Source organism: Phacochoerus africanus, chromosome 1 (assembly GCF_016906955.1).
Source record: "Phacochoerus africanus isolate WHEZ1 chromosome 1, ROS_Pafr_v1, whole genome shotgun sequence".
Taxonomy (NCBI): Eukaryota; Metazoa; Chordata; class Mammalia; order Artiodactyla; family Suidae; genus Phacochoerus; species Phacochoerus africanus.
In genome coordinates this window covers 22,896,677-23,384,263 of record NC_062544.1, presented here as the reverse complement: position 1 = coordinate 23,384,263, position 487,587 = coordinate 22,896,677, and the positions used below count along the sequence as shown (strand labels likewise).

The following is a 487,587-nucleotide window of genomic DNA, read 5'->3' as shown; positions in this document are numbered from 1 at the left end:
ATTTGAAAACAACCATCTATCACCTAAGCTTAAACTCTGGCTTCAGAAACCCCTCCATGCTCTACAGATACAGGAACAAAAGAGTTGCTTTATGGTTCTAAGTCCATTTCCTTTATGCAATTCTGACTGTATTATAACTACTATTATAGGGGAAAATGTGACATTATGTCTAAGAGTTTATTTAATATCAGTACACAGAGATTTATAGAGAGTCCCCCAAGGTGAAAACTGTTCAAATATAGTGTTTCAAATGATATTAGAAAAAAGTGACTACTTTTGTTCTACCAAATACATCTTTACTTGTAAAATTCTCTAATCCACATTTATTTGTAGGTAAATTCACCACAAGCACTTTTTTCTCCCTTTGCTTCACTGCAGACCTCTCCTTATTAGTTAAGTTTTTAAGCTGTATATAGCTTAAAAAAGAGAAGGTGTAAATTCTATAAATATGCATAAATACATCTTTATAGATGGTTCCATGAGACCATTGAGAATTCCACCCATGCAACAATTGCTAAAATACTTTGTTTAAAATGTGCCATAAGTTCTTGGATTACAACTGATTTTATTTATTAGGCAATCAGACTGCCTCCATTTAAATAGTATCTGACACACACTGAAGTTGAAAAAGTACACCAGTAAATGGATTCAATGTATGCCTTTATGAAAACTTCTAAAAGTAATTTCCTATCAAATAAGCACCTTTGGAGTGTTGGATGTGCCAAGTGTTAGAATTTTGTTAAAATTCAAAAGGAGTCAAGTGCAGATTTTTCCTTGAGAGTACACCTTGATTAGCTACATGAACAGAGGCATAAGTAAGACACATCCCCTTGTCCTCACTGTAGAATAAATTATTTCAGAATTAAATATAAATTAAAATGCAACATAGTGACATCTTTTTTAATACACCCGACTTGCCCAGGAAATGATGGGTTTTCAACATGGTTTGGAGATTAAACGATATTAAGCTGTGCTTTTGTATTCACAACAAGCTGTCTGCCTGCAACCTTCTTTTTCTTTTTTTAAATGCAAGAAAATACTTAGAGCTGCTCTAGTATAGATTTATAATATTTCATAGGAACATTCTTAACTGATTTATTTATCAATATTTTAATGGTAATTTTTTTTAGCAAACACACAATATATTCATAAAAAACCCCATAGCATTTGATGTTTTCTTTATAAATCAACTGTACCTAATGCAATTTATCTTTTAAAAATTGTTTTGGACTCAACAGAGTTCTGAGTTGCTAAGAAATCCACAAATAAGCACCTTATCTCTTTAATGACTTGCCTGGGCTTCCCTATATTTACTGCTTAATGATCGGAAGCATTTAATTTTCAAAGTTTCATTAAAACCCATCTACAAAGCTGATGGATAAGCAATAGTGATTTGTGATAGAAGGTGTAGGAAGCCATTAACCTACATAGGCACCAAGGAGAAAAGTAAACATAGAGAATACTTTTTGGAAGACAAGTCTCTTCCTATTTGTCATTATTAAACTCCAGAGCATCTGTTCCAAGTTTGATCTTCAATACGGATATGAGGCATTGCCGCCTGGAAATGAAAGTCTAAGATAAGGTAGGATTCTTAAGAGATCTTCATGAAAAAAAATAACCCAGGTTGCCATTTACTGGGAAGGGGAAATCAATACAAAGACCTAGAAACTTGTGGAGAGAGGACATTTTCTAGGTATAGGTCATAGTTTATCAAGTTGCCTCTTTGGCAATGTAATTTACTTGCTAATAAGACCCACTGACTATGCCGGAACAGCGTGTTATCATCAAAATGCGATTTTAAAATTCTCTCCTCATTTCTTGTGTGTTCGAGGTTTGCCGGTTGATTTTCCCCCCGAGCTGAGCGTGGGGAGACAAGGTCGATTTAAAAGAAAATGAATGGTTTTATACGCCTCTTTATTAAAAAACAAAAACATCCCGAGCCCCCACGTTGCACGGTACCCAGAACATTGAAACATATTTAAGAAGCGGTCCTACCGTTCTCATCATCTGACTTATTTTCGTTGTCAGAATCAGTCAAGGTAAGGGCTGAATTCTCACGGCTGGACAGGCCGGAACTGCGCCTGGATTTGAGCCCTCTCCCCCATAATCGGATGGCATGTTCTGGAGACATCCCTCCCTCTGTATCGGAGTCGGCGTCAGACCCTGTGCTCAGCGAATAGCCCTGGTGAAGGATCCCCATGTCGGAACAATAGCCACTTCGGTGCGGGGAGGGCTCACAGATTCCCAGTTCCGCAAGGGTGAAGTTAGTTCCTAGGGTGACAGCAACAAAGAGACAGGTTAAAAATTGTGAAATGCCTTCACATTTCAAATCTATTCTTACAAGAAGCACAGTTTCCTCTTCCAAAACTATGTCAGATTTGCTGTGGTATACAGAATTGGGTCTTAGGCAAAAGTATTTAGGATATTCGGGTCTATTTGAGAATGACAGCAACAAAAAAGTCAACATCTAAGATTCATTCTAGGACGGAGTGCTCAGATTTTATTTCAAAAAGGTTTAAGCATTGGCTGGTGTCTGGGGAGCACCAGGCAGCTGCAAAAACATTGGACTTATAAGAAGAGCTAATATATACCAAGCACTTCATTGTGCTCTAGGCATCTTTATATTCTGCAACTTTTATCTTACATTTAAAAATGTCACAACTTTATGACAATGATAATATTACTTTAATCATTTTGTAAATAAGGAAACTGAGGAACAGAGAATTTAAGCCACTTACCCAAGGTCACACATCTAGATTGTGGCAAAACCTGGATCTGATTCTTGAACAGTCTGTCTTCAAGTCAAAGGAGCTTAATCTTCCAATAAATGGGAGTGAGCGGGAGACCTGGGGACCAGTTCTAGCTTCCCACTGGTAAAGTCTCCTTGTGGCAAGTCTCTTAACTCCTGGAGCCCCAGTTTTCTGTAAAATCTGGGTATTAATCTCTTAAATTTCTCTCAGAATCACTATATATTTTATATGTGATTATATATATTCAAGAGTTGTTTTCTTAAGTGCGTATAGGTAAGATATTATTTAAATCAGCATCCTAGGAGAGTTCCCATTGCGGCTCAGCATGTTAAGGACCAATGCAGCCTTTGAGTATGAGGATTCAGTCCCTGGCCTTGCTTAGTGAATTAAGGATCATTGTTGCTGTGGTTGTCATGTAGGCCTCAGCTGCAGCTCTGATTTGACCCCTAGCCTGGAAACTTCCATATATCACAGATGTGGCCCTAAAAAGAAAAAAAAAAAAAATCAGCATCCTAGGGATGAAGAGTCCATCTTTTCATTTTAAAATGATATCAAACCATTTCTTTTTGCTAACACCATGTAAAACTAAAAGTGGGTTTAAACTGTGAAAGTGCATGTGTGTGTATGTGGGGAGTGCAGGGGTGGCTGTGGTTTAATGGGAAGCAGAGAGAATAGGTATTTATTGAACATGTCTACTGTGCCATGTGTTGGGCATAAGGCCAGTTACTCTAATAGGCTTTATCTCATTTAAATATCATAAAAGCACAGCAGTTGAGGTGTTAACCACTTTACAGTGGGTCTGGAAGCTGTTTCCAAGGTCACACCTGGGCAAGTGGCAGGTCCAGGATTCACCTCTCTATCTGCAGAGCCCAAGCCTGCACTCTCTCTGCAATGTCAGGTGGTCTCAACTGAAAGCCAATCTGGCAACATTTCTACACAGCAGAATGTTTTATTTGTGTGTTATAATATTCGGCACCTTAAAAGTCATTTTAAGGTTTCAACGCAGATGAGATGGAATCATGTAGTCCACTCTCTTTCTGGACAGGTAAATCTGACTTTTTTGGTTTTACGCAATTTATGGACAATGAAAAATGTCAAGAAGAAATGCGCTTTCATGCTGTGAGTAGAGAAAATCTAAATAACACCAAAGCCATGGTTTACCCACTCTCTGTATTGATTACATTAGAGCTATACATGTCTCCAAAATCATGATAGATATAATTAACACTGTGATAGTTCATGTACCTGATACCATTTCTCAGCTTTTGTTTTTATTTATTTATTTTTATTGAAGTATCTTTGATTTACAATGTTGTGTTAAGTTTCAGGTATACAGCAAAGTGATTCAATTATACATACACATCTCTTTTTTAGATTCTTCTCCATTATACAAAATATTGAATATAGTTCCTTGTGCTATACAGTAGGTCCTTGTTGTTACATGGTTTATATATAATTATATGTGCATGTTAATCCTAAACTTCCAATTATTTCTCCTCCCCTTTCCCCTTTGCTAACAAGTTTTTTTTTTCTATGTCTGTAGGTCTATTTATGTTTTGTAAATAAATTCATTTGTATCATTTTTTTTTTAGATTCCACATGTAAGCCATATCATATATTTGTCTTTGTATGGCCTACTTTACTTAATGTGATCATCTCGAGGTCCCCAAAAGTTTATATTAACCTAGTATGATGTTAATTTGTGACAGACACAAGTATTTTTATTCTGAGGATTTACTTTCCTGTCTTTACTGCACAATGAACTTCCACAGCCTTATTTCACTGTGTAAATGGAATTAAACTCAATATTGTTCATAATTATCTCTATAGAGTGAAACAGAACCAGCAAAATTTTCTGGGGGCATGGGGATTTCCTACTACCTGTGTGGGGAAGAAGAATGTCCTTACTGCCATCAGCACACGCTAAGGGCTTATTCCCTGGGCATAGTTGTATGATGCTGTCTGAAATTCTCTACCTAAGGTATGCTGTTCCAGCTGCATCCTGGGAAATAGGGTAGTGGGTTCTAATTGTATGCCAAAATCTATATTTCAGCTTCAGAAGATCATAAAATTAAAATTATTGATTTACAATGTTGTGTTCATATATATCTGATAATACAACTCTTTTCTATTGTTGCTTCTCTCATTCTTAAGTAATTAGAAAATATTATTTCATATTAGCATTCTCCCATCTTGCCTTTAGTGCTCATGTTTATTCTGAGAAATACTGCTTCTTTTCTCTCTAATAAGTGAAAACAACACAAACTAAAACATTTTTTTTTCACATGTGGGGATTTTTAGCTATATGATTCCATTTGAAATGGAGTGTTTTATGTATTAAGGCAACTTTCTGGATGGTTTTCTCACATCTCATTATCTGGATATAGCTTCAAAGACCTCCCCAGAAAAAGAGAAACAGTTATGTGAGCAAAGGAACCTTAAGCTTTCTGAAGAACCCGTGTGCTCTTCAATCTGGGTCCTAGAAATAACAGGCAGGAAGCCATATAACAAATGTAGTGTCTCTTCTCTGGTTATAAAATGTACATGATGATAAGAAATTAAAATATTTTTCTGTTAGAACAAACTTGAGATCTTCATGAATCAGCTTAAATTTGTATACATTCTAAAAGTAGCCACAATATTAGAAACGAAAAAAAGTACACTTTGAGAGTATCACCTTCAAGTTTACAAAACTGAAGCCACAAACAGGCATCACTGTAAAGGAACTGAAGGTACTCTACCTAACTCACCAGAAAAAGTTAAATAAGTTCACACTGGCTTATTCAAAAGAAGGTTTTCCTATAAAAACAGTTTTTTTTCTTCAAAAATATTACATCCTAAATGCCTTAGCTTTCTCTTCCAATAGGATCATGCTTCCTCCATGCTACCCTTTCCTCACAGTTCCTAGGTTAGTACTGTTTTAGTCTCAACTAACTCGTAGAATAGAAACCTCATTCTATTCTTTTGTACCTGGGACAGTTTCTGGTCCAAGCCTTTTCCTAACATACGAAGCCGGAGAGCCATATACATGGTAGAAAGGAAAAACTAGTCTATCACTTATTAAATCATTCAGCAATATTTATTGTTCCTAGAGCTGTGCTAGACACTGGAGATGTAACAGTAAGTAGTATAAAAATACAGTCCATGACACTTACAGTCTAACTGAGAAAGGGACATTAATCGAAGAATCACATAAAAAAGTACCATCTATACAGTGATAAATATTATACTGAAGAAGGACAGGGAGCCATGAAAGGTCATCCACTGGTCCAACCTTCCCTCCTTTCACAGAGTTCCCACCAGATCTTGATCCAGTGTGAGACGCAGGGCGCTGGGACTTTACTCCAGGGAGAAGTTACTACATCTCCTTCAGTTGCTTCTTACCATACCCAGTCTTCCAAATATTCCCCTATGTGAATTTATTTCAGACAAACATTTTTCATGTAGTTCACCTTACAGCATGAAGCCCTCATGTTACACATTCTGCTTAGCATGTAAATAGTATGGGGGATTTTTAATACTATGTCAACTTATTATTTTACACTTACTTTGCTCATTGATGGAAGACTGATTTTTCTCTAATTCATCTTGTATAATTATGTCTTTATTAAGCTCCAGGGCAGCTTTGAATAGAAGAGAGAGACTAGTCATTGTGTGATTCTCCAAGCTAAGGTTTCTAGAGGACAAAAGTCAACATTTCATCCCTTCTTTACTATCTTGCAGAAAGACAAAAAGTGGCACAATAGTTCAATATGCATGGAACACATATTTGCCCTCTAGTTGTTTCCAACCTCCCTGGCATCAGTAATTAAAGTGAGGATGAATCGCCAACTCTTTCCATCTCAGGTTTTATGGTTGTTGCCAACACGCTGCTTAGTGTTGTCTCACATTCCAGTGTTAAGGCCAGGGTCAATATTTTTACAGATGAATGATTACACAAAATCTATGTTATTTACATCATGAAACTTTATTATAATGTGAAGTGTTGGGAAAGAATATCAATGTCAAAAAATTTCTAGGTGACCAGGATAACAGAACAAAAGTCTTTAAAAATAACTCCAATTGTTTGAAAGTCTTCTTGATTTAAGCTATCTTTTTTTTTTTATTGTAACCTCAGTGTGTGACTAGAATCCTTTCCAAAACTTTTTCAGAGAGAAATTTTGCAATAGATACCAAGAGTCATCCCTTGACCAACACATTTTATTTGGGGACACAATTCTAAGGAAGTATATGTCAGTGCATTGTGATCTTGGCTTTATTTTCTAAGTTTTTACCGACTTCTCACACTCTGAAATAACCTTTAACTAGGAAAAGCACATATGTCTCTAAGTCAGAATTATCATGTCATGGTAATACCAGCGAATACAAATAGCTCTGAAAATGTCAGCATTTGAACAGATTTTCTTCTCTGAGGGCAGGATGATAAAAGTTAACAGTAGTAATGGGGGAATTCAAAATAGAAAACTTTTATAATCTAAATGTTTACTATGTGAGTCCCCTGCGTTTAAGAGAATAAATTTTACATAGGGAAGCAAAAGCTGCTATAACATGAAAATAGTCAGTAGTGATCACTTATAAAATAAATCCCCACCTAGCACCACCACTTATTAGTAGTATCTCTTCTCATATCAACCACCATATCATTGTCCATGCCATCAATTAACTACTGATCACAGGATATCATTTGGTGCCAATCTGAGATGAAATTGTAAAACTTATAAAGATGTATATTTCCATGAAGTCAATAAAAGTGATGCTGAAAAACAGTAGGATCTAATAAGGCCACAAAGTAACCAAGATCTAACAGAATTAAGCTGTTAACAAAAGCAGATAGAAATGAATGTTGGCAGGATAATACATTCTTAAAAAGGTGATGGACTTCCTATTCTAGACCAAAATGAAATTCCCCACTTCTCTCTACATCTTCCACTAAGGACAGCCAAAGTCCCTGGGTAGTACATACGAAAAATACATAAAATGAATTTAAAAGGGATTGGGAAGGAGATAGATCCACTAGGGTCCTGGGACCTGAAGAAAAATATAGTGGTGGGTTCACTGGGTTTTCTTTTTGCCTCATATACCCCAAATGTGGTACTGGAGAAATCTGCAAACTGGAAACACCAATAGAAGCAGACAAAATAAACCCAAAGTAAAGCCTACTGCCATGTGGAGTCCTTCCCCACCTCCATAAACACACCAGGGTGGAATGAAAGAAGACTGAGTGGGGAGTGGGAACTTTCCTTGTCACCCAGTAGTACTGAGGTTTCTCTGATTCACCTGCAAGAGTGTCATTGGAGACCATCAGGGGATTCTTGACTTCCATTTCCACAAGATAGTAATGAAATGCTCTTCCCCCTCCCTCTTGGTGTCAGAAGAGAATAATGATAAATCTAGTTTCGCCATTACTAGAGGATTGAAGGGGAACTGTAAGGTTGTCTTCACTCAACCAAGTTGGTATCTGCAGGGTCCTAGTGGTGATTTGACCCAACTCTAGCCAGTAGGAAGGAGGCATCCTTCTTCACTTGACCCCCTATCTCCCCTTGTCCAAGTCGGCCAGGTGAGGGGCCTGGACTTTCACCTCTACCTGGTAGTCAGGCCTTCAGGCCCCACTTTTCTCCCAGCTTGGTGTCAGAAGAAGCCAGCTGAAATGTAAGATTTAAATAAGATTTAGATTTTTAAAACATAATACTTCAAATAGCCAGGGTATATTAAAAAATCACTCATCATACTAAGAACCAGGAAAATCTCAACTTGAATGAGGAAAGATAATTATTTAAATAAAAGGTTAAAGAGAGGCCCTTCAGAAAATTAATGAATCCAGCAAATATTTTTTTTTTTTTTTTTTTTGCAAAATGAACCTCTTATGATCATGCTGCAATATGCAACTCTGAATGAAAGATGGACTATTGTTTGGTCATATAGTTGTTCCATAAAAGGTATAGTATGCCCCAATGAATTGTTCTTCTTTATCATTTTGAATAATTATATAATACATTTGGAATAATAAATTATAGTAAACATAAAACAAAATATACTCTTGATAATTTTATTTTCTCAAGATAAATTACAATAAATTATTTTTACTATTTAATATGAACTATTGGTTCTTTCTAAACATTGATTCCTTTTTTAGGTGGCCTTTTTTCTAGGATAATTTATCCTAAGACAAAGAGAATCTCTTGTAAATAAACATGGGTCACTTTTCTTGAGCAAATGTTAGACTCTACATTTTAAAGTCAGGAGTGAATACTGATTCCAAATTTTTCTAGCAGATATTTAAGAAAAGAACATAAATTATAATGCTATAGTTCTCTTTATGAAAGAAAGTAATCTAATTCCATAAGCTTTTGTAAAATAGAAAGCTATCAGGAAAAATACAAAAATTGTAAGCGACAAAATATAACTTTCACCTTTGTTTGAATAATCACAATATATCACCAAATTGTTACCCTACATTTAACGTCGACAACTTACTCTGAATTTTGAGCAATCAAAGCTATGCATAAGTTGCACAAAATAATGAGCCCCAAAAATTACAAACATTATCTAAAATATTATTTTAATGTGATTTTAAAATCTACATATTTGTATAGGCAATGGTAACAATGTTGAAAGCCACTGAAGGAACTATTTATTAATTCTAATGTTTTATGCTTGTGTATACTAAAATTCTTCACATAAACTCTCTCTTAATGCCCTTCTAAAGTTCATCTGATTTTACGCATTCAGATATTTTCCCAAATGTTGACAAAACTGTTCACGAAATATCCTGTGGCTTAAAACTACAGAGTAGGTGTACACGCATTAGTATTCATAAAAATTTAAGCAAATGTTTGTATTTCAAAAATATACTTTAAGGATCACAATTTCCTTTTTGTGTATAGCACCTAAAATGTTAATATTTTGCTATTTCCAAACTTGCAGATTAATTATTTTAGTCTGTATCTGCATGCCTGATGTGTTATGACTTGTCCAATTTGTAACTAGAATCATTCCAATGTAAAGAAACACATTCCAAATAAGAGAAACACCAAAAGGCTCATGAAGACAGGAGAGTTTCCAATATTTCAAGTTTCTCTGTAAGCTTCATACCCTCAAAACCAATGGTGGATGTGGCCTTCTCCTCTGATATGGCATTTCCACATCCCAACCTGAACAAAGCCCAGTCTGGGAAACCCAAAAGTGGTTTCAACAAAAGCTTCCACTGAACAACTGCCAGTTCATAAATAGAAACGAAATGTTCAGTAACCCAGCTAGCTGGAGACTCTTTTCTGCTGATGAAAATTCCAAGATTAAAAATCAATTCCAGCATTAAAAACTTATATCAATCAGCATTACAAAGATATACAATCATCGGACCATGTGAGACTCTGCTTATCCAAACTATTTTTTATTAATCAGAAAAACAATCAATCAATCAAAGAACAAGAGTGGGTTCGCTGCAGTGGTCTAGCTGTTCTGTGTTTGAGAATGTAAGATTAGCTACATTTACTAAGGACTTCATAATGTGACAAGCACTGCCATAAGTGCATTTATACACAGTTTTCCCATTAATTGGGGCAGTAGCCCTAAACAGTCACTACATATACAGCATAGGGTTAAAGTGGGAGTTCCAGAATCTGTTCTAAAAATATTCATTGACCATATATTCTTAGAAGTAATTACTTCTGATGAGTCTCCATATACTCACTATAAAATAGACTTAAAAATGCTTCATAAGATTCTTGGAAGCACTGAATTAGGGCAAGTACACGTGCTTAGCACATTGCCTGTCAGAGAGTAATCACACAACAAATGTCAATATTATGAGGATTATCCATTTACAAATAAAGAAACCTTGTTTTTTAAAAGCATTATTAACACTTTATTTTTTCTTGAGCTGATTTTGAAAGATTTGGACCAACATATTTTTCCAGGAACATGCCCATGTCCTCTTGTCTTCAATAGATTAGCACAGTTATCCAAATCTTTGTGTCTCTTAAATTTATGCAGTATTTATAGAATTCTGTATTTTTTTCTTTTCTGACATTATTTATTGGTGCTTTATTTCTTTAAATTGAATTGGTTTCAGCAATGATTGAGTAATTGTTTTTGTCTTTCTAAAAGCTAATTTTCGCTTTTACAATTCTATCTACTCTATACATTTTCTGTTTATTAAATTTACACTTAGATATACAAATTACCCCTTTCTCTTTGTGTTCATTCATTGATCTTTTCTGTATCTTTAAAATTTGACTCTTTGTATCATCAATGTCTAGCCATTCTTCCATTTTAAGAATTTCAGCCTATATATTTCTCTCTTAGGATGACTCTTACTGCATCTCATAAGTTTTGATTCACAGCAGTTTCACTGTTGTTTAGATCTAAATATTTTCATGTTTTTATTGAACTATTTATTAAATGTCTGAATGTATTGGGATATTTTGTGTATATCTCTGGTTCTGACTTCTAATTTAGTTATACTTGGCTAGAGAGCATTATTTTGATAGTACTAAATTTTTGAATAATTTTTGAAATTTACTCTATACCCTGCTAAATTTTTATAAGTATTTCACGTGTTTTTGAAAAGAAAACATATCAGCTCATTATTGAGTGTAAGATTCACTATATGTCAGTTAAACCAAATTACTAATCATGTGTTCAATGCTTCTACATGGTACTAATTTGTCTTTTTTTTTTTTTTTGGTCTTTTTGCCTTTTCTAGGGTTGCTCCCTCGGCATATGGAGATTCCCAGGCTAGGGGTCTAATTGGAGCTGTGGCCACCGGCCTATGCCAGACCCACAGCAACGTGGGATCCGAGCCTCGTCTGCAACCTACACCACAGCTCACGGCAATGCCGGATCCTTAACCCACTGAGCAAGGCCAGTGCAACCTCATGGTTCCTAGTCAGATTTGTTAACCACTGCGCCACGACGGGAATTCCTAATTTGCCTTTTGATTATCTTATGAAGAATTGGATGTTGTCTGACCAACATCACTTAGTATGAGAATCTCTAGGTCCATCCATGTTGCTGCAAATGGCATTATTTTATATATATATATATATTTTTTTGGCTGCCCCACTGCAAATAGAGTTCCCAGGCAAGGATCAGCTGCAGCCCATTCTGTGTGGCAATGCTAAACGCTTTAATCATGCCAGGCTGGGGATCTGACATGGCACTACAGAGACACTACCAATCCTGTTGGACCACAGTAGGATCTCTTATCTCATTCATTTTTAATGGCTGAGTGATGGTCTTTTATATATATGAACCACATCCAGTGAAAGGCAAACATCAATGATAGCATTTGTACATAGAATCTACATAAAGGATACAAACAACTTATCTGTAGAAGAGACAAATACAGACTTTGAAAACAAAAGAAACAGGTCAGGGGTAGGGATGGGTTAGGGCTCTGGGACTGGCATATGCACACTGTGGTACATGGAATGACTGGTTCAATGGGGGCATGCTATATAGCACAGGGAGCTCTACTCGATATTTCATGAAAATCTAGTGGGGAAAAAAAATCTGAAAGAGATTGGATGTGTGTACATGTCTCCCTGAATCACTTTGCTGTACGGCAGATATCACAACATTCTAAATCAGCTATACCTCAATAAAACCTTTGTTTTTTGGGGGGAGCTGCACCTGAGGCATATAGAGTTTCCCAGGCTAGGAGTCAAATCTGAGCTGTAGCTGCTGGCCTACACCACAGCCACAGCAATGCAGGATCCAACCCGAGTCTGCAACTTACACCACAGTTCATGGCAATACCAGATCTGTAACCCACCGAGCAAGGCCAGGGATCGAACCTGCATCCTCATGGATACTAGTTGGGTTTGTTAACCACTGAGCCACTAGGCAAACTCCTCAATTAAACTTTAAAAGATGGAAAAAAAAAAAAGAATTGAAAGCTATATGAAATTTCCTTTTTCTCCCCCAAGTTTTATCTCTATTTGCTTTATGTCTAGTTGTATGTACATATAGGTTTATAATAATTATAGATTTCTAATGGGATGAAAATTTTATTATCAACATGTAGTGACTATCTCTAATAAATTTTTGAGATAATATTTCTTAATATATTGATATTATATAAGGAATTTGTCCATTTAATCTAAACAGTCATAGTCATGAAAATATCCTTAAATACATAAATTATTTATAACAATATTCCTTCTTTCATTCCTGATTTGAGGTAGTCATGTATTCTCTTTTTTTCTTGATTATTTTAGCTAAGGGTTTATGGACTTTATCAGTTTTTCAAGGGACCAGCTTTTGGCTTTAATGTTTTCATTTATTGTTTATTTTCTATTTCTTTAAATTTTGTTCTTATCTTTGACTGTCTCTACTTACTCTAGGTTTCATTTACTTATCCTTTTCTAGGTTCTTGAGGTAGAAATGCAGATCACTGATTTAAAAATAAATTTAGGGAGTTCCCATTGTGACTCACTGGATTATGAACCTGAGTAGTATCCATGAGGCTGCGGGTTCGATCCCTGGCCTTGCTCAGTGGGTTAAGGATCCAGAGTTGCCATGAGCCATGGTGTAGGTCGCAGATACAGCTTGGATCCCACAGTGCTGTGGCTATGGCATAGGCTGGCAGCTGCATCTCCAATTCAACCCCGAGTCTGGGAGCTTCCATATGTTGCAGGTGTGGTCCTAAGAAGCAAAAAAATAAAAATAAATAAAAACATGTAAAAAATAAAAACATATTCTTAAATAAACATATAAACCTATCATCTTTCCCTCTTTCCCTGCATCCCACAAATTTGGATATGTTGAACATTCATTATTGTTCAATTCCAAATATTTTCTGAATTCTTTTATACTTTGATGTATGGGTTACTTAGAAGTGGGTAATTTTATTTCTATGTATTTGGGACTTATTTTTTTTTATTGTTAACAATATCTCAAGTACTCCGTAGAGAACAGAGCAAATTCTTCAGGGTTCCCTCTTGAAATTAACTGAGACTTACATTTAGCCTAGAATATAATGTATGTTGCTGAATGTCCCATTGGAAAACAGTGTTTCCTGAAGTTGCATGTAGTTTTCTAGAAATGCCTATTAGGTCAAAATGATTAACAATGCTATTCTCTAGCCTAACTGATAGTTTTAGTCTAGTTGCTCTATCAGTTACTGAGGAAAGGGTTAAATCTGTAAATTATGTGCTTTTCTTTCTCCCTTTAGTCACCCCCTCCAACCCTTCTTCTCCTCTTCCTCCTCCTTGTTCATCGGCTTCTTTTTGAAACTATGTGATTAGATATACAATTTTATATCACCAGGGTGAATGGACCCTTTTATCAATTTCAAATATCCATCTTCTTCTCTTGCAATATTCGTGGTCTTTAGGTCTATTTTGCCTGATAAAAAATTATTAATTTTTCTTAAATGAACAATAAACATTCAATGTACAATATGTCTAATTTCATTCCTTTACTTTCAGCTGTTCGGTGTCTTTGTATTTAAAATATGTCTCTTGTAGACAGCATGTATTTGGGACTTGCTAGTTAAATAATCTGGCAATCTGTTCCTTTTAATTGATGTGATGGCCCATTTATATTAATGTAATTATTGGTATGGCTGGTATCACCATTTTGCTGTTTTTCATCTTTGTCCTTTTTTGTTGTTCTTCTCTGTTTCCTTTTCTACCTTCACTTGGCTTAATAACTTTTAAAATTTTTAAAATTTAATTTTCATATTAGCTTGTTAGCTATCTCTTCCCCTATTTTTTAGTGATCATTCTAAGGATTACAACATGTGTGTTACATCAGTCTACCAAGAGTTCTTTACTTTGAATGAAAGCAATTTTTTATTGTTTAAAAATGTATGTAAAATGCATTGTGGTTGGATTTTTAAAAATGTCTCTTAACATATAAACTATGGGATTAGGTTTTAAATGTTTGGATTGAAACAGAAGGGGATCTGAATGAGACAAGGTTGGCTACGTATGAGAATTGCTGAAGTTGGGCCACCAGACACAGAAGGTCCATGGCAGTATTCTCCCTACTTTTGTGGTGTGTTTAAAAATTTCTCTAATGGAAAAAAAATACAATAAAAACATAACATTTTGAAATTCTGCCTAGGTTAAATATTTATGAAAAGAAAAAAAAGAAAAGCCATTTTGAACCTAGGCCTAAGAAACTGATGGCTGAGGGAAAAAAAAAAAGAAAGAAAGAAAAAAGGAACAGTTTTCTCTGATTCTTTGGAAGAAAGGGGCACTGGAAGACTAGGGACCAAGGTGGGAGGATACTTTTCCTTGCATTGCCTTTTGTACCTTTCAGTTTTATATCGAGTATATGACTTAGCTGTGAGAACTAGATGAAATCATCTAAAAGTACATTTTAAACCCTGAAGTCACTGTGAACTTTACGTCAAAACATTTGGAAATCTGGACTCAATGGGTGACTATCTAGAAAAATGTATTGACAAAATTAAAAAGAAATGGAAAATTTAAATAACTCTATAGTCTTTATGAAATGGAATCGACAATTAAAAAAAATTGTACCCATTAAACAAACAAACAAACAAACAAAACACTAGGCCTAGACAGTTTTCAGTAAAAGATTTTATCAGTTTCTTGGAAAATAAAGCTCTTATACCACATAAACTTAATCTTGATTGAAAAATTCAACAGGATTGGCACAGTATGAAAACACGTACGTTAAAATCTTAAATATGGAAACTGTTTTGAAAAGAGCAGGACTGTCCAAATGTGCCTCTGGTTGCCACTCCTCAAACTTGAACCATGAGCTAGCTGAGGGGTGCCCCCTTCTCCCAGCTGAGGGGATGGAATCCAAGCTTGGATTTCCATGGGTCTAGTGGCTGGCGGGGCTACACTATCCCACAGCCCCAAGTGGTCCCCTGTATGCATCCACCCTGTCATGCCATGGACAGGCTAGCCTTCTGGGAGGAGAAATCCACTCTGGACCCTCTGTTGCACTGGAACCCACTCCTATGCAGCAGATGCCCTGGCAAGCTTTCCTGAAAGGAGGAGAGACTGGGGACCATAAGCAACCCATCCTGCAGATCCAGGCTTTGTGATTTCCTCTTCCTCAATCACCAGGAAGGTAACATTGTAGAATTTACCTTGACCCCTTGTGTACCACGGTGGCAGCCTGGAGGAGACCACTGGCGGAGCAGAAACAATACCATGTATTTATGGGCACTCACATATTTAGCAATGGCAATGGGGCCACACTAACTTCTGAATAATGACTACCTTTGCAGGGTTGAGCAGTTATCAGGGAGAGGTCCAAAAGGAACTCTGACTACACCTGTCCTACTTCATTTAAAATAATTGTTGGGGAGTTCCTGCTGTATTGCACAGAAGAAATGAATCTGACTAGGATCCATGAGGACACAGGTTCAATCCCTGGCCTCACTCAGAGGGTTAAGGAACCAGCATTGCTGTGAGCTGTGTAGGTCACAGATGTGGCTCAGATCCTGAGTTACTATGGCTGTAGTGTAGACTGGCAGCTACAGCTCTGATTCAACCCCTAGCCTGGGAACTTCCATATACCTTGGGCATGGTCCTAAAAAGCAAAAAATAAATAAATAAATAAATAAATAAATAAATAAAAACAACCCCCCCCAAAAAAAACAACAAAAACAAAAATTGACCAAACAAAACAATTCTTGGAATAAAAATATCTGTATTGGTTAAATCTGTTTTTGTCGTTTTTGTTGCTCTTTTTTCTTCCCTCCTTCTCTTTTTCTCTCCTCTTGTAGTTTGATGACTTTCTTTAGTGTTGTATTTGAGTTGATTTTTCTTATTTGTTTGTGTATCAATTGCAGATTTTTGGTTTGCAGTTGCCCTAAAGTTTTGATATAGGAGTATATATATATATATATGTAGCCTATATATATATATATATATATATATATATATATATATATATATAGTCTATATATATATATACAAGATTGTTTTAAGTTGCTGGCCTCTTAATTGCAAGTGCATCTCCAGTGTCCTGCATTTGTACCCTCCTCTTCTCATGATTTCTGATTTTGGTAGCATAATTGTGCATGGATGATTTCCTAACTTTACTGTATATATGCCTTTACTGATTAGCCTTGTCATTTATGGCATTTTTATTTCTGGTTGTGGCCTTTTCTTTTCTGCCTAGAGAAGTTCCTTTAGTAGTAGTTGTAAAGCTGGTTTAGTGCTGCTGAATTCTCTTAGCTTTTGCTTATCTGTAAAGCTTTTGATTTCTTCTTCAAATGTGAATGAGAGCCTTGCTGGGTAAAGTAATCTTGGTTGGAGGTTTTTACCTTTCATCACATTAAGTATATCATGCCACTCCCTCCTGACCTGCAGTTTCTGCTGAAAAATCTGCCGATAACCTTATCGGGATTCCCTTGTATGTTGTTTCTTTTCCCTAGCTGCTTTCAAGATTTCCTCTTTGTCTTTAATTTTGGTCAGTTTGATTAATATGTGTCTCAGGGTTTTCCTCCTTGGGTTTATTTTATATGGTACTCATTGTGGTTCCTTTCCCATGTTAGGGAAGTTTTTGGCTATTATCTCTTTGAGTATTTTTTCTGTCCCCTTCTCTCTCTCTTCTCCTGGCATCCCTATAATATGGATGTTGGTGCGTTTAATGTTGTCCCAGAGTTCTCTGAGACTCTCTCCATTTGTTTTCAATCTTTTATTTCTTTTCTCTTCTGCATCTGTAATTTCCACTAATCTGTCCTCCACCTCGCTTATTCATTCTTCTGCCTCCTGTATTCTGCTGTTAGCTGCTTCTAGTGAATATTTTATTTCAGTTATTGTATTTTGCATCTCTGCTTAAGTTTTAAATCTTGTATTTCTTTGTTCAGTGTTTTCTGTAAATTATCAATCTTTGCCTCCAGTTTATTTCCAATGTCTTGCATCATCTTCAGCATCAACAGTCTAAAGTCTTTTTCCTGGAGGCTGAGAATCTCTAGATCACTTAGCTGTTTCTTCTGGGTTTTTTTCTTTCCCCCTCATCTGAGTTATAGTTCTCTGTCTTTTCATTTTTATAGGTTTTTGGTGTGGTGTCCTTTTTGCAGACAATAGAGTTGTAGCCTCTCTTACTTCTGGTGTCTGCCCCCCCTTGTGGCTGAGGCTGGTACGGGGGCTTGCTGTAGGCTTCCTGATGAGAGGGACTGATGCTTGTCCACTGCTTCTGATTTTTTTTTTTCAGTTGACTAATTTTCTTTTAAATTGTGCCTTGTCTCATAGTTATTGTATCTACTAAACTTTTTTTTTTTCTTTTCCAACTGTACAGCAAGGGGGTCAGGTTATCCTTACATGTATACATTACAATTATATTTTTCCCCCACCCTTTCTTCTGTTGCAACATGAGTATCTAGACAAAGTTCTCAATGCTATTCAGCAGGATCTCCTTGTAAATCTATTCTAAATTGTGTCTGATAAGCCCAAGCTCCCGATCCCTCCCACTCCCTCCCCCTCCCATCAGGCAGCCACAAGTCTCTTCTCCAAGTCCATGATTTTCTTTTCTAAGGAGATGTTCATTTGTGCTGGATATTAGATTCCAGTTATAAGTGATATCATATGGTATTTGTCTTTGTCTTTCTGGCTCATTTCACTCAGTATGAATAAACTAAAAATGGCTGAAAGACTTAAATATACGACAGGACACCATCAAACTCCTAGAAGAAAACATAGGCAAAACACTCTCTGACATCAACATCATGAATATTTTCTCAGGTCAGTCTCCCAAAGCAATAGAAATTAGAGCAAAAATAAACCCATGGGACCTCATCAAACTGAAAAGCTTTTGCACAGCAAAGGAAACCCAGAAGAAAACAAAAAGACAACTTACAGAATGGGAGAAAACAGTTTCAAATGATGCAACTGACAAGGGCTTAATCTCTAGAATATATAAACAAATAATACAACCCAACAGCAAAAAAGCCAATCAATCAGTGGAAAAATGGGCAAAAGACCTGAATAGACTGTTCTCCAAAGAAGATATACAGATGGCCAACAAACACATGAAAAAATGCTCAACATCGCTGGTTATAAGAGAAATGCAAATCAAAACTACCATGAGATACCACCTCACACCAGTCAGAATGGCCATCATTAATAAATCCACAAATAACAAGTGCTGGAGGGGGTGTGGAGAAAAGGGAACCCTCCTGCACTGTTGGTGGGAATGTAAACTGGTACAGCCACTATGGAGAACAGTTTGGAGATACCTTAGAAATCTCTACATAGAACTTCCACATGACCCCGCAATCCCACTCTTGGGCATCTATCCGGACAAAACTCTACTTAAAAGAGGCACGTGCACCCGCATGTTCACTGCAGCACTATTCACAATAGCCAGGACATGGAAACAACCCAAATGTCCATCGACAGATGATTGGATTCGGAAGAGGTGGTATATATACACAATGGAATTCTACTCAGCCATAAAAAAGAATGACATAATGCCATTTGCAGCAACATGGATGGAACTAGAGAATCTCATACTAAACTTTTTATTTCAACAATTATATATTTCCTTTATAAAATTTATATAGCTTTTTAAGTGTTTCTGTTCAGTTTTTCTATTATAGTTTTACTTGCTCATTTGCATATTATATATAGTTGAAAAGTATGTAGCTGATAAATTCTAACATTTTAGGACTTTAAAGATAAAAATTGGTTATTCATTGATTTGCTCACTCTTAACTATAAATGTTTGTCTTCTTACATATTTAATTAGATTTAATTTTAGCTGGCGTTGGTTTACAGAATTTTTAAAATCACAAGGACCTAAACTGAGGATTCTCGCCTACTGAAAAATATATATTTGCTTCCTGCCAGGCCATGTGGTACTATTTATCACATGTCTCTTTTCAATGGCCATTCAAGAATCAGAAGAAATTAGCAAGAGATGACACAGAAAGAAAAGACATTAAACATATAATGGAGATATTAAGAGAGAATGATAGTCTTAGTTTAATTAGTAAAGCCAAGATCATGGGGGTAAATATTTAAGAGGCAAAGGCCATGAGGCAATGGTACTATTTAATACATGTCTCTTTTCCTAATGCAGGAATCTCAGTTTCATGTTCTCCACCTTGTTCTGAGTTCAAGGTCCAATCTCCCAGCTGCAGCTCTGACAACAGCCCTTGCTCTCATTCAAGACCTCCTATGAGCTTGCAATTCAGTCTTCAGTCTGCAGATTTCTCACTACAGAAACTTTTTAGTTCCTATTTTTTTTTTCTGTTTTAGCTGTTTGGAGATGTCTCAATTATTCTCAGGACTTTATTGTTGTTGTTTTGATCAAGCTAGTTAATATTTCCATGCTCCTATTTTCTCTTATAGCAGTGTTTGCCTCATGAGATCATTGGGTTGATGAACAAATATATATAAATGTAGAACTTTGTAGAACAGAGTAAAAAGTCAATAAATATTAGCTATTATTATGCATATCACTGTTATGTTACCCAGTCAGTGTAAAACTACAAAATGATGGGCAGAATTCCATTTTCATTTTTTTTCTACTACTAGGCGAATGAATTAATTTTTTTCTAGTTAAGCTGTGCCTATTTAGATATATTTAATATTTATTCCATTATGTAATGTAATATCCTGCTTTCTCAAATAATACAAAGAAAATTGGGTGTATCAGTAGAGAAGTTATTGAGGTTAACTGAAATTTTGACAAAGGCATATGACATTTGCATTCTCAGCACTCATAGAAGGTCCCTGGCTCCATCATGTACTTGATGTTTTCAAAACATTTTGACTTTCCCATCACTGAAGAATTATTCTAGATCTCAAGAGTTAATTAACTCATCTACAGTCTGACGTCTAGTGAGATGGATAGATTACAGTCTATCACCAGGTGAATATATATATATGTATAGCAGATATTATGCTTCAGTAACTCATCAAAGTTTACATCATCACCACAAATATTTGGGGGAGAAATGTTAATGATATACTCTTGTTTGTAAATCAAGTCCCTGAAATCAACTGCTTCATCACTACTGTTAAGATTTAGATACTTGTTTAAAACCATGTTGAGCATTCAGCCATTAAGCTTGTAGAAAATAGCCAGACCATAGTTTCCTAGAGCCCGTTAGCATCCGTTAAACAGGGAGAGGATAATTGAACCTGAGTCAAGAGTTTTCCTTTTCTTCCTTTGCCACCTTGCTTCCTGCGTTCCAAACACATGTCGTAGGTTACAAATCCATGTAAAGCCTTAATTACATTTAGCATCTGCCAGCTGTTGACTTCCAGAGAGTTGTTGAGTCACATAAATTCAAAGTCAAAAAGAAATTCAGGAATAGAAGGCAGAAGCTTGCCCAATGGGATAAAAAATATCTCACGTCATCACAGCTGAAATACTCCACTATCAGCACCATCGTGTTCTTGGTGTGAGCAAGGCTGTAACTAATCAGTTTCAACGACAGCAGAGACTATCTCACCACTTAAAACACATATTCCCAAAGTGGTTAGGGCCACCAAACAAAGGGCCTTATAAGCATTACTTTCAACATGTGATGGATGGGTTCACAGAGAATGGAGATAACAGCTTCATGGGGATTTCAGTATCTAGAGGCATAAACTGGTGACTTTTTAAAAACAAGATCTTCATGCTATCCACTCAAAACTGTCACCCAAGTTTCATGTGTTAAGTGATTTAATTCAGACATAGCTTACTTTCGGAAGAAATAAGTCTCCTGAGAAGCTGGCAAGAGCTATAGACCTTTAACCCTGACCACCATTCGCCACACAGTGTAATTTTATGAGGAGAGAACTGTCAGAAATAATAGTGTTGGTCTTAATAGAGATAGATCTGAAAATACAAATGTCAGGTTACAAAGGACAATTAGAAAAACATAATGGGTGCTGTCTATTATTTATAGCTACTTATACACTAACAAGGTAAGTCTGAACTGGAAAAATATATACCAAATTCTTAATAGCAATTACTTATGGAGATACAGAGAGAATAAAACAATTGGGTTTGGGAGGAGCATGGAGAAAAAGTTTGGAAAAAATTGATGAAATAGTAAAACATTTTAATTAGAATTTATGAGTATGGTCAGGAGCTCCTCCAGTGATGCAGCAGGTTAAGGATCTGGCATTGTCTCTGCAGTGGCTCAGGTCACTGCTGAGGCAAAGGTTTGATCCCTAGCCTGTATCAGTGCTTTAAGGATCCAGCATTGCCACAGCTGGGGCATAGGTCGAAGCTGTGACTGGGATTTGATTGTTGGCCTGGGAACTTCCATATTCGAGAGTTGTGGCCAAAGGAAAAAAATGAATAAATTATATGAGTAGTGTGTACTTTACTCTTTGCACTTGTCTGTGGTTTGATTTTTTTCCTAAAATTAAAATAATTTAAAAATAGAAGCTTTGGACCAATCAAGTTCCATTCCTCACTTTAAAATATTTTCAATATCATAATTCTTCTATTATCCAGGCATTTGAAATGTTCCAGTTTATATTCTGAGTTCAACTACAAAGAAATGCTTCCAGTTTCATTCCTCTTTATGTTCCAGTCTATCAGAAATAAATTTATGAAGCAAAAATAATTGCAGCCAATGGATAAATAAACTGTGGTACATTCTGACAGTAGAATATTATTCAGCACTAAAAAGAAATGATCTCTCAAGCCACATAAAGACCTAGAGGAAACGTAAATATACATTACCAAGTGAAAGAAGCCAATCTTAAAAGGCCATCTACTGTATGATTCCAACCATGTGACATTCTGAAAAATGCAAAACTACAGAGACTGTAAAAAAATCAGTGGTTGTCAGAGGTTGAGCAAGGGGAGATGAATAGCCTGAACACAGAGGATTTTTAGGGCAGTGAAAATACTCTGTAGGCCATTTTATGATAGAGACATATCATCATACATCTGTCCAAACCCACAGAATGTACAGCATCAAGAGTGAACTTTAATGTATACCATGGACTGTGGGTGAACATAATGAGTCAAGGCAGGTTCAACAATTGCAAAACCTGTACCACTCTGATGGGGATGCTGATAAGCAAAGGTTATGCATGTGTAGGGGAAGGAGTACATGGGAACCCTCTGTATCTTCCACTCAAACTTTGCTGTGAATCTAAAACTGCTCTAAAATTATTCTTAATTTTAAAAAAGGTAACTGCAACCAAGTAATTACATGGTGGATATACTGCCAAGAAACCCATGCACTTTTCTCCTCAGGAGGGTGGCTCTATATCCCTATGGTTAAGAATACTCACAAGCAAGTAACCTGGAGTTTAAATCCTTCCTGCACCACTTATGGTATGATCACATCCAAATTAACTGATTCCCCTACTTCTGAGCTTTAGCCTCCTCACCTATGAAATAGATTTAATAATATGCTCATGACAATACCTGTAGAGATAAAGTTATCTATCATGAAACACTTAGCAGTAGAGCTAGAACACAGGGGTACTGAGTTAAGTGTTTTAGATAATACTATAAAGTTGTAGAAACAGCAGCAGAAACAGATTTTGGAATCTACATTCATTCATAATGTATATTGTTATCTTATTAGCTCACACCACAGTGAAGCCTATCCTATGAAGATGGAAAGCTGATCACATGGGAGCAAACTCATGAATCCATGAGAGGAGACATACATCTAAAAGAATGGGACTCTAGACAAATAGAACAAAGGCAAAGAGTCCCATTCATTCATGCATTCATTCATTTGATCAATATTTATTAAGTGCTTACTAAGTGCTTAGCCTTATTCTAAGGGTTTGGGATACATCACGCCTGCAAACAAGACATAAAGATCTTTTTAAGGCTGCACTCACAGCATATGGAGGTTCTCAGGCTAGGGGTCAAATCAGAGCTACAGCTGCTGTCCTACACTACAGCCAAGCAACGCCAGACCCGAGCCATGTCTGCTACCTACACCATAGATCACAGCAACGCCAGATCCTTAACCCACTGAGTGAGGCCAGGGATCGAACCTGCAACCTTATGGCTCCTAGTCAGAATCATTTCCACTGAGCCACTATGGGAACTCCAAGATCTCTGTTCTTATAGAGCTTATATTTTAACTGTGGTAGACAGGCAACAAAAAGTTAACATAATGACTAGGTTAACTCCCAGTATCTTCAAAGGTGACAAGTGCTATGAAAAGAAAAAAGAGAAAGTATAGTAGGGAAAGCTATTTGTGAGGACTTTGAATAATCTGACCTTGGGAAGGTCTCGGTGAGATGGGGGCACTTAAGCAAAGGTTGGAAGGTGTTGAGGGAGTCAGCTTTTCCATACCCAGGGCAAGAAGCAACCATCTGTGCAAAGGTCCCAGGCTGGAGCATACTTGTCCTGTTCTAGAACAGCAAAAGACTGGGAGGCTAGAATGAAGTGCAAACTCCAGAGAAGGGGTAGAGAGTTCATGAGAACTGAAGCTGAACCCGAGAGGACTTTGGGGGTGATCTGAAGGACATTAGTTTTTACTCAGAGTGGAAATACTAGGCTATCGTCATGTTGCTTTGGGGGAGAGGAGTGACATCATCTAATTGACATCGTTAGAGACTAAGCAACTGTGTTAGGAAACAAGACTGGGGAGAGGGAGCAAGAATAGGATCTAGGAGACCATTCATAATGCACCTGGAGGAGCTAATCACAGCTCATTCTGGAGGGAAGCAGTGGGATGCTTGGCAGAGTGGACTTTCCTGGTGGATGGCATGTAGGGTGTAGCAGAAAGAAAGAAATTGGAAGTGATGTCAGTGCTTTCAAACTGAAAAATAGGAGGTAGTTTCCATCAACTTAGATGGGAAAGACTGCAAGAAAAGCAAGTAGGGTGTGTGTGCGTGTGTGTGTGTGTGTGTGTGTGTGTGTGTGCATGCACATAGCAGATCAGGGGTTTGATCTTGTATATTTGAGTTTGAAATATGTCTTAGATATCCAAATGGAGATGCCCAGTAGGTCAGTGGGTATATAAGGGACAGGTCATCAGGTAAGATAGAAGTGATACAGATTTGGGTGTCACTGGCATATGGATGATATTCTCTGTCATGGAACTTAAACAGATCACCAGGACTGAATAACTGAAGGTAAGAAAGGAAATAATAACAAAGGCGGGGTACCAAGTTAATTTTCATATTCAGAGGTTGGAATGAATGGGAAGAAACTATAAGGGATTTTGAAAAAAAACAACTAGTGCAGCAGTAGGAAAACCACACACAAGTGCTAGAGGAGATTCTAAGTGACGAAAGTGGATTAAAGAGGAGGGAATGATTAACTGTTTCAAATGCTTCCAACAGGAAATTAAGATGAGATCAGGGAATTGGCCATCCCCATTGAGTGTCAGGGTAATCATGGGTGATCCTGGAATAATCTGATTGGATTGTGTTCATAAGAACATAAGGGAGAGGAATTGGTAGCTCTAAGATAGATTCCTCTTCTGAGATGTCCTGGAATAACAGGTAAAGGAATGGGACAGTAGCTGGTGGAAGAAAGTCGGTAAAAAAAAAGTTGGAGAAAGTCACAGCATGTTTGTGTCCTCGTAGGAATGAAAAAAAGCAGTTCCTTTAAGAAAGAGAGGTGGGAATTCCCTTCGTGGTGCAGAGGAAACAAATCCAAATAGGAACCATGAGGTTGAGGGTTCGATACCTGGCCTCACTCAGTGGGTTGAGGATCTGGAGTTGCCATGAGCTGTGGTGTAGGTCGAAGATGAGACTCAGATTTGGTGTTGCTGTGGCTGTGGCGTAGGCCGGCAGCTGTAGCTCGGATTTGACTCCTAGCCTGGGAACCTCCATGTGCCATGGGTGCAGCCATCAAAAAGAACAAAAAAAAAAAAAGAAGAAGAAAGAGAGGTGAAAGAATACCCAGCGGAACATTCTTGAGTAGACCAGCGGGACTCTGATCTAGCACACAAATCAGGGCTTCTCCTGGGATAAGAACAGCAATTATTCGTTCAGGGTAATAGGCGGTACAGCAGAGCTAGTGGTTGCAGATGCTGGGAATGGGCAGATGGGAGATGTGGCTTTGGGATCTCATCTCTGCTTGAGGATAGAGAGAAGGTGTTAGAGGTTTAGGAAAGAGTAGAGGGGATGAAGCTGGCATCTACAATGGTGAGACAATGCAGAGACCAGAGAGTGCAGGGCAATTGCAGAGCACTTGAGATTGAATAAACATCAAAACTTGTGGAACCCAATTTGTTACAGTGTGCATATAACCCTGAACCATCATTCACTAAGACTGCCTTGATTCATATGGGAAAAAAACAAATTATGGTGATTATATTCAGATTTTAAAAAGTGAGACACTGTCCTTAAAAGAAATGGCTAGGGGAGAAAATAGAGCAATGAGGATGATGTGTTACATATGCACCAAATCATTGCTTAAGTGTAAATTGTGACTATGATTCTGAATCCACAGAAATCAATTAACATCATGTCACAAATTTCTACTTTTCCTCAGATGGGGGTTTCATTTTTAAGACACGACGCCTTTTTCTCAAAGCACTGAAATGAACATTTTTAGATCCATGAATGAATGCAACAAAAAGACATGTGCTGGTTTCTACGTGGCCAGGGCCAAAGTACCCAGTAGGGACTCTGGAGAGACTTACTAGGGGCTGTAATACTTTTCAGGGCCCGCAAAAAAAAAAATGGTTTAATTTCTTTTAAACTTGGGATGTTCAGTTTGGAGAAAATATCTTTATGTCTAATAGTAACATATTTTTCTTTATACCAATGCAGTTGTAAAATACACCAGTACATAATTTCTAGGGAGGAAGGGGGCCACCAAAAGCAGCAGTGCTGAAGGCCCACAGCAGTTACGGTGTAGCCCCACTTCCCCCACGACATCCTTATGTGTATGGAAAGCCAAAATCAAAACACTAACCTCTGCAAAGAATTTTAGAAAGAAACGTGGGTTGTGTTCTTATAGTGGTTTCATCCTGGAGTTGATAAAAACTATCTTCCCCACATCGACATCAAAGGCTCTGTCCCCTTGGCTCTCTTAGAGGCATAGGCTGAGAGCTTGGTCTCTGTTGTCAGGTGTTCTGGCAAAGGCATACCTTCTGTTAGTATCGGTCTGCCTCTCCTCATTAGCAGAATGACTGTTCACTCATTAGAGATAACTTCCTTGGCCCTTCCTCGTTTTTCCAAAATATCTTCTAGGATCCAGTGACTCTTCCTCTTCTATGTGGCAATCAGAGAGCACACTGATTGAAGGATTTCAAAGCAAACTGCCTTAGGAACCAACATCACCCATGGGAAGTAGTAGCAAGAATTACCTCTCCTGAGAAACAGAGAAACAGGGATGTTCCTGGGCTTTTCAGAAGCCACAAAACATGCCTCTGACGGAGCTGGGAAGGGAGATGGCGAGATGCCTCTCTTGCTTCTCCCTGCCTTTTTTTTATCCTTTTAAAATCAGGGGGTCGCTCTGGGTAGATTGCTTCTTTCTTAGAAAGGCAACTTTTCCAGCAAAACGGCCACTTCTCAGGAATGACGGGCAATGAAATCCAATGTGACACATAATTGTCCTCTCTCGAGACATTTCTCTTTGCTGAGGTCTTTCCAGGTGCTTTATGAAAAACATTTGCCCTATCTGGCATTTTGTGAGCCTTTGTCTGAGAAACAACCTTTCCCTTGCAAAGACAGCTTTGCTTTCAAAGGAGACATTGGCTTTATTTGCTCCCTCATAGCCTTGTGAAGAGACCACCAGGGAAATTGCTGCTTCACTGGCTTAAGTCCGATAGGCCAATGCCACAAGGGGCTGGGAGCCTCATTAATTCCTCTGCTCTCATTTCAAGTTGTTTAGAGATCAGAAGCAGATTATTATTTCAAATACTTATTTCTTGCTTCAATTTCCCCTCTCTCAGAATGGGCTCCAGATCACCTTCTCTTGTGTGCAAGTCTGTTCAATCTCCATTTGGATAAGAAAATCAAAATAGTCCTTTCAGAAAGGCTATCCATCAGCATTATCAGGAACACACCCCACAAAGGTTTTGATTCACTTTCCTGCATATCTGGCAGGTTTTATGCCTCTTTGTACTTGTCTCCCCAAGAATTGCTGCCATTCTATGGCTCGCACAGACCCAAGGGCATTCACTGTTCATGTTTCAAACTGATTAGTTCAATTCAGTTCTACAAATAGACAAAAAGGTGTGCTAAGACTGAACTAGAGCTGCAGAGATGAAAAAGCAGTGTCCTTGCTTTCAGGAATTTCACAGACTAATGAGTAAGTAAACACACATATATGCAATTACAATATCATATCATATTCCTGATAAATGTATTTTCCACTCTACCTACATTAGTGGTGATGGGAAGGCAGAAGCGACAGGGAGTAACTGTATTTAATATGCTACTAGAAGATGCGATTCTGGGTGGCAAATACATAATCGTTGGTAAAACCCTTAATCCCCTGAGTTCTCAGGTTCTTTTGAAAATAAAATGATGGAAGCATAAGGGTTGGCATCCTTCAATCACTCATTTGACTAACATTTATGGCTTAATATTGATTGTGTTGTATATGTCAAGACTGGGTTACAAACACTTTACGTGCAAAGTCTCCTATAATCCTCAGAACAAAACCAGGAGGAAGGCATTACGCTCAACAGAGAGAAATAACATTTCTAAGGCCACATAAAGAGTAGGTGAAATAGCTTCTATTCATGCATTTCTTTTTTTGGCTCCAAAGCCTGGGTGCTCTCTCACATGCCATGCTTTCCAGCTGAGTCTAGAGACTTTTGCCTTTAAACTTCTATGGTTATATAATATTGCTAGGCATCCAAGCAAATTTTCCCAGTTAGTTTACTGGAAGGTGAGGTGGTGGGTGAGTGCAAAGGCTTTTTGAAGAATCTGCAGAAATAGGGCAAAACTTTAGGCAAGTAATCCTTTTATAAGAGAGTAGCTTACAAGTTCTTAGACTTAATGTTCTTCCAACTGTTTGAATCAATGAAGTAATTTGTAGATATCAAAGCTAATTTGACATTTCTTTAAATACTCTTTTTGGTATTAACAGAGAAATGAGTAGAGACATATAGGATCCAAAGTAAAGAAGAGGGGATTTGAACCCCCTTGGTCACAGGAAGTAACTGATACTTGACATTGATGCTATCGTTGATTTGTTGACTCATCAGCCTCCCCCAACATGAGATCCTCCTCAGAAACTCTGGCTAACCCATTCCCTTGTAAAGCCAGGATTAACTGTAGCAGCTGCTCAATAAACATTTGTTGAATTAAAAAAAGATATGCAGATAGATTAAAAAAAGACAATGTACCAACTTCATTCATCAAGAATGAATATTTTATTTTACACTATGTATCCCCCTTAATTATCTTCCCTGACTTTTCCTTCTGGCTGTTTTAGAAATCTTAAAATACACATGGGGTATTAATACCCATTAGAAAAAAAGAAGTAAAACAGCTTTCTGTGTCACGGCTTCAACACCATGGCAGTGCCATCTCTCCAGCCATTCTGAGAATAACATCTTCAAAAAAAGGTGTAAAAAATAAACCAAAACTATACACCTTATGCTATTCACTGTATCAAGCGGTCACTCAGACAGACCCAAAGCCTTAGATCATGTGAGAAGTATATGTAAATACGTATGGAATTTTATTTTTCTGCATTCTACCAGGTTTTATTTCAAGCAGGAAATGATCTGCCCCTCCCTCCTTTTTTGCACATCACAGAGCCAAGTTCCCCGTGTTACACCCCTTTCAAAATGTTCAGCACCATTTATCCCTTTTTTATAGTTCATATAAAGACATGGCTCCAAGACCTCAAATAACAAAAAGTTTATTTATGTATTTATTTTTGCATGGCATGCGCTGATGAGCTAGTCTGCTCAGCAAGCATTTCACAGATTAGACGCCTGAGTATGGTTTCAGGCAAGGCTCCCTCATGTTTCTGCGTATTGGCTGATAAACACTTCAAAGTAAACCGCTCATAAATATGAAATGAAAAGCCGAGGAGTCGTTATGCACAGCTTTGAGATACAAATCTCTTTATTCCCTTCTGAAGTGGGGTTTGATTGACATAATGAGTCATAGATCCTGTCCAGGGACACACTGCCTTTTCCCCTTTTTCTCTGGAGACAGGGAGACTTTAAAGAAATTCACTTCAGAACTTGGTGATAGACAGCTCACTTGAAAAAATAATAAAGTTGAATCCTATATTAAATAACTTATTATTTTGTGTTAATGCCAACTTTGACAACCATGACATGTGTCAAAGTTTCACTCTATATCCTCAGAAAGACATTATTAGCTACAACTCTGAAAACAGATTGCCAAAAATTTTAAAAAGTGCCATTATCTCTTTTGTCATATATATTGTTGCTCTACAGGCCCTTCGTCTGGTAACAGAAAATCACTACCTAAATTAATTCAGAGCAGAAGACTAAAATCCCATAAGCCAAAAGGCTACAGGGAGTAACACAGGCGATTGGGAATAATTATTGTGGAAAATTCATTTTCTAAATAAATGTCTTTCAAGTAGGAAAGGATCATGTAGCAGAACTTTCTATAAAAGATAGGTTGAAGAACAATTCAAAGTGGAGATTCAATTTATTCTTGCTCATAAGTTTTTAATAATTATCTGCTTGCCTGACAAAGATAAAAATTTCAGCGAGGTCACACAATTTCCCATTAGATCATATTTTGTAAATGTAAAATGACTTATAGAAGGGAGGCTGTTTAACTTAAAGGAGCTAAGTCAGCCTGTGGACAGGACAAGAAGGAGCAGTGGGGGCCTAGGGGAAACGGGAGATGGTGCAGGTCGCTTTGGACAAGGCGGATGTTATTCGGAACCAGCAGATTTCTGCTATTCAAGAAGCTAGAATTTTTTTTTTTTTTTGTCTTTGTCTTTTGGTCATTTTGCTTTTTCTAGGGCCGCTCCCTCGGCATATGGAGGTTCCCAGGCTAGGGGTTGAATCGGAGCTGTAGCCACCGGCCTATGCCAGAGCCACAGCAATGCGGGATCCGAGCCACGTCTGCAACCTACACCACAGCTCACGGCAACACCAGATCCTTAACCCACTGAACAAAGCCAGGGATCGAACCCACAACCTCGTGGTTTCTAGTCGGAGTCAACCACTGTGCCACGATGGGAACTCTGAAGAAGCTAGAATTAATGTTTCCAGGTCTCCTGATTTTTCCCAGAAAGCCTGAAATCTAGATTTTATGTGATATTTACCTATTGATAAATGATGGCCAAAAGTGTAATTTAAAAAAAAAAAAGTGCAATGCAAATAGAATAGGTGTTTGGGCTGCCAAGCTTTCGTCTTTGCTCTAGACTTTTGGTCATGATCGTTTAAATAAGTTTTTTGTCTGTTTTTGCTTTTTAAAGAAAGAAAAGATAGAGAATGAAAACTTTAACATCGGAGACCTTGAGAGGGACAGCATCCTAAGAGAATTCCCAGTGGTTCTAGCCTGTCTTTTCTAGGTTCCCTGGGGATTCAACTGCAAGCATAAAGTCAGAGAGCGGGACCACTTAGAGCTGGCTCTTCTCAAAGCCCCTTCAAACAGAGCAGTTTTGTTTTGTTGTTGTTGTTTAAAAAATTGTTATGGACCAGAAAACTTCTGAAAACAGCTAGTTAAGACTATGCCCTCATTTGAGAGTGAGGACCCCCAGTTATTCACCACCTTCTCCTCAAATATTTAATTGGCCCAAGATTTTAGACGCCGTAAAGTTTCAGGATTAGATCACTGCTAATCTTGTGCCTTAGAAACTCAGCTAGAGGGTCAGAGAAAATGAACTGTCCACCAAAATGAGTGCTTCCTTTTCAGTGGGACAGGACTGCCTTTGGATGTGGCTTTCCAGCCAGGAATTATCATTCTGTGTCTATTGCATCTAGGTCAGGTCACGTGTCTAAGTCTTGTCAAACTAGTGAAGCAGAAGTAATGGTCCCATTTAAAAACCAAAGACCTTAAAAGGCCAATGATCCTTCTCCATGTTCTCTTTGCCTTATGATACAAGAACATAAGCAAAGGTGGATTTGAGATAGCAGTGTCACCAGACAAAAGAAATCTTGTTCCCTGAATTCCACCTGGAGGAAATGGACCCAGATATCAGCATTTATGATTTTTAACTTCACAGGAATGAGATACTTATTATGACTGTGGTTGATTCTTTACGTACATTTAGATTTCTTTGTTCCAATATCTAGATTAATCTAAAATAATGTGGTAAACATTGTATTATTCGAAGAGGGTGTTACAGGAAATGTACACATTAAATGATCCAAAAAAAAATGAAACATTGGCTTCCAAATTGAGAACATGCTAATGTCAATAATTGCCATTTAGTCAGATCTATTTTGTATTAAATAGCAGAGGACCAGGGAAATTTCACTGAAGGACATGAAACTGATACACAGAAAACAGGGACTCAAACTCAGATTTTGGCAGCTCCAAAGAACTTCTCATCAATTTACACTAATTTCTGTTGCAGTGTTATGAGTTGGTACCTGAGCTTCTATTAAAATCCTTACCAGTCCAATTTGATAAAATTTAGCACCATTCTGATATGTTAGATGTTAGATCTCAGATTATTTGCACTACAAAAAAAAATCTGAATAAACCAAGTATCTCCTAATAAACTTCTTGTCATAAAGAATTAGTTGGCAAATGAGAAACATTACAAAGTTGTACTTCAATATAAGTGATTTTGTCTTTCAACAACAACCAAATGTTAACATCAGATGCTCTCACACATATGAGAAAACAGAAGATAACACAATTTTTAATGTAAAAGAAAATAACTATGACATAAGTTAGCATTAGAAAACCAGCAGCCATCAAACCCTAACACAACCCAAAATGAAAAAAAGAGACAGGCTATATATATATATATCTATGTGTGTGTGTCTAATATAAAGTATATACACATATAGAGAGAATAATTGAGAAATGAGAAAAGCGAAGCAGTACATACACAAGAATAACAAGAATATTCAATTAAAATCCACAACTAGAGGGGGCACAGTACAAAAGGGCTATGGAATCAGACCAAACCAAGTTCAAATTCTTCTGCTTCTTAGCTCTGGGACCTTGGGTAAATTTCCTGGCTTCTCTCAATCTCAATTTCCTTATTTATAAAATAAGGATGATAATATCTACTGTATTCAAAAATACAGACTAACGTCCACATCCGAGGGAATGAAACCTAGATGAGCATACATCAGGTGAGGAGCATACCTTGTGATCATGTGAGGTTAAAATTAAACCCATTTGTTGTCTGGCACTGGAGCTGGAAGCAAAGGAGGAAGAGAAATATTCTGGGGATAATGGAAATATTCTAAAATTATAAACATTCTAAAAATGTTTGAAGATTGTCAGGGGCATACAACTGTTAATTTACTAAAATTAAATGTAATTGTACATTTGAAACAAGAGATTTTTATGAGTTTAAATTATATCTCAACAAAGCTGCTAAACAATTAAACCGTTTACATGTAAGTATTTCTCCGTACGTAGGTGAAAATTGCACCTGGAAAACCCAGAGAACGACACTAGAGTCAACACTTAATTTATAGAATGTGGAAAAAACTAGCTATACGACTCGTATCATGAATTGGAAGGAGGTGGGATCTCTAGGCAAAGAAAGCAGCATTACTGTAACTGCGTGACTTTTATTTTGATTCCATCACAAATTGGGGTGGCTAAAATATTCCTAGAATAATAGTTACTCATTAACTCTGCTTTGAAAATCATGCAGGCACAAGTCCCCAGGGATTAGAACACTCGATGTTAACCACGAGGGTAAAAAGAATAGCCTTTCTAAGAATAAATCTATACCAGAGGACTTTTCCATCTCGAGGTGTTTTAATCCTCTAGACTGAAAATAGTTTGATTAAACAGGCTGCGCTGGGATCATGCACGCTGTCTCAGTCCAGGAAGGAACAGCTGTCAGTCACATCTCTGTCCTTCTCCCACAGTCCCTGGAGGACTGGGTAAGCAAGCTGTCTCCAGGATAAGCGCCCCTCTGAGAATTGCCGGCTCGGCGTGGCCCGCAGCTGAAAAGCAGCCACTCCGCTCACTTGGTCCATTAGCCCTTTGACTTCCTTCCTTCACGCACAAATATAAATATAATGCGTGAGTGAATGATGACACTGTCCCCAAAGAAATTTCAATTAAACACTTGGAATCCTTAGGAACGGTACCTAGGGAGATTCCCAAACAGAGCTGCAATTCGTTATGTACTATTAAGTCTGGCTTCGGACTGTAAATCTCCTTTTTTTTTTTTTTTTTTTCTTTTCATGTTAGCAAGGGCCTTTCAAAGAACCGTCTCCCATATGATTTGAACAACTCTTTTTCCAAACTTTAAGCAGGACCAGTAGAATGAAATTATTCCTGAATAACAAGCTGCCTGTCCTGCTTAAAGACAGATGGGAGAATTCCCTTATCTGCTTCCAGACTTTGGGATGTGATAACCTTTCCTCTCTCCCTAAGAGAAGAGAGGGCATTAGGAAATGTTTGATGGGCACAGGGGGTGGGAGGGGTAGATGCTTTCCTGTCCTGCCAAGTGTTTTTATCCACCATATTCATGCAGCATCACATGCATGAAAGTCGATTCTTAGAATTTAAGCTCCATGAAGGGAATACTTATTCTAATTGACTTCTGTGTTTTTAGCATTTACAACAGTGCTGGGCGTATAGAGAGGTTCCCTATAAACAAGTGAAAATGGATGGAAGAAAAGAAAGAAGGAATGAATAACGGAAAAAAGGATGGGGCAGAGTGGGTTTGGCTAGGAATCATTAGCAATTGGGCTGGGTCTGTTTCACGACTGGCAAAATTTCATAAAACATTTCCTTGGGCCACATTGACTATTGGATTCTTTTGGAAGAATTTATTTAGCTACCAGATATTTGGTAAAATTCATGTTATGCTTTCCTTTCACTGATTAGTTGTTTTTCACTATGTGCTATTCAGCTGAATTAAATGATCAAAGCTAATCAGATTATATTCAGAGATACGAAGAAAAAGTTCCTTCTCAAAAAAAAAAAAAATCACTAGGGTCAGTGGGTTGGCAAATAGCATCCCCTCCCTGTGGGTTACCAAATAACATCCCCTCCTACATTGAGATTCTATGAATCACCCTCTTTAGATTTGTCCAAATATAGTTTTAAAAGATATCAGGAATATTAGCATCTTTCCAGAACTGGGGCTTATGCCAATTACTTAAAACAATATTAATAAACATTTTTAAAGGCCACAGAAAAATCTTATTTCTACCAAAGGCAATGTCTGTATTAATATCTCTCTTTAAGCTCTCTTTCCCCAACCAAAGAAGCAGCTTCAAATCTCCAGGAAAAAAAATAAAAATTGGAAAGAAATGTAAATAAATCTTCTCCCTTTAGTAGCAGATTTCTTTCTTTTATCTGCATATGTTCATGGTCCCTAAACCTGATAAAACTGATGCATAAATGATAACAATGGAAGGTAAGGTTTGGGGTATTTTGGACTACACTTCTGCCCCCTAGCCATGAAAGCTACGTGTTCCCTTCACTCAGCCATATGCCCATGGACCCACATGGCCACTGAAACTAAGTGCCTGTGAAGAATGCCAGCTTTCTCACCTAACTGTGATGTCACCTCTTGGTACATAGCAAGCTGACTCTTTTGCTCACCGGCTGGAACTCTCAGTAATGTTTGATTTTAAATAATGGCTCCCAAACCAAGAGGAACAGCTCTTAGGATTCCAGTCTAAGTCCTCTGTAAGATGCTGAGCAGTAATGCTGGGGGGGAGATGCTTAAGAAAACTGAAATTCTCTCTGCCCTCAAATGAGGTTATGTTTCTGTCCTTCTTTCTTTCAGGACCTGGGACACCACAAGAATAAAGGAGGCTTGAGATGGGCTGATTTTGAAGGGTGAAAAATGGTATCATTTACCCATTTTTTATCTCTGTATAAAAGCGTTAACACTCCCTTTCTGGTAGTCCAGGAATGGAGAAACGCTGCTCCAAGAAATTAAAGAGCAGAAAGGACATCTTAATCCCCTCCAAGTCTCCTGTGAGCCTTGCTTTCCATGAGGTCTTTCTGCATCACAAATTCCAAGAATCAGAAAGATGGAAACAGGGAGGAATGAGAAACTGAGTTGTGAGAGCTGAAGTTCCTGGCTGACTGCTAGAAAGGGTAAAGGCAACACCATCATAGTAATGACATTTCTCAGGAAGCCTTTATTTCCATTTTTAGTATCCTTCAAAGGGATACATTCTTGGTTGAATCATCCAAATCAGCCTAGTTAGCTGTGTATTTTTTTTTTCATAAGTTAATTTCTCCTTGTACATTTGGTTCCAAGTAAAGATGAATTTCTTTTCAAAGATTTTGGTTCTATCCAGTAAATCTTAGGTAAAAATAGCAAATGCAATTGTGATGTCCATGCCCCCAGCCACCAAAATGCTTCACTGAATCAGTTTCCTCTCTCTGCAATTACATATGTAAATTCTTGAAGTAATTTTTTTGTTCCTATTTTGATAGGAGTTACATTCTAGGACACTTGACTTCTCCTTCTAGTGTGGAAGCTACATAAATGAATGTGCTTAGATAGGTCATTTTGCTCAATATTAAGATGATTGAGGGGAGAATAGTTTTTAAGATTCCTTCTAGGTCTAAAATTAATATATTTTATGATGAAATTAATTGTTGTAATACAATACATATACATATTTTTTGGCCTCAGTGAAACTGCCATCCCATGCCATTGACTCCCATAGAAATATATAATTTCTCAGAGAGAACTTCCAAAAGGCAGATTATTATAAGATAGGGTTTAAGAAAAATGAAATCAAAATATAATGGTCTCAGTAGTTTCTATTGTGGCTCAGCAGATTAAGAACCTGATATAGTGTTCATAAGGATGCAGTTTCGATCCCTAGCCTCACTCAGTGGGTTAAGGACCAGGTGTTGCCATAAGCTGTGGTATAGGTTACATGCAGCCTGGATCTGGCATTGCTGTGGCTGTGGCATGAACCAGCAGCTGCAGCTCCAAGGAGACCCCTAGCCTGAGAACTTCATATGCTGCAGGTGTAGCCATAAAAAGAAAAAAAAAAGGGAAAAAAGGAAGAACAAATATATATAATGGTCTCAGAACAATTAATTGAACCAGTCATGATTTGATGTTAAGGAGCAAACTTCTTTCATTAACTCACTTTTAAAACACTCAGCTGCATTTTGCTATCAATTCTAATTTAATCTTCGATATTTTCCTCACACCTGAGTAGCAAAAGAAAGCTGTATTCTACTGAACTAAAACAAAAGCACATCCCTTTTTAGATGGCCAAATCATTCTAATTCTATAGGTCTTAGTAGATAAAGCAAAACATCTGGAAGTAAACCCTGAAGTTCACATAGAACATAAACAGGAATAAAAGAAAATATGGATTCTTCATAATCTGTAGGAGAAACATCAGGTCCTCAATGGTCCACCAACACTATAGCTAAATCAAAACAGAGAATGGAAAATATCAAATCACAACTAAACCTTGTTTTGTTTTGTTTTTTTCTTTTTACGGCCACGCCTGTAGCATATGGAAGTTCCCAGGCTAAGGGTCGAATTGGAGCTGAAGATGAGGTGTCTATATCACACCCACGGCAACACTGAATTTGAGCTGCATCTACGACCTATACCACATCTTGCAGCAATGCCAGATTCTTAACCCATTGAGCGAAGCCAGGTATAGAACCCACATCTTCACAGAGACAACATCAGGCCCTTAACTCACTGAGCCACAATGGGAAATCCTAAACCTTGGTTTCTAATATTATTCTCAAAAAGAAAAGGTGGGGTGGGATTCAGGGCTCCCTGGAGAAGTGGCTGATTCTAGGGCTGGCAGCAGAAAATATATGAGAAAACATATAAAAGCCTAGAGTACCTCATAGTGCCAGAAAGTAAGAAAGTGTTCTAAACAAAAGAAAACAAAATAAAGACCTACAGGATTGGTAAACAACAAAGGGACCCAAGAATCAACCCAAAGGACACCCAGTGGCCAAACTGGAACATTTTAAGCAACAAAGTAAACAAGGTGATACCGGCTTATAACCCAAAATATATATATAAAAAAAATCATGAGTCCAAGCTGATATGAATTAATAATTGAATAAATAAATAAATATATCAATGTGGAGAATGACAACTCTCTCATGAAGAAGAATTCCAAATCAAACTGCAGTGAAGTTCACAGATGCAGCTTGGATCCCACGTGGCTGTGGCTGTAGGGCATAGGCCTGCAGCTGCAGCTCCAATTCGACCCCTGGCCTGGGAACTTCCACATGCCATAGGTGTGGGCCCTAAAAAGATGAATAAATAAATAAATAAATAGGAAAACGAAAACAAACTATGGTTAAATTAGCCAAATAATGTCACAACTGTGACTTTGCCCTCAGGCATAGAAACCATCTTTGCTTGTGAATAAGATCCCTAAGACCTCATCAACAATAATGCACTCATGATCCCTCCTCCATGAAATTTAAGACAGAAGGTTTCTTCAATCATCTCAAATGTGAAGCACTTCATAAAGAGCATGCGCTGCCTCCGTCCGAATCATTTAACGCCATAGTGGTAACCAGCTGACTGAAACGGTCACAGAAAAAAATCAAGCAACAAACAGGAAAAATAAGGAAGAAAAGAATCCATCAAATTTAGTTTTCTGGTGAAATAGGTAGACAATTCCGTTGAAATACAGTGAATAAATAGAGTGATAAATTTGGACTGATGTTGTCATCAGATATCCTGGCTTTGGGAAGAGGGAAAGATAAAAAAGAATGATCTAAAAACAAAAAACAAACAAAAAAAAACCCTTCATTAATAGCCAGGAAAGAAAGATATTTTATCCTTAGGACAAACCATTGACTAACAGAGATTGCACTAAAATACAATCAAATCTCATTTTCTAATTTTAAAATGTAAAGATGGAAAGAAAAGAATAAACCACATAATTAAACTAGAACACCTCAGCAGAGAGCTTGCCCTGACCTGTTCAAGGAGAGATGGTGGCATACCTATCACTTAGTTAAAGTTAGACCCGAACAGGAAGAGCAGAGACCTGGGAAGCACACTGACAGTATCTTCAGGGATGGCCTCGCATCCAGAAGAATCTGGAGTGTGTCAGCAGAACTGCCTCCATTCAGCCAACAGAGAAGGAGGGGAGGGAGATGAGGAGTGACAGATGAGCCAGCTCCCATGCTACTCCCTTCTGACTTGTCTTTTTTTTTTAAAATCCTGCTGAAATAAGTTTGTTTTTTTTTTAAGCCCACACAAGGATATTTTAGGGTCTAAACCTTGACAATATTTACTAACAATTTTTATAACACACCATTTAATAACTTGTCAATATAATGAATACACTTTATGCAACCGTCACAGCAATCCATCTTTTATAGCCAACAGCTCATTTGAATAGTGTCAATCCATTAATCGAAGTTTATAAAATATATATATGTTGGGCCATGGGCTGAACTGGGTCCCCCTTCTGCAAATTCATATGTTGAACCTTGGCCCTCTAAGAGACTGTATAGGAGATAGGGCCTTTGAGGAGATGATGGAGGTTAAATAAAATCTTAAGGATACTGTCCTGATCTGATAGAATGCGTACCCTTATACGATAATGAGACAGCAATGTTCTCGCTCTGCCACATGTAGACAGAGAGAGAAGGTGGTTGTTGGCAAGCTGGTAAAAAAGCACTTAGCCAGAACCAATCCGACTATGCTGACCTTGATCCCTGACTTCCAGCCTCCAGATTGTGAGAAAACAGATGCCTGTTGTTTAAGCCACCCAATCTGTGGTATTTTGTTAGGGTGGCCGGAGATAAGGCCCTCAAATAACTGAGGTTCTCTTCCTTCAAGTCGTATGGTGGGATTGTACTTCCTTAACCTCCTAGAGAAGGAGAGAATGCCACATGGTATATTTTTCCCAATGAAACGTCCATCAGGGAGACATGTGCCACTTGCAGTGAGTCTTTACTAAGAAGAGAAGGTGTGCTCTTCCATATGTTTTGTTTCTCCTTTCTCTGCAACCTGCAGTGCTCCAGATGGTGAAGTTTTTATCAGCAGAATGTCTGACTGAGGGCAATGGGGAACCAGGTCCCTAGTCAACCCACAATGGACATGTAGGATGAGTGAGAAATAAACATGTGTTGTTTTAAGTCACTGCAAATTTCCATTGTTAAGGTTGATATAACAACCTGAGTCCTGGAGGGGAAAAAAACAAAACAAAATAGTAAAGCAAGCAAGCAAACAAACAAAAAACCCCTTAGTCCTAAAGGGGGAACAAAGGCAGAAGGAAACAACCACAAGAACAAACTTGGTGATGCTCTGCATCACCCACTGAATAATCACAGTGGGTACACATTACCGATATGATAATAAGTAAAAATGCGTTAACCTTTGTAAGCATGTAGACATTTTAATTACAAGATGGCCCAACTGATTTGCTATCTACAGAGAAAGCACAAAAATTTCATTTTATGCTTTAAGATTTTATTAAAAATATCTATCCAGATCCCAGATAATTTTGAAACAGGATTTTGATTTCATCTAACCTTGTTTAACATTATTTGCAAAGCTTTTATTAGTTATAAGGGTGCACAATAGAAAATTAATCTTATTTATGCGAACACATCCCAGCATATATTGAAATTGGCACTTGAAATTGGTCATATTTTGATGTGAACCTTTGAGAGTCTCAAATAGGTTCCCAAGGCTAACCTTTGGTCTCTTCCTCTGTTGCCACTTCCTGACTTCACTGAAACCACTTTGAACAATCCACCTGTTCCTCCATGGGCCTTATACTTCTGCCACATTGAGTCTTTACACAATGGGCTCCTTGTACCTTGGGGGTCTCCTTCCTCCCATGTACCACCTGGATGATGACTAGTCTTTCCAGAAGACTCATCTCAAATGTCAATTACTGCAAAAACTCTTGGCCAAAATCCCCAGCAATAACTATTTCCTTCCTTAGATCCCCAAATCATGTTATAGATATCTTCACTATAGCAGTTATTCCCCTTAAAGATAATTTACCTGTTAATGCCTCTGTACATTGTTTTGTGAATAAACAAAAATGAGCTGAAAATATCCATGACTTACTGCACTAGGCAGCTTCAATATATTTGTTGAATGAATGGTTTAAAGTGGCAAATTGCAAACTATTTCTACCTAAAAATGTTGGATATTTAATAAAAGTGAGCATATGTGTAATAATGTTTACTTATTTTTTTCTTTTTTTAGAACTGCACCTTCGGCATATGGAAGTTCCCAGGTTAGGGGTCTAATCAGAGCTGCAGTTGCCACTCTACGCCACAGCCAAAGCAAGGCCATATCTGAGCCACATCTGTGACCTACCTCACAGCTTGTGGCAACACCATATCCTAACCCACTGAGCAGGGCCAGGGATCGAACCTGCATCCTCACAGACATTACGTTGGGTTCTTAACCTGCTGGATCACAACAGGAACGCCTAATGTTTAACTTTTTCTTAAAGGAAAGAAAATTGTAAACTAACTTGCCTTCATTTTTCCTGTTTCCACTCTACATATTGCATATACTACTAACACAGAGAAAGTTTGGCTATACTAGCATTTAAACTTGCTGGACCATGCTTTGTATCAGCTGATTAGAAAGAATATAAGGAGCCTTAGAAGTCTCCGCAGTTCCATCCACATTTCCCTTTGCAAAGTTCTAACATGTGATTTATATTCCGTAGGTAATAAAAGAGCTTTCTTCAACTTTCTTCACAGTCAGCCTACTGAACCTCTTCAGTCTCCATCCCTACCACTCCTGTGGGCAAGAACAAAAGCGGAAAAAAGCCAGAGACCAGAGATACCTTTTCATGCTCTGAATCAAAGGCTGTGGCTGCCTGAGCCTGGCACACACTCCGTGCACCTCTCCCAAGCAGGGATGGTCCAGATCAGCCGGCTACAGCATGAAGGTGGCAAAAACAGAGAAACTACAAATGACTGCACCCACCCTCATCGTGGACCCCTACCTTGATAAAGAAAGGAGAAACCAGAAGAGCTAACAACGTCAGATGAGGCCGTGGATGGATGGTTGTGGGTGCAAGTACATGTTTACAAATGTCTTAGTTTGAGAGAGGAGAGAAAGATTGAAAACACTTCAGGGGGCAGCAATGCATAGAGGTTGGCATCAGGAAAATGCACCACTTCATAGTTGTGGACTTCAGGAAATTACTCAATCTGGTAAGCTTTTGTTTCTTCATTTACAAAGGTGGTGGGAGAGTAATAGATCCCCCAAAGGGCTGTTGAAGTGATTCCAGGATGAAATGTTGACTGTAGCACATGGCATGTATCTCATAATGCACACCCACTGAGAGCTTATGTGTTATTAGGTCCCTTAGACTATAGATAGGATCTGAGCCTTCATTATTCACAACCACTAACATTATACCAGCAACTGATTATAGATTGAGCAGTTTGATTCACTGTAATAACATATGGGCAACAGCCAGGATGGAATTTGGAAGAGTAGAGTTTGAGGCATGGCTGAACCTCTAAGTAGTTGTCTTATCTTTCACGTCACTCTTTCGGCTGCAGTTCCTTCATCTTTAAAATAAAGCAGTTACAACTATTGGTCTCATCTGCAGTACAGATGTTTGAATCTCTGGGATAAACTAGATGTTATTGTGTCATATGCAAAAGGACGTGGTCATAGTGACTGAAGTGCAGATGAAAGTGTGTCTGCATAAAACAGGTATTGTAAGGAAGTCACAGAGCTAGCCAGCGGAGTTAAAACAGTTAAGCCCTGTTCAGGATAAGCTAACAGGCTCCTGTTTGGCAATACCAGTGAATTACTGGCAATGAAATTTGAGTTGAATGTCTATCCAATAATGGATTTTGTCATCTTCCTTTCCTGTTTGATTTTAAACCTCAAAACCCACCACAAATTCTAATTTCAAAAGACAAATATGGCTTTGGTGACACCTGAAAAGATGCTTGCAAATCAGAGCCTTTATGCTGTGTCCTTTGGGGATATCAGGAGAACATACTACTTCAAACAACCTGCACACCTGAGGATGTGTTTTAAGGGTGCCTTTTACTGCCAAAATGCAATATGCCTTTAGCATATCAACACAAAATTAAAGGTCTGAAAAATTAGAAGCACAATAGAAGAGAGAAGGAAGAAAAAGAAGGCAGGAAGAGAAGGGAAAGGGAAGGCAGGAGGAAAAGTAAGGAACAAGAACTCCATGGAAATCCCTAGGAGAGCAAATTCATTGTTTGCTTGGTCGAGTCTAAAAAGTGCCACTAAACTAATTTTCAGAGACAGAGGTGGCACTCATGTAGATGTTACTTGATAATTTTATACCATTAAGTGTATCTGGAAACAAATTATTTTTTCATTCTTAAAAAAAATGAACTCTTTTAATGTTGACGTTGAAGGAATATTTTAAAGCTCATCATGTACCTTGAAGGAATTTTAAGAGCGTTCCACTGTCCTTCAATCAAATCCAAATGGTGACCACAGATTTGCTTAAGGACAGTTTTTGTTTTAAGTTTGGTGAAGATCATAGGTCCAGAGTAGGATTCCTAGGCTAGAACTTAACTCCACTGTTTTATAACTGTGTAAACTTCAGCAAGCTATTCACCCTCTCTTCATCTAGTTTTTCCACGGCCAAATGGTGAGAATGAAAATGTTCTAAATCATATGTGTTTGTTGGGGTAATATATAAAACAATCCTTATAAACACTTAAAATAGTATCTGGAACATAGTAAGTTTACTCAATAAAAGCTGTAATTATTAGTAGAGTTCTTATTTAATTTTTTTTTTGTCTTTTGTCTTTTTAGGGCTACACCCCACAGCATATGTAGGTTCCCAGGGTAGGAGTCAAATCAGAGCCGTAGCTGCCAGCCCACATCACAGCCACAGCAATGCTGAATCGGAGCCTCATTTGCAACCTACACCACAGCTCACGGCCCTGCCGGATTCTTCACCCACTGAGCAAGGCCAGGAATTGAACTCACATCCTCATGGATACTAGTCAGGTTTGTTAACCACGGATCCAGGATGGGAACTCCCAAGTATTTTTAAACATCATATATTTTGTTACAAATGTACATACATCAATTCATAATCAGATATAGACAAGGTAACCCACACCATTCATTTAATAAGATAATTATAATTCCACTGAAATTTTCTCTAACATCGTTGCCATATAGAGTGAACACATGGTAACCACTGGATTTGCAAGCTAGAAGGTATTACTTAGGGGATTGAAATAGATTTCCTAAGTCTCTTTGATTTTCTTTTCCTCTTTCTTTCTTTCGTCTTTTTAGGGACTCACCTGAGGCATATGAAAGTTCCCAGGCTAGGGGTCAAATCAGAGCTGCAGGCACCGGCCTATGCCACAGCAATGCAGGATAGGAGCTACATCTGCAAACTACCACAGCTTACAGAAATGCCAGATCCTTAACCCACTGAGCAAGGCCAGGGATTGAACCTGCATCCTCATAGATCCTAGTTGGGTTTGTTACCCCTGAGCCACAATGGGAACTCCTAAGTCTCCTTGATTTTCTAAGAGCCTAACATAATGCCATCCTTGCTGTTTAGAGACCTCCTTTTAAAGACATACCTTCCCCACCATGCAGTATCTACATCCTTCACTTGGAGCAAAGGAACAAGAACACCAAACATCCACACCAACAGCAAACTAGTAAGCAACAGCAATTCTAGTCTCTTTAGTCTCTAGTCTACCATTTCTAACCCAGTTCTGATGCCACCATTTGTCCATGCCCAAAGAACATCCCCTATATTAGCAGGCTTAAGGACACAGGAAATAAGCGCTAATTCCAAATTTTCTTTGCAATTATTTTTGAGTTAAAAGTCTCAAAAAAGTTGAGACTCTCTGATCACATTGTCCAGAATATTTTTCTTAATAATAATGATAAAAATTATAGTAATAATAACAAAAACAGCTACCACATATTATATACGAGGTATTGCTTTAAGAAGTTTATGTAAAAGTTATCTCATTGAACAACCTTAAGAGGTGATATGATCATTGTTCCCACTTTACACACGAGAAAGTTGAGGCTAAGAAGAGAAGTAAGTGGTTCTCAGGAACCTACTGTCAGAAATTGTTGAAGGCAGAGCCCTGAAAAAAGTAGAATATTCCACCTACTATTGCCTTTGATTGTCTCCATAGGCCATTAGGAATTCAGCTTAGTTTTCCTGTTCCTCAAGAAAGGCTTATTCCACTTATTTTCCTCTCTTAATTTTACTCACTGTCTGTATCACCAACAGAATATTTCTTTCATCTTTGTTAATGAATTCTGGATTCATTTTTGGAATCTCTACAACATGCACTAGTGTTTCTGGGATATAAATCCACATTTATTTCTTTTAAACTAATTCCTTATCCAGTTTGGCACTTGTAATTGCATGTAATTCAGGGGATCAGTTTGCCTCTTCAATCTGGCGTTCAGCCATAACCCCATATATGCAGTACCTTCTCTTCCTGGCTTCCTTGATAAGCGTGTCTCTATAGAATATTAGTATTTTATTGGAATATGTAGGACATGAAATATACGAGATAACTAAGTCAACAGCCCTGAGAGACAATTCGATAAATACTCAGATGTTCAGTGACTCCATTTGCATTGTGGAGCTAATAAGTTTTTCGTGACTAGTGGTTATGACCTCAACCCACCCCAAGCTAATAAAATACTGCCCAGGTTATTCCTGAAGTGATAGGTCACATTCAGAATGTCAGGGAATGAATGCATGCCACTCATGAGGCTGAAAGTGGGGCAAAGCCAAGCTTCCAGGGCCAGATGAAATGAACGTTCATCTCCTGACCCCTCCCCAGCAAGACTGAAGCCTCGAGTTCAGTCGTTACAAAGCTGTTTTCCAGGGAACAAAGCCTGTTTCTGTTGAGGTGGCTGCAGCTACCAGCAAAGAAAACACCATGATTCAACCGCAGTTCAGTTCAGACGCACAGAAGGCAAAAGAAGCAATTTTGACAAAGAATAGCAAGAGCTATCCATACAAATGTAGAACAAAAACAGAAAAAAAAAGCATAAAAGCTATTGATAATTAATTTCAAATGCCATAAGGAAACCATAGCTAAAGTGAGGGGAAAAATAAAGCCCAACAAAGACGAACGGAACTGCCGAGGCCATGAAAGCAAAGGCCCCAACACTTGGGGCTGCAATTGCAACGCCCAAGTTTTTTCCTGTAATTATGGCTATACTTATCCCATCTTAGATTCATAGAAAAACTTGAGTGGATAGGGGACTATTTCATGCTGAGAATAGAGAAGTAAGTTTGAAAAAATTGCCCATTTGTGATTATTTAAATAAAACATCATAATTGGAATATGCTGGTCGATAAAGGCAATTTTTTTCCTTCTTTCTCTTTTGTACAAGAACAATACACTAAATGCTATCTTGATTTTTTTTTACTGCATTTCTGTAAATACAGTATTTAATGCCAGGTGCCCCCTCAATTTTACATTGTGATGGGCTACAGAAAAGGAGTAAATGCACTCCAACTTGTTTTCCACACCACTTGGGCCTGACAAATCATTAGCAACATTCTCTGCTCCTCCAGTATTGTCTTCTAAGATCATTCCATGCAGCCTGACTCAGTGGTGCTCAAGTTAAACAGGGTTCACATCTACCACATTTATTCTAATGGTGGTTCCTTTTACCACATTCTTTCTAACAGTGGTTCCCTTCTACGGTTCTGCTTGCCATCACAGCGTTTTCACAGACTCTTGGAAAACATATCTTTCAAGTGGAAGAAGCGCTCCTCATCTTTTACTTCCAACAAAAAATATTCCCTTTTGCTCCCAACAAAGAAAAAGATGGTTTTTGATTATCTTAAGATGACAGAACTTGTTGCATTGAAAATCTCCCTCAGATATGGCTAAGGAGCTTACATGCTCCCTAAATGCTCTAAGCTTAGATGCACTTATGTAGGCACACACACTCATGCCTTGGGATTAAAGGGCTTGGTCTTATTTCTCCAGGCATCATCTATTAAACTTTTTGCTCGTTGATGGGACTTTTTTCAGCTTTTCCATATGCATTTGTGAAATAATTTCTTATTTTTAACTGGCATTTAAATGACATTGGACAAGTTATTATTTCATAATATCCTTCAATAGACAATAAATATAAAGTATGATTTAAATGTCTATTGTGAGCAAACTTTGGGTCTGCACATTGCAGATATCCCTGCCTTTAGAACTCAAGGGAAGACACAAGATATAAACCTATGAAGGCTCAATTAAAATGTTGCTGTGGATCTCAGAGGCCAGAGGGATTAAGAAGAAACAGAAATGGTGTTAGGTGGTAGAAAACTGGACAGCTGCTGACTGCTGGGTTCTCTGATTTACACAGGAGCCTGAAAGAATTCAAAACCATCACATTCAGCTACTATTTTAGGTCCAGGGCCTTCTAGAGAAGAAAAATTGGTGAGTGGAAGCACTGGATATCCATTCACACCCAGGCTCTGCTTGAACCTTTCGTATGATGGAAAGGTCACTTCCTATCAAAACAACTCATCCTTCCTGCACTTTGAAATCTCTGTTCTATATTAATTTTGAACCTTGAAGATATTCTACCTTTACCCCAGGGATTATGCAATTTATGCCCATGGTTAAGAGCACAGGATGTGGCGTCACCCTGGACCCAAATCCAGATTTCCAAGACCACTCTCTGTTTTCTTCTTCAATGATGTTCTTGATACCATTAATGTGACATTTAGAGGAATAACCATGATCAAGGTCAGAGGACGGGCAAATGACAAAAACATACAGGTATCCTAAAATTCCAGTGACCCTGTCATTTTGAAATGTTTCAGGGAAGTTCCAAAAGCTTTAGCCAGGAAAATAACGTGGTTTCTTTTATAATAAATGGTGTCAAAAGATTCAAGGAAGCTTTTAATATTCCAAACACCAATTGACTGAAATGCTTTGTGAGAAACTGGGGATATGAAAACTAAACAAGTTGTCTTAATGACAAAGAAGCTCAGTAACACCCACAGGGATCACTACTATAAGTAAGAAGCCATGATTTCCATTCCCATATTCAAAGCTGAAGTTTGGACTTTTGACATCTGTCTTCCAGCTGGATCAATTTAGGAATTTCCTGACATATTTTTAATAATTCCAAAGTCATACTTTCTCCTTCAGACCATTCTCCAAATTATGATTAGTATAAAACACGGGAAATACTGTACCATCTACCTCTTTAAAAACCTAATAAACATATCTATAGGATTGTGTCAACTTTCTTGGCAAGCAATTTGAGATTCCTTCAACCAGACCCAATCTACCTACCCGTACCCATCTTTATCTCACACTGAGAGATCTGTTTCAAGGAGTTAATGAACCCAATCCCTGACATACTCCAATTGCCAATAAACTTTAGCTATTATAATAGCATTTATCCCAGAAGGTACGACCTTCTTCAGCAAATATTGTCATTTATTAAATCATTCAACCAATGTGTTTTGAGTTTATATTTTTAGAGGGGGGTCAAGCAAAAGAATAAAAATTAATAAAATATAAACATTGTTAGGTACTGGTATATACTAAGAAAAAAAAATAAAACAGAGAGAAAGAATAAAGTGTATCGATGTCCATGAGTTTCTTTTCTGTGGAAAGGTTCATTTGGTTGCCAAGGGGGAGGGAGAGGGAGGGGAATGGACTGGGAGTCTGGGGTTAATAGAAGAAAACTATTACATGTGGAGTGGATAAGCAATGAGATCCTGCTGTATAGCACAGGGAACTATATTTAGCCACTTATGATGGGACATTATGTGAGAAAATATATATATGCGACTGGGTCACTTTGTCATACAGTATAAATTGACAGAACACTGTAAACCAACCACAATGGAAAAATAAAGATCATCAAAAAAAATTTTTTTAAAGTGTATCGATGAGGAGAGTGTGAACTTGTAGACACAGGGCTGAGGAAGATCTCAGTGTGCATGGGACATTTAAGCAAAGAGCCAAAGAAAATGAAAGACTGGTTGCATGAATATCTAGCGAATGCCATCTAGAAGAAGCAGCAAGGACAAATAACATGAGATGGACCTTGATCACTGGGTTTGAGTTCTGGGAGAAGGCCAGCGCGACTAGCACAGATTAAGTGAGAAGAACACTAGAAGGAAAATGATGCAGAGATTTCACATGGAGAGGAGCGTTTAGGGGATTGTAAGTCATACTGAGAATTTTATGTTTTTCTGTGAATGTTATGGGCAACCACAGGAGCAGAGGAGTAAGACAGATTTTTGTTTTAAACAGGGTCACACTTTATGCTGACAAGGATAACTCCCAAGCTTTTAGCTTGAAAAACTGGAAGAAGGAAAATACATCACCCCACTTCAGTCAGTGACTATATCTGTAAAACCTTTGGATCCATCCACGTTTATCCAGCTGCACTCTCCCTTCAGCCTAACTACCATCATTTTTTATCTAATTTAAAACAATATCATCATAAATGGTTTTCCATTACCAGCTCTCGTCCCCACTTAGTCAATTTGTTTGGCAGAAATTAGGAGAATCATTTAAACTTGGAAGCCTTACACTGGCTTACCTATTGACTTAGAATAACTTAACTCCTTAGGGCCTGTAAAGTCTTACCCTATGTCGCCAATCTCTCCTTTTCTAAAAATCATCTCTCTAGCTTTCTAATACGTTCTGGAATTCTTCCCCATGTCTGGATCTTCACACACTTGTCACTCTATCTAGAGGCTGCCTCTCCCTGCAATCTTCTGAATTGATGATGCCTTCACTTTCTTTGATCACAGCTTAAATAGTTTCTCAGAGAGGCATTTTTTGACTATACTGCGTATAATATATCACTCCCTGTTATTCTTTTATCTACCTTTCACTCATTCATTCATTCATAAATTCACCAGATACTTAAGTGCCTAAATGTCAGTACTGTCTTAAGTGCCATTCTTTTCTTATCATTGCATTTGTTCTAATTTGTGACTATATTTTCTATATATTCCTGCCCTCCCAAGCAGACTGCAGACTCCATAAAGCCAAGAGTCATATGGGTTCTGTTCACCACTGTTTAATTTCTGATATGTGATAGATAATCAAAAAGTATTTGTACAATAAATAAATAATGTTATTCTGAATCTGCTCTGTTTTTCTTTAGGCATCTATCTTAAAATTTATTTTATTAAAAGTGTTTATGTTGTAGGTAATTTTAAATAGTTCTTTTCTTAATAGCATGTAGCTAATTTGAAACAAGAATGTTTTTTTGTTTGTTTTGTTTTGTTTTTTTCATTACTGTATCTGTTAATAGGCCTAGCTTAGTTTTGTAACTATAAATACTTTTTGAATTGAACTATTGGCTGGGTAGAACATTGGGTTTTCTCCAATATCTCAAATAAATGTTTCTTAGAAGACCTCACTTTATTCCATTTTAAAAGGGTAGAATTCCCTTGTTGCTCAGTGGGGTAATGATCCAGTACTGTCACTGCTGTAGCAAGGATTCAATCCCTGGCCCAGGAACTTCCATATGCCATGTGCATGCCCCCCTCCCCAACCACCAAAAAGAGGTAGTAAAACATGACAGGTTCTTAGTCAGTTCAGAATCTTAGCAACAAAGTAACTGCACTTTTCATGCTTTGAATCTAATGGCTTCCCATGAAAATATCCAAAATTACCAAGATATTTACCAAAGAATTTATTAATTATCAAAGAATTTTCAGATTCCTTTCCATTATAAGTTACTGCAAGATAAGGAGTATAGTTTGCTGTGCTATGTGGTAGATCCTTGTCGTATATAGTAGTGTGTACCAGTTGATTTCCTACTCCTAGTTTATCCCTCCTTCCTCTTCCCCTTTGGTAACCATAAATTTGGTTTCTATGTCTGTGAGTCTATTTCTGTTTTGCAAATAAGTTCGTTTGTATCATTTTTTTAGATTTCACATGTAAGTGATATCATATGATATTTGTCTTTGACTGACTTCACTGAGTATGATAATCTCTAAGTCCATCCATATTGCTGCAAATGGTATTATGTTTTATGGCTGAGAAATATTCCATTGCATATATGTACCACATTTTATTTATCCATTTATCTGTCAATGGACATTTAGGTTGTTTCCATGTCTTAGCTATTGTAAATAGTGCTGCAGCAAACACTAGGGTGCATTTAGCTTTACAAATTATGGTTTCCTCCAGATATATATGCAGGAGTGGGATTGCTGGATCATATGGTAGTTCTGTATGTAGTTTTCTGAGGAAGCTCCATACTGTTTTCCACAGTGGTTGTACCAGCTTACATTCCCACCAACAGTGTAGGAGGGTTGCCTTTTTTCATACTCTCTCCAGCATTTATTATTAGACTTTTTAATGAAGGCCATTCTGGCCAGTGTGAGGTACCTCGTTGTAGTTGTGATTTGTATTTCTCTAATAAATCATGCTGGCCTTTCTTTAATCCCAACTAGGTTGAGCATAGTCCCTCCTCCAGCCTGTGCACTGACTGTTCCTCTACCAAGAATGCTCTTCACCCTGATCTGCACAGCACAGGCTTTTTCTCCTCCTCCAGGTTCTGATTCAAATGCCACCTTTTCAGAGAGGTCTCTGTGCAAAGTTCTATATAAAGAGTCCTTTTATTCACTCTTTCCCAAGGTACTCTATAAGTGCTCTATTTATCTCTTTCTCCTTAACACCTACGACTTACTGAAATTAACTTATTTATTTACAGATTTATGGTTGATCTCATCACTGTAGAACATATGTCCAAGGCAACACAAATTTTGACGTGTTCACTGCTACTATCCTAGAACAATGCCTGGCACATAGTTGAGCATGCATAATAAATATTTCCAGAATGAATGAACTAATGCATACATAATAAAAGCATTCCACTGGTATTTATTATAAACAGTTATATAACATATAGCTCTTAAACTGCATGTAAGCTAAATTCCATAAGATATAATGAAGAGCAGAATAGAACTATTCTAAATTCTAACTTGCAAGTCATGTCAGTCTTGTTGTATAGGATGTAATACAAAGAAGGTTTTCTGATGTAAAGGTTGATGGACTCCAAGGCAAGCTATTATTCCAAGATTTCCAGAAATGGGCCTTTCCTCTCTATGGGTCTTCACGAACTGGCACACTCCCTGGCGCATATGAAATCTACAAAAGACGTTTGTGGAACTTATGTGAAATTAGCACAGAAACCTACACTAGAATATTTGCTGCTATAAACTCCGGCATCACTCAAACTATATTTAAACCATATTTACTTATTTATAAGTATCATTTAAATAGATGAATATAAATTCTTGTCGGCTAATTTCCAGTGATTTACTGAAATGCTCTATTTAAAAATGTCAAGTGGCCATTAGCAGTAAACCTCCCCAAATTTATCTGCCATAATATTCCTACTTAAATATTGTCATTGCGTTATTTCATTTTATTGGTTTATTTTTAAAAATCTTTCTGAAATCATTGAAAGTTTTTAATAGCAATTTTTTCTCAATTTAAGATGATTAAAAAATGTTCAGCAGAAATGGAAGGGGAACTGTCTACAAATGTATTAAACATCAGTAGACCCAATTGCCAGTAGGGGCTGCTAGAGTGGGCTTGAACTTGAACAAGACCAGAAGGCAAAGATATTGAAATTTGCCACTTTAGGCCAGGTTTAGGCCACAAAGACTTGAGGGGATTTTATGGCACATTAATAAATTCATCTTGTTTCATTTATCCCATAATTTATTTCAGTCATCTTCCCTAAGATCAATTTACTTTGTTATGGAATAACTGCACAACTACTATCTTAAGTCATTATGAGTAAAACTAAGAACACTTACAGTCATACTTATTTCTACTTCATATTCACTTCTATAGTCTTTTATTTGCTTCTACCCAAATACATCACGGCCAATGACTATTTATCTTCTTAGGAAGAGGGATTTAACTGCCTGGATCTATTTAGATTTTTCTATATGTGGCAAATAGAGAAGGATGGAATGTTATACACTTTCATATCTGCAGTTCAGAAGTTTATGATCAGATTGGAACTTTCCTTGGGGAAGCTCATGTCCAAAAGGATTAGTTAAAAATATATAGACTCAAATGCTTTGAAAAAATGAGTTGTCTTCCTTTTAAGTGAGACTTAAGTGGCAAAGAATCATAGCTATTTCTGAGGAGTACACATTTTGAAATGGACAGCAATCACATTTCTCTGGCTGCAATGCCATTTGCAAATTTTAAATATTAACAAAAGTGTGTCCCTCTCTGAGAACATATACAACTGTATTTCTTAAGGATGAGATGGGCAACTGAACAGCTGAAGAAAGTTGTGATGCTCTCGTATAATGACTATCATCAATTGAACCCCTTCAATGAGCTAGTCATTGTATTCACTATTTCACATAACCTGACTCCAATCTCCACACCAACACTTCAAGGGAAATATCTGTACTTCAACATGAAGAACCCAGGGCTCACAGTAAGGTGACTAACTCACTCAAGGTCACAGCCTAATGAAGGTCACAGCTAAGATGAATCCAAACTCAGATCTTTCAGACATTTGGTACATTACATCAAAGGCTCTCTAACTTGATTTTCCCTGACAACAGGTGGACTTGTGCAAACCTAGACCTCTGGGCCTATGTCTGGAGTTTTGGGGTAGGGCCTGATGAGTGGGGTGTTCCTCTTAAGGTCCCAAGTGATGATATTGCTGGTCCTAGATCACACTTTGAGTGTACTGTCCTACACCATGCTCTTGGTTAGAATGTAAATCCTGACAGTAAGACCAACCAAAGACTGGTCTTACTCTAGAAGTTTTACATACACTTTCATGAAATTTAAAATATATCTATGTAACATTTATCAAAACCTTTACAGATGTTAATTCTGGAATTTCAGGCAATTTTAACTTTTCTTATACTCTTCTGAATAACTGACTTCTAAAAAATGAGCATATAATTTTTATTATTGATAAATATAGAAACTGTGTTTAAGGAAAATAAAGCAAAACATATCAGAAGTGCAATATTTATAGGGTTCTCAGCATCTCAACACCTCTTCTAGAGAGGAGAATATACATATACACACAAACATACATACTATACTCATATGTATGCAACACACACACACACACACACTCATACAAATACATCCTTATGTACAAAGATACAAACTTCATTTTTCAGCCTAACCTAGAAAGATCTGAATTCAAATTCTGAACCACTACTTGTTCCATTTTGCCATTCCCAGTAAATTCACTGCTTCAAATCTATTTCTTATTCTGTACATTTAAAAGATTGGGCTAGAATCATACATTTCAATGTCAAAGGACTTTTAAAAGACTTCTAGTTTCCAAAGTTCAGTCCATCTCTATACACTGTACTATGTAAATTCTCCTTTCAGGATTTGAAGGAGAAAAGACCAAATATCAGGCACCTTGGGATGTGAGGGTCATTTAGATGAGACCAGAACAAACAGAAGGGTGTTCAACAAGATGGTTAGAGATGCAGGGCCAGTTGGTCAAAATGCCCCTGCTACAGTTTTGCATTTTTAAATGATATCATGTTACATAATGATAGCACATGACCTTTTGTATCCTGCAAATTATGCCAGCTAAAGGAAATACCCCGGTATTTATGAGATGCTTAGTACATCTGTCACCATGGCCTTGTGGCCCAAATCAAAATGATCGGAGCTATTAGGATGATTTCCCTATTTGTGTGAGTTTTAAAGATTATAGTTTTGGAGTCAGTGGCAGATGACCTACTAATGGTATTTAATGGTTCTCTCAACAAATTATGAAGTACCTTGAATGACCCACTGGTTAAGTACAAAAAAGGACAATTGGAGTTTTAACCATTTCCTCCTTTACTCTCCCATGTTTTTCACTTGGACAATAGTATTACGCTTTCTACCTTCAAAGAAGGATGGGGGAAGAGGAGAAAAGGAAATTAGGGTTTCAGATTTCTTGAGCACTGGGCAAAACATTTGATATGCACCATGGTATTTGATCTTCATCACGCTATAGAAGGGAATATCTTCATTTTGCAAATGGAAGAAAAGCACAGAGAAGCTGCAACACTGAAGTCACCAGCCAGGGAGTGACACATAGAGATTTGAATTCGATCTCTCTGAATTTAGAGGGCAAGTATGTCCACCGTGTTTCCCAGGGAGAAAAATGCTGAGATTCTCTCTCCATGACAGAGGGGGCTAAAAGGGACAAGATTCCAAGTTCATGGAGACTGAGATATGACCCACCATGGGTCACTTACTGGTGTTTTTTGACCTTGATGTTGTTATTCCTTTGTTTGTTTGCTTGTTTTTTTTTTTTTTTTTGTCTTTTGTCTTTTGTCTTTTGTTGTTGTTGTTGCTATTTCTTGGGCCGCTCCCGCGGCATATGGAGGTTCCCAGGCTAGGGGTTGAATCGGAGCTGTAGCCACCAGCCTACGCCAGAGCCACAGCAACGCGCGATCCGAGCCGCGTCTGCAACCTACACCACAGCTCACGGCAACACCGGATCGTTAACCCACTGAGCAAAGGCAGGGACCGAACCCGCAACCTCATGGTTCCTAGTCGGATTCGTTAACCACTGCGCCACGACGGGAACTCCCTGTTTGCTTGTTTTTTTATGGCCATGCCTGCAGCATAGAAGTTTCCAGGCCAGGGGTTGGTCCAATCAGAGTTGCAGCTGTGGCCTATACCACAGCCATCACAATGCTGGATCGGAGCTGCATCTGTGACCTACACCCCAGCTTAGGACAACACCAGATGGCTGACCCAATGAACCAGGGTGGGGATCGAAACCACATCCTCAGAGAAATGTGTCCTTAACTGGCTGAGCCACAGCAGGAACTACTGTTGTCAGATTTTATAATCAGACATTTTTTTGGCACTTAAAGAAATTAGCATCATAAATAAGCAAATCAAAGAAAGAAGACCAACAAACAAACAAACAAAGCAAGAGATTGCAGATCCAGGTAGACATTAAGAGAAAACACAGAACAGTTTGAACAGGGGAGCCTAACTGGAGCTGAGGTACAGGGAAAGCAAAACACAAGCAGGCATGGATAACAGAGCATTGGCCATCATCCTAGCCTAGGCGGCCTCTTTGCCCTTTGACCTTAGCAAAGGACCTAATCGTTGGCCTGGAAACAAGGGGCAACTAGTTGGCCAAGGAACCAAAGTCAAGCGAAGTTAGACGAGACAAATTCCTGGCAAAGCAGTTTCTCACCCTGGGAGCAGGTGATAAATCCTGCAAGGCTCTTGTTTGCAGAAGGGGAAAAATATCCTCACTCCACATAAAATTAACCTCAGTGCTTCTAGGTGATCTCTGCCTGTCAGCCCTCAGACATAAAAAGAGGAAAGCAGGCTTGAAAGAAGCTTCAAGAATGATACCCCTTTCCTTTCCCATCTTGGCCTGAATACCCCCTTCGCCACAAATCCTCTATTTTTTTTACTTATTTGCATACACTGGCCAAATGATTTTGCATCTTACACTTGGACTGAAATTTCTTCATTTTGGGAATGTGTATCACAGCTGGAATTGTAATATAGGAGTTCCCATCGTGGCTCAGTGGAAACAAACCTGACTAGTATCCAGGAGGACTCTGATATGATCCCTGGCCTTGTGCAGTGGGTTAAGGATCTGATCTGTTTCCATGAGCTGTGGTGTAAGTGGCAGGTGCGGCTGGGGTCCTGCATTGCTGCGGCTGTGGTGTAGGCCAGTGTCTACAGCTCTGATTTGACCCCTAGCCTGGGAATCTCCATATGCTATGGGTGTGGCCCTAAAAAGACAAAAAAAAAAAAATCGTAACATGATATCCAGCAAAAAGTACCCATTTTTTTTTTAAATAAAAATCTTTTTGACTGAACTAGCAATTTTTTAGTCCCTTCTTGCTTACAAGAGACTTCATTTGAAAATGGAGAATTTATTTCAGGGGCCCTAAAGACTCATTGTTAGGTGCTTTTTATCCTAAGGAAGTGACTTATAATAGCAAAATAGGGAATTAGCAATACAGGTATATTCCAAATGTGGATTTTTCATCATGGGAAGAGGTCCTTCTAAAAGTAAAAGGAATATTTGAAAATGAAGTTCTGAATGACCCTTAAAAAAGTTCTAAGTCCCAACTGATCTGCTTCTGCCTCCACCAAAAATGAAGGCAAGAATATTGAATGTACTTTAAGTCAGGATTCATCAGCATATTTAAGAATTGCTTCCTGAATGAAGTTCATTTCCTTTTTTTGAGCCCTAACTATAGTTTGGTGTGCTGGTTTTTATACTGCCTGGAGCAGTTTTAGTGCATTAATTTTTTTGAACATGTTTCACTCCCATTAGACTATAAGCCCATCCATTCAACAAATATTTTATTGAGCATCAACTATGTGCTAGAAGACAAACACTGTAAGAGAGACTTAGGACTTAACATCTTATTTGACTTTGATTTTTCCTCATATAACATCAAATGGGAGTAATAGTAGTACTTATTTCATAGGGCTTCTGTTAAAATCGAATTACACAAGCAACTCTTAACCTACGGTCTGAAGTGTCACAAGTGCCAACACATATTATCCATCACTATTGCTAGCAGAGTGCCTGGCATACACCAAGGGTTTAATAAGTATTTGCGGAACGAATGGTCAAAGATCGGTTGCATATGGTGCTTTAAGTGGCAGTGACTGTGCATATTATATACAGTTGGTTTTATCATTCGTACTAACTGGCCCCATGGTTCCAGACATTTAATAGGTTTTGGACAGGTTTACATACAGTAAGTTGACACTGAAGTCGTACTATTTTCAAAGACTTAAAAAAGTCCAGTTAATTTTTAGGTTGGAATACATGAGAGCTATATGTGATAGCAGAAATCACACTGCATTGGAGAAAAACCTGAACCTTGACAAGGTCATTTCCTCCAAATAGATGCATGACATTAAAAACGCCACTTCCTAGACTTCCCCGAACATTTCTTTTTCAACTGTAAAATGAGGAGATTAAGTCTTGATGTTTCCTCCTAGCATTGACTGTTTGTGATTTTAAATAATTTTCACAGTAAGATTTTGAAAAGACCTTGAAAAAATGCAGATGGAGAAGTTACACATGTTTTTGGCTTTCCCTCCATGACTTCCTTATGTTGTATGGACAAATGTAATTAACATAATAATGATCACGGCTAACACTGTCTGAAGACTTCTCAGTGCCAGGCAACGTTGTTAAGTTGCCTTTACATGGATTTTCTCAGTTAATACTCACCACAAGCCCAAGTATGATTCATATTTCCAGAAAAACAAAACCAAACTCAAACTTAGAGAAATTTACTAACTTGCCTAACATCATAGAGCTAAATGCAGAATTAGGACATCTGACCTCCATACAGTCCACAAAAATAAAACAAATCAAATTCTTCCTGGCCTCACCAAAATAGGCTTGGTCTAAAACTCCTTTCACTCATGGGTCCTTAGTGAAGTAGAGCTATCATCCAAAACTGGCCCACTGAATATTTATTTGCAGATACATATTTTTAATCTTTAACCACGTATGGCTGTGGTATGTTTATATGTATGAGTGTACATGCATGGGTGTACTCACACCCACAGCTGCAATGAGGGCACTGACATTCCAGCTCCCCACACAAGAACGCCTCAAGGGGCAAGTTGCCCTCGCAAGACATAACTAATCCCCCTACAGGAGAAAGTATTATTTTATACATTCTCCCCATTGTTCCTCCCTCCCTCAACTTAATGGAAGGCAGACCTCAACAGACAGTCAAAAACATAATTTAAATACAGTTTTTTAGAAATTACTTTCTAAATAAGTCTCACATAAACAGATCCCACTTGTTGGATTAGGGTCACGAAGCAGTGGATACATTGGGGATACCCAGAAGTACATGGGACATTGCAACTCATCAGGAACCTAATTCTCTCAGCTGGCCAAGGAGGCTGTGTGTGGAAAAAAAGGTGAGTTTCTCTTGAAATGAGAAGCCTCCAAACATGATTTCTAAATAGAAATGATTCGTTTTGACTCAGCTGCCATTGGAAAAGTAGTTAGGCCCTGTTCTTAAACTGCATTGGCAGAGGCCTTAAAGTTAATTACAGCCTTGTATTTACTCTGACTCTATTATCTGATATTTACAGATGAAAAGAAGATGGTTTAATCACGGAGCTGGTTTTAACGTGCACTTATCTCACTTTATTCATGCTGTGGGGGAATAAAAAACATGCATTTGTAATTTTAAAAAAGGAAAAAGAATGAACAATTTCATCTATTTTTCAATTTTATAACATATATTACATGCATCCAAGTAGCCCCCTGATATATGCAGCGCAGCATTTTTCTTCTCTCACTCATGGAACACATTTAAAAGGCTCCTCCATTCTGAAATAGTTAATTTCAAACTTTCCCAAGGTACTCTCCTCTGAGCCCCATTACCAACACATGATTGTCACTGCAACATGGCTTTACTGACACATTGGTGTTAAAAGGCTGTGACAGAGCCAACATGAGCGAACTGAAGCCATTTATATATACTGTAGAACTACACTGACAATCCAAAGGAACACGCCATCTGCATTCTGTGTTGCTGCAACCTACTGAACTGTGGGCTTGCAATTTCAGAATTCAGAATGTCATGCCCGGCTCCACTTTAGGGAGCTCCCACAGCTGCTACTTTTGCTTCCCTGCCTTCAGAATTCTGATGCTGAAGTTAATATATGAAGACATTCTTGTGTAGTGATGGAGACATGGCAGCAGGGCATGCTAGAGCACCATATATTTTTACGTATTTATTTATTCAAGTTGTGTGGCCTTCCCCCACCTCCCTTTCCCTCTGCAACTTATCAACCTGAGCCCTCAGACACTCACACCCACACAATGATCTCAGCAGGCAAGGAGGAAAAGCAAAAGCAAATGCACTTTAGGAAAAGTACAGGAAACCAACACTGAAATGGCCATTACTGGGCATTTCAATTTTACCTGTGGTTTCAGCTTCTGCTCCAAGTGCACGCCATGAATGTGGCCTGATTACCTTAATTCAGTGATATTGGTAATAATCACAATGACAGGAAGTGCCTGAGAGATTGTCCTTGACAGCAGAGTCACAAAAATGGAGATATGGAAAATTTCCATTGAGCACAACACACAGAACAAATAAGACAGATTTGCTCAGGGATCCATTTCCTGGGAGAAGGGTAGATGGCAAAGGAGTTGAATTTGCTTTGTGATTAACAGCAGGGTTGATGAGTTAATCTTTACTGGTCCCTTCTAGCATTCTTATTCTCGATTCCATGGGAGGATAAAATAAAAGAATATATACATTATATATACATAGCCACCATAGAGAGTTTAGTCCTGATGTGACTTAGTATGAAGGAAAGAAAATTAAAAAAAAAAAAAAAACGAACAAGAAGTAAGTACAAAAAAATAAAGTCAATTGATTTTAAAAGCAAAATACCCAGGACTATTTCTTGAAGAAGAAGAATCATAAGCCCATTGAAAGGATCCTTTCTGGTTTAAAGTTTTGACTGCAGAGAGAAAGCAAAATTTTCTGCATTCGATAACCATAGCCATTTTAAGTTAGGGAAGTTAGCTGGATTAGGGAATGATAGATGAGATGGAGGTCAAGGGTCAAGGATACTGCAGGCTACCCATGTGATGAAAAAGCAGGCTACAGAAGTGACCAACGAAGGATGGATGAAAAGAAGACTGAGATGTAAGAAGACACTGGCAATTGTGGGAGGGGTGCAGAGAAGGGCTTGAGCACCATAGTCTGTGCTCTCTGTTTGCAGCACTCACTCGCAGAAAAGCGTCGTTAGCCAGAAGAAAGCGCAGCTCTTTACTGGACGCTATACCTCTGGTCTACAGTGTATGAACACCAGAACTTGAACAGCATTTAGCAGTTGAAATTAACTTGTTCCAGGCTTCTCTCCTTTGCAATAGCTCAATAATTTCTTGAAAGGATTTTAAAAGAAAAGACAATGTTGGTTGAGATTAAATGATTCTACTCAACAGGATATCCCCTGCAGACTTTACTCAAGTTAATTTAAATAATGCACTCACCAAAGCATATATGTGTATAGGTATTTGTATTTATGTGGATATATGCTTGCAGCTATGTGTATGCCTAGATATATCACATGTATATGAGGATATATGGGTAGATCCCTATCTAACTGAAAACAATATACAATGAGCTTCTGGAATCTATGTCCAATCCCTCCTCAGAAAGCAATGAAGACACACTTAGATGCAGACAGGATCCAATCTTATTTTCTATTTCATTGGCTGCCTTCCGTCCGCATCATGGTGTCTTGTCCTCAAGATTGCAGCTTCTTTACAAATCTATCCTGGAATGGTCACTTATTTGTATCAGGTTGGATATATCTAGAGTTTGGGCAACGTCTCATCTTTGATATACTACAATTCATTAATTTACTCCTTCACTTAATGAACATTTATGAAGCATTCCTTAGGCAGCAGGCATGTTCTATCAAGCCCCAAGACTATAGGAGTGAGCGGAAAACACACAAATACACATACACATACACACATACATCTATGCCCTTGTGGAGCTTACATTCTTGGGGTACACGGATGGTTACATTAATCAGCCAATGCCAGACTATGAGGCATGAAGCAGGATAGAGTGGACCAGGGGGTGAGTGGGAAGTAGAATGTGCAGAATTTTTTTATTTTAAAGAGAGTAGGCAGGAATGTAGCAATTCGGCTGTGTGCTGTATGTTAGTACTCTGCTTCTTCCTCGTCTTTATTTCAGAATAGGAGGGATTTATAGCTCCCAAAGCACTGATCAGGAAGAGTCAATTTTCAAGTTTAGTACCACTTTAAAAAATCATCCTCACTATACCTATTACTGACCTTATAACACTTTTCTAGACACGGACTGTCTTACTCCATGAAACAGAATTATTCCTGGTAACAGGAGCCTATTCATTCCATGGGTACCTTTGGTCGATGTAAGCTTAGTCTCAATTCCATGAATATCTCAAAAATCTGCCAATGGAAAATTATGGCATCGTATGTTGGCCACCTTATATATTACCATTTGTCAGGGAATAAAGCATAGAGAGCTAAATTAATACAGAAAAATGGGTGCTGTTATCTAATTACCTGTGAAGTTCTTCAGGCAGATTGGTTAAACATAAGTTAACAAACATATGGTACCATCTTATCTATTAATTTTGCAAGAATTATAAAATAATGATGCCATCTAATGCTGTTCAGCTTATAGAATTACAAGCAGAGTTAAACTACTGGCAGTAGCATAAAATTATAAAAGTCATTTGATGTTTCAAGAGACACAAAAGAGTTTATTCTCCTTCACCCATTAATCTTATTTCTAGAAACTTACTGTAAATGAATACATAATTATTTATTGAATATATGTATTATATTAAAAAATAGAAGTGACCTAATTACTTAACACCCAGGGAATGGCTAAATACAATTTAGTATGTCAATCTGATACATGGTATTCAGTGATTGAAAAGGAAATCATTGAAGATACATTAAGACGGATGTATAATTGAAAAAAGCATGTGAAAATGTAAAAAATGTATTCTGTTCTATAAACCATTCTATGTATCCAGAAGGATAAGAATCAAAATTAAAATGGAAAAAATGAAAACTGATGATTTGTTAGGAATGGGTGATATAAAAATGTACACAGTATTAATAAATATTAACATTATATGTATAATATGCATATACTAATGTATTTTATATATTAGAATATTATTGCTTTAACATTAATTCTGCAAGTTAAAAAACCACAATTTTAATGTTTGAGGCAAGCAAATTATTGACCAAGTCTCTGAAACTGTTCTAGATGGTGATGGACTTTTTAAATGTGTCATGTCATCTTACAAAGATACCTATCTCATCTTATGTAAAGATTCCAAGGCTGCTAACTATATTAAATCACATATTAAACACATTTTCTCATTTCTCCAAATTCAAGATTCTAATTCTCTCTAATGCCCTATTTTAATTGGAATGTTGCTAAATCCGTTGACAGTCTCACCAACCATTTTAACAGACTTTTAATTTGTCGTCTAGAAAATTATAACTCTTCATTAACTTTGGGAGACACAGCATTGCAGTTGTGATATATCATTCCTCATTTTATTAACAATCTACTTAATGAAATTCAGGCTTCAAGCAGATGATGATGATAATGTAAGCACTTGCCCTGGATTTTTTTTTTTCTTTAACAAAATTAGGAATTTACTGATAAGCATAATAGGAGAACAAACATTCAATTCCTCAGGAGTGCAAGAAGCAAAATCCAAAAGAAAGAGATTTTTGTGTCTCCCTGTATATAATTAATGCCTACATGAATTCTTTCAAAATGCTCCATTCCTCTATAACACCATTTTCCAGTATAGGGCAATCCTGGGATGCTAAGTCAGTCAGTCAACATTTATAAACATAATCCACTTGGAGCAAAGGACTGGGATGACATAACTGGTAGAGGATCTTGGTGAACATGAAAATGACACTCAGGGAAGGAAGTAGGTTGAGTAAAAAGAACTCTCCTCTTGGGTAGAATCTGGAGGCTCTTTACTCCACGGACACTCACCTGTATCTGTACATTTAAATACAGTTGTGTTCTTGCTCATCAGATTTCTCCTACTGTAGTATTAATAATTAATTAATGGGGTGTTCTCACTGAGGCTCATGGAAATGAATCCAACCAGTACCCATGAGGATGCAGGTTTGATCCCTGGCCTCCCTCAGTGGTTAAGGACCCTGAGTGGCCACGAGCTGTGGTATAGGTCACAGCTGTGTCTCAGATCCCACATTGCTGTGGCTGTGATGTAGGCTTGCAGAGGTAGCTCCAACAAGAACCCTAGCCTGGGAACATCTATATGCCACACCTGCAACCATAAAAAAATAAAAGAAAGAATGTTAATTATGGCTAGCCATACACAAAGATCTGGCAAGTCAGCTGAAGCACTGAGGCTGAATATACATAGAAGCAGAGATAGCAGATGTGATCTGAGAGGGATCTTAAGAATTGTCCATGCCTTTCTTGCCTCACTTTATAGAAAACAGAGGCTTAGAGAAGATGACTTGACTGACTTGCCAAGCTAATGAAAGTCAGTTGGTGTCACAGTCCAAGTAAGGCTCAAGGCTTCACGTGGACCTTTCACATGGACCTTCACCTTCCTGACAGGGTCCTGTCCAGCAGCACACATGCTGGCTACTCGGGGGCTGAGTCCTTGAAGAACGCCGTGCCTTATCCTGCATCACCTTGCAGTGCCACAGGAAACTAAAGAAATGCCTATGAAAGATAGCTTCAGAGGGGAAAAGCATCTTCTCACAAGGTGGTTTTTTTATTATTGTTGTTGTTGTTGTTCAGATTTATATAGCAAATGTTGTAACACACTGAGATTAATTTTCACATACGACCTATTTTTCCCATGGGAATCAGACATCATTTCTTTTTTTTTTTTTTTTTTGTTCTTTTCTCATATCATGACACTGCCCTCCCTAGGGATGATTTGTTGTATAGGTGGAAAGCTTTCCACAGACACGTATAAAGTGAGACAGAAAAATCCAGCAATCCTTGCCTTTGTCTCTCGACTCTATCTTTTCTATTGTGACATACGTGTATTTTGGATGACCAGGATGCAAGAGTATCTTTGGAGATAAACTCTAAACAACACTTTATAGAAACTATACGATCTACAGAATTTGATAGTAATTGTTCCAATGATCTTTTTTTTTTTTTTTTTTGTCTTTTTAGGGCCATACCCACGGCATATGGAGGTTCCAAGGCTAGGGGTTGAGTAGCCTGGGAGGTAGCCTACACCACAGGTAGCCTACATCACAGTCACAGTAATGTAGGATCCAAGCCACAGCTGTGACCTACACCACAGCTCACAGCAAAGCCAGATCCTTAATCCATTGAGCGAGACCAGGGATCAAACTTGCCTCCTCATGGATGCTAGTCAGATTCATTTCTGCTGAGCCATGACAGGAACTCCTCTAATGATCATCTGATTAAAACACATCACAACTAAACCCAATCAAACCACCTGACTATGTACAAACTCTTTAAATAATATACATTTATTGTTACTTTTAATGCATGTTCATGAAAAGAGACATATAAATACATATTTTAATGTGTTTAATATATGTAGTATGTCCTGTGTGATTTAATCTACCGTCTATTTAATATGTGTATATTTATATATATTTTATTACCCATATATGGCCAAGTGAAAAAATAAAAATTATACCCTAGAACAATATGCTACAATTCTAAATTTTATAGGATTTATCAATTAAGATGCCACTGCAAAATCCCTGAGGTTTTAAGGGTAGTCATTTGACCTTACAGAACCCCTCCTTAACAGGGCTCTAGAAAAATTCTATGTAGGATCTCTACACTCAAACAAATCAAAATTGATTTAGCAAAAAGTCATTGCAATCAAAGAATACATTGTTAAGATATACATTGGGATATGATTTATAAGTTGAACTTTAATTTTGTTCTAATAAGTATTTTTGATCTCAGATATGTATCCTAAATGTTTAAACCTATGTTAAAGTCCAGCCTACTTGCTTTTTTCCCCCTTCTACTTTAGTGTAATTTAAAATGCAAGTTTTTCAAAGGAAGTTAGTGACATGCACCCGATTTATGTAAAATGACATTCACTGAAGCATTATAATATTAAAAAAATGCATGACAACTAAAAGTCCATTGGAAGAAAAAGATGAAATGAAAGGGACAATGTGAGTATATCTAAATGACAACATCACACAGCTGTTAAGGAAATGTTATTTCAGGAGAATATTTTCAGAAAAGGTATACATTCATGACATAATAAGTAACAAAGAGTGGGGTACTACATAGTACCTATAATAGGTTTGAAAACACATTACACAAATACATAAACAGCTAAAGGCTAGAAAATAAATATTCCAAAATGATAACAGCAATTACTGTTGGGAGGTAAAATAATAGGTTGTTCTATCTTGTTCTTTATGTCTTTATTATTTTCAAATTCTCTACAATGGAGGTAAATTGCTTTTATCCAAAAAAAAAAAAAATCCACTGCTAGTAATTTAAAAGACTCTTAAAGATCAATCACCTAAATTATCTAAAACTCCATGCAGTAGCCTGGGATCTGCCCCTCTTGTCACTGAAGCTTGGTTATGCAGCCTGTCCACAATGTCCAGGATCTCCCAAACGGTGGGCCAAGCAAAGCACTAACAAATACACTATTTTCCAAATACAAACAGCAAAGAGAAGAAAGACTCTGCATACTGAACATTGTATGCTAAATATTTATTGTAACTGTTAATAGCAATTAATTTGATTAAAAGGATACTTAATAAAATAAAAACAAATGATATTTAAACTAAGTTCCTAACTGTCTAAGGTTCATGTAGGTCCCAGCTTAACAATTATTTACATTTAGTATAAACTAATTTACTGTTATTATCATTTTTATTAACGTCATCAATTTCTCTGATTCACTTTCACACGTTCAAGGGGAATGAACCACACTAATTTTCCAGACTATAATTTGTATGTAGCCACCAAGCCTGGTGTATATCTCTTATATGAAATTAATTCTTTCTTATTTTAATTGTTTCAGATTCAGTCCCGATCAAATGAAATTCAAAACGCTATTTTTTTTTTTCTGGAACACAAAACCTCCTACTCAGAGGTCACCAAAACTGCATCAAACGAGAGGCTCATTAATGTGCGTACTAAGTTTTCTTTGAAATAAATACGTATTTTCCAGAGTGAAAAGTCTTATTTTTCTTTTTTCTTTTTTTTAAAACAAGTGCCAGGTGACAGCATCCATAAATGCAAACACTGCATACTCAGAGGGGGACTTTCTACAAATATTTTTAAAGGCTCCTTTTGGCTCTGAATAAAGCAATATACTGGGACTGCCACAGGAGCACGAGTTGGGCTGTAAGAAGCCATAATCCGAACACGCTAAGAAAATGTAAGCAAAAAATTGCAAATAAAACTGCTTATATTCATGTAACTTGTTTGGCGACAGCCGTATAGCATAAGGAAAGCTGCTATAACTCATAACAGCATCTTGTAATAAAACAGCTCTATGCATCCCTCTCAAACTGTTCAGTGCTCAAATCTCATCAGATGGCTGAGTAAGCATTACACTTTGGGACAGTAAATCTGTTTCCAATATGCTGTACATTCACAGATAGGCGCTTTAGTATTCATCCTAAGACACTTCCAGCTAAGTACTTATAAAGAAAGGGTAATCATATATTTAAATATCGGGATGCTATTTTCTCTGTCTATTTTAGTAATCTGGTTCACACTAGAGCAAACTAAACGGATCTCAGGAAACTGTCAGCAAACTCAACCTTGACTGGCAGAACAAAACCTCTACCTACAATGGTCTCCAGGAAGCCCTCCCTTCTGTTCCTGTAATACTTGTGCTTCTGTCGCTGGCTGGGGGTAGTTTCTATGTGGCACTGGCATTACATAGCTCTTTTTACTTCCCCTGTATGAGCCTGTGAGTTTCCTGGGATGGTGAGTTTTCCTGAGAGCCTGGACTATACCTTTTTCATGTCTGTATGCCCAGCTCTCAAACAAAACTGGGGACAAAGACAGCCATAGGTAAGTGTTGGCTGACTGAGTGATCTCCTATGGTTTAAAGTAACTAGCTTGGATTTGAGGTTTCGAATCTTTTCCCCAGCCCTAAGGTCTGAGGATAAAGCATGCAGCGGATGAGGTTTTCAAGCTGTTTACAGACATTCATTTTTCTGAGATATCCATCCTGGTTTGAGCTTTGGGAAAGATTGCTTCTATTCTGGTATCAACCCACTGGGATCAGAGAGAGGAAGAAGAGCAGCCTTTGTTCCTCCCGTTGTCCTTTGTGGCACTACATCCATAGTGAGCTTACCTGCCTTGGCATAGGGACACAAAATAGAATTATTAGAGGCGGCAGAAACATTCTCTTAGAAAAGGGATTTTTTTTTTTTAATTTAACAGCACCTCCATATAGATAAAGGGCTCTTACAAAAGCAAATCATTTAGAACTCTAGGCAACTCTAAAGACAAATTTATTAAGTGGTTCGGTTGGTTTTAGATGAGTCTGAGCTCTGATTGAGCAGGCAAAACCCCTCCCTGCCCCCACCCTCACCTCTGCAATGGTTTCCTTTGGTTTGTCTTTCAAGGGCTGCTTTTGCCTATAGATGTGCAATTCCACGTTTAGAGGAAAGGAAATCGACAAACACAGTGGTCTCCACTTCAGCCTCAGCCTTGATAGATTTCTCTCTTAGAGAATAGTGCAGGCGGAGCCTGATGGCATGTTTACATGGGGGACTTGGTGAGTTTGGGGCCACAAGAAATGTTACCTCTCTGCTAAGTCATGAGTAGAAATCAAAGTTGGGAAGCTGCCCCATTTCTGGGTGGACACTGAATGGCTCTGGTAGGGAGTAAGATCAGCATAAAACACACTGCTCTCTGGGAGTTCCTGTCATGGTTCAGTGGAAACAAATCTGACTAGGATCTATGAGGATGCAGATTTGCTCCCCGGCCTCACTCTGGGTTAAGGATCTGGTGTTGCTGTGAGCTGTGGTGTAGGCTGCAGATGCGGCTGAGATTTGGCATTGTGGCTGTGGCATAGGCCAACAACTACAGCTCCAATTTGACCCCTAGCCTGGGAACCTCGATATGCCGTGAGTGCAGCCCTAAAATGAAAACAAACAAACAAACAAAACCACACACACAAAACAAACAAAACAGTACTCTCTGATACCTAAAAGAGCCAGTGGCTTTGGGGACTGCTGGGCCCAGCGTCCTGGGCTGGGATAGATTTTCCCACAGGGGGTCTGCGTCAACACATGGATGTGTTTGGATGCATGACATTGACCCTCACCCTACTGCCCAGATACCACTTTGCAGTAGATACTGAGAGCAATTGTATAGATGAGTACACTTCACTCCAGAGATGCTGGCCTCAGCATCATGTGGCTCCCTGTGGTCTGGCTGAGTCTTAAAGCCATGTCTTCCTGCTGCAAATTCTGTGCCCTCATACCAACTGCAAGGAGTTCAGAGTCTCTGAATGGCTGAGGAATCCATGCAGAGGCACTGTTGAGGAGGGAAGGCAGGAGGTAGAGAGGCAGACACTGGGGTTTCTTGGCAAGCTGGAACTTTGACATGCACGCATTGACCCTCTCTGTTCGCACAGGAAACAGTGAGTGAGAGACCGGACAGAAGAGTGAGGTAAGGATAAGTGAGGACCCAGCAGGGAGCTGGCAGCTGCAGCCAGGAAGAAAGGCTCATCCCTTAACACGGGTGAGGAGAGGGAAAGGGTTTCCTTGGGTTCAGAGAAAGAAAGGTGCTAAGCCCCAAAAGCTATCAGTGAGGAGAGTGGAGAACCACCATTGTGGGCTTAAAATTTTCATACTTGTATGGCTCCTGGAGAGCAAAGGGGGTATTTTTGAGCCCATGCTTCCTACTTTCCTTTAACCTTGTTGAAATATGGACCATTTCTTAATGTCAAATGTAAAACTCATAAATGTATTGCAAAACTCAACTCCATGCGTTTAGGGGAAGGGACCTTGAACTTGACCAGCAGGTGAGAGAGCTGGATGAATAAGGTGGGAACGAGGGTTCTAGGACTAAATATAGGAGTTTGTGTGACCTTGGCCACCCCAGAAGCAACAGAGACTCTTTCAAATGACTGGTTTGAAACAGATGGTCCCTAAGGGTCTGTCTGCTTCTGACATTCTCTGACCGTGGCACTTTTGAGAGTTTCCATGCCCTCAATGTCCATGGTTTCCAGAGAAATAGCATCTGTCACATCAGTGACACAGCATTTGTATCCCTCCCTTTATTTTTCTCCTGCTAAGGTGTTTTAATCCTGACAGTATAATAGAATAAATCACAGCCATCAGAGATGGGAGTGACACTGGCCACACACATTAGAGATAAACAGTCAAAAATCACTCACCCGTGCCTTCCCCTTGGCCCACAGCCTCTGCTGTCTGACAACACTAAGCTTGAACTATGATTTCCATCTGGCTGCACCGATCTGAGCACCAAAATAACCCTCTGCATTGTCTTAATAGCTGTAATGATACTCTGCTTCTCAGCAGCCTGCCTGTCCAGACTATCTCGACATTTGGATTTGATTTCTTCCCTCCAGCAAGTATTGAGGGAAGTAGGGCTGTTATGTAGTCAATCAACAAACATTTCCTAGCACCTTCAAACAGCAGCCACTGACGACAGATCGCTTATGTTTGGTTCTCATTCCATTCCTTAAAGACAAGGCCCCTGCCTTTAGCAAGGTAACTAACTAAACCCTCTAAACCTTAGTTTGTCCTTAAAAAAAAGCATAGTGATGGTTTTCACATACAAATCTCACAGGCTATAGTGAGGCACATAGTAACTGTTTAGTCAACTTAAGCTACTAACATTATTGTTACAACCCTTTTGTCTCTGTCTTAGACAAGAGGAGAGTATTATGATGACGTAGAATTTGGGAAATGAGTAATGGTGCCGGAAAGCTCCAAAAAAGACAGTTTTTGGAGTAATTGGTCTGGGGGCTAAATAAGTCATACAAATGGTTGATTTTCAAAATAAGTTCTTACCCACTTTATTTCCTCAACACTTAGCTTAGCTGGCATTTCTGCATCTCTCTACAAAAGCTACCCATGAACAAGAGGCTCTGCTAGTTCATATAACCAGGGATGGGTATGTTTTCATATGACAGAAAATTCTTTGGTTTTTTAATTCAAAAAAAGATTCCTGTATCTTAAGAAAAAAAAAAAAAACCTGCAGTATGCTAGAGCTAAATCAGTTCTAAAAAGCCAAGGAATCATTGTCCACTAAGGGTGACTGAGGAGGAGGACACTGGTACCCACTGTGTGTGGAGGGGAGAGGGGCGGAGGCTAGCGGAAGGCTCCTTGTTTGAGATGAAAACAAAAGTCCCGATCCAGACCGTAAGACTTATGGAGAAGGGTCAAGATCTGATTGAAATGTGATTTCATTGTGCTCCACAGAATGCCCATTGCTCATATTTGAAACTTAGCAAATCCAGCACAAGGAGTGAACTGACCACTTTCATGTTTGAATGACCTCAGAGACCCTGAACTTCCCTCAGACACACCTGAAACCCATCTAGGACTCAGGATGCCGTCTCCCTTCAGTCATCCTGGATGTGCTTACCTGCTCTCCCTGCTAAAATTCTAACCACCTTAGGATCTGTTAACCCAGGAAGAAACCAGGGACTTCTTCACAAGGTAAAGGATATTATATTCCTCTTCAGCTGAAAACCTTCCAATGGATCCCCACTACCCATTTAGTTTTAATTATATGTGACCTCTGTACCTCAGTTTTTACATTGCTAAAATGAGGGTAAATATTGAAGGAATACCTGTATGGTTCATGGAGGAAATCCTAGCGCTTTGTAAATACTCAACCAAAAGAATTATCATTAAAAAAAAAAAAAAAAGACAAAACAGAACTCTGTGAGAGAAGGTGCCTTCTGTTTATATCATCCCTGACCCAGTCCTTTTATAAAATATGCTGAATCCCTGCCACAGAATGCTGAATCCTAATTCTGCTGAAGCCTGAAAGTAAGTAACCTACAGTATTAAGCTACTACATAATTTAACATTCTTCGACGAATCATTCTCCTGAGACGTAAACCAAGATTGAGCAAAAGTAAGTTGTTCACACAGATATTAACATATGGCTTTGAGATTAAGCCGTTTAGGTTTTCTTGACAAGGGTTAATAAAAGGACCTTGTAAAGATGTTCTGAGACCCGAGGCTAAAATTACAGGAGGTGTTATCATTACTGGTTTTGTTAACCACCCAGTAAACCAGCAAGATGTGTGCTTAGAGGATCTAGAAAAGAAACGAAATGCACATTGGCTTTCACTCAGGGTTTGGCTAAAAATACACTGTGACATGCAGTGCATAGGCATGTCCTAGAAAGCTCTCAGTGTGCTGGGGGGGCCAAGAGGCATCCCTGACTTGGTTTGGCAACAAGATCACTTGATCATGCCTGAGAAAGTGGGGGGTCTGGCAAAGCCCGTTCTGAGCAAAAAAACCTTCAGATGTTCTTTCCCAGTCTACTGTGGCCAACCGAAACAGCAGGAAAGCTGCCCTGTGGGGAAGCGGAAAGGGGACCTGGGGGCTGGGGACAGAGTGTGGGGACAGGATGTGATCCCTCAGATTCTAATGTGTGATGGGAATCCCCTGTTCAACAAATATTTATTAAATGTCCCTATGCCCGGCCCTCTGGCCAATGCTAAAGGGGAGAGAAAGATGAATGAGGCACTGCTTCATCCTCAAGGAATGTACGGGGTTAGCTGACAGCTTGCTGTTGTGCTCTTTCTGAGACCTGACATAGTGGCTACTGAGACGACAAAGCAGCATCAGGTTTCCCAAGCCTGTAGCTAGAAATCTCACATGGACAACAAATGACAACACCAAAAAACAACCAACCAGGGAACTCTGTCTTTTTATAATTTTTATGTAAAAATATTCTAAAATTAGAAGTTTATTAAAAATTTCTTGAAAAAACAGCCAACCAAAGAAACAGATAAAAACATCACAATGTTTCTCTTATGAAAATCAAAAATCACAAACCTTCTAAATTGGAGTAAGTATGAACCCACATTGGTTTTTTTTTTCTTTTTTTTTTTTTTTTGATCTTTTTGCCTTTTTCTTGGGCCATACCCATGGCATATGGTGGTTCCCAGGGTAGGGGTCTAAGCGGAGCTTCAGCTGCCAGCCTATGCCAGAGCCACAGCAACACGGGATCCGAGCCGAGTCTGCAAGCTACACCACAGCTCATGGCAACGCCGGATCCTTAACCCACTGAGCAAGGCCAGGGACTGAACCCTCAACCTTATGGTTCCTAGTCAAATTCATTAACCACTGAGCCACAACAGGAACTCTCCCAACCCACATTGTTAACACAAGTTTAGCACCTTCCTTTTTTTTGGCCATGGCCACCAAGACATGGGAAGTTCCAAGGTCAGGGATCCCCACACCACAGCTGTAACCAGAGCCACCACAGCAGTGACAACATTGGACCCCTAAGCTGCTAAGCCACCAGGGAATTCACTCCCCAGTGCCTTCTTTTTTAAAATGTATTCTTCCAATTCATATTTTCAATTAAATTATAGTTGATTTACAGTGCTGTATCAATTTCTATGTACTGCATAGTTAGTCATACATTTATATACATTCTTTTTCTCATACTGTCTTCCATCATTTTCTGTCATAAGAGATTGGATATAGTTTTCTGTGCTGTACAGTAGGACCTCATTGCTTAAATGTAATAGTTTGCACCTGCTAACCCCAAACTCCCTGTGCGTCCCACTCTCTCCACTCTTCCCCTTGGCAACCACAAGTCTGTTTTCTATGTCTGTGAGTCTGTTTCTATTTTGTAGGTAGGTTCATTTATGCCAGGTTTTAGATTACACCTGGAAGTGATATAATATGGTATTTGTCTTTCTCTTTCTAACTTACTTCACTTAGTATGAGAATCTCTACTTGAATCCAGTTTGCTGCAAGTGGCATTCTTTGGTTCTTTTGCATGGCTGAATAGTATTCCACTGTGTGTATGTATCACATATGCTTAATCCATTCATCTGTTGATGGATATTTATGTTGTTTCCATTTCTTGGCTATTGTGAATAGTGCTGCAGTGAACATGGGGTGAATGTATATTTTCGAATTATAGTTTTGAACAGATATACGCCCAGGAGTAGGATTGCTGGATAATATGGTAGTTCCATATTTCGTTTTTTGAGGAACCTCCATACTGTTTTCCTTAGTGGTTGTACCAATTTACATTCCTATCAAAAGTATAGGAGGGTTCCCTTTTCTCCATACCCTCTCCAGCATTCGTTATTTGTAGACTTATTTTTTTTTTTTTGTCTTTTTGTTGTTGCTATTTCTTGGGCCGCTCCCGCGGCATATGGAGGTTCCCAGGCTAGGGGTTGAATCGGAGCTGTAGCCACCGGCCTACGCCAGAGCCACAGCAACGCGCGATCCGAGCCGCGTCTGCAACCTACACCACAGCTCACAGCAACGCCGGATCGTTAACCCACTGAGCAAGGGCAGGGACCGAACCCGCAACCTCATGGTTCCTAGTCGGATTCGTTAACCACTGCGCCACGACGGGAACTCTGTGTAGACTTATTAATCATGGCCAGTCTGACTTGTGTGAGGTAATACCTCATTGTAGTTTTGATTTGCATTTCTCTTATAATTAGTGATGTTGAGCATCTTTTCATTTGCCTTCTTTTAAAATCAGCCCTTTCCCAACTAAGTCCTCACTGGTAGCTTCAAGAGCTACATTTTCTCTATAAACAGTTAAATCTTAAAAGGATTTAACTGCCCAAGGTATTAACCCACTTTGCCCTGAAAGCAGAGGCTGAGAAACATTCTTGTGAACAAGTATATTACTGGGGAAGTGATTCAGAGGAGCAGGCATGAAGGACAGGGTGAAAAACAAGACAGGAGGGAGCATCAATATTTGAATGTGTTACCACTTTGGCCACGACTGTGGGTGTTTAGTGATGATGAAGGTGGACCCTCCCAAGGAGCTGTAGACTGTGCTTCTCAGGATGAACGGTAAGCATGTTTATTGTTACTTTCCTACCCATTGGCTTCTGAATGTATCGGTCAGGGGAGCTCACAACTGCCAGTGGTGGAGTTTTTTACACTCCACTGTCTCCAGCCTTAAGGGCATTTGGCACTGCATCATCAGAAAATTCCAGGGCAGGAAATGAGGCACGGTTGCAGAGCCTACACACACTGCCCCACCAGTGGCCATTCCAGCAATATTTCAAATCCAAGGATCTTATGAAAATAAAATTCAGATTTCTAAAATTTTTTGAGAAGTTGGAAGATGTCACAACACTGGACCTGAATTCACAAAGGCATCAAATTGCCAGATCCAAGAAGCACGACCCAGCCACACATCATCCAAATCAAGGCAGTCTCCATGATGACATGTAGGCGAAGACCCAGCCTGCTTTGCTTCCTTATCTTACCTTCCCTAAGAGTGTTGGACTCTTACCCTTACTTGAACTATTCTCAGGCTTAATAACAGTCACATTGAAAAATGGGTAGGAACCCACTATTAACACTATCTTTCCTCACTGATGTCACCATTCACCACATTCAGATCCTGTCTTTCTTCTGAAAGATAATTCATCAATTTCAATTCATCATGGCTGCTTTGATGTTGGATCAAGTGACACAATTCATTGATTGTGTAGTATAGTCCAAGCCAAGCACTCAAATTAAGCCCTCACTTTTAATATATAACAGAATGTCAGATGAGAAGCAGGAGTGCTAGAACCATTAGTCTGCCTGGTTCTTCTAACTCAAAACCAAGAAGAAGACCCTGGCAACCAAGTTCCTATATTTGGTTGGATACACTCAATGCTGAGATACTCAATAGTTGGTCATTATGGGTTTGGTTTGGAAACATGATGCAATGCACTCCTGGCTACGTGGCTTTTATTAATCAAAATTCTCTAAGAAGTAGGAGGCCCTATTAAGACTAGAATTACAGGTTTCTGCATGAAAAGTAAGATCCCAAGTCATAATGTGAAGCACAGGACCCTGTGAGCTTGAAATTCCAGCAGTTATGGAAGAAATGGTTATATTCCGTAGAGTGTATCCTGTTATACTCAATCCTTTGAGAGATTTCATGTGCGTAAAGTCTTAAAAATACTGATGACAGAGTTCCTGTTGTGGTTCAGCACATCAAGAACTCAACAGTGTGTGAGGATGTGGGTTCGATCCCTGGCCTCACTTGGTGGGTTAAGGATCCAGGGTTGCCACAAACTGTGGCGTAGTTCACAGATGTGGCTTGGATCCATTTGTTGCCGTGGTGTAGGCCAGCAGCTGCAGCTCTGATTCAACCCCTAGCCCAGAAACTTCCATATGCTTCAAGTGTAGCCCAAGAAAGAAAGAAAGAAGGAAAGAAGGAAAGGAAGGAAGGAATAAGGTAAGAAGGAAGGAAGGAAGGAAGGAAGGAAGGAAGGACAGACAGACTGATGCCTAGATCCAACTTCACACCTCACCCAGACCCGCCCCACCAACTCACCAAGTTCTAATTCAATCAGTTTGGGCATAGGGGATTTTCAAAACTCCTCAGAAGACTCTAATGAATTAACCACTGGTCCAGAAACAGAAATGGCATGAGGTGGTAGCCCCAATTACTGTCCCCTCACTGCTCAGCTAGGACAGCTCAGCACTTTGCTGTAGCCTCCCTGCCGTTCAGTCTGAGTTTGTGAAGCAGAAAGTGTTAAGTGGGTCATCTCTAGTCTGAGCCTTTGCAACAAATACAAATGGGGGTCAGAGTATGAGCATTAACTGGATCGTCACTGTGAACTAAGGAAAAGTTGAACCTGGGGCTGCCAGGTGGACGAGAACCTTTTCACAGTTGACAGTGTCACCTGAATCTGTAGTCATTTTGAGAGGGATTGCAGGTGGATATGGATATTTATCTTTCAGTTGACTGGACTTTTTTGAAAGGACAGTAAAGTCACATTTTTCTCTTCTATCAATGTCCCAGCTGCAGCAAATAGATCCATAGAAACAAATTTAATCCATTGGAATTACTCTCTAAATAAATTCAGCATTTTGGTTCAAAGTGCTGCAAATAAATTGAGTGCTTTAATTCCCCATATGTGGAGAGGACCTGAACTCTACAAGGACAGACTGAGAAGCACCTGTTACACAGTTAAGGTGGCAGTGGACAAGGGGGAATTTAAAAGGAAGTGCTTCAAACTATTTTTAAAATGAAATGCATCCCACCGGGACAGCAACTGCCCGGTGCCTACTATTCAGAAATCAGGGTGAACAAAGAGAAGCTCCTCATTTTGTGGTTCTGGCCAAAGAAAAAGACCTGGAAAAGATAGGAGGAAAACAGATCCAGCCGAGAATATAACGGAGCCCATCTGACTTTTCTCTGTGATTTTTAAAAATTTATTTATTTTTCATCTCCCAGAATATCTCTCTTGGAGAAAATGCATTAAAGATAATTCACATAGTAACTTCGGTAAAATAGTCCAAATATTATAAAAGGCTGTTGAACATTCTTCAATGAGTCTGTTGCACATATTTTTAATATCTCTGCGCACACTCGGTGTTTGCTCGGATGGCTCCCAACAGAGATTTATTACTAAAGTTCATCTGACTGGAGGTTGTGTGGAAAGGAAAGCAGTCCATGCAGGAGGAATACTGAGGAACCTGGTGGTAGGACGGAGTTGGGCTGCAGCAGAAAGGGAGGGCTTGTGAGAGATGCATGCCAATCAAGGTGCTCAAGAAGTGAACATGATTCATGTTGGGTAGACACCAGCCCCCTCCTCTTCATACGTCCCTAGGGACCCTTCTGGAATTGCCAGAGCTGAAAATTAAATTATAAACCTACAACATGACACTGAAAATGTAATGCCTCCTTTGATAATATCAGCACGATGATTCATCAGCGGGCGGGGCACCATTCCTCCCAGACACAGTGAGACAGACATCACTCCATCTCTCACAGCACCATTCTGCTAAAGCATCTGATCAGAATTGTGTCTTGTCACGGATCACTTTGCACCAAAGGCTTCCTACACATATGATGTAGTAGGTCCCCAAAGAGACAGGGCTGCAGTACGTGGCACCAGTCTAGAAAAGCTACTAGTATCACTGGCTTGCCCATTCACAGCCAAAGCAAATGGTAGTGGAATTCCACATGTGTGCCTCAAAGGGTGTTGCGGAAAACCTTTGCAAGTTGGCATTTCACCACATGAGATTTGAGAGCCTCCTGCTGGACAGTTACATGACTCCCCCCTCCCCTGTCCCCACTTAGAGTCCTTTTCTGAGTCTGAGAGCTCAGTCCTTCTCATTAGAACAGGAAACAAGCCACTAATAAAAATAAATTCTCTTGTCGCTGCCTCCGTGAGTCAGAACAGAAAACTGCTGAGCACTTTGTTTGTCTCCCTATTTGCAGGAGTCACAGAGTCCATGTGCTGGGAATGCTGAGTCCCTCAAAAGAAGGATAATGACAGTAATCACAGGCAGGCGGGGCCGATGGAATTCCAGGGCCTGAGCTTCCTCCACAGAGGTGATCAGGAGGTTAAGCCTCGTGAGATGAAGGGATTTGGAAAAGGCAGGCAGGTGTTCTATGAGGAGACAGGAAGGTTTATGATGGCTAGTCAAGTTACCAATTGGCAGGAAAAAAAAAAAAAAAAAAAAAACAGCCTTCAGGTGTTAATAGCCCTAACCTTAACCCTAACCCTAACCCTAACCCTAACCCTAACCCTAACCCTGGCGAGTAAAATAAGTGACTGAAGAGGAGGATGGGTATTGAGACAAAAGGCAGCAATGAGGCCTGTGGCCAACACGAATGTGAAAGGATTGGCTAGAGGCACACAGTTCAAATGCCTAAATCAACCTATAGGCCAAATAAAACATACTTCTGGGCCACGCTTGGCCTGTGTACACTGACTCTGTGACCTCTATTTTAGGGAATAAAAAGGAAGCCAGCTCTGAGTAGTGGAATGGGACATAAAACTAGTCCCATTTCGTTTATTCATACTTGGAATGAATGCTAAGTCAAGTTTAGATGGAATGAGCAGAGCATCTCAAAGAAATTAAGTTTTTTCCACTCTCTTGGCAGGATCTTCTTTCTGTCCATTGATTACCTATGTCCTCCTGGGAGCCCCTTATTTCCACTCCTTGTACCTTTTCCCAGCTGATCACATCAAGTCCCATGACATTATTAGCTGTCAACTCATAAATCTCTATCCAGCTCAAGTGTCTTGGCAGAACTGCAGGGCTGTACATTCAGCTGCCTCTTAGACATCTACAAATGCACAGCCTAAGGGCACCTCAAACTCAAAAGGCCTGCAGTCACATATCATATCATATAACCCTTAAACCAACCCATCCTCTGTCCCAAGCCCTGGAGGTGAGCACTAATGTCTAGTCAGATGCCGTAACCAGAAACTTCAGGAAGCCCTTTATTCTTCCTTCCTCCCATACCTTGTTTGTCTCATCAGTTGCCAGAAGGTATTGATTCTATATTCTTAACACCCTCTGCTTTGCTAGTGAAGTTACAATTGGCAGAAAAAACAAAAAACAAATACACATACTCACATCTGGTATGAGTTCCCGACTCATTTAGCTAATAATAGAAAAGGAAAAATGTATAGTGGTTACACAGAGAAGCAACAGAGGGAGCAATCCTTTTCCTGTATTTTCTTGTCCTATGACATGTTCTGTGGCTGGGGCTACTCTGCATAGACAGGCCTAACAAGGTTGACAAAAATATCTACATTTTAAAACACCATATTTTTACACTTGGGAATGTGAACCAACAATCTAGGCACTTCTATTTAAGGGGTTATTTACAAGCATTGGCCTTTCCTGGCTCTTTAAGTAATCTTAGCATCAGTGAGACAGTATTCTCTTGGCAGGAGAAGAAAGCAGTCAGTACTCAAGAGACACAAAATATTATGCCTGCTTCCACTTTCATAGGGTCCTAAAAAGTCAATCATCTTTGTTATTCAACAACATTTCTCAAATAGTCTCTGCTACCCCAGTTTAGGCTGCTAGGCTCCCTTGCCCCAATAAAACACAGCCTTCATAAAACACAGCCTGCTACCCCACCTCACTGACCATCTTGTCTCCTTGTAACATTCTTCGTTAAATGAAACAAGCATCATTTCTCTGAAATGCCTCCAGGAGCCAAATCTCTCTCCCACTCCAGCTCATCTGTCCCAGTGCCACAGTCAACTAACCTGAACTTCTTCTAGATCCTTGGAACAACTCAGCGTTTCCACCTCTGGACCTTTGCACATGTTATGTCTTTTGCCTGAGCACTCGTTTGCCTCTGTGACCACCAAAATCCTCCTCATCCTTCAAGTGTATGAAAGAATGTGACAACTTCTGAGATTCTCTGGTATACAATTCTGGGTTAGAGACCTCTTTAGAGCTCTCCAGTATTTTCCCTTTTTGTGATGTTTATCATAATATACCTACTTATACATCTATTATATCTTTTTTCATTAGGATTGCCAAGTTTTGTGAAGCTAGTTACCATATTAGTCTTTTTCATCACTGAGTGCCATAACTTAACACAGTTGCCCCATGGGTACCCCAAATATTTTCAAAATGAGTGAAGAGGCAAAAATAAGTCAGTGTTTTAGAAACCCAAGACTATCTGTGATACAAAAGAAAAAAAAATGCCCAGGGAAAGATTACAGGAAAAAAATCAATTTAAATGGTGAATCAGTTGAATAATGTTAAAATTTCAGAAGCATCCGATGGGATGAGAAACTTGGAAAAAAATAAATTAGAAGAATAATGGTTATGATTGGTGAACATAAATTTTAAAAAAATCAAGAAAAAAAAGGAGTCTTGAAACACTACCTAAAAAGCAGAAGTTGTGATACCATTCCCCAAAACTGGAAGTGAAAGCAGATTTTGAGGAAAAGACAATTAAGTTTGTTACTTGATTTTCTAAGGAAAAATATTCCAAGGGCAGTTGGGAAAGCAGAAATGGAGCTTGGAAAGATCACATTTGTCTCAGTCTTGAGAGTCACTAGTATCGGGGGCATGAATTAACAGGCCGGTCAATTCTGTACCTACATCTGATATTAGAATATTGTTTTTCTATATGGTGTTCATTCCATCAGGCTTGGGGAATACTCACCATAAGCTAACTCCAGGTATATGGCAGCCTAAGCCCAAGACATGGCCAACTGAGGTTGGAGTAATAGACAGAGGCTCAGCATGTGTCTAAATCTTCATTGGGAATGTTCTGCTGGTGATTTAAAAAGAAGACCACTTCCAATGAGGTTACCAAGGTAAGAAAATACGAGAGTTGGGTTATCAACAGACATCTTCAAACTGATCTCTCTCTATAGGAAAGCCAGGGAAGGAGAATGAGAAGTAAGAGATGATAAATATGAGGCCAGAGGTAGTGCCAGATTTTCCAGTGACACAAGGCAAACCATCGATTTTTGCGGAAGATGATTTCAGTTGGGACATTATCTTAATTTTACCTGTAACTGAAAGTCTTGTGAAACAGAAATGGTGAAAAAGGACATTAAACAAACATGACTGTTCTAAAGGAAGTGCCACAGTGGAGAAAGACAGGAGGGCTCAGGTGAAATGGAGAATTACCCTGGAAAAAGAGCAGAAGAAGGATGGCAATGCAAAGAAAGTTAGACTGGCAAATGCACACTGTGGTATATGGAATGACTGGCCAATGGGGACTCGCTGTAGAGCACAAGGAACTCTACCCAGTGTTCTGTGATTGTCGACATGGGAAAAGAATCTGAAAAAGAATGGATGTGTGTATATGCATAGCTGATCACTTCAGAAGAAATGATCTCAACTTTGTAAATCAACTCTACCTCAATAAAACCTAAAAAAAGAAAGGTCTAAAGGTGAATGCAGACTTGACAATAGATAATTACTTAAACAATAATAACTGGGCAAGAGAAGATTGTAATCCTAGAAGGGCAGTCAATATCAACAATGAAAATCCAGATAAGCTCAACTCTCCAAGAGACAAGGACTCCAAATTATTACATGTAGCGTAAGGAGAATGGATTCATTTTCTTCCAATGTTTAAATAGATAAAAATCTTCTGTTAGTTTAAATCCTTTCCCAAGATTTGCATGTCATTTATATGCCATAAAATGCACATCTTTTAAAAAACTATATCCAGTGACACTATCTTAGAGCATTTTTCCAATATTTTCCCTTGTAAAATTGTCTGACTAGCAACTCTTTTACAGTGTGTTGGCATCAGCTGACAGTTGTTAGATGGTATCTTTCATTCCTTTCTAAAAATAGGGAAATAATGTGAGTTGTGTTCATCTTTGGGAGCAAAAGGCATGGTGCATAGGGAGTCAAATGCACACCATCAACAACTGGAAGAGAAATTCTGGCTTTGAAGATGTCAGAATTTTTGCAAGTCATAGAGAACAAATCCAAAGGGCAGAGAGAAAGGAGATGTCTATTGTACACAATATTGTGAGGGTTAGAGAGCAGAATATCACCACTTTTGCTGGCAACAGGATTAAAATGGCAGTGATTATGACTTGCTAGCACTTATTAAAAGAAAGTCAATATCCATAGCATGATAAATGCATAATTGTAAGAAAGGAACCCAAGAGCCAAGTTAGCAGGAATGTTTACAGGAGGAGAAAGTAAGACTGAAACAGACTATGTTCTGGAATGTAATCAAAGTTGCACTGCTCAAACATCCCTACTGAACCATACACACAGTTTACCTCTGGGTCTGCATTGGTAACTGCTCTCCCATATGCCTTTTATGATGAAGCAACACGCACTCAAGTAAACCAGCAAGAAGATAATGTATTATCTTGCATTGAAATGTTGTAGATTCTCTTTTTCTAACTTTCTTTTTAAGCAACAACACAACCAAAGACTATGAAGCAAAACATTATTCTCCATTGAGATATGAAAAGAAGTCTAGCCTAGGGCTAGAAGAATAAATTGAAAGCAATCTTCCCAAGGTTCTTTTCAGCCTTCCAAATATTGACCAACCACAATAAACTCTTGAACTTTCCTAAAAGTTGTCCTTTTTTTGTAGGTAAATTAAAAGGCTCGGGTTTTCAAAACAGAACCTAACTGCTTCTTTGGGTACAATGGAAAATGAATTATTTTAAGACAATGGTGTAAACAAAAATGCTCACAGGGTTCCCAAGCACGTCAACAATTATTGTATACATTAATTCAATTGATACAGGTAACATTTGAGTTTACTGATGGTTCATGAGTTTTAAGCTCATTAGCACAGGTTCAACTTATGCTATAACACATAACACAGAGCAAAAACGCATTGTCCCAATTATTTTAAAGATCACAAGAATACGAATTGGTTTATAAAATACTCAAATCAAACCTAGCCTCAAACTGTCTGTGTATGTTTATGTACTTTTAAAGGGCATCAACAGGTTCGTGAAAGTTATTTCTGTGCTAGATCTGAGGCACAGAACTGAGGCTAGCAACCTTTCAAAAATCCAATCTTCCTCCAATTCTTTCTTCAACCTTGACCTAAAGAGACAGACTGAGGTCCAGAGAAAGAATTCAATATTGGCCCCCTCTCAAGAGACTTGCACTGCTAACAGAAGAGAAAGGCTGTTTGAGGGATGAGCAACCTAGCTGAACCCTCTGGCCCATTGGGCCTTAACTAGCTCAGAAACCAGTCTGTTCTGCTTACCTGAGCAAGAGCATTTAGACAGCGACCCCTCTCTCTTGTCTAGTGTTCCAGGTGACAAGTTTGTGCAAAAAGGTGATGACTCTAGAGGAGGGCCGAGGGTCAGTGCTGACAACCTGGCACATATTCCGACACTGGCACATATTCTGAACTTCTTATAGGGGTGGGTAGTGGAGAAACACTGGAGGAAGGAAGGTTTCTGTGAAGTTTGAGGGTAGTTGTACACTGTGAGGGGATGAGAACAGGAGTCTAGTTCAGCGGTACTGGGGGTGGTGCTCATTGTATATTCCATCAATGTTAGTGACTGCAGTTCCTATACGAGAGAGGTTTAAAGGTGTTGACACCTGACAGGTTTATACATTGAATTTAACAGCCTTTGATTGTGGTTCAAGGGCTTCTTTTCACTGGTTTACTTATTTGAGAAACGCTCAAACACAGAGCTTTAAAACACAACTCTTGAATCCAACTCCCTGGATGTGAAACTTATATCTACTTCTTCCTACGTTTGTGACCTTGGATAACTTCTTTACCATTCCTGTGCCTTGGTTTCCTAGTCCATAAAAAAGGTATTAATAATAGTACCCACCTTACAACCATTCCTGTGAACATTCACTGAATTACTTAGGCATCTGACATGTAGAGAGACTCCATAACTGTTAGCCATTATTCTTTTATTATTATTTTTGTTTAATACATCTGAAAACTGTCTAATAAGCCTGGTGAAGCACAAAATTAGACCAGAGTCCTAAGCACATAAATATGCAAAAGCAGAGTTCAAGTCTAATTTTAGGCCCCCTAACCATGGGAGGATGTCTTATATACCACACTGCTTCTACACCCCAACTTCAAGGTCCAGAAGAACAAGCTGGTACAACCTGCATGGGACCCTGGCTGACCTGCATTATTCAAAGTGACATCTATTTCACAGATTTAGCCAAGACTAGGTCTGACCAGGGATCAGACCACTGGTCACTTTTGTCAGGTGCATTAACTCTCAGCCCACTGGGATGCTATTTAGTACAGGATTAGTCATTTACTAATTACTCATTACTCCAATGGCCACAGACCTAAGGTCAGTAATGTTCTATCGTCACACCAGGAATATCCCATATAATAAGAGGCCAGACAGGTAATTTGCATTGTCTCTTCTTAGAAGAGAGGTTCACTCCAGAAGAAGGCAGAGCGGGATTCTGTGCTGAAAGCAAGTAAAGGAGTTTTAATATGACAAGAGTGTCCTTAAGCTTCTCAGGGGAACATGTGGCCCACCTTTCCTGCTGGGACCTGGCAGGTTCTCACATTTGATACTGGCTTCTGGCCAGCTGGGGAAACTGGACAAGGTCTGACCCTGGCCCCAAATCACTTCTACTGGCTGGCAATTCTTGTCCCCCTCTTTCCCCCTCAGAGCATCTGCAGAGTCATCCAACTGTTTGCCAAACTTGCTTGTATGAGAGAAGCGTGTTTATTTTCTGATCAGTGTCTTGGGTTTTAAGTAAGAATACCACAGGAGATGATCCTGCTCTGATCCTTGCTAATGTACCTCTAGGCTAATAAGTACCAAGATGATCCTCCTCTTTGATTTCATGAATAAGAAAATAAAATGGGAAATGCATGACATTTAAAAAAATATTGTTATTACTGAGTGTAAAATTTGTTTTAACCCTCTCTGGAGTGGCTAAGTTTTCACGCTGAAAGTGCCGCTTGCCAGATTGTATCTCCTGTTCCTCCTCTCTTTAAATATGTGCTTATTTACTTCCTGCAGAGTTCAATTTTAGAACCCATCAAAGTAGATCCACTCAGACTGACTACATTTTCATGCATAAATTCATAGATGTCTTCAGAAGGAATTGCACTTGCATATGCAAATACTTCCAATGCCTTTTCATTTCTACTTTTGGCCTGCACAGTTTTTAATTCATGCAAACACATTACACAAACAAATATGGGCTCAATAACAACACCAGGCATGTGTGAATTGTTAATTGCAAAGCTATGAGTTTGATATGGCCAAGCAACTTCCATTATTATCAATGGAGAGGAACAAGATTAAACAGGAAGAATAAAGGTATATTTGAAAATAAAAGCCCAAGCACTTGGTTTCGTTTTATGTAAATATTAGTAAGGGAAAGGGTGACAGGCAAATCCACAATTCAACAATAACCTAGGATCTATGGCTCAGTGCGCAACGTTTCAGAAGCCAGGACATACCTTTAATGAGACCTAAGGAGAGTCTACATTTCAGCATAGAATCACTAGAAACAAAAGTGTATGATGCAGTCATATCACAACTGAAACCAAAAATACAGCAGAAAATGAAAGGCTTTCAACCATGTTGAACATGACTCACCTTTCAAAATATTTGAGTCTTGTATTAGAGATGCTCTTAGAAATAAAAGGTAGGTGTCCTCATTTTTCATATTGAAAACTTAGGCACTCCCTTATAACTAATTAAGTTGTGATTCCTCATAATTTTTTTGCCAATTCCCACTGCATGCACTCAGGGTCAGACGAGAACTTAAAGTCAAACACTTGTTGAAGTTACTCACAGACCAAAGACATTTGAGGCAGGACAATTTCCAAGCAACCCTCCCCCTCTTTGCTGCTTCATTTACATGAAGTTAAACTCAGAAAATAAGAGGGAAGATTAAATAAAAATTATATTCTGCAAGGGTCTGCAAGTGCAATGGAAATAAAATTTTAACTGTTTTCCATGCTGATTTTGTTGACTACTCTGTTAAATATAAAAGCCGGAGCTAGGCTAAATGAGAAGCATTTGAGAACTTTTTTTTAGAACGACTATGGGATTATAGGATATATATGTAACTGAGCAGAACCCTATGCGGCCTTTCTGGGGCAGGTCCCTCCCCGATATTCTGGGCTTTAGCTCTTCTTTAAAGTATAATATGTATCTTGCGGGGGGCTTATAAGAACACCAGGATCTGATGGCTGTGGACAACTACAAGAACAAAGGATTTCTGCAGCAAGAAGTTTGCAACAGCTAACCACATGCCTCCCTCACTGTGCCTTTAAAACGGCTTTGCAATTTTGGTTCAGAAAATTTAGGATATTGGGGGCTATCTCAGGGGCATAAGCCACCCATTTCCTTGCACGGCCCTGCAATAAACTTTTCTCTGTTTCAAACTCCAATGTTTTGGTTCATTTAGCCCCTCTGTGCATTGGGCTCAGGGACTTGCATTAACATACATGTATGTATTACATACACTCAGTGCTTTCTAAGAAATAAAGAAAAGTAAAGTAACTTAAGGAAGCTAAGAAACCAAGAATGGAATTCCAAGTTGCTCTAGACTAAATGTTTGTGATCCTCCAAAATTTTATATGAAACTTAATCCCTAGTGGTATTTGGAGGTGGGGCTTTGGGAAGGTAAATAAGTTATGGGGGAGGGGCCTTCACGAATGGGTTTAATGGCCTCATAAAGAGGCACCAGAGGCTTCCCTGCCCTCTTCAGTTACATGAGGATACAGGAAAATATGCCCAGAAAGAGCACTCTCACCAGACATCAAATTCGCTAGTGCCTTGACCTTGGACTTCCCAGCTTCCAGAACTACACAAAATAAATTTCTGTTGTTCATAAGACACTGGTTTATAATATTTAGTTATAGCAGGATGTTAGGACAAAGAGGCAAACTAAGGCATCTCACAAGGAATTAAATTAGCTGCAACAACATTTCCTGACAGGCACAGAGAACCAGAACTAAAGAATCAGTGTCATAAACACATGATGCAGTAACCCAGCAGGCAGGGCCTTGACACTTGGCACTGGCAGAGTGACCCTTTCTGATACATTCACTGTATTTTTGTGCATCCACCTGTAATTTCGCAAAGTCCTTATGTGAATCTCCACAAGGTGAGGCTAGTACACAAAGCACAAGACATGAAACCAGGGAGTCACTTTAGTCACTCTTAGCACTGTTGGTGCTTGAGCCTACATGCCCATCCATTTACAGCAACTCATAAAGCAACTTATCACAAGTAAAAACAAAACCCCTCATGGATACTGACTATGAAGGGAATGCCAACTGTTAGTTCTTGGGAAGAAAATACTCTCCTCCCCAAAGAAATCAAATTACAACAAGGAAATTACACTTAGGTAAAAGTAGGTGGGGAAATTATATCAGTGAAGTTGGGTAACAACACATTCACGGGTGCTCCAAAATATAAAAAGACAACACATAACTCGTGATTAAAAATCCCATATTTTGAAGGGGGAATTTAATTATAGGGGAGTGAGGAAGGGAGATTAAAATATGTTTTTATCATTACACCGTTTGTTCAAAGAGAATACAACCAAGAAACCCCACGTGAGAAACAGGAGAAATCGGAAGTCTTGGAGGCCTGTGTGTGGGCTTCAAGGTTAAGAGTTTAAAAACCACAGATAATTCCAGATAATTTTACAGGACAGGGGTCCATGCGGTCTCAGGGCCACCCCTCATGGAGCCAAGGGTCTGCTGTCTGCTACATTTAAGAAAACCACCACGTGATCAAAGAATTTAGTATCCATGACAAAAGAGGCTCTTCTACCTGACCTACAGAAGTTTGATGCCAGCTGACAAGAACCTTGTTCTCTTCAACTGACCTTTAAAGGGGAGCTGATAATGGTGGGCTGTGCCCCACTTGCCACCAACCTCAGTCATCGACGTGCAAGAGTGTGAGACAGCTGGGACCGACGCAGTGCGGTCAGCTCTACATACCTTGTCTTGGAAACTCATCTGACTCCCGGTGCACGAGGTCCGTGACCCGGTTTCCATAATGCATCCTGCTGTCGTGGTCATAGGCCTTCAGAGTCTCGCTGGAGCTGTAGGACTTCTGCGTGGGCACTCGGCAGTCCTCACTGTCCAGGGAAGAGCTGGTGTAGCGGCACTCTTTGCCACACCGCCCCCTGGTCAGAGAGCGGTGTCGCCGGTCTTTGACGTCCATTATCCCAGGTCTGGCAGAAGGCCGAGGCTTTCAGAAAAGTCAGGTCTGAGTTTGGGTTCTTGTCACTTGGCCACCTAAAAACATCACAGAAAACAACAACAACAACAACAAAAAACAGACTGTGATTATAAGAAAAGCTGCTTTCAGTTCTGACTCATGCTCTGACTCAGATAAAAAACAAAAAGGCAAATTTGGTCAGCCCTGCGTATCTCTTCTGCAAATGCTTAATATATACTTAAACCATCAGCTTAAATAGAAGAACCCGATACAGTAAATTAATTCTCTTGCTGTTTAATTGAATAGATTTGGGGAAGAAAGTAATAGCAAAATAACTCATCTTTTGATTTTCTATATGTGCGAAGATGACACGATAAGTCTGTCACTCTAATGCAAGATCTTACTACGAAGCGGTTCAAAGCAAAACTGATTTGATCCAGGTTTAATTACATTCTCTTTTTGCTATAGAAGGGATGGAGGAAAAAAAAGCAATATCAAAATTAAATCAATAAAAATAAAAGAAAGGTGTATGAGGCATAAATATATGCCCTTGATGCTTTGTAATGGTACCAGGTCACATTCAACTAATAAAATTGTCTGATGGGTCTGGACAATTATAATATAAGGCATTCTTAACATGCAAACAGTGTTCCTCATTTTTTTAATGAATCTTCAAAAAACTGTCCTTTTTTTTGGGGGGGGGGGGCTGCACCTGCAGCATATGGAGGTTCTAAAGCTAGCAGGTCAAATTGGAGCTATAGCTGCTGGCCTACACCACAGCACAACAATGCAAGATCTGAGTCGCATCTTCAACCTACACCACAGCTCACGGCAACACAAGATGCCTGACTCACTGAGCTGATCAAGGCCAGGGATTGAATCTGCATCCTCATGGATACTAGTCTGATTTGTTTCCTCTGTGCCACGAAAGGAACTAATTCAGCAAACTCTTAATCAGCTTTTTCTTCTCTGCAAATATGTATTTTGGACACATTTGGTCACTTCTTTTCCCTAGTCACCTACCAACAGGAGATCTTGTGCACAAGAGGTCTAATTGGCACAACCACATAAACATTAGCCTAAGCCTGCCCAGGCTGTCTTTTTCATGGCTGGAAGAGCCACTGTGGAAAAGAAAAACGGGGATGAACACTGAACACAATAAGTAAACTGATGGGAAAAAAAAAACCTCTCCAACATATGATCTGGCAAAGAGCGAGCCCCACAGCCTATCATTTGACATCCCAAACCTGGAAACGTAGACAAACATCACTCAGAAAACAATAGTCTTTGGCCTAGCAAATATGACCAAAATGCTTAGATGCCTCCAAGTTCCAAATGATAGGCTCTTATTGATTTCATGGGCCATGTGAAAAGGCATGGACCAGCCACAGGGCCAGGGCCTGGACAGAATGGACAAATACAAATTTTAAACAAAATGGCAAATACAATACAGAACCAGGATGGTTTTTCTCCAGGCTAGCGCTGCTCACTGCCTTTTCCATGTTTCAGGAAATATTTGGGGAACAGACCTGCAGCTTTGAACCCCTCTAGTCTTTGGTTATTTACCATGCTGCAATGGGATGCCTAGGTACAGCAAAGATTAGCCTGGATACACAGCAAGGTATATGGTATCTGCCTCAAAACAAAAGAAGCTTAGTCATCCCTTCCTTGTCTATTCATACCAAGAGGTCCTTCTGGATCCCAAGAACCCTCCTCATTAGGACTATCTCTGTACTTATCAAACACTGCCTGTAATCGTGGTTGACTTTGTTTGACAATTGGCAATGAAAAGGAGGATCACCCTGCTGAGGATATCAGCCACAGTGACGTTGTTGCTACAGTCACTTCTTTAAAAAACTAAAAAAGAAAAACAAATTCTCAGTTTCCTGGAGCCTACAATTGCTGACTCAGGATGTTGAGAAGCATCTTTTTTTCTGTCTTTTTGCCTTTTCTAGGGCCACTCCCGCAGCATATGGAGGTTCCCAGGCCAGGGGTTGAATCGGAGCTGTAGCTGCTGGCCTACGCCAGAGCAATGTGGGTCTGAGCCTCATCTGCAACCTACACCACAGCTCACGGCAACACCGGATCCTTAACCCACTGAGCAAGGCCAGGGACCGAACCCACAACCTCATGGTTCCTAGCCGGATTCGTTAACCATTGCACCACGACAGGAACACCGAGAAGCATCTTTGAGAGTCACCAATCAAGACCTCAGGACCTTCTTGGAGGACAGAGACAGTCAAGGTTGGCATGAATGTTTCTGCTGCTGCAGAGTCAATTCAAGTGTCTGAACATTACTGCAATTTCTAGATGTCCCAAATCCTCCCCTCCTTAACTCCCCACATGTGATCTCAACATTTTGGAATCCGTAGTATTGGCTGCTAAAGAGCATGGCAATTGGAGTATTATTGGATGCCAACCCTACCATGGCCACCGACTAGCTAGAGCCCTTGTGAAATCTCTCCTGGCCTTCAAAATCAGTTTCTTCACTCGTGAAAATGGAAAACAATAGTCTTTACTGCATAGAGTCTTTATAAAAATTGAAACAGATGCTGTGGTAAAACTCCCATCACACTGCCTTAACACATGGAAGGGGCTCTATGAGAAGTACAGTGTTTTCTCCTCTGAATGATTAAAAACGTTTTTTTTCTTAGCTAAGCAGTTACAAATGTGCATATAAGATGGAGGGTGGCGATGGCGATGACAGTATGAATCCCTGAAACTCAAACTTCCAGTCATAGGTATCAGAGCTTGAACTACACAGTGATTAAGGAAGACCTCTGGCACCTACCGAGGGTGTGGAAGAAGGTGCACACCAACACTGAAAGCCACAAGTGGTTTTTTTTTTTTTGGGGGGGGGGGATCAGCTATTTGAATGGATTTTATAATTTTCCTCTCTTCTCCTTCATTGTGAGCTTTTATTTTTTAATGTTTTCAGTGTCCCTAACACATGAAATCCTATCTCCTCTAATTTGCAACATGCTTTGGGAAGTGGCCTGACTGTCTACATGTGTGTGTGCATGTGATTTTATTTTATACACATTTTTAAAAATCATGCTCTAAGTGGAAGCCTAAAAGCTTATTACCTATTTATAAAGTACATGAAATTTAATGTTTGGACATTTTGACGGCTAATTTGGTTGCCTAGTGATCTTTTCCTGCTAAAATCCCTTTTCTTGGCTATGCCCTTGGTAGTTACTTTTGTCAGCAATGTCACCTCTAGATATATGATAGACATATATATATATATATATATAAAATGAGGTAAGAAAATGACAAATCTTAGCTAGGGAAAGCTAATTTCTTAGGAAACTGAACAGAGTACACAGACTGTTGGCCTGTAGACCTTTTACATTTTAGCCTGCCTGTTATTTAAAAATTAATTTCCAATATAAAAAAGAGAAAATAGGAGAATTTATATTAAAATCTGGGTCATGAGCTTATCATGAAAAATTGGGCAGTCCAGAAACACCCACTTCCAAAAAAATGGAATAAGCATATTTTTACCTATTTATCCTACTAGTACAGCTAAAGACCCTGTACATCATATATTAAAACAACCACAAGGCGCTTCTAAAAGGTGAAAATAAGGGCAGTGCCTCTAGAACCCAAGGAAGAGTACTGAAATTTCTTTTGCCCTATTATCTCCGACTTGGAGCTAAAGACACTGGGCGACACAGAAACAGCAAAAGACAACAAAAGCACTAACAAAAGCCTGCTTCCTCCAGCCACAGGACTAGGAAAGGGGCAGCCTAATAAGAGACAAAACATTGAGAAAGTAACCATTTCCTCTAGCCAAACAACACAGAACATGCAATAGCCCCACTCCCACTTTCACCAGCAAAAACTAAGCATGGATCCTAGATTTCCATGCTTTTGAGGAAGCGGCAAGGTACCGGAACCCCAAACAGTGGTTTCAGAGAAGGTGCAGAAGGGAGCTAGAACTTTCATGCCTTCTAGGAAGTAATGAGGCCATCCTCTGCTGGCCTTCCACCCCTCCTGGGTGGTAACAAGGGTCCACCCCCCTCTGCTCCGGTGATATGGGAGGAGGGCTAGTGGAGGGTCAGGGCTTTCATTATCTCCCAGTGGTAAAACGAGTCCTTCTGCCCCTTGGTGGCTGTTGGTGTCAGAAGATGTCATGGGGGAGGAGTAATGATGCATTCCTATTCTCACTGAGGGAGGCGTCTGTGGAGGTCTAGGGGGGAACCAGAACTTCTGCCCCCTCCCCTCTCCCATCTCCTAACCAGAAACTCTCTTCCCTTGGATGTTGGCAAAGACTTGAGTGGGGAACATGAACTTCTAGGCCAAACTCTCAGTAATGAGGTGGGATGCTTCATCTAACAGAGCAGTGTAAGGGGAAAGCAGCTACAATTGAAGGTTTAAATGAGACACAGAAGCTCATAACGTAACATATCAAATGTCCATATTTCAGAAAAAAGAAGTCTGTCAAACTAATAACTAGAAAGATTTCAAAGTATGAATTAAAAAAATGAATAAATAGATCTAAACACTGAGAGGACAAAAATGTAATAATTATGTGACATAAATTTTAAAAGAGCCATCATAAAATGCTTTAATAGCAATTATGTATAATAATTTAAACAAACAAAAAAATAGGAAAATCTCAGCAAACTAATAGACGATACAAAGAAGACTCCATTGGAAATATTAGGAGTGGAAACAAAACTAATCAAAATAAAAAAATCAGTAAAATTTATAAACTTCTGGCAAGAGTGAAGAAATAAGAAAGAAGACACACTTTATTCTAGAGGCATTGATAGCATAAACAAGATTCTTAGAGAATACTTTAAAGAAATACACAAAAATCAATTTGACAGATAGGATGAGGTCAATCAATTACTCAAAAATCCAAGAATATCGCAACTCACCCAATGTGAAATAGATCATTTGACTAATTTTGTGACTGATAAGGAAATGTAACTTGTAATTTTAAAACTCACCAAAAAAATAAAAAAAAAAATTCCGGCCTGGATGATTTTCACTGGAAAATTTTATCAAATGTTTAAAGAAGAATTAACACCAATTCTATAAAATCTTTCCCAGAAAACAGGAGGGAGCACTTTACAATTAATTTTATGAATCTACTTACCCTAATATCAAAACCAGACAAAGAGAGTATCAAAAATAGAACTAAAACCCAATATTTCCCAGGAATATAGGTGTATAAATTCTCATATTAGCAAATATAATTCAACAATATATAAAAATAATTGTACATCCTGACCACATAGGATTTACTCTGGGCATGCAAGGATGGCTCAATATTTAGAAATTAATCAATATAATCCACCACGTTAACAGGCTAAAGAAAAATCACACAATAATGTAAATGCTCTTAGAAAAAGCATCTGGCAAAAATCTATATCTCCTTATGATAGATACTCCGGAAAAAAATAGAAGTAGAGGGAACTTCCTCAAGTTGACAGAGAGCAGCAACATAAAATCTACAGCTAACATCATACTCAAAGGTGATGGACTAAATTCTTTTTCCTAAGAATGAGAACAAATCAAGGATGTCAGCTTCTATCATGATGCTCACTCTACTTACTATCTAGAAATTCTAGTCCAAGAAAGGAAAATAAAATGCATTCAGAACAGAAAGAAGACATAAAACTGTCCCTCTTTATAAATGACATGGGTGTCTATGCCACAAGTCCTAAGAAAACACTTAGAACTAACATAAGTGAGTTTGTAAAATTATAAGATAGAAGATAAAATATATAAAAATCAATTGCATTTCAATATACCAGCAATGCACATCAGACTGCAAAACACAATGCTATTTATAATTTCCAAACAAAGAAATATTTAGATATAAATCTATCAAAATGTGTACAGAAATGGTAAGCTAAAAACAATGCTGATGAAAGAAATTAAAAATCAAAATAAATGGAGAGACATATTGTATGCATGAATTAGGAAAGTTAACATAGTAAAAGTATTAATTTTCCCAAAATTGATATATAGATTAAAAAATTCTTATCAAATATTTTTAAAGACATAAATGCAATTGTTCTGAAATTTATACAGAAAGATAGAGGACCTGAAATAGCTAGAACAATTTTTTAAAACTAAGAAGAAAGTGGGAAATGTCATTATACCCAATTTTGAGATGTTTCATATTGGTATAGGAATCAGTACTGGGTGATACCGATAGAGGAAAAGATGCTTAATTTTAAAGAATGACATAAAAACCAAAATATATATCCTCAAAAATTATGGCCAATTGATTTTTAAAAATTTTTTTAATGTAAACGGCATTCAAAGGATAGCATTTTCACTAAATGCTGCTAGAATTGTTCAAGAAAAGGAACTAAAAAACAACATTGACTTAGTTTTACTGAAAAATTAACTTAAATGGGTCTATTGACATATTTATCAAATATGTATCAATATTAAATACATAACCCATAAAATGAAAAATTAATAAATGGAGTATCATCAAAATTAAACGTCTGCTCTGTAAAAGACCCCAAAAAGAAGCTGAAAAGATCATCTACAGACTGAGAGTACTTATTTACCAACCATACATCTGATAAAGGACATATATAGAGAGCATATAAATATTTCTCAAAACTTCAAAAAAAAAAAACCCAATCTGATTAGAAAATAGGCAAAAACATGAAATGACATTTCACCAAATAGAATATAACAACGGCAAATAAACACATAAAAATATGTTTGACATCATTAGCCATTAGAGAAATGCAAATTAAACTCACAAGGAGATACAACTACAGACTTGTCAGAATAACTAAAATTAAAAAATAACAACAACAAAAACAGTGACAACGCTAAGTACTGACAAGGATATGGAAAAACTGGATCCCTCACACATTGCTGGTCCAGACACAAAATGACAGTGCCATTTTGGAAAACAATTGAGCAGTTTTTAGAAATACTAAATGTGAACTGCCATACAACCCAGTAATTGCCTTGTTGGGCACTTATATTCCGGAGAAATAAAAACTTGTGTTCACACAAAAACCTGTACACAAATCTTTATAGCTGAATGTTTATTCATATTAGCCCCAAACGGGAAACAACCCAGATGTCCTTCAATGGGTGACCGGTTAAACAAGACTCAGGTACCCCCATGACAGGACATACCACTCTGTAATAAAAAGGAATGAACTACTGATATGAACAAAAATCAGAGTGACTCTCCAGGAAATAATGCTAAGTGAAAACTGCCAATTCCAAAGATTCCATATTGATGCTCTACTTATATAATATTCTTGAAATGACTGAATTATAGAAATGAGAACAGACTAATGTTTGCCAGAAGTAAGGAAGGGATGAAGGTGAGAGGAAATGAGTATGGCATGAGGCATCCATGCTGATGGCAATGTCTTGGCTGCATCAGCGTCAAAATCCTGGTTGTGATGTCACACCCCAGTTGTGCAAGATGTTGCTATAGATCGAAGCTGACTAAAAGTACCACAGGTGTCTCTGTATGATTTCTTGAAATTGGAAACGATTCTATAGCTATATCAAAGAGCTTAATTTTAAAAAAATAATCAAACTATCCAGCAAACCTGGGCTCAAACTCCATCATGAAAAAAAAATGCTTAATTTGAGATGTCACTCACAATTTTAAACTGGGCACCTAAGCTCTAAATTATCATCATTATCATTAGGAGTAGCAGCAGTAGTGGTGGTACCATCTTACCACTCCTCTGGTTTTGTAGACAGTCTGCTTCACTCAACTGAAACCCTCCTTGGCCAATATAGGTCACTATATTTGTGGATTTGGGTACAAAGTAAAAAGAAATATTTTTGTGGCCCCTGAAAAGAATTACAAAGAGCCAGGTACAATATAAGAAGAGTGTTTGCCAGCACATTTTTCTTCTTAAGACAATTCTAAATAGTAAGATATTGGTCTTAATTTGAATATGGCTAAATATCCACCCTTTAACTAGTAAAATGCATTTATTACCTACTATGGACAAGCACTCTCTGCCTAGTTGTCCTTGAAAGTGAAGGTCAACATTTCATGTGGGAAATGCAAGTTTCCAGACTGATTTTAAAAAGTAATTAAAATTGCCTTGAAGCAGTAGGAAAGATGGTTACCAAAATTATAAATCTTTTCCCCAAGCCTCTGCCTTTCGCGGCACTGAAAAAAAATGGCAATCTTTGGATGGCAATGCCTCTGCCAGCTCGTTACTGCTATGCTGAGGTTTTATTCTGTTACATTCTACACTCTCTCCCTTGAAGAGTGTTCACACTGCTTTTTTCATCAGTTGCCTAAGTGGGTTCCATCACTTTAGCAGAACAGACTACAGAGATCTTGCCTGCAAGCCTTTGCCTAATTAACTAATCCTATGAGCTGTAACACCGTTCACTATTAACTTTTCAGATTATCCTACTACTTAAAGGGGTTGACTTGTTAATCACTGACAACCCATTTGAAATTGTGTGTGTGTGTGTGTGTGTGTGTGTGCGCATGTTGTACCGGTGTGTATATGTAAATATGTGTGTGAATGATGCAGATGTGGATAGTAGGTGTATCCAATAGAGAGATACACTTTCCCTGTTACAACTAATCCTGCCGGCAGTTGTTTCAACTTGCCTTACGCTCATCATTGGTCTTTGATCACACCATGGGCATTGTTTCACTGTTATGATACCACTGCAGACCTCTGAGAGGTGTGGTACCAGGAAAGCCAGCCCTTTCCAAATGTCCACATGATCTGAGACTCTGTCAATTCTGAACACAGACCAATGTGACACCTTTCTTCCCCCTTTCAAATTATGTCTGAAGAATTCTGTCTATCAGGGTATGGGAAAAGAGTCACTACACAGGAATAATATACTCTTGTTTTCTAATTTGAGCTGGGTTCCAGATATTTTAGAAATCCAGTAAAAATTTGCATGATATGAGAGAGTTTTTAGTTTAAAAATGTATTTTTAAAAGCTCCATCTGAAAGCTTCTGTAAAGTATCTTTCTTCCTTCTGATAACATGTTAATTGGGTTGTCTCCTTGTTTCTTAAACATTGTAGGTGTCATGTTTCTATGTTTAAAAATGTGTAATGGATAATGCATGGTCCCTTTATCCTTAACTCCCCTGCAAAATGTGCCTATTACCAAAAGCAGAAATGCTAAGTCACCCTAAAACAGTGCATTCACAGACTCCTTTCCTGTGTATTAGAACTCCTCCATGAAAGCAGTTTATTTTAAAACCTTTAAAGCACCAAGTGAAATGCAATACAGAACCCCACACATAAAAGAGAGAGGAGGAGGGAGTCCCAGGCTTATTCTCTTGGTTTTCTCCACCCCCAAATAGGGCTTTAAAGGACATAGCATGAATACCAGAGTGTGTACTGGAAGATTTCCAGACTCTCCTCTTAGGAATATTTAAGAACAAGTCTGAACATAGATACACTCCAAAATATCTAGAGACAGACTATCCCTGTGACCTCTGAGTGGACCAAGGAAAATCTGGTTTAAAATCTACAAAAGTGGAGGATAGTGCCCTCGTAATTGAATACACTAGTAAATAAGAGGTCAAAGGCAATTTGCTTTCTGCTCCCCTGTGCTGTTATATTGATATGTCTGGGGATAAAAAGCCAACTCTGGTTAATGTCCAGAGCCAGAAAGGATAAGCAAATTCACAATTGTATTTTGCTCGCTAGCTTCAGAGCTATGTGTTGCTGCCTTCTAGAATCTGTTGGGGTCCCTGGAGCCATTTGTGCAGGAAATGGTGGGAGCAGTCCCAGGATCCTCTGTCTATACAGTTTATAAATTGTGAAATGCAAAGACATTTCTCTGTGCTAGAAGGCACCATGAACTAAAGCCACAGAGGGGCAAAAATGCACCCTGCGGGTCTCAATATTTGCCATCAAGGTCCAGGCTTGTGTGTTTGTGTATATTCTTATTTGAATAGCAATGAGAAGTCAAAAGTCTATGTCAGATTGGTATTTAGTCTAATTCCATGCCCTTTCCTCCCCTTCTCCCATCCAAACTGTTTAACATTCACGAAAGTCAGCATGGTTACACCTCCTGCTAAAATTTCAATATGAAATGTGGAAGTTTACTGAAGCCTTTGCCTCCTCAGCTCCGCCTTCCCCACACGCAGGCCCCTATGCTCTCCTCCCCTGTTCCTCTCTGCCTCCTGAGATCAGGAGCTGAACAGATGGCTGTTCCTTAGGCACTGGCTAAGTGACCGTAACCGGAAAGACGGGCCCTCCCCTCTCCTCCTCCCCACCATGCAGAGCTCAGAGAGCCAGCAAAGCAGGCCCAGGAGCCTGCAGCCTCAAAACCTAATGAAGGAAAGCCCTTTGCACCTTCTTCCCCTTCCTTTTGCACAGAAGGCTGAAAGCATACAATAATCCCAGGAAGTAGAGGGTGTTGGACCACAGGTTTCTGGACAAACACTAATGTCAAAATCATTGTCAAGTCCAGCTCCCATTTAATGAATACTTACAAAGCACCAGGCCTTGCTTGAATTAGGCTCCTTACATAAGGTATCACTGATTTTGTAATCCTGCGACATGGAAATACTGATCTGAGTTTTGGAGATGTGGAAATGAAGACTCCAGGAGGTTAAGCGACTTGTAGCTCCACGTACAATATGTGTTCATGCAGAGATTGGGGCTGAGAACTGTCTGAACTCAAGGCCTACCTTCGGTTCCAAACTCAGCTACTCCTCTCCTGGGTATTTATCCAAAGAACATGAAAACACTACTCTGAAAATATATCTGCATCTTCTGTGTTCACCCCCAAATTACATACAGTAGCCAAGATATGGAAACAACCTAAGTGTCAGTGAATGAATAAAGAAGATGAATGACTAAAGAAGACGGAATACTACTCAGCTCTCAAAAAGATAAAATCTTGCCCTTTATGACAAGGATGGGTCTTGAAGGTATTATGCCAAATGAAATGCTGGACAAAGAAAGACAAATACATAATGATTTCACTCATGTAGAATATAAAAAAAAACACAATAACAAACAATGCTTGAGGTTAGCAGATGCAGACTATTGCCTTTGGAATGGATTAGCAATGAGATTCTGCTGTGTAGCACTGGGACTATGGTCACTTACGATGGAGCATGATAATGTGAGAAAAAAGAATGTACACATGTATGTGTAACTGGGTCCCCATACTGTATAGTAGAAAATTGACAGAACACTGTAAACCAGCTATAATGGAAAAAAATAAAAATCATTATATATATATAAAAAAAGACAGGCAAACACCAAATGAAAAATAAATAAATAAAATAAAATAAACAAAACCAAATAAAAACAAACATGTTAGCACAGAGAATAAAGTAGTGGTTACCAAAGAGGAACGGGCTGGGGGGGTAGGGGACAAAATGGGTAAAGGGAGTAAATTGTATGGTGATGGATGAAAAATAAATATGAGGTAGTGAGAAAAAAATAGTAGTAACTCAGAAAAATGGGCAGTCTTAGGTTGGTGTGTTAAGTCTCTTTCAGTCATCAGTTGTATAATTGTCTGAGAACTCAGTTTCCCCAGACCAATGCAGTTGCCTTAAGAAAGTCTCTAACTGCATCACAATCCTGATGTTCTCAGGGAGGGAAACATCCCATCAAGTGACCAGTAAATGCAAACACCTCTTTTATATCATAAACAATGGAAACAACAGAGAGGGACATCATGATGAAGAGCTGAGAGGGAAAGGTCTCAGTTTCCGCATCTAGAAAATGAAGGTAAGAGGCCTCCTTTGAAAGGTTATGGGAGAATGTCAAATGGACATATGTGAATTTCCTAATAATAGATGCTCAATTGTGACAGCCTTCACCATCACCACCATCATCCCCATCACGGCCCTAAGTCACCAGCATCACCTGGCCATGAAAAACCACAGTGGCCATTACTTAATGATCCCCAAAGTATAGCACTACTATTCCAAATAGTATCTCTTAGGATGCTACAATTCTGAACTCTTAAAGGGCTAGCATTGTAGCACTTTCTTAGGATGGACACTCAGATGCTAATACCCCCATCTGGTATTCAACCTTTGCTGCATTAAGCAGTTTCACTAACACTGAGAACAAGAAAGTGAGCTGTTCTAACAACATCACGCATTATTTAACAAATCAGATGCCCTTTGCCCTGTATTTAAACAGACTATATTAAGTTCATCATAGAAATAACCCATATGATAAGGAGAAAATGAAATGAAAAGGATTAGTTGTTTATAATTAACTCACTATCTGTCCAGAGAGGTATATATCCTTGTAAGTAGAAATTCTGTTTTCACCAAAATTAAATGTTGGATTTGGAGATTTCAGATTTGAGGACTTGGGGTGGGTTTAAATTATTCTGCATAATAAGAAAAAAATGTAGAAGTATCTTAAGGGAGTAGGTGCAGGGACTAGAATGAGAGGAATTTATACATAATATGAAGAGGATGTGAAAGAGGCATATTGAGAGAGGCGAGAAGAGAACAGGTGGAGAATGGAGCTAGCTAGCCACTGGCAAACTTGAGAGTAGGATGCTAATGCATGATGTCAACTCTTTGTGCTCCATGTGCTCAAATGCACACAAAAAAAATCGGGGTGGGGGGGAGGTTCACAGCACATTCTACATTCATAATTTAGGGTGAATGTAGGGTGAATCTCATAAGGATGGGGGGGTTCACAGCACATTCTACATTCATAATTTAGGGTGAATGTAGGGTGAATCTCATAAGGATGGGGGGGGGTTCACAGCACATTCTACATTCATAATTTAGGGTGAATTTAGGGTGAATCTCATAAGGATGAGATGGACTGGATATTTTCTATTATTTTACGACTATGAAAAAGCAGATAATACTCAATGAAAACAATTTCAGTGGTGACACAGTGTAAGAACTGAGGTGCCAAATGCAGAAAGGATTTATAACAATAAGAGAATTTCCCTCTGTATCTGAATTGCTCATATCTCCAACAACAAACACAGTGGCACGAACCTACCACTACAGAGCACCCAATAAAGCTTTGTTTAATATGCCCATGCATATATAGAGAGGTTCTAAAGCAAAAAAAGAAGAAAAAAAAAGTGTCTAAAAGGGCTTAGGTGATTTTTATCTTTTTCGGTGTTGAACTGACCCAAACCCATTTTTATGTCTATTAATTTGTAGGATTTACTTAATATTTTTCATACAAATTTTGTGACACATTTCCTCCTGCACTGTCAAACAAATACAAGATAAGTGTTCTCTTTCAAAATAGCTTCTGCTTCCTTAAATAGAAAACAAAATGTTTAATTAAAACAGGACTTAAATAATAGAGTTAGCTCCTGATAGGAGGGAAAGTCAGAAGCAATGGGCTACCTTTTAAACATCATTCTGAGGCCGACATTGACCACTTGTCAAGAATCTACAAACAAAGGATCCAGTGTTGCCACTGCTGAGTCACAGGTCACAACGGTGGCTTGGATAAGATCCTTGGACAGGGAACTCCACATGCCTCGGGGTGACCAAAAAAGAAAGTAATAATAATAAGAAGAATGAAAAAACATATCTGTAAAGATCCAGATAGTAAAATATTTTTTTTCCTCACAACAAGGGATCTATTGCAACTACTCTATTCCACTCTGTAGTACAAAAGCAGCCAGAGAAAATACTTAAATGAATGGGCACGTCTGTGTGACAACAAGACTTTATTTGTGAACACAATGCCAACCCTTGCTAGATGGAGATTGGGAGCAATCAAAAATAAGAAGTTTGAAATTCTGGCCAGTTATTAGCTGGAAACTAATCATGCCTCACCAGGCTAACCTCCTCCTCCCAGAGGAGAACTTTCTTACCAGATATTTGTAACAATGTTAAATCAATGTTAAATTAATATAAAGACATTCCTCATGAACAAAGTGGGGCACTAACTAGAACAAGGCAACTATAGGAAAATACTTGTACTTAGAAGGTGGCTGATTTGAAATTGATACTTTTAGGCTACAGACAAAGCTGTGCATCTTTTGAGGAGACTTGTAGTTAACTGCTCTAGTGACAATAAGTTGAAAATTTGACCTTTTTACATAATATGTGTTTACTTCTTGCCTGGCTGCTCCTGCTAATTACTATTTTGCCGGTTCTTTTCTGGCATTCAGGTTTGTCACTGAATATTAAAAGCATCAATGATGATATCAATTATTTTCCTACATCACTCTGTCTCCTGTTGTTATGCCCTCTATGCCTTATTTTGCATAGTGAGATAGAAGATGATAGTTCATATAACAAATGATCAGAAATGTTGATAGTTCAAGTTTCAGGGTCCAGAAGAACACAGACCCCCCCAGAAAGAAACTCATATTCATTCTAACTGAGAAGGATATTTATCAAGAAATAAGAAGCAAGAATTTAGGTAATAACTTGAGTTCATTTATATAAACCTTTATTAAAAGGACTCTTTGTAGCCTGTGCTTAGTAGTGTAGTTTGGTTGTAAACAAATAGGTGATGTGAAGGAGGATTGGAAAATGCAGAGCCCAATACAAAATTTCGTGCCAATTTAAAAAATAACTCAATAACATCAATCTCAAAATTATGTACTTGCATTCCTGCATTTCCTAATGATTCCTCAAGGTATACCATTATACTTTTACAGCCATTAGCACTGCCATTCACCAGAAACATAATGCTGTAATCACTCAGAGGTTCAAGGAAATGAAAGTCTCTCACATTTGCCTACTACCCTCTGTTGTCTAATATAGTATCAAATGTTACAACAGTGTAAACTCTTCCATACATGTGGATAAAAGCCTCTGCGGGAGACAGCTGTGATGAACTGCTTGAAATATAGAGGTAGCTTCTGATTTTTCGAGAGGGGAACATTCCCTCCCAAAGCAATTACCAACATCCCTCATGCTATGAAATGTTTGTGTTCTGGTACAACTGCCTGGAAAGAGAATCTGGCTTTTTTCCTCGCCTTTGATTATAAAAAAAAAAGGAGGGTCACTCTTGGGGGGAAAGAATAAAGGCACAAAGAAGTCATCAAAACCCCCCTTTCAAAAGACATAGACCCTTTAAATCCTGGGAGTGGAAAAGAAAGGCAGGCTTGATAAATTAATATTGGTCTCCAATAGAGGTTGCTGGAAACCCTAAGCAGTCAGGATTGTTGGGAACAACAGCTAAGGATCCAAGGTAGAAATGGCCATGCAAACAAAAGAAGGGTGCACCCCAGCATCCAATGTCAGGAAGATTCTCTCAAATGCCTCCCCAGACTCCCCAGCAGGATAACATGCCATTTTCTGTGAAGACTCAGATACGACTTCATAACACTTTATGGAAACAGCAGGATTTTCAAAAGTTAACAGGTTGATTTGGCCAGCAGGACCAGTTGATGACACAGAGCAGGGATAACAACTCAACATATATTGAGGGGGTGAACAAAGAGAGCAACATGTTTCCTATAAATCATGATTGAAGAAACTGCAGATGGGATTAAACAGTCCCTACTTAGAATAGGTGACTCCCATACCATGGACCAATCACATTTTATAATTTGGCATGGGTTTTATCCCAAATTGTCATTAGCCTATGCAACTGGATATTTTCAATCATTTATTTATATGAATTGGAAAGGTCTCATTTACTCTACCAGATAAGTGACCCTATGTGATAATTCTTTAAACAATACTACAACCATTTGATTTAGGCATCCTATTCTCATTAATCAATGAGCAGTAAAATAAGGAAACTTGGGTTAAGATTATACAAAGGCAGCAGAGTCTGGATGTGAGTCCAGATACCTGGTTTTAAATCCAGATTTCAAAAAAAAAAAAAAAATCCATGTCCTTTTGTTTCTCCTCCCTGTGCTCTATTTTCTTTAGTTTTTTTTTTAAGTAAAAAGATACATTTCTTTGATGTAAAAAATGACCTCAGATTTCAAGAAATCAGATATGACTCTATGTCCAGCTACCTCTAATTACTATTTAAATTTGGAAAATGAAGTTGTATTTCCAGTAAGAAAAAAACTTAAAAAATGAATGATTCTCCAGTTCTTACAGGTAAATTCCTTGACCTCCCTTTCTGTGTTAACTCCCTTCCCCAAGTGTTTTTATGTGATTTGTTAAAAAATTAAATTAGAATTAAATTCCTTCCAGGAATTTTGCACACTTCCTTGAGTTGATTAGTGACAATTTGGAATCTCACAATCATAAATGATCACTGTAATAAGGAGAACTAAAAAGAGAAGCTCCATTGCTTGAAGTAGGGGAAAAAATCATACATTTGATAACTAAGGCTTGACTTCTGTCTCTAAGCTTTTACCTTAATAAGCACATAACTATGCATGTCCAAAGAATTAGGAGCTCTGCTGAATGTGGTGGAAAGAAACCAAGTAGAGACTGTTCCAAGCTTCTCACCCACTCCTTGCAAGCCAGACCCAAGCACAGATCATTAATATAAGTTTGTCGTCATGTCAGTGCCATGAGCAATATCACATACTGACCATACTGTAAAATTTATCCACCCCACTTCTGCAGTTTGATTGAAACAGGGGTGAGCACATGACTGGTCAGAGTAGCTTCTTCATGAATATGGAAATATTTGGAGGGAAAGGAAACATTAATCGAAATTGACCATATTCTAGTAGTTAGATGTATAATGTACAAGCTTGGAAAATGTGTCAAACCCCCCTGCTCATAAACAGATAAGCGCATGCAAAAGCCAGTTTGCAGAGTAAGAGAAGAATGAAACAGCTGTTCAGAGATATAGCAATAATAGTGTATACAATTTCCTAATCCTTAGTTCTAGTGCCTTCTGGGGTTGGGTAGAATTCTGAACTTTGATACAGAGACATCTCTATGCCCTTAGAAAAAATTTTCCATTTCAGCTTCAACCAACATGAGATAGTTTCACATATTTGGAACCCAGAAAGCTCAATATAAGAAGCCATCCCCTGAACTGACATGAAATAAAATTATTTGATAATACCGTAACCCACCCTGGATCCCCAATATCCTAGTACTCTGTAAGCAAAAGCCCTAAAACCCTTTAAAATGGCCATGATGCCCCCCCAGCTTTCCCTTTGTTTATCCACTTGAGCTTCATCTCTCAGGAAAAGTCTCTACTATTTTCCTTTGTACTTGGCTCATATAAGAGTTAGCTGTTTCAGATAATGAAATCTTAGGCTGAGAAAGCTCTTTACCCCAATTTCTGTCTGACCTTGCACATATCTTGGGCATCCAGATGCCTACCTAGGTACAATCTGATGATGCTAACAAGTCTGTCCGCCAGTTTGACTTGCTAAGCAAACATCAGCAACAGTAAATGCCCTAGATGTGTAAACTGCTGAAGAAATAATATCATTCAGATGGCAAGAGATTCATGGCCTGGTGACAGAAGTGTTTCAACTCCCTTCAAGTCAGGACAGATATAAGGAGCATACAGGTAGAAACATCTTGGCACAGTGCTTACTTGGGTCACTTTGGGGAAGATTCTACAGTGGGACGATTCCCTATTCAAGATGCCAGTGAGGGCTTATGTTCCTTTGCAGCTGCCAGAGGGACTAGAGGATGTGACACACACCCCATGGGAAAACAGCCCAGAGTTTAGGAACAAAACACACACTACTCAACTGTCACATTTCCTAAATCACTCATGAATATATTTCCATATGCAGAAACAGCCAAATTATTTCAAGCATGCCCCATCTTGTCAACTGCATCAGGATTTACCAAAAAGAGAGAGAGAGAGAGAATCTGAGGATGTGGATGGAGATGGGGAAAACATGTCCCTCGGGCCAGTAGCATGAATTCGTAAATTTAACATTTCCCTATAGCCAAAAGCCAATCTTTCCATTTTTTAATGCAAAATAAACAACAATATCTAAAATACAAAAAGAATCTCTTCATTTTCAGACCAATCCTTCAGCAGAATCAAACTTTGGGAGAAAGTGAGCCCTTCAGTTTCACATTTACAATAGGCACTGTGGCTATTAGGAATTCTGTGTTTGACCTAGTCCAAACCACCAAAGATGCAGAGCAAATGATGGAAGTAGTTTTTACTCTTTACTGGAAAAGGAGCAGAACTGCCTAGTATTTGTGAAGGTTTTATAAATCAAGGGAGTACATACCAGAATGGTGAAGGCTGGCCCATGAAAGGGAATTATAAAAATACTGAAGAATTGGAAATACAGAATTGAGGGGAAATTTATTATTTTTGCATTAAATTTTAGGGGAATTTTCAGCATGTATATTAAAATCCAAGTGGGATATGGTAAAAGCTAGTGGGTGGGTACAATCCATATAATTCTAGTTTGAAGTGAAAACACTGTTAATTCTCTGTCTCAATCTGCTCACTCTTCCCTGGGGTAATATTCAAGAGTTCAGTCTTTGAGTTCACACACAGGGTTTTGAAATCCAGCTTGAACTCCCTTTGCTATCTGTGACCCTTGAGCAAAATTCTTAGCCTGTCTTCATCTTTCATATCTCCCTCTGTGAAATAAGAATAACAACCTTCGCTTTTCTAGGATAGTACTATAAGAACTTAGAGCAACCAGTCTGTAATACATGAACTCAGAGCCTAACACAGAGTGAGAATTCATACACGCTAACAAGTCTACGATAATTTGTCCATTTACTTGAAACAAAACAAAACAAAAAGGCAGATGAAAGCAAACATGATTTGCCCAAAATTGTATAACTGGGTTGTACAGAAGTGTGTTTACACATAATCATACTCAGGAAACCTATAGCCTTGTGTCTTAGAAGTGTTCCCAGAATATCTTCCCAGGTGTATATGTGAGACCAAAAGACATAGTTCCTTTAACCCCCTTTTCACTAAGGTTTATTAAGTAGATAGTAGGTCTACAGGAATTCTGCTTCTTGCCCCTCTACCCCTCCTAGCTCCCCTGTGCCATCTTGCCTACCCCCAAGCAGACCAGTGCATGCACACACTTTATCACTTAGGCAGAACAATACAAAGAGTTGGCAGATATACATTGTTGCTTTCTTGCTCTGCCCTGCTAAGTTGTAACATTTTGGAATCCGACAAGCCCATGGGTGGTGTCCTTTTTTACCTATACAGATGCCAAATGAAAGGGGGAATAAAAGAAAGACAAAAAAAGAAAAAAAAAGGGAAAGAAAAAAGGTGATTAGTAGTGAGAGTTTCTCATCTTCTAGGCAGTGAACTAAGAGGTTTCTCTAAATCATCTCTTCCAATTTCTCCAGTGATCTCGTACAAGGGTACTCTTATTTTTAACTTTAAATATTTTAATAATTCTGTTTAAAATGAAAACAAACAGTTTGATTTAATATCATCCCATTTAATAGACGAGGAACCTTGGGCTCCCAGTCTCAAGTCAAACAGCTGGTGAGGGCTGGAGATGGCTCTGAATTCAGTCTGATTCCAGAACAGGCACTGTTCAACTTTCCCACTGGAGAACACTAAAGAAATGGGAGCCCAGGGGATTTGGCTATCTATTCCAGAGAGACACAATGTGTGTCTCGAATTAGAACAATTATGGGGTAACATTTAAAAAAAAAAGGAGAGAGAGAATTTATTCAGGACAGAGTATATCCATGCATGTTCAAAGAAAGCACAACAGAAAAAGAAAAAAATCCCTGTGGGGAAAGAGTAATCAAAGAGGTTTTCTGAAGGATATAAATATTGAGGTTTTAATATGTCAATTCATTATTTTTTTGTGACCTGCTTCTGACAAAAAAGAGAGACATGGTCTCCTTAATCTGCCCAGCAAAACTATTTACTCTCTCCTCCCTGCCTTCATTCATGCTGCTCTCTTGGCCTGGATGGAGATGAGGATGATGGCAATGATGTTGATGTGATAACAATCACTATAACAAAAGCTGTTATTTATTGAATGCTTATTTTGTATCAGGACCTGTGCTAAGGATTGTATATCAGCAATCTCATTTTTAATGTTCAAAATAGTAATGAGGAGTAACTGCTAACCCCATTTTACAGATGATAAGTCTGAGACTTAAAGAGGTTAAATAATAAACTCAAGGTTATCTACACAGTAAGTGGAAAAGATGGAACCAAAGACCAAACACTTCATAACCTCTGTGTTAACTGTTAGGCATTTTGCTGCCCTGTCCTCTTCACCTAAACCTATGGTTCTTGAACTTCAGTGAACATCACAACCATCTGGGAAGTGTGTCAAAACACAGATTGCTGTCCCACCCTTAGAGTTTTTGACTCAGTAAGGCTGGGATGGGAAATTCACCCTCAGAGTTTTTTACTCAGCAAGTCCTGAGGCCAGAACTTTATCCTGATAAAGCCTTCTGTGTTTTTGCAGCTGAGAAAAGGGGGGAAAAAAACCTAGGATCAAACTCATAGAGATCTTGGGAGGATTTAAAGACCCAGTTCATAGAAATATCTTGGAACTAGCATCCCAGGCAGAGTAAAGGATCACTGTTAGTTATTATCATTGGTGTTTTTACTGTTTGAGGCCAAGCTCAAATTTTACCAAACAGTCTTGCTAGACTCATTTCCCTAAGTCTTTTTTTTTTTTAAATAGAAGTATAGTTGATTTATAGTGTTGTGCTAGTTTCAGGTTTATAGAAAAGTTATTCAGAAAATATATGTATTTTCAGACTCTTTTCCTATAGAGGTTATTTTAAAATACTGAGTATAGTCCCCCATGCTATACAATAGGTCCTTGTCAATCATCCATTTTATATATAGTAGTTTGTATATGTTAATCCCAGATTCCTAATTTATCCTTCCCCATCCTTTCCCTTTGGAAAAGTAAATTTGTTTTCCATGTTTGCAAGTCTATTTCTGTTTTGTATATAAGTTTATTTGTTTGTACCACCTCACATCAGTGATTACATTTTATTTTATGTTGATTATATAGATGTCTAATTTCATGATAAATTGTCAATACGACAAGGCAGAAAATGAATGTTAATTTAGATTGTTTTCCCATCTTCTGCAGTGCCTAGCACAGGGCTCCATAAGCATTTATTGAATGGTTTATTATTCAATAACAAAATGATTCAGAAGCAGAGAGTGAAACTAGAGGAGATGTAAATTATACTATTAGATTCAATTTAGCAGAAGATTTAGTAAGATCCCTTAGGTGTCCTGATTCAGAGTCTAATGCCAGCCCTCAGTTTGTTGCACAGACTTAGATACAACCATGAAAGAAGAGATAAACAGCCGATGTAATTACAGTGACATAATGGTTAAACTTTTATAGCTGAGGGGAGAAGCAAATAGGATTTTAAAAATCAAATTAAAGCTGTCATTCCACAACATTACATTTCTAGAATTTTCATTTTTTAATATTAATGATTTTTTTCTCCAAAAAGGAACAAACAATGCTAATTCTACTGCTACAATACTGTTAATGAAGAAATAAAGAATAATTTATCATTGCATAATTAACACAGTACCGTTAAGCAAGTTTTAATGATTTTGTATAATGGCCTCTCATAACTAGATGATACTTGTTAGTCATAGTGAAAAAAAAAGAGAAATACATTAAAGGAATCACTCACGAAGATGGATAAACTGACCAGGATTTTATTATTTTATATAAAGTGTTTATAAGATCTCTTGGTGTATTTTGGCAGTTTATTCCTGAATCTGTAGGTGACCAGATGGTTAGTAAAGCATTTTAGCTGATAAAAAAAATAGAAAATGGAAAGGCTGATAAATAAAAGGCTAAGAATGCAAACCATGTAAGGCTACTTTCTTCTTTGCTTCCAAATGGTACCAATTCTTAACTTTACTGGTGTGTTAGATTTTGAAGATAGGAGAATACTATTATCTTTAGCCCTGTATAAACCCTTACACACATTAGATATAATAAGACTATCTACTGAAGTTTTTGGTTAAAAACATTTCAGGATCCAGGACGTAACGAGGAGAGGCAAAAGTCAAAGAAGGTGAATGAAGGTGGTAATAAACATGATCTTATAGTTATCCCTTCTTTTAATGCTGTTACCAAAATAGACAGACGAGTTATTGAAGGCTGTATCTCCAGGAGTTGCTACAAAATCTTCAACATCTACACTCAACCAAAGCAGATGCATGTTCAGGTTTGTGTTAGTGTCAAGTTATGGAGTAAAGGGTAGGGTGGGCAGTTACATTCTGCCCCCTGGAAAGGTTTTGAGCAGGCGACCCACGTGGCCACATTCAGACTGAAACAGATTTATTTGACCCAGATATTATTTAAGCCCTATTTTAGTTAGTGCTTAATGTATGAAAATTCAAAAATCACTCATAAAACATATATTTCCAGCTGCTCTTTAGAAGTCAGATCACCCAATAACACTGTAACATACAATCTACAAAGATTGTTGGGGGCTGTCCCCTTTCAGCAGGGACTTCTGTCTTCAGATCTCTAGTTTTCAGTATTTCCTGTTGTCTGACACTCGATCCTATTCATCATTCACATACCTGCTTGACCCCTGTTGACGTTTACATGTTTGACCCTGGTCTACTGTATCTCTAACACAGTGGTTCTCAAAGCATGGGCTCCAAGACCAGTAGCATCAGCATCATCTGTGGATTTGTTAGAGATACAAATTCTCAACCCTATCCCAGAAATTCTGGGGATAGGACCAACTAATCTGTGCTTAACAAGCCCTGAAGGTGATTCTGATGTTTGAGAATCAATAATCTAACCCATTCTTCTTGCATATCCAAGCCTTAAGATGTTTATTTATTCTTGCCTTGCTTTCATTTTCAGAAACCTGTGATTGGTCAGTAACAGCAGAGATGATAAAAACCTCTTAGGTTCTTGTCAGCTGTAAAAATATTTTCATTGCACAAATTGAAACAGAGAAAGAGAATAACCTTATGAGTTAAGCACAAACCCTTTATCACTCAAGTTTTCTGTATTTCAGTTGAAGTTTGAATAGAGAGTTAGGAATAGAAAGTTTCATCCACATATCTATACAGATTTCTAAATAGCAAGATGGGTGGAACTTTCATGAGAAGGAAGCTAAGAGAGAAAGGATGAACCTGTTTTGTTGAACTTCCACATCACCGATTCTACCTTCTCACAAGCTAAGCACAGATCCCAGGACAGAGGACCAAGGAAAGTTGGTTCTCCTAGGAGGCAATAATCAATAACAACACACTGTCATGGTACCTGACCATATCCCAGCCATTGAACTCACATCAGGAGCGTTCTAGACTTTATGTTACATAAGAAAATTTAGCCTCTTTTTTTTCTTTTTAGGATCTATTCTTTGAGGCGTGTTTGTTTGTTTTTTTACTTGCAGCTTAACACATTCCTAACTGATTTACTGATTTGGGCAGGGCATCCACTATAAGTATATGAAAAAAGATAGTAAATTTTGCAAACAAAGAAAAATATAAAATACATTATCTCCACATCTCGGCTAGTAAAAGCTTATGTTATTTCCTCTTTGTTTTCTTAGAACTACCAGCATCAAGTTTCAAAGGGCGTTCTTTGTTTCTTGCTTTATGAAATAAGGAAAACAAAAGGTCATATGTCTTCTTCACCTCAACTTGGCTTCATGGTTTTATTAACCTTGATCACATAAGCTCTTAATCTTCATGTAAGAATAAAATCTTCAGAATCTATTCTCATAAAAATTGATTCTTGCGAATCTTAACTATTGTTTTTCTTTGTGTTTTTTCTAGTTTCTTTTTATCATTCTTGGCATGCTTTAATTACTCCATTTAAGTGTGCTATGAATATTTTCTATTCCACTTATCACATATTTACAATATCTCACTGGTCTGTTTAACTATAGGACAGACTTCAGGAAATAATTGATAGGAATTGTAAACCCTATTTTTATTCATCTTGTCATACTTTTTCTGAGTTTTCTTTGCTTAATTTTCAGATTCTTCTATGCTGAAAGTCTTTACTATTTTAGTTGTCTGGATCCCTTCTTTGCCTCAATTAATTTGGCAATTCATGCCCAGAAAATATTAGATACCACTTATGACTTGATCCTTTATTTACAAACAGTTTGTTCCTCACCAATTCTACTCCCAGCAAAACAGATTAGGATATACCCAAAGATTTAGTTACATGGATGAAGCTGTAACACCATTTATAGAAACTAAATATTTGCAAATGATTGGTTGTTCAAAAATAGGAGAATGAACAAATCAATTGTACCACCTTGCACAATAAAATATTTTGTAGCTTTCAAATGGAATACAATCATATGTATTAGTATGTAAATATACTAATGGGAAAAGCAGGTTACGAAACATTATATAGGGTATGATCTTATTTTTCTGGTAGGGTAGTAGGGGAGAGCTGTACTATCTCTTTTGCATATTCTATTTTATCTGTATAGCCTAATTTATTGATACAGTGCCTTAAGCTCTTCCATCAAAATCTTGATCTATATGCCTGTCAAATACAAAGATCCCATCTCAGCATGGTGATGCGGGAGAAAAAGGCACAACTTTAACTCTGAGAGTATTGAAGAAAAATGCGGATATCTTTACTGAAATGTTTTCAGAGTATAGGAAGGGATTAATGGAAAATTGCATCTCGCAGTATTCAGAAAACCTCCTTATCTTTTTACACAGTAAAATTCCCTAGAAAGTTGTTTTACCACTTGATCTTCCCAAATCTCACACCACATGGCAGCTGCTCTTTCAATTCTCTTTCCTCTGAAGCCTTCCCGAACTCTGCCTATCTCCATACTAGTTTTCCTGTTTTCTTAACGTCCCCTTTCCTTCCTAGCTACTTTTTCACTGAGCACATTAATCTAAATGTATTGGCCTCTTTCTTTGTACTCGACTTGTACCTCTATGTATTTTGACAGAGAAGCAGCTAAGTAAAAGACCCTCCTCAACAGTGTGGCTGGAAGGGAGGAGGGGGAGGAAAAAGGATAAACTGCATTGGTTCTTCAACATTTATAGTGTACCTTACTAAGGCTCCCGATATTGCATTATACTTTGAGGTCAATACAATACTTTAATTTGCATCCCAATCACTACATCTAAAAATGTCAACTACTTTTACAATAAGTAAAAAACAGTAGATGAATGCCAACAGAAATTCCCTGACAGTTACCAATATTCACATTGCTCTATTAATCAAATTGCTCATACCCTTTGCTATGTAGCTTTGGATAAATTACTCATGACAAAGTATAGTTTAACCACTGTCTTTTATTTCTCATGTGGTAACTACTGCAGGGCTTCCACTTATTCCTCAAAATTACACTGTCACCCACTGTCAAGGACTGCTAACCATAAATGCCTGCTATACTAGTAGCCAGGGACTATGGGAACACTGAGACCTTATAAGCAATATTTAGCTCATTCACTTCATCTCATGTAATGCATGTGGGCTGGCTCCAGAAAACATACCCAAAGGCACTTCATCACTTAGAGGGTGGGCACCACTTAGAGTAGGATCACATCCAAAAACCAAAAACCAAAGCTAAAGCCAAAATAATGCATAATGAATGGGAATAAAGAGCATTTAACGAAAGAGCAATCGCAAGCCTCATCAAGTTTCCCGAGACATGTTAAGAACCATGATCAAAAATTCATTGTTTCCAAATATCTCTTTAATAATCCTGAGTCCCAAACAATTCTGGGGAGAAGCAAAAATGAGGTAGCATGTGTCCCAATGGGATCACGATACATCTAATGAAGAACAAACAACATAAAGTAAAAATAAAACTTAAACCACACAAAAATCTCAACTTTCCAACACATGCACCTCCAAGCTACCCTTTCATTTATATCAACATGTCATATTCTTTCTCTCCTTAAGGAAGTGTCATGCCTTAACTGAAATAGTCTACAGTTTCTTGTTCTCCCAAACTTTTTACTTCTCATAAATGGACAGACATCAAACAAATGTCTGAAAAAAATCAAAGTAACCAAGAACTGAAAATTATGTCTTCATAAACAAGAGACAATTTAAAATAAATGCCAAAGACTTGCATAAAACCCAAAGAAAAACATACCAAGAAGGAAAAGGGACTGGAGTCAGATCATCAGCTTGTCACTCCTAATTAGCACTGATTCCCTCAAACACTTCATTCATTCTTGCAAAGATAAGTGCTTTTAAATGGAAAACATGCTTTAAATAAGAATGTGGCTTTTAGCAATCACCTTTTGGAAATAGGACCTTCATAATGGTATAATTTCTGATACATTAAATAAAAGTCCTCATTACAATCATCTGGAAAAAAATAAAAGATTTTACTCTTTATCCTAAATGTAAAGAAAATTACAAAAGAATATAATTCGGCATTCGAGAGTCTGCAATTTGCAAGTATCTATAAATATTATTAAAATTCTTCTTAATGTTCCCCATTTCTTTTGCAATGTGACAGACTTAGGGACTAAGATTTTGAGTGCAGAGCTCAAGACATCAGAAAAAGAACTGAGTAGCACAGAATATTTAACCACATGGAACATACAAAAAATAAATAAATTCTATGTAGGGACGAATGCTTTCTTATCACATTTAGGATAAAATATAACTCACTTGTTCCCATGGCCTATAAAGAACTAATTGACCTGGAATGTTCTGTTCTATACCTTCAGCCATATTGTCTCCACTGTAGATGCAAAGGTCTTCTTCCTGCTCTTTGAACTAGCCAAGAACATTCCCAAACGGTGCCTTAGCACTTGCTGGTCCCTGTTTCTAGACGGGTTTGCCTCCTTGACTCCTCATCACCATCCAGCCATTAGCTCACATACCTTCTACACAGAAGGACCTTCCACAATGGATAGTCTTATTCAATGCTCACTCCTTATGCCCTGTGTCCAGATATCACTTCATCAGCAGAAGTCATCACTCTTCCAAATAATCCATTTTTTTTCCTATTTATTTTTGAGATTCCACCTCAATTTTTTGGTAATGTCCATGAAAGGAAGAGCCTTATAGTTCCTAAGTCTAAGAAAGCCTCACAGGTTACATGAAAGATGGTGGAGAAATTTAAGACAAGGGCTGGATAATTGGCTGACCCAGATACAATCTACACTACTTTGGAAGTAGGATAGCTGGATGACTTTGCCACAAATGCATAATAGAGAGCTTCTATTTCATCTCCTCACGGAGCACAGCAGGGAAGAGAGGGTTTTCTCTCTGCATTCAGCACTAGACATGGTTCTGACACAAATGGCTTTCTTCCTGGGCTTTTTTTGAAGACTTTGAAGAAGGCAACTCCTAGGTGGGAGAGGTCTGAAGAAGGCAGCTCTTCCTGAAACTGCCCTTTCTCTCTTTTCACCCTTTCTCTCTCTGGCTCTGAACACTTTGACTGTGATCCTTGGAAGCTCAGAAGTCCATGGTCACCATGCCAGCTGATCTCTAGGAGTGTAAACGGTTCTTTTGTTAATCCTCACTGAACATGTCTTTTCTTTTACCCATATGTCAGTCAAGCAATTTGCACTAAATATCTCAGAGGAAGGAAAACCAGGAGATAAGAGAGTTTACCAACTTTACTTGAAATTGATTTGGCAGGCAAGCTTTAAATGTGCCTATCCAAGCTCTTTTCCCTTGGATCAATACCATCTGAGATAGAAAAACTGGACAACACGATCATAGCAGAATCTGTAGAATTTTAGCTTGCAACAACTTTGGATTGTTGTTAATTCTGGGGTATTTGTTTGAACACAGTTAGACATTCATCAAGTATTTGTAGAGCACCAACTCTGAACTAAACATGGCCCTAGATACTGCATGACTGGCAGAATTTGGAGAGAGAGATATAACTGATTACTCATATTAATCACCTTAACGAGTAAGGGGAGAAAATAGTACCATCTAAATTGATGCTAAAACATGATTTAAGAAAACCCAATCTTCATTCTTGGTTTATGAAAATAAATTATTTGAAAAATAGGTATTGATAGCTATTTTAGCACATGCACACAAAATTGAGACTCAGAGCCAAGATTTTGATTTCTAAAAACTATTTTTACATTAAAAAGACTGAATTCCTTTGAGAACTTTGGGAAGTAAATTGCTTTTTCTTTTTGTTTCTGTTTTACTCACTAGAATGTTGAATCTAAGACTCAAAGAGTTTCAGACACTTACTCAAGCATAGAAGGCTGTGAAGTCAAAAACAAGGATGCAAACCTACATATGACTCCAAAAATGTGGTCTTGGCATTCACCACGTTGCCTACCTGGTCACACTATGAACAAGATGATGTAATGTTACACTTCTTTGAACTTGTTACCAGAGAGCTGGGACGCTTGAGAGAAGAGTCCACCATGCTGCTGAACATGTGTAAGATACCTTTGAAAAACTGAAATCTTACAAGCATTGACTTGGCATTAGGTATTGCGTTAAGTCCACACAAAGTGATCTAATAAGAAAGACTCTGAAAAGGAATACACACACACACACACACACACATACACATGCATGTATATATACATGCACATACATATATACACGCATGTGTATATATATGTATATTCCTTTATACGTGTATATAGTATATATGTATATGTGCATAAATGTATACATGCATGTGTACATATATTCCTTTATGTGAGTATACCTGAAATTAGAAAGCCATTATAAATGAACTGTATTTCAACTTTAAAAAAAAAAAAAGTTATTTAAAGGCAGAAATCAGATGGATGAGACCCATGTTCCCTCGAGTCCATCTTGCAGAGATCGTGAGCTGCTGACCCACCTCTGGGTTCTCCTCCTCTGCCTCAGGGCACACCTGTACTGCCTTCCACAGTCTCTCTTGTACTCAGGTATGGCTGAATGACTGAGATCTACCAGTGGAAAGGCACAGAGGAGTGATGTAGAGCATTTCCAGTCACAGCCGACAAAGATCTCCTAGTCGCCTCCCTATGTTCCTTTCCCTATACAGCTGACCCAAAGGGAGATAACCTTGGAAGATACATGTTGAATGGAGCAGAGTCTCCATCACCCCGGGCCCTCTTGTCCCTCAAAGGACGATATGAAAGAGACCACTCACTGCTCTTCACCTGTCTCCAACTGTTACTGAGAAAGAAATGCTTTCTTTCAGGTGTTTTACAAGAGTGGTTGGCTTACCTTAACAGATAGAGCTAGGATTCCATCATGTTTGTTGAACTATATTAAAGGCTAATATTTCCCCAAGCTTTGGGCTCAGCATCTCCTCCTCCTCAATATCCTTCTTCATAACCTTTGGCACTTCTATTCTGTAGCTTTCTTAGTTTCTGCAAAGTTTTCCCTAACCTCAGAGAAGATATTTCTTAGCCCTCTAAAATTTTCGCTTTTGGGTTTCAGAAGCATAGAGCAAATTAACCTTGTGAACTCTTACTTGAGCAGATGCCAAGAGATCTCCATTACACGAGACCCCCCAAAAAGGCCTGACCTTGGCCCTGAATCCATTTCTCTACCTTGTTTAATTTACTTTGCTAAGACATTTTTCTCCATCTCAGGTATGGATGACACCTCACCTCTTATGATGCTAAACAGAGAGTCGTTTTGACACATAGTAGGCATTCAATAAATCTTCAAAAGTTTATGCATACTTTAAGCCTTAAGAGGCTAGAACTAGAATTTCAATGCCATAACTTTGCATACCAAAACATCATTTTACCCTAGGTAAAGCTAACACACAAAATCTCTAAAATGATCGCAAAGAACAAAGTATCATTGCCTCACTGAACTATAGTCCAAAACCAGTGTGATTCTCTTAATCAAACTGAAAAAAATCTCATAGGTGAAACTTACAAGATCAATGAGATGTCTTCTGTCTTTTACTAAAATAAGGTGGGCTCAGATACTTGGGGCCATTTTTCAGCACCTGTGTTGGGCGCAAACTGGATATTATAAACTAGCCCAAATTAGTTCATCCAAAAGCAGTTAGAGAGCCTTAGCTTACATCTGTTCTCCTTCAAGAAAATTAAGGGAAAAAATGCTTTTTGGCCCCTCCTAATTTCAAGTGAATGAAGGACAGAATGAGACAATAAAAATATATCATCTCAAAGTAGAGTGGATATACAGCTTTTGGCATTAACATGCATTTTAATGGTTTTAACCCTACATTACTACAGTTAATGTTTAGGTTTATGAGATTTACCTATGGGAGAGTGTTGTTCCATTGTTTTGTTTTTATAGCTTTCTATGCTATAACTCTACTGGAATTTAGTTATTTGTTTGAAACCAAAGAGCCCTATAGATTGAAAGCAATTGTAAAAAATGCAGCCAGTTCTCATGCTTCTGTTGCTTTATGTGCACAAAAAGCTGGACCTCAGAATCAACTTTTCCATCACGTTCCTTTTCTTCCCAGACGCCACAATCCCTCAGAATGTATTCAGAATAAAAAGACTCTAATCATTAGCGCTATTTCCTATTCAGGGATTTAAAACACCTACAAGCTGCAATTGTGTCTACAGAGAATGGTCCCACACTACTACCATTTCTCATAGTTTATTTTTCTCTCAAAATAGAGAACCAATTTGCCTCCATATATCACCACCTGGACAAATAAAAACAAAACTGCCCAATCACCATAACCTCTCAAGCAAACAACCTGGGAATGGGACTCTTGAAAGAAATATGTTTGGCATTTACATTGATCACCAGACTTCTCCAAAGCTACTCACTAAATCTATTCACTCAGAGGCATTCTTAGATACTAAAATTTTTGTATGGAGATGCACAATATAACAATCAAATAATAGGTCAAAACCATAAGATTTTATCACACAACAATGTTTCAGCAAGACACACATCCCTCTCTATACTGGGACTTGCCACAGTGCAGGAATGAGTGGGATGAAATGGTCTCATATTTCAGGTCAGAGAGCAAAAGTTTGCAATACATGTCAGACTCCCCTTGCATGATACCGCCATCATATAAAATCATTCGCATAGTATACTATATATCAAGCTATGTAGTAGAAATATAATGGGAGCCCCAAACGCTAACCACGTGTGTACAGTTACATTTTCTAGGAGCCACATGAAAAAAAAAAAAAAAACTGGAAGAAATGGGTGAAATTAATTGATTCAAGCCAACATAGCCAAAATACCAGAATTTCAACATATAATCAATATTCTAAATTTTATTAATGCGCTATTTTGCATTCCTTTTTTCATATTAAGTCTTCAAATTCTGTTGTGCATTTTATACTTATAATGCACCTCAACGTGGACGAGCCATATTTTAGTTGCTTAATAGCCACATGTTGCTAGTGGCTACCATATTGGACAACCAAACTCCATACATTTTAGGTCATATTTGGGCACAATAATTCCTTCCTGGAATGTTCCCTATTACCATGTAACCTTTCATTTAGCTAGCCTATTCATACTCAGAGCTCAGCATTATTCAGTCAACACATACTGACTGAGAGCCTACAATGTTCTAGGCAATGCTCTAGAGACAAAGGCAAAAGAATGGACAAGGCCACGTCTCTACCATTTAGAATATAGCAAGTTTAATCATTTACCCCAAGAAACCTCACCAAGTTCCTTAATAGGATCTGCCCCTTTGTCATATGCTTTTATGGCACACACTCCATCCTTCATAGGACATTTCCTACTTCAAATTATTTGCTTAATGTATATCATCTTCAGTAGACTGCAAAGACCCATGAAATTGTAAAGATAACATGTGTCTTAATCATTGCTTCATTCTAAAGCCTACCCAGCACAGCCAGAACATGGCAGAGAGTAGATGTGTGGAACTACTTTTGAATATAAGGAAGGAGGGAGGGAAGTAAGAAGGGTGGAAGAAAGGAGGGAAGGAAGGAAGGAAGGGAGGGTGAAGGGAGAAGATATACACTGGCAGAAGGTGAGACAACTCTCTGAATATCAGTGATGTTCATTAGCTCAATGGCATAGCCAGCTGCCATAATTTATCACTCTCTACCCTATTTATATGCAGTTCCTTCTGAATTCTCTCAAGCTGCACAGAATTGGTTCCTCATACTTTATATTTCATTGACTTTTTTCCTGGATTTGCTTCAATGATGTTTTAATTTTGAATATGATCTAAAGATATGGATAAAGGGGCTGTCTATTTTACCACCACTCTAGTAAATTCTGAAAACTCTCATCTCCAGTTTATATTGTATCATATTCTTCAGAAGAATCTGGCTAGGTTACACCACTGTCTGCTTGCCAAAGACTGACAGGGTAGCTATAAGTTGCCCCTACACACTTGGTTCTAATTACAGAGATAAACAAATATTTCCCTTTTCATGGTATAGTCACTCAATGATTTAAACAGTGGATCTCTAGAATTTCATTTTGGGACCATCATTTTTTTCTTTGTTTTTGTTGTTGTTGTTTTATTCCTGCTGGCAATACTATATATGCATATTAGGCATTTTCAAATTTATGTTTCAGTCAAGAATTCTGAAATGTTTTATGATGTAGATTGAGTTTTTAAATCTTTCCCCTCTAAATCTACATTTTACTCATTCTTTCCTTTATTTCATCAAATTATAGATTAAGTTCGTTGATGCTGAAACTGTTGGCATCCCTCCAACCCTACCCCCACCCCCATACACACACACAGCAATCAATTCAGATTTTACTGACACTGATATTCATAATAAAGCATGGGAGCAACCAGAAGATGGTTTGGCTTCCTCTTTTTTCCAGGGAACTCAGGGGTTTTCAAAGTATAGTCCAGGTACCAGTAGCACAAATACCACCTGGGAACTTACTACAAATGTAAATCTTTAGGCATCTCCCCTGGTCTACCAAATCAGACAATTTGGGGATAGGATCCAGCAATCTGTTTTATGGAGCCCTACAGATAGCATCTGATGCAAAGTTAAAGATCACTGCTCTCAATATGACCTTAATGTCAGGATCATGGGTTTAAAAAATATATTAATAAAATTTAAAAATGAATAAAAATGAAAACCACTGCTCTCAATGAGACTCTTAATCTCAGGGTCATGGGTATAAGATAATAATTATGAGAATAAAATTAAAAAAAAAATGGAGTTACCTTTGTGGCTCAGCGGAAAAGAATCTCACTAATAACCATGAGGACGCAGGTTCAATCCCTGGCCTCACTCAGTGGGTTACGGACCTGGTGGTATAGGTTGCAGACATGGCTTGGATTCAGCTGGCTACGGCTCCGATTCAGCCCCTAGTCTGGGAACCTCCGCAAGCCATGGGTGCAGCCCTAAAAAGACAAAAAGAAATAAAAAACAACAAAAAAACATACAAACTAAAACCAGTGCTCTCAATGAGATTCTTAATCTCAGTGTTGTGGGTAAAATAATAATAATAATAAAACAAAAGATAAAGATAAAAACAACAGCTTTCAGGCAACCTCTTGCTCTGTGACTGAGCAGGATAGTACCTAGGAGACAAAAGTGAATTAGCTGTTGAAAGCCCAACATGGCACCATGATAGAAGAACATATGTAGAGAGCGCATTTAAATCTTATGGTAAAAACTGATTCAAAATAAAACTATAAACAAAAAGGAAATGTATAAAAGGGGGCACAGGCAATACCAACTAACTCTTAAAGTGGAAATTCACCATGTTTCATTGTAAAGGGGAAAAGAAGTCACTGGTGCTATTTTTAAATCTACACCATTTTTGAAATGAAATTCCAAGTTGTCTTTCAGTTTTTGTTTACTGTATTTTTAGATCTTCCTCTGCATGCTATGTTTTCTTTCAGACACACTGCCAACTTTTTGTATCTGTCATCTGGTTTCGAAAATGAAGTTTCTCATCATTTTTTAAGCATTTCACCATTTCAATTGTCACACTCATGCTTGGTACATCTGCAAGTCCCGATGATATGATGGATTTAGAATCTACACTTAAAAGCATAGCAAATAATTACCAATATTTAATTTCATGTTCCTTCAGGAAAAAAAAATCCATTAGAGGTTCTCCAGCTCTTCTTCCATGCCATCCCTGAAATTAAATTTCCTATTCAAAAGGCTAGATTCTAGGACTTCTCAGGCTTCACATTTTCAAATTTGAATTCAGAAAAGCAGAAAGGAATGATATAGACTGAAGTGATTTATCCCAGGGGTTTGTTCTTTTTAACTATAAGATAAACTGAGACTCCCAAGGCGGAGGGGAGGGGGGGGAGGATCATGTGAATCAGGCTGGTATCCTCATCATATTTTCTTTTGTGATTACATACTGCTTTGGGGGTTTTATTCCAAGCACCAGACATTTAGTTTTTCCCTCCAATACCAATGTGTTCTTGATAACAAGGGTTTTGTTCTAATTATTATTTTTTGTTTTTATTCACTAGTTTTATTTTTTATTTTTATTCATTTATTTTTTTAATTGTTATTTCCCCACAAAAATCACTCAGCACCATTGAGCTTTGATAGTGTTTCTGCAAAAGTTTCAAAACGTTAAAGTACTCTTCCATTGCCCAAAACTGCGACATGCCTTCAGAAGCTAAACTCATGTCACTCGTGAAGGATGGACCATCAGGAAGGCTATTTGGGATGGTAGCAAAGAGCATACACCTGGGAGTCAAATTGCAGAGGTAGGTGTGCATTTACCTCAGTCACTTACCTGCTGCAGGACCTTGAACCATTTTTTAACTCTGTGTCTGAGCTTTTTCTTATCTATAAAACTGGCACAGGAACTAAAGTCTTGAATTTTTGTTGGGAAGATCCAAGAAGTCAGTGCGTATAAAGGGTCTAGCATAAGGCTTAATGCTTAATATCCAATACTTACTGATATTATTTGTTGATAATATTTCAATAACAGGTTCCTCTCTGAAATGATGCCTTGATAATAAGTTCTTTCTATAAGGGACGAGGATTTTAATATTTTCTATCCTGGTATTAGCTAAATAACTTAAGATGTTTTCCATAAACTTACCACAATGAATGGTGGACATGTGACTGGACAAATAAGTGGGTGGGTCCAAGGAGATTTTAGGAGGGAGCTTTCTTGGGAATACGAAGCATTACCTTCACAGAAATCACCTTTCATACCAACAAGGGCCCTCCTCACCCCTACTCCTCTTTTCCACACTTCATGCCACCAAAACAAAATTACCCCTTGGTTATATCCACAGGTGAGTAAGCATAAAGGTTCCTGCTGCTTAGTATGTGCAGGCAACCCAGCTCTCTCCTGACCACTTTCTCCACCTAATAAAGAAAAGGTACTTTGTTACACTATATGGAACAGTTATCCGTGCTTGCATTAAAGCACCTAGAGAATTTTAGGACATGATATGCGTCAGATTAAATTAGGCATTACACCTTTTATTTTTCTTTTTAAATATATAGCCATTAAGATTTATATTTAAAACCATAATAGGCGTTCCTGTTGTGGCACAGCAGAAACAAATCTGACTAGTATCCATAAGGATGTGGGTTCAATCCCTGGCCTTGCTCAGTGGGTTGGAGATCCAGTGTTGCTGTAAGCTGTGGTGTAGGCTGCAGACGTGACTTGGATCCCGCATTGCTATGGCTGTGGTGTAGGCCAGCAGCTACAGCTCCAATTTGACCCCTAGCCTGGAAAATTCCATAGGCCATGGGTGCAGCCCTAAAAAGCAAAAAAAAAAAAAAAAGTAATATAAAAATACACTATAATATACTATAAGTATTATACATAAAATATGTTTTAATATATTCCATTATGTACATAGATAAAATTTGTAAAAACATTGCATAATCATTGTAGAAAATATTTTGCATGGATATATGGAAAGTAATATACACAAGCAAAAAGTTGGTAGTCCACTAAATATATTTATTAGTGTCTATAGAAACAGCAAGAATAATAATCCTCTCTTCTCTTGAACCCAAACTAAGAAGCAATCAAAAGCTGCAGAGCATTAAACAGGAAAGCCTTTGTCCCTACTCTTCTCTTGCCATAGAAAGGAAGAAACATCCATGTTTTAGATGGAAAAGGCATCTAGTTCCTGGAACTAGTCCCATCCCTTTCCAACCCCTTGGTCTCTTCTCTGCAGAAGAGAAGGAGTTGTTCATCTGACTGGTGAAAATGTAAAAAGGAATTGGACAAGGGGATCTGGCTTTCCAGCCATGATGGGAGCCCTGGCAGTGCTTGGGTCTACCTGAGACCAAGTGCCTGAATTTCACTGGGGGAGGGGTAAATTTAAGGAGTGACAAAGTGTATTAGGAAGCTGCTATTTTTCTTTTCTTTTTCTTTTTACAACCACTTTCATGTGCTTTCAGCGGCATGTGAACATTCCTGGGCTAGGGGTCTAACTGGAGCTGCAGCGGCAGGCGGACACCGCAGTCACAGTAACACCGGATTCAAGCTGCATCTTCAGCCTACTTTGCAGCTTGCAGCTATGCCGGATCCTTAACGCACTGAGAGAGGCTGGAGATCAAACCTGCATCCTCATGGATACCACACCAGGTCATTAACCTACTGAGTCACAATGGAAACTGCTATTTTAATCATTATTACCTGACTCTCCTTTTTCTGATTTCTACCTTGGCTTGGAATAGAGTGGGGTTACTCTCTAGTCCTTTCTCTGTCCTTTGTCAGACCCAAATAACTATTCTATAATTTGCATGTTGTCCCTTCACATATTGAGAATAGTTTCTCCTGTCATTTAATATTCTTTCTTCTATAGCACCATCTTTAATGGCTATTCAGCATTTCCTTTGTATGATGCTCCATGTCTTATTGAACCAGTCTCCTATTATTAGATAATTGTGTTTTTAAAAATTAAGTTACTGTAAATAATACAAACATACCGTAATCTTTCTAAACTGTTTTGTTCATTTGCTAAGGATGGATTCTGAAATGAAGACTGGCTGGATCAATATTTATGAACATTTGAAAAAAACGTTTTTAAATATCCAGTGCAAAGTTGTCCTCCAGAAAGTCTGCATTATTTAATGCCCCCCCCAGAAGTAAATGAGAGTAACCATCACCTTGTACTTATACCAGTGTTAGTTTGTCATATTTCCCTTCCTGAGATTTTATATGCTTTAGGTAGTGGGAAAGAGCCAGGTGCATCCTTTGTTTGAAAGGCACTGTTTCACTGCAATTTGCCCAAGTGTAAAATGCCAGATTTCCTTAAATCAGGTTACCTAATCTCTTGACATTACAAATATTGGTGTTTGAAAACTCTTTTGAAACTAAGACAAAGGCAAACGTCATTGCTAACATACATGTGAGGGGTGGTGGTGGGGAAAGTCTGGGAACCAGGCAAGGAATTAAAATGACAATTAAGACTGAGAAAGCAGAAGAGAATCAGCAATGGCCCAGATGATGATTGTAACTGGAACCAATCTGATGAGAATTAGGAGGTATTCCTTGGCGTTTTTGATTTTCTGTACCTTTTGGTCACGCTTTGAGGAACGCTTGATAAATCTTACCTCCACTAGACTTCTGCTTCTCATAATACTCCTTAAATACACCACAGGCAGTTACAACAATGACACACAAACACAGCTCAGTTTAGGCCACAGGATGGCACTCTGGGTGCATACAAGAGCTGATGTGCCACACTCCCCCTAGAAAAAAAGGCTCTCTGTCCCTTGGGAGGCTCAGACAGACACCACTCACAGCCCCAGGTCAAAGCCCAGTCTTGCCATGGGAGGGGCTGAGAGTAACTAAAGTTTTCTGCCATCAGAATGGCCGGCTTCTCAGGTATGCTTTTTCCCATAGAACAAACACTGGCCCAGGTCTCCCTCTGACATCTGACCTCCTAGCCTCCTCACTTTCTTGAAGGCTACATTGAGAGAGAGCAAGGAGATTCTTATTGCTTTAAGGTAAGCCGCTATAGTCCTGAGATGAAGACATCAGGAAATGGAAATGGCACCACTTAACTACTTGTGGATCGAATGCTAAAAGTGCATTTTCACATCATTCAGAGTTCCAAGGACTGAAGAGAGCAGTGTTATTATTCTTTAAATATAATTAATATTCCATTGTGTAGGAGCAAGATTAATATGTTAAATGCAGTGGTAGGTAAATCATAGAGAATCATTTTCCTCACATCTGGACAGATGAAATTGTCATTATTATAGTTATTATTGTTGTTTATCATTAAAATGTAATGTAAAATGTAAAATGTGGTGCTGAAAGAAAAGTATCCTTAAACTTTGAAGATTAAGACTTCCAATGCAATCAACAGAACAGCCAAAGAACATATAAAGGATGCCATAATTTGTTGACAGACAAAGTATGCTTAACTAAATCTTTAGTGAATTATAAATAATAGGAAAAAGCGCTAGGTTAAAATCTCAATAGTGATTTCCTTTTCCTTTTTCTTTTTCTTATTTTTGTCTTTTTAGGCCCACACTTGTGACATATGGAAGTTCCCAAGCTAGGGGTCAAATTGGAACTGTAGCTACTGGCCTACACCACAGCCACAGCAACCAGGATCCAAGTCACCTCTGAAACCTACACCACAGTGCCTGGCAGCATGGGGTCTTTAACCCACTGAGTGAGGCCAAGGGTTAAAACTGCATCCTCATGGATGCTAGTCAGATTCATTTCCACTGAGCCACAATGGGAACTCCCCAGTAGTGATTTTCACTAAGATAAAGAATGAGAGAGGAATTCCCAGGCAAAGATATAGGGCAGGAGGAGGAGGCGATAAGGAGACAGTGTGGGGACAAAGCAAAGTCAAGGAATTACCAGAAAATAATTCAACATTTAAAATATCATCGACAAGATGATAGAAACCCTTGAATGCCAAGCTAGGGTTTTTTCTTTGTTTCTTTGCTTCTTTAGGCTATTTCTGAGATTTGCCCCAGACACAGAAAGAAGGCCTTTGAGCAAGGATGCTTTGTGATGGAGACACTGCTTTGAGATCAATCAGGTAGAAATGACTGGATGAGAGCAAAGGGAGAGGTGAGGAGGAGAGACTGAAGATCTGGAGATGTGTTAGGAGGCAACTGCCATTGACTAATGGAATGAGGGGAGAGACGAGAGTGTGTGCAGAGGATGCAGGGAAAAATTTGGAGGTTTGAGAGATACTGGGAGAAATATGGACTGTCCAGGCCAGGTGACTAAGTGCAACAAGCAGGGCAGCCTTCAACATCGCACGTTCAGATCTCCCAGCATCTGAAAACACAACCCATCCTTTCAGCTCACAACAATAATTCTCTGCGCTGACCTCCAAGGACTGATTTTTCTTCTTCCACCATCCCGTCTAGTCTTCACTTCATTCCTTTTCCTGCCAATAAAGCCCTAGGAAGTATCCTCAGTTCCTTTTCTCTCAATTTATTTGGTAATTTTTTTCTTTGTCTTTTTAGAGGGCCACACCCTTGGCTCATGCAGGTTCCCAGGCTATGGGTCGAGTTGGAGCTGTATCTTCCAGCCTACACCACAAAGTCACAGCAATGCCTGATCCAAGCTGCGTCTGTGACTTACACCACAGCTCACAGGAACGCCAGATCCTTTACCCACTGAGCAAGACGAGGGATTGAACCTGTGTCCTCATGGATCCTAGTCGGATTCATTTCCCCTGAGCCATGACGGGACCTTCCATTTGATGAAATTTTGAATGTACCCAACCAGCCATCAGGGTTTGTTCCACCCTTACTGCATTCATGCAGAGCAACAATGACACACATTATCCAACAAGACAGAATAAATAGCAGGTGTAAATTCCTGAGACAAGACCTTATCTTGCCCCCCAAATTTCACTACATTTCTCTGTCATGGCCCATCTCTACTCTCAGCAATCCTGACAAGAATTTTCACCTGTCCCTCCTTTCTTTCATCTGATAATTTTGCCTCATTAAGAATATTTATAAACTGATATGGACACTTTATCACAAATCCTTTGTGTCTGCACCCAAGCTTTTCTGCCCTTTTATTAAAATGGGAAAATGTTTCTTTCTTCGATGAAATGCCAAAACTTGCACATGTGCATGAGAACTGAGCCCTGCTCCTTCTAGCAGACTCTGGAATAATGCGGGATTTTTTCTGTCCTTTTTAAAATTCATACATCCCTGACTCATAAACTCCTGATACTCAGTAGGTACTCCTTAAACCTTTGATAATTAACTGAATGAATGATAGCCTTGATCAAAATCCCGCATTATTCTAGAGTCTGCTAGTGAGATTTCTAGTCTCATCTGAAAACAACAACAACAACAAAGTAAAAGTAAAAATAAAGCAATCCACCGCTGGTAATGTATCACTGCTCTATTCCACTTCATAGAGAAATTTCTTCTAAGAGTTGTGTACCCCCATGTCCCTCTTTGTCATCTCACAATCATTTTTCAAATGACTCCAATTTTGCTCTGGGTTCCATCACTTAAATCTGTTCCAGTTCAAGTCTCAAAAGATATCCATGTTGCCAAATCCAACATTTGTTCTTTAGCTCTCACCCTCATGGCAGGGCTGAGGCATGTCATCCATCCTTTCTTCTTGTAGCACTCTTCACCTGACTTCTGCTACACCACACCCTAGCTGGAATTCTTTCAGTGCCTTGATGATGCCACTGTACATAGTTCTCTCTGTGTGTGCAATCCTCTGCATGTTTGCCTCCTTCTACTCTTCAGGACTCAGCTTAAGCACCACTTCTTCCAAGAAGTCTTTTCTAGCCAATCAACGTAATATGAACTCCAATTTTCCTTCCTGTTACCCTCTTCTTTGCCAGCAGAGCTTCAGTCACAAATGTGTGAGTATGTGCAAATATATTTTAAAAAAGACTATTTTCTACCATTATGAATTGACTTTATATTATTCATCTGCCCAGTAAAGGCCTATATACAATTATATCCCTAATGCCTGGTGTATAGTAAATAGTGGTTGTATGAATGAACTGGGTATTTTGCTCTCTTTATATTGAACCATGTTTAAGATTGAATGAAACAGGGTCAAAAATAACCCCTTGTCTTTAGAGTGGATAAAAAGGAAAACTGCAATAAAATTCATAGTGTAGGGAAATTTGGAAGTGGACTTGCTCCAGGAGAAAATTCATGATCCATTTTGGAACAATGATTTGAGCTGTTACTCAACATTTAAGGAAAAGATATAACACAGGGATGGCGATATGTTTTCAATAGACAGTGTGGCTTTCTCTCCACCCCTAACCCACTCTATTAAATATTTAGTGGCCTGACCTTCCCTCCAGGAGTAAATTACTTATGTTACCCTCATTTCCCCTTATTAAGGATTTGCTTGTGAACCTAGGTCTAAGCCAATTGGTATATAACATTCAGTGACAAAAGGCATTGGCTCAAGGATGAGCATGGGCCCCGAGTCTACGTGAGGAGACATGAGAAGGTTTGTTTAAACATATACGACCTTTTTCTTATCCTAAGAGCAATAAGAAGAGATGTTCTATCTCCTGCTGAACATGAAGTGGGGAGGATATGGTCTCAAATGCCACCATCTATGATCTCATGCATAAACAAAGGAAAGCCATGCTAGGGATAAAACCAGCGTAGCAAAACCCAAAGGTAGAGAGAGCCTCATTTCCTGATTATGTCAGGAATGACTGAGATAACAAACACTGAGGCCTCCTAACTCTGTTCTTTCTTCTTATGACCCAATCACCTATTATGAGTCTCTTTACAGCTAGATCGTCTGTTTTCTTTTTCTGCTTTTAGCTGAAAAGTTTTTAACTGTTACACATAAAGCGAGAGCTTGGGGAAATGAGTGGAAGTCAAGCCACGAAAATAGACAAACTCATTGAAAGCATTAACATCATTTAAAAAAGAAAATAAACAATGGGAGGAATCAAGCAACAATTACAGGTGGCCACATATTACATCGAAAGAAATGGGTTAATAGAATAAGTATATATGAGGACAAATATGGCCCCCCAAGGACTATCTACCACAGTTGCATAGTTCTCCATCCTATTCTTTAGATGAGTGACACTGGTCATATTACTCAATCACATCAGTACAACAGTATCCGAGAGAAGCCCTGGTACCAGAAAACAAGAGTGTGTGAAAAAGTATTTCTAGGGAGAAACTATGAACAACAATATTTTACATGCATTTTTCGAATGGTTTCGCCATTTATTGAGAGATGTCTTTTATTCTAGACAGTGTTCTAGTACTGGGTCCAGGCTGCATGTCTGCCCTTAAATTGCCCACAGGCTCCCAATGAAGAGGTAGACTAGGAGGTAGCGTATGGCAATCTGGTTAAGTCTCACATACAGGTAGGTACAAGTCCTTGCCCCATGGCAACTATGTATCCCTTTAATGGAAGTGAGCCGGGTAAAAGGTCTTGAGGAAATACTGCCTGAAAGGTATGTCTAAGGAAGAGCAGGAGTTGTGAGGCAAAGGGAAACACGTTCTTGGCAGAGAGAGAAAGAGGAAAATGAGAGCTGTTTAATGGAGCTCTAGAGTCTGAAGTATGACTCTTGTGCCTTGACCTAGAATATAGCTCTCTGGTGCTCTTACATCTTACCCCATCAGTCTACAAAAGGCTAATCAGCCCAGTCCAAATCAGAAAATAAATGAAAAGCATCTACTTGCCATGGCATTCTATATTATCGCTTATGGTTAGATGAATGAACATGACAAGAATCACTTCAAAGATTCCTTCAAGACACCAGGTCTCTTGTATTAGTTTTGAAAGGCAGATCAGTTTTTCCTGGGATTTATTTCAACTGCTTATTGGAAGACCTTTGGATTCAGCTACAGAAGGACATTGATTTATTTATGAACCAAAGATGCAAATACTGCTGTCTAATTCCATTTTATACTCCTCCGTACAATGCACATGGGCCTATAGAAAAGCCTTCGCTCAAAGAACATCCGATCATGAGCAAATAACTACCTCTTGTTTTCTGAAACAGAAACAGAAGCCACTGAAGTAAGTCTTACCTCTGATCAAGAACAACTTGATCAGTGGAGTGAGGGTCCCAATAACGTGACTAGTTTTCATTCTTCACAGGCTTCTGATATGCTGATTAGGACAATCTGTCCTGTCCCAGTTCTATTTCATAAGCTCTCTTTCTCATGTGTAGGTAGCCAGAAGGAGGGAAGGTGAGCTCACCAATCATTCCACAAAATGAAATGTGTACTTCACAAAAGCAACTGCTGCTCTGTGCACGCAAACGCAGGTAGAACTTAACCATCATTGGCACAGAAGAAAAACTCTCTTGAAAATCTCAACGGCTAAAGAATTGACAATCTACCTCAACAGCTAATTGTTGTATTCAACCTATTCTAAATTCAGAGAAACTCTCCCTATTTTCACAGAGAATAATTTAATTTAAACTCAGAGAGAAGCAGGAAATATTCTATGTGGCAAGATTCGATGATAACTAGGTCTCTGTGCCAAAAATATCTCTCCTACTGATTTCACCATATCTAATGGGACTTAAATCTATTGATTGTGTGATATACCATTACTTTGTAAATGGCATAAGTAATGGTAAGTAATAAAAAATGTTGGCAATCATCCTATGAACTAATGTCTTATCACTTAAATTTTTTGATCTTATTGAAAGAGCTCTTAAGATTTATTTAAACATAGATTTTAATTGTATAATCCTTTTTCTGGAAAACATAAACAAAATAAATTCCTAACACTTCCTCACATTCAGAATCCAACTCCTCATTTTTTTAAACTAATAGTCATTGGAGTTCCCATCGTGGCTCAGTGGTTAATGAATCCGAATAGGAACCATGAGGTTGTGGGTTTGATCCCTGGCCTTGCTCAGGGGGTTAGGGATCCGGCGTTGCCATGAGCTGTAGTGTAGGTTGCAGACACGGCTTGGATCCTGCATTGCTGTGGCTCTGGCATTGGCTGGTGGCTACAGCTCTGATTAGACCCCTAGCCTGGGAACCTCCATATGCTGCGGGAGCAGCCAAAGAAATGACAAAAAGACAAAAAATAAAATAAAATGAAATAAAATAAAATAAAAAATAAACTAATAGTCATAAACATCTATATTTTTCCACACATGAAAACTCTCTGTGCTAGATAGTTGGTGATGCAGCATTTCTTAAAATAGCGTTCTGCTATAATTTTGGAGATTTTCCTCCAGGCTATTGATATCCATTCAATAAGTTTTGTTGTTGATGTTTTCTTGATCTTAGGAGAAGGTTTAAATGGAAGATGATCAGAAAACAACTGGGACAAATATTTATTATTTAATTATTCACTAAATGAAACAGCCAGTTGCTGCCTGTCAATGCAGACAAGTAAATTTAATATTACTGACAGTACACATGACTTGATTGAAATTTTGACCACATTTGCATATGTGTAGATAATGACAATGCCATTACAGGGGTCTCTGGTCAAGAGTGATTCAAAGTTGTCATCAATTGTTTTAGAAATGACAATGACAAGCTAAGGAGAGAGCTCTCAGAACAAACCAAACCTGTTGACACCTTGATCTTGGACTTCTAGCTTTCAGACTATGATAAAATAAATTTCAGTTGTTCAAGCAGTCAAGTGTGTACTACTTTGTTACAGTAGCCCTAGTGAACTGCTGAAGGTAGGCTCCTAGAAAGAAAGATCGCCAAGGATAAGGAATGAAGGCTGTCAAAAATGGATACATTTAGAAGTGGTGACAGGAGTTCCCTTCGTGGCTCAGCGGTAATGAATTGGACTAGTATGTGTGTTCAATTACTGGCCTTGCTCAGTGGGTTAAGGATCTGGTGAGCTGTGAGCTGTGGTGTAGGTCACAGATATGGCTTGGATCTGGTGTCACTGCGACAGTGGTTTAGGCCAGCAGCTGCAGCTCCAATTTGACACCTAGCCTGGGAACTTCCACACGATGTGGGTACAGCCCTAAAAAGACCAAAAATGAAGAACAAAAATAAGTGGTGGCAGATGGAAAGCAATTAGAAGACGAGAGGTAATAGCATCAAGTGTGTTCAAAAGAACACAAAAGATAGAAGGGAGCTATGTCATATTCACTACAATTCTGTTCAATTTTTCTTTTCTTTCACTCCCTCCTCCTTTTACATAATCTCTTTGTCCATGATGGAGGACACACCATGGTGCTTAGATTTTAGACTTTGTGACCCAAGGCTTCAAATACCTATCTGTCCTGAAATGTATCAGGGACTCACTTGTGCCAAATATACTCAACCTCTTCTCCTAAGTACATGGACTATTTTACAGGAGCCCAGCGATGGTGATGAGCAGAGTCTGATAGAAGTCGAATTTTCAAGTTGGACTCTTCAACTATCCCGGCTTCTAAGAAATGGCTTCTTGTTGATTTTTGCTTCAAAATGGCATGTGGCTCTATTTTGTCTGCACACAGCAGCATCCTGATGAAACAAAGTCCAGTCTGGCTTTTAAACAATGAGGACAAAAAAAGCCTCAATTGTTAAACTTCAAATATTTCCGAACCTCAAGGACATACTCTACACTGTTAACCATAATGAAGTCACTGGGCTCTGGGAGTTAGAGAGAAGAAAAATAAAAATGAAGGATGATTCAAAAGCTAGAAGAAGAGAAAGAAGGAATTTTTGTTCGAAAAAGAATTTTTAAAATTGGATTTGTTTGCCCTTAGCCTGGGTGTGAGGACTCATTACCAGCTAAATTCTCCATGTTTCATCTGGATACACAAAGACAGCACTGGCGTTGGTAACTCAAGGGAACCAGTCTTGTGTGTTATTTCTAACTCTTCACTTATTAAAGTTAGACCAATGCTATTTTCTCTGTACCAAGTTTTATCAGAGACATTTTAAAGTGCTCTTTACTCGCTTGATAGAAAGCATCTGGGCATTCTTGAGTGTTTTCATGGATTTTTACCCATGCTCATAAAAAAACCATAAGGTTCTCTCTCTCTCTCTTTTTTTTTTAAAGCACCATTTCACTTCCTGATATAATTGTTTATTAATTTTCAGATCACTTTATAAACCATGTCCTCCATCAGGATGTCATACACACAGTGAGAATACTGTGGAGCAAAAATAATTTAAAAAAATTATACTTCCTTCTCATACTCATTGATGTAAGCTTTCAATCCTGGCTGAGATATATTTTCTGTTGAGTCACTCTAAAAACAACTCCTTCTAAATGCTTTTTATACTTGGGGAGAAATGAAATCAAGTGCTTTTTCATCATATTAAGTGAATACATTATATGTTAACGAGCATTTTCTTATTTTTATAATGGAAAAAATTGTTAAGCACAATTTCACTCTAATTGGAATAAAGGAGATTTGCTTTTAGGCTGAAATATAATCAACTGTCTGATAAACAGCCGTCAACCCAAGGCAGGGTTGAAATCCTAGTGACCACGTCGACCCTCCTTATAAATGGATATAATTTTATAGATAGGCTAGGGCTTTATGTCTTGCCTAAAATATACATTTCCAGCTGGTTTCCTGCTTGATGGTTTTAGATATCGAACTACAAATTAAAAAAAAAAAGAGGAAGGGACATTATTTTGCTAAAGCCCATGGTTATATATACAAAGACATGGCCTTCTATTTTAAAATAAAATTTGAATAAATCTGCTGGAGCAGACAGCTGCAGTTATACTGACTTTTGGAAAAATATTTATCTAATTCCTACACAAACAGCAAGGTCAGGCTTTTGTGCTCCAACTTATTTATTGGGGTTCCAACCTCAGGACCCACAATTATTCTCCCTCCTTGAACTCACATGGAGCACTTAACGTCCTTTTAGCATATGCTCCCTGGCATCCTTAATGATCTTTTTTTATGTACCTGTCCTGTCTGTCCAAGTAGTGGACCTTCCTTGACTGTAAGGGCTATATCTCAGAGTACTTTATTTATATCACCCGCACAGAGCAAAGTGCTTTGCTAGAGTAGCTTTTCAGCATCTGTTTGGGGATGACGGTGGTGCTGATGCAATAACCGGGAGGCATGATTCAATTGGCCCTGGGACACTAAGGCAACTTGAAAATCCTCTGCTATAACCAATTATAGAGCTTCGTATATTGTAGGAACTTGTTCAATGTTTGGCAAATTTTAAGCAATTTTCTTTCAGTCGAGGTAAGTTGGCATTCAGCTGTTGAATTCACTCACATTACATTTTTGTCTCCACTTTATTCTTCTAGCAGGTTCTTACTCATTAAATCCTTTTGCCAGTCATTCTCTTTCCTGGCTTTATAGCAATACTACCTGACTGCAAGTCTTTATAAAATATTGATGCCAGGACCCCACCCAAGATCTAAAATAACAGACTAGTTGGAAATAGAATCTCAAAATATGTGTGTGGTTTTGTTTTTTTGTTTTTTTTTAATATCCCTACTGATGATTTTGATGTGCCACCAGGTTTGAAAACCACTGAAAATCTTATACAAAGACTATATACTCTTGCAAATATCGAACTTTATTTTTCCCTTTTCTAAACTTTTTACAGACTTTACATATTATTTAAATTCTACATGAAATGATGCTATAAGCAAAGATCAATGGGCTATAATTTATTCGGGTCTATGTATCCACCTTTTTTTTTCATTTCTCATATCTTTTTACAAAAGATTTGAAGCAGCTTTCAAAAAATAAAATAAACATGGAAAGAATTAAAACGGAAGAAATACAAGGGCAGGAAAAAAAATAACAGGAGGATGCCTAGTGTCCTATCAAAGGCTTAAGGCAGTGCATGGATTTATTTAAGTCCATATTTCCTAGCAGCCCAAGCAAAGAGAGAAACATAGGAGCTAAACAGTCTCCATAAAATCAAAGCAGTTCATCTCTCCAGACACATATGGATCCTTCAAAAGAGGAAAACTTTTCTCTGTGATAGAAAACATCTCTCACTGAGTCATTGTTACAAACAGCAATGTATTTCCTCCCACTATTTCTTAAATATCCCATTAGTGGATCTGCTAGCACGATGACAAATGCAATTTTGCAAAAGCAATTCTACAAGGAGCCTAAACTCTGTAATTATTCAGACAGGAAACTTTAAAGAACACATGTCCTTCAGATAGATTTCCATAAATATGATTTCTTATGACTATGTTTTTGGTAATGATACATAAAAGGTTAAGATCATTTTCAAATATGAGAGCCTTGTGTGCCAATAGTCTCTACTGCTTATTAAAGGCAGACTCATTTGCTTGAGTAGGGAGATAGTTCTGGTCTTTTGTATAGAGGGATAGTTCTGTTGTTGTTGCTGTTGTCATTAAAAATAAATATCCAAATTAAGACACATGCTTGAGGCACTAAAAGCTCATCTCTAGAGTTAATTGGGGAAAGAAGGTTCCTCTAGATTGGGCCAGATTTTCCCTCAGAAAACAGTTCTTAGTCAGCTTTAACATTGGAATAAATAGTCTTTACTTTATTCTGTAATGGAAAACTCCCAGAGATGAGCTAGACATCCAATTTTTTCCTTTTGGATGATATGTCAATAAATACTCAATTGTGTTTACTTTCCTTACCAGTTTTCCAAATACAAGTCTAGAGTGGATGGTCACCTCTACCTTCCTGACAATGTCTATTTAATATCTAATATCATGTTGATGTCTTTGTTCTAATGAGTACCTTTAATCTGGGAGATTAAACCCAAAGTACAGAACTGGGATGCAGAGAAGAGACAAGCTGTCAAGCAAAAGTTTTCTGGAGAATCAAATACTGGTCTCCCAACACTCGTTGGTTGGACAGCCTTGAACAAATCCATTCCTCATAGGCAAAACTGGCTTTGCTCTGTTTCACCAGTTTGTTAAGCATTATTGCTAAAATTAAGTGTAAGAATGTCACTAAATATTTTTTGTATTGTGTGTATAAGATGCCTACTGTTTACAGTTACTCATCTTTTCCTGGGATTCCTTACAAAGAACACTAGCCCAGAGACTGAAGAGGAAAATCTTTATCTCCTGTGACTCAGTGGAAACAAGCCACTGACAGGTACACACACACACACACACACACACACTCACAGGGCCCCACTCTTCTCCTGTCCCCTCACTTCTGCACAGTTGTGCCAACGTGGCTCTATTTTTATAGTTCTCACTTTACTAGCTAAGTCCTAGACATAAAATACAAAGTATATCACTTCAGAATCCTAACTCTGAAACATTCTTGCCATTGTTTTCCTTTATTTGATGTATCTGGAAAATCTATTTTGTATGCTTAATTACACACTTACAACTTAACTGCAGTGCTTACAAGCACTGGCCTTCACATGCGTCTGCCTAATTCACTCCCATAACCAGACTAGAAGATCCAGGAAGGCAGGACTCATGCCCCGGGATGGCGGCTGCATCCTCAAACCTTTGTAAAGGGTGTGACACTCAGTAGGCATACAATAAAGTATGTGGGAAAGTTTCTTATCACTTACAAGATCAGTACAATCATCCCCCTTTCTCAGGCAAAAAAAAAAAAAAATGAGGCACCAAGACGTTGTATAATTTGTCCATTAGAAGGAGACTTAGGAGTTCCTATCATGTCCCAGAGGAAAAGAATCCAACTAGTATCCATGAAGATGCAGGTTCAATCCCTGGCTCAGTGAGTCAGGGATCCAGCATTGCTGTGAGTTGTGCTATAAGTTACAGACATGGCTCAGATCTGGTGTTGCTGTGGCTGTGGTGCAGGCTGGCAGCTGCAGCTCTGCTTCAGCCTCTAGCCTGGGAACTTCCATTTGCCCCAGATGTGGCCCTAAAAAGCAAAAAAAAAAAAAAAAAAAAAGAAAAAGAAAAAGAAAAAAAGAAGGCAGCTCGATTGTAGTATAGTTGAGATTTGAACCTAGTTTGTTTGTTTAGCACTATCATGACCCCACTATGCATTACGTGATTTGTATACAATGCAGAAACTCTTCAAGAACATGGGTGGCTTAGAACAGTTCAGGGTTTCACGCGTCACACAATGAGTTCTATCTGTGATCCCATCATCTAATTGTATGTGTGAGCAGTAGACTGAGCTATGTTCTTGGTCTGGCCTGTGAAATACACAGCCTAATTTTTAAATCTTTTTTAACCTTTATGTTGCCTGCTATATTCTTGCACCTAGTAGCTGAAACATCCACAGATTTGGTTCTTAGCATATGTGGGACTGAAAGAATCTAACACTATTGGCTTTAAGAATCTATAAGTGACCCTCAAAAAACACACTTTGGTTTTTAAGAAAAGCATTTATTTTTTCACACCCAAATTCATGAGCCTTTACTCTTCTACATGAGCTTTAATAAAGAGACGTCCTCCAGCCTCTTTTACCAGCACTGATTTTGGTGGAAATAAACATTGGAGTCAATACCAGCATAGTTCAAAGACCTCAGCAAACATCGCTCTGACCCAGGCCCCTGCATTTTAGAGGTACAGCCTGCTTTACAGGTATGGTTCTCCTTGTAAACGCTCAAATCCTATCTTTTTTGTGTGGAAAAATAAGATTTCATGCACAATCAAGTTTATCTACCTCAAATCAATAAAAGCATTAAAACAGATATAAAAGAAATACAGTTAACCAATTTAAATATTATTGAAAGTCTTGTAGAACTACAGATATGCTGAATGTGAAATTTCCTAGTTGAAAGGTGTGTTGAAAGCGGTTCAGGCAACACTAGAATGCTTTCAAATGATGCGCAACCACTTATGAAAACTATTCAGGTGCTTTTCCTAATCTGAAAGGGAGTGCTTTTTCATAGCATTAGTTTTATAATGAGCCTTTTCAGGCAAATTTCAAAGGGTGCATGGTTCACATACTTTAAACTAAATTCACTCATAATTTAGCATCCGACAAAAGCTAATGCTTAATTGTCTCTAAAGAGGCTATAGAAGGAAAACATTTTCCTTATTCACAAACCTAGAGCTAAACAGTGGGGCTTCCTCCCAGTACCACCCCTCCCTAAAATTTTCACAGAAACAATGGCTCTGTCAAGAGCTGGCCATGAGGAGGCTGGGAACAGAGATGCCCGGGTGACCCAGGAGGCTGTGAGACACACTGGTTTCACACACTCTTAGCTGCCACCCCTGGTCTGAACACCCTCAGAGATAAAGACTTCAACCTGGAGGCAAGAAGAGGTCAAGATTTGTAAGCTATGCTAACGTGGGATATCCAGCCATTTGCTATTGGCTGATGCCTTGAGATAAGTCATTTAAACTTGCTGATCTCCACCCACCTTCCTCAAAGGCAAAATGAGGACGCTGTGCTTGACAGATGATCTCAATTATCACAGTGGTTAACAGCACCCACAGACCCGCAGGCCAGAGGCTTGGCTTCATGATCCTTGTCCTGCTACTTCCTATGTTGACCCTGGGCAAGGAAAGAAAACTCTCCATGCCTCAACTGCCTCCTCTGCAAAGTAGGGATAATAATAGTGCAATCCACATAGGACTGTAGTGAATACTATAGGAGTTCACCGTACATTAAAAAATCCAGTTTGTGTAAGGAAGTACTATATATGTCTTAACTGCTATTAGCGTTGTTAGGACATCCTTCCCAAAGCTTATATTCTGAGTCTCTTGGAAAATCAAAAATCTGTTCTATCACTTTTATTAATTTATTTTGCTCTCTTTCTTACATGTCTTTCAATCAGTAGCACGCCTTGGTAAAGCCTTTGGATGCTCTATGTTTCTTTTCATACCAGAATTTTTGTCAAATTTAAGGCGCAAATTCCCTTTGAGGTGTGGTGGGTTGAGAGAGGAAATCCTTTTAAACAACTGCATCAAGGAAAATGGCAGCTCTCATGGAAGATGGAATGTTAAAGTGTTGAGAAAGACCTTTCAGAAAAAGTAAAACTTTTTTTTTTTTTCTTTTTAGGGCCACATCTGCAGCAAATGGAAGTTCCAGGCTAGGGGTTGAATCAGAGCTGCAGCTGCTGGCCTACACCACAGCCACAACAACGCCAGATCTCAGCCATGTCTGCAACCTACACCATAGCTCACAGCAATGCCAGATCCTTAACCCATTGAGCAGGGACAGGAACTGAGCTCATATCCTCATGGATATTAAGCGGTTTCTCAACCTGCTGAGCCACAACAAGAACTTCTAGAAATGAAACTTTTGAACCTATTCAATCCTGAGATAACTGTAGAAATAAGCAAACAAACAAACAAAAAAGTACAAGACAGGGAAAAAATTCTCACTCATGTAAACCTTGTAAAATCTCAAGTAATTTTCATAATTGTGACACTTGGAACAATTTGATAGTATCTTATATTGATTCTCAGGTTTTGAGACAATAATCATTACATTATTACCTGCAGCCTAAGCAGTGAAGCGTAACCTACTAATTAGGATAAAAAACAGAGCCAGGAGCGGCCCCAGCAAGTCACAACAAGTCAATATTTTTAATAAGGATTAATTAAAAAAAACTCTACAAGGTTGTATTAGAGGCAGTTCTGGCATGTCTATTGATTAACAGTTGGCATTACATCTCATAAAGGGCTCATTATGTAAAGCATCAATCTAAGTGTGATGTTTTCCCCTTTCCTAAATACTATTGATTTTTTCTTTTTTTTTTTTTTTTTTTTTAGCATAGTTTGGGTACTGAGAAGATGGAAAACTGGGTGGGTCTTGCAATCACATTGTCCATCATGTGGCAGGACGCCCAGTAGCAATGGCAAAGAGGACGCACATCCTTTTTTTTTTTAATTTCGTAGCCAGCCTGACTTCTCAGGCTGGCAGAGGAAATGTGCTTATCCGCCCTGTCAGCCAAAGGGATCCAGATTTGTAACTGGCAAATCAACTCCCAGGCAGAGGAGTGCAGGCTCAAGCCGGCATTCTCTCCAAGGAGGACTGCGATTCTTCTTATCTGCAGTAATTCTACATGTGCTTGTTCCCCACCCCCCCCATTATTTCCATTATATATGTATTTATACATGGAAATAAACAACAATGCTATTTGGAAACTGGCTCCCCTGCCCTTGAGAAGGCTGCCGCACTGCACTAGGAATCTGCAGGAAGACAGTATGGCCACAGGTGCCTGCAGCTCATGCATATGCAGCTCTGACATTTGAAACTCTTCAGCCGATTTCACAACCCCTTTCTTCATTGACACCGATTCATTCCCCATCAGGAAGGTTTTCAAGTAAGTAAACAGCACTGGTCAGAAGCTGCTGCACATACTTCCGGAAGTAATCTCCATCTGTGCTTCTTAAAAGATTGCAGACTGATCTCCTCAATCATATTTTAAATACAGAGAAATTGCATTTTTTTTAATTAAAAAAAAAAAAGAAAAGAAAAAGAAAAAAAAAAAACTGTGCAGTTGATGCTAGGTGGCAGTGCTGTGTAATTAAAACTCCGAAGGGTTCTGCTAGCATTTGTGACTCAGGCCACCTACTTTTCTAAACACAATCATAAGGTATAATTATGAGTAAAATACATTAGGAACTCATGGTTCTTTCTTAGAAACTCATTAAGAAGTCATGACAAAGCTTTTACCATTTGAAGGTCAGTATTTTTCAAAAAGAACCTAAAACAGGATAAATCTAAGTGTATATGCGACAAATTTTTTTTTTAATGACCAAACTAAGTAATGCCAGTAATTTACCAGAAAATGCATTATTTAGATAAAATAAATTATATTTGTTTCTGTTATGTATGACATCACACATATGTAATTTTGGGAATCTGCCACCAGTAATCTTTTAATGATGGAAACAAATCCAGAGTACCTGCTCTCTAAAGGCCTTACTATAGATTTTTAGGAATCATTCATTTATTCATTTGTCCCAAGTATTGATAAAGAACTAGCCCGTGGACTAAAGTTTGCACTAGGCATGATGAAAGAGAAAAAATGCATAATTTATGGTCCTCATACTCGAGGATTTTATACCATACAATGGGAAAACTAAATAGCAGATAGGCAGAATATAGGTACTGGGCACAGGGCAGCATGTCTGCCTGATAAGGTAAATATGTCTGCTGCTAAGATAAGTTCAGTAAATTCATCGTATTCAATCAATGGGCCCTTTAGTCTTCTTCCTTTGCTGCGTGTGATACCATCCTAATGCCAATCTCCAATCTAACCCCGGGGTCCATTATTGCTAATCAAATCAAAATGTCAAGCCTACTTAACTGGAAGTCTCACACACATTTTTCTTCTGCTCTTAGAGAAATAAAGATAGTTAGAGAATACTGTTTATATAACCAAATAGAACATGATGACAATCACACTGACGTAGACAAGGAACAAAGCAGACCCAGGAAAGAAAGACGAGGGTCGTATGTTTTGTGTCTCTCAAATATAAGAAATGACAGGGGGTTTTGTATTACAATTTTCATCAGCACCCAAAATCTGCTTCTGGATAATTAAGGACTGACTGTATAGTTTTCACACCTATACGTCCCTTCAGGCAAGGGTATACTGCAGCCAGCTAGCACCAGCTCAAAAATGCTGATTGTTAAATTTTCTGGAATTGAATTAGCTGATTGATGTCCAGGTTGGTAACTTGAATTTGGTCATGGTGAAATTATCTTCACCATAAAAACTGGCAAATACTAGGAGTTCTCGACATTGCTCAGTGGTTAATGAATCCGACTAAGAACCATGAGGTTGTGAGTTCGATCCCTGGCCTTGCTCAGTGGGTTAAGGATCCGGTGTTGCCATGAGCTGTGGTGTAGGTTGCAGACTTGGCTCTGATCCCGAGTTGCTGTGGCTCCGGCGTAGGCCGGCAGGTACAGCTCCAATTAGAACCCTAGCCTGAGAACCTCCATATGCCGTGGGAGCGGCCCTAGAAAAGGCAAAAAAAAAAGAAAAAAGAAAAAAGAAACAAAACAAACAAAAAACCTGGCAAATACTACAAACAAGGGCTACCTTGGTAAAGCTTCAGTTGTTAAAAAAGTATGAGCTCATTACTCTTTTCAGGGCCACAGATTTGCCCAACTCTAATATATGCCATCCACAGATGCCATCATGTTAATGGCTCCTCCAGAGACAATTGTGTGAATGTTCCTCCTGAGTTGATCAACATTATGATCCAGCATCCCTTCATTCTGATGTTCGTTTTCTAAAATAGTAGAGCTGGAGTTCCCATTGTGGTGCAGTGGTTAACGAATCCGACTAGGAACCATGAGGTTGCGGGTTCGGTCCCTGCCCTTGCTCAGTGGGTTAACGATCTGGCGTTGCCGTGAGCTGTGGTGTAGGTTGCAGACGCGGCTCGGATCCCGCGTTGCTGTGGCTGTGGCATAGGGCGGTGGCTACAGCTCCGATTCAACCCCTAGCCTGGGAACCTCCATATGCCGCGGGAGCGGCCCAAGAAATAGCAGCAACAACAACAACAACAACAACAATAACAACAACAAAAGACAAAAAATAAAAAAATAAAAAAATAAAATAAAATAGTAGAGCTGTTATTCCACTTCTGTCCAAGCAATCCTTGTAAAAAAATGGCCTACAGTGGCCAAAGTGGAAAGAAATTGGTCACCATCTTTGCAGTGGTTTTCAAATTCTAATCTACCAGGAGGTCATTTTTATGCAAACTGCAATTCTTGAAGTCCCCATATAATTCAAAATTTGCACTATTCAAGGTAAATTTTCCCATAGGAATACAAATCTATAATCATTAGTAGCATATAATCTTCTCAGTATTATTTCTAATATTTGTATAGAGGCCATTAGCCCAAATGAACAACTCAGGGTCCACCGGTGGTTGTTAGATCTTCTCCACAAAATAACCATCACATATAACTTCCTTTCCAATGTTAAGGATTTTAAGAATTTTCCAACATGAAAGATAGCATTATCATTTAACAAATATCAAGTAGCATAATTGTAATATATGAAATACATAGGAACAATAAACATAAGAATGAAATAGCAACCCGGATCAATAGTATTTGGAAGTAAAACCAGTGTGGTTCAACGACACACAAAAAAACAGCATTTGAAATTACAACTAAATTACTATTGCTGATGGTAAATAGTGTAATTCATCTGCTTTATTTTTTAAAAAAATTCAATAATATGTTATTATGCATTTAATTAAAATCATTTTTTGAATCTTTAATGTTATAAACACACTCACTAACCACTGAACATAACTTATGAATAGAATTTATAATCAGTCTTTAATATGTGCAAATGTCAGATATGAGCTTCTTCAAAATTTCTCCTTTTTGCAAAAGGGAAATATACTTTCTTTTTTTTCCCTCTATCCTCTTTAAAATCACAAAGCCCAACTATAATCTTTGTAACTTAAGGAAGTCAGATTATTTCAAATATTGCATTTAATATTTATTATATTATATTATATATTTTTATTGTACTATTTCAAATTCACATATGACCTACTAGTCACCTGAATAACCTGGTGTACTTGCTAAAAATGAAAATTCCTGGTTTCTACTCCCATGTACATATAGGGTAGAGTTCATTTTTGACAGGCAACCAGCTAACAATCAGAAAATTCTGGTGTGAGTGGTAGAGGTGGCCCAAAGAAATACTGATCTAATGCCTCTATTTCTTGAAAATCCAAGCTGAAAACCCTTTGAATAACAGATTTATTTTTATATGGTTCTTCAAGTTTAACCCTATATAAAGCAAATATACTTGAAATGCACTCTGTCATCATCAGGGGAATAGTTCAATAAGCCATGGTACAGCCATGATCCAGAGGCCAGTGACCACTTTGCACTGTATCAGTCTCAAAAAACTCTATAGGAAAGCGTTGTATCTAAAAGATTCATGCCACACCTCATTTTAATCATGAACACAATAACCCACATCTTTTCAAAGTCATTTAGCTGTGAATTTTCAAGAATACATCAAGTAGATTTTCTATGGGCCCATCTGCGCTGCACATCTATTTTCTGTGACTGTTCTGCTGAGCACAATGAAAACCTTGACTGCTAATGAACAGGGACCCAGGGAACGGCAGGAAGCTGCTGCCACTGCTGCTGCTCTTGGTGAGAGAAGGATCTTTTCACCTGAAGCTATTGCCGAAGGTTTGCTCTCTGTGGAAGCTTTTCAAGAAAATCCCTTAGTTGGGCTGCTTCTCTTGCCTCTCATCTACTCCACCTGAAGAATGATTTCCAATATATTCTTCCTGCTTATAAAGCCCCAAAGCTAAAAGCTATCTTCCCTCCTCTGTTCAGATCAACAGAACCTAGGATACCAATAAGACATAAATGTCTGAAACTATTAGAAAGAAAGGCTCTGGTGGGGAAGTACCATGAATTTAGAAGTTGAGAATTTGGGCTTTGAAGACATGACTTCCATAACCCTCAGTTTTATCAACTGTAAAATGGGACTGATAATAACACTTATAATAACACTCAGGGTTGTGATGAAGAAAATGAGATAAACCATGTAAAGCTCTTAGCAAAGTGATGGGAAATGATAAGTACATAATCAATATATATGGCATACAGTATCTATATAATATATAATCACTGATTATCAATATTAATAATAATGGCAGCTATCATTAGTGTTACTGAGAATTAAAAAAACTACTATTATAGTCATCACGGTCAGTCTATGAATAGGGATGCCAAAAATAAATCATTTTCTTGCAAGGTTCACCCGTGGTGCCCTGGGATTATAGCATTCAGAATATGGGAGGGAAACACACACTTTACACAAGTATGCTTCAACCAGCACTGCAAATGATAAATATATTTCTAAGGAAACACATTATATTATCAGCTACTAATATAACACATTATATTATCATCTTTTTATGCCCAAATGCATCATAAAGGGTTATTCTCTGAGTCCACACGGATATCTCAATGAAAAAGGATGATCAAACCACCCAATGTTATCAATTCTTATAAAAATGTTAACAATATTGTGTAGAATCTCATCCTGAGTTATCTCAATGTAGAATTTACAAACAGTCCCACATATTTTATACTACTGATTGAAATGGTATCTTCGTTTAATGTTCATAAAACTTTAGTAGGTTGATTGTAGTTTCAAGTTTGATATAACAGTCACTGTAATTTTTCAGAAAGGCCTGGGAAACCAGTTTCACAAAAGCAGAATTGTGAAAAAGATATTATTTTTGAAGAAGAAATAAATAAGGTGACAAGAGATTATTTCAAAAGAGAGAGCAAAAGTGGAATCTTTAAGGCTCTCAAACCTCAAAAGGCATTTTTGGACCCTCTCCTGAGTCTCTACCTTTTACAGTCTTCATAGGTTTTTGTGTGTCTATTACTTATCATACTCTACTTCATTTTATCATTATTTACTTTTCTGGGTTTATTAGATAGTAATCTCCTGAAGGGAAGTCAAAACCTTTTAATTTACATCTTCCCCCCCCCCCCGCCCCCGTAGCGTCCAGCAAATAATTTTGCTTGCGGTGTCTGTTCAATATGCTGTTACAAAATTGAAGCATGAACTATGTTGCTCAAATTTCACAGCAAAAAGTGTGCACAGGCAGGCATTTAAAAAGGCATTGAAAGGGTAAAGAGATTTGGCAGTTCAAGAATGGAATTTTAATTTAGGAAAAAGGAGACTTCTTTCTTTTAAGGTAGGATGAATGTTGTATACAGCTGCTATATAGACTATGACTGCATTCTTTCCTGCATGCTTTTTGCTCATTAGGAAGAAGCACAGACAGGTGCTTAGAAATGGACTCTGGTCTCAATTGTTCAGTACCAGCCCTGTATCAATCACTCCTGGCTACATGATCTCTGATAAGTTACATTTTTACCTCAGTTTCCTGTTGTACAAAAAGAGAAGTAACGGTAACAACAATACCTACTTTATGGAGTTGTCACATGAGATAAATAACCCATGCAATGGGCTAAATAAGTTTAGTCATCAATTTTATTTATCTATTTTATTTCTAGCACTGGATAATTCACTGTGAGAAGTTTAAGACATTAAGGCGTGGTTTTCTACTCCTAGAGTTTACAATATACCAGGAATGCAAGTCACAAAGGAAAAAGGTAACTGTGTATGACTAAGTGCCATATTATTTCATTGGTCACTGAGAGTCAATACAATTGAATAAGAGAAGCCTATAGTTACTAATAAGTAAATATAGTTACTTGCTAATATCAGGCATTATTTATCCCCCCCCCCCCCAAAAAAAATTTGCCTTTTCTTCTTTCTCGCCTTTAAGCAGTTGGAATTAACCCTGGACCCTGAGAAAAGTGAGATTTCAAATCCTGGCATTTCAACAGAATTGGATGAATTATATGAGGGGAAAAAAAGTTCCACCAAAAGCAAGAAATTCTATGAAAACAAATCATTAACTGCCTTAAATTAGAAAGTTTAATCACACAGTCAATATTAAGTAGAAGAAGAATATTGCTAAAAATAGCTAACATTTATTGAGAGCTTTCCATCTTCCAGGAAAGCCATGTTTTTCACTTGCATTCCCTCCTTTTTTCTTTGTAACAGTGTTATGAAGTAGATGTTATTATTATTCTCGTTTGACACATAAGCTCAAGGAAACTTGAAGGACTTCAGCAAGTTTTGCCCAAGGTGCCAGGTTGTGGGGAAAGGGCAGAGCTTCGTGAGTCTTCTAGCTGACTTTCCTAGCAAGTTAGAAACTTCTGTCTCCATTGTTCCCTCCTACCCAAGGCTGAGAAAAATGGCCACTGAGCTTTCATTCTGACCACTGACCTGAGGAGAGCAAAAAAGCCAAATGAAAGGGCCTCCAAGATATAAGAAAGGGGCAACACGTCCCACTAACTGCTGGCATGATGTGATGTTGCCGGGAACACAGACAAACCTAGACATGGTAAAAGACGAAATTCCTCATTAACTTAGCTTAAGCTACACTGGCCTTTTTAAGAGGACGAGCAGCTAAGTGAAGCTAAACAAAATCCCTGTAATTTTACATCTTCTTAAATGAAAATGCTTAGAGGAGCTCTAACCCATAACAATATACCATATGAGACTGACTTGCAATCTAAATCTTATGGTAAGATATGAATTCTCTATGACTTAAGAAAACATTCATTATGTCCATGTGGTTCTAGTGTTCTTTGGTGCATGCCTGACATATTTATTTTATAGCACTCCTCACCTCTAAGTTAGCAGTACAGATTTATGGGACTATTCAATTGCTTTCTCCCCAGGATGTGGTACCTCTGGGTGTTTTACTCTAAGCTCTAAAGGCTCAACCATTTACTGTTAGCTAAAAATGCTTAAAATAGGCATTAAGCTCTATCAGTTTATCTCAATCATATTGTTGCAATATATTTGTCATGACTTTCAGAGACAACATAAAGTAATTTGTATATCCAATCATTTTTCTCTCTCAGGCTTCCCCTCTCTCTCTCTCTCCACCTCCTCTTTCTTACACCTGTATGTGTGCTCACACATGTGTGTGCTTTCATGCATGTGCACATAGGCACTCATGCACATACCCACACCTTCCCTAAAATGCCTATATCTCTAATAAGTTGATCTCAAATTTAAAAATAACATTATTTACTTATTTAGATAACTAACAAAGATCTACCCTATAGCAGGGGAACTACACTCAATATCTTGTAATAACCTATAAGGGAAAAGAGTCTGAAAAAAAAGTATGTGGAGCCGAAATCATTTCCCTTGAGTTTTTTCAATATTAAAATCTAATTACCAATATACTGACATAAATGGACTTTCTTTTTCTAATACAAAATTATTTTATTAAAACCCTTGACTCTAATGCTTTTCCTTATATCTCATTTCTTCCTTCGAGACGTTTCTTCTTTTATTTTTATTTTTTCGATGTGGCAATGATTCTATCAAGTCACAATCATGTTAGTTATAGTCACTGCTAATCAAGTGTTTTTGATTATGTGTGCTTTAAAGTAACATGATTTTGACAGATAGGCATGGAAGAAATTTATTTACTAGTGAATAAACAGAGTTTGGTATTAAAATATTTTCAAATCTAAGTCCACTGGAAGATCAAAATAAAATAAATCTGTCATTATAATGGGAAGATTGGTAAATATCAACTTATTTTAATACCTCATTTTATAGAAGAGAAAAATGTGGCCTAAATAAATTAAATGACTTAAAATATTAACATTACTCAATGGCCAAAGCTTGGAGTTAAAGTTCCCAGTCACATGTTTGCTCACAGTATGTGAGCTGTCTAAATGATCTGTCATGGGATTTGGGACATGCCCAGTTCTATCTAGTGTAGATTAAAACCTTCACTCCTCAAGTCCTGTATCAGGAACTATAATAGGCTTTGGGGATCTGAAAATTAAAGCTTACAGTCTTTCCCTTTATGGAAATATTTATAGTAAGAAAGGCAAGCAGAAAAATAATAAAATAAGATGCCATAGGTACCATGATAAAAGGGGACAGGAGAAGAAAAAGAGAACACAAAAGCAGAAACATTTTTGAAGGTGTCAGGCAAGACGATAATTTCAGTTTTGAGTAGGATACAGTTTGTGACTGACGTCTAAGTATGGCTGTTGGATATTTGGATAAGTATCTGTAGTAGGCAGAATGTTGCTGGCCATGAATTTCACCCAATGGCAAATGAATATGTTACATGGAAAAAGGAGCTTTGCCAGTGTAGTTAAGGTTAATAATAATTTGACCTTAAAATGGAATGGTTATCTTGGATTATACAGGTATGTCCAGTGTAATCACATGAGGCTTTAAAAGCAGAGCTTTCTCTTGGCTGAGAGCAATAGAGAAAGTCAGACAAGTGGCAGAAGAAGTGGGAAGGTTTCCAGGCATGAGAGGATTCATGCCCTGTCATGAGCTTAAGATGAGATGGGTCGAATATCACGAAAAAGGAAACTTCATTCTTACAGCCACAAGGAGCTAACTTTCACCAGCCACTCACATGATCTTGGAAGTGGATTCTTCCCCCAGAGTTTCAGAAAGGAACGTGACATTTTTTTATATATAATGATTTTTTTTTTCATTATAGCTGGTTTACAGTGTTCTGTCAATTTTCCACTATACAGCATGGTGACCCAGTTATACATACATGTGTAGATTCCTTTTTCTCACATTATCACGCTCCATCATAAGTTACTAGAATGTGACTTTGATTTCAGCCTCATGAGACTCTAAACACAGAGAATCCTGCTTACCTCATTGTGCCCAGACATCTGACCCATTGCAACAGGTATTGTTTTAAGCTGCTGAATTTGTCATCATTTTTAAGCAGCAGTAGAAAACTGATATGGCATCTTAGATAAGAGATTTATGGGGGATGATAAAAGAAAACAAAGTATTTCCCCCCTCAACACCTTGCAGCTCAGCTATTGGGGGGAGGGAATTATTCTGTTGTCTAATTGACCCTATTAATTTTATTTTATCTTATCTAATTCATTCCACCCCCCTCAACACACACACACACACACACACACACAGTTTCAGGCCATGACTTCTGATTTCTTTTAGTTCCAACCAATCACCAATCACTTTTTTTTTTTAGGGCTGCACCTGAGGCACACAGAGTTCCCAGGCTAGGGGTCCAATCAGAGCTGTATTCGCGGGTCTATACCACAGCCACAGCCATGTGGGATCCAAGCCATGTATGCAAGCTACACCACAGCTCACAGCAACACTGGATCCTTAACCCACTGACAAGGCCAGGGATCAAACCCACATCCTCATGGATGGATACGAGTTGGGTTTGTTAACTGCTGAACCATGATGGGAACTCCCACTTTTTTTTTTTCTTTCTAAGTCCTTATAATAATCCCTAAGAACAGCAAAGCCAGAGAATGCCAATATCCACAGCAAAGACTGAGAGGTAGCAAAAACTAAATTATCTACTCACTCCTTCCATTGAAGATATGAGCCTATCCCCAGTACTATTTAAAAATGGCAGATTCTCTTTTCCTGGATTCCATAAGTCCTAACATTTTTAGCTCAATGAAACGTTCTCTCTCCTTCCTTTCCCCATGTCCCTTCCCTTCTTTTTAACCTTCTTTTCCTCTTCCCTCTCATTCTTTTTTCTTTAGCTTTCACTCTCTTTATAAAAGGTTTGTGGTTTTCATCTGACCTACAGAAGCAACATTTTTATTTGATGTATTTTAGAAAATACAACAAAGTATAAAAAAGAAGAAATGCCAAAAATCTAACATTACAAAAAACAAGACAGCCACCAAAAACATTTGCTATAGCCCTATTATCATAGCATGACACATATTCTACCCCACTGAGGGTTCTGTTGAAATCAATGATCTCTAACCTGTTTTTAGGGAGAGCCTCTACTGTCCACATTCTTCAAATGCAGAAAACTTTGCCTCCTTCCTGACCCACCTGATAAGAAAGAAAGTTATGGGAGTTCTCACTGTGGCACAGGACATTAAGGATGCAGCATCATCTCTGCAGTGGCTCAGATCACTGCTGAGAGATGAGTACAATCCCTGGCCCAGTGCAGTGGGTTAAGCATCCAGAGTTGCTGTAGCTGGGGCATAGGTCACAGCAGTGGTGCAGATTCTCGCCCTGGCCTGGGAACTTCCATACTCTGTGAGTGTGGCCACAAATAAATAAAGTTATGAATTTCTGTGCTAATTCAAGGGAGAAAAGTAGTCCTGCAGTCTGGAAGTAGTCATGCTTCATGGAAGTGGTGATAGTTAAGCTCTATAGTCAGGGGGACTGTAGGGACAATGGTTGAAGCATCATGGAGGCTAGGCAGAAGGAAAGGCATTGCAGAGAAAAACTGTGCTGTGAGGAAAAAAAGGCACAGATTTCAACCAGACAAAGGCATCCCATGTAAAGAACACCAAGTAGTCCTACAAACCTGGGCAGAAAGTGTAACTGACGTGATGTCATAGGAATCGAGGCTAGGACATTATGTAAGCCGGGGACCGTGGGAAGTGGAAGACAAGGCAAGGAGCATGGGGAACAGCAGCCCCTGGAGATTCCAAGCAGAGTGGTGACATGTCAAGATGGCACATTGGAAAATTATTCAAGCACCACAGGGAGGTGATCTCGTATGGTGAAAAGAACATGTGTTTTGACGTGGATTGGTGCAGATTCTGCTTCCAGAAACTCCCTTTACAAGATGTACATGGTGCTCAGCAAATTACCTATTATCACTAGACCCTAGGTTTCTCATCCATAAAATATGGATACTGATACCACATAGGATTTGTCTTGGTTCAAGTTCCTTGGAAGCAGAGCCTGAGAGGAGGACTCACGTGTAAGATTTATAAAGGAATCTTTTCCAGTGGAGACCTGTTAGGATATAGTGAGGAGAAAAAGGGAGTAAGTCAAGCAGGGCTAAGGCCAGAAAGATTAGCTGTATCCTCACCCTCCCAGGTGACCCCATAGCACAGGTTTCACCTCAGAGACAGCCTGATCCAAAGCAGGTGTGCTGGCATTTTGTACTCCTGGGAGCTATGCCTGTGTGCCTGGGAAGGTGGTAGAGTCACTAGTAGTAATACTTAAATTAACAGGGAGAATTTTTAAGAGGGAAGCAGGAGAATAAATTCCACAGTGGAATTTAGCCATAATAGGCTAAACCAGCAAATGAAGATGAGGCATTACTTTCTCCCACAGGCTAACCAGACACCAATGCAAGGTGAACATTTTTTTTTCTTTTTTGTTTTGTCTTTTGTCTTTTTAGGGCCACACCTGAGGCACATGGAGGTTCCCAGGCTAGGGGTCTCATCGGAGTTGTTGCAGCCGGCCTACACCTGAGCCACAGCAACACCAGATCCAAGCCACGTCTGCAACCTACACCACGGCTCATGGCAACGCCAGATCCTCAACCCACTGAGCGAGGCCAGGGATCAAACCTGCAATCTCATGGTTCCTAGTTGGATTCGTTTCTGCTGCGCCATGATGGGAACTCCTTTTTTTTCTTTTTCTTTTGGCTTTTTATCTTTTTAGGGCCGCACCCACAGTCTATGGAAGTTGTCAGACTAGTGAAGCTGCAGCCTCTGGCCCACACCGCAGCCACAGCAACGCAGGATCAGAGCTGTGTCTGCAACCTACAACACAGCTCAGGGCAATGCCAGGTCCTTAACCCATTGAGCAAGGCCAGGGATCGAACCCGCATTCTCATGGATACTCGTTGGGTTCATTAACCACTGAGCCATGATGGGAACTCCCACAAGGTGAATTTTAATGTGATGAGAAATAAACTTAACCATTATTAGTTATTTAAATCCACTTGCCTCCCCTGTAGAGAAGAGTACATCCTGGTGAAGGATGCTGAGCAAGATGAGGAGGTGGGGATGCAATTGGATGTGTCCGGAGAGAATCCTAGGGAAGGTAGGTTCTTTGCTGAGCAAGGTCAAGGGGTGAGGATGCAACCCGGGTGTGTCCAGAGAGCAGTAGGCTGATGAAACAAGAGGAAAAGGAGGGCAGAGCTGAGGAGAAACATAAGGAAGGGACTCCATGGAAGATGCAGCAGGAGACGCTGGAGATAGACTCAGAGGGAGAAGGCAGGAGAATCTGAGAGAGTGTCAGTGGGCAGGACAGCTGCATAGACAGCGGAAATTTGGGGAACCCAACAAATCTTTACCAAATTGTTCAGGGATCTTTGCTATGTGATATTTCTTTTCATGGAAGGTCAGTAAAATCTACATCTTTAACTGCTGCCCTCAGGAGTGACTGTTGGGGGCATATGTAAGCATGTGTTAAAGGACGTGGGTTCAGGGTGAGAAGAGGGGCTCCTCTCTGTGCTCCCAACAACTGCCTGCCTGGCAGTCCATTATACTCGGGTTGTGCAAGAAACCCGTGCCCTGGAAGAAAATGCTAAATAGCAGCTCTGACAGCCTGGTCTCCAGGCAGAACAGAACAGAGAGGGACCAGAAACGGTGGGGAGAGAAAGGAAACTGCATCTGAACTCAATTACATCCGTCAGCCAATCAGTTTTCCAAGGCACTGCATATTATTCAGAGTAAAAGTTAAAACAAAAAAGAAAATGGAGACTAATCATAAAAAGCTTAATCATGAAAATAGAACCCACGCATCTCTCCACAAAGCGTCCTTGGAGCCAATCACGCGCTCAAAATGAAGAGATGTACAGTACAGTTGTAAACTGGCTGAAGCATCAGGAAAAAAAATCCCGTTAATCAGAAGGCATTCTTTCCATACAGTAAGCTCGTGCCCATTACAATCCACTGTGCTAATGACCATTCCTCAAAATGACAACATCGTAACTAAAATCACCATTTGTTCAAGTTAATTTCTTAAAAATCTCTGATTTTCCTCCATTACATTTAATATTTATGAATCTTAACTCACTGGAACTTCTCTATTTTCTGGCTATTACCATTCATTTTCAGGATGTAAAATGAAGGTCATTTAAGTTGGACTTTTCCTTTTTCCTTTTCCTTCACCTCGTGTTGCATCTTTGGAAGGCAATACCACTCCAATCAGATGCTTGACATGCAGCAAGGGCTTTCCCTTTACCTGAATATTATGTGACGGGGAACAGAGTTCTGGTCCCATGAACCTGATCTGCTGCCTACAGATATTTCCCACTTTAAGCCATAGCAACTTTCGAACAAATCTGGCTAGAAGGTGAGTCATTTAGTTAGGAAAATCCTGATATCCCCCTGAATTCAACCATAAAAGAGGAAAAGAATGCTCAGAAGAAATGGGAAACTACTGGTGAGGAAGGAATGCAGTTGGCAGGCAGGCTAACGGCACGCTGGTCACCACGTTCCCTGGTCTCCTTCCCCACTCAGGCCTCTTCGCCTGAAACAACTCTTTTGTCTCAGGACTCCTTTGGGATATAGTGTGCCTGGTTCTTGGAACTCAGTGCCTTCCTATATTTTCTGGGATCTGAGAATGTGTAAAGGAAATTGGTTTGGTTTGCAAGTGGGTTCTCCAAACACACAAATGCTATATTCTTTCATTTTACACATCTTTGCGTTCTGAAGAGAAAATATATACCCTTTCTAAATGTCCGTGGAAAGTCTCTAACACTTAGGCGACATAGGCCTCTCAAGGTGTGGCATCACTGGAAATTGACTTTTGGTGAAATACAGTAAACGAAAGGGATCTTTAGATCTCCCTAAGATCCCACATATTGGTAGAAGCATTATTCTTGGATTACAGTTCTGTGTAACACTTCTCTGCACCTACCTCTTATTCAAATTTAGAAAACCCTTTTTTTTTTCAGAGAGAAAATTCGAGAAAAGTTTCTCTGTCATCGTCTTTGGACCTCTTCTGCCCATAAAAGAAAAGAAAGAGAGAAGGGGGAATGAGAGAGAGAGACAGAGACAGAAAACAAGAAAAGAAGTAGAACTTAATGCAATAAAATGGTGACAAAAATCAGGGCTAACTGAAAAGTGAAGCACTCCACTCAGAATGAACTAATATGGAATGGTCTCTCATGCTGGGAAAATGAGTTGATAAGAACCCATACTGGGAATCAACTCCCACCATTGCTGTAAAAAATAAATATGAAAAAAAAAAAACCCTTAATGCCAGTTTTCAGTTTCAAATGAAATGCTTTGCCTCTGGAGAATTCACAACAAAAGGGGGCGGGGAGGCGTGGGAAGGCATTTTTGGTTTATTCTCTTTGAATTAAGGAAAAGATTCAACCCTTTTCTTTGGTTGGCTCTTCATCATATGAGGCTGTGGGTGGTGAGGAAAATGGAGTTTGATATAAACCAGCCTTGCAAAGAAGTACCTCAGAGGACCAGTAGCTGAGACCCCTTCTTACTTGGTGGAGGTACAAAGGAAAGAAATTTATACCTCAACCCAAGTATAATTTATACATTATGAAAAAAATAGGGATGGGACTATTTTTAGGGCTCTCTAAAAAAAAAAAAAAATTCATTGGCATCTAAAGTGCTGCATAGATTTTCCCCCACCCCAAACGCAATCTTTTCTTTCTAGAAGCTTGTTATAAGGTAAAGACTTATTTGAGAGCCTATTGAAAAACACATCAAAAGAAGGTAACACACTCCTCACAGACCTCGAAGAGTTTATTTCACAAAAGGGAGAAAATGTGAAATAAGGGAGAGGACGTAGCTTGGAAGAGTCAGACAGGCCAGTAGAAATCATAACAGATTCCGACAAAAATCACCCAGAGAAGATGGGCACTGGCCGCCCTCCTGGGAATGGAAGAGGGTAGCCATCCAATCGCTGCCATGTAGGTGGAGGCAGCTTTGGTGCAAGAGAGAAGATGGAGAAACATGGAATTAAAAGCCTTGGCAAGTGCTGGGCCTGGAAACTCAATGGGCAGGGAAACTGCAAGAGTGGCCAAGAAGTGGATCACAAATTTGATCCTCTAGGAAAAAGATGAGAATGCCAGCTACAAGAAGGTATAAATTGAACCACCAGATAGCAGGCTGATTAGAGCAGAAACATATTACTCTCCGTGCAACTGAAAGTATTCACATGTCTTTATGTTCACAGTCCTTTATGTTCACAGTTTAAACACAGAGCAACTCAATAAATTCTTATTTATGTGATGCCATCAGCAGCAGCAGTGCCTAGATGGTTTCCTTCTTTTGTTTGGAGGCAGGAGAGGAGACAATGCCCGTGATTTTTTTCCTTTCATATCTGCTAGTGACTGCCCTTGGAGTTGCAGTGTTAAGAAGGGAGTGGAAGGATTTTGACAGTTTTACCATACATCTTTTTATTCACAAAGACTTCTCATCTTGAAGCCGGTTCTTTGTTTTAAATCAGGCATCTATTGATTAACCGTGAGACCCAGCGCAGCTCACCAGGGGCTGAGGTGGGGTATACACTATGGAATTAGGACAGTTAAACACTGAAATCGATCCAGCCTTTCTCCCGCCGCTGCTGCTGTAGCAAGCAGTTTCTCTAAGCTATTAATTTTATTATTAGCACACCTGGAGGCATTGCTTCCCTCAGGGAAAAGCAATTCAACTGTGTGTGCTACAAGGCTGGTGGCGGATGATCAATGACACGGCTGGGATGGGACAGGCAGTGACGTCTGTCCTATCCCCACCTCTTTGAAATGTGGGGGTGATCTTTCTCTCAAAGTAGGGGACACAGAATAAGATGTTGTTTCTGACTTCCTCCCTGGGCTCTTCCAGCAAACTTCAGCTACTAAAAATATGTGGGTTTGTTGCCTTTTAGAGAAAATGTATAGAGAGAAGTCATCTAAATTCTAGCTTTAACTCTGTCACTTGACCTTGTGCCTTACTGCAAACCAAGACTCCAGGCTAGTTCTGGTGTAAAATGCAGACTTGGAAGAAGGGAGGAGTGACACTTTCGACCATCGGAAGTTGTAAACTGACTCTTCAAACAGGCTTTCTTTTCCAGGGCTGGCATCACCCTTGGCCGGCATAATGTTGGCCCTGTAAACTGCATAAAAATGTATGCAATTTTTGAAAACATAAATTATTGTCCCACTTGCAGAAAGCAGAATATTTCCTAAGAATACCTGGTTTCTCATCAGAAAGTGAGACACACATGCACCATGGAATCTCTCCAACTAGTGTGCAATTCATGGAGTTGAAGAGAGGTGGTCCCTTTTAGATAACACAGGTGCCCTGGGTTCCCCACTGCCTCACTCAGCTCACATCCCTGCTCATGTTAACTGCTCATCCCCTGAGCAGTTGACTTTGCAGCCTCTGCTGGAGATTATTTCCACAATAATAACTTAAATCACCTGAGAATATGCCAATGCAAATAAGACCCTTCTCAGACTCCTGGAAGTCTCTGTCTTCCCTCCTTCTTTACTTTTCCAACAATTTATTTTTCCCTCTGTTCCTCTTTCTTTCCTTCTTTCTCTCAATCTGCTAGTCTTTATCTGTCTGTCTGTCTGTCTATCCATCTACCTATCTATATACACACATATACACATAGATAGACAGACAGACAGATAGATGTAAATGTAGATGTAGCTAGAAATGTGGATGTAGATACAGATGTCACATACTCCAGGGAGAAACAAGTGCTTAACAAAAGTCCATTTTATAACAGATAATTCAGAAAGAGGACTTGGAGTATGTCTAAGCCGATGTCACTGAAATGTGTCTGGATGACTGGGTTGAGGCTGCCTGGTTTATGAGTATCTGGATATTCATCTGTTCTTAAAGCATGCATGGTACTGAAGTGCTTGCCGGAGAAGTTCCAGGACACAATTTATTCATGTTTCTGGTCCACACTCTGATGTTATGTACTGCCTAGGGCTGCTTGGAAAGTGCAACTTACAATGGGGAGCCGGTTTTGCTTCCAAATATTCAATACGCTGAATCCTGCCAGCGCTGGGTAAAAGTATTAAGAGGTCACTGACCCTTGTCATCCAATTTCTGCCTCCTCCAAAGACTGACCCTCTCCCATTCTTTTAACAAACATTGCTTGAGCAAATACTCTGTGTGAGGTTCTGTTCTAGAAACAAGGGATGGATTGGCTTCCAGCAAACTATGCTGTAGAAGAAATCCATGCTTTGGGATGAGACAGATGTGGGGTTGAGGCCTGGTTTTTCCACTTAATTTCTGTGTTTTTCTGTCAGGTTACTTAATCTCTTTGATTGTATTCCCCTTAGCTTTTACAAAAATCACTAGCAAAAATGGTCACAACAATAATGTCCATCTCTAGTGGGACAAGAGAAAAAGAAGCAACCACCCCACTCCTTGATGGCACCAGGTGGAATCTCCCAGAATTTACCGCCAGCCTTGGCATTGAGGATCTAGGATCAATAAACAACTTTGCAAGGTACATAGGAAAATGTGCTATAGACCTGAGAGCAGTGTGAGTTCCACAGTCAGTCATATATATTAGTTAGAATTCCACAGTTAAGATTTTTGCATCTATATATATTACATTAAACACTGTGAATAAAAAATAATTGTGTGGAAGGAATGAGGAGTAGATGGGGATATAGATGACACAGGAGAATGTTAGTAATTGTTGAACTTGGGTAATGGGTTTATGAGGGTTCTTTATTCTCTTCAGTTTCTTTTGACTCTATTTAAATGCTTTAAAAATTTAAACAAACGACAAGTGATTTTTAACAGTTTGGTATCCAAACACAGGTGTGTATATTAGATGGTGGAAAGCTCAGAAAATAAGAAAATATAAAGAGTCATTTATGAATTTAAATTTATTTTTCAAAGGATCTGTTTTGTCCTATGTGTACTTTATTTTTAATATTAAAGCACATATTCTTTTATAAAATGGTAATATGTTCCTGACAACAGCTATCATTTATCAGAGAGAGGCCTGCAGCCTACTTTTGTAACTGAAGTTTTTAAGAAGACATCATTCTTTCACATACTGTCTATAGCTACTTTCAGGTCCCCATTGGTGAGTTGAGTAGTTGCAATAGGGACAGTTTTGCACACAAAACCCTTTACAGAAATAATTTGCAGATCTCTAATCTGTCTTTATTCCTGCCTCATAATATATGCTCAATAAAAGCTCCCACTTTTCTGTCTGAAAGACCAGTTCCCTCAGGTCTCTTGCAGATAACTGCAAACTAATTGGACACGTAAATTTATGCAATGAATGGCTGATCATGTCTTAATATGTCACCACTCCCAGATAAGACATTAAAGGCCCCCCTTAAAATGCAAATGTTAGCACAAGGACACAGCTAACCCATCGATTCCGGGAACAGAGATGATGAAGCGCTTCTGTAGTGGGGCGACTTTTTCCCACTGAGTCTGTCTTGACTGTCTTCTTTCGTACATCCCACCAGCTGCTCTGGGTGTTTATTCTATTTTTGTAATTTCATGGATCAGCATAAATATATCATAACCCCACATAGGCTATCCAGTATTCTCAACAGCAGTTAAATCCTTTTAGGAAATAAGGGAAGGGAGTATGGTACAGTCGCTAAAACCACGATACTTAGCAACCAACAGACCTCACTCTTTGCTCTGTTAGTAAATAGCCGTAGATTTTAGAAATAAAGACTGTAGCGTAGTGTCTCCATCCAAACAATGAAGATGAGAATAACACTCATTTCAGGGAGTTTTGTGAGGATTAATAAGAAATTGCAAAGGAAGTGCTTATCACAGCTAACATTTAAGGAGCATGACTATTTTTACACCTTGTGTTGCAAAGGTCAGTACCTCCTGGGGATAATGATCCCTGCTAAATTGGGTTTGTCCAAGGCCCAAGAGTTGGAGTAGATGACCTTCAAGAGCTGTTCCCTGTCCACCCCCCTCCCAATTCCTTCTTGCCTTCATGAAACCTTGACTCAGAACTCAATTTCAGAAAAAGGGGAACAGCTTTCAACAAGTCACAGGTGCCTCACATGGAAATCTCTTCCAAATTTATTATTCGGTAACTCTGCATGCTATCTTAATAGTCTTCCGTTCCAGTAATAAAGATAGGTTAATTTTGCATTAGATGAGCTTTCATGTACATTTAGAAATCAGGAACTAGCTTATGTGTTCATTAGTGGAAATCTTGCCTAAAGTGGGTCATGTCAAAGTAGAGGAAATTCAGAGACTTTGGGAAGAAAGAGGTGTTTTGCTTCATGTGTCATCTTCTATTATATATGATGGGTTGAATGACTGAGTATCAAATAAGTCTGATTTTTTTTTAATGCATCACTAGTACATAATGGTTTGAAGGCTCACCAGGGAAGTGGCTTCTTCCATGATTTTGATGTCCTCTGTCCAACCTCAGCTAGGATGGGAGTGTAGAGGTGTTCTATGGCCTTACCACCAGTAAAGACCTCTGGTATAACTTTTGACTCTACACAAAAGCAATGATATCTCCTTAGCAGTGACTTGTTCTTATCTAAAGATATCATGCAAAGAACTTGGGCTTGAAATGAGTCAGACCTGCAGAGGGCTTCTGGCTTTGCTACTAATCGTCAACAAAATGCCTCACCTTTGTGAGTCTCAGTTTCCTCATCCAAAAAGATTAGAGATAATGGTGACTAGGACAAAGAAAGGCGTCTATAAAGTACATTGCACAATTTCTGTCAAATCAGCTCTAAATAACCATATTCTCTGTGAGGGTCCCTAAAGAGTCCTTTAAATACCCTAAACACTTGGTAAATAGTATTTATTTTCCTCATCTTCTTCATTGTCTTTGGCATCATGGAAATCTGACAGACAAGATCCAAAATTATTGTTACACACCTCGTAGTCTGTGATACCTTACATAGCAATGGTACTAGGCTCAAATGACAGTATGAATTTCAAAAGCACCTGCAAATAATGCTGCTTCCCCTGGGTCTCTGACTTGGCCTAGGGTTAGAGGAATTTGTATGTGAAAATAGAGGAGCCACGCCCATATGTTGAGAAGAATGTTCCAGGGTTTTTCCCCCCACCACCTTCCATCTGATATTAGCTGTGTGGTAGAGCAATTCCCCAGGCTTTGTACAAAGGAGAGAATTCACAGGCTCCACTTAGAGTCAGTCGACACGCTTAAGAAAATAAAGGTATCTTCTGCCTAAGTTCCCTGGTGTACATGGGGAATCAGATTCACACTTGCATTTAACAGCCGCAGGAATTGCACACCTACAGTGATTTCCCAGGGGTGCAATGCTGCAAATGTACCCCAAGGTGTCAGGAACAAATTGTATAATGACGTCTGTCTTTCCTAACTGCAACAGCAATGTATGAGTTTTAATAGCTTTGAAAGAAACAGGAATTGACACTAAGATGACACTTTTTGTGAACAAGATATATTAGATATTTTCCACACTCCTCCCCCCATCAGCAAGATTTTCCCCTTTGAGAGAAAAGTGCTCAGTCTGTACTTCTACAGCGTGGCAGCAACGCTCATTCACATGTAGGTATTTTCCATTGCTGATGTTAAACTTGCATGAAAAGGGGGCTAAATCCCATATATGCCATAAGACCGTTTTGCTGCCTTCCCCCTCACATCCATTGTAGGTATTTATGTCCTACAATATTGTTTTCCTTTCCTCAATCTTCCATAATATCAGACAAGCACAAAGAATGTCATTATCCACAACTTCAAAAATAAACCTCCATATTAACAGAACCTAGAGAGTCGGAAGTCATTATTCCTGGTTACAGCTCAGCAAAGGGTTAATGCACTGAGACTTCCCAGCCATGCTGGAAAGGCTCAAAACCAACAGCCTGGAATTGGTTTTCTTCTTCATTATCCTCTTTCGACAATACGATGAAAGACCATGGCTTACAGATGATTTGTTCTGCTAAATGGATGCTGGGCTACAAGGCTGGAGAATCAGTTCCTACTTCTTGTTCTGCCCCTAGTTGTGGGCATGTGGGGAATTCTTTTATCCCACCTAGACCTCACACATAGAGTAAGCAGAGACAGGTGATTAAACAAAGAAAAAAACATTTTTTTCATGTCTTTTCCCAACACCAATCCACTGATGGTGGCTCTGGGGACCAGGGTGTTGAATGGATTCTGGTGCTGCAAATATGGACCCAGTAGAAAAGCCATCAAGGTTGACAGGTGCTCTCTGCACTAGGGAGGGAGAAGTGAGTAGCAGCTCTACCATACCTAGGCTAGACCCTGGAATGACGGACATAAAAACACCATATCCAGCTTTAACATTGAGGGTTACTAAATCACTGTTCTTGAAAATAAAATATTTCTGGAGTTCCCGTCATGGCTCAGTGGAAACAAATCTGACTAGTAACCATGAAGATGCAGGTTTGATTCCTGGCCTCACTCAGTGGGATAAGGATCCAGCGTTGCCACGAGCTGTGGTGTAGGTCACAGACACAGCTCGTATCTGGTGTGGCTGTGGCTGCGGCATAGGTCAGAGGCTACAGCTCCAATTTAACCCATAACCTGGGAAATTCCATACGCCGTGTGGCCCTAAAAAGATCCCCCCCACAAAAAAGAAAGAAGATAAAATTTTTCCTTTCAATCCTGTGAAGCCCTATGTGGATGTTTCTAATGGACCTAGTGACATGCCATTGTGCCAGTAAAATGCAGCCAGTGTCCCTGCTACATTGCCATTTTTTTTTCTTCTGTGTGAAAGCATCAGAATACAAGTATTAAGAAACAAAAGAATTTTTCACAAGGGTACAGTCTCACCTACTTCTTCTTCAATGCTTTATAAGTATATCTAGGAGTCCCTATTGTGTCTCAGAGGTAACAAAGCTGATTAGTAGCCATAGGATGCGGGTTTGATCCCTGGCACCGCTCAATGGGTTAAGGATCTGGCGTTGCTGTTCGCTGTAGTGTACGTTGCAGACACAGCTCAGATCTGGTGTTGCTGTGGCATAGGCTGGCGGCTACAGCTCTGATTCAACCCCTAGTCTGGGAACTTCCATATGCCACAAATGCAGCCCTAAAAAGCAAAATAAATAATCTAAATAAAGTGCCTATCTGATCCCATTATGAGAGCATTCTCAAGTCCTGGAGATGGACAGATTACCACGTATTACCATGAATCATGGCATTTCTTTCATATAGCCATGCTACATCTTGTCCTTGCCTCCCTCCCTCCTTGCCTATCCTGCAGAGACTTTAGCTACATCCCTTTCCCCGTTACCAAAATGATACTTTTCTCCTATTACGAATATGCATGCTTTGCTTCTAAGGAACGATTACAAGGAAATTAATATGAAAGTGCCCATAAGGCTTACAAAAAAACATATCCTAAAACATGAACTGCTTTAAAAAAAAAAATTAAAAAAAGACACAAGAAATCTCTTTAAATAAAAAGTTTCCTTTCATTGGACTTCTACCTTCTTGTGGTTGGTCTTTGATCTTTTTGTTTCTAGGTACATGACATTAAATTTAGCAAGAAACTATTATGATTTAGTTCCAGGTTTTGAATTTAATTTTTTATCAAGGGATTGCTTGAAGGAGAACTGGAGATAACAAGTGTATTAGTTTTCTGTGGCTGTGTAATAAACCTCCACAAACTTAGCAGCTTAAAACAAAACATTTATTCCTTCACAGTTTCTATGGGTCAAGAGTCTAGACATTTATTGGCTGGGTTCTCTGCTCAGGGTTTCACAAGACTGGAGTCAAAGAGGGTGTCTGGACCTAAAATCTGATTGGAGGCTTGAGGTCCTCTCCTAGTTCACTGATTACTGGCAGAATTTAGTTCCTTGTAGTTGTACAACTGAAGCCCTCAGCTCCTCGATGCCACCTGCAGATTCCTGCCATCTGTCTTTCTCTATGACATCGCATTTTGTCCTTTCAGTGAGACGGATAATCTCTCTGCTCTACAGGTCTTACTCTTTTTTAAAAAAAAAGTTTTATTGACATATAGTTGATTTATGACATTGTGATGACTTCTGCTGTGCAACAAAGTGATTCAGTTATACATATACACACATCCATTCTTTTTCAGATTTTTTTCCCTGTATGGATTACCATGGAATAAATAATTAGGTAGAGTTCCTTGTACTCTACAGCAGGTCCTCATTGACTGCCCGTTTAATGTACAATAATGCACATGTGTCAAACCCAAACCAGGTCCTCTTTTAAAAGTTTCAGTCTGATCTGGTCAGACTCACCTTTAATTAATTTAAAGTTAACATACTAAGGACCTTAATCCCATATGAAAAATCCCTCACCTCTGCCATAGAAGGTAATCTAAAGATGGTGATGAATTCCCATTATATTCACAAGCCCTACCCACACTCAAGAAAAGAATGAGAGGGTTTTATGCAGTAAATATGCATAGAAGGGGATGGGAGTCTGTGGGACTATCTTAGAAATCGAAATAGCCCAAGTTATATATGGAAGCGCATGGATGGTCTTCTCCATAAAGAAATGGAACACTAGACAGAGGACTCTAGGGATGAATAGAAATAGAGTCTTCAAACAATCTCATTCAGAAAAAAATAATATATATATTTTAATATAAATATATATTTCTATAACATAGTCATATATAATATATAAAACATATTCATATATATATGCTCTTAGCAACATTTACTGATGTGCTAACATACCCAGACTCAAAACGTATAAAAATAGGAAACACTTCAGCAGCTACATAATAACAGTTAGCAAAAATAAGCACATCTACACATGATTTTTTAAAAATTGAAGGAAAACAATGATTTCACTAGCAGTTAATAAATTCATGCAAAAAAGTTCAAGGTTCTAATAATACCAAGGAGATAGTGTTGCTCATCTGCTTAATGACCACTTTTCAAACAATGAGGGGATGCAGGTTGGTATGAGCTGAAGTAGGCCCTCAAACACTGGTGTTCAGTGTGCAGAAAAGAGAAAGCCAGTGGGCCTTAAAATATTTATAGGTTTTGGCCTAGAAAATGTATTCGTCTACCAGGCTCCTTCTTCTCCTAATGCCATACTCCTCAGGCACCTCAGGTAAATTATGAAGGGGGAAAATAAATCACCTAGACAAATCCTTAGAGATTTCATTGGGCACATGGCTTACATCACATCACAAGGAACAAGCAAAATAGAGATTCTAGTCTGGCTCAACAATTTAGAGTTTTGAAAAGAAAAAAAAACAAAGCTCTGAGCAATCAATAACTTGAAAGATATCCCTCCTAGAAATCAAATTCCTCTCTTTCTGCACCTTTGCTATCAACCATATCTCCGTGGGTCTTAAGGAGAGTCAATGGGGAGTTTAGTTGATAGGTAGAATCTTAATCTTAATGAGAGCTAGCTTTGAGAAACAACCATGGTCCCATTCAGAAAACTATTTTCTCATCCTTGAAACCTGTAGGTCATACTTTGAAAATCCTAAATGACAGAATTTATACATCAGATTGGGGAAGTCATCATTATTCCACACTTATACCCCTCTTGACAGCGGGCTATAACCATTCAAGGTAACATTCCAAGGCTGTAACCTTGCAACTCCAAGATCTGAGGCATAATTATTTATTATATACCAGTTCAATTAGCCACAAAAAGAAAAGAAAAGAAAAAAGCTATGCCAATTTAAAGTCATCATAATTATGCAAACAGCAGGCATTCAAAGCCAGGCTGCCTCAAAGAATTTAGATAACGTTTAAGGTTGCCATAGTAGAAGTTTTTTGAGTTCATTTCCAATAATTTTCTTTTCATTTTAGACTGTTATATCTCACCAGATTCTAATTTGGAGAATTTATGACAAACAAATAGTCTAAATCATGAATGATAAGTTATCTCACAAGGTACACAATTAGGTTTATTTTTAACGGTGAGAACCAAAAAGAAGAAGAAAGAAGCTGATGCCTCCAAACAGGGGGGTGGGCATGTAAATTCTGGTACTTATATGTTAGAATACTATGAATCCATTAATAACCATACTATCAAAGGGTACTGTGATTTGGGAGTGTGAAAATTATGACAAAATATTTAAAAAATCTACAAACTCTAAAATAATAAACTGAGGTCCTAATTGTAAACTGTGGCTTTCAGAAGCTAAATTTACACATTTTACAACTGGAGGTGCTTTTCTCCCTTACTTTATAGTAACTATAAATTGGAAATTTTAAGTCTGCTTCAGACCAGGAGTGAGTCTATAAGTTATAATAATTTATAAAGTAGTGTTCTGGTAAAAGACCATCAGTTTGTCTGTTTGACTATTTATTTATGGGCTGCTTGACTGTATTATCATTTCCATCTCCAGCTGTAGCAAGTGGCCTTCTTACGACGGTCATTTTCCTTGGAGTGGTAGTGGCTGATTCAAACAGAGACTTTTTATAGGTGTAAATTACATTATACATGAAAAAAAAAAGTGTAGCGAGAACACAAGCAAATGTTGAAATTAAAAGGCAAATACCTGAACCTCAGCACAACAGCAACTCCATGTATCTAACTGATCTAATCCACACATCCTTTGGGTTTACTTCATGAGCAAAAGGTCCAGAAGGAAATAATGCCAAATAATTTCTTCCTATGTAGATATATATCATGAGTTTTTATTACCTTATTTGTCTCTGTCTTCCAACTTTGCAAAAATATATTATTTCTATAATTTTAAAGCCCTCACAGACATAAGAAGCAATATTCAAAGCGGATGTAAATATGGCTTTCACCACCACTTAAAGAGTCCTCCTGGCTCTGCTTATTTTCATCAGAAACAACTGTTTCAAGCCACACAGAAGCGGTCACATGACTTGTCAAAAAATTAAAATCCTTGCCAAACTCCTCCCTTTGTGACATTATAAACAGTTGCCAAAAGTGAACTGTTTGCAAGAGCAGCATAAAAAGGGGGAAAGATGCTCCATTTCCCTTTTATACTAAGTGAAGGGCTTCCTAATGTTTTAGCAGTCATTAAGATTTACTAATGAAGACTTGAGATGGAGTCTAAAAAAAGGAAATATAAAGTTAAGTGGCTCATTTCGTGTTTTGAGAGGTAAAATATTAAGAGGCAAAAGAAGTACTATCTCATCAATCACAAACCACATAAAGCTGGGGAAGCACTCCAGCCCTTCAGCCTCCGCTGAAGAATGCCATTGGCCTAGCGAGACTACCTTCTAAGGGGTGAGAAGCTATTTCAATCTCCATACCCATTTAATCACAGGGCTGTTTGAGCACTGACTGCCAATTATCCTGAATTATGTGTCATATAGTAGGTTTGTGATCTGGGCTATAGTGCATTAGGGACCCAGCGGAGACCACCATGTTGATTTGACAAGGTTCTTAGAGCCGGGATGAATAAATTAACGCAACAGAATGATTCTGATGAACAGAAGATTGGAGCCAAGCTCCCAGAGATGGGAGATTAGTGACTAATCAGCTCTAACACCTGGTTTCCATAACACTCTAATAACAACTCCTCGTGCTGCTGTAACAAAACACAACAGCCTCTGCCAGGGTGGGGGAGAAATGTGAAATAGCCTCAAAAGTTATGGCTTGGGGTGTTTTATTCATAACAGAATGTATTTCACCTGTTCTTGGAAAATTAAGACCAGCAGCAATCCCCCCGCGCCCCCTTTATAATGGGATGGAGGGCGGGGATGACTGTGAATTCCAAACAAGCAGGTTCCCCAGAGAACAGATTGAATGAGAAATCCACTGCTGCTAACTTTTCAAATCAGCTAAAGGGAGGAGGTGGAGAAAGAAGGAAAGGGGAGGAGGGGGAGGAGAGGAAGGAGGAAGAGGAGGAAGTTTAGGGAGGAGGATGGGGAGCCCTAACGGCTACTGTCCATGTGAGTTTAGAGCATCCTAAGGTGGAAAGAGACCTCAAGTCACTATCAAGTCTGGCCTCTTACCATTAGGTTCAGGGTAAACAAATGCCAAAGCCCCCAGCCCACTCCTCTGGTTAATCTGGAGAGGATATCAGACCCTTAGCACCTATCATGTAAAGCCAAGATGCAAGACACAGACAAATCTCATGCAAAAGCACGCTAAGATCTTCAAACCTACCTGGCATTGCTGCCCCTCACCAGATGCATGAGGGGGTGCCCCTTTGTTAATCAGCATTAGAGGAGGTGGCTCTCGGAAGATGGAAGACCTACTATCAGTCTCCTTTTAGCCATTTGCCTCTTGAGAGGCAACTCACCAATTATGGCATGCTTTGTTAAATCAGAAAGCACTGAACTGAGAATAGTTGATTCTCAGAAAACATCTGAGGTGTATGCTGGAGTAGCATTTTGACATCTAGCGGAACTGAGGTATCACAGCATTAGAATGTTTAAGTTCTGAATTTAAATTAAATTTAGAATGTTAAATTAAATGTTTCATGTCTTATGACTGTTTAAAATGTGTTAGTGCATCTCTGCTAATCTCACTGGCAAATCTAACTAAGAAACTAAGGAAAAGGTAAAAAAACAAAAGAAACAGAAGATCTAATTTAATGATAAAAAAGTTTGATGCCATAGTTAGTGATGGGGTTATTCACATTACTTTAAAAAAAAAAAGGTTTTATTCTTGAAGACATAGGGTTAATTCTGCTGGATTTTTTAAAATACAATTTGATGCAGGAGAATGAGCTTGACACTCCACCTTTCAAGAAACAATACCTTTTTTGAAAGGCAGGTTGGCCTGTCTGTTCACCACTGATTTCTATTCACACCCCTGGACTTTCTAGTCACAATCGGTTTAATTCTGCAACTTAATCTCTAGCCAGGGGTGGGATCATCCATTTGGATGTCATGTTTCCTTTGCATTCAGGTTATTTCCCCACCCAGGACACATGCTTCTGCCCCACATTCGGCAGCCTGTGAAGACCCACGCTTTTCACAGTGACTGACAGAGAAGCCAGTTCCACATTGTCCCAGGGGCTGTTTCCTAATTTGGTCTCCCAAAGGGAAACCTGCTCAATTCCTCCAGGCATGCTTTAATACAGACCCATTTTCACAGCTCCATTTGTTCTAACACCTGATTCTTTCTTTGCTTCAGCAAGCCTCACTGAAGACAGACTGGGGGAGAACAGCTGTCTTATCTATATTACAGAAGAAATCATTTCCTTGACTCCTTTTCCAAAGTTTTACCCCAGATTCAAACTCAAGCCTAAGGGTTAAAGGTGGGAGACCCTTCTTTCAAATGCAATATATGAATTCATAGCTAATAGGCTCGTTTTACTATTTTCTTTTCTCTCTGTTGAGATGTTTTAGTGAGTATTGTGATTCCTCTTGAAATAGACTTTCAAAGAGACATTTGGGGTGGGGGAGAGTCAATCGTTAAAAGAGTTGATTGAACTTGCAATCGCAATCATGAAAGCCACACTCCTAGACATTCGCTGAATTCCACTCAGTTAAATGTTTTATCTTCTTACCCCAAATTATAAATGTCCTAAACCATAAAGTAGAAAAAGACCAGATAACAATATCCATGTTCAGCTGAAAAATTACCCCTGCCACCATCAAGGTGTCCTGCAGAGAGTCACAGCAGTCAGCTGGGTTGTGATGGGAACTACAGGGAGCAGTTTTGCAAGGTGAGAACATAGGTGTTACGACAGCAAAACCCTCAGCTCTGGAGTGAGAGTGGCTTTGCCTCCTGCCCCCTCAAAGACACTCTAAAAGCTTCTGAGGGGCGTGAAAGTTTTAGGTTAATCTGAAAATGTGTCATTTTTCTAAGCAACCACAGCCAACCAATGATCTTCAAAGGATGGAACCGCATAATATCCTAGTGTACACATGCCTTTTATGTGCACCAACCTCAAGTTTAGACAACACTGGATAGGAACCTTGTGGGAGAGCTTGAAGCCCAAGACAGTGACTGCTTGTGGGTCATAGAACTTTGGAGAATCTGATGAAACATATCAAAACCTCACCCTAGAAAAGTGCAAGTATGCACATGCACATTCCAATGGATATAGGATTTGTGGGTTGCAGTCAAGGATAAAGTCACTGTAGATGATATAAATCATATAATTTATTTGGGTCATGTATAATACCACACCAGCACACTAAAATCCCCAAATCAATTATATCCTTAACCTCAAGTTGCAAGATCAAAATAGGGGCGTTAAATGTGTTACAGTAAACAATCAAATGAGACCTAATTGTCACTCCTCCTTCCTTAAATTATATAAAACTGAAGGGCAGGGGGCAGGGAGATGGTGAGTAGAGAAACTGAAAAAGATAGTATATTGCTTTACTCAGGCTGCTGCCATAGTAAGAAAATCAAAGAAATGATTTCTAATGATGATCCTTACATCAAAGAGTTTCAACAACCAATGGAGGCAGAAAGTCAAGATGCTGTGAGAAGTACCTTTTCCATGGGCCCTGGAGCCAGATGGCATTTCATAAAAGGAGGAAGATTTAGTTCCTTGTTTATAAAATCAGCATAAACCTAACTTACAGGCAGACTAGGAGGCTTAAATGAGTTTATGGGTCTGAAAGAGATTTGCAGACTGTCAGATACTGTACAAATGTCAGTTATTATTTTTACAAAGGGCTTTTAATAATATTGAGACTGTATAAAAACGTCTGAGGTCTTGGAATCCCTTTTTGCTTGCTCCTACATTGACCTAATGACCCGTGCCCCTGAACTCTGAGAGTGCTGAAGAAGTGGACAAAGAGTTATTTATCCCAACAGAATTAGGGCAACAGCTGAAGTTTGAATTCGGTCTGCAGCCCTGCTCAACTGGTCATGACTACATCAGTTACACTTTACATTTTCCAAATTCTTTAAAGTAGTAATCTCCAAAGTGGGTTGCATCCCTCAGCTTTGGGGATTTGAGAGAATCACTTGGGGCTGGGGGGCAGGGGAGAAAACATGAGAACTACCATTCATTTTGGTTTTTTTATCTTGTTTTTGAGAAAAACAATCATTTTTATTTAACAATTTGCATAATGTGTAAGTACAATTAAACATGCATTTAATTTTCTCTCTCTCTACACACACACACACCTCTAAATACGTTATTGCTTGGTGTGTAGACTCATAAAACATAAAATACAGAGGTCTTTTTATACATACAACATTAAGATGACCCTCTTACCTATGTTGGATCATTATTTCTATTTATAGAGTTAAGGAAACCAAGCCTGGGAAGAATGATTTCTGTATCATGTGATCTAGCAGGATGAGGATTGAATTCCAAGCCTTGGTGCTAAGACCTACACTCCAGACCTCTATACCAAACCAGAGCCTTCTAAATTCATCTTTTGGCAGCTATCACTGAAAGGTAATTTGAGGGCTGTAAAACAGACTGCATGGGGTTAAAATCAGCAAGCACAAATGGGATGAACACATAAAAATTTGAGATGGGTTAATTTTCTTGGGTATGTTCAGAGCTGATCTGTCTTATACAGTAATATACAGTGTTGGGCATGAAGTGATCCCAAACCACTGTGAATTGACCAGGATTACACCCACGATGGCCCTTAGAGTGTGCCAACGGGTTCTGAAATACCATAGAAATGAGGCGCTTTGCTCCACTCTTTCCTGCCCCCCTCCATCAAAACAGGACAAAAACAATACCATGTTACCATCACTATGTTTATGTATTATTTATAAATGGCATTTTCAGTATCTCTTGTACTTTCCTACCTATAAGGTGCTATATAAATGCTAACTATTGTTTGTATTTAACAAGTCTCAGCAAGAGGAAAAAATGTAGATTCCCTGGTTTTTGCAATAAGGGCAGAAAAGGCTGAAAAGAAATTGCCTATTCTGGTTATAACAGCATAAACTTCATTTCCTCACCTTGTGCACCACTTATTGTTTTCTGGTTCAAAACTTGGTTCAGAGCCAAAAATTCATTTTCTGGGATGTCTTCAAAGGATATGTTTTCAGCAACAGGAATTTGTATAATTCTTGAAAACACCAAGTAATCTGTTCTTTTGAGTGAAGTGTGTGTACACAGGTTGAGTGGCCAGAAATGGTTCTAAAAATAACCTATTTTCCTGAATATGGAGATTTCAAAAGCATGTGTGCTTCTGGGCAAAAAAATAAATGTCAGACAGCTTTGTCCCCTTATAAGTTAAAAAGAAAATTGTAAAATTACCTTTAACGTGCAAAATGAAATGGGTATTCAGTGATTAACTTACTATATTCGTTGTAATAAATTTATTATATTAGTACATTTCCATTTCTGAAATCCATATCTGAAATGTGTTTTAAAAATTCAGTAAGTGGCCATTTTTTCCTTTATTTTATGGTTCAGGTGGCTCATATCGCTGATTTTGCAAGTTCGCTTGCTTGAATATGATTCACTTACATATAAAATACGTATGTTACAGAATCATAGACTCTGAAGGCTGGAAAATCTTTTTGAAAAATCTCGTTTATCTCTCATTTTTAAGAGGAGGAGAAAGTACCATCCCTTAAATGGAAAATCAAACAGCCAGATCCATATGTAACAAGAAACCTAAATACAGTATATTTATTGAATGAATATTTGCTGAGTATGGACTCTGGCCTGATGTTGGATATATAGTTGTGTTTAAAGACCCTGCTACAGCCATTTGGATTATCAAAATTAAGGAAGATATGAAATGTCATTCATTGACAAGGAAGATGGTTTAACAACGTTATTAGGTCTTTTCTGTGTAAATAAATGTTTTGCTAATGGAGCAATTTCAATTTGAACATCTGTTTTATTAACAAGTACTATACCTATCAGATTTGCACACCAGGAATTTGCAGGGGGATGATTTCCTTGAAACTGTATATGGAGTAAGTGGTAGAGTCAGGACCAATATAAATATCAGTTATACGAAGCTGAATGCATCATCAAAACAGCATCATTTTCATGCTTGACCTTCCGTACCATTGCTTCTAATCATGAGTGTGAATGTGAGGAATAAAATAGACGACAATGAGGGATGATTTACAGCAAATCATGGTGAAAAATAACATAATGGGCCTTTAAATGCAACCTTGCCTAAATTGTATAAATAATGTTAGTTCTCCTTGCTTGTATTTGTGGTAGAGAGGCAGAGGACAGAAATGAAGACCTAATGGGAAATACATTACAAAAAAAAGGGGGGGAGATACTTTATTGTTTGACTCTCTTCTTGAGTTTAAACAAATGTTAATATTTTAAAAATTAAAATGTTAAAAATTTTTAAAAATGATGAATGTATTAATAATGCACTTATATTAATACAGACCTCATGCATTTTAGATTTCACCCAAAAAGGCTGACCTCAAAATAGCATGATGTTATTATTACTTTTTTGGAATTTGGGGGGCGGTTCTTTGTTAGAGCAACAGAGGGGGAGTGGAATCATATGTCTGAAATGCTATAAACAGAGGAAACTGGGAGATTTGCATGGACCCTTCCTACATTTCTCTGCCTTCCCGTAAAAAATATGTTATTTCTCTGACAATTTATATGGGGATAGAGTAAAAAGACAAATATAAAATTAGAAGTTCTGAATTCTTTGTAATTTGGAAATTTTCGAAAGTTGTAAAGATAACAAAAGACATAAAAAGCTTCGAAAACATTTTATAGAGAATTCTCAAGTCATTTAAAATAAACAAAATTTTCTATTCCCTATTAGTTACAAAATAATGTAGTATAAAATGGAAGAAAACCATCAGAATGAAGCTCCAAATTAAAATATGAGATTCAAAAAGTAGTTTAAAGAAATGACAAAACCTTTCAAGAAAATATGTTTACATAATGCATAATGGATGCATTGATCTTCCCTATTAACCTATTTGAAAAATAATTTTATATTCTCTCAACTGAATTCGGAAAAAAAAACCTTTATATATACGTACAGAAATTTCCCCCACATAGGAATTTTTTAACTTAAATTAATATCATTAGCAATGCGTTTTCCATCCCAGCATCCAAATAGAAGATGCTAAAATAACATTTAACTGAAATGTTTTGCTACTGTTTTAAATGTCTGTAAGAAAGCAAATTGCATCTACATTCTAAATTTGATAAGGACTATTATCAAAAATTATAAAACCTTTCTTAATTTAACTTGCATTGTGATTGAAACCTCAAATAAGAACTGTGACTTACAAATGACTGCTTTTTGGTGAGGAGAAACAAACAGAAACTACCCCATACCTAGTAAATAGATATGAAAAATAAAGAAAAGCATTTTCATTCATTCTAAATCCTTTCTGAAGAAATCTAAGATTTCAGGCAAAATGTAATACATTGATTTTTTAAGTTTCATAACAAAACAAAAATGCAAGAGCTGCAGATTTTTGTATGTGCTGTTTTACAATGAAAATCCCTTTTAACACGTTTGTCCTTCACTCCTCTGAAACTAACATATCTTACAATTTTTATCACATGCAGGATTGGCCGTGAAGAATTTTAGTCTTCCCATTAATATATTTATGTGCAAGTAGGAAATCATTTAAATATTTTCTGTTTTATGCAACACTATTTCTTTGTTTCAGGTTGAGCCCAACACACAGTTAGATCTTTTCTGCTTTACACAATAGTATGTCAGTTATTCTTGGTGACTGAAAGGTGGGACATGCGAAACACACACGAGCACACACACAAATGAGCGGCTCCCAAGAAAAACCAGAGGACCAAGAAAAATTGAAGTTTGTAAATTGTAAACTCTTGTGTAGATTTCAAAGAAAGAATGAAGGAAAGAAAGGAAGGGAAAAGGGGACATTGGAAGGTTAGAAGGAAACTAATTATGATAAGGAATGGAGAGGAGTAAAGGGCTGCTACTGGGTTTGTTTCCATAGCAAACAGGTCTTATTTCAGGGAGAATCAGGCCAACCTGTTCAGCAGTTTTGCTGTCATAAATTCTAAAATACCAGAGCTGCTGTACCCAAATTTCCTGCAAAACCTTTTAGGAATACCACTGCTTACATACAGGCTGTGGCTATTTCTAGCCCATCTCTCTGCTGCTCTACTTGAAGACATTTTTATGCAACTAAGAAACCCTCAGGTTGAGGAATCGAAATACCTGCTTACAGCCAGACTGAACCAGCTTACAGGTAACTGAGCATGTCAGGCTTAGATGATTTATATCTCCAGAGGGAATGAAGAATAGCCACAGAAAGGAGAGGGTAGGGAAGGCTTTGTAAACAAGCCCTTCATTTGAAAGAAGCCGACAAAGGGGGAAAGGTGAGGAGAAAATACGACGAGCATCTCTTTCTCCAGCTCTCCCCAGACCTGCCTTTCAAGAACCTCCTTGCTGTCTGCTCTGTTGGCTCAGCCCTCATTTCTGTTCTCTTCTCTGGGAAGGAACTGCATCTTGATTGTTTTAGAACTGTCCACATGAAGCTGCTATCTGGGCAGGCCAGCCCCAATGCTGGGGTCCCAACTGCACCGAGGCTGACTCTTGGTTTGTCTGGACCCAGGAGCTGCCTGGGACCTGAGATGTTCAGCGCTAAAGCCAGAAATGCCATGAATAAACTGGGGAAAGTTGGGTATCCTCCCTAACCACGAATTTCTTCCCTTGTCCTCAGGTCCCACCAGCCACACAGATATTCATAACTAAGTCAAGACAAGAAACAAAAGGAGTTACAACTAAAGAAAAAAACCGGAAGTTCAGGGCAGCCTCAGCAAGCCTATGCCATCAATAAGCTTTATTTACTAAAAGGGGAAAAAAAAAATGCTTGCAGTGTATAAATCCCATAGTAAGTGTTAATCCCCTCCAGAAAAAAAAAAAAAGTTAAAAATAAAATAAAAAAGAATGCAGCTGATAAATTACTTACTGAAAATGTAATGCTCAAAGCAGTTACTACAATGCAATAATTATTGGACTTGATTAAACATAAAAATAAATCTGTCTTTTACTTCTCTCTTATCCCATTAGTACGTACAATGAAAGGAAAAACCTTTTTAAAAAGTACCTCATGGCCAAGTCTTTTCCTCCTTAATTCAGCATTGTAACAAACAAAGGTAAAATCAAAAATTATGTAAGCGGTGAAGTATAGGCTTTTTTCATTATCCTTAGAAGGGTGACAGTGCCAATTAAAAACGTGTTCCCATGCAGCTCTCAGCAAATGCTTTTTTTTTTTTTTTTTTTAATTCCTCGATTGTGGAATGCCTTTTTAAGAGGAAAAGAATCACAAAGTATAATGGCTTATAAATCATCAATATTTCTGGAAAATCAATCTATTGGTCTACGGAAACACTCCTAACCTCATTGACATAAATAATGTTCTCTGCTTATAGAGTCTGAGACAAAAATAGGAGCTAATTTCGAAAACTGTATGCCTAACAATGTTGTCTCTCTTAAAGTCACAAGAAAAAATTGGATTACTCCATGCAACGTGATCAAATTAAGTTATTTCTGTTTTAAACGGAAGACTGCAGCCATGTTTTATACACATGCCTGTGCGAGTCTCAGTGTGACTTTTTCCCTCTGTTGAGATACTTGACTTTGATTTTATTTTTATCATTTACGCTCTGAAATGCCAACACCACGCCATTCCTACAAAACAGGCTTTTATCCGTTTTTTTTTTTTTTTTTTTTTGAAAGTCCACGTTCAAGTTAGAAAGTCAGTCGTATCTCCAGATCTCGTTTTGTAAAGGTTGTACTCGCCATGGGCTTAACACAACAGTGGGAGACAGTGTGGAAGGGATCGATAAAGCAGTATTACCCTTTGTGATGGTGAGTCTCTGCAGGACTTTCGGGCTTAACTCTGCTGTCTGCGCTCACACTCCATCCTGACCCGCTGGGAGAGTGTGCTAAAGCAGTGCTCTGGACCACAGGCCCTGATGCGAATGAGAAACTCATTTCCTTCACCTTGCTCTGGACCCACTTTCTGAAAGCTGGCGAAAACCTGGCTGCCGAAGGACAAATGTAGAAATACCAGGACGTCTGAGGGCGCAGGCCTCGACCTTCAGACAGGTCTCTGCCTCCCTCAGAAGTTTCACTTTGGCAGGAGCCCTACAAGGTGCAGCTCCTCTTTAAGCTCAGTGTGTCACCTGTGATTTGCAAAAGCCATAGAGAAGTTCTGGCTGTGGCTCAGCAAGTTAAGAACCCAACATAGTGTCCATAAGGATAAATTCCTGACCTCACTCAGTGGGTTAAGGTCTGATGTTGCTGTGTGGCATATGCAGCTGCAGCTCCAATTTTACCCCTATCCTGGGAACTTCCATATGCTGCAGGTGCAGCCCTCAAAAGAAAAGGAAAAAAAAAAAAGAAAAAAACCCAACTATTGTGATTGCAGGAAGGCAATGCCCCCCATGTCCTGAGCTCCTATTCACTGCCCCTTTCACGTGCCAAGCGGAGTCAGGGCATAATATGTTAAAATGCCTCCAAATGAAAGGTGGACAATTTTCCATTTGTCACTGTGAGAGTGAAACTACAAGTCTGTGGTTAGGGATGCTGTGTGGTATAAGGAAATGGTTGCACTGTTCCTGGTCCTGTTACTAGACAGGCGCTAATGCTGTACAGGCCTGGAGACCTCAAGGCTTTCCGAGTTTCACCACCAGAATCATATGAATCTGCTGTAGTTGTTTCGTTTTTGTTTTTCTAATAAGAATGCTGAGACTTTCATTTAATTAAATAGACTTCACTGTGCTATTCGGGTAAAGAAAATGGTGAAACATACAAATTCATTTGTAGGGCCTTATGACACTCCAACTAACTTCAGTCCTTTTCTGCGTCCTTATTATCTTTCAGGCCACATTTCAGCCACTTTCCCTGACACAAATATCGGTCGCCTCCTGCCCCTCATCCTCTTTCACATCAGCTTGCTCCTCTTGGCAGACGAGAATATTTCTCTGAGCCTTGACACCCAACCCAGGCCCTAGGATAACACTAAGTCACTTCTCCTTAATCTACTGTACCTTCAAATATCCGACTCAAGATGTGTCATGATTTGATAAACACTAACAGAGGCCCTACCATGGAATACATGCAAATAAATGAGAGTTCTGCTGAGAATTGTCATTTCTGCCTCGAAGCACATTAACGGGGATTGAAAATTAGCTTAAATAGGACATTTTCTGAATCAAACAAATTGGAATTCTTCTCCATTCTAGAAGGAGAAAATGTAAAGAGACGGATTTGGGTATAATTAGGTATTTCCTTTACTAGTAGTGGCTATCCTGTATTCTAATGTTTTAGGACTTAAATTTACCTCTATCTCAAGTGATACTTCTCTATACAACTACTATCCACCCAGCACAAACACTATCCATTAAATCTTTTAGGCCACCAGGTGAAAAACCTGGAGAAAAGAGCCCTCTCACTTTCTCATGTGGAATACATTTATTTCCCTTGTGTCTACACTTCCCCGGCCTAAACACACCTGGTTGTTACTTTTATAACCAAAAGCATCATGAATGCGATTAACTAAAGAGCAGCTGCCCTGGGTCAACACCTTCAGAACTAAGGTGTTACAAAAGCATTGACATTGCAGTTTCTCTTTACCCCAGGTAAAATCCTTAGGTCGAACTACCTATGGCCCTTGAAAGTGGGAGGGAACAATATTAAAAATATACCCCCCTATCCAGGTCCCTCATCCAGATGAAGCCAGAAGGATCACAGAGAGTGCTTTCTTTTGCATCCTGATAGAATTATCACTCCCTAGTTATTCAACTGACATCGTTTTATTATAGCTCTCAGAAAACAAAAACTACATGTAAGGCATCTTCTACAGAGGATAAAACTGTAAGAGTAAGGTCTGTCCTCCAAGGACATAAAATCTAACAGAGAAGAGAAGTCACAAATACAAGTGGTTATAAGTGAGACTTCTTCACTTATGAGGATACTTGTCTAACTGCTTGGTTGCTTTTGCATTTAGACAAGCATGGTACCTCTGCTGTTTTGGAAGCAGAGGGTTAATTTAAATTTCTAAGCTACATTTGTGCCTCTGAGCCCTTTCATCTAATGCTCCCAAACAATACACATGGAGTAAATAGAGATTATTTCAATAAAGAAAATTATTATAATTCACAGCCCAGTGAGGTGGAATCATAAAATTTTAGAAAATGTACAGTGAGTTTGGGAGATGGGGGTAGCCCTACCTAGCTGGTGGTTCAAGGATAATTCAGGAAAGGTGAAGGCCTATGTTTGGTCACAAAAAGAGTTAGGTAGATAGTATGATGGAGGGGACGTGGGGTGGGAAGGAGCCTCAGGGGAAAAAATAGGCACCTTCAGAAGTAATGAGGTTTGGCTGTCAAGTTCCTACAGAGAATGTTCTAGAAAAGAGATGTGGAAAAACAGGAGAAAGACTTATTGAGGGTACAATACCAAAAATTTACTCACGATTTGATTGAGGTTCTCTGACTGTAAAGAGATTTACCAGATTTTTAGAAAGTCATCTGATAACTTGGGTAAAGGTTTGAATCGGGAATGACCTCAAAGAGGGAAGTAGAGGCACTGGAGAAGTTTGGGCTCAAAGAACCGAGGGCCTTTTATCAGAATAATGATAGGAAGGAAAAAAAAGATGGAGAGGAGAAATATGGAAGAAGTAGAAAATAGAGGATTTAGCAATTAATTGAAAGTGGGGTAGGACAGAGGAAAGAGAGCAAATAAAAAAAAAAAAAAAAAAAGACACATTCCAGGTCCAAAAGTCTAGGGCTGTGACAAAACATTAGAAGAAAATAATCAGTGTTGGCGATGATATTAGCTTTTGGATCAGAGAGCTAGCATTACTCTTATTAAATTTGTTACATCATCTAAAACTTAAAATGCAAAGTGTCTTAACTTTGGCCATCTGAAAATAAAATTAGTGATGATATCAGCTTTTAAATAACTACACCATCTGTGAGGCTTCCTAAGTCTCACGGTTTATTTAGAATCTAAGATAAAGGGGTTCTATTGCTCAAAAAAATAGAAACAAAAATTTTAAAAGGACAAACGCATTCATTATAACCTCTTAAAACAAAGCAACACAGCATCCGTAATATTCACACTGCGCAACATTGAAACTTTGTCACATGCTTGTACTATTTACTAACCATTGTTCCTTGGAATTTCATGAAACAATCTGTATTTAACAAGACTAATAATGTGTCAAAATAGCAGTGTGGGAAGTGAGGGCACCAGGAGAACCCCAAAACAAATCTCCCGATCAGAGGAGGCATTTGCTTCATGTGACAGGGAAAATTAAATCTTATGCCTACATAAGTGCATAAGAATAAGCCCAAGTTGAAGGTGGCATTAATCTCAATCACTGTTTATTTGTGGGTGTTTAGACATATTACATGCAGGGTATGTTTCCATTATTGTTGTTTTGAATGAAACACGCAGCATTTCATTGAAAGAGGAAACCAGGGAAATAATTTTCTCAGCTGCGAAACGGGTAACAAAGAAGAAAAAAAAAAAAAACTATAAAACTCAGTTCACTTTGCAGCTTGCATGTTTAAGCTCCATCTTTATTTCAATGGAGTGGAGAGGGAAATTAAGAACAAAGTGTTCTCTTGCATGTTATTATTAACAGAATTTTCCCACCTTGTTATACATTTGATGTTTTAAAAAATAACGTATGGATCATTCAGAAAGATTAAGATATGTCTGAAAAGAATTTCAGCAAAAAAGTGGTTAACATTTATCAAAGCCTTTCAAAGCAAAATTGAATTCTATTTTATCTGAAAACTTTTCAATGCAATATTACTTTTTCTTACATATACAGCCTGAAACTTACCTAGGGCATTATTTATCATTTGGACAACTTAAGTACACACGCACACACGCACACACACACACACACACACACAAATCACCTTGAGACAAATGAGAAATTTTCTCTTGGGAAACTCAAAAATGTATTAAAATGATAAGTAGGAAGTCTTTACTCTTCTTCATTAACTTAGGCAGACAAGTGTGATGTACACAAACCAAAAAAAAAAAAAAAATCAGGGTACCAACATGCTCCTGGTCATACTAATCATCTTTGCCTCCTCCATTCCACTAAGTTTATTCATTTTAACAAAGACATTATAAGCTGTGATGGAAAAACCAGTACCCAGAGGAGCCTTCCAATTATCCACACAGGTAGCCTAGCCCATCTGGGACCCCCAACAGGTATGGGTCAGGATTTAAGGATTCAAAATAATTATTGCAAAGGAAGCACTTGAATGAGTAATTTCTCTTTGGTATTCTATTCACTCACCAGAGTAAAGTCGAGAGAAAGGAAGCAGAAACTTGGGGGTTGGTTTGAAAAGGTATCCATAACATGGTAAGTAATAAAATTCAGGCTGGTCAGTTGGCTCATGCCTGGGGTACAGAGATTCTAAAAGAGCACTGCCCAAAGTAAAGTCCAGCAATTGTCCTTTCCAGGTACCACTGTCAAAACACTTCTGTGTCACCTGCTATAAATATTCACACTTCAGAATTCTGGGCCTCACATTACAGACAAGAAGCCAGAAGGAAATCTATTTCCAGAGTTAACGTGTATGTTTAGGCACATTTTGTATACAGAGACTGGGGCAAGGAATGTGTCAGCAGAAGCAGCATGTCGTATCTTTAGACCTCGCTCCAGATTTTCGGTCAAATCCAGGAAGGCATCCAAATTACTTTAAAAAATGATTTTTTTTTCTTTTTTGGCCACCCTGCAGTATTCGAAGTTACTGGCCCAGGGGTCACAGATCAGGGATCAGGATCAAGGATTGATCCTGTGTCCTGGTTCAGAGACGCCACTGATTGCTCTGCACCACAGCAGGAACTCCCTAAATTACTTTTTTTTTTTTTTAAATTAATTATATTTTATTGAACCCATTGTATTATCACTTCAACATATAATCAGTTTAAAAATCACTTTTTTAATATGTAGTGATTTTTATTTTTTTTCCGTTATAGCTGGTTTACAGTATTCTGTCAATTTTCTACTGTACAGCAAGGTGACCCAGTAGCACATACATGTACACATTCTTTTTTTCTCACATTATCAGGCTCCATCATGAGTGACCAGACATAGTTCCCAGTGCTACACAGCAGATAAAAATCATTTTTATTAAAGCATAGTGGATTTACAGTGTGGTGCCAATTTCTGCTGTAGAAAAAAGTGACCCAGTGACACACATATATATACATTATTTTTCTCATATTATCTTCCATCAGGAAGAACTCAACACTTTTTAAATTTACTTATTTATTTTATTTTTTTGGTTAAGAAATAAATTATTATTTAATGTGTATGGAATACTGAATCTTTGTTGTTAAGAGTTCATTTTAGTTAATTTTTGAGAGAAAAAATCCTGCAATAAATAAAATGAGACTTTCCAAGGGATTTCTCATGAAAGCATTAAAAATCAAAAAAGGAAAGCTCAAAATATGAATAGTTTAGGCTTGGAAACCACCACTATCCCATCTTGGAGGCAGTCGTAATTTTTGCTTGTTTGTTTTTTGTTTTTTAGGGCCACACCTGTGGTATGTGGAGGTTCCCAGGCTAGGGGTTGAATCAGAGCTACAGCCGCCGGCCTTTGCGACAGCCACAGCAGCACAGGATCCGAGCCACATCTGTGACCCACACCACAGCTCATGGCAATGCCAGATCTTCAACCCACTGAGCCAGGCCGGGGATCAAACCTGCAACCCCATGGTTCCTAGTCAGATTTGTTTCTACTGCATGAAGACGGGAACTCTGGAGGCAGTCTTAATATTAAGAGCAGTCGAGAGACAGGTCTTTAGATCAAAAGTTCAGCCCGCATGTGAGTCCCAGCACAGCCACAGTAAACTAAGTGGACTGAAGCAAAATCATCCTTCCAAGAGCACCAGGATCTAAACCCACAAATGGAGAAAATGACAAGAACCTAGTTGGTATGACGACTGGAGGTTTAAGTGAGACAACCTCTCCATCAAGCTCAGCACACTGCCTATTTTAAATAGATCACAGCAAGTCTTGGATATAAATTATCCTTTTTTCAAATGTCCTTGGAATACAAAAGATCTCTTCTTTCACTATTTATATTCTAGTGTCTTTGGGAAATACCCTGTATTGAACATTGTGGTCTATAACCCCATCATGGCACACTGTTCCCATTTGTTGAGCAATTATTCTTTTTTTTTTTTTTTGTCTTTTTAGGCCCACACCCTTAGTCTATGGAAATTCCCAGGCTAGGGGTCAAATCAGAGCTGGAGCTGCCAGCCTATACCACAGCCACAGAAATACTGGATCCAAGCCGCATCTGCGACCTATACCACAGCTCACAGTAATGCCGGATCCTTAACCCACTGAGTGAGGCCAGGGATTCAACCTGAGACCTCATGGAGACTAGTTGAGTTCCTTACCACTGAGCCATGACAGGAACTCCACTGTTTTCATTTTTGAGTGCCCATTTTACACTCTTCTTCCTCTTTTTTTTTTTTTTTGGTTTTAATGGTTGTACCAGCAGCATATGGAAATTCCCCAGTCAGGGGCCCAATGAGAGCTGCAGCTGCAACCTACACCACAGCCATGGCAACAATGGATCCGAGCTGCATCTGTGACCTACACCACAGCTCTGGCAACACCAGATCCTTAACCCACTGAGGGAGGCAAAGGATGCAAGTCTGCATCTTCACAGAGATAATGTCAGGTCTTTAATCCACTGAGTCACCATGGGAACTCCTCACACTCTTCTTAAATATTTTGAACAAAACTTTTGCTGTTTGGAGAAGATACATTGTCTTGGTGTGACATCAATCAATGTTAATTTGGATGCTCTGGGACGAAGCTATCACAAAGGGGGCCAGGACATTGAATGCTAATTTTGTGATGATTTTCAGGGTATGAGGGCACAATTCCAAGTGCCCAGTAAAAATAAATCTTTGTAAAGATGCTCTGAGAATGTGTCTTTTTTTCCTCCTCCAGATCCATTTCCCACTTTTTTTCTGCCCTTGTCTGGGTTCTAGGAAATGGAACTCTTGAGCTGCCTCACCAGCCCTGTAGAATCCTACCAGGTTCAGTCTGTGGGTGGCAACAGCCAGAGTTCAGAGGGCAAGAGAAGAGGAGTCCAGAGTATTGCTTCCCATTTGATCTTCCCAGCCCCCTCTGCACCCTGTGCCTCTTTGTCTCCATACTCCTGGAGTGATTGTGTCCATCTCTAGCCACGCTTCTGTTGAGCAGCCCCTCCTTCATAGATCCCATATGCAAAGATGCTCTGGTTGAGATGGTTCCCTCTGATGGTCCCTTCAGGCCTGGGGTGGTGATGGCTGCCCCACAGTTTCTCATCCTTGGGTGCCTTGTCACTCCTTATTGGTTCCCTTAACTCTGCTTAGACCTTCATACCTACATCCTTCTTTTCAGCATTAGAGCAGGCTGTCTGTTTTCCACTGGGCCTCCACCTGACACAATTACTTTAAAAAGCATTAGTGACTGGTTATGTTTTGCCTATAACACAGAGAGGCAGGTCATGGAAGGTGCTATGGATAAAATGACAATTAAGACTTGTAGGAACTGATTAAGCCATGCAGCTACCAGGGAGAAAGCTTTTATGGTGAAAGTGAACAATAGCAAGCTCAATAGCGGAGGCCTCTGCAGAATTTTCAAGGCAGGGAAGAAGGCTGGTGTTGCTGGAAGAGAGCTGAAGGGGAAAAGCCCTCAGCATTCAGGTGGCATTAAAAACATAAGGCTAGGATGAGATCACTCACATAGGGATTCTAAAGAAAGATAGGGAGGCCCAGGCAAGAGCTGTGGAGGAGAAGAGGGTAGGCCCCCAACCAGTTAAGGGTACTGAGAAGGAAAACCAGGGCAATGCAAAGAGAACAGGAAAGAGCGACACATAAAAGTTCAGTGCAATAAGTATTATAAGAGGCATATCATTATCTCAGAAGGTCTATACATGCAATTTGGCCTGAATAACTTTTCTTCTTTTAGGAAACTACACACACACACACACACACACACACACACACACACCCATACCTGACTAGCATTTATGTAGTAGGTTGACAGGCTGCATCTGAGATTTAAACCAAATCCGATTTTGAGAGTGACCTGCAAACCAATGAGGCTTTCCTAGGTCAGAAAATGGTAGTAACGACTTGTTTGTACATTTTTCCCTGAGAAGGAATTGAAAAGAATCCTATTTGTCAATCCTCCTACAAGGACTGGTACAGTGTGTTTATCCCATCTTAGAAACAGCATGGGCTCTTCTCTAGGACGAGAAAATCAGATTCTGTATAAATACTTCAGCCAATGTGTGTACGTGTTTGATGTGAGTGAGAGTCTGTGAGCCTTTTAGTAGGTGGGCACGTGGGAACTGCAGGAGGCAGGGGGACTGAGTGCACCTGAGAGGGAGGTCAGCGGTGTCCGGCTGTGGTCTACACACTTGCATGGTGACAGGTGTCCATATCTGCCAAGAGCTGCGCTAAGCACCACATATAGGCAAGACTTCTATTCTATAGAAAAGGCATTCCTATAGAAGCATAACTGCACCAAACAAACACACGAAGCCACAAACAACTTTCCAATTAACTTGAATCCCATTTAAAGCCCACTTGCCATTTATTCCATGACAGCAAGAGGAAGAGTCCAAGAGGAATACAGGTCATAACGGTATTTCCTTTTCAGAAAAAAAAACAACTTTTTATGGTGATAAAGGATACTTCCTCCATGGACACATCAGTATGGGCAAGTGAAATTTTCATCTGAGAAAGCTGCTACACTGAACAGCAACAGTGGCTAATATTTATTAAGAACCTAAAATGGCCTATGAGCTGTGCCGAGTGTGCTCTGTATTAGTCTCATTTATTCTTCTAAATAAATGAGGAGAGCCACTACTATCCTTTTTTATTTTACAGACAGAGAGAAACAGAGGCTCAGGGAGCTAATGGGACTTTCCCAGGATAAGAGGTCATCCATAAATGGCAGAGTTGGGATGTGAACATACAAAGTATGACCCTTGTGTCCACAAAATACAATATCACTAATATGAGCTCATTTGTCGTTTTACATATTTTTTATTTTTTTTATTAGAGTATAGTTGATTTACAGTGTTGTGTCAATTCCTGCTGTACAGCATAGTGACCCAGTCAAATAGATACTTACCATGACGTATATGCTTGACATGTATTTTACTTCCATGTTTCCTTTCCACAACTATTATCATCCCATTTCACAGATTAGAAAATCGAAGCCCAAAGAGGTGAAATAGATTGCCCTGGCCTCATGCTGTCAATAATGATGACTTTTACCCAGCTCTTCTGACTCCAAAGAAAGCACCCTCTCCCATGGCACTGACACTTCCAGCCTAAACAATTTAATTTCACCTTATCATTAAATACAGGCATCACTTCCACATAACCACACACATTAATAGCGTGCTAAGTATGGTCAATTCTGTGCTCACTGCTACCACTGAAGGCAAAGAAGTGAAGTTCTTTCTATCTGGAAACTTAAATCTGAGGAAGAACAAAGCATGGAGTATCATGAAAATGTTCAAGTTTGGTTCTGTTAAACATCACTTTTGTGGTTCAGCAGGTTATGAACCCGACTAGTATCTCTGGGGTTGCAGCATCGATCTCTGGCCTCCTTCAGGGGGTTAAGGATCCAGCACTGCCACAAGCTGCAGCATAGTTTGCAGATGTTACTCAGATTCTGCCTTGCTGTGGCTAGTAGGCCTGCACCTGCAGCTCCGATTTGACCCCTAGCCTGGGAACTTCCATATGCCGCAGGTGCTTCCCTAAAAAAGGACAAAAAACAAAAACAAAAATAAAAACACTTTTAATAAAATGTCTAGAATATGTCAGAAGTAATCCTGTGCTTATGGGAATGGAGAAGAGAATTCCTGGGAAGAAGACATTACCGGGACTGCAAGTTTCAGGAAGGATGCTTCCATCAGTCTTCAAGAAAAGAGGTAGACTTTCAAAGGACAGAAAGAGAATGATATGGACAGAACATGAAGAAAGACATGTGGACAATGGTAGCCAAGACAGCCGGCAAACGCAGAGGGTGCTTCACGCAAACTGAAGTCAAGTCCAAATCCCAGGCAGGGTTTGGATTGTATTCTGTCAATGAAGACATTCAACCTCAGGACATGATACAAAACCCCCTGCATGAGGGTGATACTTTTTCGACTCCAGAAAAGTACGAACCAATTCAAACTTTCACACAGAAAGTAAATGAAGCTGCCCTGCATGGAGGATTGACGAGAGATTGTTCTGAACACCTATACGGCCTCCCCCGGCGGCATGTTTATGCTCATGCTTGAAAACAGGCAGATTGATTTTCCCTGATTAAGGCTGCTTCAGTCTGGTCTGATGAGTAAATACCCAAAGCAGCCACATGCTTAGTTGCCCTCCCTCTGCAATGACTATTTTTTTTTTCTTCACTCTAAATTTGCAGGTTGAAATTGGTAATGCTTAACTTTTCAGAGTAGGCCAACCTATCAGTCACTGGATCTTGTAAAATCCCCCTGCTCCTCCTGAAAGGAACAGTCAGACATTCATCCCGTCATGTGCCGTGTGTTTCCTGAAGAGCCACTTTGTGTTCAGGCCAGGTGGTAGGCATCGGACATGCAAAACCAAAATATCCTCTCAGTCTTCAAAGAGTTCACATTGTGCTTCAAGGAGACGGAGGAGGGAGCGGTCTGGACACAGATAAGGTATTATAACAGTTCTAAATCCAGGGTGATCCCACCTTAGAAAGCCCCAATTCTGGAGTTTCCATTGTGGTGCCAGAGGATTGGTGGTGTCTTGGGAGCCCTGAGATGCAGATTCGATCCCTGGCCCGACACAGTGGGTTAAGGATCTGGGGTTGCCACTAGTGCAGCTTAGTTTGCACCTGTGGCTCGGATCTGATCCCTGGCCATGGAACTATATATATTGCAAGGCAGCCAAAAAAAAAAAAAATTAAAAAAAAAAGATTCTAGGGTTCCTGGTTCATACTAGCATGCCTTCCAGAATAAGGCATTTTTCAGCTGAGGTGTAAAGAATAAGTAGCCATTCTCCAGGTGGCCAAGGAGGAAAAAGGCACCCTGAGCAGAGGCTGAAGAAGGTGTACGTGCTTGAGAATCAGGGTAGCTGTCAGAAACGGTGGCCCAGACCTGAGTGTAGGATAGGGGTGGGGTCAAGCAGGGCTAGATATAGCACAGAGTTTTTTGTTTGTTTGTTTGTTTGTTTTCTTTTGTTGTTTTCTCCTCACCCTCAGCATGTGGAAGTTTTCAGGCTAAGGGTCGAATTGCAGCTGCAGCTACCAGCCACATCCACGCAGGATCCAAGCAGCTTCTGTGACCAACACTGCAGTTTGCATGGAATGCTGGATCATTAAGCCATTGAGTGAAGTCAGGGATTGAGGAGACTATTTCAGGTTCTTAACCCATAAGCCACAATGGGAACTCTTTTGCAGTGTCTGAATTTGACCCGGTGGTTGCATTTATAGGTTAGAAACAAGCACAGAGGGAGACAGAGGGAGTGAATGAATAGGAACTCTATAAAAGTCATGCACATCCCAAAGTTATCATTAAAAAGATAATCTAATTTTATCTTGCGAATTTCTCTACAGTCCTAGATGACTGAACACACCAGAGTTTGCCAGAATTTTCAGGTAGAACTTACTGATAAAAACAAAACAAAACAGGGAATTCCTATCACGGCTCAGTGGCTAACGAATCTGACTAGGAACCATGAGGTTGCGGGGGGTTCAATCCCTGGCCCTGCTCAGTGGGTTAAGAATCTGGCATTGCCTTGCACTGTGGTGTAGGCCAGCAGCCACAGCTCTGATTAGACCCCTAGCCTTGGACTCTCCATATGCTGCAGGTGCAGCCCTAAAAATACAAAAAGACAAAACAAACAAAAAAACAATAAAACAAAACAGGCCCTTTGTATTTTCCCACGTCTGTATCAACAATGTCAACAAAAGACCTGCCATTAAGCCTTCCTGGGTGTTAACTCTGACAACTTGTTGGCCAAGCATGTTGCTGGGACATTCATCCATGTGGCTACTGCTTGACAGTGAAGGAATGATGAGGAAGATTTGTTTGGTCTTACCAGTTATAGGAATTTTAGGCTAAATCCATGATCTGGCTTTGGTCAGTATATAGACCCCAGGACACCATCTTAAACACATGTCTCTACTTGCTGGAGCTCTGAGGACAAGCTACATTTGGAATTACTGAGAAATATTCACTCTCTGACTCTGAGCCCCCGTGCCCAGTGCCTCCCGAAGAACATGCATTTATCAGAGAGGAATGTTAGAATATGTCTGAGAACAAGTAGCCTGGGTCCTTAATGATCAGTAATAAAAAGCTTCACAAAGAATCATGGACACTAGAGAGGAATGCCTCCGCTACTTGCTGCTCTAGTCTGTTATGTAAAACATACTAGGTTTTGGCAGAAAGTTTAGATGGAAGTGTGATTTAAATAACTTTTCCTACAAGTCACCCAAATTAACTAGATACAGATTTAGAACTCAAAACTGTTAAAATGGTAATCAACCCTCCTTCCATATACACATGACTTTACAGTTTAAAGGATAACATTGCAAACTTCACTTTGTCCAAACCTCTTAACAGTGTGATGAGGCCGAGAGGACAAAGTTTTTCCCGTTCAGTCTACTTGAAGAGACATAGATAATTGATAGCACTTTCCAAGAACAGTTATAAAGTGGACACAAGTGAAATAAGTATCAGGGACCAGGAAACCAAATACCTGGGCAATTACTCTCAGCTTCATTCTGAAAACTGAAAAATACAAAACACCTGATGCAGTCCTTGCTGTCTGAAAGTGTGTGTGGGTGAGCACATGCACATACATTTGATGTGTACATAAACATGTGTGTATGTGTGTGTAGAACAATGTCTTGTAAACATAATCCTTACCTGTGGGCATGGAATTAAAAATTAGTAATGATAATAACAACTATAGCAATAGCTTTAATTTACTGTTTGAATGACCACTTGCAAAATACTTCCCCATTCACTACCCAATTTGAACTTTCCTTTCATATCATAAAACAGGCACAGGCAATAGGATATTCACTTTACAGATGATCAAGTGAGGTTCAGAAATTTTATTCAGAATTTTGCAGGAAGCAAATGGCAGAGAGAGTTAGGAATTCTGGTGGCCCTGAATTTGTAGCCCAAAGCCAATATAATCATATCAAGAAAATTTCTAAATTCTCCTAAATTGTTAGAATATCTCTCTCTCTTAAATGGTATTTACTGTTTGTATGCCTGGAGGTATAGCTACGCTCTATTTTTTATTAAAAGGTGATTATTTGCACATCTAACTTGTTATCTTCACTAACACTGCAGTAAGGAAACCACTGCTATGCTCAGCATAAGGCTTTCATGTATTGTGTTCACCAAGCCCGTCTTTGACTTCAGTTTGTCACGTAGGTCTTGTGGAAGTGAGAGTTAATGCTCTTAAAATCTGTGTTTTCCTTCCTTGTGGTCACTCAGCCGGACCATATGCTCTACCTCCCTAGAAGATCATGTCAGGGACCCAGCCAATGGAGCCCAAGGGGAAATGAGGCCTCCGATTCCAAGACGAACCAACTAAAGAAAACCTCCCATTTGCAATCCTCACTCTTTTTTTACTCAGCTACCCACTGAAGCGAGAAGACCCCAAGCACCTAGAAAGGCTTGGAGCCACAATACAGAAGGGGCCTGGGGCCTAGGATACCTATGATGGGCAGAGTCCCTTCCCCTCCCACCCCTCCTTCACGCCCTGCTCCCACAAACCTGCCATGGACTGTGTAATGTAAGTGGAAAAGTCTTTTGATATTAAGCCACTGAGATTTGGAGGCTATTTATTACAGCTGTTGGCCTGCCCTGACTAATACAACTCTCCATTATAGGAAGTTAATATCTACAAAGAACTCATATTCAAAAGGATCCAAAAGAGCATAAACTGTAAAGAGATTTTAATAAGCTGTTTCATATTGCTGATTCTGAGAATACATTTTTAAAGGAAAAAAAACAAAAAACAACCCACAATACTGCCCTTTCAAATAAGAACACAATCATGATTTTTATGATCAATCAAATTTTCCTATCGTAGAAATCTGTAGGTCATGATAGATAAATTCTATGAAGCACAGATTGTAATATAAGACTGATATCAGATATGTGGGGCATACTAATGAGCAAAGCATAAATGGACAAAACTAATTGAAGTCAACCCTGCTGAGTCATTCCAGATATCTATCTACCCAAAATGAATAATTCATTAGTATCAAAATAACAAAGTCCCCCCCACCCAAATGCAGAGGGGTCTAGTTCTGCTCATGACTTTTATCAGCATGACATGTGGCTAATATTCATTTATCAAACAGTAAGAGTATTGTTTCACACTCAAATAATTATCAGTTAATGAAGCTTTTTTTTTAAAAAAAGCATCTCTTACATCTAGATTGAATTATTCTTTCTATGGTACTTACTCTCACATTCCTAAATACTTAAAATGTTCCCCTGCTAAATGAGGTCAGCTTATGTAAGCTCAAAAGCAATAGGATATTTTAGCCTTGGAGCATAATAGCAAGAATATTAGAGTGCATTCATTCATTTCAAAAATGGGGTCTAATATTCCAGATGTGGCTACATGTAACTCTAAAGTTACATTTCTGGTGAGAATACATTTTAGAAACACAGATGATTTCTTACATCTCCTTATAATAAGATCTGAGGTCCCAACACTTCTGTGTGATGAAAGAGAAAACTCAGGGTCTGAGAGCTGAAGCTTCTTACCTAAAGCCACACAGGAATCTATCCCCGGATAGAGAATGACTTTTTCTGAATTCCATTTTGGTGTCTGTTGGTCTCTGTACCTTTTTACTCCCATCTTTCCCCTTTCACTACTGAGATAAAGAGAAGTCCTTATTTTAGGCTGGAATACTTGCCACATTAGGATACACAGTTATCCAATTTGGAAAAGAGGGGTACTTTTTCTAGCTCTCTAAATGCAATCACATTTGCACTCCAAAACAAAGGGCACTGGAAGTGCAAATACAGAGAATGCTCCAAAGTTCTCCATAGTTGGAAGGCTCAAGGAGGACATATGAGCATCCATTTCACAGAGGATTTGGATGCTATACCTTTATCTCAGCTTCTTTTCCTCCAGGTCTCCAGAGAACTTGGCTATGGAGGCTATGTATACTGAAACCTTCAAAATAGCTTTCTTTTGTCTTATTATAGATATAGTAAAATACTCCAGAGACAAGTGACTTGCTGGGAAGCCACCGTGGCTGGAATGAATGAAATAGCCAAATCCTCCCTGTGATGCTATAGTCGGGCACATCATCAGTAGCATAGCCTGTGGTTACCATAATCAGAAATCCCCATGGAAAAGCCGATTTAAATAACTTTCCAAGTCACTGGTGAACGTGTGAAAATCCAGTGCAGTGGCATGTAACAGATGCAACAGAAAAGTCCAGATAACTCACAAATGAATTGACTTTTATTCCTCCAATATTAGGATTCTCAAGTTTTCCCTTTCCAGAATTTGTTTTTGAAGTCAAACACATTTCCAGTAAGATTTCACTGTATCTTAGAAGTATGTGTTATTCATACTTAAGAGATCACTTTCTTTTGACAGACCTACTGAATAAAGAGCTACCACACGTTTTCAAGTCAAAGGAGGGCAAGTTTTTTCTTGAAACTCCCCCCAAGTATGTGTTCCATGATAAGACAAGGGCTTCCTCTCACATCATGCCCGTTCAATTAACACACATGCAGCCAGCATTAGGCAGCAATGCTTCGCTTTAGCTGTTATTTTTCAAAACCACATTTGTCAACAGATTGTGATACAGTCTTGGCAAGATCCAGCTGAAATCTATTTTCTCCTCGCATTGTCCCACCCTTTTCTGAAATGCACTCTGCTTTCTTTATGATGGAATTGGTCAGGAGTGTCAGGCTGCTGGAAATAAACATTTTTCCCTTTCAACTACAGAAAAAAAAAAAAATTGCTTGCTTTGTTTTTTTGGCTTTGGGCTCCCTACCCTAGTCTCAGGGAATGTTCCTCAGAAAGAAGGAAATGGACTTTGGAGAGGTAGGAAAGAATCTATTTAAAATTCCAAATCGTGCTTTGACTCATCCACCCAGCTCTCGCAAGATTGACCATATGTGAAATTTGAATGTAGATTACAGTGTTTCAATTTAACAAGATTAAGGTGTGATTACATTGGTTATTTTGTAATTTCATACTTTGTCCATTAAGGGAAGTCAGCATTTAAATCACTCTCAGTCAATTTTAATAGTTTGCTAAAGTGGGGGGAACTGACACTTAACCATTTTAAGTTACCAGCCGCTTCACTTTCTTTAGTTTATATTTTCTAAACAGTTATGTATCAAAACATATGTCTCCCACATCTTTCCCACAATAATCAAAATCACAAGCTACTTCCCTTTCTTTACTTTTATTTCCTAATCTTATTTTCTTAAGCTAAATCTCACCAATATTCATATTGAGGGAGAAGATAGAAAGCATAAAACTTAAAAATACATATATACATATATATATATACATATACACATATACACTAATATATGTATGCGAATACTAAGACTTTTTCTATCTAATTTGCTGATAGAAATTTCTGTTCACTCACTTCCTACTGCATGAAGAAGCAGAGTGGAGTAAGCAGGATATAAGAAAGCCATTCCAACCCTGGTTTCTGCTGAATGCTGGTGTCTCACAAGATATTAATTTAATTGAAAGAAGTAAACTGTGGCCAAATACTAGTGAGAAATGCTGTGCACCGTATCAGTTTCTTGGAGAGTCATGGTGCATATTTGCATATTCAAGCTTCTCGTATGTCCTGTGAGAAGGAACTATGCTCAATTTTCTTTAAATAATTGTATGATATCCATAATTTATTTGAACATAGATCTTTTTTGTTTTTGGAACACCTATAAGATATACCATGACACTAATGTTCAAGGAACACACTTTAGAGAAACCAATTATGGCTTTTAGGGTGTGTTTTCAAATCTCTTGCTTTGACTTCAGAAGAGTTAGAAAACCTCCCTGAATCTCCTTTCAATTTGACATTCTATCGAATATTTATTGAGCATCTGTGGTGTTCCAGGCCCTGGGCTAACTAGGCACAGTAAGCATAACAGACATGGCCCACTTTCAGGTAATTTAGGGTCAGGTAGAAGACAGACATTAAACAGATACGTATCTGATTAGAGTGTTGATCAGTGCCAGAAAAGAAAAACAGTAATGGAGGAGACGAAAAAGGAAAAAGCTAATATAGATGGAGTGGGCAGGGAAGTTCTCTGAGGAAGTGACAATTCATTTGAGGAATGAAGAAGATGTAAGATCCAGCTAAGCCCTCAGTGTGAGAGTCTCTAATTCCATCCATGTTGCTACAAATGGCATTATTTTGTTCTTTTTTTATGGCTGAGTAGTATTCCAGTGTCTTTGAAATGGATTAGCAATGAGATCCTGCTGTGTAGCACTGGGAACTATGTCTAGTCACTTACGATAGAGCATGATAATGTGAGAAAAAAGAATGTATACATGTATGTGTAACTGGGTCATGTATGTATAGTGGGGGAATTAAAAAAAAAGAAAAAATATATATCAATACTTTAAAAAATAAGTAAATAAAAAACAAAAATATTTTGAACATATAAAACAAAACAAAACAATCCAGCTAAGCAAAATGTGCCAGTAAAATGATACAGAGAGAAGAAAAGCAGGTAAAAAGGCCCCAGGACCAGACTTGCATGTTGCCTTTACTTGAGAGAGAAAATGTGATACTTGAAAATGACCAAGCTACAGCCTCTTCAATCTTGTAGGATGAGCTTGTTGTATCTGAGGAACAGCAAGGAGGACAAGGTGGCTGGAGCACAGGGAGTGGGGGGTGAGCAGTGGGGACAGCCCAGAACAATACAACAGGAGGTCTCTGTCCTCAGCTCTGGTGACCAGCACTCACATGAAAGAGTCTGGGTTTTACTTTAAGGATTCAGGAGTGGTATTACCTGGTTTGAGTTCTCTAAAATAACTGTACATGGAAACTAGACTAGCTAGACATTTATTTCTTGATAAGAAGGGATTTCAGATTCCTCTTCTGCAAAACTAGGACATTATCTCTTCACTGATATTGCTGTGGGAAAGAGTTAAAACCTGCACAAGCATGTGGCACAGAAAAGGTGCCAAAATAACACTTCCTGCTCCCATTTCTCTCCTGAGACATGGTGCCCAACCCATGCAGAGACATCCATGGGTCTCTGTTGACCTCCTCCCTCCTGCTCTTATACATTCCATTCAGCTTTCTGAATTATAACATCTTGAAACTGTGTGTATTTCAAATGGGCCCCACTGTGAGAAGCTGCAGAGAGAAAACCTTCCCAAGTCTACCTTCCCTCTGCAGTGAGGAGGTGGGGGAAAAATAGCATCAACATCTCCTATAAATCAGAATCCTGTCACTGGGCAGTGTCACTACCGTAATGTTTGGGTTCAAACGTGCTTGATTATCCGAGCAGAAGTGCAAGGTGTGCAGCAGAAAGAGCAGAAACTGAGTACTCACGAAGCACTTCCTAGAAAAATTCCTGCACTGGCTGTTTTGATACTTTGCTTTTTATAAAGTCAAAATCACTGCTTTAAAAATAAAGAAATGACAATTTCTTCAAATAGACTGCAAGGGCAGTTTAAGGATGCAGGGGAAATTGTGGATTAAAAGAGACTTAAAAATAGTCCGCAACCAGGACATCTATGAATACATGCCCAAATGATAAAGAAAAACAAGAAAGTGATAACAAAATCTCATTAGTGGTTCGTTTTTGAGAGAGGGCAGTGGTTTATACTGGATGTGACACATGCAGAACTCTTGAGTAGAAGTGATAGGGGGCTGGCCAAATTCTATTTCTGGACCTGAACGGTAGTTACAAGGATGCTGCTTTATAATAACTTACTTAGGTGTTTATTTTATTCAGTACTGAACCTATGTTTTATTTTAAAATAAAACAATTAACAAGTGAAGAAGAAATTAAGACTTAAGTAGATAAAAAATTTTACCTGTCGGCTAAGGCCACGACACAAAAAAAATAAGGTTCACAAAATGACTTTGATTTGTGCTGTGCTACGAAAAAAAATGAGAGAAATGATAGTATGATGTTTTCTGCTGAAATTTTTTTCCTCTCTGATTGTATATCATAAATGACTAAACTGTTATTTCACTACAGAGGCCAATTAATTTATATGTTGCTTAATTGCTCCTACATCTTGATATTGTAAGACAAAAGTATCAATTAAATGAGTAACAAGAAGGCACTCCTATTGATAAAATTTTAAGATAGATTTATAAAAATCTTACCTTCCAAACAAACCAAACAATTAACTTTATAATTCTTTATTTTAATTTCTAAGTATTAATGCCACAATATGGGCATTAGACAGGTTTTAATATAAAAATAATTAATAACTCCAGCCCTTTGTGTTGATATAAATATAAAAATATCTTCCTTACTACATCACCTTTTTTTCCATCCCAGAATAAGGAAACATAGAAATCTAAAAGTCTACTGACTATAAAAGATCTTTCACCTGTGGAAATTTTCCAGATTTTTTTTTTAATCATCTTTTATCATCTTTGGTTATTACAGTACAAATTCTTTTCATGCCCTCATGATATAATAATTTGGTAGCAATTGGGGCATTTTTTATTTTAGTACCTGTTAAAAATGTAAATCGTTACCTAGTAAGCAAGAAAAGAGCTCATTCTAAATGGGGGTTTATGGATAACAAACCACCCACATTCCACTTTGATTTACTCTGTCTTGGAACCATTTCGCATCTTTTTGTCTTCAAGAAGGGATGGGCCTATCGAAACCTAAACACTACAGTATGAGAGCAGGATGAAAGTCTTTCTTTGTATAAAGTAAATGGAATCACTGAGGTGACTATATAAGATATTTTTCCCACTGTAACAGATTGCCAAATTATCACAGCATCAATGGTATGCAAAGCTACAAGACTGCTTTATTAACTCAGAATGCTGGGCTATTATGAATCACACCTGCATGAAAATAAATGGTAATGCTCAGTTCATTTAAAGAAATGTGAATTTTCAAAAGTTGGAAAAGTATTCACATATAAACAATGACCATATATTTCCCTTTCCTCCAGTTTCCCTTCAGTTTTAATCACCCTTAAAATACAAGCAACATGCAATTGAAATACATCAGAGACACCAACAGGTGCTGAGTCTAGCCATTTGGATTCGAAATCCATAGAGTCCAGGCAATTTTTTTGTAATTGTCATTTTATTCTGGGTAAGGGCTTGCTAAGACCAGGTGTATAACCAAGAAAGCTGTTTTTGCTCTCTTTGAGTTTCTCAGCAGGTGGGAGCAACCTGGCTGGAACTGCTTATTTGCATGCCAGTACCCACAATGCTCTTCTAGCCCTGGGCCATTTCCCAGTAGTGTGGGGACCCAATCTCTGGCAGTGCAATAAACGGTTAGCATGCCCTGGTCACTGAAAAGATGCTCTCTGATTTGAGGTTCACCAATAGCTTGACGTTAGGAGGAGCTGTGACACATGAAAACCAAGAAAATATTCACATCTTTCACAGAGCTATTTCATGGGTTAATTTCTAAGATAGAACAACCACTGCAAACATGATAGATAGATAGATAGATAGATAGATAGATAGATAGATAGATAGATAGATAGATAGATAGATAGAAAGAAAGAAAGAAAGAAAGAAATAGGAAGGAAAGAGAAAGAAGAAAGGGATGGAGAAAGAAAAGAAAGGAAAGATTGCTTCATTTCTTTTTTCCTATCTGTGGGGTTGAGGTGACAACACTATGATATTTGGAAATCCCGTATGCAATTCCATATTTGTAAGGGCCTAAAGGAGGTGAATAAAACAGCCTTCCCCATATGTCATTTCTATAACGGCCATTAAAGAACCAAGCCTGAAGCCTGCCTTGAGTGGAGGAACAATATTTGTGCATTCTACCAAAGTAGTGTAAAGCTGGGGCCATCAATAAATCATTTCATTTGAGAAATTTCAGGTACGTCCAAAACACATGCATATTTTCCTCTGCAGGCACCTCCTTCGGAAATTTATAAATAGATTGTCAGCAAAGTAATAAAGGCTCTTGTTATTTTTATTCCTTAGCAACTAGACAAAACCCACTTGTCCCGTCACTTCATTTGCCCACTAACAAGACATCTGAAAGTCATAAAATTAAAGTGCTTTGCTGTAGCTATACCCAGACAACTCAAGAGTGACAACAGAAGCAGTTCGTAAAATACAGGGCTCCGGGAATCATTTGAGGAAAGGTACAAGCCTGAGACAAGACGTTCAGGGCTGCTCAGACATTGTGTCATTTTCTGCACATGCCGCCTGACCACACACGAGCAGCAAAAACCCGTCCCTTTCCCAATGCTTCCTGCTTTTTCCTTGAGGAGTGAATGAACTGACAGGCAACAGGATGACAGAGGCAGAGTTACAGGGAGATTCTTGAGGTGGCTTGATTTGATTCAATTTGATATTTTGGAAATCATTCTCACGTGTCGGAATTTAATTGGGGAACCGCATAGTTCAGAAACTCTCCTGGCATCATAGGACCATTGGTGAAACCCAGTATTGTGCCGCTCGTCCTGGCCCCAGATTTAGAGAAACACTTCCCAAATCCTGTGGTTCTTTATATCAAGCACAAGATGCTTTATAGGTTCCCATCAAAGAAACGTTCAGGGCAAGTTTAAAAACTGCCACCCCTGCTTCTTGAATGATCTCAATGCACATTAGCACATCAAAGGTTCTGAGAACTCTCAGGAGCTTGATTGTTTCATCTGCTTTCACAGGATTATTTGACCATGAAACTGGGGAGCAGGCAGTGGGGGTGGAGGGGGGAATCTTATGAATATATTTTGGACATGGTATCCCATAAAATATAGTTTAAATTTCTGTTCCCTAAAGTATAATAATAATATTAATATATAATAATATGATAATAGTCATATATGAAATAAATTTTATATTTTAAGACAAGGCAAGAAACATTTAAATAAAAAAATTCTTCTCTGCCCTCTAGTCTCCCCTCTTACCCTACTGTGCACAGTGTATCTGCATTATGCATAGACCAAACCTTTCCCATATACAGAAATACTTGCTCAGCCATAAGCAGCAACATTCTCCTAGTGTCAACAAGACAACTCCTTGATGATAATGTTCCCTCTTGATCTCGTAAAGGATCATGTGACCCACCACATGGCACTTATATCTGGATTATGCAAACTGTCAATAATAAATCATTTAGGGGAGTTCTCATTGTGGCGCAGTAGAAACGAATCCTACTAGTACCCATGAAGATGCGGGTTTGATCCCTGGCCTCTCTCAGTGGGTTAAGAATTTGGTGTTGCCGTGAGCTATGGTGCAGGTCACACACATGGCTCCAATCCCACCTTGCTGTGGCTGTGGCATAGGCCAGCAGCTGCAGCTCCAGTTCAGGCCCTAGCCTGGGAACTTCCCTATGCTGTGGGTGCAGCCCTAAAAAGCAAAAAAAAAAAAAAAAAAAAAAAACCAAAAACAAAAACCCAAAACCAACACATTTAGTAGTTCTCACTATAGTGCAACAGGATTGGCAGGTCTCTGCAGGACCAAGGCTGAAGTCTGACTTGTGGCCAGGCACAGCGGTTTAAAGGATCCTGAGTTGCTACAGCTGCAGCATAGGTAGGTTGCAACTGCACCACAGATCTGATCAGTGGCCCAAGAACTCCATATGCAGTGGGGTGGCAAAAAAAAAAAAAATAAAAAAAATAATAATAGGTCTTTAATGCATAGACTTCTGTCTCAAAAATCTTCTATAAACTGTCTTGACATCTAATGGGCAGAACAGTTCCCAGAGCTTTCTGAGATGCTCTCCCTGTTATAATCCTCAAATTTGGCCCAAGTAAAATTTTCCAATTCTTTCCTAGACTGACTGATGAATATAATAATAACAATATTTTAACATGTCACAATGGGGAAGGACCCTGAATGAGTAAATTAGTTTGTTGTTGTTTCATCTCTTATACTGGTCCTCTTGACAGAGCAGAATCTGTGTCCAGTCTAGTGAATACTCAAGGTGAGATCCAAACAATGGACCCCATTTCATAAACAACTGTGTCTTTACCACTGCATCGACAATTTCAGAGAAGATCATGGCCAAAGCTTTACTATCACGGTTATGATATAATTAGATTTCACCAGTAAGAAACCATGAAAGATTACAAGGCAATATGCATGACTTTTATGCTTTTATAAGGCAGACAGGGTTGGGAATATTTAATAAGGCCAGCACTTCCTACGCAACTGACACACTTCTATTTACTTTACACATAGTGGTTCATTTGTATCTAAGGGCTACTATGCAAATACAACTCTAATTTTTTTTTCCTGTTTTCCAAATAAGGCAATTCAGGAAGTGAGAAGTTAAGTAACTTGCACAAGGTCACACAGCTAGTAAATGACAACAATAGAGAACCGATAACACAAAAGTAGTTTCAACTTGATTACAAATCAAGCCGTAGTGAATAAAAATGATTCACTCTGATAAGCCAGTGACAGAATCAGATGATATCTCCCCCCCACACACAAAAGAAGATTCTTAAACCAAAATACAGAATTTTCCTTAGGATTAAAAGGCTTAAAATTCAAATGTATAATCATGTTCAAACTAGTTTATGCTTTGTTTTAATTTTTACGAGAAAAATTTATTTAAAGAAATATTGAAATCCTCGGTGTCACAAGCCCAGATTAGTACTAAATTTGCATAATACCAAGGCAATGGAGAGGTATCATCAATTCTATTATTACCTGTGTGGTTCACGACCTGCCAGTGCACTACAAATGGATAAATATTTTCAGCCCATGGAAAATGCCAGCAAGTTTTTAATAGCATGTCCCAAACTAAATCTGCCATTGCTTCATTCACTTCAATAAGTATAATTTTCAGACACAAAACAAAAGCCATTTTCTTCAACACCTAAACACAAGAACAGAGCCATCTCTCTCATCTTTATCATTTAGCTTCAGATCAAGTGATTATCGACAGGCTACATCTGCTCTGGACAATATAAACAGAAATATTCATCTCCAGAAGAAAATCAGTCCTCGGTCTCATTTTGTGCACAGAGAGACCTTGCCCTTGTATTTCACCAAGCTGAAAGCAGCTTTTATTGATTTCAGGTTGGACTGAATGTGTTACAGTTTCAACAGCAGAGGCAGAAACCCTGTTTGGCAACATTTTTAACTTAAAGGTGAAAACACAGATTTGAAAAGATGACTGTTAGAAAATGCTATGAATTTCTGAAAGTCTAGTAATTATGTTAATTGTAACATGGGTTTTTTGGTTTTGATTTTTTTTTTATATTTTTTACAAATTGAATAAAAGGATTCAACATTTAACTCTCTAATAAATACCAGAAAGAATACTCTTCCATCTTTGTTCTTAAAGTCAAACTGATTCAGATTTTGATATGCTAAATAAATACAATTATATCACAGCTAAAATGAATATAGGCAGGTATATGTGTTCATGTGCTGTGATGGTCAGAAGATTCAAAATAATTAGGACCCCCATGCAGACCAAGTCACTAACGTTGCCCAGAAAGGAGCACAACTACTGGGACACATTCTTTCCTTACGGACTTTTTCAGATGTGTCTAGAAATGCCTAACACACGTCCTTACCATGGATTATATTTGAGTGGCTTTCTTTCAGTTAAACACTGTGTAACAGCTAGAAATCAGGGACCTATATTAAGACTTTACCTATTTTCAACCCATGAAACTGAATGTGGATTTAATTCCCAATTTGAGAAGCGAGTCACTCTCCTACCTACCAGCTTTCACATTACTGTTAGGTAAAGATTTTCATCCACCACATCTCAGCACACATTCACAAGCAGATCTGAACCATGTGTTATTGCCTACCTAAAAGGGCTGTGATAATGATATTCGAAGTTCAGTGATGCTGTCAGCCAAGCCATTCCTTGCTCAGGTTCTAAAAGTGAATAAACTTGAAAATGAAATGCCTGCCCCATTCCATGTAAATTTCCTCGTGAAGAAATAGAAACAGAAAATGCAGGGTACATAAATAAGTAGAAGAAATCAGAACAGCTTGAAAGTAGGTATAGCATCTTGCTTAGTGTCTTGTTTTTTCCAATGTGGTTATTTCTCCGACAAAAAGTAGCAAATGTTGTATACCAGTGCCTCTGCTGGTGGTTCAAAATTGAGCCCCCCACACTACACTGGCTTAACTATTATGCATCTAAATGGAGCATGCAAAACAGTCATAGTGTGTGCAATGCCTGGATGGACATGGCATCTTTCCCTTTTACTTGGAGCTATTGAATGTAAAGAAAGTCAACAGGGATTTATTGGCCTTCCGCAGAGTGGAAAACCCATACTACCAAAGGGTGTGAGGTATGTTTTTAAAAAAGAAAAGAGCTTGCTTTTTAGCTGTAAACATGTCAGGTTCCAAACTAGTGCTACAAAATTGGGAAAATAGTCATTAAGTAGCAGCTTCAGAAGAGGGAAATCTCTGCTTTTCTAGTCATCCTCAGAAGTCTTAAACGCTAACTATTGGTAGGCTATAGTGATACAAGAAGAAAGATATTTGGTCTCAATCCTGGGTTGCTTGCACAGAGCTTCAAAACCCAAAAGGAATTTCTTGGGGGTAGGTGTGAGAGCTGTGGTTTTGGTTATTGGTAGCAAGTTCCTTTCAATCATACCTGGGTTTATGTCTATTAGGTGACTCTCAGACAATCCTTAAGGATGAGGAAGCAGGGTGGCTAGCTACCAGAGGAACCCACCTTGGGATTAGAGGGTTGGACCTTTTGGCTCCACTCCCAGACTTCTGTGGAGGGTAGAGGGGCTACAGTTGGAGTTCAGTCATCCAAGGTCAATGATTTAATCAATTGTGCCTATGTAATGAAATCTCGATAAAAACCCTCCATGTCAGGGTGTGGAGAGCTCCCAGGTGGATGAACACATGGTGGTGCTGGAAGGGTGACACACCTGGAGAGGCAGGGAAGATGTGCCACACACCTGGTCCCATATACCTGACCCATACACCTCTTCCCTTTGCCTGACTTTGAGTTGCAGGCTTTTCCTGAATTCTGTGAATCCTGGTTGATAGCTGGTCAGTCACAAGTACAGAAATACAGACGTCCCAGGATGTACAGTTGTCACCTGAAGTGGGGGACTGTCTTGAGTGACTGGGCCCTTAGGCTTTGGGATCTGTGCAAACTCCAAGTGTGTTAGTGCCAGAATTCTATTCAATGGTAGGACTCCCAGTTGGTGTACACAGAAAACTGGATAATTTCTTAGTGGGGAAACCCCACACATTTGGTGTCAAGGGCCTGTATGGGTAGAAAATAGGTGTTAAGAGTTGAAGCGCAGTATGTGGCCAGCAAACATTTCTCTCTCAGTTTGCCTCACTCTACTCAAGGGAACCTGTTGAAAGCATCCCCAAAGGAAAAATCAAATAATGTTTCCAAATCCTCTTACTTTTCATGTTTAGTTTATCTCTATTTTACAGAGATGCCCAAGATCCCCTTTATTCTTCCCTGAACTCCCAATCTGCCTTCTAAGAATAGCAGATTTAAAAATACTTAGTAATTCCTCCTGGAGGAGAAGTTTATTAAATAAACTTGAAATCCACAGATTTTCTGAGAAAAAGTCAAGAGAAACTCCATGGATATTTGTGGTGTAGTCCTGGTTCAACCACCTCAGTTTACTCTGAAATGAGTCTTGAGGAAGATTTTTCCCAATCTAATATGGTTGTGAGAATTATATTAAATAATTTATTTCAATGGCCAAGCTCACCCTACCATGTTCTTAAAAATGAGATCCTAGTGATACTATATGGGTTTGTTTTCCTAAACATAACTCTGCTTCCAACCAATTTTTTTTTTTTTTTTTGGTCTTTTTGCCATTTCTTGGGCTGCTCCCACGGCATATGGAGGTTCCCAGCTAGGGGTTGAATTGGAACTGTAGCCGCCGGCCTACACCAGAGCCACAGCAATGCTGGTTCCGAGCCGCATCTGCGATCTACAGCACAGCTCATGGCAACGCCAGATCCTTAACCCACTGAGCAAGGCCAGGGATCGAACTCACAACCTCATGGTTCCTAGTCAGATTCGTTAACCACTGAGCCACAACAGGAACTCCTGCTTCCAACCATTTCTATAAAAGATCTTTTCTGTCATCCTGGTTCCAGGATAAATCCTAAGAGAGGTCTGACAGGATTAACCTGGAGTCTAAGCAACCCAGGTTAGAATTTCAAATGAAATCTCCTTTAAGATGTGTAACCCAGGACAAATTATTTAAATTTCATATTCCTCAGTTTCCTCACCTACAAACGATATAAACTGTATTTAACTGGGCTGCTGTGAAACTAAACGAGTTGGTCCTGTAAAGCAGAAAAGTTACTGGCATCGTAAATGCTGTGCAAGTATTCATTATTATTATGTTAAATTTGAAGAAGTCAATTCATAAAAATGTTCAATCCTAGGACCAGAACACTGTTCTGGCCCTTAAGATGTGTTGTGAAAACAAGATGATAAGCTCATTAAGTTTAAATGACCCCAAGCTTGAATATTTAAGCTTGTTACAAAGCAATAATTCTTTTTTTTCCCCCTTTAATGACTTTTTTTCTGAACTCTCAAAGCACACTTCTAACAACTCTAATATAAGCAAAGAGTAGGATTTCAGCACTAATTCAACAATGTGGATGATGGTTGAAATGTACCACAATTTTCTTTCTTTTTTTTCTTTTTTTTTTGTCTTTTTCTAGGGCCACACCCATGGGATATGGAGGTTCCCAGGCCAGGGGTCTAATCAGAGCTGAAGCTGCCAGCCTACACCAGAGCCACAGCAACACCAGACCCAAGCCACTTCTGCGACCTACACCATAGCTCACGGCAATGCCAGATCCTTAACCCACTGAGCAAGGCCAGGGATCGAACCTGCAACCTCATGGTTCCTAGTCAGATTCGTTAATTACTGAGCCAGGACGGGAACTCCTATATCACAATTTTCTGATGACAGCTGCCCAAGGAAATGGGGAAGGACACTTTCAGAAATGAGAAGGCCATGGAGTAGATAGAAGGAAATTAACAGTGTCTTTCATAAAGATAAACACTCATAACACCTACAGCAATTTTTAAAATTCTGTGTTTTCCTCTTTTTTTTTTTTTTTTTTTTTGGCTGTGCCCACAGCATGCAGAAGTTCCCTGGCCAGGGATCAAACCCGTGCCACAAAAGTGACAATTATGGGTCCTTAACCCTTGGAACCACCAGGGAATTCTTCCCTTCTTTTTTCTAAGGTATGACTGTTCTCCAGTGGAGACAACTTCATAGTAACAGTCATTTAGGAGTCCCTTTAAGTGTTTTCCTTTTCCCTTTCGTCCTTCTTCCTTCCCTCTCTCTCCCTTTCTCTTTTCCTTTCCTTTCCTTCCATACAACATTGACAAGAGCCCCCTTAGTGCCATATACTCCATTAAGCACTGGTGCTACGACAGTGAATAAAACACAACCCTGCCTTCAAGACCCTCACTGGTCTAGCAGAATAGACACAGAAGCAGATCACAGTCAAGGCAATGAGCAGGAAGACAGTCACAGATGAAAGCAAAAATGTGGAAGGCGCATCCTAAAGAGGATTAGAAGAAGAGATAAAAAAGGGATTTTTTGAAAGAGGAATGGACTGAATCTCTAAGAATTAGTAGAAATTAGCTGGCAGAAACAGGAGAAAAGGGCTGGGAGAGCAGGGCAGCTATTCACAGAGAAGGGAAGCCCAAGAAAGGCAGGGTATTAAGAAGCCATGGGAGGCATGCATCAGGTCTATGTTGCTGGACTATCTGTCCTCTGCAATTTTTCAAGATTTGAAGCAACTACACACACTGTTCTTTAAAATATCCCACATAACATAATATAGAAACAGAACTGATACCTAGTATTTTTCAATGTGTACATTTTTTCATAAACATGCGAGGTAGTTTTTCTGCCCAAAAAATTCATTAGGTAAATAATAATTGAAGACCAAATTTGTACCAAACTGTCCTGGACACTAGATGTGGGGGTAAACAGGACAGGACTCACGCATCTTATAATCTAGCAATAGAGAGGGAAAATAAACACATACAATTAGACAGCATAAAATGAAAATATTCATTTTTGTTTTCAAAAAATGAATTAGTTCTAATTTAAAGTATAAAAGGAAATTAGTGCAAGAGATGAATAGTTGATCAGGAACTAAGTTCCTTCCTAAGTTTAGTGATAAGTTTCACTGTTAAGAGATTTAGTTCATTTATTCATTCAATTCATACATATTTATTGAACACTTACTCTGGTACAGAATATTGAATTAACTTAGTTGCTTGGAGTATATCCACAAACAAAAAGGACAGAATCCCAAAACCTCTGAATTCCCTTTTTCCCCTTTCATTCCTCTGAACACTAGCAACATAAAATTATTTTGATTCCTTTCTCATCACAAAGATTTCATGAATCTTTCTAAGAATGTACTTGAATATCAGGAGTATAATTGACTAGAAAGCAAGAATTGCAGCCTATTCATGATCCTTTCTCTTAGCTAAAATCTAGAGATGGTTGCATTTCTTTTAAATGCTGTATTTAAACTATCTAAATAAGAGAATATCACCTCAAGGTGTCTAAGTAAACACTGGGAGCCCAATGGCATTTTTAAAGAAATGCATAAACCCACCACAGGGTCCTTAATGGACACAGAAGTCATGAAACCACAATAAGAAATGTAATGCCAACCACAAGTTATCTAATATTTCAAAGATAACAACATCCTGTAATGTTGTACAATAATTTTAAGGCAGATTGAGCGTCGCCTTGCAATTTTCATTCGGGAAAAAAAAGTCTGCACATTTTTGTGATTTTTCTTTTCTGACACATTAATTGCTCTTCCATACACAAGGAGAACAAAAGCAGCAGCATGCCATATTTATTCAATGAAGGGTGAGCCACAGGGGCTGTGGAACATTCTTTCTCCAACACTAGCCAAATTATCTCAGTGCCCAACTTGTAAGAGGCTGCAATAATACTCGATCATTTCAGAGCGCTGGTAGGGTTATGCATCATTTTAACAGCACGATGGCAGATTGTGATCATCTTCATGTTATAGGAATCTAGAGATAAGTGGCAGGCATGGTGAGTCATTTTCATACATCCTCATTCTGCATGGAAACCTTAAAGGGATAGGCAGAAATTGTTCTTCTGGCATGGAATACTTATGAACTCCAAGAGTTAAAGTGGCTTGTGTATGCTTGGAAGGTCATTGGTGAAAGTCATCGTGTCTTTTGGTGTCACTTGAAAGGGAGTGTGTAATTGCTAAAGTAATGTGTAGTAGGTTAGCCAGCAAAAATACTTCTCAGAACAAGGAAACAAATAAAATGGACTAGAAGCTCCATTAGGGCAGGTCTGATGTCACTTGTATTGACTGATATGTATATGCAGCGCCTGGCACAGAACAGGAAACTTATGAGTGTTCAATAAAAATTGTCTCCAGGAATGATGTGTGAGTGAACGGAGGAACAATGCACATTTAAGAAATGTTCCATGTGTGCATTAGTGTCAGCAATGCTCAGGTAAAACAGTCCCTGGCAATCGGAGAAGCTGGATATCTGACCACTAAACTACCTCTTAAAAAATAAGATTTTTCTTTTGCTTGTCATCGTAATGTATTTGTATGCACCAAACAGCCAGTGCTTAACTACTTGAATAGAAAAGACATTCAGCATGTTTATGCCAATTCAACTGCCATCAACAGCCGAATACCCACAAAAAATCATCATCAGAGATAATCAGTTCTTTTGGTCAAGGCACAAAGCGGTTTGGAAAAACTTAATTGAAAACTGGACACAACTGGATGATGATTGATGATGAATGTGATGGTGATGAATTAATTTATTTCTTAATGAGCAGGCTCAGATCCTTCATTTCCTCTAAGAGATTAGCATATTTAAATACAATATGTTATGTTTCCCTATAAGATCTAATCTTTTAAGCACTATCCCTCATTCAAAGAGTGTTTTCATAAAAGAGAAAGAGATAAAAATAATTCTGTGTACAACTAAAGCCATAGAAGTACAGGTTTTAGGAGAAGGTGTGTCTGAAAATGCCCTCTCTGTGAAATACAGAAATGTTATACTTAGGATCTGTCAGCCAACAAGTCAAAAGAATTCAAATTTAAATGATCTACCACTAAAAAAAGGTTCCCCCATTCCTTGTGATGCCACAAATGTACCATCTCATTTGTCCTAAAAATAACACCCTCTATTTTCTATCAAATCATGACTGTTTCTTTTCTTTTCTTTTTTTTTTCTGTTCATCTCTTCCTTGTGTGAGCCTTTTTTTTTTTTCTTTTTAAAACTTTCATTTCTTTTGGGTTTAATTAGTTTTATTTCTTTTCAGTGCTTTTGTGAAGTATCTCAAAAGCAGAGATGAGGAATCTGATTTAAAATCAGTGTGACATCGGAGTCAGTGAAGGATGTCGGCGAAGAAAGGAGTCACTTTACTGGAAGGGCGTTCAAGTCCCTTTTCAGGCTCGAGGCGGTCAAGCTGGACTCAGGTGATATCTACTCCTCTATCATCTGCATTGGAAAAAATAGATTTGAGATGGATTGCTCTCCTCTTTCAATTATAAGTACATTACAGGGAGAGCCCAGGTCTTTCATTTCATTTCCACTCCCAATAGTACTTGGTAAACTCTGTCCATAGTGGCTCAAAAGGAAAGCTACTTCTGAGCTTTGAAACATCAAACCCATATTCCATAGAAGCCACCGAAACTAAGGTTATCAAGAGATCTCCCCAATCCGGACAGAAAAGAATATTGAAATGGAACTTTCCCCATGGATCGCATCAACTCACTTGGGGCAAAAGGAGAGCACCTGGGGCAATGTGCATTAACTCTTAGTTAATGGAATTTTTGACCAACCAGAACTCCTGGTGCCTTCCCATCCAAGATAGCAAAGCTTTTATTGTAATAGTGGCATTCATAACAAGACAAGTTATCCCATAGTGTCAGCTCCGTAAATAATTGGGTCCCAGAAGGACTGGCAGAGAGCTTTGGTCATATATAGCTACCAAGTACACTGACGAATTGTGATCAGGCTGCCTTTGTTTGAAAAGCAGCCCGTCTCAATATAAACTCAGAATGGCAGGGGAATTGTGCAATAGAAAGCAGTCCGATAAATGAAGCTCCCATCTGTCACAGGGAGTTCCACCCCAGAACAGAGGTCACCGGATAATAATAATAATGATGAGAGTAATAATGTGAATAATGACATCACACATAATAATAGGTGAACACGCTGTAAAGAGTACAAGTGCTGCCCATTGTCAACTCAGCCGCACTGAAGGGGAACTTTGACTGTCTTCCCAGAAGATGGGCAAATCAAATTCAAATGGCTATTGTTCTCCACAGGGGCAGAATCAGTTGTAGGATTTTCAGTCCCATTGGCATCCCATGGCACAAGGCAGCTGGGTGACAGGAAGAATCTGTCAAAAACCATAAGTGCACTTGACCCAATAGAAGAAGGTGCATTGAGAAAATGATGTCCTGGTTCATTACCATACTAATAAAATGAGAATGTCTTAAACCCCCTATGTGCATGAATACTTCTCTAACATGAAGGCCACCGGAGAAACAAATAGAAAAGACTAGCCACTTCTGTTGGTCAATAATTTAGCCTGGCTGGACTTGTGAAATATTCCATTCCCTCTACATTTCTTCTTGAAGGTTGGATGGAACACCAATGAGGTAAAGCCTATTGCTTGTTATACATCATCTGTGGAGTTGGCAGTATTATTCCTGTGTTATGGGTAAGGAAATGAGAGGGTTAATGACTTTACCAAGGATATATGGGTAGCAGTTGGAAAGGCAAAATTCACATCTGGATCCAGCCCTATCCAGAGCTCATGCTTATTTCTGACTGGCTATTCATCAGCCTCCCAAAGACGTCCACGTCCAAATGCCCAGGACTGTGAATATACCACCTTCCATGGTAAAAGGGACTTTAGAGAGGATTCAGTTCCAGATTTCAAAATGGGGAGAGTCTCATGGATTATCCAGGTAGACTCAATTTCTCAGAGGTACTTATCAGAGAGAGGCAGAGGGAGACTCCAGAGAAGAGGCAAAGCCAGTGTGGAGGAGGCAGATGTGGAGGTGATGTGGCCAAGAGGCAAGGAATGCAGTGGCACCAATAAGAAGACCCAAGGAGTGTATTCTCCCTAGAGCATCCAGAGGGAAACAGCCCAGCTGAAACTTCGATTTTTCACTCAAAAAGACTCCATTTGGACTTGAACCTACCAAAATAGAAGAGAATAACTATGCATTGTTTAATCCACTAGGCATGTGAAAACTTAATTACAGCAGTGCTAGAAACCTAATATATTGACCCTTGAATAATATGGGTTTGAACTCACGGGTCCACTTACACACATTTTTTTTTTTCAATTAATAACACACTTGGCCCTCCCTATTCACAGATGTGAAATCTACAGATACCAAGGGATGACTCTAAGGGACTTGAGCTTCTACGGATTTCCGTATTTGCCTAGGGATGGGCTGGCAGGGGAAAGGGATCCTGGAATGAACCCCTCACAGATACTGAGGGATGACAGTATATACTCTAAGGGGTGGTTCTCTCTTAACTAATGAGTTGGTACACAGGCTGCTCTTCAATTCAGAGACAAATGTCCCCTCTGACATCTTTATTTAACGACTACTAATAGCATAAAGCTTGGAGGTGGGGGCTAATAAGCAATTTCCTCCCAAAGGTAGAGGAAAGAAATGGGGTCCTAATGGATCCATTTTTTTATTTTGTTAAAGTATATTTGACTTATTATGTTGTGACACTTTCTGCCAGCAGTAAAGTAACTGAGTCAAACACATACGTACATTCCTTTTCTCGTATTATCTTCCATCATGGAGTATCCCAAGAGACTGGTTAAATAGTTTCCTGCGAGGGAACTATATACTGAACTATGTGTACAGTAGGACCTCATTGCTTATCTATTCAAATGTAATAGTCTGAATTACTAACTGCCAAAATTCCCAGTCCATCCCACTCCCTCCTCCTCCCCCTTGGAAACCTCAAGTCTGTTCTCTATGTCTGTGAGTCTATTTTGCAGATAGGTTCATCTGTGCCATATTTGAGATTCTACATATAACTGATACATGATATTTGTCTTTCTCTTTTAGACAAATGTTACTTCATTTAGTATGATAATCTCTAGCTGCTTCCATGTTGCTGCAAATGGCATTATTTTGGAGTTTTTTATGGCTGAGTAGTATTCCATTGTATATATGCACCACATCTTCTTAATCCATTCATCTGTCAATGGAAATTTAGGTTGTTTCCAAACCTTGGCTATTGTGAATAGTGCTTCAAAGAATATAGGAGTGCATGTATCCTTTTTTGTTGTTTGTTTGTTTGTTTTTAGGGCCGCACCCATGGCATATGGAGGTCTCCAGGCTAGGGGTTGAATTGGAGCTATAACTGCTGGCCTATGCCACAGTCACAGCAATGCCAGATCCAAGCCCTATCTGCAACCTACAGCACAGCTCACAGCAACGCTAGATCCTTAACCCGCTGAGCGAGGCCAGGGATCAAAACTGGCCCTCATGGATGCTAGTCCAGATTTGTTTCCACTGAGCCACTACACCATGACAGGAACTCTGTGGGGTGCATGTATCTTTTTGAACTATAGTTTTGTTGGATCTATGCCTAGGAGTGGGATTGCTGGATCATATGGCAGTTCTATATTTAGTTTTCTGAGGAACCTCCATGCTATTCTCCATAGTGGTTGTACCAAATTACATTCCTACCTAGAGGGTAGGAGGGTTCCCTTTTCACTAATGGATCCTATTAATCTCTTGGTCTATGCAAAGCATGTCCCCCAACCTCCCCTCCCCCGAATGCAAACTGTTTAGTAAGTCACAGAGAGCACACAGCACTACCCAATGAACAGAGGAGAGAAACCAAGCAAGAATCTCAGAGAAACTTTCAACACCTTTCAGGTTGAGCTTATTGTAAACTCTAACTCAAGAAGATGAAGTGAGATGGAACAAAACAGCTGGGTCTCCTTTGGAGTTGAGAGTTGGCCTCATCAAAAGTTATGAATCAGCTGGAATGTACATGTTTCCGAATCTCTCGCCACCTGTCGCACAGAGCTTCCCTCCTTAGGTTCCTACTGGAAGGAAGAGGACAGGAACACAGCCCAAGAGTAAAGAGATGTCTTCCCAGAAGCTTGTGCACACATGCAAGCCACTGCCATCACCCATGGAGTCACTGCCACTTACAATGTTTTTTTTTTTTTCCTCAAAATTAAAAATATTTAATGAGATGTTTACGTCACACCCATTTGGGGAAACTAAGCTTTTTATTTTAAGTCTGAATAATACAGCTGCTTGGGTTTTTAAAATCTCCTCATTTCAATGTGAATACAGCACAGCTGCCTTGATGAGCCATCACAGGAGGGTGGCAGCGCCATAGGTCCAAAGTTTGACTATGGAATGAGGTCCCGTCATCCGTGACGCCTTTAACAAAAAAAAAATAACACCAGGTTGCTCGGATAGCATAGGTCTACGAAGGTGCCGGTCAATGGCGGCTCATATGTAAGCCTGGCAGAGCAGAGCATGTGTGAAATGTGAAGTGTGGAATATATCTGTGGATATATTTAGTTCTCTTAAAAGCGCAGTGGTCATCCATCCTCACACGGCTCTGTAGGAATCGGCTTAGTTAGCATCAGCTGCACAAGTTGCTCGTGCATGATGTAGAGCTCCGATCATCTGACATTTTGTTCTAAAAACTATTTTCAAAATGTCAGCAAGTCTCCAGACTTCAACTCAGTGGTTAAGGCCTACTCAAAATCTGCTACTAGCAACCACTTCGTGGTTGGGGTGTGTGCATGTGTGTCTCTGTATGTTTTTTTCCCTTGCAGTGAATATTCATACAGGAAAGAGTTCACTGTTAAGATAGTGAAAAATGGGGGGGGGGAAATGTCATTCTTATAACCCTACAAGAGATGACACACTGATTTCCAGCTCCAGAAAACAACATTCACAAAGGAAAAATCAGATTGAAGGAAATTATAATAAAGGAGATAAAATATAGGCATTCTGACAAATGATGTTAAAGCACAGAAAAGCCGGTCATGATTCCTCAGTACTGCTAATTCTGAATTCTAGGTAAAAGGCAAACATGATTTTTTTAGGAAAACCCATAAATTGTGTTTCTGTTTGCGCATGATCGCCAAGCACATCATTTCATAGCTACTGTCTAAATTAGACACATCCATGGTCCTATCTAAGCCTCGTCACACTCGTCAGTAAAGTCTGTTCTGATGCCTGCAAGCACTATGGGACTGCACAGATTTGGACTGCTCTCATTCACAACTGAGGCAGATAACTCATGTCCAGTGACAGTGAGCTATCTGAGAACGTGGATAATACTTAACGGAATCCGGTTTTGAGGCTTCTATCACGTAACTGCGAAAGCTTACACTTGACACCACAGGTTGTGGAGACAGAAAGCAGGCGTCTGAGTCACTACAGGACTCAGCTTCTCCAAGGCTGCTCCAGGGTTCCTGTGACTTCCTTTATTTCTCCAGAGGACTTCATGAAGGCATAGGCCACTCAGATTTGCTAGCTTAAAGACAGGGATAAAAGTTAAGAGCAAGGCACTTGGAAAATATCAGGATCTTCAACCAAGTGGAGCAACAGTCCTCAGAGTGGTAGGTGATAAAGTCTTAAAGACTTGGGAAGCATGAATGTGGAAAGGGAAGAATAATCATCATCTTAACATAGCAGTGAAAATACGTATAGAGAGAGGGCTACGTCTCTGGGCAGGAGTGCCGGCTTGATGATCAAGGCATCAAGTGCCCTTCTGCCCAAAGACCCTATGAAGTTTAAAATGCATGGAAAAGTATCTTCTATAAACATACACACCTAGACACCCATAGCAACATCCTTACGGGGAGTTCAGTTTTTTTTTTTTTTAATAATAACTATCCTCATAGATTTCAGATAGGCTAGTGTGTAAAGAACTGGAGGCAATGTTAATACTGCTTCATTTTTTCCCCCCTAGTTTGCCACTTCATGAAGATATTTTAACTGCTTGTCATTGATCATGATTACACACAAGTGACTACTCCTCATTAAAGACTTGGCACTAATACACAAATAATTATTGACACAATTAAGCTTTGACACTGTGCCCATCAAATTCCTTTTGTCCTCGCTATGTATCAGTCCCACATTATTCTTTTTTAAAAAGAGAAAATTATCTGTTTTAATCAGAGCTAAACTCTCTCAAGTTTGTTCACAGTATAAATATAAGGAAATGCTGAATTACTAAAAATAGCCACTGCTCTATCCAGTATATTATTAGCATTCATAAAGGGGAAATGAAAAAGCAATGGTTCAGATACTGAAGGACAGACATCTAACACACATACACAAAAAGAATAATTCAGTACGAGAGTCCCCAAATAAGAGAAGTCTGTCATTGCCAATGGTTGCAAATGCAGCATCAGGATAGTTATTTAAACAATCTCTGTGTCTGTATGAGCATATAGCCGAACACATTATCCACAAACTGTTTAATTTCATTTCCCAATTTCTTAAAGCTGACAGAGTTATATGTTTGCTAATATAGTCAGCACATAATTACTCTGGTCAGTATGAATATTTAACAAATGTTGCAAAAGAAGGATAGCCATTTTTCCTTCTGAAATAAAAAATAGTGCAATTTTTTTTAAAGCCCTACGCAATCATTCCCATCAAGAAAGATAATACCATCTACTCCCTTCCAAATATAGTTTAGGCCACATCTGCTACAAGAGAGCTTGAAATATTATCATAGAAATGTTTGGATAATTAGCAATTAATTTCCATTGACTAATAGACAGTAAAAATAGAGCTGCGTATGCACGAAGCAAACCACAGTATGTGGTCTCCCTTCCTTCCTGATCACACTTCCATGGGGGTAAAATCTGGTTGATACAAATTTCCAAGGCAATCTGAATCAACTGAATGGGAAAATCTACAACCTATGTTACACAGAAACTGAAGAAGGCAGAAAACAGAATACAAATCCCAGTATAAATATGCAAGTGGATCCTGCTGACAGATTCTATATCCCAGTCTTGCCCCAGTGCCCTCTACAATGCACCTGATTTTATTGATAGACGTAGAACAGAGCTTGCATGTTCATTTTAAGTGTTTGCCTTTATTCTTTATTAAGCCACTGATAAGAAGTATTTTAAAAGAATTCCCATTGTCCCTATATATCCTCCCATCTGATGTCACTCTGCCCTTCCGTCACCTGATTCCTAAAGAATCAGAAAGCAGAACCTGGGACAGTCATTCTGACTTACAGCAGCCTAACAGCTGTTCTCGTCACCATATACAGAGCACCCCCTGCCCTATGTGAAATTCCATTCAAGAGTATTTTTTTCTTATTACACACTTCCTAAATATTCTCCCAAAATACTACTCAGCACTATACGTCTCAGGCTAAATCTGTGGATTTATTAACATGAAATATTTAGTCCCATCTTCTAAAAACATAAGGTTACCTAACAGAACCAGGGAGGGATATTAGCTAAGGAGTGAAGAAGACTAACACTGTATCGATTAAGAGGAATCAGATATTTGTAACAATGTTTGTGGAATGTCAAATCAGCATTGGAATTAACACTGTATTCCATTTAGAACGTTGCTGCTTATTAGCTGAGAAACTTGAGGCAAGTCATTGGATCTCTATAAAAATAAGTCTCATCAGGAGGTCCCATCCTGGCTCAGTGGAAATGAATCTGACTAGCATCCAAGAGGTTTGATCCCTGGCCTCACTCAGTGGGTTAAGGATCTGGTATTGCTGTGAGCTGTAGTGTAGGTCACAGATGCAGCTCAGATCCCACATTGCTGTGGCTGCGGCATAGGCTGGTGGCTATGGCATAAGCTGGCAGCTGAAGCTCTGATTTGACCCCTAGCTTGGGAACCTCCATATGTCCGTGGGTGTAGCCCTAAAAAGACAAAAGACAAAAAAAAAAGTCTCATCAAATGCAGAAAAGAAAGACTGAAATCTTTTTCGTACCCCTAGTATTAGAATGAAATGTAAAAATATATGTTAAAGCAACTAGAATCCTTTTCTCTAACCATTAATGGCAACATAAAACCAACTGTCATGAAAACAAGTAATAGCACATCTAAGGTCATTATACACTGTTTTAGACTTTCCAGACTTATTTATACTTCCCTTGTCCTGAATCTTTTTTTTTTTTTTCATATTTACACTTCTGTTGTGTGTATTGATTTTGACACTTGCATTAAATCTTTTGTAGACTTTGTAGGGATAGATAAGTTATACATATATAATTACATAGGGCATTGCAATAAAATTTTCTGTATGACAAATAATATACTACCATTAGTTGGTAATTGACTAACTCAGGGAAAATGTTTCACATATAAAAATACATATGTCAAAAGTCTCCTTGAATTAATTTTACTGAGATCCCATTATAGATAAACAAAAAAAATTGCATATGTCCAGACACTTATGAATTTATTTGAAGTTCAGAGTTTCATGCCCTAAACTCTTTTTGACATTTGGTTATATATTCAATATACAAAGCTATGAATCATACAATTTGACAGTATATAGATCATAAAAAAAGAGATTCTCACATACATAGAATATATTCTCTACCCCCTCATTCAAAACAACCATGAAAGAGGAAAATTATCCATTTTAATTCTCATTGTCTTCCTCTCTATGTCAGTTGAGGAAATGTTGACACTTAAATCAGATTGCATAATGCAGAAGTGATAAAAGGAAAAGAAACATGAAAAAGAGATATCACAGAAATTTGACCATACAAAATATATGCAAGATGAAAAAAATGAGACTCTGTAAAGTTCAAGTTTCTCAGAGATCAGAGTTCCTAAGCAGCAGACTGGATTTACAAGACATCGGTCTACTATTCTTTCAAGTATATGCACTTGTAGCTATAACCAACTACAGTGCCTCTTACATAGTCAAAGTCCAGTTATTTCCATGAAATCACTGAATTCCCTGTCCATCATTCCAATCCTGGGTCACTTGTGGGCTGCCTTAAGAAACTTGTTCAGAATCAATTTAAAACACATTCATGAAATGTCTATTTTAAGAGCTGTATCTTCCTTCTAGAAAAGTGAGATATGCCATTTTACCTACTGCTAGATGCCTCTTTGATGCTTTTTTAAGTAAACACTTCTTTGATTCTTTTCTAAATCTTCGAAAGCAAACCTTGGAGACCTGAACAGACAATAATGGGGCTGACTCCTCGACTGCTTTCCTGCGCCGAACTTTCAAGCAACATTGGCTAAATCACTTTATAATCTTACTTTTGAACTAGTTAAACCAGAAATGATAATGTAAATATTTTAAGCTGCTAATATGGATAGATTTTTATTTTCTTGACTCTTGCCTTTAGAAGAAGGATTAGATGAATTTTCTGGTCAGTTTGCCACCCCATCAAGAAAGCAATGGTGTCACATTTTGAAATGTGAAAATGGCTGATTAGTCTTTAATGAAAAATTCTAATTTATACCAGTTTCTTTGAAAACACATGACTAGTTTCTGTTAATAGCCTAAATGATCACAGTTCCACCAATTAAAGTTAACAAGGCAGTAGCCTGTACAGCTCACATCAAGAAATAAATATATATTACTTGCAACTATAAATCTGGATTCAGAAAGGAAAAGTGATGAAATTAAAGAAGCCACAATTCTTCCTTATTTTCCCTACTCTAGATATGTTCCCAGCTGGATTAAGGTCTTTAGTGTAGTCATATAAAAACCTCATAGCTTGAATCAACTCTCATGCTATATCAGTAATGGAATGCCTGGGACACCTAGGGCAAATCTGGAATTTAGAACTTGCAAGTGTTTTATTTTCTTCACTAGTGCTCTCCAAGTGGGGTACATGAAAGCCAGAAAAGAGTTCTTATTTTTTTTTCTTACAACTTTATATTTATGTATTCACCTTTTATTTACGGCAAATGATATTTGTCTTGCAAGGTTGATATTTCCTTTTTAAAAATATTTTAAGGATATACACCCAGGAGTGGAACTGCTCAGTCATATGGTAGTTCTATTTTTAGTTTTTTGAGAAATCTCCATATTTTTAGTTTTTTTTTCCATTGTGGATGCACCAATTTACATGTCCACCAACAGTGTAGGAGGGTCCCTTTTCGGCACATCCTCACCAACATTTGTTATTTGTGTTCTTTTTGATGATAACTGTTCTGACAGGTGTGAGGTGATATCTCATTGGGGTTTTGATTTGCATTTCCCTGATGATTAGTGATGATGAGCATCTTTTCATGTGCCCGTTAGCCATCTGCATCTCCTCTCTGGAAAAATGTCTACTCTGTTCTTCTGCCTATTTTTTAAATAAAGCTGTTTGCTTTTTTTGTTAAGTTGTATGAACCATTTATATATGTGGAGAATTAACCCCATATCATTCATATCATTTGCAAATATATTCTACCATTCAGTAACTTATCTTTTTGTTTTGTTGATGGTTTCCCCTGCTGTGCAAAAGTTTTTAAGATTAACTAGGTATCATTTGTTTATTTTGCTTTTATTCTCTTGCTTTAGGAGATGGGTCCAAAAAACCAGTGCTAAGATTCACGGCAAAGACTCATCTGCCTATATTTTCCTCTACGAGTTTTAGAGTATTCAGTCTCACATTTAGGTCTTCATTCCATTTTGATTTATTTTTGTATATGAGGTTAGTGAATGTTCTAATTTTATTCTTTTACTTGCAGCTGTCCGGTGTTCCCAGCACCACTTATTGAAGATACTGTCTTTTCTCTTTGTATATTCTCAGCTCCTTTGTTGTAGATTAATTGACCATAGCTGTGCAGATTTACTTCCATATGATCCAGGAATTCCACTCCTGAGTACATACACTCAGAAAAAAAAAAAAAAAAACAAGAACACTAATTCAAAGTGAAACCTGCACCTCAATGTTCACTGCAGCATTATTTACAATTGTCAACATATGGAAACAACTAAATGTCCATCAACAGATGAATGGATAAAGAAGATGTGGTATATCTTATATACAATGGAATACTACCCATCCATAAAGAAGAATGAAATTTTGCCAGTAACATGGATGGACTTGGAAGGCATTATGTCAAAGTGAAACAAGTCAGACAGAGAAAGACAAATACTATATGATATCACTTATATGCGGAATCTAAAAAAATTAAACACCTTAGTGAATATAACAAAAAAGACAAAGATTTACAGACTTAGAGATCAAACTAGTGGTTACTGGTAAGGGGGGTGGAGTCGGGGGAGGGTAATATAGGGCCAGGGGATTAAGAGGTACAAACTATTAGGCATAAGATAAGCCACAAGGATATATTGTATAACATGCAGGAATATAGCCAATATTTCATAATGGCTATAAATGAAGTATAACCTTTAAACATTGCGAATCACTATACTATACCCCGTAACTTACATAAATTGTACGGAGACTATAATATAAAAGTAGAAAAAAATGACAATAAAATTTTAAAAAAGCATTTGAAGTATAAAAAGCATTTGAAGTATAAAAGTCAGTCTTAGTAAAACTACTAAGTAATATTGGAAGAAGTGGAGGAATGATGAAGCTTAGTTAATACAAAGAAGATAGAGGAGGTCAATGCTAGGTACTGAATCATATTCCCCCCAAATTCATGTGTTAAAGCCTTAACCTGAAGTGTGGTGGTGTTTGGAAATAGATCTTTAGAAGATGATTAAGTTCAATGAGGTCATGAGGGTGGAATCATCCTGATGAGATTAGTGGCTTTATCAGAAAAAGAAGAGAGAGAAATCATTTTTTTGTCTACTTGTAAGGACACAGTGAGAAGGCAGCCATATGGAAGCCAGGAAGAGAGCCCTCACTGAGAACTAAATCAGCTGATACCTTGATCTGGGGCTTTCCAGCCTCCGAAACTGTGAGAAACAGGTGTCTGTTGCTCTACCTACTAAGTCTATAGTATTTTGTTATAGAAGCCTGAGAAGACTGAAACAGTCAGAGAATTTAGAAAAACATATACAAGATCTAACATCCTGGGATAAAAGCAAATAATAAATAAATAAAAATAAAAATAAATAATATGAGGAAGAGACCTGCTGCCCACGTGAGCTTGGGGCAAGGCAAGAGCTCAATTGGAATTTGACCAAAGGGAAGAAGGACCCTCTGAGGCTGCACTCAGCATGCACCACTCTTGGCCATCTTTGCAGTAGGACCAATTCCCCATTCTAATGATGTCTCAATGAAAAAAGCAACATGGAAAAGAAGAAGAAATAGAGGATGGGCAACATGTGATTTGATTAGCTCCATTGAAAAGGCTGCTATGGAGAGAAATTTGGACAAGTATAAGCAAAAAATAGATGCATACAGGGATCTACAGGGCTACAACCCAGAGAGTTTCTAAGAAGTATGTTCTTCCATGGGTTTATTCATATCAGTACCAATAATCCAACCTAGTGGCACTTCCATTGCTTCTCATTCATTCTATGAGTGTCAACACCTGGGAGGGACTTGAGACTGAAAATCAGTGGGATCACTGTCCTGAGAACCAAGGCTGGGGACTAGACCAACAGCAATAACATGTTGATTAGTTCAGCCAGTAAAGTTTAGATCACAGTGAGGACGAAGGAGATAGAACTACAGGTCAAAAAATAATAGCCCAGCTTGGTTGATATGGCGACATGCAAAATAACCTACAGAGGTACATAAAGAAATGCATTTAGAAAATACTGGCTTATTGTCAAAATTTGTACACACAAAATATAAGTAATAAATACATTTAAAGGTTAATCACCCACTCTCATTAAATATAGAGCATAGAAGTTGTCCATATTTGTGTAATACATTAAAGAGTGGGGTGGAATATGCAGTTGGAAGCTACTTTGTTACCTGTCTCATTAAAAAGGAAAATCTGTATTTACTAATGTATTACTGGAAATAAAATCCACTTCTTTACCTTACTCTTGACACAGCTCTCAATGATTCAGAATAAATAACCAAGTTCATTATATGTTTCTGCAAGAATTGTCAAAATACATGCAATTTGTTTCTTCATCTTTTAAGAATCAAGGATACAGAGATTTAAAAAACATAAAGAACTTTGATAAAAGAGAACACAATTTTCTATTTATTGGTAAACATTTGCTTTCAGTAGATCTATATTCTACATCAAATTTAAGGACTTCCGTTAATAGCTTAAAAATGTATGAAGGTTCAATTCACTTAAAGGTGAAGTGTCGTACTGCAATTATTTGATGAAATAAAATTGTATAGTGCTCCTGTGTTGAAAGTGTTTGCCAAACCAGGATCAGTTGTGACAGTCATAGAATGAGATTAATAAATAACAACAATAATAAAAACTGAGCTCTAAACCCCAGAAAACCAATTTTGAAACAATTACAGGCAACTATTATGGTGTGCCTCTAAACAGTTTTAGCTAAATTCCCTCAGCACAGCTCTGATGACAATAATATGCACTGTGTATGCAGTTCACTGCACATACTTGAAAATGTACTCTGCTGTATTTTGTATTAATGAATAAGGCTACCGGCTTAATATACCATCCTTAACAATAGAATTGCTCACAAGTGTAAGGGTACAACAATGTTTCCTCTGTGGCTTCACATCCAGGAGAGAGGTAATTTTTTGTGTGGGTATTTTAAAGTCATTACTGAGGCCTCTGTGGCTAGAGTTATACCATGATGCTTTAAGTCTAGCTACCGAATGCCTGGAATCAGGAAGGAAAATAGGTACTAAAAGACATGGATCTCCTTAGACATGATGGCAGTGGTTCTCGCCAGTGAAATAAGTGTCAATACAATAAAACAGTGGGGAAAAATAGGTCAGAGAAAGCTGAATAATGGTATGTCTCTAAGTTCTAAATAAAGGAAATATGCAAAAACTGCCAGGCCAGGCTCACAGTCTGATTCCACTTTGCCAGGCTTTTTGTATCCTCTCCACTTACTGGAGGAAGTCAGCATTCATGACCAAGCTCTTGTAAAAAGAAAACAAGAACTAGAATGAAGAAAGTGTATGTTATAAAAATCTACTGCTAAAAATGAATGCGATGAACAACCCCCTATTTAAAAAATCATTCACCTCCACTAATTTTTATCTTCTTTCCTTTCAATGTTGTATTCGATTTTACACACATATGCCAAAAAAATCAAAATTCATTATATAAAATGATGTCACCAAGATAATAGTTATGAAAAGCTATCCAATATCTAATTATTAATGAGCCTTTGACCACACCAACTGACAGTTTCTTTCCAAGTTTCATATTAAAATCTTTCTGCTGTTAAAGCAATTATTTTTTTCCAAATCAATAACTGTTTCTTCTCTTGACTTTCAAGAGTCCCAGTTTTGTTGTTATTGTTTATTTTGAAACATGCTATTTAAAATACTAAATTTGCCACTGTAGCTTGTTAAATAGCAGTATTATAAATGATACCTATCTATGAGTAAATATTCTGTAAGCCACATTTCTGCAAAGGATTATGGCTTCCTACCTCTGTAGTCTGTAGTGAACATTCTTGAGAGGTTTTGGAAATTCTAAAGTAGATGGCACAATGAAAAATTTCTGAAGCAAAAAAGATTGTTGGTTTAAGTTTCATTCTAACTTTTACTGGCTTTATGGCCTTAAAGAAAATTATCTAATTTCAGGGCCTGGATTTCTCTTTTTGGAAAAAAAAAAAATGTGCATAATAGCAGAAAAGGACTGGTGAGCTAGCTAGATTTTTTTTTTTTTTTTGAGTGCCTTTAAACTAGGCACTGACCCTCTAGTTTTCTATAATCCTCTGCATTTGCAATAATTAACACCTGGCTTCCATACATGTTTTCTCTCTGCCGAGATTCCACAGGTATATGATTTTTCACCTTCAGGCAGTGAGGCCTGCTTGATCAGATGGAGGTTCTATTCTATTCTGTTCCATGACATTTCATGACATTCCACTCCACTGCTCCCTAGCCCAGCCCAGCCCTTCCCATCCTAGTCTAGCCTCTAGTCTAGTTCATGGAGTGGTCAGATGATCAACCAGACATACATAAACTTCCAGAGAAATGGAGTGACACTGCTTCTCTGCCAAAAAAAAAACAAAAAAAAAAAACATCCCATTGCTCACCTACCTCAATCAGAGAGCATCTCTGGCAGAGCTGGCCAGGGCTGTGCCGCAGGGCTCCCTGAAGCATAAAAGCAGATGGACAAGGAGGCTGCATCTGTTTCAGTACTGACCTCAAGTTCTTCCCCTTCCCTTGCTGTCTTAGCCACTCTCCGAGCTTAGCCTTTATAGTCTCTCTCCCATTCTCCCTTCCTCCTTCCCTCCTTCCTGCCCATAGGTGGACCCACTGACTGGATGCTGTGCTGTATCTCTGCCGCCTTTGTCACGTGCCTCTCTGATGACTGTCTCTCTCTCATTCTGAATCCCTCTCCTTGCTTTTCAATCGGCTGATACTGCCAAGTTTATGCCGGTGCTTTAATAAAGGTTTCATGTGACATGCTCAGTGTCCTAGGAGAGCTTCCAGACTTTTTCCACTGAAGTTACGCTAGGCAGAGAGGCATGAACATATACCCATGGGGGAGCTGGGGGCTTAGCCCAAAGCAGCCCAAAGCAAACCTGAAAAGAGCTTTAAAGTATTGCGCTTTGTTTTAAAAATTCATACAAATTTTTGTATTCTGTTCTATAAATATCCCTGTATTTGTGCTACTATTACAATAATACTTTCCTCCAACTTGTTCAGTACAACTGATGCTCTGGAAGATGTGTCACATTACTACTGTGATATTTTGTTCATCTTGTTGTACCACAGTCTACCCTCCAGGGGTTCACATACCTAATGCAGGCTGGAGGCTTTCTCCATGCTTTATATCCCCTCCTCCCCACCCCACCCCCACCTCCACTGTTGATCTGTCAACATAACGCACCTAGCCGTGATGGACACCCCCCTCCCCCGGCCCAAGGATTCCTAGGGGAAGGAGGAGGGACTCAGTCTGGTTGGTAAATTTGAAAGGAAAAACTGCTCAGTCATAGGGCAGACTCTCCGCCCTGGCCCACAAGCTCTGCCTTGGGAGCACGCTTGCTATAAGATGCAGGAATCTCCTCTGCTCCGCCAGGTCATAACTGAAAAGGCCTGCCCAAACTCTCTGTACAAGGATAGAGGTCAGAATAGAGGCTTCCTCCAGGAGGGAGCCTTCTGGGATGCTAGAAACATGCTAAATCTGGGTGGTGCTTCCATAGGTTGCATAGGTTTACATGTATATGAATACAAGTCTATTAAGCTGTAGAAGATATCTGACTTTCCTTTTTATGTTATATACCACTACAAAAGCAAAAAAGCCACAAGAAACAACAAAATTCAACATTTTTGAAAAGAAGGGTTTGATATTTCTTGATCCAATGTATTTTTATGGGATTCCAAAGAAACTGTCTGTGCCCCAAAGAGAGTTTTTTTCATTTCCAATCATTAATATCAGTTTTATTAGAATACAGGGAAAATGTCATCCCATCTTCCTCACCCTGTTTTTATTTCTCTACGGGTTCAGAGCTACCGATCAATGCTTCTCTGGAGTGTCTAGTTGCCTGGGATGGGCTCCCCTAAGGAAGCAGGAGACTGGCCTGTAAGCCCTCCTTATGGTTAGGGGCTTAGGGTGGGTGATACTATGATCAGGAGCCCCAAGGTTATCTGAGATGCATCTCCAAATCGGGGCCATGTGCTCAGGAGCCCCAAGGGTATCTGAGATGCATCTCCAAATTGGGGCCATGTGCTCTAACCAAGGTGTTACTTTGCAGGCCCTCAATCAGAAGTGTCAGCACTGGACAGGAAGGTTCATCACCCTATCCTGCCCAAAGCCTGGCACATCTTACGTATTTCAATAAAGGCCATTCCATCACTTTCTCTTCCCTGATTTTCCTTAGGTGTCCCTAAGGAAAATATATCGTTAATATATTGTACAGAAGCTGTATTTTCAAGAAGAAATCAACATGTCTGTCACATGGGAAGAGAATTTCCAGGTCTTCCACCTATCAGAAAATGTGTTAACCTAACCACAAGGAGATATTGCTCAGCCAGAAAGCATCTCGTTGTATGCCATTTTCACAGAAAATATTGAACAGAATTTGATGACAGGCTGCAAAACTACATGTAGACATGGTCAAAGTTCAAGTTATGCTTAATTATGGGCTGTCACTTACCAAGTGGGGAGTTCAAAATGCAACCGTTAACCAACATGCAAGCTCACCTCCTACACCAGAAGGAAAAGGTTTTTGCAATGGTATTTAACATTTGCTACAAAGCCCTCAAAAGTAGCCAGGGGAAAGAAACAATTCAAAGATTGTTTCAAGTGACACATCTATTTGTCTGAGCACTTGGGAGGATGGGACGAGTATTTAGAATGGGTGGGTATGCCAAACAAGGAGGCAGTAAAAACTCTCCAGAGAGAGAATGGACTGCATCCTTGTCTCTACATGGCCAGTGGTGGAGGGGAGCCCATGCATTGCTCAAGGAAAACAGAGCCTGGGTGTGGCCACACCTTTTTAACCCTGGCTGTGCTGGCAAGGCTACAAGCACAGCGTTTCAGATTAGAAGAGGCAACAGGACTTTCCAAGAATGTTTGTCTTGAGTATGTGGATGCAGAAGTCACATGAGGCTTCGTGAACAACCCAACCTGTCTGTGCCTCAATTACATCATCCATAAATTAAGCATCATAATAGTATTTACCTCTTGTTTTTGTTCTGAGGATTGCATGGCTTCATAAATAGAAAGGCACTTAGAATTAGGCCTGACATGCAGTCAATAGTACATGTGTTCCCTGCTATCATTTATGTCCATCCAAACTGAGATGCTATGGAAATCTTTCATTAGCAGCACCTTTGGCAGATTATAAAAGCACACACACATACACATACTGATCTATATTTCTATGTCTCTATAAACCTATTAAAACTCCCATGTCACTCTTTACATGGGGTGAGAGTTTGTACGTTGGGTTCAGATATTTCAGCTGTTAATTGTGTCCAAGCCATTGAATTGAATGTACACCATTATATCCTTTTGTTGTCGTTGTTCTTTTTCTTTTTATGGCTGCATCTGCAGCATATGGAAGTTCTCAAGCTAGCAGTTGAATCAAAGCTTCAGCTGAGGCCTATGCCACAGCCACAGGAACACTAAATCTGAGCCACATCTATGATCTATGCTGCAACTTGTGGCAATGCCAGATCCTTAACCCACTGAGGGAGGCTGGGGATCAAACCTTAATCTTCATAGACAGTATGTCAGGTTCTTAACCCACACTGTCATATTCTTAAAAGATAAATGCTTATAGCAGTATACAACGATACACATGGAACCTTACACGCAAGAAAATTCTAAGGTCCCAGACCCTTCTTATTTCCCATATTTCCACTAATTTTTTTTTTATGTCTTTTTGTCTTTTTGCCTTTTCTAGGGCTACTTCCCTTGGCATATGGAGGTTCCCAGGCTAGGGGTCTAATTGGAGCTGTAGCTGCCCGCCTATGCCAGAGCCACAGCAACACCAGATCCGAGCCTCATCTGTGACCTACACTATAGCTCACGGCAATGCCGATCCTTAACCCAATGAGCAAGGCCAGAATCGAAACTGCAACCTCATGTTTCCTGGTCAGATTCATTAACCACTGCGCCACCTGTGCTAGATTATGTCCTTGGTGATGAATACTGGGCAACATAAAATCAGAATCTTCTTTGGGTGTGGTCAGCTTTTCCTACCAAACTATTCCCATAAATTCTTTGTGGATAAAGGGCAAACATCTCATACCTTTGTGTATATGACACAGCCTGAGCTTGTTAAGTACTGACTATTTATCATTGCTACTCCCCAGAACTCTCTATCACGCATAACTTTCTATATTCCAAGCACTGTGCTAAATATTTTTACATGTATCTTCTCATTTGGGACTCACAATAATCTATTATTCACATTTTACAGATAAGGAAGCTAAGACTTAGAAAAGTGAAGTACAAGATTGGTGGAAAAAACTAGGATCCAAACACTGTTCACTTTTACCCCAGACCCTGAGGCTCAATTCAGAGATTCTTTCTGCCAGGATTTCTCTTCCAAGGGCATCTCCACCTCATTCTCACATCATTGCTTAGTTTGGGGTTTCTCATATTTTGCTTGAATTTTGGTGGTAGCTTTCTAACTATTCTCTGTGTCTCATATGACCTATAGCATTGGGCAAAACTGGGATTCTGGAAGATATTTGGAAAGGATCTCAGGAAGTGAGCAGAGAGTGCAGGACACCAGCAATGAATTGACTCCACTTCTCAGATGAGGCTGTGCTGGCTTGAAACCTGCCGTCTCCACAGCTCCTCTTTCCACACTTCTAAGTCCCAGCCACTTGACTAAGTTCTGGGGGCACTATGATCCACTGTAGCTGCAGTTCTTACAAACTCAGCCACAGAGAAACAAAACTTCTGAGCAACAAGGGTCTCAGGGAAGGAGTGCTTGTTCTAGCAAGTTAGGAAAGATTTTGTAACTTAAAAAACACTAGCCCAGGGTCTTAAAGAACAGACCATGACTCACTCGGAGTCAGTAAATAACAGCATTTCTCAAGGAGAAAACTACTCTTACAAAGGCAAAGAGATAAACAAAGGGTATGGGGTGTATGTTTGGTTGTTCATCCATTTAAGCAGAATTTATTTAGTAGCTACTTTGTGCCAGACAACACAAAGGAGTCTGACTTATAAAGATGGATGTGGCAGGTTCCCTGCCCTGGGAAGAGTTCATGGTCCACACAGGTAGATGAATGTGCAACATGTAAACAGAACAATAACAGTGCAAGGGGATCAGTGCTATAGAAGCAAATGGAAGGGATGGTTGGAGGGTTACTAAGCATGGAATAAAAGCCAATTCTGGCTAAAGGAATTAGCAAAGGCTTGGGTGATGTGCTGTGAGCAGGGCCTTGGTATCAACGTTCCTGCTGCAGAAGGAAAAATGGCATTTTCTAAAAACGGTAGGTGAGGCCAGCACTTCTAATTGTGTGATCTACAGATTAGCAGCATAGACATTACAAGTGAAGCTGTTGGACAGGTAAACTTCTGAACCCATTGCCATTCCTCCTGAATCAGAAGCTCTGAGGGTGGGCCCAGCAATCTGTGTTTAACAAGCCCTCCAGGATATTTGTGATCTAGGCTCAAGTTTAAGACTTTCCTGGGCCAGAACATAAAGTAAGAGGCAAGAGGTGGAAGGGAAGTGGCAAGAAATAACCTTCTCTAGTAACTGGGGCAGTCCATTCCATGGTGGACCTTGTAAGCCATACTGATAAATATCATTTTTAACCTAATAGTTACCTTTTACTTGTTATTAAGAATGGCACTGTGACAAATTCTTGCCTAGGTCATTCCATTCATCCTTCAGAGTGACTCCTCAGAATAACACTGCATTTTTGTTCAGTTAACATACATGGACTTGGAGGCATAGGAAATCAGCAAAAGTAACATTTGTATCAGTATCACATATTGGAGTCTTTGGTATTAACTGGTTTGCTAACATGCCTTCTAAGGAGAGAGACCTGGCAATGGGATTTCCAGTGAGGTTGCTGAGATGCTAGAAGTTCCAAGTAGATCCATGGTCCTCTTAGTGTTTTAGGAAACTCCTCCAGGTCATGGCTGGAGTGATGGCCTGGGCAGCGTTAGATTTTGGTCACAAGTCAATTGCTGAAGAGGTAGCTCTTGGAGGAGTTTGGGATATGCCATTGCTTTGTTGAACCAAAAAAAAAAAAAAAGGCACTAAAATGAATTTTTTAATGTGTTCACACCATCCAACATTTCACAGCATTAATGCAAGTGAATGTGAGCAGCTCTGAGACCAGAGGCTCATTAAAGTAATTATTCATTAGCGGCTGTTTTTTTTTTTTTTTTTTCTTTCTTTCTCTTTTAACTTGTGCTCTAAAGGCAGGCCTTTCCTTTTCAAGACCATTACTTTTCAACCCATTTAATGTTTCCTTGTAGGGTCACAATGTTAATTTTAAGGTTCTGTTCTAATGGCTTTATAAATGACACTTTCATTGTAGTAAAATGAATGCATTAAGTCACTCTTGCAGGTAGAGATGTACTATTGACTCATAGTTAGAAGGGTATGAAAATTTCCAAACTATTAATTTGAAAATGTATTAATAACCTGCATACTTAAAGAAAGTGAATAAAAAGAAATGCTGTTTTTACCAAAGCTATTTGGTGTTGGGAAAGCTGCATATAAATTGCTTTTGAATCCCCTATAGACAATTGCTTTTGCTCATTTTTGAAAACCCCTAATTCTCATTGAAAGCTTACTTCTTACTTACATTTTTGTAGGAAGTACAAACTTAGGAAATATTACTTCTTCTGTTAAACTAACCAAATACTTAATCTCGGCCCCAATCAAAATGATTTCTTTCTTGGCTCCAGATGCCTTTCCCATGGCTACATGTCACCCTGCTTGGGAAGCTTCATGTCCTAAGGCAGTTTTCAATTAGGTGTAAAGACAGGTGAAGAAAATGCATTTGTGAATTCACTTCTATATCTGGTGACTTCATGATTCCACTACAAATGCACTGATTTCAGAGACTATCGAAATAGCTATGCATGAAAATATAAGTCAAAATGATAATAGAACAGTCTGGAGTCATAACCATTCACAGAAGTTGATCTTATGCACTAACCTTAGTCAGCCTGGCACTTCAAGGAAACGTGGCTGCCTAAAATCTTTCTTCACTGCCTAACTGAAATTTAAAGTGGTCATCTTTGGGGTTTTCTATGATACAGGTTTTCAAGGTAAAAAAAAAATGGATGTGGTTTAGCTTAGAAATTAAACCAACAAAAAATTAAAATTTGTAAAACATTGATTGGTTCTATAAGGTGATGCTGTTACAGTTGTATTTGTTTTCATTGTTAATCATTATGCCGTCAGCATTCTTACCATTAGGAATGACTGTTTCGGAGTTCCCGTTGTGGCTCAGTGGTTAACAAATCCAACTAGGAGCCACAAGGTTGTGGGTTCGATCTCTGGCCTTGCTCAGTGGGTTAAGGATCTGGCATTGCTGTGAGCTGTGGTGGAGGTCAGTGGCTACAGCTCTGATTAGACCCCTAACCTGGGAACCTCCCATGCCATGAGTGCGGCCCTGGAAAAGACAAAAAAAAAAAAAAGAAATGAATGTTTCTTTTTATTTGCAAATTTTGAGGTTTTTGTTATTGTTTTTTTTTTCTTTTTTCTTTTTAGGGCTACACTTGGGGCATATGGAAGTTCTGGGGCTAGGGGTCAAATAGGAGCTGCAGCTGTAGGCCTACACCACAGCCATGGCAATGTCAGGTCCCCTTCCGAGCAGCACCCGTGACCTACACTGCAGCTTGCAGCAACGCTGGATCCTTAACGTACTGAATAAGACCAGGGATCAAACCCACATCCTCACAGATATTATTTTGCGTTATTAACCTGCCGAGCCACAACAGGAACTCCACAAATTTGTAGTTTATCATTATTCCATTTTAAATCAATAAGGAGGGATGAGCAATTGGGGAAATAAACACCATATTTTTGGAGGGGTTATTTATTATCGTTTAACACAAAGATGAAATTAACATCGGGGATATTTGAAGGGAGGAAAGAAGTCACAAATGGGCAAGCTGAGGGAAATATATGACAAATAGCCTCGCTATTTGCCATGACATAGAGAAGTGTTTGGAAGCTGGGGAGGGAAGACATAGGATCAGTTCTGTGCCAGCTGGGAGAGACACTTCCCTCTTCTCCAGTGGCTGCCACCCTAAAATATGCCTGATCCTCTATTTATACTACTCCCCTTCCCAAGCCCACGCTCATATCCTCACATCTTTGTCCCGGTTTGCCATATTTTAGGACTGGCTGAAGTTCTTTATCTATAGAAGTTAGAATTCTCGGTTTCTCTGAATGTGCACATGACATTTGGGAGGCTGTCTCAAACCCAATTAACTATGGTGCCTGATGGCTTATCCTCAAGTCAGGAGAATCCTTGGGGCAGGAAGATTACAGGTCGAGATAAAGTACACCTTCATGAAGAAGAGCTTCCCTGTCTGTGCACATACTTTTAATTAGAAACACACTTCATCCCATGAACTCTTTCTGGACTGTTTTTCTTTTTTCTTTTTTTTTGTCTTTTTTTTTTTTTGTCTTTTTGCCACTTCTAGGTGGCTCCTGCGGCATATGGAGGTTCCCAGGCTAGGGGTCCAATTGGAGCTGTAGCCGCTGGCCACAGCAACGTGGGATCCAAGTCGCATCTGCAACGTACACCAGAGCTCACAGCAAAGCCAGATCCTTAAGCCACTGAGCAAGGCCAGGGTTCAAACCCGCAATCTTATGGTTCCTAGTCGGATTGGTTAACCACCAAGCCACGATGGGAACTCCCTGGACTGTTTGAGAGGGAGGAATCTAGAACCAGACCACCTGACTGAATCTTCCTTTGTCACTTCCTAGCGGTGTGATCTGGGGCAAGTGACTTCCTTTTTCCTGAGTCATTTCAGTAAATAATTCCTACTTGAGGAAATCTGAGGATTAATGTAGAAGTCATATGTAAAAGATCTAGGGAAGTGCCTAGTACAAAGTTGGTACCTAACCCATATAAATTATCTTCCAACAGTACAAAGCAAGCTGAGTTCTGAAGATTCCAGTCACCAATGAATGTTTCTATATAGTACATACGTGCACATATATGTATAGATAAGGAATATAATGAGTCAGCTTAAGAAGAATCAGAGAGTGGAGTTCCCATTGTGGCTCAGTGGGTTAAGAACCCGACATAGTGTCCATGGGGATGCAAGTTTGATCCCTGGCCTTGCTCGGTGGGTTAAGAATCCAGCATTGCTGTAGCTGTGGTGTAGGCTGGCAGCTGCAGTTCCGATTCAACCCCTAGCTGGGGAACTTCCATATGCCGCAGGTGCAGCAGTTAAAAAAAAAAAAAATCATAGAGGATATAGCCACTAACTCCAAGACAAGTACAGAAAAAGAACTGTACAAAAGCATCTTATTAAATTGGCTCCATACCGCCCTAGAATCAAAGAGATTTAGGGTCTCTCCTGACACCTGCCCAGCATCAAAGGCACATGTTCAAACTCATTCCTTACTAGATCTTGGCCAAACTTCAATGGTTTAATTCTTCCTAGAAGAAGCCACGCCTGCACCTGCAATTTGGGTTTGCATTATGAATCAGAGTCTGATTGTGCACTTATCTTAGTGGTCTTTAGCTTCCTTAACAGGCTTTAACTCTAAGAGAACATGACTATGAAATGCCTCTTCGTTCAAGCCATTTTTGTCTCTGGCATCTCACTATCACAGGCTCTGCCCCCAAGTCCACTTACCATGGCTCTCCCAACATCCTGTAACAGATGTTCTCACCTTTCAGGAGGGCAATCCCTGTTTAAACACAGGATCTGTTTAAACACAGGATCTGTTTAAACACAGATTTCTGGTCTCAACCCCAGAGTTTCTGATTCAACCCAACAAGAATTCCAATTCTAACCCATTCCCAGGTAATGCTGTTATTGCTTTTCTAGGAACCATTCTGGACACTGTCCCCAAAGCTCATTGGGCACCTAGTTCTCCAACACAGAAACACTACAAATTTTTCAAAGCAGCACCAAAGCATTTTAAGCAAATCTAGATGCCTCTGATAAAATCACATCATTTTAAGCACTATCTAATCATTATGTTTTTGTTTTCATTTTCATATTTAACCATCTTTGATTCTAAACATAAGGAATATAATAATCTCAGGATAAATTGTATTTGTAACTGATGGGGCAACCAGCTGTCATCTATTGCATACTGGCTATTGCGAGGCACTGCCCAGGCCCTTGACACTGGTGACCCTCTCATGTGCAGGCATTCATTTATTACCGTTATTAGAAGCTCCCTGGGATAGGGAAGGGAATCTTTATAACCCTCACATCATCTAGCACAGTGTTCTGCTCATAACAGATGTCCACGGAAGTTTTACCAAAGGAAGGAGTGAATGGCATGTCAGAAATGAAAAATAAAGCAATGATGCACACTTCTAAAAGCCACATAAGAATACCAAATGGGAGGCAATCCCCCCAAGAGAGTCACATGTGTTGGATGCCCATCATGGGCACGGCTTTATATATAGAGTCATACTTATACCAATTTTGGCCTGTAATCTAGGAGAAGGGAGGCCAATACATAAATACTTATAGCCTAAGATGGACATGAAATAAAACAATACAGACAAATTGCTGTGGGAGTCACAGCTTAATATTAGGGAGATGGACCCAGGATGGTACATCACCACATCTCTTTCTGTCCTTATGAAAACGTTTATGGTTTTTGCTTTTATTTCTTGGAATCCTAGAATTTTAAAGATGAGAGGTACTTTTATCTAACCCTCTGGTTTACACATGAGGAATGTGAAATCTGGGGAAATGTAAAGAACCTAAGACCACAAAATGGATCTTAGGAAAACTTAGCATTGCTTCACTTTTGGAAAAGTATTCTCCCTAGACAGACAAATGTGAAGGCGTATGAAGCTCTTTTCTACATTCTGTATGAAGACCTGAACATACATATTTGCAATGATAATTTTTTAATTTTACTAATTCTTGGCTCAAACCAGTTTTATTTAGAATTGCATGATCTAGCATATCTACCTTTCCCAATAGAATTAGAAAATTCATTACATATGAGTTAAAACCTCTGGAAGAGGGCAGAACTTTCTCTAGATATAAATATAATTTTTCTTTTTCTGCATTTTTGGCAGAATCATTTTTTGTGCATAGACCTCAATATACTTTTATAGAGAAAGCAGGATTTAAGATTCATTTGTCTTCTTTTGAGGAAGAAAACAAATACACCAGGAGATTAGCAAATGTGGTATTTTGGGAGCCTTGTTAAATAGATATCCCTTGTAGAGTAGAAAGGGAGGCAGCCTTTTTGAGTGGGTTTTCTTGTACACACCCAGGTGTACTCAGGTGTATGTCCCCAGAAGATACACTGAAAAAGAATCTCAGCATGGATTTATTTTGGACTCTTCCCTAATGAGTTATATCACTGGCTTATGTCAACTTGAAACAGGCTTTAAGAACATGGATCAACAAGAGAGAAGAAAGGACAACCAGAATCCAGTGTTTTCTATGAAGGAGACATAGAAATGATTCTGCAGATGATCATGATATTCTTCCTAAGGTACACTTCTCCCCAAATATTTCTTGGCACATCAATATAAATTTAAGATACATGCTAGGTACAGCTCACACCTTCGTACACACAGGTCATAACCATCAGTTGAGGTCTGTGAAATCCTGTATAACAAGACCCACCTTTTAGGGTGAGATCTGGCTCTGGGAATAGGCATATCTTAATGGTTTGAGGGGCATGTGAAGCCCTTGATGTCCCCCAAATGTATTACTTTCAATTAGCTACACTGTTGACCTCCAAATCTACTTGGCTTCCTAATTCTGCCATTAGTCATTCCTTTGAGTTAGGTATTAACCGTCAAAGGTCACCATTAAAGTGTATACATGCTATGCAGAAGGGGAGTATGGACCATTAACATCCATTTACACATTTGCTTGGATTTATTAGGCTCATAAGCTGTCACTTGAGACCACAGCCTAGAAGGATAAGAATGCATAGAACAGGTAAGTCAGCCTGGAGGGGGTGAGAGTCAGGGAAAGAGAGAGGAAAGGAAAAGGACAATGCAGTTAATGGAATATATGCAAATTTCCAATGGGGACAGCCAGAAATCTGACCACACTAAACCCTGGAAGAAAATATTTAGGAACAAATTGACAAATAGAATTCAACAGGTTTAGCATATTGTGTGAGCACGTGAATCTTGAAAGGGTGACTTTGTTTCATTTGTTAGTTATAATTAGTAAGGTACATACATAAATTGGGACCTCGAGATGCAAAACCTGAAAATTCTGATGATGCTTCACTGCAGCCTGGATTTCAAGCAGAGGTTTATTTATAAATGAAGGTGTGTGGAATGCATCCATTAGGTTGAATGCAAGGCTATGGGAAGAAATCTGAAATCAAGTAATTTAATCTCTCTGCCTCATTTTATCCATGTGGAAAAAAAATCACTATAGCTATTTCTTACCAATTCTCACAGGGTTGGTACAAGATTTAAATGAGCTTCGCAATCTTTTTTGAGATTCTCTAGAAGCTGCTTGCAATATATCAAAGTATTTAAACTGTGTTCCCCATTGTATAAATTCAAAGTACTTGTCAGCACCCCATGAATGTTTTACTAAGGTCACTTGAAGGAAACACACTTATTCCAGGTTGCTATTTTCCACTCTAATCTATATAGAGCAAAGTTTTTGATCCTATCTGCTGTTTGATCTCGGCAGTTATAATCAAGGAGTTTCCTATGAAAAGAAAGAAAGGGCTATGTACTCCTGGAGACTTTCAAAGGCACTGCACTAAGAAACTGGGGACCAAGGGGCTACCACTCGCTTTGCTATAGCTTGGGGCCACCGAGCAAGATCCAAGGGCTCCTTCCCTGAGAGACGGGGAAGCATCTTCTGGACCCTACCTGACTCTTCCATATTTCTGTGTCCTACTGTAAGCTCACTCATGGTGCCCTAGCCTCTTCTTTCTGTTCCTCAAATACTCAAGCTCCTTTTAGGTTACTCTCTGTACTGCCTGGTGCTCCCTCTGTCAGATCTTGGCCTCACTGATGCTTTCTTCTCCTTTAATTCTTAGCTAAAAAGTCCTCTTTTCTGAGGCAACTCACATGACTGGCCCACCCCACTGCTGTGTGTTTTAGTCGTTTCTCACCACCATGCCCAGGCTTTTACTGTTTTTATAAACTTCAGCTGTCATCTGATAGTATCTTCCTTATTTATTTTTTCCCCTGTCTCCCTCTGGAAGATGCTCTCCCAGAAAGCAGGGACCTTGTCTACATTGTTTTTGTTGTTGTTTGTTTGTTTTTCTCTTTTTAGGGCCACACCTGCAGCATACAGAAGTTCCCAGGCTAGGGGTCGAACTGGAGTTACAGCTGCCAGCCTATGCCACAGTCATGGCAACAACGGATCTGAGTCGCATATGTGACCTACACCACACTTTGGGGTGATACCGGATCCACTGAGCAAGGCTAGGGATCAAACCCACATCCTCGTGGATACTAGTCATGAACCCCATGCATTGTTAAAAGCTGGAAAGCTCACACTAAAAACAAGAACACAAGAAAAGGTGCTCTAGACATGTAGTCACCCTGGGTAAATATGATAAAAGAAATGAATAATTACTCAGCACTGAAAGCCGCGTGATGTGGTTTTCTTTGCAACTATGCTCCAGGCTACATCAATGATCATTGTCAAGTCCATCAATGCTATGGGCTTGGATTCTTTATTCTAGAAATGGATATATGAAGCATGTGTGCTTCTGCTCTACCCGGCTGCACCCATGATGGGCATCTTGACTCAGTCTTGTCATTTTTCCACCAAACCATGTGGGACTCACATTCTTTGTCAATACAGCACTCCAAGCGGCCACTATTAAGACTTTGCTGATGGCATATGAGATAAACAATTTTCTGCCACCACTTCGTTAGATGATCTCTAATGATCCTCTCAGGCTCTGCTCAAACATCTCTGCTTTAAGAAAAGGGCCAAAGAAAATCAAAACCTTACCCAAAGTGCCAAGATAAAATTAGGTCCACACCCCGGGACCTAGGAGGATGGCAGCAAATAGAACCAGGAAGGAAATCTAGTTCACAACGTCTCAAGGTGGCATGAATGTTTCAGAAAGACATGCGTGTTTCCTCTTCAAGATTTAGAAAAGCCAGATAAGACACTGCAACAGTATGCGAATCCTCATTTTCATACTTTCCCCTCAATTCACACCCCATTCCAGTGTAACTGGGTCAGGATGGCTGTAGGCCTCCTGCTAATAGCTGTTTTCATATCCAGCTCTACTTCCACAATGTTCTCAAGGTGATGCAGCTCGAGGCTTGTCATCTTTCAGCGGAGCCTCGACAGTCTGGGATTTCAGGTTTTTCTGGTTCAGCCTTCCACCAGCCTTTCCTCTATATGGAAGAAGACTAGCTTATCAATTAAAATCCCTACCTGTCTGATCGAATCACTCCCTGACTGAAAATGTTCCGATGGCTTCTTTTTCTCTTTCAAGGTAGTACCTATATTGTTTTACCCCAACCCACGGAGCCCTTCCTGACCAGACATGCTGTGGCATTGACCTCCCTGCTTACCATGCTCCTCACCAGGCCCCAAGGGCTCCCTTCTCTTCCTCTGTGTCCAGTGTCTCACAACCCCCACCCCAGCCAGCCTGCCTCACCTAGAACACAGCTCACGCCATCTGCCCTGCAGTCTTCGCTACCTCCAAGCCTCAGGCTCAAGCTGTGACTTGAGTCTCTCAGTGGGGACATATTATACTGTGTCTCAATGTATTACCTCACCTATATTATCTTACAATTATATCTCACTTTCCCTCCCCGACCAGACAGAGTTCTCAGAGCACCAAAGTGCTGACTCTTCTCTCTGCCTCCTTCATGGCTGTCACAGTGGTCCCGATGAAACAGGGGTTTAATAAACAGGAACTCAAAAGTAAAATTTTAAAAAGTGACCTATTTCCTGCGGCTTTGGCGGGGGTGGGGTGCTCTTCCTGTCTCTGATGGGTTTTTCATGCTGTTGTTGTTGTTTTAGTAATAAGTCCCCAACACCTAGCAGAGTGCTGACTGTGTATTATACACTCCTATGCATTTTCTTAAAAATTTTTGTTTTCTTTTTAGGGCTGCGCCTATGGTATATGGAAGTTCTCAGGGAAGGGATCGAATTAGAACCTATGCCATAGACACAGCAACACTATATCTGAGCCACATCTGTGACCTACGCCACAGCTTGCAGCAATGCAGGATCCTTAACCTGCTGAGCAAGGCCAAGGATCAAACCCACATCGGCAGGGACGCTATGGAGGATTCTTAACCTGCTGAGCCCCAACAGGAACTCCTTATCATGCATTTTAAATACTTAAATATAATATTTTCATGTAAAAAAACCCACTTCCATAGTTGTGCCCTGGGCAGTTTTCTACATACTTTAGAAACATTAACGGTACCCGTGCACCTGTATTTGAGTTAGGCACTGTTCATTTCCTCATTGTACAGATGAGGAGATTGAGGCAGAGAGAGACCGATGGATTTGTACAGAGTGACGAGGTGAGTAGGAAGCAGTGCAGGGATGTGTGACCAGGTGGCTTTGGGGATGGGAATATGTGTGCATAATAACATGAATAAATCATGGTTGGGTCTTCTGATTCTTGTGTTAGGGAGATCCAGCGATTAGAACGAGGTAACTCCTTGTCAGCATTTTCAGGCCTGACAAAAAAAAAAAAAAAAAAAACCTTTTCTTTTCTTCTAACACTATCTCAAGTCCTTCTCCAGAATAGCTAGTGTAGGATGAGAACTCCTTGAGAATGGCTGAAAGGAGACAAAGCAAAATACACAGTGCTCTGTACTGCTCTTGCTAGGCAACATCTGCTCGCTCCCTCCCCCTTCACTTGTGATCTATTGGCGCAGAAGCACACTGATACTCATGAGAAAAATTACAGTCATCAAGGTTATGTCCCCAAGAAGCAACTCTCTTTCTTTATTAATATGCTTCAGATTGTCGCAACACCACAAAGCCAAAAATAAGTTTTCTTTGATCAATAAATTGTAGGCTGGGAAAGAAAATACTAATTTTCCATTTCTTTGAGACCCAGCACTAATATATAACAGAGCTTTCCAAAGGGTTCTCAGAAACCTGATATAGAATTATCTGAAATTACACTCGACCATCCCTACAAGCTCATTCTGTTCTCTGCCACTTTAGAGAGGTGTCTTCTATACTTGGCAGGCATTTTTTTTTTTTAACAGAAATCTTTGTGTACAGATATATATTTTTTCTATTTAAGTGTGAGTTGGGCAAAGAAAGCACCACACATTTCCAAGTCAGTCCCTAAGACAAAGAGTGCTGAACTCTCTCTTCCCTGTCCATTTTGGGCTTCACAACACGCCTCTTTCGCCTCCAGGAGGAATGTCATTTTTAATCCAGTACAGAAAGGAACATCAAGCCTTGCCCTCCATGCAATAAAACACATATAATGTCAAACAGCCTACAAACTGGAAGAATGCTAGGAAGAAACAGGAAATAGTCATGAAAAAATAACAGCAACTCTACTGGAGACACATTTTATCACATACTGAATCAGAGGTAGTACCCGGTGTAAAGGAGAACTGGATGGATCCTTAGTCCCAGAAGCAGAGTTGTGGTGCTAGTTTCGCCAAGGGTTTTGGTGACTTAGTTCAACTCTCAAGGTTTGCCTGGTTGCCTAATCCTCTAAAACTGTAGTTTTCAACTGGGGACGATTCTTCCCTTCAGGGATATTTAGCAATTTCAGGTACTTTTTTTTTTTTTCCACTGTTGTAATTACAACTGGGAGTCAGGGGAGGGATGCTACTGGCAACTAGCGGGTAGAGGTCAGGGAAGTTGCTAAGCATCCTAAAAAGCACAGGACAGCCCCCCCCCCCCAACAAAGAACCATCTGGCCCCTGTTGAGAAGACCTACTCCTGAATAAACTAAGATTAGATGACCACTCAAGATTCTATAATTCTGGAATTCCTGCTGTGGTGCAACAAGATCGGTGGTGTCTCTGGAGCACTAAGACACAGGTTTGAGCCTGGGCTCAGCATAGTGGGTTAAAGGGTCCAGCATTCCTTGGCTGCAGTGTAGGTAGGATCTGATTCCTGAGCTTAGAACTCCATATTCTGTGGGGCAGCCAAAGGGAAAAAAAATTTACATCAATTTTTTGGTGACTTTTGTGATTCTAAAAGGTATGGTCCAAATACCAGACCCATTTCTTCCTAATTTCCACAGGCATCAGGGATTTGGGCCTTCACTATGTTTTCTTCTATGTTTTTATGTTTGGGGTCCCTAATTTCTATGAGGAAAGATAGCCAAGATAAGCACAAAATGTTTATCAAGTAAAACGGATTCTGTGCATCATTCAACAAATATTTATCAGGGGCCTCCTATGTCCCAATGAATTTGTGGGGCTCCATGACACAGCTATGATCAGTGGATGCATTGCTTAACAACAGTCCTGAGTTCCAATCTGCAGTATCTCTAACATGGATTCATTGGTTAAATTCCTCAGATTTCTTGAACTGTGTATTGAATAGTAATAGATTCACTACCATGCATTCGTACAGTCATCACCAAATAAAGCATTCTGATGGTACACCTTCAATTCTTAGTAATTTCAAAGAGAAGAGTATCTGTTTTCACAGATACATATATTCATGTGAAGTTAGTTATGACACAGTAAGCCAAGATAATTGTAAGGCCAGACTAATGGAAAGAAATCTGTGAATTATATGATATCTAAAGGAAATAGTTTTGTGCTATTTTACATTCCCAAAGCACTTTTTATTATTAAAATGCTTCCACATATAATATCTCAAACTTTTCAATCAGTATTTTTTTGTTTCAATGGCCACACTTGTGGCATATGCTCCAGGGCCAGAGACTGAATCTGAGTCACAGCTGCAAACTTTGCCACAGCTGCAGCAATGCCAGATCCTTAAACCCACTAGGCCCAGGCAGGGGATCAAACCCACACCTCTACAGAGTCCCAAGCCACTGCAGTCAGATTCTTAATGCATCACGCCACAGCAGAACTCCTCAATCAGTTCTGAAATAACTGTGAAATATATATTATTTTACCCATTTCATAGGTAAGGAAATTGAGGTTCAGAGATAAGATACCCTGAACCAAGCTACCTAAACACTAGAGTGAGGAATGTGTTAATGGATAAATACTAATGATTTGTAACTGCTATATCATATCTCTAGCTCAAATGATGGCCTGTGGCAGTCACAGAAATGCACTGCTCGTATCTCCTACTGCAAGCTGTGACATCCGAGCGGCTGTCTCTCCAGTTCACAACCACATTCACAGAGTCCTTGCTTTTTCTGGAATGTTCCCAGCCTGTGACCGCACAGGCCTCCTCCTGTGGGACATAAGACTTCAACAGATGACTTTGGTGCAAGGACTTTGCTTCAAACTGCCCCCAACTTTCATAGAACTATGCTGTGGTCTCAGACTTTCCTACTCAATCTATCTTCTTTGTTTCCCTTCTTTCACAGGTGTCAGGCCTACATTATAGTCTGACAGCTTTCCTTCCTACTCCTGGTTCTTCCCCTTTATCCTTCACAGATATTTCCCATCATGAATCTCTTGCATGGGGAATTCCATCATAGCAACTGTTTCTCAAAGGATCTGCACTAAACACAGTCCTTTTCTGCCTCATGTAGGAACTAGTGTTGTCCAAGAGACCTTATCATGTGCCAGGCAATGTGCTCATTGCTTTATAGGTAGCTCATTTCATTTTGGACACAATTCTATCTGCTATGTATGCATTATTATTCAAATTTTATAATCAAAGAACAGTCCCAAGATCTCTCAGCTATTTCCTGGCAAACTTAGCCTTCAATCTAGGCAGCATGCCTCTGAAGACCCAAGTTCTCTTAACCAATAGGCTAAACTTCCTTAACCAATTTTATTTATTATAGGTAAACATTGCGACTAAATCATGCTTAATGCATTCCCTAATTAACATTCTTTTTTCAATATTGCTTATGCTATTTTTTCTTACACTATAATTTATTTTCTATTTTTAAACTTATTTTTAGATTCCCAAATAATACATGAATGTATTCTTATTCTAACAGCATCTAACAACACAGAGGCAGAAATACTATTTATAACCAACTAACTACAGACTGTAGCTTTTGAGGAGGTGAATTTCAATGAATACTTCCCTATCTGAATTATTCTTTATTCCAAGTGAGTCAAGTGCAGTGATATTTGGACCTACAATTTGAATCCTGGTGTTCAGCTCTGAATAAATGGTAGGGCCTTGAGAGGCCACGGAGGCCCTACATTTTGCAGAGAGACATGGGGGGGGGATGTGGCCCTTATTATTAAGAATAGATCCATATAACCATAGTGAAGAGTCCCTCTTTTAGAGAAGATAAAATGTCAATGCAGGTGCCCTCAGCTTTTTTTTTTTTTTTTTTTAAGCCCAACTGGAAGCTATTCACCTCTCAGAAGTCATTTCATAGAGCCTGAGTCAAGCCCAGCCTCCTGAATTAGACTCCCCAAACCAGGCTAGGTAGCCTCACTCCTTTAGAGCCTCCTTTGTGTGATCTCTTCTTTATTGTGCAAATTCGACTTTGGTAACCTACACATTCTTCTTTAACAAAAGTTCCTCATTTTTTAGTGTGTGATCTTGGGTCTCCGCTTCAAGGTCTTCCTGGGGTTCAGCCAAGATGACTTTGTTATTTGCAAATCCAGGTTTGACTCCTGTACTCTCACTTGAAGCTAATGCCCTTCACTTCTCATTCAAAGTTTCAGAATCTCTTCTTTCAGCAAACAGAGGAGGCATGGATGAAGCAGAGTTCCCTTCTCTAGTGCCACATTTCCACTTGATCTTTTCACTCGCTCTGTCAAATTCAAATGTCACTCCACTATTCATGTGTACAGGGAGTATTCTAATATACACCTCTTTGGCTTCTTTCAAAATTGCTTCAATTTTTCTGAGGTCAAAGGCCTTTTCAACCTTTGGAAATTATCTATGGAATCCCTTAACATGACTTACTGAGTACACAATCCAGATGCTGTTGAGGGTTCACAAGAAGAGAGGGAAGGGAATCTTTTTTTTTTTTTTAAAAGGGGGGGGGGAGCAAATAAATGATTAATTTTAAAAAGCAAAAAAAAAATAAAATAAAAATATTTAAATGTGGAATATTTTCATGAAGAATTCTAACTTCTATGAGTAAGACCTCTGAATATGTGTTCCTTCCTTGTAGAGGCAAACTCTTACAGTTAAATGTAACTGGTATCTTCCCTAGTAAATATTTATGATAATTTTCCCAATGATACAAGTGGAAGGGTCAGTCATTTTTGTCCTCACAACTTAGCAAGTGGGTTTTTAAATATGAGAATATATTAAATTAACTCACTCTGAATTTTCCCAAATGAATAAAAATCTGGTGCGGTCTACTTTGCTTCTTAAAATTTGAGCTAATATTTGACAACAATATTTTTGAAGAGTCTTCCCATATTGATATAGGAAATATTCAAAGTGTTTAATGAATGAAAAGGACAGAGTCTAATACTATACATACTTTCAACTCCACTTTGCCATGATCGATGGATGGATGGGAAGGAAAGAAGGAAAGGGGAGGAAAGAAAGAAAGAAAGAAAGGAAGGAAGGAAGGAAGGAAGGAAGGAGGAAAGAAAGAAAGAAAGAAAGAAAGAAAGAAAGAAAGAAAGAAAGAAAGAAAGAAAGAAAGAAAGAAAGAAAGAAAGAAAGAAAGAAAGAAAGAAAGAAAGAAAGAAAGAAAGAAAAAGGTTGTCAGAAACAGAAAACAAATAACAAAATGGTCTTTTGGTGGTGGTCTGGGGCAGTGGGGGTAGATGGGGAGGTCATGTGTTTAAAGATTAGGGACCATTTGTCTGGAGTTAACAAAGGCAACGATTATCATGTCTCTTCTGGCCACATCCCTGTGAAGAGCAGAATGGCGACAGCAAGCTGCTCATAACTATCTTTTGTGCATACTGATTTTCACAATCTTACTGATACCTCATAAAGCTTGTGAATAAAACTGATAGTTGTCTATGAGTTTTATTCCTACCATCTTGATACTCATTCCTAGTCTTCGGAACCAAGAATAAGGCAGTTAACCATGGTTACCTTGGGATGGGAGAGGGAAACTATTCCCTTTTTAGTTTCAGAAATTTTCTACAAATATGGATTGCTCCTACAATTAAAATGTCATAAGGTAAGATAAAAGATTCCATGAATTTTACATAAGGATCCAAGAATTTGACACTTCCTATGTTTTTACACCTTAAAGGAGTGACTGCTTTAAACTTTCAGGGCAATCCTAGAAAGAAAGACAGGAAGCAATAGACCTTGGCTCTGCCCCCCATGCAGATTTGAGTCCCTCTGTGATGTAGACAACTTATCTTCTCCAAAACAATTGGATTAGATACCAAGAAGTTCCCATCTTTGCTAATTCTCCATCCTCAGTTAGCCTGAGGGTCTTGATGAGTAACTGATGTCCCAGGAAATGGGCTGTCTTCTTCCCTGTTTCCCACTCTCCTCAACTACTATGTGTTCTTGCCTGAAATTCTGCATGTCTTGACAACTCATTTAATACTCCTTCCAACTGCTCTCTGTGGACATCTCTCTTGGGATATGGTTTGGGAGACCACAGAATTTAAAATTTATAATTTATACTGTTTTCCAAAGAGCAGCATCACTCCCTCTCCCTTTTCCGCTCTTATTACCACGTGCTAATTTGACTAGGATGTATTTGGACAGAGGCCACTGTCATGATGTTGTATCTCTTTGGCCCACACCTCCTGATGCCACACCTCTGCTCTAATTGCTCCATTCATACTGTGAATTTCCCAATCTTCCCTTAGGAAACAGAAGAGCAGCATGATGCCAGATTGTATAGATTGGAACTTTTTCAATCCATGAGATTCAACTGGCAATATTAAAGAATTAATTATAATAAAAATGCAAAGAAACAGAATCTTCAGTGAATTCCATCTGGAAACAGTCTTTTCTTAGGCCTCATACAATTTTTTGATCCAATTTAGCCTCCTATTTTCTCTTTTCTTCATATAATGTGAAATTTCAAATACTATAAGATATTGGACCTAAAATTTTGACAAAGGCTATCAAGAGATACCAACTTTTTCTCAAAACAATGTATTGCCCCTCAAAGGTGGCTATTATCTCCAGCTTACATTCCAAAAATGTGTGTGAATACTTTTTCCCCAAGGGCTTGACTTGTATCTTAACTACTCTGAGATGTTATTACATACATACAGAAGAACTGACTCAATAGGAAACACTCAAAGATTTACATATCTTTTATCGAATTCAAAGAGCTATTCATCTAGGTGAGAAGAATCTATTTCATTTACCACAGTGAAGTGAGAAGAAGAAAGACCATGGTATTCATGCCCTGCCAAACAAAATTCTTTGCTGTTTACCTGAATGATTTTTTGGGTACATTGGCTCATCTCTCATGTTCAGAAACAATGATGAAGTTGTTGCCAGGAAAACAGTTTCTGTGTGTCATATATGGATTAGCCTCCTCCTTGCCCTGCAAGTTCACTGTCAATCATGTTAATGTCCAAGCCTCACATACATTTTGCAGTGTGTATTTTTGTGTCAAGTCACAATACAGCAGAATAAAGAAAAGAGTGACAAGAGAATTGATATCCAGTTCATGTCAAGGCATTCAAACATACGGCCCAAGTGAAGAAATTAATAAATCTAATGCAGAAGTAAGGGAACATGTGACGTACACTAGTAATTTAGATAAGGCATAATAAAAGGAAATTTGAAACAATAAAAAACATGATACAGCCTGTATAATTTAATAATTTTATTGTACTAGTGTATAAAATTCTCTTACAATGATCACACCTAATCTACTATGAATAGATACTGTCAGCATAAATGTTCACTCAAAATGCCTATGTTTTATGATTTCAGTGACTGAAGAAAAGAAAGGAATGGAACTAAAGCACCAAAATCTGCCTTTGTTATTGGGAATGCAGACTGGGTATATGTTTTAATACAAACAACAAGAAATGTGGACACCAAATATAGGATAGACGACAATTCTGAGCCTAGAAATGGGACTTGGGCAATGCCTTATTTGCAGGAAGTGGCTATGAACTCCTACTGGTTTTCCTAGTCAATAAGCCCTCCCTACCAACAACACTGAGCTTTGATTGAATTGACACCACAGGATGTCACTTTTGTTTCCTTCTGCTCTTAGCTTAATGAACATACAAGATTCTTATAATATTATTAGGTTGATGATGACGATAATGATGATAATGAGGTCAGTGAACAAAAGTTATACCCTGGCACAGATTGAAACGCAACCACTTCATGTATCAGTAGTTAAAAGTGGCAAGGACAGGGATGGAGTAGGATAGTTACACAGGCAGTTGTAGAAGTCCCAATAAGGGACCACAGATAGAGAGGGAAACCTAGGGAAATTTGGGAGAACCACTGTAAATTAATAATTGCTCAAGAGGCCCATCAGAATGAGGCAGGCTTGCTAGAGTAGTGGAGGGGCAAGATATGCCTCAGGTCATTGGGCGGGGGTTGGGGTGAGGCCTGCATTTAGATTCAGACCAAGGGCAGGAGTTTAAGAAGGACCCTTCTGCTGATTTAAATAAGCACCAACAGTCCTAGTTTGCCCTTATAGGGTCAAATACCCTCTTACCAGATATCCAAGAGGAAGAGGTGGTCTTTTCCCACCCCCACTTCCATTGGATAATAAAACTTTAGCCCATCAAATCCTTGGAGCAGAGTCTCCTTGCCTGCTAGCTTGCATCTTTCACAACTGTCTTATCTTAATAAAGCTATTTCTTGCCCATTACTTAGTCTCTGGCTGAATTCCTGTGCTAAGGCACAAATAAACCTGAACCTCAGTAAGTCCAGACACTGGGTGAGTGATTCTAATTTTAAAAATGTGGGTTTGAGAGTTCCTGTCGTGGCTCAGTGGTTAAGGAATCCGACTAGGAACCATGAGGTTGCAGGTTCGATCCCTGGCCTCGCTCAGTGGGTTAAAGATCTGGTGTTGCCGTGAGCTGTGGTGTAGGTTGCAGATGTGGCTCAGATCCCGCGTTGCTGTGGCTCTGGCGTAGGCCGATGGCTACAGCTCCGATAAGACCCCTAGCCTAGAAACATCCATATGCTCTGGGAGCGGCCCTAGAAAAGGCAAACAGACAAAACAAAACAAACAAACAAACAAAACTGTGGGTTCAAGTCCCAATCTGGATTTAGGCTGGGTTCAGGTCATACGTGCTGTTAGTTTCAGCATCATTGAGATGCTGTCAAGGCTCAATATGTAATATTTTGTTCTCTAGGTTATCAAAGAACAGACACATTATTGATATTATTCATAAATGAGAAAAGTACACGTAAACAATACCTAAACAAACCAAAATATAATGGGGGGATGTTAAAGAAACATCCATGAAACACTATTTAAAATAATATGATAGATTTAAAAAATTCTATGAAAACCTAAGTTCAGCAGTTTTATCATCCAAAATTCCTTGTTTCTACGCATCTCTCCCAAAGAAGACCATTCCAGGAATTTCCCCATTTGAGACAGAGAAAGGACTAAGAAGAATCTCTGCTGGGGCAAGACAACGAAACAATGGCAAGAATGCATTTTCCTGATATATTTCTGTCTTTTTGCCATTTTTTTTTTCACAATTAAAGTGCAAATCCTCAAATAGAGGAAAACACATGCATGACAAATGGTCATGGACAAATATCCATCATGGTGAAATCCTGTGTCTTTTTCTGAAGCTTCCAAAAATGTTGTGATTTTAAAATAAGACAGTAGTCTTACCTCATGAGAACCTGGATTACAGGGAGAATCTGTTTAACAGGGAAGATCACAAATCAAAGAAAAAAAAATAAGGAATCACCAAGGTAATAAAGCTTGATAGGTAGCAGATGTGGAGTCCAGATATTCTTATTTCTAATTTATTCTGAAAAAGTCATTCATATGATGCATTTAACTTACAATCAATTAACCAGAGAATCTGGAAATAGATATGCCAAATGCCTCTTCTGTTATGTTGGGTCATGATATAATTAGGTGAAATGAGTTCTAGCATTAATAAAGAACTAGCAGTTAACTTGGAGGGAGGAGTGACTTCAAGCTTTGTTCTTTGTTTACTACCATGGATCCTGTCAAGATGGGATGGCTTTGATTGGTGAGACACCTACATCGGTTTCTTTGTTCTCTACATCACCAGCAGGTGGAATGATACGGTTTTGTGTTAAAGGGACATGCCTCCAGTTCTTTAACCCTGCCACACCCCAGTAAACAAGCTTAGAAATGACAAAAGGGAAGAAAGACTGTTTTCCTTATCTGATACATCAAATCTAAAATTTAGAATGTCTGAGATTCGTCACCAAATTCAGTGGTGGACAATACGACATATAAAGAGACTAGCCATAGGACAAAGTCTGGATTAAAAAACTACCTTTTTCGGAGGGACTCTCAGCCTCCTTACCCCTGCCTCTCCTCTGCCATCTGGTAGCTAGTTATCTTGCTGATAGTGAAAGAAATTGGGGGAGGCAACCTAGAAAGTTAATTTAATTCTGGAGCTTATAAAAATTATTTACACTACTCTGAAAGGCAAGAAATAAGACTTTTCCTAATGCCACGGCGTGAGGGTCTACCATACGGCCAGTAAAATTCTCTAATAAATCTGCCAGCCAAAAGACTTCTGTCTTTATTTTCATCACTCTAAAGCCCTAAGGACTACACATGTGGTAAGTAAGGTATGGGGAACATAGCAGTTACTAACATTTCTCCGTTAAAGTGTGAGAAATGCTAATGCTATAACTAAATATTGAAAAACCAAAGAATGGACATGCCGGTCACTTTAATCAGTAAAGTGAGAAATAAACCATGGCGTTTGGAGAATTTGGAATCAAGAAACCTACATTTTATAAGTAATAGATTTTTTTTAATTCAATGCTCAGGACTATTCCTCATAATTTTCTTACAAAATGTCCACTTTCTATTATATGCAAAATTGGTCAGTGTATGCTAATATGAAAAAATAAATAAGAGTTTCAAGAATCTTTTAAGCTGAGTCAAAATTAGTGTTTCTTAGTGAACATTCCATTACTCCACATCCATTTAATCAAATGAGAGCTGTTCAGTTATAATTAGTTCTTGGGGGCTCTGTTCTCTTTACTTAAATAAAAAAAAAAAATAAAAGCTCTTAAAAGTGTTCTATTTGCCCAAAAGGTCTAGCTGTATTAAACAGATAGCGCCTTACTATTTCCTAATATACAGTAAAAATACCATAAAGTTTCACAATTAGTTAAAAAGTCAAAAACTCAGCAAGAAGTCCAGTTTTCCTCTCAACTATCCATTAATGAAGGTTTCAACGTTAATTGCCTTTTCATTAAAAATTCTTTAAAACCCTTTCTTAACATTCTGTACAAAATCAAATTAGCCTCTAAGCTTTGGAACAATCTCTATAATTCTGTTGTGGACTCCCCTGTTCATTATTTGGATTGGTGAGATTAAGTAATGAACGTGTGCCTTTCAGATATTCCAGAAGCCTGACTTTAAATTTTTTGGCATCATTATGGAGTTATTTTATTCAAGTCTTCTCTGAAATGAGTCATATTAGCCAGAATCCTATTAGCAAGAGCAATGATTTAAAAAAAAAAAGAAAAAGCCTATTGTCTAACAGAATGAATGTTCATGTCCCCAAAGGCTTGCTTATAGAAACAGTGCTTTTGTTCATATTTGTTCTACAAGTATGAAGGCCTACTGTGTGCAAAGCATTAGTCACCTAGCACTCTTCTGGTCCTAGACAAGGGTTCACACCTTATCTACAACTAACTCTTTGTGAGTCCTTGGTCAAGTTGCTGTTTGAGCTACATATTTCTCCCTCCAGTATGGACATAACAACAGTGTAATGGGTTATAGGTGAAGAAATTCAAGCAGAGAATTCAACACAGTGCAAGGCCCTCTGCTACCTACTGTGAGAAAGGCAAAGATAATGCTTGGATTCAAAATGCCTACAGCCAAGTAGGAGAGAAGAAATGTCTAATGTCTACAATCAAAGTGAAGGGAAAAATAGGTCTTAAATAATACCCAAAAGGAGTATGAGAAGAGTTAAGAGGTAAAAAGAGGTAGGATAGAGGTTAAAAAAGAACAGAAATAAATATCCATAGCCTGCTTTCTGTAGTCAAGTCCTCTGCTGGGTAGTTGTGAATAATTTCACATCAAAAAAAGAGGTCAGCCTTGCCAGGAAAGTCCAAGTGTTGTCACAGACTGGATGCCTTGAAGATGAATCAGATTTGAACATTTTTACATGGGGTGTGGTTTAATGGATACGGACTTTGAGACAAACAAGGATTTGAACTCTTGTTCTACTATGAGCAATGAATGTCGTCTCTCCAAGACTTGGTTTTCTCATTGGGAAATGGGAAAGTTAATCCCTATTCTTCCAGAGTTCTCTAAGTTTTTTGAATTAACTAAGATAATTCATGTACCTCTTAATCTTGAGCCTGGCACATCCTCAGGAACTGTTCCCTAGTAAAAATGAGAGGAACACAGGAAAGTTAGGCCTTTGTATTTGTCAAATTTCATTTTGATACATTATTTTGAATATTAATTGGAATTCTTAATTGATTTTATATAAAGGTATCACCGCTCACAAAAACAAATATTACAATCCTCCACTAAAATTTTATTCCTTCCCTCAGCATCTCTCCTGCCCTCAGGATCCATATTTACAATGCATCTGCCCATTGATCTTGTAGTTACATTTCTCATGTTCAAAACCAGCTATATCTGCTTTACCATCATCAATTTTTTTTTCATTTTCTATATATATCAATGGCCTTATTTTCTCTGCAACTTTGTAGTTTCTCCAAAATTAACCTACACCTTCCCCACTATGTATGATCACTCACTGATTAGATCTGAGAAATATCTTTGAAATTCGTCTTCCACCTCCTTCATCTCTTTCCCATTGCAATCGGCCCAGCTCCAGCTCTTATGAGAGCTCCAGCTCTCACTTGGAGCACAACAGCAATCTACCAACACACACCCCGCCTGCAGGTTTCTTCCCTACTCTGATTCCATCCACAATTGACACAAACTATCTACAATAAGGGTTGAGTCGTATCTGCCATTTGCTTCAAAAATTGTCAGCAGCTCCCCAGTACCTCTGGGAGTAGGTAAAAAGTCCTTCATACTTACTGTACCTCAAGACTCCAAATTATCTTTCTAGCTTCATTTACCAATACATTAAGCCTTCCTCCTTGGCAATATAGCTATTGACAATACAATCAACAAGCCATATGCATTCACCATTACCATGTAGTCCTTGTCTTTTTAATCTTTATAGTACAAAGGTTACCACCTCCCTAGACAGTCCTTCTTGCCTAGCAGCAGAGATGGGTCCCTCCTTTGGGTCCATCCCTATATGATCCTCTGAATTTCAGTTAACTCTTCCAAAAAATGGAAATGAATGACACCTGTCCAGAGAGAGGACAGTTTGGGAACCAAATGGAACAATGTTAATTTAATACTGGTAAGTGCTAAATCAATATAGAACCAGTGCCAGGCATGGAGCCAAGAGCTTTATAGACATTATCTCATTCAATTCTTAAATATTAAGCAGATACCACAAGTGAGGAATTGGGTTCTTATTCAAAAAAAAGAAGAGGAGAAAAAAGACAAAAACTTCCCATTCACCTCCTCTTTCATCTGCATTATAACATTTCAGTCTTCTCCAAGCTGCTTCCACACACATCACTCTTTGGATCCTTTTTCTAAAAATTATACTTTATCCTAACAAAAAGACACTTTATTACTAGACATTAACTCATTCACCATTACAGGCTCTTAGCCAGAGATTTAAGATGATGGTAAACTAGATGGGGTGTTGAGGTCACATATGAGGGGTTAAACTGCATTAATTAATAAGTTAAAATTCCTCAGCAGCCCTGGGGCAAAGGACCAATTCACAGAGCAGGAGGAGAATGAAAAACAGACCAAAAAACTGATTAGTCACATAATTAACTCTTTCAGTGAGGTGGTGATAACATGGTACAATAAAAGGTTACAGATATGCTCAAGGGCCATCAGGGTATTATCACTTGACTGTTTTAAAGAATGCATCCAACATCTGAGTGAGAATTTAGCCTCTTAAGCCAAAAGTTATAGACTTGTTTAAATTGCATCAATATACCATAAACATTTACTGACCCTCCACAACAAAGTCTACTTTTGTCCTAATTAAATATATTTTACCTGTATTCCTTGGAGTATAGTATCTGACAAAACACATTTTTCCATAGTTTTTGATAGACAGCAAATCTAAAATAATTCAAAGGAAAAATGTGCTTTGTGGAAGTAGCTTATTTCATCCTGGAGACTAAATGCATTTGCAGAAAGGATTACATTTTGTTTGGCAATTTATTTTATTGACAAAACATATTTCATCACATATTCCATCACATTCAGTAGACAAATGCATGTTGTCAAATACCCTATTTCCTGCTTTTGATGAAAAACACATATTTTTCAGATTCCCTATTTTTTAAATGGTGGAGTTCTCCAGATAAACTCAATCTGTTCTAATTTGTCCAGAGGTGTCTAGATTTGGATTTAATCAAGGTATATGACTTCTCCTTCCAATATACTATAAATTAACCTCAGAGGGGATATTAATGTCAATCTTCACCCATAAAAAAAATCAAAATTCAGCTTACATTGTAATCATTATGATAGGATCCTATTGTCTGAACATAAAACTCAAATGGTTCCCATACACTCAACAGCTGCTCAAACGCAATTACCCTTTACAAGGTAACACACATGCAAAGTAAATATTTAATCTAGCCTATTTGTATATCTGTTTAATGTTGGTAATTCAATTATTGTCTGTCCTTTCCATATTTGCCCTCATGCCTGATATACGCATTAAATTATAAATAAGTTCTTCCAGGTCAAGAAGCAGATCTGTGTAATTTGTTCTGAGGAGCATGGCACAGTACTTTGCGGAAACAAGTGCCTGATAAATTCATGGTTATGTCACAAAGGTAATGACCTTTTCCAGCCAAAATCCTCTTTTACTGCCAAAACATTTTGCCTTTTTTTCACGTCAATGATCATTTAATGAGCACCCAACATATGGCAAGCGCTGCAAATATTTCAAGATATGCAGAGACCGACAATCATGGACCCTCCCCTAGAAGGATCTACAGTCTAGGAGGCAGAAAAGGCAAGAAGACATATAATTACCATACAGGCTGATCCAGCAGAAACAGAGTCTGTCCTGGTCTACACACAGTACAAAGGCAGGAGGAACTGACATTGTTAGATTGGAGAGAAACAGGAGGTGTTAGATAAATTGGCTTGAATAGGGTTTAAGACCAAACAGCGATTTGCCAGCAGATACAGTAGAGGAAGTTTCCAAGAAGGGAAAACCATGCTACGATACAGAGGAAAGAAATATGTGTGCGTGTGTGTGTGTGTGTGTGTGTGTGTGCGTGCGCACGCGCATATGTTTAAACCCATTATTCTATGAATATTACTGTAGTGTAAAGTGTGAGGGAGACATAGAGGACATGACATTGAAGAAGTTGACAGGATCTTGAGGGGACATTTATGCCAAAGAGCTTAGAAAATCATTTACTAGTCTGGGATTATTTAAACATGTTCAGAACTACATGAAGAGTGGTTGACATGGCATGTGGAGGTGATAAAGCACAACTGCTGAGTTATTTCAAGAAACACATAGAGGGTCTGAACAAAGGGAGCAGTAATGTGACTTTGGAGAATGCAAGGGTTCTAGAGATAATTAGGGTGTAAAATAAACAGGACAGCACATAAAGGTTTAAGTCAAGTGACTCCCAGGCTTCTGCTCTGAGTAACCAAAATTTAAAAACTAGATATTTATAGCTTTTAAAGGCCATGAACTCAATCTGTAGACAGAATGAGATCAAGAACCCTCCTTAATCTTTACTCACAGTTTCACTTACACACGAATCCAACCCCAGTGACATAATAGGGCTTATGTGCAAGGCAGGGCCTCGAAGTCAGAAACAACAAGATATTGTAAATGTACAGAATACTGAGGATATTTGTGTTCCTCAAATTCTCAGAATAAAAAAAAAATACCTACCCAAATCCAAAATCTATTCAAAAAGTCAGTTTTATAAACAGATCTGGCCATGGATGTCCCAGGATGAGCTCTATCATGGGACCGTGAACTAGGAGGTCAAGTTCTACAGGACTCAGTTACATCCTGGACAGGGCTTGCCTCCTGTTCTCCATTCCCAACTCTCAGTCCTATAGTGAGTATCAAACATCATAGTTGCTTGTCAAACACAGAAAGTGAAGAGTCTTCCTGATACAAGGCAATGAAATGACAACTTACTACGCTATTATCATTGTGTAAGTTTCGAAAATGTTGGCAGTACCTGGCTATTGTAATTCGAATGCCAATGCCTTCATTGAGCTTCAGTAGCATTAATTATTTCTGGCAATATTTGATGGAGAAGTTGATTATTACACTTCTGATTTTATTGGCTAGAAACCATTGTGACCATTTCCTGTTCTTTCAGCCCTTATATTCAACCTGCTATGAAGCTGTGCCATTTATTTCTTTGAAATTTCTCTAAATTTACCCTTGATTTTATTACTGGGCCACCTACTCATTACCCTCTTGGGCCAACTACATAACATCTCAGCTGTTCTCCTTTCTTCTGGTTACCCATCTACCTCAGGTTAGTCCATTCTCCATATTGTTGCTACCGTAACCTCCCACTGATCTATTAACCTAGACTTCCTCCTCAAACACCTCAGACGCTTATATCTCTAAAGAAGACCATCCTATTCCTCCTCCTCAGCTTTTTTCTTCACTGGTTTGTTCTCATTAATTCTTTTCTCACTTTTATCTGTGTTCCCATGGTTACTTCTCCGTTTAATATCTGCCTCTCCTCTTCTACTGCTTATCTACATCTTACACACCTGACCAGACTCAGTATAAACTTTATCTCCTCAAAAAACCTCACAAAGTCTAAAACCACACTACCTCAGAGTGATACTGTCTCTGAACTCCCATGCCAGGGCTAAAAAGAACCATATTTAGCCCTTAGATTTATCATCTATGCAAACAGTTAAGCACAGAGATTTCACATTCCCCTTCCTTCACTTATTATGTGAATGCATCAGTTCACCTCCCTCTGCCGTCGTTCCCTCACCTACAAAGTGGGAAGCACAAAGGTGCCAAACTTGGAGTCCTGATGATTATATAAGCACTAGGTCACAAATTCTGGCATACAGAAAGCCATAACAGGAATTTTTACTAGTTGATGATTATTATCAGATGCATCAGTAAGACCTCTTTTCTCTAATCTCTGTTTTGCTCAACATTTTATCATTAGATGTTGGCAAGAGCAAATTGACCTTAGAGGTGTAAGACATCAGATTTTTTAGGTCAAGATTTTGGATAGGGCATAGGGCATTGGGTTGCTTCTAATCCACAATGTCTGGGGTCTCCACTGGAAAGACTGTGGTCTGGGGCCTGAAATCATCTTGACCTATATCTGATTCTTGGATGCTGATGGCCCAATGATTGGAGTTAGAGCATCCCCACAGGGCTCCTTCATGTGGCCTGAGGTGTCACAGCATAGCAGGCAGGTTCCAAGAGGGCATTCCCTGAGAGAGCAAGCATTTCAAAAAATCCAGGTGAAAGCCACCTGACCTTTTCTGACCTATCCTCAGAAGTCCACTGGTTACAAGTGAGCTGCTAAAACCAGCCCCAACCAAGGGTGTGGGAAATTGTTTCTTCCTTTTGATGAGAGATGGTCAAGGCCACACTGCAGAAGAGCACATGGGATGGAAGATACTATTGCTGCCCCTGGCTTTGGGAAATGCAATCTCCCTGCAAGAGGTATTATATCAAACTCATTACTTCTTTAAGACTTGGTACAGTCATATACAAATAATAGTATAACCCTGCCTGGAATACAGTTGGTATTCCATAAGTCATTATTGAACAAGCAAATAAACAATTACATTAGTTTCATAATAGTCTTCTTCCTTGAATTAAACAATTAAACTACAGGCTTCTTCTGTGCGTGTTTTTTTTTTTTCTGTCTTTTCTAGGGCTGCACCCATGGTGTATGGAGGTTCCCAGGCTAGGGGTCTAAATGGACCTATAGCCACTGGCCTGCGCCACAGCCACAGCAACGCAGGATTTGAGCCTTGTCTGTGACCTATACCATAGCTCATGGCAATGCCCCAGATCCTTAACCCACTGAGCGAGGCCAGGGATGGAACCCGCAACCTCATGGTTCCTAGTCGGATTAGTTAACCACTGCGCCATGAAGGCAACTCCACCACAGGCTTCATGAAGGCAGTGATTACATCATATACTCTTTCTATATACCAAACAGAGTCAAAAGAGTTACTAGAACTAAGGTTGATTAATTATTATACTGCTGATTATTGTGAAGAATATAAAATAAATCCTGAATTCATTAACTGTAAAAGGATGCCCAACACTTCAAATAAGGAGAGAGAACCACTGGATTTTGTTTACAAAGTCCATACATTTTAGTTATTTTTATATTACTAGGACTATATATTTGAAAAATGATGCAAGTGATACCTAAACATATATCTCCAGAACATCAGCATTACTTCTTTCAATATAAACTAATTCAATATGAATAACTATAATTACTGCCTTTTTAATCCTTCCCTATTTGTGTTGAATTTGTGTCACCTTGTAGTATTTAGATCGTGTTCTATTTGCTCTGGCTCAGATTCTGAGTCATCAAAATGTTTGAAATAGGTCTGAAAATAGCCTGAATTAATTCTCTGGATCACTGTTTATAATAGATATACAAGGGAAGCATTTTATAATTTTAAAGGAAAACTCACTTTTTTGCCAAAAAAAAAAAAACCTGAGAAGTTGATTCTCAGGCACCACATATGTTTAAGGAATATCACAGGAGCAAAGGGGATGGCAAGAAAGAAAGATGCTTCCTTACATGGGGGAAAAAAAAAAAAGAAAATATTCAACTATTAAAGCAATAGGCGCAAAGCCTTGAACACATTTATCAAAAAAAATTTGGAGGACCTTCTATGTTCCCCAAATTTGGTCTCAAGAAAAATAAAAGTGATCTACCCGCCTGGAGCACAATGGAGAGAGAGAAACATGTCTGGCGGGAGTCACAACCCACTATGGTAAAGAGAGATAGGGGTCCAGTGTGGTCCAACTGATGCTGGCCAGCATCCTGGATCCAGAAGAGAAACAGTATCACCATCTCACATGCCCCAGGTGTCACTGGCATCTGAACAGCAGGAACCAACCACATGCCCTCTCTCTCTGTGCCTTCCCCCTTTCAAGTTTCTGCTAGATGACCAGAGGCAAAACACTGTCATTCTCTCCGACTGTCTGTCTAATAGCTGTAATTAAAGCCCTCTAAGTGCCAAAAACTCAGTGTGGGGGAACTTGGCTGCAAATGTACACAGTGAAAGCGCAAGGCCATCTTTACAGGGGGAAAGATGGCAGGCATGTTTTAAGTGGCTGGATGGACAGCCTTCAGTGTGCAGGTGTGAGAGGGTGGAAGGTTGCTGGTAGGTTTTGGCCACAGTCATTGGCAAAAGTGAAGTCACAGGTGGGTGAAGCAGTGTGGAGAAATCTGCCGTGTGGTTCAGCCAGTGAACAAGGCGGCTTGGCTCGCACTGGGCTGGTCATCCACCCTGGAGGCAGCCTTCTACAGACTGTAGTCTACAGCATCTCTCCTAAAAGCTCTGGAAATGAATAGCCCAAATGCAGAAAACCCATCCAGTCTATTTTTTATTTATTTATTTTTTAAGTTCCTTCGGAGAGAGAGCTACAGAGGCAGTCGTTTCATCGTTTTAATAATATATGAGGCTTCTGGTGGTCTGGTTATCCTACATCTCGGTCACAGATCAGCTTCAATGTATTTACTATTACCTTTATTAATGAAACAATAACAACGCCACTAGTATAATAAAAACTGTAATGGACAGTCAACAGCACATGTGATATTTGCCAAGCACTGTGCAAACTGCTTCACAGGGATTGTCTCACCAAGCCCCAAAACAACCCTAAGTGGTCATGCCATTGTACCTCCCACTTTACACATGAGAAACTGAGAGGTCAGGTAACAGGAACAGGTGAGTGGTAGAGCTGGGGGTACAAAGCCAGCTGGTCAGGCTCCACATCCCACATTCTTGAGAGTTTTACATTAATAAAGTCAAAAGAAACATATTTTTGGCAAAGACATCTCTCCCATAGACATTTTAGGGAAGGTCTAATAGCAGATTCCTGAGCCCAGGGCCCTGGCTGCAAGGAGGCTAATTCCACAGGTTGCTATGGGCCTGGGACTCTGTATAGTAACAAGCCTTCCAGGGGATGCTAATGCAGAGGAGCTACACAGACCTTGTCAAAGAAACAGAACTAATGACTGCTTAGTTGATACAGAACAGAAAACATCGAGTTTAGCAATGTCGTGTGGTTTTCCATCACTGCCTCAGTTTGGTTCATATCTATTCATAGAATAAGCTCTCCCCAGAGCATGGACACTAGGTCTCAGAAACAATCCATTGCAGGCTTAATGTCCTCAAATTGACCACTCCCTCCATAAGGGGCTCCCTTTTTCTCAGTATGTTTTCAAGTTCTCTGTTTTCATCTCAAATAAAGTCATCTCCAGTGGGTTCTAATATGCATCGAACAGCTGGTAATCTCTCCCTAACTAAGAAAACAAGCAGACCAACAAGAGGAGGATGTCTGAGAGAGAGGAGAGCCAGGCTGGAGCAACCGATGGGAGTAGAGCCCCAGATGCCCCTCAGGCTGGACGGCCCACACATGTAAGCCCAAGTCTCCAATTTTAATGCTTTCTTATAAATATAAATTTTAAAGAGACCTAATGCTTCCTGAACATTCAAAAGCTGCTCTCCTTTATTATCAAATGTATAAGTGGAAACCCCCAATTAGAAATAAGAAGCAAAGACGTGAATGATTACATGATTATAACATCCCATTCTCTTAACACAACATTTGTGTGACTTGCATTTAAATGTCAGAGGGCTCATCCGATCAAAGACTCCTATTTCCACATGTTCTTTATCGTGATTCTTGTTAAGGGCTTTAAAAATAGTGCACTGGAGCAGAAACAATAGCCTAAGGTAAGTCTGTATTCATTTCTCAGATGCTGACCGTAGAAAAGTAATATATTTTAGCATAATTGATTTGCTGGGAATAGAATTCTATGACTAAGAGAATTTTTAAAAAGGGGGGAAAAGAAAAAAATTGGCTTGATAGTATTTTTATAATAAAAAACATCACAGCAATATTGTTGTCAGTGCAACCACAACACAAACAAAAATTAGAACTAATTTGCACAAAGAAGACTCTCCATGAGAAAAGAAGTAGTTACCTAGAGAAGCAAGCAAACAGGAGTGGGAGTTCCCACTGTGGCTCAGTGGGTTAAGAAACTGACATAGTGTCGGTAAGGATGTGAGTTCCATCCCTGCCCTCACTCAGTGGGTTAAGTAACTGGCATTGCCACAAGCTGGGGCATAGGTCAAGGATGTGGCTTGGATCCAGCATTGCCTAACCTAACCCATATGAATTATCTCAACAGTGCAAAGCAAACTGCATTCTAAAAATTCCAATCATGTATGTATGTGCTCCCATATCTGTATAGATAATTAAAATAATGAGTCAGCTTAAGAAAAATCAGAGAATGGAGTTTCCATTGTAGCTCAGTGGGTTAAGAACCTGATGCTGTCTCTCTGAGGACGCAGGTTTGACCCCTGGCCTTGCTCAGTGGGTTAAGGATCTGGCACTACTCCAAGCTGTGGTGTGGGTCACAGATGCAGTGCAGACATGATGTTGCCGTGGCTGTGGTGCAGCTCTAATTCAACCCACAGCCTGGGAACTTCTGTATGCTGCAGGTGTGGCTGTAAAAAGAAAAAAAAAAAAAAGATAAAGAAACAGGAGTAGTCCTGGGCAACACTTATAAACCATTCATTATATGTATATTATTAAAACTTTTCTAAGTTTGTTATGTGATAAACATCAAAAATAAAAGTACATACCATGACAAAGAGCTGTGAGAAAGGGTCTTTTTATCCCCCCAAGAAAAGCTAAAGATAGGGCTTGTATTAGATATAAACTGACTGTACTTTGGAGTAAATACATAAATCTTTGGCATCGTTGTCTTGCTGCCAAAAAGCACAATCTAATTCACTGATGCTGGATCTTAAGTACATGGAAATGCAAACAAGGGACTGTGACTGATGCATCAAAAATACACAGAATGGATCATAACTACGGCCATTTCTTGTGTAGCTACCTGCAGGTGAATGTCAAAGATGATACAAAGCTTCCACATCTGAACATCCCTATGCTGGTGATTACATTCCAACAGCAAAATGACGCGGTAAGGACCACACACTTTCTTCATCCGTTAACAGTGTGTTACATTAACCTTTGAATATTTACCTTGATGCCAATTAAATATTTGTGATGGCAGCATCGATATGCAAGAAAATCTTGGCCAAGGCCCCATTTGCCCTTGTTTTCTCTGCAATTCTTTGTAAATAATATTCTGAATTTTTAACACATCAACCCACGCAGAACACACTAGATCAAATAATATTTAAAATAAGCAAATCCCACAGATCCATTACCTCAGGAGGCCACAGGACTAGCACAAGCAAACACCCACCATCGACAAGCCAATGCCTTGAGCGTTTGACTTTCTCGAAAAAAAAAAAAAAAAAAGGCATTAGTTAGCATTTAGATGGATGACAAGGCAGCAGACAGTGAAGTCTGAACCAGGCAGAAAAGCATCCAGCGTGCTCTGGAGTGTGTAAGCCTTCATGACTGGCTGAATAGATCGCGGACAAAAAGGACTCACAGTGCAAGATAAAGAGAAAAACCAAATAGTTTTCAGCAGTTTTACCAAACCAAGTCTGCAAGGTGTTTTGGGCCAGGTCTATACATGTCAAGTAAGATTTTCCCTTTAAAACTGACAAGGCTTCATGGATGTAGAAAGGACCTGCCTCTCCTCTCTGTATTATTAACCTGAACTTTTCTCTAAATCATTAGTATAATTCTCATTGCTGTTGTATATTTCTCTTTACCTCTTCACTAGATAGTATAAATAAAAACTCAGTATGGAATAGCTGAGAAACACTATCAGTGTTCAGAGAACATAGCTCTGTCTGGAATGAATTAATTATGGGCTTCAGGCTTTATGAAAAAGTAGGGTTTGAGCTGAAGCTTGTAAGGCTTATAGAATTTGGATGGCTGGAAGAGAGGAGAGACAAAAATCTCACTGGCAAACAACCTTCAATATAAAGTAGCTGAGAAAGTCTGAAAGAGAATTGTCAGAACAGGAGGCCTGAGGTAAGAAACTGGTTGGGTACAGAAAAGAGGGAACCGAGACTCTTCAAAATTGTTATAATCCAGGAGAGGTAAATAAGAATGCAAGTCAGATAACAACATTGATCCTTTTTATTATTTAGTATTTTTTCTTTTTTTTGGATGCATTTGTGGCATGCAGGAGTTCCTAAGACAGGGATCAAACCCATGCCACAGCAGTGATAATGCTGGATCCTTAACCCACTGAGTCACCAGGGAACTCTGATGTTATCTTTTTAAAGCAAATCAGAAAAGGCCACAAGGGAACATTCTCAGCATTGAAATACCCTGTGTCTTGGCTTAGATTGTGGTGGTTATCTAGGAGTTATGTTCAACCATCAAAACTCAATCTGAACACTTAAGATCTATTCATTTTAGTGTACGAATTTGACTTACTAATTTTATTAACTTGACCTCATTGTATGTACTCTTTTATTATTATAGTTGATTTACCATGTTCTGTCAATTTCTGCTATACAACAAAGTGACCCAGTTATATATATATATATGCATGTATATATATATACACACATATACATTCTTTTTCTCATATTATCTTCCATCATGTTCCATCAGAAGTGACTAGGTATAGTTCCCTGTGTTATACAGCAGGACCTCATTGCTTATTCACTCCAAATGCAATAGTTCTCATCTACTAACCCCAAACTCCCAGTCTATCTCACTCCCCCGCCTCCCTCTCGGCAACCACAAAGCTGCTCTCCACGTCCATGAGTTTGTTTCTTTTTCGTAGATAGGTTCATTGTGCCATATATTAGATTACATATATAACCGATATCATATGGTATTTGTCTTTCTCTTTCTGACTTACTTTGCTGAGTATGAGAGTCTCTAGTTCCATCCGCGTTGCTGCAAATGGCATGATTTTGTTCTTCTTATGGTCGAGTAGTATTCCATTGTGTACCTGCACATCTTCTTAATCCATTCATCTGTCAATGGACATTGAGGTTGTTTCCATGTCTTGGCTATTGTAAATAGTGTTGCAATGAACGTAGATATGCATGTAACTTTTTGAATGAAAGTTTTTTTCTAGATATATGCCCAGGAGTGGGGTTGCCAGGTGTAGTTGTATATGGTAGTTCTATATTTAGTTTTCAACGTACTTCCATACTGTTTCTGTAGTGGTTGTACCAATTTACATTTCCACCAACAGTGTAGGAGAGTTACCTTTTAAAGATAAAATTAAACTATAGGAAGAGAATTAAAAAAGGGCAGATACTCTCTTATTTAAATGGCTCTAGGGGCTCCCTGGTTCCCTTAATAAAACCCCAATCTCTCCATCATGGCTGCTAAAACCTTATAGGAGCTTCCCGGCTGACCTCTCCTCCTTCACTTCAAATCACTTTTCATGATTCACTCTCTCCAGCCAAATCTTTCCCCCTCTTTGCTGTGTTTTATTAATCTGGAAACCCACATCAGTCTCTGTGCTTGCAGTTCTCTGTGCCTCCTGGAATGTCCTTGCCCCAATCCCCTGCCCTTCAGCAAAGCTTCCATGATTTCTTTCTATAGAATGGTCTTCCTAAATTACTACCTCATTATCCTGCTAATTTCCATCATCAACTTTCTCATAATCTAGACTACACCTGCTTTTATGTTTACTTAGCATCTGTCTCTTCCACTAGAAAGGAAGCTCTGTGATTGATGAGAAGTGGCCATTTCCACAAGGTCCAGCTGCGACCTGGCATATAATATAACCTCAATAAATAGCTGTTTGTAAACTGATATATCTATATAGATATATCTAACATACCTTTCCAAATCCTATATCCCAATTACACCAGAAGTCCCTCCGGGGCAACATGCTTTCATCATCTTTACATCTCTATGACCACCTCCATTTCTGGCACATGTTAGAAATTTTAATTTTTTAAATCTAGATCTAATATACCTTTGTGAGTAAATTCCGAGAATATTTGCAGAGAATTTGCATTTGCCTCCTAAGAAATAAATTTGACTTACGTAATTCGAAATCACATAAGCTTCGATTTACAAGGACTGGCCCAGACTGCTGATTAGGTGAGGCTTCCTGACTCAAAAGGATAAGAAAACCAACCTGTAGTGAATTTGACCAGATCTTCCCCAGGTAACCTACTCAAGTAGCATAATCCTTAATGAAGCCATTTCAAAATGATCAAATTTGGAAAACTTGTGTGATTCACTCTCAGTGGACTGTATAAACATTTCTAAAAACTCAGTGTTAGATTTTAAACCATGACAAGTGATGGAGCTTCCTGTTTCATCTCCTTGGTTGGAATTCTAAAGAGCAATGAAAAAATACAAGGTATTGATTCACACAATATTATGGGTGAATCTCCCCACAGTGGGTGAAAGAAACCAGATTCCACATTCCCAGAACAGTATATATGGGCTAATTCCATTAATACAAAATTCTAGAAAACTCAAATTTATATGCAGTGACAGAGAGCAGAACAGTATTTTCCTAGGAGTGGGGGTGGAGGTAAGGATAGATTACAATGGGGCACAAGAAAAATTTTGAGATGATGAAGCTGATTATGATGATGGTTTCATAGGAGTATACATATGTCAAAACTCACCAAATTGTACACTTTAAATGGGTGTAGTTTACTATATATTGATTATACCTCAATAAAGCCGTAATACATAAAATGAAAAGTCTTCATGTGATATGATTCTTAAAACTTTAAATATGCCATCAAAGTGGCAGCATTTTAATTTTTGTAATTACTGAATGTGTGTCATTGGCCTGCCATAGTGCATTACCTCCTCTCTGTCATGTGTTCATTCTTTATTTTTTTCCTTTTCATAGCCACACTTTTGGCATATGGAAATTCCTGGGCTGGGGGTCGAATAGGAGCTGCATACCTACACCACAGCCATGGCAACACCGGATCTGGGCCATATCTGTGACCTATACTGCAGCTTTTGGCAACACCAAATCCTTAATCTACTGAATGAGGCCAGAGATCAAACCTGCATCCTCACAGACACTACAATGGGTCCTTAATCCAATGAGCCACAATGGGAACTCCTACATGTTCATTCTTATTCACCCTCTGAAGCTCAGCTCAGATGCCACCATGCCCTACTCTTGGAAAGATATCAGAGCACAATCCTCATCATCCACTGGGTCAGTGAGCAGTCCTCTGGCTGTGATTTCCAAGAACTTCTGCCCACAGATACCACGGCGGCTCTTTGATGATTCTGAGTCACCAAAGGACTAGGACTATGAAAATCATCACTTCATTCCAGTCTTTCACCAAATACAGTGATAAATTCTCTTGTGTTTGGTCTACAAGGTCTCCAAATCCTCTGACTCCCACTCTAGAAACTGAAGAAGCCATATGGTCCTACCTTCCTACACCTAGCTAGGTAGATGATGAACACAGTCTAAGATTTGGACAATCAACTATTCCCATCCACATCTGTGAATTTTTACAAAAGTCACAGAGGTGAAGGGACAGGGCAAAAGTTGAACCAGGTAGCAGCATTCAGCAGCATCTACACTAGTTACATTGTCTTGGTCAGCCCAACCCTTCAGTCTATCCTTTGGCTCTTGTTGCCAAGTGTTCTGTTCCTGTTCCTTTATCAGTCTTGCTTTCCTGGTTTCCTGATGATTCTAGAAGCAAAATGATCTTCCTCCAATAAGTTCCTTCTCTGCTTAGCTTGCTTACAAATTAGAGTCCTAGCTCTTACAAAGACAATTTGGAGTAAAACATAGGACAAAAAAAAAAAAAAGGAACAAGCAAAGAAGTGGTATAAGACCTTTAGAAACTTCCCATGAGCACTTTTGTCCATGGAACCCTAGAGTATTCAAGTGGATCCGGGTTAAATGGCTTTCTTAACGCCATGGAATCATGTCCCAGACCTATCTGGAGTACACCTTTTTCCCCACAGTGAATTGCCTTTCATAGAGAAGCCATTGAGGAATACATGTCTTCCATATTTTCTAGCTAGCATGATTCCGTTCTAGCTGGTTCAAACACCAGGGCTGGGATCTGAAGGTCATGTTTCAGAATCTCTGGAGACCCCACTGAATTATTAGCCACCATTTGAGGGGGAAGCCAGATCTCAGACTTCAAGTCAGAAAAGCAGAAAGGGCATCAGTAATTCCTCTCATCTTCATCCCCAAATTAACAGCTGCGTGGGAAAGAAGGCATTTCTTTTTCTTCAATGAGGAAATGTCTGCTCATTTCCTTTGTGTTTCTAGGAACTCTTTGTCTTTTTCTCTTTGATCTGGAAGGGCTAGGACTCAGAGAAATGACTATTGTGCAGTTGTTAAAATAGAGATGTTGGCCCTAACAATCCTTGTTCTGAATCCTTTATTCTTGCAGCCTTGGGCAAATCTTTTCCGTAAGTTTGTTTTCTCATCTATAAAATGGGAAATATTCCAGTATCCACCTTATAGAGCTATTATAGAAGTTCAAGGGGATGAGCCACACAAAATATTCAGCACAATCTCTGACACAATAAGGTTCTCTTAATATGTTAGCTGTGTTTATTAGGTATTAGAAAATATTACATGTGCCACATTTTTAAAAAAAATGTCTCTGATACGATAACGTAACCCTAGATCAGGTGTCAGAAAACTTTCTGGAAAGGGATAGATGGTATTTTAGGCTTTCTGGGCCAGATCATCTTTGCCACAAACACTGAACTCTAACATTATAGCATTAAAGCAGCCATAGACCATATGTAGATCAGCGGGTGTGCTGTGTTCCAGTAAAAAATCTCATTTCTAAATGCTGACATTTTCATTCAAATCATCTTCACATGACAAAATATTTTCCTTCTTTTTTTCTCCAATTATTTGGAAAGGGAAAAAGAATTCTTAGTTCAGAGACCATATAACAACAGGCAGCGAGGCATAGCTCATCCATTGAGCACTGTTTCCCAATCCTTTATCTAGAGAAAAAGACAAATCCTCTCTATGGCCTTCGTTGGAGACGATATTCATCTCCAGGCCTGCACCTGCTGCTAAGTGACATTCTGAAAGACAATATGGTAAAACTCGATCAACAAAGCCAGGGCTGTAACTTTGAGATCCTCTGGAGTATGTTACCAACGCTCCATCAAGTGCCAAGATTTTCTTGACACTGAATTTTTTAAACTTTCGATAAAAAGTCACCAAACAGCTATTCAAGTCTATTTCTACTTGGTTGTTAGAAAAATCCCTTCTACTTTCATTATATTAGAGGCATCGTGAAAGGAAATTAACAATTTGTCACCTTAACAGTGCGAAGTTATGCAGACAAAAACTGTAACTTATAAAAGATAATGCCTTTTACTCATTTATATTCATAAGCATTTACTAGAAATATCTGTAGTGAGAGGATTTTTAAAGAAAATACTTCATAAATTATAGAAATATCTCTACACCGAAAAGATGTGCTTGACTATGCCTACATTTTCATTCCAAGATCTCATCCAGTTTCTAACCAGCGATGTCTTGATTACCTGCATGAGGTACCAAACTACATGTACTTAGAATCTGATGTGAAACAAATGTCACTCTGAGATTCACAACATGTTTTAGTTCCTCAGTTTCTTATGTGTACTGTATCTTACAATGTGCCATAATAAATGCAAAATTCCTATTCGAATTTCTACTAAAAATGATATACATTTAATATGCATTGTATTTGCCTTGATAGTTACCATGCATATGTAAATTTTATAAACATCCTAATTTTGAAACTAGATTCAGCGTTTCTTACACTTCCCATTTGTAATCATCCCTCCCCGCCTTTAAGAAACTAAAATAGGCTTATGGGGCCAATAATGTGATGAGCTATTCCACATCTGGTTATCAGAAGCATATTTCCTGATTTAAAAAAAAAATTCACAAAAAGCTGTTTTTGCATGCTTAGTTTCTCCTTCTGTTATTACTCATTTAACAGTAGTTTCACATACAGCCAGGCATGTGCCAAACACAGGGCCAATAATAAAAAATACTGACTTAATGTAATTTGCTTCCTTGGCTGCTGGGAAAGCAGAAAGCGTTGAAAAACTGTTCTGTGTTTATTAGTGAAGCTATTGTAGAGGGTGATTGGGGTTTCATTATAAGAGGCCTGCAAACATTTTTAGCACAAATGCCAATATACATTTTAGAATCGAGTGCAATTTTAAGTATTTTCCCTCAAATGGTTTTGCAGCATCTACAACTCAAATAAGAAGTATATTGTGTTTTAACACCACCAACAACTACTATACTATTTTTCGCATTGATCTCCATTGTGAAGGCTTCAAGCCTTTCTACTTTCATGAAATGTAATGGGCAAATATATTCCCTGGAATCCCAAGGTATGATTAGTTACTAAGCAATCAGAAAAAAATCACAGCAAGGCATACTTCTGAAAGAAATTAGAAAGAGTAAAGATCACTTCTTTATTTGTGTTTCATAGTGAATCACACAATACCTCATCGATGGTACTGTACATATTAGCTAACCACCATAGGCTAGCTAGAAGCTCATACATCAATGAAAAGATCTTTGTCAGTTGCTGTATGCCTCATTATCTCACTAAGATTTCTTGGCAACAATTAACAGTTACCCAATTCATAGAAATTGCCTTTATTATTTTTGAAGCAGCTACTTTCTTTGGCTTTAATGACTAAGAGAATAGAGACAGATGTCTCTGTTGCTAAGGAGACTGAATTAAAAAAAAAAAAAAACCTTTGAAACGAAGTAAATAAGCAACTACCATCTTTTTTTAAAAAGGAAAATTCTGTTAGTTTTGAATTAACTATTTGTTTTAAAAACAAACCAGCAGTAGCTCCACTTTTTTAAGGAAATACACTGGAATGGTTTATTGCCATTCTTCTCTGACAGTAATAAATCATTAAAAAAAGAAAAGAAAAGAAAAGAAAAAATAGGCCCACCTGTGCACTCAATATCAATTGAGGCTGATTATCAGAAACTGGTACTTTCTTTGTACTGGTACTTGAATTCAACAGGAATTACCTTTTTTATATAAGCTGTCAATCCTCCATAACTAAAGAGAAAGCAGCCCCTCCCCTGAGTTAGAAACACCTAGACCTTGCAGACAAGCCTGGCCTGCTGAGTTCTCAGAGCCTCTGCCCTCTTGTCACCCAGCTCCAATCCTTCCATCAGCCCTGTACTCCAGGCTCTAGACAGCAATGAAAGCCATTCAAGCTAAGAGCCGCTTGGTGACTGAGTTGAACCCAAGAAATATTTCTTCTTTTGAATTTCTCCCTCCACTCAAGCCCCCTCCTCTGTCTTTAATTCCAGATGCTAGATGATACACTTACGCACTTATGTGCATGTTGATGTATCTTGGACCTGCCAGTACTATCCAAACCCTTCCCTCACCCTCCTCCCTATGTCAACGTGCTTTCAGAGGAATGATGCCATCACGAGGAAAAAAAAAAAAAATCCAGGTTGAAATGAAGTCGCATAGAGTAAAAACAATTGCAATTCACCTCAATTCTTTGAAGGAACCCCTAATCTCCTTTGATATCTGTATAAAGTCACCCATACATCTTTTTCACCTGTTTAAATTAAACCATTACCTGGCATCAGATTAAGTACATTTAAAATGTACCATTTTAAATATTGGTACAGTATATTAAAACATAGGCAAACTGTTTTGTCTACTTTTAAATGTTAATGCCATCGCCATGATTTAAAATTACCCGTGCTATATAAAACGGTATGAAAAATAAACACATTTTATTTTTCTCATCTAAGAAAATGCTCAGAATTAAGTTTGGCTTCTCTGGCCTGGGGACTGGAGGGGTATCTGTAATATTCTTCCTTCGTGAAGGTCTATTTTGAGCTTCAAATGATGGCCTTTACAAGTTTATAAGACTTTCTGTCCTTTCTTATTAAAATTCTGATTGAGATGTAAGTACTTTGAAAGACAGATAATCAACAGGGTCGCCTCTGATGAAACGGGGTCCAAATCAAGCCACGCAGCGTTTTGGGTGAAGGTGGCAACTCTGGGGTCCAGGATTCTGGGCTCAAATCACATTTCAGAAAGTAATCAGTTGCTTGGCCTAAGTCTGTTCTATTGATGTGAACTGTGGATATCAACCACCTAAGTCTGCTGTGAGAGTCAAAATGATATAGTAAATATAAGTATTTTGTCTAAGGCCCAGCACTAAGGAAACATTGAATAAATGGTAGCCATTGTTGTGCTGTTATTATTATTAGCTGATTAATATTTTGAGAATATTAATTGAAAATCAAATTTTTGTGGGAATTGGGACATGGTATTTCTCCCTGTCAGTTATGATCAGTTAGAGATATTTGCATTAGATATATTTTTGCTATCTAGTTCCAAATACATTTTTTTACTTTGGATAATTGCATTATGTCATGAGATTGGGTTGATTTTATTATTTTTATTTTATTTATTTATTTATTTGCTTTTTAGGGCCTCACTGGTGGCATATGGAAGTTTCCAGGCTAGGGAGTCTATTCAGAGCTACAGCTGCTGACCAACACCACAGCTACAGTAATGTGGAATTTGAGCTGCGTCTGTGACCTACACCACAGCTCATGACAATGCCAGATCCCTGATCCACTGAGTAGAGCCAGGGATCGACCCCACATCCTCATAAGTACTAGTCAGATTCGTTTCTGCTGTGCCACAATAAGACCTCCAAGATTGGATTAATTAACCCCAGCTTGTTCATCCCAGCCAAGATAACTAGCTCATGCTACTCTGAACATGACTTGCTCTAGCTCTGAAGGGACACTGCTCCCCTTTCAAACACTGTCCTCTCCACATCTTTTGGAGACCACCCTCAGTTTACTTGAAATCTACTCAGAACCTTACTTGGCTATTAAAATTTCCTGATGAACTTCAATAGCCTCATATTACTGCCTTATAGCAAAGACTTTTAGCTTTGTGTATGACACACAGAACATTCATTTAACAAATGTTTACTGGGCACCTACTGTATGCAATGTATTATGTCAGGGGTGAAAAATATCATGCTGAACAAGTCGGAGAAAATTTCTACTCTCTCGGTTCCCACCTTTTAGTGGCAGGAGATAAAAACAATAAAAATATAAACCAATAAACAAGTTGGTCTCAGTCAGTAATGTGGAAAACTAAGAAAGAAAACTAGTTGATTGGAGAAAGTGCTGCCAGTCAGGAAAGGCAATATCCTAGTTTATGGCCTAGCTTAATATGCACTACCCAACTCCAGAAGGTCCTGCTTACATAGATTCCAATGAGATGGTTTGGGATCTAAGAACGAAAGGGAACAAGAGAAGTGGCCATGAAAAGATTGAGGTAAAGAGCATTTCTGCAGAAGGAGGAGTTCCCGTCATGGCTCAGTGGTTAATGAATCTGACTAGGAACCACGAGGTTGTGGGTTCAATCCTTGGCCTTGCTCAGTGGGTTAAGGATCCATCATTGCCATGAGCTGTGGTGTAGGTCACAGACGTGGCTTGGATCTGGCGTTGCTGTGGCTCTGGTGGAGGACGGTGGCTACAGCTCCGATTAGACCCTTAGCCTGGGAACCTCCATATGCTGCAGGTGCGGCCCTAGAAAAGACCAAAAAAAAAAAAAAAAAAAAGAGCATTTCTGTAAAAGGAAAAGCTAGAACCAGCTTTGCATGCTCAAACAGAAAGCAGGGACAGTAGACGGTAGTACATGAGCATGAGAGCTGCTGCCCAAGGGTAAGGTAAGAAAGACAAGCACTGTGGTTCCCAGGCCCAATTACATAACATTGCTTACATGGCTTTAGCAAAATATGGGTATGTGGATCTTACGCCAGACCAATTAAATCATAGTCATTAAATGTAGAGGCCGGGGTCTGTATATGTGTATGGGTGCCTGGGTGTTTTCAAGTTTTCTAGATGATATTAAAATGCAGCCGCCATTGAAAGCCATTGATTAAGAGATCTGCAGTTCTTGACAAGGTAAGGTATTTTTTTTTTCTTTTTTGTTTTTTTTTAGGTGTGGCATTTCTATGTGGTATTCTCATGAATGTCCCTGGTTAATTTTTAGTGTCTTGGTTCCCCAATGAAACTTTGTGTTGCGAAAATGACAATGCATGTAAAAGCAGGAAAACATAATCTATAATGAAGAGAAAAATGGATCAAAACCACCAAGAAATGGCACAGATGGTATTGGTAGACATGAATATTAAATCAGTTTATTGTATTCTGTATGTTCAAGAAGCTAGAGAAAAAGCATGAAAGCTACAGATAGGGGAGATAATAGAAAAGAATTTCTAGAGATGGAACTAAATATCTGAAATGAAAAATACACTGGATGGGATAACAGCAGATTAAACATTACATGAAGAAAGATGAATGAATTCAGCAAGATTATCCAAAATGAAACGGAAAAAATGACAGAAAAAAATTGAACACTTTATCAGTGAACACCAAGCAGCATGATATATGTGTAACTGGACTTTCAAAAGGAGGAAACGGCACACACATATAGCTCACACACATACACACACATACACACACACACACACACTGGCCAAAATTTTTCCAAATTGAATAAAAACTGCAAAGCCATGGATTCAAGAAGCTCAATGAACTCCAAGCAAAAGAAATGTGAAGACAATTACATAAAGTTGCATTTACAAAGTGTTCTTATTTGCAAATTTTATAGCAAAATGTAATTAACAAATTACTTAGGAGTTCCCTCTGTGGCACAATGGGATCAGTGGCATCTCTGCAGGTCCAGGACACAGGTTCAAACCCTGGCCTGGCACAGTGTGTTAAAGGATCTGATCTGGCATTGCCACAACAGTGGCTCATATCTGATCCCTGGCCTTAAACACCATATGCCTCGGGGCAGCCAAAAAAAGAAAGAAATTTCTTAGACAGAACTAACTTGTAGGTTAGCTTACTGGGTAGTTTCAACCGACAATTTAATAGAATATACTAAATCAAACACCAATTTGAGCTAAGTGCTTAATAGAAATCTTAATGATTTTAAAATTAGCAAAATATAGCTTTTAGAACAATGGGTATTATGTTGTCTTATAAGGTAAATAATTAGGCAATAAATTTGTGTTGATCTTAAAACAAAAATAAAAAACAAGAACAAGAAAGTTTGTGTTCCAGGCATTTCTGATCATCACATCTTTGCAAAATGCCAACTAGAGACCTGTACATGCAATAACTGCATTGTTGTATAAGGCGCACAATACGAGGCTGTGATTGTCATCCATGTGCCTAAATATACTTTGTATGCATGGGAGAAACAGACACATGCTTCTAGGCAGAGTACCAATTACATCTGAAAAAAATAAACAAACAGGTGCATGCAAACACCGGCACTTAGCAGCTGGCTCCCATGCATTTTCTTCAGGGAAATGAAGAAACTGGCTAGGAATTCTCCAAAGCATTTTAAAATGACGATTCTTTTTCATGTTGGGTTAGGAGGTGAGTAACACTAGAACCTTCTGGACCATGGGGAAGAGAGTCAATACTCCCAAATGCTGATAAACATTCACCAAGATGTTCATCTTGCCAAAGTCCCAGTGATCTAAGAGGAAAGAATTGTTCGCTCCAATTCTGAAAGTCAGAAAACAGAGGTACAGAATAAAGATCTACCTGAAAAAAATGCACATGGAAAGCAGAAGGGAGAGTATCAGCAAAAAATGATGGAGTTTGAAAATGACTGTTGGCATGTGTAGAATTCCAAAGAGTCATCCCAGGATTGTTTGAGGGAGGTCTAGCTGGGGCATCTGTCACCACCATGACAGCCAGGGCTGGTTTTGATAAATCTCTGCTTCATGTGCTCAGTTTAAAAGAAGGCCCTTCCTAACTGGAAGAGAATCGTTCTTCAGTTGTGGTTGATAGAACTGCCAGAAGTCAAGAGGGGTTTCTGGGTAACAGGGGATGGGAAAGAAATTACATCCTAAGTAGTTTATTCCTGAAATTCTGATTGTGGGACCCAAAAGTAATGACGGCTGTGAGCCTTCCAGACTCAAGGTCAGCAGACTTCCTTCCTGCATTGTGCACAAATTTGGCCTCTAGGTATGGCTAACACTTAACAAGGGTTCAAACATCATACAATGTTTACAATCACTTTGATACTATGATTCTAGTGTTTATAATAGGGTGTTTGAATTTGAACCTAAATTTGACTCTTATACCTGCCACTTACTGTATGACCTACACAAACCACTAGCATGCAAGCTTCAGGAGGATGGGGCTTTTAACCTGAGTTTTTAAATAAGGATACACCATTGGGAAAAATAATTAAAATCAGATCCAAACCAGAATTCAAAAGAACTATATAGCCTTTGTCTCCTTTGCCTTAGTTTTTAGATCTTTAAAATGGGAATGACTATATTATCTATTTCATAGTTTTAAGAATTAAATAAGATAATGCATGCAAAGCTCTTTGTGCATTATGGAGTAATAGTAAACATTCAATAGTATTAGTTGAGGAAAAGTCAGTGTGAGTGTAATGCTTTTTAGCAGAATATTGATAATATTAATTTTGCAATTATCTGTAAATATTTTAACAGTAGAAGAGTGATCTCTCAGGCTACCTAACCATGGTATAGGTACATGATTTGAAGTATAGGCCCTAAACTTCAAACTAAGCACTGTATTTCTAAAAATGTCTAGAAATTATAGCCAGATCTTTGCTTCACCTATTTCAGCATCTTTGCTTTGAAAACTCCTCCCCTTTCATTTTGAGCTCAGTCAAGGAAAGAATAAAATCACCATGGTGACAAGCACCCCCTCTTAGAGCACATTCAAATTTATGGTGAGCTTTTTTCTTGAATACTGCTGTGTCTTGCCTTTGAATTGTCTCTTGGAGTCACTGCAAGGTCAGAGGAATTTCTTTATCACTTAAGGTGGCCTTCAAGTATACAAAAAGAGCAATTTGGAGTTTATGATCTGGAATTGATAAATTTGAAAATAAATAATTCTATCATATTGGAATCAGGCAAATAATTTACTAGGGCCCTTATGCTGAAGAAGTTGGAGGTAATGCTGTACCAAAGGGCCTCACACAACAGGAATGTATGCGTATAAGGTCTTTTCCCTGGAACATCTCAGCAAGACCCTCACTGAGTGAGTATTATCCTCAGAAAGTTGCCATTCATCATACATAATATCAGCTTAGGTTCTGATACTGACATCATAGAGCCGACACTTGTGGGTCTTTTGGTTTTATATTAAACAATGATTGCCTTGAATTATGTTGTGAAAAGAATTGTTATTTCAATGGTGTGTCCAGCTTAGTCAGGAGGGAGAAGCTGCAAAACAAAATGCAGGTAAGGTGGGTTAATGAACAGAAGGTTGAGGGAATATGGAAGGTACAAGCGTGGAGTGTCCCGTGGAGGGTTGCAGGAATCAAATGAGATAATGTATGTACGTGTCGTCCTTAACAGAGCCAACTCGTGATATTCCATGGTCTCCATATGTTCGCTGTTATTAAGTTCTGGAATTTATTAGTATTGTTGTTGTTGTTGAATTTCAACATTTGGTCTAGAATATATCTACATTGTGTGAAAATTCTCAATCTGTTTTGTAGCCATAAAGAACTAAAATGCCTCTTCAGAGCCATCCTCTAATACAGAGCTTATGGGTAACTGAGGAAAAATCCTGGATATCGTATAGATACATCTTCCAAATATTAGTCAGATAAGACAGAGGGGTTGTGTCTGACAAAGCGTTAGGACTCACTGCTTTGCAATGAATTTGGGAAAGCGTGATAATTACAATAAAGCGTGACATGGCATGTTTTATTACAAAATGTCTATAATCTTCTTCCTCAATATCCCCACAAAAAAACCCACAACTATTCCTTACCCCTGACTGAGAAAGCATACCAAAAGCAGAATTAACCTACAAATGGCTAATTTCATATGTCCTCATCTAAACTGATGACCTTCTATATTCAATTGATGTCAAGAGAAAGCTTAAGAGGGATAGACTAGGTAACTTTTCTGAAAGCATTTCTCTCGACAACCTCAACTTACACATGTAATCGAGCAGGGCCCTGGGGACACAAAAGCCTTTCTATGTCTTCCACTTGTTGTTTGTAGGAATGAGTCTCATTCAGCCTCCATAGCCTTCCCTAAGTTCCAAGGGGTAGGTTCAGACACTGGCTGATGGGGAAGGAAGGGGATGCAAAGACAAGGAAGGAAAAGTCAGGAAAGAATGGCACAGCCTCGAGGCAGGGGCCTGGTTCCCTCTCAAGGGACACAGGTAATGACATAGGCATCGTATACACCTAAGACAAAAGTTATAGTCTTCATGCAATTTTTAGAAACAAATACTTTAAAACTGAACAGCTTAGAGTCCTTTCTTGTGCTTCTCTCTTGCTGTATTGCACCCTAAACACCATCACCTCTATGCTAAATGTTAGGCACCCTCACACAACTGCCTGGGTTAAAGACTATTAGCACATGATGTTTCTCATGAACTTTCCTAGGTTCTTCTAATCTCTGATCAATGTGCCCTTTTTACAAGTACTGTAACGGCAATAACCCAGAAAACCACCACCATGCTCATGCCCAGATCTCCTGATGCCAACTTTCATGACTAAGATTCTTCCAAAGAAGGAAGAATGCATGTTTTCCCCAATCCTGATTCTTACCTGAAACTCCATTTTTCTCCTTTTAGACAATAAAACTCTCTGCAATTCTTCCCCAAAGGGGGGCACATTAGCCTGCTAGGACCTCCTTTGTCTGACAAAACAATAAAGGCTCTCTCTCTCTCTCTCTTTTTTTTTTTTCTCCTTCACCCAAAACTCTGTCTTCGTGTGTCTATTCAGCACCAGTGGGTGGACAGAGGCTGAGTTCCAGCAGCACACAGAATGTAGTAGAGAATTATTTGTCTCAGGAATCATCCTGCCCCATGTCCTGTTAGAATAGCAATGCCGCTATGCTGGAGCTTAATCTCTTCACTCCCCATTGCCCTACCAATGTGCTTTCCACTCCACTGCTGGCGATGCATGAAGACTCCTGACAGTTACAACTGAAGGGGTCCTTTAAGGAAACTCAGTGGTCACCAACATTTCTTCTCCTGTAAGCCCCAGTAGTCATATTATCAGTCCATGAGGGGCTCTTAAATCAATTTAACATCTCAATTTGTGCTACCAATGTTTCATCTGACAGTGATGGGTCTCCAAAACACTTCTACAGTGACACTGGAGACCTTACTGAAGGTCACCTATCTATTACCTTTTCAATTAATTCACTTATTCTTTCCAGGCCAATCCCATCACAGTTTTTAGATGAAATCACACAAATATAAGATGAACTCAGTAAAGGAGTAGACAGAATTCAGAAACTATTTATGGAGAATTTATAATGTTGAAAGCATTGGTTAGGTCTCAGGGACTGAGGAATATGGAAGCTGGGAGTTCCCCTTGTGGCTCAGTGGTAATGAACCTGACTAGTATCCATGAAGACATGAGTTATATCCCTGGCCTCACTCCACTCAGTGGGTTAAGGATCTGTTGTTGCCGTGAGCTGCAATATAGGTTGCAGATGCAGCTTGGAGCTGGCATTGCTGTGGCTGTGGTGTAGTTTGGCAGCTACAGCTTCGATTCGACCCCTAGCCTGGGAACTTCCATATGCTACAGGTGTGGCCCTAAAAAAAAAAGAAGGAAAAAAAGGAATCCATACACAGCAACTGTCTGCTAGGAGCTTTGTTTCTTAAGGTGAGAAGTCTGAATCAAGTGGGCTATTCCAAAAAGATTTCCTGAATTTAAATCACCAAATGAAGTAGTCTGTGGCTTAAGGTAGAGATTTCCCAATAATTGTCTACAGACTAGTGCCGCCTCCCTGACCCACATTTTCTTTCTTTCTTTCTTTCTTTTTTTTTTGTCTTTTGTCTTTTTAGGGCCGCACCCACAGCATATAGAGATTCCCAGCCTAGGGGTAGAATTGGAGCTGTTGCTGCCAGCCTATGCCAGAGCCACAGTAACGCTAGATCCAAGCTGCATCTGTAACCTACACGACAGCTCTCAGTAGTACTGGATCTCTAACCCACTGAGCAAGGCCAGGGATCGAACCCGCAACCTCATGGTTCTTAATTGGATTCGTTTCCGCTGTACCACGATGGGAACTCCTGACCCACATTTTCATCACACCATGGCGAAAAAAGAAAAAGGAAATCTTCGCCAACTTTATATTCCACCAGTTCTCCAGCTAAAACCCTCCATTTTGGTCACAGGGATTCCTCTGTGGGGCTTGCTCACTACACTTTTTTTTTTTTTTTGCCAGATTTTTATACAGCAATATTTCCAACCACACTTCCATTATTACCTTCCCAGTGGTCACCATCTCCTATCATTGGTATTATCTCTTAATAGTTTTACTTATCTTGATGAATTTTTGTTTTTTAAACACTATTTTAAAAGTCAATTTAGAAAGACTTAAACATAAAAAAAAACAAACCTATTTTTGGCTATGACTGAAAGGTAGCTGTAAAAATAAATTTCATTTTTAAAACACTCCTCCTTTCAAACTAGATACAGTTAGCTAAGGAAAGCTCTGAGCCCGAGCCTGCTATCTTTTCTTCTAAAATAGAGAAAAGAGCAAGTTTAAGGGAGTTGTTAAAAACCGGAGTACATAGAAACTGAGATGCTCTTCCTGAAGTACTGAGAAATTTAAAATGGGAATCACATCCTCATTGTTCTATTTCCCTGTTTCACTGCTGTATTAATCACCTAAATGCCCTGTACCACCTTTGCTTTTTTGGTAAGAATTCTATAATAATAGCAAAAACAGTGATGATGTTGTTAACTGCTGCTGCTGCGGCCGCCAATGATAATAATTAAAATAACAACAGCAAAAATTGAAGTGCTTACTATGAACCCAGCCTGTTTTAAGCACTTTTCTACAGGATAACCGATTGGCTCTTTCTAACAGCCTGTGAGGGAACCCGCAGCCCTAAAAAGTTAGTAACATGCTCGAGCTCTTAGACCTGCCAAGTTTAAAGGCAGCCACTGATCAAACCTCAGCTCTAAGTCCGAGAGACCTTGTTTCCAGATTTACCATTTACTTTGCAACCCTGGGCAAACCACTTTAATGCCACTTTGCAGAAGAAACTGAAACTTTGAACGGCTCCAATTCCATTTTTTCCACCACAGCTTAGATCTGAATTCACCTTCTTAGGTTCAGCTGACATGACCTTTCATGTAATGCTTAATTGAGAAAAAATCAATCCACTGAATGTTTTGTATGTGTTTTTTAAGAGACTATAGTCTGTTTAATACTGTGGTAAACGAGTGTGTAAGTCTTTTTTTTTTTTTTTTCTTTCTTAAAGTATCAGTTACACCAGAAATACAAGTTTGTGCTTTAAAGAAAACATATAAGATGTAATATGAAATTCAGAGGAAAGAGTTATCATCGCAGTTCTCATCGTGGGCAGCATGCAAAGGGAAAGCACCTGAGAATGGATGGCACAGGTTGGTTGTGAATAATGGCTGGGGATTCGATAAACACACCGCGGAATAATAACCAGGGCTGCCTATTGTGGGCCTGTCACACACCAACGACCATGCTGGACCCTCACTGTAACCACTTAGAAACATCTACTGTGACGTTATCCAGGAACTGCCGCTGTCTGGTTTTACAGATGAAGAAAGTGAGACTCAGATGTTAAACACCCTTCTCCAGGTTAAATAGCTAAAGGTTGACAGAAGAAGGATGCGAATACCCTCTCTTCCTTCCCTTCTTCCCTCTGCTCCTTTTTTTGATTTCTTACGTCAGCTTTTGGATGATGAGAACTTTTCGACCATCATAGATAAGCTTATCCACGTATGAGGTGCCCTAGAGAACAAGGGCTCTCGGGCAGGCAGTTCCTACAAAGGGTAGAGGGGGAAAATTATTATTCCTCCCTCTACAGTTTCTGGTGACCAGGATGAGACCTGCTGGGATGCCACACGGATGCCACACTCACTCTCACTCTCGAGCCTAGATGGGATCCTGGAAAAGCTGGCAGAGGCTGGCAAAGACGGCTCTCCCAGAAGCCTATCACTGTTGCCTGATCTAGAGAGGAGAGTAAAAGGGCACACAGTCCCTTTTTTCCAAGCTCGGATTAACATTGATTGTGGGTCCCATCTCACCAAGGGATATCCACAGACTCTTGTTTCATTTTCTGTCTAGAAAACTTGACTTGGCAGCAGGCCAGTTGGGAGCCCCCAAAATCTGGCCAGAAAGAAATGCAGCTAGGGTTCTAGCGTTACCGGCTCTCAGCGGAACTAAGTTCTTCTGGATCCTTGGAGGGTATTATCTTTTGCGTCTGCTATGGGGATGCCTCTAGTGCTCATGGGACTGTTCAGTACTGCCAGGAATACTGGCTGTTTGTTCAGGCTGAAACCTAACAAGATTCAAAAGATTTTGTTTTCGAGGGCCGTATGGTCAGAATTTGGCCAAATTAGAAATCGATATTCAGAGGCTTATAGAACCTTTTATCAGGGCTTCTTCCCAGAGCTAAAACAAAAGTATGAACCAACAGAGGAAAAAAAGCACTCTGAAACTACCATGGAAGAATTTACTAAAACATTCCAAGGACTCACAGCTCTGAATCTAGAACATAGGCGTTTTTGATTTCCACCTTTGTTGAAGCTATTTTTCCTGATATAAAGAAACAAATTGAGGATAATGTAATTGGATTGCTGGGTTGATTTCTGGATATCAGTCAGATTGCAATCCAGTTCTTTGAGAAATTAAAAACAGTTTTATTTGTATTTGTCTTAGAAATCTAGTCTTTACAATAACAGAAAGGTGACTATAAAAAAAATTCAAAGCCCATTTATCCTTTTTACCAATCCCCAAACCCCATCCATTCATCTGAAAGGCTTATGGATATTGTAAAAATCTGGATTTAAGAAACAAAATCCCTTTTCTGAGAAACTTAAATCCTTTCTCTGTGCCTTTGAGATGTAAATGTTCTACCTGGTCTTATTTAGCAACTCAGAATCTTGAAATGCAAACTTCAGGAAGGTAATTCTTATTAGGAAAAAAAAAAAAAGAAGCTATTTGGAAATCAGGCGAATGAAAAATCTTAAAAGTCTTTTCTACGAATATCTGAGCTTATTCCTGAATTTATTCTATATGCCAGAGACACAATTTGGATTCATCGGTTCTTCTATAAACTAGTAAGCTTGCATTATCTCACTTTTCTCATGGCTAAAATTTTAAAGTGAGAGCTGTAAGAGCTCTGCTTTTTTAAGTTTATAGATGTCTATGTATGTATATCTGTGTGATATTTTTCTACCTCTAGATGATATTGCCAAAACTGATTTGTAATGAGCTCTATGTAATTGTTTATATAAATCAAGTGTACTCTTAGGAATGTAGAAACTAACCAATCTATTTTCCAAGTTTACATGATCCAAACTAATGTTTAGTAAATAAGACCTAGTTTCAGTTTGTTGGTCTAATTAAGACAGGCACGTTTTTAGTGTTATCAATATTAAACAATACTTTTATTCTACCTTGGCTTACTAACAGATAAGCTCATGTTATCTCTCTTATAGAATTTGTCAGCAAGAAAGATAACTAAAGAAGATGGTTGTCTGTTAAATGTCTTCTGAAATCTAATCTAAACATACTTGTTGAGAATAAGTAAGTTAAACAGATTTAAGATAAAAGTTTATTAATGAACTTTTCAACAAAAATTATGCTTTATGGAATATATACTTAAAAATAATTTACAAACAGTTTCCAAATATTTTTGGTGACTTGAAACCTTAAAGTTATAAAGATCTTCCTTGACGTAAGACAGGGTGATGTTCTAAAACATCCACTGCAAGTTAAAAATGTAAGGTGAATATGCATTTAATACCCTAACCTACCAAACATAATTTACCTGAGCCTACCTTAAACGTAGTTAGAACACTTAGATTAGCCTACAGTTTGCAAAGTCATCCAACACAAAGCTTATTTTATAAAAAGGAGTTAAATATCTCATTCATTTACAGAGTACTGTACTGAAAGTGCAAAACAGTTTGGATGTGTAGATACAGAGCGGTTGTAGGTGTATTGGTTGTTGTTTCTCATGAGTGCAAGGCTGACTGGAAGCTTGGCTCTTAGCCGCTGCCCCGCATCATGGGAGAGTATCTTACTACATATGCTATCTCAAAAAAGCCCAAAATTCAAGATTCAAAGCCTGGTTTCAAATGAATCTCTTTTGCACCGTCATAAAGATGAAAAATCTTGAAAGTCAAACCATCCTAAGTCGGGACCGACCGTCTGTACTGAGATAAGTTAAATGATGAATATTCATCCAATATCTAGATCATTTCTGAATAAGATAAAATACTGAAACATTAATTACTGAACATAAGTTTATCCACTTTGAGCTTCTTTTTACAGAGGAACTAAAGATCTTTGTGACTCTAAAATCAAGACTCCTGGCACTTTCACAGTCATGCACAGAGCAGTGGAAACTTTCAATCACCCGACGCCCGTGGTCCCAGCTGAGAGGAAACAAGGCAACCACCTTATTGTTTCAGTACTCATATCATAAATATCTTTTTCATTGTCTCTTTAGTGCCACATTTTTACATTTTTGTGCATTTTGTTGGTGGTTTGGCTATTTTAAAATGAACCCCAAGCATGGTACTAAAATGCTATCTAGTGATTGTTAGTGCAAAAAGGTTGTCACTAATCAGACCAAAACACACCGTTCTTCTTCCTAACTACGCAAACTTGAGCATAATATTTAACCTCTTGAAACCTCAGATTCTAGGATTAAAGAAGGTTTTTTTATGTTATATAAAATGATTCTTGTTAGAAAATATTTTTAAATGCAGTACATGATATGCTTTTAAAAACTGTTCCTTTCTTCTTTTATCTATTCATAATTGCTATAGTAAAATACCACATGCATCATGTATTAGTTCTGATTATAGATGTTCTATTTTTTTCTTTAAAATTTCAAGAAAATATTTTGCAAAATATGTAATATTGCATGACTTTATCTGAGAGATTGTGAAATATTTAAAGAAAACCTGTTGTAAATCTCACAATGTTAAGAAGCAACTCAGGCATGTAATGTGGGGGAAAAAAAATCTCAAAATGCACTCATTTTAAAGGTTAGATGTTGAGTATTAAAGGGTGTTTCTCTGCAAAAAAAAAAAAAAGAAAAGGGGAAAAAGAGCTCAGTGTAATACTTTCAAAATGGTGCTAATAATTTCAGTTCTTGCGTAGAAATGGATTTTAAGCTATTGAAAAAATGTGTTAATCTTATTTTTTAAAGAGACTTGGTCACATATATTCAGTACATAGTGATTATTATGAACTCTTTAAATGGAAAGAAAAGTGAAAAATGTCACTTGCATCCTACTGATAGGGAATTAAATCCACACAACACCCACTGCAGGATGTTTTGCTAAAAACACAGCCTTCCTGTAGGTCTGTGGTTTTTCCCAAAATTTCTACCTAAAATAGGGTTTTCTTTTAATAATATCAGAAACTGAGAAACATTGGTTATGTTTAGCCCTTATTAAAAGCAATCTCTCAAAATCAGGATTTTTCCTATGATTTTTAAGTTTCTTCCATTTTTATTTATAAAATAGTGAAAAATAGCCCCAAAGCATATTTTTTAAATGATGACAAAAATCACATCCTATATTGCATCCTAATCTGCTTGAAAGCAAATACGACTGTCCTAGAACTATGAGAATATACATTTAGATTTAGTGTTTTCTATGAATCCACCATGGAGTAAAAACCATTTTATATGCTACCAATTAAGCAAAGGAGCCACACAGAAACATTTAAGGTAGATCCCTGGCCAGAAAACCTGTATACCTTAAGGCACCACCTCTTATGAGTGAAGAAAGTGGCATTTAAACCTTTAGGCATAAACCTACACTGAAAGAAAAAAGCCAGAGGTGGTCTAGGAGGAAACTGAAAACATGGGCAAACATCAGCTTCAGTTTATAAAGCTTCCTTTAGCCTGGAAGAGTATTTCCATTAATTCCATTAGGGCTGCAAATTACATTCTGAGTGAATAGCAGAAGGCAGAAGTTTCAGAGTCTGTTTCCAAGGAGGTAGGTGTTTCTTGAGAATAGGTTCAATAGAATATAAAGTATGATGCCACAGAATTAGCATGAAGAACTTCTTCTCAAAGTTAATATAATTTTCTGCAAATCAAGCCCATCTTCACTGACTGGCTTGTTACTCAGTCAAAATTCAAGATGATTTTTGGTGGCAATAATAAATTAACAAAGTGCTGCCATAACTTGATGATGTTAAAAGCTTAGGAGAACATTGAGAGAACATAATGAATTTTCAGGCCGGCATGTGAGGCAGATCACTGAGATTCTGAGACTTGCTTTTATTATCAAGGGAGTTCCTAAGACCATGTAGATTTTCTCCCTCTTTCTACATAAACAAACTATTCCTCATTATCCTTTGCCTGTTTTCCTGACTGCCGTGTACCAAAAATCCATCTTATCCAGAAAACCTAATCAAAAGATTAGATGATAACTTTAGGATTATGAGCAAGAAAAAAAACAGAGGGTGATTGTTGCATCTAACAAGGTCAGGAAAATCCTCTAGGAATCCTAAACACAGGTCTCCTTCTCCAGACCAGGCTCCATCTTCTAGGTACTGCCCTCCAAACTCACCTCCTTTACTGCTTCAGTGTGGTGTTACCTGTTCTGGGAGATGACATACAGGCTGCGTGAGATACGCCAGGGTCTTAGGTCTGTTCCTCCATTCATCCTCCTCTTTCTTCCGAAGCTGGCAACTCTACATTTATCATGGGTTTCTAAGGACTTGGTACTATTTCCTGAAGAACAGATGCAACGATGGACCCAAGCTTCCAAGATGGAAAGTGGAACCAGGAGACTATCCTGGGAGAGGTTGTTACCTGATCTGTGTGTGAGCAGCCTTGAAATCAGAGATGTGTTCTAACCAAATCAAGCTTCCTGGGTACAACTCAGTTTGGATCTGCCCTCCAAGCCACTAGGAACAAAGGTGCTTCAGAGGAAGTTAAGGAGGGCTGAGCGTCATTAAACCAAATGTCAAATGCCATTGTTAGAGTCAAAACACAATAAAATTTCAGAAGAAACCTCTAAGACTCTAATAGAAGGCTCTTGCCATGCAGACCAGACACCCAAGAAAACATATGACGACAGCAAGAAAAATGTGAAAAACTAGCGGGAGTAGAAAGAACCATTGTAGGCAAGCTGCTTGGATTTCAGTTTCTTCGCCAGCAAAAATGACTCAGAACTGCTGATAACATTCCTTTATCCCTGATAAACGAGTGTGCTCAACTACCAGGGTAAGTACCGTATTGCATCATCTACTTTAATTGTTACTACAGCCTCATGAGATTCCCATTCGGGCATTGTATTATCTGCTCCATAAGTGTTTTCTAAATGGACTGTTCCAACCAGGGCTGTCAGATGACTGTAATACACATACCTCCTTTATGAAGGTACTCCTACCATCACCCTTCCCTTCAAGCCAAGCCCCATTCCTGAGCTACATAAGACCTAGTCTTCACTTTCTGTTTCATTTTCACTGAAAATACTTTTGCAAGCAATAAAAAAAAAAGAAAGAAAAAGAAAAAAGGATTTAATCCAAACACCTTTTCCATTTATCCATCTAATCACTTAGCAGTCTCTACTGTACCTCTTCTCATACCTTATCCTTGGGCACAAAGACTCTATACCCAAATCACTGAGATTATTCTGTAACTGAGGTTTTAGCCAAGTCAGATGCCCCATCCCCAAATCAGAATTGTATAAAGCATTAGCTGTCCCCATAGAATGTTTTAATTGCCCTACCCCAAAGAGAACCATCTTGGTACGATTTAACTTGTAAAAATATAAAAACAAGATCGAAAAAAGCAAAACACTTCAGAGAAAAATGGATGTCGGAGCCCAAGAAAGCCTTAGGAAGACATTTGATATATGATGCTTGATGCTGCAAAAATACATTGAGGATGACAGTTCAGGGACAATAAAAGCAAAAAGGACTTTACTAGGAGCATTAGAAAGACTTGCCAGCTTCCTTTTTGCTTTTGCCTGTAGAGATTAACAACATTAAACAGATCAACAGGGCCAAATTTTTCCATTCAAAAGGTCTTTACACACTACAATGAGATGTTGGTTAGTCCCGCTAATCACAACCATCACCTTTTATTTCCAAGGATATAAGCAAATACTAAAAGTGTGGTGTCCAAATTATTCCTAGAGGCCAGGGAATAAGGATTGGGGGGTGGGATGGGTTGGGGAATCCATCTAGGTAAATAAGAAGCAGATGTACCACTGAATAATTGTGAAGTCATTCTATAGGTTTGGGAGGGGGAGAGGCAATCACAGAATTCAGAGAGAGAAAACGACAGTACAAATTACTTTTGTCCATAAGGAAAAACGGAAAAAAAGAAAAAACAGAAAAGTCAAGCCTGCTTTCCTGCACGGAGCTGGAAAAGCCCTATTTTGTGCTCTGTATGAAAGCACTTTGGTCAACAATGCAAACACAACTTGAGGCAGAGCAAAACACAAAATTGTAGTATGATTCCACTCACCAAAAGGGTGGATCTTCACTGTGCAATTCAGAGAGCTCTACAGGAGTGCTCCGAAGCAAAGCCAAGTGACGAAGCAAGCCTCAGACTGCTCAGGCAATAAAGAGCTGGATGTAACTGTTTTAAGAAAAAAAAAGAAAAAGAAAAGAAAATAGATAAGATTCAAATGAGCACATAACACAAAAAAGAATTAAAAATGTAAATAAATATCATATATCTTGAAAATGCAGGGAAGTTGGATTACAAGCTAAATTAGCTTAATTGTACACCTTATCCTTCCAAATATCTTTCAATAGAGGAATTTAAAATATGGTATAAAACACATTAATTGGTTCAGTCATTTTGACTATGGAACACCATTCCCATTAAGATACAAGATTTCCACAATAGCAGGCCCATTTGTTATCCTTCAGATGCAATGCTGTCTATAGCATAAACATGGAAATGCATAGTATAAGAATAGGAGAATAGTTTAAATGTATCTTTCTAGTAATATACAGATTTGAAGCCTGCTCTTCACATTTTCAAATGATTTATTTCATCTTAAAACGTTTGCTCATCCATACAATTTGATCATTATTTTGCCAACTTTCAAATTTAAACACTTGGTAGCTGATGCCACAGTCAATAGGATATGGGAATATATTATATATCAGGTGTCCCCTGACTCCAGCACAGCTTTAGATAAACTGAGCTTTTATTACCTAAACATTAGGATATAATAGCACCCCACAGTTACATGTCCATTGTCAGTGTTGTCATTTCTGTTACCACCACTCCAAGCCCACATGTTCAAAATTATCAACAGAGATCGTGTGCCTATTTCCTAATGATTAACTCTTTTAAAAAATATATACACCCATCCCCCTTTAGAAAAAAGTCCACAAATTAATGCATTCGCTATTCATCAGGCTCCCTTCTCCCCGGGGCAGGGATGGAGGCACAAGGAGATTCTCAAGTTTGCAAAGGGATTTCACAGACAATGTAAACATGCAAGGAGAGGGCCACAAAGAGTGACAACAGATGAAAACCAATGGTTCTAATTTTCCAGTTTTGTTCCCATCATTCTCATCCTGAACACTAAATGGAGGCTTCCACATGTAAAAACGAGCCCCTCTCCAATCAGTATTATCCAGGCAGGTTCCCAGGCAGCAGAGATGGTGAGCAGGAAGGAGCCAGTCTGGCACAGCCAATCTCTAGTGCTCAGACATGGCCACAGCTGGGTACCACAGTCCTAACAAGGCAAGAGGTATTTTCAGACTGATGCCTCTATCATCCCTGACACTCTGTGAAGCCTTTCAGCCCTCCAATGAGACTCCTGGTCCCACGGAATGCATATTAGGGGCTAGTTTCCTGATCTTCCAGATAGTAAGAGGGCTTGCCATTAAGCAGTGGAGAGTATGGAATTTAAATCAGAACAGACCTGAATTTGAATTGTGTCTTTTTCACTAATGACAATGATCTCACACAAGGTTCCTCAGAATCTCTGAGCCTCAGTTTACATGTCCGTAAAATGGGAGCAGGGGCAAAAATACCTACTGCACAAAAGTGAATCGTAGGGAGAGGGAAAGAAAATGTTTTTGGAACACAATAGACAGACAACAAATGCTAATCTCAATTCTGCTTGCCTTGCTCTGCTAGCTTGCTTTTTTTTGTTGTTGGTGTTTTGATAATCTGATTATAGGGAAATGATAGAAGTAGAATTGTCTGATGGAGTCTATGTGTCTTTAAAAGACAAACTCACAAGACTAGACAGAATTGTAAGACCTTATGTAAACTTGCTTTGTTTTTATTAGGTTTTATTTTTTTCAGTTTTTCAAGCTGGCAATCAGAGCCCAGCAAAGCAATATGGTTCTTTGATTTCCTCCTTAGAAACTCTGCAGCTTTTATTGTCTTTATATCGTACAACTTTAGCACTTAATTATATCCTACCTTGTAATAATTAGGTGTCCTTATAATCAAGTCTGTTTATTCACTTGTGCAGTTCTGATCCTTTAATCTCTCTTGAATATTAGTTTTTAATGCTAATAAGAGCCACAATTTAACAATTTTATTACTAAATAAAATTGCAAGAATATTTTGAAGAAGAATCACTAATGGGGATTCCAAAAATCACTTTTATAATTAGGAAGAGTACCAAGTTATAAAAGTAAGCCTCAATAGCAGAAGCATATGGAACTTGTATGTCTTCCCACTGACTAACTGCCCAGCCTTGGGCAAGTCACTGACCTTTGTCTTTGGACCTACAGATAAGACTGTACTTGATCAAGCAAGTCAGAAAGAGAAAGACGAATACCATATGATTTCACTTATATCTGGAATCTAATATATGACACAAATGAACCTTTCCACAGAAAAGAAAATCATGGACTTGGAGAACAGATTTTTGGTTGCCAAGAGGAAGGGGGAGGGAGTGGGAGGGACTGGGAATTCGGGACTAATAGATGCAAACTATTGCCTTTGGAATGGATAGGCAATGGGATCCTGCTGTATAGCACTTGGAACCATGTCTGGTCACTTGTGATGCAGCATGGTAATGTGAAAAAAAAAAGAATGCATATACATATGTGTGACTGGGTCACCTTGCTGTGCAGTAAAAAATTGACAGAACACTGTAAATCAGCTATAATGGAAAAAATTAAAATTGAAATAAAAAAAAGACTGCACTTGAGTCCAATATTTGTTTCAGCTGGATCGCAAATTTAAAGATAAGTTAGGAATTCTCTGTAATAAAAAGGTAGCTGTTGATTTTAGGCAAGAGATAGGTTACTTGCTTTGTTATTTTAGAAGTTATAAATGTAAAAGCCTGCTGATAGAATGCAAAATAAAGACAGGCATGGTCATTGTACATAGTATATTCAGTAAAGCACAATGATTAATAAATCACTAGGTTCTACAGTTAAACTGTGTGGGCTTAAAATGTGACAAAAACACTTAATAGCCATGGGTTCTAAGACAAATTTTAATCTTCTATGTTCCTTAGACTCCTCCTGGGTAAAATAGGGATAATAATAACATCTAACTTAAAGGGTTGTTGTAAAAATTACCTAGATAGTTCACTTAATGACTGGTACCTAATAAATACTAGCTATTATTTTATAGCACTTTTTTATTAGTGCAATAGAATTATATAAAAATCCATTTTCTGGAGTATCAGATTTATCCCATATTTTATTATATATGAATATCTGTCAACTGGATAAATGGAAATGATTTTTTGACCAGCATATTTCACTTACCAAATATTCAGTAACAAATGATGTATACTTTAAGGCAATACATTTACCAAATGTTATTTACTAAGTTTCCATCTATATTAATATGTCAAAGAATAATTTATTGACTGAAATAAAATACCTCATTATTTAAATTATAATAAAACTAAACCAACCCTAATTTTTATATTTTTATCTCAAATATAAATTTCTGTTAGAATTTATATATGAGACGTTATGTGACTATAATTAAATGCACATTTTCAAATTTATTTTTGAATATTCTTTTATAATATCTCTGTTAGAAGAAAAAAGGCACAGTTAAATAAAAACAAAGCTGTAAAAGTCATTCAAAAGCATGTCAACCAGTGATAACTGCAGCTTACATGTTGGTGAGGACTCTTCTAGAAATCTCTCCATAAATAAATTCACATGGAATACAAAAAAAGTGCATAAATAAGAAAATGCCACCCATCTATTTTTATTCCAAACCCTTTTCTCTAATAGAAATGTCTCTAATAATCTTTCTAGATTATGGATGACAGATAATCTGGGTGCACTATTGATTCAACCAAATTATTTTAACTTTTCATTTAATGTTTACAGGAAATTTGAGAAGTTTAAATATTCCTTTTAGAAGTAGTATAAGATGAGCAATTTAATTAAATATTATTGACATTGGGGAGTCATTTAGAGATGCGTCAATTTGCGTCTTTCAGATAGAATTTTCTACCATTAAACATATACATCAGAAAAATTAAACAAATACTGACCTACATATTTTATGCAAATATCACACAATAAAATTATATAGACACACCTATAAAAAGTCAAACAATAGGAATAAAACTTGCAAGATATTGTCATCTTAATTCAAACTACCAGTTCCCTTAATGGAAATTAAGTTTATAGGCTTAAAAGAAATATTAGCAAATTTTCCTTTAGATATAAAGAGAATGATATTACAATGTGAGGAATGGGAAATGAATAAATGCAAATTAATTAACTGTTTCCTAATGAATAAAAATCAAGACTCCACAAACATAAAAATATGACATGAGTTTCATTCCACACAGCAGAAGAAAATGAAATGAAAAGTTCAAATGAATGAATTTCAGAATACTCAAGCCATTTTGCAGTCTACTATTCTCACAAACAGTAGGAACTTCAGCCTTATTCAAACAAGGAATATTCTAAGTCCAAATAAGAGATCTCTGTATTATTTCATAAGGAAATTTGATAATGAGGCATCTGATTTGGACTTGTAATAAAATATTTTTATGATGCAGAAAATTATTATTTGATCTGGATATACTGAAACCAGTCAGCTAGTACCACTCATTTGCTTGACAAATAATTAATGGATCATGTATCAGATAGTACATTAAACTCTTTATTGGCTACCAAGCAATCAAAATGTGGCTAGTCTGCAATCACATGTGCTGTAAATGTAAGACACACACATGATTTCACAGATTTGGTATAAAAATGTAAACTATCTCAATAATATGTTTATATCAGTTACACATTGAAGAGATAATGTTTGATCTATTGAATTAAATAACATATATTAACATAATTAATTTTACCAGCTTCTTTTAACTGTTCTTAATGTGTCTATTAGAACATGTGAAATAACACATGGGGTTTGCATTATATTTCTTTTGGACAGCCCTTCCCTAAAAAGATGCGGGTAGTTAACCAAGAAATCATTGTATTCACGTTTGGATACTTGTGGTCAGCCACTGAGGAGGTTCATTAAAGGGTGAGCTGCAAGCCAACCTCTAAAATCTTGCCATCAACTCATATGCATAAGAAAGGCACATCAAAAGTCACATAAATAGCAAAGCTTTTACACACGAACAACCTAAAATATAACACTGCTGTGTGCAAAAAAGTGTCTGTACTCTGAGAAAGTTATGGTTGTTCAAGGCATCTCATCTTTTACCATGGGGGGAGCATGAAGTCAATCTGCTGTGCAGAATGTACCACCGGGGTGGGGGGTGTGCTCCTCAGGCTTCAGGGTCGGTTGGGGGAAACTCACATTTTATTTGCTTTTATGGCAAATTTGTAGAGTGGAGCAAGAGAGTGGTTTAATCACAAATGCTATTTGAAATTCATTGATATTCTCAAGCCAGCTAAGTTGGATCTGAGAAGAGAGCCCTGAGAAAATATTTCAATACATCCAGAGGTCCCTGAAGCCTCCCTAGGATCTGAAGGCCCACCAGCAGCTGTGATAAATAGATTATAGAACTGTCATGTATTATGTTAGAGATTAATTAGCAGAGCACTGTGTTGGGTGAATCTGGCCAACATCACACATAATAATAAGATATATTTAGAATAATCTCTAAATGATATTTTATAATATGTTTTATTCCCTCCAAAACCACTTCTGGCCAGAGTTTCCTTTTCTCGCTATATGGAATCTCTGAAATTTTCACTCTAGGATAACATTTCAATTAACTGAAATCATCTTCTCTCCCACATAGAGATTTCCACAATAACCTGTCAAATTCTGGCATAATTTTGCTCAGAATATGTGGTTTCTATCATAGAGATGCATCAAACCAATCAAAACACAATCATATTTTCAAATGCAGAATCTGTGATCCCAAGCTTACGTTCAAAGGCTTTAATAAAAGGAAAAAACCGATAGAAGTTTAAAAAGATACTCTGTGTAATACGAATTCATTAAGCAATTTTGAAAGGGTCAAATCTTATTTTGCTTAAGGGTTATCTGATAGAGAAATTACTGGAGTTTTATAAAATATTCACTCTCGCCCTGCTCATTTTTTGAATGAATAAATATGAGGCCAATTTTATACAGAATCACTTCAACTTGAACTAATAATTGTGTACTGCAGCCTAAATAATGTTTGTTTCAGAGGGATCCATATAAAAGGAATGCGAAAGAAAACATTAAATCAGGCACTAATTATAATTAATTCATAGATAGTTGAGGTTCATTTGCTTTTGCTAAAGTGTATAAAATCATGTTCATATGGAGGCCCAGGGTGCAATCAAAAGAGTGCTTGATCATATAAGGACTGTTTTTATTCGCCGAATAGCTCTAGGATACAATATACCATTATTCGAAGACAAATTGGTTCAAATAGAAATCTGTAGGTCTCTGTGAATCCTTTGAAGATTATTTCCCTTACTCTGAGAAATGTACAAGGTACTTTGGAGAAACTGAGAAATCCCTAAGGAAAAAAAAATGGGTAAAAGACATTGCTTAGTATAGATTGACACTGAAATATTCTGCGGCACTGGATTTGCATTGAAACATAAATAGATTCATAAAATTATTTTCTTTTTAAAATATGTGTAGATGACTAATTAACCCATGCAATGAGAACGCTTTTGAAGTCAGAAGGAGTTTGGCCTTTGTGTAAGGTAGCCATCTTTTTTTAACTGATGTCTCAGATTGCTCAGTTGGTTTTATTATATAGTAATCATCATATCTAACTCTTGTCTGTGAGAAAACTATTTACCTGCTAATCTGATCCCCTCAATTATCTCCTACAACACCTTCAAAGTGTTACCTGTGAATTCCCTGCTATGGAGATAGCTGAACTTTTTTCCTGTTCACTTGCAGCTCTGCATTCTCATCACCCCAGCAGGGTTATTCAAGTGAACAGGTGAAAGAGTTAGGAAATGATCCAACCCCCTAAAACTGAAGCAACCTAAATGTCCATCAACAGAAGAATGGATAAAGAAGTGTGGTACACATACAGAATGGAACATTACTCAGCCATAAAAAAGAATGAAATCATGCCATTTGTACCAGCATGGATGGACCTAGAAATTATCCTACTAAGTGAAGTTAGTGAAAGACAAACATCATATGATATCCCTTATATGTGGCATATTAAAAAAAAAGACACAAATGAATTAACTTGCAGAATAGAAAAAGACTCACAGACTTTGAAAACAAACTTATGATTACCAAAGAAGATAAGCGGTGGTAGAGGGATGAACTGGGACTCTGGGCTTGGCATATACACACTGAGGTATATTGAATAACTTGCCAATGGGGACCTGATGCGTATGTATGTGTAGGTATGTATGTATGTGTGTGTGTGTGTGTGTGTGTGTGTATCTATTTCACAAGGAACTCTACCCAATATTCTGTAATGATCTATGTGGGAAAATAATCTGTCTGAAAAAGAATGTATGTGTATATATGTAAAACGGAATCACTTTGTTGTATAGCAGAAATTATCGCAATATTGTAAATCATTTATATTTCTATATAACTTTAAAAGTGAAATAAATAAATAAATAAATAAATGCTATCTTGATTCACCATGAAAAAAAATAAAAACACATTCATCCTTGGTGAGAGCTTGACCTGGAATACAGAATAATCACAGAATACAAATCATCACTGCATGCCACCAAATGCTATAAAATCACAAAAGAAACCAAAGAACAAAGCTTAAGGCAATTGGTTCATAAGGAATTTGGTTTTCAAATACATGGACACTGACCAGGACGGGGCCATGATAATTTTTCACAGTACAGAGAGAGTAGGAAATTTTTTCACACAAAGTCAACAGAATTGATACAGTTAGCCAGTCTGTGACCCAAAACTTTTGAAGGACCTTTAAATTTGCTTTATTAGTACTCAGTTTGAAATAATAAGTTTACTAAAAATCATAATTAATTAATATCTTTGCATTAAGAATAACTGCCAGTGGACCTCTATTTATCAACACTTTATCAGCCATCACTATGTTTTACCTACAGTTGGCTGAAAATAATGAAGTTATATTTTAAAAAATTCATATTTCTCCCTGTCAGACACACTACTCACACATGGGTACACACAAACACACACCCTACATTTTCTATCTCACATACACATACATATCAATTCATGACAGGCCTTTAGAACTAGAAGAGATTTACTCTAGGTTCAGTATTTCAGAATAAAAGAGGGAAAAGGAGGTAGAGAAATGTGGCAATAACATGTGTTTGCAATATTTTGAAAATTAAAAATCCCATATTCCAAATGTCATATAGATATAATTATATTTTAGATTTTCTAAAAGTGCAATCACTAAACAGATGAAGCTGTTAGGAATTGAAAATAAAATATTATGTTCTAAATTTTTAATAATGCCTATCTTAGTCACAGTGCTGTCAGATCTAGTGGCATCAATAAAAATTAAGGATACCAAATCACAATTAATTTCAGGGCTAAAGTACTCTCCGTATAAGGTGCTAGTGGAAAATAACGCTGCTCTGCCAGAAGAAACAAAAATGAATTGGTTATTTACTGCATTCATTTCACCAACATGAACCATGCCCTTTAAAATATAAATTCTCTGAGAAGAGTAAATACAACCACACCTTAAGAAAGAAACCAGAATGATCACTGTATTAAAAAAATATATATATATTGCCTGAAAATCATTATATTAAGTAGCAAACAAATGCCTTCATCTCTTTCACTACCCTCCCCCTAATTAATTAAAGATTGGCACCGTTGACAAACTAAATTTATTTTCAATTAAAATAAGAAGCCCGTATGTCATGATAATTTTTTTGTTACTATTTCTAATGCGCAAAACAAAGGTTTGCTGTTAGCATTGAACACAGTAATCAAAACAAATCCTTTAATTTTCAGTAACTGTAAGGAGACTTGAAGAGTTGTTCTCCTTGCAAGGTACTACCTCAATGGTTAATCCTATTAAGAACTGAGCCCTGCACTGCCACTAAATCCGCTGGGGAATTTGAGGAATCAAAGGCTTACTACACACTTAGAAGGCGAGGACTTTTGTAAAGGGCTCTATTATATGAGGAACAAAAGAATACCACTTGTGTACTTAAATATCATCTGCTTTTCCTTCCCAAATACTCCATTTTTAAGTAAAGATATGTGATTTAAATGTATTTAGAGTTTAGCTCTTGGCACCGCTCTCGTTTCTGAGTAGAAGTGCCATCTGCAGGCCCCATGGCTCACACATAATGATATGCTTACAAGCTGCTTCCCTTTTCTGCACAGTGTACCCTTTTCACTTTAACATACATTTTCCATAAATTTTTGAATAACAAATTGGGCCATGGAAGTTTGTTGAAACGGGACAAGGGAAATGCCTATAGGCTAGAAAGCAGCAATTTTACTAAAGAAATAGGTGCGGTGCAGAGTACCCGCCCCACCTGTCCCTCCCCCACCCTTCCCATACACTTATCTTGCGCTGTGATGCTTTAAAATTACAAAGAAAACTTCTCCCCTCGATATGTTAGGTCTGTACATTAACTTGGGCAAAGAGCCCACATGCCTGCCATCCATTACACCTGCTGGGTGACAACAGATGAGAGTCATCATGCCGACTCCCAACGCTTGATCTCCTGATATCGCCAGATGTCCCCCATTTACATTCAGACATAACCACAGTCATTAATGCAACTCGCCCGGCTGGCACTTAATAGGGGGAAAAAGTTGAACTCTAAAATCCTAACTACTCCAAGCTTTCAATATGTGAATAAAGACACGATTAAATATGTTTCAATTTGTATAACTTTCTGGCTATTAAGAGAACCGATTTCCTGGTAGGCTTGGGAGCTGGTAGAGACTGGCCGATTGCGGACATATTTCAAAAGAAAAGACCTGTATCTTGCCCCATCTGGCTTCTGAATTTTGAGTCTAAACAAAAAAAATTACCTTTACTTGATCCGCTATACTCTTAAATAATCTTGATTTTTGGTGCTAATTCAACACACAACTTACTAAAAGTATAAATTAGTAAAAACAGCAAAAAGCAAGGAAGCCTTGGAAAGTATCCACCTGAGTTTCTTCCCTGCCTCCCTTCCTAAGTCCAAAACTGCTTACGGATAAGACTCAACTGTAGGGTTTTTTTTTTTTTTTTTAAATCAGATGCACAGGTATCACTCCAGATGCACTGAATGAGGGTGTCTAACGATGAGACCTAAGAATTTTAAAATTCCCTAGTCTTTTTTTTTTTTTTTGGTATTTTTTTAGGGCTGCACCCACAGCATACGAAGGTGCCCAGGCTAGGGGTCTGATCAGAGCCATAGCTGCTGGCCTACACCACAGCCATGGCAACACCATATCCGAGTCGTCTGTGACCTACACCACAGCTCAGGGTAACACCAGATCTTTAATACATTGAGCAAGGCCAGGGATCAAACATACATTCTCATGGATGCTAGTCAGATTCGTTTCAGCTGAACCATGATGGGAACTCTGAAATTACCTTGCTCTTTCGAAATCTATCCCAGACCTTAAGCTTGTCAACTCCTGGAAGTATACTAGGGACTATTCATGAGACCATGACTTAAAAGCTTGACCTTTGATATTTTCTTTCCCATTACCTCTTTTACACAGAAAACATGCATAGAATATCTACTCTGTGCCTGGCACTGAGCATGCATGGTATACACAGAATCTATAAGACCCAAGGTTTTATCTCTGGATGAACAATGGTGGCTCCAGGAACAGACATAAGAACGCCTAATGTTTTGAGAACAGAGATTCTTATACGAGAACTAAAATGATTAAAAATTCCTGAGCTACTTTACAGCAATCTACAGTATGTCTACAAATTTGAACATTTCTAGAAAATTTAGGAAGGAAGAAACCACTAGACTTACTAAAAAGATTTTGACATCTACACCTGGGAGGGACTCTGAGTGTTTAGGGAGAAAAGGTTGCTTTTAAGCACTAAAGAGGAAGCTTGGAAGATTGTAGCTTCTTCCTGTATCCTTCTATTTATACTCGAATCCACTTAGATCTCCATCTTCTACCTTCTTCTCCCTCTGGATTGAAAATGCTTTCTCTTCAAAGAGGTTGTTACTGAGCAGCTTCCCTGGACCCCCTAGTCACTCTCTCACAATCATCTGTTCTATTTTCCTCACTTCATTTACTGCAAAATCATTGCATTCATTTGTTTATCCGCCTCTTATCTGCCTTCCTACATGAGAGCAGAGGACCTGCCTGTTATCCCCCTGTCCCCTGGACCTAGAACACCACCTGGAATGAAGTGGATATCCAATACATGCTGAATGAATGAATAAAGGAACCCAGAGGAGTTATACTTACTATTCCTTCATCCCTCCCATCACCCGACAAAGATTTTTTTTTCAGTGCTTCTTGGATTTATACCATTAAGTGAATTTTTCATTTGAAATCCAACCTTATTCTTTATTCACAATCCTTATGGCCTGTTATTTAGCTTTTCTCTACTGGGGATGCTTACTCTTGGACTCCGTTCAGTAGCAAACCCTGTTGATGTAAACCCAATGCATCTTCAACCCATCTCTCATTATAACTTATAAAAAGTACCCTAATGGGACAGAATTCTGGACCTTATTCGAATAGTACACTCCAAACTAAAGAATAATAGCCACAACAACAACAACAAACCTTCAAAGGAAAAATCCTTGAGGAATTTCTGTTTCAAGGTCAAGGCAACAGAGGATAAACCCAGACCACCGACTCACAGAATAAGAGGGATTAAACAACGAAATCATTGATGTAAGCCTTCGGATAATATGGAAAACAATTAATTCAGGATTAAAATTACTAAGTGCTACCAGGCCCCTTTTATTTTAGTTATTTCCTCCCAGCTGCTCGGCAAATCCGTGCAATTGGATGGCCCCTTCTAATGGAAAGGGAGCTCAGATGCTATTGACAGTTCCATGACAAGCCATCCTTCACCTACCATTGTCCAGTCTTCTTAGCTGTTCATTATCTTGACTGCTGTACCTATGAGATAATGATACACTCTGCTTCTACCCCTGACTGTAACACATTTTTGCTCCAGGGTTCCTTTTAATTGAAACACACTGTCTGTATTACTGGTTTTGGTGCAAAAGTAAACACATTTAACACAAGAATTCAGTTTGTATTTGCTTCACCAATAAGAAATGTGTAAAAAGTCACCTGCTTCTAGAAAAAGGATTGAATGATCCTTTTGAGACATTAATATGTTTCCCCATCATTTTCACTTTCATTACAATCTGTCACTTCCAGGGATGTGTTAATCAGCTATCTCTGGGGGGAACATGTTGTGGCCATCCTTACCAATTCCCTGAGTATGCCAAATTCAGGGAGTACAGAGTAATGTTTTATTAACCCGGAAGCATAAAATTTATCTGAAAGTGTTTAAATCAAAAAAAAAAAAAAAAAGGCAGGGGGCAGTCAAATAAATTGTTCCTGTTAAATTACCTGTGTCCATTGCAAATGCCCCTGAGTAGCCACCAAGAGACAAGAAAAGAATTTCCCAACTTCAGGGCCGGTGGCGGCTGAGCATGGCCAAAGTTGCTCTTGCCTAGCAGACTTCCCCAGCATTTGAACTCTTTCAAGAAAAACAAATGAAGGAGTTCTCATCATGGTTCAGTGGACACGAATCCGACTAGTATCCATGAAGATGTGGGTTCAATCCCTGGCCCTGCTCAGTGAGTTAAGGATCCTGGCATTGCTGTGAGCTGTGGTATAGGTCACAGACAGGGTGTTGCTGTGCCTGTTGAGTAGGCTGGCACCTGAAGCTGCAGCTCCAATTCGACCTCTAACCCGAGAACTTCCATATACTTTGGGCACCACTCCAAAAAGCAAACAAACAAACGAAAAATAAACAAATGAATTATTTCTGCCAGCAAATATACTTCAAAAAATAAACATATGAACAAGAAGATTAGGGTTTATTTTCCATTGACTAGCAAAAAGGATGGTATACTAACCATACAAGCAGCATACCATATTAGATACTGAGTGTTTCTTCCTTGTATCCCATTCAGCTGTTAAAAACACACCTATAATATTGGATACACTCATCACTTCCATTTTACAAAAAAGAACTTAGGGATAGAAATATTAACCATACTGTCCAAAGACAAACCACAGAGCCAAACCTTGAACTACCTGATCCAAAGCCCCAGGCTCTTAGCCAGCACTGTATTATGATGCTTATTCCCTCAAAATTGAATTCTTTAGAATTAAAATATAAAAGCAGTCTAATGAAGTTATCTCATGATGGTCACATATCCTTATATAAAAAATGATATGGATTTATAATTTGAAAATAGAAAAGAGACTCACAAATTATTAAAAAATCCAGACTGACCTAAGATATTAAGGTCTGTTGGCACTCCTTTTATTCATAAAATATCACATTACTTGTTGTCTTTTCTTATCGTGGAAAACACAAATTGCTTTTAACACTATATATTTGGAAAAGGAGAGGTGGAAGAAAGAGTATTCCCTCTTCTAGGAAGAGAGTAATTAGTAAAGATTAACAATGTGTGTGTGTGTGTGTGTGTGTGTGTGTGTGTGTGTGTGTGTGTGAGAGAGAGAGAGAGAGAGAGACGGGGGAGGGGAGAAGTAGGAGGATTATTCATTCACCATCCTTGAAAGTAAAATGGCTCTTAAGTATTAACACGCAGAAGAATCAGCTGAAAAAATTTCTAAATTTCAGTTCACTAGACTCTCCTTCAGAAATTCCAATTAAAAAGTGTTGGGTAAGATTCAGGAATCTGAGTTTTTTTAATAAGTAACACTTGGTGATTCTTCTATAGACAGTCTGCACCTATGCTATTCAATAAGGCAACCATTAAGCGTTTAAAGGGTGGCTAGGAGTTCCTGTCTTGGAGCAGTGGTTAACGAATCGGACTAGGAACCATGAGGTTGTGGGTTCGTTCCCTGGACTTGCTCATTGGGTTAAGGATCGGCGTTGACGTGAGCTGTGGTGTGGGTCGCAGACGTGGCTCGGATCCTGTTTGCTGTGGCTGTGGTGTAGGCCAGTGGCTAGAGCTCTGATTAGACCCCCAGCCTGGGAACCTCCATATGCCACAGGAGTAGCTAAAGAAAAGGCAAAAAGACAAAAAAAAAATAAAGTAAAGTAAAATAAAATAAAAAAGGTGGCTAGTCCAAAATGAGGTGTACTGAATGTAAAAAAAAATGCACACTAGATTTCAAGGACAATAAGAATACAAATGTATAAAATATGAATCATTTTAATTTGTTACATGTTGATAATATTTTAGATATGTTTAATAAAATACATTACTAAAATTAATTTTATTTTTACTTATTTTTAACGTGGTTACAGTAAAATTTTAAATTATTTATGTAGTTCATATTGATATATCAGTTGGACATTATATTTCTATGTGAACTTATTTTTAGGTGGGGGTGAGTGGGGACAACATTGGGTGACACTCTCATTCCAAGGCAAATGTAGTAAAAGATTTCTAAATTAAAATCAGGACCAAAGTGTGTATAATAAAAATTTTAGCAAGTGAAATATTTTTGAATACTTTTGAAGATTAGACAAAGATATACCAAAATATCTTGTATTAAAAAAAAGTGAAGCATTGACTATCTTTAACTACCATTCAATGATTATCAATTCCCATGCATGCCTGGAGTTTGCCTTCAATTATGAATTCCCTTGGGGCATGATATATGAATGTATTTATGCATATATGTATGTATGTATGGTGTTTAGAAAATCTACCACAAAGCAGGATCTTTCAGTGTCTTGTCACAGAGCAGCAGAAAAATTTAGGAGGAAAATTGGTAAATATAATCCAATATTGCTGTAATTGGTATTAGCTATGTAATGAGATAAACATTTACACAGGTATATGGGAACATAGTCACTCGTTAATATTCTATTAGCCAATGTACAGTTGACACTTGAACAACATGGGTTTGAACTGTGTGGCTCCACTTACATGCAAATTTTTCCAGTAAATACATACCACAATGCTAAGCAAATTTTCAGTTGGTTGAATCAGCAGATATGCAACCACAGAGCAGGCATGCCAACTAAAAGTTACACACATTTTCTACTGTATAGAGGGTTGATGCCCCTAATCCCCTCAGTGTTCAAAGGTCAACTGTACTGTGAATTCTAAAGAGCTGACATAAACTGGACCTTCTGAAACCAACGTATTAAGAATCATTACTTATACTCAATTACCCGTTATCACTCTACCAAAGTGAGGTTCATACATTTTTTTACATATCATTTTTTCTGCTTTAATGATGAGTGAATTTCAGTCTTAGCATTCCTGACATATACCATATATTCATATTTTGATGATGGGTTATATCAAAGGTCCCCAAATTTTCTCAATTCATGGTACCCTTACTGTCTCAAAATATATTCATGATGTCCCTAGGGCAAAAGAATTACTTAAAAGTTCCAGTTATTAAGTAATCAGGCCAAAACATAATAATAGTAGTTTAGACTGACATGCTATCTTTGCTTTAAATATTTAAAATATATTATCAGTCCCAAGTTAGTTTGCTAAGGTTCACAGAGTTGCCTCAGTCCGGTTTGAGAACTGTAGGACCATATAGTTTTAAATGTTTTAAAAAATAAAAGGCAAAATTCAGTACTTATTAAGGGGAGAAAAAACACTTAATAAAAATAGCTATTTAGAGCCATGTTATTTTAGACACATCTTAATTATTAAAATTTGTAAAAGTCATTATGTATTACACTGCTGGTCAACCATCTCAGATTGACATTTAGTATAGATTATGTCAGTCAATCATGGTGAGTCAAAAAGTATTTATAGAATGCCTGCTATATATCCAAGTCTCTACTCTCAAATAGCCAATACTCTATAATTTATCTATAGATATATCTCAATGTCAAGAATCCCCCTATTTTTCTAAAGGAAACTATTACATGACTCAAATCAGGAGCTCAAATGATTATTGTAATCTAAATTCATCTATTTCTTATCCATTTATTGTGTTGCTTTTATGAATCTATGATTAAAAATTCTTCTGATGACTGTAAAGTCTTGTGAAATTCTGGGGATAAAATATTTTAACCACAATGTTCCCATCATTTTAAGAACAAAGACAGAGGTAGGGACTCAAACAGTGAAAGATTCAGCAAAAATCAAAAACTGACTCTCAATTTCCAGTTCCTGTGTAAGTGGCTTAGAAGTCACCATTCTGTTCTAACAAGTAAAAAGCTGAACATACTGAAAAATCACAACTATTGTTTGATATGACACAGAAGTGAGGTCAAAGGCAAACCACTGCCCTCAAAAACTAGGGAGACAGACAGGCAGATACAGAGAAGCACAACTTATCAGAGCAGAAACCCACCATCAGAAACCTCCACAGAAACCTGTGCCAGGGTAAGAAAACCTGAACTATAATTAACAAATTACTGGAGGCTCAATTTGGGCAAGGCTGAGAGTTAAAAGCCCCAGCGGCCACCAGTGACAGTAAGTCTTCCAAACTTTTTTGAATTTTATCTCCAGAAGCTCTATCAAGTTCTCATAGTGAATATAAGAGAAAAATTCCCTTGTGCTCTGGCAAGGGAAAGGAAAAGAAACCATTTTGAAACATGCCAGAGCATTCTATACTTCTGAACAAGGACTGGCCTTAGAAGAAAGTATATTACCAGAGCTTAAAAGGGCAGGGATTCATAAGAGACTAACCCAATTGTGAGAAGAGAAATGCCCTTTTCCTCTTCCCTATAGCTTTCCATTTTGGGGACTAGAAATATCCAAATCCAACCCTCTCAGGCTTTCATATCAGGGAGGGAAAATACACAACTTCAGTCCCCTCCAGCCATCTGTCTCACCTAAGTGGGGAAGAACTGAGAAGCACTGGTAAAATTCACAATACAAGTTTAGTGAGACCTAATCATAGGACTATAGAACATGCCCCACAGACTTTACCAGTACACAATTTTATTTACCACAATGTATTTACCACAATTCCTTCTTCCTTCCCTCCAGTATCACATGTCTGCCTTTCAGTAACAACAACAGCAAAACTGTAAAGCATACAAAAAGGCAAGAAGCATAGTTCGAAAGGACTGGACAAGCATCTCAACCAGAGTCAGAAATAGCAGGACAATTAGAATTATTGGACTATACTTTTTAAAACTATGATTGATAGGCTGAGGGCTCTAATGGAAAATGCAGATAGATGCAAGAAAAGATGGATAATGTAAGAAGAGAGACAAATTCTAAGACAGAGTCAAAAAGAAATGCTAAATCAAAATCACTACATAAATGAAGAATGCCTTTGATAGCCTCATTAGTAGACTGGATAAGATCAAGGAAAGAATCTCTTAATTTGAGGATATACCAATAGAAACTGCCAAACTAAAAATGAAGAGAAAAAGGACTGGGGGAAAAAAAAATAAAGAACAAAATGTCCAAGAACTGTAGGATAACTACAAAAGGTGTAATATAATACGTAATGGGAGTAACAGAAAAAGAACTGAGAAGTGAACAAAAGCAATACTTAAGGAACAAGTGAGGATTTCTCCCAAATTAATGTTGGTATCAAACCAAAGATCCAGTAAAATCAGAAAACACCTAGCAGAATAAATACCCAATAATCTACACTTAGACATAGCGCTAAGTAGTTTGGCAGACATGAGCCGGTCCTACCCCATCCTGGACAGAGTCATCTTTCCCTCCCTAACCTTGACACTGACCAAAACATGTCCAGAAATTCTCCCTTTTGTGGTTAAGGGTAGCAAACTTCCCAGCCTTATTAGGGCCAAGGAGAAGGTAAAAAAATCCACTGGGCTTTCCAAACCACCAGCACTGGTTGACGTAAGTGCACTAAAACCTAGGAGGTGACAGAGAGTAAGTCAGGATTCATTATGTCATATTTATAATAAATTATCATTGTAGTTACAGCCCGCACCCCAACTTTACTTGGGTGCTTATCAATACAATGACCCAGGACACAGGAAAGGACTTTCCATTACTCTGAAAAAACAACCTCTACCCTCATTGCAGGGCTGCTTCTGGTTTCCAGACAGCCCTCTCTCTTCCCTTTGGGATCGTATTGTCACTTTGCTTAATAAAACCTTTGCTACTTGAAACCGTTCCATGTCTCTTGACAGAATTCATTCCTTTAGGAGGATAAGAACAGAGCATCCGCTCTTCCACCAGTAACAATATAATGTTCAAACTTCAGAAAATCAAAGATAAAGAAAAAATCTTAAAAGAAGCAAGAGGAAAAAACATTTTATCTATAGAAGAGCTAGGTAAGAATTACATCCAACTTCTCTGCAGAAATCACACAAGCCTGAAGAGAATGGATTGTTCAATGTTTTGAGAAGAAAAAAAAAATTCTAGAATTCTACACCCTGCAAAATTGTCCTTCAAAAGTGAAGGAGAAATAATTTATCAGACAAGTAAAATGCATAGAATTTGCTGCCAGAATACCTGCCTTGAAAGAATGTTAAAAAAGAAGTTTTTCAGAGAAGTAAAATGATATGGGTTAGAAACTTAGATCTACATTAAAAAAAGAATAATAAATAAATTAAAATAAAAATTTTATTTTTTATTAATTGATCTAACAATAGTTTGTTCAAAATAATAGCAAGAGTGTATTCAATTTTGTACATTTATGTACAAGTGAAATGAATAACAATGATACCAGAAATTAAAGACAGGAATTAGGCATATTTTAAGTTACTCACACTATATATGAGGGATATAGTGTTATATGAAAGCGAATTTGGATATTCTAAATGTATATTGCAAACTTGCAAACTCTAGGGCAACCACCAAAAAATGTGCAATTAATACACTAACAAAGGCTAGAAAATAATATTATATAAATTCTCAGTTAAACCCACAAAAAAGAAACAAAAAGTAAAAAAAATAAAAAGCAACAGAGAACAGTAAAAATGGTAGATATTAATATGATCCTATTAATGATTACTTTAAAAGTCAATGGTCTAAATATATAAATTAAAAAACAGAAATGATCAGAGTAAATCCAAAGATAAGACCCAACTATAAGGTCTTTATAACATATACAATAAAAGTAAAGATATGGAAAGATATACAATGTTAACTTGTTAATCAGAACAAAGCAGAAGCAGCTATATTAATTTCAGACAGAGAAAGAGAGGAAACTTCAGACCAAGGAAGTTATCAAGGATAACAAGGGGCATTACATAATAAGAGGATCAATACTTCAAGAATATATAACAACACTACAGATGTAAAGTAAAACAACAGAGCATCAGAGTATGTGATAGCAAAACTGGTTAGAGCTGAAAGGAGAAATAGATTTACCTACATTATAGTTAGAGGCATTAACACTCTTCTGTGAGACATGGACAGATCAATCCATCAGGCAGGAAATCAGAAAGGATATAGTAAAACTCAACAGCACTGTCAATCAACTGGATATAATCAACATCTATAAACTACTTCCTTCCTCCAACAACAGCAGATTACACCTATTCTCAAGCTCTCATGGAATTTTCACCAAGATAGACTCATTCCGGGTCACATCTTAACAAATTTAAAAAATAAAAATCATACAATGTCTTCTGTCACACAATGGAATTAAACTTGAAATCAGTAACAGATAGTTTTGGGAAATCCCCCAAAACACGGAGATTAAACAATACCCTTCTTTTTATTTTATTTTATTTTATTTTATTTTGGTCTCTTTTAGGGCCACACCTGTGGTATATGGAAATTCCCAGGCTAGGGGTCAAGTTGAAGCTCAGCTGCTGGCCTACACCACAGCCATAGCAACACTGGATGCTTAACCCACTGAGCATAGCCAGGGATCTAACATGTGTCCTCATGGATACTAGTCAGGGTCATTACCACTGAGCCACAGAGCACTTTTAAATAACACATGATCAAAGAAGAAATCTCAAGAGAAATTTTAAAATATTTTGAATTAAATGCAAATAAAAGCACAACTTAGCAAAATTCATGGCATGCAGCAAAGGCAATGTTTAGAATACAATTTAGAGCACTGAATGTATATAGCAGGAAAGAAGAAAGATCTAAAATTAATAATCTAAGTTTCTCCCTTAGAAAAATATAAAAAAGAAGAGCAAATAAACTTATAAACAGACAAAAGTAGATAATAAAAATAATAGCAGAAATCAATGATATTGAAAAGAGGAAATCAATAGAGAAAATCAACTAAACCAAAAACTTGTTACTTGACAAGACCAATAACCTAAATGAACCTATAGACAGGCTAACTAAGAAAAAGAAGATACAAATTACTAATATTGGAAATGAAAATGGGGACATCTTATAAATCTCATAGGGATTAAAGGGACAACAATAAAGAAATATTATGAACAGTATATGCACCCAAACTTGATAACATACATGATATGCACCAATCCCTTCAAAGACACAATCTGTCAGAACTCATATAAGAAAAACAGACAATCTGGATATGTTTATGTCATTAAAGAAATAGTTTGTAATTAATAACCTTCCAAAAGAGAAAGCTCAAGGCCCTGATAGATTTGCTTGTGAATTATACTAAACATTTATGGAATAAATTACAGTAATTCTCTACAATCTCTTCCAGAGATAGCTCTTGTATAAACCTAACACAGAATAAATACTTCCTAACTTATTCTGTGAGGCCAACACTACCTAAAGCCAAACTCAGAAAAAGACATAAGAAAACTGCAGACCAATACCACCCATGAGCATAGATGCAAACACGTCCAAAAATATTGGCCAACTGAATACACAATGTATAAAAAGAATTATATACCATGTTAAAATACAAGTCATCTCAGATAGGCAAGGCTGGTTCAATATGTAAAAATCAATAAATGTAATTCATCACATCAATAGGTTAAAGAAGAAAAATTGCAGTCACATCAATAAGTGCAGAAAAAACTATTTGTCAAAATTCCATACCCATTCATAATAAAATTCCCAACTAACTAAAGAGGAGAATTTCTGCAACTTAATAGAGAATATATTTTTTAAAACCCTACAACTAACATCCATCTTAATGGTGAAAAACTTGAAGCATTACCTTTAAGATTAGGAAAAGAGTAAAAATTTCACTTCTCACCACTGCTTTTTAACACCATACTAGAAGTCTTAGATAATGCAAAAGAAAAGGAAATGAAAGTTATACAGATTGGAAAGGAGGAAATAAAACAGTGTTTGGAGATTGCATGATTGTCTATATTAAAAAAAAACAAACAACAACAAAAAATCTGGAATTAGTAAGCAATAAGAGAAAATTTGCAGGATACAGATTAATACACGAAAGTTAATCATTTACTATACACCATCAATTAAAAAGTGAAATTGAAAATACAATGTCATTTATATTAATAAGTGTAATACTTAGGGTTATACAAGAGGTAGATTATGAAAAATACAAAGCTTTATAAAAGATACCAAAGAAGAACTGCATGAATAGAGAGATAGTCCATATACATGAATAGGAAGACAGTATCGTCAAGAGGTCATCTCTTCCCAACTTCATCTATGGAGTAAAGTAATCACTTTCAAAATCTTATTAAGTTATAGGAATCAAGAAATGTGGTATTGGTGAAAGAAGAGACAAATATATCAATGGAGCATACATAATGGAGGATAGAAAGCTCAGAAATAAACTCATAAATACAGCCAATTAATCTTTAATAAAGGAGAAAAGGGAACACAATGGAACAAAGATAAGTGCTTTAACAACTGGCGCTAGAACAACTGGACGTGAATACAAAAACACATCTAGACACAGATCTGATATCTTAAAAAACATAACTCAAAATGATCATAGACCTAAAGGTAAAATATAAAACTATAAAAAACCTAGAAGGTAACATAAAGTCAACCTAGATGGGTGTGAATTTTTAGATACAAAACTAAATGCATGATGCATAAAAGAAATAATTGATAAGCCGGACTTCACTAAAATTAAAAAATTCTATGAAAGAAATGTCAAGAGAATGACAAGTGACAGACCAAGAGAAAGTATTTGCAAGAGACACATCTGATAAACGGCTATTATTCAAAAAATCTCTTAAAACAATAACAAAATTAACAACCCTTTTTAAAAATAGGCAAAAGGCCTGAACGGATACCTCACTAAAGAATATATAGAGAGAGCAAGTAAGCATATGAAAAGATATTCGACATCATGTATTGTTAGGAAATTGCAAATGAAAACAAAAATACCACTACATACCTATTAGAATGGCCATGATCCAAAACACTGACATTATCAAATGCTGGTGAGGCAATGGAGCAACAGGAAATGTAATTAATTTGCTGGTGTGAAGGCAAAATGATACAGCCACTTTGGAAGGCACCTTATCAGTTTCTTACAAAACTAAGTATATACTCACTATAAGATCTGACATCCATTCTCTGGTATCTACCCCAAAGAACTGAAAAGTTATGTCCACACAAAAACCTGCACATGAATGTTTAAATTAGCTTTACTTATAATTACCCAAAGTTGGAAGCAAACAAGATGTCCTTCAGCAGGGGAGTGGATAAACTGTGGTGCATTCTAAGGATGAAACTTTACTTAGCACTAAAAAAAATGAGCTATCAACCCATGAAAAGAAATGGAGGATTCTTAAATGCATATGGCTAAGTGAAAGAAGCCATTCTCAAAAAAGCTTCACACTGTACGATTCCAACTATATGGCATTCTGGAAAAGGCAAAACTATGGAGACAATAAAAAAGATTAGTGGTTGCCAGTGATTAGTCGGGGGAGAAAGATGAACAGGCAGAATGGATCTTTAAGGCAGTGAAATACTCTGTATGGTACCGGAGTTATGGGTACATATTATATATTTTTTATATCTATAGAATGTCTAATTAAGAGTGAACACTACTGTAAACTATGGTCTGAGTGGTAATGAAATATCAATTTAGGTTCCTGGATTGTGACAAATGCACCATTCAAGTGTGGTAAAGTGATACTGAAGGGGATTATGTGCAGGTGAGGACAGGGGATTTATAGGAACTCTTTCCATTATGTTATGAACCTAAATTGCTCTTAAAAATTAACTTTATTAATTAAAAAAAAAATCCCTCATCCTCAATGTAGCTATGCCCAGGAATACCTATGTGAGTCATGCGACAAGACAAAATGAGGTGGTTAACAGAAAAGATAAATACTCCAGAGTGTAAAATGGATGGAACAATTGATGCTTTTCAACCAATTACAAGTTCCTAAAGGTGGAAGAGTTCATGCACAGATAAGGGTAATAGTTTACAGTAGTAGTTTTGAAATTATAATCAGTTTAAAGGGAGATATTAAAATTTATTCAAATAGGTATGGACATTCGTCTTTAGCACACGCAAACATCTGCTCTAAAAATAAATCAATTCATTCCACAATGATTAGGTGGCTACTCTGTAGAAGGCATTTTACAAGTCCTTCAGCAGATGAGCAAGATGGAAAGTCTTCTGACAAAGGTCTTGGAAGTTAACATGAAGATGTCACACGTAGAAGAGAAAAATTCTTTTGTAAGTCTAAATATAAAGGGACATAAAGAATATAGGAAAGGAAGCCAATGCTGGAGAAAGACTTCTGCCTGAAAAAGAGGTAGCATATGGGCCAAGTCTGGAAACATGAAAGAAAAATCACCAGGTGGAAATGGGAGGAGCTGAAGAATTCTACCAGAGGGAGCAGCCTGAAGCAATGAGAGTGCAGAGAGAGTCCTGTTCTGAGGAAGGACTGGAGTTTGGCTGGGATGTGAGGATGCAAATGAAAGTAGGTAGAAGCCAGACTGGAGAACTGTAAATGGCAGTTTGGACTAGATTTTGTCAACACTGGGGAAGAAAGTTTTGAACAATTTAAACAGAGGAGGAGAACATGATTCTGACTGAGTTTTAAAAAGATCTAATCCATAGGACTGTTGATTAGATATGAGAAGAGGAAAGGGGGTGATAAAACCTAGCTTCAAGCGTGCCCAGGAGTATTAAGTAGTGTTTACTTAGGAAAAAAAATGTCAGAAAACGCATGTCTTGGCTTACAACATAAAAGCTGCACGCACAGTCTATATCATAGTAACATCAGCACAGCTGTAATTCTGAGAGGAATGAATATTTCAATGCATGATAATCTAGTAACCCCATATATTAAATCACCTTAAGTGAATTATAAGAGTTTATTATCTGTAACAGAAATGAAATACAATTTAAGTAATTCATTATTTTCAAAAGTGTCTTTTAAAAGCAGCATATTTGGTGTATTATATAATGCAACGCTTTTTCAAAGGACCTTTTTAAAATCAAGTACCACCAAATCCTCTCTGTATGTGGAACAATGTTAAATTCCAGTTCTGTTTCGAGCATAATTAAGTACCCATAACACCATAAAACTTTTATTAAATTACGGTGTTGGGAATGAAATGTAAATTTGTCTTCCATTATGTTGGCATTTCAACCTTTTTTTTTTTCCAGCCTGAATATCATTAATAGTAAAAGTTCAAGGAATAAGTAAAGCTGGGGTGGAATTCAAGGTGTCACATAATTACATATATTAGTGCAATTATATTCTTGAGCTATTCTCCACCCATCCTACTCTACCTATTTTCTAAATAACTGTAGTTAATACAGTTTATGATTATTTTAAAAAATAGTAAGGTGTGGTTAAAATGCAAATGCCGTCTATAAATGAGCTTTATCTTTTGTCCTACTATATGCAGGACATAAATGGATTTACCTGCTAATTGTTTCTACTACCAATTGTCAAACACATAAATAATATAAGCAAAAGATATCCATTCAAATTCAAAAACACAAAGAAAATGCTGCAAAGAGAACATGGGTCTCCTTTGACACATAGAGGGAATAAAGTCTACTTATGATTTAAATTAATTGAAAAAAATTGATATGTATTATCTTAGGTCTGAAATACAGAAGGGATGTGGGCAAAAATCAGGGAATTCATCTCCTTTTTAGAGTATATTTGATTACTGTGTTTAAAAAATTGTTTTGTGAACATCCTTCCCAGATAGACATATTTTGTCCCCTTTTAGGAAAGGAAAATGGTGCTTTCATTTCAGAAAATCCATCTTGCCCCATTACAAAAAGCTGACCGTGCAAATATGCCCAGGGATGGCATATGTCTAGAGGATGCCATGAGCGAGCTGAAGTTTCTCTCAGCTTCCCCAGGTCCCCTGGAGATGTGACCCAAAGAGAATGTGAATAGAGTTTTCCATTTTGTTTCACCTCAGGCTCTCCCAAGAGGCAAAGGACTGGAAAACTCTAACCATAATATCCAAGGCAGATTCAAGCTGATGTCCTAGGAAAGGAAATGTATATTCCAAGCATTTTTTTTCCAATCCACCATTTGCTCCAAATGATAAAATCACAGCCTCAAGGGAAATCACACCTTAAAAAAATTGTTTGTGTTGGCTTTTCTCTTAGAGAAGTTGAGTTTTCCTGGAAAGTTAACATTCCTTGTCAGAAAGGAAATAAAAATAAATGCGGCACAGGCAAAGATGACATTTGAATCCAAACAAAAGTTTGCCTTTTGCATTTTTTTTTCCTTTTTTCCTGATCATACACTGAAGTGCTAAGAAAAACAGTCCCAATTTAGCTTTCCATAAGCCCTTCGGAGTGGTTCACAGATACAGTCTCTCCTAGGGAGGTTCACTCACAAACCCTTGTCAAAAAAGGAACAAATATGCCATGTGAAAACTGAGCCTTGGTTAAGGGATCAACAGTGAGGCCACAGGGGGAAAAATGCCAGTGGCTTATTTATTGAATGATTCAATGTTTTAGACAAGGGAAGATTGAAGTATGTCTCATGAGCTGAAACTACCTGCAGGCTGACAAACTTGCACTTACAGAACTTTTAAACACTAGTGTATAATACATCAAGTTCAGGGTCCAATTATAAGCATCTTGGCCAAACCTTGGCCAATTAATAGTTTAGCGTCATCGATCTACCCACCTTGTGTTTACAGTGAACCTGGACAGATGTATAGTATTCACCAAAGGCAGTGACACTAAAAACTGCATGGTGAAGAATGGTGCAGACAGACTGTGGGAGGAGACTCTGGAGTTCTAAGTATGGAATTCTGAACAGCATCACCTCTCCACTGGATTCCTGCAATGACTTCAATTGTTAGTCTCCCCAGTGGCCATATTGCCTGACTCCCATCCATTGTTCACAGTGTCACTTCTCATTCTCCTGTTTGTGTCCTGTGAACTTTGCTGACCTCAGGATCTCAACTCCCTACTATTAGGTTGTGCAAACAACAGAGCCTATCTTTTGGAGTCTTTTCTCCACAAGCTCAGACTCTCAAACTCTAAGTCCCAGATATGGAAGCTTCAAATTCCCCATGTCATTTCTCCTTTTTCCCTGAGTATTTGTACCATGCAGTCCCCTCAGCCTGGAACATTCTCCTTCTCCACCACAAGCAAGCCATGCTTTGCCACCCTGGCTGGATAATTTTGATTCCCATAACATTCTATGTTTACTATCATTTTTATACAATAAATTGAATTAAGTGGTTCAATTTTCTGTCATATTCTAAAACAGTCTCTGAAGACCACGCAGCACAGTATCTGGTACAAGGGAGAGACTGAAAAAACATTTTGAATGAATGAATGACTGTAAAAGAAGTCATCTATCACCTTAGTTGAAATCAAGTTGTCAAGAAGCATTCAGTATGTTGCAATCTGAACTTGAGTAGATATGGCAACATCATCATGATATCCCAAGGCTTAATAAACATTCAATAAATGTTAGCACTAACCATTACTGCTTATATTACAAAAGTCTTTATGGCTTAGAAAATCTTCACTAACACTATTTCTCCTACAAACGCATATAAAAATGATCACTTAAAACTAGTTAAAATATCATTTGATGTATGTCTTTTTTTTTTTTTTTAAAGGCTTCAAGTGAAAGAAACCTGTAAAGAGAAGAGGACTCCCAGTTAACAAACCACATGACTCTATGCTACTGTAACAAAAAATAACTGTCAGTTAGCTCATTCTATTTATGTAGAGGCCAGGAAATCTTAAGAAAAAAAGATAATGATGAAGATCTTAAAATGTTCCACAAATAAATTAAGTAAGCCAAGTGATATACATGCATGTGGCTTGTGTGTCATTTTAATAAAAGTGCCTAGAGGGCACTGATTTGCCATGTTTCTATGGATCTGTGTAGCAAGCACTGCACATGTGTGGGTATTACTTGTGGGTAAGCACTATTTACTCTACAAATAAATTACTATGTAGCTTACATTGTTAGGGTCGCATGATAGCCCTATAGCTTAAAAGACTGAAATAACCATGCATTTATCTTGTCACTACAGGTACTTACAGTATAATTACAAGGTCAACAGTTACTATGTAATTACGTAGTTTCAACACTGTGGTTCTTCAAAAAAAAAAAAAAGAAAAAAAAAGTACACTGTTCTCCCAGTACCTGCTGAGAACCCCTATCTCTGCTCCACCATCCTCTCTTGGAAATTTTAAATAGATGCAAATAACATTTTCAAAGGAAAATAAAGAATCTTTATTGGAATAATAGCTATCTTTGAATTATTATACAAAGGTAACAGTCAGACCTGAGACAAATTCTGATGTAATGCCCTCATTTTGTTAAAAGAATTTTTTTTAATTTCTTACAGCATTATACTATACAGATAGTAACTCAAGATAAAAAATAACACAAACAGGCATTTCTGTTTAGCAGCAATAATTTTATGATGGCTGCTCATTCATATAGTGTAATGAGATGGGGCATGTTTTTAAAAGGGTAGATTCCCTGATTTAATACAATCAAAAGAAAATAGTACTAAATTATAATTTATAATAGCCTTAACATTTCATTCCTCTGAAGTCAGAGTCTAAGTTCATTTCCGTAGGTCTGGTGAATACTGGCATCACATTGCATATAATTTTGTGGTTGGCCCTGTGTGTGTGTGTGTGTGTGTGTGTGTGTGTGTGTGTGTGGTGTGACTAAACCTTGTATTTGTTTCTTTTCCAATGTATGGGTGATTATGAAATCATAAATATTATTAAAGCCTTAGAAAACTCTTCAAATTCTCCCCCTCCCTTTATTCAGAGAAGCAGAAGGACACTGCTTTGATAGTCAATATTTGAACAATTCATTCCAAATTTATTATAGGTTACTATCATACAGAGAATAATAAAGAATTTTTTTAATTACTTTAGCTCATAAGAATGGGCTGATAGATATTCCATCAATGTTATGATTCCCTTGGATGGAGAAATGCTAAATGCTAACCCAAACAGATTTTAAAACTATAATTACTTGGTAAACAAGGGAATCATAGCCAAATAATTATTCATGAATACAGATTAAATTCATCTAGATTTTTAAAAATTTTCTTATTGAATTCTTTTATCTGTGGCAAAGCCACTGAGCATAGCACTATCAACATTGCATTGCTTCTTCAATATATTTTACACAGAAGAAAAGCAAACTGCATACAAGATTTTGCTGTAGGGTCTTTCTTCTTTCTCTCACCATTGATGAAGGGCACAGATAAGTTATCTAACACTAGTGTGTGTGCATGATATTAAAAGAAGATGCTTGTTCCCTGATGCAGTAATCCACTGAAAAGAAAAAAATCAGGCAATCACATAGGAATATCACCAGACAATTAGTTCTCACAACTGAAGACAAAACGACAAGAGTCATCAGCAAGGAAATCACACTATACATGGACTGATGGATGTAGGGAAAAGTCCTCTTCAAGACCAAATCTCACCGTAGGAGAATGTCAAGATCTCAAGGGATAATATAAACTAGCCTCTCTCTTATTGCCTAAGAAAGCCAAGAAGCTTCCTTAAACAGTTCCAGGATTTACCTTCTAATACCTACTCATAATTGATTTGCATGTGAAGAGTTTCTCCTTTTCAATAGTTCCCAAACTAATTTGAACATTTTTGTGTAAATCCCACATTATAATTTGAAAAAGCAAAATAAGCTCTCTCTAGGACACATTAAAGGTTGAAAAATGCCAGGCATAGATGTACACTTATAGTATGATGTTTTCATGTTAAAAAAAAAAAAAGATTACATATGTACCAAGCTGAGCAGAGAAGCTGGGAGAGGACCTAGATGGGGGATGAAGGTCAAAGATGACTTTGGTCTCATCTGTGATGAGTCGATGCTACTTACAAGGAGAATATGCAGATATTAAATATAATATGATATTAAGAAAATGGATAAGAGAGTAAAACAAATTGTAATACAGGCTACATAAAGAAAAACAGTATTTATCCATTAGTCTCAGGCACAGTTTTCTACTTTGGTGGTGAGAGATCTATGGACACAGTTTATTGGACATCAAAGAAGAGAGAGGGGGACATTCTTTAGCCTACTCAGCATAGAGATACATCAAGAAAACTATAAACAGGGACACTCTTCCTGACCCCACAGTTGTTAGAAGTGAGAAAAATGTATATTACTGTTAGCGTACTGACCATAGGATCTGACCAAGAAATGATTCACACTATTTATTCCACACTTTAAGTGAGCCTGTATTTCAATGCATGTTCTCATTCCATTTTGGGTGGCAATTTTCAGTAAGAAAGAAGCACTATACCTTTAAGTTTTAAATATAAAAAAATGATGCTGATTAACCTTTAAAATAGTGCCATTTAATCAAAGCAAGTAGGTCTTTAATGGGATTTCAATGGACTAATAAATCACGAGCTACTTTTTCACCATGAAAATAAACAAAATATTTTTGGGGAAAAAAAACCTCATTATAATTTTTGGAGTGTGTGTGAGAGAGAAAGGGCAGAGAGAGAGGTGATAGGGTTCACACATGGTTATGCTCAGGATGAATGACTTGGAAGGAGACCACTTTTCCTTTTTTTTTTCCCCAGTGAGTTCTTAATTTGTTACTTATTGCTCTGTGTACTCATAAGCAAGACTGTCAGTGGCTGTACTGGTGTGCTTTAAGGAACTTTGACAAATTTTGTGACCAGGACTAAGAACTGCAGTTGAGCATCATGTTGAAGACAACTGATCTATCACTTGAGGAGAAGCTGGTCAGAGGAGACTCCCCCCTCCCTGTCCCCTCCCACTCCACCATCACTAATTCTCTTCAGGCACAAATGAAGAGCCAAGGAACAATCAATCTTAGGAAGTGCAGACTGAACTCCTTATGTCCAGAGCTCAGTGTTTGTGTAAAGAACTACTGTTCTGTCTCCAGATGCCATATTCTATTTGCTCCCCTTGGATGGGCATGTCTGTCTTAGCCTTGCTGATATACCCTCTGTCTGACTTCCAATTCCTTCCATTGGAGGAAGAAATTCCTTCAAAGATGACTGAATGAATTGGAAAAAAAAGTGACAGCTTGATAATGATAGACTAGTGTGCATTCTCATTGAACCATGTACAGACTTAAATATACTAGAACAAGATGCCATTCATAATAAATGGATACCCAACTCTAAAGAGCAATTGCAGGATCAGATGCAGAAGGTGCTGAGGTGAGGCTGCAAGTGCAAGGAAAGAGAAGGGCATGGAGAGAAGCAATACTTGCAGAAGGGAATTAAACCAATCAGGAAGGATGTAGGATTAAATTCTCTTAAGTCAGTCCTTCATGGCAGCCACCATTTTCAAGAACACCCAGTGTGTCAGGTACAAAACTGAAAATTGCAGAGCTGTTACCTGCTTTAATCCACATAACTCAAGAAGGTCCAGATAATTCATGTCACAATTTTATAGATGAGGAAACTAAAGAAAAGGGAAATGATACAACCTGCCCAAAGACACACAGCCAGTAAGTCAGGATGTATATTCAAAATAATGCTGTTTTGGAGGGTTCTCCATGTCGCTTCTCCCTCAAACAAGTCTACATCCATACTATGCTCCTTTGGAGTCTGGAAGTGGGCCCTTCCCCTCCTCCTTGTCAAGGGCAGCTTTCCCTCTGTACTGTTAACATGCCATCCAGGAACATGCCCCTTTAATTTGCCCCCTCATTTCTAGGTCCAGGCTAGTCCATTTTAGAGTCTTCTTTCCACCAGACTCTAAAATTATGTACATCTGTCCATTCCAACTCCATTCCTTGACCCCTGCACTTTCTCTGCAAATCACTACTTTGTGCTAGAATTTCTGTCTGTACAGATGACCCTTGAACAACATGGGTTTGAACTGCATAGGTCCACTTACAAACAGATTTTTTTTCAATAAATTCTATAGTACTACATGATCTGAGGTTGGTAGAAACCCAGGATGTAGAACTGCTGCTTTGGAGGGACAATTATAAAACTATTTTCAATTGTGGGGATTAGCGTCCCTTACCTACTTATTGTTCCAAGGTCAACCACACTTGGGTTTGCCCATCTCCTCTCTTGCCTCTGGAAGAGAACTCTGCCCACCAGGAGCTGTCTCTGCTGAAGTCACCAATATTCCACTAATGGGCAAGTCAAAGAGGACACTTTTCAGCATTCATTTTACCATGACCCAAGGCTTCTGGTTCATTGAAACACTGTGCTCTTGTCTTCTAGACCTTCAGCCTGCTGGTTCTCCATCCCTTAGCAGGCTCTTCCTTCAAATGTCTCAGAAATGTTGGTGGCACTCAGAGTTCCATCTGCTTCCTTCTTTTCTGCTGCCTCTCTATGCATTCTCTGCATGGTCCCTAGCTTAAGTGGCTTGTACACACTGGTGATACTTTTACTTGTACTGCAAACTTGGATTTCTCATCAGAAAACCAGTACTGTTTATTCCATTGGATATTAGACACAATGACCTCATGCATGAATGCTGTGACCTCAAACTCAAATACTCAAAACTGAGCTCCCCATGTTCTGACTTCTCTTCCCCACCCCAAAGTCACTTTATATCACTTACTATTCATAGAAGCCAAAACTCTGGGAGTCTTACTTGACACATCAATCTCCATGACAGCCATTTCCTCCTCCTCCATAATTCCTCAATCTACTAAATCCTCTCTATGAAACAATCTCACTCCATCATAATTTAGGCACCTGCCACTCTTGCCTGGACCAAGGAGATGGTCTACATCTTCTCCCTCCAGCCCTACTCCTGTCACTTTTAACCAGTCCTCAGAGCAGTACTTCTAAAACACAAGTCAGATCATGCTTTACATCTGGGTAAACCTTTTTCTGGCTCCCCACTGCCAGTTTCCTTAGCCAGACTTTGCAGGATTTGCCTGCTGTCTTCTTCAGCCCCATCTCCCACCACAAGTGCCATCATTCCTGTATCTCTTGCACAGCTGAGTATTCTGAATGTTCTGTAATTTTTCACATCTTTGGATATTTGCACATTCAGTTTTCCTTTCCCACTTTAAATATTCCCCCTTTTTTTTTGCTAGGAAAACATCTATTTTCTGTTCAGTACCTCCCACAGACATGAATTATCTTCTTCTTGGAACAGTGTTTGACCTTTTCTAGAGGTAAACCCTCCCTTCCTTGAATGTATGCACAAATAGCATGATGCCTCTAGAATTTAGACTTTACACAGATTGCAATTTTATATTTACTTTATTCATTTATTCATTTATTTTATAGCTGCACCTGTGGCATATGGATGGAAGTTCACAGGATAGGGGTCAAATTGGAGCCTCTCTGTTGGCCTATGTCATAGCCATAGCAACATGGGATCCGAGCCACATCTGCAACCTACATGGAAGCTTGTGGCAATGCTGGATCCTTAACCCACTGAACGAGTCCAGGGATTGAACCTATATCCTCATAGAGACAATGTCAGATCCTTAACCCAGTGAGCCACTGTGGGAACTCCTGAAATTTTATTTTTTTCCTGAGTCTGTCTACTTCACAAGACTCCAAAATCAAAAGCTACTTTTTTGATCATGTTGCTATTTCCGGTGCCTCACACAGAGGCATATCATACAGTAGATGCAGAGTAAATGATTGTTGAACTCCACTTGATATTTGATGGACAAGAACCTTTAGTTTTAAGCTCCAGAAAATAAACAGGCAACCTCAATTATTTTGAAACAATCATTATGCCTTAGAAGCAACTGAACTATAGAACAAATGTGATTTATTTTGGGGATCAATAAAGAAGAGGTCAGAAATGCATAGTTCCAGAGCCCGTGGTGTCACTGGCCAACTGTGACTCCTTGACAAATCATCTATTGCTGCTTCTTCAAAGCATTTCACCTTTAAAGTGAGGTGAATAAGGATAATCTCTAAAATCTCTCCAGCTCTTAATTACCTGTTTTGTTATATGAGCTCATATCTGACCACAAAAGCAGACATTCAAAGGAAAGGACAAAAGCTAGCTCCAAAAAACAATAATAATAATAATAATAATAAATAAATAAATAAATAAAATCTTGTTTTTTGTAAATAACCAGAGATGTGTATTTAATAAGAAGAAATAATAAATTGCTTCCAACCGTCTTCCCAAAAGTACGTCCTTAAGTGAATCTTTCATACATAGCTATAAAAAATCCCCACCAAACTGTCATGGAAAATAGTCCTTTGGCTAGAAAATGTATGTCTTTATAGATGCATCAAAGGCATCTATCTTTTCCCTCACATTTTTGAATCAAGTACACAATCCTATTATCATTCACAACTCTAAGATTTCCCCCCAAAATATCAAATTTGTCTTTGATTCTACAGATCCTGAATATTTATATGCCTTTCAAGTTGGTGTAGTTTATTGAGGAACGAACACAGCTCAGTCACGTCTATTAAATATTAAGTATTTTGCTGCAAAAGCAGATACAGGTACACAGATGTGTGATCACAGCCTCTAGAGATACAAACATGACGCTTTCCCCCCCCATTTGGTTGCAAATGAGGGGAAAAAAATGTGCTAAAAGAGAACTTGCTTAAGTAAACGTGGTGAGCAATAATGTGGTATTCAAATGAAATGTGTTTGAAGTTGCGTATTACACCCAAAGGAGCATCGCCATAATTCATAGTGATTAATGTTAATGTCAAAAATATTAAAGAAAGTAATAATGATTTGCATCTTCATGTAATGGGGTACCCTTTCTTTGATCTTTTATTCCCTTTGATCAATGAAATTAACGGACAATAAAATTCAAACCAATAGAAAGAAATTCATCTTCACCCAGCGCACTGGTCAGCCTGTGGGAATAATGGCTACACAAGGTCAGAGAGACAAATGCTAAGGCTGGTGTTCAAAAGGGATCAGATAATTGTAGGACCATTAATAACATCAGTCCTGCTGTAAGCTCAAGTGCAGATAAGCGTAATCCAATCATCCTTCTGGGCTCAGACTAATTACCTTCTGGGTCGCCAAGACACTGTTGGACCAGCACATAGCCAGGGACACCTGTGCACTTGCAGGGCTCTGCTTCCATTTCAGTGCAGAGCAAGGTCAGCTGAAGACCTGTAAGGGGCCCTAAAACCTGAAACTGTTTTGATACCTCCTCTGGCATTTGTAATTTAAAAAAAAAAGAAACCTACATCATAAAACATATAACTTCACGCAAGTGCTGAAATTAAATCAAGTTTTTCCAGATTCCTTTGGTTACAAAGTTCAAGATGTTTTGTTTTTTTAAAAGCTGAATTTTTAGAAACATTTTGGTGTCTCTGTTTTCTTAGGACTCAGAATACTTTCATAATTTGTCTATCTGGTAATTAAATGTGGTAGGAAGAGTAAAGATGAATTTGCTCACAGCCAAGAGAATCAGCATACATGTGGGTCCCTTTCTCATGTCCAGAGTATCAGAATCTACCTCTCTATGCATCGCTGGTGGATTTTTTGAGATCTTTAGATAGGGCTGGTTGTATAAATTATCGCCTGTGAGGGGTATCTTTCCAATCAAAGGCATTCCTTAAGATATTCCTCATGTATTAGTTCCATACCCTTACTGAGATCCATATCTGCACTAATATGAGGATCAGGGCCAGATAAATACTGAATTGAATATACTCAGGGAATCACACCCAATAAAGGCTGTCCTGTCACAACTTCAAGCCCCATTACTGAGGAAATGCATAACGTTTATATGGTTTACTCTCCCCATGCATGCAGCTATCTGTTTATTGTGTTCTGCTTCCCTTTGACCAAATGCCTGATGTGTCATGGAAAAGAAAATGCATCTGATCGGTGTCTAATAACCTAAGGGTTACTGAAAACTGACCACCATGTTGCTAAATCATTCCACCCACAGCTCTCAACAGCAGGAAATCACGATTCTCCTAATAGACTTATAATATACAGACACAATTCACTTTCATAAAACTGCAGGGGCACAGCTCTAGTTGGCTTCAGTGTAAGAAAATTCATGATCATCAATAATTTATTTCAAGGATTCATTAAAGCTCAATGTACTTAGAGCCTTCTACCTAGAGTAAAGTAAGATTAGTAACAGTCAGTGGAGGAATATTATTTGTATAATTTTCAGCATTTATTAAAATACATGGTATAGGTTTCTTTCCTTTGCATGGTAGATCAGTTAGGCCTCTACAAGGAAAAATAAGTGTGGGAGAAAAATTTTCCAGAACCAGATTCAGACACAAAGACAACAGATATAATTAGATATTTAACATCGCAAATACTTCTTTTAGGTCTCTGCTAGTGCTTCTTCTCACAGGAAGTCTGGTATCTCAACTCTGTTCTGTTAACTCCTTTATTGCCTTCTGTGTTCCTGACCTCAGTTCCACAAGGAGAGTGCCATTTACTTTCTCAGTTGTGTTGAGACTCACAAGACCATGGGTCTGACTTGCGGACCTCACATTCAGCCTTCTGCCAGCCCCCTTCTACTTGCCTAACCCATTAACCTCAAATTCAAGATTTGTGTCAAAGCATAGCTCCTCTGCTAACCATTTCTGTTCCCTGCTTTTAGCAAGGGAAAGGTCTGGGATAGTAATACAAATTGGGGGTGATCCTAATACTGGAAGAATAATTGAGATGAGCAAGGTATTACATTCAAGAAAGGATGTTTTGAAAAGAACTGAAGCTCATGAGGATAGAAAGCTTCTGGAAAGTTCTGCCATAAAGCAGATGGGGGGGGGGGCCTAGCTAAATAGGGGTTTAAGATGAAGATTGGTGTGTGTGTTTTAATGTAATGAAAATAACAGCATGTTTGCATGTTTAAAAATACTTATGGGTGAATGAATGAATCCTATAAGCCCTATTTCTGCTGCCAGAGAGAAGGCTGTGTCTTTATGCTGACAGATGAACTCCTATTGTAAATAGCAGAAGCAGAAGATTATTAGAGTCTCAATTTGGAAACTAAATCCCAAAGGAGACATGCAAAATTCAGCCAGGCCTTCAGACTCGGCTCCCCTCAGGATGGATGTTGGTGAAGCATTAGCTGAGCAGGTGAGGACGTGTGATTTTTTTCCTTTTTTTTTTTTTTTTAATGACAATGAAAGATTAACTTCTGTATACAGAACTTCTATTTTGGAGCCTTTAGTTATTTTGATCACAGATATAGTGATAACTTTGGAAAATTAAGTCTTTAAAGTAAAACCAGTGCTGACACTGACATAAGACTTCACACATCATAGATGCACAGATGTTTTGGGTAGCGCCAAATCAAAATCTGACGTGGTTTCAACCTTCTATTTTTGCAGTTAATAATGCATCTGTCTTCCGTGTTGTTTCCATTTGCTAGCTACCACAACCAGCAAGGAAAACAAAATCCAGCCACACAACTGCAGGATGGGCAGTAGCCATTCTGGTCTTGATGGAGCAAACATATCCTCCCAGTTGCTCTGAGCACAGGTGCCTCATCTGCTTTTACAGTGCTAATTTCAGAGCTGAGAGCATTCCTGAGCAGTACCTCTTCAAGGACACAAAATCAACATCCAGAACCTCAGCACTAGCAAGAGAGTTTGCACTAGGAAATCTGAGATTTTCCCCAATGCATCTCCTGCAGAATCTCTTGTGTTTATGTATTTATTTATTTTAACTTTTACTGAAATAGACTTGATTTACAATGTAGTGTTAGTTTCAGGTGTACGTCAAAGTGATTCAGTTAAACATATATTCAGTTATATATATATATGTATGTTTTATATATATATATATATATATATATATATATATTTCTTTTGAGATTCTTTTCCATTATAGGTCATTACAAGATATTGCATGGATTTCCCTGTGCTTATTAGTTATCCATGTTATATATGAGCATCCTTTGCATTTCACCAGTCAGTCTCCACTTGCAAAGAGATAGTAGCTTATTCTCATAGGAACACCCAGTTCCAAGATTTAAAATCAGCTCTGAACATTTTAAAGTTGTAATTTCATTAGTTTATAATCTCTCTCCCTAGAATGCACCTACTTAGACTCTATGAAAACATACAGAATTAGAGAATCCTTCATCCATGAGATATGAAGAAAGGTGTCAAATATTTTCATTTTTCCATGCTAAATATACCCCTTGCCCTTATGTCTGTTCTTTGGATGGCAAGGATCTGAGATCCTTTATCATCCTGACACTTTTCTGATGTTTACATTTCCTGCTAAATTTCTCTGTAGCCAGATTTGGGCTTCATTTCTATGGACAAAAGAGACAAAATTATATATTAAATAAAGACTGAGTATGCTGACTTCAAGGAGGTTTGGAGCTGTTAACTGAAAGTCTCATCATTTAGTTTATACCCTTAGTAACCTTTAAAAGCAAAAAGGTAAAGGTTGGTTTGAAAAAGTAGAAGAACACAAGGTATAGTTGCAAATATATATATATATTAGGCTTGACCATGACCCTCATTCAAGCTCATTCAAGCCCAGCCTTGTGGTGATGGTTTTTTCTCTCCTGTAAGCATAATCTAGCCAGATCTGTGGAATTTTCTAATAACTTAAAGATAATAAAAATCCTCAAGTGACTTTTGTTTGATGAAAATGCTTTTTAGTTAAAAAAACACCTTTCACATTTTATATGCCCAGTCCAAAGTACTAGCTAAAACTCCAAAGCATTTTAAGTGAAATTATTTCCTCTTTCCTCCTTCAGTCCTGCTTCAAGCTTAAACTCCATGGTCATGGAGAAGGTCCATGACAGTTCCTTGCATTTCTGTTTACTGCTTCATGTTTCTCCTCTTTCCCCATGCCTAGCTTGTCTGCTTGATTTCTGATCCCTCCAGAACTGGAGCTGGGAATCAAGGAAGGGCTAAAAGGGACAGGGTACATAAACACCGACTTGCCCAGCATTGATGTATCCTGGCCTTGGAATTCTTTGGTGGTGAAAGTTGTCCAATACCTGAATGTGTAATGCCTGCCATCTCCATCACAGATCCCCCTAGAGAGGCCCATGTCGGCTCTACTGGCTGCTACGAGAAAGGCCCCTCAGTCTTTACAGTACATCTCCAGTCTCTTTGTCCTGTGCCTCTTGCCTTCCAAAGAGCCCTCCTTTGAGAAAGTTTCTCCCACAGGAAACATGTATCTTTTCCTGTAAAAGAACCCAGGAGCCCAGGCTATTCTCAATGCAGCCCCTCTCCCTGCATCCTCATCTAGGCCATGTTCTCCCATCTCCTATCCCCACTACTCTGTGCTGAAGAGACAGCAGAGGGCCCGGGTCGGCCACTCTCTGAAGCCTTGCTCAGTGAGCCGGAGGAGAGAAGCCCACTCCTCAACATTTCACAAAACCCTACAACTCCAAGAACTCTCACCCTCCACTTCCAGTCCAGCCACTTTAACAGGAAGATGGTTGATGGTGTAAAGATGGCAAAATCAGTTCTCAGGCACTTCTGAAAGATTTTTCAGGGGTTTGGCTAGAACTCTGTGTTGAAATGAGAGTAATTGGGGCCTAAGATGGAAAACAAAGATAGTCCTAATGCAACTTCCTGCTACAAACTGAAAGGAACGGGCAAGGAATTCAAAACACATTGTTCTTGTTTTTTAATATATATTTGAACAAGTGTTTAAATGAAGACTTTAAAAACAAATAGTTCTAAATGCTAGAACTTAGTAAAAACAGTAGTAATAAATACAAGAGCTATATAGCACCTGAAATCAGCTAAGAAAATTTTTCTCCTGATATGATCACCGAAGTGTCTCAAGAAATCCAATGATCATGACATAAATTAAACCTTGTATAGTAATGATACTGAGGTGCTGTTTTTCTAAAGGCGGATGGGGAATAACAAAGTTTGTGAAGTGGTCTGCTAATGCAGAATCTAAAAAAAAAAAAAAGATACAAATGAACTTATTTGCAGAACAGAAATAGACTCACAGACTTTGAAAAACTTGTGATTACCAGAGGGGACAGATGGGTGGGGGGAGGGATGGACTAGGGGGTTGGGACGGGCATAGGCACACTGGAATATGGGATGACTGGCCAATGTGGGCCTGCTGTATAGCACAGAGAACTCTACCCAATAATTTGATAATATGTGGGAAAAGGATCTGAAAGAGAATGGATATGGGTTCATGTATAACTAAATCACTTTGTTGTAGGGAAGAAATGATAGCAACCTTGTAAATCAACTACACGTCAATAAAACTTTAAAAAATGAAAAAAAAAAAATGCAATGCAAAATGTCCTTACCAGTACTGAAGAAACCAATAGCTCTTTGCATATATTCATTGTGCCCTTAATTTTTTTTTTGAAAATAGAAAGAAATGGTTCATACAATCTGCTTTCTAAAACGGAATCAGATGAAAGGAGAAAGGTTTTGTTGAAAATGGAACTGAGGATCCCAAATCAAAATGGAATTTAAATGGCAAAGCAGAGTTAGTGTGGGACGGTCTGCCTTGCCTCACTGAACATCTTCATTAATGGTCCAGGCCAGAGAAATAAACAACACGTTAATTAAACCTACAGGTAGTGGTAAATGGGTATGAGGAGAAAAGACTGGTGAGAGATAATAAGAAGGCTTTGGAGGTTAGGAACAGAGCAGCAAATAAAAAAGAATCCGAGAGTGCACATTTTTAACAGGATAAGGCCTTTGGAAAACAGGATGGCTAAAAACAAATTCAACTGATTATGCAGACAATTAAATAAATCTTAGATTCAGCGCCGCAGGAAAATAATCACCAGCATCATTTGGCCTTCCCACTCAAAGATGTAAAATAATAATAGGTAGGGGGAGAAAACCTTCATGAAATATACCTCAATTCCGGAAAAAAAAAAAGGATTTATGTCTAAATAGAATATAAGAATTCAAAGCGAGGATGTTTTATTGATATAATTTGAAAACCCATAGTACAAGTTAAACAGAGAAGAAATTAAGATAACATTGAAACGACATCATTGTATTACTGGTCTACAGAATTAAAAAAAAACAACAACTAAGGCTTGAAGGATATAATGTTTATAAGTAAGTTAACTTAGAAATGCTTAACAATTACTCCCAACAAAGTAGATAAGTCATAATAAGGAGAAATATAGCCTCAAATAATCTGATCTTCACTTATCTGTTGAGTTTCATCCTTTACTGACTTCATTTATGTATTAAACATATAAAGCTCTAAATCTTAAAGCAAACCTTCAAGCCCGGTCTGCCTGTGGTCCCTTGCAAGTTTTCTTTGTTCATTCTAGCACACTCTTCCCCTGAACTCTTCCCCAGGCTGGAGCCAGGACAGATGTCCCCTCCTCAAAGGCCTTTTCTGACCATCATACTCAAAGTTGACCTTCCGACCAAGTTAGTACCTCATTTTCACCCTGCTTAATCTTCTTTGCAGGACTGACCACTATACTAAATTACCCTCAAGTCAATTCATTGTTGATTGGCTTCATTCTGACTCCCTCTTCCCTCCTCTCAAAGATAAGCTCTGTGAAGGCAGTTTCTCACCGACTTCACTACTGTGGTCTCAGCCCTAGGAAGAGCTCCCACCATATACAATCACTGAATGAATGAAGATATGGAACCTAGATCATAGTTAGGGAGATTGTGACAATACCACCAAGAGTGGAAGAGAGTAGAGGGAACATAGGAAATGGTGGTGGAATGTTACCAATGTCTAACTGCAAAGAATCTAAATTTAAAGTTTTCAATAAGCAGAGGCATTAACACAAATTCTTCAGAGTGGTGAAATCACAAACTCTATAATTACACATTTGGTCATATTAGGCTTTGAATAATAAAATTTTGAGGATCACCCATCTAATAGAAAAAGCCAGTATTTATACCGACTCATAAAAATTCATATGAAGTTAACTACCATGTAGTTACTCCCAGTTTTCTTTTTTCTTTTTCCAACGGGGTAGAATTAATGCATGCAACCTAATGAAATATGCTGCAATTAAAGAACTACTATGCATACTACTATCTCTGTGTGTATGTGTTTCAAATAAAGTAGAGTGTGTGGTGACACTTCAGGACTGGAAAGAAAGAAAAACAAAATTAAATCACTATTAGATTTTAAATTGCATCTGGGTACCTGAATGCAAAGTCAGCCTATGAAAATCTGATGGTTTAATATACTCTCACCCATCCTAAACCATTAGAATACACATGTAGGTTTGTTGTATATTTATGCTGAAATCTAATGTGGCCCACAAACTAAGAAATATGAAAAACACTCATTTGTAACAGAAAATCATCAATGCAAAGGTTTTGTTTTTTTGTTTTTTTGTTTTTTTTTTTTACACACTCCAGAAGAATATTTTCACTTTTGAGGAGGAATTTTGGACTGTTAGACAGTACTAATGTCTATTGCAGCTAAGGGTCCCTGTGACCCTAAGGTGTGACCAGGGTGGTCAACCTAGAACCAAGTGAAGGAGAATAAACAGCCAATCCATGGCTTTCATTCTCAGAGACTCAGCAATTCTCAACACAGTCAAGAATTCACTTGGAACAACTTCTGGAAGAAAATAATAATAACAATTCAACTCATTTCCCCGAACCACTACTTTAAAATAATATCACATGTACACCTGCCTCTCTCTTTGTTCTCTCCTCCTCTTTAGTGTTAGAAGGAATTCAGTGCTGGGCTATCAATTTGGGGCAATCAATTGTTACATCACCTAGTTCTCACCCATCTAAGTGAAGGGAAATCCTGAAAGAATGAACAAGTTTTTGCTGCTGAAGATTGCATTAGACAACAATTGTCCTCAGTAGTTGGGGGGTCACCTGGACTGGTCTGGAAAGTAGGAAAGCACATTGCAATATCTAGGGTCATTTTACTATTTCTTAATATCTCTTCTATGTTTTCTCCATGAAACTCAGAGCAGGGTTCTCTCTCTTTCCTGCACTGCTCACTCACTGCATCCCCTGCCCAAGATGCTTTAAGTGCTCACCTCCAACCTCATAGCATTTTATCAAAGGGCTACTTTTCAACATAGGCAAATACCCATTTTCCTAATTATCTTGAGGAATTAGGAAAGTTAAGGTGCATATATAGTCATAAAGACCTGCATATTGACTTGCCAAATATGGATGAAAAATGAGTCATTTTTCTCATTTCTTTAATTTTTATTTAAATTGAGAAAAATCATTAAAAATATAAGTCCTGTGACCATATGAGAATTTTCTTTTGTAGTATCATTCATCATATCCAAAAAAAATCTGAATATCATACCCCTCTCCCTCAAAAATTGTTCTAAGTTGTCAACGTTGAAAGACAGTTTGGTCTTTGTAGTATGTCTGCTTATATTTGCTAGAAACAAAAAGCCTTCCCCTAATGAAAATCAATGTCATCCAGAACAATACGGTTAAGGCACCTATGTTCATATGGTTACTTTCTTTCAAATGATGCAATTTTAAAGTTTCATTGTCATCCCTTTTTTGTATTAGTGGTACAAAAAGTCCACAATATATTTTCACTAAAAAAAAAAAGGAAAGAGAAGCTACAAAATCTCTATAAAAATAAAATAAAAAAAACCTGACTTGCTGGCTTTCATGTTTCAAACTGCACCTTCAACAAAAAAGAAATATTTAGTAAAATTGCAAACACAACCTTCAAAGGCTACTCATCAGTGTTAGAGACAACAATCAGCCTGTCCTAATTAACTTTATAACTAAGGAAAACAAATGCCAGCAACAACATGAAGTCCAAATCTACAGCTTAAGGAGTTCCTATTGTGGCTCAGTGGAAACGAATTTGACTAGCATCCATGAGGATGCAGGTTCGATCCCTGGCCTTGCTCAGTGGGTTAAGGATCCAGCGTTGCCATGAGCTGTGGTGTAGGTCACAGACCACAGACACAGCTAGGATCTGTTCCTGCAGCACAGGCCAGTGGCTACAGCTCCGATTCAACCCCTACCCTGGGAACCTCCATATGCCACAGGTGAGACCCTAAAAAAACAAAAAACAAACAAATAAAAAATCTACAGCTTGAAATATGGAACTCAAATGGATGAAAACTAAATTTGGGCCAACTGCTTTAGTCTATCCAGCTTGTTCTATAAACCAAGTATATCTCTATATCAGCAATGTTGTATATTAGTTCTATTTTATTGGACTGAATGTATTATTTCATGTATTTTTCTCAAAAATACAGCAAGAAAAAAGAGGTGTGAATTACATATGTGCTTCATCACTATTTACTACTGACTTCAGGTTTAGTGCTCTTCCTGCAGATATTACTAAGTAAAGTACATCCTATCTCTTCATTCTAACACTTGTCAGTCTGGCAAGTGACATTGAGAAAATTTCAGCAAGAAAGCCTATGTACTTTCTCCTTTTCACTTCTGCCTCTGACGGAAGTTTTCCCACTGCCCTGCTTACATGCACCTACTTGGTATTGCTTGCAATAATTACACCTCAATTTTTGAGCTAAAACATAAAGCAATTCAGGTGAGGATTTTATCTGTAGGAGCTTTGCATTCACCACAGATAAAACTTTAAGAAATAGACAGAAGATGGCAGGAAATAAAGGTGACAAAATCCTTCAGCTGAGTTAGAAATAAAGTATGTAAATAGCTCTGTAATACCCCATAATTTCTGCAGATATCAAATGCAAAAGGGAAAACAAGAGTAGACTAACTATAGCTTGAATGCAGATGTAGCTTGCTGCCCTGGGGTGAGGTGAAGGGAGGGGGAGAGAGGAAGAGGAATCCAATTCAACTTTTCATTGCATGATTCATATACATATATATCCGAACAGTTCTCTTGGACAAGTATTTATTAAAAATCCTCACCCAATCTGCTTATAAACAATTTGAGAACTCATACACTACAATATTCATAGCCGTGTTCAAGAAGTGACCTTCTAAGCTGACTTTATTATGAGCTATAAAAAGTGCTAGCTAATAAAACACAAGGGCATTTAGTTGATTTCCAAGATTTTACTTTCTAGTCCCCACACCCCCTTCAAAAAAGCTCTCTTGCTAATGATCAGAGCGGTTTTGGGATCTATGCTTGACAGTATAGAAACCCACTAGCAGGGGCAGCAAAAATATACATGCCACTGAATCCTAAGGACATTATTCAACCTGAACACTCAGGCCAGATTTGCAAATTGTGCTGCTGAGCATCTCTATTGTGGCTTATCTGTCGCTCAATTATGTGCATGCAGGGCTTTTTTTTTGGTGGTTTTACCCTTGGGTATGTATTCTACAAAAGCTCATAAATTTACTGAAATTAGCTATACCTGTAATCTTATAATAGTCCCCAGACTGTAAATAAAATTGTACTTATTCACTGAAAATCAATATCCTTCCCTGATTCCCAGTGGAATTCTGAAAACAACAACAACAAAAAAAAAAAAAAACACTGAATGTCATATTCACATAGCTAGGTGTTTTCATCCAGCCATCATGGCTATCTATGGTCCAAGGATCACAAAGCAAGACTGGAAAGCGGCCTGCTGCTCGCAGCCTGAACATAGGAAACCGCACAAAAATCACTTTAGGAGTAAGGAGAACTGAGCAACTCACAAGGGTTTTAAAGAATTCAAAATATATCAAAGAATAAAAGGAGACGCATGGAGGAGAAAGCTTTTCAATCCTGATAAGCCGTTCATCCTATTCTCGTTATGAGTTTAATTATATGTATGAGGTCATCCTCTTTTGGAATCATCTGCTGACTTGAACACTCAGATGATTTCAAGTTTACTAACTTAAGTCATGTTCTGTGGGCATGCCGGGTTGCCATTTCTTAAGTAAAGCCCAAAAATCTCATTTGTTTCTAATGTGAAAATTCCAACATTGAAATTCTCTTTGCTTTTGGCTTAAATGAAAGCCGGCCTAAATTGGATATTAAACTGGAAAACAAATACTCTCTGGTACTTCCAATGAATGTTGACGTGAAAGAGACAGCTTGGTTTATGGACGGAAGCACTAGTCCCTCTTCACAATGAGTCCCTTAGACAGTTTGGCCCTTTGTCTAGGCCTTAGATTGTCTATATTCAAAGGGAAGCTTTCATCCATTTGTAGATACTTTTCTGTGCACCAGCTCCTCAGAAGGCCTGGATCACTTCTAACAACTACTTGTTCCCAGGCCCCATGCTAGTTCTACTGAATCAAAATTTCCAGAGATGACTGCAAGGAAGCTCCAGAGGCAAAGCCTGGAGGTGGCTGGGCACAAGACTAAATGACCCTAGACAAGGGCTCTTCAGCTCCATCACATGATAATACCCCAAGGAATCCCTGCAGGAAGTGATGGTCCATGCAACAGGAACAAGGCGGCAAGAGGTGCTACATAAAGGGTGCCTGGTGGGCATCAGCAGTGTTTAAACATAAGACAGCATTGCCACCTCTTCCTTTGGGGACACTCTCTGTCCCTTCCCTTTTCAGGACTCTCGCCTTCTTCTGGTACCACCCAGAATTTATCCCTTCCCTGCTCTGTTCCTGTTACTATGGAGATAGAAACCAGAAGAAGTAGCAAAGACACAAACACAGAGCTGCTTCCTGAAAGTGGGGAAGGAAGGAGAAAGGTCAGAAGAAAGCAGCAAACAAATGGAAGTTAGGAGGAAAAACCAAATCCTCATAGCCATAAGGGGGCAAATGATAAACAGGAAGCCAGGAACATGGAAGGGAGAGGAGGCTCTGGGGATATGTGACTCATCTAACAGGGTCACCAGCCAATTGCAATTATGTAGGAGTAAGAGCCCAGGGCTGCCATATATACTTTTTTTTTTTTTCAATAAAAGCCAGGAATTCGCATTGAAGATCAGCAGGTTATGAAGCTGACTAGTATCCATGAGGATGTGGATTCAATCCCTGGCCCTGCTCAGTGGGTTAAGGATCCAGCATTGCTATGTGGCAAGGATCTAATGTGGCTATGGCTGTGGTGTAGGCTAGCAGCTGCAGCTCTGATTCAACCCCTTGCCCAGGAACTTCCATATGCCACAGATGTGGCCCTAAAAAAGAACAAAAAAAGAGTTAGAAATCTAGATTTTATCTTATCTGCAAATCTTAACATTTAAGAGTTCATAACTAATTAAAATTTGTATCTATAGCTATAGCTATACCTATATATATTTAAATTCCGCCAACCAAACTGGCCCCCAGCCTGCATCTAATAACTCAGAAGATGTGTGGCATGTGAATTGTGAGAAGGTGACCAGTGAAGAAGGAAACAGTCCTTGAAGGAAAACAATGGAAAAAGAACGGGCTTATAGTTACTACCGAACATATATACACATGTATACAAATTCATACATATATATATGTATATATATATATATGTATATATATGTATATATATATATATATATATATATATATATATATATATGAGTGACTATGTGATTGGGTCACTTTGCTATACAGAAGAAATTGGCACAACATTGTAAACCAACTCTAATAAAAAATTTTCAAAAAAGAAATTCAAGTCACATTTTACAGAGGTTCAGTGATAACATAGAAAACCCCAATAAAATATAACATAGAGTCAAAAATTTTAGACCTAAAAAAGTCCTTATAAATAATTTCATCCAACTCTCATGTCATACATTAGGAAATTTAGATTTAGGAAGAATGAGAATATAACCCTAAGTCACATCGACTCATTAGTGGCAGAGCTTAGACAGCTTGGGGAGCCTACTGACCACCTCATATATGAAAATGACTTAGTCTTTTGTTACTTTAATAAAGTGACCCACTAATATTATCACGCTCCTGTAGAGTAGAAAAAATAATAATAATGTATTGGGAAAACTTTTAAAAATGAATTAATGGTGAAAAATAAATAAATAAATAAATTGACCCACTAAATTTGATATCATATTTTCAAGGAAAAAAAATACACAAAAGATTAATAAATATGACTATTTGCTATATATTTGATAACTCTAATACATTGAGTTATTTCATATTTCTAAGAAAAATGCAAACATTTGCCTACAAAAACTGGCTGAAGAGGAGTCCTGTCATGGCTCAGTGGAAACAAACCTGACTAGCATCCATGAGGATGCAGGTTTGATCCCTGGCCTTGCTCAGTGGATTAAGGATCTGGCATTGCCATGAGCTGTGGTGTAGGTTACAGACAAAGCTTGGATCTGGCATTGCTGTAGCTGTGGCATGGGCCAGCAGCTACAGCTCTGATTCAGCCCCTAGCCTGGGAAACTCCATATGCCATGGGTATGGCTCTAAAAAAACAAAACAAAACAAAAAAAAAATTGGCAGAAGAAATTTAGAAAACAGTACTCAAAGTTATGAAAATAAAAGATATACATCTTTTCACCTGGATTGGCAAAGAGTAAAAACATGACAGAACAGATTGTTGGTGAATACATAGGTAAATAAACATAAAATATTTATTGATAATTCTGTGAAGGGAATTTTACACTATGCATTAATAACAATTATTAATAATAATAATAATGTGTATGGATATCCTTAGTCATTAATCCCAATACTAGGGATTCATTTAAAAAATACTATTAGAAAGTTGTTTAAAAGTATATAAATAGGGAGTTCCCGTCGTGGCGCAGTGGTTAACGAATCCGACTAGGAACCATGAGGTTGCGGGTTCGGTCCCTGCCCTTGCTCAGTGGGTTGACGATCCGGCGTTGCCGTGAGCTGTGGTGTAGGTTGCAGATGCGGCTCGGATCCCGCGTTGCTGTGGCTCTGGCGTAGGCCGGTGGCTACAGCTCCGATTCGACCCCTAGCCTGGGAACCTCCATATGCCGCGGGAGCGGCCCAAGAAATAGCAGCAACAACAACAACAATAACAACAACAAAAGACAAAAAAAAAAAGTATATAAATAAGGATGTTCATTTTAATATGTGCAGTAAAAAATTAGAAACAATTTATGTGTCATATTAGTAAAGTAAATCATATTTATTTCATGAGATTCTTATATACCATAAACAATTATATTGCTCTGCATTCATGGACATGAAAAAAAGTTTTTATTAACATGAGGGCAAAAAATAAATAAAGATGCTTAAAGTGTAGATATATGATGTCATTTATTTTTTTAATTTTTAAATATTTTTGTCTTTTTAGGGCTGTACCCACGGCATATGCAGAGGTCTAATCGGAGCTGTAGCTGCTGCCCTGCGCCAGAGGCACAGCAACACCAGATCCGAGCCGTGTCTGCAACCTATACCACAGCTCACAGCAACACTGGATCCCTAACCCACTGAGCAAGACCAGGGATTGAACTTGCCACCTGACAGTTCCTAGTCAGATTTGTTTCCATTGTGCCATGATGGGAACTCCATATGATGTCATTTATATAAGATTTTTTTTATGGTATAAATAAAGAGATGTCTAGGACAATATGCACCAAAGTATTAACAGTGATAATTTTTGGATATAAGATTTTGGATGACACATTCTTCTTTATATATTCCTAAATTATTCAAATCAAATGTAAATGATCATATATTATAATCAGAAGAAAAAACAATAAATATGTATTTTAGTTTGATTTTTCTGAAATAAATACTTTTTCTAAAAAAGAACATAAAAGCACACGATTATTTACACCAATAGCAGAGTTTTTCTAAATAACATTTAATATTAACCATTTTTTTAAAAAAGCAAGTAGGATTGCTTTTATGATGCTCACTAATTTTGCATCTAAAATAATTGCTAATAAACAAGCATCTAGAGCTTTATGGAGTAAGAGGATATTTGAATTCAAACGAGACTTCATTGCTATCACACTTGGGGAAAAGGACTCAACCAATGAACATTTCCTAAACCTCCATTACCAAAGCATTACATGAGAAGCTTGAGCTTGATGGCCTCTGAAGGCATTTCTAACTTAATAAGAATAATACCTTAGTAATTCACATCCTCTCAAAATGATCCCCAAATTCTATATGAATAGGATTCTAGATTATATAGGATAAAGTCATGTTTTAAATGTAGCTACAGAAATTTTAAGTTCTTCCAGAAGTTCTTGAAGAGATTCTTAAGAACTGAACAATAAATATATAGTCCTACTTCAGTGGTCTTGTTTCAGTGATAGAGGTTGAAACATGTTCTGTTCTCCTGCTTCCTGAGGGCTTTGCTAGGATCTTAGATATAATCACACCATCACAAAAATGTTGACTAATCTGGGAAAAACCATCAGTGGGCTCTGCCTCAAGTAGCTCATTCACTATGTTACTGCCATTCTCCAAAAAATCCTGTTGAGAAGTGATGACAACATGGCTGTACTTTAGGCTCGAAGATCACTTGGAAGCTTTTTACCTATACGTATTTGTAGGTCAAAAGACACATTTCAGGACAACCTCACCTCTCATGTCAAATACAACACTCAAGTCCTATCTCCAAAAGTCTACAATGAAAACCGGGAATCAGAAGAAAATGATCCAATGTCTGTGTATGTTGAAGTCTCTAACTGCTTTTGGAGATATGGGAAGGGTGTGGAGGTGCCAGAAAGGTAATAGTATTGGGTATAATAAATCCGCTAGTTGAAGAGAAATGATAAATAGCAACTGATATTGCTGATTCTGATAGCTTCAGAATCAGAAAGGCAAGAGAGAATGGTGGGGACTGTGGATATGTGGAAAATATATGTTTGGCAAAGGAGGAAGGTTCCATTTGACTCAAGAGACTATCACATGGGAATATAAAGATAGTTGCAATTACCAACACTTCTTTTTTTTTCTTTTTTCTTTTTCTTTTTATGGCTGCACCTGCAGCATATGGAAGTTCCCAGGCTAGGGTCGAATTGGAACTGCAGTTGAGGCCCACACCAGAGCAACACCAGATCCAAGCCACATCTTTGACCTATGCTATAGCTTACAGAAATGCCAGAACCTTAACCCACTGAGGGAGGCCAGGGATTAAATTCCCCTCCTCATGGTGACAAAGTCAAGTATTTTACCCCATGAGCCACAAGAACTCTGCTGAAACTTCTTTTTCTTTCTTTCTTTCTTTTTTTTTTTAGTTTTTCAACAGAATCTGCAATTCTAGAGTCTATGAACATTTGATTCTTAAATACTAGAAACCAATTTTTTAATTCTATGTGGACAAACACTGCTTTAGGCAAAATAAAACAGGCCTGTGGACACTCGATGGATAACTTCTTCTTTAAGACCATACAACTTAGTAGGAAAATATATTCAAAGCAGGGTCAAAATTAAAGTATCTTCAAATCTATATTAATATATGTATGTGAACTTGTCTGGTGGGGGCTTTTCATGGACAAGATGACACTAGAAGAAAAGAAGAAAGGATGGAAATGAAAGAAATTGAGAAAGATTACCATAACCAAAAGTGTACAGACATGAAAGTCTTCTTTCTTTTTATTATGATAGAAATTTGACTGAGTTAAAGGATTAAGTTATTCCAGAGGTCCTTGAAGAGACTCTTGAGAACAGAATAACGTACATATTCCTACTTCAGCTGTCTTGTATAAAAGAAAAATCTAACCAAGTGAAAGTCTACTGTATAGCACTACATACTTGACCCATGTTTTCATACTTAACCCTACAGATAATAGGGTAACAAAGTTGTTCATCTGTAATAAATGTGGGAATTGAGGTGGCGGGCATTCACCAATCTATAATCCCATAGCACCCAACTGGGATTGAAGCCCATGAATGTCTGACTATAAAACTTGAGTTTTTTTTCACCAGGACTGTGTCATGCTTGACAATGGGTTAGATTTATACTATAGAGCTTCACTGTCCAATAGGGCAGCCACTAGCCACATATAGCCACTGGGCATTTGGAATGTGGCTAATGTGACTGAGGAACTTAGCTTTCAATTTCATTTCATTTTAACTAGTTTGTAATTACATGTTTAAAAAAATGATACTCAATTCCTTTATTAGAAAAGTCTTAAGTATGTAATAATCGACTTAGGTATGGGGATTTTCTTTCTCAGCTATAAATTGTACATACGCCAAAAACAAATTAAGTATTCCTGATGAACATTTTCTATCAGAGCTGAGTTGTACTTCACATGTAATTTACACACTGGATTCTAAAGACTTAGTATGAAAAAATGAATTTGATTTTTTTCTTAATGATTTTTAACAAATTTACAAAATCTATTACTAAAATTATCTTTCTTTTGACTTTTTACTTATTTAATGAGGAAGATAGGTGACTGGTATTATAATTCTGTTGGATTGCAGTAGTGTAGTTCAGCATCTTTCAACCCTGACTGTAATTTAGAATCACCTGGAAGATATATAAAAATATCAATGTCAAGCCCAAGTGGATTAGTATGGGGTGGGCCTGAGTGTTCATGTTTTAAAAGCTATCCTGGTGATTCTAAGGTGCAGTGAGGAAGGAGGTGCCATGCCAGAATGATTGAACATCTTCGTGCAGACAGCAGGAAGACGCCCAAACATTTTCAAAGAGGAAGCAACATCTGAGAGCTCTCAGATATTTTAGGAAAGTCCATCTGAGAGCCATGGTGGGCTGAAATGCATGGATGCCCTTGTCTGGTCTCACCCACTCACTTCTCAGCCTCATCTTCACCATTCTCCCCCTGGCTTACTAGCGTTCAGTCACAAGGGCTTTGCTTCAGCTTCTTCAGCTCCTTTCCTTCAGCCAAGCTGGTAACACCTTAAGGCTTTTGTGTTTGTTGCTTATGCCTACAAACCTCATAGCACATATCCTTCCATGGACGGCTCTATTCATTCTGTTACCCATGTTCCCATGCCCAAGTCCATGCTCAAGTGATTCCATGATTTAAAATAATCTCACCATCCCTGCTTCTCACTCCTATCTCTATTTTGTTTTCTCATGAGAGCTAACATCTTCTTGTTTATTGCTTACCTTGGGTCTCTCCTACTAGCACTGGAGCTCCAGGAGGAGAGATTGGTCCCTCTTAGCCACTCTTATATCCCCACTGCCTAGAACAGTAACCAGCAAATGGGGGAACCTCAATAACTATTTCATAAAGAAAAGAGAATGCACATGTCACATTTAACAACAAATAATAAGCACAGCGCTCTCATTTTCAAAGAGTTTGCCAAAATCTTGAGATGATTTTTTTTTTCAAAGTCTTAGAGCTAATGACTAAATCCAGAAGAAATTGAGAATTGATTAATATTCACTTCTGGTAAATCTCTGGTCTTAAGGCTAATTTGATTGCTTGCTCATTTATTTAAATAGCCTATTACCTCAATTTGAAACGTGGATATATTAAAGTTTAAATTAAGCCCATTTTCCTTGAGTGAAATGCCAGACGTGAATTTTTTCAAATTCCAACAAATAAATATGTATTTATTTGCTAATGGTACTTCCCAGGAGCAAGCTTTCTTAAATAATTTGCTTGCAGAAGAGAAGTGTTGATCAGCGGACACGTTACTGAGGGAATTCTGTTTTCTGTCTCAAGAGTAGAACAGAAAAATACTGCTGAACTTAGACTTGCAGACCTATACTAATATGTGTCTCACTTACTCCCTGGTACTTATGTGGACACTCTCACATTGCAATTTCTGTTTTGTACATATAGGTGCATTCTCAACAAACATGTTGGCTTGGGATACATAAAATGAAAAGATAAGAGAGAGTGGTTTTGAAAAGTGACTCTTAATTCATTAACTCTCTGATTCTGTAGCCATTCTGGTCAATGATGTAAATATCAACAGTCTCCCTTCAAGGATGGAGGGACAAAAGAATAGCATTTTTACTCAATGCATATCACCTTCAAAAATTATCTACACTTTTATACACAGTGAGTTCACAGTACTAACCTCACACCTAATTTCTCTAAATCTCAAAAGATTTTCAAATAATTTTCTCATGGTTTGTGTCCACATAAACCACTAAAAGGATTGTATTCATCCAGGTATATGACTTTCTCATCTGTGACAGGTATAATGTGAATAATACTCTTCACATATTAAGCCAAGCACTACTCAAGAAATTACTAATGTTAAGTTAATATCCTTTACTTCATTTTAACCACTTCAAAATGCCATGTGTGAAAACACAGTTAAGCTGAAAATTGCTAATGAAGTTTAGTTGCAAGGGAGAGCAAGAATTTCTGTTACTGTCCTTGGACTGGACTCAGTAGTGCAGAATGTTAGAATTATTATTCCTCATCTACACATTTCCAGAATCTCAGTAGCTAAAATTCTCAGAAGGGGAATGGGGTATTAAAGAGGGCCAGTGGGTAGAAAAGTCCCAGAGGCCATATTAGCACATCACAGCTCTGAGGCTAATGTTTTCATTTGGCTAGATAATGCCTTAGCAGAGTATCTACAGATCTTAGGGTAAAGAGATTGTTTTAATTTTTACTAATTTACTGAACAATTGAATCATTATTAAAAACATTCATACCAAAATGAGCAAAATACATTAAAATTCCAAATTCCTATGTATCCATTAAAGATATCAAAACCAAAGATTTCCAGAGAAAGTGACTTAAATTGATGACAAAGGAATGAAGGAGGACAATGAGGAGGGAGGACAGGGTTGATGGGAGAGAGCATGCACCATGGAAGGAGCCAAGGAGATTCAAGTACAGTTTGGCATGGCCACTTAGGTCCAGTTTTGTCAAATCTCCTAATGTTTCAAAAGAAGAATATATATTTCTACATAAAATCTCTCAAATTTAAAAATCAGCAATTAGTAGCTACTTTTATACAGACACTGTGTAAATTGACTTGCCAGATTTAGCAAATTAAACTACAGCATATCCATTTTATTTTGAATTTCAGATAAACAATGTTAGTTTATCTGAAGTGTTAGAGAAACAATTTCAGATAAAATATGTTAATATAAGAATATCCTAAAAAAAAAAAAAAAAAGGAGTTCCCATAGTGGTGCAGCAGATTTGATCCCTGGCCTTGCTCAGCGGGTCAAGGATCTGGCATTGCCGTGAGCTATGGTGTAGGTTACAGATGTGGCTCAGATTTGGTGTTGCTGTGACTGTGGCAGTCTGGCAGCTGCAGCTCGGATTAGACCCCTCGCCTGGGAACCTCCGTATACCACTGGTGAGGCCCTAAAAAGACAAAAAGACAAAAACAATAAAAAAATAAAAGAATATCCTAAGGATTGCATAGGATATACTTACATTGAAATGGATTAGTTTTTTACTTAGGAATTCAAATTTAACTGGCAATTCTTATATTTGCAATTGTACATGTGAACCATATATGCAAGCTAGATTCAACACTGGGCTGTAGCAACTGTAAAAACTCCTGCCTTAATGATTTCCAATGAACTCTTTATTGGGATATTCAATTTGAACCATTATATTAGAATTTGTTCTTCAACTACTGTGTTTCTATGGGTTTTTAAAATTTCTTGGGGGGGGTGGTAGGCCTTATTTCAACAGATAGATTTGCAGGTCCTTTGGATGAAAAAACTTCCTCCTCTTTTTGATACACAGAGATAAATCTAAGAGCAAATAAAATGCAATATGAAGACCGTGTATGTAGATGCTGAAGCGCATAACCTTATGTGAACTTCCATTGTAAAGATAATTTGGACAATTGACTCCAGGACAAAATAACAACAGTAACAGCAATCATAACTAGCATCCTCTAAGCACATACTATACATCAGGCCTTGTTCTGAGTACTTTACAGGCCCTAAATTACTTAATCATCTTGTTTCTATGAACTGTGGTACTCTCATCAATCTCATTTTCCAGATGAAGTACTGAGACCCAAAGAAGGTAAGTATCTTGCCCAGGGCTACAGTGTTCTTACACAGAGAGCCAGAATTCTAATTCACATGTTCTGGCTTGAGAGCCTTAATATTTCCTCTACAATCATTCCAAAAAGAGCTGAAATTAATGAGTAGGAACCTCTCAAAGAGAGGTAGATATAGGCAAAATAGCTGTCAGTTTTACAGAAAGCTGAGACAGAGAAATTTAATTCAAGTTTAGACTCATGAACAAAAATTTGCCCGATCCAAAGGTGTAACATATGGTGTAATTTGTGCTGCCCATCTTGCATGCAGAAACAAAAGTTCTTTCAAGATAATCTATTTTTTTGAAAAAGTACAACATGAAGGTGTAACTGTAGCCTCACAGTCAGAAGAGTAAAGTATAGCACCAGCTTTATGAATCGTTCTGTGAGTTTTATGTTCTGTGCATTCCACAAAGTAACGGGAAATTAAATTAACACAGTTCTTTATAGCATTTAAAATTTTTACCACAATTAATTTCCTGTACTATTGTATTTTGGTCTTGCAGCAATCATTGAGTAAATTTAACTCAGATATGTAATTCCATCCCCCAAATTAAGGAAATAAGTCATTTCTTTTTTCATGACAGCTCACCTGTCTGCCTTATTTTATGGGAAAGAGTGGGAAGAAATTTAGGTCTCCTTTTAAGGGTGTTCTCTGTCCCTTTAATATCTCTTTCAAAAAAATATATCTCTTTATGCAATGAATAAAACATGCTGCAGACACAGGATATTTATGAACTTTCATCACTGTCTTGAGTGCTTCCCTAAGAAATCAGCCATGGGCAAACTTTGGTAGAAGCAGACAGACAGGGGAGGTAATTCACTTTACCTCCAACTCAAACAAACACACACCTGCATCTCCAAAAGGAAGAGTGAATGAGCCAGTAGAGAGGGCTCTTACAATTCATTTGGTGCATACTCTTTATTTTGCAGATAAGAAACAGAGGTGCAAAGGGACGAAATGGCTAATAACACTTTTTGCCATTCTGGAGAAATTCTTTAAGATTTCCTTTGTTCTACCCCATGAGGCAAAGCTTGCTCATAGTTTCAGGATAGGGAATGTCAAGGCAGACCAAATGATTCCAGGGACTGCACATCTGTGAACCTCTTTCTTCAGCTATAAAACAAGAAGAGGAAAAAGTATTTCCGAGTTTCTTACTAGTATTCTTAATGCTATTCTGCAGCTCCCAAGATGATTTCCAATAACTGGAGTCATCAGGCCTATATAATGTTGACTTTTTAGGTGCTTCCGTGACAGAGAGAATTCTTCTTCAATGCAACTAGCCACTTGCTGACATGCTACATTCCAAAAGTGTTTGTGAGTAAATTTTACTTGGGATAATTCTCCTGTAGAAAATGTATTATATATGGTGACATGACAGGATGGGCCAGAAGGTAACTTTAACACTAGGTGAGTATTTCTCATTTCAGGGCACAGGGCTGGAGCTATGTAAAGTTTAGATGGGGCAAATCTTTTTGACATTCTCTCATAGTTTATCATTCTTCCCCCATTCTTCATTATTCTTTTCTTTTCCCCTGACCTGCATTACCTTCCATTCCCAAAGGACTAGAATTTTTTAGATTAGCTTCTTGCATTTGGCCCTGAATATAATTCTTTTTTTTCTTTTCTTTTCTTTTCTTTTCTTTTATCTTTCTTCCTTTTTCTCTTTCTTTCTTTCCTTCCTCCTCTCTCTTTCTCCCTTCCTCCCTTCCTTCCTTCCCTTCTTCCTTCCTTTCTCCCCCCACCTTCATTTTTTAGAAGGAAAGCTTGTTAAATGAACTGACTCTAATTTTGAGGGGAGAACCCCAGAGTCATTATGGAGACATCTACATTTCTAGAACTGTGCTATTTTTTTCCATCCATGACAAAGTCCAGATTACTCAGGACGGTCTTTCACAATCTCTCCTCAACCAACCTTACCACGCCATGTTGGTACCTACTCAGGCACTGAACCACAGAAAATGACTTAACCAAGTCATGCTCTTCTTTGACCTCATCTCCATCAATTCCTGCAGAAGGACCTTCCCTCTGGAGAAAACATGCATCAAGGCTGTTGAATTATTGCTACTCATTTGGAGACTGACCCCAATCCCTCTAACGACAGAAAATGAATACTGAGTGAAAATGAATATGGGTGATGGCTGGCTGGCTGGATGAATAAATAAGAGAGAACATGCCTTAACCTAAATATGTAATTTGCAGAACTGAGACAAAGTAAATCAAAGTGAAGAGAAGAATTGGCAACATAGATTACAAATGGTAAGATGAAGCTTGCATTTAAGTGAGCTAACCAGACCTCAGAAGGAATCTACTCTGGGCAAAAATTTCAAATACTTCATTTTCATACAATCACATGAGACTAAAGCGTTTTCTCATATATTATCTCAAATGATTTTAACAAGCCTCTGAAGCATCCAGGATGGTAATATCTCATTTTACAAATGTGGGAATTGAAGCTGGAAGAATGGAATTGCCTTTTTTTCCTGATCAACTAGACTGAGGTACAGTCTTCCATATCTTTGCTACCATTGCCCTCTTCAAAAGTTCAGATCAGTCTTAAGTTTTCTTCCTCTTTGCCTTAGATGCATTCAATATGTTTCCCTGAATATAATTATGGCAGTGAGAGTGAACAAAGATACAGAGATTAGTTTGAGGCAGAAATCTCATCCCCTCACATGTTGTTTGCAATTTTACACATGGGGACAAATGAATGAGTGATTACTTGCATGCACTCCTAAAATTAAAACTTTTATTTCTCACAAGTTATTTTTTCTTAGCAGAAGCAAAGGGCATGCACTGTGATCATAATAAAACTTCATTATTCTACTCAATGACTCAAAGATGATGTCTGGCTTTTGTTTTTATATACATATACAGTAGTATTTAGGGGAAAAGAGAAAATAGGTAAAATGGCTTTTCAGCTATCAAGCTCTCTGATAGTTTTATTGTTGTCTGCCAAGCACCTATCTTTGCTATAGGTGTAAGACCTGCTAAAAGGAAACACTAAAACCGATTTATTTCACTTTGGGAGTAACAAGAATTGTGATATATTATTTCAGAGGAAATTGACTGAACAAGTCTTTTTATATGCAATGCAGCTCATTTAATGTTAATGAAGGTGATTGAGTGGCTTTATATACTTTAATCTACTTGCACATTTTATAATTAAGAGGAGAATATATTATGAAGAAGATTAGGAACCATAAAAGACTATTCAATATAGTTTTCCATGGGAAACTTTGTTTTTTGTAGAAGATGAACATCTGATAATCACATGTTTACAGACAGTTGAGGGTCTCTGCCACATTTTCTCTTTCCCTGAGTCCTTTATCCCACCTTTATGGACATAGACCTGTCACGTACATAAATAAAGGAATGTTACTTTCACAAATGTAAACATGATCTGGGAGAAAAGAATTCTAGAATGCTCTGACATCCCAAAATTCAACAGACTTCCTCCGGATATTCTAATTACAAGGGATAAATTTTAATATTTTATACTAGGAAATATATAATGTAAAGTCAAAATTATGAATTTTAACATCTCAAATCTATGGTGTATCAAATACTGACGTTCAGCTATTATACAAGTTTCTGATTCAAAATGTATATTAAAGCTGCTACTACTGCATGTAATCAGAAGCCTACATGGTAGAGTCAAGAGACATTAGAGATAATCCAGTGCAAGGGCTGGCCAACTAGCATCCATGGATCACCACCTGTTACTGTGAATAAAGTGTTTGGGAACACAGTTCTGCCCATTCATTTACATGTCACCCATGCCTGCTTTCATGCTATACTGACAGAGTAGGTAATTGCAACAAAGCCTAAAATATTTCAATTCACTCTTTCCTTATATGCATACGGAAACTGAGGCCAAGAGAAAATGACATGTCCAAGACTACTCAGGTTATTTTTAAAGTTTCATGACTGCAAATATATTCTCATAAATAAGACCTGATATGCATCACAAGAGACAGTAGAGAAGACTGAGCTTCAGAAAGTAAAAAGATCTCGATTTAAAATTAGGGGCCACCAGAAAGTAGCTATAAGGCCTTATGGGTTACATAGTTCCTCTGTCATGGACATTGATCATTACCCAGAACCCATTCGTGCTTTCCTGCTCTGCGGAATCTCAACCCTGTTCAGTGATTCCATCTTCTGTATGGTAACCAAAGAAAGGGGAGGGAAAGCTGACGCCCCCCCACCACCTTCACCTTCAGGCCCTGAGCTCTGATATGCATAAACTTACCCTAGTAATTCCCTTCCCTCTGGCCAGTGATTGGCTCAGAAAGGAGCACAAGAACAGGAAGGGTCAACGGGATTTGAATAAAGGTTTGCTCTAGAGATTTCTTGGAAAAGGCTTCCTTTCCCTGGAGACCAACAGAGAGCTAGTTTCTCTTTCTACCAGTAGATATGAACAAGAAAGTATTTTGCTCAGTCAATCTTGACAGCTTTTTTCTTTTTCTTTTTTTTTTTTTTTGGTCATGTCTATAGCAGCAATGTGGAAGTTCCTACACTGGGGATCAAACAAACCTAAGCCACAGCAGCAATGAATGACACAAGGTCCTTAACGAGCTGTACCACCATGGAACTTCCTTGACAGCTCTTTTTTAACCATTAGGAAAAATAATCTAGAGACAACAATGTCACAGGGATTAGCATGTACTAAATGGAAGGAAAAAATAAATAAATAAATAAATAATAAGCCAGAGTTCTAATCAGATCCTGCCCGATACTGATATATTTTTTGATTTCCAGTTCCATAAGACAAAATATCCTTATTGCTTTCATCAGTTTCAACCAGACTATTCCTTATAATAAAAGTGTCTGAATACTTAAAATACTTTTCGCAGTTTCAGAATAAGAATATACCAATTTCACAATGTTATTCTGAGGATTATAGGAGCTAATGTATCGAGCATTTGGCACACAGTAAGTATTCAAGGGATGTTAGTTATTTTCACTGATTTCAATGAATACTAATTTCCACTGGAGAGAATTTCTAGATAGTAGACAGACATTTAAAAATAATGTGTAAAATATGATGAGACTATCCACACATTTATAGTAAAAATAATATAACTTTTCTATCACAATATAAATAATTACATTGCAGTGTTTCCAGGTAAATAATTCAGATTCCCCCTGGTGTTCTTTAGTTATGTGGCCAAAGGTGCGCCAGAACACTGGGTTGGAAATTGGTCTGTTGATTTGGCCAAAATTAACCTAGTTGAAATGTATTGATTCATCTCAGTAGACATGAAAAATCCCACAAGTATAATATTCAGGAGGAAGCCTTTTTATTTGTAATAAGAGCAGAAGGGAAAAAAATACCTCCTATTCAATCAAATCTCTGAAGGAAACACTCATAACCTGTTTGAATATATATATCATATATATATTTGCCACCTCATAGAGTGAGACAGGAGAACAAGCAGCTGAGAGACGTTAATCTGGGGCATGAGTAGATATGTGAATATGAAGCATCATCGTTGGCAGTTGATAGATATCGCTAAGAAACACCCATGACAGTAGTGCCCGGCATGGCTCAGTGGTTAACAAACCCGACTAGGATCCATTAGGAGGCTGGATCGATTCCTGGCCTTGCTCAGTGGGTTAAGGATCTGGCATTGCTGTGACCTGTGATGTAGGTCACAGACATGGTTCTGATCTGGTGTTAGTTTGACTGTGGTGTAGGCCAGCAGCTATAGCTCCTATTGGACCCCTAGCCTGGGACCCTCTATATGCTGCAGGTGCGGCCCTAAAAAGCAAGAAAGAGAAAGAAAGAAAAAGAAAGAAAAAAAAAAGAAAAAGAAAGAAACACCCATGAAAAATGACCTCTTAGAAGCCAAGTATCATGCAATCCTATGTTCTCATTGTGTAATAATCAGGCTGAGCTCCAGAGTAAACAAAAGTATCTTGCTCTCATAGGAGAATCTATCTCCACCTTATTAAAACAAGTGATGATATTAGTAAGAATGAAGGCATCTTCCTTTGTCCTTTCTTCCGAGCGCAGTTCTAATAACGAGGAGAGAGTTCACAGCCATTGTGAATGGATCCACCCTAGCTTCACGACTACGGTTTCATTAGGCAAGAACTAGCTCAGTTTTTTCAACTGTTTTCCTTCAATCCCAAAATTAGAGAGGGGAAAATCTATTCTTGGCGATGTAAAGCCCACTCATATAATCATTTCTAACTTTACCCACATGATCAGGCATTTTGGTTTTGACCCTCTCTCCTTTCTAGTACATGCAAAAGCAAAAATTAAGCTGTCATGAGCAATGGCATTCATCAATACAATTAACAGTGTACCCCAGTGATTCTTCAGGAAAGGACAGTAGACAGGAAGCTTCTACCTCTATTCCAACTAGAATTTTTCCTCACTTTGTGGGCCTTCTGAGGATTACTCAGGGCAGAAAGGGGAAAGTATAGTGATAAAAAGAGAGACAGAAAATGAAATGGCTTTGGTATATTTGGACTTAGTACCGTGATGACTCAACATCACATAATAGAGAAGCAGTGAATTTATTCAAATCACAGGGGGAAAAAAATAACCTTTCCATCTTGTCCTTGGGGCATAATGACTTGACTTACCCACTTGAAATAAGTTCACAGTGGTACACAGTGGTATCCTTAGCATGAAAACACAGATGGTGAGATGTCAAAGAAACAAACTACATGATGAAAATACTTTAAAGAAATCATATGTCAACTTATGTAATGATAATTTTCTAAGTAATGGATAAAAATTTTTTTCAAGTTTATTTTATAAAGAATTCACTGATAAGAAGACCATCCAGGAATCCCGGAAAGCATATGAGGAAACAGTAAACAGCACTAAACACATTCTTATGCTATGATTATGACGTTTCATGTGCTCTTTGGAGAAATACCTGTGTTTAAAAAGTGGTTTCCAGGTTGGAAGCTCAGCCAAACACCCACATACTAAAATATCACTGTGCAAAAAATGTTTACTACCCCTACTTAAATCTAAAAATGATCATAAATGTTTTCTGCAAAGATATACTAAAAAAGAATTACTATGGTCCCTCTGCTTCCATCACATTTTTAGAAGAGTGGCATTTTGAAAGAAAAATTCTGCTTTCTCCAACAATTGGAATAACTAAAAATATTTAGACTTTCAAAATATCAAAGAAAACCAAATGATAAGTCCAGTCGTTCTTACATTCATTAATTAAAGACATTTACTGAGAGTCTAGCACGTGCTGGAAAAACGTTTAGACCATCTGCATACTTCATATATAAATATATTGCACCCAAGAGAGCCTTGCAATAATGCTAGAAAGTGGGTTTGTATAATGACGTTTTATATAAATTTTTAGACCCTCTCAATAGACAGCTAAATCACAAAGCAAAGCTACCACAGTTTTTATGTACCTTTTTAAAAAGGGATTAATTGAGGTAGACTCTGCAGAAGCTTCCTACACTCACAAATTCGTTTATTTAAGGGAAAAGGTGAAATGTCACATCTGGGATTGATGATGTTTGGTTTCACCCTGGTCTTTGATGATAACTCTTAGACTCCAAGCAGCACTGTATCTCGAAAGAAGAGTGGGTGTAAGGATACTCAGCGTAATGAAACAGGCCAGGTTTAATTCCCTTAATCGCTTGGTCAGGGCAATTGAATTAACCAGCCACATCTGTTCACTCTGAAGTACCCAGTCTGGGTCCTCTCTCTTTATGTAACAGGTTTCTGCAGGGTTATTGCATTGTTTAGTCTGTTTGGCCCATTTGTTTCTTACCTCTCCATATCCTGGAAGGATGGGGAGCAGGGGGTTTCCATTAATATTAAGAACACAGCCTGTCCCTGTTATCACCTGAACTAATCCTTAAAAAGACTCTTTTTATGGGGCCAGACCTTTGACAATATAGTTAGGGAAAGGGGGGAAGGAAAAGTGAAATAATTAAGATCCACTGAGTTTAGTGTTTGTAGCTTTTTAAATTTCCCTTTCTTTTCCCTAGAGCTAAGAGCAGATCGCCAAAGCCTTCTACCTGCTAAACCTAAAATACCCTCATGCTTTATTTTATCTTTCTCCAAAAACCACAGTCAAATTCAAGTTCTGTGATGTTCAGAAACTTTATGTCCAAAAATATATGTCGGGAACTTTCCCTTATAAAGTTCACAGTCATTTAGAGGAGGGCAAAATGATTGATTTTCTTAGATGGTGTCAAACACCAGTAAATAACTCCTAAGTCCTACAAGCTAATAAATTTATATAATGCATTTTAATCCTGACTTATTAGAACAATGACCATGTACTTGGTCTACTTCAGACTTGGCTGATGGTATCAGTGTTTCACAAAACTACCTGCTCCAGCTTGTCAACCTGCTGCATTCTCATACAAAGCTTTTCAAAACCCCCAATGGATGTATCATAGTCAAAGCTTTATTATACATTAGTCTATAGAGAAAGAAATGGTCAAAGGCCAATATAATCAGTGTAGGTATGGCAGGCCAAATTTTTTCTGTCTTCTGTAGGATGATTTTCATGGTTACCGAGAGGCCACAACTCCATGAGAAGAATCTTGATAGCAACAGAAGAGCAGCTACAGTCAGAAGACTAAGCTGAAAGCTTCATGACCATCAACTGCCAGGACAAGATGCCTTAGCTAATTCACAACCAATAGACTGATGCACTTTATAAGTCAATAACCTTGATTCCACAACAAAGACAAAAGTAATTTAATAATATATCCTGTGACATAAATCTATACTACTAATATTAGCTTCTCAGATAGGAAATGAAATCATAATGTCACCTGCCCAATGAGTTCACCAAAGAAATCAACACAACTCAATTCCTAACAGCAGGGACAAAACCTTGAACTCCATGTCTGGCCCCCAGTTCTCCCATTAACAGGGAAAAGAGTGACTCCCAAACCTTGGCTGCCGAGGCAAGAAGGACAACAACAAAGAAGCACTCCTCACCTGAGCCCTGTCCTGGCTGAACTTCTCTGCTCAGTATCCTCTACAAACAAGGTTCTTAGCTTCCTTCATCAGACTCCAGAGAACTCAGAGCTATACTATTATTAATATGCAAGATTCCATTTTCAGACTCACAGCAGGTACCTCTCCATAAATGCTGACTTGTCCAGCCTCCTAAGAATAAAATCCGAATGTGTAAGTGTTCACCCAGGTGAATGGTGGGCATGATAACCCATGGCTAGGGTTAAGTTTGCCTTTGTGTGATGAAGACAGGGTTTATTAAAGAGGAATAAGAGCTCAATGAATTAGAGAGGCATAACTCATTACTTAGAAGTTTATGGATATCACCTTTTTTGTCAGTTACAATGGCTCTTGCTCGAGGTGAATGGTGTTAACCATTTTCTTGCACAAGAAAAGCAGAAGATGTAGTAAGAGCAGTTGGTTGGAGTTGGTGCAAGAATCAAAAAGTATTAACTTCATCTTTCCAAAGAATTTATATTTCTGGATGTCCTAAACGTCAAATAAGGAATTACAGAATTTTACTTTATTAGCAAAGGTGCACTATTAGCCTGACCAGGTTACTCGACCTGTTTTAGTATTTTTTTTTTCTTCACATGTGTAAAACAAGGATAACTATACTACCCGTGCTCATAGGTGTTATGAGGAATAAGTGGGGTAATGTTTGATAAGGTGCTGGGCAAAACACCTGGTACATACTAAAGACTAACATTTGTTTATCATTTGCTATAGTATCACTTTCATACTGTTCATACAAAAAGCCGTGGCCTTCAGTGTTGTTATGTTAAAACAATAGCCCTAGTTTCATAAAAGCTATGCTACAAAAAAGGAAAAAAAAAAGTCAAGAAGGAGAATCAAAACATTTGTTCCTATTCAAAACAAATACAGTACTTCTTTGGAAAGGAATATAAAATACTACAGTGAAAATTTTAAAGGAGGAACTATTAGCTGTAATGAAATAAGGGGTTTGCCCAAACAGCCATAAAGTGGCAAAATAACCAACTCTATTCGGTATCCAAGAGGAGATTTTTTAGTCATTTTTTTGAAATAATGAATTAGTTGCCAAAAAGTGAAACTCCATATGTTTTCACCCAGCGCTGCCATCCTGGTTCATTTAAAATACCAAATGGACAGTATCTCTGGGCAAAGGGTTTGACTTCCTAAAAGATCGAATTCCTTCGTAAAATTTTACCACTGTCTTGACACTGACTTGAGCCACATTATTTATTTCCTAGAGTTCATATCTGAACAGAACAACTAAGAACTGTACCCTAAAACCAATTTAAGAAATTCAATTACATTTTGGGATAAATTCCAGTGATAACTTTAATACTAACTTACCCATTTAAGAAATGTAGTAGAAGTCTCTATGAAAAATGCTCCTAATTCAGATACTTTTCTGGCTGACATTACCAGAAACCCAAAAACCAGTGTGATAGATGGAAAAAGTTAAAAATATTTCACTCTGTGGTTCCAACATTTCAGAAGCGCAATTGCTGGGAACTAGATTTAAGCTTTAATTAGGAAATGTATACATCACAGGGTTGCTCCTTTCTTGTGAGGGGGGAAGAAAACTTTATGTGCATGAGTTGAAAAAGAGATCAATAAAAGCACATTCGACAACCCCAAGGCCAAAGATGCTTTGAAAAATTTGGAGATTTAAATGATGATCTCTGTAAGCCTGGGACTATGCTACTTATTTATATAGTCACTGGTGGCGGGGTGTGTGTGTGTGTGTGTGTGTGTGTGTGTGTGTACAAAAGAGATACAGAAATTCATTGCTTAAATATTATTTAGCTTAAATATTCTTTTTTTTTTTTTTTACAGCCCCACCCACAGCACAGAGAAGTTGCTGGGCCAGGGACTGAGTCTGAGCCACAACTTCGAACTGCACCACCGCTGTGGCAGTGTCTGTCGAATCCTTAACCCATTGCTTTGGGCCCAGAGATCAAACCCATGCAGCCACAGAGACAATGCTGGATCATTAACCCTCTGCACCACAGCAGGAAACCATAGCTTAAATACTCTTTGCATACATATTACTTTGTATTTTTTAACACTTTATTCCAAAGGAAAAAAAAAAAAAGCATACTTTGCAAAAACTGTTAATTATGTAGACATCTATTTGTTTTGAAAAGCAAATATTTTTATAACTCTAATTATTACAACGAAGCAGAGAGGCACAGGAAATAATAATATGGAAGATGATAAATGGTTTAGAAAAGGAAATAAAAGGTGACCAGCACAAAGGAGCCCAAGATGCAAGAAAGAATGTTTCTATTTCTTTGCTCAGGTTAACTGTGAGAGGGAACTGAACAGCATAGGGTGGGTGTGGAGGGAGGTATGGGGGCCTGTGCACATGTGCTGCTGATCATTTCATCAATATAAACTATCGCAACAGATAATTCAAGCCTAAAATTTAACTTGGGAGCTCCTGTCTCTGCGGAAGGGTGTAAATGAGGTGATGTGTATGGCACGGTGGAGTTGATCCTCTCACGTTTTCCGGTGGAAGCTCATTTTCTCACAAGTGCCGGATAACCACACACTTGGACAGCCAGGCCTCTGATCGGTTTCCCTCCTCGCATGTCTTGATGTGAAACACAAAGCTGTAAGTGGGACAGCCTGCAGGACTGATGCTAAAAGCTTTGTTGTGGGAATTCCTAAAGCGTAGTCCTATAAATAGGACTGTCTGCACTTACTCAGTTGTGCACACTGACCCAAATAGGAACGATGCATATGATTCACAAATGTGTACATCAACACGCGGCGAAGCAAACAGGCAGGCACGGTTCCCAAGCCGAGGTTGTTTCCTTAGAAACAGCCTCAGTATTTTTATCCGCCTCTCCTTCTAAATGATTTTTAAAACAAAGTCCAAACAGACGACAACTGGCAGCACATAGTTACAACATACATGTAGACAGAGAACTGAGATATCCCGGTATAAACATATCCCACAAATTGATAAGAAAAACAAAGGAGCACACCCAGTATGAAAGAGGCCGCCAGCTCATGAAGATAATGTGAATGGCGAAACCAATGGCAAATCCAACTGACATAAAAACAAAATACATGTGAAAGGAGGCTCAACTTCTCAAAGAATCAGGTAAATAAGGATTTTAACCCAAACCATTTTTGACTTATCAGAGGAAGAAAATGTTTAAAAATTATTAATACCTGATGTGGTGAATGTATATTAAAACAGGCAGACACATTCATCTATTGCTGGAAGGAGTATGCATTTCGGCCAATATTTTCTGGATTTTCTTCCAACTTTGTCTATTAAAGTTTAAAAACTATATCAGCTCTTTTACTAAGCATCTATCCTGCAACAAAGGAAAACAGCCATATGTAAGGATATGTGTACAGGTTTGAACGATGAAGAAAAGGTTGTAAGGTCCAAAAGTAGAAACTGCTTAAATGCCCATTAAAAGGGAAGAAAGCAAAGATACACTTTGTGTTTTAGACTGAGTTCCTCGGAAATGAGCCCTGAGATGAGATTTTTATAAAAGTGATTTACTGGGAAGAACTTCAAGGAAAAGCAGCTGGGGAACAGGGACAGGGAAGGGAGGCTGGCCGCTGTGCAATTTTAAGCAGCATCCCATAGCCGTAACTGGCTCATCACATAGAGAAGTTCTGGAGACTGCTGGGGTCACATCCAGTGTTGTCTCAGGTAACTCCCTGAACCCGTCTGTCACTTGTCCCCAGCTCTAAAGCTGGCTCTGGCAGCTGGAGCCAAGCCCTTTAGAAAGAAACAGGTGCTGGCTGGTTGAAGAGAAAGCACACCAGGAGCCAGTGGGCACAAAAGCAGTGGAAAGGTTGAACCTCACCTAGGGCACAATGGTGTATTATTGTATGCTATTAAGAAGAACGAATTAGATACATACATCTAACCATAGGGCTGATCATGATATAGAAGTGGAGTGGGAGGAGCCTGTTAGAAAATAATAGGGATCATAAAACTCCAGATTTTTTTTCCTGGGAGTGGAGCACCTTATTTAATCATTTATATATAAGCCAACACTAAAGTGTGAAGTGATAAGCACCAAAATGTTAATGTTAAAGTAACCACAGAATGGTAGGGGAGGGGCAGATTGAAGAAATAGTGAGAGGAGAGACCTAGCAACATAAATATGAATACAGATAGGCAGATGGACTTTTGTACTTTTGTTTTTCCTACGCTTGCATTGAATTCATAAATCAACAGCCCAATAAGGTAAGAGATGAAATATGCTTATCAAAATTAACTTCTGTAAGCTCTTTTCCTTCAACTAGAAATGCTCAGAGTAAAATATTTTCTCAGGATGGACAGGTTTGCCCTTTTAACTGCAAGCTGGGAAATGCCTTTGGGACTTAAGTCTATATGTGCGATCTTGAAATTAACAGACCAGCAGTAACAGTCATGCTGGGCAATGGAGGAATAAGGCAAAAAGAAATGGAACTACGTATGTTTAAGCACTGCAATAATGATATTCGAAATGCAAGCACCTCCATTATTTATAAAACTGCAAGGAATCAATAGCAGAAAAATGAGTAAATGAATTAAATGCATTAAACAGAGTCATGCACTGCACAGCCTTAAATTGTATTTTTGAAAAATTTTATTGACCCAAAAAAGCTTAATATAATGTGAGGTTTAAAAAAAAAAGGAATATGTAGTGCTGTATAAATAAGTGACTCACTATATAAAGTTAAATATATCACATACCTACACTCCAGTATGTGCACAGACACACATGTAAATAAAAATGCATTACTTTGGAAGAATGTACGCCGCTTAAATACTCAGCCATTAGATGAACGTTCTGGGAATATGGCCAATTTTTAAAGTTTCTTCTTTTTTATTTTTGTGCATTGTTTTACTTTCAGACAATGCCACACTTTAGCATTTTCATCAGGTAAAAACAAACCAAATGATAAAATGGTTTGCTCAAAAAAAAAAAAAAAAAAAAAAGAACCACCAGGACAGAATTTCCCCTGTGTGCAGTGGGTTAAGGATCCTATTTTGCCACAGCTGAAGTGCTGGCTGCTAATGTCGTGTGGGTTTCAACCCTGACCCGGGACCTTCCAAATGCCATGGGCCTGGCCAAAAAGGAAAAAAAAAAAAAAAAGACAAAGAAATACTTGTGAAGAAATAAATTTCCATCTACTTAGCAATTTTGACAGATTAAGAATGGAAAAGGGTATGCACATTATCTTCTACTGTTGAACTGACCAAAATTTTCTAAAACATGTCAGGCATCTGGTTGCTCTTAACATTTGTGTAAAAATTGCAGCAAGTATATTAACCTGGCAAGTGCACAACCTCAGGGCTTCCAGGTTGGATCAAAGGATAATAAAGTTGGGAGACTTCAGGTCCTTTAAGTTTAGGAAGGCTAGTTCAGGCCCTATGGTTTGTGTTTGCATCCTCTCTATTATATCCTACCACAATTTATTTAAATAAAGACGTCAGCAGTTAGAATAAGAATGAGAATTCGTTGTCAAAAAACACATTCTTATAGATCAAAAGGAGCAAAGATTCACTTTTTTTTTTTTTTTTAAGTCAAGCATATCAGAAACATAACCCTGAGTTAAAAGTTTGGTATGCTACACATGATCTTCACATTTGCCCTCTTAAAAGTCAAGAAAACTACATTTAAAAAGTCCAAAATGAGAATTTCCACTGTGGTGCAGCAGATTAAGGATCCAGCATTGTCTCTGCAGCTTCTCAGGGTGCTGAGGTCCGGGTTTGATCCCCAGCCCAGCACATTGGGTTAAGGAGTTGTGGCAGCTGAGGTGTGGATCGCAGCTGTAGCTTGGATTCGATCCCTGGCCTGTGAATTTCCATATGCTGCAGGTGTGGCCATAAAAAAAAATAGAAGTCCAAAATTGAATTTTGGTGGAAACGGAGTAATATATTATAAATATTTTCAAATATCAACAGTACTCCTAGAGACTATCACGCAGGTATCTGTCCAAAAACTGGCATTCTCTTGACTGACAAACTAAGGAAATGATTATATTTGGTACCCAGAGAGCAGGAGACAACTCTCTTTTACATATTTTCTTTTTCTTTTTAGGGCTGCACCTGTGGCATATGGAAGTTCCGAGGCTAGGGGTCAAATTGGAGCTGCAGACACAGCAACAGCGGATCCAAGCCTCATCTTCGACCTAAACCACAGCTTGAGATAATGCTGGATCCTTAACCCACTGAGCAAGGCCAGGTATCCTACCTGCATCCTCATGGACACTATGTTGGGTTCTTTTAACCTGCTAAGCCACAGTGGGCACTCCTCCTTTACATCTTTTAAATGTTGTCCACCCTCCAAAAATTATTTCCAACATTTAATAGAACTTTCTATGAAACTGTACACACTGCATGCTGAAATAGTAAAAGACACCGTAGAAGAAAGCCCTTGAAGCCATATCTCTCTGCTGTGGAAACAGTGAGGCAGCAAAGAGACTCAGAATTGCAGTTGAAAGGAAAGGAAACCAAAAAACAAAACCAAAACCGACTGCCTTTCTAGATCTTTGGTTTAAACTTTTTTTCTGTTTTATTTTTTTCTCACTGATTTGCTTTGTAGACACTTCCTTCACCTTTTAATTAAAAAAAAAAGTGAATGAATGAGTGAATGAATGAGGTTCTTTTTCCTGACTCAGTGTTCTACTCATCTTAGGAAAACAGCTGGAAAGAAAGGTCAGTTCAGAAGTACATCTAGGTGAGTAATACAATTAGAAAGAATTCTTAAAGTACATCTGACATGCTCCCTTCCCACATTCCTTTGGTATAAGCGGGCTACAGAGTGGAGAAAAGCTTTTCTTCGGCAGTCAACAATGCAAGTCCCTTCTAACCCAGTGCAGCATACTGCCTGAAAGGAACACAAGCTGCAAGCTTGGAAGACTATTAAAAACCTTTTTCTAAATCAAGTTTTATTTCCCTAACATACCTACTCATAACAAAATAATAAGCTATGTACTTATTCAAAGAGTAATAACATTTCCCATCTTTGGTTTTAAACACAAAGATCTCTAAAAAGTAAAGCCAATGAATCTAGCAAATACAATAAGACTTTATAGAATATGCTGTTAACTACCTTCTTTTCAACTGTGCTTTTTATCCCTGCCTGAAATTTAAAAAAAAAAGTATCAGATTACGTAATACTGCCACAAATAAATAACTTTTGTAAATGATGGTTTCTATATCCTGTAAAATTATACTTTATTGCAGGGCAATGAAAAGCTAGCTTAAAGCAAATTTAGTACAGTTTACATGAAACATATTTTTTGCAGCAGATCAAAAACAGAAACTGAACTTTCCTTTTGCCAAGACACACTACAATTTCACATTTTTCACATGAGACAAAAACTAAGAACCTTACTCATCAGTAAAAAAATAAAATTTAATGTTTTCTTGAAATACATTTCAGTGACTAAGTTTTAAATTATCCTTCAATACATCAATTTCCATCTATCCTAATGGAGAAATGCAGAGCTGTGAATTACCCATTATGTTGGAGAATCCAGAAGTCGTTTTAATTGGTTTTGAATGAAAGCATTATTCTGCATTTCTAATCATGTTTCTACCCCTAAGGCTAATATTAAAAATGAATTACAATTCCTGAGCAAAGGAATTGACTCGGAATCATGGCTGGGATTAACATTTTGTTACAGATAATCCACAAACTAGAGAGTCCAAAAGCCTATAACTGAGAGTTGAGTGTATTTTCTAAGTAAGAAGCTAAAAACGTTCATTAGACACACTCCATGTTAATAATGAACTCTTTGAAAAGAGTACATGTGTTATGTAAAGCATTTTACATTCCTTCTATTGTACAACGTGAGTCCCTCTTCCAAGATCATCAGTCTAAGTATTTATTCACTGAATTTATTATTACTTCTGGAAATGAGACACTGGCAGAGTTGTCAACTATCTTGCTCTGAGTTACACCTATCTTCAAAATGCCCTTATAATTTTAAGACATTAAAGAAGTTCTACCTTTCCCACCAGGCAACAAATGGTGGTTGTCAATCACAAATACACACTTCCAGAGAGTTTAAAGTAAACCTGACATCCTGGTCACAATAAATTAAATTATGCTACAAGACAGAACTTGTCACTTGTGCCATAAAGTGGTTTCAACTCAAACTTCAAATATTAATGAGGAGATATAAACTGACCTATTCCCTGACAATTAAGCAACTCTGATTTGAATACCGGAAATCATTTGCATAATGAAAATACCCTCCCCCCATCATCCAAATTACAGTTTAAGAGGAAAAGAACACTCAGGAAGAGGTTTTTATTTGTAGGGACATTTTAATGAGGTGATAGTTATCTTAATAAGTGTTCTTGGGTGAAGACACCTGGATTATTAAGGAGTAATTCTGCTGTATCCTATATTAATTCATAGAAAGATTTTATCATGATGTTTAATTTATTAGAGACTTGAACTGCTTAGTATCATTTACATGGTTTAAAGTAAACCAATTTAAACAAAAGATGAAATAAATGTTAAGTTCGGATGATTTGAGTTTTTTCAGATATTTTTCTTTCAGCTTAACAATAATTCACCACAAGTACAAATCAGGAAGATCTGCATGAAATTAACTTCAAAGCAGCTTTGCAAATGAGTCCTAGAGGGTTTTATGAAAAAACAAATGTCACCAAGCAAAAAGAATTTTAAATATGTTTATTGCATTTAATTATTTTTAATGTGGAGGAACTTTAAGGGAAAAGAAAAATCTGTGTCATTGCAAAATAATCACTCAAGTGTCTAATACTTCTTAAGAGGAAACTCATACCTGGGATTATTAAAAGATGTTATTATTAATTATTATTATTCATTGATAAGAAATTTTGGTTGTAATTTATTTCACTCCAGATTGCTTTAACTAACTGGAGTTATAATCCTTCTTTAAGATGAGATTTTTAAATATAGCGTTTTTTTTTTTTTTAATATAGAGTTAACATACAACTTAGTCTCTTATGATGAATTTCATTTAGGTTACACAATAGGCTTTACAGATATTTTCACAAATTGTTTCATTGCTTTAGGCCCAAATTTTCCCCCTTTAGGAGGTTAAACTAACCATTCTCTTAGGTGATTTACAGCTTGGAAATAGCTGTGCTACTCCAGTGATATTTTTTCAAAGAGACCATTTTTTTCCCGACTTCTTTCTCATATGAATTGCAGAGACTGTCCAAAAATATCCCTTGTCATTTTACTGTTACCAGAACAGTAAAATATTATTGTGAATAATAGAATCAATTTGATATAAGTACAAAAAGAGTTTTTATATGATATGAATTTAATCAACTCAGGCAAGCAACTCTTTCTGCAAGTAACTCACTGAATAAGTAAAGACAGGAGCAGCAGAAGGCAAAATAAAATAAGCATTTGGAGACTCCAATGAGGTTTGTCTACTAAAAACAAGAGGGAGAACAAAAAGAGTAGTCAAATTCAAGCTCTCAACTTGTACTATATGCTTTGCTGTAGAAAACAATCACTGCCAAGGATATAATATTATTTCTTTTGATCTAACGGGCTGTTCTCACGGATAACAGGGAGAGAAACACTGGCAATAAAATGTGATGGGGGCGGGGGGATTTTGCAGCTTGCTTTATTACAGCCTGAAGCTTGATTGAATCTAATAGTCAAAGACTGCACAAAAATAAGGACATTTAGCCTCTTTTCCGTTATCATTGTTATTTATTTATTTTTTAATTTCACTCTGGATAGGTCATGGATTGTCCTCCTTTCACACAGTAAAAATATAATGGCATAACTCTTCCAACCCCATATATCAGGTCCGTCTTGGTCTGTAAAGAAATCGAGATTCAAGATCTAAGATTACTGCCTACACTCTGGAGAATAAGATAAGTGAAATATGTATGAATGTCTTGGGAATGATTTTTCTATCAGCTCAAAGAAAATGAGAGTAACTCATGATGCTGTTAGTGTTAGGAGGTAATTTCCTTTCAATATCAGATCAGTACCTTTACCCAAGGCTTATGCATGAAGACCATAGGGCCAAATTTTCTTCTTTGAAAATGTATACCCATATACTTCAAACTTCAGAGCTTCTGATCAAATCAAAATAGTGTCTTACTTTAGAAATGTGGAACTACTAGATTGTAGAATCTTTGAGGTAGCGTTTGCACCAGCCTACATTTCTATCTCAAAAGCCGCATAGGATGACAAACCAATTAAATAATTAATCAGTTAATTAATTTGCTAATTCACTAACTAATCAGCCAACGTATTGGCTAATTGACTAAACTGTCATTCTGTATCAGGCCAATAGAAATCTAGGAATAACAATAATAGCAGAGAGTTTTAAAACACACACACACAAAAACAACTGGCTTTTCCTTCAGAAAGTCTAAAGATCAGAGAGCTTTCACATGAGTAAATTATAGAATGTTTTAAACCATCTGATTAAATTTTGAAAATAACTTTCTATGAATAGAACTAAAAACTCCAATGTTTACCTATGTACATAACCATTTATACATTATCATTTACAATGAATTTATCCATTTATCCATTCAAAAAGCTAGCTGTGTACAAAGTGTTCATATCTCTGTGTACACAAATATTCTGTTTCAAAATTTCCAATCTACCTTCTCCCTTTTATTAAATAACTGGCTCCTAATTAAGCCATCAGAGCAGAATAAATGTATAATATACTCAAAAAGCAAATCTATATCATGGTCTGAACTTCCACTATTTTCAACAGATAGGATTCTTTATCTCCTATGTTTTGCTGAGGATTTTTCTTTAAACAACAGATATACAAGTGAGTTCTGTAGTTAGAGACTACTATTAAATTATAAAGGGCTGTCCACAGATTTCTTTTAAGTGTGTTCCCAATTATACACTCTCAAATGTGCTTTATAACATAAAACCTTCATATGAACAGTCCAATTCTAGAGCAAATTAAAGTAAAAACTCATGATTATTAATGGCAATAGAGATAAAATTCTGACATTTCAAATAAGATTTTGATATCTATCGTTTGATCTTTGATAGCATTTCTTTTTTCTTTTCTTTTTGCTCTTCCTAATTTCTGTTTGGTTTATACCTAATTTTTGGCTGGATAAATTAACTCAGTTTCCACTTTCTAAACTCCCATTAACTGCTTAAACCAATGCAACCCCACCTTCTACGGACTATAATCTTGCTAAAAACAATTAGCAGTGGCTTCTTCACGGCCAAATCTGATGGATACTTTCCAATCCTAGTCTAACTGAATACCTCCATAGTAGCCGACTCTGATTGTAAAAGTCCTGCTACTAGAATTCTTTTCTGCCTTAGTTTTACAGCATTACTCACTCAGGGTCCTCCTCTCTCGCATTTTTCAATCCCCACCCCCGCCCCGCCCCACTTCCTCTTCCTCAGGCTAGGCTGCAAATGCGGCTGTTGCCCAACATCCAGCTCTCTTTTCTCCTCTCCCCTTAAATTCCCTGGGCAATCTGGCTCGCGTGGACACTGCTGAAGGCTTTTGTTCCTTTCTTTCCCTTAAGCCTCGGACTCATCTAACTATGAAAAGCATCTCAAAACTAGGTGGCCAAAACTAGACTTCTAATCCAGTGTAACAAGTTTCCAACACTCGTTCTTCCCTGACCGAAGCTGCTCTCCATTCCCCTCCCCCGCGCCCGTGCTTACCACCAACATGAAGGCTCCAGAGGGTCTTCCTTTTCCCTCCCTTCCCACCTCCAATTAAGTCATGTTGACTCCTCTTCCAGAATATGCTATAGACCACTTGTCTCCTCTCCATTCCTATGTTCATCAACTGATACCAATGTGCTCTGCCTTTCTCATCAGAATCACCATTATGGTCTTTCAATTCTAACTCCCTGACTCTAAGACTCAACCACCTAATCGGTGTATGATCCTGCCACTAGTCAGTCTGTCTTCAGTGAAGCCCCATTACTTTTAGGTGTGATTTGGGGATTTACCCCCAAAGATACTCTTTCTCCATAAAAGAAGCCACCATTCACTCTAATGCTGAAACTAGAACCTCAGAGGTCATTCTTATTTCTTCTCTTACCCTCACTATTTGCACCCAAAACAAGGGCTGCCAACTCCACCTCAAAACACACCCCATGTTCTTTGCATCTTCCTACTGCTACAACTTTCACCTGAATTCATCAGTGCCCATGAGTTTCAGGACACAATTAGAAGTATGCTGATTATACCCCTCTATTGTCTTTTAAAAATAGTTCTCTTTCCTTCTGTTTCCTATATATCAACTGTTAAAGCTAGAAATTTGACAGCTATAGATCATGCAGATACAGTAACATTCAAGGGAGGGTGGTCATGTTTTTAATATTAATACGATACTTTCCTCTGCTTAAGATAGTCCAATAAATTCTTACTGTATTGAGAATAAATCCAAATATTCTTCACCAAGGCCTACAGAATCCTTCACAATCTCATCATGGCACACGTTTTAACCATATCTTGTCTTCTCTCCACCCACCCAATACTCTACTTTCATTCCCACCTCAGAGCCTTCGCACTTAATGTTCCTTTTACTTGAGAAAATCCCATACCTCTCCAAGTGCTCAGTTCCTTTCTTATGGAAGTCTCAGCTCAAATACCATGGCTCTGGAAAAGGCTTCTCTCACCAGCCTATCTAAATTAACTGGTACCTGCATGAGCAGAGATGTACACAATATATCACTTCCTCTTATATTTCAAGTCCTTACCATTTTCTTAAATTATTTTGATTTTTTATTTACTTATTTTTTTATCTATCTCATCCCACCAGACCATAAACTACATGTCTATTTACTGCCCTGGTGTTGCAACCAGTGTCTGCTCCTTAGCACAATCTCAATAAATGTTTGCTAAGTAAATCAATCCCTCATGACTGATCTGACTCCTACAGTTTCTGGCACTCTGCTTCATGGATGCTCTGTTTCAGAGGAAGTGAATGAAGACACCCATTTTCCCCAAATCCATCATACTCTTTCTGACCCCTATACCTTTGTGGTGATACTTGATTTGCCTTCTTTCTGCTTCCACCTTCTGCCTCATTCATTCAGACTCACACTTTATGTTTCAGGTAAACATAAAAAGCCATCCATGCATGCCATCCTTACATATACTGTACAGATGAAATGCACTATTTGTGCTTCAAGGAGAACCCTGCAGAAGAATGGTCAAGAGTAAGGTTCTGGAGTCACATGGACTGGACCCCAATCTCTGCTCCATGCATGAAGTATTCAGGTAAATTCCATAATCTTTCTTTGTCTCAGTTTCCTCTTCTTACAAAGAATAGGACCCTTTGGAGGATGGCATGATGTGATACATGCATGTGCTTAGAATATTTTATCAATAAATACCATCTATTTTTATTAACTATTATGTACGTTAGCATCTCACACTGAAATAATTTGGTTTTTGTCAGTGTTTTACCCCTGGTGGGTCTTGGATGACATGATGAAACAGACTTTTTCTTTCTTTCACTTTTCTAATCCCAGTCTTGAGCACAATTCCCAGCATGCCATAGTACTCTCTACATATTTTAGAATGAATATAAGTAAATCTCGCTCCCCCTGGCCAGGGATACTCATGCTGGGGGTGGGGGTGCATGTCCAAAGACAGGTGAAGAAAAACTAGTAATGTATACCACCAATAATTTCACTGATTAAAAAAAGCAAAAGAGTCAGGAATGACTGCCATGTGAATGGACACCATGAGTAGCTAATCCAACTGGCCTGAAAAGGATCAGAAAAAAGAAAGAATGGAAAGTTTCATTTCCAAGCTAAAGCCGCATTCTCTTTCTCACCCCATGGGGCAACAGTATTCTGCCGTAAAACCAAGAGTTAACATGAGGAAGAGCATCATCTTGTTCTGGTATAAAATCTTCCTTTGGTTCCCATATTTAATAAATCATAAACTCAAAAATCCCAAAGCAGATCAAATCCAATAATACATATGAACCCATAAACCCATAAAAAACAGGGCCAGTTCTGTTGCATTGTCTTTAAACCACTGCAAAGCACACTTTACATAAGGGCCACACAGTGTTTCTGTGAAAGGACAAACTGTAAATGCTTTACAGTATTGCAGGTTATACTAGTCAGCACAGCTCTTATAGTGCACAAGCAGCCATCAAAAACACACAATGGATTGAGCATGGCTATGTTCCAATAAAACTTTATTTATGGACATAGACATTTGAATTTTACATAATTTTAAGTGTCTTGAAATATTACCCTTCTTTTGATCTTTTCCCAACCATTTGAAAATATAACAACATTCTTGGCTTATAGGTAGGATAAAATAAAAATTCACATTTTAAAGCAAGGCAAGAAAAATTTAAACATCAAACTTTTCCCTGCCCTTTAGCCTCCTTCTTCCCCTCTAAGGGGCATTGTGCATCTGGGTTAGCTAGACCTCTCCAGGGGCATAAATGCCTGCTTAACTTTATGAAACAATTTTTCTCTTTCTGCATCAGTCATTTAACTTTTTAGAAGATAACATTCATTCCTTTCTTGATCCTGTAAGGGGTCATGATGACCTGCCACTTGCTTTGTATGTGCAGACATCTTTGGTGAACTTTGTGTTCAATGTCAATACATCATTTCCCCTAAAGATAGTGATCGGTACAGGACAGACTGGTCAGATGACCTGGGGAGATACTGGGCTGCATTTAATGGAAGCTCTTAGTTTAAAAACTTACTTATGACTTTAGTAGTGGGACTAGCTGTATTACTTGTGTCCTGCCTATTTCACGAGATTATTGTTTCTTGCATTCCCCAATGTGTGCTGATCCTCAGAAAAAAAGGAATGATGATTAGAGGACTTGAAGCAATTGAGAAAATATATAGTTCTATGAGATCAATAATTGCGACAGTGTAACTACGGGAAGAAACAACAAGAAGGAATCATCTCTTACACCATAACAGACTGGTAAGCTAGGCGGTCCAGAGAATTTTGGTTACTATTAGCAGGGCCTCGTCCAGTAATAGCACATGGAGTGGCTTCTCAATGAAATCCTTGCCTGACTTGGGAATGAGCATTCCCAGAACCATGGGCCGAATTGGTCACAAAATGCCTCCCAAACCTTGGTCAAAATTAAGACCAAAAGGGAAGGAATTATAAAAGAAAGGATGCTGCCCACCACCCAGTTCTATAAGGATCAAGTCAATAGCGACTCTAGTCACTGACTTACATGCAAGAAGTCCAGGGTGAAGATCAGGAATGAGTACTCTGTGCTCTGGGAAAACTAGCAGAACAGGCCATTCAGATAGTTAGATTATATTCAGGAGTAATTTTTTAATGATCCTAAATTCTTGCATCTTCCAACACTTACAAAAGCACTAGAACCATCAACTAACAGGTCTCTTCCTCGTGGCTGGCAGCAACCTTCTACTAAGATGTTTCATTGCATGTACCTTCTTCACCAAAATGATGTGTATACTGACCTCTCCCTCTACCTCTTTCATATAGTTTTCAGAGCTCTCTGACAGTCTGTCTCCCAGGGTATAATCCTCAGTTTGGCTTGAATAAAATCTTCAATTTCTTTCTTAGATTGACCATTGATTTGTTTTTCTTTTTCTTTTTTTTTTTCCATTGACAGGCTATAAAATAAGTACTAGGTCAAATTTGGTGCATACGTCATAGTTTGCTGGCCCCTACATTAGATCTATTTTATTAGCTCTTTTCTCAACTTCTAATAAGACACTACAATATACCTGGCTTCTCATTGTAAATTGAAAGTGATAATGATACATTTTCTCATACCAAAAAGACTACTGCTTTTATCATGCCCACACAGTAACCATTACAGCATCTTTTAAATAATGTGAAGGATGAAATGTAAAAATAATTATTTAAAATATGTTCATACTAAACATTTAATGAACACCTAATTCAGGACTCTAATAATTCTAATAATTATTAGAATCTATCATTAGAATTCAATAATTAGAACAATTAGAATATTATTAGAATTAGAATTCTAATAATTTTGCATATAGTTATTTTTCAATACCGGACTCTGTCCTTCAGTCTTACTTGTGAAAATGTCCTTATCTATAAAAGAATAGAATATGAACAAAATTCCAGTATATATCCATGAACCAAGATAACTCATTCAGCCACTCATGGTCTTAAAAAGAAAAAGTTAAAATCACATGGTAGATGCTCTTCATGCTCCCAAAGGAAAAGAGATCCATGATGCTTCACTCAACAGACATTTATCCATGTGCAAGGCAATAGTGAAAGACAGCAACCTCTGGCATGTGTACAAGAATAATTCATCTTTTTTTATGTGCATTCACAAAATAAGTGTCTGAAACAGTTAAATGAAAAATGCCTTCATTCTTTTGATAAACTTCAGAAGAAATGTAACCACCTTTACTCAAGGATCTATATGACCCAGTGTTTTCAAGACCCAGACTTCTCCAGAGAGTGCTACAGATTGACAGGCTCATCTCCTTATGCTCAATTTGACATGAGATCCAGTGGAAGACACGTAAACCTTGAGATGAAGGGCCTCATCTCGGATAGTTCCATATGGGCCAGACAAACTCGGTGGTTCAAGAAGGTAGGCTACCTTCCCCCAAGTCAATTGTAAATTCTCTCTAAATTGTTTCCACAGCTGTGATTTTCAGTTCCCAGAGTACCCTCCAAAAAAGCTGATGGGGGGAGGTGATAAAAGCCTGTTTTTTCCCCAAACACATACCTTTTTGTCATCTGCCTTCCCAACTCATGAAGGACATGCAGATCTGAAAACAGAAACCTCTGGGACTCTATCAGAAAAATGATAGATCAAAATTTTGGCATAGGGGCTGTTGTCAGGCACTCAAAGGCATAACTTATTCCAGTTTTTGGAAACCTATGGGGTAGATCTACAGAATAAACTTGGCATAAAAGACCCTGAAGTCTTCAGCCCGAAACAAGTGAGCATCCAAGAAACTGTACCAAACTCCTCTTTCGTTTATTTAAAAAAAAAAATGAGGAATCTGAAAGAAAGAGGGAGGGAGGGAGGGAGAGAAGGAAGGAAGGAAGGAAAGAGAAAGAATATAGACAACGCTAAGACTATTACCTACCATATTAACCATTTTCTGGGACTTTGAAGGAACCTCACAATCTGGCTATAGGTGTGAGTTACAGGAACGGAATTTCGCTATCTTTCCAAGAGCAGATAAGCTGCTTTTATCTAATCAACTGCTTATGCCACTTTTGGAGTTAGGAGATGTGGAAGTGAATGTGAAATGTGGCTGAAAGCTCATGCTTCAGGGTGCAGCGGTAAACTGGGCATGCTGTAACACATCTGTGTAGGTATTAGATGTGTATGTATATGAACACACACCCGTGCCCATCACATCCTTATGGAAAGAGAGGGAGAGAGAAAGAGAAGCACCCTGAAGAAAAGATTTTCTTTCACACACACACACACACCTATTTTCATAAACACAAATACAGGAAGAGAGAACAGAGAACAAACCTCTCATCTCTCAGAGAAACATGACTCAAGTCTTTTCATTCCTCCCAAAGCATGCTTTCTTGGAACCTGGCTTATTCGATAATTCCTACATGACGATTGTCTACAAGAAGACATTGGAAATTTTGTCCGACATTTCATCTGCAGGTTAAATGAGACCCCCCTTCATCACCTGGCATTAACTTCCAAACCCTGCAACTGTCTTTACAACCCTTCTGGTTTCATGAAAAGTTCACCAGGTTGACATTTAGTTACATGGCTGAATTCTACATAGGGATTAATAAAATGATTAATTTACTCTTCTTTTCTCCTCTCTCTCTCCGGTTTCCCCCATGAGTCATGGTTGGCCATCTACAAGAACAAAATATCTAACTGAGGAAAACTGTCTTCCAAGCCCAGCATCTGTCTCCCTGGCAAGCTTTGCCGACAGTTGGGTGCTGGCTCAGAACTGCTCAAGCATCTCTTTCAGGCTGTGCTATTAGTAGGGCTCTCATCGTCGTCCTAGGTGCTGCTTCCCACTGATTCCACTCAGTTTGAAAATGGATTTGTATATATTTATCCTTCTGCGAATCTGCTATTGTGCAAATATCTCAAATTGAGACCCCCCTGGGAGGGTGTGCATGACACAGGAGTACTTGCATTTCTTTTTCTGCAAAATATCCATAAAATAGCTAGGCGGTTCCCAAGGGTCTGCTTCTGGGTATTATATAAGCGGCTTCTCCTTCAGAGAAGGAAAGAGATGCTTCAAGACACAGAAATAAAAATGCCCACAGTGCTCTAAGGGAATTTCAAAATAGCAAGTTGCTTAAATACCAAGGAAAGCACCTGGTTTCTTTCCAAGACTAAAGATAGCCTGTGAGAGTTTAAGAAATGTGAGCGGGAGTGGGAGAGGGGCACGGGCAGGTCATGAACAGCACTGGAGAAATTGTGGAACAGGGAGAATAACCTAGCAGTGCACCCCTGAGTAAGCGATGTCATTTTGGAAATTCTATAAAAAGGTCTTAGTTGAAGAAGTTTTATGTTTTGTTTTTGGGAAAGTGGTTAAAGTGGAGGAAGATTTTCTAGGCACGATATTCCCGTAACAGCACATCTGTCTTGCTCCAATTCAGAGCTCCCTTTCCTTCTTAAAAATTTCTTCCTCAATCTACTTTATCCACTTTGTATTTTTTCCCCAATTATTCAACCCTTAGACCCCCTGGAGGCTTATGATTTTTAAAAGAATTAGAAAAGATCTCCAGTTATTATTAGATTCCATTTTAGATTGAGAAGAAAGCAGAAAATGGGCAACATAGGCACTCTTTAGGCTGCCTGAGTTACTTTTGAAATTTGCTTCATTCAAAGACTGGAATAGCATCAAGCACCTTTCAACTATGAAAAAGAAGTCAACCAGACCAATTATTTGTAACACTCTCATTGAAAGTAAAAATAATTTAACCCCCCCAAGACCTAAAGGCATTTAAAAGAATCCAAGAAGCTGCACACATTTAATATTTTCTAAGAATAACTATGGAGCAAAAGATTAAGGCTTCAAATATCTCACTTATGTAAGTCTGACAACAACAGAAAATACATAGTGGAAAGGATTAATCTCAAACAAAACTCGGAAGAGAGGCTTTTGCAGAAAACTATTCCTCTGGCTAGATCTCTTTTGTTTACATTAAGAAGTAGAATTTGGATCCATTATATATTCCTTCTTATGCCCCCCCTTGTGATTTGAGGTTGTTAAAGTAACATCGTAATTATCTTTTATCTATAGCATGATTTATTTATAATACAAAATTCACATTTTGTGTCTTAATAAGTGAATGCTCTCCTTAGCAGTCAGAAAAAATAACAGTGAAATATGAAACAAATATTTATTTCACCATTCTTTTCCCAAAAAAATCCGAATATGACTCCAATAAAAACATAGCTACACATTTCATTTTAAACCTCAATTTTTTTTTTTGTTTTTCAGTTTCAAAGGTCATATTTAGATCTGAACCCACTGTGAATATGAATAAGTTGTAGGCCATGCCTAAAGCGGGTGTCTTTTCAAGTAAAAGACAAGACTTACTAATAGTCCCATTTGTTTTCCATTAAAAATCTACTCATTGTATTCACAGCAATCCACATGCCAGTATGTGAGCCTGCTTGGACAAAGCCTTTGCTTTGTGTGTATCAGATGCAAAATTTACTTAAATTCCAGATAATTGCAAGTGCATCTGCTAGGCTTTGTCACTGGTCTATATGAACATTTTCACAGTGTATACAAAGAGCAATTATCCACCAACTAAAGAAAAAGAAACAGTCATTTCTGCAAATTACAGCCAGCTCCTTTATCAAGGAATAAGTTTGTGCTAAAAGAATGCTACCCCGAAAACACTTTTTTAAATAAAATGTATTCACTCATATTACATACATTAATGACACAGAACACAAAAGGGAGCTTTTTCAACTGCTAAATTACTAGGTCTGAAATAAGGATAACTGCGATTTCAAATAAAATCATCTCACAAACACGAAAGTTCCCCCCAGAGGAAAAAACAAAAAACAAAACAACGACAACAACAACAAAAAACACCCAATAACCAGCAGATTTAAACCAATTTGCTGCACTGGTTTATGCTCTGATTCTGTATTCACGGCAAAATATTTCAGTAATAGTCACCCTATTTATCATGGGGTTTTTAATTTCCCTAATTTGAGGTGTGAGTGCACAGACGCAAGAACATGAAGAAATTACAAAACAGGGAATTTTCTTTAAAAAAAAAAAAAAGGACAATAAAAAGTCTTAATTCAAAAGTTTCTGCTCTATTCATTAAATAGCGGATTCTAAGTAGACTGAAGTTTCTCCAGATGTACTATTTGGTCAACAGTTCTCTCTTCTTTCTCTCCTTCTTTCCTTTCCTCCCCCCTTTTGCCTTCTTTTTTTCTTTTTATCTTCATGAACAATCCCATTTCAACTGTCACATTCAACACAGCCAGCCTTCCTTCAAAGCCCAATCCAATTTTCAGACTTTTACACCTCATGCTAACTAAACAACGTCAACAATGCTCCTCTTTAAGCATCTAATAGGGTGAATCTGTTCCTGTATCACATTCTCAAGGCCATCCACAGTGACCACAGTGGTGCCATTAGAAGAGGGAGAAAACTATTTAATACTAAGACTAAGAAATTTTTGTGATATTTGACCTTTTGGAAATCTATCAGTTCAGTGGCCATTTATTTCCTGCTTCACCTTCATTTAAATATCTTCATTATCATTTTGTAAAACAGTATTATGTTACCAGCTAAAGCTATTAATCAGCAGAAAAAAAAAAAGAAAGACAGAAAGAAAGAAAACCTCCCTATTCCCCAAACTGGAGAACCATCATTATCATTAATATTTCATGCAACTGCATTAAATGAGACAATATTCAATATTTAACTCTCTAATCCTACAGTAATTTATATTAGAAAATACCAACCATGTGAGAATTCAGCCAGTCGGATTATTTTATTGGATGAACCTTTGTCATTATTAATGACACTTCAGTATCTCATAGTTTTTCAGCACAGAATATAACATCCAAGGACTGAAAGTGATTTTGTTTCTAATTAATTCTGAAAATCCTTGGGAGACAGTGATGGAAGGATAAATATATTAATTTGGAATTGAGGAGTAAAGGACTGAGCCTTCAGATGCAGAAGTTTTACTAGAGACGTGGATTACTCATTTGGGTCCTACACTTCACTAGGTTTGCTAATAATTTAGTGAGGAAGACGTGTTTGAACCTCAGAGAGTCTAAACCAGGGAAAAAAAAGAAATGTGGTTTTATTTCTTTCAAGCACCACAATTACTCTCATTAGCAATTTGTAAGTAGAAAGTTAGTCTGATCTTTTATCCAAAATTCCTATTAATTTCCTTACAGGCACCTAATCAGCCATCCAGATGTCTTCTTTATAGTACTTTAAACAGACCTTTGCTTTTTTTCATACCACTTAGCAACTTTACATATTTACACACAGGCAAACTTCAGCCCATTCTAAGTGAGTTATCTTTAATTTCAACATGAATAAAATTTAAATAGATAACATATTAATATGGCTCTGGATGATAACAAAAATAATTCTTTATGATGAACATATTTGAGATTGGTGTGTGCTCAAGTCCAAAAAAGCATTGTTCTTGATATCTTTATTATCCGGAACATCTTCCAATCCATTTTAAGTAAGAGAAGTCCTCACCGATATTAGCCCCTCAAGTTCATACTTGAAGCCCTTGCAGTCTATCCCCTAAGATCCTGAGGGTTGCTTACAGTAAATATTTGCTCAGGGCTCTTTATTTATCTGTTTTGTTGATTTCATACCTCCATCAATTTTGACGGAATTCCACCATCTGTATCTTGTCCAACATGCAAGTCTTTTTGCCTCAGAGTATGAAAGGGCCAAGTTGATTTCCCAGGCTTCCCAATAACAGGTGTGTGACACTTAATCAAGGTGCAGCCATGTAGATGGATGTACCAGAGCAGAACTTTGAACTGAGAGACAGGGATGCCCAGAAGAAAGGAGAGTGGTTCCTCCCAGACCTGGTACAGTCACCAATCCGGGACTGCAGTGCTGGCTGATACTAATGGCAATGGCAGAGCCCAGTGTTAGGGACATGGAGGCTACAGCTGGGCCCCCAAGATTCAGTGGCAGAAGCAGAAGTGACTAGTTTACCTATTTCCTTGTGATTCCCAATATCCTTGTTACACATTCGCTTTCATTTTATACTTCCAGAGCTAGTCTCTAGCTTACAAGTAAGAACATACCCCAACCGCATGATCAAAAATAATAGCTCAAACTGCACTTTTATTCTGTGTTGGTGAATTTTATAATTGGGAAATAAGAGATGCTGCAATATTGTGAGTTGCAAAGAACATACTCTTATCACAAAGATGTGGGAACTTCCTATCCAGAAGCACACCTGCAGCAAAGGAGCAGTGGCCTCATACATCCTCAGAAATTCATGCACCCAACAGGAAAAGAGCCAAGAATCAAAGTTTAAATGAAGATCCCTTCCTATTTTTCTCAGCCGTCGTTTCTTTGATTCAGATACACAAGGAACAGAAGATGGAAAAGAAATTTGATGGTTTGGCTATGATTTGCTGGAAATGAGATATGCACATCTTGAAAATCACAGTAAAACTGAGCATTAATCAAGAGCCTGACCAGCACTATCAAAAGTCAAAGCTGACTGTTGGAAGTCCAGGAAGCTATTACCTGGGGCTGGGGAAAGGGTCAGTGCCTCTGTATACGCCTCTCCTGCCAACCACTTGCAGAGCTATTCACCCAGTACTTTTCAAGAATATTGTCATTCCCACAAATGACTGATAAATTTAAGAAAGTGAAAAAGTTTTGAAAAGTAAATCCCTGGACCTACATATTCACCACCTGCTTTCAAGTACAACCGGGAAAATATTCCTTTGAAGAACATTTTTCACTGCTTGGAAATCTTCTTTCCTTCTCAGTTCCTATCATTTTCCAAAACCCACCATTAAAAAAAAAAAGGTAAATCATAAATTGATTCATTGGTCATGAAAAATATAAATTGACAGTTCTAGGGCATGGAATCATTCATCCATTCACTGATTGAATTGACACAGGTAACAGGCACATCTTAAAAATGACCAGCATCAGAGTCTGCCCTTACTCTGAAACCTAGACGTTAACCTGGCAAGAATCCACAGTTTGATACTAGCCCTCTGGCTTTATTCTTTACTTAAACATGTCTGCTATGAGCTATCTGAATTTAAAAGAAAGAAAAAAAAAATAAAACATTGACAAGTTATATCCCTGACCTCGCTTGAAGCAATGCTTTTCTCAGAGTAAATGCATTGGAGTTTCAGGACAATGCTGTTCAAAACAAAACAAAGCAAAACAAAAAAAAAACAAAACAAAACTACGACTGACTTCCATAATTAAAATATTATTTTATATATCCCCATACATACAATACCCCCCCACATATACAACTGTGCTTTTGTTTATAGACTGTAAGCTTCTAGACCAGAAGCCAGTCATATACACTCACACACATATAAACGGCATATGATTCTGTGTATACCCCATGTGGGCTTAATAAACAGTTATGAATTGACTGACAAGAGAAAAACCAAGAAATGACAACCTTCGGGGTAGCCGTAACACAATTTTAACTTGAAAATTGCCCAGGAACAGACTTCACAATCTTGGGGAACATACACAAATCATATAAAAAGAACCGCTGCCCCTTATATACCCAGAGAGTCCTCAGTGAAAAATCACTGTTGTGGGAAGAAGAGTTCAGGCTCTTTATCTATTTACTGTTTGGCTTCTTTGGTGAATCCAGCTGAGGGCAACTTTTATTCTCATAAACCTTTATTACAAAAAACTTTTAAAATCGAGATTAGAATCAACACAAAATTTAGCTTTTCTCTAATATTTCCTTGCTAAGTCAACAGGTATAAAATCACCTTTCCCTTCAATTCTCAAGACTCAGTTGCCATTTTAATTCCCTACTGCCAAACATAACGAAAGCATCATCTACAGTGCTTAAATAGTTTCTTCAACAGCAGCATCCCCAAATAAAAGGTAATTAGCAATAAATCATCATTTACCCACTGTCTGCTCTAAAGGATGCATTCATGGTGCATTGCAATTCTTAAAAACACATTTCCTCAGTGTTTCCTGGAAGGCAATCCTCAAGAGCCTCAAGTTAAAAAGCAATTTGGTTTTTCTTCCTGAAGTTCATATGCACGTTCTAACCTTAGGGGTGTGGATAAGACAGTTTAAACAACATTTGGCGGTCTCAGGAATTGAAGAATGACACACATAAGACGGTGCTTCTGATATAATTTCACCTTGTCACACTTACTTGAAATGGTGATTATTTCAGTTAGGAGTACTTTGAAGAACAACTTCCACAATGATAAATCTCCAAAAATGTAGGATGAGAACATGTGGGGAAAAAAAAATAAGAAATAAGCCATGCTCAAGATCCATCCCACTAAACGGAGGGGTGGGGGGGTGGGGAGGAGAAAAAAAAAAAGAAGAAGAAAATATTTTTGGTTGAGGTAAGGAAGTTTGTTTTTTTTTTTAAACAAAAACATGAGACCAAAAATAAAAGTCTTCTTATGTCTTTATCAGCAAAGGTCAAAAACAAAATCTATTTTACTTCACTGCTTTCATAGCTTTAATTGCGCTATTTTAGCATTTGCTTACTGGAGTTATAAGTAATAGTCAGTCACTTTGCAAATGGCACCCTGCCACTCACCTCACCCTTCCCACCTACAGTAGCCCATTCCTGCCCCCCTGCCTGGCATTCCATAGTCCAATGCACAGCCATGGGGCAGGTTTGGTCATCTGCTCTGCAGGATGATTTGAGTTTATTTTCCAACACACACCTTTAAACATCTAAAACACCATTTGTTTCAAAGCGTATAGAACTCCTTACACTTCTTCCTAACGTTACATCCAGTGGTTAAGAAAAAAGTCTGATAATAACTCCCAATCTCTTCCAGACTTCCTATGTCAAGTCAAACAAATACTGGGGCGGGGGCAGGGGGGTGATGTTCAGGTTTCAGTTTTCAGGTTCTCCACATTGACAGCAAAAAGAAACGATATGGCTGTGGGTTTTTTTGTTTGTTTGTTGTTTTTGGTCTTTTTTTTTTTTCTTGTTTTCTTGGCAGCCTCCTCTGGACTGTGAGAAGTGATGATCGATCATTTTTCCGCACTCATCCACGGCCCTCTCTGTGGCCACATGTAAATGTGCCAATGGATAATTAAGCAACAGACACATCCAATAAATATAATAAATAAATTTGATTTTTTTTTCCCCTTAGTAATTGGTTTCATCTGACTGAGTCTGATTATGTGCGGGGATATATAAATAGGATTAGAGAAGAGAAAAATTAGATGCTAGGTCACACAAATTGCAGAGCCCTAACCACTGTGAAATGTTTTTATAATAATTATATTATTATTCTTAAGGTTAGAACAGCAATTGGTGTCTTCTCAAGAAGTTCAGGTGAGGCTCAAAATAAAACTTGGGGTGTGATTATTACCGGGAGGAAATAGTAGTCAAAACCAGAATACATTTTCCTCTGGTCTGCATCCTCTTCGCACAAACTCTCACTGCCTTTCCTTCATGCCTCCATTCAACCCATGCCAAACTCGGACCGGGGTCTCCAAGTCCAGATGTCCCATCACACCAGAGTATATGAATACACATATGATGAGCATACAGAAGGCAGAGAAGGAGAATATATTTGTATACAGTGATTGCCTGAGCAAACCCTAGCATAAAATTAAATCACTTTTCTAATACACACTCAAGTGACACAAAGAGCACAAGCTTTATCTTGTATTTAAAAAAAAAAAAATGCCCACTTTGTTCCCACTTGCTTTCTTAGACATCCTTTTGGCATCAAATTCTGCTCTTAGCAGATCACAGTACCTGGCCTGTCTTGAATAATCTAAAAACTGTTTATTGAAGGAATAAAAAAAAAAAATCAAAGACTGAAATACACTTGTCCATGGCTTTAATTTGCCTATGTTCCTTCTAGGTAATAGGTAATACTTACTGAAGTGTATAGTATATAACCACATATACTCTTATATTTGAAATAGTTTAGAAAAATTGTCACAATTAAGACCATAAAGTCTGCTGCAGTACCTTCTCTGATAATAACTATGATTTTAGCTACATAGATACCACTATTTGAATTAGTCATATACGTGGACATAGCTATCTTCTTTAACAGTCCAAGTGCATTCTTAGAAATAATTTAAGAACCCCAATTTGACTATTCCTAACATTCAAAATGAAATTTTCAAGTGGCACTTTTTAAACAACCTGTTATAAACATAGCAAGCAGCTTATACAATTTTGTGAATTTTTTTTTAATATTACGGGATTTTTTTAACCTTTGCCAAAATCATTTCTACTTAATGATGTATTTCTTTTTCCACATATACTCTTATTCCTCTCATTAAAGGAGGAGAAATGTCAAAACATTGAGTATCAGTAAAATCTTAAGTAATAATAAAAATGACATTTAAAAATAAGCCTTTTCCAAAATAATCCTGTATAGAATTAATTGTTCTCTCCAAAGATTTTTAAATCAGTATGTTATTATCAATTTTATCTTCACCAAATTAATTATATTATCCAGCTTTAGTTTTTGCCTCCTAATGAGTAAACTGAAGATTGGGGAAACCATTAACCAAACAAACAAAAAATAACTTATTCTTTTGAACCAAATTCATAAATAATTACTTATTTAACAAGGTGTATAACTCCATTTTTTATGGCATAAAACAAACAGTTTACCAAGTCCATATTAATAGAAATGTGTCATAAAAATGTCTAATACTGTTAAACAGCCTTAAACCTATTTAGCTAAATAATTTAGTCACCAGCACAATTAAATAAGACCGACTTTTAGAAAGCTGAGTCCTAAGCTTTTCTAGATCTATATCATATTCCAGAAATCACAAACAAATGCAATGAAAGGAAAAACTAAACTGAGAACTCTGGCATCACACTGATACTAGAATAACCTGGGGCAGAACCAGATTAGGGACAGGAGAAATAATGAGACTTCTCAGGTATCTAAACTAGTATCAAGGAGAGCAGAGCCTCCTCTGAAAGAATTGTAGTCAAGGCCTGAGAAGTCCGAACTTCTAAAGAAACCATCTCTTTTCTCCCAAACCATGAGTTTTAGTTTCCTAAGGTGGATGCAGGATCTTTGGCACCCACCACTAAAATCCGGGCCATAAGTTAAGTTGAGCACTCAATCATTCCATTGGAAGCAAAGATCAATTCATATTGTCTGGCAGGGGTGGGGGGGGGGGGACTTTGCTGGGCAAACTAAATTTTATTGTAAGATATTAACTGTATTATTCTGTCTCAATTTTATTCACTGAATTTACATGAAAAAGAGTTAAAACACCTGCTCTCTTTTTACCCACATTACTGCTGAAAAGCACATAACCATAGTTTTTGCCTGATAATTCTTTTTGTCTAAAAGGTTTGTAATTCTACTCTTTGGAGAGGTGGATCAATTCAAGTCTTTCAGCAAAAACGAGGGAACTTTATTTGCAAACTATTTCTCAAGGTGCTTCCTTTTTGACCACGAGGAATTCATAAGAAAGCCTCTAATATTTCAAGTTCAAAATCACATTGGAGCTTGCTATTTATTAAGTAGACTTGAGGAGGTGAGCAACATGAATTCTAGGGAAAAGATTTGATACCTCTTTAACTTCATAAAATCTTTTAGAAATATGAGCAGGATACTTGTGGCATAGCTAAAATAATTATGTTAAGCAGTGGTTAATCTTTGTTAGGCAGAGAAAACAATCCTGTTTTATAATCCTATAATTTACTGGTAGTACAAAGTCCTAAAGACTGTGAATGTTCCTTTTACAAAGGAAAATAGAAACCAGGAGTTTATCTTTGGACAAAACTACTCTTTGCTCTTACTACCTATGACTCTTGAAAAATTACTCGTGGTTTCACACAATCTTAAATAGAATATCACCTAATTAGATCTCTATCACACTTTATAAAATGTTGCTAATCTCCTTTCAATGAAGAATATGCCAAAAGGTAGCCACCCACTTCCCTCCCCAAAAAATGTTCTTACAACCTTCCCTGAAGATTGAGACTCTGTTGTATGTACTATGAGTACAGAATGGAAGATTTCTCCCTCTGAGTGTATCAGAGCTGTTAGAAACCAGTAAGTCAAAGAATAAAACTGTTGCTTCACATGAAATAATGAGAGACAAAAACATGTTTTTCACATAGTCCAGTTCAAGGTGGTAGCCTGATAGAAGTTTTGCCTCTTTAAGTCTGACTTTCGGTTTAAGTTTGAGTTCCTAAGTGGAAAGGGATAAAAAAGGCCCTTGGCAATGACCTTGACCATATTTCACCAGAAATCACTTCTCAGAATTACTCTACACAGAATAGAAAACAATGGAAAAGCTCGCTAATACAGATTTTCCTTAAAAACAGAAGTAGTTCAGAGCTCCTTTCAATTACACAATGAAAAAAAAACAGTAATTACTTTCAAGAAACATTCAGTAGCTCTAGCATAATAAACACCTCATACATGCAGAGAAAACTCTACTCCTATCAATACAGGCAAATTTGATTGTCAAGTTCCATGAACCAACAGTTTCTTTCCACACTGCCTTCTCCTCCCAAACAAGTTACCCTCTCTTCACAATGTCACAATGCCATGCCTTTGGAAATACTGAAATTCAACACAAACGCCAATTGAAAATAAACTACCTAATTTACCAACAAGTTCAGTAAAAGGATGGTATTATTTTAATACATAAACCTGAGATCAACACCAGGCACAGAAAGTTCAAAGGAACTTAGTTAAGATTGAATGGGAAACTTAACATCAATAGCAATAAGAAACCCACCAGTAAGCCGCAAGCACCATACCACACAGAACCATACAAGAGTAATTACAAATCCAGCTGATTGAATAGTAATCTCCCCAGGCATTACACCCAAAACGTAGGTATGTTTAATAATTTAAAACACACTCTTAGAGTTTTTTGTAAATTGCCAGGAAATTGAAGTAGAAAGAGGGGTGGGTGGGTGAAAACCAACCTCAGCAGAAAGGAATATGTTCCTTAAATCAATGGACTCTTGGTCTTCATAACTAGTGAAGAGGCTGAAACTGAGGCTAATGGTGATGTTTCATAAATAAATTTATCCTCTGAATATATTATGTAACAACTAGAAATATTGCCTCATGGGTCAAGTGAAATGAGTTCTTAGCCTGGTCAGTTATCTGTTTGTGCCCATGTGTGTAGAATATGTCAGAGAAATAATGTAGCTGCTCAGCATAGATTAAGGGCTTTCTAGTTTTGGTCCTAGAATGAGAAAACCATAATGTTTTTGAAGATTTGGGTTCTTAGGATCATAATTTACTACAGGAATTCTTTTTTTCTCTGATATCCAGGCAAACAAATGCTTCAAAGACCACTGGGATCCGAAAGAATGGGAGTTAGGTTTTTCCCTCCAACTTGATCAAAATGGTTAATCCAAGGGTCCATAAAAATATTTTAAAGTAGCAGGATTGCTGTCTCCAGGGACCCAGGAGCAAGCTGAGTTTTCATTCTAAATAAAATGTCTTATTATCATCAGCAGACCACAAAAGAAGAAATAAGCTTTAGATCTTAGGAAGCTTGTCCACAATTTCAAGAAAAGCTTTTGTCAACACACGTGACCCAGGACAGGTGAATCTGTGTGGTGTCTTTGGAGTAGGATTTCTTCTATAGAAAAGAGAGTCTGACTGGAGTTAATTTACAGTTCATTTTGTCCCTCAGTCTTAAAAGGCTGTACTGTTTTATGCTGTTCATCCAACAACAACTAAGTTTACATTAAGACAAAGTTGAGCAGTATTACTGCAAACATACTCTTTGCACATAGGTAATTGCTTTTCTATGATGTGGCAACCGCATAGCAGAGGCAGACTTCCTTAAAGAACAAGATTTTCCCTCTGTAAAATGCATGTGCCTCAGAGTCTCCCTAAACTGGATATCCTCATCTGAGTTTAGAGTTCAGAGCTCTTCAGGATGCTAACACACATACTGACACTGCAATCAGCTCTACCCCCAACTTCCCTCCTGCCCTTTAAGCTGCCATTATTTTAGCTCATTTTCCCATGGCTTAGCAGAAATTTTAACAGCTATACACTGATTTCTTTTTAAAATGCTGATTTGCCTATACTTACTGACCCTTCTGTTTTTCTACTGAACTGGAATTTATGGGAGTGGGGGGAAGAGCAAAATAAATGAAACACAGTAACAGCTAAGAACCCTCCAAAGAACTTAAATATGAATACATTAGAGAACTGTTGTGTGTTAATTTTTAAATAACATTTAAAACGGACCCTGGAAGCAAGAGTTATGGAGTCAGTTCCATTTTTTTTTTTAAGAAAAGAGTTAGAGTTCAATTTGCATGCATTATGCTGGCTATTTAAAACAATTTTATTTCATGTGGATGGCAGAAACTGCCCTCCCCTTCCCCAATTGACAAGATGCCTCTTGAAAAGATCTAAGAAAGGGCTGGTTTGGGGGTTAGACATTTCTGTACATGCCTTGCAATTTTGAATAAAACAATACCAGCAATCTCCCTCCTTCTCCATAGCCCTAAATTTGTTATTAAGTAAATTTAGCAATAGCTCAATCATTGAAGAACAGGATAGTATGTGATGTACTAAACCGCTTATATGTTTATGATCTTTGCAAGCAACATGAGTAGTGGTGTCTATTATTGCCTCCTGCAAATCTGCAGCAATGTGATGCAAAACAGCATTTTTAAGAAATTCTCTTTTGGAATGCAAATGATTCTTCCTCTAATTTTGAATATTTTAGCCAGCATGTACTATACAGTAGTCCTGGAATCACTGGCATCTGTCATGCTGTCAAAACTGAGTCAAAACGCATTGTAATCCTGGAGACCGATCACCTTAAACATCAATGCAACGTTAAAATGCATCCTAAAAAAAAAAAAAAAAAAAATCCCTATAATTGCGATGAACATTAGAGAGAAACCGGCAGTCCTTCTGCAGGGAAATAACAGTCTGCTCTACCAATCTTTCCCCTCCCCCTTGAAACTCATGCAACTAATGATGACCTCCCGAAGTGCCGAATTTAAATGTTCCAGCATTCATCTGAGGATGAAGGAGGAAAAAAATACATAGAAAACCACGAAACAAGTTGCAAACTGCACAAACAAGGAGAGAGAGAAAGGGAACTGCAGGCTGATTCAGGAGCGATTGCGGAATGAGGAGCAACAGAAAGGAAACAAGGAAGAAAGAAAAGGGGGGGAAAAAGCCTTAAGCATTAAAGAGTAAGAAGTGAAAAACATTTACCAGCGGCTCGGTCAGTAGCTTCGCTCCCTGACACCATCTACATAGAGAGATAACTTAGCCTAGAGTCTTCGGTCCCAGCTCGCTCTGGAGCAAAATTCCTTCACTTCGAGGGGGCAACACACACCCTCAAGAAAGAGAGAGAGGGAAAGAAGGGGAAAAATAATCCCAAAGACCAAATCAGGCTTTCCCCCTCCTCCCTCTTACCCGCCCCCCGGACTCCCCAAACGGTGCTCGCTTCTGCACAGTTCTGCCGCTGTGCCGCGGAGCTGCTGCCAACGCTGCCGATGCTGCTGCCGCGGCGGCTGCTGCTGCTGGTGCTGCTGCTACTTCGGAAACGATTAGGAGGAGGACGCCCAAGCGCGACCTGAGCCTGCGAGCCACCCAGGACCAATGTGCAACCTGCTCTGGAATCAAACCCATAACACACGCACGCACACCCAGTGTCTCCTGCACTGGAGCTCTTGCGCGCACACACGCGCCCGCCCGCGCGCCACACACACACACACACACACACACAGACACACACACGCGCGCGCGCACGCGCACACACACAAACACACACACACATACACACACACCCCGAGCTCCGCGCACCTCCCGCCCGCCAGCGCAGCCCCTGAATGGGGAGTGAGAGCCAATCCCCGGGCCCGAGTAAGCGCACAGGCCGAGGCCGCTGGGGCTGGGTGGTGGCGCTGGGGCTGCAGCTGCTGGGGCTGCGGGATATGGGACAAGGAGGGGATTAAGGCTGCGAAAGAGGGGACCTAGGGAGAACGTGCACCCCTTTGTCTGCAGAGAGACCCCCCTCCCCCCAAACCGGGCGTTTCCAAGACTAGACACAGCGCGCGAACTGCGGGCGGTGCAGAGTTCAGTTCGGCTCTGGGGTTGGCCGGGGGAGGCTACTCCCCTGGCTGAATGCACCGAGGTTCCAGCTCCGTGAAACCCAAGGCACCGCAGCTGCACCCAGGTCCCTGCACGCAGAGGAGCACAGCAAGCTGGCGGACCGTGAGGACGACCCCAGCTTGCCTTGGAGTGCGAGTGTGCCCGCTGCCCGGCTGCAACCTGAGGTCGCGCCTTCCAGGGTTGAGAACGCAGAGAGGACCAGAGCCGAGCTCGGTGTTTCCAGAGTGAAGGCAGAGGTTCCAGAACCTTTAGCCCCTGCAGACCTGCCTCACCTAGACTGCTCAGTGACCCTGAACCCGCCCAGGAGGGCGCCGTGCCTGGAAGCCAGGCTTCCAGACCTCAGAGGGGAGTTGCTTTTCATCTTTCCATAAAGGGAATTACAAAAGGAAGCAATTCCCGGCCCAGGAAAGGCTGATTCAGTTAGAGTAATTGACAGAAAATCCAGCAGGGCCTGGCCCTCCTAATAGTAACCGCTAACAGGTAACTGCTTACTGATCCTGCACAGGCTTTGTGCTATATGATGCCCATGAAACACCTGATTTTATCCTGTCCAAACACTTTATGATTAACCCTAGAAGGAAACTGAGGCCCCAGAATATTTTACCAACTGCTAGTCAACAATAACCAATGCATCCGGATATCTGAACCTGCCATTTGACTCAAAATACTGGAGAGAGAAGGCAGTGCACTGATGAACTCCAGGCATTTCCAGCAGAGTAAATGCCTGTTGGATGTGTGGATGATAACAGCCTCTGGCCTTCAAGCTGCACCTGGCCTGTCTTCAGCAATCTACAAATCTTTGAAAAACTGCCTGCCTGCAATTTGCTAGTGTCCAAATACTAATAATATTCATAATACTCTTCTTTAGACTATGTACTTTGGGCTACCCTTTAAATTAAGCATTGTATACTTACCATCATAATCTTTTAAATAACCCTGGAAAGAAGTTGTTCTTACCACATGAGGAAACTGACACAGAAATGTCCTGTGATGTCCCCAAAGTGACAGGGCCAGAATGAGGAGGGTGTGGTTTGTTTACTTCCTAGGTCCATTTTTTTTTTTTAACTAAATTACACATCTTCCTAGACTACATCCTGAATAGCCAGCCATGAGGTGAGGGCATAGCGGCTACTTTTTATTTCATTCAACAAAACACTTATTGATTTCCTACCAAAATTCACTCAAGAAATATTTACTAAGCATTTACTTCCTTCAAGGAAATGTCTTGAAGGTGACAGAGGATGACAAAGACATATCCAAGAACTCTTTGTGTTTAAAGTCTGACAGGAAAATTGTAATCATATGCTTATGATGCTGATGCTGCGGGCTTACTAGGAATGAAGGTTCTTCCCTCCCCTCTTCATCTGGCAAACTCCTGTTTTTCAGCTTTCTACTCCAGTGTCACTTCTTCAGAGAAGCCATGTGTGGTCTCTTTGGCTAAGTCAAATCTCCCTTAGTAGAAGCTTTCAAAGCATTATGTCACTTTTCTTTTTAAAAGGTGCTGTATTTCCAGTTTTACGTTAGCGCTATGATTTAGCTAGTATACGCTTCCCCATGCGCACAATAACCTCCAAAGGGAATGTGTCTATTTTTATTTTCCATTAATCTCATGGTACCTGGCAGATGTTAAACTTGCTCTGGCTCTCTGTCTTTTACACACACACACAACACACACACACACACACACACACACACACACACATACACCTCTTGGAATTGAAATAATGCTCCTGACGGATAGGAACTGTTTCTAAATCCATTGAACGGCCAAGTAAAGTGTGGCTGAGGGAGGTTAGATAGCTTGCCCAAGGTTACACATTTGGATAAGTGGCAGAGAAGGATTCCAACAGGTCTAGCTGGTCAAGTCCATGCACCTAACCTCAGGCTCTCCTGCTTGGCCCATGTTATCCAGGAACCAATCAGACCAAGCCAAAGTGGCCCGTGGGAAATACAGTAGACAGATTGCCGGCGATGATATTACGGGGGAATACAGAGATCATCCACTATTTTGGAACTGAAAAGGCATGTAATTGGAAACCAGTAACTCACCACTCATCACTTATATCAAACACCTTGCTCAGAACTTTTCTCATTTTAACCTTAACAATTCTTCTGGCTCAGCACTGTTATTTCTATTTTTCAGATGAGGAAACTGAGGCTCCCCAACAAAAAGAAATCTGAGACTGTAAACTCTAAGTTGGGGAGGAGTGAGATATCTATTTTATTTTCCATATTATCCAATAGTAGCTAGCAAACTTTAAACTCACTCTCTGTCCCCTCTCTTTCACACAGACACACACACGCGTGCACACACACACACACACACACACACACAATCAAGCAACTTGCCTGATATCTTACAACTGGTAAGCTACAGACCTGGGATTTGAACCTGGATTTAGCTGACTTTAGAGTTTTCGGGGAGACTGGGATTGGGGGTCACTATGGGATTTGTAGCTTAACCGTGTTCTTAGGTCTGAGGATACATCTGGGCCTACCAAGGGGAAGAGCCACTGTTGGTGCTTTACTTTCCCACTAATTCTTACAAGGAATTTGGGATTCAGAGGCTGAGAGTCACTTGACCTAGGTCACAGCCAGTATCCTCATGCAGTCAGGACAGGTTTTATACCTAGGCCTCTCTTATGACCGACTTGTGGTGCAGTGTCATGAGTGGCAGACAGAATCTGCAAGATTTTCAGAGGTTTCTGGCTAGGGGTGGGAGGTGGTGCAGAGACCAGGGAAAAGGCTGCAGTGGAACCAAGGGTAGCTTTGGCACCTCCCTTCTACCTGTTATCATTCCTTCTGGTTGCAGCTTTCTGCAGGTGCCTGTGTCCCTCTGCCTTTTCAAGGCCTCACCCTGAACTCAATGCTTCACTGCTTCCTGACAGCAGCAGCAGCAGCAGCTCCAAACCACAGGAAAGTAAACCTACATTTGTACAGTTCTGCTTCTGGCAGATTACTGGGCTTGGCGGTGACAAGAGGAGACTTTGATGGTGAACAGGAAGCTTTTGTTAAACACCTTTCCTTTTTTGGAGTATTACCTCTAAACGAGATATTGGTGTGTAGCCTTTTGCAGAGATTCATAGCCTGAAAGAATTTGTACTATAAGGAGATGCTTAGATATGGAAAAAACCTCCATCCCACGCATTTTCTACCCTATCTGTGGTATTCATCTCCCTGCTCTGTCCTCTATGTGCACACAAAAAAAATCCACGAATTGGGTCCAGCTGTTTACATACCTCACAGCTGTAGACATATACATCCAGCTATAAATACACATGGGCCCTTGTCTGTGGTTATGTCTCCTGCAACTGTCTGGCTAGTAATTTTCCCTACACTGAAATATTATGAGTAAAGTGAGTGAGGGGTTGCTAAGAAAAAAGTTAAATATTAACCCTCTTTCATTCCCCCTTAAGAATAGATTTAGTCCCTGGAGAATGTTTCAGAAAGCAGAAAGCTCTCGGGGATTCTCAATAACCTATGCATCTATTAGACTGATTTTTCTCATGAGAGCAGTGGAATCTTGAACTCCTGATGAGAATAACCTGTTAAGAAAGTCATGAAAAGCAACCTTCAAGAAAAGCTGTGCTAAAAACTTGAAATGTTGGTGGATGTTCTGTGATGACTCCCAGGAAATTTAAAGCATTTGAGGAGTCTCCTAATGATCCTAATGTTGAATATTTTAATAGAGATGGGCAGAGTTATCCCCCATAGCAACTCTCGGAGGCAGGTACAGTCATGATCCCCATTTTATAGATGAGAAAACAGAGGCTTTCAAAGAACAAACCATTTACGGCAAATTTATGCCACTAGTGAGTAAACGAGCTGGGATGCAAAGCCAGGTCTCTCTGATGCCATCATTTTCTTACCTTGAACTCCTGACACCCCTTTGCATGTGGAGCTGGATGAGGGAAGTGGTGGTAGGAGTGTGGGAGCTAATTTTCCCTTGGTGTGCACAACCCTTAGAGTATACTACTATCACTATACTCCTAGGAAACAAAACTCGCTTTTAATAACCCCTTGAAAGGAGCATTATTTAGTTTGACAACTTAGAAGTCTGATGCATATGGAACTTGGTGGGAGGAACCAATCAAAACAACTGTCTTTGGAGCAAAGGATTCTGAATCCCTCTTAACAAAACTTGATTCCTTTTCCTTTTAAATAGCAAAGCAGTTGTCCACCATTTCCCCGATCATTCATTCTTAAGAGATATTCTCCTCAATTTCCGAGACACCACTACAGAGGATATGCTGGAAAAGTGTGTCTTCCTAAAGACGAGAAATTTAGATGTAGAGACAACTTTCGAGCATTTTAAAATCTCAATATCCATATTTGTTTCCAATATCTATAATCATCCATATGAAAATTCAGTAGATGCCATGATTTTCTGCTTTTGAGAGAGGTCTGAGGAAAGGCCCTCAGAATGTGATGCTATCCAACCAGAGTAATTTGGTGCCAAGTAGTTCAGCCATGCATCAGCATCTGCATTTTTGCACAGGGTACCTTGTAGAGAAAAGGGTAACTGACGACAGTCTTAGTTCTCTAACCTGATGGTAGAGATTGATGGTTGAGATTGTTTCTTGCACAGGGGTCACTCTTTGTTCCAGAAATCAGTCAGATAAAAGAAATGATGTCTGGGCAGCTTTCATAGATGTAATAGTATCTGAATTTAAATTCTGAAAATCCCTCAAACAATTGCTCAGAGCCTATGCATTTTAATTTTATGCAATATTCCAACAGGTCTGAATTTACAAGCCTGTGGGGAATTAGCAAACAAGAGGTAAACTGCTCTCGTTAGAAAATTAATAATAACAAGAAATAGAAACCGATAACCAGAGAATAAAGGAGGAAGTAAAACTTAAATTTTACATAAAAAACTTGAAAGGCTTAATGTTCAAGTAAGCCTCCAAATACCCACATTCCAACAGAACATTTGTGTATCTCAAATTATATGAAGGGCAATGACCCTGAACCCATATACTTAATTACTACTTGAAGCCAGAAAAATAAAGCCTATATTCCTCAGCTGATGAGTTCAGCCTTTCCCTGTTGTCACCCAGGAGTGTCACGTGCATTTCCTTTCCCGGATAAATGTGTTTCAAAGCATCTCATTAGAAGTGATACTAAGTGAAGTAGGTCAAAGCATTATATGATATCACTTATATGTGGAATCTAAAAAATAGCACAAATGAACTTATTTATAAAACAGAAACAGACTCACAGACAGAGGGAACAGACTTGCGGTTACCAAAGGAAAAAACGGGGGAAGGATAAATTAGGAGTTTGGGGATTAACAGATGCACACTACTATATATAAAATTGATAAAAACAAGAACCTATTGTATAGCACAGGCAACTATATTCGATATCTTGTAATAAACTCTAAGGGAAAAGAATAGAAAAAATAGACACTATATTATCCATATATCATCTATAAGAATAGATGATGTATCTATAATATATATATGTATCTATAATACATAATATTATGTATACATGTGTATACATAGCCCAATCACATTGCTGTACACCTGAAACTAACACAATAGTTAGTGTCAATTATATCTCAATTAAAAAGAAACCAACAACAACAAAGAAAGAAATGACTGCCTGGAGAGGTGTCTCAAGTAGGATTTGGACACCATATTCCTGGGATCTACATTGTTTTGGGTGCTAAGGTTGATTAGTGATGGCTGCTACTGCGCAAACCCAGTATAGTACTGCACATGCCATGCATTTCCCAAACATAAAACCAATTCTCCCTTCTTAGATTTTTGTCCCCTAAACTTCCTCCCCAACTAGGCTTTGGACAAAAATAATTATTCCCATACAACCATGCTTTCCATTGTCCCTGGATTTCGTCTGTCTGCTCTTATTTTCACTTAATCTGGAGCACCATCTCTTCCTTCATCATTTCCATATACTAACTGCTCTTCAAATATCCCATTCAGGCGTCACCTCTTCCCCAAAGTCTTCCCTGAAAGCTCTGGCCAGAAATCCTCTCTCCTTTTGCTGAAGGTAACGCATTGTAGGTGAATATCATGTTCCCTTGACATTAAAGTTATTCATGTTCCTTCCTTCTCTCGCCTCCTGGACAACAAACTTCTTGAATGCAATAACTCTGTCTGGATCATTTTTGAATCCATCACCATGTGTCACACAAAGACTTGCACTGAATCAAATGTATGCCATAGGAATATATAAATAAATGAATGGTGGATGCTCAATATTTGTTCAACGAATGATCATAAGATTGTTATTACTACTCTCCTGCTATGTCACAAAGAGATTGAGTCACATTTTGTAGGCTAAAGAAAAGGGCTAATGTTGGGGAGTTTCTATGATTAGCTAGTTGCTAAGCATATGGTGATAAAGTCCTAGATCTTGAGGGGCTCCCAGGCCAGTAGAGAAGACATGAAAGTAGATGCCTGGAACAGGTGACATGGATAGCTGACACTCAATAGGAATTTTTTGTATTGACTTCACTGGCAGATCAATAAAAAGCTGATAAGCAGAGTAGATGAGAGAATCTTATATAACATTTTAACACATTTAATGCCAAGGGGCATTATCATAAAGAAATATTTTGTGTCTGTCTGTATGGGGAAATGTGTGGATGTGTGTCTATATGCTTATGCTGTCTGGGATGCACAGAGTGAGAAGTGTGCAGAGATCCCCTCCAAATATCCTGAAATGTCTCCAAAAAAGGAAACCGATGATTCCCTTAAGACGAAAGAGAAACATCGCTGAATAAATAATACCTTTCAAGAGGCTTAAAACATTGTAAAGAGCATTTTCACTGATTGGTAGAAATTCTTTTTGATTAATTAATTAGTTAATGTTTTCAAAGCACTTTCAAGATGAAAAACATTTGGTGAGGGCTACATAATTGCTATTTTCCCTCTGTACCTCAGTTTTCCACTTTACTGGGTTTGTTTTTCTCCCAGATTGCTCCCTGAGCCCACGTATCCTCACCGAGGCCTGGTGTGGAATACTTTTAGCGATGAGAGACAAAGACATGGAATGCGAGGGAGTAGGAATGAGACAAAAGACCCTGAAAATAAATTTTAAAATTATACGTGAAATATAATTATACAGAGAATGGTGAAAAGCATCTTGATGAAAACCAGCGATGTCCTCCACCAGGGAAATTCTATTTACTCCCTAGCAAAGAACCCCAAGTGCCTTGCACCATGACTGGATTAATGCCTATTCATAACAATAACTAATTGTTATAATAGAATAACAATAACTAATTTTTCTCAGTGCTCACCATATTCTAGGCATTGTTCAAGTACTTTGCATATACATATTAATACTTTCCTCAAAACAACTGTTTGGATTATCTCTGTTACACACATTTTACAGATGGAGAAACCGAGGAAGAGAAAGGTTAAGTAGCTCATCCAAGGTCTTCAACAGTTTATGACACACCTCAGCACTTGGCTATGATGCTAGCAGGAAGGAAAGGGGAAGAGGGGGAAGAAAGGGGGAAAAAAGGCAATAAAAGAAAGAAAATCTAACAAAACCCTGCACTTGATGGTATCTGATGATGCACTGATAGATTAACACATAGCGAGTAAATAAGGCCAACATATCTATTGGTGAAACTAATTCATATGGCAAAAATGATTTAGCTTCATTTCCAAAGAGAAGGTCTATCTTTAATACTCACAGGATCACCTGACATGCCCACAGAAGGCCCCTAAAATCATAATTACCATCAAATGACATGGCACCATGGTGAGCATGATGTCCTGGGTTATGAACCGCCAACTTCCCTTTGGCTAAAAGTAACTGTCATAAGCTTTCTTAAAAAGCATCTTGATAGGAATTCCCATTGTAGTGCAATGGGATTGCAGGTATCCTGAAAGCACTGGGCCATAGGTTTGATCCCAGGCCTGGCGCAGTAGATTAAGGATTCAGGGTTGCTGCAGTTGTGGCTTAGGTCATTACTGGGGCTCAAATCTGATCCCTGGCCTGGGAACTGTATATGTGGGGTGGCCAAAAAAGAAAAAATAAAAGCATCTTGATACAGTGAAAGAGCAAGGGCTTCAGACGATAGCTTCAAATGATCTCAGCCCCATACTAGCTGTGTGACCCTGCTCCTTATTACCTCACATCTCTGAACTCTGAATCTCAAATCATCACATTGATAAAATGGAGGGGGGAAAAAAAGAAAAAAGAAAGCTTCTCTCCCATATTTGTTTTGAGCAGCATTTGTGTCCATATGGGGAAAGTAATTAGCAATGCCCAGATAGCAGTAGGTGCTGCATAAAAAAGGTGCTCTCCTTCAAGCTCATGTGACCTGGTCTGTTGGAAGGTATATCAACAAATTCCCAAGCAGCACACAGTTCTCCACATTTGTTTCCAATGTCTGGAGGCATCCTTAGGAAGACTTCATAGATGCTATGATTTGCAGCAGATTCCAGGTAACAAACATGGTGCATGGAGCAGAGTAAGGTCACTGAAACCCACTCTGTGGTTCAGCTGTGTCCCTGCCCCCCTCCAGTAATGACAAGGTCGATGAGATGAGTAAGATGTGTAGGCTCTGAAATGGACAAGTTTATCTGAGAACTGGTATCCAGCACTGGATGACTGGAATCTAGTAAGACAGGGGTGCACAATTCGCTGGTATTACTGGCCATAGCCTTCTCATTTGTGTTGATGTCATTAATGAGGCCCTTTTCGGATGTGAGATATAAAGATGCTAAACACAGAGAGATGATGAAGGAATGTGGCCATGCACATCCCACCCTCTCCATCCCCCTGCTCAACTGTTTCAGGCAAGTTATGCCACCTCTTTAAATGGCAGCTTTTCTCATCAAAGACATGGTGACTAACACTTAATTAGGGTTGTTGTGAATAGAAAATGAGCAAATCCATGGCAAGGGCATGGAACACTGCCTTAGTGTTAGCAGTGGTACTGGAGGTGGTATAAGAGTCAGCCCTCTCCAGGAGAAAAGATGGTACTTGAAAACCTGTTCAAGGTGGGGCCAGAGCAGCCAAGAAGGAGCAGTGGGACAGCTGCAATAGCAAGGAAGATCTTCCTTACAGTGTGCCATTCTGTTAAGGGGCAGCAAAAAAAAAAAAAAAAAAAAGGTTTAGAAGCTGCTCTCACTTGTATGTGCTTTCAAGAGGCTTCAGGAACCTCTGCTACTGTGGTCCCCTCGTACACTTGGCGTCCTAAGTGGCACAGGATACCGTGCGCTGGCTCAAGGAGAAGATATTGAATGGGTCGGAATTCGACTATTTTTCTTTCTTTTTTCTTCCCCAAAGCCCCTGAACAGTTCATGGCCATCAACAAACAGGCTCAGAGAAGTAACAGGTTAAGAGCAGGGGAGCGCTCTGCCCAGAAACAGGGAGGAGGCGAGCCATCATAAGAACGCTGTCGTTGCTGTTACATCTTCCCAACCTTATTTCTCTGGCAAGGCAACAACCTTCACTGCCAGGCTTCCAAAAGCACTCAGAAGTGGCCTGTAATTATGGTGCAGTGACTTGAGAGGGGCAGAATGCCTTCCACAACGAAGATTGAGAAAGAGTCGGGGAGGGTATTTTTTAAATCTCAGATTAAAAAGCCTGTTTCCTTTCCTGCCAGCCCAAATTCCAGCCTCTACCCCCAACCAGAAACATTTCAAAGATAGTCTAATAGGAAACATTGCCAACTAATTGTCAGAGAGGATTAGTATTATCAGTGACCAAACTGTGAGCCTTTGGTCTTCTGGCAAGCCAAGGGGAGAGAGAAGCCAGCTCCCAAAAGCCATTTCTGTGGAAAACAGAGAAGTAGTCTTATCCCAGGGTACCCAGGCTTAGGCAGCATTTAGCACCCCATATGAGCAGACCACCTATTCTTAGAACCAACCAAATACAAGGCACATTGCCCTCACTTCTGTTTTGTGAAAAAAATCAAACCCTTAAGGTAAAGGTAAGCAATAAACCAAGTAGCCATTAAAGGATTTAGATTAGAAAGTGTAATTATCCCATTCCTACCCCCAACCTCTTCCCCATTGGGTTCCAAAGCTTTATAGAGAGCTCTAACAGCCCAGGGCACAGGCATGGCCATTGGAAGGGAAAGAGAGAAGAGGGAAATGAAGGCAAATAATACATGCCAACCGTATCTCAGGTAGTGACAAGTTCCTAAGGAGGAAGCACGAGGGAGGCTTTAACAAGGAACTACACGTTACTCCATTCCCTGGATGTCAAGGCAAAGGGTAAGGGACTGCAGAACACAATGATTTGATAATCTAGCAAGGAAAAAGGCAGAGGAAGTGAGGGACTAATGGAAAATTCTTGCTAAGAATGTTTCCTCACCAAAGATCTTATGAGCCATTATTTCTTCCTGATAAGACAAAATGACATCCATAAATGTATTTCTTAAAATCTCTTTATCTTACAGATTTTATCATGCCATCTTTTTCTTAAACATCTTCAGTGGTTCCCAATTATCGTAAAAATGAGATTTAATCCCAACAGTAGGGCATGGCTTGCCCCTGACCATCTATTTTAAACCTACTATCAATATTATCTTTCTTCACCTCCCAATCATCAACCCCACATTTGATCCTGCAGCCCCCCACTGTCTTTGAATAAACAAATAATGCTCTGTGGCATGGCGTGTCTTGCTTCTCACCCTATCAATATTCTTTTCTTCTCTACAGTTGGTGAACTATTTACCCTTTAAAGCTTTGATTAATAGAAAAATATCATTCTGAAATATATCCAGATTCAGCTAGAAAGATTTCAGCATTCTCCCTTCTGTTCTGCTTTATTAACTCTTATATTAAAAAAATATTTCACTGCATAATTTCTGATATCATAGTAATTATCTTCTATAATACTTTACTAGAAGATTGAGTTATTTGAGGGCTTGAGTCCATGTCTTATTCTTATTTATATTGTAAATGTCTGTTAGCAAAAAAAGCAATTTGTTAGTGTTATTCATTTTTGACAAATGAAAAAATACTTGGGTATTGGTAACTGTTATCAGTTCACCTATTTTACAAGGGTAACACTGACTGAGATCATGTGATCATGACTAAAGCAAACACCACCATCTGGTGGCAACATAAACAAATTGCAATATCAAGTTTGAAGATGGGTAAATTTTGAAGATTTTCACCTACAAACTTAAAATCAAAAACATGAACCAGAGTAAGTTATTACCATATGATCACTGTGCTATTATATTATTATGCTGATTATTAGCAGATAACTTCAAAGATACTTGTAATATATTTGATTATTCAGTATCATCAGTTATTTTCAGTTTTAAAGTCTATATAATTTAAATAAATGTAATTTAACATAAATTCTACCCTCAAAAGTTAACTTTTAAAAAGTCTATTAATGATACAATATATTTGCATATCAAGTCTTTCCATTTCCATACCTACTATATTCAAAACAATGTATGAGACACTGCATCACAAAAAGTTTTCTCTTAGATTAAAAGAATATCAATGCATGTGCCCAGCACTTTGCCAAGCAAAATTTTCTATAAAGCAGCTCATTTTTATGTATAAAATGGTTGCCACCCATTTAATGATGATTCTTAGGCACTGTAGTTGCTACTGATCTTAAAGAATCTCATAGCTATCAAAAAAATACATTTGATATGGGTTCAGGATTAAGTATTTTCAGCTGGTATAATATCTAAAGGTATAATTTCCCAAGAAATCGTATTAACCCCTCTCACGGTCAGAACAGTTTATCAATACCCTCTTCCATGATGCAACAGTGGCAAAAGAAATGTCCATCCATAGAAGAGTGGTTTTTAAATTCAGAATCTCTATACAATAAGGTAATATGCAGCCATTGAAAAGACTCTATATGTTGCAGAAGAGAATAAATATATATTCACTACTATTTATGACTTTAAAAAGATATATATATATATATAATATATATATATATAGATATATAGATATATATATATATGAGTATTTGCTTGGATAAACAAGAAATTGATCAGAATGGTTTTCTCCAGCGAGGACAATTGGATGGGAGAGAAAGATGAGAAAAAGTCCTTAATTTTCACTATGCATCTTTTTTGTGTGTCTTTGGATTTTGAACTGTGCATATATGACCTATTAAAAAATGGATACAAACTTGTTTATTAAAGGAAGTGAGCTCATATGCAACCCAGTGCTGCCAGGATCCATCACCAGCATCAGCATGAAAATAGTTACATACATTAATTAAATCCTTTTCTAGAAAAAATTTTACAATATTGTACAATATTTATATTGCTACTAGAAAAATATAAATGTATCTCTTATACCATTAGAATTCTGTTCTTGTTCCTGTATATAGTCTCCTATATTGGGGGGAAATGTATTATAGATGAAATAACAACACTGTTCTGTATACACCATCTGCCACTCAGGGTATGATATAGTCTCTACCTCTATTCAGATACATAATGTAGCTCTAAAGTCAGGCTGCTAGAAAAGATAAGAATTCCTGAAAGTAAAACAATGTGTTTTGAAGATAAGAACTTGCCTACTGAATTGCACCCTGGTCTTAGTTTCACTCTGTGTGTGTGTGAATTGAGAATTCACAGGGAGGCCTCTCTCTCCACCTTTGGCAACTCTCTTTCCTTAATCTTCCTGCAGACTGTCACCAGATTATTATTCTAAACCATCCCTGAGCACATCACTTTTGTTTGGAAGTTTTTCAACTTCCAAATCATCAGATTTCAACTATTTTATCCATCAAAACCAGCCAACACACATGCTTCACTCTCTGCTCCACCTACTGGCCCTTGTTCATCATTTGCCAACCACCAAACATACCCTGTGGTTTCCCATCTTGACATCTTTTTTTTCCCCCTATGCTAGCACATCTCAAACTATAATGTGCACAAAAATCATCTGGGGATGCGAATTCTGATTCATGGTGTCTGGGACAGCCTGAGACTCCATATTTCTAACAAACTCCAACCTGATGCCAATGCTGCTGGTCCCAGGACCCCAATTTGAGTAGCAAGGATCTATTTCGTATTACAACATGACCTTGCACCTCTGACATCCCTGACTTTTGCAATAGTTACTTCTTCTTGACAAGTCAACTCTGAACATCTCCCCTTCTGAACATTTTCCCTAGTCCCTCTAACCCAAGGTTTTCAACTTGGCTGCACATGAGCTGCACAAGGGCATGCCAGGTCGATTAAGTCAAAATCTCTGGGGCTGGGACCAAGGCATCAGTATTTTATCCCCCCCTGCCCCCCGTGCTTTTTTTTTAACTCCTCAGATGATTACAACTTGCTGCCAAGTTTGAGAACCACTGCTTTTGGATAGAAGTGATTTTTTTCTTTAAATCCTATAGCTTTTTATCTTTATCTGCTTTTATATTTGGATAAACTCTGAAGTCTCCTTATCTGCTTAAATGTCCAGTAACCCTTACTAAAATACAAACTTCCTGAGGATAAGATGTTTGCCATCTCTCGGTAGGCTGGATATGTTAGCACCTAAGCAAGGGCTGTTGAGGCAGAGTCCCTTGGTCTAATTCCAAGATCTATCATGTCATATCTTGGACTCTTTTTTTTTTTTTTTTGTCTCTTTAGGGCCACACCACAGCATATGAAGGTTCCCAGCCTGGGGTAGAATTGGAGCTACAACACAGCAGTGCCAGATCTGAGGCTGTGTCTGCAACCTACACCACAGCTCAATGCAATGCTGGATCCTTAACCCCCTGAGAGAGGCCAGGGATGGAACCCACCTCCTCATGGATGCTAGTCGGGTTCGTTAACCACTGATCCATGACAGGAACTCCTTGGGGTTATTTGAAAGCTCTTTATTCTTTTGATTTTTTTTATCTATAAATTGGAAATAACAATAGCCACTGCATCGTCAGGTATTTTTAATAAGTGAGATAAACATAGGAAGTGCTGAGTGCTGTCTCCCAGTATCTACTGGACAAATGCCAGCCATTATTATTATTAATTAGCCTGCTTTGTCTGTCTTACATTGTACAACATAGCGGTAAGCAGTCAATAATCATTTGCTGGATGAATAAGTCAATAAATGATGAAAAATAAATCATATTTAATTGCTCTAAAATAAACCCAGAATATCAGCCTTCTCCTGTAAAAGTCTGAGTTATTAAATGCCCACTATATAGAAATGCTCATCTGTATCCATGCTCCCTTTGGCCCCATGAATTCAAGTCCAGGAAAGAGGAGATGGGCAAATGATACTAACCAAGCCTCAAAAAAAATTTTGAGGCTTGGTCAGTATCATTTTCAAATCCAGGAAAAGGGGAGAGATTGGGCAAGTGATACTGACCAAACCTCAAAAAAATTTTGTTTGCACATTGCCAGTACCACATGCCTACTAAAATTCACCAAATCCATTAACACAAATTTAAAAGGTTGCACAGAAAATACTTTTTGTGGGGAGAACACCTTTAAAACCCAAACCAAACCTCAGCAAGCACTGTATTTCATAATCTTTCAAATGCATGAATTGCCTGTCCTGTGGTCATTCAGAGGGCCTCACCCTCTCATTGGAAGGACACTGTCTTGGCCACCACAAGTGTAAACAGCCCAGCTTTACATGATTGTTCCTATGCCCACAGGGCATTTCATCACCACTGAGCAGTCAAGTAGGTAGGTGACTGGAGATGCTAGTCATAATACATAATGTGATGGAACTGGTGAAGTCTGCCTATTACCACTGTGAATAGAGGCCTTTTGTTGGAATCCATCCTGCTGGAATGAATAGCCTCTGTTATGTTTATTGATTACACCCTAAGTATTGAGGGAGAGGTGGCTGGAGCTGCCCAGAGAAATAGTCAGATGCCATTGTGTGCCTTTCATTTGGGCAAGGCCAGATAATCAGTCGGAATTCACTTTTAAACTCTAAACAAAATGTTCAATATTCTTACATCCCACAAGAATAAAATCAAGCAGAAAAAGAAATGTCTTAAGCAGCTCAGATCTGAGCACTTTTCACTCTCTCCATGGCTGCCATTCATGTTCACGGCCCCACTGACCTTGGCTGAAGATCAGCTATGCAGGCCCCCAACTCTACACTCTTCCTACAGGGTGTAATTTTTAAAATCCTATCTGATCCTGGCAGTATCCCTCTTTTAAAACCCTCCAATGACTTGCGGTAGCGTTTTTTTTTTCTTTTTACTGACATGTAGTTGATTTACAGTGCCGTGCTCATTTCCACTGTACAGCTTGGCGACTCAGTTATACATATATGTATATATACATTCTTTTTTATCTTCTTTTCCATTATCTTTTATCCCAGGAGATGCTATAGTTCCCTGCGCTATACAATAGGATCTTGTGTATCCATTCTAACTGTAATAGTTTGCATCTACTAAAGACTCCTTAGTGGCCTTATCAAACTCAGATGGTTTAGTTTTGCTTATTTATCAGAGCTCCTCCCACTCTGTGTGAATCAGCTGGAGATACCACACAGGCTCTCTCCTGCCCCTTGTGGCATCAACCTACTTATCTTTACCTTTTCCACTTACCTGGACCTCTTTTTTCCTTAAATTTTACAGATCTTTCCCTTTAATTAGTCTTTCCCTTTAGTTAGCCTTTCCTATCTCATTACCCTCTTTTATTTTCTTCATAGCAGTTATCACCACCTGCAAGCATTTTATTAATTTGTGGACTTGCTGCAGATCTGTTTTCACAGAACCTCATTCTCTGTGAAAGACTCTCGGCCTAAAGTAGTACTGGACACCCTGTAGGGGTTCAATACACAATTGTGCTTAAATCAATGCAACTTGATTATCTTTGCACATAACATCCAGTTTTATTAGTATTTTGACACAAATCATAGACCTTCCCCCTTAAATGAAAATTTTTAAAAATTCAGAGAAATTTCCTCTGAAAATTTCAGAGAAATTTCCTAAAAGGTAATGATTTTTTCCTTTGGTAACACTATTAGATATTATATATGTTACCTTCTAGATATGTAAAAACACTAAGATGTGTTATTGACTGAAATGTCAAAGAAACAAAGGCTTTTTATAGTTATCCTTCATTATTATATACTATACCTATATGGAATTACATGATGCATTATTTTGTGACTTTTTTCATTCACCGTGATATTTTCAAAGTTCATATGTGTTGTCATATGTATCAGTATTTCACTTATTTTTATTGTTGAGCAATAGTCCATTGAATATATACTACATTGTTTTTATCCATGCATCAGTATTTGGATGGATATTTGGATTGTTTATACTTTTAGCTACTATGAATAATCCTGCTGTGAACACGCATGTACAAGTTTTGTGTAGGAGTTCCCATTGTGGTGCAGCAGAAATGAATCCAGCTAGGAGTGATGAGGGTTGCAGGTTTGATCCCTGGCCTCGCTCAGTGGGTTAAGGATCCGGCATTGCCATGAGCTGTGGTGTAGATCACAGACGTGGCTCAGATCCTGCATTGCTGTGGCTGTGGTGTAGGCCTGTAGCTGTAGCTCCGATTTGACCCCAAGCCTGGGAACCTCCACATGCTGTCAGTGTAGCCCTAAAAAGCAAAAAAAAAAAAAAAAAAGTTTTGTGTAGATATGTGTCTTCATTTATCTTGGGTATATGATAACTTGGGTCATGTGATAACTCTAGGTTTAACTTACTTTTTTTTTTTTTTTTGGCTGCATTTGTGGCATACAGAAGTTCCATAGGCAGGAATGGAACTCAAGCCACAGCAATGACAATGCTGAATCCTTAGCTGCTAGGCCTCCAGGGAATGCAAGTGTTTAACTTTTTGAGAAACTGGCAAACTGTTTTCTAAAGTGACTGCATCAATTTTTTTGTTTATTTTTTTTATTTCCCCAATAAATTTTTTTTTTTCTACTGTACCGCATGGTGACCCAGTTACACATACATGTATACATTCTTTTTAGATTCCCACCAGCAATGTCTAAGAGCTCAAATTTCTCTACATGCTCAGCATCTATTATTGTCTGTATTTTTAAATGTATCAATCCTAGAGTGTGTGGAGTGGTATCTCATTCTGATCTTTATTTGCATTTCCCTAGTGACTGAGGACATTGAGTATCTTTTTAATATGCTTATTTTTCATTCATACATAATTATTGAAGAAATGTCCCTTTGGAGCCTCTGCTCATTCTTTAATGGGATTATTTTTCTTTCATTGCATTTTTAAAGTTTTTTTACGTATCCAAGATACAAGTCACTAGATTTATGATTTACTAATATTTTTTTCCATTCTGTGGGTTATTTTTTTTTACTTTCTCTATTGTGTACTCTGAAGCATAAAAGTTCTTAATTTTGATGATATCTATTTTATCTAGACATCTAAAGACATATTTATCTAAAAAATTTGTTGTTGTTTGTCAAATCTTAAGAAAGAAAAATTGCCTAACTGAAGTTCACAAAGATTTATTCCTATGAGTTCTTCTAGGATTTTTAAAATTTTAGCTCTTACATTTAGGTCTATGATTAATTTTGAGTTATTTTTTTGGTTCATGGTGTGAGGTAGGGGTCCAACTTCATTCTTTTTTTATGCAGATATCCAGTTGTCCAACACCATCCGTCTTTTTCATTTTTTTACCCATGAAACTGACTTGCTACTCATGTAGAAAATCCTTAGTCATAAACATAAGGGTTTATTTCTGGAATATCCGTTCTTTTCCATTGATCTATGCATTTACCTTCATGCTAGTATGACACTGTTTTGAGTATAACTGCTTTTTATTAAGTTTTGAAATCAGGAAGTGTGAGTTCACCAACTTTGCTCTTCTTTTATAAAATTGTTTTGGATATACTAGGTACCTCTCTTGCATTTCTACATGAATTTTTGGAATTAGTTTGTCAGTTTCTGCAAAAACGCTCACTGGGAATCTGATAGGGATTGTGTTGAATCTGTAGATCAATTTGAGGAATATAGCCATCTTAACAATATTGTCTTCTAACATGGTCATTGGCTATCTTTCCAGTTATTTGGATCTTCCTTAATTTCTTCCAACAGCTTTGCAGTTTTTAGTGTACATGTCTAACATGCCATAATAATTATTTTATCCTTCTTGATGCTATTTTAAATGGAATTTTCTTAATTTCATTTTTCATAAATGCATTCCAAAATTTAGTGCATTAAACATAAATGATTTCAGCAATTGTCTTGCAAAGAAATATGGCATGTTGCCTAATTTATGCCAAGTTTTATAATGCCAGGGATGTCTCCCATTTTTAATTTCCACCATTGTATTCCTGTTGCAGGATAAGAAAATTAGGTCACAATAACTGAAGAAGTTAAATTAGGCATATTTCTCCCACAGGCAATAAAATACCATATGTTTAAAGATGATGCTTAAAATGATGAGGGTTAAACTTTCTTTTCCCTTCTCTTTAGGTAGCATCTATCTTTGGAAGCATACTCTTGTAATAGGTCCTAAGATGCACAATTGTCAATATAAGATTTCTGAATTAGAAAAGCAAAGAGCTATTTAAAAAATAGAGCAAATCCCATGGAACACATAAACTTCAATTTAACTTTGGAAGTTTAGATCCAGGCAGGTCTATGGACAGCTTATTCTGAAGCGCAACACATTCTTACTCATACTGTATTCACTGATGCTATTCATTACAATCATTATATTTAATGATACTGACTCCCAGAGATTTTTTTTATATACTTTACTGACTAACGTATTGTATCCTTACAGCTTTAAAAGATCAGAGCAACCAAATCTAGGTTTTTATTTTTAATTGAAAATTTAGCTTTAATACTTTCTAAACATTCAGATGAAAATATCCCTACCAACAAGGCTTCAATCAGAGTTCTGCTCCTTCCGGTCACTGGTTTACACCTTTTCTCCTTAAATTAGAAAAAGAAAGCCAGGTGTGTTGGGGATATACAGCTGTGTTATTTCTTGAACCAGCTGGTGCCAACTTGTCAAAGAAAAGATCTCCTTTTCAAATATGTGCAAACCCTGTGTAAGTAGATATAATGTAAGCTCTGTACCTACCATTATTGATTCTGCTCATTGACAGCTGAGGTGCTTAATACATCCATCCTGTTTGTAATGCCATTTTAAAACTCTGAGGATTCGTAAAGCTTTTTGTCTCAAAGGTACTCTTCAGAGAGCAGAGGCTAACTAGCCCTGTAGTTGCACGGGCTCTGACAAAAACCTCTGTAAGGAAAATGGAGCAGAGAAGCCAGCAGATATGTTCTAACCTGCCACCAGTAATGATTTTTAAAAAGCCCCAGAAGAATGCGCTTTGCTGCTTTACATAATGCTATAATGCATTAACTCATGTAATATGACTAGCAAAAGTTTATTTATTCATTTATTTCTGCCGCAGGCAAATACCAGATAAATGCTTACAATAGCAGGTTAGCAGGTGTTTCAGCTATAGCTATTAGTACCTCCTTGACGTACAGGAACTGTTTGACTGCTTGCCTAGTTCTAGCGCATGTGGAAATTGTCAAAGCTTTTTGTAATTTGCACAAAATAAAAAAAGACCAAGACCTTAGACTATACTATTTAAATCAATAGAGGATGTGGTACATTTGTGCTTGAATAGTTAGTTTACAATAGATTAGACCATATAAGCAGAGTGTATGTAATCTATACATCAAGCACTTGGTCATCACCTTCACTGTCTACTCATCCTTTCACTTATTTATTTATTTGGAAAAATATTCTGGGATGGCATTTTGTGCACTCAGTGCTAATAAATTTTAGATACTTCTTCAGCAGTTCACTCTTATTATTTTGTGTAATACACCCTCAGGCTACTGAGCGCATCTATAGGTTTCCTTCTCTCCATGATACGTCGTCCTGTGTGCTGAGCAGCTCACTGGACTGAACTGATGTAAATGAGGCTTGAAATGTTAAACACAACTTGTAATATCAAAGGTTTTCATATCAAATAATTTTGTTCCCAGAGAAGCCTAGGGAGATTAAGGACGCGCATGGTGTCTAAAATGTCCACCAGTTACATGAAATATCCCAGCAGTAGATGGATAATTACCAGCTCACACTAGGAATACAAAGACAACACAGCCAGTTTATCCTGTCTGGGTAAACAGACCAGGGAGGTTTTTTTTTCTGAGAATTAGGTCCCTATAAAACTTACTGAATATAGAGCCCCAAATAACTGCAGACGTCTGTCTGATAGAGCTTTTATGATTGGGCCTTGAGGTGGTATTTTCCTTACAACTACAGTTGCAACAATTTTCTAAGCCCAGCTGAGAAGCAAAATATGTAAGGCTGAGCTTTCAAACTAGCCTCTGTCAACTTATCTCAAAACCCTGTGAAATAAGTTTTTCATAACCTGTAATGCTAAACTGATTTTCAGGGTGTGTTTATACTGCTGTTCCTAACACTGGGCACTGGGGGAGGTAGTGAGGCAATATGCCATCCTAATGGACTTGAACTGAAGATTTCCTAAACCAAGACATGGGGTTTCCTAGTTTGTGAGAATCAGACCAGAATAATGTATCCCAAACTCACTGCCAAAAGAAGTGCTGGAGGCAAATGTGGAGTTCTGAGATACAGTCAGTATACGGGTGGCTGGCCACCAGTGGTGCACAGAGCAGTGGTTCTGAACTGGAGGCAGTTTTGATCCTCAGGAAACTTTTGGTCATGTCTGGAGGCATTTACGGTTTTCATGACTAGGGTGTGGGGTGGGTGGCTGCTCCTGGCATCTGGTGGACAGAGGCCAAGGATTCTGCTAAACATCTTAGCATACACAGGACGGCCCCGACAACAAAGAATTTTCCAGCCCCAAATATCAATATTGCTGAGTTTGAGAAACCCTGGTATAGAGTATTGAGGCAACTGCCTCCTTAACTCAGAGTGAGCGGAGATTTGGTACTGAATTGTCCAAAAAATTACCCTAAACTCTCCACTTGGCTATGTCAAGGGAGGGCTGGTGTGAGACCACATATAAAGATGTCTTTGCTTGAGTTAATCAGTATAAACATCCAAAGGCTATGGTGACTGGCTCCTTGAGAGTGCAGGCTGAGATCATCTAATCAATTGTATCTGGTTTTAATCCATCATGAAGGGCAATCATTCCCACAGGTACAGACACAGTGAGGTGACATTTCCAAGGTCTAACACTGCAGAAAGGGACATGCTCATTCACTGGTGTTGCAACCTCATTCCAGCAAGTACTGTTATTGAGTTAAGGTTTATAAAGAGTTGTAAAGAGAAAAAATGCTATATAAATGCTAAGTATCATTACTCTTGTTACCTTCCTGAGGAGTCCCTTCTCTGAGTGATGTTACAGTATAAACACACAGACATCACTTCGTGCCCATTTGTAGTTTGGAGGAGAGGTTATTATAATGAGTAATTCACATGGTGTCATCTCCTTTACACTCCGAGTTAAAACAAATTAAATAAAGCTTAATTAGAGAGTGTTTTATGCACTACAAAAATGAAGCTGATTGATATTCTGTGTAAATGCAGGTTACTGAAGAATAATACTGAAAAGTCTCCAGAATCATAAAATCCAGACTAAATTTCCATGATATTAAACATATGGATAAAACAGATAAAATCCCTCAATATAGCTTGATTTTTTTCCAATCCAAATTTTTTTTGGTGTTACGTTTAAAACAATACATTTTAAGATTTTCCAACTTTTAGTGAATGTTTGCCATCCTAGCATTTTTATAAAACCAAAACTTCTTTTTAATTCTAATTGTGCAGAGAAAGGTTTCTTAACACACTTTGTGAAAAAAATAACAAATAATGACCAGATAAAAACCTTTAAACAAGGCCTAAAACATGCTAAGAGATGCAAATAGACTGCCTAAAGTATAGTGTATTTGTAAATTATTTTAGATTTAATTTTGCAATGATAGTTACTTTCTAAAATGGCAAGTTTGTCTTTGGACTCTGATTCAGGTGGAAACTGTCAAACTGTCAATGGATATACTAGTCACATTTTGACTGTCGTGCCCAAGGCAGTGTCAAAGATACAGATACAATATAGCACCACTAATGATTTGGTCGTTAGTAGAACACAGGAAGACATGGTTTGTGCTTGCATGTGTATGCTCGTTGTGTATTTCTGTTAGCCTTTTTCACTTTTATAGAAATATACATGAAAATCAGGTTTATCAATTTAATACATTTCTACCAGTCTTTTCCCATATCAAATCAAACTCTTTGATCTACTCCCCTCTGATTACTTAGGGTATCTTTTACACTCTCAGAGACAGATTTTAATAAAGGATTCATGCAGAAGCAAATTACTTTCTAAAAGAAAAGAAAATGTCATCTATGTAAAAACTAAAAACACAGCATAGCTTTTTCTTGCATTTCTATATATCTTAGTTTTTCTACTCAGAGCCAAAACAAAGTGTTTTGGTGCTCGCCATCCGCTTTTATCCACTTTGCATACAAGGCCACCCAATAGGAAAATGAAATATTACTTAGGGCACAGGCATCATTGCAGAGTATGTCATCAGATCAAAAAGAAAGAGGAAAATAGGGAGAAGGCAGTTCTGATGAACTTATCTAGAGTTTTGCAATTAAAAAATGTTGGAAAGCTTTTTAAATTTCCATGCTCGTGTAAGTTTCGAATTAGATTTTGTTTTCACTTATTGTGTATTATGTGTAGCTGTTGGCAATGTAGTCATTCCCTGATTGGAACCAATGAGGTCTTAATCAGTTCCTGCCTCCATCTTTCAACATTCATGGTCATGACTAGGGATAGAGATCAAAACTGTTACAGACAATCATGGGAAGGATAACTGGAACTAGAATGAACTGAAATTCTTTAACATTCACATTAGCCCATTATTCATTACTATATCTGACCAAGATTTAGTTGGAGAGGGCCCACATTTTCCCAAAGAGGAGACCTATAAAGAAATATTTGGGGCTAGTTTGGACATGTATACCTTTAGAGCTACAGTGGAAACCATCAAATCTCTCTATTTACTACTTTAGTTACACATACCTTCTCGAGATTAGATGTTTTAAAATATTTTATTTAGATGTATTCACATATTGTACCCTTTATTTGAAAAGTACAATTCAATGCTTTTTGGTACATTCAGAGATTCAATAGGAAATTTATACCCTTTGGCTATCACCTCTCTATCAACCCATCGCTTTCAACCACTGATAGGCTTTCTCTCACTAAGATTTCTGTGTTATGGTCATTTTATAGGAAAGAAGTTATATAAAATATGGTCTTTTGTGACCGGCTTACTTCACTTAGTCTAATGTTTGCAGTGTGCCTCTATGTTGCAACATGTATCAGTACTATACTCTTTTTTAGGGCTGAGTAATAATTCATTGTATGGGTTACCACTTTTGATTATCCATTAGTTGATGGACATTCTCATAAATTCGCATTTTAAAATCTAAAATGTATTTTAGTTATTATGTATAATAATATGACTGCTGTAAGCATTCATGTACAGTTTTTGTTTTGACACTAGACTCAGATATTTTTGAACTATTAATTTGGGAATATTTTCATACTTTCACGCTCCCTTTAACAATCTTAATTCGAACTTATCATTGGCAGAGTTCCCCTTGTGGCTCAGTGGTTAACGAATCCGACTAGGAACCGTGAGGTTGCGAATTTGATCCCTGGCCTTGCTCAGTGGGTTAAGAATCCTCCATTGCTGTGAGCTGTGGTGTAGGTTGCAGACGCGGATCAGATCCTGCGTTGCTGTGGCTCTGGTGTAGGCCGGTGGCTACGGCTCCCATTAGACCCCAGCCTGGGAATCTCCATTTGCCATGGGAGCGGCCCTAGAAAAGGCAAGAAGACCAAAAAAAAAAAAAAAAAACCTTATCATTGGCATCTTCAACATCAATCTTCATCAGCAATGAAATCACTTTTTGGCTTAACGGTTTTCCAGATCACATCACTTTCACTTTATTCCAATTTTTTGGAACTAGAGAACTTGTAAAATCAAGGTATGATGATATCAGTGGAAATTTTATCCCAATCTACAAGAACTCTTTCATAAAATATTTGAACACTTTGTTTGCTGGTTTTCCCACTCTTGTAGAAAGTTCACATGTATGATCTCCAAGATCTAATCCTCATACTTGATTGCTATTGAAAGGAAATTTTCAATGTGTGTTTACAATGGCATCCAACATTTACAAGGGTGAGGTAAGACCATAAGAATACTTATTTTGTGTTAAATTCCTTTATTGCCTTTATTTCCCTGGTTTCATCCATTGATTTAAGAATACAAAGAGTGCTTTAAGATCATCCCTCTATAGCATATTTTTCCACTACATTTTGCATTTGCTATTTCTCTGGCCAGGATGCTTTTTCCCCAGACATCCACATGGCTGAATTCTCACTCATTGAATTGTCATTTTATTTTACAGAAATTATAATATCTAAAAGGGTAACCCCACTTGAGATTTCTTAAACATTTTTATTTCCACTGTATTTGTCTCCTTAGCATTTGTGATCATTTAGCACTGCTATGTTTTCTTCTTTATTTCAGTTCATTATTTATCTCTTCCACTAGATTATCAACTCTATGAGAAGCAGGGAATTCTGGACTGTGCTCGGGGCTGAAACTCAGCATCTGGAGCAAGGCCTTCCACTTAATAGGCACTCAATATTTGTGGAATGAGTAAATTAGGCATTGAGAAATTAGCCTACTACTCAAAACTAATTTAGAGAGCTCCCCATGATATGAGAAGCTTTGTCGAAAATCAAATATGTTGACTCCCTCTTCGATAATGAATAATCCAGAGCAAAAATATTCCTTTATAATTTGGCATATGTATTGTCTGTTAAAATATGTCACCTTATTTCACCTTTTGTTATCGTTAAATATTTGCCTCCAGAGATCAATATAAAAATGTGATGCTCAATGATTACAGAGTGAACAATGATATAACCACCTCCCTGTGAAGTAATAGAGCACTGCCCAGAAGCCATCCTTATGCTCTCTTTCAGTTATACACCTTCCCTCCCTGTTCAAAGATAATTACTCTCCCGTCATTTCTAGTAATAATTTCCTTGATTTCATGTATTTTTTTCAGTAAATAACATACTCTAAATATTATGATTATGCCTTTTTTAACAAGTGAAATAACAAATGCATTATTTTATATTTATCTTGTTGTATGTAGCTGTAATGCATTTATTTCCATTACAATATTATACTATACTGGGTAAATTTGCCACAATTTACTTTACTACTGATTGATATCTTTATATTGCTTCTAGTTTAGAACAGTTTTATAGACAGAACTGTTTTGAACCTTCTTTTACATGTGTTCTATGTATATATTTCAGTTGGGTATATTAGGTTGGCTATATTAGACACCCACCTTTTTATGGTTCAAGCTAATATCTAAGAGTGAAATTTCTAGTTATATGTATATGTATATATAATTCTCTGAAGAAGGTGTGCCAGCTGACCTGCAGTGTGTGAGAGTTCTAGGTGCTCCACATCCTTGCCAGCATTGCATATCCTCAGAATATTAAATTTTAGGCATTCTGCTGGCGTGATCATATCACACTGTGGTTTTGATTTGTATAACTCTGATAGCTAATGAGGCTAACACAATTTATATTTGAATATTAGGCATCTTTTATGAAGTGATTGTTCAAGCATTGATCTTTTTTTTTTCTGTTGTCTCTTTTCTTCCTAATTGATTTGTAGGCATTCTCTCTATATTTTGGATTTAAGCCATTTATGTGTAATATGTGTTGAAAATACATCCTCCCATTGAGGCTTAATTTCTCATCATATTAATCCTGAGCTTTACTACATCAATGATCCTAATACAAATACAGTTTTCTTTATGTTTCTGACTACTATAATCCTTTACAGTTTTCACCTGTGACAAATATTATGTTCTGAAAAGGTTATTTTCTCTTTCATAATTTAAGCTAAAATTTACCTGGAATTAACTTCTGTGTATGATATGAAGTGAGATCTTTTTTTTCCTATGTGGATTTCCAATGGAATCAGCAGCATTTATTGAAAGACTGTTCTAATCTCATGCGACAGTATCAACTCTTATAAATCAAGAATCAGTACATGGGTGAGGCTGTTTAAGGGATTTTTGTTTCATTGCTTTGTCTATGTTTACAGCAATATCGTTCTGTCTTAATTATTACAACTTTATAATAACATCTTGATAGTATAATGTCGTCCCACTTTGTCTTGTCCAGATTTTATTGGTAATTCTTGGTCCATGGCATTTCCATAGGCATTTATCATCAACTTGTCAAACAGAAGAAAAAAAAATTTTTTGTTTTTTTTTGTTTTTTGCCATTTCTTGGGCCACTCCCGTGGCGTATGGAGGTTCCCAGGCTAGGAGTCTAATCAGAGCTGTAGCTGCCAGCCTATGCCAGAGCCACAGCAAAGTGGGATCCGAGCCGCGTCTGCAACCTACACCACAGTTCATGGCAAGGCCGGATCCTTAACCCACTGAGCAAGGGCAGGGATCGAACACAACCTCATGGTTCCTAGTCGGATTCGTTAACCACTGCGCCACGACGGGAACTCCCCAGAAGAAAAATTTTAAAACTTCCACTCAATTTATTTAGATCATCTTTGTCTTCTGTCAATAATATGTTGTTTCATTTGTAGGGTTACTCATGGCTTTCATTAGATTTGTTCTTAGGTGGTTTGTTTTGCTGATGCTTTCATAAATGGTGGATTTCATAAGATTCATTTTCTGGTTGATTGTGTAGTACAACCAATACAGTTGATTTTATACACTGACCTCATTAATTCCAACATTTTTTAAAGTCAGGTTTTTTTGGACTTTGCATGTAGATTCATCTGCAAATAAATCTTTTCATTCCTTTGTTCCCAATCATTACTTGATTCTTCTTTTTTCTTGATTGATTATATCGGTTATAACATTTAGTGCAATACTGAACCAATATGCAATATTGAACCTTATGTCATTAAACATACATACTTATGTCATTAAATGTACTTGATCTCAGAGAAAAAGCTTGCAATATTTTATATTAAATATAATGTTGGATTTATTGTTAGTTTTTAAATTTCTTTTGTGACTTTTAAAATTAAGTTCTCTTCGGTTTGCTAAACATTTTACTAATAAAGAATGTTATTTTATTAAAATTTTCTGTATCTCATGTTAATTATGATAGGTTTATTTTTTCTGTTAGTGTATTGTATTAAAATGATTTTCAAATATTACACAAACATTGTATTCAAACCATAAGACTATTCATGGTACATTATTCTTTTTTAAATTGTTGAATTTTATTTGTTGATAATTTCTTTAGGATAGTTTCATCTGTGCTCATGAGTGATATTAATTTCCTTTCCCTTTAATGATCTTTCTCTGGTTTTGGTATCAAGATTATTTATACTGAACTTATAAAATGAATAAGGAAGTATTTGTTTCTCTTTCTAGGATTTGAAAGAATTTGTGCTAGATTAACATTATTTCTTCCAGAAATGTTTGCCAGAATTTCCTGTGCCTAGAATTTTATTTTTGTAATGTTTTAATTTATAAATTGTTTCTTTAATTATTATAGATATGTTTATATTTAAAATTTATACTTTTATACTTTTGTGGATTTGTCTAATCTCAATGTGTATGTTTATTGGCATAAATTTGTAATATATTTAATTATCTTAATAACTGCAGAAATGTAATATTGACTTTTCATTCCTGATATTAGTAGACCTCATCCTTTATGTCCTTTACCACTTTCTTGTGATATTTTATAATTTTGTCTATGATTTATAATGAACATTTTCTTAATTCTATTCTAGTTTACTAAGTCTCACTTTGTCTGTGTCAAATCTGCTGATAGTTACCTCCTGAGTACTTAATTTTGGGTATTCTTTCTTTTAATTCTCAAATATCTATTTTTTTTAATTTCCATTTTCCCCATAATTTTCATATTTCCTTTTGTTTCCTTGATCATAGCAAGCATAAAATCTCTATTGTGTACCTTTACTATCTGAAGTCTCAAATGAATCTGTTTCTATTATCTTTTATTTCTGTTGGTATTTATTCTTGCTATATGTTATTTGTGCTGATTTCTATTTATGTTATCTCCTAACTTTATATACTGTTTTTATAAAGTGTGTCCTGAACAATGAATGAAACAAATGTAGACATAGATTGAGGATATGTATAATGTTATTTTTCCCTTGATTAAAAAAATAATAATGTTTGTTTCCATAAGAAGCCCAGGGCCACAGTTAATCTGATTCCTCAATCCAATTTCCATTTTTAATTTGAAGGTGATCTACCATCCCTGTGAGAATTTATCTAGTTTCTGCTACCCTAAAGATTTAGTCCCTCAGAGTCACAATCCAAAGTGAGTAGAGTTTGAAAACAGACTCCTTTCCTTCTCCTCTGGACCCTGAACTCTGATACCTTGGGTGCATGAGCTATTTAGCAGTACTTCAAAATCTTTAGTATCTCAAATGAGTGGCTTAATGATCACAAAATATTCCAGGAAAAAAGAGCCCTAAGAATGGGCTCCTCCTCAGAGCCTCTACCATCTTATACATCCTGGTCTGGTAACAGTATTTGTTCTTCAATAGTTTCAAATAGGCATTTTTACATTTTGTCTAAGTTTTCTAGCTACCTTCATAAGGAATTTGGTCCAAATTACTTGGTGATTTATTACTACAAGCTAAAGTATAAACAATCTTTATAATAATAGAAAACAATATGCCTTTTCTTAATAAGGTAAAAGCTTATATGTCTTAGTTCAAAAGCTAAAATATTGAGAATTTACATTTTCTTTAGTAAGGTAAGTTGATTAAAAAAATAATGTTGCATATCATTAAATGATCAGAGTATGAGAAAGGGTAAAGGAAATTTTAATAAAGTATTAATGTCACTAAAACTGACTGATAAAATAGCTAATAGTAATTGTTGAAAGACATCGAAAACCATTTATTAACAATTGTGGTTCACTGGTGAAGATTGTGTGCACACGCACACAGAGATATATATAAATAAACTTGAAATATATATATATTCCTATTATATATCTCCCATTATTTGATTCCTAGTTAACAAGCAGATGCTGAAAAGTAATGAACTTACCATGCATACTATTGATAACATTTTGAGTGGGTTTTTTTGCCCTTTTTTGTTGTATCAGATAGCAAGCAATTTTCATTACTTCTATCAACCTATTTTCTCTTCTGTTTCTTAATAGCTGTGTAACCTATTAGAATGTATCTTTTTTTCTATAAAGCAAAGAAAATAATAATTCAATTAAAATGTAACTACCTTTGAAGTAAATGGCAAAAAAACCCAAACACATTACATGCTCATTCTTTGAAAGATATATTTCTAACAGACTTTAAAACAAAATTTCCCTTTCTTCCAGTGACCTCCAAATCCTCCCCAATACTACTAAAAACAAGCTTTACTTTTCAGCCTCTCAAGCAAAAACTCACCAAACTTAATGGAAAATAAAATTAAGGCAGGACTGAAATGAGGTAGAGTAAAATCTGGAAATCATGAGTTTAGCTATCTAGTGGCAACATTAGATAATTTGCTAAAGGCTAATTTAAACATATATGACTTGCCTAAGTTGACATAAACTTATAGGAAAAGGGGTTCCAAAGAAATTTGTGAGGCTGAGAGAACTTAGTTCATCTTTAAGCCTTTGATAGGGACCTATTTTCTCTTCTATTTCTTAATAGCTGTGTAACCTATTAGAATGCATCGTTTTTTCTATAAAGAAAATAATAATTCAACTTCTTGAGGTTGTTATGAAGATTGCTAAATACATATCAAAGCTTAGAACAATGAAGAGAACACTGAGGTTCAAGGGTTATATGTCATTATTGTCACCATCATCACAAAAAGTTAGACAACTTGAAGATTTTATCATGGCTCCAGAAAATCTGAGCGGGTCAGAAACATCAGAGTCTACTTTACATGAACATCACACAAAATTTACAACTCCAGAGAATATGGATAAGTCTCCTTCCTATTCATTGTGAAGAAGTCATTTTTGCGACCGCTACAAGCCTCTATTAAGACAGGCTAGACATGTTACACAGTTCCTTCCAATTGAAACTGCTGACTTCAGAAAGATGAAGTACTACAAATGCCATTTGTTGTGATTTTCTCCAGGTAACTTCACAAGCCACAGGAGTCTTGAAAGATGAAGGGAAACAATACTATACATATCCATACCCTGGCTATAAATACAACTGAGCGTCATATTATGAGTTAATGAATATGACTGAGTGAGGACCAAATGCCTTACAGATGAATTTTGGATCACATTTTCCTCAGAAATTAGGTGATCCCTATGTAAGTATGAATTTGAATTGATTTCCTTTTCTATATTTAGTAGCCTCCTTTTTGCTTCAGTGAGTGTCATCTGACTTATCTCAGGGACGCGACTTGTCCCCTTCAATAGACAAATGTTTTCCAGAAAGAGTCCGAGAGTAAATATGTTAAATTTTTCTGCCCATTTGGTCTCCATCTCAGCTACTCAAGTACAGGGTTAAAGCATGGAAGTAGCTACAGAAAATGTGTAAACAAGTGAATACGGCAACGTTACAATACACTTTATTTACAAAAACAGGTGGGGGGCTGGATTTGAGCCATGGGCCATAGTTGGCCAATCCCAGAAAAGGCACTGAAGGTTAAAGATTTTCTTGCATAACCTAGGGACTTCCTTGGTTTTAACATTGCTCTCATGTACAATTATGACTCGAGAAAAGGGACATACGTTTAGTCTATATAAAGTTATGCCTGTATCCCAGATACTTCTTCATTTCAGTTACCCATAGTTTGAAGTCTTCATGTGGCTTTCTGTCATGGCTAGCACTGTGAGATATTTATTATTTATTTATAGGATGCAATCTTGTGACAAAAGAAGGTATGCATTATTCAAACTTATAATAAGTTTTTTAAGTCTCTGGTATACAAAGATAACTTGAGTGTTTAAGTGTATTTGAAAAGAATTCTTTCTCTCACATTGTTATGCAGACATCCTTGAGCTGTAACAAATAGTTTGCACATCTGATTCTTTTGAGTATTTTCTCATCAACACTTTATGAAAAATACTCGGTTATTTTAAAGATAATTTGAAAACTACCAGACTACATATTGTAGGGACTACAGTTTGAATTTATCAGGACTCTAAAGCTGTCCTATAAAGAGGGAGATAAGGAAAGCACTAGAAAGCATTACTCTTTTATTCTTTCCTTCCTTTATTTTTTCTTTTTTAGAGGAAAGGATGGAGGAATTCTTAAAAAATTGAAATCATCCTTTCACCTTTAGATCTTGACTTTGTGATTTTGTTTTTCCTTTTTCTTGAAATATGTAATTTCATAGCATTTGATAGTACTCAAGTAGGTATGCTTTACTTAATGATTAGGATAAAGGACTGAAGCCAAAATCCTAAGCACATTTTAAATTTTGACATTGACTTCCCATCTGGACTGGAAAAAAATTGGCTTTCTCCTTAACTTGTATTTACCTATCTTGTTGCAGTATAGTGGAAATTAATTAATCAGTGTTAGTGAAACACTTGGAAGATGAGAATGTCTTATAAGTGCTAGATATCATTAAAGATGTCCCTGTTGGAATGAATGATTCCTGCCAAAATACTTTTAGAAAGAATATTGCCTTGCATTTAAAACCCTAATTTAATTTTCAGTAAAATGTTATTGCTTTTTTGTTAAATAGATTGAATAACTATAAAGTCTTTGATCAAATAAATGCTACCATGGATGGATTATTGTCACATTTTGTTTGGAACAAACACTAGATATTGATCTTAGCAATGTTTTATTCATATTAGAAATTATGTCAATACAAGCCATTTGGACAGATGGAGAGTCATATACTTAACTACAGAATTTAACTACCTGTCCTTGTTTTCTTAATTTTCCCAATTCATTAAAGCACCATTTTTATTAGTAAATCCCAGAATTAATGAGCTTGATGCTAGCTTACATCATTGGGCTTTCCAGTAATATTTTCTATATCACCTGCAGATTAGCCTTCTGGGCACACAAATTCATTCCTTTTCTCCCCTGTGTCTTTACATGAAACTTGCTTTGACACTACTAATAGCAGACCAGAATTTAATGATTTTCAAGTAAAATGCTACTGGTAAATATAACCGCATAGCTTTCCTCAAATTTGTGAATAGTGCTAAAATAAACATTAATATAATTAATGGAGTGTGGTTTTACTACCTTTCCTTCAGATAAATCCTGCCTCATATCTGTTTAATTGGTATGTTGCAGTGGCTTTCACTTCTTTTAATATGCAAACTAATAAAACAAATTCTCTAAGAACTATTTTTAGTTTGGGTTTTATGTTTGTTCAATCATCTGAAAATTAGTGGCTAAAATTGAGAATATACCCCCTCAACCTCTCCCCCTCACCCCCTAATAAAGAATATAGCATATAAATTGCTTCTTTGGGTCTGGTAGCATTCAGATGTGTAATACTGGTTTTCTAAATGCAGCCTTATCTCCTTCCGAGGCCCTGGCTAGAGGCACTTAATTCCTCTTCTTCAGCAACTATGTTCACACCCCAGATATCTTCTGGATTAGACTTTCACATTGCTGGCCACTATACCCCCACCTTAATCACCCGAGGGTGCAGACAACCAGGTACAAACCCTATGCCCCAAAGCCTTCTTAAATCATTCTAACCAGCCAATTCTAGACATGTTTACACTGATTTGCAATTTCTTCCCTTGAAAAGCATAGTAAAAGGGCTTAAATGTAGTTTCCCCCTTCCTCTGCCTTGCCATAAGCCCCAACAATTCCCTGTGTGCCATGTACCACCCCCAAGTGTGACCCATATGCTCTACCTTGTGAACTAGGAGTACGATGAACAAATTTTTCCATGGCAGTCAACTCCTTATCTATTAGCCTTATCATACCATAATAAAACCTATTTAAACGAGTTGGAATTTTGCTTCGCCTTTTTATTTCCCCCTTCTCCATCTTCCTTCCTCCCTCCCTTCTTTCCTAGCCCCTTCCTTCCCCCAAGCACAAGTAGACATCTCTACTGATATGAAGATGCTTCATCATAATTTGTACTTTATGACACATTTTAAAACTAAGAACAGAGTAGTAAAAGGAAAACCAAGCAATTTTGCACCATGAAGAATTCATCAGCCATTATTGCGGTACCAAGAATAGGGTCAAGTGAAAAGGATATTTTATCTGACAGTGGTGAGTGAAGCCACTTCAAGTGGATTCATGAACACTGTTGGTGACTTGTCTTTTATTTTTAGAGGTGTTTTCTGATGTCTCCCATGCCACCATGTTGCTGGCTTCCAACAACTGCATAGCTTGCCTCAAATGCACACAAAGGAACTGAAGCACAGAAAGGAACAATATTTGTGTCACTGTGATAAGCAAGTCTCATCCATAAAAAACTGGGGGAAGATCAGATGCCACCACTGTAAAAGGAATCTAACTTGTAGAGAAAGCATTCAACATTTTCTGCTTAGCTCCAATGCTTTCTTTCTCAGCAAAACTTTTCCTGACTTCTCAAATGAATAGACATTTTTGGCTTTGGAAAAAAGACACATATTAACATGCCATTTTTATCAGGTCATATCAAGGATGGCTTATCACTGTTGATGCTGAATTTGATCACCTGGCTGAAGTGGAGTTTGTCAGATTTCTTAACTGTAAATTTACTCTTCTCTCTGCCCCAACCAACAAACTTTCCAGACTGTATTCTTTGGAAGGAAGTCACCACACACAGCCATACTTTAGGAGTGGAAAGTTATGTTCCAACTCCTTGAGCGTGGAGTATCTATATAAATTGTTAGAATTCTTCTGCAAAGGAGATTTGTCTCTTTTCTCCCATTTAATTACTTATTTAATAATTTACATTAGTATGTTTATAGATATGTTTTTATCCTTTAGGTTATATTCTAAATTATGCTTTATTTTATTGCTTGGATAGTTCCAGCTTTGCCTATCAAATGTACTTTTAGTTGACTCTTCTGTCCCTTTAATATACCCCCATCATTGTATTTTATTCTGTTTGTCTGTTTTGTTTTTAGCACTGTCTTACTGTCTTGCACTACAAAATGCTCCAAGCTCATCTTGTATAATTTCTGCCCCAGTCCTAGATTCTGTCCTTTCTACATAAGCCCTAGTTCCGTTCATTGAAGAATGGTATTAGAAACAAAAATCTAGGTACTAGTGTGCTTATTGCTACTGAGGTGTCATTGCTTCTAAGCTTGACATAGCATTGAAATATATGTGAGTATACTAACTAGATTATATATACATATTTATAAATGTTTCCATATTTAACCCTCTGTAACTTTATTAACCTAAACATGAGTTCATGATGATGTCTCCAATTTTAATCCATTATTACCTGGATCACTCTAGACTTTTTCCTTTACTTACCTGTAAATTCCCACTTCAAAGGTGAGAAACCTGACTCCCACTATTTGCCATTCATTTACTTAATTGTTCTGTTCTAGGATTCATGGATATTAGCTTCAGAATTGTTAACTCAAATATCTGTGGAAATCAACTTTATTAACTAGAATACAGTACTTTTATGTATGGTTTATTTTTACTTTGATCTTATAGACTCTACTCATGTCCAAAGCTGTTTAGGTCAGCGCCTCTTCTATAGTCTTCAGTGAGACAGTTTCGTAGATTTGTAATACACTTTGATTTTTTTAAATCACATTCTGATTTCCATCCTGGAATCCCCTGAACAACTAAATTATTTTGTAAAAATTGTATACATGTCACTCTTTGTGCTATAAACTTCTATGGGTTTTGACTAATGCATAATGTCATATACACATAACTGTGCTATCACAGAGAATAGTTTTATTGTCCTAAAAATTCCCTTGTGCTTCACCTATTCAATGCACCCCCACATCTTGAATCCTTGGCAACTACTGACCTTTATATTATTATTCTAGCTGTACCTTTTTCAAAATGTCATAAAATTGAAATCATAACTTATAAACTTTTCAGACTGGCTTCTCTCAAAATCAATTAAAAATAAAAAATAAAATATTTTATTTACAGTATTTATTCCTTTCCAACGCTTTTTTTTTTCTTTTTATAGATCTGAGTTTGTGACACATAACATTTTCCTTCTACCTGAAAAACATCTTTTAACATTTCTTACAGAGCAAAATCTGTTAGAGATAAATTTCCTCCTCTTTTTTTCTTTCCTTTTTTTTTTTTGGTTTGATAAAGTCTTTACCCTTCACTTTTGAAGGATAATTGTGCCAAATATAGAACTTCAGATTCGTGGTTTATTTCTTTTAAGACTTTAAATATTTCATACTATAGTCATCGTCCATGCATGGTTCTGATGCAAAGTCCATTGCATTCTTACCCTCTGTAGAGAAAGTGTTCTCCTGCCCCTGTCATCCTTAGAAATTTTCTGTCTTTGGTTTTCTGCAATTTGAATAAAATATACCTAATTCAATGTTTTTCTGCTTGATGTTCTCTGAACTACCCTCGTCTGTGATTTGGTATCTTTTACTGATTTTTAAATATTCTTGAACGTCACTCCTTCAAATATTTCTTCTGCTTCATTCTCTCTGTTCTCTGGTATTCTAAATATGTACATATCAAGATCTTGAAGTTTTTCCAGCACTTCTTGAATTTCCATTCTGCTTTATTTTTTCATTATTTTTCCCCTTTCCATTTCAATTTGGGAACTTTCAACTAATTTATCTTCATACTTACTGATTCTTTCCTTGGCCATGACCAGTCTAGTGATGAGACCATCATAGGCATCCTTCCTTGGCATTACAGTGTTTTGTTTTTTTTTTTAAGTATATATAATGATTTTTAATTTTTTTCCATTATAACTGGTTTACAGTGTTCTGTCAATTTTCTACTGTACAGCATGGTGACCCAGTTACACATACATGTACACATTCTTTTTTCTCACATTATCATGCTCAATCATAAGTGACTAGACATAGTTTCCAGTGCTACACAGCAGGATATCATTGCTAATCCATTCCAAAAGCAATAGTCTGCATCAATTAACCCCAAGCTCCCAATCCATCCCATTCCTTCCCCCTCCCTCTTGGCAACCACAAGTCTATTCTCCAAGTCCATGATTTTCTTTTCTGTGGAAAGGTTCCTTTGTGCTGTATATTAGATTCCAGATATATGATATCATACAGTATTTGTCTTTCTCCTTCTGACTTATTTCACTCAGGATGAGAGTCTCTAGTTCCATCCATGTTGCCACAAATGGCATTATTTTGTTCTTTTTTATGGCTGAGTAGTATTCTATTGTGTATATATATACCACATCTTCCTAATCCCATCACCTATGGATGGACATTTGGATTGTTTCCAAGGCTTGGCTATTGTGAATAATTCTGCAATGAACATGTGGGTGCATGTGTCTTTTTCAAGGAAAGTTTTGTCTGGATATATGCCCAAGAGTGGGAATGCTGGGTCATATGGTAGTTCTATGTATGGTTTTCTCAGGTACCTCCATACTCTTCTCCATAGAGGTTGTACCAGCTTACATTCTCACAAAAAGTGCAGGAAGGTTCCCTTTTCTCCACACCCCCTCCAGCATTTGTTATTTGTGGACTTATTAATGACGGCCATTCTGACTGGTGTGAGGTGGGATCTCATAGTAGTTTTTATTTGCATTTCTCTAATAATCAGTGATGTCAAGCATTTTTTCATGTGCTTGTTGGCCATCTGTATATCTTCCTTGGAGAAATGTCTATTCAGGTCTTTTGCCCATTTTTCCATTGGGTTGTTGGCTTTTTTGCTGTTGAGTTGTATTAAGTTGTTTGTATATTTTAGAGATTAAGCCCTTGTCTGTTGCATTGCTTGAAACCATTTTCTCCCATTCTGTAAATTGTCTTTTTGGTTTCCTTTGCTATGCAAAAGCTTGTCAGTTTGATTAAGTCCCATTGGTTTATTTTTGCTTTTATTTCTGTTGCCTTGGGAGACTGACCTGAGAAAATATTCATGAGGTTGATGTCAGAGAATGTTTTGCCTATGTTCTCTTCCAGGAGTTTGATGTTGTCTTGTCTTATATTTAAGTCTTTAAGCCATTTTGGGTTTATTTTTGTGCATGGTGTGAGGGTGTGTTCTAGTTACATTGATTTACATCCAGCTGTCCAGGTTTCTCAGCAATCCTTGCTGAAAAGACTATCTTTTTCCCATTTTATGTTCTTGCCTCCTTTGTCAAAGATTAATTGACCATAGGTGTCTGGGTTTATTTCTGGGTTCTCTATTCTGTTCCCTTGGTCTGTCTGTCTGTTTTGGTACCAGTATCACACTGTCTTGATGACTGTGGCTTTGTAATATTGCCTGAAGTCTGGAATAGTTATGCCTCCTGTTTGCTTTTTGTTCCTCAGGATTGCTTTGTCAATTTGGGGTCTTTTGTGGTTCCATATAAATTTTTGGATTGTTGTTCTAGTTCTGTGAAAATTGTCATGGGTAATTTGATAGGGATTGCATTGAATCTGTAGATTGCTTTGGGTAGTATGTCCATTTTTACAATATTAATTTTTCCAACACAGGAGGATGGAATATCTTTCCATTTCTTTACATCTTCTTTAATTTCCTTGATTAATGTTTTATAGTTCTTAGCATATAAGATTTTTACCTCCTTCGTCAGGTTTATTCCCAGGTATTTGATTTTTTTTGGGGGGGGGGATTTTAAAAGGTATCGTATTTTTGTATTCCTTTTCTAATATTTCATCATTAGTATACAGAAATGTGACTGATTTCTGAATGTTAATCTTGTATCCTGCTACTTTGCTGAATTTGTTGATCAGTTTGAGTAGTTTTTGGGTTGAGTCCTTAGGGTTTTCTATATATAGTATCATGTCATTTGCATACAGTGACAGTTTTACCTCTTCTCTTCCTATTTGGATGCCTTTTATTTCTTTTGTTTGTCTGATTGCTGTGGCTAGGACTTTTTTTTTCCCCTAGCATTTCCTTTTGATTCTTTGTTAGAGTATACAGCTCTCTTATTATATTGACCATCTGTTCTTGCATGTTGTCTCTTTTTTCTGCTAGAGGTCGTATCATATTGATCACAGTTAGTTAAAATTTCTCTCACTGATAATGCCAAAATCTTTGCCATATTTGAGTCTAGTTCTCATGTTTTCTTTGTCACATAGGACCAGATTTTTCCTGTAGCACACCTTGTAAGTAATAAGAACTGAAATAAACTAGTCTTTAGCCTAAGGTTTTATATTAATCTGGCCTGGGTTAGTCTTTACTCTTGTTTTAGCTATAGATACCAGAGGCTTCAAAATTCACTAGAAACCTTGATTTTAATTCTCCTATTGTCTTTGGAGTTCCCTATGAACTCCTCCTCAGATCAAGACTGTCTTGCAGCTTTTTAGCTTTAACACACTATTATTATTATATTGGAAACGTGTTCATGTGGTGATAAAATATAGGACAGGGGAGACAGGTCATATTCATACAATTACATAGCAATCATTTGGTAGTCACATGTCCTGTGTGATGAGCTTCATGAAATATTTCTTAGATCCTTACTCCTAGCCCTCCAGAAGTTATTTCCCCACTTTGGATGAGGTTCTGGTAAAGTATTTTCTGGAGAATAGACCTTAATTAGGGAGAATTTACTAGGCATATTCCACAATGCTTACCCTTCCCCTTTCCAGAGACATGAGGGGATCTTTCCTGGCTTTTTACCATGAGAAACGTGGGGTTCCTGGAGGTAAAACTCATTCAGGCGTGGGGGACCCCCTGAGACCATGGCCTCCATGAGTTTATCACTCTCAAGAAAATTCACACACAGTCTCCAATAATGTGTTACAATCAGCATCTAAGTGTTCCTACCAGATTATGGCTCCAGCAGCTTCTGTTCTAGCATGCAGACCTTGGCCATGCGTCTCTGGATTCTCCCTTCTCCCTAGATTTTGTGGTGATACTTCACTCTGCAGCCTCAGTTCACTGATGGATTTAAAAAAAAGATAATACTTTCAGTTTATTCATTTTTTTTTAAAGAATGAGTGTGATAACTTCCAATATTTTAACATGTTGTAGCTAAAATCTGAGGTTTAATAACATTTTTATGGAGTACTTTTAAGAAAAATAGGAGCATATTTTAAAACATGATATAGAGTATGTTATTTACAGTCACATATATACATATATGATGGAAAAGATATACCAAATTATTAATAGTTTGTATTTCAGAGTCCTGGGGTGAAAGGTTTACTTTCATCTTACTTCTTTCAATGTGTTTTCTAAATGTTTTGTAATGAACTATGTATCATTTTGAAAATACATTATTTTTATCTTTTTATTATCAAATATTTTAAACATACACAAAAATAGTAATAAACAACTAGCCTTCTTTAGAGTAACTGCTCTGGTACTTCCTAAGTTTTATATTTTTAGTTGCTATGCATGCACATAAAGCTTTTGTGCTCTAAAAATTTACAAAAATGATATTTACTACATATATCTTCCTGTAACTTGCACATCCCAGTTGAAGATGTGTACGCCTATGACCCCAGATTTTTCTTGTTTTACATAAATTCCCTAAAGATAACCCCTCATGAGTGCATAATGAAACATGTTTAAAATAACATCTATTTTTGTACTATTATATCAGGGCAATAAATAAATAAAAACAACCTAAATTTCCATCAGTTAGAGAGTAGATAATAAGTCAGCATATTCATATAAATGAATAGTGTAGAAAAATTAAAATAGATTAATTAGATCTCCATGCTATCAACACAGGTAAATCTCAAATAGCATTTACTGAGTAAAAATAATTATAAATATTTAAATAAAAAGAGCATTTATTCTGTACAATTGCTCCTAAATAATAGTAATACTCTCTTTTTAATAATTCAACAGCAATCCTGGAGTTCTTTTCAGTTTATCACTTTCTTCATCCTCAACTATTTCAACAATTGGATGTGATATCATCCAATATTTGGATTTCACATTTTAGTCATTATTTTCTCTCATCTTGCCCACATTTAAACACTTCTTGATGTTATCCTGAACTAAGTAATATCCAGGATGACAGTCTCCAAAATTCTAGTGCACCATCACCATCCCTCTTTTATTCCCCCTGTCATTGTAGTCTTGCTGAAAATGTTACTTTGTCTTCATGATAATCCTCACATCTCCAGCTTCCTACTGTTTCCCCTTTCCATAAGACATCGGAGTATCTCACTTGCCTCTTATCTCAGTCTCGATATCAACTTTAGCTATTTTACTGGTATTCTCATTAATACCACAGATTCATGTCTCTTCCCACCCCCTTTTTTTCTGACTTAACAACTCTATTGCTTTTCAACCTTGAGTCAATTTCTCCTCTCTCTCAATTCATTTTTCATATTCACTGGCTACTGATCGCTGCTGGGGGAAGTTACAGAATCAGGTACAGCATGAAACCCACTAATTCCTAACACAACTGAGCTCATAAGGCTGCTCGGTAACTATTATGCATGTATTGTTTTCTTATTACATACCTGCAGAGGTTTCAAATCTTTTCTGGTTTTCTCAAATTACCAAAACCCCTGATTATTTTACTGACTAGAATTAGTCTTGATATCCCATTGTCTTCAGCTTTACTGAGAATATTAAGTTTAATTTCTCTTTCTCTTCTATATCTCAATATTATTCTGTACCTTCAACCAGTATTTCCTTCCTCCTTCTTCTTGTAGAAGAAATATGACTCTCTCCTGTCAAAACTAACAGCTACTTGTGTGCCTTTGTTTTGACATCCTACATGTGTCATCATGATTTTACTTTTACCTTTCATATTGTCGATTTCCCCTTTCTTCAAAGCCCCTTCTCTCCTGCTTACACATGTACTTAGATCTCCCCTCTCCAAATAGAATTTTATATTTTTCTTGCTGTTCCCTTGTTATCACCCAATTTCTCTTTTTCTCTCTTTTAACACTCTTACTGGCCAAAACGTTCATATAATATTTTAAAATTTTAAATTCAGACTTAAATCACAGAAAATAATATAAAAGGCTACCAAAATTGAGATTAATATTAATATTTATCACACATTTAAAATATTTCAATAGGAACTAATAAAACATAACACTAAAATCTTTAATACCCAAACCTTCCTTTACTCCCTTCCCAGACGATGTTAATCCCCTGAAGTAGATAGTGCCATTCTCATGCTTTTTGCTATATTTTGCATTTTTGCATTATATATATTTTTAATAGTATCAAATGATTTTATTTAAAGAAATCTTAAGGAATTCTGGCTGAGTTGTGGCTCAGGTGGTTAAGAACCTGACATAGTGTCCATGAGGATGTGGGTTCAATCCCTGGCTTTGCTCAGTGGGCTAAAGATCCAGTGTTGCTGTGGCTGTGGCATAGGTCTCAGATGCAGCTCAGATCTGGTGTTGCTATGGCTGTGGCATAGGTCTCAGATGCAGCTCAGATCTGGTGTTGCTGTGGCTGTGGCATAGGCCAGCAGCTGTAGGTTGGATTCAATCCCTGGCCCAGGAACTTCCATATGCCACAGGTGTGGCCCAAAACAAAACAAAACACTTAAGCTGCTTATGTATTTATATATAGATACATGTATAAATTTATATGTACACAAACATATTGTATTTTATGTCTTTAAAATTCAATTAGGGTGTCATATATATTCTTTAATTTGTTTTCACTCCACATTAGGTTTTTGAAATTAATTCTTGTTAATACATATAGTACTGGTTTATGTAGAACTGACTTATTCTATTGATGGATTTATATAATTTTCCTTTTTTTTCTACTATTGCAAACAGTGCTGCCAACATCTTGTCATGTACGAGAATTTATTTGTGAAAAGCATCTAGAAATGAAGGTGCTGGTTCAAAGAGTTTGGATTCAGTATTGCTAAGGTGAACTTCAAATTAATTTTTCAAATTTACATTCAAACCAGACTTTGTGTCACTGCTTGTTTCCACGAATCCTCACCAACACTGCATGTTATCAGACTTTTTTTTTTTTTTTGCAAATCAGATGAAAATAAATGCTCTCTTAATTTAGTTTTTCATTTTCTGTTATTAGTATGTAGAACAGTTTCTTCTGTACTGACTGGTCATTTGTGTGTTCTGCTTAACTGTCTGATTATCACTTGCTTTCTTTTTTTTAATCAATTTTCATTCATTTATTTGACAAGTACTTGTTGAATATCCATTATTTATAGGCACACTTTTACATGCTAGAGAAACATAATGAACAAAACAAAAATGTTTGCCTTTTTGGAATTAACATTTCTGAAGGGGTGTAGATAAAGAATGTGAAAAAAATAACTAAAATAAATACTGTGCTGCAAGGTGATACATAAAATGGAAATAAAAGTAGAGAACAGAAAAGGGAATTGTGCAAGTTGTAGTATAAAATATTGTGGTTCTTGGTCAGAGGAGTCCTCATTGAAGGGCGATTTGATCATACTTGAAACTGCCAGGGAATTTGGCCAGTTTCTCACATAATAAAGCAGTTCAGACAAAGGAAACTGATAGAACAAAATCCTTAAGGTGGGTATATGGTAGTCAAGGCTTAAGAACAGAAATACTAGCATATGAATGGACCAGAGTGAGTCAGGGAGGAAAAAGGTGGCATGGAGATAAAGGAACTACTGCAAGGTTCTGAGCTATGATCTGCCCTGAGGTTGTAATCTATCATGTGGCTTCTGCGTAAGAATATGATATAAGCAATGAGGCCAGTTAGAGAGCTGTTGTCATCATATTGGCCAGAGATGATGATGACTTGAACCTGGATGGTAGCAATGTACATGATGAAAAGTCGTCAGAGTCTGGACAAGATTTGAAGACTGAGATGGACCAGATGAGAAGTGTTAAGGATGTGTCAAGAATTGCTCTTGGCTACAGTTTGCCTTGAGACACTGGAAGGATACAAGAGCATTAACTGTGATGTGGAAGGGTGGGGTCACAGTTTGAGATACCTATTAGTCATCAAAGCTATTGTTGGCATAGGATGGATAAAATAAGCAAGGAAATAATTCAGAAGGAAAAGAGAGCCAAAGACTTGCTCTGTGCTAGTTTTGCAAAGTTTTGTAGGAATTGTTAATATATTAGGTTAGGGGAATGTAATCCTTTGAGAATTACATGGGGGGCAAAATTGTCTCAGCCTGAGACTTCCAACTTCATTTTGTTCATGGCATATTTTACAATAAATTCCAAACTTAATATAATTAAATTTATAAATCTGGTTATAATCTGAATTTGGGGGGTTATAATTTTTTCATAAAATTTAAGCCATCTTTTGTTACATTTATTCCTCGTTATCTCATAGGCTTGAATGGTATCATCTCTAGAATTATATTTCTTTTTATTGCTGATGTATAAGAATACTACGACATTTTGTATATAGCTCTTCTGGGTTCCAATGATTTGTCTTTAGATTCTCTTGTGGGTAATAAATGTATCATTTATTCCTTTCCATTCCTTATATACATTCTAAAAAACTCTTTGCAATAGTTAGGATCATTATAAAATGTGGAGGAAAAAAGAGAAAAGAGGACTCATTGACTTTTTACTTTAAAATGAGAATTTTTACCTTTGATTATTAAGATGCTCATTGTAAGTTTTGGGTAGATAACTTTATCACATTAAGGATGTCTTAGAGTCCCTAGATTCTATTTTTTTAAATAAGAAATGGGTGTCTAATTTTATCAAATTATTTTATTTTGTATCCTTTGAGATGACCATCTAATTCTTTCTCCTTTAACCTGTTAACATATTTAATTACATTAACAGTTTTTCTAATGCTAAACCATCCATGAATTCTTGAGGGAAAACCTATCTGGTGACAAAGTATTTCTTACACATTTATTTGGCATGTTAATATTCTATCTAGGATTTCTGCATGTAGAATTTTAATTGAGTCAGTCTACATTTTTTTTTAACATATGTTTCTTGTTTCATTTGGGTGTCAAGGTTATATATCACCTTTAAAGTTGCAAAATATTCCATCTTTTCATCTCTTTTAAACTGCATATAAAAGCCAAAGACTTCATGCTAGTGGGAAAGTTTGGCTAAATTCACCTCTAAAATGATCTGGACCCATGGAGGTCCATTCTATTCACCTATATATTGTATATTTCTATAGTTTATGTGAACAGAGCCTCTAATGGGTCTCTTAACATCCTCCTTGACAGGATGATCTTTGTAAAATTTCAATCAAGCCATGTCACTTTCTAATGGTTTCCTATGGCCTGTGCGGCCCTGAGTGATATGGCCCAGCCTGCCTCTCTGACCTCATCTGCCACCATTCCCTCCCTAAGCCAATATGTTTCAAGATTAGTGGTTCTCATTCTATTCTTCAAGCTCACCAAGATCATTCCCAGTTCAGGGCCCTTGCCCTTTGCTGTGTTGTCTCCTTGGAATGCTCTTTCCTTAGATGTGAGGTTGGCTGTCTCAATCTCATATTTCCTATTACATTTTGGGCATCACCTTTCAGAAAGGCTTCATCTGACTTCACTGTGTAAAAGATCAACTGCTTTCCTAGTCCCTCGCTACCCATGACATTGTCCTGGTTGTTGTTGTTGTTGTTGTTTCCAACTAAACAAAACTTTATTCAATTTACAAGACACCTAGAATATTTAGCTCTAAAGTTTATTCTAGTTTCCAACACTTTTTTTAAGTTTGCTACTTTTGAATATCTGAAGCATTGAAATATACCTGGACAATCATTCAAAACAGAACCATGCAACTACTCTTGTTTTCCATTAAATACATAATAATGCTATTACTTTAGATTTTTAATTCTGTAACAGGTTTAAATAAAACTAATTATTCCATTATAAATTCATATATATGGTTAGTTAAAAATAGACATTTGATTCCTTTAAGCATACAAAAATCTATACTATTTCTTTTTATTTATTTATTAATTTATTTATTTTTATTACTCAAATGAATTTATCACATCTGTAGTTGTGTAATGATCATAACAATCTGATTTCACAGGATTTCCATCCCACAGCCCAAGCACATTCCCCCACCCCCCAAACTGTCTCCTCCAGGGACCATAAGTTTTTCAATGTCTGTGAGTCAGTATCTGTTCTGTAAAAAAGTTCAGTCTGTCCCTTTTTCAGATTCCACATGTCAGCGAAAGCATTTGATGTTGGTGTCTCATTATGGCTGACTTCACTTAGCATGATAATTTCTAGGTCCATCCATGTTGCTAAATATGCAGGTATTTTGTTCGTTTTAATGTCTGAGTAATACTCCATTGTGTACATGTACCACATCTTCTTGATCCACTCTGTTGATGGACATTTAGATTGTTTCCATGTCTTGGCTATTGTAAATAGTGCTGCAATGAACATCAGGGTACATGTATCTTTGCAAGTTGTGGTTTTCTCTGGGTAGATGCCCAGGAGTGGGACTGCTGGATCAAATGGTAGTTCTATGTTTAGTTTTCTTTTTTTTGCTGTTTTGTTTTGTTTTGTTTTGTCTTTTTTTTGCCATTTCTTGGGCCACTTCCGCAGCATATGGAGGTTCCCAGGCTAGGGGTCTAATTGAAGCTGTAGCTGCCAGCCTACGCCAGAGCCACAGCAACTCGGGATCAGAGCCACGTCTGCGACCTACCACAGCTCACAGGAACACCGGATCCTTAGCCCACTCAGCAAGGGCAGGGATCGAACCCGCAACCTCATGGTTCCTAGTTGGATTCGTTACCCACTGCGCTATGATGGGAACTCCTATGTTTAGTTTTCTGAGGAATCTCCATACTGTTTTCCACAGTGGTTGCACCAATTTACAATCCCCACTAACAGTGTACTAGGGTTCCTTTTTCTCCACACCCTCTCCAGCACTCATTGTTTGTAGACGTTTTGATGATGGCCATTCTGGCTGGTGTAAGGTGGTACCTCATAGTGGATTTGATTTGCATCTCTCTAATAATGAGTGATGTTGAACATCTTTTCATGCGTTTTTTGGCCATCTGTATGTCTTCTTTGGAGAACTGTCTGTTTAGGTCTTCTGCCCATTTTTTTGATGGGGTTTGTTTTTTTGATATGGAGCTGCAGAAGGTGTTTATAAATTTTGGAGATTAATCCCTTGTCAGTTGATTCACTTGCAATGATTTTCTCCCTCCTGTGGGTTGTCTTCTCATTTTGATTAGGGTTTCCTTTGCTGTGCAGAAACTTTGAAGTTTGATTAGGTCCCACTTGTTTATTTTTGTTTTTATTGTAAAATACTCTAAGAGGTGGATCTGAGAAGGTGTTGCTGTCATTTATGTCAGAGAGTGTTTGGCCTTTGTTTTCCTCTAAGAGTTTTATAGTGTCTGGGCTTATATCCAGGTCTTTAATCCATTTGGAGTTTATTTTTGTGTATGGTATTAGGGAGTGCTCTAATTTCATTCTTTCACATGTGGCTGTCCAGTTTTCCCAGCACCACTTACTGAACAAGCTGTCCTTTCTCCGTTGAATATCCTTGCCTCCTTTGTCATAGATTAGTTGGCTATAGGTGCATGGGTTTAATTCCGGGCTTTCTATCCTGTTCCACTGATCTATATTTCTGTCTTTGTGCCAGTACCATATGGTTTTGATGACTGTTGCTTTGTAGTAACAAAGGGAGCCTGATTCCTCCAGCTCCATTTTTCTTTTTCAGGATGTCTTTGGCTATTCTGGGTCTTTTGTGCTTCCAAACAACCTTTTAAATATTTTGTTCGAGTTCAGTGAAAAATGTCCTTGGTAATTTGATAGGGATTGCATTGACTCTGTAGATTGCCTTAGGTAGTATAGTCATTTTGATAATATTAACTCTTCCAGTCCACGAGCATGGTATATCTTTCCATCTCTTTGTGTCATCTTTGATTTCTTTCATCAGTGTCTTATAGTTTTCAGAGTACAGGTCTTTTGTCTCTTTAGGTAGGTTTACTCCTAGGTATTTGATTCTTTTGGATGTGATGGTAAATGGGATTGCGTCCCTAATTTCTTTTTCTGCTCTTTCATTGTTAGTGTATAGAAATGCCATCGATTTCTGTGTATTAATTTTGTATCCTGTGACTTTGCCAAATTCGTGGATGAGCTCTAACAGTTTTCTGGTAGAGTCTTTAGGGTTCTCTAGGTATAGTATCATGTCATCTGCAAATAGGGATAGTTTCACTTCTTCCTTTCCAATTTGGATTCCTTTCATCTCTTTTTCTTCTCTGATTGCTGTGGCTAGGACTTCCAGAACTATGTTGAAGAGTAGTGGCGAGAGCGGACATCCTTTTCTTGTTCCTGATCTCAGCAGGAATTCTTTCAGCTTTTCACCATTGAGGATGATGTTCACTGTGGGTTTGTCATATATGGCCTTTATGATGTTGAGGTAGGTTCCCATTATGCCCACTTTCTGAAGGGTTTTTATCAGAAATAGGTGTTGGATTTTGTCAAAGGATTTTTCCATATCTATTGAGAGGATCATATGGTTTTTATTCTTCAGTTTGTTAATGTGGTGTATCACTCTGATGGATTTGCAGATATTGAAGAACTCTTGCATTCCTGGGATCAATCCCACTTGATCATGATGTATAATCCTTTTAATATATTGTTGGATGTGGTTTGCTAGTATTTTGTTGAGGATTTTTGCATCAATGTTGATCCGTGATACTGGCCTGTAGTTATCTTTTTTTGTGGAGTCTTTGTCTGGTTTTGATACCAGGGTGATGGTGGCCTCATAGAATGAGTTTGAGAGTATCCCTTCTGCAATTTTCTGTATTAGTTTCAGAAGGAGAGGTGTTAGCTCTTCTCTAAATGTGTTATAGAATTCGCCTGTGAAGCCCTCTGGTCCTGGACTTTTGTTTGTTGGGAGTTTTTTAATCACAGTTTCAATTTCAGTTGTTGTGATTGGTCCATTCATCTTTTCTATTTCGTCTTGGTTTAGTCTTGGAAGATTGTACTTCTATAAGTATTTGTCTGTTTCTTCTAGGTTTTCTGTTTTATTGGCATATAGTTGCATATAGTAGTCTCTTATGATCCTTTGTGTTTCTGTGATGTCCGTTGTTACTTCTCCTTTTTTCATTTCTAATTTTATTGATTCGAGTCTTCTCTCTTTTTTGTTTGATAAGTCTGGCTAGGGGTTTATCAATTTTGTGGATCTTTTCAACGAACCAGCTTTTTGTTTCATTGACCTTTTCTATGATTTTCTTTGTTTCTATTTCATTGATTTCTGCCCTGATCTTTATGATTTCTTTCCTTCTACTAACTTTAGGTCTTGTCTGTTCTTCTCTCTTGAGCTGCTTTAGATGTAAAGTTAGCTTGTTTATTTGAGCTTTTTCTTGTTTCCTGAGGTGGGCTTGCATTGCTATAAACTTTCCTCTTAGAACGGCTTTTGCTCCATCCCATAGGTTTTGGAGAGTCATATCTTTGTTGCTGTTTGCTGCTAGGTACTAAATTTCCTCTTTGATTTCTTCAGTGATCCATTGGTTGTTTAGTACCATGTTGTTTAGTCTCCATGTGTTTCTGTTTTTTTGTAGTTATTTTCTCGTTGATTTCCAGTTGTATAGCATTGTGGTCACAAAAGATGCTTTATATGATTTCAATTTTCTTAAAGTTACTGAGGTTGGATTTGTAGCACAGGATGTGATCAATCTTAGAGAATGTTCCATGTGCGCTTAAGAAGAATGCGTATTCTACTGCTTTTGGATGGAGCGTCCTATAAATATCTATTAAGTCTATCTGATTTAATGCATCATTCAGGGCCTGTGTTTCCTTATGGACTTTCTGTATGGTTGATCTGTCCATTGCTGTAAGTGGGGTGTTATGAAGTCCCCCACTATGATTGTGTTATTGTTGATTTTTCCTTTTAAGGTTGTTAGCAGTTGCCTTATATATTGTGGTGAACCTGTGTTGGGTGCATAGATATTTAAAACTGTTATATCTTCTTCTTGGATTGATCTTTGATCATTATATAATGTCCTTCTTTGTCCCTTAAAATATTCTTCATTTTCAAGTCTATTTTGTCTGATATGAGTATGGCTACTCCAGCTTTCTTTTGATCCCCGTTTGTGTGAAATATTTTCTTCCATCCTCTCACTTTCAATTTGAATGTGTCCCTAGAAGTGAAGTGAGTCTCTTGAAGACAGCATATATATGGGTCTTGTTTTTGTATCCATTCAGCCAGTCTATGTCTTTTGGTTGGGACATTTAGTCCCTTAACATTTAAGGTAAGTATTGATATGTATGTTCTTATTGCCATTTTATTAATTGCTTTGGATTTGCTTTTGTTGCTCTTTTTCCTTTCCTTCTTCTCTTGTTCTTTCCTGCCTATAGGAGTTCCTTTAGTACTTGCTATAAGGCTGGTTTGGTGTTGCTGAATTCTCTCAGCTTTTGCTTATCTGTGAAGGTTTTGCTTTCTCCCTCAAATCTGAATGAGAGCCTTGCTGGGTAGAGGAATCTTGGTTGGAGGTTTTTTTCCTTTCATTATGTTAAGTATATCATGCCACTCCCTTCTGGCCTGCAGAGTTTCTGCTGAAAAATCTGCTGATAACCTTATTGGGGTTTCCTTGTATGTTATTTGTTTCTTTCCCCTCGCTGCTTTCAAGATTTTGTCTTTGTCTTTAATTTTGGTCGGTTTGATTAATATGTGTCTCGATGTATTCCTCCTTTGCTTTATTTTATATGGTACTCGTTGTGCTTCCTGGATTTGAGTGAGTGATTCCTTTCCCATGCTAGGGATGTTTTTGGCTATTATCTCTTTGAATATTTTTTCTGTCCCCTTCTCTCTCTTCTCCTTCTGGCACCCCTATAATATGGATGTTGGTGCGTTTCACATTGTCCAAGAGTTCCCTGAGACTCTCTTCATTACTTTTCAGCCTTTTTTTTCTCTTTTCTGTTCTGCATCTGTAATGTCCACTAATCTGCCCTCCACCTCGCTTATTTGTTCTTCTGCCTGCTGTATTCTGCTGTTAGCTGCTTCTAGGGAATATTTTATTTCAGTCAGTGTATTTTGCATCTCTTCTTGTTTAAGTTTTATATCTTGTATCTCTTTGCTCAGTGTTTCCAGTAAGTTATCCATCTTTGCCTCCAGTTTATTTCCAATGTCTTGCATCCTCTTCAGCATCAACAGTTTAAAGTCTTTTTCCTGGAGGCTGAGAATCTCCTCATGGCTTAGCTGATTTTCTGGGGTTTTTCCTTTCTCCCTCATCTGAGTTATAGTTCTCTGTCTTTTCATTTTTAGAGGTTATTGGTGTGGTGACCTTTTTAGAGATAATAGAGCTGTAGCCACTCTTACTTCTGGTGTCTGCCCCCCTGTGGCTGAAGTTGGTATGGGGGGTTTCCTGTAGGCTTCCTGATGGGAGGGGCTGATGCCTGTCCACTGGTAGGTGGAGCCAATTCTAATCCCTCTGGTGGGTGGGGCTTAGTCTCTGGATGGAATTAGAGGCAGTTGTGTGCCTGAGGGGTCTTTAGGTAGCCTGTTTACTGATGGGTGGGGCTGTGATCCCACCTGGGTTGTTGTTTGCCCTGGGGCTTCTCAGCAGCTGACTGATGGATAGGGCCAGATTTTCCCAAAATGGCCACCTCCATAGAAAGGCATGCTGCTGAATATTCCTGAGAGATTTGCCTTCAATGCCCCTCCCTCACAACAAGGCTCATTCACCCCTGTTTTCCCAGGATGTCTTCCAAGAACTGCAGTCAGGTTTGACCCAGATTCCCATGGAGACTTTGCTTTTCCCTGGGACCCAGTGCACATGAAGATCTGTGTGCACCTTTTAATAATGGGGTCTCTGTTTGCCCCAGTCCCGTGGAGTTCCTGTGCACAAGCCCCACTGGCCTTCAATGCCAGATGTTCCAAGGGCTCTTTCTCCCAGTGCCAGATCCCCACACGTGAGGATTTGATGTGGGGCTCAGAACTCTCACTCCTGTAGGTGAGTCTCTGTGAACCGGTTAGTTTCCAGTCTGTGGAGCTTCCCACCCAGGAGGTATGGGGTTGTTTATATCATGAAATCACTCCTCCTACCTCTTGATGTGTCATCCTCTTTTTCTTCTGGAGTAGGATATCTTTTTTATGGTTTCCAGTCCATTCGGGTGAAGAGTGCTCAGTCTTTAGTTGTGAATTTTGTTGTTGTTAGGCGAGAAGTTGAGCTCCAGTCCTTAATCCTGGATGCTGGTTGTTGTTTTTGTTTGTCTGGTTTTACTAACAATTACCAACATATAAAATTATTTTTTTCCTAAAGATACAAGTATATGAAGTTACTTTTTTCATTGGGTTTTTGGGGTTTGTTTGTGTTACTTCACTGTATTTTCTCCCCTACCATAATGAAAGCTTCATGAAGGCAGGAACTATTCCTCTCTTCTTCACTAAAATGTCTCCAAGTCCTATAACAGTAACACTGAGTACCTGGTACATAAGCTCTCAAATGAATTTATGGAATATTAAAATTAGTGAATAAATGAAAGAACTAAACTCATTCTTCATAAAGAGTAAAGGCTATAAAATCTTAATGTGTGGTGTCTTCAACAATCATTCTAACAGATAGTTAGCGATCACCTACATTGTATCAGACATTGTCCAAGATACTAGATAGACATTGGTGAACAAAAATCCCCCTTCTCTGGTCAAGCTTATACTTCAGTGGTGGACACCAGTGAACAAACAGGTAAACATGTATTCTATCTTTTGTATTCTGGTAAGCCAGAACATAAAAGCTCTTTGGTAGCAGGTACCAATTTCCATGGTGTAAATTTCCCCATTCTAGTCAATTTCAAATTTTAAATGTTAATGTTAAATTAAATGTTTTAATAAGCACCTACAAAATTTCTGAAAACTACAAAATTGGCTTTCATGGGCAGGTATCATTTTGTATGATAGAAATAAGTGCTGTGGGGAAAAATAAAGATGGGTGAATGTGAGGAGTTTCTCAGGAGAGTCACATCTGAGCAGAGACCTGAATGAACTGGGGAACCAGTCTGGTGAGTGTCTGGAGGAAGAGCATTTGAGGCAGAAGGAAAAGAAGAGATGAAGGCCTGAGGTCAGGAGCCCGGCCTGGAACAGCAAAAAGGATGGTGTGATTGGAGCAGAGAGAGCAAGTGGAAAGGATTGTTGAGGTGATATTGGATCAGAGGGCCTTAAAGTCCATTGTAAAGACTTTCTTAATAAGATGGGACACCACTGGATTGGAGCAGAGAAGTAAGAAGATTTAAAATATATAGTCATTCTAAATTATTAAGAATTATTGTCCCATTCTGCCTTTGAAAGGAATAACAAACCCAACATAGATACAGGATAGAATCCCACATAAGTCATTATTAACACAAGTGTATAGGTAGCAAAATCTTTTCATAAACCTGCAGTGGAGTTTTTCCTTTATGAACCTAGGTTACAGATATCTAGGCAGCAAAAATTTTTGTGGATAACATGAAACACTTGTTTGTAGTTCTACCAATGTCTCTCAAGTCTGATAAATGCAAAAATGCAGTTGTTGGCCTATAACTTAGGGCGGACACTGACCAATTATGTCACACTGCAAACTTCCTTGGTAGATTTTTCTATAATACTCATTTGATTTTTAAGGAGACATTCCTGCACAGGTTTAGTAACAGCCTAAATTACAGTCACAGATATTTATTTAAAAACTGATTTTTAATGTTAGGACTAGGTTTTGTTTGTTTGTTTGTTTGTTTTGTTTTTTAGGGCCTTACCTGGGGCACATGGAGGTTCCCAGGCTAGGGATCAAGTTGGAGCTGTAGCCGCCAGCCTACGCCACAGCTACAGCAATGTGGGATCCAAGCCATGTCTGCAAACTACACCACAGCTCATGGCTACACCGGATCCTTAACCCACTGAGTGAGTCCAGGAATTGAACCCACAACCTCATGGTTCATAGTCGGATTCTTTTCCACTGAGCCACAACAGGAACTCCACGACTAGTTTTAATACGAGTGATTTCTGTGTTAATAGCTTTTTAAAGTGCCTCTTAACTGAATAGTATAGCTAAAGAAGTCAGTAACACTGTAAGAAATAATTCTGGATTTTATATCCATAAAAGTCTGGTTTTGGTTTGCAAATTACACTAACAAGTTTGATACATGAGATAGTTCATACCCACTTGGCCTTTTTACAAATGTATGCCCTGACAAGAAGATGCCTCTATAAGAGGCTCTGAATCATTTTGCACAAATTCATAAGAAGCATCAGGGGAAAAAAAAAAGATAAAAGAGTTGCCTCTTACTGAGCACTTACTACTTGCCCAGCATAATGCTAAGAGCTTTGTTTATAGTATCTCCATAATTTCTTTTGAGCTAAGTACTATTTATAGGTCAGGTTTAAAAAATTTAAATGAGTAAAAGTCTTGTTTGGATATATGCCTGGGAGTGGGATTGCTGGATCATACGACATTTCCATATTTAGTTTTCTGAGGTAACTCCATACTGTTTTCCATAGTGGTCATACCTTTTTTCCACATCCTCTCCAGCATTTGTTATTTGTAGACTTATTAATGACAACCATTCTGACTGCTGTGAGGTGGAACATTTGCATTTCTCTAAAAATTTGTGATGTTGAGCATTTTTTCATGTTGGCTATCCATATGTCTTCTTTGGAGAAATGTCTATTTAGGTATTCTGCCCATTTTTCTTTCTCTCTCTTTTTTTTTTCTTTCTTTAGGGCTTCACCCACAGCATATGAGGGTCCCAGGCTAGGGATCAAATTGGAGCTGCAGCTACCGGCCTACACCACGGCCACAGCAAGGCAGGATCTGAGCCATATCTGTAAGCTATGCCACAGCTCATGGCAACGCCGGATCCTTCACCCACTGATCGAGGCCAGGGATTGATCCTGCATCCTCATAGATACTAGTCAGGTTCATTAACCACTGAGCCATGATGGGAGCTCCCTCTTCTGTCCATTTTTCAGTTGGGCTATAAAGTGGAAATTGATGGAACATTGTAAATCAACTATAATCAAATTTTTTTAAGATGAAGAAAGTGCCAAAAAAAAAAAGAATTTGAGTGACACAAGTCATGTCAGTTGTAGATGGCAGTCTTAGGACTTGACCTAGCAGCCTGTCTTCCCACCAGCCATGATTGACTGCTTATAGTTAAAGGATTGGAAGTAATAATGCCATATATGAATAGAATATATTATGCCCAAGATGTTTCCTTTTAACAATTTGATAAATTACCCTATAAGTCGTTAGAGGTTATAGAATCTATATCTACATACAAGAACTTGCTTTTTAAAATCTATCACAAACCACTTAAAGCTCCTGAGTTAGCATTACCTGGATATTCCATGGACAATTAATTCCATGATTTTTCATGGTGTCTTCTCGTCAAATAAATTTGGGATACACTAGATAAACAAAGTTTTATAGGGTGTTTTTGCTTATCTATTTGTTTCAATGACACTTGGGTTCTTTAATAGCAGCCTTTGTAAATTTCTAAGAGGTCAATAAATTTTATTTTCTAAACATATCTGATCAAGACATATTTTCTTCCCACATAGTAACCCAGAGAATGAGTGCTTTGCAAGAGCATTTGGAGAAAAACCTCTTCTAACTTATTCTTAAGTTCAGGTTTTTAATACGAAGAGAAACACTGTCTCTTCAGAAGAGTGCCCATCCAAGAATTCAGTATTATTTCTGAAAAAGGATGAATCAGAGCTACACACTTGTTTGTTTCTGTTTTAAAGACTCTGGCACTCTTTCAGCTTCTGACAGAGATGTGTAGATCTCGCTAAAATCAAAGAACGAAATTGTATTCCTTGAAGATAACTCTTATCACATTCTTAGACACCACAGGGGTATTTTCTTTGTAACTGGTAAGATATTGAACATCACCCAAAAAAAAAAAAAACAAACCTTGCTTGGTTATAAACACTAACTGGAGGCAAAAACCTGGATCCTCCTGTGTTCCACATTGCATTTTCCCACTTGCAGTAAATGTGTATATATTTGTGCATGTGTACAAGTGTGTGTGAATGTGTGTTCCCAGCAAACACCTTTAGGCAAGTTTTGGTCTTATCAATATAACAGAATTTAGTCATCTAATCTGCCTGATTTCCCCAGGAGATATAGCAAATTGTTCCCCAGAATCAGAAAAAGGGAGAGGAGGGGATCTTCTGACAGAAGACTTTGTCTCACTGGGTGTATTACTTCTTGTCTTTAAATAAATGTTCCTCTGAGCTGTGGATCAGAAAATCAAACCCATCATGTACTAAATAACGAAAGTATTGCTATTTAGCGGACAGACTGAAGTCAGTAAGGGCTGAATGCTATCACAGCTCTATCTATTAACTTCCAGGCTGAGTTTTTGTTTATCTGTGTATTTTTTTAAAACCAATCATGCATTTTTTCAGCCAATAGTTGTTGATTGCTTTTTGTGTTTCCAGACCTTGTTCTCATTCCAGGTCCACAATATTGAACGAGGAAGATAAGTCTTTGATCCTAACTTTTTTCATCTATAAATTGGAAATTCATAGCATTGGTAGTGAGAATCAAGTGAAAATATGGATATAAAGTAGCTAACATAGTACCTGGTACATAAGAGATGTTTAAGAAATCATAATGATCATAAAATCCAAGGATGATAATAATTCTTACTGATGTATAGCCCACTGATCTGAAGATTTCACATGATCAAGGATATTCCTTTGCATAAGGAGGGGAAAAAGTGACTGCTTAAACTGAAAATTTTTTTTCCTAGTAAATAGCTATAATTTCCAAAGTATTTACTCCTTGAAGTCTAGATAATACACATTGCCTTAAAGAAAAGATGCTGTCTTTGAGGGGTGTCATTTTAAGCCACATTTAATATGAATACTCTAATTCATACTGGTTTAACAGATTAGTTTACAAATTACCTGTCAGGTACCTAAAAGAGTGGGAAGTTGAGAGGTACAATTTATTAGAAGAGATCATAAAATATCTTAGGCAAAGCGACTATTAGGAGAGCTACAATATAGAAGATTCTAAAAAACAGGGGAACAGAAGTTCTGAGAAAAGAAGACAGATACCTGCCAGAATTCTGCACTGAATTATCTTAAGATTGAAAATACGATTTCAATTAAGTCTTATGGAACTTACATGAGCCAGAAGCCTCTGACTGGCTCTCTTGTCTTATTCTGTCTCTTAGCCATCAAACTCCAAATATACCCCCATTTCAGTTTTATGGCCTTGTGGTTCACATTTTCCAGAACCCTTCTCTTTGCAATGGTGTTCCTTGACATTTTTCCATGGTTGGCTCAAAGGTCTCAGCTCATTAGAGAGGTCTTCCCTGACCCCTGGACAAAACTCTAATTCAAAAAGACACATGAACCCATGTGTTCATAGTGGCACTATTCACAATAGCCAAGACAGGGAAACAACCTAAATGTCTGTTGACATATAAATGGGATAAAGATGATGTGGTACCTATATACAATGGAGTACTACTCAGCCAGAAAAAAGAAAGAAAGAATGCCATTGGCAACAACATGGATGCAACTCTGACAGAGAAAGACAAATATCATATATCACTTATATGTGGAATCTAAAATATGGAAGAAATGAACCTATGTACAAAACAGAAACAATACTCACAGACATGGAGAAGAGATTGGCGGTTGCCACTGGGAAGGGGGTGTGGGGGGGATGGAGTCGGAGTTTGGGGTTAACTGTTGCAAACTATTCCATATAGAAAGGATAACAACAAGGTCCTATGGTATAGCACAGGGAACTATATTCAATGTCCTGTGATAAACCATAATGGAAAAGAATATAAAAAAGAATGTATATATATACATGTATATATATATATGTATATATATATAAACATAACCGAATCACTTTGCTGTACAGCAGAAATTAACACAACATTGTAAATAACTTATTCTTCAATTAAAAACAGATAGCGCTGAATACCCTCTAACTCTGTAACATTCCATTCTAATTTATGACTGTCATTGCATTTACTATCATTCAGAATTATCATCTTTGTTAACTTATTTAGTTTTTTAGTTTAATTTTAGCTTAGTCTGACTCCACTCTAGTTTCTAAAATGTAAGCTCCACATACACTGGGTAGTTGACCTTTTTTTAATTGCTATATCTCAAGAACTAAGAATTTTGCCTGACATCTAGTAGGCTTTCAATAAAAAATTGGTGAATGAATAAATGATTTAACCCAGCCTAAATAAAGTCCTTCAAAGGGATGTTGAGAAATGGCAAAGAATAACTTTACCAAATTGACAATTTTGCCCAGGGCCAAAGTTGAACATAACATTAATAATGTTCATTGATATTTTCTGGACTAATTTTGACATCTCTAATGAAAGAATTGCTCCTTCATGCATGCAATTCTGGGAAATCGGTTATTATTCTAATCAATGTCTTGCTAGTTTGAACAGTGGTTATTTTAAATCACCATAAAGGTGTGTTTGACCATATGTTACAGGCAGACTTTTCTATCTTTACTTTTCTATTTATTTTACAGGAGAGGTGATCTTTAATTTATGTATAGAAGATTAATACTTATAGAGATACTTGTATATTATATACTATCAGGATGAACAATAATAGCTTTTATTTAAATGGATACTTGACAGAAAATCATTACGTTTATTCTACCTCTCAAAAACATATAACTAAATAATCACTTACCTTGTTTCATTTTCTTAGTGACAAATTTCGTAAGTTTAAGACATTTTTGAAATCCCACAATTTCCTTATCTGCTATCATTTTACTTCTAAGAATGTCAAACTCCTACTTACCCACAAATAACATACTCAAAGCTAGTATGTCAAACACAAGTTCTTATCTGGAGCTCAAAACACCTTGTGCTACAAACAGAATGGCAATTACTGATGCAAAAAACGTATAGCTCCCTCAAGGCTTTTCAGAAATCTTGATTATTTAATCAGTGTTCCTGATTTGTAAGGCTAGGTAGTTGATGGCTCCCAAAATGTGTCACATTGGACATTATCCAGATGGAGTGCCAGTTTTCATTTGAGATTAAAGAGGTAAAACCCAACAAGAAAGGTTTTCCACCATCTCGGACTATAGCTCAACTTATATCAGATGACAAATAAAACTTGGCAGTCTGCTTTGCCCATGATTTTAAAACAGAAACTTCATTGAACTGTCAGTTACCAAATGAGGTGATTAACTCTGATGTTGATTAAAGTTTCATACCATGTTTTTATTACTGACAAGTTTCTTTTTTCTTCTCCCTTTTCGGGGGTCTAGTTATTTCAATATAATTCTCACCTCCTGTGTAAGATTTCATTATGTCTTTTAGGTTTTGATATATATATTTACTGGTGCTATTTTCAAGGACTTTCTATTATATGCTTGCCAAATTATGCATTGTATAAAAGAAAACTACATCATGAATATTCCTTTCATAGTTATGCATAGGAATACCATAGTGATATTCAACTTAACTCTTCCTAGACATACCTCTTTCTCTTTTTAGTCTTTTAATTTTATATGTATAGAGTTTCAATTTTTAGCATTTGGGCTCCCAATTTACACCAAACCAACGTCATCACTAAGACTGACAGCGATACTAAAGAATAAGCAATAGCTACAAGATATGTCAGAAAAGGATCAAACAATAGCAAGTTGTTTGGTCTTGTCAGATCCCCCTCTTCCCAAAAGGAAGGGTTTATTATTATCACTACTAAGAAATGCAGAGGAAGTTAAAGGCCCATGAAACTGAAGTCCAAGAGTTAAGAAAGCAATCACTTCAGATGTTCAGGCTGGAAAGGAGCCAGGATGCCAGGCTATGAGGTATATTAAAAGAAGGGTACCAACGATGAGGTCAACAGGCTAGCCTGACAAAAAGATGGAATTAGATTGTGTTGTATGTATCCTTTTATATGACATTTTCCTGTCCTTTAGTTAGATTCAATCCTGAGAAACATCTTTAAATTTCCTTAACAGATCTTTCTCATTCTCATTGTGAGGTCTTGATATTAATTTTCCTTCTTCCCAGAATATTATTTCCTTTTTCTCTCCTCTACCCCTATTGCCTCTCTCTCTGTTTTCACTTAGATATCCCTTCTAGCAGGAAGACTTTGGTGATTGTGTGTGTACTTATCGTGCTTCCCCAGGGTCCTGTATATTTTCAATCAGGGCACTCAGGCTATGACAGGGCTGCAGGCAACCAGTCTAGGTCACTCACCCACCAGGTACTAAATACCTCGAAAGTAAGCACCATATTGATTTTTATACATGCTTGTATTTCCAGTGTCCAGTATAGCATCATCCAACTGTTCAATACATAATTGTTAAAGAAATAAACATTGCTTATGGATGTGGGTGGCTGTGGGCACTTGGGAATAAGCAGGAAATTGACTGCTCTTTGTTGAAGAGAGAGCATGATAGTGGCAGAAAAACTGAATCTTCAGGGACAGCTAAAGAAACTGAGATTCTTGACAGTGATATAGGATGAGGGTATAACTCCATGGTACTCCACTTAGCAGTCTCTGGCATGCTAGTTTAGATATTAAAAGAGCAGCTAATAGTAATGATGCTTCCCAGTCTCACTATACTTCATACCCAAAGGATTTATTGAGTTTTATAAACACTGATTAATAATCCTTGCCCTAGTGAGGTGGGTAAGAGTTATTATGCTCATATTATGGAATGGAAAACCAAGGAAGAGAGAGATTAAGTGGTTAACCCAAGGTCAGGCAGTGAGTCACAGAGAGCTGGCACTGAGACATGGAGTTTTAAACTTGCAGCTCTGGGCTTAGTTTCTCCAGAACAGAGATGGAAGTTAGATGCTTTCTTGATGCCAGAGGAAGAATGAGCACCTCCCTTTGCTATGATTTCCCATTGCCATTTGCACCACCATTGCCATTATCTTAACTGTAAGCCATACATACACCTAGCCCTTTCCACAGTTAAATCAGTGAATTCCAAGGGGTGAGGGGTACACTTGAAATAAAGTTCTATTTTTACCACTTTAAAGATGAGAAACCTGAGTCTCAGAAATATTAGTTAACTATTAGGTAGGAGACTAGGGATTTGGACCCCTGATTCTCAGAAGTGAAAGCCCATGCTGTTTTAGGACATCCTATAATGTAAATGCTTGTGTACGTGCCAGTACCTGGTGGGGTCAGAGATGAGGTACGCGCAGGTAGTATGATTCTCAGGGTTCAGCAGAGTACTAAGATGCAACTAATTCTCAATACATGCTTGTGGAATAAATAAAAGAGAGAAGCTACAATTTGTCTCAAGATCATAGGAAACTAAAGCAAGAGTCCAGCATTTGAACAGCTCAGGGTCACAGAGGATGAGAGGATGTCAAGTTCACCGTCCTGACTCCTGGAGGTCGACAGTATGTAGGGGTGTCTGGATGTCCTCCCATGAAGGGCAAGTGGAGGTCCACTGGAGAGCCCCTCTATTACACCTTCACATATCTTCCATCCCAGCAAGGCATACAATTCTACCTCATTTTACTTCTTGGGGACAACTTCCTCCACCTTGAATATATGAACAGAGATACCCACAAATGGTGTGTAACATGTGTGCACACACACACACACATTTAAATATATAAAGAAAGTACATACACAGGTTAACAGATTAAGAAATTCACTATGATTCTGCTTAAATTAAGTAAAAATCCAGATAGCCACCTTCACACCCAACATATGCGTATGAATTCAATTTACCAATATGTTCAAATATCTTACACATGTACAGCCTTTAAACACAATGCTTTAGAAGTGATCTTGTAACATGTCAGCAATACTAGTACATTGTTAGATTTTTTTTAAATCAAGTAGCAGAATAATAAATAGATATATTCTTGGTCTTGTTTGTGAAATAAAATATATGTATAAACACCAAAAACTCCAGAAGGATACACCCAGATAGTAACGGTGATTATCTCTAGAATGTGGGATTATGGGCATCTTTCCTTTGTTTATCTGTATTTTCTGAGTCTTGTGAAATGATCACGCACTGTTCTTGGAATGAGAACAACAAAAAGTTATTTTTAATTTTGAAAAAAATTAAAACAGATGCCTCTCAGGAAAGAATGGGTTTTGAACCACTGGAATCATAAGCCAGGCACCAGCTGCCACCTGAAAATCCCGGCTTTTGAATAAGCCACAGACTCCTCAACATCCCCAAGCATGTGTTCCCCCTCCCTCACCACACACTGTTCTCTGATGTAAGAAATCAAATGATTCATTCTGTTCCTCTCCACCTTACCCTGACATAGCAAAGATGGAATGTGTACTATTTCCAAATCAAAATAGGCACAGTGCAGCAAGAGGCACTTCCAAATGATGAAATTAGATTAGAAGTTAAGACAAAATACATTTAACTGGCTTTTAAAGAAATTCGGTGGAACACATTACTATAAACAGTACATTTGGGCAGCCAAACAAACTTTGCCCAGAGAAAATCAATTTTTCTCCCCAAACAATGAGAAAAATTACTTTAGATTCGACATTAAATATTGTCGTGAGTATTTTTTAAGAAACATTTCTATAACTCTGTGTAGAAATAGGAGTCAAAGGATGCCTTTGTTACCATGGTAACAGCCTCCCTCAGAAGAGCCAAGGATGAAGTAGCATACATTCGTCCTGCATATATTTGGCCAATCAATAAACAAAAGACTTAATCTGCATGCACTACGTTAGGAAAGTGGTCAAGGTGTCCATGATTAGTAAAAAGGTAGGGGGTATTCAAGTATTTGAGGTTCAATCATTTTTAACTGAGTATTGTTGACACTTTCTTCATTAGAAACCCATCTGAAGATAAACTATTGCTAAAATGCCTGTTGATCCTTGAAAAATGGAAATCTTCATTACAGAATTTTACCACATTAGTATAACATGCAAGGTGGTAAACTATGATTAAAGGTATGGAGAAATACATGCACCTGGACACTCCAGGAGTAATGATAACAGTAATAATAACTAATATTTCCTGAACATTTCCTATGGACCAAACATGAGCCAAATGTTTTATATGGGTGTTTTCACTGAATCTTTCCAACAACCTCGAGAGTTACAATGAGTTTTTATTCCTGTGTTACAAATTATGTGAGAACTATTATTATTCCTGTTTTGTTGATTAGGGAACTCTAAAGATTAACTTTTCTTTTTACAGCCGCATCTGCTGCATATGGAATTTCCCTGGCTAGGAGTTGATTCAGAGCTGCAGCTTCAGGCCTACACCATAGCTACTGCAACACTGGATCCCAGCCACATCTGTGATCTACCCTGGAGCTTGTGGAAACATCAGATCCTTAGCCCACTGAGCCAGGCCAGGGACGAACCCACATCCTCACAGAGACAACATCAGGTCTTTAATCAGCTAAGCCGCAATGGGAACTCCAAGACTGAATTAAGTAGTTCAAAGATTTCTGTCTTGGGAGTGTTGGAGCCTGGGGTTCACAGCTAGGGAGTGGGTTCCAGAGGGATACTCTATCAGGCACACCATACTGGCAGAGTGGCCAGTGACTGATGACATGTCTTTAAGAAAGTCACTTCACTTCTCTGAGTCCCAGGCTCAGGCTTTTGCGGGATTAGAAATAAATAATTTATGTTTAGAGAAGCCATGTAATAGGCCCTCAGGAAATGCTTTGTCCTTCCCCTTGAAAACCTTCAGTTCCAGGAGTTCCCCTTGTGGCTCAGTGGGTTAAGAACCCAAGTAGTATCCATGAGGATGCAGATTCAATTCCTGGCCTCTCTTGGTGGGTTAAGGATCCAATGTTGCCTCCAGCTGTGATGCAGGTTGCAGTTGTGGCTTGGATTTGGCATTGCTGTGGCTGCGGCATGGGCCGGCAACGACAGCCCCAATTCCACTCCCAGCCTGGGAACTTCCATATGCCACTGATGTGGCCCTAAAGACAAAAGCAAACAAACAAAACTTTCAGTTCCTCAAAACCATTATGGGTTATTGTGAATATTAACAGCTTTTGACTTACTCAGCATGAGAAGGGATTGAAAATTATTAGAGTACTAAAACCTCATTTTACTTCTTGGGGGCAACTTCTTCCTCCTTGAACATATGAACTGAGATACCAACAAACTATATGTGCATATGCACACACACACCCATGCATGGCTTTCTTCTCATATTATCTTATTCCTATCATATGAAAGGGCCAAAAGGAAATATGGCAGCAGGAATGGCAGTGGAGGGAAATACAATAAACCAACAGTCACCAGAAAATGAGCTCTTTGATTCTGGGAACTTCTGGGAAATCACCTTTTTAGGGCTCAATTTCCTCTGCTGATATAGGGAAGAGCTGGGGGTTATTTCTTCTAAAGAACCTTCCAGGAGTAACTGTCCATAATGCGATCCTTGCTGTGAACTGAACAGTCCTTTCTTATTCGAACCTTCTCGACTCCTTTTATACCTTTTTTGGATTTTCATACCTGGCTAGGGGAAATAACCCCATTTTTGACATCAATGCATGTGGCCTGCCTTCCAGGTAGTTTCCCTGACCCTTCGTAGTCTCTTCTTCATAACAGAGACGTCTACAACTGGGCCCTCTATTGAAAACTTGATGTTCAAAAAGAATGTTTTTGAAGATACATCAAAACAAAAAATGTATCAAAACAGTGTTTTCAGTGAAATATTTACCCTCAATCCTGTTATTATACAAGTTATTTCTTTGGGATAAAGACCCTAAAATTGGGGAGGGGACAGTAGATACTTGCTTAAGTGATCTAAACAGTGATCTAAACAGTTGACGGGGGTATTGAGGAAAAGCAAAAGGGGAGGCCTTTTGGAGGATCAATTATTTGGGAACAGAGCTAAGGAATTATTTCACTTTTCAGACTTAAACATTAAGGGAAATATTCTGTCACCTGTATCTGGATTCATTTTAAATGGCTTCAAGATGCATTTTCATTAGTAACATCTACTCAGAAAAGAGTATTTAGCATCTGTTTTTTACTTGATGCATTTCCTTAGGTATCATCATAAATATGTCCCCTGAATTTCATACCCATCTGAGCATAACATGAGATTCATATTTAATCCATCTATAGGCAATGTTTTCCTACCAACTTGAGGTGTGAGTACATGGAACCTCAAGATAGGAGACTTGTGCCCTAATAAGCACCACCAGAAGTTCAATGGTCTGGCTCTTTAAGAGGCAGGCCCGCTGTTGTTTCAAATACCAGCAGCAGTTTGCATTCATCTGCAATGGTGTTTCAGAGAAATCCTTTTCAGTGTTGCGGAGAGGAGGCTTGTAATCAGAGAAATGATTCCATGTTGGAATTGAGACTCAAGACATTCCTCTCACCATCCTTCTAAAGCAGAATTTGCAAACTGCTGGCCCATGGGTTATCCCCAGAAGAGATTATATAGGCTGCAGTGGGGGTTGAAGAGTGTTTTACATTTGAATTAATTGCCAATGTTTAAAAATCATTAGATTTCACTGCTTCTCCTGAAAAAGCTGGCAACTCCAGGCCTGCATTCCCACATGGCGACCATCTGCTGGATCTGGTAGGGGCTGCTCATATTTACAGTGGTGTGTGCTCTCTGTGCCCCACTGTCCCCACCTCTCCTGAGTGTTTACTCTTCAGTGAGCCTCAGTGTCATCAGCCCCACAGCATCTTACCCCTGGGCCACTTCACCCATTTACTTTACCTGGACTGATGCATATTCAACCGCAGGTGTGGCTCAGGGCCCAAGAGTGCATAGCAGGCCCTGCATTTACACTTAGAGGCATTATCCTGAGGTTCCCTCTTCTGCTGCCAGTTCACCTCTCTGCTGTAGAACTGGGTGCCTAGCTGTGAGACTGGTCCTCGGAAATAATCCAGGACACTTGGGGCAGCTTGGGGCTCCTTGGAGAATTTGAGGCAGCAAGTATTTTTGAACTGTTATAAAAGAGCTCATACTTGGTGCTAAATATCAGCCTTGCCTTAAGCATTAAATCAGTGGCCCTAGCTCTAAAGATATGTTTGTTTTCTGAAACAGACAGATACATAAATGGACCGTGCTAGATGGGATCACTCTCAAGTGGCATACCATGCCAACACATGTGGCTCATTTTCCCTGGTATTACAACTTCATCTTGGCTTTTTTTTTTTTTTTAAGCAACTTCCCAGGGAAAATGTTAAGTGGTATATGAATGACATCAAATAGAATTGGTCCTATAAGCAGAGAAAAACAAGCTTTCTGAGAAGGAAAATGAGGTAACATAGATTGCATGTTTCTGTCTTCCCTTTGTGGCTAAGAGAGTGCTTCATTCATGAATTGTCCCTCTTGATGACATTTTAACTTCAGATATTAAACAACCCTCTATAACTTACAATTGCAACTTGGAAACCCATGAGGAGTTTCCTACGCGGTGTATGTTAGAATTGCGCAGCCTCAGTACTGCTCACATTTTAGGTGAGATCATTTTGGGGTAGTGGTGGGGAGGGAATGCCCTCTGCATTGTAACATTTTTGCAGCATCTCTGGTCTCTACCTCATAGACGCCAGTGATGATCCCCACGCATGACAACCTAAAATTGCCCAAAATCTCCTGGGGTGCAAATGGCTCTCAGCGGAAGCCACTGGTCTGTCTTTGCACAACTCAGGAGGGTCATGTGGCAGATAATTAGTTGCTCACAACCCAAAGTGTAATATAATACATCATTAGGAAGATAATGATAACATTTCTATATTATAACAAATAGGGATACGACAATTTGTGAAGTTGCTTAACCTGTTTAATTACCTTTTTCTTTGGGGAAGATTTGAAAAAAAGGATCGTTTTAGATTATCATTTGGTATCTCAAAACTTATGTTTTTTTGGTGGGAGGGGTATGAGGAAAAGTATATACAACTGTTTTTATGTTCCCTAATCTCATTAAAATCCTAATTTACTTTCCTATTTTCTGGAACATCTGGGATCATTTCAAGGTCTTCCCACCAGAATACTTACTGTGACTGATTTTTAAAACACACATGTACTTAATTGCTATTTTTTCTGCAAATATCAGACGATAAGGAAGAATCAGATTTATAGAAGTTAAGTGAATTCTCAATAGCCAGACTATTTACAAGCTGGATCCTTACACTTGTCTTTGATCTCCTCAGAGTGAAGAATCTTGTGTATCATTTCCAGAGGCAGTGTATTAAGCTTTTCTTGCTTCCTGTTCAGTGTATTTTCCATAGCATTACAATAAAAACTGCTAAAATAATTCATGGGGAATATTACTAAATCCTGAAAGTTTGCCTTTGAAACTTCAAAAAAAAAAAAAAAAGATTAAATGAAGTCCAGGGTAGTTTTAATATTTAACAATAGCAGCATTCACCTGTCTAGAGCTTCTCGGGCCATGTGGGATGTCTGTCTTTCATCAACTACCTTTAACAAACCCTGTGGAATCTGCTTTAGAAATGGTTTACCTCCCTAACTTCTACCACCCCCAAGCTTGCTTAGACCCCCTTTATCTGTACCTCGACTATGGCAATGGCCTAGAGTTAGAGTCCTGCTTTCTCAAATCATCTACCATTTTGATGTTATAATTATTGTACATGAGACTCTATTCTGATTTTAACTTCTTTACTTAAAAACCTCCACTCATTTCCCATTGCTTACAAATCAAAGGCTAATTCTATATGAGACAAACATATATGCATCTTTCCACTCTCAGGTTCTGCCACTCCTCATTATGTGCTGATTCTTGAGCTCACGGGCTACTTGAAAAAGAGCCATTATATACTCTCCCATTTCTGCATTCCCTTAGTTTGTTATATGAATATGTGGAAAAGTTATACTTCTTTTAAATTCACCTAGAATGCTACCTTTCCTGTATTTTTACTATCTCCCAGAAGACTTAACCTTACTGCCATTCCAGATTTTCTCCAGAAGCATTTTATAATGTGGTCTTGGAATTACTTGAGGATCTGTTTCATCCACTGAACTCTTAAAGTGAACCCTGTTACACTATATATCTTTCACTTGGTTAAGGGTCCATCATAGAGAATGACTTTTTAAATATTTATTTCATTCATTTTAAAAAGTGACGAAGTTCCTGTTGTGGTGCAGCGGAAATGAATCCAACTAGTTTCCATGAGGATGTGGTTTCAATGCCCAGACCTCCTCAGTGGGTTGGGGATCTGGTGTTACTATAAGCTCTGGTGCAGGCCACAGAGAAGGCTTGGATCCTGCATTGCTGTGGCTGTGTTGTAGGCTGGCAAATGTAGCTCCGATTCAACCCCTAGCCTGGGAACCTCCACATGCCATGGGTGTGGCATCCTCCCCCCACCCACCAAAAAAAGCAAAAAAAAAAAAAAGAAGTGTCTATCACATGGAAAACAATCAGCACGTTTTCTCAAATAACTGTCTTACTTGAAAACCTACAGTGTATTTAAATAATTTATTCAAGAAATATTTAGTAAATGCTTTCTGTGTTATAGCTCCTATTCTAGGTAATTTAAATAATATGCACTCATTCATATAGAACATAAAGATATCTATAAAGCTCCTTAGTTCTCCTAAAAGGGAGAGGTTTCTTAGAGACGGAATCAGAGACGTTGCTTTCAATCCATATTTTAATACATACAAATCCAAGTAGATTCTATTATTTGAAGTATAGAATACTGTTATCCCAGTCCCTAGCATTTAGTAAAAGGTAAATACAACTTGGTTAACATTATATTTATTGTTATCACTATCTATTTGAGGAAATACGACAAGCTGAAAAAAAAAAAAAAACCCAGAAAATGTGAGATACAAAGAAGCTCAAAGATCAAAATCTATGATCTCTAAACAATGTATTTTTCTATACCTCAATTTATCTTTAACTCGGTAAATATTTATTGAGTCCAATTAAACCATAAAAAGTAGAATTAACTAAAGTAAAATGTGCTATGTAGAAAAAGATAGACATGTCATTATCCTCAAAATTCAAATGTTTCCACTTAAAATATATTATGAACAAATAAAAAATAAAAGGTTTAGTTTAAATGGTCCATTTCTATATGGCATAGGTAGTATCTATTAACTATAATATCTGATTCAGTAGACTATCCGTATCACTAACCATGTATCTGAAAATCTTGTAAACAAAAAGTACATACTACTTATCATTTACAGAAAGGAAGTTATTAGGACATTATCTCTTTCTGCACTTAGGTCTTCTCATTTTATGCCACATAGTGGTAAATGGATTTTTTTATGAGTAATTATTCTCTTCATAAGAAATAATATTTTTTCAGAGAAATGCTATTGCCTATGGAGAATCCAAGTTTTGTTGTTTACTTAGCTTTTGGATAGGTATGCTGGGAAAAATTTATTTTAAAAATTTAGTTTAAATGGACAAATATTTAAGAGAGATAGTTGTATTTGTTCTTCTGTTTTTCAATGTTGTAATTGTACTAACCAATATAGTAGCCAATAGCCACCTGTGGCTTCTGAACTATTCTGAATTTAAGTGTTCTCCAAGATCTCAAGACATAACACAAAAATAATGTAAAGTAGATCATATATTAAATAGATCATGTAATCATGTGTATATGAATATATGTATCTCCATATAGGCATGTATAAATACATATGTACATATTTATATACATATATGATCACGTGCTGAAGTAATATTTTATATATGTTGTGTTAGATGAGAGAACAATTAATTGCAACATTTTCTTTCTTAATGTGGCTATAAGAGTATTGCAAATTGCATAGATGGATCACCTTACATTTCTCTTAGACAGTACTGGTTTAGACACTTTTGTTCCTAGAATGACTCTTACTTTTGTTTTCCTTTTTACTGAGTTAAATATTATTGAAAGAGAATTATAGGATTAACTGCTCCAGTAACCAAGTTTTACAGATGAGGAAATGGAGGTTCAGAGGCTCTCTTAACTAGGGTTGTAAGGCTAACAAGAGACAAAGCAGATGGAACAGCGATCGCTAGACTTGCAGTCCTGAGCCAAGTTGCCAGCAAAGTAGCAGATAACAATAAACAGCTATTGGAAGAACAAATGAATAGTTCCTGTTTCCTTGCTGTGTTGTACTCATCTAGGAGATTCTGACATGAATCTTCCTCGTGTGCAATGGGGAAAAAGGTAAAACAATTGTTTTCAATAATAAGAATGATTAAGTTGGCTTCATAAGAAATCTAATAAATTCCAATATGGGGTCTTGAAGCAGTAAGAGATATGACTGATGAAATGAACCTGTTAACATTTCGCTGACCACCCCCATAGTTTGGGGACTTTGCTTACAAAGTAGAAAGGATGAGACGGTGGCAATGAATGAAAAATAAAACCTACATTTCTCGGGAAGGAGGCATCCGTCTTTTTCTATTTGTAAATGCTGACGAGCAGAGTTTAAGGAGGGCTAATGTCACCCATTCATCTTAATTAAAGAGTTAATTGCTCGTGTATCCTGATTTAGTTAGCCGAGCCTGGTAGCGTGGGAAGGCTTTCTCTCTATGTATTTTATTGACCAATGTAATGACATCATCAGTAAGTCTCAGGATTTATTCATGCTTCAGCCTATCCTCATAATGTTAATAGCCTTGTACATGATAAAACTTTCAAGAGGAAAGGAGCCCTTGTGCCTGGCATAGAATACAAAAAGGACAGGGGCTGCTAAATGCCTCACTTCAGTTGTCATTGAAGCTTTTCTTCAAAGTCCAGAGTCTTGAAAACAGTAAAAAGTCATTTTAAATGCTAGTTTTCACAAAATGTTTGCATGGGGAATCATGTAACAGGTTTTTACAGTGGCACACTATATACATAAAAGTTAGCAATTTTTATTCTGCCAAACCACAGGCAGGCAAGCATGTATTACAGGGAGAGTAAGATTCTTCTACTAGCATGTTTAAGACAATTGCTTTAGAGGGAGAGTCTTAAAGAATATCTTTAAAACACACATACTCACCACACACTCAGAAAAAAAACAAAGGGGGGGTGGGGTGGGGAGAGACCAAATAATTACCTATAAATTAAAGGAGGAAATTCCTAAAAACAAGGTTTTTCAACTTTTAAAATAGATTTTTTTCAAAAATTTCTACCATTTCTCTAGAAATAATATGTTGATAAGCTAAAAGGCTACAGTTGATATATGACTAATTTTAGACTCATACCCTTTTGCTAATACATTTTAAAAAATGGAAAAAGAGGCAAAAATCAAAGAACAGCAGGGAAAAAGTACTATCTTGAGGGCATACAGAAGCAAAAACACAGAAATGATGTTCAGAGTTAATGGGCCTTTTTGTGTCTCTTTTCACATGGAGATATAAGCAGTCCTAGTTAAAGTTAATTAAAGTTAGTGCCTTGCTTCTACAAATGAAACTGGCTCAAGAATCATACCCTTTTTTGAGCTGCAGATTATATAATTAAATGTCATGTTATGGGCAAGGTAAGTACACTGTGGTTACACTAAGAAAAATGAATAACAACACAAGGTTAGAAGGTAGGAGTTATGTGTGTGTGTGTGCACATATAGCATTAGTGATAACTATATAATAATAACATATATATGTATATGTGTGTATATGTGTGTGTGTGTGTGTATTTATTTTATAATGCTCTCTTACAGGCTGAGGCAATCCCCAAAGCCTTAGGCTGATCACCTTAACTCATCTTGTTCTCAGTTTGCACAGCTGTAAAATGGTGACAATCATAGCGTTTCTCCCATGGAGTCACTGTAATGGTGAAGTGAGTTAGTGTATATAACTTAGAACATTGCCTGGCATATGGTAAGCGTCATAAAGGCGTGAACTCATAATTATTCTTATGAGTAAGTCTGCCCGTTTAAGATAACGATTCACTCGAGTCTCCATAATATAGAATTTGACTTTCAGTCTTAGAAATTTTATTTTCTTCCATTTTTTTCTTAAAGTTTTCAGTGTTCTTTATACATAAGAAAAATTAATTTTGTTGTGGCTGTATATAGAGGCATATATGTAGAGAGGCACAACTGGGTTGTAGTTAAAATTCAAGACTCTGAAGTAAAGCAAACCTGGGCTCCTATCCACTTTCTATCTCTTTGTTGCTGGGTGACCTTGGAAAACTGGTTTAACATACCTAAGCTTCAGGGTTCTGTCCTGTCAAATGAGGATAAAAATAAGATACCCCTACCATAGTTGTGAAGATTACAGAAAACAGTGGTTGTAAAACCATAATATCTAACACATAATAATGACAGCATTTTGACTTTTTCTCCTTTTAATTATGAGAAGGATGGGATACATGAGAAAATAATCCAAAAAACCTATATTAGTGAACATTAACAACTGTTGTCCCTGGGGATAAGATAATGAGTCATTTTTCCTCCTTGGTTTTCTGCACTGCTCATTTTTCCAGTGAGCATGGTGGAGAGAAGAGATGCAAGTGTACTAGAAACCCACTGTTACCATTCGGAGGAAGCCGACTCTGTCTAGTTGTGGGTGATTAAGTCAAAGTTACTAGACAGATAGGAATTCTCTAGGTGGAAATGGATGGGGATTAGGGCAGATAAAGGGGATTGGACCAAGTTTCCAACATGGAAACACAGTCTGTAAAAGGGAAAAATGAACAAGCCTGAAGTGATGATCTTGAGGATTTGTGGAAAGAAAAGATGAGGGTAAAGAATTGGATAAAAGATTAAAGAACTTGAAATTTATTCTGTAGTTAGTAAATGGCCACCTAAGTAGGTGAGAAATGGGACTGTGGAGTCCCAAATTAAGCAGTGCTTAGATCTGAAAGCAGCATGTAAAGCAAAAAAATCAGAGATAGGCAAAATTCATCATGGAAATCATACAAATCTCTCATCAACTACAATGTGGAGAAGATGCATCTTGTGTGATGGCTATGTGTATGACCTTCAAGAATACATTTTTTAACATGCAACATTTTTAGAACTACAGAGCAAGGCTATGTAAAGAACAAAATAAAGTCTCTGTGTAGGTATTTGCAGGCTTCCAAAATATTTCATCTTTAAGAGGAGTATTTAATGAATTCCTAGTCATGAGAAGAAAGGGGCATCGTGTTGTTTTTCTGAGTCCCCCTGGCTTTAAGCCATTCTACGCTCATGTTACACAGCTCTAAACTATCTACATGTTAACAGATTTATTTGTGAAGAGCTTTATCTGAAAGCACTATCCAGAGCTGTACTGGTACCAAAGCACATGGAATATCAAATGCATATGTAAGATTGTCAGTTAAGTACCTAAAGTAGAAATCAAAAGGATGAGAAAACAAGGTCATAGAGACTGATTGAATAAGCGAATCAAGGATGACTTAAAGGATTTTGTGAGATAATGGGACCACTGGCACACGTAATGAAACACAGGGGACAACTTTGGTAGGTGAGTGGCTGGAAAGGATGGGATGTCTTGATTGTTGAAGTTGAGAGGATCTATCAAGTATCAATCATCTAGGAGAAGGATGATGCTCAAGAAAGACATCAGGACGGATGATAATGTTTTTGGACATAGACGCAGTTGACCGGGAAAGGAATACTTTCCCAATCAGAATTTAGTTCTCTTTTCATAAAACTGTTACTTTGAGAATGGGATTCTCATTTGTGTCACACTCTTAACTAGCTAATTTTAAAAGATATTTTTGAAGATGCCATTTGTAGAGGGCTTCTCCATGGAAGAAAGAATTGGGTCTTATCTACATCATTAGCAACTCCCTGAGGTTATATAAACTCCTGATTCACTGCACTTCTTTTTTTGTTGTTGTTGTTGTCTTTTTATGACCACACCTGTGGCATATAGAAGTTTCCAGGCTAGGAGTCAAATCAGAGCTGTAGCTGCCAGCCTAGGCCACAGTCACGGCAATGCCCAATCCGAGCTGCATCTGCAACCTTCACCACAGCTTATAGCAATGCCAGATCCTTAACCCACTGAGCAGGCCAGTGATCAAACCCATGCCCTCATGGATACTAGTTGTATTCTTTACAACTGAGCCACAATGGGAACTCCCACTACACTTCTTATATCAGTTCTTAAGGTGCCTTTTGTTATCAAAGGGTTTATTCATATTTTCCTGAGTTATGATTTTCATTACTTTGTGATGATATAATCTGGCAATAGTTAGCCATTTTTAAGCTTTTTTTTTTTTCCCTTAAGGCAAAATCAGCTTGACACGTCAGCCATTAAATCATCTTTCGGTTGTTCTGTATTCTTTTTTTCCTATTAGGACAAGTGTGTGTTCAAATTATAATTATAATCTACTGAATAACATAGGGAAATCTACTCAATATTCTGTAATAATCTGGGAAAAAAGAATCTATGTATTTGTATAACTGATTCATTTTGCTATACACCTGAAACTAATACAACATTGTAAGTCAACTATGCTCCAATAAAATGTACTTTTTAAAAAATTGAGACAGAAAGTCTGGAGAGACCCTTCCAAAAACAAACAAACAAACAACACAAAACCACAAATTATAAAATAATGAACACTTAATAGGAAGAAGAGATGTAAGAAAGGTCATGGCTACTTCTGGACTTAATTTCAAATTGAAAAAAGATTAGAAATATTGACATTTTGTATAAAATAGTAATAACAGTGGCTATGAGTTATTGAGCACATACAGTATGTTAGCCCCTGAATTAAAATGTTTATAGATGTCACATTTATTCTTCCAATTGCATATAGAACAGATACAGTTACTGCAACTTTAAGAAGAAAAAAAAAAAGAAATTTTTGCTGAGAACGCCTAAAAACCACACCCTTGAAAAAAATGAAGCTAGGATTAAAACTGAAATCTGTTTTAACTTTGAAGCTCGACTCTGCCCACCACACCCAATTGGTGGTGCACTTTTATCAACACTATCACTAAAGTTAAATAGCAAAGTATCTATTGTATAGAGTCCTTGTCCTTTTCATTTTTAAAATATTAACCAAAACTTTAAACAACTCCATGAGAAGTAATAACGCAGAAAAATATCTGTGGTAGGTTGCCAAGACCACTTGAATAACAGTAAGTTTTTATAAAACCGAGTCTTATTTTGAGATACAGTTTCTTTTCGATTGAAGTACTTTTTTAATAAATGAAACTCTGGACAAGCCTAGTATAAGAATGGAACCTCTTCCAGTGCTATCTACTTACTAATAAACATGTGCAGAGAGCGGAACAGAGCAGAGGGCTTATAATTCTTCAACTGTATCTGGTAGCAAAGACGTCTGATATCATCACGTAAAAAATTGAAGAATAAAACCTCCCAAGCAGCTGATGCAGGAAAGCAGGACAAACTGAAAGACAGGTAGAGAGCAGGCCATCAGGAACTTTAACAGCACAGAACCAGGGACACAGGGAAGAAAATAAAAGGGACTGAGAGAAAATGTTCAAGAGACTTCAGAGCCAAAACATAAAGATGTTAATCTCATGATAAACAGAACACGTTGAAGGAGGAAACGCAATCACAATCTCGTTCCACTGGACTGACATGATTCAGTTGGGAGAAATACATTTTTTTAAAGATTCACAAGAAAAGGGGCCAGAGAAATAAAGTGAAAGACAATCCAATACAAAAATAAATGACAAAGCAGGCAGAGAAATATTGTATTGACAAGAGAGATTGATTCTCCACATCAGAATGATAGAACCTGGGGAAGGAGGAAAGTTCCTTATTTCCAAATAAGAATGACTTGTGTGGGGAGAGGGGTTGGGTGCCGCAATTAAGAAAAAAGATTAAATAAAAATCAAGTGGAAAGTGAAAAATATTAGAGTCTAGAGCAGTCAATGGGGTACTAGGAGAAAATGCTGTCACAATTAAGATTTAATTTGAGCAGCAATGCTTAAAGAGGTACTGTTAGATTGTCCAAAATAACGAACTTTACAATCAATAAGCACAGGTGTTTAGTGTATTTCTCTATATTGCTAATTGAAGGCAATCAATACGTTGTAAAAACCTTTTCAAAAGGGTACTGTTATTTTCATTAGAATCATAATTAGTTTTGTAAAACTTAGCTCACAGTGGTGGTAAGAAGGCTTGCACTCGCATTTAGCAGACTGGAAGCCAGCTCGCAGGTTGGCTTTTAGAGGGAGTTGAGCTGGGCTGGGTCATTTAGCTCCAGTTTTCCTTTGTGCTAAACAGAAAAAGCCCTCAGCCCTGCTGACCTCACCACGTACTGAAAAGAATTCAAAGCTTTATCTGAATGTCTGCACCCACTTGTTGCTTTGGAAAGGTGGTCTAGTAAAACGGGAAAAGAAGGGGTTTGGGAATGAGAAACATCTGCATCTGAATCCAGACTCCAGGGCTCCTCTTTTGTGTGACATGAAAGAATTAACAATTAACCTTGACCCTCAGCTTTTTCACCTGCAAAGTGAGAATAAGAACTTGTATTTTACAAAAATGATGTGGGGATTAAATGAGCTAATGCTGCGTCACAGAGTAGGTAATGGTTAAAAATAATCCCCTTTTCCTTCATGTCAAATATTACTACTACCATCAGCATTCTCACTCTGTTGCTAAGTCTGATATAAGGATAACATTTTTTAAAAATGGCTGTGCAGTGGTAGGCCCAGTGTATGCTTATGTAGCATTCAAGCCTGGTTCTCTAGTTCTAAAAAAAAAATTCTGTAAGCGCTCCAGTACCTTTTAAATAAATTCTTGTTGTTGTTGTTATTTCTTAAAATAACCAGAGACTTTTTCTGAATGCCAACTGGAAACCTCGAATGACACAAAGAATAAGAAACACAATGGCTCAGAAGCCAGACAAACTAGGCTTCGTCCAATCTCATCTCTCTTGTACACATCCATTTGGTCATATACAGATAATTTAAATTATCAACTACAAACTACTATCTACCAAACCCTCACTAACTGTCATGGAGATTTCACCCAGTCCCATGACTTTCAATAACAATTTTTATAATAATAACATCATATATATATATTATATATATATAATATTTATATATATATCTCAAGACCTAACTCTGCCTTGAATGCCAGAGGGCTTGCAGATCCAAATGTCAGACTGATTAGTATCTCAGGAAGGATATGTAACAGGTATCTTGAATTTAGCATGCCCCAAACCAGCTCTAAATCTTTTCCCCCAAACATTCTGTCTCTCAATAGACTCTCTTTTAAAAGCTACCTCCATATGCCACGGGAGCGTCCCAAAGAAATAGCAAAAAGACAAAAAAAAAAGGTACCTCCATCTTTCCAGTTGTTCAGGCCAAAATCCTTGAAGTCATCTTTCACTTGCCCTTGTCATTCACACCCCACATCAATGCTGTCAGATTTATCTTCAAAATATATCCAGAATCACACTACTCACCACCTTCACTGCCACCCACCCTCAGCTTACACCATATGTGATGATGCTTCCTGCATTATTTATAAGACATTCCAAATATTCTCCCTGTTTCCATTCCTGACCTCTTCTGGTCTGTTCTCAGTGCGGCAACCTGTGATCATCCATGAAAAGTAAATCAGGCCACACCAAGCCCTTTAGTTCAAACTTTCCTTTGGCTTTGCATCTCATTCACATTAAATTGCCTACAACAGCCTGGAAGCTTTGTTCTCTCCTCTTCCATGACCTGTCTGATCCAACATCCCATTCTTGTACATCTCATTCACTGCTTTCCAGCCACACTGGCCTCCTTGTGCTCAGACCCATCAGGCCCTTTTCCACATCACATCTACGCACTGGTTGTTCCCTCTGCCTATAACTCTTCCTTTGAACTGTCCCCGTGGCTCCCTCTTTCACCTCCTCAGGTCTTGATTCAAATGCCACTTTCTCTGCAAAAAGACACTGAGCATTCCCTCCTGAGCCCCTTGCCCTGCTGTATTATTACCCACAGTGCCTTTTTCCATTTAACATTCTGCATATTTCACAAGATGTTTATGCTTATCCTTTGCCTTCCTGTTCTAGAACATCAGCTCTTTGAGGACAGAGGGTGGTGTTTGTTTGTATTAATCATTTCTTTAGGCCTGGCATATATTAGGCATCTAATACACGTGTTGAATAAACTTAACGTATCTATCAGACTCTAGGGTACAATAATGAATAAGATAAAGTCCCAGTCCTCATAAGCTTAAATTCCAGGGCTGGAGGCTGAGGAGACAGTAAACAGGGATACTGTATCCAACTTGGATGAGGAAAGCATGGCTTCTTAGAAGTGAATTCAATGACAAGTCACTTCAACACTCTGAATTTCAGTTTCATCATCAGGAGACTGGAGATAAATCAATCTACCCCTAAGGATGAGAGTTAAATAAGATCAGGGATGTAACATGCCTGCCAGAGGAACTGGCACTTCAAAGACATGCAAAATATGCTCAGCTCCATGGCTATCCTCTCTCAGCATTTTTTATTTTCATTGAGTTCTATCTCCGCAAGTCTCTACCTCTCAGTCTTTATGTTAAATATGATGGCAGTAAGTGGTAGAAATTCTACGGCTACTGCAGATCCAAGTAAATAACGGAATTGTTGCAGAATCTGTTGATGAATCACTGCTTTTATTATTGTCCTAATCATCTGATAACTGAAACACAACCAGGATGGATGCAGAGGGGTCAAGTAGTTAACCATTTGGCTTTCTCAAAAGATGTTATTAAAAGGATGTAAGCAGGAATGTCTCACTGCTTGGAAACGCTCAATGCAACAGACTAAGGATAAGAAGCCCCTTCTGGGGAACTCTTAGTGGAGGCCATTGGCCACCTAGCTTTCGCAGCTATGATTAGCATTGCACTCAGATATTGAAATCCAGGAAGTCCTGATGAGGTGGGTCACTGTTGATACTAGGGCTATTCACTTGGATATTTCCTTTCCTCTATCCTGTATGTATCCTTGTAAAAGATGAGAGCTAAGCCATTAGTGCTGAATGATGCAATGAGTATTTATATACCTACACACACACACACACACACGCACACACATGCACGCACATTTAGCAAACATAACACACATACTGACTCCATCTACCATCTACTTTAATTAGATAATTGTATATTGGTAAATACATACATAAGTGATAATGCTTTGATCAAGTAAGTTATTTTATGCTAGCTTATGTATGTATAAATAAAATTTAAGTGCTTTCTCTGTTACTTATACAGTATATATATTGGCTGTTTATAGTAAAAACATTTATGTTTACCTTTAGTCATTCTGTGAGTATGCACTTAGACATTTGCACGATAAAAGGCTTAAAAATGCTTTTTTCCAAGAGAAAAAAAATAAAGGCATACATTAGGATTCCCTCCAAATGCTTCTATTCTAGGCATTTTCTTTCTCTTCAGCATTGACCTTTACCCTGAGGAGGCAACATCGAACAGTTTCTGTTTCTTGAAAAGCATTAAATTAATTTCACTTTTATTTGCAAAAAGAGTTATCAAGTGCCTTTATGAATGTCCAATGAATTGAGAAAACAAGCAAGAATAGGAGGTACATGTCCTCAAGAAGGTTAATCAAATAGGACATCACAGACTAAACTTCACACCCCGTAACATTGAAACCTTAAGAAATCATGCATGATTATGAAGAATAAGTGTAAAAATACAGGCAAAACTTAGCGAGGCATGTTTTCAACATATTGATGCAATTTAAATAGGGAAAATTTCACTTATATGTATTCATTCATGTATACATTTAAATGCCATATGGGCTAGAGCATCATATTAAGACCCTCAAATTTAGTATTTAGAAGTTCTAGGCTCAAGTATAGTCTTATATTGAATTCTAATCACTGTAAGATTAGAATTCAATATAAGACTCTGAAATTGATGAAAGAAGGAAATACAGAACCCCAAGCCCTCCCTGAGCTGAAACAGATGCTATCTACTTAAAGGGCAGGAAAAAATATAAGCTTTCTCTTTACATGTTTGACATGTGACAAAAACACTGAATGAAATCCTACAAAATAATTATCACTCAAGGCCTCCTTTTACTTCTAGAGGTACAGACTGCTTTGTTAATGCTTCTCTTTTAGATCAGTGAGGCTGGCTTCCGGGAATTTTCCTTCTTTCACAACAGCCAAATTGATACTAAGGGTCAGAGTCTTTTGCAAAAAGTATTAATGTAGCAAAGAAAATCCATTAAGGCGAGGAAACTAACAAAACAGAATCTTATGCTTGGGGACAAGAATAATTTATTTGTGGATGTGGGACAATGAGTTATTTGGTCTTTCTTCCCAAATGAGATAACTGTCATATCCCATCATATCCCACTACCATGAATTATATAGAACAACATTGGGTGAAATATGAAATTCTAAAAATACACTGAAAGGCTGGAGTCATCTTAATGGTTTATTATGATAGGTGTTCCTGGTTTTGAAATATCTTCTTTCAGAGAAGACAAATGGGGGCGACATTATTTTAGAAAGTCCACATCTTTTAAAAAGATGGATTAAAAGCTCTTTGAGACAGCTGTGCTATTTTATTAGAAGAACAACATTTGCCTCCTAAATAGTCCTTGAGGGCAATTTCATGGAATAATCGAGGGACACTTTGGGCTGCATTCAACACTGAAGCTCGAGGAAATACTGCATAGGAAAAGAGGGCAGGATAGTCAGTTTGCTGCGATGTAAACATGTAAATAAGGACAATGAAGGAAATTAGACTTAAATCAGAGTAATGATGTTCTATTTTCAATTGCAAAAGACACATCTTTTGCACTGCTTCACTGCGGTTGACCCCTGGGCTTTGGAGTAAGAGAAGACTGAATTTTGAGAACCTTCTCTGTTCCGTACTCACTTGTGACCATGATCGGGTTCATCAAACGCTCATCACCTCTATATCATCCTCTGTGAAATGGGAACAGTATTTTGTGCCCTTCCTGGTGGTGGTAAGGATTAAAAGATTCAATGCAAGTAATAGGCTTATCATAGTGATTTTGCCCTGGAGAGGAGAACAAACCTGCTATTTTGAAAACTATATAGCTTAGTAGTAAGCCCATGGGCTCTGATATTACATCCTCAAGATCGGCTCTCTTACATTCCGTGTAACTCTGAGTGATTGACTCAATCTCTCCCAACTCCAGTTGATTCATCTAAAAAGTAGGGGTGATTTAAGGATCCACCTCTAGGGCTGTGAAGGTTAATCATAAAATGCAAAGTGCTTAGTACTTAGTACAAGAGCTAACAGTGACAGGTAGAAATATAACCTTAAATAACAGTTAATATACACATAAAACAAATCTCAAAATTTCTAAGCTTTTTTTTTTTTAAGGGTCTTTTGGTTTTTGTTCCTTATCTATTTTCATACTGCTGAAGTGCCTCAGGAGGAAAATCCTAAATATATAACAGATACACAAGGGCACCATGGAACATGGGCCCTGCACCTGTCATCATGTCACTCATAATCACTTTTCCCTGCTCAAATGTGCACACCTGGGGAAGGTTGAAAACACAGTCTCCTACATTATCCTCCATTACAGTTGGGTAGGGAACATCTGGCCAATTAATTTTCATGGGGTCTTGGAGGCTGGATCACCAATTACAGCATTCATTACTCTCCTATCGTTAGTATACACTAGACTCGGGTAGCTGCTTGCTCAGAAGGCTGGCATTGCTAACATTCCAAAGAAGGATACACAGAGAGGACCACAAATCATACAAGGCAGAACCGTAATTTGATATGCTGTTATCCTCAGATTTTTCTCTTACAAATACATAAAGTGCCTATGCATTAGTCAAATTATGAAACTAAATACTCTGCCCAAGATAGTGATGCATTTCCATTTGGACTAACCATGAGGTCAGGCAGAAGTCTTCCAAACATCCCTGCTCATTCTGTCTTTTAGTAAAGGAACAGAAATAGAGTCATCAGGCTAAGTCTGAAGAATCCCCAGAATTTACACTGAAAAGGGTGTTTCATTCTTAAATAATGAACTGTATCTTCCTATCACAAAAAAAAATATTTCCACTGTAACACTACTCAATGAAAATCTCAGTTTGGGTCCATCATTAAAGCAGAAATTTAGGGGTAGGAGATGTTTACGTAGCTGGCTTTTCTTCTATGACTCTGTGCTCTGTGTAACTACCATTTGTCCAATAAATACAAGTCTCTGACAGGTCTATGGTGAACTCAGCAGGGTCTAGGCTATTATTTAAGGCTTTTTAAAGAATAAATATCAAATAATCTGAAAAGGCATCTTAAAGGGTAAAAGTGCAGCCATTTTTTTATGGCTGCTAGCTGCAGGGAATCAAAGGAGAATTTTCTTCCTCTGGAAGGCAGACTTCCACTCAGACTAATGGAAACTCTGCACTTTAACAACGTCTGATGTGGCACAGAGTTGCAACATGCCCATTCAACACCCATAATCATCCGGAAGCAGGCAGACAGTATTGGTGCTGAAATAGTGGAAAACAATTTGGTCTTTAATTTCCTAATAATGTATGTCTACATATGCATGTATAGGTTATATGTTATATGGGCCTGTGTTTATATACATACATCAAGTTTGAGAGGAGATCAAAAATTGAATTAGCATCCAGAATTTTGTACCTGATGAGCAGTTTGCTCCTCACCAGAGATGATAGTGCTTAGAAGGAAGTATCTCACTTCCCCATCAATGGTCTGGCATATGAATCAAGCGTCACCCCATCTGGTCCTGTTTCCTAAGTTATTCGTCTGGCTGACCCTGAAGAAACCCCCACCTAATTTTACTTCTCTAGATCCCAACATTTTATGTAACCATTCGAACATTCATTTGATTCTGTGAAATAGCCAATAGGATTTTAATGAATTCTTTTGTTTTTCTACTTATATTAGTATTGGTCTTTGTGGCAACCAATGGTTTCTGAGACATGAATATATCTTCCCATGCTTCCCAGGACTTCGCACTTTGCAAAACTGAACAGAGGCTATATGTTCTCTCCTGCTCCCATAAAAAGCCAGACTATCCTAGGTTTTATTTTTAAAACATTCTCAGAGTTCTGGTTGTGACTCAGTGGTAATGAACCTGACTAGTATCCATGACGATGCAAGTTCGATCCCTGGCCTCACTCAGTGGGTTAAGGATACGGTGTTACCATGAGTGGTTGTATAGATCACCAACGTGGCTCAGATCTGGCTATGGCATAGGTTGGCAGCTGTAGCTCTGATTTGATCCCTAGCCTGGGAACATCCATATGTCACAGGAGTGGCCATAAAAAAAGCAAAAAAAAAAAAAAGAACTTTCTCACATTCACTTACATTAATAAAGTACTCTTTTAAGACCAGTGAAAGTGATTGAAATATGTATTTGTTTTTTTTTTCACATTCCTGCTGACTAAAAACTTAAAAAAAAATTAATTTCATTGATTTTGAAACATTCATCTTTTCTCAGCATTTGGACAAAACTGATTCGAGGCAAGTAGGTTCGTTTTTGTATTTGGACATCAGTAACAATATTTTTCCAAGATTTAAATCATCTACATAGCATGTTAAATTATAGTGCCTCTCTTTCTTCTCTGACAGATTCCAACCTTTTGAGTCTCTGCCTTCCCTCTTTGCTACAGTAAACTGATCCTTTAAAACATCCAGGTGCAAATGAATTAATGGTCTTCTATTGTGAGTAAGAGTGATGGGGGCCCTCCCCCCCTCCTCCTCCACATTGAGGTCCCTTCCCCTTCTGAGAAACTCACATATCAATTAAACTCACCTGCTAATTAAAAGCTTGTTTGGAAAAATCCTTGCTAGTTAGAAGCAAAAGGAAAGTGTAAAGGTGTCTAAAAATAGAGGCTTTGAATGTCAATTACTTCCTTCCTCCTCGGTTCCTTGTTTCTTGGGTTGAATTCAATGCTGGTGAAGAGCTGTGAGAGGCAGAAAGGAAAGAAAAAAGAGTGTGTATCTTTTTCACCTCTGTTTCCCTGGGAGGGTATTAGGGGTTTAGTAACTTCAGCTTTTTGTCAGCAACATCAAGATACACAGTTTTTATTCATGAGATGAAAACAGCATTTCTCACTCCTTATACAGCCATGCAGATTTCCTGTACACAGGAGTATAAACCACAGTTCTCACATGCTGACTGTCAACAATCAAGCCACAGCCTTTGTCAGCTGGAATATCAGAGCACTGGATGCCAATGTGTAAAGGATGCTCGGTCTCCTCCTTAATGACACCTGCTCTTAGATCTTCAACCACTACCTCTTCCTGTCTGCTTTTTGGATAAATGGGTCCGGAGGGCAGATTTATAGCAATACTGGACTATCTTCCCTTTCTTTTCTACCTTAGACTCAAAAGCTATGTTGCTTTGAAGTAACACGCTAAGTATCAAACTATACAAAATAAAGGAAAATTATGAAAATAGAACTTGGGAGACTGGGAACAAAGCCCCCCTCCTTTTTTTTTTTTTTTTTTTTTTTGCTTTTTAGGGTAATACCTGAGGCACATGGAATTTTCCACGCTAGGGGTCAAATGGTAGCTACAGCTGCCAGCGTACACCACAGCCACAGCAACTGTGGATTCTAAACCCATTGAGCAAGACCAGGGATGGAAACCACATCCTCATGGATCCTAGTCGGGTTCATTATCTGCTGAGCCACTAAGGGAACTCCCAAAGCCCCCCTTTTTTAAGGTCCCAGGCAAGGAGAACAAATATGATCTGCCTTAGAAAATGATGGCTAATTTATCCATTTATTCATTCATTCAGTACATTTCTATTAGAGGTCCACTCTTTGGTAGTTACTGACTTAGGAGGTGGCATTAGAAATGTTATGGGGAGGTCCCGTCGTGGCGCAGCAGAAACGAATCTGACTAGGAACCATGAGGCTTAGGGTTCAATCCCTGGCCTTGCTCAGTGGGTTGAGGATCTGGCATTGCCGTGAGCTGTGGTGTAGGTCACAGACGCAGCTTGTATCTGGCATTGCTCTGGCTCTGGAGCAGGCCAGCAGCAACAGCTCTGATTAGACTCCTAGCCTGGAAACCTAAATATGCCATGCGTGTGGCACTCAAAAGACAAAAAAAAAAAAAAGAATTGTTATGATCCAGTACAAGCCCTTAAGGAGATTATAGTCTAGAAAAGAAGCTAAGAGCAAAATAAATTATAATAACAGGTGACAAACCTGGGAAGGGGAGAAACACAGGGAGCTAACCCAGATATGGAAGGTTGAACAAAGGCTCTTAGCAATGGTTAAAGTTAAGCTGAGGTCAAAAGGTTGAAGATAAAGTAGATAGGAAGGAGAATAAGAGAGAAAGACATTCCAGTGTTGTGGAGCAGATACTGTGAAAGAGACCATGACAATTTAGGGAACTGCCCACAGTTCTTTGGACTAGAGCATAGGCCACACTACAGCCATATGTGCATATGAAAACTCCCAGGCCAGGTGTTGAATCGGACCCACAGCTGAGGCCCACACCACAGCCACAGCAGCACTGGGTTCCAGCCGAATCTGCGACCTAAACTGCAGTTTGTGGCAATGCCAGATCCTTAACCCACAGGGCAGGGCCAGGGATCAAACCCTGATCCTCACGGACACCATGTCAGGTTCTTAACCCCCGAGCCACAGTGGGAACTCTAAGGCAAGAAACTTTTTTTATTTGCAGCCATATCCTCCATGCCTAAAATAGTCCCTGGCACAGTGATTAAGTTAAACATGTCCAGGGTATCATGATGAGTGGTCTTGGATCTGAGGGCTTAAACTCCAGTTTCAATCTAACACTAAGGCTTAAGGCCTTCAGTCTTTTTCCATCTAGGGTTTGGGTTTGAGGTCAAAAGAAACTGTCCTCCTAGCTGTGAAATCCAAAGTTCTTAGATCAAATCCTCTAGCTCCCAATTAATCCTCTAAGTTGCAAACCTCTAACGGTTTCCCATTGCAGTGAAAATAAAAGGGCAGCACTGTCCTTATCAAGGCCCATTGTCCTTCAGTGATACCTCCTACTTTGTCTCAACATTCCTCTGACGTGTCTACATTTTAGGCACACTGACTTTCTATCTATTCCTCAAGCACCTCGCACTTGTTTTCATTTGATGGCCCTTGCTCTTTTCTTGCTGCCTGGAATGCTCTTCCCTGAGAACTTTGCGTGGTTCACTCTTATCATAAAGGTCTCAGATTGAATGTCCCATCTTCAATGAGGCCGTCTCTGACCATCCTTTTAAAATGGCCACATTTACCTATTGGCATTATTCCATCATGTCATCCTGCTTTATATTCTTCATAGCAATTCTTATTATTTGACATTTTCCTCTTGTGTCTCTTCCCACCCTCTATAACTAGTCTGTTAGTTCCCTAAAGAAAAATATAGTTGTTATCATTAAAGGAGTGCTTTGTATATAGCAGGTACTGAATAAATGTTGATTGCATAAATGAATAAACTGTCCAGTGATAAGCAGTCCTTCATTTAAGCTGAGAAAAATTATGGGCATTGCTATCTGTAACAGAAAATTCAGGGCTGCAGCTATAATATTACAATGAACTTTTTTTTAGGTGGTGTAGAACTAAATGCTAAGACTAAAGTTGAGATCCATTCTCTAAAGGTATTTAAAAAAAAATCCATAATGGACTTGGAGGGTATTATACTAAGTGAAATAAGTCAGACAAAGACAAATTACTGTATAATATTACTTATGCAGAAACTGAAAAATACAATGAACTAGTGAATAAAGCAAAAAAGAAGCAGACTCACAAATATATAGAGAGAACAAACCACTGGAGAGACAGATGAAGGGAGGAGCAACATAGGAGTGGGGGAAAAAAGGGTTATTACTGGATTATGTAAATCGTGTGTGTGAAACTAAAAAATTGTAAGGCACTATAGAATTTAAGGAATTGTTTATTAAAAAAAATTAAAAGTCTACTTTGATTTCCCCTAATATTTTAAACTCCAAGGAGTTTTTTGTTCTGTTTTGCTTTTTGGCCATGCCTGCTTGAAGTTCCCAGGCCAGGAATCTATGCCACCGCAGTGAGCAGTGGCCTGTACTGCTGCAGTGACAATGCCAGGTCCTTAACCCATTGTACCACAAGGGAACTCCTCCAAGGGTTTTAAAAATTGGCATAAAATACCTTCACTCATGTTGGCTATAAAGAAAAATACAGCATGAAGAATGTCATTCTGTAAGACCCTTGATTAATTTTTGAACATAAGGACTAAGGCCTAGATTGCACCAGTGACTAGATCACTGTACAACAAACTTTTCACGGAAGAGGACAAAATATAGAATTGGTTTTCTATGTCAGCATCATAAAAACCAGTATTCTGAAATGGACACAAAGAAAGACACAAAGCCCCTGTTCCAAAGTTGAATGTCATAAAGAATTATGAGCAAGTACGACACTATAAATAACCATATTCTTTTCATATGTGATTCATATGGTCAAACTTTAGTTAAAGAGCTGTCCATTTCATTTCTATGGAAAGGGTGTCATTTAAATTAGGGAGGTAATATGGGATAGTGGTTAAAATAGGGGTGTCAGAACCAGCAACTCCTCGATTCAGAACTCACCCCTTTACCATCTCTGAGTTCTTAGGCTAATTTACTCTAAGTTTGTGAGTCACTGTTTCCTCAGCTATAAAATACTGATAGTAATTCTCATTGCCTTGGAGTTGTGAGCTTAAATGGGATAATGACACCTAATGAAAACTCAATAAATGTTAGTAATTATTTTTAGCCTCATTTCGTTTAGGAGAAAATTAAAAAGTGAAGTGACTTATTGTAAAAAGAGTAAAAATTAACCCCCAAATTCAAATATCTTAATTGATTTTTGAAATTGAGTTATTTGAAAACACAGGGTTTTTTGTTGTTGTTGTTGTTGTTGTTGCTGTTACATTTTCCCCTTTGTTGATATTTTTGTTCATTTCTAAAGGAATCGCTTTCCTGCTCCATGTCTCCGTTTTTATTTTATTTATTTATTGACAGAGCTATCATGGTTTATTTCTGGACATGTCTCAGTTTTTATATCTGCCCACACTTCGTGGTGATTTCCCAATACTTCTTTTGCACAATATTAGAAATCAGGCTTTGTTATATTTTTTTATTTATATCCAGAGGCTCCAACATGAAAATTTCTGTAGTATTTGCACAGTGGCCTTTCATAGCTCAAGCCTCTCTTAGTAGTTTCCTAACATGTTTTGTTTCTCTTTATCAGGAATTTAAGTAATTAGATGTACTTCTCTTTATGCAGCAAATCTTAGGTTCATCTCAGTTGCTTTCCACTATGTTAACTTACTTCGGTGGACAACAGCTACTCTACACCTTTAGAAGGCAATCAAGGAGAAGATTTAGATCTAAAACTTGCATACAACTTTGTTTTCATCTTATCTCCTGTTCTTTTCATTCATCTGGTATAGTCCTAAAATGTGCAAATCAGGGTATGTGTGGCGCTTAACAACAGAATGCAAAACTTCTTTCACCCCTCACTAGGGTAATCCTTTATTCTCTTTGAAAAACAGAATTCACCTTTTTTTCTCCTCCAGAGTAAGAATACTTCTGTTTTTGCAGAAATCTATAATGTTTTCTTACCTTGAAGCCTGTATATGAAAAACCAAAAGGAGCAGTTTTTTTTTTTTTTTAATTTTTCCTTTTTTGGTTATTTGTGTTATACAATTAAAACAAACAAACAAACAAAAAAACAAAACACAATCAGCTGGAGTTCCAGAGATCTGCATTATGTGTTAATGACTCTGGTTAATTAGAGTGCTATTTAATTTTCGTAATTCAGCCTGAGCCTGAATAGTGCAAAATCCATTTGACCTGTATCTTACAGTCATCCGCTTGCCACAAGTCTCAGACCTTTTTAATGATGAGCTGTTCTGACTGGTAATCACCTTTGGGCCTCCCGTTCCTTCTCTTTACAAATTAAAAAGGAGCCTGCAAAAACATCCTGGTGCAGGGGTTCTTAGGCAATATGATGAGGTTGCAAGAGTAGAAAACTATCAGCATTCTTGAATACTGATGACTGAAAAATGTAGTCAGGCCATCTCCAACCATCCTCTACTACTTGGACACTTAGGAAAAAAAAAATAAGATGAAGAAGAGGTACACTGAGCTTAAAGGAAGTGTGGCCAGGGATGAGCTAGAGAAGTAGATGTGGGTCCTGTCCTATATGGTATGTGTTTATGTTAGAGAAGAGGCTGCCATAATTCCATCGCAGTTCTTAAAGGTTCTAGACTGGAAGGATGAAAATTAAAGTGACACAAACAGTCAGCAGGCTTTTTGCAATCCAAGCAAGAAAGAATGGTGTGTTGGATACAGGATGGTGGTATTAAACAATCACACATTTAAATACTATTTGTTAAACAGTGGCCATTTTAGGCCCTATTTTGGATGTCAGGAAAGAGTTTTGAAAACAAAAGGCAAGATTGCTTCTCCAATAAAGTCTACTTTCTAACTGGAGGAAATTGAGAGGAAAATGAATAAAAGAATGGATAACACTATCTGGTTCCTGGAGGGTGATGCAATTCAGGGAGAGTTGGAAGGGACTTCAGATTGGGAGATTAGGAACCAAGTTTTCTCTGAAGAGAAGACACCAAAAGGAAGCAGTGGCCAATAAGAAAAGCATCCACAAAGTAGACTTAGCAGGAAAGGTTGATATATTCAAGACCAAGAATAAAAGTTGGGAGTGGGAGATGGGAGAATAAAAGCAGATGAAATTAGAGCAATAGGACTTTTGATGTTGGGTAAGAGTTTAGGTATTAAGTGAAGACTTCTATGAAAGGGAATAACATAGCAGGAATTAGATTTTTAAGAGACCACTCTGGCTCTTGAGTAGTTCATGGATTATAAAGGTCAAGAGGAGAGTTACAGCAGTTTGTAAATTTTTACTCTAGAACAAGTTATAATGGGGAGAACCATAGAGATGGAGAGCAGAGACAGGGTTTGGGAAATTGTGGAGGTAATATTGACAGCTCTCGCTGAAAAACTGAATGTAGACGCTGGAAGAAAGGAACAAATCAAGGCAAAATTCTAGATCTTGAATTTCAGCCATAAAGTGGCTGTGGTGCCATTTGTGAGATGGTATACCTTAGGGAAGAACAAGCTTGGAGAAGAGATTATGGCTAAGATGTTAATATCAGCATGCCTATGACAACATCTAAGCTGAAATACCAGATTGGAAGTTAAGGACTTGAGTCTTGAGTTGGGGATAAGTTCACAAAGGAGATATAAACCTGGCACTCATTAGGATGCAGGTGGTGTTTTATGGCATATAAGTAGAGGAGTGTGTGGATAGAAAATGCCAAGACTGGAGCCTTCTTTGGGCAAGCAGAATAGCAGACATCTGGAAGTGTGAGAGGGGAACAAAGCCGGGGAGGAAAAGCAGAATGTGTCATGAGAGCCAAGAGCAGGAAGAAAACCAAGGAGAGGGGTCCAATATGAGAAATGCTGCTGAGAGTTCAAATAATGAAAGAGGGAGAAAAGTGGAGGAGTTCCAGGATGTATATTGGAGGGGTGTTCAATTGCAGGATGTGTTGTTGCGTTGATCTTGGTATGGAGATCAAGGGCTCCTCCTAATCCTTCACCATATCACTCCAGTCTCCCTCCTGCTTCTCTGCCTCCCTTGTACTTCTGATTTATCATCTCACAAAGGCAATCAACACAAAATAAGCATTTCTAGTTTGCTATCCTTTCCATGCTTCTAATTTGTTTCTTGTACTGCCCCTTTTTCCACAATGTTGCAGATAAAACACAGGTGAGACTCTACCTTCAAAAATCTCCAGCAGCCTTTCTTTGCCTGGCATTAAATTAAATATTCTTCCTTCAAAAGCTCAGCTTTAATGTATCTGACCCAGCCAATGGTCTCCGAGTGCCCCTGCAGAATTCTTTCTTCTGCTGTTTCCATAGTACATTGCTTGTACCTATATAGAGAGCTTTCAAAATTCTGCCATGGGATGTTTATATTTCAGTTTCCCCTATTTCCCTGAAAATATCTTGAGAAGAATTATTAAAAGTGTGGGCTGAAGTGACAACAGCAACAGCAAGAAAAATAGTAGCCAGAACACCAGGTCAAAAATCAACATTGATATTTAAATCATTGTTATATGTCAGGCCTAATGCTTAGCACTTTAAATCAATCATATTATTAATATTTCTTGACTCATTGGGGCAAGCACCAGTATTATTCTAACTTTACAGAGGAAGAACCTGAGGCAGAGAAAGATGAGTCACATGTTTGAGATCAAATGAATATTGTGTATAGAGTATATGCATATAGAGTAGGATGTGAAGTTTATATTTTCCCCAAGTTTGTGGGGTCTTCCTTGTGGTAATGCATAGAAACCATCACTGGACTCATTTTGGAAAGACAAGAGTAACTTAATCAGTATACATTTCTGGGAAAGAGCTTCATTGACTTCCAAGTCAATCAAAATTCACAGCTCTAGATTGCTTTCTAGAGAGTTTATGTGTTGTCAGGGAGGGTTCCATATGTACCTTTAGTTGAGGTCGGCATATGAGGACAGTTAATTTAATTACCAGGATCCAACTTCCTGTGCGCCCAGAGCATGGTGAATAAGGCTGAAGTTGGCAGCCTGAAAAATGGGGAAAAAAATAAAAGTATCCACCAGATCACCAGGCCATAGGAAAGGGAGCTTAAGGAGCACATGCCTTAAGGACCCCTCAACACAGCACAATGGGAAAAGCTTCTGGGTTTGGCCAGTCTGCTTCTGCTCACCGAAAGGAGATTTCATTTCTAATTATGGGTGAGTTATTTTTGTCATATTCCCCTACAGGGTCACTGCTTCTAATCCTGCCACTTATTAATTTGGGAAACATTTTGGAAAATACTTGGGATTAAGACTGATGGGTTCTATTTTAAACTATACTCCAAAGAGAGAAGCTGAAATAAGCAAGTCAGTGCATCCTTTGCTAAGTTGATAGGCAGTGAATTGTAGTAAAAGGAATTAAGCTCCAGGACAAAATTAAGTCCTATAAAGCAGTGCTTTATAATCATTTCTATGGCTGTGAAACCTGGTTCTATAAGCACAAGGACATTTAGTTTGTAGAGAAAATTTGTTGGAATGCCTCCGAATAAGGATACCACTTGGTGACAAGCTGTAACAGTTTGTCTGTATTTATGAAAACATTTACACCGTTCTTTTCCTTTCTTTGGCCTGGGTCTTCATCACCTCATACCTAGGTTACAAGAGTTTTCAATGAGCCTCTTTGATGGTCATTCCTGGATCCATCTCATTCTGCAAGCTGTGATCTATTCATCCTTTCTAAACATCACTTGTACCATGTCACTCACTATCTCCTGTTGCTTAAGAATCTACAATGTCTCCTTGCCAACCACTGAGCAAATTCCATATAATTCAACTTGATATGCAACTGGCCCCACCCTATGGATTCTATATGAAAGAAAATCCTCTGCATCCTGCTTAGCCCAAATTCCTCCTCATCACACAGACATACAGACCTGGCTTTTCTTCCTACCTATTCTTTCTCAATCCACATTTTTATTTTTCAATGTCTAGCACAAAAATCATTTCCTTAATGAACCACTTCCAGATAACTCCCTACCCCTTTATTTAGCGATCTATTAATTCAACACCCGTGTTCAATGCAGCACAGAATGCAGGTTTCTAACAACCTTAACTAATTGCCTTACAAATGCACCAGCTTTCTTTCATGTACATGTATTGTCTCCTCAATTTAATAAATTCCTTGAGGGAACACATGCATTTTTGTTGTTGTTTTTATATGACTTACTCTACTCTAACACAGTGTTAGGCAAGGAGAAGGAACTTAATAACTATGTGTTGAAGGAAGTTTAAAAAAATTTTTTTTTCTACACTGCAGAGTGGAAAGTGCACCAGATTGAGAAGCTGTAAGGCAGGTTCTGGTTTTGATAGTAGCACTTATTAACTGGGTGCAAATCACTTAATTCCTCTAAGACCCAATGTAAAAGTTTGTAAGCTAAGAGTAATAGTAGTATCTTTCCTACTTATTACAAAACTATGACATGAGGAAGGAAACGATGCATATAAAAGTGGTTTTATTTCAAAAAGAAGGCATTTCTATATTTAATTGTATTTCCCCATTCAGCATAGAAACCAATCTTCCTCCATCCTGGAGATACTTTTGAAATTGATTTTTACTTGGTTGATACAGTGAACAAGGGTGAACAACTGACATGAAACAATATGAAAAGTGATTCGTAACAATATGACCAAACAAAAGGCTTATACACAGGGATTCAGAGCAGCTTTATTCATAATGGCTCAAAACTAAAAATAAACCAAATATCAAAATGTTAATAAATACATAAATTGTGGCACATTCACCCAAGAAAATAGAGCTTAGGAATCAAAAAGGAATGAGTGAAGAGGAATAAATCTCAAAAGTATCATGCCAAGCAAAAGAAGCCAGATACAAAAAAGTACATGTTGTATGCTGCCGTTTAGATAAAATTCTAGAAAAGACAAATATATAAGACAAGCAGAACAGCCGTTGTCTCATGCCAAAGGTGAGAGTAGGAATTATATAGGATGGGGCACAAGAACCTTTCTGAAGTGTATGAAATGTATATGGTGTATATACATAGGTATATGTATATTTGTCAAAAGTTATTGATATATATCTTAAGTAGGTACATTTTATTACATGTAAACTTTAACTTAAAATTTTTAAAAATTGCATTTGAGATTGATTTCTGACTTCATTATAGTTTCTGCAGAGAAATAAAGATTAACCGGAATATTATAAATGGCCTTCTTTTACAAAGGGGAGAAAGAATGAATTACTTCCCCTCTCAAGAAACACTGAGGATTTTAGCCAGTAGGTCGCTAATTTGGCAGAGAAGAAAGCAAAGTGAGATGGAATTTGTTCATGGGCCTCTGAGATCTAATACATCTGCCAAAATTAGACGCATTGCTTTCTTCTTAGTGATGAACTAAAATCCTCCCTTTATTTATTTATTTTTTTTTTCAGGATTAAGAAAAGAATATTACCTCACTGAAAACAGGAATATCTATGTTAGGTCAGATTTCCACAGTCCACAAAATGCCAGCCCCCGCACTGTAGGATTTACATTTCTAGACTCTCAAAAAATCAGCAAAAGCTGATAACTGTACAGCTTCTGTACTCTCCAATTATCTCCTTTCAGAGCCAGAACACACAAACACTTTTTTGCATTTAATTAAGTATTGCAATTCCAGATTATCTTTGATTAATGAAGAGCAATACAGCGTATAGCTAGAATTATGTGATTATTTCACAATTGATCTTTAATTATTCCATCTGATAATAATTTCACTAATTTTTCATAATGTTCTCATCTAGCTCCTTATAAATGAGCTATAACAATTAATAATTTTCATTAATTTTCCTTGAAAATGATGTGAAGTTTTAGATAGAACTCTTAACCTTCAAAAACTGTTTTTAAAATTTTAATTAAAGGATAAGCGGCACTATCATATGGAAAAACTGCATGATTTCTTCAGATAGAGCAAGTCGAGTAAACACTCAAATGTTTCCTTCTCTCTTTGTCATTTGTAAGTTGGTACTCGGATGACTGGTACTAAATCATATATATATTTTTTCTCTCTCCTTCCTACATTCTTAATAGCAGCGTTTCAGGGTCGGACAGATGTTGATTTCATGCCAATTTGACCCTTTCTACATGATCTTGGCCAATTTACTTAATCTCTACATTTCTGCAGCCATGCTAATAAGTGGGACATTACAGCTTTCACTGAGAACTAGGTGGTACTTATGGGATTAGGTGAAGATGCCTAGGGCCAGTATACAGGTAGAAGGACCAAGGTCAGAGCCTTCACATACTTCATTTCTTACCAAGCAGGACAGGAGACTGGCAGGGAGACTGCAAAGGTGCTGGCTACGATGCTGGAGGAAACTCAGAGGACAGGATGAGAGGAAAAAGAAGGAAGGGGTTCCAGAAGATGTTTATCATGTACTAAATACCCTTAACATCCAGTCCTCGGATTAACCCTTCCCACAGCCCTCCGAAGCACATGTAACATCATCCACATTTTTACAAAAAGGAAAATAAAGCATACCAAGTTCATCCAGCCAATGAAGGCAGAGTCAAGCCTTCATTCTAAAACTAACTGATTTAGAACCCACAGTGTGTTTGTTAAACGGAAACCTCTATGGGAGTTCCCGTCGTGGCTCAGTGGTTAAGGAATCCGTCTAGGAACCATGGGGTTGCGGGTTCGATCCCTGGCCTTGCTCAGTGGGTTAAGGATCCAGCATTGCCATGAGCTGTGGTATAGGTCGCAGATGCAGCTTGGATCTGGCATTGCTGTGGCTCTGGCATGGGCCGGTGGCTGCAGCTCCAATTGGACCCCTAGCCTGGAAACCTCCATATGCTGCAGGTGCGGCCCTAGAAAAGGCAAAAAGAAAAAGAAAAGGAGGAATTCTCTATGGCTTCTTTACCATTTATAAACATTTAGGTCCATTCTGGCTGCTGTCTTTTACTATACTGACTGAGACTCTGTGTACCAGGCACTAACCCAGCCTCGGGGAACAGCAAGGTGACCTGGAAACCATTTTACTCCAGAATCTGATCTTCTAGCAACTGGGTATTTGGAGACTGATTGGACTGATGGGGATCTTGAAGGGACACAGCAAGACCAATGACTAGTAATGAACATAGAGCTTTGTGCTAAGAATTTTAACCTAATTATATTAGGAGGGCATGACTTCAAAGTTGTTGGAAAATATATTGCCGTTGATTACTATTTAGAAACTCACCTATCCCTTCCAAACATATTCACAGTAAAATATCTAAAAATATTTGCCATTTATTAAATATGTCTACTGTGCCAGGCACTGTGCTAAATATTCAATGTATATTTCTCAACAGTAGGAGACAGGCATTATTTATTCCCATTTTCTGCAGGAGACAACTGAGATTTAGAGTTTTGAGTGACTGGCTGAAGGTCACAGGACTTGGAAATGGCAAACCAGGACTTAAACTGAAAACTTACTCTGGATTTAAAACTATACAGTATGTCCAGAGTGGATTATTTACCCAAGGAAAAAAAGACTAGTGTATTAGGCATCAAAAGTTGTTGTAGATAAGGGAATTTCCCCCAGCAGTTAAAGTAACCAGAAGCCAACATTTTAAATTGTTAACTCTTGAGGAGTAGAACTGTTTCTAAAATTGGTACCTGCCTTTCTACCTTCTTAGCTACTGAACGCTAGGTAGGGTTTACACTTTCTTGAGAACATAAGACATCCAATATAATCGTCAGTCATGGTACGGTTCACAGATGTAAGACCAGTAGGGTGCAGAGTTAAATGAATAAAACCCCTATCATAAATAGAATTTATTTTCTTGAAAAAATTTGTTAGTGTCAGCTGACTTCATTTAGGGCATTTGCCTCATTTTTTAAAACATGGAGAAACCAGTTTTCATGTGTCAGACTTCTAGAAAGACAATACAGCCAACTTTGTACAAAACATATTAGGGAATCAAACTCAAAATATTGATTTCCCAAGCAATTTTTTTTTCTCCTCTGGAAAATAATCTTATTCATGGTGCTCTCCTTTGTCTTTGTCTCATCAATAAGAGTCAGAGCACAGTGTAGGATTTCTGCATTAGTAACACAAAGAGTAAAATTCCTCTCTTATGTCCTTCCCACTTATTCATAGTGAATCCATTGATGGAGACAAACTATGGAAAACTGTCAAAAGAGTTTTGTGCAGATTCAAAATGAGCATATTGATTACAACCAAAAGTTGACAATATAGAGCTATCATCTTTTTAACAAAATTGTATATTGACATTTGTAATGGATTCTTGAATATTCAAGGAGATTAGGGTATAACAAACGTAATTATTTAAAAGGCACAATGGGCTTCAACATTCTCACAAAATAGTACCTCAATATTCTGATTAAGATTCTGTTGCTCTGGTTTGTTAGACTGAATACATTGCAACAGTAACACCTCTAAAGGATTAAAGAAAAGAAAGGCAGGATACCACCTCTGCTCCTTGGGGGTAACCTATACTTCGTGACAGATAAGCTGTATTCTTTTTTGGTAGGGCTGCCATTTTGAAAGAATAATTCATTGGATGTACAAAAAGATCAATGAAGTGGCCAGAAAAGTATATTCTAACTCACTCAAATATTTGACCTATTAGAAAGCTCAGGGATAATAATAACTTCCAATTATCATTTTTACAGTAATCTAGGATTTATGAAAGATTAAGTGAAGTTCACTTTAACTAGTTTAAAATAAAATCGATAGGTTTAATCAGCCACTGAAAACTGTTTAAGAGTTGGTTTTGTTCAGAAGTCTTTCTTCTGAAATACCCATTAAATGGTTTTGTGGCTCTATGAGTTATTGGTTTATTTTTATCAGTTGTATTTAGCTGTCTATCATGTCTCCTTTAAAAATACTGCAGTTAACGGGAATACGATGCTCACCCAACTAGTTATTTACACGTGTTTGGTCCTCATTTGCTCTCCCCACCTCTTTCTTCCTTGCTATGTCTCTTGCCACTTTTTGCTCCTCTTTACTTCTTCCTTCTTTGTCTCTCTCACCTATTGAGAGTCAATTATATACCATGTACCCTGTCTAGGTTTGTTTAAAGATAAAATTAAAAATGAGTTTTCTTAGAGGGGTACTCCATGATTTTCTTCAGGTTTGGACTACACACTTGGGGATATATTTTAAACTATAGATTTTATGTTTCATGTCATAACTTGTGTGTTCTACTGTAACACAGTTTAGCTTTCTCTTGCAACAGAATGAATAACTTTGTGTCATTCCCAATTAACCCTTCCCATCATGTGCCCTAATTAGCACAAAGTGGAATTAGGTAAAAATGATTCCACTCTCGTAGGCTAAGGCAAAAAAGCAGGACCTCTCTGGTCCTTTTCTTTAATGCTCCAGGGCCGCACCCACTGTAGAGCTGTCCAATCTTCAATGTGGCACCGAGTGCCCTGAGGGGGTGTGGAGATGTAAGCTGCTTGTTAAAGAGCTGTATTCACATCTATTTCCTTGAAGCTTCAGAATGGCAAGTTCCTTTGCCTCTCTATGGATATATCTGTTATTTATGTGTTATCTATAGCTTCTCTTTCCCTTTTTTTTTTTTTGCCTTCTCCATTCTGTGGTTTCCCTTGCGTCTCCCATGACTCCCAACTTTCTGGCTAAGCAACCTGATTTTTATAGCAGCAAAAGAGTGCTCCCATGCTTTCCCCTTAGTCTAAATAACAGCATTTTACTTCTAACGGCTGGATATTTGGACCTCTTGGTTCACTCAGTTGGAAAACTGTGCCACTCGTTGACAAAGAGCCCAAGCTATGGAATCAGATTCAATCTTGACTGCACCATTTCTAGCTGAATGACCTAAGGTGAGTTGCTTAATGGCTCTGAGATTCAATTTCTTCATCTGGAAGATGGGAATAACAATGCTAGTCCTTATTTCATAAGGTTTCTGTGACAGTTAAATATAATAATATACATTAAAGCATTTAGAACAGTGATTGTGATTTGCTAAGCACTCAATCAATCTTAACTGTTGTTAAAGTTTTATTATATTTTGCTCAAGACTTGCTTCTTTTTTCTCTGTGCAAAAGATAATTTTTTAAAAAGAAGTATTTGTATGTTTTTGTCCTTGTTAATGCCTGATATCAAATTTTCAGATACTCTGAATGTATAAGTTTCACAATGATTTTCACAATATGTATTATTTTTAATATAAAGATGTCCTCAAAGAGCAAGCACATGCATGTGAGCACACACATGCACACACACACTCAAAGCCTGTTGGCTGTTCTAGGTCAGCAGATGTTACCCTGTTACTTTAAGTTAGAATGGGCACATGTGTTTTAAAAGAGAGTAAGGTGACTGATACGATAGGAAAGAATTAGATTAATTATGAGGCAAGGTTAACTTAAATTCTTTTTTTCCCATGCCATAAAAATTCCATCTGCCATTTATTAATATTAAGGAGTCTGATTACAACTTAAACTTGGTTCAGATGAATGCTAATAAAAAACATACAGTCCTTCATAAGTGCTAAAAATCAACTAAGGGCAAAGACATATCAGGAAAAGAAAACAGCATGGGGGTAATTCTGTTAAGAGTGGCTTAAAAGCCTATATTGTACTACTGCCAGGTAAGAAGGAGGAGGCTGCTGCCAAACACATTGTTGAAATGAGAATTGTTTAAACTACAAAAAGCATGACAGCTCCATGTGAATATCTTAAGTCCCAAGGTCACTGACAAAGGAGAACCAGGTGGTGAAACCTTGGAGTGGCAAGAATTATAGTCATATCTTGACTCTAGTTACCCTCTGAGAGGAGACATATTTTGCCATTATCCAAAAGAGAGATTTTCTTCTGCATCTGGATTAATGCACAAGTTCAAAAAACATAAAGTTAAGAATGTTTTCTTGATTAGTATGATTTTTTTCTACCCTGATTACCTTTCTGGGGCTTTGAAACAGAATGACCTTTGCATAATAATAAATCATATTCCAAGCCCACAAAAAATAAATACTACAAAATCAGAATCTTCATAGAACAGGGTATAGCCATGCCCAGTTTCAAGATATTCCCCAGGTGTTTCTACCTCTTCTAAAAGCCATGGTTCTAATCATATCAGTTTTATAGATAAGGTAAATAAAGATTCAGGAATTTGAAGACAAGCAGAATTAAAATTCTTTGGTCAGCTACATACTACATGGAATACAAAAATGGAGGAGTAATTAAGAGCATGGGAGCAAATTCCACTACCACCTTCTTTTGAAAAAGTTAAACTTTTCTTGCCTAAGTTTCCCTATCTTAGCTGGGGGTTATAATATTACTTACTGTGTAGTTGTTACAGAAAATTAACTGAGTTAAGACATAAAGTGCAAAAAGGAAAGCCTAGCAAAATAAGAGTACTCAATAAACAATAGCTGAGTTTATTAGGTGAAACCTCTTTGCTAAGATTTTACATTATATTATTTAATCTTCATATTAACCATGAGTAAGGCTATGTTATCCCATTTTACAGATGGAGAAACAGATTCAGATATGATAAGTAACCTACCAGCATCCACCTACAAGTGAGCAACGTTCTAGCCATTCAAACCCATTTATGCGTAACTCTGAAAATCCACTTCCATGCCACACTAATCAGTTACCTCATTAATCCTATGAAAAGCACCATCAGTTCTAATTTTTTTGGCCATTGAAGAAATGAAAATGAAGCAAAGTCTTTATGAAGTTACAGTGCAACTTTTTTCCTCTGCAAACTAGAATGATGCATTACGTACTTCTGCCTTCTATTTTTTAAAGTTATAATGCTGAAATGGAATTACCTGAAAGGACTAAACCTCTCATGGCCACAGATAAATATCTCCGGCATGAACTGTATATGTTACTGTGATTGTTTTGGAAAAGAGGAGAAGAAGGAAACAAACAAACAAAACCCTCCCAAACAAACAAACTAATCCTACTTGTGTAAAAAAAAAGTATTGCAATCTGCCTTTAGGCGAAATTCTGTTAAGATTCTTTTGAGTTTCCATTGGACACTGGTTTCTGTATACACTGAGAAAATTGCCAGCCCACCTGTTACCCATCCAAACTGGAATTGACCATGATGGCTGATGAGGCTTCAGAGATTGTTCCTTTGCATCGGCTACTTGAGTATGCTTCTGCCATGTTACTTACTTCTCCTCAATCAAAAACTCCAAAGACAATGGGTCTACAGGTGAAAATGTATGAGAATTTTACCAAAATGAACTAGTAGTACATGATTTTCTTATACCCAAACTAGAGTCCAAAAGGAGATTTCATCCAGCAGAAACAAGCCACCCATGCAAACCATCTGTAGAATAACCACATGACAAACCCAGTGATGGTTTCATGGTTGCCAATAAAGCAAGCTTAGAAGCCTCCCAAGGAGACAAATGCTTTTGAAAAATATCTTCCTCTGCTTAGTCTATGGGTCTGTGATGGCTGCCCAAACAAAAGGATACAGCAAGGTAGGGCAGAGCTGAAAAATGTTTTTTATTTTTGTTTTTATTATAATAAGATGCTTTCCTTTTCATGTCTTTTTCTTTCTCAGAGCTCCTATAAAGATGCCTAGTCTTTTTGACCAATGCTGGGGTTTAATGGGATTCTCTCCAGTGCTCAGGGGAACTGGACATATTCAAGAAGATGCAGGACCTGTTTTTCCTATTGTTTGAGATTTCAGTCGCTTCATATCTTCCCCTGCTGAAGGAGGCAGAGGAAGGCCAAGAGATGAGCTGACAGATATTTTTTTTTGTCTAAGTCTTATCCCATTTTCTCGACTCTACAACTCAATACCAAGGCAGATTTCCCTCTCCCCTTTGCATGGGGCTGTGGAATTGTGAAACCAGAAGGTCTAGTCTGCAGGGCAGAACAGTATCATGCGTTTCCCCACCGTGCACCCTGTGGCTGATGGGGTAGAGGAGATCACAGGCTTGGAAGGGCATTTGATTGGAATCTCCTTGGCCAGAGGCACGGAGAAGAAAAGATGCTGCACTGGCAGAAAGTAACAATGCTATCATTACCCTTCTCCCAGGTCCTACTTTGTCTTTTTTCTCTCCCTCTGAATTAAAAAAAATAAATACATATACAATATTTAGGCAAAAAGCAAGATAGGAAAAGAAAATTTACTTCTCCCTAATCTCTACTGCAACAAAAGACAATGTATCTAGAAGTGCGAAATTTCTGTTTTAATGACCTCATCTAGTCTTGCCAAATGCTACTCAATGAATCACAACTAACTGGGCTCCTAATAAACCAGCAGAAAAAAATCAGGCCTCATGTGGTGAATAATTCAGAATCCACATGAAATACTTAAAAGGGAACCCAAAGACTCAACATTTTCAAAAGGATACATTTTACTTTGTGTAACATTAAATATTTCCTCAAAAATTTCAACAAAATAAATGGATTTTCAAAGTAAAATATATTTCTGCCACCAGAAGTAACAGAAACAGCAGAACTCAATCAGTGACAGTACAGGTAAGTAAGCAAGAGGAAAAATAGGCAGTGATTGCCTACAACCTCCAGTGGATTAAGAGTATTCCATTATATGGAGGTCTTTTCAATAGGATCAAGATGGGATTCAGAATTGGGAAGAGTGTAGATTTAGTCTGCACAAGTAACTACCTCAATCAGCAGATAGGTCCTTAAAGGATATAAGGGTATTTTCGAGAGAAGGGAGGTGGACAACACAGAGCAGATGGATCTTCCCATTTCTTCCTTTACAGGTGATGACAATCTGGTTCCCAAGATAAGACTTATAAATATGAGATAAATAGAGAAGGAAATGTTGTCATATACAATGAGGTACAAAATTATATTAGACTCTGCCGAAGTAGTGCTGGTATTCATGGTAAAGGAAAAAGGGATGAGTCTAGAGCTCTTAGGCAAGACCTTACTGAGAAGAATCTGGAGGTTTTGGCAGCCTATAATGGAAGAAGAGTCAGGGCAATAATTTTTAGATAGGAGAAAGCTCATGAGCAAAGGCATATAAGTCAGAAGGAGCCAACTGTGAACAAGATAAAATAAGATAGTCAGAAGAGAAGTTAGTGGGTACAGAAAGGAGAATTTTGAAAAATTAGGAGAGCCAATTGATCAGACAGATGGAATAAGGTTGTGTAACTTGGACTTTTTCTGGTATGTTCTCTGAAGCCTTTTAAATTAATGCCCATCAACAAAGGAATGGATTAAGAAGATGTGGTATATATACACCATGGACTACTACTCAGCCATAAAAAAGAACAAAATAGTGCCATCTGCAGCAACATGGATGGAACTAGAGACTCTCATGCTAAATGAAGTAAGTCAGAAAGAGAAAGACAAATACCATGCAATGTCATGTACATCTGCAAATCTAATATATGTCACAGATGAATCTATCTACAGAAAAGAGACAAACTCATGGACATGGAGAACAGACTTGTGGTTGCCAAGGGGGAGTGGGATGGACTAAGAGTTTGTTGTTAGTAGATGCAAACTTCATCTGGAGTGGATAAGCAGTGAGATCCTGCTGTATAGCTCAGGGAACTTTATCTAGTCACTTGTGATGGAACATGATGGAGGATAAGGTGAGAAAAAGAATACATATATATACACACAAGGTGACCCAGCCATATGTATACTTTGCTATACAGCAGAAATTGACAGAACATTTAAATTAACTATAATTAAAAAAAGAGAATAAAAGTGAAAAGAATATTAGCATTATTGCTTATAGCAGCTTTGTATTTATTGAGTCATCCTTGAGGGATAGGAACTGTCTAAGCATTTTACTTGCATTATTTCATATAATTTTCACAGAAACCTTATATGGCAAAGAGGACATATTGTTATTATTCCCATATTAAGATGAAATGTTGAAAAGTCAAAGAATTTCAGAGAATTCCCTAGGCGCATGTGGTAGAATTTGAAATAAAACTGGCTCACCTCAGAACTTAAGAGAGTGGAGAGGTGAAATCTAGTCTTTTCCACATCAGCAGTATTTACTAGGTACATATTAGATTATGATACTCTTAAGGTTGCGTAGGAGAATTATGTTATCTGATTTCCCAAAGCAGAGGTATGTCATAATTGTCGAGTTCCTACAAGATCGAGACCACGGTGTTTATTTCACCTACTGACTCAACAAATATCACATACTCGTGCAAATAGATTCTTTCTCTCACATATGCCCATTTACACACACACACACACACACACACACACACAATTGAACAATGAAACTAATGTCTAGAGAAGCTATTTCACCTGAATCTAGGGTCATATACATGGTAGAACCTGGATCAAGAACCAAATCAATCTCATTCCTAAAACAAGTGATTGGCAAACTCTAGCTTGAAAGCCAAATTTGGCCCACAGCCTGTTTCTATATGGCTCATGAGCTGAGAATTTTTTTTTTTTTTACATTTTTAAATGGTTGAAAAAAAATCAAAGGAAGAATAGTTCAGGAGACATGAAAACAATATGAAATTCCAATCTCTATGTGCATAATACAAATTTATTGGAACCACCATGCACATTTGTTTAGGTATTATCTAGGGCTGCTTTCATATTACAATAGCAGAGTTACAACAGAGACTATCCAGTCTGCAAAGGCTAAAATATTTATTATCTGTCTCTTTAAACTTTTCTGACCCTGTCCTGAATCATGATCTTTCTACTCTGTCACACTGCCTTTCATTGTGTTCTGCTATCCCTACAACATACACATCTGGTGGAGTGAAGAAAGAAGGTAAGCTAGGATATAAGAACACAAAAAGTAAGGAATATTTGTCCATCACTTTTCAGATCTGTAATAACTAGCCTACGGAAGGCTGTTTATTTCCTTCTAGTCTGCAGACCTGAAATGCAAATTCCAAGTGACAGAAAGAATATGTACTACAGGACTGTTTTTTGAAGATTATTTTTGGGGGGGTGGATAAAGTGAATCAAAGACAGTAAGACAATTTAGAAGATGGTTTCAGTGATTCAGGCATCAGGTGTCACAATCTCAAGCTGCTGGGATATCTGGAGAATGATAGCTATACCCCTAATCTGAGTCAAGCAACTAACTGCTTCCCTAGGAGGATATTTGGGAAAAATAAAAATAAGAGGAGTGGTATTATATTCTAAGTGTTCATTATCTCTGAGAACTACACATCTGCCCACACAGGTTTCAAACAACTCGCCACTTATAAAGACATTTTAACCCAAATATGGCTACTCTTCAGCTATTCACATTAACCCAGACATTAAGAGGACCATTCTCTGAAATCCTTCAGCTTCATGTGCTACATCTCTTATAATAAACTTGACTAGCAATTATGCACTACAAAACTCTTCATTGAAGTAGTTTATGCCTTGGTGTTTGGAGACAACCTCTGCCAAGAGTTCTTCCTCAGATAAACTGGATACATTTATCAGATTTGTTTCCACGGTGAACCATGTTCTCAAAAATTAAAGCAGAGACGGGACAAAGAATGAATATCATCACTGCATGGGGAGTAAAAAGCAAGGTTTGATGTCCAAGGCACTAATTACTAACAGGGAGTTACAGAGTGTCAGACTCTAGCCCACAACCTTTTACAGGTGGCAACTCCTAACAATAACAGCAACACTGTGTTTAGAGAAAACACTGCTGTCTGATATTTAAGGATCTTATTCTGATAATAATTTTTTTAAGCTCATGTGCCATGATGTCAAGGTTGTGTAGGCCATAAAGGTTATAGGCCAAAATGACAGTGTTAACCAAGGTAAAAGTAAATGTGTTTTCCCCTAAACTGCAGTTTGCTTAACCTCATTTTAAAATTACACTGCCTAAAGCAGGCAGAAAGAAAATTTGGGCATCATCAGTTGTCTACATTTGAGTACCACTATCCAACAAAACACACCAGAAGCTTTTTAGAAGGTGCTGTGCAATTCTTTTTCATTAGGGTCAGTCAGTGAGGTAATTATCCCCTGAGAGTATTGCAACTATAGTTTCTCTCTTTTTTTTCTGTGCTAGAGAAAGCCAAGGGAACTGCCCCATGTCCAACCCCACTTTCTGGTTCTAAGTGAAGTTTTCTGGGGTCAAACTCATGCCCCAGCTTCTTGGTGGGTTAAAGAGCCCAAATGTTCTTCTCATCAGGTCATCACTTTTCATTTCAAGATTCCTATTGAGCCGAGTCAAAAGTGCACCCTCCTTAGAGGTTCACAGGAAGTAGTGAAGTAGATGTTAGCAGAGAGGACTAACTTGGGGCCTTGCAGGTGTTTGAAAAGGACCAGGGATAAAATGTCAGGCATCGTCAAACAAACACACTATAGCAGGACTTTCCATATCTGGTTCACTTCTTCCTGTGGCTAGCATGAAAGACATTGGGGAGTCACTTATACACAAATTTAGACACAAATTCAATAACATTTCCTATATCTAAATAGGATAACTTGTCAATTGTTTAGCGATGCTGTGATTAATAAAACAGAATTTCATTTAAAAGTGATTAGATCAGTAATAATTTTTGTCTTTATGTATTTTTTAAATAAATGGTAACTAAAAAACAATAACCACAAGACTCTAAGTCTGAGATAAATTTTTGTATTTTCAGAAAGAATTCATACTGAAAAGCCTTGGGAATCATGTGCCTGAGGCTTCAGAAAAAAAATGTTCAAAAGATCAGAGGACAAAATACATATTATTCCATGGTTAGTGATGCAAAGAACAAATGAAATTTTTCTTCTAAACTAGTTAAGCTTCTATTGTGAATTATTAACCAGATGGTTTTAGAAAAGAGATGATCACTGTGAACCAGCATAAATTTACTACAAACAAACAAATCTAATTTCCATTGACAAAAGGGTTACTAGACTGATCAGCATGTGAAGTATTGTAGAGATTCTATATATAGATTTCAATAAAACAGATGACAAAGATTCCCATGATATTCTTGTCACCAAAGGAAAATGTGGACTAGATACTAATATGGTGTCTCAGTTGGAATGCTAGGCAAATGACAGAAGCCTAATGACAGAAATCTAATGCGAACTGGCTAAAGCCAAAGAATTTATATGATGGCTTATGTAACACCACAGTCTAGACCTGGAACAGCTAGATGTGGTTTTGGTCTCTTAATCTCTGGGCTCTACTTTCAACTGTCACTTGAAGGCTTAACCAGGCCATTTCCATATAGGGACTCCTTAAGTCTTCCCAATTCCAATTCCAGTCTGAGAGTCTCTCTTCCCAACAATTCTACAAAAGATAAAGAGTTTAATTTCACTAGAATGACTTGGATTATGTTCTCAACTCTGTAGCCAGCAGAAGTCAATATTCTCATGGAACTCATTTGCTCACATGACACCCTGAGAACCAGAAATAGAAGTTTGGTCATATGACACCCTGAGAACCAGGGAGAGACTGAACCCTCGAAATCACGTAGAGTGAAAAAACGGAAGAAGAAAGGTTCTCAAGGAAATACAGTGTCAGAGGAAGGAGAGGCGCATTAGGCAGTATGAACAATTGTCTACTATGAATTGTTAGGTTTTGAAAATCTTTACGTATGTATCAGTAAATCAACTTTGAGAAATCTTTGACGTTTACCTCAGGGTTTTACCTTGGTCTTACCCTTTACTGAAGTCACTGAATGATGTCTACTATATTTTCAATTCATACAAAAGTTTACTTAACATGCTGGATGCCCTAATTATAATCCATGTTAGACTGGCAGGCCAAAACCAAGGTGATGGGATCTTATATTCAAACGTGTAAGATTTTGTGTTGATGTTCAAAAATCAATGCTGCAAGGAGAAAGGGGAAAGATGATATGATAGAAGTACATTTGAGAGAGACACAGAGGTTTGCATTAACCATAAGCTCAAAATGAGCCTGTTTAAGCAATCTTTGGGGCTGCAGTTGTTATGTAGAATCCAGATTAGGGTCAGTGATATCTTCTCTGTTTCCATGCAGGTCAGATCAGATCTAGAATTTACGTAGCATTCTGAATATGCAATTTTGTTTTGCATAATCTCCATTTTTTATGCTTAACACATTCACCATTACAATTATGTATTTGTGTGGTTCTTCAATTCATGTTTACCTGTTCCCTCTTGAATACAAATTTCTTGAGGGTAGAGCAGTTAATGTGTTCATATGTGTGTGCACATGCATGCATGTGGGTACATGTATCTTACCAATGAATCATCATAAGGTAGCATCAATAAATATGTTTTGTTAGGAAAAACAAAAAGAAACCTGAAAGTGCCTTAAGGAAGATGAGGAATATAGAAGATAATTTGGGAACTCCTTCATGAATAGTAGAAAGAACACACATGTTGAGTTGGAGGAGGATGTTGAAATAATAAGGTGTCTATCTTTACATTTTTGAAAAACCTCTGTATAAGCAAGCAGTGCTCATAGAAGAGTGTCCTCTCTTTCTTTTTAACCATTCAAACTGAGCTTAAATGAATATCTCTTAAGGATGTTGTATAGGGAGTTTCAACTGGGTGGAGAGATGACTAGCTAATCAAGTTCCTCACAATTTTGAAAGGAAAAGATATTCTAATTCTACAAATAGTACCGAACTCCTTACCCAATGCCTTG

General features: G+C 38.1%; 1 protein-coding gene across 1 annotated transcript; it reads right to left on the bottom strand.

The window, feature by feature from the left end:
• Positions 1 to 1,913: 1,913 nt before the first annotated feature.
• LOC125129055 (teneurin-2-like) lies at positions 1,914 to 285,039 on the bottom strand. The gene is made up of 3 exons (XM_047783362.1): positions 284,933 to 285,039; positions 87,583 to 87,882; positions 1,914 to 2,271 (listed from the first exon to the last, which is right to left on the bottom strand). The coding sequence occupies exons 2-3, from the start codon at positions 87,806 to 87,808 to the stop codon at positions 1,979 to 1,981; spliced, it is 519 nt and encodes a 172-aa protein (XP_047639318.1). The 5' UTR covers positions 87,809 to 87,882; positions 284,933 to 285,039; the 3' UTR covers positions 1,914 to 1,978.
• Positions 285,040 to 487,587: the final 202,548 nt, after the last annotated feature.

Excerpts from the sequence above, each read along its gene's own strand:
- LOC125129055 (XM_047783362.1), bottom strand. The coding sequence starts at position 87,808 with ATGGACGTCAAAGACCGGCGACACCGCTCTCTGACCAGGGGGCGGTGT. Across the intron at positions 2,272-87,582 it reads AGATGAGTTTCCAAGACAAG|GAACTAACTTCACCCTTGCG; the intron begins GTATGTAGAGCT and ends CTGTCACCCTAG.